Consider the following 561373-nt stretch of genomic DNA (forward strand, 5'->3'; position numbering starts at 1 on the left):
TCCCCATGTCAGCCATGGAAAAAGCCGGTTTAGAAAAAAACACTTCTGTGAATTACACTTGGGGTTCACAGTGCATCCACACAGGTACAGCCATGGCTTGTAAAAACGATACCAGGCAGTGAGAGAGAACTGAAATGTGTTTGTAAAAGTCTGTCTCCAGCGTAGAGAGATGTATGTGCTAGAACGATATGTACTATGCTTGAAAAAATTCCAGTATGTCTCCATTTATTATTTATAGTGTGGTTTTGAAGATTTTACCCAAAGAAAGCAAAATCAGCTTGTTTTAAGGGATGATAGTTTAAAATACAAGACTAAGCAACCTGTTGAAGCAAAATCGAATCATATTTTATCATCCTTGTACTGCTGTGCTTCTGTATCTGTGTTCTTTAGGAAACAAACAAATGATGTTCCTCCAATTCTGGTGGGTTTTGTGGATACTTAAACATCATGAGATTTTAGCAGAAAATCTCAGGGAAGAGAAGATATATGGATTGAGAAGATCAAAACCTAACCACATTCTGTCAAATATTGTAGAAAAATATCCCAGCTCAAGTGATCCAGGTGAATATTATAATTTTAAAACAGGCGTGATTTTAAACATCCTGATTTATTTGGATTCTGGACTATATGGTTAACTTGCCTTCTAGATGCTTATAATCAGCCAGGTTTGCCTCATCCTACATTTGCACATGCCTAATTTTTGCACTTTTATCTTTTTACTCCCATCTTTTCCCTCCCTTTTTGTTTATTTCAGAAAAGGAGATAGCATCTGTATGTTGTTATGATGTGGCTGAGCGCCTCTTACTGTCATAAGAATAATAGCCCATATAACTCTATTTTCATAGGATTAATGTCATCAGTAGTTCAGAAAATTAATACTCTACAGATCCTGCTTTTGGAAATTTTTGTCACTGGATGAGAGTGTTAGTACTAGGGACAGTACTAACACTCACTCAAAATCCAGCTCTGTCAGATCACATTCCAGTGTCTTGTTCAGTAAGCCTCATTTTCTTATACATGACTTCCACCAGTGTTGGTAGGGTACAGTGAAATACCAGGCAAGATGACAGAATGAAATTTTAAAACCACGACAACATACCACATGACATCAACACACCCTCAGGTTTTTATTCCTTGGAGCATCTGTTCTGGAGCAAATCCCTCAGCCTCTATCAGCTCTATCTTCATAAATGGCTCACACTTGTGAACACAGATGTCATCAAAAGTTTCTATAATTCCAATCCCACTCTTCAATCCTAAAATCCATGTAAGGGTAGAATGAGATTTAGTATGAAGTCACTCCACTCACCTACATACCTATTTATTCTAGATGAAGATTGCGTTCTGGAAATTGCTTTTTTACTGGACAGCTCCGAAAGTGCTAAGGACTATAATCATGAACAACAGAAAAGATTTGTACTGCAAACAGTAGACAGAATGAAAAGTCTGCAGCTTAGTTCTGGACGTACCCTGCGCTGGAGGATGGCCTTACTTCAGTACAGCAGCACTGTTTTCATCGAGCAAACTTTCCATGACTGGAAAGGTCCTGAAGCATTCAAATCCCACATTGCTCCCATCACCCACATAGGTCATGGCACCTACACAACTTATGCTATAACTAATCTTACCCAGCTCTACATGTCTGAAGGGACTTTGGGTAGTGTAAAAGTAGCCGTGCTTTTCACTGATGGAGTGGATCATCCCAGAAACCCAGATATTTTTGCAGCTGCAGCTGATGCTAAACACCAAGGAATTGTATTTTTCACAATGGGAATGACCAGAGTGGCTGAGGAGGTCAGCAATGCTGCCAAGCTCCGGCTCCTGGCCAGTGTCCCAGCATCCAGGTTTGTTTTCAACCTCCAGGAAAAAGGAACTGTGGAGAAAGTTCTCAAAGAAATGGTATGTATGAGAAAGAATTTGAAATAGTGTTAGGAACATATGTAAATCTTGTCTTATTTCCAATATTTTGAAAATACTTTTCTTCAATATACCATTGAGAAACTTGTACATTTTACATGTTAAAGTAGCCCAATTATTATTGAGATCACTGTGCCAAAATACAGGTTTCCTATCTCTTCCCACCATTCAGATTTTGTCATCCAAAATATGTGACACTGCAAACTGAATTAGATTTAAACATTATCTTTTTTTTTCCTCCTAAGAAAGGTATTTCAAATCTCTTATCTTAAAAAGCCTTTTTTTTTTACATCCTAGTGCTATATTCTCTAGCAAGTAGGAAAGTGAAGCTGCCTTTTGTATAATAAAAAGATGCAGCTCTTGTAGAAGGGAAAATAAATTTGCAGACCATGGAGATAGCTCAATTTAAATAAAATCTGACCTTGGTGATAGACATCTTTAAATTTCCATGAAAAACTGACCACATAATCAAGAGGAGGTATGTAAATTGAGCTTGAAGCTTTGTTTGGATGCCTTTCTTCTCCATTTAAACTTAATATATAAGAAACATTCCCTATCAAGTATGGGGAATACAGCCATATTCTAGCCTATAACCCTGGTGACAGAAGCTGTGGATGGAGTCCTTGTCTGAGCATGCACAGAGACATAGAATTATAAAGAACAACCAGGAGACTTCTGCAATGAAATGGACACCAAAGTGATCTCACACAGGCCTAGAACGTGCACCTCTGTTGGCTTTCCTGTCTTCCTGTCCTTCACTTTGACAGCCTGCTACTGTGCATTGGTTCCCTGAAGAGCGCACTTCCCATCTTCTCTGGTACTATCCCTGCTTCCTGTGTCACAGTAGCCACCTTTGTCAAGTAACAAAACACACTTTATTTTACCTCTTCTAAACAGGCAGTCATTCTCAATTTCATGGCTGCTGTTTGGTTTAAATAATGGCTTTGTCATAGCTAGATGTGCATGCATGAGAATTTTAGAGATCTGTATTGCATTGCTGCTCATCAACACCTTTATGTCCTTTCAACAGACTGCATTAGTTGTGGAAAATGGGAGGAATGCATTGCATGTGGGTGTTGCAGCTCTACAGATCTCAAAAATAGCAGCTAAATCAATGATGATAACTCTATGTGATCATTGGCAAAGTGCAGTCTTACCTAGGGTGTTGTTCCTATTCTCATTTTGTGTGTGCTTAACAGTATGAATAAAAGAGCTTCTGATTTCCCAAGTGTAGAACATTCATCCTTCACTCCTACTAAAGAGCTGCTGCTATTCAGCAGTTTGTAAACTATGCAGTTTGTGGGTGCATTGTGCCCATATATCTACCTAACCTGTTTACTGTTGTAATTTTAGAAAATTATGGCTGGATAGGGAGAGTCAGTGATTTCAGTCAACAATCTATAATAAGAATTTAAAATATTTAAATTATTTTTTAGAATGGAGAGATTGCTAGAATGTTTCTTAGTAATTAAAATTTAATCCATTTTAGTGAATATATTAACTGTATAATTTAATTAGCTAGTCGCTGAATCTATTTATTTTCACATCTTGCAGTGTCTTTTCTGTAGAGTTGGATTAAGACTTTAAGTTTCTAATGTTGTTTTTAATATCTGTCTTTTACAGAAAGAGCTGTCTGAAGAAGAGGTAAATATTTTAAGGTCCTTTTTTCCTGTGTAGACTTACTGCTTAATGTAGATATTTACAATTGTATGGAAACATAATTCAGGAAAACTGATAGCTCAGGAAGCTGGTTAAATGCTAAGTGTAATGGGATTGTCTTCAAGTTAAACATGTTTTTGAATTTGCAGGACAGAGCTTTAATTTGCTATCCTAAGGTAATTTACTAATGTATTTAGTAATTAATAATTTATTAATTTCCTAACTACTAATTTGCTAATCTATAGTATTTTCAAAAAAAAAAAAAAAGAAAGAATGTGTGAGTTTTCAGGCTAGCAAAAATTTGCTGATACATCTTGAAATGTCCTCCGACAGACTCAGTGAAAAAGAAAACATGATGCAGCAATGAAGGCAGGGCAGTTCTAACCCTTAACCCTCTTCCTGTGTCAGAGGGTTTAAAAAGGGTAAGATCTCAAAGCTCCACCACTGCGTACTTCCACCTTGTCCATGCTGTGTCACCCTGAGTGCAGGCATTGATAGGTCTGGCTGGCATTTTGTGGGGAATAAAGTTAGTTTTCCTTTTAAAGATGTTAGTGCTTTTTAACGCACAATTATTTTAGACAAAAAATGTTCTCCTAAGCAGCTCAAGCAAACTGCTAAATAGTATGAGTGTTCACAAAACTTGGAAACATTTCATTTTTTACTCACTTCCACTGACATATTGATTTTTCTCCATCAATATAGAAGTAGTAAGACAGTCAATGTTAGCTTTGGAAATCACATTGTGACTAATTTGGATATTCAGATAAGAATGATTTTTGAACCCTTTACTTCTAGACATCTTCAAGATGAGCAAAGGTTTAATAAATAACTAAACCAAAAATTAAAATTACATTCCTTATCCCTCCTTCAAAAACAACTCCAGTATCTGTGATAACTGTCATAATCTTAAAGATTCAAAAATATCTTTAAAATCACATAAATACATACCATATCCATACATATTTTGTTTATAGATCTAGCTAGAGCTAAACTATGAACTATCCTGCAGACAATGGAATTAAGTAAAGGGCTGTAAGATGCTTTTTTACTTCATCTTCTTGGCTATCTCTACATGCCTAGTAATGAAAAAAACCCAGACACAGCATACCCATAAACAGACCTTTTGAGGAAGAGTTTGGAGGTAAAGCCATTGTCAAGATGAGTGAAATTTTAGGAGTAGGAATGATACAAAATTTTGGATGGAGTGTAGGAGGCCACATTCTGGATGAGTGGTAAACTGATAGTTAAAAGATTTCTGTAAAAGAGGTAAATATAATTTCTGGTCATTACAGGTGTATTTAGACTAGCCATACAGTAACTTAAAGGAAAAGTGTTTTCTATCTCTTCCATTAAAATGTGCTTTGTACTATTTTCATTCAAAGTGTCCCCAGGTTGACAGATGTAACTGTGAGAAGGGGGAAAGAGGCCTTCCTGGTCCTGCTGTAAGTAGCTGTCACTCAAATAACTGATATACACTATAAGTAAAAATGTAATTCACTGTTAAAAATTTTAAAAGAAATTGTTTGAACCCAAATCCTGAGACCACAGAAGTTCAAGGGTCAATACACACTCCTCTATAGTTACATTGCATGAAGATGCCACAGCAGCAGGAAATGCACAGAGAGACCAGAGAATGCCATGAGACATTCCCTCTGTGTGGGGACAGACAGGAGGAGGAACAGTGACATGTGGTGAGGCTCTCCTTTGAGCCACAGCAGTATGAAAGGCAGAAAGGAACGCCTTTCCTGTTGCAATCAGACAAGACCAGCTGGATCTAACTAACCTCAAATCAAACATTAATATCCAAAGAGCTCTTTGAAAGCAAGAGAGAGAGCAAAATACTGAAGCATTAGGAACAACTGAGACAAGAATAAACTAGACTGGACCTCTTTCAGAATAGTCTTACAAATAGGACCCCTTAGCAAATCTAGGGTGTTGCTTCATACAAGGATTGGTGGTCTAAACTGCAGGGCTTACATTTCAAAGAGAACTGAATGGTCTGATATTATATCACTAACACTGAACTAAAAGCACTATAGTACCTTATAGTCCTTGCTCAAGGTGAAGGGACGATGTCAGAGCTTGAAAGAGAACACTAGATTTGCCCAACCTCATCCTTTTGACCTGAATATCCTCGACATGCACAAACAGAAAGACACCCTGGGTTTATGCAGCACATACAATGCACTTTAATTGAAAACATACCCTCTACTGTGTGCAAACAGTAGTTTTGTTTGGGTTAATATCTGCTGTCTTTACTTGGAAAGCGCAGGTATTGCTTACAGAGAAGCACACACCCAAAGAGTTCAGAAGAAAACAAAACATCCACTTAGCAAGCTGGGCAGTTACAAAACCAGCTGAACACCTCTTTTCTTCAGAGAAGAAATGAACAAACTAGTTTTATTTATAACAGAGACAAAAGAGAAAAATGACTGCCTATTGAGTTGGGCCTGCTGTTCCCAAATATTCAATTTCAATGTTATGGTAAATGCAGAGATTTTGAGAAATAAATCTATAGGAAGTAAGTATCTTAAGTTTGAGAAAAACAGCATATATATTGTAAAACCAAATATATATATATGTTTACTAACATACATCATAAGAATTGTATTTTCTTGTTTCCAGGGTAAAAAGGGTCGCACTGGGGACGATGGAGCTCCAGGCCTGAAAGGAGCAAAGGTGATTGGTCTTTCAGATCTAGGAGAAAGATCTGCCTTGTCCTAATTTCACTGATCTTGATGTTGAATTATTCATAGGGGGACCCAGGTCTTAATGGAATCCCAGGACGAGATGGAATAGAGGTAAAAAAATACTTTTTTTTCCTTCTTCTTCGCCTGTAAGCAGTGTTCCTTTAAGGCAAAATACCACCTTTTTTTTTTTTTTTTTCATTGTTATAAGAGCAAATTTCAATTCTGGTTTACCATCTAATGATTCATTAACATTAGAAGTACTGAGAACATTCTCATTGCTTAATGAAAAGGAATAATTCCTTCTTATATGTGTAATCTAGAAAATACTCTCCAATAATACATAGTGCCTCCAAAACATTGAAATGCCCTGATATGGTAATCTAAGAACATTACAGAAACTGACACTCTGCCTGCATCATTCTGGGCTTATTTAAATTTGACAAATAAAGGACCCTGTGTATAATAGCAGTGAAAAATTTGAATGAAATACATAAAGGAAGTAAGTGCAGGACCAGTCTCTTAAGTGCATAATTCTGAATGCATTCACATATGAATCCCTCTGCTTTATGCTGTCTTATTTATTCAGTACATCCACTTTAATTAGTATCTTTTTTTGTTTTCTTATTTTAGCATGTTTTTCACTAAGATGGAAATATCCACTCTACTTGATCTGCTTTTACAACACCAGAATCCCAGTCTAAAATGATACATTCATACAATTTACCCATACAACAGCATCTGCCATGACTAAAAGGCACAGTACTTCAAATCATATTGCTATATTTATCAGAGTCATCTTTCCTATTTGAAATGCTATTTTTCTGAAGAGAGTAGAGTATTAAGGAAGCCAATACTCATGTTCCTACTTCTGGGTTATGTATCATCACAACCTGCTTTGCGTTTTTGTTTTCCCAGGGGAAATCTGGATATAAAGGAGAGAAGGTATGTTGTTTAGGCAGAATTGATGCCTACACCTTTGTGGTTATTTATTATATATATGTGCTGTATTTCTTTTAAATACTAGCAAGGAACAAAAACATCATCTTAGCAGCTGCTCCACAGGCTGTAATAGAAGATGTAACTGTACCTCAATGAACTTACAGCACAATTGCTATAATATGTCCTGAATAGAATAACAATTAGGTTTTCAACTAAAGCACCTAGAGAATAAGGATGATGTAATGTAACTCGTAAGTGTTTATTCCTATTCCTTTCCAGGGTGAAAGAGGTGAATGTGGAATTCCAGGAATAAAAGGAGAAAGAGTAAGTAGCCAGAAAGTTGTTATGTTTCCAAGAAACACAGTTAAACCATTAAAAAAGCCAATACAATTCCCTGCATAACAACAATGATGATAGATTTAAGGCATATATTAGTTCTATGGCAGAGGGAAATTGACATCTGACAGTTGTGAAATATGTAGTGAGCAAGGACACAATTTTTACTGACTTTCTGAGCTCTTTCTACACTTGATTCCTCTTATGGTGCAAGGCTGACCCTGTTTAAAACAATGGTAAAACTCTACTTTAACAGAGGCAGAAGGCTTGAAGGGAATGAGACATAAAAATAAAAACAAGGTTTCTAACTCCAATCTCGACGATTTAGTGCATAATTGCTTTAAATATTTCAAATAGAGTTTAATCCTGGATTACTGGTCCTTGATAATGTTCATCATTACGCTGTATTTTGATTATCAGTCAATTAAAAATATTTATTTAATACTTTGTGGCTGCTGAGCTTCTCTTAAATTTAGTTTTGATTTTAATATAAAGATATCTAAATAAAACACCTTAGTAAAAAGTTACCTAAAAGTGGTTTTGACAAAATCTAAATGTACAGAAATACATCATTTTTTTCACTTATCTTTCAGGGCCCTGAAGGTCCAGTAGGCCCCAGAGGAGTAAGAGGGATACAGGTAAAAGAAAAAAAAAAAAAAAGAAAAACAAACTATGAAAATAACAATACCTGGTTCCCTGGGATTGAAAGATCTGCAATAATATCATACCCTTACTGACATGGAATTTTTGAGTTGCTGAGTTCAAGGCACCCAAAATCTATCTTGTTATATAGCAAAATTAATAAGAATTTTATATAGCAAAATTAATAAGAATTTGGAGAAGCAATCTAGACAAATAAATCATCCTTATAATTCATTCAGTCTCAAAGACCAGAGCAAATACATTTCCATAAAAACCAAAATCACTAATTTCTCTTTCAGTGTCTTAATTATTTCATTTTCTCAAGAAGTACATGAAGAATACTTAGTCTCTTGTCATCCCAGTGCTCCCAGACTAATGGCCAAGAAGCTTAGCCCATTATAGATGTTTCTGTAGATCTTGATTTTGTATTCAAAAAATTGTATTTAATTGTATTCAAAAAAAGGGAGAGCCAATTTCTCTCCCCAAATACCAGAACCATCTCCAACTGGGTTGAGTAACTAAAAATATACAGGCATGACAAAGCAAAGCTTCAGTTCTGCTATGTTTAAAACATTTTCATGCAGACTTCAGCAAATAATAGATTGTTTTTCAAGCTGCCATTTTTATGAAAGCTTGAAAAGTCTCATTGAAACCACTCCTGTTTTAACAGGGTCTGCAAGGACAATCTGGAGATCAAGGGCCTGAAGGCCTGCAAGGATCAAAGGCAAGAACTGCTCTATTTCTTCTCTTAATTAATGTTGAAAGGTATTAATATAGCCTCACAACAATTATGATTTTATCCTTATATTCTATACCCTTCTTGTAGAGAATGCAGTTTAACTTGACACAGATAGCAAATTGTGTACTTTTGGTATTCTACAAGGTTCTTAAGAAAGGTATTTATTACTTTTTTCTTTGTATTGAATCACACTCCCATCTTTATTAATCAACAGTTAAAATATGGTAGAGTCACAGAATACTACTTCGCATTGAACTTCCTCAGTTTTCAATTTAAAACTTTTTTTTCCCCAACTGCCAAGCGGGAATTCTGTTTGGCATCTCAAATCAAGCCTTTTCTTGAAACTGAACATTCTCAAGAAGAATTCTGTAATTCAAAAGGAATATAGTCCTGAAGAAAATATTGAAAATAAGTGCATAAGGGACATTATTTTTATCCCTCTTGCTATCTTCTTTGCACTAACTGGCCAACAGTGATACACAGTACAGTTGAGTGGCAAAACTTTTATGATAAGAAACATTTTTCCTTTTGTTTAAACTCTTATCTTTGTACAAGATGAATCATTACAAGGGATTTTTTTCGTTTTGAAAGGATGAAGTACTGAGTAAGACAATTCCAATGGGCTGAAATTCAGGATGCACTAAAAATTAATTTACAATGTGAGTTAAACTGATTTTCCTAGACACCAATTTATAAGCAAAGTTATTTTCATTCTTTGAAAGGGTGAAAGAGGTCTCCCTGGGCCACCTGGCTTGCCTGGAGAGACTGGAATAGGACTGCCAGGCCCAAAGGTACAAAAATCTCATATTCTGTATTGCATGTATTGTAGGATAAGGATCAAGACAGCTGAGCTAATAGACTTGCTGATTCGCAAGAAAATTCAAGACCATAAGTGCTGGTTTTGTGGTATTGGAAAGGTATTTGATATGTTATCAAAACTGTTTACAACCAGTTGCAAATAAAAAGTACATTTTAAGTATATACTTTAAAGGATTTTTTTACAGTAGTTGTTATGCTTGACATAAACTCAACCCAAGAAGAGTATGGTTAGGTAAAAACAAATTTGTAGTCTTAAACAGAAATTGATCTGTGCAAAACAGTCTTGTTGGTTTAGATGACTGGCATAAAAAGAAAAAGAACAGAAACTCCATGATAGAAATATTGACTTCTTGGGAAAGGACAGTAAGTGATACATGACTGAGTGCATGAAGGGAATAATTAATCTTTTAGACTCAGCATTGTCTTCTCTCAAATGCAGAACTGATGTCTCTCCTAAAAATGTGAAACCGCCCCAGTTCAATGCCTGCTGGGCCTTGTGTGGTGTATGACTCTGAGGACACAGATTTTCTCTGCTGTTCCTAATATTTCAAGCACAGAATGCCTGATGAGTTGTTATATGCTGCACACATAAAAATTCCTAAATCAGACGTATTCAAAGTACATCTTTCTTTGAAGGGTGACACTGGTTTGACAGGAAGACCGGGCCCTGTTGGCCCACCTGGAGTTGGTGAGCCAGGATTTATGGTATGTCTGTTTTTTTATTTGGTGAGAGGAAAGCAGGACAGAAAGCAAAAATTCTCCATATTCTCCATAAAAATGTGGTCTAAATTATACCATCTCTTTTCTTTCTTCTACCATTTCTCACTCTTATTATGTTGTCTGACTCTCGTTTCCCTCAATAAACTGGAAATGCTTCCAATTTCTTAACTTTTCTAATTATCATATCTCCAAAATGGGTATGAAGATATAACCTCTGACGCAAAACCACACAAATATATAAATAAATCTGTCCCCTGATAGATTTAATAGTGTCAAGTCCCTATGTGATAACTTTGAAGTTGACTGCTTTTCAGTACCACTAGAACATTACCATCAGAATGGCTTTGAGGAGGAGACTCAGAATTTACAGTAGGTTTGCCTCTAAAGTCTCTTCCTGCTTTTCCTTTCCTTCCTTCTCCTGGCAGTAGTAAACTCCTCTTTGAGGCAACTCAGAAAACCAGCATGTCAATTTTATGGTCCTTTTTTTCTAAAGATCAGGCAGGAATTTTTACTGAGCTATTTGCAATACAGCAGACTTAAATTCATTTCTCTTTACCTGCATGAAAGATTTCTAGTGCAACCACAAGGGAAATTTTGTTCAGTTTTTTCACAAGTACCTTTTTCCCATTGAAAAGGCAAAATTTGGAATAAACATTTCATAAGAGGTCTTCCATGAAAAAGAGAATCATCATTTGGTAGGTGAACTGACTGATTTCAAACCTGCTTGAAAATACACTACTGGAGAGCAGTGAGTTCTTGCTGAAGGGCCCAAGGAGAAGAGCATTACAAATAAGGCTGGTGGTGGCAGTCAGTCCAAGCAGAGCAGTAACACTTCCAGAGTCTTTTCAATAACACCACAGAGCAAACTCTGTGCGGGAAGAGGTGCCTGTGATGTGAATATTTCCTAGCCAATAAAGATACTGCTATAACAAGAGATTCTGATTTTTTTAAAAGTATTCTAAATATGCTTATTTTATTTATTTAAAAGTTTATTTGCTTCAAAAGAAGTTCCTTTTAATGGCTTAATTGAGTCCAAGTATCTATACCTCAGGAATGATTCTAAAGCTCTGTGCAGAAGGAGAGGCATATTTAGGCTATGCAGAGAGAAATCTGCCAACATTCCGTGATATATGTGTAACCCCAAGCAATAAATCTGAGAAAAAAAAACTCAAAATAAAACATTGTGAAGCAGTCTCAATATGCACAGGTGTTGGACATGCATTTTGTTGTTATTTGCCCCTTGTGCTTCTATCAGATATTTTTTCAAAAAGAGAAGGGCACGCTATTTTTCTCTTTGCCAATTACAGTCAAAATCTTTCTACAGCTTTGTCTCTTTCACCATTACTCTCTGTGGACTTTAATCTGGTTCTGTCTCTCATGATTATACTGATACATTATTAAGGATTAGCAAGAATTTGTAAAATGGAAATTTAGGGAGTGAAGATTTCCAAAATGTCAGGAATAGAAATTTCATCTATATAATCTTAGTGATTCCTTAGTAACCTGAAGGGTATTGTTACTGCTACAGGCCAGAATGCTCATCACTTATTCACTGGGAATGCTGTGTTACTGCATTATTTATAACATATTATAACTACACCAACATCTGAAGACATGCTTCTAAAAGACAATGACATAGAATACACTGCTGTTCATCTGAGTGATTAATACATATTATAGATCATTTAAAATTTATGTTATCAGGGGCCTCAAGGACCACAAGGTGTTCAAGGAGAAAGAGGTTCACCAGGAGAAGGGCTTCCAGGAGCAAAGGTACAACAGCCAAAGGGTTCTAAGGCCAGAGCATCACCATTAAATGAGTGCATGTCAAAACAAGTCCATAGAAGGCACAGGAATCTGAGAAAGTACCTTGTAAATTAATATTACAATTTTCCATCAAACAATCCAATATATTTTGATGGAATTAACTTGGTTCAAACATGACTTGTAGGCATAGCTAGCCTTTGGGGCCTGTAAAGACAATATTTAATTTACCTGATGCTTGACTGTGGGAATCTAAGCCTGGAATGAATTCCATAATTCTAAAACAGCCTCAAGCATTTGACTCTAAATAAAACACCATTAAAAGGTTCCTAAATGAAAAATTTACCATTTTCTTGTTGGGCTTTTTTCTTCAACTGTATATAGGATCCTTATATATGTCACTATAAAGACAGGCTTCTAAGCTTCTTACATACCTCAGCCACTTGCTTCTGCATTTTAGCACAAGACCGAATTCAGTTTGTTGGAAAAGAAAGGTGCTGTTACTAATTTGCAGATCCAGTGGCAGTAATGAGAGTGGTAGTTGTACCTACATGGATGGACTTATTAGAAGATTCTTTTGCTGCCCACTGAAAACCAGCTCCTAGGCTGAGTCTTGGTTACAATAACAAAGTGACACAGATTGTACATGAACTAAGTGAGCAACTAAACAGTTGTCTCGTTTTTATGCAAGCACCAATTCTGCTTGAGAAAATAATAAAAAAATGGTTTCACAGATGCAGAGCCCAACTAAATTTTCTCTGAGAGTAGCCTTTTACTAAAAATCTTCGGATTTTTGCTTAGCACAATACTGTTGTCAGCCAGGTAGAAATTTAACTACTGCTAGCAACATAGTATCTTCAAACATCCAGTGTGTATTTTTTTTATGATGATTTATATCAACTATTTAACCTCGTTGATGGCTTGTATCTGCTTAGCAGATCTCATGAATGAAAACTAACAAAAATACAGTGTGAAGAAAATGCATCTCAAAATCACTCAATTTTCACTGAAATACCAATTCATGTGGGAAGAAACAGTACAACTAATAACTAAAACACAGCAGCAAGGCACAGTGGGAACAAGTACAGATGAATGCATAATCTAACCAAAACTATTAAGCAGTTGAGATGGATAGGCAGAATAAAATAATTGAAGTGAAATTTTGTCAGCATTATTGGAACTCTTCATTCTATAAAGAATGTGCTACTTTCTATAAAAAATGTACTCCTTTTTATTGCCAAGTCTGACCTGGAGCCAAGCATGTATCAACAGAGTCCATATGTATCTCTAATCCAATCTATGGCTGCCAAGTATGTCACTTCTTTGGTTTCAAACACATTTTAAACAGGTGATTTGTTAATCTAAGCAAATTTTACAGTTGTTTTCTTCATGACATTTTACTACAAGCTCACGGTTTAGTAAAAAGGATAATGAAGGCAGATGTTCTAAAGCATCAGGAGTAGAAAATGTTATTTTAAGTGCAAATCTTCATAAGGAATTTCTGTCAAAGTTATGGAAAATTATGGAATTGCTTACTAGGGATAGAAAAGATCTGTCTGGGGCATAATTTTATTGTTTTGTAAATGAACATTTAGAACGACAATGACACATTTACAAATAGATTTCTAAAACAATACAATCAACCTGGTCTTCATTCTGGCAAATGCTTAGTGGGAGCCACATCCTCATTACCCCACTTCAATGAGATTAACCCACACTTTAATGAGATTAACCCATGGAAAAATTAGCAGAATTCAGTTTTCAGTTAGTCTCAATACTCAGCCCTACAGGCATTTAAATCAGTTGTAGTTTTGCCATTGATTTGAGAGGAAGCAGAACAGGACCTTAAGTAATTGAGGTAGACAGAAAGATAAAAAAGAAGCTTGTTCAGCTCTTTCATCAGCAATTCAGCAATTTCAAATTGCAGGGCAAACTCTTTTGAGAAGATGATCTCTTTGGTAGCCTGGAACACAGATCCAGGAGCAGTTTTCTGGTTCTTTTCCTTTTGGCTTTCATTATGACAGAGAAAACACTGTCTCTAGTTACTTCAGAGAGAACAGCTGTGTGTCTCCACAGTTAACAACTTATTTTTTCATGTAGGGAGATCGTGGCTTTGATGGACCAAAAGGCCCTCGTGGACTTCCAGGCATCAGCATAAAAGGTGAAAAGGTGAGCAATAAATACACCGGGGGATTAATGGAGTGCAAATAAATCTAATACAGGGAATACAGAGTTGATACTCATTACAGAAGGTACAATGAGGCAAGGAACCCATAAAAGATACTGGATAATGTGGTATTTAGTTGAGATTTATGCCAAATAAATTCTCCCGACCCATTTTAACATCTCCTCATTAAAATAGAGGATGTTAGGAAAAGCATCTGATTCTGTGTGAAAGTTAGGGTTTAAAAAGGGAAAAAGAGACTAGAGGTTGTTTGCAACTGCACCAGTGGGGAATAAATGCATGTGTGAAAGATAAAAGGTCAGATCCCCAGCTTTACTGACTTCAGAAGAAGTCAACATGTACTGACTAGCATGGGAGTTGTCCCAGATTGTTAATGTATCTTTGCACAACTAAGCAACGGTACTTTGTTTCCCAGGGTGAGTGTGGTCCCCCTGGTTTACCAGGATCAGTTGGATTACCTGGAATTGGAATTCAAGGAGAAAAGGTACCATTTTCCCGTCCCCCCACACTTCAGTGTACAGTAACAGAGACTATTTTATTTTTTAATAATTATTTAACTACTCTTCTCAGGGAGTGGAGGGCCCAAAAGGACCACCTGGCTCTAGAGGGCTACCAGGACAGGGGATACCTGGACCAAAGGTCAGGGAATTTTCTGAAGTAAAAGCTACTGTGCTGTTTTTATCATTATATTTTCATGATGAAATGGTCTGTCTCTATAATTATTTACATTAAACTGGATTGCTGAAACACCAATATAAGTACTGACATAGATGCAGGAAAATATTTTTCTTATTGATATTATAAACCAAACAGCAGATCCTACTCCACTGAAAAGCTTTGGTAAACTAATGCCATGGCTACTTATTTAGGTTTTTACTTGACTCACACAGAAGCTTTCAGATACCACATACCTGACAGTGAGCTGCACTTTGCCTGATACACTTCCCCTAAGAGGCTTGTCTGCCTTGAGCTTGTGGTTTCTTCATGGCATGTGGAGGTGCAGTAAACCTGTTACAAAAATTAGCTGCCCTTAAAAGAGAGGGCCATCCCAATTTCCGTATCATCTTTTATTCTCACTATACTGTTTCCGTTCCAGAAAAATACATACATAGATACATTAGAGATTGACTGCCTTCCTTGCAACTTCTACTACCTATTGTCTCATCTGAATTTGTGTATCTACTGTATCTAGACATAAAAAATGGTCCACGGTGCAAGGAGGACTACTTTTTCAAAAGAAAATCTCTCAGAATAATTTAGCCTTAACTGATTCACAAAATACAGAACTGTTAATGAAAGACATCACTCCAGAGGTGTTTGGAATGGAGATTTAAAGTAATTTTCTGAAAGATGTGACAAATTTCTGAATGACTGAAGGCTATTAAAGCATGGTATAAAGGAAGTAGAGGTGTAAGTGGGTCAAATGTCCATGACAAGTAAAGAACTTTGCAGAATCAAGTATCATCTCTTATATTTTAAGTGACTGTGCAGGGATATGATTACCACTGCTAAAAAGTAAAAATAGAATTGTCTTTGGATGTCATATATGCTCCTGAAATATCAGCTCTTTGGCAGGAAAGATTCACAGGGACATACAAGTGTAGATTTACAGCATTAATAATTCCCACTAACAGCTCTTTGGTGACAGCTCAAAACATGTGGCAAAGTGCCAATCTTTGTGACCAAGGGTTAAATACTTCTTACTGCAGACAATATCACACAAATCTTTCTTAAAATTTAAGCAATGAAGAATATGCTTTTATATTTTTCATAATAATGCTGTTAAAAACTAATATCTGCTTAAGGGTGAACAAGGCTTGCCAGGAGAGACTGGAGTGCCAGGAGAAAGAGGTATTGGAGAACCTGGTTCTAAGGTACATTGTTAATAGAGGAATTATTTAATCTATTTCTTCCTTTGGATTATAAAGTTATATTTCCTGAGTATGCTTTCTGAAGCTACATAAAAACGGGTTTAGAAATAAATTTTAGGTTCTTAGTATTTTGAACTTTTCACACAGACTTTCAATAACCTCCAGATATGGCAGCATTTTAAATACCCCTGTTCTATAAAAAATAGTCAGACTTATGGAAATTTCCAACTGCCTGGCTCACGCTCAAGTCATCATTGTACACAGCTCACCTATAGCCTGTGCAGAAAACCATCCAGAATATTAAATGGCTGCCAGAACTCACAGCCCCAAGTATAAGCTACATTGTAGCCAGAGAGGTGAAAAAAAGCCCAGAACAGTTGTTATTGTGCTGCTTCTTCCCTTTCCACACAGGATATAGAGGAAACAGAGCAGCTACATCCTCACACCTTCATACAAGGAACAAGCTGTGCTGGTGGACAGATAGAACAGTTGAGTTGCTAAGAGGAGAGGAAACTGTAACCAGATTATCTCAGTGCTGAAGTGCCCAAATAGTAACCAGTCCCTATGTCATTAACAGCCAGATTAACATAGAATAGGGGAATCGATGAAAAAGTACTTTTGTGACAGTGGAAAGGCACAAGGTTGTCCTGATTTTGCTCTTGTTTGTTAGGGATTTGTGACAGGGGCTGGAAAAGAAAATAAATTATTCAATTTCTCTCTTTAATTTCACAAAATACCGTAATGCTGATTGAACCCATTTGACCCCAAATTCATCTAAAACCAGATCAGGCTCCTGAATCTTACATAAAAGGGCCATGATAATTCCACTGACATTGATTTGCATTGATATTCATCAGCAAGATGTCAGTCATTGTGTCAGTCAGTTATATCTGATATTTCCTTCAAATGCTGCCACTTAATGAAACAATTGTATTATCTTTTAAGAATAAGCTGAATCATTGACAGCTAATAATTTTAATTGCATAGATAAAATGCACACTTCAAAACAATCGGATAGTACCACGTATTGAGAACTGTCTTTATAAAAAAGACAAGACTTTATATGCATAAATGTTTTCTACAAATATATTAAAATTTAAAAAAGCATTAAATCGATTTCCTTAATTCAGAGAAGGAATAGTACTGAGTCTGCATTTAATAGAACATACTTTTTACTGATGTCAGGGTGATCCAGGGCCTTCAGGACTGGCAGGTCTGCCTGGTCTTCCAGGAGAAGATGGAGCCCCTGGACAAAAGGTTGGTTCATCTCTCTCTGCAGTCTATCTGCTTCACCCCAAGCATTGCTACTGTTCCCCCTGTGCTGACACCCAAACCTAGAAGAGAGAGTGCTCATGAAAAAGGGAAAAAGTACCACATTTTCTTCAGAAAAAAAAAAAAAAAAACCTCTTTTGAGTACACTTTTTTAGGAAAAACCTCACTTTTTCTAATTTTTTGGGGTGGGGCATTGCCTTATCTTGTTTACTCTTGTGTGCTTTGTGTAATTCATTAAATGCCCTGCAGCTCAGGAGGGAAACCACTAAAATGGCTATGGGCAAGCTGTACTGGCCTTCTGACCATGTTTTTTAATAGATTCAGAAACTCCATATTTAAGGTTATATACTCAGTGTTCAGCTGTCACTAAGGAAATGTGTTACTTCTTGCATTCCACACGGAGCTGTACAGTGCTTGCTTCTGAATATGGGAAAAAGCCCTTGGACACACCTGACATAAGTGGCAGTTTTGTCATTGACTCTGAAAGGTCTATGATTTTCATGAACTTATTGAAGGGAATACCAAGTTTGTCTTGCACCATGTCCATGCAGTGCTCTGAAAAACTCCTTTGATTTTTCTATTCAAGGGTGAACCAGGGTTGCCTGGTCTTAGAGGTCCTGAAGGTGCTCCGGGAATTGGAATACAGGGGGAGAAGGTGAGGATTTCTTACTAAAGGTGTCACTCAAAATTGGAATGTTCCAGGAATAGGTTTGTAAAAGACTTCTCTTTTTTTTTGTCCAATATAAGTAACAAAAAAATATTATTCTGGACTCATGGTTGTTTCATTTTTGTTGTAATTATTACAGCCCAATAATCTGCCTGAACAGCAGTTTTCCCTTGAGAACTTCACAATATTCTTAGCTTTTCTTTGTGATCAATTGATTTGCCCTATTTGCCTTCAAATTAAAAAAAGAACAAGTACTAGCAGCGGGTAGTATTTTCCTTTTTTGATTATTTTTCTTATTATCTTTTTAATGTAATTACTTAACTTGCTTTTCAGCTGCAATTATTCAACCTTTAGGATTCCTTCTGGCTTTTATTTTTCTCACAGTATTCTATAGTAAACTTATTTACTTAATTTCAGATGAAATCTATGTATTTTTAATTGTACAAATCCAACACTGGACAATTCCTGAGCAGAATTAACTGACTTGCCAGTGAAGGCAATAGGAACACCCCATGTGCACCACCTACAAATAGATGTTTGCTATCTTGTCCACTTTTGTAGGGAGATCAAGGACAGAGAGGAATACGTGGATTAACAGGACCAACAGGAATGCCTGGACCTGTTGGAGCTAAAGTGAGTTTATTACTATTATATATGTGTAAAATACTCTCCCAAAGCTGTACATTGTTCCAGATCTCAGAAACAACTGTTCAAGAATGAACTTGCTTTATAAAAAAAAAAATTGCAAAAAAGTTCAGCAAAGGCTTCTCTTAGCAAGAATCACCATGAGCACTACAAACAACTAGTAAAGTTTTTTAAAAACTTTTGCATTTACCATATTGCTTCCCTGTTGGTTTGGAAAAAGTAAAGCTATATACTGGCAGTTTTGTATTGAAATATTTGAGGAGATAGTATGGTGTATGGCATATAAATACATGACAGGACTTTATTTTCCCTTACACTGACTCATGGCTGATATTCTTTTATGGATTTGGAGTTTCTGTTAAAATACTCGGTATTTAATGAAAGTGAGAGAAGAGCTGCTCCAGGTTTATCCTCCATTTTCTTATTCTTTTGCTATTTATACACACAAGAGTATTTCCCCAAAAATGAAAAAGAGTTAAAAAAGAAAACTGAAAGACAAATCTTAAAAAATCTAACAGAAATGTATAGATGTTTTCAGTATACCTACACAGCTGGGCAGGGCATCTTGAACATTGTATGTGGTGGACCAAGCCTTGAATACACTAAGGGACTTCTAAAAACATGTTTATTTAGTGACTGAGAAGAATCTCATTTCCATGCAGAAAACAAAAAATGGTTGTTATCAGTTCTCCAAATAGTTAGATTGATCTCTGCATAGAATAGCTTATTAGAAATTCTAACAGAATTTTAATGGAATTAAATGTAAATCATTGCATAAATGTTTTATCTATGTGATAGTCATGCTCACTTTCAGAAAAATCCTTTTCTCTCCTACCTTCACTGCAGGGGGAACCTGGTGCACCAGGACGTCTTGGAATGCCAGGCCCTCCTGGAAGATCTGTGCCTGGACCAAAGGTACAATCCACATTCCATCTCCTAGTGCTTAGAAACCCAGGGTGAAAACTGAAGTAGGCTACGTTAATATTTTTGTAAACAATTCCAGCCTTATGAAGTCAACTAAAACTTCTTTCCTATCAACAGAGTTGTGGATTTCATCCAGTCTAGTTACCACTCTGTATTAATTGTATGGAAGCTTGAGGTGTGGCCTACCTTTGTTCCTTTCTTTATTCTGAATAACTTCGGATATCAAAGCACATTTGTTTATTCTTTGTATTTTTTCTATATACTCTTTCATTTTAATTTATGCTTTTGGTGTTTAATGTTTGCAATATCAATAAATAAAATGAGCTGTTATGTTCATTATATATGAATTTGTATAAAAGAAACCCACAGCCTGTAGTATTTAATAAGATATGTAACCAGAGGATTTATTTTCTTCATTGCAGGGTGACATTGGGTTACCTGGTCTTGTTGGACCAATTGGAGAACCAGGTTTTGGGCTTCCTGGGGCAAAGGTAGCTCCTAAATTGTTAAACTGATTTCTGATACAACTGTAGAATAAGGCAGGAGGATTTCAGCAGCAACAAACCTTGTAGGATGGCCACAGTGTTCCACTGAAATGTTCCACAGTTAATGTGTGTGTCCTACAACTCTGGCAGAGTGTAAGGATTTGCAGAGCTGGAAAACCAGGGACGGTCAATCCTCCGGAGTCTGTAACTATAACTTTTCAGATGGCAGAGAACCAGGAGAGGAATGACTGTTTCTAACTGATGTGGAGTGAATTCAGAGAGAACACCCCATCAACCCTGCTGACAACAGCCTACATGTTAATTAGCAAGCGGCTGATTTTTCTCAGCCAGGCTTCTTTGCTTCATTCGTAACTTCAGGGTTAACTTCATAACATTCATAACACAGGGTTCTAGTGTATGAAGAACATGAATATATAGCTAATCTCTAATGGCTTCTGTATACCACTGCCTTAGTGGTACCTAGATTCAACTTTCATAAGCCACTCTTCATTCCAGGAAAGATTTTGTCTGGAGACCAACTAATTCAGGACATATAAACCTGTGTTTCTCCAAATATACTGGATCCCGCCTTCCCCTTCCCCACCTGTTTTTCTTAGTGAGTTTGAGAGTACTTTTGAATACATCCCTAATCCCTTGTTCTTTGAGTGAACTGAACAGAGCAGCAGAAGCATGAGAAATGTGTGACAATCTCTATCTTTTTTTGACAGTGAGTGGTTTTCAAGATTTTTCCATTTATTTTCATCAGGAGATTATGCTGATGGAATCACATCATTTTCTGGTATAGTCCAGTCAATTCAGAAAACTTCATGTTGTTCCATTTCTGGGATTCTAACAGGAATTAATCAAGTGGAAGCACATCCTTTGCTCAGAGTTGCAAGTCTCTCTTCCTCCACCTTGAGCCTCCTAAAGTTCTTTCAATTGGGCAATACTGCACATTTCTGTGACTACAATCTTCACTGTTTGCTGTCTTTGTCAGCATTAGTGACAGCATTTGCTTAGTTCTTAGACATACAACCATACAGGGTAAAGCCACAGAGGGTAAAGCTTCTTACAGCCTAATTTTTTTAAGTTATTTTTGCATGGGTCTCTTTTTGCCACTGTTTTAAATGCCCATATTTTTGATAGCTACAGGAAAAAATGCAGTCTTGATCATCCATTCTATAGCAACTGAGTAACTCACTGCACTCCCCAGTGTGGCTGGAAGGGTCAAAATCCTCTGAGTTTTCTTGGTAAATCTGCTCCTGAGATACTCCAGCTGTCTGGATCCATGAAAGGAGTTTAGTTGTACATTTCCCATAGGAAGATCCTGTTATACTTGAAAGGTTTAATGAGGTTCCACAGCATTATAGGAAAATAAAAGTCTAGAACAAATTATGATAAATATATGAGAAATAAAACTAAAGTAATTTCTTCTTACATGTAGGCCACAAATGACAACAGACAGAGGTCTTGAAAAATATTGAAATTAGTGACTCAGGAGTGTAGATCATGAGCACTATTGAATGTCACTGGTTTAGTCCAGGATTAAATAAACCTAAAATCATAATTCACATAGTAAAATATATTAGCCGATAGACAGATAACATCAAATTACAGTATATTTGCCAAGTAAGTTTCCCTTTCATGGATAGTTAGTTTCCTGCTAGCAATTGTCTTGGCATTCACTCAGCTGTTTCTCCTGCCTTCATCAGGGTGACCAAGGCCTTCCAGGACCCCCTGGGCCCTTTGGGCAAAAAGGAGATGGTTATCCTGGCCCACCAGTAAGTTTATAGATTTTCTTTTATGTGAATTGGGAAGAAATAAGTGCTACACCTAAGGGATTATCCTACATGTCTGACATGCTATGAAAGACTTGCTGGTCTAAAAGCCTAAAACTCCTCAACTGTGAAAATGCATTTCAACACAGAATAAAATGAAATCTCTTTCTGAAATAGCACAAGATCATCCTTTCCTCTTCTCTTGATTACGCCCGTAACATATTCCAAGTGGGATCTTTTGATCTTTTTGCCAAAGTATCACTGATGTTTCAATCAGTTCCCTCAAAATCTTCCCACAGGGTCCTGTCTTCTGCCCAACTGTACAAAATTTATTCCCAAACAGGAAAAGACAATCTAGCTAAGTAGCTGGATCCATATCCATCCCAGAACCACTGAAAAAGTAACTGGTGTGCAAAGAGCCAGAACTAATGTTTACAGAGGCCTTTATTGGTAGATCTAACCAATCCCCTCAAAAAGGATGCAAAGAGAAAAGGCTCCTTCTTCTCCCTTCCCTGCACATGTGCGCAATGCTGAGCTCACATACCCAGTCTGCTCACCAGCGTGCTCCACCAGCCCTGGCAGTTACCTGCCTCTGCAGCAAGGAAGTCTCAGAAAGATTGCTGGCTACAGGCAGGGAGTTTGGACCACACGTACTTGCATTTGCCTATGTTAAAGACAACAGCAAAAGTGCTTGTATTTACCACACTGAGGAACCAAAATTAACAAATACCAACATGGAAATTGGAAATTGATGTATAATACTTTCTGATATTTTTGTGCAACCCAATGAAGAACTGCTTCTGCAACTGCCCTCTACCTTCCAACACATTCAAGCCCCTGCATGACTTGCAACACACATGTAAAAGCTACTGACACTACTTCTGGCACATCAGAGTAAAGTTTAGCCAGTTGTAAATCCCAGTGATCCCATTAAGAGACAATATAGTTAAGATGCTACCATAAAAGTATTAACAAATGCATGTAGTCAATGTAGCTGTAAATTAAATTTATATTTTGTCTGTGCATACAATTTCAGGGCTTGCCAGGTCTCCCTGGGATTCCTGGTGAACAAGGCCCAGATGGAGTTGGACTACCAGGACCTAAGGTACAGGCTTCAAGTTCTAGAAATGCAAATGCTTGTGTATATTCTACTTCATAGAGATACAATTCCTACCTATAGGTCATAGTCAGAATATTTATTTCATCCAGCTTTAACTTTCTTCTCAGTATATAAAAGGTAGATATTTTTTGGTTTAGGTTTGTTGGGGTTTTTTTGGTTTGGAGAATCTGGAGTTCATTTTATAATATAGGAATTGTAATTCCTGTGTAACTGTGCATAATTGACTTGAATAAGTTTAGACCACCAACCACTGTTTATCCCCAACAACTTCCTTGCCCTGCCAGCAATATCCTTTGGTTAGCATGGTTTGGACTTGCACAGTGCAGTTCAATAGTTCTCTTCTCTTTGTCCCATTTGGGTGTAACAGATGCTTGGAGTTCTAGAGATACATTAAACTATGGTATTCACTACTTATTTCCTAAAGTATTGGCTTTCAGGGTGATCCTGGTAGTAGAGGACCAGTAGGCCCCGCCGGTCCCCCAGGAAAAGGCTTACCAGGACCAAAAGTAAGAGATTTAAACAATTATGTCTCTCTTTGTCTAATTTCTAAAATGGAGGGGGGGGAAGCATACTATAAAACTGTGTGATTATGTATAGACATCTGCATGTTTTCTGTCTTTACTGGAAACAACTAATCCAACAAATAATCGTTATTTTGTAGAAAATCAAAAATATTTCTTGTGACTAGCCATAAATCATAGCCTCCTTGTGGCTGCATATGATAAATGATAAGGTGATAACCTTGCAGTGAAGATCAGTGACAAAACATTTAGCTCCTGCAGACATTATCTGCAACTGAGTGGCAAAAATTTCTTCAGACCTAGCATTGGTCAGAATTAAGGCCCAGGCAAGCACTTAGCATGTCTTGCCTATACTATTACAGCTATAGGCACTACTGTTGAGTTCTTCTGGGATTAATTCCTCTTTTTTATTGTATAAATCAAATAATCATCTAATAGCCAGTATGAGGATTGATCCCTGCAAAAAGGATTATTTTTGTAATTATTTTGTAACCATGACAAAGGCCTGAAAATAACTGTAACCATAAAAACAAATTTTCACTGTGAAACGTTCCAAATTGGAAACTCTTATGCTTCTACAGCTGCTTTAGAAGTCTATTGAATACAAAAGAAATAGTTTGAATGTAAATATAAAGGAACTCAACAATGTCAAATGCAAAGATTATGCAACATAATAATGAGTTACTGTGACTTACTGGTCCCTGAGATCCAGTCCCCATTGGCAGGAAGGCGGGATCCAGAGAAAAGCAGTGGCAAAGCACCTTCTCAGGCAGCACTAGCACCAAGAAACAGCATGTCCACGGGATCCTCACAAATGAGGAAATTGAGAATTTCATGGAGGGTTACTAGAATAGCATATAGACATAAAATTAATATGTACTATGTGGGTTTTGATTGCTTCCTGTGAGTAACGTGGAAGGGCAACATTTTTCCTAGAGTTCTATTGAAAACTAGCTTATAAATTAGCAACAAGTGCTCATTTGCAATGCCACATTAGTGTGTATATGTATAGGTCTTACTGTGTAATGGTAGTAAAAGATAAAAAAACAATAGTCATCTTCTCTTAAATTTTAATTCAGTCCCCAATGTGGCACCAATAAAATCCATCCTTCAATGCAGCATATATCTTATCAGCAAGGTGATTCATGTTCACTAAGTATTAAGCCAAGTGACTCCTTCAAATAATAAACTGTATTATTAAAATCTGATAAAGGCCAAAGAGAGTTTTTCTCAGCTAGAGCAATCTCATTCCCACTACTTATAAAAAGACATGTTTGAGGGTAGACGAAGGACAAGAGATGGCACAGGGGTATAACAATTTATTGTGTATTTTTATTATGAACTTTCTCTAGGGAAGCATAGGACGCCCAGGGCCACCTGGCTCTCTGGGACCTCCTGGTGAAGGTATTCAAGGAACTAAGGTAAAAAGACTCAGTGTCTTCAATATTTAACCTGTGCTGAGTGGTCAATCTGACCATCACGGTGTTAAGGAGATTTCACATTGTTTCTTATATGAAAAGAGCCTCAGGCTAGAAAATGAGAAGGAAAATGTGAGCACCTGCAAAGGATGTTCTGTCTACTGCTGCAAACTAGCCCAAGCATGTGTGTGTTGAGGAAAGAAGAATGAACTTTTATCAGTTAAAGACACCTTTACAAAATTAAAAGTACCACTCCCTCAACTGTCATGCCCACAGAAACAGTCTGAATTAGTTATGTGTACTACCACTCTGTTCAGTAGAGAAAAAGCCTCCATCCTGAATGTGAATATTAATTTTTCCTCGTAATATGCACTTTTACCCAAAGCATCAGTCAGATGAGACAGACTCAAAAGACAGAAGTAAGAAAGGCAAGATGAGAAGAAATAAAATGGGATGAAAAGAGGGAAAAATTAAAATTGCAATCCAATTAAAATTAAATCCAATAATGATGATATGGGTTTTCAATATTTTGTATCTTTATACTGAAGAAGTATTTGAGAAATATAAGTTAGCCACTAAATTGTCTCAAGTGCCTTAAGATCCTTGTTAAAATGCAGTTTAAAAAACTTTCTCTTTGAACATTTTAAATTACTGTGTGATGAATGATTACAAAGGGTTAATATCACTACCTGGATTATCATTAGGGGGAACGAGGTATTCAAGGAATGCCAGGACCACGAGGCCCCCCTGGAGATGGGCTTCTGGGAGAGAAGGTATGATATCTAAATGAGAGATAATAGTGAGATAATGCCCTAGATGGAAGCCAACACACTCAAAATGCTCTTTTACAGTCAATTCTTATTGAAAGCATGTGAATTCTGTGTAAAAGGAGCCCCAGACACCAGAAGATGATATTATTGTTAGAAGTTATATTGTCATTAGAAGTTCTATTACTCTTTTATTATTAAAACAAATATTAGATTTAATATCACTTTCTTTCACCTATCTGCTATGCAAAATATTTTAACTAAATCAATGTTAAGAAAAAGAGAACGGTGGGCTGGATTTAGTTTTTAGCTGTGATCACAGTGGCTCAGAAAGGCTGTACTAAGTCCTATAGTCTACCAAAAATCAAACAAAGATGCACTAATACATCTGTTTGCTATGCCAAACACCTTTTCTGGGCCAAAAGGTTTCTCAGAGTGATATTCCCTTAATTCATTCTAATGACACCCTTGGGTTTCTTTTCTGTTTCTCTAGTGTTATCTTATTTTTCTAAGGCACAGATAATAATTTCCATCATGCAATAGCCCATGAAACTCCTCAGTCTGCATGTAATTGTTTGAGATGCTTCATTGTTCAGACCACTTCTGGTATCTATTCCCATAAAAATGCTTAGCCAATTAGAAGTTATTAATGTAATTCACAAAGTACCAATTTATTTAAAAGATCTCTAACAAAGATGTCTAACTTATGTCACAACCTTAATGTGCATTCAACAAAGGCTATGAGAGAGAAATTTGAAAAGTGTAACAAAAACTGACTTACACTTTCTGTCTCCTTACCACCATGGTTTTAAAGGGAGATCGAGGAACTACAGGTGTCAAGGGGAAAAAAGGAGAAAAAGGTGATGTGGGTGACCCTGGTTTATCTGGAGAACCTGTGAGTAACTCAGGTTTATCACAGATGTTTTCAGAAACAAAGCTGGGTTGTGTGTTCTTCTTTCTCTTTAATTACATATAATCTGAAACATTTAAGAAACTGAAACTATTAAAAACTTTGAAAGCACAAAGGCATTTACTTGATTAATACCCCACTTCCCACATGGATGTGCTTTCTTCCGTAAGTCGTCCTGAACTCAACCAGCAATTAAATATTACACAGCCACTCAACCATCTACCCCCCACAGTGGTGTGATGGGGAGGAAAATCAGAAAAAGAAAAAGTAAAAAAAACCCCTAACAAGCAGAAGACTCATGGATGGATATAAACCAGTCTAATTGAACTAATAATAATAATAATAATAATAATAATAATAATAATAATAATAATAATAATAATAATAATAATAATAATAATAGTATTTAATCATAATCATAGTTATAATCATAAAAAAAACAGGTGAAGCCCAGCAAGATTGCTCACTGCCCTCTGAGGGATGCCCAGCCCACCCCCGAGCAGCGATCGGCCCCTCTCAGCCAACTCCCCCAGTTTCTGTGCTGTGTGTGCCCTCCCATGCTCTGGAATATCCCTTTGGCCTGTCCAGGTCAGCTGTGCTGGCCATGCTCCCCCCAGCTCCTTGTGCAGCTTCTCACTGACACAGCATGGGAAACTGAAAAGTCCTTGACTATGGGTAAGCACCACTTAGCAACAACCAAAACAAAAGTGTGTTGTCAACATGATTCCCATAGTAAATCCAAAACACAGCACTGAACCAGCTACTAAGAAAATGAACTCTATCCTGGCCAAAACCAGGATGGCAGTGAAAGACAACTGACAGTCAGAGACCCAGTGGGAGACTTGAGACCATCCACTTCCCATAAACCACCTTAGGGGGCTGCAGGTACTACATGTACAAGGCAGTGCACATGCATCAGGAGCACACGTTTCCTAGTTTAACTTTCTATTGGAAAAATATCCTAATAACGGTATTGATGAAGTCATATTCTGAATTACAATGTTACTATCTAATTGCAATAAATTAATTAGCAATCACTGTTACAGGGCAAAACCGGACCAAAGGGAGACCAAGGCCTAACAGTAAGCAAATTCCATTATTTAAATCCCATTACAGCAAAATATAAACAACACTATCAGATGAAACACAGCCTTGTAATTATTTTGGAAAGAGCTTTCTGATTAGAAGCCGACTCAGCAATAATACAGAAAGAAACCAACTCAAAGATTTATGATTTTTTCTTATCTACTTTATGCTGAAATGAAATTAAAAGTTCCTGGTGAATTTAGGTATTTTTCTGCTATAAGTTCTTTTATAGCTAGTGTTAGATCACCCAGGTGTGTACTTGCTGCAGGAAGGTTTTTTTGCAAGTATTTAAGAGTATAAAGAGCAAAGATCTTCAAACTCATCATGGTCTATCATGCTATGAACTTATTTATATTTCTGCTAAGCCTGTACCACATTTGAGTCAAATTCAGTAAGTATGTCAGTGAGTACATAAATATTACTACAGTTTTTGATGAAAGCTGAGAAGCAGTAGCAAAAGGTTGTATTTGAAAGACTGACTCAATGCCAGATGAGTCCTGTCATGCACTTCAAATTATATAACAAACGATTGCTCTGAGAAACACTTTGTTCACATGTCACAGAAACTATCATTGTTCTGAACAGACAGCTCTGAAGGCAGCAGTTTTGGGGTTTTGTGCTGATGAAGGCTGGGTAATAGTGGGCCAGGTACATCAGGGCTGACAACTCCCATTCTGTATTGGTGCTCTGGCATATGTCAGCTCATTACAAGCAATCCTAAGCTTCCTAAAGTTGGGTCTATTTCTCTGCTCCCAGAATGTTTAAAAGGGATATCATATTATTCAGATGCTAAAATATTTATGCCTTTCAGTTTTAATGAGAATCAATTAATCACAAAACATTTTTTTTAAATAACAGGAGTTAATTGTTTTAGATAGAGACGTCAATGTGCTTTCAAGGTATTGATTCTTGAATGCATATGAAATAGTTCATTGTAAAATGTAGAATTCATTCCCAAGGAGAAGTCTGGAAGTTAAACAGTAAGATTTTTCTAAGTCACTGTAGGACACAAATATTGATTACAAACAAAATCTTTGTAAGTGTCATATTATAGCTCATTTGAGAGGCAAATTGTAAAATATTTTAATACTTAATTTTTTTCACATCCAGAGAGAAGATATCATCAAATTAATTAAAGAGATATGTGGTAAGGACTCAGGAAATCTTTTATGTTCGATTTCTATATTTCCTTCATTACATTTGCATTCTTCTCTTTCCCTAAAGCATGCCAAATCACGTCATTGTGATGTGTGTTTATTTTTCCTTTGTAGGTTGCAGTATTAAGTGTAAGGAAATTCCTATGGAGCTTGTATTTGTGATTGACAGCTCTGAGAGTGTGGGACCAGAAAATTTTGAGATTATCAAAGACTTTGTGACTGCTTTAGTAGACAGAGTAACTGTAGGCAGAAATGCTACCAGAATTGGCCTTGTGTTGTACAGTTTAGAAGTTCGGCTAGAATTTGGTCTCAACAAGTATGCAACCCGCCAGGATGTTAAGCGAGCAATTAGGAAAATGCAATACATGGGAGAAGGCACTTACACAGGAACCGCTATTCGCAAAGCAACCCAGGAAGGATTTTCTGGTGCTCGAGCAGGGGTGCGGAAAGTAGCTATTGTGCTAACAGATGGCCAAACAGACAAGAGAGAAGCTGCAAAACTAGATCTTGTTGTTCGAGAGGCCCATGCAGCAAACATCGAAATGTATGCAATAGGAATCGTAAATACTTCAGAGCCAACACAGGCCGAGTTTGTGCGAGAGCTAAATCTGATTGCTTCAGACCCCGACGGAGAACACATGTATCTCATTGATGACTTCAACACCCTCTCAGGTGCGTTCATGGATGTTTTATTCTGCCCTGTATCGGATGCTTCTCACAGGGGGGCAGGGTGGGAGAGAAGCATTATCTTTGTGGATATGTTTTGATGCTGCAAAGTAATAGGAATCTAGACATACAGATCCCCTTTGTTTATGGTGTTACATTATGGGGCAACATGCCAATGGGGGAATGTCACCCAGTCTAAGAAAACAAGTTGCTTAAACAAGTTTTCTAAGATGAGTAAGGGCTCATGCACTGAAAATTTGACTGTAAATCAGAATGAAACATGTTGTCATAAATGCTACTTGTTCACTTCCTAGGGGAAATAACCCGTTTTCACATGGTTATTCACATCAGCAACATAAGCAGTTATTTTTCCATTACCAACTAGCATTTGTTACTAAGCTTAGATGAACACTCTTACCTGACTTCACTGTATTTTCTATCATGTCAGACTTACAGGCTGGCAAATTTGTGACCAAAAAATCCATACTCCAAAGAGTCTGGAATAATCTTCTTAGATGTGTGTAAACAATCTGAAGGAGTCCTGGATTACATGTGTATTAGCAACATATATAAGTAATGCAAATTTTAAGAAGACGTTGAATTTCTCAGTATGCTAAGTTTTTTACTTTTTTTTTTTTAACAGCTCTGGAGTCCAAATTAGTCAATCAATTTTGTGAAGATGAACATGGCACCTTAATATACAACCATAATGAAAATGGTGCAAGTATAAGTGGCCGATCCTTCCATTCAGTATCTCCAAGTTCTTTACATTACATACTTCAGAAGAACAATGTTAATAGGCAATCACTTTCAGCACAAACACTTAGAGCATCTACAGCAGAAAGTCCTCTGAGTCTTGGCCATCTCCTTCAACCATCAGCTCCGGTATGAAAATTCATCAGAATTTTAAAGTATATACCTTTTTGTGCCACCTAACGTAATTTGTACCATTTCCCTAAATTTTCTGCAGGACAGGTACTTTAACATGGTATGCTCAGAGCTGGTTGTTCTGAGTAAGAGCTCTGATGTTGCATGCAAGCAATTAACTAATAGGTATAACTTATTCCTGATACTGTTACAAGGATTCCTTTGTTTAACACAGTAATATTTGTGCCACAGTGTGAATCATAACAATATTAAAAAGCAATTACACTGTTATAATTAAGTCTAAGAACAGTACTTGAACTCAATTGTAGATTGTAATTTTAAGTCTATAAATAAACCTCTGTAAAGCTCAACTAAAAAAAATATTTATCCGACATTTAGACATGACAAATTTCCTGGTAAACCAGGAGAAGTTAAAATGCTGGTTCTTAACACTGAAGTCAGGGTAAATGGAAAGGAAAAACACTAGAAAATCTCTAAGTCATGGAGGGCTTGTTCATTTTGAAATACTTCACAGTATCTGGAAAGAAAAAAAAAAATCAAATGCTTATTTCAGACCAATGTACCTCCTGTAGTCTCTGACGCCTACGAAGAGGAACAAGATGAAGAACAACAGCCAACCCTGCTAACAGGAAACACTAAAGGTATTTCTATTGTCGTTCATTTCTTCATTTTCCTTTTTGGCTGATAAAAAAATCAGTATCTCATTCTGATTCTTTTCACCTGCAGCTGTGTTACCATTATTGTCATCTAAACAACCACCATCCAATGAAGTGATGACACCATCTCTTCCAACTGCAGGCCCCACACCAAGACCCGGTGGGTAACATTTTTCATTTTGTCACCTCTTTGCCTGGTACTAACTTTTACTAAGGCTTTAAATCAGAGTAATTTTGTTCCATTCTCCAAAGATTTTGTGAGTCTGTGATGTAGAAGAGATTTCAGGATTTTATAACAGATCTAGTTGCAGTTCTTGTCTTCCCAAGTTCCAGATCCCACCACTCCACTTAAAGCAAAAGCAAGCCTGTCTATAACCTGAGAGGGAGCTCCTAAGGGGCATCAAAAGGAGAACATCACGCTCACTGAGGGTGGGCCAGTCAGCAGGCCATTCATCAGCCAAGGAGGGGCAGTCTACAGAGGTGGGAGACTTCATTAAAGACAAAGATAGTGATTTCAGAACTGGACAGGAAGAATGTATTTTTCTTTCAGAAGAGTGATAGGAAAAAACAGTGTTTAGTCATTTTAGCTGAGTGCTTAAAGGGTTGATTCTTTTTATATGAAATGTCCAAATGTATTTTGTTCATCATTTGGGGGATTTTCAGTTCCAGTAATAATGTATTATGATGGGAGAAACAGAAGAGAGCAATAGAAACATGCTCCCAATGTTTCCTGGGAACAGTGGCATGATTTATTTGGTCTCTGGCACTAATGTTTTTTTCAAAAAAAGTGACAAGATACCAGTTGCAAAAGACAAAATATTAGTCACAACATTAAACTTCACAGAAAACTGTTTTGTATCTCATGGTATTATTAAAGGGAGTGAGACTAGATTAGTATGTCACAGTCCTCTAATCCATATCTGTTGGAGTTTTAAACTCAAAAATGATGTACATAATTACTACCATTTTATTAGAAAAGTAGCACAAATATCTTACAAAAGCAAGACAAGAGTTTTACACTCTTCTCAGTATTTTAATGTCTCTTCTCCCACACCACAAGGAAAATTAATGCACTGCAGAAGGATGCAGCAGATGCAAAAACAGCAGATGTAACTAGCTCACAGCTCTTTGGCTTACAATTTCAGTTTGCTCACAAGACTGGTTGAATGTAGTAAGATTTCAAAAAAATATATTTTAAAATTATTATATTCATATTGTTTGCTCTTTTTGTATGTGGAGCCATAATAATTTTATTTCTAGAATTACTAGAATCATGCCAGTAAAGGAACAGTTTATTTGACTTGTCTTCAATATTACCATCTTTAGAACTAAAAGTGAATCTTCAAGTATTGCATACGACTAGCAGAAAGAAAAAAAAACAAGAGAGTTTTAAAGGTAAAATCTATGGAATACAACTGACTTTTACCAGCTGAATGGTTTCTATTCTTCTTTTTTTTTAATTTTAGAAAGTACCGTGGACCTCCGCTGCAAGCTAAGGCTGGATCAAGGGCCATGTCGTGTTTACACAATCAGATGGTATTATGACAAACAAGCCAATGCCTGTGCTCAGTTTTGGTATGGTGGCTGCCATGGAAATGCCAACCGCTTTGAGTCTGAACAGGAATGTAGACAGGCTTGTGTATTTTTTTCTGGAGGCAGGAATTAGTCTCTACAATAAAAATAATAAGGTTGAAGCTATTGTTTGGCTTTTTTATCAAGTATCCACCATGGCATCTAAAATCAAACCAAATAATTTATAGAATGCTAACATTATGAAGTCATATACCCACTAACTAAAAAAGTGTCTACCTACACTAGCATACTTAAATACTTTAGCCTCATTTATTTAGCATTTATTATATGACAGAGATTGTAACAAAATTGCAAATTTTCAACAGCATCAAGAGGACAAAATTTCATTTTTCACTCAGTTATAGTTAGACCAGTGTAGCATTTTTCATAGCAGTTGCCCTTCCTTCACCTAGATCTTTAAATATTACCATTGTACAATCACTAACTAGACCTTATTTTAAACTACATATATTGCTTTGGAAACCAATCCTTGGTCATTATATAAGTTCTTTTCCCTTTGTTATGGAAATCTAATGTTTGGCATGGATTCTGCAATGAAAACTTCACTTATTTTAAACAAAACTATTCTCACAAATAGTATTTTACTATTTAAAGCACAAAACATGAACTTCCAAATGACACACAGAGTACTACTTAATACAGATAAATACAACAAATGCATCAAATTGTGGCCTACGTGCTCTCTGGGTCACTAGACAGGGAGGTGGTTCAGTTACCCACCTTTCCTAAGCACATCACAGGTACATTTCATCTTTTTTTTTTCATTAAACTCTCCTCAGTTTTTATTAGCTAGCCAAGATCCAGTTAAAACACATCCACAGATTTCTATGAGTGTATATACCAATAAGTGGCATTACTGTGTTGGCTTAGCTCATGTCTAAAATGGTCATTCCAATGTGTTTCTCTTCTGAAAGCCAAGTCTAATTTTTAAATGCATTTTAATATTTTCATCTTCCTTAGTTAACTATTTAAACTTATGTTTAAAACATTAAACAGCACGGTTTATTGTCTGCCACTTGATATTACTTTTTACATTTATGTCTGCCTGTATATGTTTTATTTCCTGTTATTTAATATACTTTAAAGCTTATTTCTAATAAAACATCTTTGGTTTTACTGCCAGGACAGAAAATGGATAATGGTACATTTACAAGAGTAAAAACTTACCTCACAGCTAAATGACATTCACTGTGTCATGTGCTTCTGACAAGATAACGGGATTTCTGCCACAGCCCTTAACAAGGCCAAACATCTCAGATTATGCACTCGTCGATCATTTTTAGTTGGATTTGTGCGGTTTGTTGTGTTTTTTTTCCCTGAGCAAATGGTAACTTCAAGCGTATCAACAAAAAGCGGAGTTTGGCCTCAACTAAAGCACCCTCCCCGCTTTGTGCGCTCAGAGCGCTCAGCGCCTCTCCTCACGGGGCCGGAGAGGCCGGGGCACCTCCCGCCCGCTGCTTTATTTCATCCAGCCTGTGTCCATCTCCGGATGGGTGCAACGGGCTCCTCGCCTACCCAGGGACAGGCTTTAGGGGAAGAACTACCGAAGGACAAGTTTTTTTCTTATGAGTCTTACTTGGAGTATTTTTCTTTTTAATTTGAAAGTGGTAGGGCACTGCAATTAAAATTTGGATACAGTTTCCAACTCGTTCCAAATTAAAAATGACACATCTCACCTAGTTTAAAATAAACCCAAAACCACCAAACAAACACTCAGCGCCGCAAACCCGCAGAGCTGAAGCCTGCATTACCGGGACCGCCACGGTCCCTCAGGATTGGCTTCGCTCCCTCAGCCGAGCCGGGGGAGGAGCCGAGGCGGGCGCGAATGCGCGCGCGCTCCCGGCGTGCGGCGTCGCAGCCAATCCCGGCCGCCGCGGAGCACGAGACTCCACCCACCCTCCCCCCGACGCCGTTGCCAGGGCGGCGCGCGGACTCGTCGGCGTGGGTGGCGGCCATGAGCGGGGTGCTGGACGTGCTGTGGGAGGACAGGGATGTCCGCTTCGACATCTCCCCGCAGTGAGTGTCCGTGTCCCGACCGCGCCCTGCCCTCACAGCGGCGCTCTCGGGCCCGCCCGGCGCCGATAGGCGGCTGGCTGAGCGCTGAGGCCGAGCACTGGTATGGGCGCGGTGCACGGCGGGAGCGCCCCAGCGTGTGCCGGGAGCGCCCCCGTGTGGCCGCGGCGGAGCAAGCGTGACTGCCCCTTGCGGAACGGGGCGGTCAGCGCTTGCTGGGTCGGGTCCCCGCGCCGTTTCCAGTCTTTAAAAAGAAAATAAAACAAAACAAAAGATGGACACTGGAGGACTGAGGGAAGGGTGTGTGCTTTTCCCAGCTGAACTTTTCTAGCACTGAGAAGTACAACCCAGCTGAAGGCGTGTGTCTGCGGGGACGGTGGCACTCACGGTTAGCAGGACTTGGCAAACGGGGCGGCGGCTGTGCAGTATTTCACTACAGTCGTGTCTTAATAATACGTTTTGTTTCTGTCATGTCATACATGGAGAGGTTTGGCTGCTTTTGACAGTACGACTAAAGTACAGCAGAAATTCACACTGCATTGGTTATTATGTAATTAAATGGTTAGATCAGTTACATAAAAAAAATAATACAAACAAATAAATAGTAGACCTCACAAAAAAACTCAAACAAAAAGCTAAACCACACCCTTTGTGAAAAATTTAGCCGAGCATTTCACATATTCTTATATATCTGATACTTCCTTTGCTGGCATCTCTTCTTTCCTGAGCCTAGCTCCACTCCTTATGACCTGAATTTACATCAAGAGGCAATAAACTCTGTCCCCTAAAAATTACATGAATGCAAGTGGGTTTTTTTTTTGCTTTTTCCTCCAGTTTCCACACACTTTGTCCTTATTTTGGGGTATAGTTTTCATGGTCACGCTGCATAATTATTTCTTTATTTACTGGTATAATTTAATAATAAACCTATTAATATTTTTCATCTATGAGATGTAGTGATAATTTCAGGTATGCAAAGTTGATTTGTATGTATGTGTGCATGTGTGGATTTTTCATTACATGATGTACTAAGCAGAAAACAGAGGAAAGCGAAATAAAAATGGCCTTATTTTTGGAAGATAAATCAAATTCGTTTTCCTTTTTTTTAGACAAATGAAAATGAGACCTGGAGAGGTCCTTATAGACTGCTTAGAGTCTGTTGAAGATACCAAAGGAAACAATGGAGACAGAGGTAACTGCATACTCAGGGAAATTGTAAACTTTCTACTCTTTAACCTGTGTAGGTTTATGAAAGCCCTGTCAGGTTCCCATTGAACTCTGTATCAGTGCTCTGTTGCACAGAAGAGATCCTGCCTATTTCTCAGATCTGCCTTGGAATGTTTTCTTAAAGTTGTAGGAAGGTGATTCTTGTCTCAGCATTTGCTTAGAATTGAAAGTGTTGTAGGGATATTCCATTTATAAACAGTGTGATGCTGTTCTGCTGTAATCCTCTTTATTGCTTAGCTTGTCCCACCCTGTTTTTAACTGAATATGAAGTAAGGAATTAACTTACTGAAGTAAGGAATACGTAGTGGGCAGGGGCTGAAGCTGCCAGCATGCTGAGATGACCCATTAAGGGGATTGGATGTGCTGCTCTCCAGGGTCCAGAATGGAATAAATTTGCATATGGCAAAGGGGTAAAGATTTTCATGAACACTGCTGTGATAGTTAAGTCACTGCCTTCCCCTTCTCCTCCCCAGAGCAGTTCTGTACTAATTGTGTCCACATTTTTACTACAAGCATCTGTATTGGAATCAATAACTGTTCTTGATTTGATTTTGAGGAATGCTGGTATATATTAGAAGTTGTTTAATTTGTTCCTTATTGGATTTTCTCTGCTAGTATTTTAAGCATTTAAGTGTTTAGTGGTTTAGTGATTTTTCTGGTGGGGTGTCCTGTGCTTTTTTTCTTTTTCCTGTCAATGGGAAGGAATATCCTGTTGTTTCAGAATATTTCATTTAATGGAATTTATTTAGATTAAAAATAGCTACACTTTTATCTCCAGGCAGACTGCTTGTGACAAATTTGCGGATCATTTGGCGCTCACTGTCATTGCCCAGAGTCAACCTCTGTAAGTATTACCTTTTGTTTCCTTTGTGGTGGCTTGCTATTCCTTCACAAAGTATTGATTTCAGTACAGAATGCTAAAGTATAGCTGTGTTGCTCTGGAAAGTCTGAAATAAACTGTTACTAATGAATGTCTTTATAATATAGGAACTGAGATGATAATTCATAGCAAAATAGTAAAATTCAATATTCTATGTTAATTTCTCAGAAAAGAAGTTGAAGAGTTCTTCAGACATATTTTCATTTGGCCCATGTGGGATTCATGTGGTTTTTTTAGAAAAAAAGTTTGAGCTTCATCATACATTGCTTTACTTGTAGCCCTTGTTGCCACCTGTTTATTCACACTCTGCATTTCTCTATTTATTCCCCTTAAGTACCTGCCTTTTCAGTTTTAGTATTGTAAACTCTGGATAAGTTTCTCATTTTAACTATATGAGTTAAAACTGAATGAGCAGCAAGAGGTTTGCTTGTATTTAATTTCATGTGCTGAAACGGGGGCAGGATGCAGTTCCTTTGTGCACAAATTATTTCCAGTGCTCAGTGTGCAGTCCCCTTCTGTGGAAGTATTTCTTGGGTTGGATAGTACAGTAAGCAGCCAGAATTGGTCCTGATTTGAGAAGAGCACTTGACCAAAGAACCTTCCAAGATCCTTTCTAGCTTACATTGGTCTTCAGGGTTGTGATGAGGACCCAGAGTATTAACCACAAAATGTAATTCTCACACATAGCATCCAAAGCTGCACTAAAAAATTCAGTAATATAATTTGTAATTTTGACTGTCATTTTTCTTGTTCTCAAAACAATGTTTTTTTCTCCCTTGACTTCTAAGCTGTCGGTTACAACTGCGTTATAAATATAACTACAAGAACTGCCAACTCAGTAAGTTCCAAAAAATACTTTTAAAAATAAAAAAAGAAGCTGTAATTAGTTGCTTATACTTACTGCACTATATCAACAATAATCTGAAACTTTACTTGCAAGAACAGTAAAGAATAGTAATGAAAGTTTTGTTTTTAAAGTGGAGAGCTGTCAAATACATAGCCTGAATGGTATTGCATGCACCTGTGAAGCTGTTTGTTTGACCTGCCACAAAGAACTAGCAGGAAGATTATGTAGTTTTTCTGGGGAACCACATGATAACAGAACCAAAAGTACAGTTTCAGTCGTGATATTGCAAATGTAGAGCAGGCAGGCTGCATTAGTTTTACTGTCAATGGAACTGCTAGTTGGTCAAAAAGAAAAATAAATTCAGTTGAAGACAGCAGTAGATTAGAATCTACTGGTAATCCTGGTAGAATCAGGATTACACCTCCATAAACACTGTTTAAAACAATAACTTAGACAATATCTGAAGATTATTTATTATTTGTACAATCAAGCTACTATATTGACAAAACGTAAAATTTCATTTTTTCCTTACAGAAATTACGAGGGCAGACAGAAGCTCTGTATATATTGACTAAATGTAACAACACTCGGTTTGAGTTCATATTCACCAATGTTGTTCCTGGAAGTCCCAGACTCTTCACTTCAGTTATTGCTGTGCACAGGTAGTGTACATAAAATAGTGTTTGATCAAGGACTCAAATATGGGGGATTACAACTGCTGATAGACATAGTATATGACTGTCCCTATTCAACATTCAGAAAACTTTCCCTAAAGAGAACAATCTCTGGAACAAACGGGGAGAATGATTGTAAATTTTAGTAGATAGCTGCACATAATGAAAATTAATGTGTATTTTACTAGTTATTCATCACAATTTATACACCTCGTGTGTATAAACTATCTGAACAAATAAGAGTATAAAGGAGCTAATTTCAGTGTGCATTTTCTAGTTACAATTTCTGTCTGCAATAAATTTCCTGTTATTTCAGAGCATGTAAAGGAAATGAAGAGTTAAATCCTGGTCAGAACTCTTCATTGAGTACAAAACACTGTATGCTTCCCACCTAAAGACAAGTCATCTGAATGAATGTGTGCATAATACATTACCATGGGTGTCTATTTAAGAGCTGTGGTATACTGACATATCTATTGCATGTTTGTGATTTAACTGACACTGAAAAATAAAGGATTGTTAATGTCCATGCTATATCATGTACCCAGAGAACTTAATGCTTTGCAATAGAGGCTGGGTGATGATTGTCTTAAGGAAAAGGAAAAAGTAGTATAGATATGAACACTACAGGAGATCAAAAAGTTGTTAAAAATCTGTCTTAACTTTAAAGATAATTTCATTAATGAAAGCTGGAATATTCTTAATTATGTTGAAAAAGTTTTAATAATACTCTCACTTTTGTTCAATGTGGTGGTAAGAAAAGCTGAAAATATACATTTCATATCTGTACTGAAACAAAAGGTAAAGATAGTAAAAAACCAGAACTATGTATGAACTAATACGTATTTTGTATTTTTTGCAGAGCTTATGAAACTTCCAAAATGTATCGTGATCTGAAGCTGAGAAGTGCATTGATTCAAAACAAGCAATTGAGATTGTTACCACAGGAACAAATATATGATAAAGTCAATGGAGTTTGGAATTTATCAAGTGATCAGGTATAGTAAAGAATCAGAATACATTGACTACAGAAAAGTTAAAATGTTTCAGCTTTCATCTAGCAATTGTACTCCTATGGTTTAGTAACCTCCAGGGAATTACCCTTAATGCTGTTCATCAGCTGATGCGTGCAGAGAAACTGATTCCACTAGTCATTACAACAAAATTTCCTTTTGGTAATCTGAAGTCTACATGACCTGGCTAATATGCAAGGAACTAGATACACAATTTTTGTTAAAAAGATATATTTAAGAGTCTAAAGCTCTGTATGGTACTGAAAGAAAATGATGTTTCAGAAGTGCTCTGCTGAATACTTGTGTGTTTACATGCAGCTTTGATGAAACAGTAGTAAGATTATATTGTCTTTTGATTAATGAAAATTGAAAATAATGGAAGGGATTCTGTGTCTTAAAAAAAACCCACAAAAAACAAAAAAATTTAAGATAAAAATAGAAAACATTTCTTATTTTACAGGGCACTAGTTGCAAGCATTTCCCAGAGCAGTGAAACAAAACAGGAGCTGATATTTCTGTCTGTGCAATTTTGGTCCAGAATAGAAATATGATCCACTCTGACAAGCTAAAAAGTTCTTTCCTCTACGTTTCCTTGGCACACATCTCCTCAATTACCTAAGTTTAACCCACATGCCTTTATACTTACGCCTTATGCCAATTCCAGATCTGTACAGTTAATAACGCTCAGATGCTTCATGTATTCCCATGAGCTTGGCTGGGCTGTGACTTGATCCAGCTTTGCTGCAGTAGTAGGTACTTACAGCTATTTTCATTACTCAGATTCACGTAGCCTTTAAAGATAGGATCCTGCTTCCTTGCAGTCAATAGAAACATTTCAACTGGGTTTGGTAGGGCAGAATCAGGCTTTTAGTGAATAAAATATGAAGCTGTATCTTGCTTATATGTAAATGGGTAACAGTAATCATCATGTTTGAAGAAAAAAGCTCTGTCCTTAAAGCAATTCTAACATAACTTTTCTTTAATAGGGAAATTTGGGAACATTTTTTATTACTAATGTGAGAATAGTTTGGCATGCAAATATGAATGACAGCTTTAATGTCAGCATACCATATCTACAAATTGTAAGTATCTTACAACAACCATTTTCAAAATGAAACAGCATATGTTCAAGTCTTTGGTTAAAACTCCCAGGTTACCAAAATTTTATTTCATATCTCTCATTCAGAGAGGAACTTAGTTTTTCCAGCACCAACCACAAAGTATATTTTCTTTTCTGTCCTGATTAGTTGGGGGATTTCCTGGGCAGGTACAGGTGTTGAAAATGGCTTGTATTTCAAACTTTTTAATATTTACTCTGATGCTTCATGCCACCTGCATACACTGGAATTAATAATCTGTGAACCTGATGTTCAGAAATTTATTGTTACCACTTCTAATAAAACACTTTGGGGTTCAGATTTGTAGTGGTAAATGGGAGGGAATGCTGGTAGCCAAGCTTCCAGAGCCAGTAATTGTAATTATTACACTGTAAAAAAACAAACCAAAGCGAGATTTTTATCCAGTAATTACAAAATTTTTAACAGCATTATACTTCTTTATCATTAGCGTTCAATAAAAATGAGAGACTCAAAGTTTGGCTTGGCACTTGTGATAGAGAGTTCTCAGCAGGTAAGAAGCTTTAATAGCCTTTTTCTGTTGATTACGTTTATATTATACATATATACAATATTTCTCTAGATGCAATATTTTTATATACAATATTTCTCTGATGTTGAAATGTCATGGGTCTACTTTTAAGTGACATAGAGCATTTCTTCTGTGTGGCCTTTTGAAAACTTTAGGAAAGTTCTCTTTTCACTGTTGTAAGTGTATGTTATGATCAATATGGCTATTGGGAGTTACAGTTTCTCTAAGCAAAGCAACAATAGGCCAGCATGACTAGCTTATAACTGCCAAATACACTGTATTCTGACAGATTATCTTTGAGATCTAATTAATTCTGTACTTAATTAAGACACTGTTTTTAATCTTTTTCATTATTTCTGTGTATCTGAAAGCTTCTTTAATAACAGCATCAAGATCTAACAGACTCAACATTTGCTGAGTGGCTGGGAATAAATCATTAATATCACTTCTGAATTTGTGCCACCCTTGTTTACTTGTGGCTTTCTGTATAAGGAGTTTGTTCCCCTTTTGTATAATGGACTAAGGGTTAAAAAGTTCATCTACCTCATAGAGAAGCATTGTCATTGTTTTATTTCAACCATGATTCAAATTTTCTTAGCAAGCTGAAAATTGCTATCATTTAACTGGAAATCACTATCAAGGAGAAAAAATTGTTTAAAAAATAAGACTAATAAGCAGATGTTGTCTTTTTTCTCTGTTATATAGAGTGGAGGATATGTACTTGGTTTTAAAATAGACCCTGTAGAGAAACTACAGGAAGCAGTGAAAGAGATTAATTCACTTCACAAAGTTTATTCAGCTAATCCTATATTTGGAGTGGATTATGAAATGGAAGAAAAGGTACTCCATTTATTTATTTTAAATTAGATACAGTACTGTGTTAACAATAATAAAAATATATTAAACATATTAGATATGTGAATTTACTTACTACAGTGTTATAATTTGCAGCCTCAACCCCTTGAAGACCTTACAGTGGAGCAGGTTCCAGATGATGTGGAAATAGAAGCTGATGAACATACAGATGCTTTTGTGGTAAGTGGCTCCACAAAAAAAAAACAGAAAAATAAAATCATTCTTGTTTGGTTATTCAGATTTAAGCAATGTACAGCTGTAATCCTCTGTTAAAGATAAGCTGCAACTGTACTTTCTATATTTAAAACACATCTAGATGCCTTTTATTAAACATCCTGATTATTACAGGAATTTATTCTGTATATGAATTTTTAATTTAAGAACAAACTATTATTTAAATATTATTCAAAAGAAATAGTAGTAGATATTTAAAAGAATAGTTGTATGTAGTTTCTCAACACATTAAAATTGGGAACGGCTTGAAAATCAGCAGTACAATATAATCAGATACATTATTGAAACAATAATTTGCCCTCTCTTAAAGCAGACTAATAGATGGTGATATCTATATGCTCAACATTCATCTAAGATTGAAACTTTCGATATTTTTAGAGAGGCAGCATAATATTTTTACATTATTATGTCTCCCAGTATTTTGGGAAAATTTACTTTAAAATGCATTAGGTTGCTTGATTGACCCTCTTTCAACAAATTTCCAAACTTAGTGTGCAGCCCAGTAGCATGATTGGTTCCATGATTGACTGCAAGGGTAGATGGCGCGTGTTTTCAAGTGTTAGCCTTGATGCATTGATCATTCTCTGAAATTTGATAAATTAGCAGGCCTAGCACAAGTGTTATTTCCTCTCCTTTTACTGAAACAGATAAGGTATTGTTTATTTCCTTTTCCTCTTTGCTAGCTTTTTGGCTTATTTCTTTTCATTTTTGCACATTTTTATTCAGTCTTCAGCATATTTGAAGACATACCTTCTCCTTAAATGGAGATCTGTTTGCTTTCTTGGTGCCTTTATCACCTGAACTAAATAACTGTGCTTTGTATATTCTCAAACAAAAACTGGAAGCTGAAAATGGTTAGAAACTTGTTGCTGTAGAGACACAGGTTGCCCAGGACCCAAGGAGCAGCTACACACCAACATTCCACAATACTTGATGCTGCAGAGAAGTGCTTTCTTTGCTGCCCCTCACCAGTCCACAGGGGCAGCTGAAGCAACACTGGGCTCTTTTTGGTAAATAAGATCTAGAACCTGCTGGTCCAGAGATTTCTAGAGTGTGGATATTTTCAGAGATCTGATATCTCAAAAAGTTTGAGCCTGAATTTCCACCCACACAGAATAGGAAAGATGGTATCTCTGTCCCAGATCTGTTTATGGAGTTGTTCTATTACTCTATGTTCTTTTCTTAGATTGAGTATGATGTCAACTGAATTTTGATATTATACATTTTAAGCTAGTTTTTGATGTTGAATAGTAAAAGCTGCTGTACATGAGGCAAAGAAATACCTGGATGCTGTCAGTTTGTCTTCATATTAATGTTCCCTATAAAGTGTTTGTCGGTGTAATACAAAAATGTTGCCATTTAAAAAGTCTTTCTTTATTATGATGGAAATTTCAAAAGCTGGTATTTAATGAAAAATACCATAATCCAGTGGTATCTAATCTATAATCCAAAACAGAAAATCCTGTTAGAACCCTTTTGTAAATTATTTTAACATAGAAGTAAAACCCATGCAGACTGGATTCTTGTGGAAGACCTACTCAATACAGTTTTGACCCCAAGGAATTATTAGCATATGTGGTTTTTAGACTTTTGTTTTCACAGTTCTCTTTTGTTTTCCTTTGCAGGCTTACTTTGCTGATGAAAACAAGGTAAGGAGATACTTTTTCATACTATCAAATTCCTGTTGATAAAACGGGATAATGAAATTAAAAAGTGCCTTCTGCTTTATTTTATTTTCTCTCGTATGCCCTGTATTCAAAAAGCAACATGATCGGGAGCCTGTGTTTTCAGAAGAACTGGGACTTGCAATAGAGAAGCTAAAGGATGGATTCACACTCCAGGGACTCTGGGAAGTAATGACCTGATTTAGATTGGCACATGTTTGTTTCCTACGCAGGAAAAAACTCTCTTTTCTTGCTGGATTTAGATCTGTAGAAGATAATTTAGAAATATCGGAGTAGCAGAGAAAGAACATGTCAAAGCTAAAGAGCAGGCCAATATTATATAATAAGCCCTCAGGCTATGTAATAAAAGAAAGGTTACTCAAAAACCTTGTATGCTTAAGAGCTGAGCATTGCCTGTGTTGCCTGTCTAAGCAGTGGGAGGAGAGCCGGTCTGAGGCAGCCGGGGCTGCTGTGGGAAGCGCTGCCCCCTGCAGGCCCCTCGGTCACGTCAGACTGGGAGCGCCCGGGAGTCCCTCCACACCGCCTCCAAATGGCATGGCAGTGCCATTTGACACACTTGTAACCTCCGCTGTTTTCAGGGTTGGCCTCTTTCTCCCTTCCCTGACAACACAAATTCGGCCATGGTGTTTCAGACGCCTTTTTCTGGCAGGTAGCCACCATTTTTTTTATAACTTCATGGCTTCTTTGTTTATGTATTTGCCCTTTGCCTGCCAGGACCAGGCACTGCTTGCCATTTTACACAGCACTATGTCAGAAAAAGAAGCCTCCTCTTTTTCTGAACATGGAGACCACTGCCTGAGACAGGGCAGTGTGAGGTATGCAGTTTGATGCTCAATTTCAAGCATTCATGTATTTATACAGAGTGATGTACTTTCCCATAATGATTATGTTTGAATTACATTTCCATAACTTGTTTAATGATTTGCAACACAGAAATACCATCATACAGGGAACATTTTGTATCTAGGCATATTGGCGGTGTTATTGATAGCTTTAAGCAAAAGCAATTCTGTTCCAAATAGCAGCTTTCATGTCTCATAATTTTGCTAAATGTTCAGCATGTATTATTCCAAGTTTTAATTGTAATCCAGATATCTTCATACAGTTGTTTGTTTGTTGGTTGGTTTGTTTGTTTGTTTTTGCCAGAGCACTTTTAAAAGCAATGATCTAGAAAACAGGGCACATGCAAATAGCTTCTGTGTGTGAGTCATTAGACCTTTTATGATGTTACGTGTTATAGAGAAATGAGTCATTTATTGTTTAAAGGAAGACACAGCTGTTACGTTTTCTAGTGAGATAAAACCTCTGTGCTGTTTTCTATAAATGGAAAAAGTCAAATGAGCTGTCCTCTCAGCTGTTGTTTCAGCAGCTGACTGTTAAAGTAACTGTGGTGCAAATGTATACTGGTGTTTGTAGAAAATCTTTCCAAGTATATACTTTAATGAAATACAACCTATATTGAAAAGCAGTCATTACTTCAATAAACTTTGATAATATTATATATTGTTGTAAATCTTGCATTCAAGTAGTTGTATTTTGTATTTTGATCCTGTTTCCATTACATTCAAAGAACGTTTTACCATATGGGTGGAGAATTCAATTTGAGTTATTTTGGAAAGCAAAACTTTACCTGAAATAACACATATTTTATGTCCAAACAGTAGTGTTTGGTTTAAAACCAAATGGATATTAAGAAGCAGCCCAAAATTTAATGGCCTTAATATCTGAAGAAATTGTATATGTGATATGGTTCTGTATAATCTTAGAACAAAGGTGATTGATACAAAGTTATGGAGTTTTTTAATATCTTAATGACTGCAGCAATGAGCTGTATTAAGCAACTCTGAAAAAGTGAACAGAAGTTAAAACTGACAACTCGATTAATAATATTTCAGAATATTTAGTAACATGTATCTGTGCAGTCTTGCTCATAGCTGTCTCACTGAGGGTCAGATTCTGCTGTCCTTACTCATGTCAAATAATTTATTACATTGCACATAATCTTACTGATTCAATGTGGAGAATGATGGCAAAACCTGACCATAGTGACTAAGAGCAGCAGTTGCTTCTTTCAGTCTTTGACAGCTGCAAGAGCAACTCTGTTTTTCCAAACCGTCCATCCCAAATTCCGACCTGTAAGAGTATGTACCTATATTTAGCTAGTGAGATTAAGTTGCAGAGGCTTCAAGCAGGGCAAAAAGCACATTGGTCTGCCTTTTTTACAGACAAACCTTTGGGCAGACAACAGCTAAAGCTTTCTACTCCCTCCCCTTTCCCAAGTGTTTGTGAAATGGATTCCCAAAGGGAACTCACTGAAGAGCTCAGACTTTACCAATCCACCCTCCTTCAGGATGGCCTCAAGGAACTCCTTGAAGAGAAAAAGTTTGTAGATTGCTCTCTAAAAGCTGGTGACAGAAGTCTGCCTTGCCACAGATTGATTCTGTCAGCATGTAGCCCTTATTTTCGTGAGTATTTCTTATCTGAGCAAAATGAAGAGAAAAAGAAGGAAGTAGTTCTAGATAATGTTGACCCCAACATCCTGGATATGATTGTCAAATACCTTTATTCAGCAAGTATTGATCTCAATGATTCTAATGTGCAAGATATTTTTGCTTTGGCCAGCCGCTTTCAGATCCCTTCTGTATTCACTGTGTGCGTCTCCTACCTTCAGAAGAGGCTTGCTGTTGGTAACTGTCTGGCCATCCTTCGGTTAGGTGTTCTGCTTGATTGCCCAAGACTTGCATTTTCTGCCCGTGATTTTGTTTCAGATCATTTTGTGCAGATCTGCAAAGAAGAGGACTTCATGCAGCTTGCCCCGCATGAACTTATCTCAGTTATTTCACCTGACAGTTTAAATGTAGAGAAGGAAGAACTGGTATTTGAAGCAGTAATGAGATGGGTCCGAACAGACAAGGAGAACAGAGTAAAGAGCCTGGGGGAAATTTTTGACTGCATACGTTTTCGTCTAATGCCAGAAAAATATTTCAAAGAACAGGTTGAGAAGGATGATATAATTAAAAGCAACTCAGACCTTCAGAAAAAAGTTAAGATTATTAAAGATGCTTTTGCTGGAAAACTGCCTGACTCTAGCAAAAGCACAGAAAAGTCAACCAAAGGGGAGGTGAATGGCGATGTAGGAGATGAAGATTTACTGCCTGGCTACCTAAATGACCTTCCCAGGCATGGCATGTTCGTCAAAGACCTGATTCTTCTGGTTAATGACACTGCTGCAGTAGCTTATGATCCTCTTGAAAATGAATGCTACCTAGCAGCCCTCGCAGAACAGATTCCCAGAAATCATTCCAGTATAGTCACCAAACAAAATCAGGTCTATATTGTTGGAGGACTCTATGTGGAAGAGGAGAACAAGGATCAGCCTTTCCAGTCATACTTCTTCCAGGTACAAGCTTTATATTTGTTGGTATAATAATAGGTGCTTATGAGGGTTACTGAAAAGTTTTCTGAGTGTCTGCAAGTGGGCTGTCTAGTGTCTTTGTATGGTGATGGAGAGAAGTATCTAGAGAGTTATTTTTGTCTCAGAGACAGAAATGAAACTGAGGGCCTTGCATCTTCTTTTTCAAGATTAACTGCTGGTGAGATCTCAGAAAATATTAAAAAGATTAGTACATTCTGTCTAGGCACTGCTTTTCATTAAGGCCCAGATTTTTCATTGTGCAGATATCTAAATTTAGGTCTAATAATATTTTTGTAAAATACTTTTTGTGTATTTTTGTTAATTTTGATGAAAGTTGGAGCACTTTAGCTGGTTTAGATCTGGTGTCTTTCTTTTTTGCATCTGAAATACTTTCATGACAGCAGTAATGTGTGTATTTTAAGTGCAATTTCTGCTACTAAAATTGCAGGAGTCCTTTTTGTTGTATCTACATTTGAAAGCCTAAGGGCCATATAAATATGTAATTTAGAGGCAGAAGGTTTTTTTCTCGGCAAACTGTCAGTGTCAGTACACTAAATACCATGTTTCAAATGAGTGTAATTGTATATCTTTGTAAATCTGTATAATACAAGGCTGATTAGTGCTAACTGCAACTCCACAATATATTTCAGGAAAATTAGAAAAAATGCAGTTTGTCATGCTTATACCATAAACTAAGTCTGTTGTGTTTTTAGCTACATGCTTCGGTGTATATTTAAACTATTTTGTGCTGAATTATCCGATATACTGCTGGCCACATCCTCTCTTTAGGCACACTGGCCTAAAAGAGTAAAAGTCCTGTTAAAATATGAAATAAAGCACAGTAAGAAGCAGTGATAAAATTTTGAAGCCTCCAGATATTAAAAAATGCAAATATTGCTTATAGGAGTATGGCTCACTCATTTTGCACACAATAAAAGACTTGATTTCAGACATTTGTTACATCAATGAGAGGGAAGTCTTAGTTTGTAGGGGGGGACTAACACTGTTTCATTTCCTTGTGTAGGTGTAAAACACTAATCACTGAAGTGAAAAACTTGTTACAAAAATATTCTTCCAATAGAAATAACACATTGATGTAGTAATGTGTATTTAGTCCAGAATTGAGTACGTCTCAGGCTACTAGAAAGGGGCCTCTGAGAAATGAAGCCTCAAGACTGATACTAAAAATAGATTAGATTAAGTTTTCAAAATTCTGCTTTAACTATTGACATCCATTTCCTGAAATCATGATGGTTTTCTTGTTGTCATTAAGCTTGCTTACTGCTGCTATTCCCTGTAGTTACAATACTTGTCTGTGTTACCCATGTGCCTGTTGTGCTCTCCAAAATATTACTGCAGTGCCAAACCAATTTTCACTTGCTGATCTTCCTTTTTCCACCAGTGAAGCACTGTATTTGGTATCTTGCAACCTGGGAGAAAACAAGGCTGCCACTGGCTTGAGAATGCAAGTTGATGCCCTATCAGCAGTAAATATGTCATCTTGAAGACTTAGGAAGTAAGCTGTGATCTCTGAGGGGTACATCTTCTCATTACCCCACCCAGATCCAGCTACTGGGAAAATCCATGTCCACAAACTACATTTCACTGTTGCAATAAAACTTTCCAACAGGGGTGGTCTGTCAGATTTGGGAGATGCACTTAACATGGAAACCTTGACTGTGGAACATACTCCTGGAAGAAGAGTGTCACCAAGCTAAATCCTGAACTTTATTTTGACTGAACTTTCTTGTACTTTCTATCAAATGCCTTTACACCCACACAAACTCTTATCTCACTCTCCCTTCCTATACCAATGTCCAGCAAATCTATAAGCAGCAGGTCTTAAAAAATATTTCTTTTTCAATGTTAGAGGTAATTCAGGTTCAATCACAAGTTCTCAGATCAAAACAAAAAATAAGCACCACAGTTCTGGGAAGATCCTGGTTTATTTTGCCATCTGTCCTCCTGCTGCTATCCTCTGCTTCTCCTTAGGTGTTTTCAGCATACTGGATGTTAATTAATCGAGAGAGCCCTGAGAGTACTACAGTAGAAATGACATCAATATTATTGCTGAGGGAGCTGCAGTGAGTTCCTATTTTGCTTAAGAGTGAAGTGGTTTTTGTGTCTTCAGAGATCTCACGAACTCTTGAGGGTATTTGTGATGAAACACACATCTGTTGCCCTAGGGATTGCAAAAGAAAAAACTGTGCCATTTGCCAGTGATGTCTCCTGAAAAGTAAGAAGGACCGTGTGAGCATGTCTGGCACCTCACTGTAGCGATGAGCACAGCCAGCTAAACATACAGGTGTGGAACTGCAGGAGTGGCTGCTCCCTTGGGCAGGAAGAAGAACCACTTGTTCTTTCCAACATGATAGGGAACTGAGAGTGAGGGACCTTTGTGTAAGGAAGAAGAGCTTAATAAAGAGGCAAGGGAACAGTGAGGGTGAGCAGACACAAAGAAAGTTGTATGGCATTGACTCTGCTAGATCTCAGCATGCGTGGATAGAAGACATCATTCATTAGCTGCACTGAGGGAAGGGCAGGTTGTTCAGGCAAGCAGATTTGGTGTTGAGACACTGAATGCCAATAGATAAATTCTGTGGAACAGTATTTATTGTGTGGATTTTTACTCTTTGCCTTTCCTAACCCTTGCTGTTCTGATGCTCTTTCAGCTGGATAGCATTGCTGGTGAGTGGGTTGCCCTTCCTCCACTGCCGTCAGCCAGGTGTCTCTTCGGGCTGGGAGAGTCAGACAACAAGATCTATGTCATAGCAGGCAAGGACCTTCGCACCGAGGAGTCGCTAGATTCAGTACTGTGCTATGACCCTGCGTATGTTTCAGATTTAATTATACCCACTGAGGACACGTAGATGGCCCATTGCTAGTTGAAAAAACCTAACAGTGATCTTCTTGTTCCAGGGCAATGAAATGGGGTGAGATCAAAAAACTGCCCATCAAAGTATACGGCCATGCAACTATCTCTAACAATGGACTGATATATTGTCTTGGTGGAAAAACTGATGATAAGTGAGTCTCTAAGTCTTTTTATGACAATTAATAACATAATCTTCTTGGTCCTTAATAGATAATATGTCCTCACACTCAGAAATGAGGTTTTCCCTTTTCTGCGTCTCTGGTTTAAGGTTGCTAACAGTCTGGCAGAGGGGAACACATTATGGTATGTAGGATACCATTTGCTATTTTAACAACCATACTTATTTCCGGGGCAAATTTTACTTACACTGCAGACAAATTAGTAATACATAGCTATGAGGATCTTCACTGAAACTATTCTTCCTTTCAGATAGAAATACCTATGTGCCCTGGAATTAGTCTCAGTTTTTCCAATTTTCTGGCCTGTGATACCTGTTATACCTTATTGGGTATGACATTAGGAAAATAAAAATTTTCACTCACACTGAACATGGGGTGGTAATTTTTAAGTGTTTTATAGGGGATATTTAAGATAAAAGTTTGTCTTATCAGCCAAAACACCATCATAATCTTTCCTTTACCTTATATATTCCTCCACAAATCCATCTAAATACAATATGCTGGGAAAGGATGTTGTCTTTCTCCTCAAAAGCACAGTGAAATGGCTGCCCTGTGTAATGTAAACCACATTTGATTAAGTCCTATGGATGTGAGTAATGCTTTGTATACATGGCAAGGATTCTCAGATTAGACAGAATAAAGGATTCTCCAGGAGAGGGAAGAGGTGGTATAGATAAACCCATACAGTCTACTTGAATTAGATCTACTTGGAACAAGTCAAAAGTTCATTAGAAATTATCACCAGTTTTCTTTTTGCTCCCCAGGAAATGCACTAATAGATTTTTTGTGTACAATCCCAAGAAAGGAGACTGGAGAGACCTGGCTCCAATGAAAGTGCCTCGCTCAATGTTTGGAACAGCCATTCATAAGGGCAAGATTGTCATTGCAGGTGGTGTCACTGAGGAAGGCCTTACTGCATCTGTTGAAGCTTTTGATCTGACCACCAATAAGTGAGTGCAATATTCAAGCTATTTTAATCAAGTTTTATCATCTAGGCTTTTAGGAGCCCTGAGGTAAGAGTCACAAAGCTGTTCAGGTACCTATACTCCCACTGAGACATTTGGTCTACAGTCACATCTTCAGCAACAACAGCAGCAGTTTACAGAGCGGGCCTCTGGTCGTTTTTCTTGCACCTGCACACACTCCAATTATTATGCTAATGCCATTTGAAAGAAATATGCATCTTGGAAACTGTAGGGTGAAATGAGAATAGCTGGGAAACAATATGTCTCTACGAAGCATATTACTGAACAATCAGGGAATCTGTAAGAAGTTGTCCCTGAGAAGAGATGTCTCAACAGTGTAATTGTGTCATTTAAGAGCTGCAGAAGTCCCTGAGGGGGTGGAGATACTGGAACATACTGCTGATAAATCTCAGAATTCTTTCATTTTATTAAACCATGGGTCTTGGTACCTGAATTTGTTGCCCAGAGAAGTGTTTTAGCACATTCAGTTTACAATATTTCTTATGTGTTTAACTTGACTTTTTCTTTTGATCCTTAGATGGGAGATAATGCCTGAATTTCCCCAAGAGAGAAGTTCCATTAGTTTAGTCACTTTAAGCGGAGCTTTGTATGCTATTGGAGGCTTTGCAATGATTCAGCTTGAATCCAAAGAATTTGCACCTAGTGAAGTCACTGACATATGGAAGTAAGTTTAATTTTAGTCACTCTTTCCTCGTCAAAGGTCTTATCTAAAATTGAGGTTTGTAGACACTGGAGGCTGACACTATTTTTCTGCTCAACTCTGAAAATGATCCACAGCACAGGCTGTAAAACATTTGGTGACAGATAAAAAAGTTTGTCAGAAAGTAACAAATAAACATGAGACCTGGATCTAATGACTACTTCCACCTACTAATTATTTGACCAGTCCAAGTCACAATCTTCAACTTCTTTAGAAGAGTAAATTGCCATCTCTTGGCATGTTTAGCCTTGCCAATAAAAACATTCTTTTGTGGCACTGTGATGCAGAAAAGCACATATATAGAGGCCTGTACGTACTGATGTGTTGATGGTCAAATGACTAATATTCCAAGAGAAACAGAAGTCCCTATCTCCTAGGTGTTTTTGAGCTAATCACAGCAGCAGTGATGAGACATCATATCTCTGCTGAGACTCTTAGTTGCTAAGGTGAATTCAGAAGCTTTAGTTGGCAGTAGGAAGGAAAACTCCCCAACTGTATATGCAAGAAGAAATTCCCATGGGATGCTTAAGGAGGAAGCTTTTTTAAAGCATGACACAGGTCAGCAACAAGCTTTAGGAACCAGGAAAAGAATAGCTTGTGTGCAAGAACATCTTTCTGTTCTGGAGTAGAGGACAACAGCAGCCTTTCGTGGCACCCTTCAGCACACAGTTGCTACAAGCGTTTGCCACAGGTGGACTAGCCTCCTTTTCATGTATGTGTGCTGAAGCATCAAACTCAAATTTAAAGAAGCTATTTTCTAACTTTTTTTTAAATGCAGGTATGATGATGAGAAGAAGGAATGGGTTGGCATACTGAAAGAGATCCGATATGCTACTGGAGCCTCCTGCCTGGCCACACGCTTAAACCTCTTCAAGTTATCAAAACTCTAAACAAAATGCTGGAAAATATGATATGGTGAGGGAGTTTTGACAGGCTCTTCTGGTTTTGTTGCATGAAAATGTCCCCAGATTGTACAGTTCTATAGCAGCATACTAGTCATACTGGGAACTGTTCAATAATTCATCTGTCCACTTCTTAAGATACTGTCTAGCTAACCAGCAACCACTGAATTTTTGCCAGTGTTTAAATGTCTAAAGGGTTATAATGTTGATTAGATTAAGATTTTGGCAAGAACTCAATTTTTCACTCTGTGAAATTGCAAACAACACTAGTTAGCCTTCCTTGCACTCAATACAATCCAGGTATTGGTGGCCTGTCCTCCAAACAATGTGCATGAATTAATTGTTAAGTTAAATACAACTAATAGGTAGCTAATTTTATTTTAACTGGCTGTTTGTAAGGCCAGATTTCCCCTTTTACTAATGTATGCAAATCCTTCACTCTTCAGCGATATCTCGGAAATATTCTCATCACAGACCTCAAAAAATAATTTAGCTTGGAATTGAAATGAATGTTTTAAACAAAAGTGGCTTAATATTATGTGGCCTAAAAAATGCCAGTCTCAGCCAAAGCTATACTAGTAGACAGAGGAGAGGGTAGAGAGAGAAGTTCATAAGGTTAGTAGCTCTGTTTTACCTACTGTGTTTAAACTTATGATAACAAGGATTTTCCACTTTTTTAATGCTTTTATATTTATTTCCAAAGCAAATATTTTATGGAAGTTTTTCTCAGAAATCTGAGGTCAATAACAAGAATTCATGAAAAAGTCCTAAAAGAACTATCTTTAGCAAATACCTGTGACAGAGAGGACTTTTTCATTTACTATAGAGTTGATGCATTTTGATGTTGAAACTTTTAACAATTAAACTTTGTTTTTAAAACTATAAAAGTATCACTCGATGGAGTCTTTTTTTAGTGATTAGCTCATCATCATTATCATATTGACAGGACACAGATCTCTTAGTACAGCCTTTGCCCAAAATAGAGCACTCAGTTTTCTTCTTCTTCAGAGTTTGCTTACCATTTTTTTGTCAAGTAGCTCTTCAAAGGATTTCTCCATTGCATAAAGAGGGTGTCATCAATCTAAAGTATTTCATAAATTAAAATCTAAATTGGAAAAGAAGGCCACCACACCTGATTGAATAGCAATGCCAACTATCAAATGCCCTCTTGCATTGCTCTCCTATGAGACAGAAGTAAACATATGCAGAGGCACAGCCATCATAGTTCATTTCTGTATGTTACTGACCGCTAGTACTTAATCTCTGAGGCATTTTCCCTTTAGTACCCAAATCTGCAGCTGTGCTTAGCACCTATTTTTATTGGCTCCAGTTAGATCACTGGTTTACACCACTCATCTGCTCTAACACTTGCTGATTTAATATAGAAAGAATGAGTGCAAAGAATCAAGAACAACACATTTTACTGAATTGCTTTTTTTTTTTTTGCTTTTCTTCAATGGCCTTTCTGGACCACTCATAACAAGTTTTAATCCTCTTCCCATTGTGCATACTCATAACTATATCCATACATAATTTGAAGAAAACTGGCTTGGTACAGTGACTCCTAGAACCCTGAAAAGCAGGGTTCAGCTCAAACACGACTACCCTGACTGATAGGTGTCAGTGGCTGAAGTTTTCTTACACTTCAAGGCTGCTACTGGAAGGCTGTCTGTACAGAAGCAGAGTCATGCAAGACCTCTTTGACAGGTAGTCCACCTTCTAAAATACTAACCTAGATTTATGATTGTCTTCTCCATTTTATACAAAATACAATGCACACAGAATCCTTCTATGTGCTGTGCCTTCAATGACATTTCCTCAAAGCAGTCATTACATCCCAGAGCCCTTGTCCATTTGATAATCCTAAGTGTCTAGACTGCCTTCTTCTAGTTTTGTCAGCCATCCCACAAACATGAGGGCTGCCTCAAGAGGGAAGTACCTTACAGCTTAGATCAGTTCTGTTGGTTTTTTCTGACTTTCCATTCCTGTCATGACTTGTATTCAGTTAATAAAACATTTTTCTTCTTCTACTGAATAGTAAAAAAAAAAAAAAAGGTGACAGCCAGATGCATAATGGCCAATTCAGATATGCAGTTGCTTATCTCTGCCAGGTTTCAGATGAAGTGATAAAAGAATGTGTCTTGTTTCTACTAAATAAGCATGAAAACATATCCTCATTGCACATGTGAGAAAACAGGCACAGCTGGCACTCACCCTAAGGTGATGCAGCTGTAGGCACGATGTGGCTGCCTCTGGAAATGGGATGATTTGCCAAGCATGACACCCCTGCAGTTACTGCTCTACAATGAACATTCTCCTGACTATTCCACTTCTTCCTTCTACATCTCAGTGTCTTATACCTCCTGCACAAACCCTGGCTGGATTTTATGTGAAGGTGTTCCAGAAGGCTCAGCCATTCTTCTGCACACACCAGATCACAGGGTAGGAGAAGCAGCTGGAGGTTCCTCACCACACAACACTCTCCCCCAGCACAGTCCCCTACAGCAGCTCTGTTCTGAGAATGGAAACTGAATGGCTCTGAGAACAGCTCTATTCTTAGAAAATCTGTATTTCAGTTTCTTGGTTTCAGAGTACAGATACTGTTTGATTCCTAACTGCTCATTCTGTCACACAGTGGAGGACAGACATAGTTTCCAGTAGATTGGTGACTCCACTCTCCTAGTCAATAGCATTTCCAACTTTTTCTGTGGAGAGTTTTATGTCTGGCTAAGCCTCTGTGCTATTTATTTAGGAAATAATAATGTAATTTGATTGCAAAACTGCCAGATTCGTGTGCTTGTAAGATCTTCCAGATAATGAGAAATTTTAAGTATCCTTATCACATCTTCCCAGCCCACTGTGACCTGCCTTTTGCAATCCCTAACAAAATAAGGATTAAATCTCTTTACATCTGATGACCTTGGCAAGCTTTGGCCCAGCTGATACAGACAAAGAGATTTTTGAAACGTCAGTATTCCAGGATTACAAGACGTTTGATCATACAAACTGTTTTTATAAAAGTACTTTAGACTGCATGTCTGGTATCACTGTATTCCATACAGCTGCTGTCTCAGGTATTCCAGCTGTTCACTTTTTGTTGACAGAACCATAGAATTCCATTCAAAATGAGGAATCTGTAGAACAGAATGGTACAAAATGACTTTTAACATTGGTATAAGCCACATACCACATAAGAGCAAAGAAAAGGCTCTCTGATATCTGATGTTCTTCACTGGAAGATATTTACCACCTGTGTCCTGGCTTACTCTAATACTGAAAAGATCCATTTCTTATTGTAAGATTCTCCTTTATGTAAGTACAGTCAGTCTGCTTCCAAAAAGCAGCTTTGTTCCAGAGATATAAAACAGCTGCCCACACAATATAATAGGTTGTGACAACTCTGTTACACCCTCCCCTCTTTTAAAACCCAAATTGAGAAAAAAATCCCAGGTCACTGTAGTTTGTAATGCTAATGCAGCAGACTGGAATGGTGTATCAGTAGTATAACATGAAAAAGGATGATTATTCTGTTTAAAAAAAAAAACAACAACATTTAAGCTTAAAGAAGGATTCTATCTAAAATTAGGTTAGGTGAGTAAATAAATATATAGCCTCTGCATTAATGAATATCCAATTCCCAAATGTTTTGGTGGTGGTGATGAATTATGTCTGGCCTCTAGTGTTCCCTGTCACAGCACTATCATTGCAGCAGACAAACAGCATCCATACCCCGTCTGCAGCTGCCAAATTGTCTTATCACTCATGGAGGGTATGTTTAATCTTTTTCTACTATAGAAATCTTCAGTGAATTGAACTGAAACTCTCATTTGACTTTTTCTCCTTTACTCAGGCTACAATGAGATTGCTAGTTTGCCTGCAGTAAGGTCAGACTGGGACCTTTTGATTTCAGCTTTGCTTTACCCTCTTTCAGAGAAGGTGTGAGTTCTGTGAAGTCCTTACATCATTTTGAGAACAGCTTAGAGCTTCCCCCCAACTACAAAAATTGCTCTCTCTCAGTAGGTGCTTTTAAAGATAAAACTGTCTCTAAATCTATTGTGAGGAAAATGGATCATTTTGCACTGCTGATACAATCCAGGAAGGACACAAAGTATTGCTGACTGCTCACCTGAACGACTCGGTACCCCAGCATTTCCAGGTGTCGCTTTTTCACTGCAGGTTCTCCTTTCAGATGACGTGAATAATCTTTGCTAAAAGCTTTTGAATCAAGAAATTCCAAAGCAATTCTGCAAACAGTAAAAATGTGCATTTACTTCCTTTTCAGGTCCTACCTGAATAGTAAGAAGTGATAGTTCTCATTCAATATTGATAGTTACAGCAAGACTAGAAAAACCTAGCAATTCTCAGAAAACAAAAATTAAACAACTCCCTGGAATTAGACAAAACATTTTCCTCCTATTTATCTAGAGATACTTGAATTCAGAAAAAGCTTTTTCTGCCTGCATCTGTTTTTGTTCCAATGGTAAAAACAGCTAACCAGCATTTTCAAGGTTTGCATTTGAAAAAGTGGGAGGAAAACAGTATTCCAGTCTCATGAAACACATGTCAAGAACCTGTACTGGGTTTGGCTGGGATGGAGGTACTTTTCTTCATACCAGTTGGTGTGATGCTGTGTTTTGAACTTGTGACCAGAACTGTCAATAACACACCAATATCATGGCTACTGCTGAAAAGCACTTGCACAGCATCAAGGCCTTCCCTGTTTCTCCCTCTGCGCCCACAGTGCATACAGGCTGCATGGACAAGAGCAAGGGACAGAGCTGGGAGGGAACCTCAGCTGCCTGAAGTGGTGTTTCACACCATACAACATGATGCTCAGCAGTAAAGCAGAGGGGACTTTATCCCATACAGCCATTGCTCTGGCACAGGTCCGCTGTAGGTGAATGACTGCATGGCCATTGATTTCTTTGCTTCTCCCTCCCCCTTTTTTTCCTCTCCACTTATTAAACTATCTTAATTGCAACCCAGGAGTTTTCTTCCTTGCTGTTACCCTCCACATTCTCTCCCCCATCACACTGCAGAGGCATGAGCCATGCCATGCAAATGGGAGAGAGCAGCTGTGGCTAACCCACCACACCCCAGAAGGCTAAACCTCACTAGACTTTGGAAAAAGGAGCAGAACATTAGGACATGAACATCAAAAACCCAGTCTAAACTGGATGTAAGCTTGGAAGAGCTAATGTGCAAGAATTCAATGTACTGACCTTTGAGCTCCTGGTGGCAGAGCCTTTCTCCCTTCATCCTTGATGTGATGTCTCAAGTGTATTCCCCCCACACCACCCAAAGCTATATTCTGAGCCATATAGGAAAGAGGCTTTTTATTTACATCCAGGACACACTCAAAATCTGCCAGAAAACAAAACAAATCTGTTTACTGACAAAATAAAAATGAAAGAATTTGATCTGTACAATGTTTACTTCTAGAAAAATTGATAGCCATAATTAGAGATACCCAACATTATTTATACTATAAAGATCATTTTGGAAACTCTATTTTATACAACAATTTCTTCTTTGCAATATCTTGTGTAATTTGGGGCCATATGACCAGGAGCTTCCTAATCTTGGTAATAAGAATGATATGAAAGGACTTCATAACAATTTTTAGAGTATTAACTTCTCACCTATTTCATAGTAGTATGGTGTGAGAACAGATACTCTTGAGTAATGGCTCCCTCCTAAGATCTCTGTCAGCATTCTGTGAATATGCTGTCGCTGTGGATTTATTTGGCTCATGCCTACAAAGACAAAATAAAGAATTCATACATCAAAACTTCCAAAAATTCTGAAAACAGTGCTATGAAACATTGTATTTTTGACAGAGAGGCTACTGAATTAAATCTTTTCCACAGATCCCAAGTGCTACTCCATTATAATTCAGAGACAAAGTGATCAATTTTAGCTAAAAAGTGGCAGATGCATGCTATTAAGTAAATTTCAAATCCAGAGCTTAGATCCCAGGATTTTTTCATTCACATGCTACAAAACCTCAAGTTTTAGGTTTCACCTGGCAGATTTAGTTTTCTTTTAGTTATGCTTAGACATGTATTTACTCACCTTAGCCATACCCCACTATCTGCCAGTTATTTGTCCATTGTAGGTTAACACCTTGCTCCATTAAACATCTTCTTAGAGACAAAGTAGCTGAGTTCTGTGGATAGTACAGCAGATCTCCCCATGAGAATTAGTGGAGGAGATACTGTGTTTGCATTAGATGGATTCCGAATTGATTATTGTTCGGAAAGACCTTAGCTGCTACAATTGATCACTAACCTACATCTCTATCTCTCATCCCTGATGGATCTTGATTCTTGTGAAGAAAAAGGGAGGACCAAGTTCAAAAGAAGGCAGTAAAAATGTTTACCTTGAAAAATTTAAGTCAAATGTTTAGTTTTGTAAGTGAAGCAGGGAGCAAAATGACCCATCTCCTCCGGTACAGAATGATCTTCCTGCCTTTCCATCCTTCATGCCATATGCACTGTTTCTGTGTATTTAGATTTTAATTCTTCTGCAGAAATATCCCATCTCTACTACATTAGTTCTCACAAGGAAAACCAGTTTGCTCCCAGTTGCACTAAGAAGTGGTTGCACTACTAAATGCTCAGCAGAGAGGGGTGTGCCTTCCATTGTGTGCTAGTGTCAGTATGACAGTTTTAGAAGAAACATCTAGTATATTCCTAAAAAAATAGACTATTATGAGTAACAAGGGCAGTTTTTCCTGTCCTAAATTACTTACTGTTATGAAAGACACGTTGGCAGTATGGCTCATGAAACCAAGGGATGTGAAACTCTGGGCATTCCAGACAGACTGCTCTGTTCAATTTCATGAGGCTTGAGTGGACCCTCTGCTTTACCATATCAGGCAGGACTGATTAAAAGAAAACCAAAAAAACAACAACACAGAAATGTGTGAACTGAAATGTGAAAAATCAAACAAATTGAACTAAATGGTAACCTCTGAATCTTTTACTAGAAATGCAAATATCTGTATCCTATGGCATTCATAAAACTCATGCTGCAGAATTTTAGAAAGGTTCTCAAAGTCCCTGAGAAAATAAATGAAAAAAAACACAGTTCTGCTCATCATTAAGAAAAACAGCAAGACAGAAGACAAATTGCTTCTATTGTGTAAATTTAATTAAGTAGTTGAGGGCAAAATGGCAAGAGTCCATTAATAATGAACAACATAGAGGTAGAGAGGAATGAACAGCCAAACACTCGGTCTCTTATTTAGAGAGAAGAGACAGGTAGGATATATTTCCTGCAGACAAGAATCCCACATAATTCCTTCAGCTTTGTGACTACTTCTAGTAATAAACACCACAGTCAGGTAATTTTATTTCCAATAAAACTGAAGAGTGATTAAATCCTGATTGCATTAAGGTGACTATAAAATTTGGTTTGTATTACTGTCTCTCATCTGCAATACGGGTCTGTACTTTTAAAGCAAAGAACCTATTTTTGTTCATTCCTGCCCTTTTAGCACTCCAACTATGACAATATTATAAAGAAGGAGTCTTTCCCAAAAGCAGAATCATTTGCAGAGTAATTCTATATATCTCAAGTCATAAGTAAGTCCAAATTGCATTTTATGCCAAATGCTACACAATCGAATTCATCAAAAGTTAGATAGCTACCTTTAAGTTGAGCATCCAGTTTGCTTAGGAAAGAAATATTAAATATCGTCGTTATCAGAATTGGAGGAAAATAGCCTGCCATTGCCAAAACATGGCCAAGCAGCACCAAGTGATGAGTTTCAAGATGACCTTGAAAAACCAGAGAGAAACCCGTATTAACACATGACAAAGTTGAAAGGATTTGCAATGCCCTTTCCCTGGCCTCTCAAATCATCTGATTTTCCCTCTTAAAGTACAACCCAAATCCATACACGCTCCCTCCACAATTTTAACTATTTCCTCATCAAAATCACAAAATGTATCCTCTTTCCAAATGATGATTCCTTGGGGAACACAACAGTTCTATTCAGTAACAGCACAGTGAAATAATCAGAATTTTCAGTTACGTTTTACTATGCCAAAAAGCTCTTTGCTAGTCCCTTATCAACAGTCATTTTTAATGGGTAAAACAAAACCCAAAATTGAATATTTGTCATGATTTAACCCCATGGTTTAACCCAGTATTAGCAGTAACATACTTACATTTTCTTTGTTTAATGAAAGTACCATTCTATTCCCATTTTCATTTAGTAAAAATCTTTGTCTATTGCACTTACTCAAGTTAGAAGTAAGATGTTGGATACAACTCTTAAAGAATTCTTCATTGTCAGGAGGGTCATAATTCAAAGCAGAGAAAAGGAAGAGAATAAAATAGATTTCAGAGGTGGGAATCTGAAAAAAAAAGACATCCTAAATCAAGTTACTGCAAAATATCCTACTATAGCTTTATAATAACAAAAAGCTTTATAATTAATTCAGAATTTGGAGATTAAGGAGTAGATGAACTATTTTCTACTTTTTTTTCCTTTGGTCAACTTTTCCTGGAGAAAATAACAAAAAAATAAAATTGTTAAAATTGCAGCCACAACTAAAACTTCAAATTTATTTCAGGTAGGCGATCCAAGTGTTTCTACACACTTAAAGAACCTTTTAAGAAGGTTTTGCATTAAATGTTCTTAAAGAAACTAAATTGCAACAGAATAAAATTGAAGATTTATATGAACACAAGATTGAGAATGAGAAAAAAGACAGTAGGGAAAAAAAGAGTAATTTTGACCAAATAGACAGGCTATTGGAGAAATCCCCACAACAATGAATACTGTTAAAATATCCACCATGTGATGTGACTATTTATCAAGAAGTTAAAAAAAAATTAAGATGGTCAAATGTAAAGTTGAATGTAAATGATTATGGCTGACCTAACACTGAGTGAACAATAAAAAAAGAAATGAAAATTAATGATACGTGCAAATTTATACACATAGAAGTCAAAGAGATTTAAGTGAGCACAAAAAAAAGATGATCTCCAAATCAGCTACACTAAAGAAAACTCTTAAAAACATGTGTGGATTGTGCTCTGAAACACATCAACTACTAACGTAGTAGCTACTAACGTAGCTGTGAGTATTTCTTACTGAATAACTCACAGCAGATAGAAAGAAAAACTGGGACACCTTGTCTATATTTTCAACAGTCACAGATGCTATTCTGTCAAATAATGCAGGACAACGGTGCTCTGATTTTATGAGAAAAAAAGACAAGGGTAAAACATTTGCCCATGTTATTTGATCTATCAAGTGTCGACACATGGCCAGAGTTTCCTCATTCAGGACTTCTTCAAACCACTCTCCATTCACATAAGGAAGTTCTTCCAGCAGAAGAGTTAAGTTGTTGGCTTTCTGAAGCCTCTGAAAACCACAGTCATTTAGTTTCTGCAGAAGCTTGGCACATAGGTCAGAGCTGCTTTGCCAGTGAAACTGGCCATGATGATTCCACTTGGTAAGAGCTGTAGCAATGCAATTCAAATGATGGAGTCTGCACTGAGGCAAAACTGCTGCCACTTTGTTTATAATCATTTCCTCTACTTGGAAAGAAGGAAGCATGGCCAGAGCACGAATTACAGCTGCAGTATCAGCAGGTATCACACTAGATTTTAAATAACTGGAAGAGAGATAGAAATAAAAAGTCCATCAGTAGTGACAAAGTGCAAATATTTAAGCAAAACAAAAAAAAATTATGCTTGAAGCTTCTAAGTCAAAAGCTGCATATCAAATATAAAATAAGAAGAATATTAATGACTTGGCAGAAATCCACACATCTTTTTTTCAGTGAAATTAACTTCTTCGTTCTAATTTATTCAAAACTGAAGAAGGGGAAGAAGACAGTGAGCAGCTCAGTCAGCTGGTGAGATTCCACCTGTTACTGATAAACACAGAAGTTCTTAGTAAGGCCAGAAGGTCCACATTTGTCAAGGTTATCTGTGGGTTTATGGGCCTGGTCAATTTCTGTGATTTCTGTCCTAGGGAGCACCACTTTTTGAGGAGTCTGAGGAACATGAAGACATCATGCACCAAAAAAAAAATGTACAGCCAAGGCATTACATTCCCATGGAGGCTGAGCAATCAAAGCAAGATCTCTTGTCTGGCAACTTTCTGTTGTTCTGTAGAAGCCTAAGAACTAACTGGACAGTTCTTCAATCAAAAGAGTACTTCTGTGCCACACTTTCACTTGTCCCAGCCAAGGCATTCTGTCTCCTTACTACTTCTGTCAAACATCAAATACAATATTAATATCTACCCATCCTATCAAATATCAATCAAAATTTATTGTCATTTCAACATCATTATATTACAGCGGTCAGAAGAAAAAGGGAAAGAATATTTTTAAAAGGCATCATATATATTAGCAGATACTGTTGGGTTTACAGTCAAGACAATATCTACTTTCCATCATCTGATTAACATGTTTAATAGAATCAAATACTTGTAACAGTTTGTTACTTCTTTGTATTTTATGGGAACAAAACACTAATGTCTTAGACTGCTATTTAAAATCTTAAGTAGAGAACTGTTAAAACTCAAATAGCTACATTTCCAAGAATACACACTTACCCTAATAGTAACAGTTTTAGTTTGGCAAAGAGCTCCAGATCCTGGCAATGCAACGCCACCAAGTACTGTGTTAACTTTACCAACTGTAATACGTGATAGCTGTCCAAGTGCTTGTGCAGAGCAGAAGCCATTCTGAATACAAAGAGAAAAAGATTACATGGTGTTAAGCTAATACAAAAGATACTGCAAACTCCAACATGCCACATGAAATGGAGGCGTCTAGTGACGCACAGTACCTGTGTGGAGGGTTTTACACACCTGCAGTCGTCTCCACATTGATTTTGACACTATTCCACTTAGAGCAGCCTCTCTCCACTTACTGAATTGCAAAGTTCAAGTCACACAACAAAAATTAAAGTCATCACAACAAATCGGCTACTTCACACTACTAATTTCTGTTGCAGATTATTTCACAATCAGTTAAATTTAGAGTGTATCAAGAACATAAACTAGAACAACATCAGCAGCTCCAGCACCACCACACTCACATAACAGAGGTTTGCTACAGCTGTGTTGGTCTAAAGGTGCAGAGGGGGATAGATTTGTAGGAAATTTAATACCTAAAGACCTTCTTTAGACAGTGAGACTCGGGAAGAAAAGGCATTAATTCACCTGATCTTCCTTTTAGTATCCCTTTGTGCCACAGAACACAAGTATGTACTTTTTCTTTCAAGGATCTATTTGATTCATACAAGTACCTTCAATCCAATAATTGTTCACAACCTGCACTTAACTCTGCTGTATCTCTGACATATCTAATGCCACATCTTCTGTGCCTAAAACATCAACTTCTTTTCCATTCACTGTATGACAGACACTACCCTTCCACATTTTCTGCAGTTTTGAACTCAAAACTGCAGTTTTCAGTTCAAAACTGCAGAAAATGTGGCCTAGGTTCTAAAAATCACAAGCTTTAATAGTCCAAAATAGGACACAATGACTTGTGAACAAACAGTTCACAAAAGTAACAGTATCTCCAAGAGAGGATATGTTCTCTGCAACTTACCACATTTCATTTGCACTCTCACGAGTTTCCAGTAATTGTTAGAGGCTAAGTTTAGTGCAAGAGGATCACATATTTGTAAATTAGACAGATGCTATACAACAGTAACTTGGTAAGGATGAAATGCCTATCTTTGAAATTCCTAAATTACTTCAATTAGGGTTGCCTTCTGGGTCAAGCTGCAATATTCTAGAATCTGTAACAGCCAATAAGTTATAGTGTATAAGCACTTGTGTGCAAGTGATGTACCCACTGCTCCTAACTTACTGGATACAGCAAAGTTTTCCACACTAAATGGAAGTTTACCTAGAGAATATAACTTCTTAGTAATATCAAAACCATTACTTTTTGAGTAGATGAGAATTTCTGCATTTCATTTTCCGCATAGTCTTCAATATCATCAATACTTGCTGACTGCTAAATTCTTCTGCCATGTTTTCTGCAGTTACCAGCAATCTAAAGAGGAAAAGACATATTTCCCAATGAAAACCAGTTAAAAATCTCTGGCAAACAGCCAGAGATTGCAGACTTTTTCTTTACCTATGAGGAAAAGAACCAAAGACTATTTCTGGAAGCTAAATTCTCCTGAACCAGAGACTTTTGTTCTGCGGACTTTTCTTCTAAACAGCTGGTCTGTCTAGCACAGATAAAGGGGCATGAGTGTGTTGGATCAGTGCATATTGTTCTGATGCTAGAAAACAGCAAGTCCAACAATTCTACAAGTAGACAAGTAGGGAAAGTACTCTAAGACACAGAACAATTTATGATCAATCAGCAAGCTACAGATAACAGAATCAAACATGAACTGAACTGGTTCGATGGTAATTAAAGCCAATGTTTATCACAAACAATATAAATCTTAAAAAAATTAAGAAAAGCTTTTGGAACTAAATCAGCTATGGCAAAACCAGGCTTGCAGCAAATCTCTGAATAAAGGAAATGTTCATGAAAAGAAGTATGAAAATATGACTCATTGTAATTAATACAGAAAATTCTGCCTAGAACTGCATGCTTTGAAAGACCCATGAGTAATATCACCCCCAAACAGGATTTTGTGGCACAAGAAAAACAGGCAGAGGAAAAAAAAAGTGTCACACAATACTATGCTGTAAATAAATGAAGTGTTCCCTGAGACGATCTTTCATAAAGAACAGGATGTCAGCAGACTAGTATAGGACAAGACTCAGGCTTTTTCAGCTACTGACAGTCTTAAAAAGGAAAAAGCAACACATATCACTGCATATATTTCTCAGGAGAAAGACAGAAATGTTTTTACTACCACCCAGTGTGAAAGGAAGGCTGTAATCCAAGAGACAGAGCTACAGGACGGCCTTGCATAACAGCATTCACACCCCCCTTAATTGAGGGATCTGATTCAACTTCTTAATAAAACATACTGCTTTGACAGTGTTTCCATGATGAAATCAGCCATTGCTACACTGTTACAACCAGTAAACCTAAGGCTCAGCTCACAGAAGGCCTCAGAAATTCTTCCAAGCACCGGTACATTTTTAATTTCTGTGTAAGAATACACGTATAAGACAAAATGATTAATAAACTTACCTTTCTCTAACGTTGGATCCTGCCATAGGCCCAAGAGAAAAAAATAATTTTGCAAATGTTTCAGGATCATAATAATCATCTATAGCTTCAGATAGCAGCTGTTTAGCAATCAAGCGAAATTCAGCATTGTCAAAGCCCAGCTGCTCATAGAGTCCAAAAATCTGACTAATACTGTGTATATCAAGATGGGAGGCACTTTTAAGGAAAATTCTGTTGCATTTTTCTAGCACTGGATGATATTTCAGTTTAACATTTTGGAGAAACTGTAGTATTTTTCTGGCATAGTTGAAGTGGCCTTCATGCTCTTCTAAGAGCTCTTCAGCCTTGTGAAGTAATCGATCTCGAAAACTCTCTGTGATAACTTCAGATATGCTGATCATCAAAACTGACAAGATCCTAAAAAATTCAAAAGGTTTCCTATTTACACGTTGAACATAGTAAGCAAAACATTTCATATTTATTAAATGAAGTGCAAAAAGAAATTAATGGTAGTTGAGGTATCGTTGGCTTCTGTGCAAAAAGAATTTTAAATCTAATCCAGAACACATGGGTGAGTAAAAACCATTTATCCTACTAAAGTACAAATTCTGCTTTCAGTGAACTTCTGACATGATTCAAATTTTTCAGCTATCTCTTACAAAGTTATGCATGATAAAAACGTTTGTCTAGGGCAAAACCCTGATTTGCCTGATTCATATTTGCTAAAATATCTTTAATGTTCAATAGACACAAAAGAAGCCCAAACAATTCAGAAGTGACAGGATGGGGAGAAGAGTCATTGTCACTCCCAAAGAAAGAATCCCTTCCTAAGGGAATAAAAGCGATTTCAGTAAAGAAATGCAGTCCTGTTCAAGGAGTTTCATAAGCAGGCTCCTCACATCTGAAAAAAATCAGTGTTGGGACTGCTGCTGCTATATAAAGCAGAAGAAAGAAAGAGAAGCCTTGCTGTAACAACCCCAGGGGAACAGAAACAAAAAAAAATGAGCTTGGTCTTCTTTAACTGGAGCTATGTTTAAAGTAGTTAAATATGAAGGTAATGTGCTAGACATGCTAGCAAGAGAATTTATCAGCTTGACCAGAAAAACAATGCTCTGAAGATAAATAAACACAATATTGTTTTAAAACCCCTTACTGCTGTTAACAAAGACATGTCATAGTAAAGAAACTATCAATGTCAAGGGAGAAAAAAGGGAGAAAAGCATCTTCTGGTGAGTCAATAGTCTCTAAATTACAAAAAAAGTCCATGTTTAGAATCAGGGTAACGTTGATTGTAAATATCTCTGTACTATAAGTAGAACAGTGGAAATTAATTAAATTTCTATAAACTAAACAACCAAGCCGTAATTTCAATCATTTAGACCGGTTATAAAGAAATTCTTTGTAAAGTCATGGGGAAAATGCAATCTCTTGTCAATCAATGCACAAATACAAAACACTTCTTCCCCACAAACCCCCAACCGAAGCAAAGTAACCTCCAGCTGAGAAAAAGGGAAAGTCTTCAGAAAAGACAGACCAGTAATTGCAACATTTTGCTTCTTCTGCTTCTGACACTTACCTTATATCCTTAATAGAATCCAGTTTCATGTCCACAATATGAGCTACTTGGCCAATTAAGGGACTGAAGTGCCTGTGTTGCTTGTATAAGCACAGAGCGAATTTAGACAAAGCAGGCAAACTAAGCCTGTCAAGACATTAAAGACAGTCAGACAGGATATCTACCTTTATATCAATAATTAAAGACAAAAATATTTTTTAACAATTCTATAAAAACCAAAATTCTATAGCCAAAATACAAAACAAGGAAACAAAGTATCTAAGTAAAAAAACAAGGTGTTTAATATTAAAGCATGTTGTGTATATGGAATTCTACAAGAATTACTTGTCCTTCACTTAACCAGCCTGAGAAATCTATAAAGATTATATTCTCAAGCAATTATGTCAAATGGATAAAATGAATATGAGCAATTTATTACTTGAATATAATTTTCTTTTCAAGCTAAACTATTTGTTTACTTCAAGACGCTCCATATATTAAGAGGAAGCAATCCTGTGACACTGGTGCCAAGACTGACACTTGGTTCTGCCATTATCCCAAGATTAGAGTGAAAACTACAATATCCCTCCTCCATAAAGGAATCAAAAGACAACAAAACACAACAACAAAATGCACAAAGGGAAAATGTTGCTGTTTAAACACAAAATGTTTTATAAAAATTGAGATAAGCATGGTTCTAATAACCATTTAAGACCTGGACAGCAAGCACTGAGGCAAAATTGTAAATATGAACACCTGCAATTCACTTCAAACACATAAATCTACACAGACAATATATTCCAAAATCTCAAATGCTGGACCCTGTTGTTGCAGTATCTGAATCTCTCAAGCATTTGTGTACCAAATAATTTGTATAATTTTCAAAACTTTCAAAAATACAACTGACATTCAAAATACTCACATTATATTTTAAACATAAATACTCTTTGATAACTCTTGAGTAACCTCACATGAAGCAAATCATGCTTGCAACTTATACCTTTCACAAAGCACAGCAGGACAATACTTGCCTTTCTAATCTTTTCCATGCTTCTGTAACAAGCACTTCTGCTAGAGAAACGCGATCTCTAACATTGAGCCTTCAAAATAAAGACAATGCTTTACTTCAATAGTTATAAAGAAATAAGACATACATCTTTTCATTATTTATCACAATGTTTTACTTTTCTATCATTTCCTCCATTCAAACAGATTGTAAACATTTGTGCATGAATAATCAGAATTCATAATAATCATAAAACATATTTAATGGGACTGCAAAACAGACCTGTTCTGCCTGTTATCTCCAAAACTGAGGCACAGGACATTATGCTGTCTGTCACACAGTCAAGAGTCCAGTAGTTGTGGCAGAGCAGTCTCATCACAGTCTCCTTATGAGATAGAATTTTGACTACAGAGCTTTCTCTTTGTATTACCAAATACAAAATGTATTTAATGCTCTTTACCTCAGGATGCTATATAAGATGTCCACTATCACCTCATCTTCCATGAGTTCCACCTTGTTTTCTGCCAAAACGCAAAGGGTAAGGAACTGGGAGTGATTTCTGACATAGTCACTAGTCCTTAAGAGAAAGGGCCTCTTCTTTTGCAATTGCCACAGCATGTTCAATGCAATTCCCACATGCTTTTCAGAAAGCCTGGCCTTGTTCCTTCCAACAAGGCTGAACACTTCATCTTCATTGGTGCAGCCATTTATCTGGCTCAAAAGCAGATCACTACACAGAGTTCGAGCTTGGTAACGTCTCAGTGTGAACAAGCAAACCTGCTTCAAACAAAGCATTTTGCTATGCCTACCAGCAAGCTTTAAACTGTCCAGAAAGATTCTTCTTTCACTTTTCACAGAAAACCATGCTGTTACAGACAACAAACTCAAATATTTGAAAAACAGAAGACCATTTTTCTTTGATCCTGTATGCTCACTGTATTAAGAAGAAGTCAGTCCTGAGGTACCTGAAATAAGAAAGTATCAAAGCACTTAATTTCAGTTACAACAACAAAGTAAAAATCAGTGTCTCTACATCATGATGTTCTAAGTAAGGTAAACTTAAGGAGCACCTACAGCCTGGACTCTTCTCATAGAAAAGCTCCAGACATCAAACACTGACATGCTCACAAGTACTATGAAGTTAGTCCACTTGATAAGCTTTCAGATTTAGAAAACTGCCTTTAAAAGGTCACATGTGCTATCAATGCTACTACTGAGAAGGAAAAGCTAAAGATTTTAATAAGCCAGCACTGCATGACTAAGTGAGGCTTGCTCTTACTAGGCCATAATCCCAAACTGGGGTCCAGGAATTGCCAGAAAAAACAACTATTGGTGGTAAAATGAAGTGAGATGGCTTCTAGTGGAGAAGATTGATTACCTTTCTATTACAGGATACTGAGCAACCACACACCATCAGCTGAAATTGCCATTGCACTGAAGAAAAGCAACCTGATTCCAAATTATAATAGAAGCTACAGCCTTATCTAATGAAATTTATTAAGTATTCATTGTCATTCTTAAAATATACCCCAATTTGTACAGAGTGCTAACAGCTATGTGTTCTACATAATTGATTTCAAGCTGGAGTACACAAACCACTAGTGACAGAAGCCTCAGTACACCAAAGAAGTCTCATCAAGTTGTCTGAACTTATGGATCATGGAAAAGTCTGGAAGTCTTGCTTAGAAGATATAATCATTAACAACTAAAGTTATCAATACCTTCAGCAAACCTGAATGCTCTTCAACTGTAGGCATGATTCCATCAGTGCAATGTTATCAAGGCAATGGCAGCAGTACCCACTAGGTCTGCTGAGGAAGAAAAAACCTTATTTGTGCAGCCTGTGCAAGGTACTGAAATCATTCCAGAAAGATGGATATAGGTGGATTTCCTTTGACATCTGTACAATCCTCTTCCTAGAACAAAAAGCTATACAGCATATTGCACTACACTGCTGTCACTGACACTGGGGCACACACAAGCAAAGCTAAAATGAAGTAATTTTAATTTATGAACTGCTGTAATAAAATCTTTTCTTCAAAATGAAAGAATACCCAAAAAGGTCCAAATTTTTAATATACTATATATTAAGTATTTTTTATAATAATGATTTGCTTTATAGTCCCTTTTCAAATATTGCTTTTATTTTTTTCATATGGTGTTGCCTTTAGAAAGAATTTACTTCCTACAGTAGTGGCAAGCTAAGCTGCAAGAATAAGCAGGATAAGCTAAGCTGCAGGATAAAGTAGATACCTGAAGAAAACATAAAAACCTTCAGACTCAGTTTCCTGTAAATGCATGTGATACATCTTTTCCCCATCTTGTGCTGCCAAAGACCTTGCCTATCCTATTGATGGGGAACCAGAATCTCTATCTAAAACGGTTTGCAGGAAGCTTCAAAATATTGCTCTATTCCGTTGAGCAGACGCAAGTGATTTACCACAAACTTTTTTCCCATTTTAAATCATAGTAAATTCCAGTATCTTTCAAAAAGTTCATCAATAGAAAACATTGGATGTTCTCAAACATCCAATTACATAGAGTAAAACGAGAAATTTGGATCTACTTAAAGAACTATTTCTAGGATGTCCTACTTACCATACAAAACACACACTACAGTGACAAGAAGGTCTTTAAAATTATTTTCTATCGGTTGAAACACAATAACCGCTTTCAAGTCTGTATTACAAAACGCAGTGAGCCAGGAAGTCTCTCAAAAAGGAGCAAATGTGGACACTCACCACTCCCCAGGTATAAGAACTGCTAGAGATTTAAGTAACTAAGCCTTAAGAGAGCTGCTTGGGCAGTGCAGGCACCGGCTCGCCTCAGCTCCCGTGAGCCCAGCCGCGGGCAATGCGACACCCCTGTGCCCGGGAACGACCGCTAGCGCCGCACCGCCGGCGCTCTGCGGCTTCCCGCGGGGGACCCGCCCGCTCCCACCTGCTCCGGCACCGCGGGGAATTCGGACCCAGAGGGCCCCAGAGAGAGCGAGGGAAGGGGCCGAGCCGCCGCAGGAGGGGCGCGACCCGCGCCGCCAGACTCGATTCCCGCCTCCAGGGGGCAGCGGGCACCGCTGAGGGGCGCTCCCTGCGCGCCGGAGGCACCGGGCGGGCGGGCACGGCCCAGCTGCGGGCCGGCTCGTCACACGGCAAACTCCACCGCCCGGCGGGGTTAAACGAGAAAGCAAAGGAGCCAGTGCCAGTTCCGGAGAAGCGGACCCGAGGAGAAGCTCTCGGTTTACCTTTGCACAGGACCCTTCCTGCTTTCGAGCCGCAGCCGCAGCCCGCTCCCTCCAGAGGCGGCCGCTGCCGCCCCGGCGCTCCACGTGCCCCGGCACTGTCAGTCGCCGTGCGCATGCCCCGAGGCACAGCATGTCCCAGGAGCTGCCCGGAAGCGTCGGGAGAAAGGGAAAAGTCCAGCCAGTTAAGACTTTCCAAAGGAAATAAAAATAATAATTAAAAAGGTCCAAGGTTTATACTGAATATTGCGCATTAAATAAAGCAACGTTTTTATAATTCATTCTGAAGCGGGGGGAAAAGTCTTCCTGCCTAGGAAAAGCACAAAGGACGGACGTTCGGAAGGTTAAAGTTGAAGAGCTAGCTTTGCTGCACTGCAATTAATGTTATTTTATTTTACCATTTCTTAATGCTTTGCAACAACAACAAATTTTAAAGGAATGAGTTTTGGGACACAAATCTAACATATCTGGCAAGAAGCATGTTGCTTATGCGGAATATGCATAGCTCCAGGTGATCTTTCTGGACCTTTTCTCACCACCATTGATAGCAGCAAAGACATTCAGAAAGAATGATAACAATCTCAGATTGCTCTGCATTCTATCCAAAAACTAGAACTAGGACTATGACCATGACCAATTCTGACCAGCTGTATTGCAGCTGTCTATCAAATGTTTTGGGTTTTTAGTTTTTGTCTGTCATCTCTTAATATATTGCATGCCTATGAATATGGAACTCACTCAAACTAATGGAACAGAACCTAAATTATTTATCACAGGTCTGTAGCATTTTAGAAAAAGAGCATGTAATTTCTTTAAACTGGATTAGTTTCAATTTTTGTAATTGTGGAATTTATAACCTGGACAAGTTCTGTATCATCTTGCTAACAAATTCCAGATTGCCCAAACCCTGTTAGGTAAGCTCAAAGGGTGGCACATAAAGTACCTCTTTCAAGAATGTCAGGCCTTGTGCAAACTCACATAACAATTCCAAGGCATCTGAGAGGAAAACTGTAGCAGAAAACAATTCCATGTCCATATAAATTAGTCTTCTGTAAATCACACAGATTTTTCATTTACAAGATGCTGAACTTTTCACTTTTGACTTATGAAGTACATTTGGATAAAATAAAATAAAATAATGCCTAAACCAAATTAAAAATGCTAGATAAAATGATGTTACATTTTAAACTGGAAATAGGGGAGGAAAGCAAGACTTAACAAAGCATGCTGTGCTAAAGCCAGTGTTGATTTACTGAACAGATATTCACTCACAAGCTTCTTCAGGATTTCAGAACTCCCAGGTGCCAGTTTCACATTCTAAATTGGTTTTGTTGGTTTTTCTTTCCAGAAAACCATAAGGAGATCATAGAGTTTTCTACTTCTAACAAACTTCCCATCAGCCAGTCACATAACTTCCATTACTTCCCATTATACATGTGATTACTGACACAAATGCCTACTGGTTTGAATTAAAATCCATCAAAGGAAGTACATCCTTCAGTGCCAGTCTTAGTTAATTTTGAAGGCGCTCACAACTTTAGGCATTGTCATAAATTTTCATTCCTTAATTATAAGATACATTAACTTTGAATTGCAATACATACATATGGGATAGTATTATCACTTACTCATTTTTTTCACTGTTGGCCTAAATTCCCATTTTAATTCTTTACAAACCCTAGCGAGGTGTACTGCTGGAGGAACTCTATGCGCTTCCAGCATCGTGCAGGCCGGTTCGTTTACCGACCCTTGGCCATTCCGCGGGCTCATGGGCGAGGAAGCCCAGCACTGTTCTCGAGCGTTTGGCTACAAAGGGCCCGTGTACCTGCCGCGCTCCAGCCTCCCCGGCCCTTTCCCGCGCCGCGCCCGCTCGGGCCGGGGGCGGCGGGGCCGCGGGAGGGGCGGAGCGCCGCTGACGAGCCCGAGGAGGCGGGAGCCCCTCCCCCAGTCGCTCGGGCTCCTCGCGAGCGGCCCACGCCGCCGGGCCGGGCTGTGTCGCTGCTCGCGACCCTTCGCACCGTGCCCGGGCCGGGGGAACGCCGCTCCCGCCGCCGCACTCCCCCGCCCGCCCCCGGCGCGCCGCCCCCGGGTCGCCGCTCCCGCCCTGTCCGCCACTGACGCAGTCCGTGCCGCACCAGCTCCAACATGGCGGCAGCGCGGCGGGGCTGAGCAGCGCGGGGCTTCAAGGGCCGCCAGCGGGTGAGTGCCGGCCACGCCGCCGGGCAGCGCCGGGCGCCGACGCGGCCGAGTGTGGGCCGTCGCCCGGGCCGCGCCGGAGGCCGGGCGGACGGTGGAGGAGGAGGTCGCAGCGCCGCGGGGCCTGAGCTTCGGTCACGGCGCGGGTAGGAGCTCCGGCCCCTCCCGGCCGCCGCTTCGGAGCGGGCCTGGGGCGGCCGCCCCCGCTACCTCCTCGCACCCGCCCCTCGCAAGGCCCGGCTGCCCGTGTGCGGGGGGCAGGCAGACCGTGGCGCTCGGCGCATCCCGGGTGAGGGCGGCCCGTGGGAGGGAAGAGGTGTGAGCCGCTGCGAGCGCGGCCCGAGGCTGGCGGGAGCGGCAGGGTGGGTGAAGCGGCGCGCGGGGCCTGGCGCACATCGCGCCGGGGTCGGGTCTGCCAGGCCGGCTGTGCCTCTCCGCCCGCTGGCTAGCCGCGGGTCTGTGCCCGCAGCGAGCGCCCTGCTCGGGCTCGGGTGCTGGCTGGGGAGTTTGAATGAGTCTTCCCTCCTTCCCTAGACGAGGAAGGAACGGGGCTGTCTGCGTGCCACATGTTCTCCCCTCTGCAGGCCTCTCCTAGGAAAGTGGAGCCTGTAGGAACTACCGTGTCTGGCAGGAGACTTCTCTGCCTCTCTCTTTTAGGGGTTTCCAAAGGCGTTCCAAAGACTTCTATGAGTATTGAGTTCAAGGCTCATTTTGTTTGTAGCCATGACCAAACTATAAATACTGCGTATGTATGGCTGTACTTTGAGGCCTTGAAGAGGCTTTGAGAGACTTAAAAGACTTAAGAAATAGCTCACTGAAACTGTGGCCAGAGTATCTGTTGTAGTGCTAAACATTGCCTTTAAGGTCAGTCACAATTAGAAACTTTATAAATAATGCTAAAGTCATTTTGGCCAGTAGTTTCCTAATGTTTGACTGGATTAATTAATTATATTTAGTAGTCATCTGAGACCTTATTTAAGAGAAGCATCAGAATATTATCTTGCATATAGTCTTATTTTCTAAGATGTATTTTTTTCTGAGAGAATATTTTGGAGGTTTCATGGGTTTTTTCCTATATTGTCAGCAGAAGAGGCTGTTCTTTGGGCAAGGATAATTGTTACTAGTGTTTTTTTGGTGTGGTTTTATGTTGTTGGGCTTTTTTAAAATCTTTTTCCCGCCATTTTGTTTCACTGTTTCCATTGCATTGGGGTCCAGCTTGGCTCAGATTTTTAGGTGCTACCACGATAAAAATATGGTAACAATTTGTAGGTTAGACATGATTTATGAAGCATTAGTTTGTCTAAACTCACAGAGCTTGATTTATCCATTTGTAAAAATTATTTATAAATATTTCAGAAATAATGTGGTTTCCTGTATGTGCAATAGATCTGAAGGGTAGCATAAAAAGGATAGCAGCATTAGTAGTTCTCTGAGAGGACCCTTTGGGACTATATTTCTCATTAAGACTTCCCATTCTTTCAGTCCTCTTCTGTGAAACAAACATTATTGCTTTAATTAGCTAGCAGTCATAAAGCTGCTATCAAGAGAAGATTTGGGTTTTTTTCCTCACAGGATCTCAGAAAATCTGGGGATTATGAGGGAATTCAGAGTGAAAATATGTAACAGAGTGAAGGATTTTAGTGTGTTGCAGCATGATTTCTCCACTACCAGTTCACTCCTCCATGCAATGGTAATTTAGGAACCAGCTTCCATTTGGAGGAGAGTCAGTGAATGCTAGGGAAAAAATGTGGCCATCTTCTAATGCAGTGAGGTTTAGGTCAGAGGCTGGGATGAAGCATAGAAGGGATCTAGAGGAGTAGAGGAAGGGGTAGAACACGAGAATAAAACATGATACAGGGTTTTTTTGGTTATGGTTGACAAATATGGGTCTGCATTCAGAGCTGTCTCTTACTGTTGAATGGTTGTCTTGCCTTACTCTTATCTTCAGTAACAGGTAGGAAAGGATTCCACTGCTGAAATTAATTTTGGGATTTGCATGACTTGGAGATTACACCCTGTAAGAGGTTTTCCCCCCCTTTATAAAATTGCCTTTTCTTGGCACTTTTTAAGTTTTAAAATAAAAGTTCATGGATCCAGGCCTATTGAAATTCACACCAACAAATGCACTTACTGTGTACAGATCTGACAGAAAACACCTGCATTTTTTCACAAATCAGGAAAAAAAGTACTTTCCGTGTAAATTAGATAATAGAAAATGGTGGCTAAGACTTGACAACATAGATTTTTAGTTGCAAGTGATAAGAGCATGGTTGGATATTTTAACATTTTTCATTGAAAGAATCCCTTTTCTAGAAAAATAAAGGGGATGATCCAGTAGGAGCCTGTATTTCTGTGTAAACAGTTTCAGAATGTTGCTACCTTCTCAGCTGAATTTTATGTTCTCCCAGCTGGGGTGTTAAAACTGGGTATGCATTCATTATACTTTAGTACAAGAAGACAAAATTCATGTTCATAATTGCAAGAAGTCATACTGAAAGAGGTATAAGTGATATACCAGTGCAGTAGGGTTAGGAGTATGTACTGCATATTTAGTCAGGACCTATCTACGGGTGATAGATATTTTCTAAAGTCTCCTTTGCCTCATGTCCGTGGAAGACAACAGTTGATATTGTCAGGTGTCTGATTTCCTTTTTTAGAGGGAAACAAATCCTGTGTCAGTAGTCCAGTAAGTACTTGTAGCATTGTTGTAGAGAAGAGGCCTGGTGAAAAGTGGTATGAATCCCTTTTCGCCTGCAAAAATGTTGAAAGTTTTGTTTTATTTTATGGGTGGTTTTTCTTTTCGAGGGACTGTCAGATTGAAAGCTTATAATGCGTGATTTTTAATGATGGCTTGAAAGTCTTCCTACATAAATTTCATAGATCTGTGTAGAAAGCAAATGTTTTCTTTCTTAGAGGTGTGTTAAATCCATGTGATTGCAAAGACGTCATCCTAAATCTGCAGTGTGTTCCAGTGTAGCACATTATTCCTAAATTTGGCAACAAAAATCCTGTGCTGCCGGTTAGTGAAGTGGAAAACAAAAAATCATTTCTTTAGATGTCATTTCTGCTAATTCAGAGTTTTGAGATCGTGAAGTCCAGAGAAAAAGATGGTGGTGTTTAGGGAAAAATGCTAAGGAAATTTTGGAGATAGAGGGTTCATATGTTTAGGTTTTTGTTCACATCTTTGGTATCATGCTAACACAGCTGCAAGCTCTGTCACAGGAATGGATCTGTGAGCAAATTTTCATGTCTCCCATTTCACAATCACAAATTCACTTTTAGTTTAATCCATACTGGAAAGAACTTGTAACATTTTTAGTCTGTGCCTTTGCCATCACTTTAGGCTACTGCTGCCATCTTGTTCTGTGGATGGAGGAGGAAAGGGTAGTTTCTATGCAGCCAGGTAGCCACTTGTATGCAAGTTAAACATGTGGGTGTAGGAACCCTCTATTGTAGTATCAGCCCACGTTTTTATTGTTTTCAAGTGAGTGACTGCAGCCACAGCCTTAAAGAATATATGTTCTGTGTTCACTTTGTGCCTTTGCGTTTTGTGAATCAAAAGCTTTGCTTTAAAATACATTTCTGGAGATTCTGCATGCCTGTCTTTGAAATATGTATCGATGTAGTTTAGTCTTGCTGCCTTTAGATGGTGTGAAACAAAGTGCTAGTAATGTGAATTTATGCACTTTATTGTTTGCTTCGTTTGGACATTGAAGATCAGTGCAAGTAATTTTAAGTTGATGCAAGGAAGCACATTCAGAGGCAAGGTAAAGGAGAAATTAACAATCTGGAAGAACTGGCGATGACAGGGAAGCAAGGGAAGGAACAGACACAATGTATCTTTTTCCTCCTAAATATGTCTTTGCTTACTATTCTGTCCTCTACTGGGACTGAAACAAATCAGTAGTTCAGCACAATTATAAATAAGGTTGTTTTTTCCCTCCTATAAAACGAGGAAATGCTGCTGTATTGCTGCTTGCTGTCACCTTGTTTGGGATGCATGACATGCTGATACTCAGTTGATGTGCATCTGTGAGTGCTTTCTAGCCTGTTCAGTCAAAAGGCTCTAATATGTGTTAAAAAGTATTATTACCAGATGCCTGCTAGCATAGGTGATTTTTGGAAATAAAATTCCCCAATATGTGTTTTTTAAACACATCAACAAATATCAGTGATAATCCCTGCTGAAAAGATGCTTGTGAACAGTTTGGGATAGTTATCTTTTTCCATTGGCACAGATAATTTTGGAGCTACTGGCAGCCTGGCCTTGAGCTGGCCAGCTTTATCCTGCAAATATTTAAACAAAATAATGAGACTGGTGGAGGTGTGAAGTAATGTAAACCCTGAGGGACACAGTTGGTGAAATGTTGGTTGTGGATGCAGCTGTTCTGACAAGACTGAGTACTTTTGATGTATTCATCAACAAATACCAGTATGCTCTAAGCTGAACTGTAATTCTACTTTCAGACCTAAAAGAAACAAGCCCTTTGTTTAGATATGCTGAAGTGATGTTCTAGGTGCTTGGTTGGCTTTAGGTTTTTTTTGGTTATGGATTCTACTTAGACTTAGTAAGAGCCTCTTCAAACAGAAGGTGGTTGAGAATAATGAATAATTTGAAAATTTCAGAGTAGTACTTGGGCTGATATTTTGTCTCGTCTTAGAGTTTGGGAAGAAAAAAGTGAGCTGACTTACCACGATTGTCCTGAATAGCACATTTTTTGAATGTATGTATAGTAAGCATCTTTTGGGTTGACATCAAATTCATATTCCTTTCACTAGTGAAATTCTGTCAAGTTCACAATTAAAAAATGCAGGGTATTGAGGGTTAAGAATATCCATGTTATAACTGAGAAGAAATTTTGAGAAATAGCACAAATCATTTAAGCCCTGTTGTTATCAGACATGTATGTAGTGCTGCTGAGCTCATGATTTTCTGACTTCATTGTTGATATTTTCTGACTTTATTCTTGGCATAGTTTTGGTGGTTTTCTTTGTTGATTTAACATTCAGACCGCCTGTGCTTGCTTTTAATACCGACAGGTTTTAAATGATGAGAATGTAGAAGATTGTGTTTGGTGTTACTACATGAATAGAAATTACTACTTTTAAGGACCATTTGTAACTTTGCCCTGTAGCACATCAGGAAAAGGTCTGGCTGAAATAACAGTTCAAAGTATATTCTAAGTATATTGGAGAAGAAGCACTCACTTGACTAGTGAGGTAGGTAGGTAGGATAAATGTCACTGGCGTCTTAGCCTGGTTTTCTGGGCACCATGAGCTTGAGAGTGAGATGAATTTGCTTGGCATGGTGTCCATTCAGGGGGTTCATACTGACCCATTGCCATACCCATTATTTACAATGTAGTGCAGCTGGTGTTTAGGGGTTATTATTGGAGGATTTAGGGAGAGTGCAGGATACATTGGAGGTAATGGTTAGAATATGGACTAACTTTGTTCCACTGTTCATGAAACAATGTAAATGTAGAAAAACATCAAATTCAGAAAACTTGGTAGGGGTAGGGAGTTGGGTAGAATTCTTTATTTCTGATTTCTCTCTCCCATCATCTACAAAACAGAGTTAAAAATTGACTGACATAGGTATATTTATATTTATAGCTTTACTCATTATCAGTATTTGAAATTAAAATTATTTCATGTATTATTTCACGTGTCACATATTATTTCACCTATTGTGTATTAAGATAGTTGTCATTTATTTTGGCTAAAATACCGTATATAAATGTTAAGGCATACCTCTGCATTTCTCAAGCAAACTGCTTGTGAAGCAGGAAATTCCTTCTCACTAAAGCATTAGAATTGAATGCTTAAAGTTTAGAGTACAAGCAGCCAATCAGTTGTGGTACTGATGCTCCTTAGAGTCTCAGGTCAGTTAAAACTGTCAGTTCTAGCACCAAACAATATTTATTACAGCATTTATCGTGAAAGGTTTCGTTGAAAAAAGTATCGCCATGCAGCTGTGTGGTCTGTTGTGCCCCTGACAGTGAATGGCTGTGCTTTGGCTGGTCTCAGTTCTGAAAGCAGCCTGTCCACACCCACCCATCTCATCCCCTCCCTTGGCCACACCCTGCAGTCCTTGCTGCTCGCAGTCTGTGCAGCGGTGCGGTCACTTGGGCAGCCTCCTGCTAACCTGATGGCATCGGAGTTTTCAGCTATGGGTATCTTCTCTGTTTCTCTGCTGGCTACAAAATTGGTTGTACTAATAGGAGAGAAATGCTATTTCAATTCAAGCAGACTGAGATAAGCCTGCTGCTTTGGACCAGGGTCTGGCTTGTGTGTATCATTGTATTTGTTACACACCTAGAGAATATCTAGTGAGATATTCTGCATTTTTTTAAAATCTTCTCATGATAAAAAAATCATATGAATAATGAACTACTGAGTGATGTTTAATTTAAACCAGTCCTGCATTGTTCCTGATTTTTGCTGTGTAATCTTAGCAAAATGTTAGGAGTGACAGCACAAGTAGGGATAATATAGGCTAACATGATTACACTGCTGTCTTGATTTTTTTACAGCCTCTTGTTCATATGCTGAGAGTGACAGATGGTAACAATTGAATTTTTCAAGCATGTTCTGTGGTACAGCTATGAGTGAAGCTTTAGGAGAGATGTGTGCAGTATGTCAGTTAGATTTGAGCCATATTTTCTGGCAATAAAAAATAATTAGGACTGAAAATGTATGGATTATATTCCAAATTCTGGAAAAGGTACTCATGTCTTATAGATCCTTTTGCTGTCACAGTTTGGTTTTTTTTTTTTCCCAATCTGAAGCAACTCGGAGAGGGTAGGCATTTAGAAAAAGAAAAGAATATGATTGTACAAAATGTTGGAATGTTGGAGATGCAAATGGAATTAAGACATAGCTTGTTATGCAAGAATAAAAGGATTTATATAGTCCAAGGCAAAAGTTGCATTAAAATTCTCTATAAGGAATCATCGAATCATTTAGGCTGGAAGAGCTCCTTAAGACCGTTGAGTCCAATAGTAAATCTAGCAGTACCAAGTCTACAACCAAACCATGTCCTTCAGCAGCACTATGCATCTATACATCTTTTGAATGATACCAGTGATGGTGTCCCAAGAGATAAACAATGACATAAAAGGCAGAGACAATGAAAAACCAAAATAATTTCACTTAGCAGCAGTTGTGGACAGAAATACACCCTTGTATTTTTTTTGTCAAGAATGGTTTGAATCCTAATTGGAGCAATGCTTGGTAACTGCCGTGACAGGAATCCAGGTAATACTGAATTTTGAAATTTGAAAATGGAATGGTAAAGTCTTGTCCATATCTTGCAGAATCTTTTCCTTTTGTATTTCCCCACCTGAAGTATGGCACTCAAGTTTAAATTTAATGTTATTGCAGCAAACATGAAGAAAATCACTCATTTGGGGCTACAACACATGAAAATGACCTTAAGTACTTGGCATTTTTTGAACTTCAAAAAATGCTAATGTTTGCTGTCTGGGGTTTTTAGTTTGCTTTTCTGCAGTTTTTATTGACTTTTGTATTGGCTTACAGCTGTATTGACTTACACATGATTTCAGTGCACGGAGGGGAAAACTAAATTTTATTTTTATTGCTTACAGTAATTAGACTTCTGAAGCCATGGGAGTAAAGGTCCAGAGACCTCGTTGCTTTTTTGACATAGCCATCAACAATGTACCCGGTAAGAAAATTAAAGTATCAATTCAGTAGCATAATAGTCATATGAGATACGTATAGGAACAATGCAAACACTATTTAACTTTACAATAAATATGGTGGTCTTTTTTTTCTAGCTGGAAGAGTGGTCTTTGAATTGTTTTCAGATGTGTGTCCAAAGACATGTGAGAATTTTCGCTGCCTTTGCACAGGTTTGTAGATTTTATTATTTAATCTGTAATTTTTAATGTAATGCCATGTTAGCTAGTTTGATGTCTGTTATTATTCATGACGTTTTCTTAAATATGAAAGTAAGTTCAAAATTGGTTTGTGACACCTCCAAATATTTAGCTGATGGTGCACATATGAGCCTACAAATATGATGTAAAGCAAAGCAGTTGTAGCTTTGGCTTAGTGTGTTGCAGAGAGTGTATACTAACCAACTTTAAATACGGGCATAGTAAGCTGATTTTCTGTTACTAGCACAGATATTACTGTTCACATTATATAACATCATCCAGTCTTGAAAGGTAGCCAACAAGAGGTCAACCATGCAGACTTAGGTTTCAGTCTTATGATACTTTGTGGAATTTGAAAGGTGATGCTTTTATTCATCAGTTGTTTTTTCTGTTATTTTAATTTCTTGATGGACACTGGTGATTTCTACTCCTATTAAAAGTGTATTTCTTGAGGAAAATACTCGGGAGATTCTCCCTTGGAAACATTTACAAAGAGAATTACTTTCCTGTGGACTGCATACTTTTGTTGCAAATGCCGACAGTTTAGCAAAACTTGAGTTTATTGTTGCAAGAATAACTTTGTGAATACGTAAATAGCGTATCTGCTTTCTGTCTTCAGTTTTTTCTGCTTCCTTTCCTTCCAGCTTGGTTATTTTTCAGGTCAAGAATCTGTGGCTGTTAATAGCGAATCCCTCAGCAGTACTAATATGATCTGAATCAGATGTGGATACATGATTACATTCATGTTAACTAGATCATGCAGCACACCATTCAGGATGTCTGCAGGAGTGTAGGCATTATCTGATCTGATGAGTTTAATGGCACAAAATCAGATTATGAAAATTTGTTAATGAATTTGACCTTTAATGATTTTAATGGCTGTGACTCTGTTAACACGTGACTGTGGCATTCTTGATCTGCTGTCAATCTCCCAAAAGTCAGATTATTGAATAAAGGTGTTACTCCCTACTGCTGCTTTATATTTGTGAATTGAAGTCTTCAACAGCATTTCAGGTCAGCAACACTTATAACTAAGTTCATCCTTTGTTGCTGACATCCATTATGAAATTCAGATCCTGAACTATTTTGCTGCCTTAACGCATATAAGAATAGTGGGGAAAATATGCTGAAAGTTTGATACTGATCATCAGCAAATTATTAAAACTTTTAATTTTTGTTTTCCTTACTCATCTTTTTTTCTGGAAGTTTTGAAAAGTGTGTGCTGCCTTTGTAAAACAGGGATCGACAGCTCCATGTTTTCCTGGCATATGCTAAGTTAGTGGAACATACACAGCTTCACATTTATCAGAGTTCCAATCAAAAGTGGGGTTTTTTTCTAGCTATTCAAATCCATATGGAGACAGCAGTCTGTAAGTTCAGAGGAACTGCCCTTGACAAAAGTTGCCAGTTTAATTGCTCAGAATAAGATCATAGGAAGATGCTGTCTAACAGTTTGCCAGCATGAAGAGGAAGTGGTCTTCCCTGAGAAGTCCCACTGATTACCTTACTGTTACCTTCACAGGACCCACCATGAGCCATTAATCTTGCTAACTCAGCAGCAATCCTCTCTCTTTGAGCAGGGAGAGGCCATTGTGTTGTAGCTGAAGCAGAGTGTGCTAAAACAGCAGAGCTAATGCGAGGGAGGAAGATAGCAGTTGTCATCATGAGCGAGAGGGAATGAGAGTCCTCTTCCTTCCCCCTGCCTCTATGGCTTTCTTAGAAGTTTTTATGGTACCTTAACCTTGCTGTATTTTAAATACAGATCTGATTGTTTCTGAGCAATACCAGTTGTCATAAATGTTAACTGGATGTTTTGCTTCAGTCAATTTGCATGGCAGTGACCAGGGTTGTATACTAATGTCAGTAAGGAGTTCTTCTAGTATAACTGTAAAGACAGAAAATAGTTTCTGCACTGCTTTCTTAAATGCCAGTTTCTGACAGGTAAGTCTGCCTCACAAGGTTTTTCAGAGCACAGATGATGATTTTGGTTGAGTGCTTTACGTAGAACTTTTTTTGTTAATGAAGATTCTACAGATGCAGAGAGTAATTTTTGGTTTTGTTCATTTTCTTTAGGTGAAAAGGGTACAGGAAAGTCCACCCAAAAGCCATTGCATTACAAAAGTTGTCTGTTTCACAGGGTTGTGAAAGATTTTATGATCCAAGGAGGCGACTTCAGTGAAGGTATGACATGAATCCTTAAAGAAAATTTTGCCACTTATGTAATAAAACATTGCAAAAGTTCTATATAGAACCATTTACTTTAATTATTTTCTGACAGATATCACTGCTTTTTCCCCTTTCTTCTGTGTGAGAACCTTTCCATGAGAACTTGTGTGAATGCATATATAGAAGTTTATTATACACTTTTGCTCAAGTTATGTCAATCATTCAGAGAACTAAATACCTGCTATTGAAAGGTTGAAGCATGAGAATTAAATATTGTATTTGCTGCTGGCAAATAAAGAAAAAAGGGAGACTGTTGCTGAATACATGGGAGAATACTTTCTTGTTCTCCAAGTTTTTTGCTTCTGGATTAAAAAGATGCATCTTGATTGTGTTTGCATATCTTGAAGTGTAATGTCAATGACTTGGATGCAGTTACGTCAGTATTATGAAGTACCTTCTACATAATGTAACTCTTTTAATCACTGCTTTAACTGTCACTTTTCCTCTTTTAAGGAAATGGCAGAGGAGGAGAATCCATTTATGGTGGCTTTTTTGAAGGTAAGAGTTCTATCAGTCTGTTCTATTTTGGTGTTAAAATAAACAGTTACCCTTTATGTTCTGTAGTCTCTGTTCTGTAAACCTGAATTCCATTTTTTCAGATTTTGTCTGGTCTTAAAGGCTTTTGACTGTCCTGTTTAAGTTATTTTTCTTTTAAGATATGAACCATTTTAGTGAATGAAAAACTAAAACGGAAGTCCTTTATATTTGTCACTTTTACCAGACTTACATTTTTATTGCTAGTTTTAGACATTTACTTTTGGCTTGCTCAACTAGCTAAAAGCTGGGAATCGTCTTCTCTTTGAGGGAAAAGGAGAAAGGTGTTGATGGGATTGGGTTTCCTCACAAATTGTTATTTAAAAAACACACAGAGCCCTGCTTTCCTGAACCCAAGATGAATTAGAGTTTTAGTTTTCCCACAGTCCTGGTTCTTTCTCAGCCAGCATTGCAGAAGAAGCTGCTGCGTTTCTCAGTCTGTCTTTGTCCACAATGTAGTGGAGCATCTGTGTTTATTGGAGCAGGTGTTGTGTTACACCTAAGCCTGGGTGCTGGGTGATGCCACCCAGGGAAGGTTAAGCCCCTCTCCCCTCCCAGATACTTTTTTTTGCCATTGGTTGTTGTCTGAGCTTGGAGGACGCACAATGATTATTCACTGCTGTAGTTGGGCAAGGCTGCAAATTTATATCAGACCTTGAGTGGAATCAGCAGTTTGCAACTGCCAAAAGAGGGAGGAGGCCTTACCTTGCACTGACTGTCCAATCAAACTTTAGCCTGATTCAGCTTGCTAAAATGCCTAAAGATTATTGCAGCAAAAAAAAATTATATAGTCCCATGTTAGTGAGCGGATCCAATTTGGCAAGCATAAGAAGACAAATGAGTAGCTGGATTTGAGGAGATGTATGGCTGGGAGAAAGGGAAAATTGAGCACAACCTCCACTTACCTTCTGGCAATAGCAGGCTGGCTGTTTAACTTGGCTGGTCACATTATGGAACTGAATTTGTGGAAAGTTTTGCTTTTGTGGATCAATTAACCATAAGATTAGATTGACACTTGATGCTATTGTACAGGTGATTGGAGAGTGAGTGGGACCATCCCTTTCATGGCTAGTGACAGTAGCATTATGAATATTGTACATTTTTCTTTGTTAATACTCCTTGCTGCCATCTGTATCCAAACGGTATTGAGCAAATGTCCTCATGTCTGCAGAATTTTCTTCCCCCAAAAGCCTTTTTGCTGTTTTGGGAAAGAAGGGAGACTATTATTTCTTACAGGTGTCTTAAATGAAGAATAGTGATTACATTTAGACTTTTTTCATTTCATAGTTTCATTGGGATTTAGTTTGAACTGCGAACAATTCCTTGCTCAAAAGAAGTAGGATTCATTGAAGTTAAACTAATTTTCATAACGGCTAACTTGATAAATTCTTCTTTGTCTGTCAGACAAACAAGTTGTTTGGGATTCCTATCAAACTCTCTATGTGTACTAAAAAAAGCAGAACAAGAAAATGCCTGAAAATTAGGGATATATTAGGCGTTAATACACAGCTTCTGTTCCAAGGAGAAATAGAGCAACAACTTAAACATCTCTGCTAGCATTTGTAGGAGACAGATCTTTTGTGCAAGAGTACTAAATTTTAATTTTTTTTCCTCTCAAGCTATAAACCATTGGATTCATATTTCTCCTTGTTACATAGAATGAACAGAATGATGTTTTAAAAATAGCTGTTATTTTTAGTCTATTTTTGATACAACTTTTCCTTCAAGTGACTAACAGATTTTTTTAATCAGGATTAATTTACTTAGATGATAGCATTTACCTAAGCATATATCGTATGCTTAAAAAGTAACTGAAAACACTTTCTTTAGATGAAAGTTTTGCTGTAAAGCACAACAAAGAATTTCTCCTTTCAATGGCCAACCGAGGGAAAGATACAAATGGTTCACAGTTCTTTATGTAAGTATTGAAATGTCTTGAAATGTGTATATAGTTTCCTGTTTGTAAGCTGTTAAGGGAATCCTTTTAAATTTTGAAGACTAGCTCCTGTGCAAAGCCAAAGTTGATGGTTTTTTACCAGGTTGCCTGGAAGCAGCCATTTTCCTAATGTACTTATTTTTACCCCTAATCTGCTTATTTGTATTTAATTTTCTGTGCAAAGGGGTTTTCAGTAGCTGTGTTCTAACTTGGACAAAAAAGCAAACCTGTTAGTTCCTTGTAAAATTCTTAGTGCTCTAATAAATTGTTTTCAGGAAGGTGGCAAAACAGCTCTGGGTGTTCTCCAAAGTAGTAGAGGGCTTTTTCTAATCACAAAATATCTTTCCAGTACACTCTTACTTATAGGTAAAACTTAAATTCTAAAAATACATTGTGGTAGACTCTTTTAAAATTAAATTATCTACAGAAAATATTCTCAAAATACATCACTCTTACCCATGTTTCATGGGCTTAGTTAACATAATGAGTTGTGGATGTCAGCATTAAAACTTTTTTTGGGATTTCCAAATGATCATTACTCTAATCATCCCAGTTTTCTACTCTTCCATAACTGACACGTATGCCTTAGTAATGCTAGTATGGGGAAAAGCTGAGACGGAGTCAGTTCTTCTGTGTCAAGTAATTTCTAGATGCAGATACTTTTTCTTCCAGTTTTCTGGTTATTTTCTAATGTGTAAAAGGTTATTTGCATTTTTCCTGCAGACTTTTGTATCTGTTCATGGTAGTATTCATATAATTCAATAAGTAGAAACATATCATATCCTATATGAGGGTTCTGTCTAAAAATCTATGTGCAATTTTGGGGTTTTTTTTCAGTGAAATGTAATAATCAGAGTGTTTCATTGAATAGCTAGTATCACATATGAAACATAAAAATATTTTTAACTGCACACAAACATAGACTGATATATATTGGTTTTATTCGATTTTCTTAGTACACTCAAAATAATATTCACTTTCCTATGTGTAGATTACACCTTGAACGCTGACTGCTTTTCACTAATACTGATTTTGTTTTTCTCTTTAAATGAAAATCTGAAAACAACAGAACAACTAAACCTACACCTCATTTAGATGGGTAAATATCTCTTATTTTCTTCTTACATTTGTTTGGGAACTGCCTTGAGAAAGTTAAGTGCTAAGAATACTTACTTTTGTTTATGTTCTTCAGGCATCATGTTGTTTTTGGACAAGTCATCTCAGGTCAGGAAGTTGTGAGAGAAATAGAAAACCAGAAAACAGATGCATCTAGTAAACCATATGCTGAAGTACGCATACTGAGTTGTGGAGAGTTAATTCCAAAATCCAAAGGTAAAGTTGAACTGTACATATAAGGTAATTTTGCTTGTTTTCTTCCATGCTGGCTGCTTATAAAAGTATTTAGAAACTTACTTGTGATAGATGATGGCATGGTTGGTGAAAAGGTTTATAACATTGCAGAGGAATCTGCCTTCTAAAGAACCTAAAAGTTGTTGATGCAAAAGACATTAAAGAACAATCATACGTGCTTTTTTTTTCAAACTTCTCCTGTCTTGAGTTTTCTTACACTCACTACATTTTAGTACCAAGCTGGCAAGCACTTGTCATATCAAGTGGAGTGCTGTGTTAAGATTGGTGGCAGTCTGACTTTATTTAATAACTCGAAAGTATTGAACTTGTTTCAGCTTGCTCTAAGGTAACTCTTCAAAACAGCCACTTAGATTAGAGAAATCTGGGTTTGGCCCTTTAGCTCAAACACTTCATGAGTTACTATAAACTATTCTTAAAGAGGAATATGCCAGAACTTGTCTTTCTTTCTGGAAGGGATGTCCTGCTCTGCCATTGCAGAATTGAGCATGAGCTTGTATCAAGCCTTATTTTATAAGAGAAGCAGAACCTAAGATGTTCCTGTCACCATGGAGAATCTCATTAGCAGAAAGCCAAGATGCTTATTTTGTTTGCTATTTCATTCTTAGCACATTCTGTTATGTACTGGGAAGGGTTGCACCAAGGATTTTGAAGCACAGCACAAGAATAATGGTTTGTTTGGGCAAAGGAAAATACAAGCATTTGAACTTCAGCTTCTTTTTTTTTTCACCTCCTTGTTGCTCATTTGTTGTGATATTTGGTAGAATGACTTTGGCGTCTGAGGCGATCTCTTCAATGCCACAGAATTCCAAGCAGACTTATCTTTTGGCTCCTGACTTCTGAAAGGTTCTGGATCATGCCATGTGTTAGGATACAAATATGGTTTTTTTGGACAATATTTTGGAGCATGGCATCTCTTGGGAAATGCACAGGTGCTGGAACTAGAACATAAAGCAGTACAGCTACAGTATGGGCAAAGCTAGGGAATGATACCCACTTGCATAGCTGTCTTCATTGGATCGTCTTGCTCCCTTGGAAGTCCACTCTAGAACTCTTGAATGACTAAATGAAATTTTTGTCACTGAGCAGTAATGACCTGCAGCCTTTAGGCAGGGCTTTAAAGTGCTTGTCATCCAAAGAGTAAGTGAAATAAATGCAAAAATTTTGTTTCCCCTCTAACTTCTCTTAAAAGAGGACAGGCTTCTGAGAGGATTTGACTTGTGTTGCCTTTACCCTTTTGTCTATGTTCTTGTACCTCTGACTCAGTACTGCTGCATTCATGGCAGCTCTGGTTTCTGTAGCTGGCCTGGTGTGCCCGGGAGGGAGATTGATGCCAGGGTGATGGGATAGCCAGTCCAAGAAGCCTTATGCACCAGGATCAGGCACGTGAAGGGCAGAGCAGAGTGTGGGAGAAGATGATGACCATGATGGGTCCTAATGCACAGCCAGCGTGATAAAGATGCTGTGTGACAGACCATGGTGGAAATTCTGGTGTGTAGAGAATCCTGCTTTTGAAAGGAGAAGGCTTTGAAATTGTTCACTAAATGCCCAGCATGGTGCCTCTGATGAGCTGTGCTGGCCTGAAGCACTGGAAAAAGGAGGAGCAGTGTGACAGCACATCAGCTGAAGCAAGTTTACCAAGCTGTTGTCCAACGGTCACAAGTGGAGCAGGAGAGGTCCTTGGCCTTGTCAGCTACAGGGAGGGGCATCCAGATAGGAGGAGCAGTTTCTGGGATGCAGTCAGTGTCATGCAAGATCATCAACAGAGTCATCTAACAGTGGAACAGTTTGTGGTACAGTACTATGGGAGGTAAAAGCAAAGTGATTATGTGAATTATGAGGCAATTATCAGGGAAGCCTGCTTTTAAGAACTTAATTTTAAGACAAAGGAATAAGGAGGTTGCCTGTGAGGGAACTACAGTGATGAATTTCTGTAAGAGGGTATATTAGGATACCAAGGGAGTCTAAAGTATTTATTGTTTGAGTTTATCTGGTAGGTAACACAAAGAAAGGGATTAGGTCTTCATGGAATGAAAATAGAACTGATACCTGGGTTTAACAGGTAAGATGGCTAAGATGTTAAGATGCCTCTAGCAGAAGGAATCACAGTATAAGCAAGATGGTTGGTATGAGTGTTTTTGTCGTAGGTTAAAGTTGAGGAATGGTGATCTGATTGTCACACAGTGAATATACAGATGAAGTGCTTTATCAACTATGCAAATTATCTCCTTAGGTGGAAGAATTGGATTTATTTAGGAATGAGTGGATGATGACTGAGCTATGCTACTGGATGCTGTAAATTGAATGATGCAGTGATCACAATTACAATATTGCAGAGGCCTAGATAAGCTTTTAACATGGGATTGAAAGGATGATCACCTAGAAAAGTGGAATGTTTGTCATATTTTCCTTTGTTTTTCTTTTTTTTTTAGTTCCTTAAAGTTGGAGGAATAAGTGAAAAGGAGAAGAATTTAAGAAATTACAAAAGAAGAATTTCTCTGGCCTAGTGGTAGAATTTTTAGAAGATCTTACAGTTCTAGGGAAAATCTTAAGTTCTGGGGAGAAAAAAGAAGGAAGAAAGCAAAGTATTAGAAAGTATTTAGAAAGGTTATTACAGACTAGCTAAGCTAATACAGCTCACAAGAAAAACTGTGGAACAAAACCATTACGTTAACTTTCTTAAGGACAGGTGGGAATTTGGTACCAGTTTTGTAGAAGAGGTCCTAGTCAAAATTTCTCTTATTAGGTGAAACCTGAAGCTAAAGGATTTTTTTTATAAACACGTGTAAATATATTGTAAAGAATTCTTTGTATGTAGCTTATGTTGTATAAAACATAATCAGAAAACTTACAAGGTTCTGCAAGTGCTGGACAGTATAAATTTTAGACTTAGTTTCATAAATCCAAATTATGAAAATGTCTTGTTTTCCTAGACATATCCTTTATTGTACTATGGAGAAATAATGTTTTCCCAAAACGTCAATTTGTTCTTAAGCATTTTGATGAAGTAATCTCTTGGCACAATTATAAGAATCTGAGAGTTACAAGATAGAATGGTCCGGTCCATACCAGGATACAAGATACAAAGACTGATACGAGATGGGTGATTTTTCTGAGAAGTTTAGAAGTGTTTGATATTAAAATGTGTCTTTGCTGTTCTGATCTAAAGCTAAGAAAGAAGAAAAGAAGAGACACAAGTCATCTTCCTCATCCAGTGACTCGGAAAGTTCAAGCGATTCAGAATCATCTTCTGATTCATCATCGGATTCTGAGAGTGCTTCAGAAGAGAAATCTAAAAAACGAAAAAAGAAACACAAAAGAAATTCCAAGAAACATAAGAAAGAAAAGAAGAAGAGAAAGAAAAGCAAGAAAAGGTCAGTTTTGAGATTTTTGTTAAACGTACACCACATACAGTACCATTCTCTTAATAGCTACAGACTACGTTTGTGTAAACTAGCAATGCGGGTTTTGCCGTCTGGGAGGTCATTGGTTTCCATATACAAGAATAAATTTTCTGATATGGTAGTGAAGGGTCGTGTTCATGTGCTGATGTACTGCAGCATGTAAAGGAGTAAATGAATGAACTAAGGTTCAGTTTGCTTGAAAAGTTTGAGTGGTAGGTTTGAAATGGGTAGGGATAGTTTGTTGCCATAAATTTACTTCTGTACAATTTAGTTTGAACCATATGTGTTGGAATTTAGGAAAATGTAATATGCAGGAATATAGCAAAATTAAACATAAAATTAATTTATTAACTTCTAATATGTTCTTAAGTAATTAATACTTCAGGTTTTTTTGTCTGATATGCCAAAACTCTTGCAGTTTCATTGGAAGATAATAAAACTGAGAAAGCAGTCTTGCTTCTGAAAATGTTATTTTGAATCTATTTTGTTAAAGTTCAGTGTGAGATAAAAGTTGTGTCAATTTGTCCTGGTTTAGGAAACTCCTAAAGGGGTCCCTCTAAAAAAGCAGATTCAAGTGGCCCTTCCCCCAACTGGTTCAGGAAAGGATTTCGTTGGAGAAAAGTGGAAAAAAGTGTTTATTTAAAAGGCAAAGTATTCACAAGCATAAAAAAAGAATAATATTAAACAGTATAACCTCTCACTGTTCTGAAGGTGTAACAAATTCAGAAAAGCCTTGTCATGGGCTGTAACTTGGCTCACTCAGTCTGTTATTAGTCCCTCTGGTGCTGGAATGCAGTGTCCCTGGCCCTGGTGGCCACAGGTGTGAGCTCCTGGTGGTTTTCTGGGTTTTCAGTCCAGAGCAGCTTCAAATAGTTCCAAGAAAAAGAAAAAGCACAGTCCGGGGAAATTCACTGCCCCAGCCAGCTAAAAACAAACTAAAAGCACAGGAGAGCTCTGTCCCACTGTCTGTGCTGCAGAGAGCACAGGCCAGGGGAGAGGGATATAGGGGAGCACATGCAGCTCCTGATAACAAATGTTGGGATTCTTCTCCCCCTCTTTGCTCTCAGAACCAGTCTTGAAGGTGCAGAAGCTAATATCCAGCATAAACAGAACAGATGATTGGGATTACAAGCATCATAAAGTCACCCCAGGACACAGTACAAGTCACATTTTTCTAAGCTAGCAGTGGAATTTAAGAAAAGTTTACTTAGGGCAATGCTGCCTAAACGCTGTTTTTGTGCACCTAAGCCCTTTTCACAGAAGTTTGTAAATTGCTTGGAATTACTATAGTCTGTAGACAGTTACATATTCTAGTGTAAAATATGAATTTTTAGTCTCTGAAAGTGTTTTGAAAAGAAAATAAACTAAAAAGTGGCATCTAAATAGACAGTATGTCTATGTTCAGTGTTGAACCCTTGTAATTGGTAGAGAAAAAGTGTTGGTCAGAAATCTACTGCTGTTGGATACTTCGGAGCAAATATATCGTGGGGGAAAATCGGTGTTTCTGAAATAGCTCTATTTTCTGAGGTTCTTGTGGTATCATTATATATTGAATTAAGAGAGTTTCTGAATTAATTAAATAGATTGACGGGTATTCCCTCATCCAAATAACTCATTATGCATATTTTCTATATAAAAATAAAGCTCATCCAGTGAAAGTGAAGATGAAAATACTGAAGCACAGCCATTATCTACTGTCCGTCCTGAAGAAATTCCTCCTATACCTGAAAACCGGTTCCTGATGAGGAAAAGTCCTCCTAAAGTAGATGAGAAAGAAAAAGAGAGAAAAAGCAGAGAGAAGGAAAGAGAGAGGTAATATATCTGGTTTAAGCCTGACTATGGTATGGTCACATTACTGTTTTAGAACTCTCATGTTGGATCTTTTCTATATTGAACAGTTCCATGTTGTAAGCACTGCTGGATGAAAAATAGATTTCTCCATTTATTGGAAGCTGTTGTCTTTGTCGTAGAACAAAGGCTTAGTCTTTGAAAATGGTTTTAGTGAGTAAAGAATGTATAATGACTGGCGTAATTACTTTTAGCATATATTGGAACTGTCCAGTCTGAGTCTGTAATTTATTCTTTTTTCAAAAGTAGAAAAACCTGGAAATCTTCTAAAATTATTGTGGTCACAAATTGAAGTTTTACTGTGTAGATGTTACTGTCTGCTGTAAAATAAAATTGTGTGTTTTCATTGAGTTTCTGAAGAGGCTGTAATACTGATTTTCCTTCTTTTTTAATTATTTTTAGTAATCTATCAAACTCACAGTCAACATACCAGAGAAGACTTTTAGTCACCAGATCTGGAAGGAAAATAAAAGGAAGAGGACCAAGGGTAAATGTTTGCAATCTGTTCTTCAAAATAAGCAAGGTGGTAGCACAGTCCCACTGCTGGTGTTACTAGTCATATTCATTGGGATAGTTAATTTTAAAAAAATAGGAGCATCATAATTGATTTGAGGACTGAGGCTTGAAGGAGGACAGAAAAGAGAAGAAGGGGGTGCGGAAAAACCATTCAAATATTTTATTTACGTTAATATGGTAATAGTTAAATTGGTGAATGGAACTAGCTCAAGAAGGGTTCTAGTGAACACAGAACCAGTAATATCAGTGCCAAGAATGTGGGGAATACTTCTCTCCTTTTTGGCAGGGGACAGCTGTCAAATTGGCTCTTTCAGTATTGTGAAGCCATATGCCATGTGCTGCATGTAGCAAATGTTTTTAATAACTGAAGTCTCTATTCCTCCAATTTTTAGTAAAATCCTTAACAAGGGTGAAGTATTGTTTTTGCATTGCCTGTCAAAGATACAAATCTTCATTGTTAGTAAACAAACATTAGCGTTTGTGCAAATTAAAAGTAGCAGAACACCTCTCATTAGGCTACAAAAATCCTGATGTAGACCTTACCTTAAAATCAGTTATTTGATCAGATTTAGTGTATTCCCTCTTTAGTTAAATATCAGATACATTATCAGTAAGTTAGTAACTTGTCAGTGGAAACTTGGTATATACATGTCAAGTGTCATGTTAGGTGCTATGTGGAACTGAGTGCCGGGGTGAAAATCTTGCTTAGGTATCACAGCATGTGAAATTCAAACTAAGGCATGATTTTCTCTTTTTTCCTCCAAGCGTTACCGGACACCTTCCAGATCCAGGTCAAGAGATCGATTCCGGCGCAGTGAAACTCCTCCACATTGGAGGCAAGAAATGCAAAGAGCTCAAAGAATGAGAGTGTCTAGTGGAGAAAGATGGATAAAAGGAGACAAGTAAGATTATTTCTTTCTGGAACATGTGCATATGGGTTTTAAAAAAAAAATTTAGTTCTTAATTTCTTTTTTCTTGTTTAATTAAAAGTGATACGTGTTATCTTGGATTTTCAATTACAATTGCTTTCAAGAAGCCAGGGTGCTGATTGATTATTCCGTTGTGTGTGAGTTTAACCATGCTACTGCAAATGCATAGTTATTAATAAAAATTATCTGATGTGAAGTTTTAGTTGTGAAGCTGTTTCACTTCTGGTTTAATTTTTCAGAGTGGAGGGAAATGAAAACTTTTTAAAAATTGTAAATTTTTCTCTCTAAGGAGTGAAATAAATGAAACCAAGAAAGATAATCAGAAGAGCCCAGGAAGAGGAAGAGAGAGAAGAATATCAGACCACCGGCAGGTTTCTGAAAGTCCAAGCCGAAGAGGGGAAAAAGAGAAGAAAAAGGATCACAAATCCAGCAGTAAAGACAGGGAGACAAGAAGAAATTCAGAAAAAGATGACAAGCATAACAAAAGCAAAGCCAAGAAGAGAGCTAAATCTAGAAGCCATAGTAAGAGCAGAGAGAAATCAAAAAGTAAAGAAAGAGACTCCAGACACAGCAGACATGATGAAAAGAGGCTAAGATCAAGAAGCAAAGAGAGAGACCATGAGAAAGGTAGAGAAAAAGAAAAGCACTATGATTCTAGAGGAAGAGAGAAAGAAAGAAGTAGGAGCAAGGAGAGAAGTAAAAGAGCAGGCTCAAGAAGTAATGAACAAGAGCATAGGAAGAGCAAAGACAGGGAGAAACGCAAGTCAAGAAGCAAAGAGCGTGAGCACGCTAGAGGAAAACACAGCTCCAGCAGCAGAACAAGGGATCGAAGCAAAAGCAGAGATAGGGGTAGGAGAGGAAGATCAAGAAGCAGGGACAGGGATCGCAGTCGAAGTAAGGACTATTCCAGGAATAGAGATAGAGAAACAAGAAGGAGAGGAAGATCAAGAAGCAGAGAAAGGAGAGGTACACCAGATAAATACAGAGGAAGAGAAAACAGGAGGAGGAGAGAATCAAGGAGTTCAGAGAGAGATGAAAGTCAAAGCAGAAACAGGGAGAGGTATTCAAATAGGGAAAGTAGAAGCTCATATAAGAGGAATGATAGTGAAAGCCAAAGGAAGAGGCGTTCAAAAAGCCGTGAAAGTAGTAGTCCTGAATCTAGCAGAGATAAGAAGTCTAGTAGAGATCAGGATAGAAGTCCAGACTCAAAAAAGAGACCAAGTAGCAAAGAGAGAGAATCAAAAAAATCATACTCACGCAGCAGTAAAGAAAAGGAAAAGACCACATCCTCAGCAGAAAAAGAAATAAACCAAAAATCAAAGAGTCAGGAGAGAGATCGTGCCCCTAGTAAAGATAAAAAGTCTGATCGTGAAACAAGTCCTGGAACAGATGATGACAGGCATGGATGAGTTTGTGGACTTAATGTTTCCATTGTCTCAAAGTTTCAGAGACATTTTGGGGAACGCCTTTTTTAAAGATGTGGACTTCAGTTTGGTCTTTTGATAATCTAAAACCTGGATCATTTGTACTGCTAAAGTTTTAATAAACTTGAAATGAAAAACAAATTACATGTGTAATACAGTGTGCTGTGTTTTAAATATTTCATTGGATTATGTATCCTTCTTGTGTGTTGTCAGCTAGAAAGGTAACTTCCATGACACTTTTATTTTTTACCTGATGAGCATAGTTCAGTGCAAGCAATGGCTGCCTGTGAAGAGGCTTGTTCCATATATGAAGAAGAAAGCTGCAGATAAACTACATGTCATCTTAAAGCTAGGAGCGTATTGCAAGGTGTCCATTACTCCAGTCTTGCTACATCTGATTTCAGTAGGTATAAATCCTAAGGAAATTTATTTGTAGACGTAAATTATGTTAGTTTTTATTGTAATCACAAAGTGAATTAATTTAAGTAAATCTTTGTTTGTACTTCTGTCACTGCCAGCAGTAGAATTCATTCATGTAGTAAGGCAGTCATCTGTGTTTGGGAGGTATTTCCTTGTCCTAAAAAAATTTTCAAGTGCTCATCAGCTTATTTTTTTTCCCCTGTAACCTCTCCATTCTGTGCTTTCATGTCATCTACTGCAGAAATGAGTGCTTCAGATACCCTGCTTCAGTTGCCTAATTAGAGGATGCACAGAGGTGAAACAGACTACCAGAGTTTGCAGTGGGGTCAGATAAGGAACCAGGAAATCCTTTCAACTTTTGTTTCTTAACAAGTCCATGAGAAAACTTGCAGTTCTCCAGTACTGGTTTTTGGAGTAGTTAAAACAGAATTTCAAGTAATGTTTTAAAACATGCTCCTAATTTTTTTTAACTGAAATTTGGTTTCTTCCTTGTTTCCACTCATTCTAAAGAATGTAACTCCAAATTCCTTCTCATTCCCTACTATGTCCCTCAAACCAATTCCCTCCCTTTTCTGCTTTCCTCTCCTGCCTCTAGGTCCCACCCAGTTTGTATTTCACCACTACCCCTTCAAGTGGAAGTGAAGGAGTTTGGCTTGTGCTGCTGCAGCAGTGCCCCCCTATGTGCAATCCCCAAAGAGCAGCTGCTATGTGCAGTGGCCTGAAAGGAGATTTGGTACAAACCCCAGCGCTCCTTTCAGTCCATGAAACTATTCACATCTAAGACTAGCAAATCTTGAAAGGTATAAAGGCAAATGACAAGCGTTAACCTTAACCTGTGTCAAAGCAAAACAATACTGTAATTGTTGAAATTTTTGCCAAATCTTTCACTAGATGACACAACTTGCCTTTGCTGTCTTGGTTAATGAGTTGGTTAACATTTTCACTTTGTGATCAGTGTTTGTTTACAGCTGATTTGGAGAAATGCTGAAGTTTGCTTGACATAGTGATCCAGACAGTTTTTATTCTAAAGAAAAATTGTTGTGTCTTGAAAGCAAAAGAAAAGGTAGGATCGTGAGCAACGTAAGCAATGTTTTTAAAGGAAGAAAACCGAAGTGTGTAGAGTGACTTTTTAGCAGAATGGTTAGTGGAGCTGATTTGGCTGTCAAGTGCTTTTTACTTTTTTACTGTGTTTTAGAAACTTCTCCTTTGTATTTTGCATTTCAGTGGTCATTTTACGCAGAAGGTTTAAAAATGTTCCTGGTCCACGTGTGGGTGGATGACACAGCAGTTACTTTAGAGAACTCAGAGTGAACCAAAGACCTTTACAGTGGATCTCTTCTGTCTGAACTTTGTAGGACTTTGGAGAAGTTGTAGTCCTATTTTGGGGGACTGTAGTAAGAGTAAAGATAGGAAGTTAGGCTTCAGAAAAATTTTTGTGGCAGCTTAACCATTCATTTACACTGTGCTATGCATGCTATGTACTTCAGAGTCCCATTTAAAAACTGTTTGCAATGTTGTAAAATAGAGCTGGCACATGAGCAAGCTGTTGCTGAAGAAGTTTATTTGAGCTACTGAGAATATTCTTGCCAATATCACTGAAGCTCATATAAGCATGTAAACAAAACAATCCGCAACTATACTGACTCTGCTGTAGAAGAAGGGGGTGAAATACAGGCAGTCAGCAATACAGCAATCCATAGAATATATTTTTTTTAATTGTGTTTAGTTTGAAATGTCAAAATGGATATTAAATCCAATTGTAGGTTGCAGTTGTAGCTACTTATTTTAAAATATGCACTTGCATACCCTTTTGTATGGACTTTGTTACAGTTTGGAAAGTTATTTGTACAAAAATTGACTTTAATTCTTTCATAGCACATTAATGATTCATCTGAGTTGGTGGCACAAAGCCCATTTTCTTTTTTTTTTTTTTAATGTACTTGGGTTTTGTTCAAAAGCTGGCTACACTAAATTGCAGGTGGTAGGATACAGTTGCCTGTTTTGTATTTGGTAGTAAATTGGTTGGTGGTGAGCACTTTGTTTAGACAGAAACACAATTGCAGTCTTATACAATACAAGGGAGCGTTTGCCAGATTTGTGTTTTTCTTTATCAAACTGGAAATTGAGAATGTTGATTAAGAACTTGTTGGACTAAAGCCCAATCCCAGGGACAGGAAGATGTCCCCAAGCACTAGTCAGGTTCTTGCTGCCTTGTCAGGAGGCACTGACTGTTGCTCTTGCAGTCCTGAGTCTGTTTATTCTCTCAATGTCAGAGCTTTCCTGTTCTCAGCCTCACAGTAGCCACCTTGTGCTGTATTCGTAGTACAGCTCAGTGCCATCTTTGACATCTGTGTCATGTCATTCACTGGCTTTTGGCTCAGAGGACTGGTGTGGAAGAATTTAAGTATTCCAGAGGCAGTAAAAACAATGCTTGTGATCTTTCGTTGTGAATGTGGGAAAAAAGTGGTAGAGTGCAGCTTTCTCTGCTGGTGCCCCAGAACTGACTTTATTCCAGGGAATTAATGAACCCCAATACACAGTGTAAAGTGAGGGCAGGGATTACTGGACTTACTTTGTAAGTGTACATTTAAGTGTCCATACAGGCTTGAAACAACTTCCAAAGGTTAGACATGCTTTCTCTGTTGTATCCACAATAGATGCTGAGATTTTACTAATACCATGCAACATATAGATACCTGGAATGCTGAATTTATAATTGACAGTGGCTTTCCAAACTTTGTTAAAAAGAGACTGTTACTTTATGCTGGATTCTCTGGGTACTGCCATCAACTCAGAAGCAGAAATTCTTTCTGAGGGTGGATAGATAGAATGCGCAGTTATGTAGACACTATTACCTGTAAAAAAATGTGTTGCTGTCTGCTAATTCTTTAACACAGCCATAGTGTTTCAGTTGTTGTTTGTTTCAGTTGGTTGTTTTTAAGGAAGAAAAAAGGCAATGGTTTCATTTTAATGCTTTGTTCTATTCGGTTGTTAGAATTTTAGCCTGAAATTTTGCACTTTGTACTTAAAATTCCAGACTACAGGCTTTTCTTGCAGTGTTCTTTGTCAGATGTGTTGAAGAATTTGCAGTGATCCCCAATAATGTCTGATTTGTAATAGTGTCAGCCTGGCAAATGGATTTTAGGTTAATGTAAACAAAAGCAGTCCTTTAGCTGCCTTTTCTGGAACTGTTGATTTATTGAAGCAAATAAAGTATTTTTGGAAACACCCATGGGGGCATGGTAGACTCATTGTTTTTCTGATAAGCAAAAATGTATATTCCTGCTTTTAGGACTTTCCTTGTAATAGAAAACCTAAACATATACATACTATACTTTTATAAAAGCAACAGCCATTAAAGTGTTCTTTTGGGCAAGTTGTTAATTTTGATTTGGTATTTTGAAAGGGCTTTTTTTGTGTGGGGGGACATGGTTAGCCACACTTCTAGTCGATGTAATGAAAATGGAAAGAACTGTTATGTACCTTCCCTGTGCTGAAAATAGTAATTTTCATAATGCAGTATTTAACTAAATTAATTATTAAAGAAAATGCATATCAAAAAGTCTGTTAACTGCATTTTGCAAAATTTGAATTGACTACAGTTCCGCAGTTGCCTAGCAGAAAACTTTAGCTTTCCATTTTGGTGCTTATATACTTCTAGTTTAACTCATACTTCTCACCCTTTAACAATTCATGTCATTAGGAACACTGTTTCAACAAAACTTTGTTGTGTAAAGGCCCAAAAGTCATGTTCACCTGTTTGTTTGTTTTTAAGTTTGTTTTTAAGTATATGAAAATAAGTTTTCTAGTTCTAGTATGAAATTCCACAAAAGGAATAGCAGTAATAAAATATTTTTAAAAGTGATGAGTGTAGATAGTAAAACTACATAAAGGTAAAGGTATATTTTGTGAAAATATTAGTAAATTAGTATTTTTCCTTAATCATACAGTCATTGTTCAAATAAAACTAATAGGTAGTTAACATGCATAAATCTTGAACTGCTGAATATGCATATAATTGGTTTTAAATTTATATTTGTACTCATGGAAGTTCTAAGACATTAAAAGGACTAAATAAGCTGAACTAATGCAGCAGCCTGATTTTGAATTTAAATTTTACAATATGTAAAGCACTTTTGGAAACTTGCTATTTTTGGCAGGAAGTGAGACATGGCTACATAACCCCATTATAAAAGGTAGTCTCTGTGGCTTTAGCCGTAACTGCTATTGGAAAGGAGTGAAAGGATTGGAAAGAATTTAGGCATAATGAATTCTGAACAATGGTAAGAGGAACTAGCTGATAGCTGGGTTCCTGCAGCTAAAATAATTGTTAATTATACCAGCAGTATTGTGCATGTAACATTTAGCAGAGTATTTTGTAATTAATCGTAGTCTTTTGGACATTTTGTAATTTATAGTTTGTAACAGGGAAGATTATTTAGTTGTAAGCTGGGAGAATGAATTCTTGATTTGAAATGTACAAGTTGTATACTAAAGCACTTCTCAGAAATAAATGCTATTTTTTGCTTATTTGTTAGTGTATTCCATGTCTGCCACATGTGCTTCTTGCAATATTAGCATCTTCTGCATTTAGAGAAATAATAGTTTCTAAGTCATATTGTGCAACCTGTGCTTGTTAATTCACAGAATATTCCAAGTTGGAAGGGTCCTACAAGAATCATCAGGTCAGCTCTTAGGTGAGGGGCCATACAGGATCAAACCCATGAGCTCAGCATTATTTGCACCATGCTTTGACCAACTGAGCTCATCTCAGGGTAAATGTGCTTGGCCAACCTCCAGCCTTCTGACATGCTGATAACTTTGAGTACAGATTTACATGGCAGTGATTTGATCTCAGGGTATTACCTCCTTAGTTAAGCCAAGATCAATAAATTTTTACTGAAGATGTGAAGTTAGATTTTTATTCCATGTTACATTAGATGATGTCAAATAGCATGTGCAATTAAGAACTTCTACAACCAAATGGCAAGTGACAGTCTATTATGTCCTATTGTAACATACAAAAATGCAGCTATGTAAGGAAGCTGACCTAGTGTCTAATTGCAAACTGCTTGTTGCCAACTATGGTCTTTTTACTTGAAAAAATACAAGTCTTTGTGTGTGTCTGAATGTGAAGCAGAATAGTTTTCACTAGTTACAGAAGAATATCTCTTCAATATGAACGTAAATGGAATGAACACAGCTTACAGTCAGTTTGGAACTGAGTGAAAAAGCAACTTTCAGTCAAAAAGTCACCTTCAGCAATATGACACCCTGGCTGGTTGGCAGCAGAGTGGTTAGGAGAAGACAGGAAAGTGTCTTTCCCCTTTCCTGTAGTCAGGGTAGCTGGTGTGCTAGATACAGTCTTGCTGCAGACATCTCCCATAAAGGATTAAAAGACTCAGACAATGCCACAACTTCTCAAGATACTGTTTCTACCTTCTATTGCATTCTCCAAAGTAAAAGTAAGTAGAATAACTGTCACAAAAAAAAAAAAAAAAACAGTCAACATGGATTTTATTGTTACAGACAGATGTATCCAATTTTATTTGTTGAGTAAGATTTTTTTTCAAGTCAAAACAGGTTTGAGTTAAGCCTGGAGGCCCAGAAATATTCAAGGAGTACAGTACAGATGAACTGATAGTTTACCTTTGGTTGTTACCTCTTGAATTTTTGAAAATAATCTACTGGTTTGTTCCATAATAAAATTAGACTAGTTCAAGTACAGTTGCAAGCTATGGCACTTGTTTCTTGAGCTTGAGTTATAGGCAGGTTGCAGCAAATAGCGTGTTTTGTAACTTGGTCCACAGTTAGCTTCTGCTCTTGGGCACTGATTGGTTTTGCAGGCACACAGAACTTGGAAGGAGTGGCTAGCTTCTTACTCCTTTGTAGATGCTTCTGTAGTGGTGTTTCTAAAGAAAAAAGAAACAGTTTAGTTGTGTAATTAGTAGCTTCTATTCATTGTAAATGTACTGATAGATTGTAGCTGAAACTAATGCAGAAATACTCATAAGCTTTACCAAAGACAGTTCCAAACTTTGCCCTTGTGCACTGTGCCAGTTGCTGGATTTTTCTTGGTCTGCTCAGTAAAACACACTTCAGTACATGCTGCTTTTTCTTTCTAATCTTTGTTTATTTTCCTTTTACACAGAAAAGGAGTCACACCAGATGCTACTCATTGTGGGGGGCATGTGTGTGCAATTACTATGTAATCAGAGATGCAGTATTGAATTTTCCTGGACCTGCAGTGCTGATGTTTAAGCCCTTCAGTACCTACCAGAATTGTTAATTTATCTAGTAATGTATTGGAGCTGAGGCAATCCACAGAAAAACAAAGTGCTGTGCTGTTTATACAAAATAGTGTCACCACGCTACAAACAGCTCTGCTTTGAGACTGCTTACTAGAGACTGGTTTACCAGATCAGAGGACAGTTCTGAACCATTCATGTATTCACTTAAATATCTAGTAATATCAAAACCATGATATACCAAAACAAAAAGAAATTTAGGTTAAAGTGGTGGGAGTGCAGTAGTATGAAAGCAATGACTTCGCACATTACAAGCTTAACAAAGCTTATACCACAACTTAGTCTGAACAGAAAGAAATTACCTCCCTCTACCATCTTAGCCTTCACTGCTTATGGGGATTTTTGAATGCTATTTAGAGATAGTGAATTTTTTGTCTCTCAAAAATACACTGCCAGAACAGGAAGGAAGATCAGTATCAGAAACCAGGATGGACTGCCAGAACAAGGAGGAAGATTACAGACTAGTTACAGCACTCTTCCATTCAAGAGGTAACAGGAAGGCCTAAGTTAATAACAGACATGACAAGGAACATGTTTCAAGGAAGCTTTGAAAAGATTTTTTTTTTCTTTTTCAGAAGGAGCAAGTCTGTATTGGGATGTGAAATGTTCATCCTTAATAGTCCCATGGTGCCAGCTCTTCTGTTCACTGGCCGTTTGTTTCCAGGTATGTATCCTCTTCAAACTTCCTCAGAGCTAATTGGTAGCAAAGATATGCAAAAAGAACTTGCAAAGACCTAGTAACTCTAACCTGGAACACTACCTAACAGTAAAGAGCTGCAGTTAGTTGATTCAAATTCCCTTAGGATATAGGGCATTTTAGAGAGCTGTTCTCTTCCATTTCCCAGGTAGGAGTTGTATTAGATCCATGAGAACAGGACTCATACATGTGCACCACCACAGAGGTGAGTTGAAATACTCTTGGGAGAGTACCATGTTAGACTCTGGAGCCCCGCATGTTCAAACTAAAGTTGCTGTTCTATTTCCAGAACTGGATCACAAGTGTGGAAAAAATGCAGTTGGATTGAAGGTCTCCGTTTCAGTGCCTCTGAGGGTTGCCTTGCATTTCTAAGGTCTTGGTCTTTAAATAAGGCTAATATCTATCATGACTCTCACCTGCTGCAATGTCCTGAAGCAGAACAGTATCTGAGAAGATTCTTTTTTGAACAAAACCAATAATTAAAGTTTACTAGTCAAATTATTTCTCAAAGCATTTTCTGATTTGCTAGCTGTTAATTAAAACTTTATAGAATAATTTAGATTGGAGGAGACCTTTAAGATCAAGTTCAGCTGTTAACCCAGTACTGAAGTACAACACTAGCTAATCCATAGGCCTAAGCACATCTATACGTCCAAATACCTTCAGGAAGGATGACTCCAGCTAATAACTAACACAAGAGTGGCCCTAGGCATTAAATGAGAGGTACCTCTCAATGAGTAGATTCTTCCAGATCAACAATTTCCCTTCTTATCAGCTGCAGTTCATCTCCCTGTTCTTTAATCTCCCAATCTTTAAATGGCAGCTGAAAAGGACTTTGGTGAGCAGCTAGACCAGCCTCCTGCCTTACACAGGACACCTTTTATCAGCCACATTCTACCACCTCTGGCCATTCTGATCTAGTGTCATCATTCTATGCTTTACAGAGGTTTTACAGAAAATTACTAACTAGAATTAGTTATTTAAAACAAGGATACGAAGTATGTGCATCTCAGAGTCAACAGAATAAACTGAGATCATGATTGCTGCTGGGTTTTTTTCATGCTGCATTTGGGTAACTAAATCTGTATTTAGCCAACATGCTTTAAAAATACACAGAACTCCTGCTTTATTCTAGGTGTACTGAAATGAAGAGTTTTTTTTCTGATTTGATGGGTTTTCTGTAGATGTTCAAAGTAAAAGGAGTAGAAGCCTGATGGAAGCAGGCTGTAGACTTCAAATGTAGACACGTAATCTGCAGAACAGGACATTTCTGGAAGCTGAGTAGGAAATGAGGTTGCAATCCACCTTGTTTCTTGCTGCTGTGGAAGTAGACTAAAAACCCATTTAACTCACCAATTGCATAGTAGTGAGCATGTGCAAATTTGCACTTAGGGATTCATTTGGAGCATTATCGAGCTCTGCAGGTTTCAGCACCACTCCTGCTGTAGTCAGTACTTCTTAAGGCTCCAGCTTCTGCCATCAAAAGGCTTTTATAAAAGTTTCCATTCTTTCTGCTTGCTGAAAAAAAGCTTGATGTAATAAAATGAGCACTGGCTCAGAGAGAAGGGAAATAAATTTTTCATTAGTGAACGAAGGAAAAAAGTACTGAGGGACAATTTCACAAGTTAATTGCCACGTCTCTTTTTGTAAGATGTAATTTTCAAAAGTAACTATTCCAAGATAATTGGAGAGCTATGCATGACTTTTAGTTGATAGTGCAGCAATGTCTTTTACTTTAGGTCAGAAGTGAGGTTTTGAAACAAGTCTTCATTGTTTCTACTTACTGTGCTTTGGCTCACATTACAGAATAATGGGCCATGCTAATTGACATGGGTGCAGAGTCAGTCAGCTCCACCCAGCCATGTTCTTCTATCCAAGAGTGCAGCCACCCAGACCACAGCAGGACTGATCAAGACAATAACAGTCTGTGTTGGCCCTGAGGAGAGTTCTTGGCCATGCCCTCAGGCAGAGCTTTGAGGGCCAAAGTAGGCTTTAAAAGTCATGGCAAAATGCCAAGTGTTTTCTCAGTCCTGAGCAAGCTGGGGGCTCATATACGATGCAGGAAGGCATTGCATCAACCATCTTCACCCACCCCCCATTTTTTCTGTTTTTAATACTGCAGATTATCCACTCCACCATTCTTGCAGTTGTCCTTATTAGGAAGCCCACATCTTGTTCCTTCCTTTAATGTTTGGAGAGAATAGAAGTTACATCCAGTAATGGCACTGATTGAGTTACTCACTGTCTTTATCTCCGAAATGCTCGATCCTGATGAAAAGCAGCCTCTCTCTGAGCATCGCAGTCCAAATCTGCTTGCTTTTCCTGCTCTTTTCTTGCCTGCTTTTCAGCCTGATGAAGAAAAGGGAATAACAAAGCTTAGTACTTTCTTCTCAACATCACCATCCTGTAAAGCTCAGAGAGGGTAAAAGCTTACAGAAAGTCTATGGCATCCTTAGCTGAAACTTGGCACTTGTCATCCCTCCCCACTTCTCTCCCCTGCCTTATCTCCCCAGAAAGGGTACATTGAATAGCTGAGTGAACATCAGCATTAGCTGCTGCTCTTTGGTGACCTGCCCAGAAGATACAAGAGGACAGCAGTGCATGACTGAAAAAATGGCATAATGGCACAGGACAAGATGTGATCTGTCATTGTTGATCTCTTAGTACCAGCCCTCAGTAGTCCTGGCTCATATAGGCCACCTGGAAGACATTTCTGTTCTACTGCTCCAAGAGTAGGCCCATAAACCTCAGAAATGTGTATCATGCATTGTCAAGTTTTCAGCAGGAACCTTCTCGCTCCACAAACAAGCCTCTTGTGGCCCATAGGTACAGTCACCTCTCCAACATCAGCAGCTGCAGTGCACACAGGTAAAAACCAAACCAAATATGTACATCACACCCACAGCAACCTTTCTCTCTATCTCTCACCGCCCCCCCCATTCTCTTCTGTCCAAGAGGTCTAGTGCTATGGATTTGGAAGTGTGCTTCTTTCTGAAGGGGCTGACAGTACACAGTTCTTCTATTTACCATTTGCTGGAGCTGAAATTTTTGTATTTCCATGCTTGCATCGCGCTGTCTTTGTTTCTTGGCTTTTTCCATTTCCAAGTAGACGTCATTTTCTGTCATCCATTGATTACGATCCTTCTCATCCTCTTCTTTCTCCTCTCTCTTCTTTTCCTCTTTTAAATTCATCTGTAGTTGACAAAACACACAAAAGTTAACCAAGGAGCTGGCCTGCTAAGCTGCAAGTTGCTTCTCCCTGCAGAAGCAGCCCTGAATCAGCGCTCCGATAAGCACGGTCACTGTGGCTGGCCAGTGTCCAGCCCAGGGTTTTCAGCAGCCCTGGCAGATGTGTGCCAAACACAGAAGGAGGAAAGGGAGAGGGGACTCTGGGAAAGGTGTCAGCAGACTTGCTGAAGCCTGCTGATCATTGGCACCAGAGTCACCAGCTGTGGTGTGGGCCAGGCTCCTCAGCTGGGGTAAGCACTGCAGAGTTTGCACAAATTACAAATTACAGAGCCTTCCCAGTCTAATTTTTTTAAAGACAGGATCACCATATATGCTGCTTGCACCTTTCTTAAGGATTTAGTTCTAAATTTCTAGATGATAAATGAAAAGCAACTGGTGAGAACGTGCATGTGTGTCTCATTCCAGACTGTGCTAGAAACTGACATTTCTAAACACTATTCCTACGTACAAGCAAATGACAGAAAGAGGAACAAGGACAGCCCCTGTTTCTTACCACAGTGACTCTGTTTTCTTCAATGGATTCAAGAGCAGCCTTTTTTTTCATTTCTTTCTCTTTATCTTTTATTTGGTACTCAACTTCTACCTCTGCAGCTCCTCTAGCAAGACGATCATCTTCAATCTTAAATTTCTCATTCATCTGTGCATTTAATTGTTCAAAAGCTTTGTCCTTTTGCTTCTCTATCATCCTGCAGGAGAACATGAGCTAGTGTAACATCCCAGGACATCTGCTCAGATTACCAGCGGCAATTGGTACCCGTTGCTTCTAATAACACCAGCAATCCTACCTCCACCCCAACAGCACCAATTACTACTGGAACTGGTAGGCATTTTTTCTGCACTTTCTACTCCAAGTTTTAATTACAAAAAACTGGCTTGCATCAAAGTTCTGATCTCACTGATATAACAACTGAGAATACTGTTTGTCACAAAATGAAATTGCAAGTTTGAATTTTAACACTTAAAATTACCCCTGGACCCACCTGTTAGTCTCTGCATATTTTTCTCTTGTCAGATCAGCCATCATTTCTTTTCCTTTAATATAAGCCTTAATCCGATCATCATCTTTGTCTTCTTTTTGTTTCTCTTCAGCTTTAAATATTTTCTGTTCAGCTACATATTCCTGTTTAAATGGAAAACGTTTATTTTCATGTAGAACTAGATTTTGGAAACATGAACTAAAAACAAATTCTAGCAAATACTTCAGATTAGCCAGTAATAAGGAGTTCTTTACATCAGTAAAGAAGCTACAGAAGCTAGAAACCCAGAGATAAAAGAAAATTTTTGTTATCTACTTATCACAAACTTATCACAGCACAGGTAAAATGAATATGTGGTTGTGGCTCTGGGCTTATAGCATCTTTATATTCTCTCCTATACATTCCCAGTGGCTCCAACTGTACTGTTCCCATCCTATGTATCATTCATATGGTGCAGACTCTGAAGGGTTTGAACAATAAGTCTGTAGACAATCAAAATAAGGCATTTTGTAATGACTCAAAAATGGCACTTGTACAGTTAGGCAGGATGCACAGCTTTTGTTGCGCATACAAGGCTGGGGGAAATGGGGGGAAATTTGTGTACTTGGGGTGAGGAGTATGGAAGAAAAAAAGCAAACAGGGTTTTAGTGGGAATTCTCTCCTTTTACTCCCTCACATGGTAATGAATCATCACAGTACCTCTACTTCAGTTTCCCTGCTCAAGCAGGGAAACAGTATGTGTGGTAAGTAGGTCATCAAGTTTATAAGATATTGTCATACTCAGGCTATTCCCTCTCCCTAACAAAGAAAAATGAACTTAAAACAGAGCAAGTACATGGAACCTAAATCCAGTTCTCAAGTCAAGGACAATCTCCTTGCTGACTCTAGCAGACTTTTCCATTGCATACCAGTCAAAGCTCAGGTGCCTCATTAAAACTTCCAAGAGGTCTTTCTCAAAAGAAGAGAGAAAGTGCTTTTGAAAGTGCAGAGGAAAGACATGGCCTGCAACTGGCAGGGAAGGCATTTGATCCCAAGCTGTCAGCAAAAACCCTGTTACCCACAATGCTGTTTATTTGTGGGCTGAGTCCAACCATCACAGTCAAAGTGAAATACGTATTTTGAAGTGTCTGCTTTCCTGCTACTTACATGATGCTGCCTCTGGAATTCAACTTTTTTCTCCTGATCCTTTTCTTTATCTCTCTGAATTTCCTGTTGGTACAATTGGCTTGATCGCTGTATTCGTTCCCCTTCTCGTCTCTTTTCCAGCTTAGCCAGATCTGCTTGATCCTTGTGCTCCTTTATTCTGAGTCAGAAAAGGGAAGTAAATAAATGAGCTAGGGACAGCATGAAATAATAATGAACAGATAGAGATTATGCATATCTATGAGTACTTTAACAGTAAAAAACCCTGTTACTTTGAAGTAAAATATCAGAGATCAAAACCAGAATAAGTTTCTATAAGCTAGCACCAAATTCTTTGGCCAAAGCTCAATTCCAGTGTGAGGGCACTGGGGAAGTCTATACTAGCAAAAGTGAACATGAACAGTGTATGGACTCAAATGTTAGACTGAATTTGATTTGCCTGTTTCATTGTTATCCCACTCCCTCTACAACCTCGGCCTTTTCCAGCAAGCAGTCTTCTAAGCAGTGCCACAGCACTGTGCAAGACATGGCCATGATGCCCATGCCAGCTGGAAGTGTGAAGGCTTCTAGGTAGGGAGAAGCAGCAATAGTGAGACAATCCACTTGCTCTAGGCGCCAAAATTGAGCCAGTCTTGTTGGATGTGTTGGGACAGACATAACCCCTGACAGCAAGAGACGTTTCTGAAGCTAGAGAACAGAATTATAGAGGGTGGGGAAAGGTCATTCTGACCAGGAGGTGAGGATGATCTAAAACCCTCGTTCAAAAGCAGCGAGTCACGGAGCCCCGGGCGGGAAACGCGGGTTAGCGCCCAAGGGCCGCCCCTTTCGGCGGGCCGTGCCGCCGGGACCCGCCCGGACCGGGCTTGCCACGGTATAGCTTTTAACCCAAACCTTCTCGCCCCACTCCCGGGACCCCGCCGCAGGACTCACTGCGCCAGCTGCTCCTGGGCCACGGCCCGGCGGCTCAGGTAGCGGCCACGCTCCACCTCTGCCTCCTGCCGAATGGCGTCCGGCCCGTCGCGGTCCATTGTCGGCCTTCTTCGCCGCCTCTGTGCAGACGGAACGTCTGCCGAAGGAGAAACAGGGATCCTCACGGCTCTGCTTCCCGGGAAATGGGGGCTCCCTCCCCCGCCCGGCTGAAAGGCGGTGGCCGCGGAAGCGCTCCGGCGCCGAGGCGGGAATGGCACCCGAGTGGGCGGCGGGCGCTGTGTCGCGATAGATGGAGCGGCGCCGCGCCCAGCCCCGCCCCGGGGAGCTGCGGGCGGGCAGCGGCCGGCCCGTCACACACGGAGGGAGGGGAGAGGCGGGGCGGAAGCCATGCCCCAGCCAGCCTCCGGCCATCCCCCAGCCCCGGAGGCCGGACCCTTCTCCGAAGCCGGTTCCTGAACATCTCGTTTTCCTGCGGAGCGTCCGTACCCGGTAAGAGGCTGAAATGGCCCCTCCGCCTCTGTCCTTCTGCTCCCGCCGGTTCGCCGGGGCCGGGGCCCTGGAGCTCGGCCTGGCTCCGTGCGCTGCCGCGCCTCACAAGAACCTTCGCCCCGCCAGGCCTGCCTGTTGCCGGGGCTCAGAGCCCTTGGCGGCTCAGGGAGCGGATGAGGAGGTCGGGCCTCCTTCTCCTTCCAGGAATTCACCCTTGCCCTGCCTGGAAGAGACTTCTCGAGGAGGTGACTGCTGCACCCGGGAGGGGCAGCACCCCCCTTACACCCAGCGTTTGCACAGGGCAGGGGAGCTAAAGCCAGCTCTGCTTGGCCCTCAGCTTCCCAGAGGTGCCTTGCCTCCGGGGCAGGCTCGCATCTTCCTCGAAGCCCTGTGCTTTTTCCAAGGCCTGGCTGCTTTCGGCAGCTAGGCCAAGGAGCTTGGGGACACACCAAAGACCCACGTGCAAAACTAAAATATTGGCAAGTGTCCTTTTCGGATTTTTGGAAGGACTTGTATTATTTTCTGGTCTGGCCAGCAGAGACTGGCAGCTGTGGGGTGCAACAAAGCAAAGCTTCAGGTTTCTTGGACTTTGCTTCCAGCTGACACCAGGCTAAAGGGATACCCTGTGTAAAGCCCAGGATGCTGGTGGAATCCATTTATAGGAACCCCTAACTTCCAAAGCAAGGAAATGAAAGAAACCTAAGCTTAAGGAGGGAAATGTATCTGTGGCTTGGGTGTTGGTGAGTAATCTGAGAGACAAATTCAGATCACATCTATTTACAGCCTGAATTGCTGTATTTTTTAAGGAACAGCCCAACTATGTTGTCTCTTGTTGATGTGCTGATTTTGTAGGCCCTATTTACAGCTGTATTGGGACTTATTTGTCTCTTTGGTCACTTTTTAAGGGGATCAATTTTCATTAATATTTTCATGTAATAAAACTGATTTATAGCATGACATTTGTTTTTCAGACATACTTGCAAAATACTACCAAAACTGCACGCCCTAACTGTTCTAACTTTCACATATGTTCTCTTTTTTTTGTCCCCTGTAGTTGTAACCTGGGACAGTGAATTTTTAGAGCAATGAATATTAAAAATATAACAGAAGTAGTGAGCTTTTGGCTGGAATGGCTTACAGTGACAGTCAATTATATAATATGAATTCCTGTCTCAAGTTTAAACAACTAACATTCATGAAATACAGGCTGGGGATATTTGAATATAACCAGTTATATGGCAATCTTTTATTTTTTCAAATGGAAGTCTAGATTCATGGTATATATTTGATATACATCATTTACAGTTTAACTCTCCTGTATGGTTGAAAAACATATTTATTTAACTTGAAAGTGGCTTCTGCTTTTCCTTAGTGGACAGTTTAAAAAACTTTTTTAAACAAAAACATTGCTTCATATTTTTGTTTCTTGAACAGCATTACAGCTACAACAAGGTAACTGGGTCCCAACACAGAATTATATGTTTGGAAACTAGTATCTATTTCTTCTTCTCTCAGAAAAATGGCCGATGTCGAAGTCCACTTCCATTTTCACATGCTTTGAGAAGAGGATAAAGATGATGTGTCGTCTTGGATTCTGTTTCGATTAATTCCTTTGCATATTTCTGAAATTCTTCCTCTTTAGAAAGTGCAATAGCCTCTCTCTGAGCATTGTAGTCCAAGTCTGCTTGCTTTTCCTGCTCTTTTCTTGCCTGCTTTTCAGCCTGATGAAGAAAAGGGAATAACAAAGCTTAGTACTTTCTTCTCAACATCATCATCCTGTAAAGCTAAGAGAGGGTAAAAGCTTACAGAAAGTCTATGGCATCCTTAGCTGAAACTTGGCACTTGTCATCCCTCCCCACTTCTCTCCCCTGCCTTATCTCCCCAGAAAGGGTACATTGAATAGCTGAGTGAACATCAGCATTAGCTGCTGCTCTTTGGTGACCTGCCCAGAAGATACAAGAGGACAGCAGTGCATGACTGAAAAAATGGCATAATGGCACAGGACAAGATGTGATCTGTCATTGCAAATCAGCCTTGATTTGCACCAATGCTCTGAGGAGGCTGGTCTCCAACACCAGCATATGCCAAGTATGCATGATTAAAAACAGCCCAACAAACAATAAAATCCAAACAAAACAGCAAACTTCTTCTCTTTCTCTTATCGGGAACTGGTGTATTGGTTTAGGTGCAAGCTTTTTTCTGAAGCTTTCTATTTACCATTTGCTGGAGCTGAATTTTCTGTACTTCTCTGTTTGCCTCCTCTCGTCCATGTTTTTTTTTGTTTTCCATTTCCAGGTGGATGCGTGCTTTTTCCATTAACCTATCACGTTCTTTTTCAGCCTCTTCTTTCTCCTGTCTCTCCTTTTCCTCTTTCAATTTCATCTGTAGTTGACAAAACACACAAAAGTTAACCAAGGAGCTGGCCTGCTAAGCTGCAAGTTGCATCTCCCTGCAGAAGCAGCCCTGAATCAGTGCTCCGATAAGCACGGTCACTGTGGCTGGCCAGTGTCCAGCCCAGGGTTTTCAGCAGCCCTGGCAGATGTGTGCCCAACACAGAAGGAGGAAAGGGAGAGGGGACTCTGGGAAAGGTGTCAGCAGACTTGCTGAAGCCTGCTGATCATTGGCACCAGGGTCATCAGCTGTGTTGTGGGCCAGGCTCCTCAGCTGGAGTAAGCAGAAGTAAGATCAGCCCAAGTTTCTTACCACAGTGGCTCTGTGCTCAGCAATAGATTCAATGGCAGCCTTTTGTTTTGCTTCTTTCTCTTTGCATTTTTTTTCTTCTTCAGCTTCTATTCTTGCAACATCTCTAGCCAGTCGATCATCTTCCTTCTTTAACACCTCACTCATTTGTTCAGCTAGTCGATTAATGATTTTGTCCCGTTGTTCCTGTACTTGTCTGCAGAAGAACATGAGTTTCCATAACATACCAAGGCAACGCACCTGGGTCTACCTGAAGCTACCAAACTCAGCAATTCTGGTTCTAGAGTTCTCTCCTCTTGACAACACAGGCTGGCCCTCCCACCCAACTCATGATCTCCTTCTGTCCTTCTGTTCCTCCTGTTTGGTTTATTTTTATATTATCTGATTTTGCAAATAAATGTTCCCAGTGTTTTTTGTATCACTAGTTTCTGTTGCAATAATGATCTGGATCACTCAGTAAGGATCCCAGGAAGCATCTTGCCATCAGGAGGGGAATGTTGGCCAGAAGCAGGAAGAGAAGAAAACTCTTAGATTGACTCAGTGGTATCATCATGTGGTACCCTTGATATTAAAATGATAAAATATCTCCCCTTAAGAACATGATGTAGTTAATTAATGTTTGTGCCTTGTTGAGAAGTCAAATATTTTTTCTTGAGCTGACTCAGAGAAATATAGCTTATACTCAAAAATATTTTCATCAAGGATCTTAATTGTCTTTAATTGTTGAGGAGGTGGAGATTTGGCAGGCTATATGGAAAATCACTCTTCACAATACACTGGTGCAAAGCTTTGCACTTTCATAAGCCTCTGTACTTTGAAAGGTGGAGATTGCTCCCTCATATTCTTACTAAGGAACCTGGGAAAAAATTTCCTTTTTCTTCTGAATTCCCTGCTCTCCCTATCAGCAGAATTTAGAATCGCGTGTTAGAATAGCTGTTGGTTGTGTTATATCATTAGATAAGACAACTATAATTTTTAGATCATTTATGATTTATACCCTAGCATTGCACCTACCTACGCATTTCAGCTTCTTTCTTTTTTCTCATCCGGGCAATAATTTCCTTTGCTTTAAAATGAGTTTTGATCCGCTCTTCTTCTTCCATTCGGTTTTGTTCCTCTATTGCTTTGATTATTTTCTGGTCATTTACATACGCCTGTATGGGCAAAATGGTCCTGATGTAACAGATGATGTTTAGAATATCTGCACCTGGGGTAGCAGCTTACAGGAATCACTCCCCGTTCCCCCTCCTCAAGTTTCTTTCAAAAACAGAAGAGAGAAAAGGGATCCTCAGGAAATGAGAGAGAAGACATGGAAGGTATACTTCCACTTAATTCTGCCTCCCTATTCAAACATGCATCAAGAGGAGACAGTAGATGTGAGGGCGGGGAAAGGGAATGGAGCATCAATCAGCTGCTTTTCTGGTGCGTCGCACAAACAAATTGCTGTGCGATGCAGAGAGAATTGTCCCTTGCTCCCACTGACACACATGGACCAGGGGGATGGTCCAACCACCCCCCCACACACAGATCATTCTGCCCCTGCACCCACCTCATCCAAAACTACCCCTGTCTAAGAGCTTAATCCAAAACACAACGGAAGAGGAGTTGAGTTTTCTATACTTTTATGTAAAATCAGCTGTGTTTTGTATGCTGGCCAGAACTGCTCTGAGGCAGTTCTTGTTTGTACCTTCGTAGCATGCCTTTAAAGATGAAATGAGATGGCAGCAAGTCTTGACTAAATCCCTAAACCTCTGCAATCATAAATATCAAGTCATATTAAAAAGATACATCCAGTCTCTGTATATTCCCTCTTTCTAACAAAGAAAAATGGGCTTAAAACAGCAGGAATGTGAAACTTAAATCCAGTTCTCAAGTCAAGGACATATTCCTTGATGTCTATAGCCAAATCTTTTACCATAGACCAGTCAAAGCATCAAGTGCCAACAACCCTTCTGAGGAGTCTCCAAGAGGTCTTTCTCAAAAGCACAGAGAACAGACAGGGCCTGCAACTGGCAGGGTAGGCATTTGATCCCAGGCTCCTAAAGCTGTCAGCAAAGACCCTGTTGCCAGTAGATCTCTTTATTTGTGGGCTGAGTGCAACCATCACAGCCAAGGTGAAACACACATTTTGAACTGTCTGCTTTCCTGCTACTTACATGATACAGGTTCCGGCGTTCAATTTTTTCCTCGTGTTCCTTTTCTTTTTTTCTCTGAGTTTCCAGTTGGTACAGTTCAATAGATCTCTGTATTTCTTCCTCTTCTCTTTTTTTTTCCTCTCTGGCCAGATCTGCCTGATGCTCACGCTCCTTTATTCTGAATCAGACAAAGGTGAATAAATTGTCTAGGAACTGCATGAAGTAATGACCTGCATAACCATAGGTACTTTGCAGTGAAGAATGTGATACTTTGAGTTGAAGGTAGGTAGAATATCAGAGGTGAATAACAGCATGATTGTTTGTAATGGTAACCCTGGTCAGAAATGAACTACATGGTATGTTCACAGTTTGCAGTGTCGTGGTGAGAAGTTTTTAGCTGGATACTTATTAGCACCACTACATGGGTAATGCTCTGGCCTATATCTGCAGTATCCTTGGAGAACAAGATTTCCCCAGTATGACCCACCATACCTGTGTTTCTTCTGGGCATGTGGGCAGCGGCTTAAACTGGTAATGTTCTATACCGAGGTCTGCAAGGATCTATGAGTTGTGTCTGGAATATGTAAGACCAGACTTTGAACCCTTTCTCTGCCTTGGGAAATTTGATTCCTTCTGTCAGACCACCAGGGCCAGTCCTATAAATACCACTGGGGACCACTGCATAAGATTTACAGAAAACCTGAGAGAAGGAATAAAAATGACAGTAATGCCTTCTCTTGTTGTGCAGTCTGGAAGCTCATTATGGGTAAATGGAAAATCTAATTTAACCTTTTTCTTGTCTGGAACAAAAACTGAGTAAAGTACACTTTAATTTCATTTACAACATTTGAACAGTGATTTGACTAAAACCTGCTGATGCTTCCCAGAGGCAATTTTGCATACAGACTGTTGGGAACTAAAAATGCATATAGCTTTTCCCTTTTGGGCAAGATCTTCTGAGATCTTCTTTTAAAAGAATGGCATTTGTGAAACAAATTATTAGCAAGTTTTTGTAAAAACCTCACAGAATGTATTTTGAGAAGAGTTTAAGTAAGTAATGAAGTAGGGTTGCTTTTAATTATTACTTACTGTTGTAACTGATCTTTGCATAGTGCCTGTTTATTCATATAATGCTGATGTGCTTTTTCTTGCTCACTGAGAATGTATTCTTTAAATTTACGTTGCTCTTCTTCATAGTCCTTCTGTTTGTTATCAACTGATCTTGACTTTAGAAATTCAACTTGAGCATCTCTTTCATTTAGGACCCTAGTAAGTAGAAGTGCACTCTGCAAGAGAACATTTAAAGTCATTGTTATGTTCATAAGTCTTTAGAAACATTCAGTACAATTTCAATGTAAAATATATAAGTTGTCAACAAACATGGAACTGTCTCATTCTGTCGTCCTGATAACATAGGTAGGTTTTTGCACGATCAATAACCTCCTTCCGTTTTGCTGCTTGGAACTTTGCTTCTTCCAAATCAAGTAACTTTCTTTCTTCCTCTTCCTTTTCTTCACGTAATTTTTTGGCTTGAAGTTTCTGTTTTATCAGGTTCTACAGTGCAGACAAAATTTAAAATCACACTTAAATTTTGGATTGGTTTTTTACTTTGCGTTTTAGCTTTAAGTAAAAAAATACAAATGTTTAAGTTAGATGTTAAACATATTTAAATGGCATTTAGCTTAAATACATATTCAAAAGCAAATGTTAAACAAAGGGAGTATGGCCAGAAATGTTACTATGTGTGGTTTTGTATATACAAAAGCAACTACCCTTGTTTACAAATGTATCTTGTACTTACCAGAGCGGCATTGCGCTGGTCTTCTTTTGCAGCCGCTTTGGAGTCCAAGTCCACTTCTTCCTGTTTTTTCTTCTCATCAATGTGTGGAGCTTCTCTAATGCTGTCCTGAATCCTTTCCCATTGTGCTTTTGGCAATACAACGACCTGACGAAGATCTCTTTCTTTTTGAAGGAAATACTCATCTAGAACATCCTTTTCTTTCCAATGATGTGCTGTGCAGAGGGAAGATAAAAGATTAAGATTATTTGATACCAGAAGATCCAATAATCAAACATGTATCAGGTTTTGAATGCTGGCATGGTAACAATACTATGTTATCCTTAGTGTTACTTAATCCCCCCTCCCTAAACCCCAGAGCTAAGACAAGGTATCTGTATCTGTAGTCTACCTACAACCAGTGCATGTACTTGGACAGGTAGTGACTGCCTGGACTGTTTGTACGTGCCCTTGCCTGTTTGTGTGTATGTGTGGGTTTGGCTTGTAGTAACACACTTCCCAGGCAGTACTTGGGTATGATTCTTAGAACAGCAGGGAGCAGAGACCATTCCCAATATGAAAAGGAGAATATTGGTAGAGCCATTCCGCTGGCTGGATGAGGCAGCAGTTTGGGCACACAGTGTGCCTTCCTACCATGTCCTGCATACTCATCATATTTACTGAAATTGTTCTGTTGTAGAACAGTTTTTGATTTGTTGGCAAGACTAGGATTTCTTTGTTGCATTAGGCTCATATACACATATGCAGGCATAAATGCAGCTTTTCTAGTTGATGCCTATGTTTTGTGAAATGCTCTTTCTAGTGTCACCACCGTTTTTGAAAGGAGTGGCACTCTGTACAGAGTGGTGTTCTGTAGAAATTGTGTCATTTGCAGCAGACTGACAGGCCATGTCTGAAAGGTAAGGAGGCTTTCTCTTAGAGTGACACTGGTGTCAAAGTCAGTTTTCCAGATGCCGTTGCTGACCAGTCTCCCGACGGGGATCGGACCTGATCCTCTCCCTCTGTCCTAGGTGAAGACAGCCTCACCAGAAGTAAAGGCGGACTGATGCGGCTGCGCCCTGCAAGCAGGACTCTGCCAAGCCAGCTGTTCTTCCCCAGCTGCTGCCCCTGGAGGTTACTGGACCTGCGCTGCGTTCAGGTCAGTTGTCACCACTCCGTTCCTATGGAGAAACAGCCCCTCTTGCCGGCCGCAGCTGGGGGAGCTTTGGGGAGAGTCACGCTGGGCACCGCTACAGCCTCCCGGAGCCGTGCGGCCGCGGGCTCGGCACTGGCACTGCCCTCCCGCCGGGTCCCGCTGCCCGGGGGGCAGCCGCACTCACGGGCACCGCGCCGCCCCCGCCCCGCCGCTGCCGCCGCCATCTTCCCGGGCCGCGGGGCCGTTGCCGAGCGACCCGGCGGCGCGCGGTCACGTGACGGCGCGCGCGGGGCGGCCCCGAGCCCCGCCGGCGCTGCTCCTTCCCCTCACGGGCGGGCGCTGCCCCCGCGGCCCCGGCCCCGGCCCCGCCGGAGAGGCTGCACGACTGGCTGCACTGCTGCCTGCACGGCTCCCTGCTCTGCTGCCTGCGCTGCTGCCTGCACTGCTGGCTGCGGGGCCCGGAGCAGGGCTGACCCGCCCGGGAGGGGTCGGCAGGTTCCGCTTCGCAAACGGCTGCATTTCGTTTCGTTGGCTGCCTTGATTTAGTGCGGCCTCGTTGAGGGCTCGAACAAGTTCCGTCTGTTCGAACAGACGGTGATCGTTTCCTTTTGAAATACCTATTGAGGCGTTTTGCCAGGAGAATCCCTGTTTGGTTGCATTGGCGAGGGCTGATGGAGAAATTAATGTCTGCTCAAGCTGATGGTATGTGAATACAGGAAGATTGGTGCTGTGTTAGTAAGTATTAATAAGCATGAGTTAGGTACTGTCACAGACACTATTTTAAACCGAAGTTGGACACTGAACTTTGGCATTTACAAATTGCATTTTTAGTTACAGCACAACTTCCCATCACGGAAGTGGCCATAAATAGTTCATTTTGTTCCAATATTTTCTTCCAGAATTTTTCTCTTCTGAGCACAAGGTCAGGGTAGGAATATAGTACTTCTGTTTCTATAAATAATTTTCTTATTTGTTTGTTTTGGAAACTATTTTCTCACAGCTATGAAATTTCTGTTGGTTTTTGATTTTGACCATACAATCATAGATGAAAATAGTGACACCTGGATTGTGAAATGTGCTCCTGAAAGAAAACTTCCTAATGGATTAAGAAACTCTTACCAACCAGGACACTGGACAGAATATATGGGCAGAGTCTTTGTCTACTTGGGAGACAATGGTGTCAAAGAAGATGAGATGAAAAGAACTATGACAACAATTCCTTTCACTGCGGGAATGATAGATCTTCTGGGATTTATTGGCGAGAACAAGGAGTTGTTTGATTGTATAATTGTTTCTGATTCTAATACAGTATTTATTGACTGGATTTTGAAAGCTGCTGACTTCCATAAAGTGTTTGATGAAGTGTTTACAAACCCTGCAGCATTCAGCAGTACTGGCTATCTTACTGTACAGCACTTTCATGCTCACCATTGTGCAAAGTGCCCTAAAAATCTTTGCAAAAGGAAAGTTTTAAAAGAATTTCTAGATAAACAGTTGGAGCGAGGAGTGAGTTATACACAAATTATATATATAGGTGATGGTGGGAATGACTTATGTCCAGTAATGTTTTTGAAGAAGAATGATATTGCTATGCCCAGGCAGGGGTATACCTTGGAGAAAAGAATTTCTCAACTGGCCCAAAGTCTCAGTCCTGTACAGTGTTCTGTTCTGGTTTGGTCATCTGCAATCGACATTATGTCTTACCTGAAATTACTTATAAAGGAATGATTCAAATGATAAAAGGAAACTGATGCAGTTACATTTTAACTTATTGGGAGAGAAAAACTGCATGTGTATAAAAGCTCAAAATTGTAAAATTGGACTATTATCTGAAATTATGGAGTTTTTAACCACAACATAAAACTGTTTATATTCAAAGCTGGTGATAATGGGAAAGCGCAGTAAAAAAGGCCTTCTAACACAGTACCGATTCCAACATAAGTGGAGAAGGGGTGTTGGGACAGGACTTGTCATTATTTTTTGGCTACTCCCTCCCCTCCAACCCTTTACAAGTATATAGCTGATATATACTTGCAATCCCAGACACTTAGGGGAAGGAGTAGGATTCCTGTTCAAAAGAATGAAATTCTTTATTAGAAAACATTAGATGCCAGGAGCGTGGTTCTAGAGCTGTTGGCTTTTATACTTCTTTGATCTGGTGGCAAATTATTTGCTTGTAATCTTGTTTAATCCAAAGATGCATTTATATTTTCAATTGATTATTTTACCAAACAAAATTATTTTTTAATACTTTGTATTATCTTGTATTGTAAAGACAATAAAAGTTGCTGTCACTGACAAATGCAACATAATTTGTGTCATTTATTTTGCTGGTCTGTGTTTCATCAGATCTGGAGAGAGTAGACACAAGTGTAGGTGTCAGCCTTTGGCTGGTCAGACCCTTTGTCTTCTAGAAAGCTGTAAGGATGTTGCTTTTCTGTTTAAAGAAAAGTCTCTCTCCCATTCTGACTGTTGCCCTGACAGTGTGCTGCTGCCACTCTGTACAGAGCTGACACTGCTTTGATCTTCCATGCTGGCAGCTCTGAATCAGCTACATGCCTTTTTTTCCTCTTTGGTTGCTGCTGCAGTGCACAGGCTCACAGAATGATACATACATATACATGTATACACTGATTTTACCTATTCATTCTCATTTATATCTATAGCACAATCTCTTGCAGTCTGGAAGGAAGCATCTATGTCCATTTTAACTTTTAAGCAGACTGTTCTAAGTAGTTCTAAAGAATTGTTTGTGACCATGCAGTCTTTCTCTTTACCACTGACAGTGAGATGAGCTCCAAGTGTTGGACTGTGTGTATAAAGGTATTAAAAGTAAGTCTCGTTAAAGTTAAATAATGTGTTTTCATGCCAAATGTTTTTATTCTTATATCTCAGAAAAGGTTCAAAATGCTGATGTAGTCTGCTATTAAACTGAGGTCATAATTAGCTCAAGTGCTTTAATAACTGAGAGATTAGGCCAGCTTTCACAGTACCTCAGTTGCAGATGTCTGAGGAGTAGCTCAGCAGCATGCAGTTGCTGTATCTGTCTTCCTTTGTTTTCTGTGTAATGTTATTCTCATTTTCTTACAATATTTCATGATGTCACTACCTTCTTTTTCCTTAATTGAAGATTTTTGAGTGGTCTTGCCTGTTTTCAGGCTGCTGGTTGACATAAATTTCCCTTGTGCACTTCTTTCCTTACCTCATCTATTTTACTGTATTGTAGAAGGTTGCTTTGAACACTCTGTTGCCTAGGATGTCCAAAGTAATATACTTCAGTTCTCAGGAGGCCTGGCTTTAGTGATGGATATTTGGTAAGTGTCTGAGATGTTCATATTTGGGATCTTGGCCTATTGTTTTATTCAAGGGCACAAAGACATCTAAGGACTGGGGGGTCTTGGGCTGTGGCAGGTTTAAGTTGTCTGGTTTACAGGTCATACAAAAGAATGGTAATGGCTGTTGCAAAGGGCCATTTCATATATTACTTGGGATTTTACTTTGTTGCCATTGTTTGACCCCAGCGGGCAACCAAGTAGAGCAGCTTGTGCACTCCAATCCCACACTGAGTGAGGAGGAGAATTGTGGAAAAAATTAAACCCTGTGAGTTGAGAACAATTTAATAATTGAAACAAAATAAAATATAGTAGTACTAAATTACTATAATTCTAATGAAAAGGAGAGAGAAAGGAATGAAGACCAGAAGAAACAAGTGATGTATAATACACTGCTCACTGCCCTCTGAGGGATGCCCAGCCCACCCCCGAGCAGCGATCGGCCCCTCCTGGCCGACTCCCCCAGTTTCTGTGCTGAGTGTGCCCTCCCATGCTCTGGAATATCCCTTTGGCCTGTCCAGGTCAGCTGTGCTGGCCATGCTCCCCCCAGCTCCTTGTGCAGCTTCTCACTGACACAGCATGGGAAACTGAAAAGTCCTTGACTATGGGTAAGCACCACTTAGCAACAACCAAAACAACAGTGTGTTGTCAACATGATTCCCATAGTAAATCCAAAACAGCACTAACCAGCGACTAAGGAGGAGATTAACTCTATCCCAGCCAAGACCAGGACAGTTGTGTGTTTCCTTAATTCTAGACGTGCTGCTGAATGTTCCAGATTCTGTGCTGGTCTCTTCTGTGTTTTTCAGAACTTAGTTATGGAATAGCTTGCTTTCAGTTTGTCCACAGATCTTGGTTACAGCTTGCTTAAAAACAAACAAAAAGTAGTATATCAATGATTTCTTGGCTTTTTCTTCCACTTACACTAAATATTGTTTTAGCCTTAAGGGACCTACCTTGTAATTTGCTGTGAGAGTGAGATATTGGGTGAGAAATTGTTCTTCATGCTCAAAAATAGATTTTTCTGTGGCTTTGATTAAAGTGCTGAAGGAGGAGTTGAGAGTAGATTAAGCAGAGTACTTGAAATATTAGCAATTATGTTCTAATCACTTCAAGTAGAGGGTAGATCTGATGATATTTTCCAGACAAAGTGCATGTTGGAAACAGAAGAAATTTTTCAATTCCAGGAGGCAGACCATTAAGCTATTAATCAGGTCTTGTTTGGGTTTTTTCCCCCCACTTAATAAAAGTGAGGACTTTTCTGAAGCACCACAATTACCAAAATTTTCCACATTTGGTTACAATGGAGGGGAGATGAGTATCTCCAAAGAGTGAAGCTGGTTGAAGCTGGTAGCCCAGCCAAAAGAAAGGAAAAAGCTTCTTGAAGGGGGATGTTCAGTACTAAGTGTTGCTGACCTCCTGACTTCCTTTCTGGGAGGGAGATGACTTAGGGAAAAATGTTACAGAAAAAAATGCATAACAAAAGTCATATCTGTATGGGAAAGGTTCTGTATGGTAGCAGGTGTGCTGTCATATACCACAACTGTGCGAGTACTTAGCCTTAGTATTGTGTGCTAGTGCAATAGCCAAGACTCCAAAGTTCCTGCTTGTCCATAGGAAGCTGCTGAAATGGAAAATGCAACCAAAACAAAGTTGTTGGCATGGGGATGTATAATGACTTAGGGCTGCACAAGAGAATTTTCTGGATAAAGAAATGGAGTAATGTAGCTGAGGGACAGGCCCATGGCAGACAGCAGAGCTGCTGTAATTACTAGGTTACACTACAAAACTCCAATTCTCTGGGCTAACAATGCATCCAGAGGGGTTGAAAAAAAGGAAGGCATAGATGTGTGTAGGGGTGGGGAAATTTTGGTTTTGTGGGGTTTTTTTGTTTGTTTGGATCATTTTGTCTCATGTTACTGTGTAAAGGCCAAGGGACCCTTTGAATCCTGGTGCAGAGTTAGCATGGGAGGAAGGATGGCAGAGGGGTATGACCACATACACTTTCCTGTTTGGATTTCCTTAGTTTATACTTCTGCTGGGCATTGTGGCAGAAATACCACCAGTAATTAAAAGAAAAATATGATGCTTTTTCATCTGTGTTGAGTGGGAACTATCAAAATTTCTCCTTTTGGGTATTGCTGGCACTTAGCTAATAGTAATATTCTCCTTTTGGTTGAAGAAATTACTGGCAGTTCTTTCAATCTCCCTGCTCTGGTACACAGTAACATGAGACAAAATGATCCAAACAAACAAAAAAAACCCCACAAAACCAAAATTTCCCCACCGCTACACACATCTATGCCTTCCTTTCTTTCAACCCCTCTGGTAGAGCAGGGAGAGCCTGGCTGTTGGATGCAAAAAATCTGAACCCTGCTGCAGATGGAGAGCCCACAGCTGCTTGAACCCTGAAGCTGCTTGAGGATGCTGTGTTTCAAATAAAGAAAATGTGTAGCTAGCAGTAAAAAAAACTTCTTAAATTGTGAGTCACATTTTCAGGAGTTTTAAAAGCCAATATAGCCTTCTTCCTGAAAAATTTACTTATAGTTGGAATCTGTTTGTGGGCATAATTTGTTACTGTTCTTTGCACCCTGCCACATTCAGGAGTTTGGGGAGAGCTGTGGGTGCTCCCTTAGAATCCTGCTCCCCGGTAATGGGGGAGCCCTTGGAGCTTGCTGCTCTTCCCAGGATCGCTCCTCCAAGCGCCCTGGGAGCGCGGGGCGCCCCTGCGAGCGGCGGCTTTAGGTCGCTGACAGCGGGGCCGAGGCCCCTCGCTTTGTTCGGGCTGAGTGACACCGAGCTGGTGACGCTCCCCAGGCATCTGCTCCTGTCCCTAACGCGGCCGGGCCTTCTGTCACCACCGCAGACAGCCTTTAACCCCTGCCCCGGGGTGGGGAGCGCCTGGACGGCGGCGGCAGCGGCTCGGGCCGGACCTTTCCGAGGCGAGCGGGCGCGCGGGGGCCGGGCTGGGCGCCGGGGCCCGCCGGCCCGGCTGAGGGGTGCGCGGGGGGGGCCGGCCGGGGCACCAAAATAGGAGCTGTCGCTGCGGCCCCGCTGCTGCCTCCGGCAGCGGCTCTTCCAAAGACGGTCAGGGGCCGCCGCGGGCTGGGAGCCCCCGTAAGCGCCGTGCCGGGCGGGTCCGCAGCCGGAGGGCGGCCGGGCTGAGCGGAGCGGCGCGGACAAAGCGGCGGGAGCTGCGGGGCGCGGCGATGGCCGCGGCCGGGCAGGAGGAGTACTCGTACCTCTACAAGGACTCCGCGCACCCCGCCGGCTTCTTGGAGGCGTTCCGGGCGTTTTACCTGGACGGGCTGTTCACCGACATCACCCTGCAGTGCGCTTCGGGGGTTATCTTCCACTGCCACAGAGCTGCCCTGGCAGCCTGCAGCAGTTATTTTAAAGCCATGTTCACAGCCGATATGAAAGAAAAATCCAAAAACCAGATCAACCTTCCCGGGCTCAGCCATGCAGTACTGGAAGCTCTCGTGAATTATGCATACACATCACAGATCCAGATAACAAAGAGAAATGTCCAAAGCCTACTCCAGGCTGCAGACCTGCTCCAGTTCGTGTCAGTAAAGAAAGCCTGTGAGCAGTTTCTGGTAAGGCACTTAGATACTGACAACTGCATTGGGATGCACTCCTTTGCTGAATATCATGATTGCTCGGAGCTGGAGAAAGAGTCCAGAAGGATTTTGTTATGGCAGTTTGAAGAAGTGTGGAAGCAGGAAGAGTTTCTGGACATTGGCAAGGAGAAGCTCTCTTATATTCTCTCCAGGGAGAATCTCAATATTCAGAAAGAAGAGGCAGCCATTGAAGCTGTCATTAAGTGGGTGGCACACAACGTAGAAGGAAGAATTGAAGACATCTGTGAAGTGCTGAGCTGCATCAAAGTGGACTTAGATAATGTGTATTTGAGGTCAGCTTTAAGCCTGCAAAACAAATGCCGACTCAATGACAGTAAGATAAGGTCACTCATATATAATGCCCTGAACCTCAATCCCAAAGGTCTTTCCAGAAGATCCACAGCGGCCATGTATGTAATTGGAGGATATTATTGGCATCCCTTATCAGAAGTGCATGTTTGGGATCCTTTAACCAATGCATGGGTCCAGGGAACGGAGATGCCAGATCACACCAGAGAGAGCTATGGGGTCACTAGTTTGGGACCAGACATATATGTGACAGGAGGTTACAGAACAGAGAGCATTGAAGCTCTTGACACCGTGTGGATATATAACAGCGAGAGAGATGAGTGGACAGAAGGCTGCCCCATGCTCGATGCAAGGTATTACCACTGCGCCGTTTCCTTGAGTGGCTGCATTTATGCATTGGGAGGGTACCGAAAGGGAGCTCCAGTCCAAGAAGCTGAGTTTTATGATCCTTTAATACAGAAATGGCTTCCCATTGCAAACATGATCAAAGGTAGGTAACCTTTTGTATGGTGTCTGCCTCCAATGTCAATTCTTTTGTATTTGCCACTTTTAAGTGTCATGGAAACATTTAGGATTTGAGAGAGAGGTCCATGGAAGTTTTCTGTTAATGTTGGTGGGCTTTGGTTCAGGTCTTCACTAGCCAAATAACCACAACCATCCAAATGCTATGCTGGGCTGTGCCCTAGAACAGCATGTAGAAAAGTAAGTGGTAGTCTCAGTTTAATTTTGTCGTCTTTCATGAGTAAAATTTCTGTTCAAATTAGAAAGAAATCAGAAAAGTACCCAGGATAAGAGTCCATTCAGTACACAATCAAAGAGCAAGCTCCAATAAAGGGATTGAATTATTTTTATATACGATTTTCCGTGCAGTCATTTATAAAGGTGTCATAATTTACAACTTCTTGCATGGAGTTCCCTCCTATTTCTGTGTATCATCTGTTCAGGATCCTTTGTTTAATCTTTAGTGTGAGGATAATGAAAAGCACTAACACCTCTTTCTAGCAGCCAAAGTAGTGATCTACTAAAAATGTAGGAATCACAGCCTAACCAAAGGGTATTGACTCTGACATGAGCTCAGTTGGTCAGAGCCCAGTGCTAAATAATGCCAAGGTCACTGGTTTGATCCCTGTATGTGCCATTCACTTGAGAGTTGGAATTGGTGATCTTTCTGGGTCCCTTCCAATTCAGACTACTCTGTGATTATTTTGTAACAGTAACGACAATACTACAATTACACATTTTATCATACATTTTTATAAATGAATGCAAATATTTATAATTAGTTATTAAAATTTACTGTAAGTTAATGCAAAATAATATTTTTCTATGTACAAGGGAATTTTTGGATGCATATGTAACAGAAAAAAAGCAGGCTTTTACAACTTTCTCCATTGTTTGTGTTTTCCTCAGACATTGCTACTGTTTTATTTTTATTTCCTTTAAAAGTAGAAATGCTATGATAATCCTATGAGTTACATATTCTATGCAGTTGTTTTGCCCAGTTTTTATAAGAGTGAAACTAAGATGCTCAGACCCCCCTTTGCTTTCTGTTTGTGTCCTTGTATATACAATAGCTTAATTAGTAATACCATGAGAATGACCAAAAGTATGAGAAAAGATACCCCAAGACACTGAACAATCTCAGCTCCCATTGTCTTTGCTCTTGCCATCTAAATAATTTTTTAACAACTCTAACTTAGTGAAACAGGGAAACTAATTGCCTGTTCCAAAATCAGTGAGACAATGTAACTTTACTTACTGTCTAAAAATCCTGTCAACTATTTGGTGGCTGTATTATGTGCAATATATATTGGTTACTGCAGTTTTATTCAGTAATTCTTGACTTTTGCTGATATCTTGATAGATCTGTTTTATTCACATTCAGTTAAATACTTGCAAGCATATAATGTTAATAAATATTAACAAATAATTTGAAATGGAGTTATGGATGGAAGAGACCATGGTTACTGTGCATGTTTGACTTTCACACTGTGAACAGGAGTTGGAAATGCCACTGCCTGTGTCCTGCATGAAGTCATCTATGTCGCTGGAGGTCACTATGGTTACAGAGGAAGCTGCACCTACGATAAAATCCAGAGATACCATTCAGGCAGCAATGAGTGGAGTATAGTCACCACAAGTCCACATCCAGGTAAATAATTTCTCTAACAAACATAGAGCTTGATTTGATTACTTGTACCTGGGAGTCCTTAAAACCAGTTAGGGGTTTTTGACATATTCCTAAATAAAAAAAGAAATGCCTGTCGGGTAGCAAGGGCTGTTTCCAAACTCTGAAAGTGGAAAGGAGGACCTTCTTCAAGTATCTATTCTATAGAAATCACTATATAAATACTGAATTAAGAAATGTTCACATTCTATAAAATAATATAACCTTCTGTAAAACCTAGCTATTCATTGACATTTGGCAAAAATTATTTATATTCATTTTAAAAGGGTTTTCTCTGTGTTCTACATCTAGTAACAGTAAGATTTTAAAGCCATTTTCACTGAGTACTAGTGCTGTAGTGTAGCAGAAAATCCTGAGGTGTCTCCTAAGCTCAATGAGGACATTCAGCTGTCCTCAGTGGTGCCCAATATTTGTCATGTACTTGCAGTTTCAGTTAATGTTATCGTGCTGAGTTGTACTGTATTCCTTTCTTTCTGAAGAATATGGATTGTGTTCAATTACATTACAAAACAAGATCTATTTTGTGGGTGGACAGACCACGATCACTGACTGCTATGACCCAGAGCAAAATGAGTGGAAGCAGATGGCTCACATGATGGAGAGAAGGATGGAGTGTGGCACGGTGGTTATGAATGGATGCATCTATGTAACAGGAGGATATTCCTATTCAAAAGGAACATACCTGCAGAGCATTGAGAAATACGACCCTGAACTGAACAAATGGGAAGCAGTAGGTAATCTTCCCAGTGCTATGCGGTCACATGGCTGTGTCTGTGTGTATAATGTGTAAGCACTTAATTTTCATCTTGCTGTTACAGAAAACAGCAGACGTAGTATTCATAAGAGTACTGATTACCTCATGAAGGGTTGTCTAATACAATCGCTTAGTGCACATTGTTAATAACTAGGTGTAAATTGTTCTCGTTTTAAACAACTCAGAAACATAAATGTGGTAACAAAATTTCCATCTATTTTTCAGTCCAATCATTCTTTGTCATGGAAGTTCTCAAATTGCTCTCTTTTAATACTTTGTACAACAACATAGGAACTACTGTGAAAAATGGACTTGTTTTTGTTCATCACTGGATGAAACTATGACTTGGTGCTGAGTAAAGCCAAACAAAATACGGTTCTAAGGACTACTGGCCTTAAGATTAAATCTTTGTATTCTGAAGGTAGCTGTAGAAATGGACTATTGACACAAGCTAAGTGTATGGTATATGCAGAGCAATATCACTGGGATAACTAGGTTATCAGATTGAGAAATGGGCATTTACAGGATGCCTCTAACTCTACCTTCAAGTGCCAAAGCAAAGAAGAGCTTAGGCTAGGAATGAGAGAAGAAATGTTGGTAGTAGCCCCCAAGCATGGGCCAAAAGCATGCACTAGTTTTTCTGAAGAAGTAAAAGGGCATTTCGCTTTCCCATTCTCACACTCTCTTTGACATTGCCAATGAGAAATGAAAAAAGACTCTGCAAGGCTTTGCAATATCTTTGGCTGATACACAGGTATTTGTAGTTTGGGTGTTTTTGTGGGGGGATGGCTGTTCAGAGAAAAGCCTTAATGTGTTAACTCTTTTTTAATATCAATTCAAGATGTGTGCCTGTATGGAATGGAAGGAGGAAATGAGAGAGTCTGGAAAATTAACATCTGCCTGAGATTTAAACTTCTCTATTTTGTTTAATGCCATTTGATCTTTTCTAAACTGTGACTTGAGCAAAGGTAACGACTAAACAAACTTGTTAAAGTATGTTATGCATGAAGAAAAACCATGATCTATAGGATTGATTTATTTATTATTTCTCTCAAATCTTAATATGAGATCTTCAGATGCTGTGTAGAAAGTGGATTTTTGTAAAGTGATTTACAGACAAACAGATCACACTCTCTGGTCTGACAGTGGTGATTCAAATGAAGAAATGCTTTGGGGAAAAGAAAAGGCTTTTTTAGCACTGATCTCCCAATCCAGTTTATAAAATGACTGCACAAAGAGCTGTTAGACAGTGGTGTGAGAGGCAGGGACAATGCAGGCCTGCCGCAGCGTGTGGTGGGAGAACGTCCCACACCAGCACTGCCATCTAAAAAGAAATTCAGGATTTATTGGATTTCTCACATACAAATAAAGGACTTTTCCAAGCAGTAAGTTCTGAGTTTATAATATTTCTTTTGCATGATCATAAGCATATTCAGCTTTTTAAAAATTCTTTCACATTTTTATGCTATTTCTGGCTGGCATTTGACTGCTGGTAGCAGGTGGCACTCAGCTCTGGCTTTGATGTGAAGTTCTGTGGTGTATATGTACAGCTCTTTTTTTGATATTTTCATATGTTGCCTCACTTTGTCAGAAGCTTGTGTGTGTGTTCAGTGTTTTGCTTTGTTACCCATCTCACTGAGATCTATTTAGGGATCCCATGTAACTTGTTTAAAGACTAAAGAGCGGTGGAGAATTGAACTCCGAGGCTGTTTGAAATGTGTGGGCCAAGCAGGTGAGCAAGAGATAAAATGAATTTGTTTCTCCTGGAAATCTCCACAGCTGACAATTGCTCAAGGACAGGTGGAGATTGAAAGGACAACATCACAAGAACGTGAAGGTGATCTTTGTATTGAATGAAACCACATTGAACTCAACGTGTTTATGTAATTTTTCACTGCAAGTTATGTACCCTTGAAGCTTCATGTTTGTTGAAAAACACAAGCATAGAACAGCTGCTTATGGCTGGCCTTGAGGTTCATTCTGGTCTGAATCTAACAGTCCTGAGTCAGTGAAAGGATCTAAGAATAAGGTGAGGACTAACAAAACCAAACCCCTCAACATCCACTTGTCAACTGCTTGCAAACTAGGTGCTTGATGTTGGTGAAAGATAGTGCTGTTCCAGGGCTGGGCACAGGAAGCTGGACTCTGCTTTGTGCCCCTGGGCAACCCGCAGGCAAGCAAATGCTGCTTTTTGGCCTCAGTGTTAAGTGCAAAGTGGAAAAAAAGCCTTTAGTTCCCCTGTCAGGAAAGAGTTTGTTAGTCTGGAATAAATAAAAGTTAAAGAAATTACTGCTTAGTACTTCAGTTGAATCCTAATTTCTCAGAGATTTTCAATGCATTAGAATAAATGGAGAGAAGGATAAGTTCAGACTAATGGTTAAATTTCAACTGGTGCTATTTTTCACAATAACCTACGATGCCCTTTTAAGCACATGCCCTTACATGTGCTCACGTAGCACATCCCGAGAAGATGTGTTGCAATCAGGTCTTGGGCACAGGCAGGAAAATGAACTCAGCAGGAGGAAAATAGGATTCTGACCCGGGGTCAGCAGCCTACAAGGAATCTCTTAGCCATCTGTGTAATATGTTTTTAAAAACAGTTGAATGTAAACACTGAATTATTGTGCTATTGGACCTGTACTATGGTAGACACTGTTTTACTGTTTCGCCTATAAACTAGAAAATTAAGTAATGTGGAAGTCGAATCAATTGTAAAGTCAATGCTATTGCTTAAAATTTTCACTTCTGCGATTCCCATGTTTCTAGCACTACAGGTGGCCACAGTACATCTGTAGTGTTTAAGTGAATGTCTGCAATACTTAATAAATGTGACTATACCACTACTGTACAAATTCAAGCTGTTACTTTTTGTTCCCAGGGCGCCAAAGCGGCGAACAGCGCGGCAGCGCACAGTCCCGGCGCGCACGGCCCGCACGAACGCGCGCGCTCCCGGCGCGGGGCGGTGCCGCACTGTGGCCCCTCCCCCTCCCCCTCCCCGCCCCGGAAGTGGCGCGCGTGAGGGGCGGGCGGGCCGCGGGGGCTGCTGGGCTGCGCGGCGCCGACTCGCGGTCTCTGGAGCGGCGGAGCGGGGCCCGCGCGCGCAGGTTCGTGTGGGGCCGCTCGCGGGCGGCGCCGCTGCTCGGCCGTGACCCGCCGGGCCCGGTCCTGCCGAGGAGCGCCGGGGCAGGGCTGGCGGCGGGGCGCGGCGGCCGGGCCGGGAGGGAGGGAGGCAGGGAGGGTTCGCGGAGCGGGGGAGCACGTGCCGTCTCTGCCCGGCGGAGGCGCGGAGCGGGCCCTGCAGTGCCGCTGCCGCCGCGGTCAGTTCCCGCCCGCAGCGCTTCCCGCGGCGCTCGGTGCGCGCTGCGGAGCTCGGGCTCTCCCGGGGAAGCGGAACCGACGGCACCGCTCCCGTTGCGGGGAGCCGGGCCCGGCCCGAGGGCAGCGCTCCCGCTTCTGCCGGGCAGAGGTGTCCGCTGGGCGGGAGGCTGGGCCACGGTGCCCGAGGCTGTAGAAGAGGGAGGGGTATGTTGCCGCTGCAGACATGTAAAAGTGTCAACAGCAAACTGATGGTCTCCTGGTACAGTTCAGGGGCTGACATTTCAATTACTTAATTCTAAGATTTTTTTTTCCTACGTTGCACTGATTCTACTCAAAAAAATCTGTTAAAGTTAACATCTGTGAAAATGTGTGGCTGTAATTAATCCTTACACTTAAATAACAACCACTCTCAGACCTCTTATGCAGGGGTTCCTGAAGGAGGCATAATATGAGTAACAGATCCATGTTACCTTATCGGGAAAGGCTTCTTATTAAAGAAAAAGCCTTTCACTTTATTACATTCACGGTAGAATAATCAGCCCGCAACTAAAGTTTGTCTTGAGCTTGAAACTAAGTGTCTGGTAAGAGGAAAAGCTACTTGAGAGTTCTTGTGGGATGATCTAGCTAATACTGTATGGGATCCAGTTGTTCTAGTTATGGGAGTTGAGTGTAATTGTTTATCATTTAAACCTAATGGCTACTTGCTTTATTTTAACCTGTTTTTTTAATGTTTCATGTGGTACTGATACAGACTTTAGCAATATGGAAGGAACAAATCAGTATAGTTTATTAATAAAGCCCTTAAAATCTTTTGTAGGATTTTGCATGCAGTTCAGACTGTGATTGCTAATCATAGGAGCTTTTTATCAGTCTTCACTGCTGCACAGCAACTGAAAACTATTGATCTGGAAGCTGTCTAGTGCCAAATGACTGAGCTAAAGAGTCTGAAGTGAGCATGTGCATGTGCAAATGCTAGAATTTCTCTTAAATTAGCAGACTGCTTCTGCTTTTGTTCTAAATAGGTTAGAGCTCAATCACTGAACTGAATTCCATGCATGGGAAGTTTGAGTCTTTCTTAGTCTTCTATACTAAGTTTGTTACTTGCAGCTGAAAGGATGCTTTTTAGAAAAACTTTTCCATGTGTAAGACTTATTCTAAAGGACTTGTCCTAAGTCTTGTGTTGGATCATGCTTTTTGGTATTAACCTTGAAAACACTGCTAAGGCTGGGACAGGAGTCAGAGACTGCTCTGCAGGTTGCCATTAAATTAGATCACATTTGATATAATGTAAAATAGAACACAGATTTGTCTCACAAGCAGGGTGCTAAGACAGTACCAGCACCTGAATGGTGGTGAAGCATTAATCTCCTGTAGTCAGGGTGGCTCATGTGGGGCATCTCTGAAATAACTGCAGTGCTCTGGCCTGGGTTTTGTAAAGTGCCTTATAGGTAAGTGGATCACACTCAGCATAGCTGGCAACTAACACTTGCTGAAATCTTGCTTTAAAGAGTGTTACAGTGTTAGGTACAGGTGCAAGCACAGCACCTTTCAAGGCTGTAAGTGCTGAAGAATTGCAAGTAAGTTCCAAGGATTGAATGTGGCTTTGAGATCAGGAAGAGGAGGAAATGGCAATACTGCGGACTGCAGTAACCTGAGCAGTTACTGGGGAATTAAACTACTAAAATAATAATATGAGGCTGCCAATGGGGCATTCTGATGAAGAACATAATTTCCTGTAACAAGGGCACCTCGGGGGAGTTTTCCCTGCTTCTGTGTTGCCAGTCATCTAGATGGTCTGAAAGATGTTACTGCCCTTTGCAAGTAGCAGGAGGTGTATGGTCAAATCTCCCAATAAACCATGCAAGACATGAGTGCAAAACCATCTTTGCCAGCAGCCTTTGTGATCACAGATCTATGAACTGGGGTAATATGACCAAGAAACCTCTTTATCTTCTGCAGCTGGATTTAAAAAGTGTGTTAGTGCTCAAAGGGAGAAAGAAGAAATCTCTGCTTCATAGTTCAAAGCTGAATTCAAACTAACTTCTGACAGCTTCAGAAAGCTACATTTTTTTCTCAAGGATTAATCTTCACACTCTAACCTTATCTTAAAAGCAACTAGATAGAAAATGTTTGAGCCTAGTTCATTTTCTAGCCAGTAGCTGCTTTCTTAGTGACTGCATCCAATGTACTGGGATTATACACTTGCTGCCAGTTAAGTAAAGTTATTTCCAAGTTAAAATGTCATGTGTTATAAAGATATTTGATTCGCTATTCAAGCAGAACTGCAGTGAAGACACATTTGTAAAGGAGAGATCAAGATGTTTATAGGATGTGTCAGTAAATGTAGATATTTTCATTCCATCCTCCAGTAAGTTCTCTGAACTTTCCAAAGATTAAACAGGAGACAGAAACTTCAGAAACACTTTCTCATTATACTTATGTAGGAATTGAACATTTTTGTTATTGATTGTTTTGGCTAGTGATGAGAGGTTGGATTTGAATTAAAAATCAAATGTTGTTGGCTCTCAGTTTTGTAGTTGTTGTTTTAAACAACATGTGCCTAGAAAAAGATAAATAACAAATATGGCTGAGAAGTGCCAGCATTTCCTAAATTTTATCTTGACTGCTGAATGCCAAATGCTGCCCTAACAACCAAAGTGAGGGGATTTTTTTTCCCCAGTTGTTTCCTAGTTTCCCCTTGGAGTTCTCCAGTCATGTTAATAGTTGCTTCACAGACATAAATGTATGGATAATGAACTTGGCTGTTACTGTATTTAGATGAGGATGCAGTGAAATGCGATGCTGCATGAATGTAAGACCGTAGAAAATAGTATTCAAAACTTTGTGGTTTTGCTCTGAATTCTCTCTTCAAAACAGCTGGTGAAAATGGCTGAAAATGGAAATGGTGAAACCATGTCTATCTTGGAAAGCAAAATCTGTCAGCAAATTGAGGTGAGTTCAGTTTATAGTTTGGGATCTGGACTGAGGTGTTTTGGGAGCATTCATTGGCAGGGGCTTGGCTAAATGGAAGCTAACTTTATTGGGAGTTAGACTCAAAACTTCAGCTCTTTAAAAAATGTCAGTCTGTGTGTATGATTTTTCAGTATGCCAATACAATATTCTTGCATACATGCTCCTTATTTAAGGAGTACAACCTGGATCTGCTGGTGACAAATTCGATTTTTGACTCTGCAGAGCTTGATCAGAGTGATAAATGCTTATCATATCAACAGAATAAGCTTTGCTTCTTTCCTAAACAAAATTGCAATCTATCTTTGCCTCATTAATTCCATTGGATGAATGGAATTAATGAGGCTGCTTTGGTGTGGGGTTGGTTTGTTTGGGTTTTTGTGGGCTTGGTTTCTGATGATTTTGTTTTTACAACTTACATATTGCAATTATCTTTTTACAAAAAAGTATCACGTTAGAGCAGGAAGAAATAATTTCAGAATTCCTAATTGTTCATATTAATGAATTAATTCTGGTATGTCTCAATCTACTGCAGTAAGCTGTTAGATAAAATCAAGCTTTTAAGACTGAAAATTTAAAGACAGATCTCTCTTTCCTCCCCTTGCCCCTTCCTTTTTGCAGTACTATTTTGGCAATCACAATCTACCAAGAGACAAGTTTCTAAAGGAACAGATCAAACTAGATGATGGCTGGGTACCTTTAGAAGTAATGATCAAATTCAACAGGTAAAGCAAAGTACAACTAATGTGGATAAAAGAGTAACTTTCAGCTACCTACCTCTATTTGGGGACAAGTGTTCCTGATGTGCATTTACTTTTCCCATCTCTTTTAACATCTGGCTTCAGTTTTGCCTGTGTATTTGTAATAACCTCTGTCTGCTTACTCAATAGGTTAAGTCGCCTTTCAAAAGATTTTGGTGTTATTGTAGAAGCACTGAGAAAATCCAAGACTGGTTTAATGGAAATAAATGAAGACAAAACTAAAATCAGAAGATCTCCAAATAAACCCCTTCCTGAATTAAATGACCAGTATAAGGCCGCAATTAAAAACAGATCTGTATACGTTGTAAGTAAATTTTTCTTTACTTTGTGCTGTCCTGTATGACTTTAACTGATAACCATCTGAGAGTAAAGCTTGAATTAACTCATACTATAGAGGTTATCATTTTTAAGAGTCATATTGTGGCATATAATTGAAGCTCATTGCTATCTTGCAGAAAGGCTTTCCACTAGATGCTACTCTTGATGATATCAAAGAATGGCTTGAGGATAAAGGTCCAGTTGAAAATATTCAAATGAGGAGAACATTGCAGAGAACGTTTAAGGTAATGATGAGCATTTAGCCCTGGGGCAGGGATCCCTCCTGGACAACATTCTGTTCAGTTACTCTAACAATATCTCTTATCATTTGACAGGGCTCAATATTTGCAGTTTTTGATAGTGTTGAATCTGCTAAGAAGTTCACAGAGATACCAAATCAAAAGTACAAAGACACAGAGCTGATAGTACTTTTCAAGTAAGTCCACTTAACTGTTATATGAACTAACAGTGGTCAGGGGTGGATATACACAAGAACCAGGCTTGGCCTGAGAAGTGAGTTTTTGATGGCATCAATAGATGTACCTTTTGGAGACTGAGACTTAGCATCTCAGCTTGGAAAAATAATTTCAACTGTTTCACATCTATTATAACAGAATATTTTAAATTAACCTATATTCTTTTGAAGGGAGGAGTATTGTATAAAGAAGAATGAAGAAAGGAAACAAAATAAAGTAGAAGCGAAAGCAAGAGCTAAACAGTGAGTTGTTGCCAATCAAAGTATGTGTCTTGCTTGCTTGACCGTGCTTGAACTGACTCATAACTAATTTAACTTTTTTGCAGGGAAAAAGAAGAAAAGCAGAAACAAGCAGCAGATGCTGAAATGGTATGGGTTTCTTAAATCGCCTACATTTATAAAGTTAACATAGAATATTCTGTATATATTTATATTTAATATAGAACACTTTCCAGAAAGTCACTTCAGCTTTTCCAACTAACTTACAGTAAGAGTGTTTTGTCATGGTGTTTTAATATTATTTTCAATAGACTAATTTTGTTTAAAGGTTCATGTCCTGAATTTACGTTATTAGGCATGTTTGCCTGTTCAGAGTGCTCCTGTATGCACCATTGAGATGATGGTTCTCCTATGGTATTTAAAAGATCCATTAAGGATTTCATCAGTATTATATAAATTTTCAACCTATCAGCCTTCAGAAAGCTGTTTTGTAGAATTTAGAGTGTAATTAATATGGAAAGGAGGCCTAAGTTCCCTATAAATGTATCGCAGTATGCAAAGAAAACTCAAAGGGGGGATACACACTGTACAAGACTTGGACATCAGCAGAAATAGGTTATGTAGGAAAAATGCTTGAATTACTGCAACTTCAACTGCTTGTTTATCGCTATCATGTTTAGTAGGATTGAGAGGGGGGATATGAATATTCAAACTTGACTCTTCAATGATAATGTGGGGTTTTTTAATTGAATTTAGAAGTCTCTGGAAGAAAAGACAGGATGTCTTTTGAAGTTTTCTGGTGATCTAGATGACCAAACGTGCAGAGAAGACCTCCATGAAGTATTTTCTGGTCACGGAGAAATCAAGTGGATACACTTTGTTAGAGGTGCGAAGGAGGTCAGTAATCTTAGACAAGGACTTAAGATCTCAGTATTGAAGTTTGAAAATGGATGATTAAATGTTTGTTCTTTTATGTTATCAAGTAAGTTATTGTCTTGTGAAATTGCAGAATATGTAGAGAATTAAATTTTTCCCTTAAGTTCTCTCAGAAGAACAGATAAAGGTTCCAGCCTTGTTAGTTGATAAGGTCAAAACTAAGAATGTTCATTAGCACAGTCTGAGGGCTTTGCTTCAGTCTAGTCATGTTTTACAATCATACAAGAGTAATGAATTTGCTGAGGCACTCAACAGGATATATTGTTCATCATTCTAGCTGAATGTTTTTGCAGTAAGATTAAAATGCAAATGCCACTCTTCTTTTAAAGGGAATTATCCTATTTAAGGATATTGCCAAAGAAGCTCTGGAAAAAGCCAAAGCAGCACATAATGGAAACTTGCAGCTCCGGAACAAGGATGTTTCATGGGAAGTGCTAGAAGGAGATGCAGAGAAAGAAGCTCTGAAAAAAATCCTGGAAGATCAGCAGGAATTGCTGAAACAGAAAACAAAAGGTTCTCCCTCCTCTTATTAATTTAAGCCTTTATAATGTCTTTGAATTAGTGGATGAAATTCACTCTTAAGTAGTCGATATATACTACATACTGACCGTAACTGTAAAGCAGTCTCTGCAGCTGGCCAATTAAAAAACAAATGATACAAAGTTCCTGATCTTATATCTCCATAGGGCGCAAAATTAAAGGAAAAGGAAGAGGGGGAAAGATACCTCAGGGTGCACAAAAAGGAAAAGTACAGTTTCAGGGCAAGAAAATAAAGTTTGAGAATGATGAAGAAGATGGTGAAAATGATACTAAAACAGGTATGTCATTCTGTGCACTTAAAACAGCTTATTCAATACTTTTACAGAAAGTAGCTCCATGTACTTGTGCTTCAGATTTGGCTCTGTAGCATTTCTGCCCTCCTTACAGTATCTGCCTTAAGAGTCTTGTGCTCAATTCCTTCCACAACTGTCCAAAAAGCATATTAAGATAATTACTATATAGATATTAATTATCTATATAGTAGTATATAGATAAGGCTATACTGCATGGTTGTGTAAAACATTATGCATTGAAACATGGTGATTGTCAGCAGCTTTACACAACCGTACAGACTCAGTCTCTTGAATGGTGCTTTTTTTTTTCCTTTAAGGATATGAGAAGATTTAATAGTCCGGCCCTCCAGTATTTAGCTTGGAGCAGAGGAAGAGCTAAGCTCCTGTTCATTACATGTAACACCTGCTTAACTAAAACCCAGTGAACCCTAGTCCTGGTAGATTCGATTCCTTCATTTTCTTACTTGGCCTCCTGCTGTGGAGTTAGACAGGGGTGAAGCTCTTCAAATGGGGCATTTTAGAACATCTAAAACCTTTAGTCACAGTAATAAGCAAACTCTCTAATGTAGCTGTGGCTGTACATAACTGGAACTCAGACTTACATGGTGGGAAGAGTTTGGGTTTTTTCAGATTTCAGGCAAAGCTTTCCTTTACTCTAAATGACTACATATTCAATCTTGCAGAACCAGCAAGTCCCAAGAAGAGACCACTAGAGGAAACAGAAAAGGAAGAACCTGCACCAAAACAACTGAAAACAGAAAATGGAGATGGAAATCAGTAATAGTCAAATAAAAGAATTTAAAAAAAAATAGTGGTTTTATTGTTCCATTTTCAATAGATTTTAAATACATGCCTCAGTTCAGGACTTTTTTGGCAGAAAATCTAATGAAATCCACTTCAATGTCAACCTACAATTAGAGAAAAGTTTCATTTTACTGGGTTACAGCTTTTTTTTTTTGTTTAAGAAGCATGCTTACTGCTAACATAAAACCCTGGAAAACTTTTCTATTTATAGTTTTGTTTATACTGTCAGATCTTCTCAATTTTTCTGGCATCTCATTCAAATGTAAAAGGTTTTGGACTTTGTAATCTTGTGGTTATGTTTAATAGCAGCTGGCAATAAATTCAGACCTTAAAACTGCATTCTACTGAAGCCTGGTTAATATAGTATAATGTTTCAACTGTGAAATAGCAAAGATAAGGACAGACTTAAAAAATTTTAAGTACAAGTCACCAAGAGCATAGTCAGCAGCTGATTAAAGCTTCTGTTCTTTGCTGCTCAACATACGTAACAGTGTTCAACTATTGCTCACTCTCCTCTCTGCTTTCCTTATGGTAAGGGATGGGGATACATGGCTTCCAGGCCAGCATTTAGTAGCAAGGAACTTGCTGTGGGCTTAGGCTGCCATACTGTAGTGTCTTGACTGTATCTTTTAACAGTGAGCACAGGAGTTCCTTCTGCTGCCCCCAGGCTGGCTCTGAAATAATGCTACTGCTGTAGCATCCTTGTGACTGTGGCCTTCAGCACTGCATTCACTCAAGTCTGAGCTGCAGCTAGGATTGAGCAAACAGATCTATTAGGAGTTGAGTCAAGGAGGCTACCCTTAGGTTTATCACATCTAATTGCAGTGCTGGCTCTAAATCTTTGTGTGTGACCGTTCTTCATCCAGTACATATGGCCCTAAAACTTAAATTTCACTAAGGAGATTTATTTACCTCAGCATTTTCTCAGTTATGTTAGGTTTTATATATACTTACTGATTTCTTCTTATGGAACTTGTATGATGCTGGTAAGTCAAACCTGAGTTCTGTGAACAGTGTAAAGAATACATGTTAGACTAGGATGGTAATCAGTCACTTAAGCCCTACAGCCACGTACTTCTGTTTCTAATGTCTGCATCTGTTGTGGCTTATCATACCTGCTTTATCTCTGCACTATGTCATGCCTAAACACTGAAGCTGTCCACATCAGACAGTTAAGTGGATGGCAGTTGTGTTTCAAGCACTTGTGCAACTTCACATCTCAAGTTCTATGACTGTAAAAAGCATTTGGTTAGCACAAGAACTGGGAAGATACTCAACTGGCAAAAATATTTAGGTGGCTAAGGACAGGATGCTTTTTTTGTATGTTAGAATTGACCTGTGCTTTTCTTTTTCAGCAACATGCCCTTTGAAGCAGGAAGAGAGGTAACTTCTGTTTGAAAACAAAATCTAGTGCAGGAACAAACGTAATTCTGCGCAGAATCTGTATTTCTCAGAGCTTTATTAAGTGCCTGCTTGTATTCTAGCCAGGTAGCAAAAAATTTTTAAAAAGAGTTTTAAAAAGTCTGCTAAAAAGAGAAAGACCTGTGTCATTTATGTGTTAAATCACACTTAAATTTATCTTGGGCTGTTACGACTGGCTGGTAGTGTTAGAGATAACGTACAAAACCAAAAGGTTTTGGGGTTTTTTCCTGTTAAAAATAAATATTACCTGCTAAGACTTCCATCTTCACTTCCCATTCTGCTGCTTTCTTTTGAATGTGCTACAATAGTAGACAGTGTAAAAATGAGCTTTAAAATTATCTGTTTTATAAACATCTATACCTCTGTACTTAATAAGTCTCCTGTGCTTTTGATTTTCAAATCCAAGCATTAGATCACATAATTATCTTGATGTATGTGAGATTGCAGTTATTTGATCTAATTAGTATTTATCCCAAACATACCCCACAAAGTAGCTGACAAATCAGTGAAGCTATAGACATCTATATAGCCAAATACTTTGTTGTCTGATTAGTTCTTGCCCTACTGAAATGAAGAACTTACCTGTCGTGTTGAAGTTTTGTGAAGGGAATACACAGCTGTTTTTGCCATTTGTAGAGCAGTTTTCAGAAAAATCATATCAATTCCTAAAAGAATAATCAAATTACTAAAATTGTTAAATGGAAGGGCAAAGATCTGCTTAATTTCTTCTGGAATAATAGCTACTTGAGAAACGGCACTGAATACATTAAGGTACAGAAAGTATTTCTAAAGCATACTCAATTGCTTTTAATAAAATAAAAATGATAAGGATATGAAATATCTAGTATTGTTTGTTTCAAACCCCAGTGACTGTTAGTTACAATGCTGAAGTTGCTAATCTTAGGAAGCTGATTCCAGATAAACAAAACATTAAGAAATTAGAATATGTAACTAATAAACAAGGGAGATGTTTCATTGAAAGCCTTTCCCTTGCTGTTTGGTTTGTGATAATTTCTGAGCTTCACAATTACCAACCTTTATTATGCTTGGTACCAAATGGAGGGTTCATAATAACTGTGTCAAAAGTATCTGCCATGCTGTCAGATAAAGAACAGATGTCACACTGAACCATGTTGACATTCGTGAGCTCAAAGTCTTCAATATTGCTATGAAATATTTCCAGTGCATCTGCATCTATGTCAAGCCCCACACAGAATCTATTAAGAAAAGTGGTACATATTAGTCTACTACAAACTAAAATGGTGAAAATGGTGTTTAAATTCTACAGTAAGGGATCTGTGTACACAACTTGTTTTATCTAGGAAATGTAACAAGCATACAGAATACATTCAGTGCTGATAAAAATTCAAGTACTTCTGTTGCCCTTTCTCAAGTATAAATCTAAATTTTGTTAAGGAAGTTTAATGTGTTCATTAATACTTAGGGGGAGAGCAAATGACTTCCAAATTAATGATAGCTGTCCATCACTTTCACGGTATGAATGGCTATTGATAGTCAAAATTTGGTAAATATTAGCCTGATTATGCACCAGATTATAAACCTGAAATGTTGTAGTTCAGCATTGCTATGTTTTAATCTTACTTTCTACTCTTCTATGCCAGAAAGAAATGTAAGAAGAACTTAATATTAAACACTTACCCTGCTCCTAACATTGCACTTCCAATGCTGAGCATGCCACAACCACATCCTAAATCTGCAATTGTTTTGTTTTCAATATCATCAAAAGTATTGTGAATTGTATAAAGCATACATGCTGGGGAAAAAAGTGCAAACAAAACAGGTCAATAGTACCAAATATTATGATTAATCAATAAAAGCTGTTTCTGCCTTCAGAAAACTCTTAATTTTGCTTTAGAAAACCCCTTTAGTTAAACTGATGTTCTCACTGCCTGTAATTCTCTTTCTCATTTATATGCGAAGAGTCAGAAACATTTTGACAAGTTACAAACTGTGGATCTTTGGTAGAGGAATAGAGCTCTTGAGTATTGCTTATGGAAAAACTATGCCTCTAAACTTTTTTGGGGAAAAACAAGGATATAAAATATGGAAAAGAGAATAATTAAGAGTATAGATGAGTGTCTGTATATATACTTTTACTGGTTTTATGGGTCGTGACACAGCTCCATTTCAGCTTCTACAGTTACAGATTAAGACTGCTTCTATCACAAGATTATCTATTAGGTTGATTAATTTGATTTTTGAATTGGACATTGTCTTAGGCTGCATTTTTCAAACGAAGACAAACATTACCAGTATAGTACTATACACATTCCTGCTGGATATACTTTCTTAACTACTTTCAGCGTAAAGCCTTAATACAATGCAGTAGAAAAAACTTTTTCAATTAGAAGTGTTGATGAAACAGTAAAAGAGAAAACAGTGGTGTAGGTCACCTCTACCTGCAATATGAGGTCTTGTTGGATACTGTTCAAGGAGTAGTTTTGGACTTTCAAAAGTATCAACTTGTTGAAGACAGCTTTCCAGTTCTTTAAGCTTTAATTTCTTCATGTTTATGGTTTTACTAAAGAAAATAATGTATAATCAGTTACAACAATATAAATAAACCTAACAATATAAATAAACCAGCATGATCTTAAATCATTTCATACTTAAAATGCCCTGGTACTCTTCAGCATCTCCCGGGTGCTTTCACGCTGCCGTTTCCCGGGACGCAGCTGGTGGCGCACCGATGATGCGGAACGAGCGCGGACCCGGGCGGCGGCAGCCCCACTCCTCACCGGCTCCCGGAGTTCAGGCCCTGGGCTCCGCTTCTACCGTCCGGGCCCGCCCGCCGTCCAGCCCTTAGCGGGGCAGGAGCTGAATCCCAGCGACCGCCCCAGCTGCATCGCCCGCTCTCCCCACAGCGCCGTCCCCGCTCCGCCGGCCCTCGCTCGATACCGCGCCCACTCACCGCAGCTCGGCCGGCCGGGCCGGGCCGCTCCGAGCGCCACCGCGCACTTCCGACGCGCCGCCCCGCCCCTTCCCGGGCTGACGGGCACCTGCGGGAATGACACGCCAGGGAGCTTGCCCGTGTGTCGTTAACAAGTGCGAGCTTTGGTCTCGTTTATTATAAACAGGAGACATTTTATTGCAGTCTTGCGTGTCACCGCTGAGCGGTGCCTGAGAAAGCGCCGGGGACACACCTGGCAGACCGGGCTTTCTCGGTGGTTCCGCTCCTGAGTGTCCTTAGGGACAGAACAAGGAACTGAAATTTTGCCGGTGCGCTGGGAAAAGCGGTCGTGAAGAGAAGAGTAACATTCACCTGGAACCGCAACGCGACACAAGCCGCCAGCAGACGGGCAGCCATAGGAAACGCAGGCAAAGCCAGAAGCGAGGCAGCTGCCTTGAGGCCCGTAGCTGTCGGGTAGAAGGTTATTGTCATTTAGGAATAGATTTTTTCGTATAAGGTTTTCCATTGCACAGTTGAAAATCTATTTATCGAGGTTTAAAACTGCCGATCGGTGTGCGAAACACGATAACTCTCATCCACATGCGTTCCCTCCTGGTAGTAGGGCGCAGGCAGCCGCACGCTGGTACCTCGGGGCGCGGCTCTGCGGACACCCTGGGTTGCGGTGCTGCCGCCGGAGCCCGGCGCTGCTCTGCACCCCCAGCGGGGCCGCCTGATGGCAGCGAGCGCAGAACCGCCGGCCCAAAGCCTCAGAGGTGCCTCCCACATTCCCCGCAGTTGCTCCTGCCCTCAAAGCTGCCACCACCTGAGGCCGGCGGGAGACTTGTGGCCAGGATACACGGGCGGCCGCAGGGCGTCTCACGGCGGCCGCTTCGCTGCAGGCACGGCTCGGTAACAAACGAGCTCCGCTGCCGTCGCTGCCCGACGGCCCAGGCGTACCCTCCACGCTCCCCGCGGCTGCCGGGACCCCGGGAACGTGAAGTTTCGGGCCGGCGGGCGGCGACATTTCGCGTGGCGGCGGCGCGGGGCGCGCACCTGCGCGCTGGGAGGGCGGCGGGAGGGCAGGGGCGGAGGAAGAGGAGGGTGGTGTCAGGGGAGGGGAGAGGCGGTGTCGGGAGGGGGGCGCGGGCGGCGGGCAGGGCGCCGGTGCCGCGGCTATCGCGAGAGGGCGGCGCCGCGGGGCGGGGAGCGAGGGCGGCGGAGGGATCGCGGATCCGGAGCCCGGCGCGGCCGTAACGGCCCCTCGGTGTCCCGTCATGGCGGGGGCCGGCGCCAGCAGTAGGGACAAGCGGGCGACGGCGGCGCGGCTGAAGGCGGCGCTGGGTGGCGAGAGCGGCGCGGCGGCGGCGGCGGAGCTGCGGGCGCTGCTGGAGCTGGTGCTGGCCCCGGCGGCGGGCCCTGGCGGTGGCGAGGCGGCGGGCGAGGCGCTGGAGTGGTGCCGCTGCCTGCTGTCGGGCGGGGAGCCTTGGGACAGCTTCGTGCAAGCCGTGCGGGCCTACGACCCCGCCACGCTATGCGGCCTGGTTTGGACCGCCAACTTCGTGGCCTACCGGTGCCGGACGTGCGGGATCTCGCCTTGCATGAGCCTATGCGCCGAGTGCTTCCACCAGGGCGAGCACGCCGGGCACGACTACAACATGTTCCGGAGCCAGGCGGGGGGCGCCTGCGACTGCGGCGACAGCAACGTCATGCGGGAGGCCGGGTGAGCGCGGGGCGGGGGGCACCTGCCGGCGGGGGCGGCACCGCGGGCGGCAGAGCTGTGCCCGGGCCGTGCCGGGAGCGCGGCCCCGGCCCGCAGCCGCCCTGAGGGAGGGCAGTAAACGAGGCCCCTGCGCCTCCTGGGCCGCCTGCCTTCATCCCTGGCTGCGGCTCGGACCACGGGCTGAGAGAGGAGTCCGCCGGGGTTCGGCAGGGTGGCTTTGTTGATGTGGGTGTGCCTTTTTATTAGGACGCTCATGCGAATCTTGTTGCCCTTGCACCGAGTGCCAGCCTTCAGGGAAGTTGATAAGGCATGGGAGGCAGTACCTGTCAGCTTCCAGCTAGCAGCCTTGGCCTAACACAGCTAGCCGTGAAGTCAAAATACTTTGGGACAGCATGTGAGCAGATAAGCCAAAGTGAACAGATTGAGTAAGAGGGACGCATTTTTGTGTGATTTCCCAGCCGGCAATTCATTTTGCCACCTTAGCTTTAAATCAAGGAATGTAGTAGCGCTTGGATGAAAACAACAGGGCAGGTTTTTGTGGAAGTCAAAGGTCTTTTCTATTCTGACCCACTGGAGGCAAGACTGAAGTGCCTGGTCAGAAGAGGAGGAATCAGGTACCTCATTAAACCCTCCTTTGTTCTGCTATATACTCAATGGTGAAAGGAAAGATCAGTCAAGCAGTTACTGGATGAAGGTGATACCTAGCCAGTAAACTTCAAATTTTACAACCGAGTGTCTTCTGGAGCTCCTTGTGTTCCTGTTGATTCACCAGCTAGCTAAAGACTTCGCTGGATGACAGTTTGGAGTGCTTGAATGAGGATTCTCTTCTGACAAACCTTCTGGAATAGTCTGTCTTGACTGTCTTAGCCTGGATGAGATGGTATGCTGTTGAATTCTAAGTTGTGGCATACCTAGCAGAAAACACTAGGAACATAGAGAAGTTTCAAAACGTTTTCCTTGGTTATTTTATTTTCTTGGTTTTGCAGCTTTACAGGCTATAACTCTGTATCACTCATTCAGCTTTTGAAGATTCCTTCTCTTTTTGCATTCCTACTTAGAGATTTCATTAATTCTGCTTTTTCTGTTTCTTAAATGTTGTTGCCTTGACTCCAGTTCATTGTGTCTGTAATCACTGCTCTCCTGCTGCAGGCCTTGAGGTGGCTTCAGTTTTTGTTTCTTATGCTTTTTTCTCTTTGGCAATCTGCCTTCATTTATTAATTCTTTTTTGGTGGACTCTTTTCTTATTGATAGGCTTACTTCAATGTCATAATTTTTTTCCTCATTTTGTTTTCAGTAATCTTCAGTGGTTTCAGGTTGCTACTGCTGAAGTGACTCTATTGGTTCTTCAACTTGTGGTGATTCTGCTTTCCTCAGCATCACTGAAATAAGAGTTTCCATTGATCTTGAGAAACAGGAAAAAAATTAATACTTCTTCCACTGTTCATTGTGGAATAGACTTAGGGCTCCTCTTAGTGGCAGGATTTTAACAGAGCACACACAAATTGAGCTACTTTAGGGTGAATATTAAAATGACTTGTGATGCTATGCTCATCCCAGACTGTATAGTGTTCACAGTTGTCTTTTCTTCTTTCAAATAGTTTTCTTCTTGAGGAAATCTGGTTTAATAAAGAAGAAATAAAAAATGCTTGGGGTTTGCATGGGGTTTGCAATGTAAGCAGATGCAAACCCCAAGGGAGTAACAATCTCATTTCTCTGTATCCTACTTATTACTTTTAATGGTAGAGTTTGAGAGTAAAATGTCTTGTTTGTGAGGTAGGTCCCTTCAGGAGTTTTGGTCACTAAAGCTGAAGAATTGCTGAACAAATGAATAATATTTGCTCAGAAACAACACTTGGCGTTGTGCCATAGATTTTCCAGTCCTCTTGGACACATAAGGAGGGCAATACGTGGCAGCATATGGGGTGTCTGCATTTAACATAAGGTCATTTCTACTCATGTAGACAAGAACTGATGTTAAGCCCTGCAATTAAGTGAACTAGAAATTTTGTTTGCTGTGCAGGACAAATAAACTTTAACCAATGTCAAAAAACATTATTGCGTTCACACACACAGAGTTTTACCTATTGACTTGAATTGCTACAATGCAGCATGTTTGGATAGTGTTTTAACTTTGTGTATACAAATCAACTGCACAATTACAAAGGTAATGCTTGGCATGTCAAAGTTAGGAGGCCTTCACGGTAGACTTAGGAAACTGGAGTTTGTCTAGCCTGATATAACCTTGGCCACTACAGCCTAGGCTTCTATTAATAGCAAGGGAATCAAATGTGGAGCCTACTTACAAACTTTACCTACCATCTGTCTGCTCAGATACAATTTTGTGTAGATGCTGTATATGAATATTATAGTAGCATTCTTTTGTTTCTGTTCTTGTTATCTGGTCTTCATATTCATAATATTTATTTGATGCAGCTCAAAAATACTGTTCATGAAGTCTTAGTTAACTGATCTGCTGTAAAGGAAATCTCTCCAGTTTAGAATCTGGAATATCTTTTCATTGCCTTTAGGATGGCTAATGTAAATCTAGAAATTGTTTACCCTAGAGTATGAGTGTGTGTTAATCTTGTAGTACTAATTAAATATATAATTTGCTTTATAGGGATACCTGAGTGTTAGTTTTTTATTTCTGGTGCCTTTAAAAAAAGAAGCTGGAATATAGTGTGATAGGTGGATACTGATTTGCCTTAAGTACCTAGGTTTGCTTTGGGTACCTTGCGTAGTTCTCATTTGTTTTAGAAAAATCAGATTGTCACATTTTTTAACCTTTTGATTTCCATGCAGATTTCAATGTTTTTGATGTTTAAGTTAATTGCAGTTGGACTGATCTACTAGAATGTAATGTAGACTTCAGAAAACATTCAAGTTTGTAAATGTAGCTGCTTGTGAAAGCATTAAAAATTCTACCTGTGGCAAGTTTGAATAGATTTAAAAATCCATTGATATGTCAGGAGGCGGAAATAGTTTGTGGTTGTCTCCTATATGTTATCTAGCTATTTGCAAATGAAATCTAGCAAGTCCTTCAGAGGTAATTAATAATGAAAGTGATAATTATGAAATTAACTTGAAGAAAGCAGTATGCCATATAGTTATTATAAGAGTATAACTAGTCAATAATCTGTTACTGCTGAGTACCATCTTGTTTCTATGGCTGTCTTGTTCTGATTCCCCTCTAAGTTTGTAGACAATTACCTGACATACTAGAGAGCCTCAACACTTTGCCTATTGTGTGCTGCCGTGTTCTGTTTCAGAGTCTGTCAGTTTGTTGACTTATTTGTTAAATTAATCATGTGGAAAGCAGATGTTTTAGTACTGCCTTACAGTACAACAGGAATAATACCTTCACCAAGGGTTGCATATCCTGAAAGGTGAAAAGCCACGTTAAGAATTTTGGTTAATAGGCTTTTGCAGTGATGTTTGTTGTTTATTTCTTGGTAGTTGTGGCAGCCAATGGCTCCACTGACACAGTGTTTTCTTCTCTTATCTTACATTAAAGGGATTAAGGTGTTGCCCATTTACACTTGCAACAGTGGGCTGTTCCTTCATCCAGTAACAAATCCTATAGTTGTAAGAAAGGTAACTCTCACAGGTTGGTGGTATATGCTGTGTGTTCAAAAGCACCTTCAGGTACCTAACTCTAAACTTCCTGCAGTTCTGTCTTTACTGATCCCTGCTTATCTTTCCACAATAGATCAGACTTCTGTCTGTTTTCTTTTTTTTTTCATCATAATGTCTGTGTTGGAGACAAATATATCTGTTGGCTCTACTGTGATCCCCTTGTGAAAAGGCTGGACAATTCTCTTTGCCTTCTCTTGCTGGCAAGTATGAGAAGTATATTCTGTTTCTAAATGGCTTGGTTTTTCCTGCTTTAATTTTTTTAGAAAAGGATCTGATTTTTTTAGTGTTTTAAAATGTTTGCACCCGGCAAGGATTATTGAATATTTTTGTTTAATTTTGGATACCTAATAGGTAGATACCTAATTTTGATGACCTTTGCTATTCTAAAATTCTATCCTTCCTTTTATTCCTTTTCAGAAATTGGGAGCTATGGAATATTATATTCTATTTCATTTACTTTCTGTAGCTAAGTAAGAGTAAAGGAACTTTTTCATATTCTAGACTTTTAGAAAATGAAAGTCTTTGAAAGGGGAGGCTTTAACAAATAGAATGACCATAAAAAAGGAAGCTTGCTTGTGAGAAAGCTATTATTACTAGTTGTCTTTGGATGCATTCTGTGCATGTTTATCAGGAATGGCCTCTTTTACTATCTTGGGTTGTGGAACTGGGATCCCCTTAAGATCAGAAAAGTCAGATCTGCTTGTGGCTGCATTTTGGGACATACAGGCAATTATTGTTTTACTGGCACAAAGGGGATTACTTGGCTATTTTATGGAGTGTCTTGCAACAGCAAATAAGTTGTTTAGTATATATATAGCATGTTGCTGCTTCAAGGTCATTCCTTCCAGTGTGACTCTATCAATTGTCTTGTTTAACAATTACCAAGAATTCTCAGTTCTTCAGGATCTAGGCTATGTTTGGTAATGCAGCCTGGAAGAGATAAGGGTGCTCTTTGGAACTGTCTTCAAGAAGTTGGTGAAACAGATGCTTTATCGACAGACTGAGAGCCTACAAGTAGCCAACTTTAGCTTAGTATCTGAGTTTTATGAAACCATGTTAAAATGCTGTGTGTTCAGGATTGTTGAGCTGGTACAAATGTTGTTTTGTAGGATCTCTGTCAACTCCATGCAGCTTTTCTGTGACTGAAGTCCTTTGGGCTACCAGGGAGGGACTGAAGAGAAGTCTGAGCTGTAGTGGCTGTTAGCTTAGTGTGAGAGTTTGGATAAATCCATAGTCACGTATGATGGATGTGACTCTTCAGAACAAAACCTCCACCATGTTCATCCACATACAAAGTACAGAAATTCATACTGGGATTCACAAGGACCACAGAATTTGAAGTTACCATGCATTTATAAATATCTGATTTCCTCTGTCCTCCTTCATGCCTCCCCCAGACATAAAGCTCAAGATGATGTATTGCTTCATAGGATTCCACAGTAACACTGAGTACTTTGCATAGAGCTTCATGTCAGGCCTTATCCTTGGAAAGCAAAAGACATTGCAGTTAAGTCTATCATGTCATACAGTCAGCTCTCAAACCTGCCTGACTTGATTTCTTTTAAGTCTCTAATTAGGACTTCATCAGCTTCTAAATTACTCGCTGAGATGTATTCCAAATGGTTAACAGCCAAGTGCTAGTTTTGTATTACTGCCTTCGGAGCTATGACCCGACTAGATGCATTGTTACTTTATACATGCCTCTGGAATAATGTATAGTTGTTTCAAAGTCATCAGTAAGATGTTGAAACTTATCAATATACGCAACTATAAATATGTAGAAGCCTGAACTATTGCTGTGTTAGTTACTGAACAAACTTATAGGATGGTTTTACCCCAAAGGTTTGCTGATAGGACCAGTCTGATATGAAGAACACAGCAGTGCTGTGAAAGCTGAGTTCACAAGATATGACTGCTATGTATCTTGCCTTGCCTGAAATTTGGCTTATTTATTGTATCACTTGTCTGTTGCTTTCTAATTTGCCTTGATATATATTCAATTTAAGAGGAGCTGTGTTTTAGAGCTGAAACACAGCTCTGAAACAGTCTTGTTTAGATTTGGGCTAACCAGTTTTGATTTTCAGTTCCTTTACTTTGATCTCACCAAATTGTAAAGTTGCTTTTATACCTTTCATGGACATATGATCTGGCCAGAATTCTAAGTTCACTACATCAGGGTGGAGTGTTATTTGTCTGGTATATATCTGATCTATATGGAGCTGTCAGTGGATCTGTTGGCAATGGAACAAATGTGATTTTAGGAGTATGTTTAGGGAACACATTCCTAAAGAGCTATTGTTTCTTTGATCTTTCTTAATGACCATATAGGTTGATTCAGATTTCAGGCCATACTTCTTTATCACTTTTACAGTATCAGGAATTTTCTATTTTTAAAATATCCTGGAATATTATCTGACAGCTGCAGGTGGTTTTAAACAATAGAATCTCTGGTGCCTTTCTCTGTAGAGGGTTCTGGTACTAAGCTTTGAAAACAATGAATTTTCTTTGCGTTGAATTAATAGAATGGCTATTACAGTAACGAGGACTAAATGAACTGCCTTCTTCAGGATGCACCTCTTTGTTTCTGCACAATTCCTGCACTGATAATAGCTCCAGCATGAAACATGTAACTACTTTCCAAGAAAACTGCACATTACTTATATATATGCCTTGTCTGTTGGAGGCCTGGCCAAAACTTAAGTTGATACCTGTTGTTAAAATTCACACATCTTGTTCAAATCCTGAAGAAATGGAGGTTGGTTTTGCATTTGTCTAGCACTGTGTAGCTGCTTAGCACTTTGTCATATGAAGTATTTGGGTCAAAATACTACATGCTATATGTTTGACCTGTTTAAATTCTCTTTGGAGAATTTTCTTAACCAGAAAATGTTTTTGTTAACTGTTTTTTGAAAACTTGATTTTTGTTCTTTCAAGTAGATGTACTTGGCCATGTACTTCAAGGTCTCGGAAGTCCATTCTTTCTCATTCTTACTCAAATTTTCTTTAAAAAAAGGCCTTATGATTGAAACTGCCAAATCTACTGTTTCTGATTGATAATGGGTACTTGTAACTAATGAAAATCATCGTAGTTTTGTCTACTATACAGGGTATTTATGTCTCAGGACTAACAGAGAATACTAGGAATGCTCTGCAGAGCAGCTTTGACTGCTTTTTCTTTGAACTGGTGTGCTTCTTCATTTAATGTAGCACTGAGCACCAAGAGAGCTTCCATGAGTCATTGCCTCTCTTCCTGCTGTTCTGCAAAGATTGGAATAACTTCTTATTGTCCAGTCTCTGATATCTAGCCTCCTAACCCAGCCAGTCAGCTTTGTCATGAAAGCTTAAAGGCTGAAAAGATGTCCTTTAAAGTTGTTGGGTTTTTTTCTTGAGAAGCCATTAGTTATTCTGCTGTGTTTCGTTGTCCTCCGCTATTGACTCTGTTGCCTCTATTTCAGAAATTTTCTGGTTAGAAGAGTTAGACTGACATCTTTTCAGTGGACTTTTCCCCTCATAGCAGAAATGCAAGTATTCAGTTTTGCCTATGAGCTCTGTAGCTTGCAGTTTTTATGAAGAGCAGAAGAGTGCTCATTCCTTGGGTCTTGGAGTCAGTACCACATTGATTCACTTTTGGAAGCCTGTTCTGTAGGTGAAAGAAATTTAACTAATGAAATGCAGTTATTAGGGTGTGTGGGGAAAACTTGCTAAACTTAATTTTAATAGGAACAGTAGGTTTATTTCTCTGCGTTTCTTCAGAGTTACCATTGTATTTGCTATTGTTAGGGATAGTGAATTTACATAAAGCAACCCTCCAATATATCAAAGCCCTTTTTCATCCAGATAATTTTCTAATCCTGATTATGAAAATTTTACTTTGTTCTGAGTTAAGATTTCGTTTGATTTTTGAACTGCAATAGCAGGAAAAACGTTTAAACATGTAAGAAATGTAACAACTCAGAAACAATTGTAGCACTCAAAAAGTACTTTGTATCTTGCATCTATTTTGGAGATTCAGAGTATATAAGAGTAGTATGTGTATGCTAGTTTTACAGTGGAGATAGAACACATACTTCTTAAAAAACTTGTGTTGAATTCATATTTATAAAACTTCATTTGAATACTTTATGAAACATTACATGATGTCAGTTATGAGGTATACGGTATGAATATGTATTATACTCTATATATTCATATGAAAATGTATATTGTGTTTTAAATAAGAACTCATCTAGTTTAAATAAGAATGCATCTAGTTTAGGTATGACTTACTGAATTGAAGAATCAAGTAGAGCTTTACTTACTTTGCTTAAGAACTCATTTCCAGCAGTTTCCTTTTGGATTCTCTTGCTTAGGTCCCAGATCCTCGTCCTTAAAAGCTTCTGTCAGAGTCAGGTAATCATAGTGCTGTAGTACTATTAAGAGTGTGAAATTGGGATGCTTTCTTTTGGCAGTCTTATGATCCAGTTTAAAAAACTACTTTTAAACACGGGGAGGCAGGGGACAAAGTAGTGAGAGAAAGTGAGGGTAAAAATAGTCCATCTGTGTATATATGAACTTAGGTCAAGTTTCTGGAGTGTAGCTGCAACTTGAGACACTGTGGGATGTAGTGGATGAAGGACTGATCAAATGCTGTAAAGGTGTGGTCTGGCTGGTACTGAAGGCATTTATCAGCTGCTGTGATAGCTGTGGAGTTTAAAAACTCTCCTCTGAAGTGATGGAATTGCCTCCACAGTGAGCATTGTATCTACTTCTTGCGCTGTTTGGTCAGGATGGCATTTTCCTTCGTGTCTTTGTTTGAGATTTTGGTTTGTTTTGATCCCTGTGTTTTGTTCCCTGACAGGTTAACAAGGAAAGGGATGATGACAAAAGATTTGGGGATTTCAGTGTGATTTCCAAGGAGACTGGTCTGTGAGTTTTGGTGGATTTAAATTGGTCCAGTGAAATTTGTATATATTCTTATAAGAAAATAACTTCTGCTGGCTTAGCTTCTGAGCTGGTTTAACATAGGATCAGTCAAGTGCCAGTGCTAGAACAAATAAGAGGGCTGAAGACAGAGTTGTGGCAGGACTGATCTAGTTTGACTAGGCTGTGAAGCTGTAGCCTAAAGGAGTTATTTTACATGAAGCCACTTGTAAAACACATTTTTGAAATTCACAGTAGAATTATTAAAAATGGAAATAGTAGGAAAGAATGGAATAAATCTGGAAAGTTTGACATTGAAGTTGTTCAGAAGATATTAATGCTGCTTATGTTTATAACAAATGGTATTGCTTACTCATGTAGATGTCAGCAATGGTCTGCATTTCACAAATAAGATATTAATGCAGTGTAAGAAGTGTCAGATTTTTTAAAAAAATCATATGGAGAAAATTCTTTGTTAAACTTAAGTTTACTGTTTGTTCTCTCCTTTTGTTAAAATTAATCTTATCTTTTTGGGAAAAAGTGATTTCAAAGGTAGGAAAATACATAGAAAATCAAAACCAGAATATAGTTTTGAATCAGAGAAAAGAATATGGAATAAAGTTTATGGGTTTTGTCTTCACATGGACCTGTATTTTAAAATTTCCCTGCTAGACCTTCAGATGCATAGGGCTTGAATATTTCTGTCTATTGAATTGACATTGTCACTGATACACTAATTCTTAAACATCATTCTAGTATAGTAGTAAAAATGTTTGAAGACTATATAGTACAAGAAATATGAAGTCCTAAAAGATTGGATAAGAACTACAGTCTTGTTTGAAGCAGTATTTTGCAATATTGAGATCAAGTTAAAAAGCTTAGATCAAGGTGATCTGTCAGTTACCTAGTCAGTCTTCCTCTTGGTCATTATTTTTGAGCTTCTTCAGAACAAATGCATTTCTTATCTAGATTATATCCACCTTTCATTGCCCCCATTAGACATTTCTGCCTGCTTCAAGTGCTGGATTTCGTGGGCTTGATGGTACCAGGAGAGATCTGGGCAGTGCTCCTTTTTGTTGCCTATTTTGGCCTGTTTTGGTAGTCTCAGAAGCATCTCAGAAGCACACATTTATGTAGATGTACAATTCTTTAGCTGATGCTATGGTTTGGAAGTTCTTTCAGAAGTATATAAGGAACTGATTATGGGATAGCTTTGGCCGCTGTTTGTCCAGTGCCCATGTAACCCATTGAGGACTTTGTCCAGGTATCTCTTTTGGCCTGTATAAGAAATCCCAGCTTGTTTCTTTCTATGCATAGCTTGGGGTTCAGTCTCTTCTTTAGTTAAAACAGCTGTTGTCCTAACTCTGAAGACCTTCCAAGTAATTGTCTGGCATTTTGGTTAATATTCATAGAGGAACTAATATTACATTTTGCTCTAGAACTTTGGGTAATTCTGGTCTGTGCTACTTTAGCACTGTAGCCTTTCAACCATAAATACAGAGTATGGTGCCTTTTCTAAAATTACATTGGTGTTCCTACTTTAAGATTTAGGTATCTAGAAATTGTTTCCTGTTTGAAGCTGCTGTGGTTTATGCATGTAACAGTGAAAGAACTTTTCCTTACAGGGAATCGAATCTGGGTCCTTTCTTGGTCTTCGAGGATCTGTGTTAATATAGCAATAATAGCAGACTTTATAATTCAATAATCCTTTCTTGATACTCTCAAGAAACAACATATTCATAACTTTGATTTTCAGGATATGTAAAATTTGGGATGGTTATTTCATGACCTGAGATTGGTACAGTTGGTTAGAGCATGGTGTTAGTAATGCCAAGGTAAGGTCATGGGTTTGGTTCCCGTAGGCACCATTCACCTCATAGTTGCACTCCATGATCCTTCTGGGTCCCTTCTAACTCTGACTCTGCTGTGATGGATTCAGAGCCTCCATGTCGACATAGACTTCATGGGGAGCAGAGCTTATTTTCTGTGGAAGGAAGCCTTGAGCTTAGCAGAAACTGGGATTCAAAATGACTTCACCTGTGTGTTTTGTTACAGTGGCTTCTTTAGCTTGTGATCATAACCAGTGAAAACATATTTTGACAGAATGTAAAATGTATGGGGGGGTGGTGGGCTGTGAAAGAGTTTAGAGTGCACTGTAGTAGTTTCTTCCTTTTGTGTCTTTTAGATCTTTATTTACTTTTGATCCCTTGTTAGAAGGACCATGGTGAAAGGAAAGCCAATTACTGTAAAAGTGTGAAATATCCTGATTTAGCATAGATGAAGCCACATTTGTCATTTATAGCAATTCAGGTTTCTTTATGTGGAAAAGATAAATTTTGGATGACTAAAGAGAAAAAATGAATGACTTTTACAGGCCCCTTTGAATTCCCTGCAGTTGCAAATTGTGCTGTTTATCCGTACTTGAACAATTAACATGGAATGACTTTTCATAACTTCTGTGAATGTAGTATGGAAAGTGGAAGGCAAAAGTGAACACTATTTATTTGGACATTAATTAACAGAAAGTTGTCAGTCATCACCGAGCTCTTTCTGTTGCAAGGATATATTTGGTGTATATACAAATAGCAAATCATCTGGCTAGTACTGTCCTTCTGCACCTTTTCTTTATAAAAAATCACATTTCTGATGTGCAAAAGCAAAAGAGAAGCTCCTAATCTTTAATCCTGTGAATTTGCTAGCCATTTTTGTGAATTGCCATTTTAGCTGTTGGACTGGTATTGTCTTTTTTTTTTTTTTGCCTTTTTTTCTTGATTCACCTACTTTCTTTGTGCCTTTCTTCTATTTCCTTCTTCTCTTGAAGATGATTCTTCAGTGGTCCTCAAAGAAGAAAGGCTTAAGTTTTAGAAAGTAACAGGCTGCTTCTGGAAACAATGGCATAAATTTGGAAAACAGTTTTCATAGTCAAACAAAGCTGTATTATTTTCTCAATTTTTTGTGCTGAAAAATTATTACTAAAATCTAGTGAATCTTTTCAGTAAAAGTTTATTCTTGTGTGATGTATTTTTAGACTATTCTTTGTTTAGTGTGGTTTTTGACGTGGGTAAATAACTCTTTGATGTTGGTATATGTCCTTTCTAAAAATAGCTTGGGAGTTGAAAAGTATTCAGTGTCCCTTGAGTCAGGCTCATGTTTATTGAGTAGGAAATCATTCTGTCTGCTCTAATGGGGTTTGGCTCAACATCATGTCACTGTGCATTAGCCAAGCCTCAGCTACTACCATGCAGGAATTTTCCAAAGAATAAATGTTTTCTTTTCTTTTTAAATGAAAGAATTTTGTAAGGATTTTGTAAATCGTCATTGGGGTACATTTGAAATACACACTGATCCTGCAAAGTCTTATGCCTTTTAAAGTTGTTTTTATTGTCAAAAGACATTTTAAAAAGTTATTGTCTGAATGAGGACTTGAAAAATCAGTCCAACCTCTGATTGTGTCACAGAAAGTAGAAGAAAGTCAGTGTTCTTCTGATTGTTCAATGGAAGATACTTCTGGTACATATGGGAAGAAGCTGAGATGTTAGATATGTGAACTTTGAGCAGCAGAAAAAAAATTGGCAGCTTTATAATTCTCTGGCCTCAGAATCAGAATGGGCTTGAACAGAGTAATTGGAATTTCAGAATACCATTTCCATACCACCTTTAATGTAAAAGCATCTACTCTCTGAAAAATGGAAAAAGAAATGCTTTTCTTAGTATATGTTAACACTGCTGAGCTGTGCTTGGCTAACATTTTTCTCATCTGTTTTATAGGTTTTGTAAAAGACACCGGATTAAATCAAACTCAAATGTTCCATGTGTTCCAAAAGACTTGTTGATGATGTCAGAATTAGTTCTTCCACAGTTCATCTTTAGTCTGATTCAGCATTTAAGAGAGGGATATAATGAGCCTGGTATGTTTTGAATTTGCATGTATCTAGCATATCTTACCATGCTGTTAACTCTTGCTTTGCAGTCTATGAAGAGACAGTACATTAATGCTATCCATAGTTTGTGTAATTGTATTTTGTACTTCTTTTCCTAACAAAATTACAGCCTGACTAGGTAATTTGATTTTATTACCTGCTGGCATGCTTAAATATGTTTAAGGGTTACCTAGCATTGGGTTGAGCTCTTCCAGAAAATGAAGTGAAGTATAGTTTGAAATTGATACGTGTGAATTTTAGAGCATTATGAGTATATAAATTATTTTCATTTGCAATGGTTGTAACTGTTCTGCTTGTGACAGTTTTGGCTGAATTATATTACATCTACACCAAAAGTTCTTCTTATGTGGTTTCAGCTCTTGATCTGCCATCAGAGAAAGACCTTCATAAAATTCTGCAGGTTTTGGAGCCTCATGTTTCCTTCCTAGAAGACTTGACCAAAATGGGAGGTGCAATGAGATCAGTTCTTACCCAGGTTTTAACTAGCCAACAATTCTACAAAGATCTTAGCTCTGGTATGTTTGTGTTATTTCTAATAATTAGATTTTTAAACTATGAAGCATTAAGGGCATAAGTTTTGTTCATAACTTCAGTTTCTGCCTGTTTTTATTTGACATCTCAAAAGACAGAAAAAAGTGTATTTTTAAGGCTCTTACACTGATCGGAGGGTGAGCCTCAGGAGTGATTAGAAACATTTGTTATTAGAAACATTTGTTATTAAGACCTGTAAGAGCAAACATCTCAAATAAATGTGTCCCAAATAAATGTATAAATAAACATATTTTCAGAAAAGTTTTTATTAGAAATTCATTCTAGCTTAGTACTTCCAAACTAGTCATAACAAGGTTATTTGAAGTGGAATATGTCTAACTCATTTTGGGATCTACTTTCACAGAGGTTACTGGAAGAGACCTGAGTGGCAAAAGGCCGTTGTCTGTCCTGCATTTTGGTGCAAAGCCTTTTTAATTTTTTTTTTCTTAAAATTTGCCCTCACCATCGCCCCCATTATTTGTTCAATCCTGTACCAAATCACAATGAATCTGAAAATGTTGGCCAGTCACAACTAACCCCAAACCCCTAGTGTAAATTAACTCCATGTTGTTTTCTTGTGATTAGGAGTCCTTTTTATAGGTACAGAACAAATAGTGATTATTGTAGTTTTAAATTGCCATAACTGGCTTGGGCAGCAGCTAGTTAAAAAACAGGCAATCCCCAAATCTTTATTTGAAAGGAGGAGCACTTAGTAAAGCTGCCTCAGGGGCAGTTCTCTTTATTCTTTCCTTCCTTTCTCTCTCCTGTCATAGTACTCAAATGGGAGTAATTTAATTATTTCTCTTTCCTATATGTGATGGATTTCCTGATACAGAAATTCTGAAAGGGAATGGGAAGTAAGACATGCTTATCTGGACTCTTGAAATGGATAATATGTGTTATTAAATTAAAACATTGTGGGCCATTTTTTAGATTGCTTGCATAAAGTGTGAAGTATATAAACCAAGGAGCTGCTTTTGTGCTTTAATACTGTTTTATGTATGTATTCAAGGTGTTGGAGAGAATGCATGTGCAAAGAAAAGTCATGAAAAGTACCTCATTGCTTTGAAAGGCTCTGGGTTGGCATTTCCTGAGGATAAAATTGCATGTAATATGCAGGAACAAGGAGCTGGAACTAGCACATTATCTGTTCAAGGTTTGTGTAGAAAAATATTGTAAGAGAAGACTTGATTATTGTTGGGTTTTATATAAACTGCTTTGGGTTTATTTTTAAGAAAGCTAATCTTAATGAAACTTAGGGAATTACCTGTTACTTTTTGCACTACCAAATTACAGGACTTTTACTTCTATCATCAAAGCCAAGCATGTTAACTTCTTGTTGCTAAAATGCTAAGCACCATTTTTCCAGTCATAATATTAGTGGAATTTGAGTAGGCAAGATGTCATTGCTCATAGTGAAAATTTGCCACTGCAACAAAGTGCACAGCACTTCTTCTTATGAAGATTCTGTGGATTTTACTTTGTTATTAACAGAAGTCCATCAGAGTTTTTTATTCAATTTCTGAAAGAGTGTTTGTTAACACAGCACATTGAAGTACTGCAATGGCATGGATTTGCAAATCCTGGTTTTGTATTGCTTGGAATTCTTACTCCAACTTCTGTCCACTGCTATATATCTTTTAAAGAAGATTAATGTAGTGTTCTATTTCATATTGGCTTAAATATCTTAAAATACTGTCTTTTCAATATAAGACTTATGAAATGAATCTCTGAACTTTTTTATTTCAAAAGGTTTGGCAGGTGGTACGGCAACACCAGGACAAGGGGATTCTTCAGATGAGGTGAGACGTTTTAAAGAGTGTAATGAACTGCAACAGAATATTAAAGGGAGAGAATGCTTGTAGCCAAATCCCACAAATCTCATTACATATATCTGCCCTACATTGTCCCAATTTTAGTTATTAGGAGCAATGGCGGTGTAAAGGAATAGATCTCATGCCTTTGATTTACTAAGGACCTCTTGAAAAATCCTGAGTTTTGCTAATACTGTTCCAGTTTAATTTATGTGTGTATTGGAGAAGAAACCTGTGTAGGTATTCCAGAAATCACTATCAAGTACATTGGGCTTGATTAAAGCAAACTTAGAGCAGGTGTTAGCAGTTTTTGGCACTTGAGAATCCAGCTGAACTGGTGATAGCAGCAGTGAGAATTTCTCTGTAGATAAATTCCCATGTGTAGACTTGACCTTACTTACCAAACATATGGAGTGGGAGCAAAAAGGAGAGAATCTCATTTGAGGTTGAACTTTAATAAATAAGTGGAAGAAAGTTAAATTCTGGTAGAGTAACTTCATCAATTTTCTCAACTATTTAAAACCTAATTTCACCTAGTAAGCCTCAGCAGACATTTTGGTAGGGTAACATAACAGACTTCAAATAATGTAAAGAGATATCCCATATAAAAACATCATTCCCTCACTGTGGCAAAAGCATTCATGGACTCTGTTTCATTTGATTCCTTGGAACATAAAATCTTGAACAGCAGGACAGGTTTAGAGAGGGCCTTTTTTCTCCTTTTGCAGAAAGGAAAGCATAAGAAATAACAGCCATCCTTCAGATTAATCTTTTACTTAGAACCATCTACTATTGTAGAAGTAAACGAAAGTACTGAACGGTGCAAAACTTTCCCAAGCTGTTTAGTTCCCTGAAAAAGCACTGCTCTGATTTGTTGTCTATGTAAATTTTGTAATCTAGTGTTCCATCTGTGAAACAATGCTACCTTTAGATCTTGGTATGAAAGAACATTTTTAACCTTTCTACACTAATTTTAAATACTGGTGGAAGAAAATTCTGTTAAAAGTGTACTCTTGCCACATTTCTTAATTAATAGCATATTATTTCTTAATTAATAGCATTAATTAATAACATAGTTTTACTCTGCTCTAAGAGAGTATAGTCAGGTATTAAAAACAAACTCTAAATGCCCTGTGTAACTCATATGGGAGTACAGAGGAGAGGAATATTATTTTTCTGATAAGCATTTCAGCTTTCCATCTGCACAGTCTATTTTGACTTTTGGATGAAAGGTGTGAACTTCCTCTTCAGTAATTTGTATTTGTAAAGCAGCTCACGATTAAGAAAAAGATTATAAAATAAGTAATTAAATTTCTTTACTGATGGTTTTTTCAGGGTAGGGGACTTGAGTTGCAGAGTCCTGCAGTTCATAGTAATATCCCATCAAGTCTGATTTTTTTTCTTGAGAATACATGGCCCCTCTGACTGGGGACTGGGCAGTGGCAACATCCTGAGAACTTAGTGACTCATTCCTGATGGAAGTACCAAAGGTACCCTGTGTTCACAATGACCACAGGATGCCTAAGTATTCAAATGTGTGTCCATCTTAAAATGAATTTTCAGGTGGAGGAAATTAAAGGCTAGACAAAATCAGACCTGTCATTTACACCATACTTGTGGTCAGTCCTTAGATATAAAGTGTGAACAATCTTCTTCCTCAAGGAAAGATAGTTACTTCTTGAGATTCAGGTTCTTTATCGTTCCAGAGAAGTTTGGAAGTAAAGCATGGCATTTGCTTAGGGGAGAAGGTACTGAGTACTTATTTTTAACAGTAGATATCTGTATTAATTATATCTCATTTTATTAGCTCCAGTAAGAATCTTTATTTCTGGTTTCATTAGGACTACCAGTGTTGGCAAAGATCCGTGCAACATTTAGTATAGTCCTGTGATGTCGTGTGCTTCTTTAAGATGCAGTGTTAGGTTTTGTGAAGTGGTGGTGGTGATGTTTTTAGCTTCTATTACATTTTGGAACCATTGCTGTTTAGTTTGTGGAGTACCTTGAAAGCTTCAGATGACAAGTGCCTGTGTAAAATGTTTCTGTTATTCTGTAGGGAACAAGCAGTTAGAATTGGTCTCGTATAGGTGTCAAAAATACTTTATTCCTGCATCAAAACTTTAAATTGATTAGAAGGTATATAGCTAATTATATATGTTGCCAACTTTGATACACATTATGTTCGCTGATATTTTTTCTCTGAAACAAAACCCAACAAACCCTACAAGTGGATAAGGTAAAATCTTAGATGTGCAAAGGTTAGAAATTTTGTAGTGTTAAACTTTTGTAGCAATCAGTTTTAGAAATCAAGGTAACTAACCTTACAAAATAAATGAAATAAATGTGGATGATGTCTTCCTGTAGGGGGAAAAAGACAATTTAAAAAATTGTTTTTCTCTGAAGGGTTGCACACAATGCGTGATTCCTGTAAACAGTAAAAGTGTTTTTCTTTTAAGAATATATTGAAGGCTTCTCTGTTTTAGTTTGGTAGTCAAACCAGAATTTTGAGAGCATGCAATCTCTTGGCAATAAGTTTCTAAATATATGGTTGTCAATTTTTGAAATTCTTCCTCTACACCAGGAGGACCAGGATGGTAGCCAAGGTGTGGGAAAGCGCAAGAGGGTGAAACTAAGCAGCACCACCAAAGGTATTTATAAAGTACTGATCTCAGTTTATCATGTTTGCTTTCTGTTTGTCTTAAAAATATCCAGAGTTACTCAATTCACTTCCCAAGCGCTGTAGTGCTGCATGTGACAGGTATTAAACATAGCAAAATCTAAAAATGAGTAGCAAGTGAAAATGTGGTAATTGGCAGATTAGATTTCCCTTGAGTGAGTACCTCTGTCTGGGACTCTGACCATTTTGTCACCTCTGTGTTGTAAGCTGACCTCCAAAAATTCATTCAGTTTTCACTGTGTGCCTATCAAGGCTGCAATATAGCTTTTCAAAACAGGTGTTTGATGTATCGTTTGATGTATCGTTTGATGTATCTGTTCTTAACAAATTTTTTTTATTGTGCCACTGTGTAGTATGATTGTGTTTGCAGCCAGGCAAGAATGATTCTTTGTGGTTCTGGTTGGTCTTTTTCTAGTTTATCAATGTTTAAGGTAAAATACTTGAATGAAGTCTCTCTTGAAACCACTCCATTGTTTTTTCTAGCTTGAAATTAGTCCCTTTTGCTGTTTCTAGTCCAACATGAGTAGCATTCACATTGAGGTCAGTGCAAGTTTTAATTCAAGAGTAACCATAGGCTAGACAAGGTAGTTCTATTATGTGCTTGACATGTTTCTGTGCTAAAAATTGTTTAATAATATTTAAATGCTATTGTTAAATAAAGAAGACTTTTTCGGTTATAGTTTTTTTTTTATGAGTGTGAGGAGACTGACATAGGAAGTGCAAAGAATTGAAAGCCTTGAGAAAAGAATATTTGGGTAGAGGAATTGTAGTGAAAGTTGGAATAAAGTTTCGGGAAGGTCTCTGGAATGAAAGTTCGGAGCCTGAGTTTTAAATGCAGAGGTTCATGAATCAATGAAATAGTATGATGTGAGGAGTATGGGAAAGTAAGATTGATTGTTTCTAGTGTTTCCAGATTGAAGAAAAAATTATGAGAAAGCTGAAAAAGCAGAGAACTAAATGTTCTAGCAACAGTGTTGTTTAGAGGTGCTCTTAAAAATGGCATGAGAAAGATTGTGGTAGAGATGTGGAAGAGGCAGTAGTTTTGGAGAAATGCAGGAAACATAGAGGCATCCAAGGAAGGTTCTCTTACTTGGATTTAAGAGGCTGTTAGCTTGTCTAAAAGATGAGTTAGAGTCCGGTAACACAAGAAAAAAATGCTGCTGTTCTGATGCATAGTAACTAATTAGGGAAAGAGGCAGGGAGGAAGCCCAGATTTAGAAGCATCCTGATCAGAAAACCAATATCAACAGTGGCATTTCAGGATAAGTGATACTTGAATTCCACATTTCCTTTTTCCCCCAGGATTGTAGTCTTCCTCCTCTGAGGCATCCCAACATGGACTATGACCATGATATTGATAGCTCCTAATATCTGCCCCAGAGGAGGGAGACTGCCAAGGGGGGAAGGGTAAGTATCTGTTTTTATTAAATATCAATAGTTTTCTAAAGTTTTCAGTATTCATATTTTATGTCCAATAGGGTATAAAATAAGGGTATAAAAAGGAAATTTTGGAAAACTGAGTATTGAATAAAAACAGATTTACCTTTTCCATATAAGCAAACTCCCTATCCCATCCTAGCTCTGCAGTGGTACAGTCTTCATTGAGGGTTATATACTGGGGGTATATTGGAATGCTACATCTTATATTCCAGAGAGATATTTACAACGCTCTGTGAGGTGTTTTGTGGCACAAAGAAAGAATAAAATATTTCTTTAAAGAAAGTACAGTTTTTAGGCTGAGGTTCAGTCATAGGGGTATGAGACTGAGTACTGAGAATTTTTTTTTACTTTGTTTTAAAGCCTCATCCTGCATCCATCTGAAATACCAGATGTTTTTTAAACCCAGAGTCACTATTTTTTAAAAAATAAATGTCAAATCTAGTGATGCTTTTCAGAAGAGTGGAAACATTAGTCCCAGTGTTCTTGATAAATTTTCCAGGTTTGGTTAAGAGCATTCTGCCTACTCAAATTATATAGCAGGTGTAAGCAGATGTGTACTGTTGTGTCCCTGCCTGAAACTGCTGTTTGAAGTATTGGATATGCACTGTTCACCTATGCTCTGTGTCAGAGAAAGCTGCACACTCGGTGACAGATACAGTGCTATGTCATCTCCATGCCTGGTGTTCTCACTCAGAAGCACTTGGCATGTAACTAAACTTGTGTTCTCTGTTCTGTGGACAGAGGACTTCAGTCTTGCATGGTTACCAAGCTTTCGTGGGCAGTCAAATCACACATGCAACTTCATAACAAGAGATGAGGAAGAGAACATAAATGAGCTTCATATGTTTGTTGCTGTAGGTGATGTGTAATACCTTACAAATTAGTTTGTTATTTATTAATATTACAAAATATTGTTATATTAAAATATCTTTTCTGGTTCTGTGAAGGTAATGTTTTATATCAGTGCTTGTCAAATATATTGAATAAAACATATTCCTTTTTTTGGTGACTTGCTTGAGTCTTGAGGAGAACCCTAAAATTTAAGTCTGGGAAAATTGGTTACTTGCCTGGGGGAACTCTGGCACTTGGTAATGGTGGAAAATTGAGGTAATTCCTCCTTAGGAAGAGCACAAATGTCTGTCTTGCCTAGAATAGGCACAAAGCTATCCAGTGCAGTCTCTAAAGCTGTCACACTTCAATGAAGATGTGAATCTTCAAGGCCAGATGATGTTCAGTGTAAATACTTTTGCACGTGTGCAGAGGGGAGCACTTCATACACTCCTGTTGGAATATGTGATTTTGTGTGGAGTTAGATATCCTCAGGTGTAGTTGATTTCTAGGTATAGAGAAGTAGTAGTATTATTACTTTCTTCTTTAGTACTCATATGTTACTGGAGTGAACACCACCTGTTGTAAAGCATAAATATTCAACCTCTTGAAAAATGATTATAAAGACTCTTTATATTTTAGTTTTTTAAAATCAGAGTTAATATGATTCATGCTCTATCAAGTGATCATTTAATGCATTTTTTTCTAGCAAAGGTCAGATTGCAGCTTTGCAATCAGGAAACTGATCTGCTTGAAAACACAGCTGACAAAATGGAAAGATCCTGGACTTGATTCCTATGTAGCTCCCCCACAGGAATCTACTATCAGTATGAGTAAGGGGGCAGAGGGAATGGGCAGAAAAGGGGAAAGATGAGACTGTCTCTCCTGCTACCATCAGGAGCTAGTGCCTCCTGATTATCTGATTATGGTAATTTTTGTATTAAAAAACCCCAGCAAACAACTTAGTGGTTGGTCAATCAGTGCATGTATTGCTTTGAAAGTAAGAGTAAAGGATACATTATTGCTTCTATTTATTTTCTTTAAAGCTTGGTAAAGTGTTGTTTAGGTAATAGCATTAATCACTTACTCATAAATTGTATTTTGTTTTGGTATTTTAACTTCAGTTTAGTAGTAGTCTGCAGTGTTTCCCTTGGTTAAGTAGTTGTGTAAATATTGTGCAATTTGCTGTCATGCAGGATACTCAGTGCAGCTGTTACGGTAAGGGGATGTGATTCACTGCAATCAATGAAGTTCGTACTTTGTGGTAGAATTGTACTGAAAACTTTCACTGGCTTCTCTGGGACGTTCCTTTTATAGCTACTGACACTCTGTATTGGTGATCTTCATTTTCCCAGTGTTTAAAAGAAATTATTTACAGAATGAAGCAAGATGTTCTTAAATTTTTCTTCCTGAATTTTTATATGACTGCAACAGCACTATTATTGTTCTTAGTTTTATTACTTACTGCATTACACATGCCCTGCTTCAACTTTTTATGCAGATCAGTCTATCATGGATGTTTTGAAGCATAAATGTTTTCTAGAAGAATTATTATTTTGGACAATAAAATACGAGTTTCCACAGAAGATGGTGACTTTCTTACTCAACATGCTACCAGATCAAGATTATAAGGTACTTGGCCTTATTTAATTCAAACTTAAGTATCTTTTTATATTCACATACTTAGTGTGTATTATCCCTTGCAGGACACTATGTATACTTATGTTTGAATAATAAGCAGTAAAATAATGCAGATCTTTTACCTTGTTTTGAGTATTTTATAAGAAGTTCCTAAGTGTTTAGTATTTGAAAACCAATGTGGAAAAAACAAGATGGATAAATCTGGAGCAGGACTATTAATTTTGATTGATGATTCATTTTCCTTTTTGTCTGTTAGTGCATGTTTGCATGTGTTGGATTTTGTTTCCTTTTATTTTACTTTGTAATTTGTTTTTTGTCACTTAAAACACGTGGATCAGCACTCTATGATTCTGTAGTGTGGTATGACTAGGAAATAATTGCAGTGATTTCGTTCCTGTTTCAATTCTTGTAGTAGGCAATGGTTTTTCCACACAGGCCATTACATTGTGAGTGCTCTTGCTGCAGCTATGCCCTAGGTGATTTTGGCAACCTTCCAGGTGCTTCCTTACAGAGTTTTGCAGTTGTCCCTACGAAGTATCTCCTGGCCCAGAGTTGTGGAGACTGGATGTCATCTTCCTGTTTTAAATCTTGGTGTGCAGCCAGGTTTGGTTGTTTGCTCCACATGTTCCCAAGACCTAGTATACATAGCAATCAGGCTTAACATTTTGCTCTGATCATGTCATACCCTTGAGCCATGCAAATATTTTGGACCTGCTCAATGCCTGCTGGGAGGAAAAGATCAAGAAATTCTGAAGTCTGGGCATGCAGATTTTTTGCAAAATGTCTGTTTATAATTGGACAACACTGTATTTGTGCCCCCTTAAAACATTGCTGCATCAAAACAAAGGACATGAAGATAACTTGCAAGGAAGAAAAAGTCAAGATATAGGCCTTGAGCACTACTGTGTCCATCTCAAGACACCACTTCGATTTGGGATACCAGCATAGATTTCGTCTTGGTCTTAGATTCAGCTAATACATGAGGAGACATTAGAAGTCCTTAACTGGTGATCCATTGCTATGAAGCTTGAATTCTTCTTGATATTTGGACATGCACATGGACATCCAGTTCTCTTGATCCATTGCCAGCTAAATTCCTGCCTGTAAAAACACCCAGCTGCTAGCAGCATGCAGAAGAATCTGGTAAGTGTTGCTGTGTTTCCCTTACAACTGTACCATGCAATAACATCAGCTTCCAATGGTTGTGGGATCTTTCTTCCTTTGACAATGAGCCATAGTCTTCGGTGACTTTCTTTATTCATTATCTTTCTTCACTCAGAATGGAGATCATGGTGTATTTGGTCTCTCTACTGATTGCCACCTTTAACTGGAAATAGTCAATTTTCTACCCACAAATACTGCATGCTCAGATTGAAAGGTTTTTATAAACTTTTTTGGTTGGTTGTTCTTTTTGTTACCAATTTCGTAGTTTTTTCATTAAGCAGTTAATTCCTATGTTAAAGCTTTAGTAGAATCACAAATACCAAGTGTTCAGAATTTTTTTAGACTCGGTGTTTAATTGTTGTGGTTGTCTAAATGGCATTTTTAAGTAGTAGAGAAAACTCAGAGCAGGAAATATATTACATAGCAGTACTAGGGAGGCATTAAACTTTTTTTTGCAAGATACCTTTGCTTCGTTGCAAAACTGTCAGTGCTGCATGTTTATGAGGCCTGTGGTTAATTTACAAGGAGTGGCTCTACCTTTTACATGGAAAAGAGAGAACATAGCATTTTGGGATGAGTTAGAGGAATATTTTATCTTACATGCTTCCATTTAGCTTTTTTGAAAGAAAAGCTTGTTTGCTGATTAATTACTGCATTCTCAAACAACAGGAATACCTCTAGGGATTTAAACTGTTCCAAATGGTCTTGCAGCTTTCTGCTACTTTCTCTCATCCCATCTACACTATGTGTACTGTTCTAATTTTTTCTCTGTCTGCTGTTGTGCAATTTATCTGATTCTTTGTGAGGTGATTTAGCTCATTAAAGCAGAATTCTGCTAGGTTGGATACCTGGTAAACCAAGGGAGCTAGCTGGACGTAAAGCACAGAGCTGCCAATCTGTATATGCTTTGAAATTTTTGAAATCTCTGACCTCCAGCATAAGCATATGAGAATCCATCATTGCCCTGTATAGCAGTCACTGAACTACTAGCAATCTCAGTCAAACAGATTTTTTTTTTTTAAATAGGAAAGCAAATTTCCCTTTCAGGATTGCCAGTACTGAAAAGAGGTATTGAAAGGGGTGGGCTAAAATCCTGGGTTAACTAGCTCTTCCCTCTCTCTCCACTTTGGCAAATGAGAGAGATAGCACAACAAAAAGTGTGGTCTTTGCCTTACAGATTTGTGCTTGAGGCATCCTTTCCATCACTCTCTGACATTTGAAGCTTGGAAGACTTACAAGTGAAGAAAAAGAGAGCAGAAGAAAAATTTATTGAAGCTTCCAAGAAATTAAAGGTGTTATGGTGTGGACAAGAGGAAAAACAAAAGGCCCGAGAAAGAGACTTTCCTGTGACCAAGGAGAAGGCAAAGAATGTGTTGGCAGTAAACAGGAAGATGCTGGAAGAGTGTAAATCATCCAAGAGCAGAGCCTTGCTGAAAAATGCAAAAGCATCTGGTGGACATAATGAATCAACAAACATAACAGAAATGCTGTGCTGTGTCAGGCACCTCCCATAGTGACTCTTGGGGCAGCTATTACAGCAATAGGACTTCACTAACCCCTGGATATGCTATTCTACAAAATTTGTAGAACAGTTTTTCTTTTGGAACCTTAGTGCAGCATTCAGCTGGCAGAAATACTTTCCATCTTAGCATTCAGAATATAAACATGGGAGATGTAAGTTCTGACTGAAGCATGGGGTTGGTGCTAGTCTTCAAAGAGTTCTGGGATTGAAGTTGAATGGTCACCAAGAGTAAAGGCTAGCTGAAAAAAATTAACTTTTAGGTAGAAATTTAAAAGCTGCTCAAGATCATGGAGAGTAAGTCAGTGAAGATAATTAGATGCACAGAAAGCATGTGTGTCTTAGGAACCATTTCTTGCAGAAGGTTGGAAGCTGAGTATCTGGAAACATGTTATGACAGAAATTGCATTCTTGCTGCATTCTATATTTTTCCTTGGTTGTGTATATAGCTTTGGCCACTGAGAGAAAGGATATGTGGGTGGACTGATTTGGCCTGCTATGGCTGGTTTCATGTGCTGACTGCAATTTACCAGAGTATTTCAGCTTCTTAACTTCTGGAATGAGTTTAGTTTCTTCCTCTCAAAATTGGAAAGGGTTGTATTTGTTTGTTTGACTTGCAAGTGAATGTAGGAGTAAAGCTTCTGTCTTTCCTTTAGTTAAGTGTTTTCCAGAGTCTCTGCCATTATACTGTAGTGAGGGCAAATTTACAGTATTTTCAGAAGTTCATTATTGTAAACAAGTGAGGCACAAAAAATTTTGATGCATACCAATATAAACTAAAGAAAAAAAATTCAAAATTTGTTCTTAGAGAAGGACCTTGTTTTTGCAGTCAACTTGAATTGAGCGTGCTGTGTAAAACAAGTAAAACAGTTTCTTCATCACAGAACCCAAAAATCCTATTTGAACATAATACAGTGTAAGAAGTAAGACATAAATAAAGTATACTCTTTTACCAGCAGTGTTAATATACTAACTTAAAATACCTGCTACATATTTTCTGTCTGAGGCTTAATGTGAATTAGGGTGTAATTAATGTTAGTGTGAATGTCTTGATGATAAGTGCTAATGCCAGTGATGAAAATTGTTTCAAGCCTTTAACTGAAAGGAAATTATTTGAAGGGAATATGTGTAATACCAGAATGGTATTGTATTAACTTTGCTTTGTATTGAGAATATGTTGTGTCAAAAATGCTTTAGGTGAAAACAGTTACCATTGTTGGGTGCTATATGTGGAACGTACTTTCAGTTATTATACAGGTTTCCATCACTGTGGGCCAGGTATATAAGAACGCAAGTTAAGTATTCTTGCAGTGTTTCCTGCAGTGATATCCCCATTCTCACCCTGGTTCAGTTTCTTGCATCAGCAACTTTATCTTTGGGGGTATTTGCTGGGAGAACCAGTTTCTGTACCTAACAGCAGAATTGTCATCATGTTTTTGGAAGTACTTTTTAGGTGATAATAACGTGGTAGTGCCATAATAAAAATATGGGAGCACTGAATCTAAGGCAGATCAAATAAAGTAGTGATCTGTATACGGTCTGGTGAAAGCATGGCTGCTGAGGGTGGTTTTAGAATTTCTGATTCTATGCTTATGAAAGGTTAATACTTCCAAAAGGAATAGGCAAGGGATATTTAGACTTTGGATTTTTATCACTACACAGCTTGTCTTCTTACTAAGCCAAGCAAGTCCAGATGGTGTTAATTCAGAACCTAAAGTACTAAGTGAGAAATGATTTCAAAGCTAGCAGATACGTTCATGTATGTGCAGTGAAAAAGTTGATTTATAATGCATTTTGAGGCTAATGGAGTTGAACACAGAACTGTACTGAGATTTATACGTATATATATATATGCATACAATGCATTTAAAGAATGATCTGCTTAAAAAAAACACTAACAGTTGTGTGAAGAATAACAAGGCTGCATATTAATTTAGTTATTGAGGAAAAAGCCCTAGAGGTTTATTTTAAAAGTATAGGATGCTATGACAGTAGAAATGAAAATCAGTGTAGAAATGTTTTGCTTGAAAATAAATTAAAACCTTGCTTCATGGTTAGACGGCTGCAAGTGGTAAGGCAGCTTTATAAGGCACTACTAAACTAAGTGTTCACAGTGTACCATTTTATGACATCCTGTTGTAGGATATACAGATTTAGGATAAAATAATTGTTAGAACTTTACTACTTTCATGGGCATGCTGAGATATTATATTCCATCTTTGAACATTTCTGGGTTGGCTTTCTTGAGTGTGGAAAGTATAGAATGAGAAGATTAGATTCTCAGGAAAGGTAATAAAATTAGCAGCCTAAGATACCCTTCCCTATAAATAGGTCTTTTCATTTGGTCTTTTTCTAGAAAATAGTCATCACTTTTGATTTGTCATAGCAACTGGTGTTTCCCAGGGTATGTTGATTTTACATTCATAAAGGAATATTTTATAATGAAAGAAAGCTATAAGTTTTGTATGATGCTTATTAATGTCAACATTTCTTTATAATTTGCAGATTGCTTTTACAAAAACATTTGTTCAGCATTATGCTTTCATTATGAAAACACTGAAGAAAAGCCATGAATCAGACACCATGTCTAATAGAATTGTGCATATCAGTGTTCAGTTGTTCAGCAATGAAGAACTAGCACGCCAAGTAACAGAGGAATGCCAACTGCTGGATATTATGGTCACTGTTCTGTTGTACATGATGGAAAGTTGCCTTATTAAAAGTGAATTGCAAGGTAGGTTTAGTTGTTTGTTTGTTTCTTCCCATGAATAATAAATTTATTATAGAGGTAATTTAATCTTTCTTTGGTGGTCAATCCACCCCTCTGATGCCTTTCCAAAACTGTACAGAATCTAGCAATATATAGTAGAAGATGAGTCTCAGAATACTCTGGAAATATAAAGGTAGTTATCAGGAGTGATACTAATATTTCATCCTTTGGTTTGTATGGGGTTTTTTTTAGGAATGTTAGATGGTTTAGAATGCAGGTTATTACCTTGCTACTACTTAATTTGTTGTGTGAAGTGCATAAGCAACTATTTGAATGAAAAATTATATACATAAATTGGGACCCATATGAATTTAAAAAATATTTTTAAAGAATTTCACAAGCTATCTGCAGTATTTAAAATTGTTTTAATTTTTAAAACTTGTGATTGCCTTGATATAATTAGAGGAGAATAATTTAATGGTTTGTCAATATAGCAATTTGATCAACCTTTTGTTGGACAAAGTGGCAGTTTGAATTTGTTCTATTGTAGACTGTATAACTTCTTTTGTGAAAACAGCTGTTCTATTTTCACCCTCCTTGTCTTACCTGTCCGTATATGAAAATGGCACAATTGAATCTTTCTGACTTCTGTCATTCACACTCTTATGTGCCTAACAGACTGGAGACCTCTCAGCCCTCTTTATCCTAGTTTGAATCTGAAAGTACCCCCTAGACAGGCTGAGTGCTGCTGCTAAATAAGTATCACAAACTTCTGCATGAAATTGTATTTTTTTTCCCAAAGTGTTCTTGTCACAGAGTCAGTCTATGTATAACCTAAGCCAAAATGACTTGTGCAGAAATGGGAAATCCTCACTCATCTAGCTATCAAGAGTGTCCTCATTCAGCAGCACTTCAATATGAAAACTTTTTCTGTTGCCCTACATAGACTGTGTTACAATATTAAAAGGAAATGCTGAATATTTAACGGTTTGTATATCAGGTGATTTTTGTTAAATAAATACCATATTGGTGGAATGTAATTTAAAACTATTTCTAACCATCTTTTGAATGTTACTTTTTGGTCAGTATGGAATGTTGCTAGCATGGTGGTAAGGTTCTGTAATGGGTCAGAATTGCAGTACAGCATAAAAAGGCTGTGACTATGATTAGTCATTTTCTGAAGACTCTTCTTGGTAATTAATGGATGTAAACTGGAGCTGGTAAGCTAAATATTGTTAGATATATTTGAGATAGATGTGTGAGAAAAGACTTACCCTTGGAGCAGTTATTCTACTGTTCTATTACTCTTTTCCCAGCACCAGTGATTTCTCTAAGCTAAGATACCATTATAGAATTATAGGAACTTTTATGTTGGTCGTTGGGTCCAACAGTAAACCTAGTACTGCCAAGTCCACCTCTGGGATATGTCTGGCTCTTTTCAGTGTTTTCTCAACATTTTCCCCTCACTGCTTTATATATGAGGGGTTGGGCATACTGTAAGTGGACAGAAAAGAAATAATAAAATTTGTTATTGGGGTTTTGCCCTCTCATATTCTCAATGGCCTTCTTTTGAAGTTCTTTGGGCTTGTATCTTGTGTTTAGTTCAAGTTATCTTTTATAATGCTGGAAATAGTGTGAAGTCTATGCTGGTGATATAAATTAAGAAGAATTTTGTTTGTGCAGCTACTGTAAACAATGTGTTTTTAGTATCTGAATGAGAGAAAATTTACAAATCCAGCCAATGGATAGGTGGAGAAAGCATGTTTGAGAGGAGCAAGGAAAACATGGAGCAGGACTTGTCTGTGCTACAGCATGTTTAATTTGCATTGCTCACAGATCCTAATTGTCTTTGGAACAGCTGACAGCTGTTTAAAATGTACAGTTCACTAAGGGTATTTGTGGACAAACTGTTTTAATGAAACAGTTGGCCTGTGTTGATACCAACTTAGTAAGTGTTACTAACTCAGCTTACTTGTCTCACACTTAGTGTGAAAGGATGAGGGGTAGAAACATAGATACATAAACTGGCTCCCTAAGGAGATTTATGTCCATACATTCGTAGAGAGTTTTTCCCTCTCTATCAGCACTTTCCTCATAATGAACTTTAAGTGGGAAAAGGATTTTATTTATAGCCCCAAGGAAAACATTTTGGTAATGATTTATCCCTTGAAAATCTCTTAAGTGGCCTTGCATTAACCCTAGCTTGTAGAGTACTCTGAATTAGAGGCAATGCCAGTGTCCATTTGAAGTAACTTAGGGTTTGTCTCATCTATACTGGGATAGGTGTAATTGTTGGTCCTTTGCAAAATCCTTCAGCAGATTCAGTCAGAGATGTTACCCTGTTCTTGGACAGGCCAAGAAGAACCACTCTACATACAAGTTTACCTCATCATCCAGAGATTGGAGTCTCCTAATAAGTGTTTTTCTGTTCTTCTTTCTGTTGAAATAGAATATTAACTGACATGGGTACTGGAAGTTGTTTCACTTGGATCGTGAATCCAGAACCAATTCTGTTTCCGTTCTGATCTTTCCAGGAGTCTCTCTTCTGAAAAGGAAACAAAGAGATTTATTTGACAGATGTAGAGGATGAACTTCTGTGATTTGGGGTGGGAGGGAAAGAAACACTCCCTCCCCTTCAATTTGTTATCCTCCTCTTCTAGAAACCTCCTGCCCCAATCTTGGACAGGCTGCATAAACCCTCTGTCCCAAATTCAGAGTAGAAATGTTTTGCTCTGCTTTTTTCAGACTCAACATGGCAGTGTAGGTTTTGATCACCAGATTTCTTCTTGAATGCTGTAAGGTACCTTGCTCACTGGGGTTATGTCAGATTCGAAGTAGAATTCAGGTGTTTGTAATAGGAATTTTATTGTTTGGTTTTTTAATAATTAAAAATATTGGAAGAGCCATAGCTGTGATGGTTTTCCTAATGTGCTACTTTCCAGAGGTTGTGATACTGCTCAAAGTTTAAGTGACTCTTGCTAAGTGGGTTCTGTGTAGGTCAATCCATGATGAAAAAACAGCCTCACGAAAGAACCATTTCATTTTTCTGCAGTTTTCTATATGTGTGTCTGACCCCAGCATTACAGTACATCCTAATGGGTATTTTTGCATTCTTTTGTAACTTTATTAATAAATTAAAGAAATTATTTTGTCTTCTCTTTTTGTTTTGTTTTTTTATTTTTTTGACTCTAGATGAAGAGAATAGTTTACATGTTGTGGTGAATTGCGGGGAAGCACTACTGAAGAATAACACTTACTGGCCCCTGGTTAGTGATTTCATAAACATACTTTCACACCAAAGTGTGGCAAAGAAATTTTTGGAAGATCATGGTCTTTTGGTAACATGGATGAATTTTGTATCATTTTTTCAAGGTATGTGACTTTTATAATCAGTACTAATACAAGGATGTTAAGGCAGATAGTGTTGACTGTAGCAAAATCCCTACAGTGCTGTATGTATATATTTAATCTATTAGCATTCCCCCAGGATTGTATTTCTTGAAGAGAACAGTATATTCTAGAAAACAGATTACAAAAATCATCTAATGGATCTTTTTTTTGAGTGAAGTAGTTGAAGAGCAATCACATCACACTTAGTCAACTGAGATCTATGGTGCAAGAATTCAGAGGTTGTACTTAAAGTACAGATCACAACAGTAAACCAAACTGTTTTACTGGTGAAGTTATAAATTTAAATATACAGGAAATTAATCTCATAAATCTGGACCTTTTTCCGAAGTGTTGCTGTAAATAAAACTTTCTTGATTATATTAAAAAATATTTTAAGACTGTGTATCTCAGTGCTGATAAATGTTTTGCTTAGAAAGACAACCAGCATTCAGATGTTCTAATTGACTGAATAACAATCAAAGTAGAAGTTCATGTCCCCTGAACAGCACGGACTGCAGTTATTAGCCAGTCTTTTATCTTTTCTGGTATATTTCTGTTCAAACTTTGTTTTATCAGGTATTCTTCCACTAGATAAAATAGATTATTACACTTTATGGAGTTGCTTTTACATGTGTGTAAATGCATAATACTAAAAAGACTGCATTCCATTTATCCCTGTTTAAATCTTGGGTTGTATAACTCTGCTTAAATCTCTGAAGGTATGAATTTAAATAAACGGGAGTTAAATGAGCACGTGGAGTTTGAATCACAGACATACTATGCTGCCTTTGCTGCTGAGCTGGAAGCCTGTGCCCAGCCAATGTGGGGTCTGCTGTCACACTGCAAAGTTAGGGTAAGGCTAACATTTCCCTGTCATGGTTCTTAGTTTTATTCACAACTTATTCTAGAATTCTCAAACTTGAAAAGACTGTCTTTTGTGTTTGAAAGGACTTTGGTTTGGCTGTCTTTGTCTATTTAAATAACATAAAACTGCAATCAGCTTGGATTCTGTGTATAGTGAGTGTAGAATTCATGCTTGTACATAATTTATTGTCTCCAGTACTGGGACTAGAAGTTCAGGATGTGTGCAGTCATTTCATATGACTGTACATATGGAATAACTTCTAATCTAATGAAGAACTTGATAAATGTCTCTGAGTCATTCTGCCTTTGTTCAGTGGGAATGGATATACATAAGTCATCCTAATGTGATTCTAATGTTGGCTGTGTCTGTGAGTAGACACTTCATTAGGATGGGAGATGGAGTAATTTACGGGTTTGTGTGGTTCTCCTATCAATTTGAGGTGAAAACCTCTTCGGTTCTGACATCAAATGGTCTCCAAACTAGAGCAAAGATTGTTGCTATTTGCTAGACTGTAAATTAATATATTAAGTTGCAGCAAAAATAGAATCCATTAGCTTTTAGGAATACCAACATATGAAAAATACTTTTTACTGTTTTTCTGTGAAATAAATCCTTGTATTCAAAATTAGCTTATTAAGATAATTATTAGTGTCATTGAGGCAGTAATGACTGGATTGAACTGCACACTGAGAAACTGGTGCAAGCAGTCCGTGTGATTTTAGAACAGTTTGAATCAGGCAGTTGTAAAAGTCTTTTTGTGATGTAAATTACACTGATACATTAAGAATTTGTCAATTTACAAGTCTAAGTTGGTTTTTGAAAACCGAATTACAGCTTTTGGCTGTTTGAAGTGTTCCTTTCATTTTTGCTTAGGGATGGGATGGTCTTTTACTTAAGAAGTTCATCCATCAGTTGTCTTGTTATTCATGTCTTCAGCCACATGTTTGAGCCTTTTGGTCATTATCAATAAATCTGAAAGTGCTAGAGAAATCATAGCATAGTTGTTGTACTTAGTGAAACCTGGTGGGTTGGAAGCTCGTCTCACAGGGCAGGGAAAGCCAGCAGAGCCTGTCCTTCATAGAGTGTGGGGCAACAGGATGGGAGTGTGGCTGTTGTATTTCCTGATGAGAAAAGGTCCCTGACTGAAATAGTTGCCACTTGCACAACTTTTGGCTGGCCTGAGCACTGCTGCCTTTTGAGAAGTGTGTCATTGGATATCCTGAGAGTGTGAGGCAAGTCTGGAGGCTGTGTTTAGGGTGAAGTGAAGATTAAGGGAAAAATCTGTTAAGAAAAGAGGCTTTGCAAGTTCTGCTGATCACAGAGCAATTTGATTTAGCTAGCTTCTTTTCTGCTTCTTCTTGCACACCACTGCTTCTCCCCTGAAAGGCAATGTACACCTCTAGTGCTGAAACATGATTTAAGCTGAAATATAGTGTAGTTTTATGGCATTGTTACACAGTTACATCATACAATCATAACAAGGTTTGCTTACCATTGAAATCTATGCAGTATTGTGGTAGCATATCATTTAGGGTGTGTTGTGTTAGCCAACTGTAAGGACCTTTTAAGTAGATAGAACTTGTAGGCCATTAGCCTACAAGCCTTTTTGGTTACATGGAAAGACTTTCTTTTATGCTTACAGCTCTAAGTTATGGGTAAAAGTAAATTAAACAACAGTAGGCCCTGGGGCTACCTAGAGAGTGAGTCCTGTGAGGAGCATCTGAGGGAGCTGGGGTTGTTCAGCCTGGAGAAGAGAAGGCTCAGGGGTGACCTTATCATTCTCTATAACTCCCTGTAAGGAGGGTGTAGCCAGGTGGGAGTTTGCCTCTTCTGACAGGTAACCAGCAACAGGACAAGAGAAAATGGCATCAAGCTGCAGCAGAGGAGATTCAGGTTGGGCAACAGGAAGAATTTCTTCATGAAAAGAGTGGTTAAGCATTGGAGTGGGCTATCCAGGAGTAGTGGAGTGGAGTCCCAATCCCTGAAAGTGTTCAAGAAACAACTGGACCTGGCACTTAGTGCTGTGGTTTAGTTGATACCATATTGTTCAGTCAATGATCTCAGAGGTCTTTTCCAACCTTGATGATTCTGTGTACTGTAAAAATATTCTTGAAATAATTGTATTTATTTGTAGTAGGAAAACAATGGCACTTAAAACTGTTTTGGCTCATATAAGTGTGCTGGTTTCTCTTAACTGCAGGAAACACAAGAATACACACGCAATGTTGTCAGATATTGCCTTGAAGCACTTCAAGACTGGTTTGATGCTATCAACTTTGTAGATGAGGTAAGTATCCTTAGTGAATTTAAGCAAAACACTGTGAAAATCTGGTTAAATTTAAAAGTTGACACACTCCCTACACCCAGCCCCCTCTCCTTAATTTGACTATTCAAGTTAGTGATCAAAACGGATTGCCTTGCTGAAATTAGAGTTTGTAGTTAATACTTAAAATGTTATGTCCTGGGACCCTTTTTTTCTGTAGTCTTGGTGATTTAGATTTGCTGGTGCAAGCTTAAGCTGTGAGTTTTAAAAGCAATGCTTTCCCTGTCTGAGGGAAACTTCTGAATAATCAGAGAGACAAGGGAATGAAGTACTGCTATGTTAGTGGAAAGTAAGTCCATCTAATGAAGACTTATAAAATACTGTCCTTGATGGTTGTGCCAAAGATACTTGTATGTTTGTTTTTTTCAATATATTATATTAAATACCTTTATTTTACTTTCAGCCAGCACCTAACCAAGTTACTTTTCATTTGCCACTGCACCGTTACTTTGCCATGTTTTTAAGTAAGGTAAGCACATGCTGTAATTTCACAGAAGATGGAAATTCCCTGTTGAATGTAATCATTCAATACAGCATATGCTTGTTTTTGTTTCTAGGCTGTTAAATGCCAAGAACTAGATCTGGATACTATCCTCCCAGATCAGGAGATGCTGATGAAACTCATGATTCACCCACTTCAGATTCAGGTATGGGCAGACTTCTAACTTAACAATAGGAAGTATGTCTTAATTGTGGAATGTAAAAATAAGCGATATGTGACAATAATAACTACAATATACTGAGTAGTTAGGGTATATTTTTTTCCCCCTTCCTATTTCCAAAATTAAAAATGGGACATTAGTTGTCATACTCCGAGAAGCACATAATAATGGTATTCACTATAGCTCTTTGAAAATGGTAGGATGAACCAATCCCCTGAAAACATAGAATTGTAATGTGAACAGAATGGAGTGCAGGTTGACAAGAAATCCAAATCTGGAAATTTTGTGTTTTAAATTGAGAGTGAGTTCCAGAATGGATGCACACCATTTTTATTTGCAAATTTGGACTTGTGCATAAGTGGCAGTGAGTAATATTTGTAATCACTGTTTTTATATCTAATCCCTTTTTAATCATGATGCCTTAATTTTTGGTTCATTTTGGTAGTGCAATGCCTTCATTTTGTGTTAGTTTCAAGATTTTAAGGAGTAACTACATGTATAAATCACATCATTTTTCTTTGATTATTTTCGTTGTCTGAAATATGCTCTCATATGAAAGTATGGTATCTGTTTCATAAACTTGCAGTGGTTCTTTTTATCTTTTACTCTCTAGAAATAAATTAGTATAAAAAAGTCTGTAAAGTTGTAGTATGTATGTATGTATATGTGTAATGATAGTGAATCAAATGATGAGAGGGCTGGAGCACCTCTGTTATGAAGGCAGACTGAGAGAATTATTGTTCCCCCTGGAGAAGAGAAGGCTCTGGGGAGACCTTAGAGTACCCTTCTGCAGGGGCCTACAAGAGAGCTGGGGGCAAACTTTTTAGCAGGACCTGTTGCAATAGAAGGTTAGTGGGTTTAAACTGCAGTAGTGTTGGTTTAGATTAGCTGTAGTACCTTTTTTGCTATGAGGGTGGTACAACACTGGAGCAGGTTGTCCATGGAAGTGGTAGATGCTCCATCCCTGGGAGCATCCCAGGTTAGATTGGATGGGGCTCTGAACAACCTGATCTAGTTGAAGATGCCTCTGATCATTGCAGGGGGATTGGGCTAGATGACTTTTAAAGGCCTCTTCCCACCAAAACTATTCTGTGACTCTCCAATAATGCCCTAGGGGGACTTCTTACAATGACATGTAGTGACAGGACAAGGGGCAATGGCTTTAAGCTGAAAGAGAGTAGTTTAGATGAGATATCACAAAGACATTCTTTGCTGTGAAGGTGGTGAGACGCTGGAACAGGTTGCCCAGAAAAGTCAAGGATACCCCATTCCTGGAAGTGTTCAAGACTAGGGTGAACAGGGCTTTAAGCAAACTGGCTTTAAGCACCTGGGAAGTGTCCTTGCCCATGGCATAAGGGTTGGAAATCTTTAGGGTCTCTTCCAGTTCAAACTGTTATATGATTTCTATTTTTCTGTGATAACATACTGATGATCTGCTAACATTGATCTGAGTAGCTGAACATCCCTGAAATGTTTATAACTTTTTATGTTCCCTGAACAGGCAAGTCTTTCTGAAATTCACAGCAATATGTGGGTTAGAAATGGTCTACAAATTAAAGGACAGGCCATGACTTACGTGCAGTCTCATTTCTGCAATTCAATGATTGATCCTGACATTTATCTGCTGCAAGTAAGTTATGTTTTCTGAGAAGCCAAGCTAATATTATTTACCTACAAACTAGTGAATAGAATTAATTTAATAAAATTAATTTGCTATCTCTCCACAGGTCTGTGCCTCTAGACTGGACCCAGATTATTTTATTTCATCTGTTTTTGAAAGGTAGGACCAAAAGATGAATGCTCTTGTTCAATGTTGTGCTGGCTGTTGTGCTAATTTATAGCGTGTAACAGAAAAATTGCATATCTGATACATATCATCAGTGGTACAACTCTGCCTAGCCAAAAATAACACCTAAGGCCTCTACTGAAACAGCAATCTCTTGATTTTAAACAGCATTGGCTTTTGATTTACAGGGCACTAGTGAAGATATTTGTTTTCTGAGCATCTTTAGGATTTTTGAAATTTTGTACATGTTCATATGCTAGGATATTCTATCCTGAAGAAGTAGTAAGAGACACAGAATGTTTACTTTTCTAGAAAAAAATCAGGGTTTGAACACCAATTAGTATGCATTAGTTTTTATATGTTGATAAATATAAGGTGTTTTCATGTGGGGTGAATATCACTGTAGCACATTCCATTGATAGTTAAATAAAAACTGAAATTCCAAAACAAGAGGGTTTTCATGTATGTTTGTTTGTACTTTGGGTTTTCATTTGGGCTTTTGTATTTCATTTTAGGTTGTTGTGAGGGCTATCCTGAGCTTATCACTACGTTTTCACATTGGTGTTTTAATGTTGGAGAATGTTTAATCATTGTTTCTGACTTTCCTGTTTGTTGTGTAGATTTAAGGTGGTAGATCTGTTAACAATGGCATCACAGCATCAAAATACAGTTCTTGACTCAGAGCATGAAAGGTCCATGCTGGAAGGAGCCTTAACATTTTTGGTCCTTTTGTTAAGTCTTCGTTTACACTTAGGTAAGAGTCAGTACTTTAGGAATATCTCTATGTAAATAACATGATTACCCCTTCATTTGTATTCAACACTTAGTAGGTGCTTTAAAGCTGTTTAACCGTATAGTAACTTAAAGCATTCAGTACTCAGTTTCATCTTTGCCAGTTAATGTATTTTAATCCCTTATGAAATAGAAATAGATACCATACATAAAAATGGAGAAATATGGCTTTAATAGAAGTGGGTGATTTGTGTAGGTGATGACATGAAGATTCTGTATCTTTTCCAGAAAGACAGAAATTTGAGTTTATACTGGCATTTTCTGATTGAGATTATGCCTTTCATAATATTTGCACGCCCCCCTTTTTTCCCCCCTGTATTTTTAAGGCACTGTATCATTACTTAATATTAATTTGTATCATGTTTGACATGCTTTTAATGCCAAATGAAAACTGAATGTGTGTCTTAAAATTGTGCTGTTTTAACAGCTTTTTACATTTCATTGTTCTAGGAATGACAGATGATGAGATCCTCAGAGCAGAGATGGTAGCCCAGCTGTGTATGAATGACAGGACACACAGTTCATTATTGGATCTCATATCCTTGGAATATATTCACTAATGTGTCTGAATGAGAATGACAGGTGCCTGGATAGTAGTGAGGCTTGAAGGATATGTTTTTAGGTTACATAATTAAAAAAACTGTGTGAAGGTGTGTTTTTGTATATACTTACTATATATATATATATATATATATATATGTATCTATACACACAGTATACACTGTATATACTTACTAGCAATGGCTCCAATTTTGGTTTTTTGTACAATAAATGCAATACTTTTTAATAGTTTAAATTAGTTTTGATACAAAATGCTGTACTGGTCTTTAGAATTCTCTTAGGTGTAAAATGTGTATTTTCCAATGAAGTTGTAGAAAGTTTAGCAAAGCATCACATTTGTCTGGATTTGAGCCTTTGATTTTTGCTAAGTTGATGACAATATAAAAAGCAGACATTCTACATTATATTGGCTTTTGCTATCAACAGCTGAAAAGGCAAATAATAGCAATTCTGCATGTTGCTTTGACGTTAGAGTGAAGTGCACCGGGTATGGGGAAAGAACAGCAAACTCTAAGAAGTCCTTCTGCACAGGCATAGGGTTCATGTCCCTGGACAGCTGACTATAAATATGCAGGTTTTCCTGCTGTCACTCTTGGGCTGTGTAGGCAAATTAAATAGCTTATTGTGGTTGCATACAAGAGCTTGCAATCCAGGCATGGGCAATGAGCAAAAATATTACGAATACAAAGATAGGAAAGGATGAGATTGAGACTAACAAATGCATAATAAGAATTATTATTATGATATGCTCTAGTAACTCAGTCAAGTACATAAAATAAGTGGCTACTTAGAACAGTTCACTTAAATAAATTACTTAATTATGTAAAATAAGTGAATCATATATATAAGCAATCATTTATCACTGAGCAGAAGTTTACTTACTTCTAAGTGCTGCTTGTGTTTTAGGGTAATGTCAATAGTTCAGTTAAGTATTGCTACAAAAAAATGAGAACTATGGAATCCAAGATGCAGAATTATTTATTGTGTTTATGGATCCTGAACTATTTTCTTGCTTTTTCTGCACTTGGATTTTTTTGAATATTTTGGAAAATGGAATATTTTGGAAAATGCAAAATATTCTCCCTATGAAGAGAGACAAAGAGACAAAGTGTTTGTAACTAAAGACAATCACAGAAGCTTTATATACACTACAGGTAGTGGTTTCTATTTCTCATGAAGTACTGACAGCTTGAGCCAAATACGTAGCAAGTCTTACAAAAAGTTTAACCTCCTAGCTGGGTGGCTTAGATTCTCTTCAGTAACAGTTACTCTTCTTAGCAGCTGGAGCATACAGACCTCTTGTGGTAAGCACAGAGCACTGCTGAGATGTGGTCAGAAATGACTGATGGAAATTACCAAGAGGGGAGGGAAATTCTGTGTCCTGCAACTAAATTAACTTTGCTTTCCTTAACATAAGCATTACATTCCAGAAAACCCTAATCCTAAAAGTGGTATTATTCCAGGAAGCTTAAGCTTTGAATCAGTCCTGTCAGCAGTTGCTGACTTTAAAGCCCCTGTTTTTGAACCTGGAGGTTCCATGCAACAAGGAATGTACACACCTAAAGGTACGGTAACCAGCGTTCTCTTGCAACATAGTCATTGGTAAGATGGCTAACCGGGGTTTGTTTGGTTTTGTTGGAGTGGGCTTTTTTTCCTTAAAAAACCCAAAAAGCAAACCCAACCTACCCAACCCAGTGTTGAAAACTGCCCCCCATCCTCCCCATGAAAAAGCCAAACCTACCTCAGCCACCAAAACCCCACAAAACTTGACTTTTTCATTATTGTCTGTTGCTTATTTAAGACCATTGCAAAGATTATCAGTAGTCTTAAATAAACTGATTTTGATCTAGAGTGAAAATGAGCTTCTCATACTAATCAGGTATCTTCAGAAAGCAAAGGAAAATATAGAAATAAGAAATTATCTCATTTGTATTTTACTGATCTGCATACTTAATTATTCCTATGATTTAAATAAATTTTATGTATATTTAGTAGAATTTAGAACTGTTTGCACTAGTGAAATGTCAAAGATACTTTCTTTGAACTTCTCCACCTTTTGACTGTTAAAGATACCATGATACATAATTCTTCATTTTATGTTGCTTAACTGTATTAGTATCCTGTAACATTTTTTGCTGTCAGTAGTGAGGGCCTAGAAAAAAGTTCAGGCTAGACTTATTATAGAATATTGTTCTGTAATTCTACAATGCATACAGTGCAAAAATGACAAGTTTCTTTCCCTGACCGGCTTGTCATCTAAATTGGACTCAACACAGCACTGGTATATCAAAGGAGAGAAATAATTTAAGAACTCAGTGTTCCATTACTGTGTCATGTCACTAAGCAGATAAGCCTGTAGAAATCTGAAATGCTCCATGTGCTCTGGTTGTGCTTCAGGCTAATGGCAAAGCTGAAGAGATATTAACTCCTTCCTGCCCCACATACCTCCCTTGAGAACTGGGAAGGTTAGAGTCTGGCAATTTTGAAACCATTTGGTTTCATGGATTTTTTGGGGGGAGTAGTGGTTAATGGAGGTACCAGTACTGTAATAATTTGTAATTGTTTGCCAGTTTTTGTACTGGGAGATTGAAATGTCAATAAAGCTCTTTTATACAAACTAACAACTAGTGAAATAATTTTGTGAAGCCAGAGTTTTGAGTCATCTTGGTTCTTTGATGTGTAATTAGGCAGCTTAACACCCCTGTATCTAAAATAATTTTAATGTTACATAAACTACATTTCCTTATGTCCTGTCCTGTTTCTGGAGCTCATTACATGTTTGTCATTTTCATTACACAATGTGAAGGAAAAAGAGATGGATTATGCTGTTTTTAATTATAGCACTTCATATTTAGGGAATCTAATGCTAGATTAGTGTTTGGAGTTTTTCGTATATAGTTTGGGTATTTTTTTCAACTTAGGTAAACTATTTTTCCAGAGGTAAACTGTCTTTAAGTATCTCACCTAGAGCATTGAACAATGAAGTGATTTATGACACTATATAGATCCCCTTTTTCTTAAAGTAATAAAAGCTGAAAAATCTTCTGCAGGAATAAAAGCTGACATGGCTTTCTTTATCCTCTTAAATGTTCATATTCCCTGTAAGTTTATTTAGGTTCTCAAACCCTTTGCTTTAAGAATTGTAGTTTATGGCCTGTCATAGTTAAAGCAAGTCATGATCAGATCAATTCCCTCTAATCCTCTAATCCCTTGTTTCCCTAAATTTGAGGGGGTGGAATCTACTTTATGTTCACAGATCCCTAGATTTTGCTTCCATTAACCATCATTTAAAAAAACAAAACCAACCGAAACCAACTTCCAGAGCCAGGTTCTTTCTACACACTGTAAATTTGTGTGCTGAAGATGAGCTGTATGTGCATTTCCAATATTCACTGTATGACTCACTCAGTCCTTTTTTCTCATTAAGCATTAGCAGCCCAAACAAGCTTGGTGTGTGTTTCAGACTTCAATACTAAATTCTGTTCAGAAGAAATGTGGATTTTTTTCACAAGCTAAATTTGATTTTATTTAATACATAATGGAAATTCTCCCTCAGCAGTCTATGGGGATATGTGTAGAACTGTTAGCCTTAGCAGGGGTTAATATATAGAGGATCGACCACTAGGTGTGAGTATAGACACTTGTCTTCCTGCCTGGGGAAAATCAATCTCAGAAATGTGGTAAAGCTGCTTATTTCTGCCTGTGGAAACTTTGAAGAATGTTGTCAAGCATTTGTGTTATGTTACGCCTGCTGGTGGAGCTAAAATTCTGTATCCACTGGGTTTCTTCCTCGTTTTGGGGTCATTGAATCTTGCCTTCATTTTTGTGTGTTATGAGAGCTAAGCACTTCAAAACAATTCACAGAATTAATGTCTTCATTTGGCTTCAGATTGGAACTTAGTTTTGGTTTTTAATAACTTGTTAATAGAAAAAAAATAGGCCATCAAATGGGATATTTTTATAGACTGTTTAGACTTTTCTGTTTGTGATTGCTCTGAGCAGCCACTCTGGATGTTACTTTACAGCTACTAAATTAAATGGATGTAACTAAGATTTTAATGCTGAAATAATGCATGATACTAGTTATAAAACAAAGGCATGTTTGTAAATGATTGGTCACAAATATCATTTGATACAAAGCTTGACCATTTTTGATACTGAACAAGAAATTGTGTTGTTGCAGCAATTTTTTTCACTACACTTAATAGTAAAATATCACACATCTGCTAGCAGCTCCACGGTCTTTACTTCCTACTTTCAAGAGGCTTGGGCTCATCATGTACGAAGTGAAAAATAATGTAAGCCTTTTCTCACAAGTAGTTGGAAATGAGAAAGAGCAAAACAAGTTGCATACAGAAATGATGTTTTTGGGGTTGCTTAATAGAATGTTATTTTTTTATTTTTGAAACCAACTAAAACTTTGCAGAAAATGTTTTTCTAGTTTGATAAAGGGTGGTAGTTATTAGTATAGAAAGTATTATTAGTAAGAATTATTATAAATTGCTGTAGTTTGCCGGGAAAAATGATATAATAGAAGTGACATAATTAAAGCTTGTTAAGGAGAGAATCTAAAATAAGTGCTCAGGCCTTTAAAGAGAATGTTAACATGTAATTTCTTTTAAACAACAGCTGAAGTTTGGGATAAGGAATTTGACCCTGTCATGGTAATACTTCGAACAGTTTACCGCAGAGATGTGCAGTCTGCAATGGACAGATACACAGCATTGTAAGTTGGATCAGTTTTAGAAATGCAACATCATGCTCTTGCTCATTCCACAACAATTTTTTTGTTTTCACTGCCTGATAATGCTAATCATTTTATCAGTGTTGTCAAGCCCCAGATTTGTTCTTGAGTAAATAGACTATAACAAGCAGTGTCAGAGTTTTGGTTATCTTAGTCTGTTACTCTTCCATGAATGTTGAAAAAAACACCAGAAGGGCCACAGACAAAGTAGTGAATGTCATCGCAGATAAAATACTCAACCAAAGATATTGTTTAAAAATTATTTACAACTTACTTGAAGAAGTCTTATCTATTTATATTTAGTTTACTCTTAGGTACACAAAGCAAAGTTTATCTATAGCAGTGGCAGGTTTCTACGTTATTGCAGTGTTTAACAGTGGTTTCAACATTTAACATTTGTTTCAACAGCTTAAAGCAAAGTGGCAAATTCCCTGGGAACCCATGGCCTCCTTACAAGAAGAGAACACCACTACACCCAAGTTACAGAGGTCTCATAAAGCTTTTGCACTGTAAAACTCTGCACATTGTGCTCTTCACACTTCTTTACAAGGTACAGTCATGATTTGCATTAAGTGCATTGGTTCACTTCCACGTTTTTTACAGAAGTTCTTAGAAGCATGATTTTTTCAAGTTTATTTGGAGTAGTCAGGTCCCATTTTATATAATAGTTTTGGTTTTGGTTTTATTTTTCAAGTCTAGTATGAGTTTTTTTCCTACCACTTTGATTATTTCATGGATGATTGTTACATATATACACACACTAAGTCAGTACCCAAGGGGATGAAAGATCCTGTTCTACTTTGAGGAACACAGTATTAACCATCAGAGGTGCCATTCAGATTGTTCTTCCACGATGGTTTCAGGGAGCACAGTGGCATGAGTGTTGTTCCTCTGGCTCCTATTGCAGAATTTTAAGGCGTCAGCAGTGGCTCAAAAATACACAACTTTAATGGCTTTAAATTCTCAATGTCGAGTAAGTCTCATAACTGCAGTTCTTTCTAACATCATTTCCCAAATATATTCTGACTTTTGATAATGTTATAGCAACTGTTTTTCAAGGTTAATTGATGTCTTTAAGTTATGTTTGGTTTTATCTTTGATAGTTTGCTGCTGTCTTCAAGAGAAGCAAGGAGTTTTGAAGAGTCCATTCATCAGAAAATGGACTTTGAATCTGTACTTAGAAAGTGTTTTCAAAGCAGCATGCTGCAGAGACAGATGAGGGACTACAAAAATTGCTTTGTTTGAGTAACGTCTTTCCTGGGCAGACTTTTCCTTTTGTGCTCTTCTAAGGACTCCCAGCTTACCTAAAACTCATATTTTATTTCACTGTTAAATTTCTGTTGAATAGAAAAGATCTGTTGTACTACAGGAAAGCTGGTGAAAGAAAGGAGAGCTTGGGAGTACACAGAAGGTCATACAATGTTTTGACATGGAACAAAAATGGAGACTATAGGGAAGAAATGCACCATCTTCTACTGTCTTGCTTGGGTGTCTTTGGCCTCTTTTTCTCTTAGTCCATTAAGAACCCTCAAGGACTTAAATCTTGAGAATCTTAGCCATTACTGGGTTGCCGTTTTAGCTGGAATACCAAACACTTTCCTACCAGATTTATGGATGGTGGAAAATACATAATGGTTGATTTTGTAGGTTGGCTTAATTAGTGCCTGCTCTCTTTGTGAAATTTTGCCAGTTCATGACAGCCTTTATTATATCTCTTGGATTTTGAGACTGGCTGTGGAAAAACAGTAAGCTGTATTTGGTGATGTTACTTTTCAGAAGCATTGGTCAATATGACTTTTGATTCCAACTGCTACAATTACATGTGCTCTTCATATTAACAGAACACTGAGTCCTCTTTTTAATTAAATAACCTCTATCAGCTCAGATTTGTTTGGGCTTGATTAAATCCGCTCCTCAGTCACTTTAATATTGTAAAACAATATTATTTTTAAGAACTCTGTGTCTCTGATGTTTCTAATGGCTTAATCTACTTAGAAAATTCATCCATTCAAAACCAAGTCATATTTAAAACTTTACTAGGTTGCACGCTAATAATACTAATTTGTATAATTGCCTGTCTGCAATGAAATTTTAAACATATTTTCTCACCCACCTTTTTGGTAACTTGCATTTTTTCTTTCCTTTAGTTCAGACTATTCTCAAGAGGAAAGTTGTCCTGCTTTTTAATTTTAGCAGTACTGGTTCTTCCTCTCAATGCATTGAAAGCTGTGTTGGAAGAAAGATATGGGCATTTATTAATTTAAAGATAAGGTCTTTTATTATTTTTAATTAAAAAATATTATGTGAAGGTGGTTATGAGCTAAATTGATGTTAACCTTTGTGGTATTCCCATCACTGATAGGACTAGGACCTCGTGAGGCCTTTGGTGATTGATGACATGAAAAGGGGAGGGAAGGCTGGGAGCAGCTTTTTGCATGTAATTGGCAGTAGTGGTGTCTGTGCAGCTGTACCTGTCACTCTGGTGTTAAAGTAAATCACAGCTTGAACTAGTAATAGCTTTAAGGTACAAATTTGTTTGACTGGAAAGACATAAAATCAAATTTTGCATTTGTGGTGATGATCAAAGGTTTGGTTTTTTCTTATTTTCAAAATAATTTTTAATCAAATTTAAAACAAACAAAAAATCCACACAAACTGAAGAGTCCAAAATGTATTATCCAGAACACTCTTTCTTAAGTTTAGCTGTACTGAAGCCTTAATCTTCTATGATATGTCTCTTTTCCTACCTAGATATTAATGGATCATCAGAATTTATCAGAGCATGTGCTTTGCATGGTTTTATATTTGATTGAGCTGGGGTTGGAAAATTCTCCTGAACAAGAATCAGATGAAGAGGTAAGAATAAATGCCATCATTTTCTTCAAAATACAGAGGTATTTTTTAATGATTCAGTATTCTTTAAAATTAGATTTTACCATAGTAGTTAGAATAAAGCATCTTTATTAACTTATATGGGGAACAACTAATAAAAACAACAAAAACATACTGTTGTGAGGAAGAGTATGGTATCTTGTTATGTTTTTCAGCAGTTTCTGTATATGTAGACTGACAACACAGATTGATTAGATCTTTACCACTGTGTAAATTAGTACTAGAAATTGTGCAAAAAAAATTTAAATCATTAAGTCTAAAAATCTCTAAATTTTCACCTGAAACCCTGAGCATTTTATTGCTACAGTTCTATATCTTCATAAATGTGTGAATAAGTCAGAATTTTAACTCTACTTTTAATGATATTTGAATGTAAAGAGCCATTATTTTTGTGTTTTCAGATTCCCTTCTGTTCCAATAGTTTTTTAACTCATCAACGCTGCTTTTTGACTAAGAATTTGCCACATTTTTTTCCAGAGATTGCCTTCTGTATAGTTCTGATTTTTTATATTAATCTTCGATTGTACAACTTAGAATTACTCTCTGGAGTTCCTTTTACTTCTGCTAGCTAGCACCAATGGCTGTATTTGACTATATTCAATTAAATACGTAGACCCATGTATTTATCAGCCCTGTGGTCCTCACGGGACTCACATCAGTTATCAAAATTTTTAAAAGGTGTATTAGCTTTCTTGAGCTACATAATGTTCAGCATGCTGTTCCTATCTCATGGAGATATTATGGACTCTGTAAGAGAGTTTCAAAAGCCGCAGGGATCATTTTAATACGAGAGATTCAATAAGAGAAAGTATACCACAGTTTTCTTAATTGTTTTAGGAGGCTGCAGGTGGACAAGAGCGTTGCCACGATAGTTGGTTTCCAGGTAGTAATTTGGTTTCTAACATGCGTCACTTCATTAACTATGTCCGAGTAAGAGTGCCAGAAACTGCTCCTGAGGTGAAGAGAGAGCCACCTGCAAGTACAAGTTCTGATGGTTTAGCTTCATCTCAAGTAAGTAGATACAAATACCAGATTCTCTAGGTTAGTTTAAGCCATTGCCTATGTTGGCATTTTTGTTAGTTTTCTTACTGTTTTTATGAATTCCTCGGGATATTTTTTTCTTCAGTTATTTTTCCTATATCTACTGATAGCAGAAATAGAAGTTATTTCCAATGATGCCTCCTTACAAATGATGTATTTAATGACTTTTTTTGTCCTCAATCTACCAGAGTTCAAGGCGGAAGAGCCTCCAGAGAGAGGTAGATCTGTGTGCAGTTTGTTCTCCTAAGCGATTAACTAGCAACATGCTTTAATTGTGCTCAGCTTAACTTTCAGTGGAACCTTCTAATTTTCCTGAATTTCCCTTTAATTCATATTGCAAGGGCTCATGCTTTTTTCATGTTCTTGATGGTAATCTTAGACTTTTAAGCAATAAAACATTTTTAATATGTATTTGGAAATAAAAGCTTCCTATCAAATATAAAATGCTGTTGATAGCTTACTGCTTGAGCTTTGTGTTTAGGCCTGTTTGATCTTGCCAAGATACTACTAACGTTTAGTGATGTAGAATAGTCTTAAGCTTTCTTGAGTCTAGGTAAGCTTAACCCTTTATTGAAAGGGTTTTTGAAATTATTAATAGCAGTTTGTTATTGTTGTTCTTAAAACAAAGGAATACATAAATGGTGGGATCCTGAAAGATTTAGGGCCAGTAGATGATAAAATCTCTGGGTCAGTGTTGGTTTTGTATCTGTTGTATACAGTACTTCAGATTACTGTGTGCCAGATCTAGCAAAATACAGTGGATATTTCTTTTGCATGTTCATGTCAGAAAAATAGACAAAATCTAAAGTAGGGACATGGTATGAAATAGATTAAACCATAAAAAAGGTAGGTGAGATGATTGTCAGAATTGAATTTTTATATTTGATATCTCTTAATCTCTTCTGAGGAAGAGAGGGTAAGATGTTAGTGTGCTGAATTTTGTGTTCAAAACCTTGGAAAAATATCTTTCTGCTGTGGATTTGGTATATGTATCCTTAATTTGGTACTGCAAGCGAGAGTAGTATAAGATAGATCTAAATGGGCTCTGTCATTAATGTAACTGCACTCATATGCTCACATGCCCTGGATAGCAAGTTCTGCTGGTAAACTGGGTTATGTGGCTTCTGGATCTTACCTAATAAATCCAGATAAAAAGCACAATGTTCATGGGAATGTGTGGGCTCACCTATATTCACCTGTGGGACGTAACGAATTACACTGTGCAACAGTGCTCACTAGACTTGAATAAAGGCATTTAAATGACAAAAAGATACTGAAATTATTACCATTCTAGAAAAACTAAGGAAATATTACCTGGATAACAGAATTGTAAGTTAGACTAGAGTAAAACCAGTTACTTGTTTCGGTATGGATATTTTCCTTGGGTACTTGGCTTTCTATGAAGTTGCATATAACAGACTTGTACAAAAATACAGTATGAAGGTTTAGTATTTCGTTATCCTAGTTTTCAATACATTTTGGGAGTGGAGAAGAATCTTTAAATTTCATGCTTTTCTTCCTAGCTTCAAATATTTTCTGTAGTTTTAGAAATGTGTGTTGTTTATACTTGTATTTTTGCAAATTAACCACGATAATTTTTTTCCCAAGAACTCAGGGACAGCTCAAGTGTTCAGTTTGGTCGCAGAACGTAGAAAGAAATTTCAGGAGATCATCAATCGGAATACCAGCGAGGCAAATCAGGTGGTTCGGCCCAAAACATCGATGAAATGGTCAGCACCTGGTGCAACTCCTCAGTTAACCACAGCCATTCTAGAAGTCAAGGAGAGCATACTGTCTTTGCTGATTAAATTGCATCACAAACTCTCAGGAAAACAAAACTCTTACTATCCCCCATGGCTGGATGATGTGGATGTTTTAATCCACCCAGAAATTCCGAGGTACTCTCACGGAGATGGAATGACGGCAGTAGAAAGAATTTTACTGAAAGCTGCTGTACAAAGCAGATTGAATAAACGTATCATTGAAGAGATATGCAGGAAGGTGACACCTCCTGTACCACCAAAAAAGATCAGTTCTGCAGAGAAGAAAACTTTGGATAAAGAAGAAAGGTAACTTTATTAACAAGATAAAAGTGCAGTAGAAGGACAGTGTGTGTTGTTTGATTGATCTATTGATTGATCTTTAGGATTTTGTGTGAATTACATACTAAAAGAATAAGTCTTAATTCTACAGTTCTCTTTATCTGATTTGAATATACATGATTTACATGGGTACTGAGGAAGAATCTGTACCTTGCAATTTTGCATCTTTAAATTAGAAAATTTTAATAATAATTTTATGTGATATACATAAATAGATTTATTTACAGGAGAAGCAGGGGCATGGATGAAACAAGTAACTTTTCATCTAGTAAAAGGGTAAGGTCATTCCTTTCCCTCTATAAAATGATGTGATATTTTCAAGGCTCTGTGGGAGGCCCACTAAGTTTTCGGTTAAGTTTGGGGGCTAAAGCAATAGCTAAAATGAATGTTTCCCATTTTTTGTTGTTCTGAGTGATTATTATTTTCTTCTCAAATTTATAACGGTATTGGTGGATCCATGAAGTTTATTGAAGGACAAGGGTGATAACTGAAATGACTAAAGACAATGTAGAGTGACAATGTTCATAAAGCCAGGCTGCAATTTTTACCATTTCAATTGTTTTAATTTTCCCCCCAATTCCAGTTTTGTGTCAGTGAAGACTGAGCAGACTGTGAACGTTAAGCAATCACCTTTTTTTAGCTTCAGCGTATAATGGCATCACTCAGGCAATGGATTGTTGCCATAGAAACTGAAATACAGGACTAGAAGCAAGCTTGAGCTGCTTGCAGTATTTTTTCAATTGCAGTGTCATATTCCCATGGGCCATCATGGAAAATTACTGAGCTGTACTGAATCTGTCAGAGTTTGTTTATATCTTCTTATTAAATGCATCTATTTACAGTCACTCTGCTTTTAGTTGAGGTGTTGAGAAATTTCCAGGGAGAAATAAATAAAATCAAGTCTAATGAATCCTCTGGTCTGATCCTCAGAATAATGAATCTTAGTGATGTCGTAAATAGGAGTTATTTTGAGAAATGGTGACTGTAAAATGTAGCAGACAAATGGGCAGAGATATTTGGGTCTTTCAGGTGCCTTTAAGAAAACAAATTAGAAGCCTTGACTTACAAACAAGTCACCTCAGGATGACAGGTTACTCTATGAGCCGCTTTGGGCCTGTGCATGCCAGTTCCTGTGCCAGGACACTGATAATCACATAGTGCCTGAGGCTTAAGAGGACTCACCCATCAGAGTATCAAAAGTGATGTTTTTAAAGCCCATGTTAGTTATCTGGATCATCTCTGAGCAGTGGAAAAAATGCATTGTAAATGCTGATGCACAGAATTTGTAGCTATGATAGAACTTCAGTAGCTGCACTGGGGAGGTGCTGTGTAAACACCCTCAGCTGAGGACATTTTCTGTGTGGTGAGCAGCTGTGGTATAGGGCTTTTGTTTGGTTCTCTCACTTCCACTCTCCCATTTTGTCCATTTGTAAACTCATGTCAAAGTAAGGAAAATGACTGTCTATTTTCTTTATCGTTTTACATCCATCAATATTCCTCTACCCACTGCAGTATGTTTTTACATAGGGAGTTACATAGCTGGTCATACAGCCTTGCACAGGTCACTGAAACAGTTTAAATAGGAGAATAGGCAAGAGTAAGTCTCTGGTGTTTTCCATTTATAGATCCAGAGCTGTGACAAATAATGAGGAGAAGTTAGTGAAGTCAGCTTGGCTTCAGGGAGATAAGGGCTTTTAATCTGAATGCAATCTCAAGGTTCTTTAAATCCCAGTGTAAAAGCTGTTGGTGGGCCAGTATTTTGGGTGGAAGTGGGCTAGAATGAACCACTGTGAGGAGGCTTAGCTGGAAAATAAATTATTCATAATTGTTTCCCATGCCATCAAAAGCTTGATATCAAAAGGGAGTGAGGTAGGCTTTTATTATTGTAGTTATTATTAACTTGCAAATGTTGATTTCTCACAGAAGTACTCATTTTTGTACAAATGACATTGCTCTCTGGTTTTCATCCCATGTGTAACAGATAAGAAATTTTGAAGATTAAGTTATTGAGTTCCTTTTCTTGTGATGTTATGGCCTAATCTGTTAAAAGATCTTGCTGTGAACACCTGAAGGGTGTTTTAGGACAGGATTTTATTCAGTTTTTTCAGACTCAAAAGAAAGTAACACTAATTTCTTTTAAAACTCTGCTTTAGAAAAGCAGAGGAATCCTTTTTTAGGCTTGGTAATTATTCCTTTATATCAACCTTAATTTGGAATGATACTGTTTAAGGTGGTAATTGTGATCAGCTTGACATTTTCAAGGGTTTTTTGCTTCATTATGTATGCTTATTATTTCTTCTTCTCCCTTCTTTCACATAGACGTCAGAAGGCTAGAGAAAGGCAGCAGAAACTGTTGGCCGAATTTGCCTCGAGGCAGAAAAGCTTCATGGAAACTGCCATGGATGTTGGTAAGTTCTTGTGTGATTGACTTGCTTGCTTTTATACCTTTTTCCACATATTAGTATTAAGGTTTTTACTCAGTTTAAAAAACAAAGACACACAAAAACCCCAACAAACTAACCAAACAGGAAACCCTCCCCTCAGATTCTGCTTTTGTATCAATTTGTTAACTTTACACTTCTTAGGGAGTGTAACTTTGTTTATAGGACAGATATTGCTGAATACATAATTGCTAAAGAACAGATTAAATCTGGAGGTCATAAATTTATTCCTAGTTTTTGTTAATATACAGTACCAGAGATTATTAAATGTGTGATGTGTTTTAAAGTATTTACCTTTAATATGAAATTGTGCCCAAATTAGCTTGTCTTTTTAAGATTGTATTTTTCTTTAATCTGTAGTAATATAATTTAAGATTATTTCTTCATAGACCCTCAAAGTTCAATATGGTGCAAATTTTAGCTTTTAAATGTGCTTATGGATCTAAGGAAAACATAGTTTTTAGATCACCTCAGTTGCTATAAGTGATAATGTTGTATTCTATTTCAAACACTGTCTTTACACACAATCAGGTCTTGTTTTTCTTGAGGGTGAGTTCTCTCAGATTCTCCTGTGTAGAAGTGCATAATCCTGATTAGTTTGTGTTCAGCTGAGGAATGGAAAATATTTTTGCCATTTGGGTCACTTAATAGAAAATTAGCATTTCTGAAAGGTAAAAAGCTGGAATCTTCCCCCACCTTCCATCAAGTATCATCTGCTGTGAAGTTTTGATTTGAATTTAAGCATTGGCTAGAAATATTTTGACAACTGTACTTGCTGAAAAAAAATCGGTCTTTTTGAATTCCCTTCAGTTCATAGGTTGCTGAGAAGATTGATTCATTTACACTTACTAAGGTTTTGGATACCTTAGCTATCTTGAATGGGGCTCTGAGCAACCTGCTCTAGTGGAAGATGTCCCTCCCCACAGCAGGAGGGTTGGAACTTGATGATCTTTATTATCCTGTCCTACCCAAATTACTAAGATTCTATGAAATTAATCACTCTATATATGATGTTATGTTTGGAGGGTGTGCAATACTCCAATTTTCATCTGTGAACTTTGTATTGTAAGTCAACCTCACGAAATGGCAGCTATTTGTAATCTAATTGTTGAAGTAAGGAAGAAGGGGAGAAGGGGAGAACCTTGCAGTACTCCTTGTTAAAAATTAAGTTTTTATATGGTCGTGGCTAATTGAAAGTAACTGGGAAACTTTGAATCTTCAGTCACTTATATTTTGAATTTATAATATCTCAACTTTGAAGTTGATGGGGTTTATATAGGAAATCAGATATATATATTAATGTATCTATCTATATATATATGGATGTAGATGTACCTGTCAATAGCTATGTAGCTGTATTTGCATATATACATAAATGTGCATAAATACTTCCATGCATAGATTTTATAAGGTATGTTTTAAGATAACTGCTTTGATTTGTGGACGAATCATCATAGCTAAATCAGTAAATTACACAGCAGTTATTTTTGTGAAGGACTGTGAATACTTAGCTTTTAGTTAATTATATTAAATTCTCAGGTAGGCAGACGTGGGCCTTTATTTTTCTGATTGTGTGTTAAAAAGTTCTTGGGCATGCAAGATTTAAATCGCTTGCTTCTTAGTATTTAACAAATTAGTAACTCCAGATGCCTCAATGTAAAATGTAGTGTTTATTGTCAGTTATACCAGATCATGCACAGCACTAGAGAGAATCAACTTCATGAACTACATTTTCATAAAGTTAATTCTTCATAAAGGCATTTGGCAACAACTTAATAGAATTCCAGGCATTGTGTTAGTAATAATTACTTTGCCTTTTCACTAACTGTTTTCAGTGTCTTCTATGTTGTCATTCCATTTTCTGATTTTTTAATGAAAATACACTGAAGTAGTACTATAGTCCAGTACCAGCTTTTATGTTCTGACTGGCATTAAAATAGCTCTCAGAAAGTAAGTTCATATACCATTATAGTGCATGGAGTTTGTTTAAAAATCTAGGTTAATTTTTGCCACGAATATTTTGTTTAGTTTGTTGAATCTAAGTGGTTTGTTTAGCTGTGAATTCAATCTTTATATGATACAGAAAATGACTCAAAATGTTGCAGAAACGATTATTATTCTAATTTTAAAGCACAAAACACAGTAAGAATTTTGAAACTAGTCTTTCTTGATTGATTCAACTCAAAACTACTCTTATGTAATTCATAGGTTTACCCTGAATCATGGCATGACAGTGCTGAAATAGCTGTTAGAAAGTAAAAAAAAATCCTTTCATACTAAAATCAGTAGGAATTCACTCCCCTCTCACACAAAGTCTGTTACCTGTTATTTTTCTTATAGATTGAAGCCCAGTAGTAGGTTTATTTCTTAATTTTGTTCACTTGTAACAATAATGCTGTCAAAAATTCAGGGACGGTGAGGCCTCAGCTCCCTTGTTTTGTGACTGCTTCAGTTGGCATCATTTGGGCAAATTTATATTATTACCACAGGTAAAATGTGAGAACTGTTGTAATTGGTTTGGGGTATAGCACTTAAAAACCTCATAATACCTCTCTATTGACAGAGTAGAAGATTGGAAATATTCTGAAAATAAATGTGCCTAGGAAGAGATACGAATAATGGAGAATAGCCAAAGCTTAAAGGTTATTTTATTATAACCCATATACTTCTTAGTTTCTAAAGTCTTTAATAAAGTGCACAGAGGCACTGTGAATCCCCTGAGGTATTCTTCTTTGATTGTTGGGAGGTTGCAATGAAATATGGCTTAAAAGGAAGTTACCTAATTAAATGTTAATTATTCAATATTAAATGTGTCTCATTTTACTAGTAGAATTTATTTATTTGAATTGACATACATAAATTCATCTGAGATTCTGAAAATAAAGGTTGGCATTTTCTTTTACATAGTTACTGTAGAAAAAAAAATCCAATTATGTAGCACTTTCCATTTGTGCCCCCTGTTACTTTCTATTTATATTCTGTGACATCTGCAGAACTGCATTGCCATTCAAGCTTGCCTGGAAGTAATTAGGTGAAATTTAGAAACAGTTATGTTAATGAACTAGGATCATCCACTGTGCTGTCTTTAGCTGTTTGACTGCAGGATAAACAAAAAAGGAGAAAAATAAACCAAGAAAATTGCTCTAAAAACAGGAGATAGAGCTCTTAATGTGTCTGAGGGATTGTCCAGAGAGTCAAAAATGTAGTGTTGGTTTCAGCTCCAGATGTCTTCCTGCTCCTGCTTACAGCTCCTCTGAGCTCTTCACAAGCACTGCCCCAGGGCAAGACCATGGTTTATCTTGTGATGTGGAACTCTGTGTAAGAGATTTTTTAAAACTTCATAACCTTCAGAAGGGACTTGATGAGAAAAAAACTAAACCGCTCAGTTCTAGGTTAACAGTAGCCTTTAACAAATTACAGTTATATTTGTGAAGATCTGTCTGTCTGAATTTTATAAAAACAAAATATGATCTGTTCCAGGCAAGGTGCTGAACTACTTATCATACTGAAAAATTGTAAATTGGTTAAGTTTTTAATTATAAATGCTCAGACTGATTTCTTCAATAGTTTTCATGTCTCTGAAGTGGCTGTTGTGATTTTTAAACTTTTTAATGCATCCTAATAAGTATGCAGATGATCTTTTCTGTCTTTCTTACAATATGTGTCTTAGCAGAATGCCATTTTGTCCTTCATGAAACATTTCTTAGTTAGACTTAAAAAGAAGTGCAGAGTCTTAATGCAAGGTGACATATATTTCCTAACACTCAATCTTCTGAACCCAGATAGAAAAATAAATTAGGTACTGATCTCTTGAGAATGTATATGCTGGGTCAGGGCAAAGAATATTAGCATACTAATGGTTGCTTTGATACCAAGGGGCCTCTTTGACACAATGTGTGCAGCAGGACAAATGTTGACTACAGTCAGTGGAGATTGTGAACTATATGTACTGTGTTTACAAAGCCCTTTTGGTTTGGGGGGTTTGCTGGGTGGAGGAAATAACAGAAGGCATCCTTAGCTCCTGAGAGTAGAAATGAAATTAGATTCATGTAGCAATGCATTCTGCAGTACATCAATGTGCTAGCTTTTAGCAGATTGATCAGTAATTTGTTAGGAGGTGGGAAGTGCTAAGTTTTTGTAACTTTGCGTCTCTACTTCTGTTGGTACAAAACTAAACAAAGAGCTAAATATTTAACTTTCAAAAAACTCTTGGGAGCTACAGGGTTTGGCTCTTCCCTGGATTTCTGTCACAGTTTAAATTTGTCAATCCTCCTTCAGTGTTTTAAGGTTCGTATTTATTCAGATTTGTGAATTAATTCCCAAGGACAGAGAAAAGTTCTAGAACCCACTGAAAGAGGATGAGGTATACAACAACAAAAGACAAATCTCATGACAGAAACTTGGTGAACTGATAGCAGTACCTTGTATTTTTCATTGTCTCCTTCTTTACACACTGCCATCGTTAGGACAAGTCTCTGAAATCAATTAGGTTAAATCTTTGGAGCTTGCCTAAGTGAGTAATTGACGTTTATCAGAGTCTATTCAAAAGAAGTGAGGGGTTTTGTTTGGTTACAGTTTTTCTGGTTTAATTTTAATTTCTTGACAATATCCCTTTGTTTTCTTTTTCTAGCTCAGGTGCAAATTATTTTATTAGGAAGTCTTCCTTAGTGCTAATAGCTTACTTAAGCTTACTTTCCTTGAAAGTTTGTTTGCCAGAATAGCCTAGCTACATCCACATCTAAGTAGTTGTGAAGGAAGTATGGACTTAATCACTGAGTTCTAAAATTAAATTAGTCTGATTTTTATGTGCCTGCTCCCCATAGGCAATAAAAGTATAAATTGCATATATTGAATTGATTTTAAACACCTTTTCAATCCTAAGTTCTGGGGATTTTTTCCTTCAAGTTAAAAAATAGGCAATTTGTGACGAATTAATGGTATTTTGTAAATTAAATATTGACAGATTTTGATTACTTTCTTTGAATTGCTCTAAATCAGATTGATACATTGTATCCTCTTCCTGAGCTTTTGAAAAATATTGAATGGTTGCGTATTTTCTGTTGCATTGACAGTATTTTAGAAAAGGAGGGAAAAGAAAGCTGAACTCTAGTCCTTGCCACTTCTTGCATTTGATACATAGGTGTACATGATCGTGCATTACACAATTATGAGGTGATGTTCAATATAAAGAAATAGCATTTTTAATGCTTTTTTATACTCCCTTCTCTGCTACCGTTTGCTTCTAAGTTTCCTGAATGTTTTGGATATTTGCAGTTGATGCCTTGTGCTTTTTATTTCATTGTACATCTGGCTGCCACTAGATGGTGGTAGACATGTGTACAATATTAACAGCTGCACATCAATGAAGATCAGGGCTCATTTTCATATGACCCTCAATAACTGACTAGGAAATCAGTACTTACTAGAACAGTGTAATTTTGATTCAGCCCTGTGAGCAAGAGCATTGCATAGAGCTTTTTATAGCAAAGAAATATTCTGCCTGGCACCCAACACGCCTCCCCTTATGGCAGCAGCCTCCTGTGCCAAACCTGTAGTAGACTTTCAGAAGACAGTAGTTCTGCTAAAAACAATTCTACATGAGGAGTGTTGCTGTACTCAAGGTTTTTGGATTCTCTATTCAGTACTTCATCCTACTTAATCAGAGGGATAAAGGGTATGGTTGAAGTTAGGAAGTGTTTTCCTTTAGAAAAATTTTGTTCCAGGATAGATGCAAAGAACCCACATATTCTAGGTCAGGAGACTGACTGTGTGTGCAGCAGGAGTGGATAATTTCATCCTAAGGTGCTTTTCTTTCAAATCAATAAAGAATTCTTCACTTTGTAACATAACATAAAATGGCTTGCCCTGAAATCAGCACCACTTTCATGTGATTGAAGCTATGTGAAGTGCAATGGCTTTGATACTTCAGAGCTGGGCCTTAGCCTTGAACATTTCTGTGCACCTAGGAAGGAGCAATGTGGACCATGAAGAAAACAGACATTCATTCTTCCTTCAAATGGTTGTTTCAGTCAGCTAATCTGGTTTTACTAGAGAGTCATATTGTTGGTCTTCATCTCTCTATGTTCAAAGTTTTCAGTATATCTAATGAGATACAAGTTAGATCTCTGTTTTATAGAAGTTTTTAAGAGATGAAGTTTAATACAAAACTTGGATGAAACATTTAATTCCACAGGGAGTAATTTTGCCTGTTGAAAAAACATGTACTTAATTTTGTAGGTGTCTTTCCTGGAAGCAGAAACGTTCATTTCAGGCAACTGACAATGTTTTAGTTGTAGATAAACTAGGGAAATTATTTTGTAGTTTTTTCATCACTACCTCAATGCAGATGAATTGGACATCCTCAGATGCAAATCCTCAATTGAATTTCTTTACTTCTGTTTAATATAAATTTTCTTCTTTGTTTTTAGAATCATCAGATGCTGACATTGCCATGGAGGTAGCTACATCCGAACAGCATGTTTCTGAGGCAATATATGACTGTGTTATTTGTGGACAAAGTGGCCCTTCTACTGAAGACAGACCTACAGGGCTAGTTGTACTATTACAGGCATCCTCAGGTATGAATGTGTGGCTTGTAGAATAAACAGTGTTATTGCAGCTTTTAGCATGTGTGCATAAATCCTGTTGTGTCTCGTGAAGTCTGGAAGCACTGGGTTTCCTATTTTTTTTGTGGATGATCCTCTATGAGTCACATAAGGAAGTTTTAAAAAGTTTGGGGAAAGAGCACATTGTTTAATTCCCTCCTACTTTCTATTAGCTTTTGCAAATGCAGAAGTACATTACAGGCCTGCAGGAAAATCAGTCCTGGAAGGAAAAGCAAATTAAACAGCCATCAGTGTATCTGCCTGTGGATACAAATGTTAGTGCATATAGGTGTTTGTATGCATATATATATATATATATATATAAAATGTACAAGTGCAAAAGAACAACTTTCAGTCTTTAGATTCTTTCTAACATCAACAAAGCACACTATAGTTACAAACCAAAATTGCCTGATTGTTTTCTTAGTTGTTTAGCCTGTTGTTAGCCATGGCACTGTGTGTTGCTGCTTCTCTTCTGGCAGTGTTGGGGCAGTGCCGCAATAGCAGCGAGCCCAGGAGGCTGCCCACGACTGAAGAGGAGCAGATCTATCCCTGGGACACCTGCGCGGCGCTGCACGACGTCCGGCTGACAACGCTGCAGCGCTACTTCAAAGATGTAAGGATTTCATGGGAGCCAGACTAGCACTTAAGAACAATTTGTATGCAAAAAGAGAAATGAAATTGCAACTTAGAGTTCTCCTGCTTTCATTTCTACATTTTTCAAATGCTTTTTCGTGTTGCAGTCATTCTGAAGTGTTTACATTTGATAGGCTCCTTATTTTTAAATAGTTTCTGGATTTCTCACATTATATTTTTGGCAATAGGCATCTAGTATATCTACAGGCTACACAGTCATTAAACATCTACACAGATACTCTCTAGAAGAAGGTATTTCACAGTCCTTGAATAGAAATAGAAATTTGGGTTCACTGTCTAAGCAAACACCAGTTCTCTTGTAGCCATTCAGAAAACCCAGTCAAGGAATTGGTCTTAATCAGGTAAATGTATTTTGGAAGTGCAGAGGAAGTGGAAAGAGTTGTTTTAATCTGTAACAGGTTTCTGAGCCACTACAGAGAAGGGGAGTATGAGTGGATAGGAAGGGAGAAACCAGTAGAGTGCATCATCTTCTACTGAATCCTCAACTCTGCACAGCATCTGAAGTTCAATTTTACATTAATTGATAGTAGATGTCTGCTTTGCAGTTCTGTTTGCTGTTCCAGACAGTTTTGCAGTACTTTGCAAAGCCAAGTTATAGCTTTTCACATTTAATTTTGAGAACCAATTCTTGTTGCTTAGCAGGACATATTCAATTGTAGACCTTTGTGGAAGGGCTGCCTGTGACTTCCCTTGCTAGTGCCTAAAAGAGCTATATAAGATGATACACAACTGTTCTGAGAAATAACTTTCAGGGAGAATAATATGGAACCTGTGATCCCAAATTAGCTTCTATAGACTAGTCCTAGGTGAGATGTTAGCTTTTCCATGTATCTATCTAAATAATAAGCCTTTAGAAGCTTTAAGGTTGTCTTTAAAGTGGAAAAGCTGGCAGTTCTTTTCTAACACAGTTGCTAGCTTTTTCATAATGACATCCACAGATAATTAAAATTTGCCAACTGCAGCCAAGCTCACTTATGTAGATTAATGTAGAGTAAAATTCATAATTGTTTTGATACAGTCCTAAAAATTGGTCAGTTTTTTCAGAAAGCAACTTATTCTAAGGAAAATATCATGCATTTCCTTGCTAGAAAATGAAATTCTGAAAGACCTAAGCAAAAAATTATTCTTTAACAAACTATTTTTTAGCTGAGAAAGAATTTGTGGACGTGCTTTTCTTCTTTTGACATTAATGATACCGGTTTAGTATATCAGATAGTTAATTAGTATTTTTTCCTGCTGAAGTGGAGCTTTATTTTTACATGTTTGCATACTACAAGTGGAAGGAGTTCCAAGCAAATTGTTACCAAAACCTTGATCTTACTAAAGCATGTATTTCCCTTTTTGTGCAGGAACACTACAAACAGGTTCGTCTAACATGCACTGTAATGCAATGAGCAAATGCATCCTACTTTCAAAAATTCCAGTCCTGATTCAAACATCAGTTGAATTAGCTATTTTTGTTTTCAGGTCACTACTATGCTAAAAAAAAGTCTGTGCTTGAAAGAATGAATCCTTAAATTGCTTTAGACATAAAAATGGCAACATCTGCTAGTGTCTTGAGTGTCTGGTTCAGTTGAGCTAAGCAATAAGAGCTCCTTCTGTTTATCACCTGTGTCCCCCCCAACAAGTGTCCTCCCTCTAATAGATTTTGGGAGGCAAGTGAATAATTTCACTTAGATGTAAAAATTTTAAATTATGAAACGTGATCTAGCTTATTCTGCTAGAAGGAAAAAAAATCCACAAAAGTGCCATTGAAAAGCTACATGCTGCATTGAGTTTAGGCAAAAGAGATTACTTCTTTCCACAGAGATTCCATCTTGCACTTTGGAATTTGATGCTTGCTGTCAAGGAAGAGAGTTCTTGCCCATTAAAGAAAAAATTATTGAAAGTGATTATTTTTAATATGGAGAGGTATGACTAAAGATTAGGAGATAAAATTTCATATACTGAAGTATTAGGAGGGTTTCCAGAATCACACAGTACTCTGTAACCAATAGCTTGATATAGGTGTGCTCCATCCTAAGCCTATGACTTGCTTTGGACTCTCCTTTATTTCTGAGCTCAAGAGTGATAGAATAAAGTCTTTCTGGGCAAGACTCTGAGGTTGTTTTGTTCTTTGGTTTTTTTTGTTTGTGTTTTTTTAGTTTTTTTTCCTTTTTCTTTTTGCAACTGCTACTCAGTAGTCTCATTAGATATATGCAGTAAATAATGTTTTTTCTGAATGACATATTGGTCCTGTGGGGCCTAGCCAGGTATATCATACAACTTTATTAATACTGCAGTCTACTAAATCATGCAGCAACCAGCAGGAGAAAGTCTTTCTTATTTTATGGCCGGAGAGGCGTACAGCACATTATGAATGACAGGTTGAGGCATGGCAAACAGGAGTATGTCCCATAACTAAAATTTGTATTTTTGTTTTGATTTCCTGCTCATATGCAGGAAAAAAAAAAAGAAGATACTAGGACACCCTTAGAAAATGCAAGTATCAGAGTTGTTCATGGTACTTATCATATTTAGACTGTTTTAGGGCCAGTTCACAGCAAAAATTATTTTCCAATTCTGGTAGCCATAAATCTTTCTCTGTTCTTTAAATGTATAACCAGAATGTACATATTAGTCTGTGTATGAAATTTTTGAGAAATGGGAATTTAATACTTAGATTGACTGTAGTTTGATATTCCGCAAAAGAATTTTCGAGAATTTCTTATAAATTTGTCAGAGGTGATTGTTTCTTCAGATCATTATTTTCTGAAGAAAAATACCAGTGGGGTGACTTTTTTGGACTTGTGGCCTGTAAGTGCAGTCTTCCAATAAGGCCAATGTTTTTAAAGCAAACCTGCTATCCAACTGAGCTCCCTAAACAAGTATTTGTTCTCTTTTCCGATTATGATGAGTTAGAGATGATGCTGTTCAACAACTCATTAAAACCCCTAAGTGTTTACAATGAATTTTAATAAGAGATTGTGGTTTAATTATATAATTATGGTATTTTTATTTTGGTTATTTACAAAACTGAATGACATGTGTTGGAGCAGTATATTGCCCTTGTAAATGAGATCACTTCTGCTATTGGAACAGCTGTTGGAGTTGGACCCACCTTCATGCAGTAATAGTAGAGATTCCTTAGAGAAGTTAAGTGACAAGAACTGCAGAAGTTTAACTATTGGAAAGAATAGCATAATAGCTGCCATGTCAGTCAGCATAAGTAAACACTTTTTATAAATTCTTCTTTTCTTTATTTCCTCAGGATATCTTTAATTAGGTAGCATGCAAATAGAAATTTATCTTGTAAATCTTGACATTTTAGTAAATACTTTTTTATAGCTTTGTATATTATAGTTGTTGTTTTTTCTCCCTGTTGTTGTTGCTTTGATTTAGAGTTCCTGCCTACAAGCAGTGTCAATAGGCTGGGAAGGAGGTGTTTATGTACAAACCTGTGGTCACACTTTACACATAGATTGTCACAAATCTTACATGGAATCCTTACGGGTAAGTAAAACTGAGGGTCATAGTTGCTTATTTGGATCTGAACTGCTTTTACTGAAATCAACTGGATTGATGCTGTTCAAATCAGATCAATCCAATGTTTTGTACGCCTGAACAGAACAGTTTCATTATGTTTTGAGAACTTAATAACTTAATCTCTTATTGCATCTTGACATTATTAACAAAAGTACTTTGCTTTCTGTTATTCTGATATATCAGAAGAAATCTCATGCAAAATTAGCCAGCACAAAAAGATAAAGACTAACTGATGACTTCTTGTTTCATATGAACCAGCATTTTTGTTCAAGATTACTTTACAGGATATTTCTTCAGGTTTGGGGTTTGGTGGGTCTTTTGGTGGGGTTTTGTTTGTTTGGGGGAGGGGGTTGGTTGGTGGAGGAGGGTGTTTGTGGTTTTTGTTAGTTTGTTTTTCTGGTTTAGGATTTTTTTGGTAATTTTTGTTGGTTTCTTTTCATTTTGAGAAAAACTGTGATCAATTCCTTGTATTTTTAGTATCAGCATTGCTCCTACTGTGTGAAACTTAACCTCTAAAGAAACTAGAAGGTGTGCCAACTTGGATCCCATGATGAATTTGTTTCCATATTAATTTTAATTTCCTTGCAGCAGTAATTGTATCATCAAGATAAACATAAAATAACATAAAAATCACATAAAGAATGCAGCAGCAAAATCTGGACTTTCATGGTAGAGTCTCACTTTACAGAATTTTAGAAAAGTGATTTTTTGCACCATATAAATTCTGAAGTCATTTTTTTGGTGGATTCTCTATTGAACTTGAAACAAACTGTTACTCCATGTAATTGTATTATTGAGTTTTCTAGATTATTTAAGTGAACTTCTGATCCTAGCATTTTTTACTAGTACATAGATAAGTGCATATAATTTTGACTGTTTACTACCATTTTTAGGACTGAAATAATTTATATAAACCTGTGTTCATCTGGATAAACATTTATTTTTACATAATACAGTTAGAAGTCAATATGGGAAACCACGGAGGCAACTCACGAAGTTGAAGTAAGGTTTCTTGCCAGCTTACAGCAGTACTGAGGATAAGTCCTCACTTTCCAAATGTGTACTTCTGTGCCCATTCTTTCACCCTTCATGTGATACAAGAAATAATCAGGGTTCTTTTCATGCTGCCTGCCAATGGCTACTTGATTCGGCTTTCCTCAGCCTGTACTTGAAGTCTCAAACTTCATGGGAATTGTCAGAAAGAGATAACACATATGAAATCTTGGAAATACTCCATTGAAGTCTCTCCCCTTTATTATGGGGATATTGTTGACAATGGAGAGTGCTTAAAAATCAGGAAAATTGAGTTGGAGGATTGTAAGGCAGTCTCTAGTAGCTAAGACCTTTGTCAGTAAAATGGGTAACTATTCTAATTATTCTTTCTTTACAGTTTTAGGTCTTAGTTTTTTTCAGTACACACCTGAAGTATCAAGCTAAAAAAACAGTAATCATTCACAAATTTCAGCTCCATCTTTTTTATTTCCTTTTAGAATGACCAAGTCCTCCAGGGTTTTTCAGTGGACAAAGGAGAATTTACCTGTCCCCTGTGTAGGCAGTTTGCCAACAGCGTTCTTCCTTGTTATCCTGGAAACAACATGGAAAGAAGCGTTTGGCAAAGTCACAGTAACAAGTGTATGCAAGATCTTGTGCAAGAGGTGGAAGACCTTCAAGAACAGCTGGGAACTTTCCCAGTAAGCATCAGTGTAAGGCAGAAAGATCCTTGTTAATTTGCCTCTACCTTTCACTTTTTACATTATATTGCATTTGTGATCTCTTAGAATCCTGGCAACCTCGGAAAGTTCATTTTCTTCTGATATTGAAGGCAACATACTATTGTTTTCTTATCAAGAAACTTAGAGCATTTGCTGTATTACCTACTAAAAATAAACAGTTGAAAGCTGTGAAAAAATGTGATTAATTTTTTTATTGAGTACATTTTCAGTTTTCTCCATAGTAATTCACATAGAAGAAAGTCATGTAATATAAAATATATTTATAATTTTCATGCAATGAAAAAACAGCAATAGTCTCATAACTGGAAGCTATTTAAACAATGTCTCTTAAGAACTTTTATTTTTGTAAGGTATGGATTATTTATTTTACAGAAAGAGCAATTTGCAGATGCTCATGTGTTACAAAGCTTCATGAGGTCCTCTGAATGACAGAATAAATTACATTAAGTTTTGTTACCTTAAAGTCTCAATGGAGATGCTTTGTGATTTTGTGTACCTGTACAGTGCAAATATACTTTAAAATAGCACAAGCAGTGATGTTCTTAAACTTAGGAGATGGAAAAACCACTTATGTTTTCATATTCAGAACAAATCAGAAAAAATTTCCTAAATATCCTGACACTTCTGAGACACAGAATACTGACTTTTAATGCACATTTTTCCATAACCTGCAAATGTGTTTTACAAATATGAAAGTGCTACACTTTGTAATCAGCTCCTGCATTTCTTCAGGTAAAATTAACTAATCTTCTTTTGTGTCTTTGTTCATAGTCTGAAACCAACCTCAGTAAAGAAATGGAATCTGTAATGAAAGATATAAAAAGTACCACACAGAAGAAGTACACAGATTATAGTAAGACTCCTGGATCACCTGACAATGATTTCCTGTTTATGTATTCTGTAGCCAGGTGGGTATGTTTTCTTTTTTTTTTTTTTTTTTTTTTTTTTTATTTCTCACTAATGGTATTAGTCACTAGATAGCTTTCTTCTTTTAAAAAGAAGCATTTAAGAATATTTCATCCTCTCCAAAAAGGACTTTTTGCATACTCAGTACATCAAGGTTACATTTTCTGAGTTTCATATACAGGCATTATGCAAGATGAAAATGTGTGTCTCTTGGTTCATTTTTACTGTGTGTAGCAGTGGCACAAAACCCAGAGAACATTGTCGTATGCTTATTTAGTTTTCTTCTTAATTCAAGGTTTTGATTTCCATAAAACAAAATTTTATGTTGCATTTCTTGTTTGGCTTTCATTTCCCAAATTGTCAAATCTACTTTATCTGTCTTCTGCAGAATGAGATTTTTTTGTGTATCACTGCCATATTGCTAGTTTTTAAATCACAAGGTGTTTTTTTATCTCTCTGCCACACATTAGTTTTATTTACTTAAAAGAAGATCACAGAAGGAGCTTTTTTATTACATCCATAACCAGGAATTTCCCTCATATAGTCTTTAGACTTCTAAAAAACTGTCAAAACTGGCAGTATTTTTTTGATGATGTCTGATTGTAGTTTTAGAGCTGTCAGTGTCACATATGCTCTCCAAGAAAATCAGCCCCCCTTCTGTACCATTCATGTTAAGGTAGTCTGAATGGTTAATCTATTCAGAGTTACTGTAATACCAGGTTTTCCCATAAGAACTTGATATACTCACTGAGCAAATAATTTTCTAAACTCTGACTTACAGAGGCCTGCAGGGAAGGTGCTGACTGCAGAGAAACTGCAAGCATAGAAGTGATGCCACTGAGTAGCATTTTTTTTATTGCACTTTCATAAACTCTCACTGCTGAGTGTCTTTAGTACATAAGCAGTGGAAATATTCAAGGCTTGGCTCAGCAGGACTGAAGTTCCACTCAGCAGAACTCTGTAAGGTTCTGCTTTTCACAGGAGGCTAGGTCACCTAATCTCTAGAATTCTCCTCCAACTCAGATTATTGTATTTTTCTATTAACAGAAATACTATCTGTATTCTTTCAGAGTATTTTAACTGATACAGAAGAGCTGTGAAATTCTATACATTTCAAGTTAAAGGATTATTCTCTATTTTTAAGTGGTATATGCTAGACGAGAATAAGTAATGTTGGGATTTTAGCAATTGTGTTTGATCAGTACAATTAAATACCCTTCCAAAAATACAAAGGACTCAAAACTAATATTTCACGTATCAAAGTATGATTACTTACAACCATAACGTGGCATACCATTTAAGATACAAAAATGGTGTTAAAATACTTTTCTGGGTGCAATGTTATATAACTTTTAAAATGCTAGCTAAACATCTTTTAAATGTATCTATGTATTACTTTTATATTTACACACAAAGCTCAGGATTTGTTTTCATTTAAAGAGTTAAAAATACCACAAACCAGAGCAGCATTTCTTTGCTGCTTGCACTGCTGGAGAGAGAAATTGTGGTTGACCACTAAGATTAGGATATGTCACTTGTACTCCTTGTGAACCTCTTCCTGTTAGAATTAGACTTGTGTCACGAATTTTCTATTTATCCGTGTTTGAGGAATTTCAGGTGTTGGATCCAACCTTCTGTATTGTTACTATAACTCACAAGACCACTTATGAGGGAACCTGGCAGGTCAGCTTCAAAGTGGTTAATTTGTCTTGCTTTTCAGTGCAGCAACCCAGATTTACATGCTTCTACTACTTGATAATTGCATAAGAACTACAGGGTTAAAATAATTAAACTTTTAAACAGACATTTTAATATAACTTTACAGTTGGTATTTATGGAAATAAATCTGTACATCATCTTCCAAACTGGAAGAGTTTGCTTTGTATGATTTTATTATGTGTTTAATTTTAAGTAATCAAACAATGGACTATCTACGATTAAAATTACATACTGAAGTAGTTTTGCTTTCTGTAAATTATTCCTGTCATTCAACCTGTTTCTTCCTTATTTCCATCCAGAGTTTTTCTTGAGGTAATGATACCCTTGTGTTCCTTACCAACCAGTAACATTTGAGCACTTTTAGTTCCGGGTGTTCTGAAGCATTTAATTGTTTTTGGTCAGACCATCTACAGCTGTTTCACATTTTTTCCTGGTATTTAACCCTTGCTTAGATGAGCATTTGAATACAATGATATTTTTATTAACTCCATATATTTCCATGTAAATTAAACACTCTTAATCTTCTTATAAGTCATGTTCCATTTTCAGTCAGAAAATGACATCATCTCCTGTCCTAAAAGATGCTGGTTTACAGCTAAATGCCAGCTTTGCAGTGGATTACTGCATGCTGGAATGGGAATGTGAAACAATATGTAGCCAGTTGCTGAAGGTTATTCTTTCTCTTTCAGGAAAAAAAGAACTTACTTTTCTTCATTTTTGCTTACCCAAGTATATGTCACCAGTAGCAGAGAAAAAAAAATTACAAAAGAAGTCTTTACCACCTTGTGGGAGGGCTAGCTGCTGTCTGTTTTCCTAGCAAAAGAGGCATTCTGAGTCTTGGCATCCTGATTTGCATGCACAGCTAGAACAGCAGCTCATTGGCTACCTCCTGCTTTTCCAAGAGTCATGTCTTGTTAAATTTGTACCCTTTTCATGCATTCCTCCTTGTCTTTGCTGACATTTATCAGTGTAGGTGTTATTCCCAAATCACATGTACCTAGCTTTAATTTTAATAGTTCCACATTCAAAGCATTGAAGACTGTCATTTGTGGTGATATCTTGGAGGACTGTTTATGTATTGCACAGCAGTAGGTTTTCATGCTTTTGTTGGCTGTGCAAACAAACCTTTTGGCTTTTCTGTCAGCTATGTGTAGACTAATGTAAGAGCCATGTGTTCTTCCCTTCTCAGTCTGTGTCTCAGTATCTGGGGTTTTTCCCTGTATGTGTTGTGTTTGTAAATTGAAGTGAGAAAAATGATAGTGCTCAGTATGCTTCTTCTGTCCCAAAAGGGAGAGCAAGTCCATCCAAATATATTCCCTTTCTGGAAAGGACATTGTATTTTTACTTCCCTATACTCTGTCCTGGTATGAATTCCCAGAAATATGAAATCACTCTTCCCACCCCCAATATGTTCCTTTAATAAAAGCCCCCAGGAAGAGATGAAGTAGGTCTGGTTTTAAGCAGGAGTCAGGACAGCTGAGCAAAATCTATTTTCTCTGGGTTTTTTCTGTGAGTGAGGAGGATAAAGACAGTGTCCTACAAAATGTTTTGCTCCAATGAATGACGCTGAGATTTCTAGATAGGAAAAGAAGACACTCATATCGATTTTCTTTCTCATTCTCTTTCCTTTATGTTGAGGATTCTGAGATAGCAAAGGTTTCTTTCACAGACCACTCTGTGTTCCTCGCTTCTATCAGATGCCCCCAGTTTTTCTTCATTACTTTGCTTCAGTAAAGGGCAGAGGGTACACAGATCCTCAAGGCAGAAGGGAGCTCAGATTAGGGAGGAGATACACTGATCTCCTTCAAAAATTATTGAGGTCTGTACCTGATGTAGCATATTTTCTGAAAGATAAGTGTTCATTTTCACAGAAGATGCTTTCTCTACTCTGCATTTTTATGCCAAGTTACAGATATGTTTTCAAAGAGTCATATTGAAGGAAAAGGTTAATACTTGCATTTCCAAGAAAGCTGAGCTATAGGGTGCTGCCTTTGAGGAGCTGGGGACAATGAAGAAGTGTGGGAGGTGAGAGTTGGTATCATATATGTGAACAGAGTATGTGATTACAGAAATAGCTTTCCTTACATTCTTTATCGTAAAAAGTAGTACATGACACCTCATATGTAACAGCAAGAGGTATTTTTCAGAATTGTCCCTGTGGGGTTTTTTTTTGTGAAATGGCACATATGCCTTGGTGAAAGAAAATTTAAAATTATAGATCTAGAAAATTATTCTTAAACATTCAGGTAGTCTTTCTGATTTAAATCTTAATTGTCTTCATTTTAATGGAAGACTGCCATTGATTTTGTTCTACAAATTAGTTATCAGAATGTTCGTAGAAATAAAACATCCTGATTTCCTTCATATTCCCATGATGAACTAGCACATGCTGATCTACAGCTGCTATTTTGTCACTAATATGAAATCCCTGTCCCTGCTTCCTTGCTGGTAGATTTTCAGAAGTTCAGTGAGCACTGCAAATCGCCTGAAGAGTGGAAAATTCCCCTGTCACACAGATGCCCTTATCAGCAGCAACCAGATGGAGCTCTGAGCCGGCACATTATCAATGTTAAATTGCCTTTTCTGAGTAGAGAGGATTAAAGCATTCCTTCAGAAATGGATGGCATAAGCTGCAAACTTAGGGATAGGAATATTCAGAAATGTTGCTATTTTAAAAACATAGGAAAATATCTTAACAAACACTGCATATCAAAATGTATTATTCTTTCAAGTTGATGAAGCTGAAATTCTTGAAAATAATTTGTTTTGAAAAAAATCCTCTAGTTTCTTCTTAAATGGGGAGGGAGGGGTGTTCTTAGCTTGGTAAATGTTATGTGCCTAAAATTCTAGAATAGATTTTAATATGGATTCAGTCACATTATATCAAACCTAAAATTGTTTCATTTTTCATTAAAGGACAAAATATGTTTAGAATGAGATTTGCGGTTTGGATTGAATTAGCAAAACAACACTTCAGAATAATAGAATTATATTTCTTTATTCTAATTTTTAAAATGTACGTTGACTTACTAAAACAGGCTCTCAGAGAATATAACATAAATTGTTTGCTCCAAATCTTGAGAGTAAAAGATAATGCAGCAGTGAAACATCCAATTCCAAAATTAAACAAAATTATCGAATTTGGCCTAAACAATTGGTGCTTAAGTATCAGATTATAGTGAGACTGAGAAAGAAAGCCACCAGTGTGGCATGCAGAGATTCAGTGACACAACTACTGGTTCATACTAATGAGCTGCAGTGAGTAGCATTTCATTCCGAATTAACCTCCAAGGCTTTTATTAACTAACTTATCTATAAAGGGCAGTGCTTTAATTATAATTTAGACTGTATTCATATTTAGTTGATGCCATATCCATTGTACTCTCTGATTGTCTGAAGTTAAACAAAAGCTCTGCCAATGGAGAGAACACTTTTTAGATGTATATGATTGACTGAAAGTTAGCCAATCTGTACATTGTCTTTCCAGATTTGCACATAAATTCCCTTATTATGCTGTGTACGTACAGAAGAAAGACACAGAATTAACATTTTTAAATTCTTCTCTCACAACTCAGTATAGTACTGTGTTAATATAATACTTTAAAATACTGTGTCATATAATACTTAAAATCATATATGACCAATATCTTAATAAAGTTTGTTTTGTTCTGAGCTGTATTTTGGCAGTATTTCACACTGAAGATTAATTCACAATATTATTTTATTTACTGTATGCTGGGAGTTTGTCATGATATATTTGTGTTTGTAGAAACTTCAATAATGTTTCATTCAATACTGTTATGTTTTTCTTACAGAACAAACTTGGAACTTGAGCTGGTCCACCGAGGAGGAAATCTGTGTTCAGGAGGTGCAAGCGCAGCTGGGAAAAGATCATGTTTAAGTAAGTTCCATGTTATTAAATGCAGTGTAAATTATTAAAATATTGAATAAACATGTTGGGTTCTTTATGGTATTTTCTAAATTACATCAACTTTTTCCTTTTAAAACCATTTTTTTTTCTGCCATAAGGAGTCTGGTTTTTTTTGTTTCTGTTAGAGAAATCTGAAAACTAATTTGCACACATTCTTCATTAGAGCTGTTCATGACTTGTGAGTACAATGATTTAGAAATCAATTGTCATACTATACGTGTATTATTTTTTAATAAGTTTGCATTTTTGTGATTGACACTAGAAGTATTTTAAGGGTGAAGCAGGAAAGCTTTTGTTTCACCCTGGTTGTTGCTAGCAATAGGAAAGATGTTTGTTTTCTGAATGCTAATATAGCTCATTACTTGGTGTCATACTTAGAAATAAGCATGCAGCTACAACATCCCATGTCTTTAATTTGCCTAGTTCTTCCACAAAGTTTTTCAACTTTTCTCTCATAGAAAATTTCAAATTTTTTTGTTCTAAAACCTTGAGTAATTGTCAAATAAATCAATTTCTTGCTGCCAGAAGTGGTTTTTTCCTTAAAATATTTTCATCTTTTACTGGAATATAAACAGTTACAAGTGGACATTTTCTTTTGTCATGAAAAACTGGAAAGCCTGCCAGAAAACTGCTACTACTACTAATGCTTATTTAAGTGAAGCTTATGTAGCAATAGCAGCAGATTTCCTAGGAAAAAAGAAAGCTTAGGCCCATCTCTGTCTTTTGGTACGCAATTTCTGGGGGATGCTTGCCTCATCCTTTGAGGTGACAAGCCACCTAAGAAATCTCACCAGGTTGTCACTATGCTGTCCACATTCCCTCTAGGACAAAAGTCTTCTGTTGCTGCTCAATTAATTTCATTTGTATGTTGTTAATTTAATAAGTAGTTTTAACCTGTACTGCACATTGTCTTTCCCCACCATCATTACCTCCCTTTCTCAGCTGACCAGAGTACCTGAAAAGTGCATGTGTTAAAAGAACATCTCTAGATCACTGTGTGCAAATTCAGTCAGCCAGGGTTCTGCAGATAATTTATACTTAGATAGCAGTGTATTTTTAATTGTAGGCTCACCTAGTAAGATGGAAACTTTCTCCCTGAATTTTAGCTTCTTACTAATGTGTTACCCATTTCACTGGAATGTATTTGGAAGAACATGGATGAGCAGGTTAGAGTGAAGCTTTCAGCTTAAAATGGGAAAATATTGGAAAGTAAAAGAATTTACAATGATATTATGCATAATGAGAGTGTATCTTGGTTTGCACATGGCTTTACTGGTAATAAAATTTCTTGACATTTTAGAGTTTAGAGGAATGTATGCAAGGAAGTGGCTAGTAACTTGCAAGGTCATATTTTTATCTCACTGATTTTTTCAAAATCAGGACATCTCAGTTTTTAGGTGTGATTTACATTTTAAGATAAAAGTGAAATAAAAGACATCCATTACATCTTAAAGCACTGTGAAATGTTTGACATCACATCAAATTTTTGTTACACTTAACTATTTAAAAGTTAGCTAGCTAGATAAATACCTCTAAAAGGGAATAGATTTTCTGATGGTGCTTCACCAACTAATGTCACTAAGTGCTGGAAGATTATGATTTTGCAGAGAGTGCTTGAACCACTGGATTGGTGGGCAGCTTCCTTTGTGTACATCTCTGTAGATTCACTGCTGCTATTTGAACTACATCAGTTGGTACAAAGGGAGAAACTACCTCAAAGTTGTTTTTTTTGTTCTTTGGTGTTACTTCAAGAAAAAAGAAAGGAAAAAAATGCCACCAAGCTAAGGCCTGATAGCTGACACTAGGTGGTTTGTATAATACATTATTTCATTTTTTCATTGTCTTAGCACACCATCACTCTAACATCCTCTTGCATAAAGAAGACTCTTATATTCTTAGGACCTGACTTTTCAAGAAGGCATTCCTTTTGCTGACAGTCTGTGAAAAGAGTTGTCAGGAATTTTAATACAGATTTCTCAAGCCTTGAAATACATGGAAAATACTTTAATCACTGGAGAAATTTCTTTTTGGAGAATTACAAAATTGGAAATGGTACATGGAGGATGTATTTTCACTTACGTCTTATGCTGGATGGATACTTCAGCTAGGCATGACAAATTTAAGTCTTGTTTAAATTCATATGTCATATTTACCTATTTTTCCAGCTTTTTTAGTATTTTGCCATTGACTCTGTATGTCTCAGAAAATGAACAGGTTTTCCTTTCATCAAAATAGATTACTGAAACAAACTAAACTTACCAGACTTACCAAAAGTTATAGATCCTTCTCACATGTGAGAAGTAAAGAAATTGTCTTTTTCAAGAGAAGTTTTAAGATCACATCTACTGTTGCTGTTAAAAATATATGTTAATTTACAAAATAGAAAATGTTAATAAATACTTTTTTGGTTGGAAATCCACTATGAAACTGTGCATTAATTGTCTGTAGGAGAAGTAAAACAGCCCAGTAAGAAAAGCTTTGTTTTCAAAGAATCACAGAGGCTTAGGTTGGAAGGGACATTAATTGTTATCCTATTGTATTCAGAATTGTGTATATATTTAGGGAGAAGAAATCTTTTTCCCTGTGATGTGATGTGACTGTTTTAAAATACTTGCACACAGAGGTTTAATCTGAAGTTACTAATATTCTTATTGATTAAAAAGCATATTGATGATTTTTTAAAACCTGATAAGATATATTGGTTTTATTTTCTTTTTCTACTTAGAATACATTGCACTTTGTTTACAATAATATTTTTCTGTTCCTTTCTTAAACTGTTGTGTAATTTTGAGTGTGTTGTACTAGTGCTTTTTCCTTTAGCAGTTGCTAAAAGGATTGTAGTCATTTTTCGGATAAAGGGGTGTGGACAGCATCTTACCACAATGCACTTGATTTTTTCCACAGTTTTGGTAGAATGGTAATTTTCTTACTTACACCTAAGTCAGTCATATTGTTGTTCTTAATATTAATCTTGCACTCCAGAAATATTCATGGCCTTCCAGGTAAAGGCACCACTTACATTAATGTGTTGTTGTGTTAAGCAGCAAAGCGAGGTGCATGTCATCTATTCATTGTTAAAATGTCCACATGTTGTTTATGTTCTGTATTGACTCTTCAAAAAATTGTTATGTAACAATCTAGTCATATGTAATCTTGCATTAAAATAGATTTGTTTTTTAATGTAAGGTTAATGGGATTCTCTCAGAACAGACCGGTACAGTATTTCCATTTAATATTATTATATTTAGGTTTGGACATGACTAGGGGGGGAAGAGTTAGCTTTACATATATAGCAGGGTTTGTTTTCACTAAAACATTATATAATTGTGTTGCCTTCATTGCCCCTTCCATATCCTTGTGTTTAAGTTATAAAAATTGCAGTTCTGTAGATTCATATTCTGAAGTATATTTCATCATCCTTCCCTAGTCATTTACTTTTCTAAGAGCAATCCTGGTTTTGAAGTTTCATTTAAAATGTACCTTCAACTTCTTCATTGTCTTCTGCAGTGAGGAAAGAATAGTGTCTAAAATCCATACCCCATCCAGAACTTGAGTACTGTTTTGTTTAAGTCTTCCTTGCACAGAATTGAAACGGCTTTTGTTTCTAAACATCTTTCAAGTCAGGTTCAGCAGAAGTAATCTAAAACATAACCTGGTTTGGCTTTTTCTGTGTGTGACATACTGAGGGGTTTCTTTTGTGATTAAGCATACCACTCTGTAGTAGTCTTGTAACAACTGTGAAGTTTGGTGATTAGATATTGCAGAAAATGGAATATATTGTCCCAGTTGAGCTGTTACAGCAGCAAACATCAGGGGAGATGGGGGCAACAAATAGGTCAAGAGCTGTTTAAGTAGATTGCATCATGAGGGCAGATACTCTTGGGAAGTAAAATTAAGAATGATTAATGTAGCTCTTAGTATCGCTGACCAAGTGTGTGTGAGAAGAATGGTGAAGAAAATTTGCCTGCAAAGTTGCCATTTTAAGCCTTAAAGTTTTGTATGTGTGTGCAACCAAAAAATGCAAATAGTATTCTATTATTCTTTACTTAAAAATCAAGTCCTATTTGAAGGACTACATTACAATTTTAGAGGCTATGGCCTTGCAAATTCTCCTGAGTTTAGGGAAAATTATTATATAGAACAATTGTACAAGTCTTATTTCTCTGTTTTATAAAGTGTAATAGACCTGTTTGTCTTCATTGTTCCGTATTTATCGAACACGGTCACAACACAGCATTAAGGCTGAATAATCGTGAGTTCTTCTTCTCTGTTATATAAGGCCTTGAGCAACTTGGTCTAAGGGAATATGGCAGGGCCTGGGGGGGTTGGAAGTAGATGATCTTTAAGGTCCATTCCAACTCTAAGCATTCTCTGATTCTGTAACCTCTTTTTAACTTATGGAGATGTTTTTCTTTGTTATTCGTACTCTGGTAATCTTGCACTAGTTGATGAACAGTTCCATAACATTTTAAAGTTACATATTAATGAATTTATAATCTTCCTGTTTTAATTTTGAAATAGTACTTTTCTTTCTGTCGGTCTAGTCTTTTTGTTGTTTTTTTTTTTTTTTTCCTTTTTCCCCTTTGTAAGAAGGATAGGATTAGGGTTTTGGGTAAAGATTAAATATTTTATCCTCTTGTTCTCTGGCTTCAGTTTCTCTGGAAATGAGCTCCTTATCCTTGTGCTTCCCACAAATAGCAGTCTGGCATTCCACCATCAACTGCATTAATTGGAAAGGATGTTATTTACAACTGGACATCAAAAAATTATTTAAGAGTTGTTTAATTTCTTCTTAAGTAGGACATCTAGCACCTTTTTAACTTCCAGAATGGCTCTAAACGTTGAGAAACAGTATTGCTTTGTGGGAGTTGTTTTGGTTTTTTTGGTTTTTGTTTTCTTTTTCTCATTCATTTGAAGTCTTTATCTTGATTGTGGTGTTAGTATCAGCTTTATCGGTGCTTTTAGTCTTTTTGTGAGCATAGGAACTCATTGTTTCTCATCATGATTCTTCTGTATCAAATTTTTCAACCATGTTGAAAGTAATGGCTGTCTCCATTTTATCAGTATGAACACTTGGAACCACTTAGTGTCTCCTGTTGGGAGAAAAACCTAATTCTTTTATGATTTGCAAGACTGAGTTGCAGCTGTTTCTTTCGTATAATTGCTGATGTGGATATGGTTGTAGAGTCCTATGCAGCTCTCTGCAGCCACTGAAAATAAAGAGAATAAAATAAGTGTTTAGGAATGCCTTGCTACAGTGGGTTCTGTGGTTGGTTGGGCTTTTTGGTGTTGCAGGATATGGTTTTTTGGATTTGTTTGCTTGGTTTGGAGGTTTTTTTCAGTTTGGAGCTGTTGGTCTGCAGATCCTTGGTGCCCATTTGTGGAAAAAGCAGTTTTTGTCACTAGCAGATGATCTTAAGTATTTTCTAAAACACTTGGTATGCCACTAATATATAGTGTGGGAGAAGCAAGGATAGGTACTGTTAGAATTCTGTTGCTAAAGTTGATTTCATACACCGGTGAGTTTGGAATAGCGGGTAATTAGCTGCTGCATCAGCAATTAAGACTTAGAGAAGATGTAAGAGATTTTGTAAAGACTATCCAGTCTTAATGCCCTAATAGGCTTTTGCTGACCTTCATGGTTTTTAACTGATTCAAGTCTACTTGATCGGTGATGAATGGGAAGATGTTGTCAGCAGGTCTTTGCTGCTGTTGCTAAGTGGACTATGTAAATCTCTACCAGGAGAAAAATATTTCTCAATCTCCTTATTGACAAGTCCCATCTGGTTGTAGCAGCTGGTTTTATTATCGTCCACATTCTTCTTGATAGTCCCAAGACTATGAAGGAGAGGAAAGGGGAAGAATCCTTGGTCTGGTAAGATCTTCACAGTTGAGACAAGGATGTTTTCAATTCCACCTGGAGTGATCTGCTGTGTCACTTCATGACGTTTTCACATTGTAAATATGAATACTAATTTAGGGAATGTAAAAAGGGAAATCTGGATCAATACAGAAAATTCCAGGACAGCAGTGTATGTCCTAAAATAAAGAGAGGGGGTATAAACACATTATCTAGACTGTTGCAAGCAAGACAAAGGCAGCTAATTCCTTAGTTTGTTTTCATTATGACAGCACACTGCTCTGCATTGTGGAATCAAAATGAATAACAGAAAACATCATCTGATTTGAACGCTGGTAATTTGAGAGTTTACCAGTCAAGAGACCCGGAAAAAACATGTAGGAAAAAAGGCAGCAAAATTTATATAGAAATTTGGGATCAGTTCGGTAAAGATCAAACCAAGATTATGAGACCAAAACTTAAATCTGAATGCAACTTGTGAATCGCTAATTTTTGTCAATTGAGCACAGCATTTTCAGAATTTCTACTATTCATCAATCTAATTACTGTCTTTTTATGACTTGAATTTAGTCTTCTTTTTTGCTGTACATATCACACTAAAACTGAAAAGGACTGTGAAACTGTCTGCTTTTTGCGCTGTAACAGTAGAATATTTTGAGAGCTTTGTCAACATTTTAAAAATGAGTCTGCTTTATTATTAAAAACAGTAAAGAATGCAGCTGCAGGTGCTGGTGCAGTGTGGATATATAGGCAAAATACCCATTATCTGTGGGGGCTGTGAGAGGAGCAGTATTACAATGCTTCCTCTTACACCTTCAGTCTCAGTGCAAAGACAGTGTCTTAGCCATTGAGCTGCTCTTTTGAAAGCACAGATTCCAATTGAGTTTATTGCTCCTCTCTTTTGGAGTTAATAGATTAACTCCAAAAAGTAAATCTACCAAGAACAGTAGTGAGAATAACAAAATAACAATAATTATTTTTATAATTTTTAGAAATGCATTAAGGAATGCTAATAGGACTGAAAGCTAGTTCTAACTGCTAATCCTGATGATTCTAAGAAGCATTGTTTAAGCCTTACATGTATTTTACGAAAACAAAGACATAAGCTGAGAGTTTGCCAGCAGCGTGTCAATGGAGGCAATACTCGAGTCTATGATCATGTTTTAAAACAGCAGTAATCTTGCCCACTCAAATGTCTAAATTTTAGAACTCTCCCAAGCCCCTGATGACTTGCAGCGATGAGTTATATTGTGCATCCAAATTGTGTGATTTTTATATTTATTCAAATTATCTGGATATCAAATATTACAAGGTTATTAGAAGAGGAGGATCATATTCAAATTTTTTCAAATTTTGTTGCTGCTGCACTTTCTCAAATTAATATTCTTCCTACAAAAATTGGTTAAGAATGATCTTTTGGTGACTGAGCTGCAACCAGGTCCTGCCTTTCTCCCTTACAAGGGGGGGCTCTCCTGGAGAGAATCGGCTGGAAGATGGACTGTGAGGGCCAGAGGGCTTCGGGATACCTGTGAGGTTATGGCCTCCCTTCCCACTCTTCACAAGCCTGGCCACAATTGATGTTTGTGGGCCACTGTTACGGTTATGTTTTGTCAGGTACTTGTTTACAAACTGTCCTTACAATTATTTTAAAGGTTCCAAGTAGGGTATAAGTAAATGGGAGGACATTCTGTATTTTTATGCTTATGTTTTGGAATTATGCATTCCACAAATACACAGGAAAAACCCTCAGGTATACCTTTGGCTCAAGGCAGGTTTCTGCCAGCCCCTCAGGCATAAGGACGTGCTGCAGCACCAAGCACCTGGTGCACAATCAAGTTGCCAGTTCTTGCTTCTGGTGTTTTCCTTGGCTTTCTCCAGTAGCTTGTAGTCACAGTAAGTGGCAAGTAAAGCAGTTGGAGTGACTAGTGCAAAGCAGAAGTGAAGTTCGGTGTGTGCCTTGGCCAGAGTTGTTCTGGGGCGGTGGGGCCAGGTGGAGCCCCAAGGGCCGGGCTGCGAGGAGCAGCTCGTGCGGCCTTCGTGGCAGCCCCGGCGTGCGGCCCTCGTGGCAGCCCCAGCGTGCGGCCCTCATGGCATCCCCAGCGTGCGGCCCTCGTGGCATCCCCAGCGTGCGGCCCTCATGGCAGCCCCGGTGTGCGGCCCGCGTGGCAACCCCGGCGTGCGGCCTTCATGGCGGCCCCAGCGTGCGCGACCTGTGTGGCGGCCCCAGCGTGCTGCTGCTGCCTTCCATGGCTGCTGAGCGGCGTTTTCCTGGGCAGATCCCGGCACCCCGGAATGTCTCCATTCTATAAATGTTACACATTTGGAGATTACAAATAAATTCTCCAGGGCTCGATGCTTGCCTGCTTAATTTCATATTAGTAAAAGCTCTGGAGAGTAGCTGTTAAAGGAACAGGGGATGAATTAATTACCCTGAACAATTTTTTTTTCTTTTTTTTTTTTTTTATAGTTGCCCATTTCTGTTTAAAGCAAGGAGCAGTTGAGGGGGAAAAAACCCCTTCATTTTAGTGAACAGGCAGGAGGGAAGGCTGGGATATTTTCATGGATTTCATTCCAAATAATATGATGCTTGAGGGTTTTTTCATTATTTTGATGGAATATAAATATATTTTCAGACTTTATATTTTCAACTTTATCAGCAAAGCAGTGTTTTGCTAAGAATCTCTTGCCAGGAGAAAAGATGACTTATTTTGTCCTCATTGACTGTTTTTTTATTCAGAAAGCAGGTGGCAGCTATCAATTCCGATGCCATCTACAGCTCCAATTATTTTACAAACCCCAGGAGCTAATTACAGCCCTCAGGCTCTGGCAGTCAGCTGATTTCATCATGCGACTCTTTTGGCCATTGCGTACCTCTGAGTAATTGTCTATTTATGGAAAATAAATTAATAGATGCTATTTCTACTTGAAAAAGAGGACCTGTGAGTGTGTAGGTTGAGCAAGTGGGTTTTACAAAGAGGTAGGGAGATGTAGAGAGAAGGATGCAAAGGGATCAATTGAAAGAATAAGGGGTGGAGAGGAAAGATGATATTAAGATACTAAGGGAAAAAGTTAAAATGAAAGGGAGAAAGAAAGCAGGATCCTAGAAAATTGAACAGGAGAAAAGCATGACTACAAATAGCAAGATATAGTGTGACAGGAAGAAAAAAAGTAAGCAAAATTGTGGGAAATTATGTTATTTCAGTGTAAACCTATGAAGATAAAAAAGGATTAATTGAAAAAGTGAAGTCTGAATCCTGAATGGTCCCTGGTGTAGTTGAAGATATCCCTGCTCATTGCAGGGCATTTGGACTAGATGACCTTTAAAGGTCCCTTCCAACACAAACCATTCTGTGCTTTTTGTTGCATGTACTTTTCTGAAAATGCTCTTTACCTAAATGGTACTTGCCTTCTTGGGTGGCTTAATGGAAGGAAGGGTTAGATATTGTCTTTGTGTGATCATGTGATTAATAGCTAAATATAAAATGTGCATTTTAATATAAAATACTGCAGTAAATCACCATGAGTAATTATGCATCCACTGTCTGAAAAATTCTACAAGTGTTTTGCAAATTACATATTTGATACAGTGGAAGTACAGAAGGTTTGGAAATTATGAATACCAGCAAACTCTGCCTGCAGGTTGTACAGACAAATCTCTGACATTATAAAGACTACTACTTAAAGTTACTACTTTAGTGTCATTGATATTTAGTCAGACTTTTGTTGGTTTGGGGATTTTTTTGTCCAGAAGTTGCCTACAAAATAACCTTATGAAGGCACAAGGAATAATAAACCTTTTAAAGATGAAGAACCAAAGTGATCCTGCTGTAGGCCAGGACTTGTAGCAATTTTAGATTAAATTTCAAATATGTGGTGCACAGAACTTAACAGTGAGAGAGAGGAAATGGCAGGTAAAAGTAAATAAATTACAAGTATATCAGTCTCTGTTAAGAATAATTTTTTAAGAAATCACCACTTCTAGCATAAACTGGAGAGGCAACATAACAGCATATGAAACAGGATTTTTTAAAAATGCCTGTAATTAAGTACATGGATCACCAAAACAACTGAGATCTGGTCAAAGCTTTCTAAGCAGCATTTCTCTGAAACATTTCACTGTATATCTGTGTGTGCTCACTGCCTTCTATTGAAATCTTACTTCTTTTCAAATCCTTTTTAAAAAAATAAATCAATCCTTAATAAAAATATGCTTCTTAGGTACCAGCTTATTTGGAATGATGTGACAGGCTTCTCAGAATCTTGTAAAATACATGATGGCAATTTAATGTAAAATAGTTCATATCACTATATGTAATACTCAGCAATCTGTCTTCTTCCCCTTTCAGATCAGCTGTTTCACGTGCTGGCCATGCACATGCGCCTCTACAGTATAGACTCTGCATACAACCCCTGGAGGAAACTAACCCAGCCCTCGCAGGATAAAAATTCAGAGCAAGTATTTTAATTTACCCAGTATCAGTTTTGCCTGGTGAAAGAAACATCCTTACAGAGGAACTTTGGCTAACTTTGTCTTAATTTAAATTCTCTGTGAGGTATGCTGGTGGAATTAACATCTAAAAATTGTATGTATGAATTTGTAAAAATATGTTTTCCAATTTGTTTTACATAAAAATCTGACAAATACCAGTTTTGAGCTGAAGTTTAAATGCACCTCTTGCAGACTTAAGCACATGCAAATTAAATAGTGTTGGGTAAGTGGATAGGGCACTGCTGTTCCTAATATGGATGCTCAACAAAATTTACATTGAGATAAGGTGGTAGCTTATTGGAAGTTGAGTAATGATTAATAGCTGTAAATAGGTCTAATATATGTGAGAAATAATTATATTTTAGGCTAAAAAATTTCATCAAGCTTATTATTTTTAAGCAAGTTATTGACCTGAATTTGCTTTTAAAACATGAGCCTTACATACAAGGATTAACAAGATAATAAATTAAACCATGTACTTTGTTCTGCAAGGACTCATCTCCTTACTTGACTTAAGACTCATCACTTTTTAGATTCTACCTCGATGACAAGGAGAAATGTTTCTTGCCTAAAACCAGATTATGATTTTTCCTCATAAGAGGAAAACAGAACACTTTTTTTCTCTTAGCACCTTAAGCATCATCTTCATACTAAGCTCTACATTTTGTAGCTTGCAATTATGTCAAAAGACTGTCCTTTTAGTGCCTCTCCAGCTGTGTGTTTGTCAGTGCTTGTAGGAGCCTGAGGAGGAAAGCATCATGCAATTTCAAAAACTGATCTAGAATTGTGATGCCACAATCCTAACTGTGAACTGGGGAAGACTACTAAAACAATTGTTCTTGTTTCTAGTTTAAGATTTTATTGTTGTCTTGGACCCAGGCTTTTTTTTTTTTTTTTTTTTTTGCAATGAACATTAGGTTATTGGAGTAATTAAACTGTATTAAGAGAATATTTTATAAACTATTAGCAGAAGGAAGCATCAAGCATTTTATAACCTGAAAACCTGTTCAGCATGCATTCAAGCTGCTTTGAGGGTCTGTTCTCACGTGATTCTGATTGAGCCCTGACCCAGGTTGAGCGGTGGGACCATGGTAATAAATTTGGTGTATGGTTGGCTGAGTTATATGTGGCAGAATTAAAATCGTGTGGCCAGAATGGCTGTGGGACAGATCATGGACTGCTCATTTTGGCATTTGAGGAGCTTGCTGGCTTTGGAAGCAGCTGTTAACAGAGGGGGCCTACAGAGCTGATGGAATTCACCATGCATTGGTCATGTCAAGGCTAAAGTGCAGTGTGTTAGATTTCATTAGGCAATATTTTGAATCACTTAGAAATTAATGGTACTGTAGGTCTGTAATGCCTTGCTTTGCAGAAGGGTTTGCATGCTGGGAATGCATTTGAACAGTTCTTGTGTCTTCTGCACTGGTTTTCAATATTTCATGATAGACTTGATGATACTGGTTTGGCACAAAGTCCTAAATGGTTTGTAGGAAGCTAAAACTGAAATAGCATCTATTTTGCCATGAAATAATTTACTGGTGAGATGCACAGATGCATTTGAGCTGGAATATTTTTGCTCACTCCTTGGAATGTTTTTCCTTCCTTAGTCTGCAGGTATCAGAAGACTACAAAGGAGGCAATGTGAGGACATGTTTTTCATGTATAAATTGGAGCATAAAATGAGTATCTGTAATTTTACTGGAGAAATCTGAAGTGGTATTTTGACTTGAAGATGGCATTCATAAGATTGGTGTGCATGATCTGACTGCACACTTCTTAGAGTCACACAGCCTTTTGAGTTACAGAATAGCAGGTTTTTTCAGGTACAGGAAAGAGTACTCAGAGCAATTAGAAGGTGACACACTGCTGAAAACTGAAAAATCTTAAGAGGATGGTGGAGAAATAATCATTGCAGATTTTAGATGTGAATGGCATTCTGCTGCTTTGAAGTTAACCAAGTCATCTAAAGCATCAGCCTGACCTGCACATGAGACTTCAAGTGAAGACTTATAGAAAAAAATGTCAGTGAGAGAAAAAGTTCTATATTTTCTGACTATATTACTGTGATTCCAAATAACTTAACTTTAGGGAAGTCACAGAAGCAAAGTATCTTCAAACCAATAGGCCATCTTTTTCTATTTAATTTTCACTTTAAATTCTTAGTTGAGTTGAAGACAGTTTTCCAGAGAAGCTAGTTTAATCTTCATTTATTTAAAAGGATAATTTTCAAAATGGAAAGGAAAAAACCCCACGCACATGCAAAAATCTGTGGAAAACGAGTCCCCATTACATTGTATTCTCATTCTCATTTAATTATAGCTATTTTCTTTAAATATACATAAATATTTACAAATAGAACTACGCAGATGTAGAACCCACAATTTTTATCTTCGTTTTCTACAACTCAGCTGCCATTCTTCAAAAATAATGCCTTAGATTTCCTGTGTCTGGGAGAACTGATCAAAGTAACTTGTAAAGAGTCTCACAGAATTGCTTCACTGTTCTTCCCAAATCCACCATTTATGTCCAGTGTCATCTACAATTGTATTTAGATCTCCTTGTAGCTGAAAATGGCAACTGAAAGGGAAGATAGGGAGAAGCTCAAGCAGCCACAGCAAGGTTAAGTAGAAATAAGGAACTCTTGAGCAAGAAGATAGCCTATCAAAAAGGGCCTAAATAATGTGAGCTGTTTGGAAGATAAGGGGGAAAAAGAAGAAGCTAAGTCTGGTGGACTTTGAGTGGTTTAGTAGATTATTTCTCCTGTGCAGTTTGTGTTGCAAAATTCAATATACACTTGGTCCCACAGGCTGTACTTAAGCAAATTGTTCTTCTGGGGCAGATCTGGTTTCAATAGTGATCAAATAAACAATTATTGTGGTGCAAAGGGGGAATAATAGCTTCTGGCAGGGGGCAGGCAAGGAGCAGCTGGAGGCAATAATTACTAAACCCAGATGTGAATTTAATGGACTAGTCCAAACAGGCACAGTTTCAGGAACAACAAACAGGAAATGAAAGGATATACATGTTTTTTAAAATGTAAATCTCTATGAAGGCTGAAATTTTTGTGTCTATTTTGACAGACAGAATATATCAGCAAAGAATGGATTGATAAAACATTAAGGATCTTTGCAGTAGAAGCACTTGGAGGGAGGAACTGCATGATAAACTGAAATGCTGGGTTATTTTTTCTACAGTGTTTTGCTGATGTTTCATTCTAAGCTAGATCACTTCAGAGAGTGTTTATGGTGTCATACTGTGCAACAAACTGCAACTCAGGGATAGGACTGAGCAGCTGTTCGTGGGAGCCTCTTAAGTCACATCTCCATCACAGAAACTGTTGTGAAATGGGGAAAAAGCCCACAGTTTTTGTGAAGATAACTCTGGGACAGAGCGCATAGGAGGGTGAGATAGCAGGGCTTAGTTAAGGTTTATGTGAGAGGTGGTCTATACATGCTGCAGCAAGACTTATGTGCTCTATTCCATGCCACAGAAATCCTGCCTGAAACACCTGTCTCTCAGGACATATGTTGCACTACATAGGTTTTCACAGTAGTGACAGCTTTGGAGTATTTGCTCTTGGCTGTTTCTTCCTTCACCTGCACTGTAGTTCACCATCTTTTTTGGTTGGGCAGGCTGCATGAACAAAGTCAAGCAACACATCCATGTTTTGAAAAGCTTAAATTGAATGAGTTTGGGAGTGACAAGGGACTGCTGGGGGCACCGTGGTAAAAGAGAACGGGAGATGCCCAGTGTTAGTACTGCCAGTGAATGTATAATGAGAACCTGACTGCTGTAAAATCTGCTGTGACACAATGAAGAGCAAATACGAAATTGTGATTATATCCTAAGGTGCAGCCAGAATAAATAGTAGAATTCTGCTTTCTTGCAGTGAATATCAGAAGCTGTGTATTAGTTTGACCTCTCTGCCATCTGGGATTTGTGTGCTTTGCTTCTTAGCCTGCAAATTGTGAAGAAAATATAAGTTTGCCCTAGTTGATGAAGCCTTAGTTTAGGTGTACCTATATCCCTGTGTCTCAAATTTTCTGTGTAAGACAGTTCAAAGAGGTGTGAGGCTCAGAACTTTATTTACTGAATTTCTACCTTTATAATTAGTTGGAGTTAGCGTCAACCAAACACTTTTAAGTGTCTCTGGCTGAGAGAAGAGGGAATAGGGAGCATAAATATAAGGAACCACCATAAGCAAAATGCTGCGTATTTGCGAGTACAACAGAATTTCCCATTTCTCTATATCCATTCCCAAAGAAATGACTTGTGCATAACAGCTCTCCAGGAGGAGGATGCAGAATACAGAGGCAGAGTTTCTCAGCTGTCAGGTGATAGGCAGCCCTGGTTTGGCACAGGGAGAGGTGAAACTCAATTCCCTTGGGCCGGAGGAGAGGTCATTTCCATAGGGAAAGCTGAGATTTGCATTTTTCATTTTAGGACATGTTCATTTTGCACTGTGTAGTTTATTTTCCCCACCCTTTAAAAAATTGATTCAGCATACAACTGTTACACATTTGAATCATTTTGTATTACTTTGGTCCTATTTGCTGTTGTACTTGCTTTCTTTTTATTAAATGCTTCTGTGGCACAAGTTTTTGTAGTCAGATTTATCAAGCTTGCATATATGCGTTAGGGATTATCAGAATGGACAATTTCCATAAAACACACTTCTAAACACATTTTGTAATTTCAGTTCCATTTTCATAATGAAGAAGTTTCTGAGGCTCTTAACAAATGACAGAGCAGTTTTTAAATGCTTCATGTGCTGCAGTACTTGATGTAAGCAAAAGCAGCTTATCTAAACCCCTGACATTTAATGTGGCTTTGCTTCTCAATTCTTATGAACTGAATAAAATTAGGAAAGTAATTCAGTTGGTCCTGCATGTGCAAATGAGTTCATTTATGTGTGATGTTGATGCCAATCAATTATGGTATTCTGTGTATGAATACATATATATATAATTTTGACAGAACTCGTATTTGACCTAATTGTTACATGACTATTAAACAATATTGATACCTCTGTCAGAAAGAAGTGTTCAGCTAAATGTGACCAGAGGGAGTCAGATTTTTTTAATGTTATTCCAAATTAAATTTTTCCCAAGTTTATATATATAAATTAAGAATTAAAGATGAGAAGTAATTTAAGGGATGTCCATGGTTTTATAGTCATTACACAATGAGGGTTATTTTAAAATTCAGTGTTGTAGATCATAAAGTAGAACTAGCTGTAGGTAAAAGTAGAATTAGAGAGACATAGTGAGGTGAGTATCTTCCTGGCCTGTATAATTTTGAAAATGAAGCTTCGCAGTGTGATACAAATTTTTGCTGCCCTTGTCTTCTTTGGAATTCAATATACTAAGTTTTAGAATATTTGGGTTTTGTTTAGGAGACTCGCACACATGAATGTGTATATATATGTGTGTGTAGGTATGTTAATATTTATGTATATTACAGTGCTTTGAAACAATATTTTATTAAATGATTGATTATAGCAAAAGGGTTATAGATGGTGTTTATTCTGTAGCTGTCTGGGTTCATTAATTCAAAAGGACCAGTTAGACCATGTCTTCACTCCCTTCATTTTACAAGATCAGTCAGCCATGTGACCATAAGTGCTCTTTTAATCCTCCTCTTGTATGATTGCTTCTGTGTGTTAAAATTCATATCACAGGTGACTCCTGGAAGTGCCTTCTGTAGAGAGATGTCTGAGTTTTCAGGAAATCAGTAATTACGTAGCCTTTTTTCAAAAGCAGGGTCATGTTCATGGGCCTCAGAGATAATGAACTGGTTGAATCCCCAAAGGAGTTGGAGGACACTAAAGATTCCATGCATGCATCCACGTACCACCACAGGTGGGCAGCCTTCTGCAGTCCATAGACTGCAGGAGCTCAGTTGGCTCCTTTGCAGCACTGGTGGCCATTGGTAGAGGAGTGCTCTGCGTGGGAGATTCAGGGTCAGTGAGACCAGGAGTTCCCAGTGTGGCTCCTGCAGCACAGATCAGCGGCACCACTGCTTGCCAAGGGCAGAGAGAACCCACCCAGCTCTTTGCACCTGTGTGTAAGGTTGCATAATCTCACCTGTCATGGCTGCTTGAGCCTTCATTTGTTTACATGAAGGAAAGCAATAGCTTTTCTAAGGTCTCTGTTTTCCAATAGGAGCATTCCCTGTAACTTTAAATCTGTTTTGAGGATTCCTTATTGTTACGGCCTGGTTACATGTATACGTGTGAAATGCCATGCTTTGGAAACCAATTCAACTGTTTGAATATTTCTTGACTCCCTACATAGACATAATAAGTTCGGGCAGTTTTGAATGTTTTGAAACATTTCAACACAATCAGCTACCCAAATGGTAATTTCTTCATGAGTTATTATATGAGTAACATTAAATTTTTGAATTGAGATCAGTTAGCAAATTGTCAGGTATTAGGCTTCTGTAAGTTTGATATCAAGTGTAATTCTGTTTCAAATAAATACAAAAGAAAATAAGAAAATGGGTTTATAGTATCAGGAGTGATTTTCTTTTGGTTTTATTTCCAGGCTGGTAAGTGAAGAACTGCCAGAGGTTCCTGTGCTTTACAGAGATGTCTCATCCCTTTTGCTTATCCAGATTTTAACCATGCCTCAGCCATTGCACAGAGGTATGTTACAAAAATATGTATTTTTAAATTATTATGTAGATGAGGCTGCTTTCATGATGGTTTGCAGGATGGTAAATCATAGCTGATCTACTGTGTATTCTAAAATAATGTTTCTGCCTTATCTACAAAAGGTGGCATTGAACAGAAGTTTTTGTTCGGAGTTGACAGGTTTATCTGTGTTCCCTGTCTTTTTACCTTATCAGTCAACTATTCATTAAAGATACAAGAGCTGAGTGGAAACTATTAAGTATTTCTACTGCAAGAAAAGTGTCCTTTGTTTGACCTTCATCTTTTGCTTAGAGGGACAGCTCAATACTTCAAGTTGAACTGAGAGCCTAAGGGCTAAAAATTTGAAAGATTGTAATTTAATTTGAATTTCAGAGTTTAAATTGCAGCAGTTTTATGTAAGAGTTCATAGATGAAGATAATTGCTGTAATGCAACTATTTCAATAGAGACAGCATACAGTATAATTATGAATAAATATTTAAATAGATACTAAAAAATTAAATCTTTCATTACTAAAATCAGAACTGTCTTAAAACTGAAATTTCTTTTTCTGTGTAAAAGGACCAGCTGAACCTGGTTCTTTTTGCTATTAGGTAATATATGTTCCAGAATAGGGGTTCAGACCGTCTGGTCTCTGGCTTAATTATTTGTAATTGTACCTTTATATGAAAATGAGGACAAACAAAGCAAATATCACTTTACTGTTTCATTGACAATGAACAGAATATCTCCCGTGGGATCTGTGTGGCAGTTTTGATATCTTCTGAGTTTTGGTAGTTTTTGAAGAGGTAAATTTAGGAATTGTTCTGCTCTTGATGCATACACCTTAGTAGAAACTGTTTCCTCATAAGAGGTGTTCAGTCCTCAGTACTGAATGTTTAAATTCAGTAAAGTGACTCTATATGCATCCGTTAACATTGTGGGGTTTTTTTCAATTCAATACACTTAAAATAATAGAATAATTTAGATAGGAAAATACTTTTAGTATCATGAAATCCAATTGTTAAGGACATGCTTATTGATTAAGTATATCTAAAAGATTATTAGAATTTGAAAATACTAAAAGAATAAAATATTTTGCATAGGAAGACTATTGTCAAAATGTACCTTTTTTTTGAAACTACAGTTTAACTTAGATTAACTCTATTGGAAGGACTCATTCAAACTAGTATAAAAACAGCAAGTAAAAGTTTAATGAGACTAACATCTGAAATTCAGGGAAAAGTGTTGAAAATAAAGTACAAACCAGTGGTGTCTTTGTAGTCACTATCTAAGCATTGAATACTACCTTTTAAGAAAGTATATTTTATCCTAGAAAAGACAACATTCAATTAATAATAAGGCATTCTGTGAAGAATTCTGTGAAATGCCTCATATCAGCAGCTCTTAGGTTTACTGTAGGTTGCAGTTGAGAGGGAAACGGCAAGTGGCAGACAGAAAATAAATGTGTCTTTTTCAAATCTGTGAAGCATTAAATTGGAAATAAATTGCCATTTATCTTCCTAATTTTTGTTTCATCAAAATGGTTAAGTAGAATGAAAAAAAAGCCTTTCATAATTTTTTGTTTGGAGGTACAGAGTGGTGTTCACAAAAATAAGCCATTACAAATTTGTTTAGTACTTTTACAATTGGTGTGTAGGTCACAGAGTCAAATTCAGTATTATTAATTCTTTGTAGAGGGCTGAGGTATAACTGAGGTAAAGTGGCTTGTGAAATGTCTCATGGTAAGCACAAGGTCAGCGATAGGGGTGAACAAAATCTCTGTTTGACCTTACTGCTTCCTGAATTGTCTGTGCTGCCTTGCCCTTGCCATGGGATGCAAGAGCTGTGGACTTGGCTGTGCACTGGGATACACACAGGAGGCTGATGCCTGTTTGTGTTGACAGATATTTCCAGTAAATTCCTTTAACAATAGACTTAAGTAAGTTGCATTGTGTCCTTAATCAAATATGACATCTTTTTTCAAATTTGTACTCACAATCCTTTTTGTTTACACCACGTGTTCTTTAAAAATAGAGAGTGCTCTTTAAGGAGGACTCAAAATCTCATCTCTTGCCCTTCAGATGGCAATTGTATTAACTTCCCTATTAACTGTTAATTTTAAATTCAGACTGGGAATTGCATTAACTTCCCTATTAACTGTTGGATGGGTGTTGGTATCTTTTTCAATCTGACATAGATTAAAGCAATAAAAATGTCATTACTGTTCAGCCTCTTCATTCAGAAGAGAAAATTGATCTGAACCTATCAGAAAGAAAGAAGACTGCTACAGAAAAAACTTTTTGGTGGAGGTCAGAGCATTTACAAGCATTAACCAATTTGCAGAGAAGGGAATGAGACTGATGCGTGTACCTGTGTGTAGTGTAGCAAGCAAAATAAACACTGTGTTTAGGATACTAAAACCATTTGTGAAACTTCTTTTTTTTGTGAGTTTCACACTAGGACATGGGCAGAACTTTTAAAGGTTTCAAATGTTTAGCATTTTGTTTGAAATTTTTGAAATTGTACAGGGCTATATGCATCATAATCCACATAGGAGTTTTCTGGTTCAGTTCTGTGGCAGTTGTACAGAGGATGGAGTGTTCATGATGTTGTGAATTGGGACTCCATACAAAACAAAGATTTTGCTTCCAGCTCCTTTCTTACAGAAATAGCAAATGATGGTGTGTGTACAGAAATGGAGAAGAGGTGGCTTGGTGGTTATCAAAACCTAAATCTGTCAATGTAAATTGAATTCAATACCCCCCTCCCGCCCACCAGTCCTTTCTGCAACACAGGTTTTGGATGCTGGAGTCATTTAATTGAAGTTGGATATTGTTTCTTGTTGTCATCAATTGTAAAAGGTTTTATTTTCTCACCACCTGACCTGGGAACCTGTCTACAGATTTCTAAGAGTACAGAGTGTAGCTTCTAGTGAAGCTTTCAGTTTTCTGCATTGCACTGGATGTAAGAAGTAGCATAGTGCTACAGAGTGTTTAAAAGGCAGGGTGTGTGTGAGCAGGAGGGAGCCTGAGGCTGGTGGGTGCACAGGAGGGGCAGGCAGTGGCCAGCGCGGTGCTGAGCAGTGGCCGAGCAGCGCCTGCCACAGCCCTGCTGCGAAGCCTGGCAGTGCTGAGACGTGGGCTGCAGGGAGACAGCTGTGCTTTGGGAGTGCCGGATGTGTTCCAATCTCTAAGTTCCTTCTGGGAGTTGAGACCAGCCTCTGTGGACTCTTCTCTGCTCTGTAAAACCTAAATTCAATGCCTTTTCCTGTAATACTGGTGAGGCTCAGCTGCTCAAGAGGCTGACCTGGATGTTCTGATAGATTCTTTTTTTATAAAGTTTGAATGACGTGCAGCAATACTGCAGCAAGCAGCTTTCAGGCAAACACTAACGCTTTCTAAAATTATTGGATAAGGATCTTGACTAAATGGATGTAATCAGCTTGAATACTATCCAGTTTCAGTGTGGAAGCTCAAATATTTATCTGTATCTTGGAACTTTAATATACCTTTCATGGATTATCTGAAGTTCAGTACTGTCTTCTTTTGTTCTGAAGTTTTGTTTTCAAAGAAGCATTCAAGCTTTTGATCAAGAAGGATATTTTTTCAAAGGTTATTTATATAAAGATCCCCTTCTTAATTTAGTAAAAAAGGCCCTATGTCCTTAATTTTGCATTTGGTTCTCTTTGTGGATTCCTTCTGTCATAAGGTATATAATCTAATTTGATATTGAAATTGAAAGATTTATGTTGGTAATATGCTTATTTATCTGCACATTTCTTGCACTAATGTTAAAATTAGAGTTCTAGAAGTGTTTCCTACTTAAACGTAGTTTTTTAAGCTGTTGCTTGATGCATATAATGGGATGAGATGCTTTGAAATTATTTGGTTTCAAAAAGTTTTAAAAATAGGAAAGTAAGAGCATTTCTCAGTATTATTCAAAAATAAGTACAAAAGTTCTGGATTAGCCTGTTTTGATTAGATTGGCCTAGCCATAGTAATAATACTTTCAGACTGTCAGACTATCAGATGAGGGGCAGGAGTCCTAAATGCATTTCAGTGCTGAACTTTGCTCAGTGGTTTACTTCACATACTTGCGAGCTTTAGAATTATTAAATTGAAAAGATGATGTAGCAAAAGCACAGCCCGCCTCAGGGGGCAGCAGGACAACAGCACACAGCCCCCACAAGCACACTGCAGGAAGTCAAATGAAGTTGCTCTTTGCAGTTGACAAGAATGCAACAGCTGTAGCATTACAGGTACCTACAGCTGTCAAATATATGGCATTTAAGGAGATAATATAGTAATGAAGTGATAATTGATGCAGTGACTGATGTTTCAGTATGTTTCCCATGGGCTGTTTCTATGACTATAAATAAGTCTTGGTGCTCATTACACAACAGGTGGCCTCTGAGCTGCTCCTGAGATATTTTCCTAAGGGGAAAAAACAAAAAAAGATGAAGTTCGGGCAGAATTCAGGACTTCTTTAGGGTGTCCCAGATGTGAGAGTGTGCAGTTTTTGTCCAATTCTGGATTCTTCAAAAATGTAATTCATAGTAATTTATGACTCACATACATGTAAGTAAATACAAGAGAATTCATTAAATTGAAACATAACATGGGATAGACATATTTCTGGTGAATGGAACAATTAGTAGTAAGGGAGGGAATGGGGACAAAGACTAATTCTATTTAGCAAAAATCAGATTTTTTAAAATGTGCAAAGACATCCGGTGTTGAGCACTGCAATCACCGGAGCAGAGCTACAAGATGGAGCAGGCTGTGGCAGGCTGGTGCCTGTTGACAGCAGTGTGCCTTTGCTGCTCTGCATGCAGGGGGTTTCCTTCATGCTTTCAGTGTGAAATTGATTTGTATTGCTTGTATCTCCTGTTGAGGGGTTAGAACTCAGCACCTGAGTTCAGTTCTAGCTATGATTATAAACTCTTAACTCGGGCCCAAGAGGCAATTTTTACAGTTCTCTGAATGTGTGTGGTTTCATCTCATAGATTTCAGTCCCAGAAAATTTCCTCCAAGCTTGCCTGCTGTTATTCCTCAGGGGTAGAATTGCTAAGAAAATGGAGGTTTCAGCAGAGATAAAAAATATGGCCTCAAGATCTAGTGGGATCTGGTAAATCCTCCTCTTGGGGAAATGTGAAGAGGAAGTATCATTATAATGCTGCCTGCTCTGGAAGGGGGGGATGAAGTAAAGGAGCATTCATTGTCACATTTAACACAAGCTCCATAGGAATATAATACAGAAAAGTTAATTTTAAATTACATAATAAGAAATGATGTTTTAGATGCTTAAATTAAAGTGCTATAGTTGATACTCTGAGCTTATACTCAGAGACATAAAAAAAATTTAAAATTATGTCTGCATTGATTTGTAAACACTTGTTACATAGACAAACAATTGTTATTTCACAAATTTAATTATGTACTCAAGTCTTAGCTCTGTATATTTTATACTCTTGTAGTGGGCTTTGATATTAGATGCAGGAAAGGAGAAGCAAGGTGTTTCATTTTCCTGGCCTCCTCATTTTCACATATGAAACTCATTTAAATCCTTTGGGAAGAAAGAATGAATTTAACCCAGTTTTTGTGAGGTGCTTATGTAAATTGTTTTGCTTGACTTCAAAGCCTGAGAGGACTTCTTAAACCCCTCATTTTTGTCTACATTTTTTTAGATATATATTAGTTATGTTTATGCTTAAGGAGCGGTGTAAGTGATGACAGAAACTTCTTTGATCTGCCTAGATTTAAAAACAAACTAGATAATTTGGGACTGGAAATAGACCCTAAAGTAAAAAGATAAAAAAAGGACTGCTTCAGTATCTTCATTTCAGCAAATGATCTTTTTTTTTTTTCTGTTTCCATTTTAGGGAGTCTTATTTTGCTTCTGTTGCTAACGTCCCCCAAAAAATTTCAAAACCTTTCTCCTGCAGCCTAGCTGTAGGAAATAATTGTCCTCTAAATATTTAAAAAAAAAATCATAAAGATCTTTGAAAATACAGTAAATGCCAGTCTGCTTTCTGCCTTCCTTCTGTATGCATGTGAGGTCCAGTAAATAGGTACTCACTCAAGAGTGTTTTGCAGCAAGTGTTTAGTGGCGGGATCCATATTTGTAAGTGAAGGGTTAGAAACTGATATGTTAGATGTTCTTGTGGTGATTTTTTTTTTAAATTTAATTCTTCCAATATTTGTATGAGTGTCACCCCTGATGGGAGCCAGAAGAGATGGTAGGATATGCATTTGCTTACATCTAGAGTGATCAGTAGCTTAACTTATGTAACCTTTGGACAAAATATAATCTTGTATATCACCAGGCCACTAGGATGAAGTCACTGCTAACCAGGATTAAGATGAAAGTAAGGAGAAGTGGAAAATTTCTTGCACTGTACTTGTTCTGTTCACTATGGCTGCCAAGTCATTTCTGAAAGCCAGTCAATATATGTTGTTTTGTATGTTTTGAGGGGCTGTTCTTTGTGTAGCACTTGCTTTTCATTTCAGAATTATCATTTCCATAACTAGAGACTCTGTAATCATTATATTTGCTAAAAAGATCAAATGTTTAAAAAATACTTTCTTTGTTTTACAGAGCACTTTACCTGCATTATAAAAGTGCTGTTCACTTTATTGTATACTCAAGCCTTGGCAGCACTTTCTGTTAAATGCAGTGCTGAAGATAGGATGGCATGGAAAGAGTCAGGAGCTCTCAAAAAGGTTGGTTCGTTTATTAAAACATTTATGAAATTCTGCTGAAGTATTTCTAGTATGAATGTAATAGATACTTCTGCTTTGCCTATAATAATTAGCTTCTGCTTCAAAATCCAGTAATTTGGTTCTGTGTGAGCAATTTCTGCAGGTTTTTGTACACGGTGAGAGTTAAAAGTTTCACAATCTGTGTCTTTATAATTTCAGTCTCTACTTTGTTGCAGTGATTGTAATCAGTAAATGCAGCTTTCCTTCCTGTGAAATTGAAGTCATCCTATATAAACCATGGGCATTGATCTGATGCATTTCTCTACAGGAAAAGCAGGCAGCCTTTTTGGAGAAAAAACCCTCTTGACTTTTCCAACTTGCTTGTGCTATTTGTGGCTAGCTATATAAATTTCTTTCACTATGTGGTCGAGAGTGCTCATGTGATGAAGAGACAGAGAAGGAAATTTGTCACTATTATTTCCTTGACTTTTGGTAGTATTTACAAGTAAAGTGACAATGCATCTTTCTGTTTCAGTTCAGCTGATGGAATGCCAGTTGCCACCAAAGACAAAGTTCTCTGCACAGCACCAGCATTCATTTAATCCTTCAGTTAACATTTTACTCCACAGATTGGTTTTCCCAGAAGGTCAGAACAATGTCAATGTCAGACCAAAGGAAAGGATACAAATGTTGGGACCAGGAGAAGAAATGGCTATTACCCCTTTATCAACAACTGGGCCTTAGATGTAAAATGAAGTAAAGACTGAGAAGCATGACCTGCCTTTTCACATGTAACCTAAATTTGTCGTAGTGGTCAGTCAGAATTCCAAGGTCTTAAGGACAAATTATCTGCTGCCTTGCTACTATGAGAATTTTTTTTACATTGGGATCACTGGACAGTACTTCATTTTTTTAGGTCCCTAACCAGCCCTTCTTTCAATATAATCTCATTGTCTTAGAAATAAAAAGACATTTGCTTGAGGTTGTTGCTAGTGATGGGGTTTTTTTTTCATTGTTTACTCAAGTGATTCTCAGGTGTTACATAATTGTGCAGTTTAAAGCACTCAGATTGGCCAGTGGTAATCGCACAGCTCCCTGTTCCTCTCTCCCAGCCCTTTGGCTGCCCTTCTCTTCTTCAGCCTGTCCCTCATCCTCATGCATCACAAAGGAAGCTGGGTTTTAATTTAGAAACCCAAGTTCTTTCTTTAAAGTTTCTTTAAGCCCCAATGGTTAAAAACATATGGTTCAGGTTAGTTTTTTCTTTTCCACTGGTAAGATTGACATTTTAATCCTTGGATGACTACGCAGATGACACCTCACTTAACTTCTGTTTATGGATAATGCCAAGTGAATCTATTACAGTTTGGTATTCCAGGCATTAAACATGGCCTGAAAACTTTGCTTTGTATTTATGTCAAATGATCAAACAACATAGAGTTTAATTTCTCAGCAGGGATGAGAGATGGATATTGTACATTTGAAACCCAAATTCACCCTCATTATCTTTGCAAGGTGTGTTACGGTGTCATAGGAAGTACACCATAAATCTCTGTGGAGTAAACTTCCAGGAATAACATAGAAGGAAGGTTTGTCTTAGCTGCTGAATTAAGTGTGTGTTGCCTTCTGGTTCTTTGACTATAAGCATAAACATTAAGTGTGTGGTCTCAGTATGAAAGGTGAAGACCCCATCTAAAATGGAGAATGAAAGTTGATGTCAAAATGTACTAAAGAAACCCACTGATGAATTATATACATTACAATGTACTGAAGTATTTGGTTTCTTTAAAGAATCACAGTAATGTTCCACTCCCTTGTTTGTTGTGTTGATAATATACTAACAGAACTCAAAATTCATATCCAGTCATCTTTTTCCCGGGTAGAATTTATTCTGACTCAGACAAATACTTATGGGAATACTGCCTTCCAGTTCTTAAAGCTTTCTGTGTTGCTTTTAAATGTAATTGCTATGGCACAAACCTAAGTGGCTATTTATTCTTTACAATAAATATATTTTCCATCTGTAGTAGACATTGTTCATTCCAAATGCAACTTTGTACTTTATGATACATTCATTTTAACTTAAAATACATAGCAAGTGTTCATCATTCATTCTGGTTGGTATGTTTTCAAAAACTACTTTTTTAAAAAAAATCTTGTATTATAATTAAAATTCCATTGGAACAATCTGTGAAGTGATTCTTTCTAGTTTTAAAGTAAACATTTATATACTCACAGAGAAAATGTGAAATGCAAACCTTAGACAGCAGCTTTCATATAGCACTCAGTTTAGAGCATATGTAATTCAAGTAGCAGTTCACATTTCACTCTTGAGCTAAATGCAGTCCCTTTCTGTAAAATTATATATTCATTTGTAATTTTTTTTAAGCATTGTGTGTCTTTGTAGGTCAAAATTCGCATATTGATCAAAAGGAAATATTCTTCATTGCTGTTGCTATTACAGAAACATTTCCTCCTTTTTATTACTAGTTCTTTTTACATTTCTTTTCTTCTCATTTGCAGAATACATCCAGTGGAGAAAAATCTTGGGAAGTATTGCTGAGTCATGTGATTAGTGAACTGTCTAAGGGGAAGATATATGAAGAAGAAGAGACTGAAGAATTACCAGTGGTACTGGCAAATTTCTGGAAAATTTATCCAGCATGTCCCCTTGAAGTTTTTTTGCCTCATTCTTATAATGATTTTTCTCTGATCTTCCTAAAGACTTGCAGTACAGCTCTTTATTTTCTAGATCAAAGCTTATCCCTTTGGAACAGTTTACCTCTGCAAATGCCTCTACCTCTTTTAATATCAGATGTGGTCAGTGCCACATTGAGCAAGTTATTGAAAAATACTTCTTATAATTACAGGTTTTAATTATATGTATGGGTTTTAATTATATGTATGAAAGACCTTTCAGAAACTTGAAAAAGTGACTATTTAAGTAGAAAACCCATTTGTCGAGGGGGAAGAAAACCTACCGAGGTATTTCAGATTATTAGTGAAATGCTGGCCTTTGGAATGTATGTTTGATGCAGTCATTTATATAATATGCTTAAAAAAATACTTGGTTCATATTTCCATACTTAGGGGATAATTTACCCGGGACAGAATTTAGTAATAGCTTCCTCCTGTCTAGGTAAATGCGGATTCTGTAGAGTGCTATCTGCAGCAGTTCTGCCTGCCTTTCCTCAGGATCACAAGCCTTCTTCAACACCATCTCTTTGGAGGGGATCTGCCTAGTTGTCAGGTACAGAATGAGAGGGGCACACTCAAACGTTTCCATATAAAAGCTAGAGATGAAAAATTAGAACTTGAAGGTGTCTTTGTCATGGTATACATTTTCTATTCTAATATTTTTTAAAATCATATATTATAGCACTGCAGTTTCAAAAAAAATGGTATTATATTCTTAAACTTCAGCAAAATCATGCTTATTTAATTAGGTCATAGGTGATTCTCTCGTAAAATACCGAGATACTTTTAAAACTTGTCCAGCATTTGCAGAGATGGTGTAATTCCACACACAATGGAATTCAGTACTGATTTTCTTAATGCCTCTTAATACTTCATTCTCAGAGACATTGCATCAGCAGACAATTATGTTTAAATTCCATGACTAATTTAAGTTGAGTTTACTGCAGGTCAGCTCCCTCTTTTCCTTGCCTCAACATCATCTCCTTTGTAAAACAGCTGTTAGCTAGCTTGGGGTGCACACAAAAAAACTTATTATGGAGTTTGGGGCTTTTTTGTTTTGCTTCTGGTTTTTGGATGTGTGGTTTTTGTGGGGGAGTTGTGTTTTGTTTGTGGGGTTTGGTTTGGGTTGAGGTTTTAAATTTGGTTGGTTGGTTTTGGGGTTTTTATGACAATTTTTTTTTTCAAGAGTCCAGTTTGAAGTTTTCTGGTGAAATTGAACCTTCCTATGTCACTAAGCATGACTATTTGCATCTTAGTACTAGAATACTTTTTTATTGAAATAGATATATTTTTAATAAACTGTTTAAAAATTAAGAGTCTAGGTATTAATCTAAACCTCTCTGATTTCATGCCTAAAAAGGAAGATGAAGAATTCACTGTTCTTGCAAGCTGCCTGGGTCTACTACCATCTTTTCAGTCAGCTCATCAGTTCACCAGTGCCTCTTGTCTTGATTGGCCAGTGCCAGCATTTGACATGATATCACAGTGGTGCTCAGAACTGGCTTTATTTGCAGGCAGACATCCAGATCAAGTAAAGGTATGTAGCAAAGTTATTTTTTCCAAAATAGTCATGATATGGAAGCAGCTATTTATTGATTGACTCATTATGCTCATACACTGTTGCTTTGGCTAAGGATTGGAGAATGTAGCTTGTAAGTGAGAGAGAAATTGTAATGGGAAATCTTGGTAAGTGGATGTGGGTTGAATTGGCTAAAAACAGGAATCAGAAGACCTGTGTGGTTTTTAGAATTGCTGGGGACAGAATATAGAAACACTACCTTTAGATGATACTGAATGTACACCTCTCTTCTGCACCTGTAGCCAATAAAGTGCAGGTAATAGAAACTTTAAGAAAACAGGTATCAGAACTTTTCCTTGCCTGTTTTAAATTACTGTAAAACATTGCATCTTCAGTTACAAAACTGAAAAAGATGAAAAGGTTAAAATGATGATGAAAGATGGTACATTTTCTCTGAAGGTTAAGGAAATAATACCAAGACTTGAGTTAGTGCAACTGAAATAATCAGTTGTGAAATGGAAGTGTTTCAACATGAGTGCATTGTTTTGATGACAAAGCTGCATCTCAACAATTCAAGTCCCCCTCTCCTAAATTTGTGGTGTCAGGGGAAAGCCAGATGCATTCCTCACTCTGCAACATGATTGTTCCTGTGAAAATTTGAATACCCAGATTAATCTCAAAATATACTTCCTGCTAATCTGTTAGATATTATAGATTGCAGTGAAATAGATAGCGTTCTTCCCATGATTAGAAAGTAACCAGGTACAAATGCAGTATTTCTTTATCTTATTTTCTTTTTTGCAATTTAGGTTTCAAGGTCATGCACTCTTAAAAAAAATTTTGGACCTTGCAAAAAAGATCCCATCTGACCACTATGCTCATCAGTTATAAACATAGAAAAAAAATCACTACGTTGATGGAAAACATATTTCTGTTTAAACTCCCCTCCCCAACATAAAATTGGACAGTGTTTTTAAGAACAAATGAACAAACGCAAAGAGTTCGGCTTTTTTAAGCAGTATTTAAGACAGGTAGTGCCATCATATCAAAAATTGTGAGTTCTGGTAACTTAATGGCAGGTGTCCAATAAATTTTTGAAAAACGGGTAGATGTCTTCAAATATCATTTACAGAGATTAACTTCAGTTCTGTTTTTGAAAATTTGAGTCTAAATTTTAGCTGGGAGACAGCTTTCATAGTCAGTGCCAGATTTTGGGAGTAACACCTCGATACTGCCAAAGAAACTTAGTGCAGGGAGTGAGAGTCTTTCCTGTAGGTGACTCTTAATCCTCTTGTTTTAGCTGTGAAGGTTTTTGCACTTAAAATATGTCACATGCAGAAAACATCCTTGGGAAAAGGCTGGTGCCCATTTTCTACCTATTACAAAGGATGAAATGTGACTGCAGTTGGGGAGGGTAATCAGCCAGGAGCAGGTGACTATTACAAGGTGACATTTGACTTTTAAATTTGTGAAATGCAAAAGAAATGAGATATTTTTAAACTGCATGTTTCTTTTATATGGTATTCTCTTTTTTATTTTTTTTTTAGAAAATACAAATGCTTTAAAAAATTGACTGATCTCTGAACTCATGTATATTCTTACCTTATTTGTAGGCTTTGCTTATCCAGGAACCTAAGTGGGACTTGCCACGCCTTCTTCAGTTGCCTGAGAATTACAATACCATTTTTCAGTATTATCACAGAAAAACTTGTTCTGTTTGTACCAAGGTTCCTAAAGATCCTGCTGTTTGCTTAGTTTGTGGTACTTTTGTATGTTTGAAAGGACTGTGCTGTAAACAACAGAGCTACTGTGAATGTGTACTGGTAAGAGAGAGTTAATTCAAATTCTGTAATTGATTCTCACACTCATTGTTATTTGTTAGCTCCATTGCTTAGTTTTGATGGCTTCCTTTTGAACATATGTTTATATAATCATAGAATAGTTTAAGTTGGAAGGAACCCTTGAAGGGTCATCTAGTTTAAGCCCCAGTGATAAGAGTTTAGTGCTTATTTCTGAAGGATAGACCTAGACTGGATTCTGGAGGGCAATTTACTTGCATAGGAACCTGTTTGTCCTTTTTGTGTAAGTCTTACAAAGCCACTGTGTGTAATGTTGCCATGTGGTTTTGATTCACAGCCAGCTGAAATTTGTTTGTGTTTGGGTTGTCCATATATTATTTGAATTTTCCTCTGGTTTGTTTCCTTGCTTTCCAAGTACATAGAAAATCAGTCTGTGGTTGATTTGAGTATTTTCTGATACCCAACCACCTACTAGAGATCTACAGACTGTAACTACATAGGTGCTGATTTAAGGTCTTTGACTTTTTCAGTAGCTAAGTTTTTAGTCAGTATATATATAAGCTCTTTCAGGAGCCTGAGTTGGATGAAATCTATTATTGATTTTCATACTATGATAAAGGTTTGCTTTGATAAGTTTTCTCTTTACTTCCATTGAACAGTTAGGGGAAGACTGGAACTATATGTACTTCACAAAACTGTGAGAGCAGTTTGTTAGAGAGATATTTACAAATGGGCCATAAAATGTCAGAGAGATTTTGGACTGTCTTGAAATTGCTTGAACTCACCTTTCTCTCTCATAATGCTAATATGGTGGAAGAATAAATGGTGGGTAAAATTTACTATAGAATTTATAGTTACATTTAAGGTTTCAAGCTTCATGAAAACAGAATGCTATTTAAAAAGGAATTAAAAATCCATATAATGAATTAATTGTTGTTGTAGTTGACGGGATTATAGCTTCTAGTTGTAATCAAACCATGTAGGAAGGGTGCATTTTTTAATTGCTAAAATGAATTGATGAATATAGATTGTGCTAGTCACAGAGATGAATGACATATTCAACAAAGCAAGAATTACTTAAAAAAATTTTTTATTAGATTTGTAGAGCCATAGACTAGATCTGTGAGCATGGATAGAGAAAGCAAATGTTTAACAATATAACCTGTTGTAAAAGAGGTAATACTACATTTTTCCAAATACTTTCTCTTGGTTTTGCCATCTATGGAAAATATTTGGTAATCCTATACAGTTTGCTATACAACAACAAATTCAAAATATTGTACATAATATTTTTGCTTATTTTTTGTAATTCAGTTTCTTACATGGTAACAAATATCCTCTCTTGCTGAGTATGGAAACGTTTTATATGTGGTGTTATGGCAGCACAAGACACTGAACTCTGGTTTGGATGGAGAATTTTGGGGCAGGCTATCCTTTGGCAAACTGTCTCTTACTCAATAATGTCCCCATGTTATTTGAAGGAAAACAAAGTATAATTTTTAAAATTTCTTCTGTTACAAAGTTCACAGATATTAACAGAATCTTTGTACTCTTGCCTTTCTACACCCATAACATTACAGCATTCTCAAAACTGTGGAGCTGGGACAGGAATATTCCTTTTGATTAACGCATCTGTAATCATCATCATACGAGGCCATCGTTTTTGCCTTTGGGGTTCTGTTTATCTCGATGCACATGGTGAAGAAGACAGAGATCTTAGGTAATGTTTTCATTACAGCTGTGTTTCATTGTTGGTGCCTCTGAGTAGATCAACTTTGTCTTGTAACATGCAATAACAGATAATAATAGATCTCTGCCTTCCTTGTGTGGAAAAATAGAAAATCCCCATTTATCGCAACTTGGACTGACTTCTGTTGGCTTGGGTTTTTAAGGATTTTTTGCCCCAGAGGTGGTGTAGTCGTGATCATTGAGTTATACCAGGAACCCAGCAGCCAGGTTACTATGTTGCTATTCCCAACTATGGTTGATTCTGTGTTGTGTTGGGAAACACTTGTTTCCCAATGTTATTGTTTGGCCTTTAATCAAACAATGCAGTTGGATCCCAGTGTAGGAACAGAGCATAACTTCCAAGCTACACATGACTGAGAAAACAAGTGATTGTTTCTGGATTCTGCTATCCAGTATAAAGAGGGGAAGTCCCAGCAGTTACCCTACCAGAAGCAAAAATGAAAACCCCTCACCAATATAAATGCACGTTTACCCTGCAAAAAAGTTGTATGAGTATTGTGTTGATTATGAAATGAAGCATGTTTCCATTTACTTGGCATATTAACTATTTATTTTCTTCTTCCCTTTTTTTCCCTCCACAGGCGTGGTAAACCCCTATACATATGCAAGGAAAGATACAAAGTGCTTGAACAGCAGTGGGTGTCTCATACTTTTGATCATATCAATAAAAGATGGGGGCCACATTATAATGGCTTGTAAATCATCGTCATCATCATCTACTCACCATGTAACTGCTGTTACCATGAATGAATGCATCTTGACTGACAATAGCTTTAACTGAATGGAAGTTTAGCTCCTTGGCTGGGGGTGGAAGCGGGTATGGACATAAAAGGGAAATGGAACTTTGTCAACATGTGGAATCTGTGCAAAATGAGCTGTTGTTGCTACAAAAGAATGATACAATAATTGAAATTAAATCCTCAAAATGGTGTGAGCAATCTTATTGCACTCAGTAGTCTATTTTTCTTGTGTTTTTAAAAGTCCATTATTGTTAAGAAGCACAAATTTACTTGGAGCTGTTTAGAGGCTCCAGGGGTAGCTGTCTGGTTTTATTTTACTTTGCATGGAGTTGAGTTTTTAGCAATTTTTGCTGAAACGGTGTATATGTCTATTACATCTACTAAGTATGTTGGATAACATTTCTTTGCCTTTTTTGTGTTGGCTTGAGGTTTTGACTTGATAGGCATTTGTAATTAGGTCTGTAAAACAACTGTGAGACTGCATGGTAATAATTGGTCTGAAAGGTGAATTTTAAAGAGTATTTCACTTCTAGAGATCTATTGAAATATTTCAGGCATTACTGAAAACTTACACATTCTCAGGAACTTCATTTTTTTTTCCTCCATAAGTAAATGAAATAACTGTAAATTAGGTATCTTACTGCTCTTCATGTAATCCAGAACACACATTCTGCCTTTATTTTTTTTTTCCAGGAGGGAGCTTTTCTTTTTTTCATATCATTTGAATAGATTGTTAATGATAACATACAGAAATTGCGGTATAGAGGGAATTTGTTTGGTGCCCAAATTAGCAGATCCCAGTTACAAGCATAACAACCATAAGCCTGCCTATCATTCCAAACCAGGTGTATGTTTCAGAATGATTGGAGGATTAGGAGTGTGCAGGTTATTCTAAAAATGAAACATAATTTTGTATCTTTACTGTAATTTCAGGAGGTTCCTCAATATTGTATTTGTTTAAAGTAATCACTGTTCTTTCTGCTTGGTTTCCTAAAAAGGAAAAATAAAAAAAAAAATTTAAAAATTCAACAGAGGCAGCCAAGATGAGCTACCAGTGCATGTGCAGCGTCACTGGATGAATGCCAAAACAATTTATGCTTAGAGGACTAAAAAATTCATGAGAAGAGGCATAACTGGGCTAAAATCCATAGCATAAGTAGGTAGGAAAGATTATAGTCAAAATACTGGTATGTAATATATTGCTACTATTGTTTTTCATAAATCTTGGACATTTGCAAACAGGACTACCAAGCAGTTCCCTGGTAGTTTTGACTTCCACAGCTTGTGTGTAAAATAAACTTTGTATGTGTAAAATAAAAACATCTTATGATAAAGCCACATATACAAAGAAAACAATTCCCCAGTGGAAATCATTATCTAGTGAAAAGTGTATAGGGGAAATAAAATGACTGTATAGCAATCAAGAACAGACTGAGGGAAAAGTAAATACAATGAGATTTTCTGGATACCTGCAATTTGAAAAACCCTACAATAAAGGATACTGGTTTTTATACATACATATAAATAAATATATATATTTCAAAAGTATTACACTACTTCCTATAAGATTATAATTACTCTGTTTCACTGACTAAATGGCTGTGTCTTTTCCAGAATATTACTTTTTTGATACTGTATTATAAGTTCTGCCTGTGATATTTTTGCATTGCTCATTAAGAATATCAGGCCATTTTGTAAGTGTGGTTAAAGAGCAAAAAGATTCTTTACATTGCCAGCATAACATTATTACAGGGCTCATGAACTTGAGTGATCTGTAGTTTGAAGCTCCAATGCTTTATTTACAAGAGATAATGTGTCCAGAATTTGATTACTGTGTTTTATTTAAAACAGAATGTTCTCTGATTGTGCATATGGATGTGAAGTAAAACTATTAGCCTTAACTTTAACATTTGGGTATTTCTTAGTGGTTATTATAGTACTGGTGAATTAGTCACTAGTCAATTTAAAAACTACAAAAAATTACTTGGTTGAAAAATTGTACTTGAATATCCTTGCATGCTGCTAAACAAGGATTTTTATTTCCCCCATAACTTTTTAAATCCTACTTTATTAAGCTAACCTTGAAAAAGAACAGGTCCAAACTAGAGTGGTGTGTGTGCGTATTACTCAAATGTTCTGGTGTGATATCCTGTATGAATGATCATTTAAGTACAGTACATTACTGTAGATTCTAAATCAATCTTTATAACACATCAGAAGAGTACAAAACTAGGAATACAATAATTGGCATTGTAAGATATGTTAATAAAAGTCTACTGTCAATCTGTGTGTTCATGAAATTTTTTCTCTCTGCCCCAGTAATCCAAAATGACACTGAATTCCACCCAATAGTCAGGCATTATTTAAATGTTAAAACCTTATGCATGCAAAGTACTTTGCATAGAGAGTAAACTTGGTACTGTTTTAATTTATTGCTTACAGTCATGTATTTTGCAATAGTAATTTGGATTATTTTACTCATAACTGTAGCATTTAAAGTAGTGCTTAAGCGTATTCCAGCTATTCCAGCATTGCTGCTGCAAACTGCTAAAGTTAAATTGATGAGTTGAGAAACTACTTTTGGGAAAACTGCTTGATCTTTTGTGTCAAGTCTTATTCTGGAATAACTATTACTTCAATTTGATGAATGCAATATTTATGTATTAAGTTTTTCCTTTTCTTTTAACCGGTGAGAGATTTGGTGGAACAGTTTTCTTTTGGCATTGACCTTTGGATAACAGCATCTTTCCTTTTTCAGTGGTGGCCTGAATTTTTTAATGAATATTTTCATTGCCCCTACAATAGGATTCTTGTATAACTCATAGTATTTCACAAGGAAATTACATTTTTCTTTTAAAAACAGGATCTTTTCCTACAGTATCCAACAAATGTTATTCTTTACTTCAGAATCCCATGAGATCAGTTCACATTGTATTCATAGCCACCAGGAGAAACTTGAGTTTTGTGGTGATTTTGATATGATTTATATCTAACTTTCATCTAATCCAGATTCTGCTGTCCTGTTTTTCAATTTCTTTTCTCAGAGGTGGGAGCAGTGATGAATGGAGCTTGTCTGATCATTAGCATAGATGAGAATGAAATTATGCTGTTTGCAAAGAACCCACAGCAATGACCTGAGCCAATGAGTGGAGGTTCCTAGTTCTAAATTACCAACCACAGGATATAAAGAATGCACATAATCAGACGAGTCTGCCTCTGTATGACAATTTGTGTTGAGTTTGTTTTTGTTTGAGTGAGATTGCTCACTGCAGTCAGTGAGTTCTGGGCTGATGAATGTCTCCTTTTGGTAGGGTGCAGTGCCCAAAGCCCCTACTTGAATGTTTTCTCAGATGGGCAGTAGTTTCCCTGCAAATTCTCTTACACTGAGAAGCTGCTGCGAGTTCAGCCTTGCAGCTTACCCTGCTTCTTCTCTGACTACAATGTCTAATACATTTCCCATTATAGGATACCTTTGACTCATTACTACTAAGTTTTTTAATAATTTTGATTGAAAACAATTATGCTGAACTTATTCCTCATAGATGGATTTATTTTTTAATGTTATAACAAAACAAAGCAAGATAACCCTCAGAGATTAGAGCTAGAAAAAAACCCCAAGTATTCTTCATGCCCAATACTGAGAAAAGTACAGATCAAATATTTACTGTCCCTACATTTTGGCCTTAAATCTGGTGACCAGATATGCACGGGTCACATTTGAATGTAGAACACAAGTGCATACTAAAGCACTTGCCAAATCAGAACAACATGTTCTCAGGGATTACTTGTAATACTGGCAAATAACTAAAGTAGATAATGAGCCTTTGTTTTTCAGGTGTCAAGGAATATACTTTGCACCTTGCAGCTGAAGCCACTAATACAGTTTGCTGTGAAAAGTTAACTTTTCTTCTGTTTCCTTGAATGACTGGATCTCTTCTTTCTTTCATGCCTTTGTTGTGTCCATGTTGCATATGCAACTGCTTTGTTTGTGTAGTACTGCACAACAAAAGAAGCCTAAACCAGCTGGAGAGCCCTCTGCAACTGTACAACAATACTTTGTGAATAAATTGCATTTTCTCAGGGTATTTAAAGTAGAGACAGCCAGGGGGGTGCAGCTTGAAAGTTAGTTTGTAGAGACTGGCTCTATGGTGCTGGTCATTTTAGATTTGTCACACATCAGCTCTGAAAACTTAAAACTAACTTTGCATTTTTTCCAAGTATCTCCACAGGCCCTAAAAGAAACTGCCTTTGTTCTAGGATAATTTCCCATTGTTCTCAAGAGAGTTTAGTATGGAGCTGGTGTTTTAATCTCAGCTCTGCAACAAGGTACTTGGTGACAATGCTGGTGTAAACACACATCATATAAAATACAGACATGTAGGTTTTGTTAAACTAAGATCTTCAGGACAGCTGAAGGGACTGTTACATATTGTTTCCTTTAGGTTCTCTAGCAGTCTGCTTTATCCTGCTTGTTTTGTCTCAACTTGTAAACGCCTTTATCCAACAGGAACACTTCCTGTTTGGATCAGTAAGTTAGTTCTGCTCTATTATGTTAGATCACTGGTATTCGAGCAAATCCAGGTAGTAGGATGCACACAAGACTTAAGTGAGATATAGCCCTTTCATGTTTCATGTTCATGCTTTTTGCATTTTTTCAAACTTTGCTGCCTTCAACCTCAAATATCACTCCTCACACAGATATGTTGGCAGTAACCAAAATCAACAGGAAACTAAAATGGGGTTGTTTCCCATAGTCAGACGTGATTCTGGACAGAATAATACCTCTTCAATATCTCTATATCAGCTTTTTTGTCCTGCCAAAAACTGTTATCTCAAGAAATAAGTACTTTCTGAAAATTAAAGAAGCTTATTGCCTTTCAATACTTAGTGGAGGATTTGTATGACTAATACTCACAGCAGGTGACTGATGTAATTCAAATAACCTTCAGACACTTGGCTATTCAGAAATGGGTCACACTTCCACTTTCTCCTTACTTGGATTGGGTATTTTTAGTTACATAACTTAATAGGAAGACTTCTTACAGAACATTTCCCTTATACAAGCATATTAAAAAAAAAATTAGAAGGATGCTATTTTAGCAACACTTAATTCACAGACTTTTCAGGTGTTCTTTTATTTTAATCCTTAGGGACTATTAATCAGATTACTGCATGTAAAAACAAACAAGTAAGAAATCCACAGCAATCTGAAGCTAAGGTACTACAGTAGCAGTGCTCTTCTGCAGGAGAGTATTTCCAAGAATGCTGCAGTACATTTTTTCACTGTATATTGCAGAGCTGTGTTGCATCTTGTCATCTGAAACATATGTCAAAAGACACGTTATGTGTGTGAATACCAAGGTGGTTCCCTAGCAACAATAAATAGAAGAAAGCTCAGCCCATTCAAGTGATTTACCTTTGTAAGTGTGTGGCAGCAAAGATGGATTTTGAATACCAAAGGAACTCATTAGCTGGAAGAAGAAAAGCAGCAAATAAAGAACTGTAGATACATCTTACCCAGCACTCCTATTGTGTACAGCATAATTGGGAATTTGCATAAGATATTCTTAATGTGAAATATCATCTCATTTTACTCTTTTCTCAGCAGCTTTTAATTTTCTGTAGTACCGGGTGGGGGCAGTTGTGTAAAATGTTGCCTGTGGGAAAATGTAAGGAGAAGGTATTTTGGTTATTTGGATAAACTCACCTTCCAACTTATTATTAATGTCTTGTGTGCTCAGACTTAGCATTGAGTGATACAAGACATTCAGTTGGGTCAGATGTTCATCCACTAAGGGTAAATGCATAGATTTAAATGTAACAGGCACATGGTGTGACTCCTGGGGATGGTCCATGCAGACATAAGAGTTGGACTCTGTGATCTTTGTGGGTCCCTTCCAAGCAGGATATTCTGTGATTATAATTAAAAACTAATAATTAGCTATGAGATGTAATGGCACTCCCAGTTACACTACTGCTGCCTCTGTGAAGAAAGCTTCACAAAGTAGGAGTAAGGATTACTCTTGGGAACACCACACTCCAGCTCTGTAGAACAAGGAGTAATTTTATAGCATTTGGGTAATGTTACAGAACAGATTACAGAATCACTGAGTTGGAAGAGACCTTCAAGATCACCGAGTCCCACCCATGCGCTAACACCTCAACTAAGCTGTGCCACATCCACTCTTGTTTTTAAACACACCCAGGGATGGTGACTCCACCATCGCCCCAGGCAGACCATTTTAGTACTTTATCACTCCTTCTGTAAAAAACATTTTCCTAACATCCAACCTATATTTTCCTTGGTGCAGCTTACGACTCTGTCCTCTGGTTCTGTCAGCTGCTGCCTGGAGAAAGAGACCAACCCCCATCTGACTGCAGCCACCTTTCAGGAAGTTGTAGAGAGTGACAAGGTCACCCCTGAGTCTCCTCCAGCTTAAACATCCCCAGCTCCCCGAGTTGTTCCTCACAGGGCTTGTGGTACACGTTGTCAGCTAGACTGTGTGACTATTGGTAACTAGACTATACAGTGTGTAGGCTCTTCTATGTGTATTTTTGTTGTTGGCTTTTAAAAAAGTCCTTTGTGTCACCTTCATCTGGAGTTTAGTCTGGAATGAATCCAGTATAATTCCAAGTTGCTTTAGTTCAGCAATGCTATTTACATTTCACTGCCGTCCCTACACCAGGCATTCCATCTCCCCCCTTCTGTTTCCTGGTGTCTGCCTGATGTCTGCAGTTTGTGCTTCTGATTTGTAAGGGCTGAACTATGCTTATGCACCTTGCACTTCAGTCTTGGCTAGAACTGTTACATTAATGACCTGCTTCTCTGCTCTTTCCTGATGCAAGTGTATTTACTCCTCAATGCTGGGCTTCTGCCTATGTAGTTTTGCTGTACTTCTGCAGTCCTTATCTGAATAGTCTGTAGCTGTTGGTTTCTTTAAATTATCTTTGCATACATGCATAAAGCTCCAATATTTTTCTCACTGCTTCCATTGATTTCAGAGGCGTGGTGGAACCCACTCCTACATTAACATTGCTGATATTTCATTTCCTTCACTACTGAAGGATTTTTGAATAAAAGTTTTCTCCTTTTCAGTCCCCTTTGCTGTTTTTTGCTTTGATCCATGCAGTAAAAATCAGTTGCTTTGCCCTTTCTGTCTTCAGTATTCAGGTAATGCAGTAGTTTCCTATCCAGGATTTTTCTTCCATTAGTTCAAGAGAAGAAAACTAGATGTCTGAGCCAGGGCAACAGTCTTTGTATGCAAGTATGCACAACACATTAAAGGCAGATAATGCTATTTCAGATGTCAGTTTAAAAACGTAACTGCCACAAACCTTAGCTACCAAACCTCTTGCACAGTTTGTTTTCTTCAAAGTGGTGGCAACCCTTGAACAAAGTGCATTTGCATTTATTTTAAAGCTAAAAAAGGAAAACTGGAGCAGCACCTGTGTGACCTGGTAGGACAAGACAATAAAACACAATACACAGTCACTTGGATACTTAAGAGTTCACATAAGGATGCAGTTACCTGCATACCCAAAATTCAGAACTGCCTCAAGATTTTCATGAAAGCAGTTTGCATTTCAGCAGTGTCCTTGAAGTCTTCAGCACTCTTTTTTCCCTTCCAGCAAACCTGTTTGGTATGATTACATTAAATTCTGATTCACCAGTGTTTATGAAGTGTGTAGCTTAATGCAATCATGCATTCTCTTTGTAATCGCAAGCCCATCTCCAGGCAAAGAAAAGTGTACAGAGAGATGAGCAGGTATCTTACTTAAAAAGTAAGAAATCCTAACTTAAAAAGGGATATGCTGTAGTGAATAATGTTTGTGTATATCCATTTAGATACAGAGATTTTAAGATTATAAATCAGAGTAAGACAATGAACCTCAACTTTTTACTTACAGAAAGCGTAGATTCCGTTGTAATTATATGTTTTATGATTAAAGTGTTTCTATTTATAATTTGTTGGTTACATGTTTTTCGACAAGTCAGTATTTTATGACAATTAAAAATTAATAGATTGTCAAAAAAACCCTAGTTAACATACACCAACTGAAAGCTTCTGTGGACTACACTTTGGATAAGCTCATCAGTTAAATTCTGTAGATTATTTATTGCCTATGAAATATTTTGTTTCCATTCAGTTCTTGAGGCTATAGCATTTTAAAACATTTCATTTAATAATAGCTTTTCACCTTTTTGCATCTAGCCATGACCATATAAATGACACATTATTTAATTTTCTAATGCAGTCTAAAGTAGGGCTAGGAAGGGCTTGCATTAGTGCAGCAATTGTATAACAGATCTATCAATAGTTTTTTCAGTATCCATGCCACGTCACTCATCTCTTCCCCTCAGAGTTCTGTCTTCCTCCTTGATTTTTCCCCCTGATTTTGCAAGATCGGTGAGGTTAGTTTTGGCATGTTTTGGTCCTTTGCACTGCACCTCATGTAACCCTGGTCCATTTTCTTGGTCATAATGATAGTTTCACTGTTGGAAACTTGTTAAAGCCACACTGGTACCGCAATTAGTAAAGGTGGTACTGAAAGAGTTTTGCAGAGAAATCCACTGGTCCTCAGTCTTTAATGTTTGCACCTTAAACAAATATGAAAAGATCTATGGATATAAAGCCCTCCTACTCTTTTTTCTTTTTTTTTTAATCATGAAGATTACTTACAGCGTACTTGTTAAATGCAGGTGAGAATGACTACCATGTTTGAAGTGGTGCTGGAGGCTGTGGAGTGAGTCAGCCCTTGCTGAAGCTGCTGAATAGAGCAGTCGCTCTCTGTCACATCGAACGAGGCGGGTCCTCCACAGCCGCCGTGGAGGAGGCAGGGGACGGTCCCGATGGGCGGGCAAAAGGCAAAGAGAGAACGGGCGCGGGAAGCTGAGGGAGAGGGAGCCCCCGTGATGCGTTCGCTTGGAAAAAACATCGGCTTATCGAGCAAAGGAATAATCTCCCGGTTTTCTAAGACTTTCTGTAAACAAAGAAAAGTGTCAAAGAGAAATACATACCTGCATTTCTTCCCATCAATCAACCTGAAAATTTGGTATGACCGAACTCAATTAAGTCAAACAGGTACAAAAGGAGAAGCCCAAAGACGGGAGTTCTCCTCGTCCTCCCACCTTAAGGGGAAGAAATGCTTTGCAAAACCGTTTCCTTCACCACGACCCATTTCTCAGAGCACAGACGGAGCTGCTCTCGCAATTCATTGTTTTCCACGATGAACTGAATGCACAAAGGGGACTGAGATGTTTACTCCCAGCGACGCTGCTAACTATGCCTACCTACGCATCGCTTTTATTTCCGTCAAAGTTCACTAAACCTCACCCTTCCCTTTCCCCGGGCCCCTCTCCTGAGCCCCCGGGCCGCGCCCGCCCTGAGGGGCCGGCACGCGCCACCTCACGGGGCCGAGCGCCGCCCCCGCCGAGGCCGCTGCCGCCTCAGCGCTCGGTCCGGCGGGCCGGTGGCCGCCGCCCCGGCTCCTCGGCCGTGCCGAGACAGAGAGAACATTGTCTCTCAGGTGTGCCCAGTTCCCGCCAGGTCTCAGGCCGTGCGGGGCCGCCCCGCCGCCGGTTGGGGTGGGAGTCGCGCCTCAACCGAGAAGGGATTCGAAATGGCGTTCGCCATTCGCCTTGCAGTCCTCTGGCGCTCAGAGCCGGGCAGGGGTTGTCACTTCTTTACCGAGTCGCTGCTAGCAGGGCTTATCACTGTCGCCGGGAGCCGGTCTTGGCCGCGGCGAAGTCTGCTCTCAGCCCCGCGGACTTAGGCGGGGAAGGAGGCGGCCTCAGCCCCGCTGAGCTGGGTCTGGGCTGCCTGGGGACGCGGGTGGCAGCGCCCATAGCGGCGCCGCTGCTGAGGCTGTGCGGGTACCCCGCCTCTGAGGGGGTGACCAGCTGTACGTGTTTTTCCGAAATCATAGGTAAGAATGCTCAGGAAAAAAAAATCTCCATGATTAAAAAATGGCAGAAGATACAACAAGGCAAGAAGTAAGTAGGCGTGACACAGGATTCAGGCCCATCGGGACAAGGCCATGAATAACTGAAGAAAAGTTTCTGTAAGTTCCCTAAATAGATCTAGTTCTAGTGTATAGTATTTCCTTAAGCGACCTATAGTAACTAGTGGACCATAATATACATTGCAAATACTGTGATAACACTTAGTATATTCATTTAAGCAAATCCTCCTCCTGGGTACATACAGGTATGCAATTCTTAGCAAAAGAAAGGAAAGGTACTGCTATCCATAGACAATGCTGCACGCAGATTGAGATAAGGCTAACTTAAAATGTCTTCCTATTTATTTCTCTGAAGTGGTGCATTTAGTTTTGTGAATACAAAATGGTTTCTAGTTTTCATTTTTAAAAGCTAGGTGTCCTTACTTAATCTGCCCCTTCAAAAGCTGCGCTCTGGAATTTTAATTTCATTGCACTGGAAGCCAAGGATCAGTGTTTTGAGGTTTTCTGCAGTTATTAGGTGGAAAATTACGTTCTTGTTCAGAAATTTCAGTTAGCATGATGTATTGTAATAGAGGTCACTGTCAGCAAGTTAGATGCAGTTACTGAGTTTTTTTCTGTCAAAAGCTATAAATTGTATCTTAACCTACTGTGGAGTCTTGCAGACTGTGTTCTGAAAACACATAAAACCCTTTTTCAGGACCCTTTTTATATTCCCAAATTGAAGTCCAGCTCATTCTTAATGTCAAATTCAAATTGTAATGTAGTTAATATTCCAGCTTTATATAATTTAATCCTTCAAATGTTAATCCAAGTTGGCGTTAATTATTGACATTGTAACATAAAAATGAAATAGAGTTCATCCAAGTTTTCTTCAAACAATAAAAACGTAGCTCAAACCAAGCAGAGCTATTTTTCCTTTGGGGTAAGATTTTCATATAGTAATCTGTCTAGGAGTCAAGGTGGATATAGATTTCTAAAAGCCATTTCAGAGCTTTTTAAAAATGGAAAATCAGTTTAAGTGCAAATGGATTGTTTTAGAAACAGGGAAAATATGAACTTCTGTGCTGATATGTGCTGCTCAGTGGTGTTCCATGGTTAGGAAGCTGTGGGAACATTATCTGCAGCACTGTGTGTGTGCACATTGGAGAGAGGGCCACTGGGTGATTCCTTCCTCAGCGTTATGTGCTGCCCTGTTGATGTATGCACGAAGTGAATTCTCCAGTACCATCCAAAATCCTTGATGTGAACAAATACTGTATCTATATCATTGACTTCCTAACTGTAGAGAAGAGGGATTTAGTTAGCAATGCAGTGGCTATTTGGCTGCTTTAAGAACTTGCAGGACTGGTTTTGCAGTGTTTTTGCCAAATGCTTTCTCAATAAAAAGTTCATTGGACACAGACAATGATTCTTGCTGTGCTAATGCCTGGAGAGGCTCACTAACAAGGGACTCCTGAGTGCAGGCTATCTGGGGAAGAGAAACATTTTGTGTTACAAAGACAGAGGTTACTGTCATTACCAGCCCTCTGGCCACTGAGAAACTGAAGAAGAAGAGGGTAATGAATTAAGTTATCGTATCATAATGGTTTACTTTTGTTCTGCTTAAAGATTTGGTTTTTGTTGTTTGGGGTTTTTTTAACCTAGCCCTAGTTTTAAGTTTTTAAACCTGAAATACAGTATGAACCTAGATACTGTATCAGTGCAGTTGTAAGTTGCTTGAAGAGCACATCTACAATGTTTGGTACAAAAAGCTAGAGGCCAAAATAGAGTGTTGGAAGCACATAAGCAGTTAATGACTGAAAAGAGAGGTGACCCGTGGAATGGGAATGTTTACAAGCACCATATAATAAAAATCAGATTTTTCTATTTTAGTCAAATTCTACATTGTGAGAGACTGGTAAGAAGATAGTTTAAGGGACTGTGTTCACCATTCCCCTGCATTACAATAAAACGCCATACTGCTTCTTTCCATGTGCTATTTAATGTTCAAAATAGATCAACTGAGCTAAGTTTCCTTTACAAACTAAATCAGACTGTGAGCTTTGTATTTCTGTTTCATTCATCGTGTGCTTTTGAGGCCTTCTCATCTTCTTGTTAATAATTCAGCCTTTGCCTATTCTAGGTTTATTGCTCAGAGAGACAGTACATTTTGCTGGGTTGAGCATATGGCTGACAGGAGCTATGTCAGGTAAGGAATTCAACCTTTAGTTTTTCACCTATTGTCCTTTGTTGTTAGTCAGCTTTGGAATAGAATTATAATGCAGTCAGGTTTGTAACAACTGCTAGCTTGGATAGCCTGTTAGTTTGAAATATCTGGAAAAATGCCAGAGATCTCAAGTGTCTTGAAGACTGTCAAGCTTTTGCTTTTTCTGTTTCTTGCTGCAACAGATGAGAACCCAGCAAGTCCTGAAGCAAACCAGTTTAGGTAAGAAAGTTTTTAAATGTCATCATCTGTGGCACCCTGGAGAAAAACTAAATGTGCTGTTCTGACTTAGTTCCACAAAATAGACAAATTCTTGTCTCATTCTGCTAACATGTCATAATTGTCTTAGAGATTTCAGCTGGTAGCTGGGGACTGTTTCTCTGCTTGGAGCTGTATTTATTATTTTTTTAGTAGTGTGTGGGTTTTTTTGGTTTTGTTTTTTTGGTTTTGTTTTTTTGGGTTTGTTTGTTTCTGATGTAATGAAATTAAGCTAGTGAGCTGGGCAAAATAGTTGATTCCTAATTTCATCTTAATGCCAAGAACACTGTGGAAGTTACGGAGAACACGTAATTCAATCTAACAGTTACTGACAGTTGTTGCTTTGCAATGAGGCTTTCATACTTTCCTGTATGCCCATACTTTTCTGTAACAGCCCAGCTACACTTGATAGCTTGTACTAGAGGTGTAATTCCATATGTGAATGTTCCCTAAGGGCAGAACTGCCCATGCAATTTTGGGCTTTTTCACCCCTTCTCTTTCTAGTGCTGTTCAGAAACTACTTGCTGAAGAGAGACTTTTGAACTGAGTGGTGTGTGGCATGATGAAATACAAATCTCTGTGACAGGTAAAATTCTTAGGTATGGTTTTTAGGTAACTCTTTAGTCTCACCTCTGAAAGGAAATTCAGTGCTTAGTTTCTACAGGCCTTACCTGTTGTCTTCCTTCAAAAGAATGATTGTTAAACCACACCTTAAAGGCTATTAGTTTTGACTTACGAGTTTGTAGTGTTAATAGTTATGATGTGGAGCAGTGCCTGGAGTACTGGAAGAGAAATAAGCTTTTTACAACCTTGATACAACAAGAAAGGATGGATTGTGGAGAGTGCAGCCTGTACTGCTTTCATTATAACTCCTGTCTGAAGAATTGACTCATGGTATACCTTTTCCTGCTTGTGGAGAGATGGAATGTAAGAAAATAGTGCAGAAGGTAATCTTATCCCACAATGAGTTGCAGCTGAACCAACTAATAAAGATTAGAAACAGGCCCAGATCTTAACAAGCCATACCTGTATCCAATAAGAGTGAGTGCTAAAAAAGAGTGAGCTGGTTGAAGAGAGAGATGGCATTTGTTGGCTGTGCTGTGAAGAGAGATGGCATTTGTTGGCTGTGAAGAAGAGGAGTCAGATGACTGCTGCAAGGACCAGGACCAGAGGAGCTGCGTTGCGAAGAAACTTCAAGGAGGTACAAGGCCCTGGAGATATGCAATCCCTTGCACTATAATGATGCCAGAATTTGTGCTAAGACAACACCTGCTTAGGTTCTTTGCCATAGAAATAAAATGGTAGCTTTCTTTCTCATCAGGATTCATGGCCCTGTCAGTATCAACCTATTGTGAAATGAAACCTGGGGATTTCATTATCAAAAATTTTAAAAAGCAGAATCAGTTCCCTGAAAATATTAATGTTGTAGGTAACAATTTCCAGCTAAGGATTTGCACATTGTAAGTGTTAGCTCTTTTTAAAAAGGCCCAAAGTTCTTGCATGTTTGTGTATAGTAACAAGAATAGCTCTTTTTAAGTTGTTGTGATAGTGGAGCTAATGACAAGACAGTTGGCACTGTTGCGCTGAGGTGATCTTCACCCTTGCAAGACAAAATCTAGTTAGATTAGCACAATTTTTGCAGAGATACACAGTTATCCATGTGTATAAAAGATTTGACTCCTGTTAGCTAGCAGATGCCTGTGTCCTTGACAAAGCTGTTTTTGCAAGTTAGAATACTTATAGAATGCACAGTGATTTGTAGTATATGCCACAGCTTCTTCTCCAAAATGCTTTGTAGCTTGAAAACATATAAATGGTTTTTGGGGACTATGTGAAGGATCTTGTGGAGTGCAGTGATGATACCTTTACTGGTAAGGCTGCTCTAAGCCCAAGGTGTATCAGATTTTCATAGTACCAAGTAAATCTTCTACTCTATCCTTGACACAATTCTGACTCTCCAATGGATGCTGTACTGAACTTGTAAGTATGCACATGTGCCTTAACATGGCTGTCTTCCCAGCCTTTCCTCTTTCTTACATTTGGACCCAGGTGTGCAGGTCTCAAATAGAGCTTTTTAATTGCAGTCCTGCATCTCCTTGTTCCAGGTGTTCCATCTTCTACTTGTGACTTTAAGGAGACAGAAGTTTTTTGCAGAACAGTTTTTTAGGAGGACTCTGTGTCACTAATAAGCAGCATATTGTAAATGTTTTGGTAAAGGCTTTATAATACCCTGCAGTGGGGGAGGTATCTTGCAAAGGGGAGTTCACTTGTTTTACTATGGGCAGCTTAAGTACAGCTATAAGCAGACACTAAATAGAGATTTGAGATTCATATGGAAATGATGTGTTATATGTAAAAATGGGTAGAAGAAGGTAGAGGCATTTCTGGAACTTTTTTGTGGATAATAAAGGAAAACGTAGAAATACTTAAGGAACATTTTCTCATGGCACTGAAGTCTGAAACAGCAGAAAATACTGCTTAAAATAGTTTGGAAGAGTGCTGTCTCCACTCATTATGATTTCCTGGGTAGGTATAGAACTAGAAGAGCGGTCCTGATCCCAAAGGGAATCTTGTCTTGGCTTTTGACTGCTTCTTGGAAAAAGAAAGGTCCCATCCACTGTTTTGTTTCCTAAATACTTCCCTGCACAAGCAGAATTTACTGAACTCTTCCAGGTGAAAAGTTTCATGATTTCTAGTAGTGTTCTCTGCTACTTCTGCCCTCAGCTTAGGCATTGTGCAAATGTGACAGAAAGAGGGAAATGGTTCATGGTAGTTCACTGTAAGAGTAATTTGTTCTATTAGTCTTTGGTGACCAATGCTGTTGAGAGTTCTAAATCTCGTCCATGGTCTTCCTTCTTTTACTATTCTCTGTTATCCAGCCTGTCATGAACAGAGGGGTAGAAATGAACTGTGATAAATTTGGGCCTGAAAGACAGGACAATCATTTTCAGTAACTCTCTCCCCCTCCTCTCCCTCTCTCTTTCACTCTTTCTCCTTTTTTTATTGTTTGTAAGTACAGAATATATACAAAATTTTAACACAAAGTAAGGATTACTATGAACAGGAAAAAACGGAAATGGAGAAGTAGCTTAATGTGGTGCTGTGATTTTTCCGAGTAAAGGTTGCCTGTAGGACTAAGGCATCCTGAAGGTCAGTGCTCTGAACATAGCAAGACTCTGGCTGATGGTAGAAAATTATTTTCGTGCAAATGCTTAGTGGCTCACTGCAGATTTTGTAGAATGTGTCATCCTACTGAGGTATTTGTTTTAAAAAACATTTTTAAAAGCTATTATTTCATATAGGTGAGTTTTTTAATTCAGAAAAAGGAAAAATAGTTGCAAAATTCCCTGTCCCAGTTGCTGCATACTTTTTAATACCTTAAAAAGTATTAAAACCTGGAGGTATATGGAGAGCGGAAGCTGTTCTGCTTCAGGGTTTTTCAAGTTTCTGATCTGTAAATATGTTACTGGACAGTCTGGATGTTGTAAATGAGTAATATTCACTGACCCTTTCTCTGCCATGGGACAATCCAGTTATGTTGTAGTATGTCCATACAACTTGTTGCTGAGCTATTTGATACATCATTCTGTTTGCTCTACAGAATTGGTATAAAATCTGTTCTGAAAGAAATAAAAAACCACCTTATTTCTGATATTGAAAGAATTCAATACTGCCTTTGATTGCAGTTTTCCTGCATAAAGCAGGAGGAGTTGTAAAACATGTAGAGTGGGATGGCCGTTTTCTTGAGTATTGTGTATTTTTTTACACTGTTATTTTAAACCTACTGGAAGGATGAATGATAGATGTGATTAATTCCAATTCAATTGAACGAAGAGGGCATGTTTGGTGCACATCTTGTTGTCTCCACTTGTTCTCTCATAATTTCTGTCAGTTGTTACATGAATGATCTTTATAATAACTTGTGTTTAGCCTGTGAAATGGATATAAAGACCTGTCAGAGTACCTTTTCCAATATATTTTCTTCTGAGGAAACAAACCTAACGTAAATGTCATCTGCAGCCTGAGCAACTGTAGCAGATGGAGCATTGAATTAATGGTTCTGAGACGCCAGCCAGGAGAGATGATGAGATAAATACAGTAAATACAGTACATAATTCGGAAAACTTCCTGTGATTAAAAATGAATTCAAGGAAAAAGAGTGTATTTTCAAAAGTTAAAAGGATTTAGAAATTGCTTTATCTTTCTTAGTTTTGGAAAATTGTTGAAAATCATTTACAACCATGGTAATGAGGAAAATTCCCCATTAGTTAAATTAAAAGGATATTTTTTAGCTGTTGATCTTACATTGTTTTGTAATGAACATTTTATATATGCCAAAAGGTAAGCAATTTGCTTATAAGCTATATTTAGTATGATGCTTCATGGTTTGTGGTGAAACACTGTCTTAGTGAAGAATGATTATAAAACTAAACTTATTGCTGAACACCATATATATTATCATCAAATGAGGAGGAAGGACTGGTGTTAGATTAAGTGACTTGAATTTAACAACTGTTAATATGTAGGAAAGTGATGTTAATCCCACTCCCTTGCTGATGTTTGTTTTATAGCTCCAGAAGCACTTTATATCCTGGCAGAAGGTTTGGAGGCTCTGCAGAAGTCAGCTAATGATAAACTAAATATGTGGATGATTCATGTAAGGCTAAGTTGCTTCTCACTAGGGATAGTTTGACCTCTTTCTAGTTTCAAGAGTGAAGGACTATGGTGACTGACTGTAATAATAGATATTGTAATACAGAGAAACTAATTGATTTAATAACTGGACAAAAGGTGGTAATATGGTGATTTATGATGGCTTAAGGTTGCTCAGCTGGGAACTTCACAGAATTCAGCAGCACTCCCAAGAAAATGTTTGGTTTCATGTTCCCTCATAGCAGCAAATTGGCTGCTGTGAAAGGAAGACCTGTTGACCAATCTGCCAGAAGGCCTTTGGAGTAGAGAATTCATCTGCTGTCTGAGCTGGAAAGTGAGTGAGCTCTTTGTGATAGACTGAAAGACTGGGGATGAGATGTATACAAGGAACACCTGAGAACGGAATTTTGTGTACTTGTTAGATCAGATAAAGTGCTTTCCCTTAAAAAGTTTTGGTGAAGAATGCACATCCTGCTTTCCCCTTCTTAAATTAGGGTCATTTTTCCACATGTAAAATTCTGTGTCCAGGGGCACATCTTTTGATATCTGATTAGATCCACAAGAAGTGAAATGGAAAAAACAAGCATTTTAGGCTTTAAGGTTATACTGTGGGCAAGAAGGTGGCAATGATGGCATTTCCTCAAGGTATGGTAGTTGATAAAGCTGTCTTAAAGTTTTGTTGTATTTGCCTCCCCATGCTGTGGTGTAGCTTTTATTCTTTATTTAATCTGATTTTTCTGATATTAATGATGCATCTGGAAAGATGTGGAAAATATAGGGGTAGCTTGAAGTTTTAATGGTGAAAAACTACTGTAAGTATTGGATGATGCATGTATATAAACTATATTTTTCTACCTGAAATATAGAGTCACCTTTCTAAGTAAATTTTAAGTATATCTAGTGCTGTGTTGTACAGGAAAAGGAAAGTATTAGGAGTCAGAATTAAATGAAGGAAAGATGTTTGCTAGTCCTTTACAGACAGAAGTGAGAGGGCTGTATTCCTCCTTATTAAAGTCTTGATGACAAACGAGTATGAATATTTCATTAGGCAGAAGAATACTTTGTTAGCGTTCAAACTTGATCTTACTCTTGCACGAATTCCAGAGACATACGAATCAGAATAATTTTATCATTTTTGGCAAAGACTAATTTTGTTGAATAATACATACTGGATTGCCAGGATTCTATAGGAGCTGTCTATTTAATAGAAAATTATTGAATTTGAATTTAGGTTTTAAGAGAGAGGATTTTTTAAAAGCTCTGTTGACTTTACAAGCCTTGGTAAACTGCCTTGTCTTATTATGGATGCAGTAAATAAACACTTTTTCTAGCTGTTTATGTTGCCCTGGTTTGGATGTGGGGTGATATCAGAACAGCCAACTAACTTGAAGGCGTTTGTTCCATAGGTGGGACTGAACTGCTTTCAGGCAGCCAGCAACCCAAAATATTTCTTAGATGCTGTAAAGATAGTGGAGTTGCACAGGTCAATGGACAAACCAATTGTCTGAGATATTTCCATTGCTGAAGAGGAATCTTTCTGGAATGCTAGTGAGAAGCCTAGGGATTGCAGAGGAGTATGATTAGAGGATATTACCACACGTTTTACAAATTGTAAGAACAGAGACAGAGACAAGTGAGATTTTTTTTCTGGGATAAACACAAAAATATTCTTTCTTGATACCTTAGCCCATTGCTGTACCGTGCTTTCAGGAGCAGGTTTTCTTCCACCTCCTGTTGCTTCCCACATAGTGGTTGTCTTCACTAATATAAAAGCTGAGCAGACTGTTAGGTCCCCATGCCTCTGAGATAACATCCCATTTTAGAATTACTTCAGTTTTCATTAGTGAATTAACTGAACATATAAATATTTATGGCTATCTCAGGTGTCTATTACTACAGGAAATAAATAATTCATTATAGAGAATTACCTTTGTAAAATTGATAACAAAAGGATATAAATCAGATATGGCAATTTCCAAAAATGCAGCACAATTTTTTTTTTTTTGCTGAAAACACCCTCAAGGGAATATCTTGTTGATGCAAGCATTGTTTTTCTGAACTGGGTAACAAACCTTCCATTATGTGAAGAGTAGTGATTACAGAAATGTGAGTATAGTAAAAATATATTGACAGCTGGGACAATTCAAGGAATCTATATACAATATGTAATTTCTGTTTGACATTGGGAAGGTTTTTTTAAATCTATCAGACTACAAGCATAATTTTGAATGTGGTTTTATTTGCCTTATTTGATATGCTTCTGCTTCTGTAGATAGGTTGAAAGAAACTTTGCACCTGCCAAAAGCTAGAGGAAAAAAAGAACAAAAGGAAAACAAATAGGAAAAGTTAAATTTTGATGACTGAGTGGCATTAAATAAAGGATTGAATACTCAGTGTGACAAATCAATTATCAAACTTTAAACTTAAAGTGGGATGCCAAACTTCAGTGGGAGGTTTTGGTCACATAGTGTGTTTAAAGAGGAATGACTTAGCAAGGCAGGGCAGAAGATTAGAGGAAGGGGATTCTTATCAGCCATTTTAAAGGAAAAACAGCCTCTCTTTTCACAAAAAGCTAGCATGCTTTTTGTGAGATCAGGAGGAGGGATTTAGAAAAGAGCAAATGTGTTTCACAGTAAATGACCCAAGCTTGAAATGAGAGACTGGGAACTCCTGGTTATAGTTAAAAGCTGAAAGAGTTTGAGATGTCAGGGAGCTGAGACTGAAAGATGTCAGGTTTTTTATTGTTTATTTATGTTCCTTTCAATAGCTGAAGGGGTTTTCAGAAACCCTGTTACGTCTATGCATATATTTATTTCACCTCACACATATCTTTAAAAATACCCTTGCTATGGAGCTGAGGGAGGGTTTCAAGGCATGGGAGAAGCAGCTGCCAGCATGCCTCTGTGGCTGAGATAGTCTGCAAAGGCACGTGTCTGATGAGAGTAGCCAAAATGTACCTGCTTTGAGCTTCAAGGGACGCTTACAGCCAACCTTGGGGCTGCCTCTGCACTGGTACCTGCCAACAGCTGATGAGACTACTGAGAGGGCTGTTGCAGTGGGACATTGCCATAATGTGTAGAGAGCTGTAGCTTGGGATGTCTGTGTAGGAGACACCTTTCAATGTTGGAAGGTACTGGTTTGTCCAATTTGTAAATAGAACCTGAAGCATATATAAAATATGATTTCTGCAGTACAGGAGGTGAGTACTGTATCAAGTACCTGTGTCAAGAGTTCTCTGAACTCTTAGGATTGTATTTGAAATGTAGGCTCTATTTGTAATGCTGTCTTGTAAAAGGAGCATCCTCATTATACCACATCACTCACACTATATAAAGATATCCTTCTTAATTGGATCATGTCAGTTTCTGTTTTGCTCATCTCGCTTTTGCAAGATGGTGCTTCAAACTTTGTTCTTTTAGCAGGTACTCCCTACTTAAACAGTAAGTTAGAAGCTAGGGCTATTTGCAAAGGGTATCCTTACTAAAGGGGAAATGACCCACTGTCATGTGAAGTGATAGAAAATGGCTGAAGGTGAAACATTGTTAAATATGTAACACAGTAGATCCTGTTTCATATTGTCTGTGCAATCTAATCTACTTTTAGTCTACTTTAACTGATATCTCAGTTGAGTGCTGCTTGTGCTGACATACAACTATTTTATCTCTTCTCTTTTTCTGTTTTTTTAAATGGTGTCACAAAATGTTTTTCTCTTTTGAGTTCTGAAACTTCACACTACTGAACACAGAGCTGTTACATAAACCAAACAGTATATATAAAAGAAAACTAAATAGCTGCTAATGAACTGCTAAAGGCTGATTATTTTAGGTCATAGTTACTGTACCCAGTGTGTGATACAGCATTCTTACTTGTCATATTTTCTCTTTGTAAATTAAGTTCAGGAATTCTCTTAAGTTTCTTCCAGACCATCTGCAGCAACCCAAGAGTTAATCTGGGGGAGAGGCTAGCTTGGTACTTTATTCTGTGTTTAAATTCCATTCTGAAAGTTCATGAACAATTTTGTTGTTATTAAATTGTTTCTCTTCTAGATCTCAGCTCTTGGAGGCATTAATCTCCTTCAAATCCTCTGAATCAGTAGGAATTGAAATTGATTAGTGCTCCTCAGTGTGAAATAACTGACAGGAGCAAGCTTTGAGAATTTTTGCTCTTGTTCATATTGGCATCTATTGTTTCTCCTGGGGTGCTTGTATCTTTTCACTTAGTGGGTTAGCTGAGTATTTTGGTCATGTATTTTTGTATTAGTGGACATCTGGCCTAAAAGTCAATTGTGTAGACTTGTGTGATAAAGATAAGTCAGATGTTTCTTATTGATGACCATATATCAGAATGTGCAGTAAAGTGGACCAAGGTCTAAATTACTCTTCAAATTTATAAGGCCAGACACTGTACTGGATTACTATCTGAGAGAATTGGAATACTGCAGCAGTATTATTTGGTATTCCCAGTGTAGAAATGCACAAGCCAGGAAGATAAGAAAAAGTCCACCAATAGTTATATTGGTATGTTAAGACATTATTCTTCTTGCTTTATGTTAATATTAACAAATAGTGAGGTCTCTTTCGGGCTCATATTAAAAAAAAAAAGTTATTTTTGTTACTCCCTGTAGAATATAACAATTCTGAGCTGCTTCTGTGTTTATCACTCTCTTTTTTTTTATCTGTACCCCCAAAATCCTAACTGATTTTCAAGTTCACTGTGAGCAGCAGTGCATACTGGCATTGTCCAGCTACCTTTAGACAGTCACAGAATCGCAGAATATGCTGAGTTGGAAGGGACCCACAAGGATCACCGTGTCCAGCTCCTGGCCCTCCAGAGCTGGACACTATCCCCAAGAGTCACACCATGTGCCTGAGAGAATTGTCCAAATGCTTCTCGTACTCTGTCAAGCTTGGTGCTGTGACCAGTTCCACGGGGAGCCTGACCACCCCTTAGGGGAAAGACCTTTTCCTGATGTCCAACCTAAACCTCTCCTGACACAACTTCAGGCTATTTCCTTGGGTCCTGTCCCTGGTCACCAAGAGAAGAGATCAGTGCTGCCCCTCCTCTTCCCCTCACAAGGAAGTTGTGACTGCAGTGAGGTCTCCCTTCAGTCTCTGTTATCCAGGCTGAACAGGCTATGTGACCTCAGCTGCTCCTCATACAGCTCCCCTTCAAGGCCTTCACCATCTTCATTGGGCTTCTTTGGACATTTCTCTATATTTTAATACCTTACATTGTGGTGCCTATAACTGCCCCCAGCACTCGAGGTGAGGCCACCCTAGAGCAGAGCAGAGCGGGATAATCCCTCCCATGCCTGGCTGGTGATGCTGTGCCTGATGTCCCCAGGAGATGCTTGACCCTCCTGGCTGCCAGGGCACTGCTGCCTCACATCCACCTTGCCAGTGACCAGGACCCCCGGGTCCCTCTCTGTGGCAATGAGCTCCAGCACCTCATTCCCCAGTCTGTCCGTACATCCAGGGCTGCCCAATCCCAGGTGCAGAACCTGGCACTTCCCCTTGCTGAACTTTATATAGTTGGTGATTGCCCAGCCCTCTCATTTGTTGATGTCTCTCTGCAGGGCTTCCCTGCCTTTGAGGGAGTCAGCAGCTCTTCCCAGTTTTGTATCATCTGCAAACTTGCTTAGTATCCCAGTCCTGCCTCTTGTCTGGGAAGATGTCAAGCCAATTGCTTTGTGGTTTTGCCTTGGTCTTTGTTACAGAATTCAACGTACATGGCCGTAGGCCCAGAAAGCATAACCCAAATAATACATTTATAATTTATTAAATTTAATTCTATAGAGGTTCTTCTGATAACTGCTCCTTGAAGATAGCTGCTGAAATAAGTTTAAAATAATGGATTCTATCTCATATGCCTATTATTATTTTTGAAGCCTGTTAGAGGAGAGAAATTATGCAAATTGGTGTCACGCTAGGCTACTGCACACAAGCTGGTAATGCATAACAACTAGCTCACTGATGAAAATGCTTCATCTTAAGCAAGAAGTCATTGTCAGCACTAAGAGAGATTCTTCCTATCATGATTAATAGTTTATTTAATAATTTTTCTTATGGATAAAAGAGAGTATCTCTTATTAAAATCTTCATTGGAATAAAACTGCTGTAAAATAAAACTGGAGAATTATGGTGATGAATTATGATTGATTACATTATACAATTAAGGTATATTGTGAAACAATAGGAGGATCCCTTCAAAACATTAAGTAGTTATTGCTCACTCTATGTGAATGACGTAGTGGCTTTAATTCTTCAGCTCCTGCTTGTAAAAGTCTTGATAAATAGATCAAGCTCAGTATCAATTAGTGTCACAATGATCTTTAGCATTAATGAAGTGAAGCTGCTAGGATTTAACCAATTTATTTGTAGCTCCATGACTGCATCTTAAGCTAACAGATACTACACACACTACTGTTGTCTAATACTGGCTGTGAAAATGAGTGCATGAAGCACGCAGTTCCATGCAGCACTGGCTGAAACAAGCTCTCCCTGTGAGGAAGCTCTCTTGGTGCTGAAGAATTCTGATATCCTTAGCAGGACAGAAATCCAATATAAGATAAGTGGGTTTCAGAAAATAGGTCGCTCATGTACGGTTTTGCAGTTATTTTCTTCCAAAATTTATCCTACATCTGTCTTAGATTTCTTCTTCCTTGTCCATACACAAAGCTTATTAAACTTTCTGAGTAAGACTGCAGTGAAGAGCCTGGTTTTGGTCTGTGGTCACCATTCTGTTGTAGCCCTTCATCCTTCCATTTTAGCACTAACACATGCATTTTTTTTGCCCTGATAAATTGCTACCAAAGGAGGAAGAGAAAACCTTCTCAGGCATTGATTTTTCACACATGGGGAGTGTACCTGGTAGCGACCTGATCTGCCACCTGCAGTTTATAACTGAATGGGGTCATGGGATTATAAGCTTTGTTTTAGTGCTGAGTGCACAGCCTGAGGTGAAACTGATGTGTTAGATGTTAGTAATTTGTAATTGCTTTAGTGTATTTAGCTGCTTGGATTTCTATTTCAATAGCTAATGAAATAGCATTTCTGCAATAGGAACACCACTGATCAGAATTGATTGTTTGAGCTATTCTTCTTAGCAGGTTTTCAGATATTTGGATCTGGTCTTGGAAAATAATTTCTGCTTAATAATGTTTAATTAATTTAATAATAATGCTAACTGACTAGATACAGGATTTTATTTAGCATCAGGTCCTTGGAACTGATTAATTAGCAGTCAAATAAATGTAATGTATTCTAGCTCTGTGTGAATGATCAGGAACTTTATTTTCAGTGGTACTCAAAATTTCAATGGAAGTTTTTGTTAATTTCTGTTTTGTGACTCAGCAATGGAGTCAGGAGTGCCTCCTCATCTGACACAGTCCTGCTGAAAAGACTGAAAATGCACACCCAGTCAGAAGATTGCAGGGGAGCTGGTCACAGCCAAAGCTGTACTTGACCTTTACCTTTATGCATCCTGGATCTGTTTGTTTATGAAACTGGCTGATCAGGATAATGTATTCTACCCCTTGCCCTGAGTAGTATGGATAATACAAAAATGATCAAACGTTGTTGGACAAAGGTTAATGTTGCTCTCATAAGGGTCCAACACAAGTTTACTAACAAACATTTGTAATGCAACACATTATTATGCAGTGAATCTAAATGAAAACATGCACTGGATTGTCTGGACTAGGCACATATATCTTTCCTACCATACATTTTCCAGGATTAATAAAGAATTTTCTGGTTTAGATTCAATTATTTGGTCCAAAAATTTGAGTTAAGGTTATGATCTTAGAAGTACCTTCAGAACTGATTTAGGAGTGGTGGTGTGAAATTTTTACCATTTGACTAGAGTGTTCTTTGTTCTCTTTATTTCTAGAGAACTAGGTGACATTTAAATTTCTGTGCCATGATGGTTAGTAGCTGGTTTTGTGGTCAGGTTATTATGGTTGATACTGGGAATGTGGTTGTGATTCATACTGTGATGAACTGGAAGCATAGACAAGACAAGGGAGCAGATAATCATGATGCTTTCATCAGAGCTGGCATCCAGACACAACCATTGCCAGTGGTTATCACTCAGCTCTGGCCCTGTGGCTAATACTGCAAGTCTAAAAGCCCGGAGTATCTAGTCCATCTGTACAAAGGGACCAAAAGAAAAGAAAATAATGAAGATGCTCCTGAATTTAAAGGACTTTATGTAGACAAAAAGAGTGTATGTAAGCACAAATAATAAAAACTTTAAGTTAGAATATGTGGAAAGAGAGAACATGTTTCTCACTTATGTTCTGTTTCCAATTTGAACACCCAGAGCTGATTTCATGGCTTGTATATTCAAGTGAGACTTGTTCTGTGAATTGAATTTAGCTGGAGTGTTCTCAGGGATATACGTCTCATCTATAAATTACAGCAGTTCTATTCTGGTTGTCTTGTTTTGTCCCTTATGTTTGCCTAGTGAAAATATGTGATCAGCTAAAGTATGGTTCTTTTTTTTTTTTTTTTTTTGTAAGTTTTATAGCATCAATAATAGTTTTGAACATGCTTTTATCCTTCTCCTTCATCTTCTTCCATCACTAACTTTCATCTCAAAAAAACTATCCAGAGCACATCTCTTTCTGGGTCCAACTGAGAACAGTTATAGGATGGTGTCTTGATAGATTATTTTTTGTATGGTTCATTTCAAGATATTGACATTCTCTTTGTTTTAACGTAGCAAGTGAGAAATAGCAGTAGGAGAGTAGCAGAGGATGCTGTTCTGACTATTGATTTTCTTGTGCCTTTTGTTGGTTCATTAATTCCTGTAAGAATTACTCCTGAGGTAGCTGTCTGTGTGTGACCACTACTAGCCAGCAGAATAGGGTCTGTCATGGCTAGGTGAGGCCGTAGATAATAATGTCAACTTTACCTTCTGAATTCTTCTAAAAATTCTTCTAAAAAGTTTTAAAAATTATTTCAGGCGGATCTGCAGCTATCAGGTGTGCTTAGAAAGAAATTGCTCAAACCTTAAAATATAAGTGTATGTTTGAGGTGCTAGTTGATCCATCTCCAAAAAACTGGGAACTTTTGCAGTCAGTGGTGGTGTTGCCTTCAGTTGCCTTTGTCACAGTCGGACACGCTTGGACTTTACATCTCCCGGTTAAGCATACAGGTAGCTAATATACCTACTGACAGCCACCAAATGGTCAAAAAAAATTCTTTCTCAGAGAAACCATCCACCAGTGAGCTTCCCTAATAATGATTAATATGGGAAAGTTAATACCATCTTAAATTTAATATTTCCTTTCTATAATTCCAGTTCAGGGACAAGATGAACTATTACTACTTTACATGAAATCCTAAAATGATATTGTCATTTTCCTAATCACCAGAACTTACCATATATGTAATTCCAGGGTGAAAAGGCACCCTTTGCATAGGCTGCAGTGGTCCATTTGCTGCAGGATCGACTCAGGAGTATCTGGGGAAACAAGTCCCCTCACCTGAAGATCTTCTGAGGCGTTTAGCCAGTGTGACAGACCATAACACACTCTGACTGATGTACAGAGAGACAGACAAGTGCAGTTGTTGAGAAACAACCCAACAGTGATAGATCACCCCAATGATGTACCTGTTGATCATTTTCAAGTTGGCTTGTATTTTGATACCAACCAGCCCAGTCTTAACTTTTGTTAGCTGTATGTAGCCCTGTTGTGTATATATATCAGATATAATGAGGCTATACCTACTGAATGCCTGTCTGGCAATCTCTACGGGGCATTATATAAATTTATGGAAAAACCCTGACATAGCTTTTTAAAACCAGAAATAGGACCTCATTTCATGAGCTGTGTTAATTCAGTTGTGTAAAATGTCCATTAAAAGAGTGTGCAGTAGAGGGAGGGGTAGATTTTGTCAGAACTTGTTAAAATGTGTTTGGAATGGTGCTGCATATGGGACAATGTTTGAAGCAAATAGTACACTATAGTAAGGAAAGAGAAGCGGTCTCCAGTGTTTTCTTTCCATTGAGTGATCTTGCATTTCTGTCTGGCTTTCATTTGTGATTCTGTCTGTATTTCTTCTTAAATTAGGACAATATTTGATTTCTTTATCATAAGGTGCTTTCTTTACTACCAAGTTACATAGGGCTTCCCACTGTATGTATGTCTGCTTTATTTTCCAGGAAGCCATTGTATGGATTGTTTCAATATAATTCCAGTATGATTGGACTAGAATCATTAGCTGATCCCTCAGATACCTGGGAAATTATAGAGACTATTGGGAAAGGCACTTATGGTAAAGTCTATAAGGTTGCTAATAAGAAAGATGGAAGCTTGGCAGCAGTAAAGATTTTGGATCCCGTCAGTGTAAGTAAAAAATGTTGAACTGTAACTTCAGTGTTAATTTAAAAGAATTCTTAAACTTGAAATGTAAATCAAATGTGTAAGATATTGAGGACATCCAGAAGGGAACAATTTTACAGAATGCCATTACAGAAGGAGTTTAGTACCAGCAACTGAATGACAACTTAGAATTTCATCATCTTATCTGAGGACAGCATTTGCCTAGTTTTTGTTTAAGATCTGTGTAATTCTTCTGCTACAAATTTAGTTATCTTTGCTTGGAGCATGCAGATGACGAGAAGGCATGGAGGCATTCCTCATAGGGCCCACTGTAGCAGGGAAAATACAAGATGCAGTTAACCTTAATGTTCTTGTTTTATTCTGTGTACTCCCTAAAAGAATTAATTTTCTCATCATAGAAACACTGTGAAATTTAAAATATTTTAGAGTTACTTTCTATGAGCAGATAATAGTGTGAGGCAATAATTAAGATGAAAAGAGAAGCGGACATCCCAGATCCTCAGAGGTAGTTCTGTGCCAGCTCTGGTTTAGTGGGTATTTAAATGCCTAGCTTCCCATGAGAACCAAGGCCCTAGTTTTCAATGAAAAATTTAACTCTTCAGGTTGGATCAAGCTGGAGTTTGATCATGACAGCTGGACTAAAATATTGACTAAAAAAATCTTATATTTCTGTCATCAACCACTACTGAAATTCATCATGGTTTTCTCGTGTATGGATCTGAGGAAGGCACAGGCTTAAATTTTCTCATAGCCAAGTCCATGCAGAAATGAGGAAAGTTTGAGCACTTAAGCACTGTTCTGAGTTGTGGCCTGTGTGCTGGTATAGACATTATTTTGCAATTGCCACAGGATTCTTTCATTAACAAGTACCTAATAACCTTTTCTTATTTCATGGGTGGTTGTTTTGTCTCCCTTTGATTGTTTCTCGTGTATGTCTTTGTCATAAGACATATTTGGTTTTATTGATGGCCCCTTTGAGGCTTAGTGAAATGGTTCTCTGTTTAGTCCTATCTGTTGACTATAGAAAAAAGGAATGAATCAAAGGTTTATGTATTTACATTTAGCTCACATGTTAAAAACATGCATGATTAAAAACAAGTTAGAGTCATACATGTGTAAATTTCTTACTTAGACAACTGAGCAGAATTAATTATAATTTTTAATTTTCTTGTTAAGTAGATTATGTACAGAAAGAATTCTTGAAAAACAACTGTTTGATTTACACATTTTTTATATATAAGAAGAGCACAAGTGGCACAATTCTATATGCATTAAATGTCCAGTATAGTGTACTTTTAGCTGCATTAAAGTAAAACTGTTGTACTAAAAGTACAAACTAAAAAAAAAGAGTTCTTTTTATCCATGAGAGTTTGTTCTTGCTTTATTTGGAGTCACTGTCTTTATATGTTCTGTATGTTTTTGTTTTTTATTTAGGATGTAGATGAAGAAATTGAAGCTGAGTATAATATTTTGCAGTTTCTTCCTAATCATCCTAATGTTGTTAGATTTTATGGAATGTTTTACAAAGCAGATCAATATGTGGGAGGACAGCTCTGGCTAGTACTTGAGGTAAAAACATTTTGACAATATTACATCTTACCTTAGCATATGTGCTTGGATTTTTGTTTGTTATTGCTAAAAGAGTCACAGGCTTTCATGATTTTCTGATAGACAATGTGTCGTAGCCTACTGTTGAAAATCACGTCCAAACTTCAAAATATGTTTAATAGGAAATGGTCTTGCATTTAATTTCTGTTTGAATTGCTGGAATTCTGTCTGAATTTGGAGACATTCTGTCTCCAAAATAAGCAGCTCTTTTTTTTTTTTTTTTCTTGTTAGAGGAAACATTAGATAAGACATTTATTTAAACTTTTTGGAGAACTCAAGCATTTCAGGGGAATGCAAACAATGATGAAGTAGTGATGGGGAGGGTAGTTAAAGAAGCTGCCTGTTGCAAAAGTGAACAGAGAAAGTGTAATGGGAAAGTCTGTTTTATAGTAATTTTAAACTGGGGGCTGGTTGTTGTTGGAAACCTAGGAACAGAAATGCCTTCTATTCACTCTTCTTGTTCAGTGCCAATCAGTACTCTTTACAATGTCAAATGTATTTTGGTGGTCTTGTTTCCACCAAAGTTGACTGCCGAAGGTGGTTGTAAAATGAGGATTTCTTTCTAGGCTTGATTGATGCAGAACTCTGCACAGGCAAACCATTCAAGCATTTCTTTCTTTCATAACTTGACTGGTAAAAGCTAGGATTCAATTTTTAATTATTGATTGTTTTAAAAATTCCACTCCCTGTTCTTGAATGGGGAATCTTTATTTCTACTACAAATTGTGGAATCCCAGCAGAATATCTAACTTTTATGTACTGGAGCAGCATGTGGCTTGAATGACAACTTTTGAATATGTTTCCTCTTAAATTTCAGTAACTATTGAAAAGTGACCTTAGTATTTTTGATTTGCTGTTGGTTTTTTTGTGTGCATGCTGTCTTTTTGTTGAGTTTGGGCTTGGTTTCCTCTGTGTTTTCTTTTTTATTAAAAGAGTCTTGTCTTTAAAGATCCATCAAGTGCCAAATGGTAGAATTTTATGTAACAAAATCGTCATATATTCTGAAATAAAACTGAATGTAGAATTTGAACAGGTTGTAAGTGTGTGTACTTTATCAATTAAGTAAGTGCATTTCAGGTGGCTTTTGGTGCACATAATCCAAAGTTTGGAAGAAATTTGGCATTATAAAAAAATGTGTTTTCCTTATATGGAAGAATTTATCGGACAACCCAAACTATGCCTTGCCTTGGAATTTACAGCATATTTATGAATGCATAACAGTGACTTGTGATATTATAAATTAATGACTCATTTTCAGTAAAAGGGAATATACAAAGTATTCAGACTTTGATCCCCGAGTCTTTGATGAAATACAATTATTTGATGTGTGACTTCCAAAATTTGTAATAAAAAGGTGGATTTTTTTTTTCCTTTTGGCACAGTTTTGCCATGTTTACTCACTACAAGCGGGAACTTGCTTTGATAAATGCTTGTGATGAGGAAGGATGGCAAAAGTGGACACCTTAATTATTTTTATGATGATGCAAGTCTTGGACAGCTGTAAAGCAAACTTCTCAACTTTTTCATATAAATGTGCATCTCTCCACCTATTAAGGTATTACCATTAAGAGTAAAGTGATAACGAAGGTTTCAGATTCATTTTGTTCGAGGTCTTTGCTGAGTTTCGGGCATAGTGTCACAGTCAGCTGCAGTAGTGTTTGTGGGATATATTTTTGAGTCAGGCATTCATTTACCATATCCTACCAATCAGCCGTCAGTCTATATTATTTTTCAGTTGCAACCATCTTGGGTTTTTTTTTAAGTTAGGGCATACTTTTATGTATTTTATTTGTGGGCTAGAGATAAATTTAGTATAGTCTGTCTAAACTGAACATTTATTGCAATGAAAGCACTGCAAAGAAAACGTTAGCTTAATGACTTGTCAGCAAATGGTTAACCATGGGAAGAAAAACATGCAGTTTCATGTAAATACATTTGATAGTTGATACTGACCTGAATGCTCCCGCAAATTTATGAAATATAAGAAAATATTCCCTGCTAATGAATTAAAAAATAAAGCCAAATTCCTACAGAACTTATCTATGTTTTAAGTGATGAAATTTTGTTTCAAGGTCCTTTTCCATTAACTCAAACTTCTAGTCTAGTGAATTTTTTTTTGATGCAAGGGGAAGTTAATAATAAGGTAAGGAAAGTATTAGCATATAACAGAAATTAGTGGTTGAACTGATAACAGTTTTTCATAAAAGCCATTTGAAAGATGCAAATCTTGAGATTTTGTATAACTTCATACTATTCACCTGATTTATGCTGTGGTATTTTAAACTGATAATGTTAAATGAACTTGTGTTGAAATGCATGTGATTCTCTGGCAGGAGCGTTGATAAGGGTGGTGGCCACCCTTAAAACCAGCTTAGAGGAGAAAATTCAGCAAAAGAAAGGCAGTCAGTTCTCCCATCTTTTTTCTTTTCTGGTCAGGCAGTTGTGAATATCAGGGTAATTAAAGGAAAGAGAGAGGAGAAAGGCTGGATATCAATACCTGCTTAGAATGGTATGGACAGTAAACTTAAGGTGTGCATGAGAACATATTTTCAAAGATTCTAATTTTATTTTTTTCTCCTCCTCTTTTGATGTTTAGCAGCCCATTAGTAGAAAATGCTTGCAAGAAGCTGCTTCTCTAGATTAGAATGTTTCTCTGTTGTTGACAGCATATGGCATCAAATCTGAGTATAGAGATATAGCTTCTATCAATTTTATATTGCCTGTCATCAGGAGCATTGATGGAGTGAAAGTTTAAAATGACTAATTTGTTGCTTCCCAGTTATCAAGAGCATCAGTCTTTTCTGTCTGGCCTTTGCACAGAAGGATTTTTTTCAAACAGACAATGCATGTATTGTGAAAATGCTCAAATAATGTAATTTGGATTTATGAATCCTCTTTTGAAATACAGTCCTGTTCATATTATTTTTTTTCTTTTTTGTTGTGTTTTATAAATGACACTGTAATTTTCAGTTTTCTTTTCCCTCCCCTTACTCAAGCTGCTGTGATTTATATTAACATAGCCAATAAAATGAGTTTTATTGTTCCCAGACTTGTGTTGTAGCACAGTTTTACATGCTAGGTGTTTATAGAGTAAACAAGTATATTGAGTAACTGAGGACTTGCTTTTTTTCACTCCTCACAACTCCCCCCTTTTCAGCTGTGCAACGGAGGTTCTGTCACAGAGCTTGTCAAGGGCCTGCTGAAGTGTGGCCGAAGATTGGATGAAGCTATAATCTCATACATCTTATATGGTGCTCTCTTGGTAAGGATGTTCATTGGGCTTGTAATGACAGCAGAGGGTGCAATTCACTTATTGCATGCATACATTTTCCATTTATAGAGTGTGGTAATGTGAACAATATTACATGGCCTGTTATAACAGCAGGGCTTGTATAACGGCATGTAATGTAGTGGACAGCTGTTTCTGTAGAGTGTGCAGATTTTCTTCATTACATTCCCTAACAGCAGGGTAATTGTTTTTAAATAAGGGAATAAACTTATTTTTGTTACTGCCGGTATATAGGGCCTTCAGCATTTACACAATAACCGGATCATTCATCGTGATGTGAAAGGGAACAACATTCTCCTGACAACAGAAGGTGGAGTCAAGCTCGTTGACTTTGGTAATCACCACTTCCCCTTTGTTTTCTTGATACATGCAGTTTAGCCAAAGGCTAAGTTTACTTTCCCTTGGGAAGGCGGAATGTCACAGCGAGACTTTTTCAGAAGCCTACTCAGAATTATTTTAAGAAGGAAAAATGCAAAAGGAACGTGATTACGGCAAGAATAAAATTTCTATCTAAAATCAATAATAGAGTTTTAGTTTTTTAAAGCTTAAACGTCATATAATAATTTTTAAAATTCTGAAGCTAGCATTTTATTTACAAAGCTCTTTTGCATTTTAGAAGAAATGTCAGTTTGGGGCAGTTGTCCTCCTAATTTAAATTTAGATATTCTGTCTTTTGCATATGAAAAGGAAACATTCTTTCTGAAATAGCTTTTGATAGCCTTAAGCATATTTCTTCCCCTCTGAGCAGAAGGTAAAATAGTCCCTTGGGTCCAAAACCCAACATCCGTTTAATTAGTGATTATTGCTCTTAGATTTGAGCATTGCCAGTCTGGATATGTCATAAGAAAAAAGAGAGAGAAAGGGAGGGAGGGTGGTAGAAAGGCACTTGGCAATAGCTTTAAAGTCAGTTCAAATTTTATTCCTTTGAACATGCTCTTAGGAAAAAAAAACACCAAAACTTTTTTTTCTCTCAGACATGTATGTAAGAGAGTGGACAATTTTATTAAAAGTAACAGAAGCAGATCATTTAAAAGATTATTTATAAATGAAACCATATAATGCATAAGATAATTGCCACTGAAAATAGTGAATGAATGATATGTTTGTTTAGCAGTGCATGAAACCAAAGAAAAGTGGTCACAAAATTGAGAGTAGGGTAGAATGCTATGTCAAAAAATCTGCAAATATTTTTTTAAAATCCTAAAATATGAAATTTATGCAGTGGGAAGAAAATTCTGTACTGGTGATGTCATGGTATTATAAATTTAACACATGTATGTATTGAAGATGCTAAAGTAAGTTGTCGCTTAAGAGATTCCTTAGTATCTTCTAGGGACAAAATTTCATTATTTTGAATTGTAAAGGCAGCAATTAAAATAATGCTAGGAGAAACGTATGACCTGAAGCAAAACTTGGAGTGAGTCCCTAACCTAATCTAAGAGAGGAAGATCCCTTCTCATTTGGGGGAATTTTGGCAGTCTGATCTTTGTTTTTACTCCATTATGGGAAAAGTTGACTTTTCACCCCAAAGCAAAATGTTTTTATCACATGTATTAAAGGCCTAAAGACAGACCAGTGTGCTCCAACCCCAAGTAGCACATTCAAGGAAACTGAGACTCCCAATCTTTCTGGTGTCCCATGGGTGTCTCTGATTCTATATTTAGGTTTCAGGGGTTTTCTCTTACTTTGTATGTTAGGACAGTAGCACTAGAAAATACAACAGGCTCAGAAAAAAATGAGACTTAAATCTCAAGTGTCCCCTACTGCTTAACAGTTAGGAAATGCCAAGAAATGCCAGTGTACCCATGGGCTTTCTGACTAAGGAAGTATCAGGTGCCAAGCTTTTATTAAGTTGCTCTTTTTCCTGTCTTAGTCCTCTGCTATAGCCACAGAACGGTCTCTGGGAATGATTTAGGACTGAGTCACAGGTGATATTGTTTGTAGAACTGTTTTGTCTCATTTTTTGCAGAAAATAGAAGATAAATAGTGAAATTGCAAGGGATTCAGGAAGAGAAGGGACTCGCAGTTGAATGACATCAAATTGGAGATTATTCCCGCTTCTACTTGTGTTTCACTGTGATGCTGGAGCGTCACTTACATCAAACTCAGTTCCTCATTTTCCCAATAGTCAGTTGTCCTGCTTTGCAGTAGAACTGTGTGTTCTTGAACTGCAGCTGAGATCTATTATAGTTGTACTTGAGGCTTGTGGAATGCCTGACAACTGAAAGATCTCAGATTAAGTACCCAAACACAGTGGATGCTTTGGATATTTTTAGGTTAATCCCTGGAACTAATAATCCTCTGCCATTTTGTGGGAATGTTAAGTAGATTTGTTGCTTGGTGAGTGGGGAAGGAAATATGTCAAAAGAAAAAGAAAATAATAATTTTAAGTTTAGTATAGGATTGGATATATTAAATAAGAAATGAGATTTCAAATCAATGGGGTTAAAAAAATTAAATTATGACCTATTCAATGAATGTTATCCATTCAGTTGAGAGAATGAGGCAGAATCTTGATTTTTAAAAAGCTGCTTCTTATTCATGCCTGTACATATGGATATTGGGTTACAGAGAGGGTTATACAGATCTCTTTAATTGAGGCTTTTCTTTACTGGATGACTTCACAGCTTGTTTTTTCAACATAACACACATTTCTTCACTCAGCTGCTGTCGACAGCATATTTGAATAACTGATGGTCACAGTAAATTGACCTAAAATGTCTGCAATTTGTCATTCATTTATGCTCATGCTCACCCTCTGTCAGCTCTTTGGTATTCAGCACTGTTTTGGAATATCCCTAGATAGCAGCTGTGAATTAAGGTGGCTGAAGGGAGATCACAGTGAAATGAACAGAGGCTTGCTGTATGTGCTGGCTTGTTAACTGTTTCCCAGCGGTGCTCACAAAATCATTGAAGACTTGCAACTACACTGAAAAATTATAAACAAATATAAAATTGAATGTTGGAATCAGAAACCAAACAATTTAACTTACGAGTCTAATTTTTTTATTTATTGGCAGCAGTCAATGCATATTTATATGTGTTTCTGCTCATTCTTGTCTCTAAATAATGCCAAAAGAGCAAAAGCCTGTGTGGCTTTTGTTTTTAAAAAATATTAAAACAAAATGTATTTCTAAGTTAATATTGGCTTTGTGTCACCTCATTGGAATGCTACTGAACTGAACTCATTAAATTATGTGTTGACCAGAGCATAGAAGATTTGTTGTCAAAGTTTGTTCTGATTTGATAACATTGTTTGATTGCACTCTAGTTCATTCTTTTGTTTTTCTTCAGTTGTGCTTTGGTAGTCCAGCCCCAGTTAGCAAAGCTCTGAAGCTAATGTTTTGTTATAAGTATGTGTCTTATTCCCTAAGTACAAGCTGCAGTGTGAGCTTGAGCTTCTGAGCTTTTCTCATTAGGGAAAGATTTAAGCAGGCACATAAGTGTATTGTTGAACAGGAGCCTCTGCAGATATGCTAGTGAACAAATTCCCAGTTTGTGATGCTCAGGCAGTACATTTCTGAAACGGAAGTTTTAAATTCAAGTTGTAATTTTAATAGTTCCCATTTATACTTATGAAAATGGCAGAAAGAAATCTGGGATATTTATGTGACAATGGAATTTTAAAGTTTGAATAAAAATGCTTCAAACTGAGAGTCATTCACAAAATAAAAATCTCTGATAAACTCTGAAGAAAACAGCAGGCTGAAATCAGTCAAATAATTTGCCCCTACTTTGGACAGGCATTCTGCAGCTGTGCTCACAGGTTTGAGTTTTGTTTTCCAGATACTTGAAATAAACTTACCAAAATGACGGTGAATTTGAAGCCAAGTTTCTTTGATCTGTTTTGTTGCAGGTGTTTCAGCCCAGCTCACTAGCACACGGCTGCGTAGAAACACCTCAGTGGGAACACCCTTTTGGATGGCACCCGAGGTAGGCAAATGTGCCTGTCTGGCTTGTCTCCATTCATGGCAATACACACTTCCTTGCCCCTTCGCCATCATAGGAGAGCATCTTTTCTTCCCTCCCTCATGAGTGTTTGTGCTTTACATCTTGTCCTCTATTCAGTAAAAGTAATATACTGTTATAGTATAAAAAATGGATTTCTAATAATCATTATTTTCTTCTCTGTAGTGTTTCCATAAAATTACAGCAAATCTACAAATAAATGGTGGTCCTAAGAATGTTATGACTTTCCAGTCAAATATTGTATATTTTGAGGTCGTCATCTGTGATGTAAATATGGACTGAGGGGAGAAGGGGAAATTCCTTCTTTCCAGTTTTGCTATAGTCTTACGCACTGCAAAACCCTGACTGACCTATGTGTTCTTTAACCTTAATCATTAACTGGGGCCTTTAAACTTGGACACATGGGCTAGCATAGATTAAAAAATTGATAAACATAATATAGAGGTAACTTAGCCCATTTTAAAGTATCTTACTTACACAATTTTACATGCTACGATCCACGCATAACCCTTTGCCTTCTATTTCAGGAAGCTCTAAAAAGTTTTAACACACTGTTGAACACAAGTTTGTACTTTAACAAAGTAAAGTTTGTTCAAGAATGTGTTTTATCTTTACAAGATATCAATCTTTGCGCTCCCTACTTTAAGGAGCACAAAGTACTTCTGACAGATATGTATTATGAAATTTAAAACCAAAGATTAAAACAGAAGTTGTCTGTTTGTAAGTTGTTCAGCCTTTGTAACAGTATAAGCCTCTTGTCTGTTAAAGGCCCTGTGAGTTTTGGGGAATTTGGGATGGACTTTATCTATTACAAATTCACACAGATCTGTTTCTGTAGGTTGAAGAGTTAAAAGTATTGTGCGTAACCCTAACCCTGGGTTAGGAAAAGCAGGCCTGGCCCAGGGCTGCTTGCAAGGAAAAAGCCGTGGAGACAGGCATGTTGTGGCAGTTTTGTGCTCCCCTTGGGATGCCTTTTGCAGCTGCAGTGTGCCTGGAGCTCTGGGCTGTGTGGTTTCTGAGACGCTAACCCTAGGCGTAACCCTAACCCTAGGCAGGAAAAGCAGGCCTGGCTGTGATTTAAAGAACACTGTCTTCTTCGCATTGCAAGAGAGTGTGCTCTGCTAGCCAACACATTATGCAAACTGCTGATGCACACCTTTCGTTGAGGAAAAAGCTGGAAAATTTGATTCTTGTTTTAAAAATTGAAATTAGTTGCATCTGCATTTCTCCAGGGGGTACATAAGTATGCAAGAATCTAATAATAAATTCCACAGAAATTTTTTCAAACCAAAATGATTATTACATGCATGTACGTTCTGCATACTGGGTAAAGACAGTAGTTAATTTTGTATCTTTTCTGTGAGGCTAATCTCACTGTTATCAAGCTAATGATCTAAAATGTACTGGTTTGTCCGGTCCACTGGCTGAATGTCTTTTATGAAAAGAATATATTTTAAGAATATATATTTTTTCTGACATGATCACCATAGTCTCTATCATGGAATGGAAGAGAATCTAATGATGTCTAATTCCCCTTGGTTAGAATTTTATTTTGGCAAAGTGTCATTACACTGCCATGTACTGGAGGTGTAACTATTTGGTGTGAAGCAGAAGACACAAAGATGTGGTATACATTCCTTTCTCTTTGGTAAGTAATACACTGTGAGGACGAAAAAAGCTCTAAGACTTTTTAGTGTAGTTCATTAAACTTCTTATGATCAAGATATACAGCAGAGTTTGTCATCGTCCTGTAGTTAGAAGCAGTTGTGATGTGCTTGCAGGGAAAAATCATGATTATCTTTGAATGTGGGAGACCAGCTATGTGTGTGGCATAGTTGATGAAGTCCAGTGTGACCTTGAGCAGGTCCTTCTTTTCCTTCTTTTCAAAATGAAAATGTCTTCCTCTGCATCATAAAGTTTGCGAACAAATAGGCAAATATTTTCAAAGGAGTCAGTGCACGTATGAGAATCCAGGCAGCTTCCAAGGTATTCACCTCCAGGAAATGGGCTTTTACAGATTTTATACTAAGTACATACATATTTTTCATGTGTTAAAAAAAGGAGAGCACAGTGCATAAAGTTACCCACATATGGATAGATTTCCAAGTCATGGCCTTGGAGGCTAACTTGGATTTTTTTTTTTTGAGGAAGCCTTATTGAATATACAGATAATTTGGGGAATTGTATAGAAAACCCCCAAAATAAACAAGAAATATAAGCTTCCTCTTCAGTCTCTGGGCAAAATTTCAATGATCGCCTCTTCAGAATATATTATTTATTTCTGACGGATCTATACACTGACTTACCAAATTTTTTCATTTGACTTTCTCTCTCATAAATGCTATAAGAAAATGAAATTATCATAAAGGCCTCTGAAACAGGTGTGTTTTAAAGCACTCTGCTTGAGCTGTGTAGAAGCTGTCTACTGTCCATATTTAATGAGACAGAGTGATCTCCATGATGAGATCAAGGCTACAGTGAACATTCTGAAGAACTAAAAATTATTCCTGAGCTTTTATTTAAGACATTCTGTGGAAGAGAAGGGAGATGGAGAAGTGATCTTTGTGTGACAATTTTGAAAAACACCAGATTAGCTAACAAAGCTGCTCTGCCTCTTCAAGTTGAAGGAAAAAATCTTGGAATCCTCTTCTGTGGTCCTGACTTTTATTTTTCCCCTTTCTCTGGAATACTTACTAAAAAAATGAGGAGAGCGAGTGATCTTAACACTTGTCAAAGCATTGATAAAAAATTTGGAAGCATCCTCATTTTTCTTGACTGATTTGCTCTAGGAAAAGAAAAGGAATTAACTGATGTGCAATTCTAATGCAAACTTCCCCCATCCCCAAACATTTCAGTATTATTTTAACTGTGTTCAACACCTCGATTTCTGATAAAATAAATGATGAGTGCCCTACAGTGGGGTCATGAGTCCCAAATAAGAGATAGACAATTTCTATGGGCATGTTGGATAGAATCACTGCTAGAGTCAGGAATGCCTTTGTTAGGTGCAGTTTATGGAGAAAGTAACTAAGAGGTTAAGATGGAATCAGCAGCTTCTCCAGGAAAGGTTTTCTTATAACAGATGACTCTGCCAGCAGCTACTCGCGTTGCTGACTTGAATGTTGCAAACTGTGCAAAGTGTTGTTCCAAACTGAAGCCCTAACACAGGAATTGAGAAGTAATACAGAAGTTAAAAAAATATAAAATCTCTTCTAGAACATAGGTACAGCTACCCTAGGACATGTTATTTTTATCTTAAGTACAAATTATTAAAGATACTTTAAAAGCTATGAAAAAAAAGAGGAAGTTTGTACAAGCAATATGCCAGGATCCAACAAATTATTTTAAAGTAATTGTTTAATTGATGAGATTTGGGAAGACAAACTTGAGACACAATTCCACATTATAATAAAATTATTATTTTATTGCAGTGAAGCTTCAGCTTTTGCCTCATCCCTTTGTAAAGATAAGGGCTAAGTTTAAACTTTGGTTTGAATCTGGCATTTAGATTCAGCTGACATGAATAGTTAGTGTATTAGAATGCGATCAGTGAGTTGGCCGAAGTGTGCCCTAAGTCTGTGATGTAAAACAGTTCTGATATCCAAGGAGAGATTCCTGCTTGCTTCCATTTTTCTTAGACAAGGTACATGGTATGTCACCTAAGATTTTTTTAAAACTACTCAAATGCAGTAAATACAAAACAAAACAGAAAACAAACAAACAATAACAAAAGGGCAGAAATTTCTGATGGAATATCCTTATCTAAAAACCAGCTGTGCAAATCAGTCTATCCTCATGAATAGTCATAGAAGTTAACAAAAATAACATCAATGGGGTTCTCTGCTATTATAATAGGTCCATGTAAGTAGTTCTTTCAAAAAAAGAATTTGTTATTGATGTTCTTTGTATAGATATTTAAAGCATCCTATGGATCTTAATGTATTTTTAAAAAAGAGATTGTATTTAAAGAAAACAAACAAAAGAGAAATTCTAATTTGCTGTTACCATTTTGTGGTGTTTCTTCTGTCTAGTGTATACAGGCAAAAATGATATGGATTCGATAGCTACATAGAATTTTAGATATGACTCAAAAAAGTACTTTCATGCTGTATTGGATGACCTGAGTTATAAATTAGATTAAAGCATTGGTTTCTCTGCTTCTCTTCTGATAGGTCATTGCTTGTGAACAGCAGTTATAAATTAGATTAAAGCATTGGTTTCTCTGCTTCTCTTCTGATAGGTCATTGCTTGTGAACAGCAGTATGACTACTCATATGATGCTCGATGTGACGTATGGTCCTTGGGAATAACAGCTATTGAACTGGGGGATGGAGACCCTCCTTTATTTGACATGCATCCGGTGAAAACCCTTTTTAAAATTCCAAGGTATGGCACTAGATGGCTCTCTTCACTCACTAGTTTGTTCAAAGGCAGTCTACTCAAAGTACCGTTTGGCAAATGTTTGTGCTTAAAATCTGAAGAATCTCTTCTACAAAAAGACAACAAAAATCTGTAATGTTAAATTTTTTTTTTCAGTCTGGCTTTTACAATAATTCTTATTTAGAACTCCTTGAAATTATAAAGACTTATTTATTTTATTCTTACCTTAGAATATAAAATCAAATAATATCCAGGTACCTTCCTTCCAGCAGAACTTTTCCTATCTCCTACTCATGAAAACGTTTATTTCAAACGGAGAAGCCAACATCTGTTTATTTAACATTATTTTTTAAATCATGTTTTCAAATATTATTCCCCTAGAGCCTTTGGCTTGTTTTACTGTAAAAGAAAAACACACAATTTTGACAGTGCTATGAAACAGTCTGGCAGTTTCAGCAAACTGTAGTCATAATTTATTTTTTCATTTACCTGAGGATGTTAAAATGTGAAGATTTGGATTGTCATCCGTGGACAATCCAATATGAATTATTAGATAAGGGATATAAATTTCTTTCTATATATAGTCATGTAAATGAGCTGTATTATTTCACACTGTCTATATTTGATTTCATTTGTTTTCATTTCATTGAATCTTCCTGAATAAGTGATATTGACAGTGGGAAGCAGAGTTTAGCAATAGAACACTTGTAATAATAGAAGAAATATAGAAAGTGTCCATCATTGATTAGGCTGGCATGTACTAGTGTTTTCTACATTTCGGCTAATGAAGAATCACCACTGACTTAACAGTTTAAAACCTTCAGCAATACAAGTATTTGACCTTTTGTTATCTACACAGTTATCACAGGCTTTTAAAATTTCATCTGATTGCAATTTGCATTTCTGATTAAGTCTATTTATATGCAGATGCAGTTGTGCTGGGCTCTGGCTCGTACAGTTATCTTCTCCCCAGCTCAGACATGAACTACCACTACTCTTTCCAAAATTATTTATACTGAAGCAGCAGTTGATCTTGTTACCTTTTCATGAGTGTAAAATGTGTCTGGGCAGTTAAGGCAAGGGAGGCTTCAGATTACTAAACCAATATCTAAAAAGTTTTATCAATGCTCAGAACAGTTTAAGAGGACAGAAGTGATACTGAAAGTAAGAGCAAGCAATAGGAAGATACAAAAAACTAGGGCATGTAGAGTCTTTGATTTCTGTCTACAGATTACCTATTTCTCTACGTGCTGTTGCATCTCTGTATGACATGGCAAAATAAAGGTGAATTATCTATCTGAATAATCAAATAATGTATACATTTACCAAATAGAATAGTATCAGTTTTTAAGTTGAGATATTTTCGTCTGCTGTGCGTTATACGAGCTATAGCCCTGCTGCTTCTAACTATACATTCTTATTAGATGAAGTGAACTATGATGAGTGCTGGATGGCATATGCACCTGGGGTATAGGAGACAGAGCTTCTCTCCTGGTACTTGTTTGAAATCAGTTCAGAGGGATAGCAAATATGACAAAAAGATGCATTCCCCTGTTAGAGTAGCTTGACAGTTCAGAAGAATTCTTGGAGCAGTTCCTGATAACCAGGCTGAAATTCACACATTTTGAACAGGCTTTTCAACATGAGCATTGAGGCTCTCAGGCTGAAAGTGGTTCTTCTGAGCACTGGGTGTTGAGTGTTTACGGTGACATATGGAAGCATTGGAGCTCCTCTTCTGAGGCTGCTCAATCTAAAATCCTCAGGGCACAGTTCTGGTGTGACTGTGGTTCCCTACAGTCAAGCTCTGTTTTATCTGGAAGTGCAAAAGCTTCTAAAAGTAACAAACAATAAATGTAATGGGTAATGATAAGCGGTAAACTTAATGGGCTATTGATTAATTGATTTTTGTATGTGATTTCTGTATGTGTTCTCCCAGGATGATATTTTGTTGATTGGGCTGATTTGACTGTAGTTTGGAGAAGAGGTGTCATTGCTATTTACAGTAAAAGACACTTAGATATCACTTAGTCATCACTTAGAGAGTTATCAAGAATTAGTTCTTTGTTCTTGTGCTTACATTCTTGACTCCAGTTGATCTGTATCTTTCTATTTATACTGCCTTCTCTGTACTAGACCGGTCTGTTTTCTGTGATGCTGGTTTCTTTACATTTGCAGTGGTTTTCAAGTTTTGTTATCAAACACTGTTTAATAATCTGTTCTCATTAATATTTTAAAATGATAGTATTGGCAAAATTGCCAAAACTAGATACAGAAATGTCTGTGTGTGTTTCTGTAGACTTCTTCCATTCTCAAATGGTCAAGTTTCTATGTCAGTTTAGTCATTTAGTCTCACTTTTTAAGAGTGAGAGCCAATTGTGCTTTTAGCTTTGGCCTTGAGTTTCAACATAGTGAGCGGCAGAGCTAGACCTTAGTCTTAAACGAGTATAATTTAAATCAGTGAGTCTTAACTTTGACTGTATGGGATTTGAATCAACCATCAGATGAATAGTTTTGTACTGGCAGTTAGAGCAGATGAATACCCACAAGATCTTTGGAGATATTTTCTTGTGTAGAACTCAAGTCAAGGACTTCTGTTAAACTTAACTGCTTCCAGGTTCATGTCTGCGTTATGGAACTTGGACCAGGGATGAACTAATCTCCAGATTGAATAGCTCAGAGGTTGGCAAAGGAGCTCATACACCACAGAGTCCCAAGATGTGGTATATGGCATTGTGGGAAGAGGAGGCGTCTTATGCCTGTTTAAATTGAGATTTTCTATCATTGGGTGAAGTAACATAAAATGTGACTGGGGACTGAATTTATCTCAGGAAATATCTTATTTCTAGAGGACAGGTGAACCCTCAGAAATCACCAAGTACTTCAACTTGGGCATAAGAAAAAAGGTGATCCCACTGTGCTGCACTTCCCTCAAAGCCTGACTAGTGTTTCACAACAGGAGGTGCTGCATGCTAAGTGATTTTGAAAACAATGGTTTTTTTTAAGGTGTCTAAGTATTAACTTCATACTTTTGAAAATATGGCCTGAGCTGTGAATCAGATGTTTAAGTAACTTCCCATGGTTAAACTTTTCTTGTCCTACAAAATTTGTCTGCAGCAAATACCTGATAGCAAAAGTGGAGTGAAAAAGAAAATGCTAGTTAATTTTCACGTCAGATGTTTCATTAGACTCTGGACCTTATTTCTATGTATATTATGTAGATTTAGAAGAGTGGGGGATACAAGTTTCTGGACTAATGCAAATATAAAAAACCTCTTTCATTCATGAACATTTTGTTGTATGAAGATGCAATATATTAGAAACAGTTGTGATAGCACATGCATGGGACTTTTCTTTAAACTAATGAGAAGGAGACATTATCTTAGAGCAATTGTTAAGGTTCTGTTTTGCAATAGCATACATATTCTCTCTCATCAAAATGGATTCTTGGATCTAACTAATAAATCTCCTGAAAAGGGACCTCCAGTGCCTAGAGATAAGAGATAAATCATACTGCGAAGACACTGAACCATGAAATTATTCTGTTAACATGTCATCTGCCTAGAATATATTTTCAAATCTCCAACAGAAGGGTCTAAATTATGAAAGGAAGGTGGCATAGCAAAGTTGGTAATTTGGGAGTTGATACTTTTAACCTCTTCCATCTGCTGTCACTACTTAGGTGTGTCGGTTTTGGCAAAAATATTACAAAATGAAAGATTCTCAAATACCATTACACCTGAGCTTTTTAAAGTAAAATAGGTCCATAAATTCTTCAAACTGTGTTATCTTGTGAGAAATGTTACATCATCTCAATACTGTCTCTTAGGTTATCATGACAAATCACTGGCAATTACTTGAAATTTTGAAAAGTAATGGCTATAAAATAGTATGGCAAAGAGGAGATAAAGATGGTATATTGTAGTCTGGAAAGAGTGGATGGGGTGTATGTACTAGTGTAAATTGAGGATTTCAGATCTTGTTGCAAAGATCCTGCTTTTCAGGATTTGTCTCTTTATATATAGTCTTTTTTACAGGGACATGGTAAAGAGCAATTTTTCTAGGTTACACTGACAGCTGACACTAACAGGAATTAACCCGAATTCTCCACTCACGTCTATCACTCAAATGTTCTTCTCAGAGCTGTGGAAGGCACCTGTTTTAAAATTGATTTGTGATAAGAAATGGCTATTTGATTTTCTAACTCACAAAATCTGAGAATTAAGTGAAATTTCATTTAAAATTATCATGCTTCATTAATTCATGTTAAATAGCCAGGAGTGGACTGGAATTGAGCTTGTGAGTAGTCATTGAATGGTGCAGTTCTTAACCTGTGTTGAGACTTACAGCTCAACCTTGTTGAGACTTAGGGCTCATGGGATTACTTAATAGTTTGAATTTACTGATGCTTGACTGCTTCATGGATCCAGCCTGCTGAGGTTCCCTCCCTTTGGATGGCAGCACAACCCTGTGGTGTCTCAGCCATTCCTCACAGGTGGGAACATGAGCAAACTTGCTGAGGGTGCACTCTGTCTCATCATTAATGAAGATTTTGAATGGGACCGGACCATTTTTACCCCTGCAGTACCCCTCTTGTGGTGGATGTAGGTATGTGGATGTTTGTATGATTTGGCAGTACATGTGTTAAGTCCACGGGGAAACAGTTTTGTCCTAAGAGGACAAGGTATTTTAGTATTGTTACTGTCACTGTCTCAGAGTATGCAGCAGTGCCAAAAGACTTCAGGGCCAGGCCTCTGCCCTTATAAGGATGTACAGGACTTGTTCATTACTAATTCATTCCTTACAGGTATATGAATTGATAAAACGTCAAATGCATCCTTGGATTTAAATATCAACTCCAAATAGATTTGTGCCAGGGTTTAACAGAGTAATGAGTACCTTGTAGTACTTTTACTTTCATTATATCATCTTTATTTAAGAAGCAGAGAGCAATTTCTAAGACTGTTCCAAGTGTGCATCTATATCTGGCTTTTAAGTCTGGCAGTAGATCTAGAAACTGAAGTGTATGCAGTTAGCAGCTATTTCATAGCAAAATGGGGTCTGTTTTCCATTTACCTTATGACATTTTAATATATTTGAGAAAGTGGTAGAATATTATGAGTATTTTTATATATTACATAAGACAATAGGGAATTAGCCCTAAAATTAAATCTTCTTGGTGCAATTTCCCTCCTTTCCTTCCTTTAACTGTCCAGTTATCACATAACTTATCTACAACTGCCTGTTTCTTATTGATTTTTATTCTTCCTTTTTATAAGTCACAGATAGAATTTGATTTTGCAAATGCACTCTTTGTTCATATGTATTCATGGCATAATTTCAGCAAGTAATTGTAATTTGTGCTCTATGGCTTGCTGTTGAATAGTCTGTTGTAAGCATTTACTGTTTTAGCTGTTAAGGAGGATTTCGCCTGTGCACTATGTTTCTGATTTTTCATTCATTAAGAGTCTCTCCTCCAACTGGCTTTCTCATGAATAGAAGGGCACTGTTTTATAGATATAGGTTCTTTGGTGCTTATTTAAAAAAGACTGTTTCACCAAACATTTCCTGCCGGTATAGTTGTTGCTAGAACACAGAAGAACTAAAATGTATGCAGCTGAAATGAATTCATCAGGAAACTCGAATAATCATGAAAATAAACATGCTCAGTTCTCAACCATTTTCTAAGCAAATAAAATATAATCACTTCTGATGCTCTGTGTTACTCTCCAATGCTGCACTCAACTGCCTCTAAACCCTAGGTAGAAGCTGAGATGCCTGACAGATGTTTTTAGTGACTCCATATGCAGCTAATTTTGTGCATTAAATGTGCATAAACTGTTTTAGTCATCCAGTTTCTAAAGTAAATTATTACTTTTCAAAATCCATTGCATAAGTAATAACAGACTGCTAAGATACTGTGAATGCCATTTTGTTTTGCTCTAGTGGAAAATTTCTTGCTGACAAGGTCAAGCCTTGCAGTGTGAGAGCAATCATGTGATGAAAGGCACATCCAGCAGGAGGAGAGGTGGGAGATGGACATCTACTGTTGTCTCCTTCAGAAGTGAGGATTTGAAATATGTTTCAGTCAGATTTAGGGGATAGAGCTGACCTAGCAAGTCTTGCTTTTATTATTGTAGAGTGAAATTATTTTGGTTTTAGTGTGCTTTGAAAACTGCTCCCTGTTTCTTGACAGGACTACAGTAGTTAACAGCATTGTCTGTAGTTGTCTTTTGGCAGTAATGCTGTCAGTGTAATCCTTACACAGAGTATATACTGATTTTTAAGGAGATTCATGCTGTGGTGCACAATAAACTGGAGGTTGCAATGGAGAAGATGTAGCATGGCTACTTTTTATTTCTAGTGCAGCAAAATACTTGTGCTCTGCATTTAAAATGAGTTTGAAGATTGTGAGAAAATCCCACAATAGTTACAACCAATTTTTCACTATTTACCCCAGGGAATAGCTTCCTTTGAGGTAGATAGCTCACATGTAATATTGCCCTGAGACATTTAATGTTCAGGTAATTTTTTATGATTGATTGATATACATTGTTAGAGAGATAGATTCTTAGGATAAAAATAACTAAGACAATCTAGGAGGCAAGTTGCTCAGCAAACAACTAGGTAGCTGTATTTTCAAATATAAGCCTACATTGTTACCATAGCTTGCTGAGAGGATGCTGATGCTTAATAGAGAAGGTTTAGATAGATTACCTGCAGTACTAAACAATTTACTGGGAACAGAAAATGGGCTTCAAATACAGTCTAGAAATGAAACATCACAATTATTTGAGGTACTCTGTAACCTTGGAAACAATTGGGAGCAGTGACATCAGCAACAATTATGTGCTATTTTGTCTTCAGTTTATCACCAAGGTAACCAGAGCAGGTTTCCCTGCTTGAAATTTTAAGAATGTCGTGGTCTGGTATTAAGTGAACATTCATGAAGCAGACTGCTTAGGATCTGTTAAAATTGCATTCTGCTTCCCTTTTAAAATGATCCTTCAGGATTTAAATTGTATAAACTCCTGTTTGTTTGGATCTTTTTCCTTTCCCCCCCTTTTTTTCCCTATGAAACAGCTGCAGGAAAATAAAGCCTTAGTTACTGTGCTAAATTCTCTAAATACTGGAAAGAAGGAAAATTTACTTCCTTATTGATTCCTTTTTGTGGCCCCCAAAATACCAAGTATTGCAACTGCTTGCAAAGGCTGCAAATAGCACAATGTTATTTTTGGGCATGGGATTTACCCACAATGGAGGACACATGGTGTTCCCACACTGAACATCCTTGAGGGGAGCTCTGCATTAAAGTCTAGTTTCACAAGAGACCTGTATTCAGTGCTGCCAGAGGAAAATACTGGATGAGTTCCTGGCTGTCAAACATCCCTTAGACTTCCTGGCTATCAAACATCCATAGTCACCTAACTTACCTTGTGGTTGTGCCACATGATAACCATCTTCATGCTTAGTCCAGAGAGGTGTTTGGGTTTTTGCAGTGGATTTAGAAAAGGTGATGTTTGAATTAAAATTTTGCTGCATGGTAGAAAACCTGTACTCCCCTTTTTAATTGCTTTCTGATTGGAAAGTTACGTGGTGTCAGAGCTGTAATGCTGACAGGCAGGTTACTCATACTACACAGTCTCTTGTGTGTGTGACTAAATTTTAGTGAGAGGTATTTATATGAAATGGTGGTAAAGCTTATCTGTCAGTCATGGGGGAAAAAGAGGAGACTGCAAAAAAGTTGCTTTTTTTTGAAGTCTGGAACAGTGTCTTGGTTGAAAGTCATATCAGTGCTATAAATTTTCCTTCATAAATCTTTACTATTTTGCCTGCAGTGTCTTACCTTGTCAAACATCTTTTTTTTTGCATGTATCTTTATCCCTAGATTGCTGCCCATGCAAGACACAGCTTTGTGTTCTGTTGAGTTATGATGCATTTAACAGGTGGTTTTGCAGGGCTGTTGGTGTACAACTTGGCAACTTGTTCTACTTGTGCCTTGGAAATACAAGTTAGAACTCAATGTTTGAAGGAAAGTAATAAAATTCTGTTCTGGTTTGTAGTGCAGTCCTAAAGAAGTGAAACTTCATTACATGCCATTGGCTTTGTGGGGTTCCAAAATAAACTTTATAGCCTGTGTTTGTGAGCTACTGAACTATTGGAGTTCAGTAGCCCACATCATTTATAATGAATTGAGCCAAGTAAATTAGATTAGATTTTTTGCATGAACAAAAGATAATCTCTTCACATAGTTTGTTATTGCAGAGTGAATAAGACACCTTGTACATTTCACAGTTCCAGAGACTTTCATAGGATGTAGTCAAAAAACAGATGCCTTTTCTCTATTCAAAATAGAATATTGATGTTCATATTTATAAAGGAATTAATTCACTGGCTGATAGAAGCAGAAGAATGAGAAAGTGAACTTTTTAGGTACTAGCCACATTCTAGCAAGATTGTAATTATCCTTAGGATACTAATGAATGTGTGTTGGTTATTTTTTTGTAATAAAAAGTGAGCAAATGCCGGTGTCCTTTACACTCTAAAGTAATTTTCAGAAATATGCAATAAAAAGTAATCGCACTATTTGCAAACATATTTGGTGAAAAGGAGCTGGGCTTTGAAAGGTATTGATTTGCTTGTTGTAGTTATCAGTTTGATTAATGTTAAGATTTTATGCAGTATATTTAATAATTACTCAAGATTAGTGCAGTAACAATGCACTACACATATCTGCACATTTACTATTAACAATTAATGGCTTATATTTCTTTCCTATCAGAGATACAGTCATAAGTTAGAACTCATAAAATTTTTAAAGAAATATTTATTGGAGTAGGCATTGGTCATAAATCTTTATAACGCCAGTATTCAGGGAATAATAATGATTTTACTGGGTTTATTTCATGACCATGAAATGCCATTTAGATTTCTGTTGTAATGCAGCTTCTCCCAAGAGTTCCTACAGGAAGTGCAAGTTTCCACAACTGTCATGAGGCCAAGGAAAAACTCCCTGGAAAGACTCTAGATAGTGCATTTTCTGCAGATAGGCCACATTTTACATATGAACAAACTGGAATATACTCAGATTAAATGACTTTGCAATGATAGATTCACAAATATTACAGTGCTGTTGGAAGAAATAGCAAGCAGGAAATGGAGAAAGGAAATAGAAGAGGGGGAAAGTGGTAAATAATTATGAAGACCCAGTGAAATGGCCTGTCAGTTAGTTCTGTGCTAAGGTTTAGTATTTATATATGGCTAAATGTGATCTTGAGAGTGTAGGGATACAAAGCAATGGCCATGTTCAAGGTCTGGGTTTCAAAGTGCTGACTTCCATGATAACTGAAGAGTCCTTACTGAAAATTGACTGAAAATGAATTTGAAGTGTGAAGACCTGAGAAAATAAAGCCTTGAGAAACCTGAGCTGAGCTCATAAATGGTCCTGCTTTGAGCAGGAGGTTGGAAGAGAGACCTTCTGAGGTCCTTTCCAGCCTATGTTAGTCTGTGCTGTGGGGAAAAATGTTCACTTCATCCATATAGGGGTTTTAGGAGGAATTTAAGTAGTAAACAGGATAGTTTACTTACTTAGCCAGTCTGAATAAAAAATTACTGGACTAATTTCTCTAGTGTTGTTAGTAACCCTTAAAAATTTACATACAGATATAAAGGTATAAAAGGTTTGAAGACTGAAAAAAAGCTGGTAAAACTTATCAAAACCAAGTGAATTTTCCGACGCATGTATAATTATTTTTACAGAGGTCTATATTTGCTTTATTGAAAAAGTGTCAAAAATTTTCTAGTGTATACAAAATAAAGTTAGAGGTAACTTGAACATGGCCCTGCTTATCTCTAAGACATAAGATCTCTAAGATCCAAAGTATATATCTCAGATCTTGAAGACTGGCATTTTAATCTACTTGGCAAATGAATGTTGAGCTCTCATGAATAAGAGCTGTATTAACAAAAAAAAAAAAAAAGGTATGTCTGTGAGAACAGAGGAAGCAATTCTTGTGCTCTTGGAAACGGAGCGCTCACTTTTCTTTCTGAGCAAACCTTTCTTCAGTAGCTTGGACAGCGACAGGGGAAAGGAACATTCCTTCTTTTGAGTGAATTGGTACCTCTGCTTTGGCATCCAGCACCACAGGCTCTGAGAGCATTAGGAAAAAATCATAGTAACATCTTTCATCTTTCTACTTGGCTGACTGAAGTGATTGACTTCATGCAGTTTAGTTCGGTTAAATTGGCTAAAATCTGACTGCTAGTTTTCTTCATTATCAGTGTAGTTATATCAGATTCCCTCTTATCAGACTGTTCACATATTAGTACAAGTGCTGGATAAAGATGTTTTAAATTACAATAAGGTAGATTCATTGGGCAAGTTGATGATTCATGATCTGTTGCCAGCTTGCAAACACGTCAGACTTTTAGAGCAGGCAGCATCTGCTTGAACTGTCTGGGGACACAAAAAGAAGAGAAAAAGTCTTAAATTGCAACCAAACCAGAGATCTGAGTTTATGGAAATATAATTTTCTTCTTTGTTTAGCCATTCTATGTGTTATTTAAAATTGAGTGCTCGTGTCATGTTAAAAAGTATGTAATCACCTTAGTTACTCAATTAATTGCTGAGAGGAAATTCAGGAAGGAAGGAAGAATTGTGTTCCATCTTATACCCTCTATTTTTATTGTAGATGTATTTTTACTTCTCTATCCTAGTTTTGCCTTTGGGGATTTTGGTTTCTTTGTCTTTATCATGTTTTTTGTACCTCATTTTTACTTTTTGCGCTTCTCACTTTGTTAATACTTGGGTATTTTTCCCAATCTTGGCATTGTCTTTTTCCTTTTGCCAAGGTGCTGCTTCCCATCTTCAAAATGTTCCCTTGTTCTATGTCTGTCATTTACCATTGCTTCTTTCAGTTCTTCATTTTCTCTGAATTTTTAAACTTATCCAGGAGATAATTCTTTTCAGAGTTTACCATAGAATATTCAGCATGAGGTGAGGATTAAATCTTGCATTAAAAGAAAAAATCCCCCCTCTTGATCTTCATGTCTTCCATGATGTTTTAGTAGATCAGCTCTGTAGCGGTTCTTTTGGTCTCTTCTTGTATCACTAATTGCTTTGCTACACATTATGTCCATCATTAGCAGCTTTTATCGTCATCTTATCTTCAATGTGTTTTAGCTACCTTTATCCTTTCCTAGAGTCCCCAGATTACATGAGTCAATATTTTCCTCCAGCTATTTTCCATGGCCTGTCCAACTGTTTCAAGGAACACATGAGTTTTACATTAGCATCTTTACAGGTTTATTGGGATTATTGTCATTATTGGATTATTACTGGATTATTGTCATTTAGTTCTGCCTAAGAGAGGGTTTATTTGAATTGCAGTTATAGGACCTTTTTGGTAATTAATAAATTTTTCATGTTTCTCATACTATGTTTATTAGTCTTCACCCCAGATGTAATGTACAGGTATTCCTAAGCCATACAGGTTGGGTTTTTTTTAAACAGACAAAAATTTAACTATTTTAGTATAAAGCTTATTGGATGGAATAGGGGAGGGAACAAATAAATTTCATTCTCATACAGTCCTCTTGCTCAGAAGACATATTACCTTCAATGATAATTCCCTTTTTAAAAAAATGGTGCTCTTACACATCTTGCACATTTCTTTAGGTTTCAGCATTTATTCAGTCTATAGCTTCAGAATATTTATAATGATCCTCCTAACGGTCCATTGGAAATGTGCCACCTTTAACTAATGTATTCCTTCTGCAAGTGTTTATTTCTGATCTAGACTGGCAGAGCTATCAGAATAATATCAGTTCATACAATACTAAGCTGAAAAATGTAAGTGAAGTTTGTGTCATGACATACAAAGATCCTTACTTCCTTTGAAAAGTGCAGGGTTTAAGTGCTTGCTTTTGCTGAGTGTAATGCTTGAATTGCATGTTCAGTACCAGTCACATCAGTCATGTGGTAATAAACTTCTTTCATAGGGTTACTGTTAGGTTTATTTGTACTTCTGTAAAGCCTCAACTAAGAAAATGCTTGCCTTTGTGAAATGGAAGGATAAGAAAGTGTCTTCCTCTTTGAAAATAAGATTCACCATGGCATGACAGGGCCTTTGCTCTGCTTTGGCCTCCTGGGCAGAGGGAGATCTCAGCAGGAACACAGGACTGTGGTACAGTGTTCCATGTCAGACTCCAAATGGTCTAGTTCTTCCCTTGGCAATCTTCCTATGCTTAAAAGAAACAGTTTGTAGCATCCCTCTGTGTCTTTTTTGAGCCAACTTTTAGCTTTCCAAGAGTGGATCTGCTCCACTGGGCAGTGCTTTCAGGAAGGTGTCCTACTCAGGCCTCTTAAACTGGCTGATGTACAGTGGGGGTGTGAAGCACACACAATTCAGGAATTGTCCTTAGAAATTTGTCTGTGGGATTTTCATTTTCAGATGTAAGAAGATATTTTACTTCTCCATAAATTTGTACAAATATGCTGTGTAATTGCAGTATTTTAATATTCCAGCTACAGAAGTGTAGTGTCTAGACACCACCATATGTATTTCAGTCAGGCACAGAAGTATTGCTGTTCTATTTTCATTTCTTTGGCAGCTGACATTCTACTGCTTTGCAAATTCACAGAGCAATGGTTTTAATAGAAAAGCAAAATACTACATTGCACTAAAGATGAGAACTGGTTATAAATAAAAATTGTTACTATTACTTTCCCTGTTTCAATTGCTCTTAATTTGCTTGTGCCTCTTTAACTCTCTGAACTTCTGTGAATAAATGAGATAACAAAGCATAATTATAAGTCAATTATGCTGAATTTTTGGTTGGAAGTTTGACCACTGGAATGCAAAGCAGTATGTTTTCCCCTCCATCCAAAAATATTTCTGAAATGAAACACTTGTTTCTGTCTCAGTGAAGCCAGAAACTGAAACTGGAAACTGAAGAATAAATGACAGAAATAAATGATGCCTTGTCAGGTTCTGAAAAAGGCTAATGAAACCTTGCAGATGCCAAATCTGACTGAAACCAGTGGCCTGTGAATTGCAATGTTCAGGGGAAAAAGTCAAAGATAATCCAGATGTTCCCAAGCAGAACACTTTGCAATACTTTTTCATCCATTTTCTTTCTGTTTGTATGGACTAAAAAATTACATAACTGAGATTTGGTTTGATACATTTCTAAAGGTCACTATTTGACCTTCAAGATAATTTAGTGTGCCTAGCACATTTTTTCTGTCTGTACTCATTACTTTAGAGGAGGTGTTTATCAGATACATACCATTTTGAATCACAGATTGTTCATGTGATGGAGGTTTCTTAGAAAGCCTCTTTTGACAGCCTGTTTATAGTCTTCCTGAAGTCTTCCTCTCTTTCAGCAGTGCATAAAGTGAATCTTGACAGTCAAAAGGAGATTGTGCGTAATTCTTGAACTGACTATCTTTTACCATTTGTTTTTGCTCATTATTTTTCTGCCTGATGAACTATTATAAGCAGGAGACTTGTGAATAAATCTTGATTTAAGTGTGATTTAAATAGCTAGTTGATATTTTGTTCATTGGTGGGTTTGAATTTGTTTTGCAGCTGAGCCCATATTTCATTGTTAATCTGCTAAATTACCTACTTAGTGGCAGCAAAATTAATAGTCATGCAAAAACATAAGCAAAAAGAAGCAAATGTATATTTATGTGTTATAGATTGCATAGCTATCATTCTCTTCTGAGAGAGGGAAAACAGGTATCCAGTCTGGTTTTTACTAGATCAGGAGCCTGTATTACAAAGAAAAACCCAAAGCCAAAAAAGTGCATTACTACCCTTGACCTTTCCAGGTAATTAGAATCCTGCAGTCTATTTAACTTTCAATTCAATATAAATTCCTCATATGCACTTGGACTGAGTCCAGACTTCTGTGACTGTGTATAGCCTATGGAAAATTCCAGTGAAGAGGGAATATCAGATAACTCTGTTTCTGTAATTAAAAGATAGTAAAATACTTAAGCAAGAAGAATATTTTTGTTTCAGTAATGAGGCAGCAATGTCTTGTGTTCTACTTGGTTTTAACCAATTCTTTTCCCTCAGTAGATTTTGGTCTTGGTTTAAAGCAGCATAGCCTTGCTAGAATTAAGGTGCTTACACATTATTTGAATAGATATATGGCTTTGATAATTCTAGAAGAGAGGTTGTTGAAGTTGTAAGTTAACACTTTTGAATTAGATGTTTACAGAAGAAAAGGAGTCCTCAGAGAAAAGGGAGGAGGAGAGTGAGAAAGGAGACGACACTGTTTAGAAGTGAATCAGTTGCCAGTGGAAAGGTGTCTGGAGAGCAAACTCAGCAGGAGCATACTCCTTCTTCCCCCTTTCCTCCAGCCTTCTCCGAAGATGTACTGTATCTTTCATTTTCACAGAATACAGATCATTTTACCAGAGTTCCCTAGGGGCTCAGGAAAGGGACATTACTGGAAAACTTTTCAGTCTAGTAAGGACCTTAGATTGCTCTCTGTTATTGGTTGCTCAAGCTGGCAGTGATGAAACAACAAATAGAAGGGCAGTCAAAAGAGACTTCAGGGCCTTGAGACAATTGGTTGAAGGATCGCAGATAGCGATTTTGTCAGTCCTTCCAGTAGCAAGGAATAATATTGATAAGAATAGGCAGATCCATCAGGTCAATACATGGCTCTGAAACTAGACTTCATTGGAAAAATCTGTTCAACACCTGGCCTACTATCACCTGAGAGGGATATGCCTCTCTCAAAGGGGAAAAAAAAGAGCTCTAGCAGAGGAACTAGCAAGGACTCATTGACTGAACTTTAGCTTGAAAGGGGGAAAAGGAAAATACCAGTGATGAGTAATGGGATGGTGTGCCAAAACTTGTGAAAATGAGTAATCATAGGATCCCTCAATCTGTTTCATGAGACACTGGCTACAAAGTACAACACTGAAATGTTTCTAGACCGGTGCACACAGCAGAAGGAACAAACAGGAGCCCAAAGCTTTGGCGCAGTCCTAGGCATTTCATGTCACTGGCGTAATTGAAACCTGGTGGGATGAGTCCTCTGACTGGAGTGCCCTGCTGGATGGTTACAGGCTCTTAAGGAGGAGTAGGCAAGTCAGAAGAGATGGAGATTGGTATGGCATTGTATGTAATGGAAAGGCTAGAATATATGGAACTCACGGTTGGCAATGGCACAGTTGAGAGCTTCTAGATAAGAATCAAGGGACAAACAAATACTGCAGATGCCATCATGGGAGTCTCATTTATACCTCCTAGCCAGGACAGAGGTCTACAGGCTGAGGGGAGACCTCACTGCAGCCTTCAACATCGGTTCAAGGGGTTGGGGAGGGCGAGTAGCGATCTCTTCACTCTCATGACCAGTGACAGGACCAGAGAAAATATGAAGCTGAGTCAGGAGAGGTTTAGGTTGGATATCAGAAAAAGGTTTTTCACCCAGAGGGTGATTGAGCAGTGCAAAAGGCTCTGCAGGGAAGTGGTCACAGCAGCAAGCCTGACAGAATTCAGGAAGCATCTGGACAATACTTTCAGGCATGTGGTGTGATTCTTGGGGATGTCCTGTGTAGGGCAAGGAGTTGGACTCAATGATCCTGATGGGTCCCTTCCAACTCAGTATTCTATGATTATATATAGTTTGAGTACTATGATTTAGCATTAGTCTCTTCTCTTGCCCAAGAAAGTTTTAAGTAATTGTGCTGAGTCCTAAGAAACTAAAGATGCTGTAAGCAGCTACTGCCTTTTCCAGTTGTCTCATATGCTGTGATTTGGTATGTACAGTCTTAAGAAACGGTTTATGCCTTGTTGTCTGTAGAGGCATGGGAATGCAATGCTTGCAGATCTGGTTAAGAAGACTTAAGGGAGATTGGTGCCTGATACTGTCAAGATTTGCAGAATTCTTGGCATTTGGAGGATGTTCAATTGCTTTTGGATTACTCTAGACAACTTAATTGGCAGACAATTGCATTAGGCCTGGAGCTATTTTGCCACAGTCCCATGCTTCTGACATAGCTTCCAGTTTTGTTGTATATCCTGTGTTCTTTCTGATCTCCTGGTTTCTTGAGACAATTGCTGCTGTGGTTCCCAGCCATGGAGGCTCCATGTAACTGCATTCAAATTAGTGATATCTTTCCATTGACCTAAAAACAATTTTAAAGGCCTGCCTCTATATACAGGGATGATTTTGTACTGATTCTCCACTTCTCCAAGTTTCTACAGTTTCTGTCTTAACTTCACAGAGCTGATAACAGTACACTGCTTCCTGCTGAGTAGACTTCGGTGAAGTATATTAATGGAAGTCAGTTGAACTTCAGTGAACTTTAGCAGGAGACAGAGGAATAAGATAATGTTTATGGTCTGAATTTTTCCTTCAGATCAGTGAACACCTCTTATTAATTTGAATGGGCCACAAACCAAGTGTATCAGGAAATCTTCTGAGCCCTTTTGAGAACTACCTGGTTATTTTTGGAGGATTACCCAAGATGGAGAGTCCTGCTCTGGAGTGGCAGGACTTTAAACTTGTAGGAGAATTTATATGGTATTAATTATTGTCAATTATTCATGTATTTTAATAAAATAATAATTTTTCAAGAAAATTTTATCCACTTAGTGTTTTGAAATATGCCTGAAAAGTGTATTTTTGTGTAAAATCTAGCTGTATATAAATCTAGGAAACTGTCAACAGAACAGTAGTCTCTTCAGTTGGCTAGAAGAATCGTTCAGAACATGCTTGTGGGGGGGTTGGTGATTGTCAGAGCCTGTACATGGTGACAGGTGTTGGTAGTTCATCTGCTAATTTCTCATTAGAAACAATGTGGTGGGTTGATCAGTTGCAGTTTGGTGATTGGAGGCACTGTCGTGATTTCTGTTGGTAAAATTTATGATTATGGTTACTGAAGTACTTTAAAAAATAGCGGATGTGTTTTCAGTTTTAAAAATTTGATCATAAATGGAAATATTTCTTTTCTCATTATCGACAAATATCTATTATCCATGATCTGTAATTAGGTTCACAGTTTAACCTGTAAAGGATGAGTGGTGCTCACTGGACTGCATCATTTGCCTCACTGTGGTAAAATGACCAATTTTGCCTCACCAGCTGTGACTTTGGAGGCAGTGACTTTGGAGGCAGTTTGAATGATGGGAACACATAAAGCTGTACAGATTAAAATATTTCCAGCATACAGCTGTGTGTGTATCAGTCAGAATTCAGCAGCAGTTCTTGCTTGATAAGCTTGCTAATGTCTTCTTGTCCTTAGAAGGAACATTGTTCCCCTGTATGGGTGTCTTGTACAGTCTCAACCTGCATTCTTTGCTGAAGCAAAACTCCCAGTGAAAAACAGCATTAGTGTGACCGTGGAAAGCACTGAATACAAGGATGGAAAAACTGCTCACAAGGGCAGTGCATTTGCGTAAGGAAATAGAGCATGTAGCTCTGTGACTAATTAGGAATTATAGAAAGAACTAAAGGAAAAAAGACAAAGTTGGGAAATAAATGGTTGATTACTCATCTTGCATAAAAAGAGGGCATTTTCAAAAGACAAACCCAATTATAGCTGCTTTTCCCAATAATATTCCTATCTACTTCTCACAATTTCCATCAAATATAATAGAAAATAAGACTGTATTGTGCTTCAGCTTGTGGCAAAAATGATTGAAAGATTGCATGCAGAGTGTTCTAATTTTACATTTAAAAAGTAGATTAAGTTATGTCAGCAAGTTAATGAGAGGCAGGGTTTTAGTTTTTCTATAAATGTGTTCTGAGTACTGCAGAAATAGTCAGGTGTTGGCAAAATGTAGTGATGTTGGCTGGTGCAAGTACACAAAAGCCACAGAACTCCATATAATGGAATTAGCACAGTCTGGAATCCAGAATGACCCTAGTTTGATCCTTGAAGTGGTCAGGTAAATGTTGTTTCTCTGTGGTTTAGCATCTAAGGATACATATGAGTTGTTTTACCTTTTCTCTTTAATGAGATACGACTCAGGATATGAATTGCAGGTATTTTAAGGGATTATTAATTTCAAACTGCAAAAGACCAAGGGTACTTATGAAAAATGTTTTGAGTTACCTTAGCATTTCTGCCTTTTCTCATTACCCTAGAACTTAGTGTCTTTACTGCAGAAGTGCCCCTCTGGAGGTGCCATGGAAGCAGTGGTGTTTTCTGGGATCACCACAAAACAGCTTCTAGTGTCTTAGGCAAAGTGAAGGTAGGAAGCTGACGCTCTTATGCCTCTTTCTGGAAATCATTTATTCATATGATGCCAGAAAAGGAGGGACTGATTTTTTACTTGTAGTTAGGGGAGTGTTTTTCACCAAGAGAAACCAATATAATTTACAGTTGCTAATGAATTAAGGTTCTGGTTTTGTTTATCATCTTAGTTTTGCAGATGGGGTACCTGAAACATCAATTTATAGTTGTCTAAGTACAGAGTTAAATGGTTTTGCTACAAATGCACTAAGAATAATAATTGATACTTGATAGCATCTTCTATCAACAAATACAAAAGTATCAAGGTCAGGATAACATCTGTAGTTACTACTCCCTTGGTTTTGTTGATTTGGGTCAGCCAAAGAGAGTAGCTATCAGTGAGAGCTTAGTAGTTTAGTAATTCGTTAGATAAAACATGTTCTGTATGGTTAAAAAGTGCCTTTCTCTATTAATCATTAACCTGCAAATGGCACTCTGTATTTCCTGAATGACGTGTACTCTGCTGGTCTCTTCTTCCATGATGAAATCCCACCTGTCTCCATCATAATATCTGCAACTAATCTAAAGTATCTCTGCATCTTTTTTCAGAAAGTTCCTTGTGAGATTTTTAACAAAGCCTCCAAACTATATGCCTTTTTTCAGCACTATTGTTGCCATCTGGAAAACCTTTTGGAACACTGTGAATAGAAAAGGCAAAACTGCATCTTTCATTAATAGTAATTGAGCTTTTGAAAAAGCATATTTCTTTGCAAGGAAATTCAAAACTTCACTGTAAATGTTCAGTAGACAGTGCTAGTACAATTCTAAAAGGGAATACACTGCACGTCACAGCATAATAGAAGCTGGTTGTTCATCAGAATCCAAAAAGTCTGATAGAGCATCACTCCTTCAATTTAAAGACTGAAACATTCACTAACCCCCAGCGGGCTGTTGCTTAAAGCTGTTTGCAGTGGTCACATATGTGGGATGTCTGGACTGATAACCATTTTTACTTTAGACAAAGATGTTTTTAAAATTTAACTTTCTTTGATATAGGATTTTTTTCTTGGAAGTGTACCTAGAAACAGTCTTTTTTTTTTTTTTTAATGCTTGTAAAAATGTCAGATTCTGTGATGTGCATAAACATATGAGCCTGGTAAAGGGGAGACAACCATGAAATGTTATTGTCATTAAAAAGAACCAATCACATATTTTTTCTTTAATAACAAATTTGCTAAGTAATACAAATCTCAAACATTCTGGATTTCTTCACTTCATTAAGAAAATTCTATTCCCTTAGTCTTCTGAAGCAAAAGAGAAAGGTAATAAGATAGTAATTTCAGCAAACTTGTCATGCTGCAGTGTAATTTGTTGGCTGAATTTGTTTTGAAAAAATGCAGATGAACAAAATGGTCCATCTATTACAAAGCCACATTGCAATTGTTTTCAAACCAATTTGCTTGCATTTTTTAGAGTAATTGTTCAATGGAACTCATTTTTCAATGAATATGCATGAAAAACTTGTGACTATTGAGCAAATCAGCACGATATTTATGTTGCTTATGCTGTTTTCCTTTTTATTTCGTGAAGTGTTTCCAAGCAGTCTTATTCTGTGGAATGTGGCCATAGTATAAATGATGTGATTTGTTATATAATCCACAGTATTATTGTGTGTTTCTGTTGTAGAAGAAGTCTTACTGTGATTGTTTTTCCCTGCCAGTTCAGTAATATGTGACCCTCAAATGCAGCAAAAGATAAATCTTGAAGTTTTCATAAAACACCTCTGTAAGTTTCATTTTAAAAAGTTAAATTAGGCTTCAGTACTTAGCAAATTTTAAGGTGCAGAGGAAACCTCTGGAGGATAATAGAATAGAATATTTTATGAACAATTCCTGCTGTAAGTTGGTCCTCCTAAATTTGAGCCTCTTAAAATTTGGTTCGCTTAATATGACCTATAGGTCTTGCTTTGTATGTTTATGTAATTAAACTGTAAGAGTAAAAATCAGGAAGGCAAGTAATTTTATGTCAACTACCATGGAATGTACCAGAGTTGAAAAATTATTTTTACAACGGCTGTCTTACTATTTAATATAAAAATACTGTCTGCTAGATGTCAGTTTAAAAATAACATCTATTTTTAACAGTTCTAGAGTTTCCAGTGTCATCCAAACTGAGTACAGATTGAAACCCAGACTGAAAATCCTACAAGTCATTCTTATCCATACTTTAAAGGTTTTGATCAGAATAAGTGATCTTGGGCAAAGGGTTAAAGTAGTTTGATGGCTAGGTTAATACTGCATTTTCAGTCAGGCTGAATTGAAAGGGACATGTTGGGAAGTACTCTGTGAGGTGTACTGACTACCAGCTTCAAAGGTATTGACATAAAAGGAGAAGGACAAGAAAAGAGATCTGCCCATGAATAAGCAACAGCAAGAAGAAAACAACAGACATCTCAAGGTATCACATAGACAATTTAACTGTTACTTTCTCAAGTATAATTTTCTCCCTGGTGGAACCGCAGCATTTTTGATCTGTGAGATAACATTAACATTTTAAAACTCAAATCTTTGTTTTTCAGAAATCCTCCACCTACTTTGCTACATCCTGAAAAATGGTGCAGAGGATTCAACCATTTCATTTCACAGTGAGTTTTTTTTTCTTTTATAAACAGTTTATTCAGCAAGACCTATGTGTGTCAATCTGAAAAAAAGAATTTTCTTATGGAGTTACTGCTTTTGCAGGTTTTTGACAACAGTTTTCTTTTCATAGATTCTAGACCATGCTTCACTTTTCAAAAGCTTTACAGCACAGTTTGATCTTATGTAATTTTCTTCATTTGAATGTCTCTTGATTTTGATGGACCTGGAACGGGTTTATAAAATATACCTGATTTCCTTGATAGTTTTCCATTGAAATTTTGTGTTGAGGAAAAAAAAAGGATTAATGAAAATAGCTGCTGGTCAATTTAAAATAAGAATTTGAAAGATAAGAGAGAAAATAAATGCCTTTTTTCCACTTTAATAAGGTTCAGTAGGTATATATATATATTTAATTGAGCACCAATAGTATGGAGAGCATGATGAATGCAGCTATCATCAAACTAAAATATGCTTTTGCTTTCCTTTTCTCTTTTTATAGTGACACTAGGAAATCATAGTTTAGTAGTTGCTAGTATTGTATTCAAAAATATTACTGACACTTTTATGAGTGATTTTTAGTATTGTTCAGTATTTCATCAGAACTGATTACAGCCCAAATTGTGTAATGTGGGGAATACTACTATAACATCACTTGTCAGTACTGACTTTTCAAGATAGTTTTGTAAATATGCACATCTGCATTTTGAATTGGTTCTGTTTGTTGGTGTATCCAATTACTTGTAGAGTACAATATCCCTACCTATACCTTTTTCAACTAGTCGTGTAGTAATGTTTTTCCATTTTAGAAGAATCTGAAAATAAGAACACTAACACAAATTTTATTAGTAATCTGTGAAAAATTCCGTTCTTTACTATGCTGATCTTCAACCAGACAGGAAGGTGAGATACAGTGCAATGTTTTTCTTACAGAGGAAGGATGTTTTTATTATTATTGCTGCAATGTAACTCAGAATCTCTTCAGTATAGGTAGCAGAAGTACATTCCTGTAGAGCAGGTTGATCCAAGTTCTGATTCTCCATAGTGCATGTCCTTGTTTACACAGCAGGGTACAATGGGATCTATGGCAGATTCAGTGTTTAAGTACAAGGGTCACCAAGTGGTGGATGAATTTCATTCTGTTATAAAAAACCATTGGTTGCATGGAATTTAATGACTGTTCTGGGGGACCAGCACTAATGGATTATATTCCACTTGTGCTTTAGAAAGTCACTGCACCTGGAAAATAAGATTACATTCCTGTGTCAGGAACATTGTGCATTAACCTTCAGCATTGTTATGTAAGTTTTTCTTTCTTGGTGTCTTCCCTTTTAGAGTCCTTGCTGAGCTTCAGAACAACACAAAAAACTCAGTGAAACATTTCTTAGCATTTGTTCAGTCATTTAGTTCAACATGCACTGCTCATAAAACAAATCAGATGTTAATACTTTATGGCTAAACTTGTTTTTAATCTTGTCCTTTGAGGTTTTTTAATATATTGAAATTGTACCTTCTTAATCATATGGATTATTATTTACTTTTGCTTAATTACTTCCTCATCATCACCTTCTGCAGGTTCTCAAGCCTTGCTTTTCATTTTTGCAGTGAGGTGCACAGTGAAGTAAGGAAATATGCTCATACACGGTTCTCTTAACAAGGAGAAATGCAACAATTGTAATAAATACCCTGTGCTATAGATGCCTTTAAGAGACTACTGAAATTGAATTCTGTCTGACACTGTTCCATTCTTGGGCATGTGTTAGTAAAGTTGTTACGATACAGAGGTTACAAGATGTTTTTATGGAGGCTTAGATTTACATTAGTGGACTTTCTAGAAAAATTCAGATAATGAAGCATTGGATAATGCAACTTCAAACCTTTTAGCCATTACTGATAATTGGCTCATTTATATGCATTAGTTATGCATTTGTTGATGCTCGCCTTGTGACAGCACAGTTATGATAAATTAAAAGCAGCGATTGTATAAATTCCATACTGCCTTTTATCCATATGTTAGGACCTTGCCTGATGTTTCTGTCACCCTTGTGATGAGTGGTTAGCTTTTGAATAATTTCATTATCTGCCTCCTTCTTGATGCTAACATCATTTGCATAACAAGCTTAATGCCGCTGGCTGGGCTACGGGGTGTACCCAGGAGCTGCATTAAAGCCGGATAGCTCAGCTCTGAGGGGGGCTAACCAGCCCAAGCTCTGGCAGTGCACCCAGCCTATGCCTTAGCTAGCCTTTAGTGATATACAGCTCAGTGATTATCAGCTCAGGAGTGATTTCAGCTCTTTAGGCTAGCTAGGCTTGGCTGGAGCACCCAGCAGGCACTCGCAAGACCGGGAAAGAGAGGAGAGCGCTGTATGAGGTTCCAAGACGATGTCTTTATTGGTCTTCTTCGTAGCTCTTCCACGGAGTGTCTCGAAGGGTCTCAGGGACAGCGGCTCCGACGAGCCAGGCAGAAACAGGGGTTTATATAGGGTTAGGGAGGATTGAGAATTGTCCAATGGTAAGGGTTAAAGGAAAGTGACCTATAGCTTTACAGAGAGATAAGCTAGGGTCCGAGAGCGGGAGAGAGGGGCTCCTTTTGTTCAGTCATCCTGACTCAGCATCCTGTTTCTGAACGCCAAGGCAGGCTCGCAGGGCCTGTGCCTGCTACACAAGCTTATCTGTTCAAGTTGCAGGCCAGACCTGTGTGCTGACCAAAACTGAGCATGTAGCTTTGGCTAAGCTTTTGACTTCAGTTTGGTTTATGCAATAATTTTGTTTATGCCAAGATTGCCAAACGTGGTCACTGTAGCTTTTTTCACCCCATTTTGTCATCCCTTGAAATGCCATTGTCTTGAGAGGCAATTTTTATAAGTGGTCTCTAACATATTGCAGTGATTTACAACATTCCTGAGCTGGAAATTTCATTGTTGGTAAATCTTTAAGCTGCTAAACTAGTGATCATATATTTTTCCGGAATTAAGTCTGTATTTTTAACTATGATACCATTACCTCAAGAGATGAAGATTTTGCAGCAGCGTTTTAGTCAGATGCAATGTTTACAAAATCTGAACTGAGAGTTGTCAAGATGGTTTTTAGCTGGTGAATCTGTTTCCATTCCCAGCTCTCTTGACCTTGACTTGAGAAGAAGACTGCAATGTGTTGTTCCCTTAAGAATATTTACAATGAAGATAGTCAGTCTGAGTTAGGTATTTTGTTTTTAAAGAATACAGAGAAGACTCAATTTCAGCTCTCATTTCTGGCAACAGCCTGATTTTGTATTTGGTATGTACTAAGATACAGGCAGCACATACATGCTTTATTGATATAAGGTTAATAAAGTTTTATGTATGTATACTCATCTATACTGCTGTGATTGTGTATGAAAAATTTGGCTCTCCAGTCATCATGTGAGAAATAATTAATTACCTTTATTTTAACTACGTATCAATATGATTTTTACCATTTCTGTAAGACCATGCAAACTACCTCAGCAGTGACAAATAATTTTCTTGGCACTTTAAGGCTTGACTGATCTTGAGGGTAAATAGAAGAGTTAATATGTTCTTGTAGCAGAAAAATGCAATAACTTTTATTTACATTACATCACAAAATGGAATTTTAATTAAAATCAGTAGTGCTATCTCCAGAGACAGACATTCTCCTTTTAAAGTTATTTAACCAATGATGAGCTATTATAGTTCTTTGAATTAATTAGTCATTCTTGAGCTGGAGGGAATTAAGGAATTAAGAAATTCAGGAAGTAATAAAGTCAAAATTTGAACTCAAGGATTTATGGTCGTGTTTATCATCAGAATGTAACTTTCAGCAATGACATTGCAAATACAGTACAAAGGTAATTTTTTGTCCTGATAAACTCACTTTTTTGTACTTAATTTAAACACGGCTTAGCAAGCTGAATTTCATGTTGATGAGTCTACATTCTGAGTTATTCACATAATAGATCATCTAGATTATATGGATATTAAGTGGTCCATTTATATTTAACTTCTCTGAATGTACATAAAGTTTTTTCACAATTTAAGCAATTGTTTAGTGCCATTCTGTTCATGTTACATAAAGAATATTTTACATTTCTTGCACTGAGAACATGATATGCATTTGATGTAACTTATTAATTTCATAGTGTCTGGGAAGGCAGAGGTTTGCAAATGTCAAAAAGAGACAGACTGGGATGTGTAAGGTTATCAGCAAATCTGTACATTTTTGCATTTCATTCATTGATGTAGACTCTCAGAATCTGTCTGCAGATGAACTTGAAATGCTGAATGATAGTACCTGACAAAAAAATCTCTGCCACTTTTGAACATTGCATGAAACATATGTATTTATGCAGAGAAATGGACATATACAATGAATACAGTTATCTTCAACTTTCTAAAGAGTAGTTATAGTAAAAGTCCTGCCTCAAATCAGCTGCATGCTATAGTGTCAAAGTGAGATAGGTACCTAAGGGAGAATATCTGGTACACATGCAAAACATACTGTTTCTAATAAAAAGCTTCAGTTGTACAAGTTTCTGAAGGGTTTTTGTTTTTCTGGGCCTTCAAAGAGAGACTAAGGAAACAGAGTAGATTCCTGATGAAAGGCTATTCATAAATTTCATAATTCAATAAATAAATGTATTTGGTGGTTTTGAAAAGCTCCCTAGAGTTGTTCTGATTGTATTTCTGTTGTCACTGGTAAAATTTCAAAGATTTCAACATGAACAAATGTCAGATCCATTCTAAGGAGCTACAAGAGGTGCAACTCCATTGAGTTTCTGTTGTTTGTTTTGTAAACCATGTATATGAGCCAAAATAAGTTGTAATGCTTCCTCAGCCCAAACAAGGCTGGGAAACCTACTGTAAGTTTTGAAGATTTAGAAGAGGTAAAGGTATTTACTACACCTAATTTTACAATTTCAGTGTGATAGAATCTTTGTTATGTTTCAGATGTGTGCTCTAAATTATACTATATGGTGCTTGATGTTTAACATTAAACTGAAAGAAGATTTATTAAGAAAATAGGTGATGGTGACATTTCAGTGTTTGAGTATTTATCTCATTCTTAGGGACGATTAGAAATTTACAGCATTTGCTACCAAAAGGCAGATCAATAGTGTTATAAATGTGTTCTGACCATCAGAATTTATACCATGCATGTGATGATTGAGTTCTTTGTCATAAATTCAGTCTTTTATCTGATAGTGATTGTAGCAGAATGAACAGTAAAATCCTTATTATTTATCATGGGATGTTGTGCAAGACAGGAGACCTATTTAACCTACAACATATCCCTAGTGCCCAGCCTTTACTTTTTGTAAAGGGACAGCTATATATAGTCCTGAAGATAAGGTTATTTCTATCCTGTGAGTCCTGCTGAATTAGGACTGAAAACAGAAATGCTGTTGGCAAAGCTGTCACAGATTTTTAGTTCACTTTTGCACATTAGTGACCTGTAGCAGTGGGGGTTGGGCAGGCCTGCAAGTGGAAAGCAGGGAAGTGTCAGAGAAGCAGGCACATTCCTGCATCTTATTACAGATGTAGTTAATGAAATGTCTTTTCCACCTCTTGGCTGTGTGTAACTGACCAGTGCCTGCCCTAGTTACATGTGGTTCAGAGGTAGAAGGAACACTCGGTTACTGAGCATTATAACCAGCTATAAAAATCTCAGAGGTTGTTATTTTTCCTTCCTTGACTAGAAAGTTTCTGACCTAGTGTGTGGTCATAGATGATCCTGCTTGTCAGTGTCTGTCCTTCCATTTCTCTAAGCAGGGGGAGTCAACCCATTTGAGGTCATGGTCTTGATTTCATTAATCTTGCATCATGAAGCAACCTTGTGATGCAAGTAATCAGGTAAGTATGCAGAGTCAAAAAAAAGTCTCAGAATCTAGACACTTCATTCTTCCTGCTTAGGAGAGAATGCTCCCTACTTTCAGGAAGGTGCGACCTTACTCTTTCACTTCTTCCTCTGGGAAATTTCCACTCTAGAACCTCAGCTGAACCACTCTAGAACATCTCTTATCTTTGAGGGCAGTCTGGTAACTGTATTTTCTGGGACTGGGATGAGAGGATCTTAGCATTTTAGGATGACCTGGAGTCTGGTTTAAGACCCTGGGAAGTTCTTTTATTTTAACACCAGAGCCCTGGAAAGATTCCGCACTGCTAGACCAGAGGTACTGGTGCAAGGAGTGAAATATGTAGAGGGCAGGGGAGAATGGTCTGGAGCTGTGAGAGGAGCTGATGATGGGGAAAGCACCCTGATGAGGCAGGGAATGGCAGGGAAATAGGGACCAGAGAAGTGGCAATGAGGACTTTAGCTAACAGATAGCAGTTGAACAGCACAGGGACTTTATATCACTGTTACCCAAAGGCTGTTGTATGAATTCCCCAGCTCTAGTATAGTCTAATACATAAATTCTACCAAATATTAACCCATGTATCTTCTGTGCATGTAGATATTAAATAGGTGCTTGAAGTCTGGTTGGATATTTGGGTTATGAGACAAAATTACTTCCAGCAATATACTTCTAGTAGATAAGAAATCATGAGAAAATGTAGCATTTACAAAATGTAATAATTGAAAAAAACCAAAATGCTGGTGATAAATCATAGTGTAACTAAGATACGAGAGTTGCAGCTGCTTGATTTCTTTCTTTTTAAAGAAAGTACTTAGGGTCAAATAGATCATAATAGATCAAATGAAAGAGAATTTCTGAAAGAAAGAATTGCTGCTGCTCTACTTAGATTTGGCTGCAATAGTCAGTGACGTTAGTAATTATTTTTCTATTTCTGAACACACAGAGGACTTAGACCACCACTGCAGCTCTTATGAAATCTGTTTCTTTCCATTTATTCATTAGTAAATATTAGCTCATGAATGCTGATAAATATCTCTCCTTTTCAGCCATCTGATTCGCTGCTTGTGAAATGGCTGTTTACATTGTCGGAGACCCAGCAATTCCAACAATGTTATCATCTGAGTGCAAGCAGCCAGTGAATTTCAGGAGGCTGTCTCAGATGGGCCTGTGTGGATGGGAGGCTGCTCTTATCCTCTGCTAATGAATGCTTCATCTTTGCTTGTAATTGTGGCAGAATGGAAATGGTGCTTAGGAGCCTGGCGGTGAGATTGCAGCAAATGGCTGCGACCTATGTTTAATGTAGTGACGCTAATGAATTCTGAGAATTAATTTTCTGCTAAGAAAGCGTGATGGAAGATACTAGAATTTCCAATTAGATAATGGATTGGCTTTCGTCAAGGCAAACCTACAATTTTTATTTCTTTTTTCAATCTCTACTTGCTTAGCCTTTCTATTATTTTAGATCCAAAAAATAGGAGACTAAATGTGATAGTTTCATCATACTTTATTTGAAACCCATCTTGTAGTAGATTTTCTAGTCAATTTGCTCCGTTCAAACTAATGCACCACCTTTTTTTTTTTTTTTTCCACAAGCCAAACAATTTGGCTGAATTTGCAGGTGCAGCACATTTACTGGTTTTATGAGTAATTGCAGTATGGTTGATGTTTGACAGTACCTGAGCTAACTGTCCAAACTGGTCTTAAATGAATGCTCAGATGAGAAGCTGAAGATGTTTTAGTTTTCTTTTTTCCTCAGAAACAAATCCTTCATTAATAGGGCTTTTTATATTGTATTTCACTTGTACAGTGCACACACTGATTTCAGACTATTTTGTGATGAGGGAAATTGTAAAAGCTGCTTTGTTACTGTACTCTTCCAAATGTTGACATTACTGAATGATTATTACTTCTTGATTTCTATTTTTCTGGCATATATGTTGGATACATCTTCTCCCTGTATTTACTGGCGAGTTTGAACTCAGACATTCATATAGTTAACTTTTCCACACATTATAATTCTATGTCAGAGTGCAGGTCAGTAGAAAACATTGTGATAATTCTCACCTTTGTGCAGGCTTTAGCATTGGAAGAGCTGATATTCTATATTTGTTTTTTTCTGAAGAGCATTATAGTGTCAATACTGCTTCTAGTAGGGGATGATGACACCTTATTGAACACCTGCAGTGACACTGGCAGTCTGATGCATCATTTTTCATTAGCACTTAGGTGGTGGCCCAAGAATTTTTATTTTACAGATGATGTTTACTAAGAACAGCAGCAGCAGGCATTCATGTTGCACTAAAAGCAGCACAGTTGAACTGACAGTGTGTAGAAGCAGAATATAAAGAGGCCTTTTCTACACAGAGAAAAATAAGGACAAATGAATATGGACTGAGAAACATAAGGGCTATGTTTTCAGTGTCATGTGACAGCTTTCCATCCTACATTCCATCACAGCAAGCCTGGTGAGACATCAAATTGGCACTGAATGTTTGAGTACAGACTGAGCCCTCAGTGCCTACAGTGACTAAGGTGCAAGCTGTTTACTGCATTTGAAACTTAGTAAGGGCTATTTTCTAGAAGTGACAGTGTCAAAACTTCTGCTGTTTAGAGGCAGAGGAGGGTGTGTGCCTCATACGCTTCAGTTCCCTATGGCCTACCTGCTCTTTCTGCTGCTGTGTTTTTGTGACACGAGTGCCAGGAACTTGCCATTTGACTTGATGGATTAAACCAACTCCAGTGGAAATGTTAATTCTCCTGTTAGTCTCTTCCCTGAAGCTGAAGTACTCACACATGAAGTGAGACATGAATTTAAGCAGCTCTCCCTCACCCTTGCACAGCTGTTAGTTACTAGCTCTCTGCTTTGTTGTGTCATCTCATTATCTATCTGAAAGGACTCTGTTCTTCTGAGGCATGCACAGACTTGGCACAATAGGAGGTGTGCTCTGTCTGAGCTTGGAACAGAGAGAGTTTGATCACAGATTCATGTTGAGGTGTCTTGTGTCATTAACTTAGTCATCCTGCAATTTAACAAAGTTTTGGTCGTGTTTCAGGCGAAATCCTACGTGAATGCAGACTGCAGCAATATCCTACTGCCAGAGGATGAAGGCTGCATTTAGATGAAACAATAGATAAACATTGACTGTTGCAAAGGGGAAGCATGCACACAAAGTGAATGGTCAGTGGGGGATTGGTAGGATTATGGACAGAAGCAAAGATAATCTGCAAGTTCTCCAAGACCACATCCTTCACAGAACTTACCTGTGCTCATTAAAACATCTCCCAAACCTAAAAAGCTCACATTTCAGGCATGCTAGAGAGAAGCTAAGAACTTTTTTCTCCAAAATGTCTCTTCTTGTTAGGCTTCCACAATGAGTGCGGTTTCCTGGACATTTTGATGTCTCACCTAGGGGCCATGTATATAGAAAAACTCTCATGCAACTTCTGTATCCTGTTTGTAGAGTGTCTTTGTGGATGTTCAGAGCTCAGAGAATTCATATTAATAACTGCATGCCACCAGGTCTAAGGTTTGCATGTTCTTCACACTTTTGATAAACACAAGATATCCTGTCTGGAACTGTGTAAATTTTTGAAGATAATCCATTTAAACTCTAATATCATTATCTGAAAATCAAGTGCCTTTTGTAATAGGACAAGAGATAATGGTTTTAAGCAAAAAGAGAGTGAATTTAGACTAGATATCAGAAGGATTTTTTTTGCTTTGAGGTGAAGCACTGACAGAGGTTGGTAGATGCCCCATCCCTGGAAAGAGTCAAGGTCAAGTTGAACAGGGTTCTGAGCAACTTGATTTAGTTCATGTCCCTGTGCATTGCAGGGGGTTTGAACTACATGATCTTGAAAGGTTCCTTCCAACACAACTATCCATGATCCTAGATTCACTTCGATTCAGTTGTAGTACTGAAAAACTCTAGATGAAATCAAATTTAACAAGAACATTTATTTATTAACAAAAAACCATAAATACTGTAAAGTTGGAATTATTGATAGAATGGTAAAAATAATGAGTCCATGAGACTGAAATCTCCACTTCAGATACTTGCCATCAATCTGTGACTTTGCATAATGCATAGCACTTATTGTTTTGTTCTCTTTTCCTCTGTCTTCCTGATTAATGTTGTCTTTCTTTTCAAATGCTTTTTTCTTTTTTCTCAGGAAACATGAATTTAAACAGGATTGGCATAGATTGTATTGTCTGTGTGGGCGTATTGACTTTTAAAACTCCCAGATTACAAAAAAGAAAAGGGGTAGGGGAGATTGTCAGAACCTGTTCAAGGCTAATGATGGATCTTTTCCTGGAGGAGAAGAACTGGTATTTATAGCCTTGTGCCCAGAGGGATGGAGATAAAGCACGTTGTGTTGCTTTAGTGTTTCTATCAGGAGGCTACAGTTCTAGCCTATAGCAAAATTCACCCAAACAGTTCCAAAACTGGTAATGTATTTTACAGGCTTTTTTTTCTGGAATAGATGTACAGAAGAGGTTAGTAAAATGATTTTCAGGAACCAAAAGTATTAAAGTTATGTTCAAAGATATTTCAGGATCATTCTAAGACCAGACTTTAGTCTTCAGTAAAGTCTTTGAGGTGAGGCTAAACTTTAATAACTTGCTAATGTGATTGGTAGTATTTGAAATTAATTAATGTATTTGATTTTTTGTGATGTAGTTTAAATTTTGTACATTGTTACTTTTATTACTAGAAAATAAATTCTAAAAGTTATTTAAGTTTCACTGAACTTTTGGCTAAAATGATAGTCTTGATTTGTGGTATTTGGCCCTGCAAGGGAAGTACTTAGGTACTTTTTCAGCAAATACGAAAGGAAATTGTAAAGTATGTAATATGAATGCATCTCATCAAATAGATTCATCTTGAGCTATAATTTGCTAAAATTATAGATACTAGAAGGGAGGTATATACTGAATTGCAGCACTTCTTTTTCACATTCTCAAATAATATCAATATCATTATTATTTGAGCAAGATGAATAGAATGACTTAATATTATTAATTAGAGGATACTTGAAAGCAGTCTTATCCTGTTGGATCATTGTTCTGTTTGAATGGTATTATTTCAGCTTTAGTATGCAGAAGATAATTCAGCTTGAGTGATGGCTTCTCCAAAATTAAATCTCAATTATCTAAATTAGTATGGTACTTTATTTTATGCTGATTCAATTGGATGTATTTCTTTACTAGTTCACCTGTACTGTACTAGTTCACAGAAAGAACTTTGGTACCATAGCTAGCATTTAATTCTGACTGATTCCTTTCTCTTACAGACTGAATTATGCAGGTCTGCAGAATTTTCTGTGATTCTTATGCTAACACTCATCATTATGATATAGAATGTCTACCCATAACATTCATTTTAAAAACACAGGGATAGTATGATGCCTGAAGATCTGTATATCAAATCCTTCTGAGTAGTGTTGTACCACAGGTTTCAGTCGTGATTTTCTGTAGGCTGTATCCTACATTTCATAGTCAAACTCTCATCAGAGAATAGATAGAATATTAAAGTGAATGAAGTATTTTCTGTTCATTTTAATTTTTATGTGTATTAACTGTACAGCTCTTACAGGATACAATGTCATTTTTTCCCTTTTATCTAGTTGCCGTTAAAAAGAGAGATTATATAAGCTCGAATTTTTAGCCTTTATGCTTGTATTCTTATGGAGTGCATTCACTTAGCTGAGTATTTTATGCCAGATTTATTGCAGTATGGAAGAGTCTTGTTACATATTGAGGAGCTCAGATTTGTGGAAAAAGAAAACAGAGTGACAGCCACACAGTAGGCTGACTCAATTCGTGCTGTAATGATAACATTATTGTCTGAGACCCCTATTCCTCTGTCACAGGTGTCTAATCAAAGATTTTGAGAAGCGTCCTTCAGTCACCCATCTTTTGGAACATCCATTTATTAAGCAAGTACACGGTAAAGATATGTCTTTACAAAAGCAGCTGGCTGAGCTCATCCAAGAACAGCAGCAGCTGGGCTCCATAGCCAAAACAAGGTACTGTACAAGGTACTGTGTGTAGCAACATTTATGCTGCAGCCCTCCTTCCTCACACTTATACTGGAAGCACAAATTGAAACTTTGAATGTGACTTTTACTGTTTCAAATGATCATATTAATGTGTTGAATGCCAATATTATTAGCAACAAGTGCTGCTTGCCATGTGAATGTCAGAGTGTGTTGTCCCTTTAATACATTTTAAGCTAGGTTGATCAGCTGTAATGCAACTTTCTTTGCCTTTCTTTCACCCACTGAACTCTGTTCTATACTTGTTCTCATTTGGCTCAATCAGAAGGATGTTGATAATTCCAGAATGTTCTGATTTGTGGAAATAAATGTTGGCACAAAACATTGTGTCATGCTTTGATAACAAGTCTTTAAAAATACAACTGTGAGCATTCAAGTGACTGCTAGAAAAAGTTAAGAATAGAAAATTTTGAAGTTTGCTGTTTCATTAAATCCTATTAGTAAGAAGGCTGTTCAGTACTGAAAATAGTTGTTTTGCCTATAGTTTAATAGTAACTTCTATTTTTCCATTGAGCCCAGTAATTAATTTTAAAATGTACCTAAAAAGCAATGCATGTTTATCAGCAGAAGTGGCATCTTTTGAGGCTGACTGTAAATGTGTCTTAGTTTAGTTGTTGTCCAGAGGGTGGCAGAATTTCACTGTTTCAAAAGAGAATGAAATGCAAATGAACATACTGTCCCAAGTTCAGCAATCATTCCGAATATAAAATAATATGAAATTCTAGAGTTAGATAAGCTGTGGCCCATTATTATAAATAACCACCTACTAATGCTGATGAAGTAAATTAGATGTTATGATTCAGAAGTCATAAACATGTATATACTTACATGCCAGAAATCTCTTGCTGAAATGCTAAAGGCCCAAACAAAAATGTGCAAGTTAAAATAAGGGAATGGTTGTTAAGAATACTTTCAAGGTGAAGCTGACTTGTGGGGGTGGTGAGTTTTTGTTTGGTGGGGGGGGGGGGGGGGGGGGGGGGGTGTTTGTTCTTGTTGGTTTCTTCGTTTGTTTTCTGGGAAAACATACCTGGAAATGCTCACTGTGGGTGGGAGTTATGCCTGAATTACAGTAGAAGTTACTGCTTTATCTCATTTCCTAAGATTCCTTCCCCATATAGCACCTCACAGATCACATTGCCTACAGCTATGGCATGGCTGGCCCAAGAGGTATAAGAATTTTTCCATATGTTGACCTGATTACACATATAGACCGAGTGAGATGATCCTTGTGCTAAAAGAAGCTCTGAAATGGATTTTTCATGGTATTCCAATACATTCTTCTGGGATTGAGCTCCATAATTTGGAGTGACAAAGAACCAAGACCACGACAGCATTTCTTTCCTCGAGCCTTTTCATGTATTAACTGGGTATGCTGTGACAGACAAGCTACTGCACTTTAGACATGACTGGACTGTAAGAAGGATTTTGCTTCCCAGCACCCTAGTATGAACCAGTGCTCATCTAAGGAAGTTTAACTCCTTGTCTGTCCTGTCCCTGCCTAACCCAGTTTAAATACTTTATTTTCAAACAAAAATCATTCTGATTGTTTTAGCATGTATCCTTACTTCTTCTGTGAAGCACCAGCCCACTGTGATGGGGTTGAGAGCATGCTCAGTGAGGACAAAAATCTACTTACTGTTTACCTCTAAAATCTACAACATATTGTTCAGTATGATATTCTAAAGATTTTAAGCTTGATCAAATTGGTACAAATTTAATGAGATAGCACAAGTACATCTCTGCAAAATATTAAGTGTGTGGGCCAGACAGTTAATGTGGACTAGAAATGTAAGGTTATTACAAAAGAACCAACCACTAAGAGCATCTAATTAGAATTTTCCCAAGAGGATTGACATAGCCTCATAACTGTAAAAAGCTTGGCTCTGCAATAGGGCTATTGTACCCTCTAGAAAAATTTTTACCCATTAAAAGCTTTTAAAACCTCTGTCATGCATCTACAAGATAATTTTCAATACAAAATTTGACATGCAGAAGAACATATGACAGATGGTACTGTAAAAAATTTACTGGCATTCATTTGTAATGATCTGTAGAAGTCATATGAATGTATAGTCACCACTTCAAAGTAAATAAGGCCAATTCAAATCCACGTTAGGAAAAACTTTTCTATTACAACATTGAACATAGTGCATATTTTTTCTGTTTATTGACGTGCCCATGACAGTATTAATGAAATGTACATTAATTTCCTGGTGTTCAGAAATAAAGAAAAACAGACACCCGTTTTTAGGAGTAGAGCAACACTACAAATCAATCATTTAAATGATAAGTAAGAGAAAATGTTCTTAAGAGCACAGGCTGAAAATTTCCAGAGACTGGTAAATCATCAGTGTGCTTGTGTTAACAGCATTTCTTCTTTGAGGGAACCCAAGGACTCACTGGTGATGACAGCTGATCAGGAGGTGTTTTGTCTCATATGAAAATCTTCCAGGATGGTGCTTTGGATTTGTCTTTTGATTCTGTACTGACTCAGCACCTCTGGGGTTTTAAATAGGATTCTCTTTCCAGTGGAGCCCTGCCAGTTTTGCCTGTTTTGGTACATCACTTCAGCTCATTGTGCCTGAGAGCGAGCCTGCAGACTGGAAAGTCACTACTAATGACTCAGAGCATGTGAAGGAGAGACATGGAGAGCTGATCTAGCAGTGCACTGCTAGTGAAAAGGAGAGAACTGGCTTCTTTCATTTTCCCTCAACTCCCAGGAGCAAACTCATGATGCTGTTTTTATTGCAGCTTCAGGGATTGTCAGAAGCCTCCTGAGCTTGACCTTCTACAGTGAGAGGAAAAAACTAAGCCAGCAGAAACACAAATAACTTTCTTCTGTGTTTGTGCTGAAGTGAAGGAGGGAATGCTTCACATGGCCAGGAATAAGCAGGAGAGTGCTAGAAAGAAACAGGCTGGCCCCTCTTGGTAAGACCATTTGGGTTGGCCTCTGGAGTCACAGCCTGAAACATCATCTTATTTTAGTTTCTTTCATTCTTCTTTTGTCAGCTTTGTGTGCAGTACAGCTAGGCTTAACTTCAGTACATTTCTTCAGACCTCTGAACTGAAGAGGCTCTTCATTGACCTTGAGCTCAAAGAAGTCTGTTAACACACATTTGTTGCTATCATCAGTTTGTTGCTGGTGAACATACTGTTGTTACTTTTCCATGAAGCAGCTTACTAGAGAATTTTATATCCTGATTTCCTTTAGGTTAAAAAATAATAATAAAAAGAAAATGTTTATGCTAGTAAAAGGCCACTTTTAAAATTAAAACTGACATTAACAATTCATCCTACCTTTTAACTGAAAAATATACTCTTTGAAACTTTTTCACTAGTTCTGTTTTTCCCTAAATTATTTTCATTGGTGAGGTGCAGATATCTTTGATCCTTATACAAATAATTGTTTTCAGAAAACTCAGCTGGAATACCCCTCTTTCCACACTTGTAAGGGAGAAGAAGTTTCTTCTTTTCATCTGTTAGCATCTTTTACACTGAAATTCTTGTGTTTTGGCAGTTCAGCATTAGCTTCTCCTGCATTGCCTGTGTCTTATACTCTCATGAGGAAAAACTTGGTGAGAAAGTCTAATGTCACAGCTGTATAAAGATGAGCTCTGGGTACTATCTTCCTTATCCATATCCCTTTTATAAGCTATCAGCTAACTGTATTTGTTTTCTAACAATACCAAAACAATTGCTAATTAGCATCAATGCCCTTTCCATTAAAAGCTTTGACAAACTAACAATTATATGAAGTTTAATTCTAAGAAATTTATTCAGTGTTAAGTAGTCCACTAGTGCTATTTTCACAGAAGCTCTTCAATCCTTGAAAAATAAAGGTTAGTACATTAGAACATTGCCTCACATGTATTCATTCCAGCCATGCAGAATTTTTCCTCCCCATCTATTCTGAAGTCAAATACAGAATTCTTTTTTAACACATGGATACTGATTTCTAGGTCATCGTGGGAGTCACAGCAGTCTTATTTCTACAATATGTAGCTGCCTCTAGGCAGAAAGCATTTCTTAAAATCAGAGAGGATGCTTCCACAGGATATCACTCAGGTTTTTTCTATTTTTCCTTCTTTATTTTTTACCTTCCTGCTTCTGTATTCACACAAATACTGTAAGATGGTTGTTCAGATAGTGTCCTTATGCATAGAAACATCATGAGAACAAGAAATATTATTAATTCCTAAAGACTCTTGTAATATTAAATTGGAGAATGGAGGTAAAAAGAAGGAATTTAAGTTACAGCAATGTGTGCCAACAGAACAAGCAAACATTGGTCAGGAATGATAAGCAGAACTATAAAAACTTTTTTGTTACAAAATAATAATGGAGCGTTGATAAACTCAGTGTGTCTGAGTGTGATTAATAATGTATTCTCTAGGTAAAAAAGGGTACACAAGTCAATCTTACCATAAACTTGCTGTACTTCAGGGATAGGTTCCTCAAATGAAGATTCATAGGATTGCTTGTCATTAAAATACCAAGAATGTTTAGGCACCTCCTGAATTTAATACAAAAACATAGTAGAGGTTTGTGTTCTGTTCCTCATTCTCACTCTGATTTGCTGTGTAATCTCTGTTCTGTCACTTGCCCTCAATGTTTCTCTGTTCCTTTCACTTATGAAATGGCTATTAATAGTTTTAGTTAATATATCATACCTATGGAAAAGAGATAGCTGTTTGCTGAGGCAAGAACTTTGTCTTGTCCTATAAAGCTGTGCTGTACTGTACTGTTAGGTCGCTGTAAACCTGGTAGTGAGGAGAAACATGTACAATGCCTGGAGCCATTTTTATTTTCATTCTTCCTGCCCTAGAGCCTGGAAAATACTTTGGGAAGGCTCTAAGCAAAGATATGTTACAAATTATGGCTATTATTCATTCTCATTTAACAGTAAACATTTTCTTTGTGGAGATTATATTGTTGTTAAATAATGTTTGACTGTGTTTGATAATCCATTAAGGGAGGTTATGAGAGAGCTGCTCACTTTCCAAATGCACCTTTTGATCTCTTGAACTTATTAGTGTGGTTGGTTGCTTTTTTGATTCATAGTACAAGAGATTCCAACAAACAGCCTGCTTAAGGGGAAAGTCAGAAGAGATTTAGTGTGCTTCCTAACATTGCTAAATTTTAAATGACTCTTTGTGCTGTCTACACTGGCAAAATGCACTGCAAAAAGTGGGTATGTTCTCTGGTGTTTGCTTATAAACATCAAATATTTTCCCCATATTTTTGTCCTTGTCAGGACTTTATCTCAAGCTGGCAAAGCTAGCAGCTGTTTCAGTGTTGAATAAGTTGAAAAACAGATGTAAAAACTTTCAAAGCCTTTTAAGCCAGGAATTATACCAAGTTCCATAAATAATGTTTAAAAATACAACAGAGCTTGTCATGGAGACATTTAAAAGGGAAGCTCATTTGGAACCCTGGTATTCTGTCTGTTGTCCCAGCCCTTCCTTGCATAAATTATGATGATAAAATCTTGTGTCCTTTAGGAAAACTTTCTCCAAAAAAAGTAATCTTTCCATTTAATTCCATAAAAACAAAACAAAAGCTCTTTCATGGCTTGTGAGTAGAACTAATGGAAAGCTGTAGAATTTTAAGTCTTTAACTGAAGGCCTTGAAAAGTACTGACCATCAGCAAAAGGGAATGAAATTAAAATGTTCTGTTTTCTTTTCCCATTTGAATGTACCACAATTAAGACATTATCTACTTGTGCTCAGTCTTAAAATAACAGATTGCTCTATCCAGAATAGCATGTAGGAGAAAATCTAGAAGAGAAATCTCATAACAGCACATAAGTTGGAGAAATTCAAGTGTAGTAACAGATCTATTAGCTGCCTTTTTACTGTGGTGGGGAAGCATGAGGGAGGCAAATACCTGATTAAAAGCTAAGAACTGGAGACAGGGAAGAGTCTTCACAGATTGCACTCTAAAAATTTTGCTCTTGGTAATATTCTTTGAAGCTGTCTTTCAAAATTTTAGATATTGTGGGTTTCTGTGTGGCACTTGACTGTTCCTTCAGAGAAGATAATGCGGAGTACCTGTATGAACTGCAGCAGATAAATCTATATTAACTCTGAAGTAACAAAAAGATGTTAAAATCACCAGTTAACCTCTACATTTATTTAGTTAGCTCTATGAATTATCACTGGAGGTGAAGTTGAGAAAAAACAGGGTCTTCTGTATTTCCTCAATAACCTAATGTTATTAACCTAACTCCCAATGTAAAAGTTATATAATGATTTGATGTTTGAAAGTTCATGTTGATCAAGCATTGAATAGTTTGGATTTTAGGGTTCAAAGTGGCAGCTTCCCAGTTATCAGCAGGTTTGAAGAGGCCAGCTCCAGACATGGCTCATTCTTCTCTTGGATGTTTTCCTACAGAATAGGTATCTTATGCTCCTGTCTGTAAATAGGCTTCTTCATGAGAATCAAAAAAGATCTACTAACCTCTGGTTTCAGTTTTTAAAAGAATGAAAAAGCTTCAACACTTGCATGAATACAGTTTTAAACAAATTTAAGGTAGACTATTAATAAGGAGCTCAGATTACAGGTTGGATGATGCTGGTTCAGTGTGCTACTGCTGGTTCACCATTTAGAAGTTTGTTTCTGTAATGGGGAACAGATGCTTGTGAAACCTTGCATTTTGAAGGACAAGAAGCAAATCTGTAGATCAAGAGAAGAATCAAACTTGAAGAAGCCTGGGGAAAAAAATAGGAAAGTGGAGGAAAAAAAAAAAAAGAAAAGAGCATTTAATGTTTGAGAAGGGCAGGAATGTTCAGGCAACCTTGTCAGATAGTAGAATGACAGTGCCATGTCTTGGCAGCTTCCGCCTTCTCGTGAACCAGCTGGATTACAGCAACAGTCCATCCAAGGAAGTAACTCTTACTACCAGATATCAAGCTTCTCTGCCAGCTCACATTTCAATTTGAAAGCAATTAACACCAAGGAACTTGATTGCATCCAGCCAGTAATTTTCTTTGGACTCAGAGATAATAAAAGAAACCGACCAAAAATAGTTCTCTGATGACACAATGTAATTTAAGGCAATTCTTCCAGCCTTCTGCTATATGAATATTAGGCAAATGAGTTTAAAACTCCTTTTTCTCCCTTTTAATATATATTTTTTTAAATCTCAAAGCTCCTGTCGCCCCCAAAAGTGATCTTGTTCTGAGTATAGTACATGTTTCTTTACTGGAGGTTGTAAAATACAGCTGTAGCATTTATATTGTAATTAAGACTGTGTTGGTGTCTCTATTATGACCTTGCTTCAACAAATTACTTCAGGCTGAAACTTGATGTAAAGGAGCAAAACGAAGTCTTTGCAATGCATGGGAAATAGTCCGTGTATCTCTGTGTGGCAGTATCACACTCTCCCCTCTTTTCTTTCTCATTGTGTTGAGTATTTTTCTTGTAAATCTCAGGAATTAATTTTAAAATTGGCAATAATCTAAAGACCAAATACAGAAACCATTTTACCTTTGTGAATCCTACAAACAAACAAACAAACAGTAAACATAAATGCTTAACTGCACCAAGAGGCCAAAGTAAAGGCCACTTGGAAGGCCCTGAAGATGTTAGGGGTGGAGGAGAGTGATTAGAGAAGAAACTTCCCAATGAAGGCAAAAATTCTTGGTCTGTGTTGCTTTGTTGCTCAGGTTGGACCTGCCAGCAAAATTACTTTTTGATCTAGAAGTCAGTTTGATCCATCTAGCTTTTCTTTCCCCATCCCTTGATAGCAGGATATAGGAGTGTATAGCTATTTACAGTGCACTTCTACTACTATAACTGGTTACTTGGTTTCAAACTATATATTTACCACCAGTAGAACAAATGAATGCTTCCTGCCTTTTCATGAAATGGTTCTCTCAAGGGAGAAATGCTTCTTGCCTTTTGTTCCTGCTACAAAATCCAAGAAAACTGTCCTTTCCAGCTACTTCTGCATGATAAAACGGTAACAGGAAGGTGCTTCAGAGCATAGAGCCTTTTTCAACAGACAGTGCTCATCACAATCAATTTAATGCTGCTCTTCAGGTCCCTCTAATAAAGTTAGGCACCTTGAGTGACTGGCCCTTCGCACCCTTTATGGCAGTTGTTTTGTTTTGTGAAGAGACTGCATCTTGCAGGGATTGCTTCAGAAAATTACTGGAAACTTAGGGAAGATAACATCTTTGATTTCCCTTTTGCTTAGAGTTTGTACTTTTTATATGTTGCCAGAAAGGAAAGGTAACTGAAAAAGTGGCTGATAATTCTACGTTTTATGCAACAAATATACTGATAGTCATTTCCCCAATTAAGAGTGTTTCCATCTGCTTTTTAAGAATTTTTAATGTATGTATTAAAACCAGATTGTATTTCTGATGTAAAATTGTGGAAATAATTAAAGGTTACTGTCTGTTTTTTTCCTTCCAACTTTGTCAATGCACTGGAGGACATAGGGTCAGTAGAAAACTGATGAGGGCAGCAGGAGATTGGAAGCTAATGTGATGTTATGCTCCTAATATCCTCTTCTTAATCATGTACTTAGGAAAATGAGTTAAGTCCTGGAAAATATTTGCACAAAGGTATATATGTTTTATTTACATTTAACGCAGACCAGTTTCCTTATTTATTTACACAGGCTTAAAAGGAACCCTTTCCAATAAAAAAAAATGGATTCGTTTATCACTTAAGGTGAACAAACAGCAGGAGTTTAATACACAATCAGATAACAGATTAGGTTACAAAGCCATTCTTCAATTAGACATGCTTAGGTTTGAATGCGCCCTCTTCCCCCTCGTCCTTACACCTCTGGTAGATGTGTCCCTGCTTGCAGCTTCTTGCAATTCAGTACTGTGGCTATGATGTTTTGCTCCAGGAAGAAAAAGCTTCAGAGATGAGTTATGTTAGCTAAAATGTCTAGCCATTGCTTTGTTAGTTACATCTTCATGAAGTAAAGCAGCTGTTAAAATATTTCCTCTGTTTGTAGACCGAGGGGTGCTCCCATCTCTAAATTATTTACATTACTTACAACATTATTTTTCTATGCAGTGAAATAAGAGCTTGAATTCTGGTTTGAAAGGGAAACAACACTTAAAAACCCTAGTAGTACATAATGGATTCTTACTCCTTTTAGGATCTGGCTTGTCAGCAAAGTGTAATATTTTTGCATATAGTGACTCAAAAAAAAGCCAAAAAGAACCCACAACCCAATACCTAATCAAAGACTAGAAAAGGGAAGATTTAATTGAATGGAATTTTCATCAAATTCAAATGGTCTCCATGCTGCCCATGGGAAATAATACCACTATAACAATTTTTTTTTCATAGCTTCTTGTCTTGTGTCCTTCTTTCACTGCTTCATATGTACAACATAAAGCAAACTACCATCTGTGGGAATGTAGTGGGACTGTCAGCAAAACCTGCTGTCTTCCCACTGTTTTATTTCCTAGCTGACAAAACAGTTTGCATGGTTTTATTTAGTTTCAATTCAAATAAACCATTATAGTTTTCTAAAACTCATTGAGTAGCCAAAAGGAAATGATGAAAATGAATAAAAATAGACAGAAAAGTATGATCATTTGATGTGATTCACAGTTATCAGGGAAGCTGTATTCATGGCTAACATTCTTCTCCTTCCTCCATATTAAAGGCTTTCCTTACAGTAATTCTTCTGATGATGTAACAACGCTTGGATGAGAAAACATTCTCTTTACTGAATGAAAGCTGATTAGCTTGAAATGTAGAAGCATATATAAAGGGGGGAAATGCAAATGCCTCAATGTTTATTTTTTAAAAAGAATTCCAATAGCATATGAAGATATTAAGGAAGCCTGCTAAATGTTCATATTAACCTTGAACATTATGGATAAACAAGGGTTTCCTGCCAAGTTAGGGTGCTGTTCTGTTACTGCTTGGTATAATATTTAGCCTTGATTTGGGATGCTTGATCATGTGGCTCTTACTTTCTACATGGCAACCAATGCAAAAACAATCTGTCAAGGACTGTCATTGAGGATCAATGCTAAATGTTACTCAGCAGGATGCAGACTGTATCTCAGTGGGTGTCCTTCTACTGTGCTTTGATTATGTTTGTTGTAAAGAAAAGCATAGTTGTGCTTACAGCATTCATATTTCACACCCTCTGTGGAAGACATGTTACAGCCTCTTAATTTGTTCCCATTTCAATGTGATGTGTTGTTTAAAAACATATACACCACATTTTCAAAGATTCCTTCAGTATAATCTGATTATAAAGGGGTTATGTGACAGTTTGTCTCTGCTGCTTGTGGTGTGGCTTAAATCTCTGGAGACAAGCCGACTGAACATCCATACAATTTAGAGTCTGATGGCAGCTGTGGTTCAAAAATGTTGTTTTGGGCCGCATCTAGGGTCATCTGAGGAGGCACTTTGGCATACATCAAGGTAACAGTAGGATTTTATCCTACTTACTGCTTCTTCTGTCTTCTTTAGATGACAGTATTATGGCTGGGCACGTGGGGGTAGCATTTAATTAAACTGAGTGGTAGTTTATTAACTTAGAGCAGGGAGGGGAGGGAAGGGAAAAGAGGAAGAATTTTTTAGTTTAGTGAGTGTGAGTGAGGAGTAGTAAGTGTGTAAGTAGTAAATCTTTGCTGAACAATGATAAATAGATTGGGTTATATATTGTGAAAGGGAGAACAGGTAGTACACCGGACAGCAAGCTGATCTATTGCTTTTATAAATGGATACCACAAGCAGAATTCCGCATTTCAGAGAGCATGTCTGTGTTTGTGCACGACAAAACATTCACCCGGGACTTCCCTTTGCATCTCAATGTTTGCTGTCTGTAATACACTTTCATAACACTAGTGCTCTGCTAACAACTTCCAGGCATGAAAGAATACATACTAGAAGACCCTACCATGTGGACAGAGCTGACAAGTTCTCTCTAGATGACGATCTGGTAAATCTAGAAGTTCTCAATGAGGTACTGTACTGTCTGGGTAGCAGCTTCTGACAACTGCACCTCACATTCTTGCCTATTTTTGCTTTTTGGCATCTCTTAGCAGAATGAGAATATTTCCTTCTTGCCATCTTTTGTCCCTTCAAGGCAAAAGAATTCTCACATGACTGATCTACTGCCCTCACTTTTTATATAGTTGCATGAAAGTAGCAGCTCTGAGTACTGTAATGTGGAAAAGCTTGATTATGAATGATGCTAGTTTAAATTATTTTTGTGAGTTTCCTAAAATGCCAAGTTTAGTCATAAAGATGTAGTTTTAAGTGATTTTTTCTAGAATAATTGATTTATATAGGATAGCATATTGCCTACTGCTTCTGGCTAAAAAATGACGAAACTATCCATTTCATATTTCACTGTATCAGCTATTTGCAGAGTATCCTGTAAATTTTTGTTTTGATAATCCTTAAATTACATGCCAGCAAGAAAAAGGCATAATACTAAATTGGGCTATTGTCCTGTTTAAACAGTTTTACCACTACTTAAAATTTAATCCTTGAAAAGTTATTATCCTTGTTTCATGGCCAAATAAAAAAAAAATTAAATGGACATGTACTATGAAGTGCAGCAATAATGTGTTACCACCATTTTCTCTTCAGAAGATTTACTTCTCAGACTGATATAAGAAAATATTCTAATTTCCAATTAGGAATTGTCATTTAACTTAGTTTTATGACATTAGCAAGAATTTTGAAAACATTTTATTTTGTGCGTTTGGCATTTAAAATATAATTAGAAACACTTACAATAAGTATTTCTTATGCAATGTTCTCAGTATATTTGCAAAAATCTTTCTGAGTTGGAAAATACTCTATAACTACCAAACTTTCTGTAATCTTCTCAGGATACCATTATCCATCAGCTGCAAAAGCGTTATGCTGACTTACAGATTTATACTTATGTTGGAGACATTTTAATAGCCTTGAACCCCTTCCAGAATCTCAGCATTTATTCTCCCCAGGTAAGAGAAATTCCAAGCTGAAGGCGGAAGTTGCTTTACATTTTATATTAACACCACTAGCTAAAATACTGAAGTGATGCTGGAAGTTGGGAGTACAGACTAAACTTCTGCCTTTTCTTTTTCCAGAACAATGTGACTAAAAATTTGTTTTGTTTTGTTTGTCAAATTTGGTTTAATTTGATTTTATTCACTGCTTGGAGGCACAAATTCCACATGAGGGACAGAGATTACCCCAGGCACAGCTGTGCCTCTCGCCTAGCATTTAGGGCTTTCTTCTTGAAAACAGAAGATGGCTATATGAACCTCCTCATGCTGAGGTTTTTGCTTGCTGAAGAATTGCTCTGAGGCTTATTATATGTCCTGTGCCATCAGCTCTGCCTTAAAAGAAGCAAATTAATCAAATGCTGTAAGCATAAAGGCCAGTTTAATTCTCTACATATATGAATAGAGGTGGAGCTAGAAATAATTTAGTGTCCATGGTTGCCAAAATCAGGGCTTCAGATAGGGGGGCAGAATTCAGATTCACTGTAAATTCCTTTTGTATGAGCTGGTTATTTCCTTGATTGAAGGCTTGTGTTTGAAATTCTTTTCCTTGTGATACAGCTCTCTTTGTTGTCTTGTGTGGGAAACATCAGAGTGCATTCTAGGTGCTGTAATCTGTGTTCTGGAAATTGGGCAGTGCCAAGAATTACCACTCCTGTTCCAGGTGATTCAGTGGAAATTCCGTGGTATAACAGGAAACTCCTTTCTGTTGAACAGATGATAGTCACTGTCTTCTTCTCAGTTCTTAATTATGTAACTAAGTGGTGTATTTTGACTATTGTGTGTATTTCTTTGAATTTAGTTCTCCAAGCTTTACCATGGTGTGAAGCGTTCATCAAATCCCCCCCACATATTTGCCTCTGCAGATGCTGCCTACCAAAGCATGGTTACATTCAGCAAGGATCAGGTAAGGATCTGCTCCTTTTGGTTTAGGTTTTGTATTAATCATACTGCCACTGTGCTACAGGGCTGTGAATAATGTTCTGTTAAGTTGTATTTTGGGAAATTTTTTCTTTTATTCCTAAATCAGCAAAACCAGAGTAGGAATCTGGTCAGATTTGGGAGTTCTGAAGAGGACACAGTGATATGAAAGGGACTGAGAGGTCAAATAAGATGATGGAGGTACCTGACCAATATAGTTTCCTGGACACCTGTGTAGTCCTGGCTGTTGACTCCAGCAGCAAAGTATTGCTGCACATTCTGATTCTAGGTCTGTCTTGACTTAGGTATTTCAGTAATTTATACTTGTGTTAAATAGAGGGTTCTCAATGCCATAACAGATTAACAGAGTTTGAACCACTTTTCTGCTGCAAAAAGACACTAAGTCACAGAAAATAGGAACAAGTGGCAAATTTTTTAGTAAAATAAATTAAGTAAAGTTCTATTATAAATGTAATAAGGACACAAATCCAATTATATAGCAATGATTTTAATGAGAATAAAATAACCACGATGTAGAAGATTTTACTACATTCCTAAGATTATAACTTCATACTCTTTATAATGTGATATGCTGTGTGTACATGAATATTGAAGGCTGATAATTATTTTTGTTTATAAAATCGTCCTGATTTTACCCTGCACATCACACAATAATTAACAGAAAATGTTCTCCTAAAGTCACAAAATCAGAATAAAGTAATGAAAAGCCTGAAATCAGAAAATGCCAGAAAAAATCAGACAAATAAAAGGGACATTGAAGAGGAATAAAACAGGAGTTTTACTCTTATGTGAAAGTACACTGGCCTGGGAGATGGTTAATACTTCTTAATGATTTACATGTTCTTTGATGGAGGTATTAAAGAAAACAAGTCCTCAGTGTTCAGGTGGGAACTGGTTTTCAACTTCCATTTTGCCCATGAAGCATAACAGCAGAGGGAAGGAAAGTGATTTAGACCATTCTAGGTAGCCTCTTGAGTCAGGAAGTCTTTTGAAGAGCCTATGAAATGTTAGGTGTTAAGGACTGCTGACACAGGAAGAAGGTGGATATGTCCTCCCAGAATCACCCAGTGAAGAGTTGCACATTTTTGTGAAATGTTTAGGTGCTAGTTTGCTGTTCTGCCTTGCATATCAGCGTCACCTACAGAATAGCCTCTCTACACAGGACCTATTATTAAAGATAATTTTTCAGAAGAAACTTTTGGTCGGTGTGTCAAAAACAGCTGTACCCTGTGATTCACGTTAATTCACGTGAAGTCAATGCAGTGAGCTCGGACATGGTCACTTGTTTACATCTTCTAGCCCTTCAAAATTCAGTCACTGCTTCACACATGCACCTTGGGATCAGGCATTGCAAGATTCATTTTAGTAATCTAGGAAACAAAATGCTACACTGAGCCTTTGCTGATCTCTCCTTTCAGAAGGGAGTCGGCCCTTAAAGTATTCTATAGTTTTGGTACTAAACATAAAATAACAGGTAGGAGTAGTAATAGCAAAAAACAACCATATGGTGAACTATGCACTTAAATCTTTTGTTTTGTGTGTTCAGTGCATTATCATCAGTGGGGAAAGTGGTGCTGGAAAGACAGAAAGTGCCCATCTGATCGTCCAACATTTGACCTTCTTGGGAAAGGTATTTCCTAGCCAATTATGTAAAATTATGAAGAAATCCTTCCAACCCTACCCCAATGTTCACTTGATTTAATCTTTAATACTTAAAGCTGTTCATGTGAATTGCCACAGTTGATTTAGAGACATAGTAATCATGCATGTGAGAGTATTGAATTAAGATGCAAGAGTGTGACTCACACCAAGTCAGTCATTAGTTTTTTAAAGAGAAGGTGCCAGATTCTGAGTGTTCAGTACCTGTAGGTATGTACAGTGTTTATCACATATAACATTATTTATACAATAAAGAATAAAAAATATTATTGTGGCTCTAATCTTAGAAGATCTTACACATTTAAATGTTATGAGTAGTGCTATTAACACAAAATAATTGGAAAATTAACCATGTCAACTTAACCCTAAGTAGGCATCTTTAGTCCACTGTGCTTTTGCTACTCTTAACTAATTATAAAACAAGTCAAAGGCGGAACAATTGCAGAGAAAGAACAATCTATATTTTGCTACCTGTGGGAGATTTTATCAGTTTGTTGGACCTCATGTTGTATAAATAGAAAGGTTAGCACAGTACCTAATTCCATACAAGCATAAGAAAAGGATTCTTTGCTTCTGGAGCAAGAATTGGGTTGGGGGTAGGCATTCTATTATTTTAATTATCCTTCTGATTTGTATCCCTTCTGTCAAGGCCAATAACCGTGCTTTGCGTGAGAAAATTCTCCAGGTGAATCCTCTGGTTGAAGCGTTTGGAAATGCCTGCACTGCCATCAATGACAACTCAAGTCGCTTTGGAAAATATCTGGAAATGATGTTTACACCTACAGGAGCTGTAATGGGGGCAAAGATTTCTGAATATCTACTTGAAAAATCAAGGGTCATAAAACAGGCTGTGTAGGTATATTAATTGTCTGTCCTGTAGCGTTTATGTAGTGTTTGAATTGATTTAATTATCAAAAATTTTGTGGTTTAGATACTTTTCTGTCTTCTGCTAAAATAAAAATCCTTCGTAGCAGTGCTATGACAACAAGAATAGTCCTGTTCTTTTGGAGTTGAAGCCAGAGCCACTTAATTCCTTGGGGTAATGCTGTGTTCACTGGGTTTTCTGTGTTTCACAGCTGCTATTAAAACAAGTGGGAGATTTGCTACCTTGCTTCAGTGAGCTCATGATAAGAATTACTTTTACATTTGTTGTACAAGATGCCACAAGAATAAAGACAGGTGCTTTAAAAGGATACTTTTTTTTTCAGGGGAGAAAAAAATTTCCATATATTTTATTATATTTACGCTGGCCTTTATCATCAGAAGAAACTTTCTGAATATAGACTTCCTGATAAAAAGCCCCCTAGGTAACTATTGCTTACTTGTTTTTAGCTCATTGCAATTAGCTGTTGATCAGCACTTGCTTTCAGTATGATGCTTTCAAATCTCTCTTAATCCTTCTACATTCCTTAAGGATCTTTTATAATCCTCCCAAGGTGGGAGGAAGATGGACACTAAGACATTATATTACTTGCATTTGTTTGAGAAGTTGAACTATTAAAACAGAAGGAGGAAGAACCAAGCTTAATATGTAGATATTTTGTCATACTTTCAGATGCAGACAACCCTCCTTATGATTTCTTACTGTAATGCTTCAGCTTCAGGAAGAACCCAGAATATGTTTGAAGGTTTTTAATTGATGTTTGTACTTTGAGTGTATCTGGCCTGTACTGGGTGAGGGGATGTGTGTGAAAAGTTGGTAACATAATTAGACATTAACAAAGAATAATGCAGATGTTAATGCAACAGAAACAAAAACTTATGAATTAGCATCAAACTATATAATTGAAAGTTATTCATATAAATGTTCTTTCCAGTTACTGAGGTACTTGCATTTAAGTCACTGAAGATTGTATTGACATATGTGGTAGTGTGATTCCTTCTTTCTCCCACTCTGTTTAGATACATTGATAATGAAACTGGAAGAGTAATGCATGATATTGTTACTAAAGATTCCTATGGAAGACAATTTGAAGCAATTCAGCATTGTTTTAGAATTATAGGATTTACTGATGAGGTAAGAGATTCAGATGCTAAACCATTATTGAACTTAAGGAAAACCACCTCTAGTGCTGCCCTTTGGTTTTGTGGGTGTACAAAGTTTTGTGAGCCACAAAATCTCTGCTATGACAGAAGTGAACTGTGAAAGCATAACTCCCCACTCAGAAGGCAAGACCAGCCTGAGGTCCCAGTTAGTACTCAGGCAATTCTGTGGTGCTATTTCTTGTGTAAATAGGAGCTTACTTGAACTTGTAGAACTTGGTCTCAGAGAAAGCTGCAAGCTTTCCATTCCAGTTTCCATTATGTTTTTCTTTCATAGCCTAAATATGATGTGTGTGTCTTTCTGAATTCCTTAAAAGTGCTTCTTGTCATCTTTTACAGGAAGTGTATTCAGTGTACAGAATACTGACTGGAATCTTAAATACTGGAAATATTGAGTTTGCTGCTATTTCTTCACAACACCAAACAGATAAAAGTGAGGTTCCTAACCCAGAAGCCTTAGATAATGGTATGTATCTTTCAGCGTTGTCGGTTCTGTATATGCAATTTGACTCTAGCTCATGGCAGCAGCTGGTCAATGCTGGTGGTTTCAACCGCATAATCACAATTGTGTGTCTTTTTCCACTGCCTTTTAGCTGCTGCACTACTAAGCATTGGGTCAGAAGAACTTCAAGAAGCCCTAACCTCCCATTGCGTTGTAACACGGGGCGAGACTATTATCCGGACAAACACGGTGGACAAAGCAGCGGACGTGCGGGATGCCATGTCCAAAGCACTTTATGGCCGGCTCTTCAGCTGGATCGTAAATCGCATTAATACGCTGCTTCAGCCAGATAAAAACATATGGCAAGTTACACATCGCTGAATCATGTGTACTTACTGTGCATTTGTCCGATGGGTTCATCCGTTTGTATATTTTTGATTTTGCAGAAAAAGTGCTGTGTTTATTTTGGCTAAGGCTTCAAAATGGCTTTCATGCTGTGATACTGAATCCTGTTTCCAGGACATTAAGCCCATCATTTTCAAAGAGCTGAATAGTTTAGCTACTGAAGTCAATGGAAGTTGGGTGGTTAAAGTGCTGTCCAGTTTTTTTGAAAGATGCTTCCTATGTAGTGAACATGGAAATCATACAAAAGGCTGATAAATAATTGAAGTACATTGAAAAAAATCAGTACACAGTCCTTACAGTCCCCCTGCTTTTGTAAGCAAGTAATAAATTTAGATTTCAGATTATTATTGTGCTGCTACTTGAGATGTGATTATTTTTAATTTTTTTTACAATTACAGAAACATTATATTGTGCATCCTTATGATTTCATTGTCAGGCACTGATCTGGCTGGTTTGATCTTTTGAAGAAGCTGTAGAGATTTTAGAAACAAGGAACCTCTCAGCAAATGTGAAAATGCCTCAGATCTGAGATCTCTACTTGCTTCTTCACTATGTCATATAGACATATTCTCATCCATTTCATTCAGTTCTAGTAGTGACTGAATGTACTTGAGTTACCACATGGACTTTTAACAGTCCAGCTTGTAGCAGCAGCAGATTTGGTAATTACCATTCTCAGTGAGTGTAGCAAAAATGTACCATTAAACGTTGACACTTTTTCTCTGCCTGGAGGAGCAGACAGTAGAATTTATTTGGGATCTGCATACTGAAACCCCTTATTTCAATATGGCTGCTAAATGTCTGTTACTCTGTACCTATGATTTTCCAGACTTCTTCATGGAAATTTGCAAGAAGCAAGTGGAAAACAGAAGTCTTAGCAATGCTGAACAAATGCACAAGTTGTCTTAGGTTCAGACACACTTTTCCTCCTTTATTTTTGCAGCAGAGTGAATCAGTTATACAATCTGAGTTAGCAAATTTATTTTTATTTTAACTTGGTGTTGCCCATAATGAATTTTGTTTGTATCTTCATGTGCAGCAATGCTGAAAGTGGGATGAATGTTGGGATACTAGACATATTTGGATTTGAGAACTTTGCAAGAAATTCTTTTGAACAGCTGTGCATAAATATTGCTAATGAACAGATCCAGTTTTACTTCAATCAACATATTTTTGCACTGGAGCAGGTAAATTCAACTCTGTTGAGGTCTAGCTGAATTCAGCATCCTACACCATAATCACATTCAGGACTACTTTATAAAATGAGTATGTGATTTAAATGTGGGATAATGACATCATTCTGAAGCTTTGTAAATAATGTTGCTGAGGCCTATAGAGCATTGCTGTGCATCATAAATGCTCTAATGATGATGTTTCTTTTACTGTTTTGGTATTAAAACTGTGCTGGTGACTTTTGTAGATGGAATATCAGAGTGAGGGAATTGATGCCACTACAGTGGAATATGAGGACAACCGTCCACTTCTGGATATGTTCCTTCAGAAACCCATGGGTCTCCTGTCTCTGCTAGATGAAGAAAGTCGATTTCCTCAGGCAACAGACCTAACTTTAGTTGGTATGTGCAAGTAAAACTCTGGGAAAGATCTGGGAAATGACAAATGCATTATAAGTGTAATGTCATCTTTATTCAAGTTTTCCTACCCTAGTTGTCCTGAGGCTGTGTCATTTCATTTGATGCCCTAAGTATATTTTTCATTGTGCTTCATCATTTTTCTCTGCTTACATGTTTTCTGTCCTTTTCAAATTGGAAAAGTTGTCTTAAGTATCAGGTGGCAAGGACTTACTGGTTTTTTCAATCTTACAAGGAAATATCCTTTGTCTTGTCCATGTATGTAGCATTAGTGTTGAAAAGATAATTTAGACTTCCCAGGCTCCTAGGCCTGTGTTTATCCAATTAGAAAATACTGCTTCTCTCCAGATTATCTCATAATAAATAGGAAGTGTGTGTTATTTCTGGTGTGCCGTGTGGCTGAGTATTTCCTTGTCTTCATACATATTTTACATATATTTTGACAAATTTTGGTGCCAACTTTAAATACACAGCACATGCCATGTTTAAAGCTGTTGTGTTGCATATATTTATTAGAGCTGCATTTTCCCCTGAGATATGAAACAGAGTTCCATTTCCTTCAGTGGAATGTGCTGCAGAGACCCAAACTGTTAGAGAAAAATAAGTTTCCAGTTAAATTGCACAACGCATATACAAGATTTTTCACTACTACTAGGCTGAGCTGAAACTGGAATTCAGATTACAGACAGAATGAATACTATGGTTTCATTCTACTCCTTGTCTTGGTTTGAAAAACCGGTGTCTGCCAAGGAAGGCAAGAACCTCCTTTGGAATGGAAAATATGACTTCTTTCTCTCTGAATTATTATTATAACTTTGAAATTAAGAGGCTTTCAGGCAAAGCTATGGGAAGAGGAATAACAGTTCTTTATTAATATATATACACACGTAGATACGTATAACAAGGCAAACAGGCCAGCAACTCTGGCGGCAGCAGCAGCAACAACAACAAGCCCATCAGAGCCCAGGGGCCGCCTCCTCTCGGCTGCGGGCGCTTCCCTCCGCTGCAGTTCGGCTCACGGCCGGCAGGGGCGCTGCTGGCTCCGGCCCGGCGGGTGCGGTGATTCCCCTGCGCCGGCAGGGGGCGCTGTGGCGCGAGCTCGGCCGCGTCTCCCTCAGGGGGTAATGGCGGCGGGCTGGATGGGGAAATGGGCTGCGGCGGCGGCGGGCTGGAACCCCAGAGGCGGGCACGCTCCAGGGCGGACCTCCAACACTCCTCCTTTGTGTGCTAAAGTTGTCTGCCTCCCTATTGGCTTGTAGAAATCAGTTAATACTGAATACTGAACTTCTACTTCCAGAGGTACTTTCCCTTGTCTGGTGCTGCTCGGCCTTACTGCTGATCTGTACACAGCACAGCAGGATCCCTCAAGCAGACAGTAAAGTGGGATATTTTGCCCTCTCCAAGTGTCCCAGACAATCATTAATTCCACAAGTCCATTCCTAACTTAATTATTTTTGCTTTAAATACAAGCTCAATTAAGTGGTAATAGAAAGAAAAACCTAACAGAATTGTTAATGGATTCTAACATGAGAAAAAAAAAATTTGTAATATTTTCTGATGTACACAGCATGACAGAATTTTATCAATTGATTCTGGTCTCAGGTCTCAAGTTGCTTGTTCAGGTGAATTAGTATAAAAGCAAGCTTCACAGTATAAACACTAATTGTTACTAAAATGGGTTCCTTTGGATCCCATTTCTTTCTAGGGATGTTTCCTTGGCTCAGCAGGCAGGAATTGCTACCTGGGCCCTCAGTGTTGGACAGACAGCACTGATTTAATTACAAAACATTAAAGAACCTACAAAATATCACAGGGCATGAAAGACATTTTTCTAAGAAACCTGTGTTCCTTCTTCTGTCAGCTCTTCAGGGGTAATCACAGGAAACAGAAAGTCTCCTTAGAAGGGGTTTTATAGAGAAGCTTCTTTTTTTCTGTAGAAGTCTAAAAATACATGAGGGACAATTCCAGATTGAGCACATAAACTTATCCTTGAAACCTGATGCACAAAGCTAAATGAATGCAGAAAGGAAGATAGCGAAAATACAAATAGTTTAAGTGACTGTGATCTTTGCAGTTTTGAGTGTACGTGTATATATAAGAAATAAACTCACCCCAAACCCTGCATATACATAAGTAAATTCATTGCAAAATATGAGAAATCATCACATCTTCTCATTGGGTCTTCCTGCTTGATATTTTTCCATGTAGAAAGGCATCCACAGTGATTTTTAAAGACGGTCTTACTGGGCTAGTTGAAAATTAACTGTTCTATTCAGATGTGACAGCTTGGTATTTCTGAGCAATCTGATAATATGTGTTTATAGCAGTTCTGACTTCTTGAGCAGCAATTTAGCAAGCTAATTAGGATGAAGATTGTAGTTAATCACTCTGTCACTTAAATCAACATCTTTTCTCAATGTCTAGATAAGTTTGAAGATAACTTACGATGCAAATACTTCTGGAGACCAAAAGGAGTGGAACTGTCATTTGGAATTCAGCACTATGCTGGAAAGGTAAAGTGATGTGATTTTTATTTAGTTCAGATAATAGTGGTATGGTCATCACTTGTTCTTATCCAGAGTTTTTGCTTTATGTTTTTTTCCCTCATTTTAATGGAAAAAATGATAAAGTTTGTGTAAACATATACTCTACAATGGAACTTTTATGTGTAGCTGTCCATTTTGGAGCCTATCCTTAGGGCTCTTACAGAGATTCTGCAGACAGTATGCAGCATCTTTTTTCTGCAAGAGACCTGGCCTCAGAAATGCCGGTACTACAGTCATTTCAAAGGAGGGACTCTGTGGAGCCAGGGCAGGCTATGTGTAACAGCGTGTGAATGCTACTGTAGTTCTGTGTGAGTGTGTCTTGCAGAGTGTCATGCAAAGTACATGCATGAAAGGCAATGTAAACCAGTATCTGTAACAGAACTTAAAATCCTATAGAGTGCATTGGAAGGGCTGGGACTTGCTAGTAGGGGTGTTTTCTTAACCTTGTATCTTTTGTTCTCGGAGGTTCATATTTACGTATTATTTTGTATGGGGAGTAACAGTCCAGTTTTCTCCATAACATGAGCTTTGCTTGCAGTTTCAGGCCCAAATATTTGTTCACAGACAAAATCAAAATATCCATGTTTTATATAGTTTTCGACTAGGTCTCATCTCTGGATCATTATAAGATTCCAAAATTTTAAGATGTATTCTAGTAATTTGGTCAGGCTTTTTGTCTTATTAAGAATAACTATAAAATTCACACAGTTTTAGTTAATTCTTTGTACCCATAGGGCCAAATAATAAAATTCAATAAAATTATAGAAACAATACTGGCCAGTTTTCTATTGCCAGAGAGCATTAATTTTCTGTGTAAATTAATGGACTTCAGGGAAATTGGGCTAGAGAGGAGTATTGCAAGTGATAAGGCAGCTCTAAAAAATCATTGCAATTAAACAAAATGAAAAACTAACTTATATTAATATTCTTATATTAATGCAAATATCCAGGCATTAATTTCTAATCAAAGAGGTTAAAATAATTGAAATAGAGAAATGTTTTGTTGTCCTAATACGGTTTTCAATGCCATGAGAACCTGATTTCATGTACCTACACTGTGTCCAATTTATTACTGTTCCTCCAGCAGGTCTACTTATAGATCACAGGTTTGATGCAGACAACCAATAGAAAGTGACCACCTGAGAACCATTTCTTACATCACAAGCAAATGATCAACTGAAGCTTTAAGGAAGTATCTCTGTATTGCATCATGCATAGGATCGTTTGACATGGCCAAGCGTAGCACAACAGGATTTAAGCCATTTAACCCAATTTGATATGCAATGGCATTCTATAAATATAGATACTCTGTATAGCCAATTTGCATTCTGAACACACTGCTATAGTTCACTGTCAAGACCTTTGCAGGTAATTCATTTGTTTGTCAGACCAAGCTAGCTGGTCTACTTGGTCATCCTGACCACTCACATTTTAAAAAAACAATAGGTTTTGGGTAACCCTTTTCATCAAAATTTCTCTTTCTGTTTTCCCACACTAGGTATTATATGATGCCTCTGCATTCCTTGAGAAGAACAGAGACACTCTTCCAGCTGACATAGTGGTGGTTTTGCGAACTTCAGAGAACAAACTTCTTCAGCAACTTTTTTCTAGCCCATTAACAAAAACAGGTATGTTCTGCACAGCTTTGCTGACATTGTAACTTCTTCAGCTACGTGTTCCTCTCAAACTCTTACTGGATTCTGGACAATTTTTTTTCAATTATTTTATGATATCTCCTTTCCAGAGAGTTTGTTCTCTGATTTCAAGATTAATTTCCTTTCATGAATCTCGTGCAGCAAGATCCTTCCCTAACTCCAGAGAAAGGGAGATTATCAGATGTATAGGGCAAGAGCTCATTCTCAGAGCAGGATAAAAATATGGGAGTTTCTAGTTCTTCGTCCTTTACTAAGATCACTACTCAGATGGTAGATTCTTGTGTACCATGTTTTACAGTTCATAAATCATGTGATGTAGATCAAGGTGTTTTGGAGGTAATATCCATCTCTTTAGAAGCACTTATGTAATACATAGTTTATTACAAATTATAAAAGCCATGTACTAATAGGCTAGAAGTAATTCCGTTGATTTAAAGCTTGTTGACTTTGACTTACGTGAAAGTGCCAGATCTGTAGCTAAATAAAACAGCAAGATGAAGTTTGATTACTCCATGGATAGGCGCCAGAATGCCAGTACCATATGCAAATGGTAGTTCTGCAGTATCCATGCAAACAAACCAGCAAATGAATACTTCTCTCAATACTTTTAAAGCATCTTTTTCATAATGGGTGAGAAAAGTATGTAATACTAAATTTAATACAATTGATTGCAGAACTATTGTGAGCTAACATATGGAGATGAGATTGAATGTTTAGGTAGAAATACTTGGTAGATATATTAGTGCTGGGTAGGCTTATTGTACATTGGCTGTAGATGCAATCCTATGCTTCTGCAGCAGGTCTCTGCCTTGAATTTCTTGACTGTCAGTAACCCAGTTGTAATATCTGGTGATGTATATAACCTCTCTGGACATTTCTGTGTAGAAAAAGAACATCTGGAGAAAAAATTATATTGAGCTTTTTTTGCACATGTAAAATTGATATCATAATATCTGTTTATATACTGCAGAGGATAGGTTCCTGTTACAGGGTAATTTTTCCTGTCATTGAAAGGCCTTCGACTACCCCGTCTTAAATTACACTTTCAGAGGTCCCTGAGAAGTGAGGATCCAGTGAGGAATCTGCTTCTCCTTTCAGCTATAATGAGTTTAGATGGAAAGGAATATAGTTTATGATGGAGGATTGGTGTGTGCCCAAGTGGGGAACAAAGGATCTTTATGTCTATTGCTACTCTACATTTGAGTCTGTGTTAAATTTATAAAAGAGATTCTGATCAAGCAAAGCAAGAAAGAAAGCTCATACGTGGTCAAACGTGCCTCCACACCCCTCTTTACAAGCTGTTTTATACCTTGAAGCTATTTTCAGAATGACCAATTAGGTTTCCCAGTTATCATTCGAAATTATTGCAAATATACTTGTTATTTTATTGCTTTTTAAAATCAGAATGCTGATGTCTTCATGCAAATTCATCTTCTTCTGGCCTTACAGAGTTATTATCAGTAGCAGCAGCACTCAACTTGAGTATTTGTGCTGAGATGCATAGAAGGTTCAGTAAGAGATACTTCTCATTGCAGTTAATGCCAGGTTACCATGCTGGTGTATTTTACCTACTTTTTTAGGTCTCTTCCATTCCTTCCTTGTTTCCTATTTACATTAATTGAATGCCTTCTCCCTCCATTTACCTTTCTGTGAAGAGCACACAGCAAGTTGTGTTTTCTGTATTTGTCAAGTTGGTACAAGACATCCTGATAAAAAAAAATATTGTGCATGTACTTCTATGCATGGTGTAATAAGAATAGCTTAAAGCTCTTATGTAATTTTTATTTTTTAAAAGCCTTTGTGATTTTGCTCTTTTTTTCCAGCTGTCTGTTGTAATTGACATTCACATCTTGTGTTGGGGCCTCTGTGTTCTAAAATCAGATTGTTGCCAGGTTTAGTTTTGGCAGCTTGCAAGATAAATGAAAGGTTTGGCTGAGAACAGAAGGCATTGCTGGCAATGCTACTTCATCTGCTCAGTGAAGAAGGATAATGCTATTCTTTTAACTTTCTACAAAGATGCTTTTGTAAACAAAAGAATAGTGAGTGTGTATGTATCCCATTGTACTCTGTCCCTGTCTCTTAGCCCTCTTCCCTCCACTCAACATGTGCTTCATTCCTAAAGAAAACCAGAAAAAATACCGATTAAGATTCATAATCTTGGGACAGCTTTTGGTCAATTACTGACTATCAGCAAAAGTTAGTAATTTACATGGAAGCCATATTCCATCTTTCCAGGTAACCCTGACTTGAAATGGGCTTTCTGGCATTATGTGTGGCGTTTTGTTTGAAGATGAGTGACAGCACATTCTCACATCTGCTGGCAGCTGTCTCTGGAACGTGCAGTGTAGGTGGGGTTTGCCAAGCAGCGATCTCCCATACGTGTTGCAGCCACTGGGTGGTGCTATCCCAGAGGCGTGAGGGAATGCGAGACTGAAATCGCGGGGCTGACAAGGACTGAAATGTAGTTCTTTAAATACCAAAAAGAACAAAAAGATGCCTTTCCCACCCTGAGATGATCCTCTGTTTGAAGTATATTTATATAACTGTCATATCTTCCCCTGTCAAAAACTGAGCAGCATCAAGAAAATAAATACTAAAAAGCTAAATTCTTTTACTAATTTAAGATCATGTTAATCCTTGTAATTTATCAAGTACACTTATCCCTTCTCAACAAATGCTTCTATTTCACAGTAGCAGTCTGTGCAGTTTAAAGGGCCAGAAATTAACAGCAGGACATTAAATATACATTTGTAATAGTAATTTATTGTTAATAGAGTATGCAACTACTCATATGAGACATTGGAACTTAAACATTCTGGATCTAATTTTGTAGCATATACAGCTTGTTTTTTCATCTTTCAGTGAAAATTTAGTCATGTTCAGAATGTTTTGAAATCTGCACTTTCTAGGGACCTTTAACTTCAAAATTGAATGAATGTATTCTGATTAAACCTAATAGTTCTCCCATTTGCTTCCATATCTGTCACTTTTTTTCTATAGACACAGCTTCTCGTGCTGCCACTACTGTAGATGAATATGCAAGTTCCCATTTAGATAGAATATATTCCTGATTGTCTCTGGGTTTAGTTTATCACTGTTGCTGGTAAAGCATCTGAGAGAAGAGGAATCACATGAAGTAGAAGATAGAGTCTCCTTGTAAGAATAGAGGATTTTTGTTGGAAAAATTAAGGACAGCCTTGATACATTCAGCATTGAGGAGTCCGACCATTTTGCTCACTGTCCTGATATTCAATAATTTTTGCAGCATCACCTGTAAGGTGTGGTACTGTTTGGTTACTTGGGCAAAGCACCCCTGGGGGCTTTTGAGACTGCAAGGTTTTTATCTTCTTAGAAAAGTGGCATCACAACAAGATCTTCTACTCTTGATACACAATCTCTGCAGACTTTTGTCCTTTCCATGACTCACAGACTTTTAGAACTTTGAGAAAGATATCTTCTGCAGGGAGGGGAAAGGGAAATCCTGCAGCCTTCCCATCAGAAGAGTAGAGATACTGCAAAACATCCTTGTCCTTGCTCTGAGGATCAGTAGTTTTGCTTGGCTACAGAGAAAAAATACAAGCAAGAGAAGAAATACTACAGCAACATCATATCTAATAATTTTAGTAACATTGGGTATTGCTCAAGCATTAGGGTGATGGAGTATATATTATATTATATTATATTATATTATATTATATTATATTATATTATATTATATTATATTATATTATATTATATTATATTATATTATATTATATTATATTATATTATATTATATTATATTATATTATATTATATTATATTATATTATATTATATTATATTATATTATATTATATTATATTATATTATATTATATTATATTATATTATATCATATCATATCATATCATATCATATTATATCATATTATATCATATCATATCATATTATATCATATTATATCATATTATATCATATCATATCATATCATATCAATCATATCATATTATATCATATTCATATCATATTATATCATATTATATCATTATATCATTGCTTTAAAACACTCCTTGTATGTGGTGCCTGTATATTTAATCATAAATATATATTTAAACATATATGTAATTCTCTGTCAAAGAGAATTGGGATGAGAGTTTTCACAAGTCGGATGAAAGGTTTCGTTAGTCATGTTTTAACAAGGTTATTTTTTTTCCAAAGTAGAATTTTTTCCAGACACAAGTTATTTATAATTCACCTGTCTAAAGGTCATCTCCCCTCCTCAATATTGATATTTGGTCTGTGTTCTTTCTGCCTTTGAATCTCTAATCTTGCTTACAAACCTTAGATGAAAAGTAATTATTAAATAGTGTATGTTTGTTTACCAAACCAAACCAAAACAAAAAATTAACGGACTGTGTGCTAAGAGAAAATTTGATGGTTGGCTTTATGGTCACTAAAGAACAAAAGAACTCTGGCCTTTTGCAAAATCACTTTAGAGAACTGCTTTTCACCACTTCTTGGTGACAAGAGTGCTATCTTTAACTTGTGTGTAACTTGTGTGTAACTGTGATAGCGCATGATTCCTTGTGAGTACTCAGAAACCAAAGGAAAGAGATTTTCTTGTGTTTCAGTCCCATGAACGGGTACTACTGGGCATACATGAAGTGTAATCTTGGCAAGTCAAAATCTTAGGTGCTTTGCCAGTGTTTTCAGTAGAACCTAGTAGGTTTGAGCTGTCATGTTTGTCACTGTGCACTCCTGTTGAGCACAGGCCCTTGCTCTAGCAATATGTAGTGGTAGGTCTCTTGGTTTTGTGTGTGTCATTCACTGAAATACAGCATGTTTCCATTTGGGTTTAGTGTATTTTTTCCTCTTATTTCTATACATCACAAAAGAACCAAAGGCTCAAATACATTTTAATTTTACTAATTTATTCCACAACAAAATCTTCTTATAACAGTACTTTAGTGTTAGTATTTTCACCTTTAAGAGATCAGGCACTCTTAAGTCAAATGAACTGGAAACAAAGTTATTGTAATTACAGTATGTCTACTTAAAAATTAATCAGAATTTATATTTTGTAAGAATTTTGGTAAAGTTAATGGAAGCTGTGTATTTGACTCAGGACATGGAGGCTTTCATACTTCTAACTGGTCTGTATGTTAAAAACACAAAAATAGTTTTTGCTCTGCTGCCAGTGAGTTATATGCAAAGAGAAGCTTTAAACCACAGCTGTGCAGCGTAACAGTCATGAACTTTACTGGGTTGCAGATGTTGGACATCAGTAAACTCAATTAATTGTAGCTTAACTGATTTTGGGAGGTAGAGTGATGAATTACTTTTTAGAGTTCTGCACTTGAGCATTTTACAGCTCAGTGTTTATTTTTCTTCATGTCCTAAGGTTTTGCATCATAGGACAAATGCAGTACAGATACTCATAAAACTTGCTATCAATAGGGTCCAAAAAATGCTCTGAAATAGCCCTAAAAATGGAACTCATCTAGAAACAGAGCCATCTATCAGATCAAAGTTAAGGTCTCAGTCCTGAAGCTTTATATAAAGCATAACAATTATTTACTGTTGAGAATAACTCTCTATAAATAGTGTCAGTGAATCTCTGGAATTGCACGTGGCAGTAAGCACCAACAGCTGAGAATTGTCAAGTTAGATTTACCACAGCGATGTTTGGTAAAGGGTGTTACCCAAACAGAATTATGCTGGTTTTTAATCTGAGACTTCACAGATTATATTGTACTGAAAATGAGCAAGGGGGCATAGATTTTATTTTTTTGTCTCCAAGTGCTTGCAAATTGAATTCTAATAAAAGTAGAAGTGGACAAGTTTAAGAATAGATCTAAATTAATTTACTGATTTGATTTATAATAGATCAATCTCTCTAGAACAAATCTTGAGAATAGTTTTTCTTTACCTTTTTCTCAGAAGAGATACCTTTCCCAATTTTCATGTTTCTGGCCTAACTTCTCAATCCTATAAAAAACATGATTTCCCAGTAGTGCATAGTAATTAATCTTAACATTACATTGTATACTAATTAAATTCAAAATCTTTTGAAATTGAGGAAACAAAAGATACATTGCATAAAAGATGTTACTGTTTTTAATATTAACTAGTAGACTGTGGGATTTCACTGTGCACCATATACAGAATTTAAATAGAGAAATATTCAGAGAGCATTATACCATTGTTTTAATGAGTAGTTTACTTGATAGTTTTAATAGGCACTGTGTGCTGTAAAGTCAAACAAACTATGTCAAAGATGCTCAGTATATCATTGGAAGCATTCAGTAGCTCTGAAGATCAAATCCTAGAAGAGCATTATTTTTAAATTGCCTAGTGAGTTTTCAGAGCAGATAACTTTCTTGAATATTCAGATAATCTTACTCGTATGACTATGCATGACGTTTTTTGGTGTGTCCTTAACAAAGAATGTGCTTATATTTCCCACTCCTTCAAAATAATTGCATTAAGGGATTAATATATCTAAAGGATGAATGTAGTGGGTGGAAAATAAATCTCTGAGTCTGTGCTAAAACTTGTATATTTATTTCAGAGTATTTCATGCAGTCTTACTATGATTTTGTACTTTTATAATTTTTCTTTATTACTTCACCTTACAGCAAGCTGTAAAGGCCAGTACTTTACTGAACCAGCATTATCTATTATTATTGACTTTGTCTTCCTTACTCCAACCTGACTTGGCTTGATGCAGGAGTGGTTAATTGAACTGCCTGGATAGCAGGCACAGTGTGTGAGAAAGGAAATATGTTTGTGGATATTTGTATGAATGAGTATTTATTTCATTAAGACCGGAGATACAAAAAAAAATGATGTTTTGCTTTACTGCAGAAGTAACTGATTTTGTATCAACTGTGATAATACACAGAAACTGACATCTAGGGGAGCAATGGATCAGTTGAGAAGCCTTTGAGAATTGATTAAATTAGTTGTCAACATCAATAATGCCTAGATTTCAGAAATGGGAAGGTCTGGGACTCTTATAAAGTTATGTAACCTTGTTTCATCTTAAATTAAGACTTTAAAAAGACAGTTCTTGCCTTGAAGTTTCAAAACCTGATTTTGACACCATTTTTTAGCCTGCCTAGCCTTAGGATCTTGATGACTGGGGATAGTGATAGTCATAGTGAGGTCAGAGAAAAGGTTCCATAATTTTTTCCATGTGCTTTCAGTTGCATCTTTGCACCTGAATTTTTGTCACTGAATTCACTGGGAATCTTCACTGGCTTTAGCAGGATTTTGACCAGAGTGTGTATGTATGCAGCAGCTTCAGCAGCAGGTCCTGAGTGATGAAATATATACTGTAAAATTTTTAAACATTGTATGGAGAATTAACATACTCTGGATATACAAGCAAATGGCTAGAAATCACAGTTCTTGACTTCTTCTGGATTTTCTGTTTATTTACTGTTGCTGTAGAAACTTACTTTGGCCTCAAGTTAAACTGAGCGCTAAAAAGCTTTATAGATAGAACAATAACTACCATGTTCTTTATAATCATACTTTTACTTTTCTGGATAAAGCATATACGATTGGGGGGGGAAACATTTCTTACATAACATGCAAGTGGAAATATATCAACTACATAAAACAATGAGGGAGACTAGAGCTGAATCTGATGTAGGATAACTGTATTTCCAACCTGTGTATGGTTTTAGAACTCTTCTTCCACATACTACCAGAAGAAGAAATAAACTTGTCCAGCCTAAGTAAATGTAAGTAGAACAAGGTTATTTTGACCAATGCTTAAAATCAGTCAAGAATTCCTCAACAATGAAGTTTCACAGAAAATTCACCTCTGTAGTTTTTTTCTAATCTCAATTACAGATGTGGTAGCAGGCCAATCTGCTGGGGCAGCAGAAAACTTCGTATTGATGGAGGAGTACTGTCTTGACAGCAGCAGTGTTCTTTCCTGTCTGCTGTTCCCAGAGAATTCAAGGTTTGTTGTACTGAGCTGATTGCATACAATAGCATCAAACTGTGCACTACAAGAGATATGTAAGGAAATTGCTAAGGACCATGTCTGAAAGAAATGGCCCATGTTGTCTGATAACATATAAATCATAAAAAGCAGAGCCAATTTGTTCTGTAATGCAGCAGCTGACTGGAAGCCTGACTGGATCAGGCTGTGACCAGCCTCTCTTCAGCCAGCCAGTTGGTCAAGTCTCCAGCTAGTCAGGCTACAGACCTGACTAAAGAAAATGGTGAACATGAAGCAGTAGAAAATGGCAGTATTGTTTATACAATAATTTTTCCTTTTCCCAACTTTTAAAGTGTATTTTATTTTTGTCTAGGTGCAGCTTCAGATAGTTAGCACTCACTGTACCGAGTGTGCCACTCCTATCCTTAGTCCTGTGTTTGGATAGAGGTGCCCAACCTATGCCCTCCTGGCTGTGGCCAGATAGCAGTCTAGTCCCTGCTCTGCCGCTCTGTTTTCCAGAACCACATGATCATCCCTTGGCCTGTGGCTAGGAGCCTCTTTATCATGTTGTCAGGCTATACCATCTGTGTTTGCCTACTGTCTGTAAATTTGGTCATGTCCCAGGATTATGAGAATCACATAAGGTTTCTTGTGTGTCCTCTGACCACATACTGTGCCCATGACAATTCAGGAAAGGTCCATGTTTCAGTGAACATACTCCCAGTCGAGTAGATGGATACACATTTAGTTCAGTTTTGCTTGAAAATTGGGCGTGTTGCTTAAGTCAGCAGTTAGTACTCAAGGTTGTCTTAGAAAAATCCCTTGGGCAGTACCATTAACTAGTTTAATTAGTACCATAATTTGTTCTTTTTTAGTAGGTAAGGATAAAAGTTAAGACCTTTCTTACTGCTATCATACATTCACAGATGTATAGTATATATAGACACTATGTGTGTAGATATGTACAGAATACAGTAGGCAGTTTGACCTTCATTTCATCTCAGCTGCTGTTGGTGTCTCTGTTCCCTTATGTTCTACAAGAAGCCTACTAACCTACTGTGTGGAAACAATACTTTAACGTAGCAGTCAGCGCTGATGCTTACAAGCTAAGTTTTATTTGTTGCTGTAGACATGGTGCTGTGCCTTCCTAATGTGGGAAGTGACCACTGAAGTGACTGCAATGTGTGCAATAGAAAGCACTGAGTTTATACTCAGGTTCTCCAATCTAGCAATGTAAAGTTTTTAATTATCTGTAAATATGATTGGTGTCTACTTCATGCTAAAAACACTAAAGAAACCCTTAATCTAATTGAGAATCAGTATCAGAATTCCTCAGTTCAGTATGGCATGGATTTTTCATTTCAAATAATCTGGGCCAAAAATATGCATATTTTTTTCTCCTGAAACAAATATTCATAATTAGGTTATTCCCAGGTGGGCTTCACTATTACTAAGCTTTTAAGCTGATTAGATTCTGTTTGGTAATATGTATCTGTTTTTGGAAATAATATTTCTTGATTTTATTTTGAATAGAAAGTAAAGTAATTGTCTTCTCAGAAGAAGTAGTAGTTGAAGTCTATCTGTATTAATAGTTGTGCTCTGCAGACAGTATTTTTATAAATATGTTCTTGTGTAAAATGTGTAGTATATGAGAAAATTGGATTCTTAGCTTTTTTATTGCACAAGATTAGCTTAAATTACTTCAATGACTCTCAATGACTCAAAAGAACAGAGTTTTGATAGACAGATTCAAATTAGTACCCAATAAAAAAAGTACATGTATTCATTTGTAGTTGAACTAAAAGCTTAGTCGTACAGTAGCAGATGAAAATGCATTATGGAGATAAGCAGTCGACTTCCTTTGGCCAGATAAAATGTACCGAAAGGAGAGACAGAGAAGAATCTGTGTATGTCAAAGACATTGTCTGGCCCCGTACCTCTTCTGGAGTGTGTGCTTGGCTGTGGTTAGAAGTAACATCAATGAAATATGAATGCATTGTAGCATTTCTGACCATATTATACTGTAAATGGGGTCTGAAGTAGCACCTCTTTTTCTGAGCTAGAAGCATGAAAGAAATTAATAACATATATGAGGATAAGGAAAGAGCTTGTATTTGCCCTCTATACAATAGTAATATCCCTGGTGCAGCACGTACAGTCGGGTGACATTGTCATTCGGCTTTTTCTTGGTAAGTCATTTGCATTTCACAAACTGAATGTTGTATCAAAGCTTAAAATATTTCTTACCTGGCATGCTCTCACTTTGGGAGGAGTAATCTATTGCAGGCATAACCAAAATGAGATTATAAATACAGTGCTGATATTGCTAATATTTTCTTGGTACTGCTTACAGAACACATCACCTAAGAATAAATGAAGTACAAACCGTAGGTGACATCAGAACATCCAGCCAGAGTGGGTACTTTTCCTAATTAGTGCATAAACTCAACAGCCAGAGCAATCATTAATTCAGTCAGATTACACAGTGAGTAACTACCAGGAATGCAAATGAGAAGCCAGGAATGCTGACTAGTCCTTTTTGAGATCTGGAGACCACTTCCAAAGTCCAACTTGAAAAAGGAAAAAAACACCTTTCTTCTTTGTGTGTGATGTAAAGACTTTAAAAACGTCTTCTGCTTGGCTTTGCATAATAGAAGAGATGCAGTTCTTTGATAATATGGTCTTTCTCACCTAGCTGAAATGAGGCATCAGCGAAGAACATTTTTGCAGAGATGTGTGATCTAAACAGCTTCAAGACAAAGGGAGGTTGGCTGAGCATTGACGCTAAGCTTAGCCAGGGAGTGCATAGATTTTGTGCTGCTACTTCTTTTTCCCTTGAAAACTCCAAGACCATTTCACAAACTTTTGAAACTTCTCAAAGTATTAAAGAAAATGCTTTAATTTAATTCTTAACTTTATTGAACAGAGGCAAATAGAGAAAAATTAGGTCTGACTGACTCCTCCATTGTCACAATGAGTCCCAGAGACCTTAGTCTCTGATCCATGTGCATAGGTAGGACCCTTAATTGTTCAGAGGAGTAGTCCCATTGAACTGAAGTGCATGTGAGTAAAATGAAACATGTACATGTTTAAAAGATGAATCCTAACTTTAACCATTAATTTCTTTCCCCTCCCTCAAAAAAAAAAAATAAATAGGCAAACAGACAAAAAAGCAAACAAAAAACCCCCAAAACCAAAATCCCCAAAACATAGGACAATTTTGAGAGGGTTTTTTATGACTTAGTTGGTCCATTTTATGGGGTTGGATTTAATATAGGTAGCATTTGTATTTCGTCTAAAGTTTTGACTATATAATTGGTATGAAGTTGGATTTCTGAAAAGCACAGGGCAATCTTTCACCCTTTAACCAGTTTAACCTTTCGAGGAACCCATGACAGTTCAAGCTACCCATGTTATTACCTATAAACATTTGTTCTTCAATATTGATGCTTTTCACAAAGTGGATGAACATTTAATTATTTTTGGTGTGTTAAGGCATAAATTACCTTGTAAATTAAAATCAAATGCAGGGATAGGTGCCAAATTTTACTGACCGTGAACACCATGCTGACCCTGGGTGAAACATTTCTTATTATGTAGACTAATTTTCAAACCACATTAATTCTGTTCATTAGTTTTAATGGCTTAGACATGTTAAAGATTGGTAGTTACTTCTCCTCTGCATGAGCTACATGGGATAAGAAATTCAGAAATTTTTATTGAAGTATCATTTTGTGTTCCAGCTGAAAAAGAAAATCCTAGTAATATTTTTTCCATGGATTCAATGTAATGCTACAAGTAATTACATAGGAATTCACTTGACACATGAAATAAGCACTGGTAAGAATCCATTCCTAGAAGGAAGTAACTACTGAACAAAGGCACGATAGGTAAAGCTTTTTTTTTTTTAAGTGGGCACTGAACACTTCGGGGTTTTTGTTTGTTTGGTGTTTTATTGGTTTGGGGGGTTTTGTTTTATTTTGTTTTGATTTTTGTTTGTGAAGTCATTAAAGATTTGTGATTAATTAAAAGGTTTATTTATTTGCTTAGCTTACCAGATCAGAAATATTTAGTTTTAGTTTTGCTAGAGAAACTAAGGGAGACCTCAGGGGTATTAATTATGAAGCCTAGAAAGCTAATGCCAACAGTGAGCATGGTGAACCTAGAGCAGCTATAGAATTTTATTCCCAAATTTTATTTCATTATTAGAGTTTTTAATGTTTTTACAAAATGCAATGAAATTTTAGTAATTTTAAACAGTCTGATTCAAAGTCCTTTCTTCTTCTAACTCTCCTCTTTTATCATGTGTTACCAGTTTTTCAGTGCAAGGTTTTTAAGCTTTAGACTTGCTAATCTGAAACTTAGCCAAAAACAACCTTTCCAAGCTATTTTAGCCAAAAAAAAAAGGCCCAAAAGAGTAATTTCTAACATACAAAAATAACAAAATTGCAACAAAATTGCAACTGAGAGAAAAATTATTTCACCATCTACTTGTTCATTAAAGTCCTCATTTTAACTTTGGAGAGATACATGCATTTACAGTATGTACCATGCATGTGCATCGATATTCAAGATTTCCCAAACAGTTGTGGTTCTCATTAACATGCATAGTATAACAGCCTACAGCAGTTTCCAAAATAGTGGACATACCTTGTGTTCTGGACCATGATTTAAACTGTCAGGTAACATATGATTTTAGATCTGGAAATGACGTGCCAGTTGTGCAGTATTGTGCCAGCAGCTTAAAAGATAAATACTTCTTTAAATGAATTCGGAATGTTGGAATGAAGAGTGCTGCGTTTGAGTGCTGGCCTCCAGATTATTTTCGAGGGTTTGGTATTTTTCTTGTTCAGAGGAAAGAAACTAAGAGCAAAAGTTCTGTTCAGTGTTACAGTGGACACTGGATTTGCTCTGCTCTCTTAGGGAATTATTACCAGAATTTGGGTTTCTTTACCGGTGATTTGGTGTTCTTGGTTTTCGTTTTTCCCATCCTGCCTCCTTACTAGTTATGTAATGCACAGTTTAGCAAAACTCTGAAGACTGTTTAGAGTTACTGCCTTTCTGTAAAGCTAACAGCTAAACACCGGAGTTGATGCAAACAAGTCATTTAGCATCTGAAAGAAGTGTTAACACTTTATTTACATTTAAATTAAAATAGACACTTATTTATGTGTTCTGGTTCTGAAAGGTGTGTGGTACATCTGCAGAGGCCTATTGTTTATTCATGCTGTAAATCCTTTGAAATGTGTTAAAATGCTTCCCACTCATTATAAAAATCCTGCCACCCATGGATTAGGGCTTTGATGTCACCAATCCTGCTTCAAAGGGTTCTTTCAATGCTATTAATCACAGTTTAGCCTCTGAAGATATAGCCAGAGAAAACATTTGGACATCTTGTGCTAGACTTGCTAAAACTTTGAAATATACAGAGTGTCTTGCATATGCAAGTCCGATATCACTTCCTCTCTCTTCTCCTAGGCTTTATTTTTAAAAGCTATTTTGTGATGACTTTGGCTTTCTACAAGTACAGAAGAAAAAGTTTAGGACACGTCATACCTTACATTTTAAAAAAGGCACTAGTCTTTCGCTTGACACCACAATATATTTTTACCAGGGAAGTTGAGTCAGTCTTTAAAAACCCGGAGTGACAATAAGATTGATAATTATATGTCAGAAGGTCAAAAAATGGTGCTGTCTTATCGTTTTCTCATCTCTCTCGTTAGTTTGTGAGTTTAAGATACTGTCTTAACACTTGAAGATCCATGTGATTTCATAGAAACAAGATTGATTCTGTAGTCTTTTTGCTCTTTGAAATCTCTCAGTGAGTCACAGAGAAATTGATTACTAGTGATTGAGCTGTATGCCTTTGTGCTGTCATTGTTTTCATCAGCTCAGTAGCTAAGGTCAGTGACATACCACCTTATCACTGACTTTTTCTTCCCCTCTAAATCAACACTGCACTCTGTCATGCCTGTGCTGAATGCTCTGCAGGCACAATTGGTAATGAGAGGGGTGTGGAAGAAGTGTGGTGGTGTCTGCTATTTTTAGTACTATTGTACAAACTGATTTTACACAGTAAAAGTTTTTCTCCTCTAAGCTTCTTCAATAGTTTTTGCAGTATGAATTTCTTTCTTTTTGAACAGGTAATTTGGCACAAGCAAGAGCCAGAGTGACAGCAGCATCTCGGTCTCTGCCTCCGCAGCTCAGTGCTGGGCGTATCAAGGTCAGTAGTGTTCCCTTTGAGGACAGACAGTTGTTTATAAAATACTACAGCAAGACTGTGTACACAATACTTAGCTGATGTGGGTACAGAGTGAGGTTCTTACCAAATAAGAGTCTGCCTCTACTACCAGTAACATGCACTTTGTCTTGGAGCATGGTTTCCAGTTTTAGTGATGATCCTATTGTAGAATTCAGTGAAGAATCAGTTTCCTACTGATTAATCTTTAAACCTTTGGAGTGGAATCTGTTATATCGATATCAATAGTCCTCTTTATTCCAGAGGTCAAGGTTTTCCTCTGACAATTTTATCTAGAAAGAGGTCTTACTCAGTAAAATTTGAATAGTGTATTTAACAGTATGAAAGGCAAAATAATTTTTAAAATATATATTTCTTGTTTATTCAACTTGGAAGTGAAAAACCGGGAGATGTTTGTGACTGGTAGATAACTGGAAAAACATTACTCAGCAAAACCACTATTCTGTAAAAAGAACTGTAGAATTTAAATGCTGCTGAATTTTGCCATGAAAGTATGCGGCATAACTGCAAAAAGATGGGATAATTTTATGGCAATTAGTAGGATTACAACTGAGAGCACTTACTTTGTGAGGAAACCTGTTGTCCCTTGAAGCTGATGGTATGTACACTTCCTGCCTGCTTCCTAAGTGGTACTTGTTAGAGTTAGCTTAGTTAAGGTTTGGGGGTTTGGGTTTTTTTCAAAGCAAACAGTAATAAATTTTTAAAACAAGATTGGTAACAGCAAGTGTTCAAAAGTCTACAAAATTTTGTGTTCTGGGTTTTCTATTTCTTCTTGCTATCTTCTGGTATTTGGAGCTCAGGCTCAAACATCAGTGTGGCAATTTATGTCATCCAGATGTCTATATCCTTCACTGTACCTGCAAATACAGATGTGGGTTTCAGACTATTATTTCCTGTCTGGTGTAAATACTTTCAGTGCTGAAGGGTGACCTTTCCAGTTTTCTTGTGTTATGTATACATTGTCTTCTGCATCCAGCTATATTCAGCACAAGCTTTCTTCTAAGCAGGGATTTTATTGATACAGCAGGATTGTAATAGAGCGGTTCACTTCTAGAGCTTTACTAAACATAGTCAGTTAATAAGTACTGTTTAAGTGGACTTTACTCATCCTTCAAACTTTTTAAAAGGAACTAAAGGAAAAGACATGCAGAAGTGCAACACTATTCAGAAAATGTTAATTTCAATACTTGTAGATAAAATAAACTATTTCTTAGAATTTTGTAAAGCACCTAATTTAAAAAATGTCAGGGAACATATTTTAAATTATTGTTTTAAATTTTTTTTAAAAATCCAAATGTAATAATTTTGTTTGGAAGTTTCTTATCATTATTTAATTTAAGAGGGGTTTTTGCTTAACATATTTTTTGGTTTTATAGTATTTCATACCTTGCCAGCAGCAGGTGTGGTCAATATGTGGAGAGTCATAATTTCAAGTGACTTCATAAGGTGATATGATGTCATAAATTGTTCTTTTAACATTGTTTCAAAACTATTAGAAGGAATCTTGTTAGTGATGAAACAGTTTGGCTTTTGTAGGTCAGGCTGTTTTCCATTACAGTTGTAATTATATGAATTCCTATTGTAGGTCACTATGACTGTCATGTAAAAATGTGACTTAATAGTTGAAATATCTTCATTTTTGTTTAAAAAGAGAAGCTAGTGATTTAAAATATGAGGTACCATGACATTCTTATTCTTAGATCATGACATTCTTTTTATGCTCTGTCACTTTCTAACAAGCCAGTTGTAAGAATGCCTATTGTCTGTTGTACGTGAGGTTGTTGCCCTACCATAAAATTGTGTGGCTTCATAGACAAGCAGTGTTGTGCAGTAATTGGAGACAAAACTTCTTAAAAAGTCTTACAAGAAAATCCTCTCAGCTTCAGGGTCTGTCAGAATTTTTCTGATGAAAACTTCAAACGTTCCTTGTCAAAAAGATTTGGAAATTTATTCTAGTTCTTACATATTGCACAGATCTGAATTTACAACTTCATTCATAGCAAGAGAAATCTAACAATACTGCTTTCAGCCTAATTTTCTGAGAAAAATTGTTTTACATCTCTGAGTATTTCTGACCATCTGTCTTTCTGTGCATTCATTCCCTTTGCTGCCCCAAAAACACCCCAAACCATAACAAAACTCTTTTGAGCCCAGCAGCCTGTTGTAAGCCATATTTGATACAGTGGCAGTCCCAAGATAGCAAGATGGTACAGTTTTGGTGAAAATAAGCAGCTGTGAAAAGGAGATGATACTGCCCTTTATTGAGCAGCAGATATGTGAGATATGAATATAAGAGGTTGTGAGTGGTCAATCTCCAACAGCATCACTTAGTCTCTGCTTTTCTAGACAGAGAAAAATCCTATTTAGAACCTCATATTCATTGGCATTTGGGCTCAGATCATTCCTCAAGCTATTTGCTCTTGTTCTATATTTGATCTTATTTATAATTAAATTGTGTGTCTTTTAACATTAAATATTACCAGTTATTCTGAACTTACTGTCAGTGTTCACTGTTATGGCTTGGGTCTTCTACCTGACATTTACTAGAGATTTAGAGTCCCCAGAAACTAGGTGTCTTTCCAAGATAATCTTGAAACATTCCCGATCCTTCCCCATGGGCATGCCTGCTGTTTTGGTTAGTTCATTGATATTTACTTTGTCACATAACCTCTTAAGATATTTGATGTCACCTGTGCAGATAAGGCATTTTTCCTGGAATATATTACAGGGTGTTCTGTTAACAAACTGCATCTCTCTTTTTTATTCTTTTTTTAATGTATACCAGTGCATGTATGCCACTCTGGGCCAGAACATTATGGATTACAAAAGCATATTGAAATTTTTATGGTCATCCTTATTGAACTCTGTCTTCCTTTGTGCCATCTGTGCTCTGAATCTTGACCTCACCAGATTTCTTTTGATTTCTTCCCCAACACAAAATCAGTTTTTTTTATCTATTATTACTTAGCGCTTCATTTCCTTTATATTTTGCATGCAGTCTCCTAAATACCTCCTGAAGGTAAGAGTCTCAGTTACTTTATTGAGAACTATAATCTTTCAGCAATTATTTTAGTGTCCAGAAGAGTGTTCTTAAGTCAGTGAGTGTTCAAAATGATTGTATGGAGCAAAGTCCGGGAAGTGTAGCACAGGTGCTGACAACAGCATTATCTGGTTTATACAAATGCCACCTGGTCAGAGCAGATGGTAAACTGCCACAAAGTAAGTGAATGCTAAAATGCTGTTAATGCTCCATGCAAACAGGATGCTGGTTAATTTTCTTTAATTTTGTTGAGCTGTAATATAGCAACACAATCTGCTTGTTATGGGTAACCACAGTTATACTCATTCATAAATTCTGGTTTCATTTTGATACAAACAGCTGTACTAACAATACAACTAAAATCTATAAGGAGCAGTATGTTCACTGTCCATGTATATCCTCTAAAAATAACTCTTCTGCAATGCTGAAAAAGTGGTATGCTGTGGCAGTTCATCAGGATAAGATTGCTGAGATTCTTGGCATCAAAATGGCAATATAAAGTAATTAATAGTCACCATAGTAGGAAAAGGGAACAGACTTAGATGTTCTGAGACTACCTACTTTGTTTACCACTCATTATCCTACAGTATTTTTTCCATACATGAGCAAAATAAGGCAGTTCAATTTACTTCCTGGCTATTACAAATATGATAATTCTTCTTATAGATACAAGTCCTGTTGGAGTTCATTGTAGTGGCAATAAAAGGAATACCTCTTAGAAATCAGTTCCTAAAGTATTGCAACTTGACAGCTGTTTCACAGGCTGAGTATTGTACTATCATAAGTCTAGAGTGCTCTTACACTATGAAAAAAAATTCAAAATGCTTAGAGAATTCTCCAAACTCAGTGTGTGTCCTGCATCTGTTAGAAGCTGGCCTTGCTATCTCTGATAAAATATTCTGAAGTACTCACACCTGAAGGAATGACTATAACAAAAACTGAACCCAGCTTTCATAGGCGAGGTGGGGTGGGTCTGCAGTGTTTCTGGAACAGTCCTAACATCAGAGTTTTGTCTTCCAGGTTGACACAATGGAGGTTATGAGGCATCCTGAGGAAACAACTAACATGAAGCGGCAAACTATGGCTTCCTATTTTAGGGTACAAAAATGAAAATGAAAACAATAAGACCAATAGATATATGTAAAATATTTGTGGGATACTAAGATCAAAGAGCAATATCAGAGAATTTTTTTATTCTGTTAAAAGGCCTCTGTAGAGTAATAAAGGGTTTTTTTTCTTTTTTCTCTTTATTTCCTCATACTTGTATTTTTGTTATTTCATTGAGTACATTGATAACAGAATCTAGAGCCTAGACTATTTTCTGTCTAAAATGCTAGAAGTCTAGAACAGGTCTTGTTATAAGCAGAACACCAGTTTTGTGCAAATAAAACAAATGCTATCACTAAAGTCTTCATATTTTCTCACAAGCTGAGGCATACATACCTTTAAAGATTAGGATTTTTCATTAATGCTAATAAGTAAAAAACAATCCATCTTTTGGAGGTGGTATTGTAAATCATACAGGTTGCCATTTTATCAGTAGTAATCCTGTCTGAGGTAATGCGCATTCTGCTCATGTGTTTAAATCAAACAGGCAGGGAAAGGGCATTGAGAATGTTGGAACTGGAAGCTTAGGAGTCAAGAAACTGCTAGTTTGAGACTCCTGGTTACTGTTTTTTTCTTGCAGTCATTGCAAAGTGGAAAAGTTTTAGTAGTTGGCTCTTGGGCTGCACTTGTGCCATGCAGAATAGGGAAGTTCACAGAATTGTGCTAACCAATGTGAGTCAAAGCTTCAAGCTGTGTAGGAATACCTGATCAATTTGTTTTGTAGAATAGTGTAAGGAAGGGTGTAGAGGAAGCTGGTGAATACTGAGGTGTTGCCCCAGTGTGGAGAGTGCAAGGACGCTGACATTCAGACTTGTCACACAGGTGTGCACTTAGAGTGCTCTTGCACAGAGCCACACAAAAGCCAGCTCTGTAGGAGCTGTAAAAAGAAAAAAAAGTGTAATGGGGGAGTGAGTGTGGAAGTAGACCGCAACACATGTGCAGCCTGCAGCAAGGTGACAACAATCAGCTTGAAATTGTATGTGATTCTGAGACACATAAGGTTATATGAGATTGAACATAGTTGGCAAGACATACTTATTGTGCAACAGCTTAATGAGGTGAATATGGAGCAGGAGTATCAGTATTCAGAGAAGTCAGTGGAAAAAATATGTATGCTCTGATCAAGCATTTTTCATTTTAGTTTAAAATGAAACAGAGTAAATGGTTTTGCGTGTCTAGGGTGGATAGGAAAAGAAGTAATGGACCTACATTTCTGTAGAAAGATTTATGTAAGATGCTAAGAACTTTATGAACAGTCGTGATAATACAGCAGTTGAACAGATTTCTACGGAAACTGTGCACTTTATATTCTCAGTGATTCTGAAAAATTAATGTAACAGAGATGGACCTGAAATGTTAAAGATACATCTCGTGTTCTCTGTGGACAGAGCACTGAACTGATGACTCCTTGCAACCCTTTCCTGGGTGCAAAAATTCATTTGCTGTGAATTTCAGTGATTGTTTCATGGTAAAGCTTATATTATATAGGTATATATATAATACATTGTATATTATATGTATATATAAAACTTGGGGATATTTGGTCAATCAAATGTGTCTACAGTAGAATTAGAGTTAGGACAATTTTCAACTTTATTTTTTTTTAATGGACATTCTTCAACTATAGAAATGTGATATAAGGAGAAGAGAAAGGTATAAGAAGTAAGAGATCAGATCAAGAATATTTAAATTTTTTTAAAAGTGAAAATTTTTAATAGGTTCCATGTTTCAGCTGAAATCTTAAAAATGAATAAAAGGCAATGTAGATTAACATTACAGATTAAAATACAATCAAGCATTACAAACTGTTTACAAATATGAATCTCCTGTTTAAGTCATTTCATTGCAGTTTTTTGTCAAGTATGTGCATCTTTATTTTCCTCACTAGTATTCCCTCATGGATCTTTTATCCAAAATGGTTGTTGGACAGCCTCACTTTATCCGCTGCATTAAACCTAACGATGACCGAGAAGCACTGACGTTTTCTCATGAGAGAGTTCTGCTGCAGCTACGATACACGGGAATTCTGGAAACTGTCAAGATACGTCAGAAAGGGTATTCTCATCGCATCCTCTTTGAAGAGTTTGTAAAAAGGTAAGACTTGTATAATAGGGCTGTTTTCCTAATATTCTGTTCAGTAAGGTATATTCTATGTTTAAGTACAGAAAGTTCTACAAATGTTCATAGGTATGTGGTGTAGGTGTGTGGTCTCAACGTCTAATGAAGACAGGGACTTTCAGAGTTAAAGACTACAAGAGATATCTGATCTCTAATTGGAAACGGTGGGAAACCTGCGGTGAGCACAAGTAGCAAGCCTGTCCCCATGGTTCTCTCTGTAGAGGCAACAAGTAGAAATTATGCATCCTGCTCAGATAATTCAAGGATTTTGGAAGGTCAGTGACCTTCAGCCATCATATGAAGCTGAAGGTACACATGTTAAAGACTGAACTAATATGAAAGCTTCAGATTTAGGTTTGCAGAGTCATTTATCTTAGAGATATCATGAATGATAATCAAATCTCTGTTCACCCTAATCCTCCTCAGGGCTGCTATTACTGGCTTTAATACATATTCTCTATCTCAAAAAGTTATAAATTTTATTCAGGAAATGCTATTGTCTTTATGATGGCAATATAACTTCATGATAATTATGGTTTCCTCTATATTTTAAATGTGTCTTTGTGTAGTATTTACTGGTTTTCAGTGTGTAGGACTGGCAATTCAACAATGAGCAGAAGCACTACCATTAACCATTTAGGCAATAGTGCAAGAGTGCAATAGAGCAAGTAGTGAATGGCTAGATTATGGTGTCATATTTTTTGAACTGGAGGTTGGTTATTCAGACAATATAGAATTAATGAATCTACTTAAAGCGAGTCATTAGTCTCACTTCAGTGCCTGAAAAAGTTAGGGAGAAGATTATTCTGGGAGGTGTTGAAAAACACCTGAAAGACTGTGCAGTCACTGCCAGCACAGCTTCATGAGAGGAAAGTCTTGCTTATCAAACCTGATTTCCTTTTATGACAAAGTAACCCACCTGGCTGACCTAGGGAAGAAGCCAGCTGATGTCATCTTCTTGGATTTCAGTAAAGCTGTTGATACTGTCTCTTACAGGATCCTTCAGGACAAAATGTCTAGCACACAGCTGGATAAACCTGCCATTGCAATGGGTGAGCATCTGGCTCACAGTTTGGGCACAAAAGGGCTATAGTGAATGGGGTGACATCAGACTGGTGTCCAGCCACTCATGAGGTTTCACAGGATTCCATCCTCAGCCGTGTGCTTCTCAGCGTCCTCGTAAATTTCTTGGATGCAGGCTGGAAGTGATACTAAGCAAGTTCACAGATGATGCAAAACTGGAAGTAGCTGTTGACTCCTTGAAATCAGGAAGGGACTGTAGAGAGACCTCGACAAATTAGAGTGCTGGGCAATCACCAACTATATAAAGTTCAGCAAGAGAAAGTGCCAGGTTCTGCACCTGGGATTGGGCAGTCCTGGATGTACGGACAGACTGGGGAATGAGGTGCTGGAGCTCATTGCCACAGAGAGGGACCCGGGGGTCCTGGTCACTGGCAAGTTGGATGTGAGGCAGCAGTGCCCTGGCAGCCAGGAGGGCCAAGCATCTCCTGGGGACATGAGGCACAGCATCACCAGCCAGGCATGGGAGGGATTATCCCACTCTGCTCTGCTCTGGGCCAGCCTCACCTTGAATAGTACGTGCAGTTTTGGCCACCACAATATAAGGCATTAAAATTACACAGAAGTGTCCAAAAAGCACAACAAAGATAGTGAAGGGCCTTGAAGGGGGCCATATGAGGAGCTGCTCATGTCACTTGGTCTTTTGTGACCTTACTAATTTTAGTAAGGTCACACCATTCTAGAGCACATTTAACAGATTAATTTTTGCAATAATTAATAAGTTTAATCCATTTGCAATATCCTGAAGCAACTGAAAGCAGAATTATTAACCACAACTTTTATTCAATTTACACGTTAGTGAACGAAGATTAACTCCACAGGAATTAGTGTAAAATGAGAGGAAATTAGGCCTTCTCTTATCAGGAGTTCCTTTTCATTCAAAAATGTGCTGAATTTGAGTACAACCTTGCAAACTAATGGTAAGAAAACCAGCATTGACCGTAGTTTTTCATTCCTGCAGATAAGAGCAAGTTGTGGTTAACATCTTGTCAATTACTCCCCAAGTTTTTAGTCCAACTTGATGTAATCTGTTAAGGAAAGAAAGTCAACACAAAAAGGGAAGGAGAGGGGAGTAGATTTAATTTCCACAATAGCAAAGACTTCTGAGTTCAGAATATACGTGAGGGTGGGAAGGGAGATGTTCTTGCTCATTTGTTCAGCTCATGCTTTATTTTAAAACAAATTCTATTCTCTTTTGCTCTTGCAAATAAAATCAAGCAATACTTTATAAATCTATCAGTGAAACAAGAAGCATTTTTCTTCAACTTACAGCTATGACTAGTCAAGTGTTTTTAGGAACTAAGTAGTTGAATACATAAAAATGTTTGAGAAAACAGGTCAAATGCTAAACAGATTGGCACTTCTTTGTTCATAATCAAAAAGACATTAGGCAAGTATGAAAAAGAGTTTCAAAATGTCAGTAAATGTAAGGATATCAAAGATTTTTTTAAGCTAGCAAGTTAATTGGTATTTTGATCCTTTTGAGCAACTGAACAACAAAATGGATGAGCCAGCATTTTTTCTCCCTTGATGTTATTAAACAAATAGGTGTGCTTCTTATCTGCCTGTTCAATAATGCTGTTTTGTAAACTCTTAGCAGGAAATATGAGGACAAAACAATCAAAGGCAGGGAGCAGACCCATTCAGAGTTTATCAGGTGGGAGGTAAACAAAAGATAAAGCTCTGTCTAATGTTACTCTTTACTGTCTTCTGTTTTCATGCAGAGCAGATTATTTGCAAACCTGGATGTAGTTTATTGGGTTAAAAAACAGATGGTGAGGAGAGGGCTTAATTGTAACTCATTCACACAGTGTTTCTTCAGCCAAGTATATTACCATCTGTTTTATGTATATAAATATACATATTCTTTTACTTAGAGTAGGAAAAATGTAATCTGCAGTCCCTGTAAACACTGTATCCCTGTCAAGTCTTAGACACTTTGTCTCCCTTGGCCTTGTCTTGCACCCCATGACATCATGCATCTGTCTTATGTTTGCTGTGAAGAAACATGGCCCATCTTTCAGGCTGGAATCTCAGATTTTAGGTACGGGTTATTAAGTTGGTCAGTCAACCAGGTGTGCCTGAAATGTGGGGTCATGTGGTGACCATGCACTGCATAGCAGTTTAAAGGAGTTGTGCTTCCTCATGAAGGTCCCACTGGAAGGAACACTCCTTGCTGAGTGCCCCTGGAGCTTCACGTGACATGATGTGGGGTGCAGGTGTGTCCTCACCACATAGCCCCCAGCTGGATCCTCCTTTTATGTTGCATGTACTATGCAGTGGGTTGAATGTTAAGGGACTCAGTAGGCCAATGGTACTAAATCTATGTCATACTTGTATTGCTTCATCAGCTCATAGGAATGTGTTGAGAACTTCTGCACAAGTTTTATTTAAGGATTGTCTATTTTCTTTCCTGCCTGTTTATATTACACATTAAATTTTTGTACTGCATTAAGATGCAGGATAAACTTTTACTATAAGCCATTTACCTATTCTACAGTGGTCAGATGATGTTACTCTGATCATACAGTCACAGCAATACCAGTGCTATTACTGTAACTGTGATCCCAGTGAGGCTGGTTCTGCTTTTTCAATCTCACAGGACAAATTTACATAAGGTCACTGTTAGTACACATGGCATACACAGTTTCTAAACCACCAGTGTTACGTTCCTCATGACCACATAAAGTCTCATTGGCCTTAATAAGTCACATTTTGCATGGAGTGGAGCTAGGAATTAAAACTGGTCAAACATTACAAAATCCTGTAAAACATATAACCTCAGTAAGTGCTTTCTTTTAATGCCAAAAATTCGGTTGTGATACGCTTGCTTATGCAAAAATCAGGGAAGCACTGAATTAGATTAGAAGTCAACAGACTTGCTACAGGTAAAAAAATCTTTCTTTTTAAATGATGCATTTTTATTGCAAGCCTACTTTTAGCAGTAAACCTGCACTATATCAAAGTTCATAAGTGATTTCTGTAAACAAAATGTTAACGTTGTCCGATACCTTGATTTTACTATTATCTATGGAAATGTTCGTTTGTTTCAGTGGCTTTAAGATTTCACCAGGTCTGTAGAATGTGCGCATACACTTTAAATATGGTGAACTACTGTAGCTTCCATATACACTTTCTAGATGTTTGCCATTCACAAAACAGTGGTAAGTGATTGCAGGATGGAGATGATAGGAAAACCATAGGAGTGGAAAGTCTGCTAGCTGCTTATGAATAGTATATGCACATTGCACCAAATTAGGCTTTTCTGAGAGTATTTCTGATTCTGTATTTGTCAGATGATTAACAGTGTAAGTGCTAGGTATCTATTACTGAATTTCAAGAGTATCTTGGATTTTGCATCATTTCTATTTATGTTTTTAATTTATACTCTTAATATGGAGTCAAACATAATTATTTTTGTGAACTCAGATTTGAAAGTTTCTGAAAGAGGTGAGATACAACCAATACAAGATAGGAATTTTTGGAAGTAATTTTACAGCTCTTGTAAGTCTAAAAAAATGTATTTTTTTTAAAGTTTCTGGTTCCAGGGCTGAGAAGGGACAAATAATTTTGTGATTCTGAGAATCTTCCTACTGTTGTTTGTGGTCTGGCTAGAAAGGGATTTTGGACCTCGTGCTTTTCACATATCATTATCCATTATCCACCTCAGGCCATTACATTTTAGTACAAAGATTTGTTTTATAGAGAAAAAGGGTTAATCATTACTTTTTTGAGTTAATTATGTAGAATTGATGCAGCCTTTAAGTCTGAAATGTGAAGGGAGCTTCAGTAAAAGACACTGCTACAGTAGTTAATGGTGCTGTTTAAATGCATTTTATGGAACAGTTCCACAGTTTAGCCTTCAGGGAGGGGTGGGAAATTGAACCATTTGTTTCCAGTCAGTTTATTTAGTCTGAAACCACCCACACTAAAATGCCTGGTACCTAAACAGATAGTTAATGCATAGCATCTTCCTGAAGTTTTCCATATCTTTGCATACTTGGATGTCTTTAGCAGTTAACCTTACTTCTGCACATCTTAGCTTTGCATTCTAAGGTTAAATTCAACTTTTAAAAAATGTTGGTTTATTTCTAGTGACTAGCAAGTACAGTTAATCCCATTTTAATATAAGTTTTTTTCTGAAATAATATTCACATCCATGAAGAATAGTATGTATTGCAGAGTAAAAACCACTAGTTAAGAAATGCAGAATTCCAGAGTTATATCAGGTTTGAGAAATCAGTTCTTCTGAGGGGAAATTACTTTCCTCTTACTTAGTCTTACTGCTAGTGAGAATGTGATTAGTCAAGTACTTTTAGGAAACATGTTGATGAGTGTGTGCCGGGTGTAGGAAATTTTCAAGCAGGATGTATAACCCAGGAAAAGGATATGTTTTTGCACAAGTATGTGCATGTTTATGAAATAGCACATGAAGCATCATAAACATATATTTTTAAAATAACAATAAAAGTATTGGTTTAATGTAGGACACTGAAATATTCCTGGCTACCATATTTCATGCTGAAATAACAAGTGAATATTTGGAAATAAAAAGGTAGAGTTGTGAAATGTTCATCTCATCTGAAAGCAAATGTGATTTCTAGCCCTACTTTTCTGAAAATGAGTTTCTGATTTCTTGGTGATAGTTGCAAGTAGAGGTCACTCTGTGATCTCTGCACAGTAGATTTACATAAGTATGACAGAGATTAAATTAGACCAGTAAATCAAAATGAACAGTTGTATATATCCCAAAGCTTTTTTTCAGGCATATTCTCTGCCATTTCACCATGTACAGTATTTGCATGCTTTTGCCAGATACATAAGAGTGAAACATTTTACCCTCCCCCAAAATTTTCCATAGGATCCATTGCTGTACAAAGATTTTTAATTAGATAAAATAATTGGATGACCCTGTGTTGCACACACTGTGCTGCCATACAATTTTCCTGAGCACATAATGTCAAATTACTTGGATGTCTGTAATTACGTGATTCAGTCGTGAAAACAGGCACTAAACCAAAGTGTTTACTTAAAAATATCCGCCAACACATGGATTTGAGCTTTGGAACACAAATCTAGAGACCTAATATGGTGCAGAATGCTCACTACAAAAGGAGTTCTGGAGGAGAAATAATTAAAAATAAATAGCCAGTCTCATATTGGTAGTCCTTATTTCTGATGAGTACAGTCATTTCTGCCTTACTTTTCATGGGGGAATGGCCTGAAGTTGTGCCAGGGGAGGCTTGGGTTGGATATCAGGACAAAGGTTCTTCACTCAGAGGGTGGCTGGGCGCTGGAATAGGCTCCCCATGGAAATGGTCACAGCACCAAGCCAGACAGAATTCAAGAAGCATTTGCCAATGTTTTTGGGCACATGGTATGACTCTTGGGGGTGTCCTATGCAAGGCCAAGAGTTGGACTCCATGTTCCTTGTGGGTGCCTTCCAACACAGAATATTCTGTGATTCTATGACATAACTGGAAAGCAACAGTAAGTATATTTAAACAGGTACAGATGTCTTCTGTGCAGTAGTTAGATAAATCAAAATGTTTGGAAAATCACCATTTAGAGGAAGTTTTTAATAAATATTGAGAGACAATATGTTTACTGAACATACAGAAACAGTAGTTATTCCCATGTAGTTACTCCCATGGTTTGTAAAGCTCTTGTCATTCTGAATAGCTTGCTTTCTTAGTCTATAGATACGTTTAAATTTATAAAAACATTTGTTAAAATAGGATTTGATAAGAAAAATAACCATTGTTTTATTTATGGGGTTTTTTGGAGCACCAAAGCAACTATAGTCTAGATCCTGAAAGAGAGCTATTGGAGAGAGTACTATCTATGACAGATAATGAAGTTTGTCATGAACAAAATGGTGTAGTCAGGCAGCTAAATCACACAGTTCAAAAATACTTTTTACTCAGATATTTGTCACAAATAAGTCGACTTTTCAGTAAGTGGAATGCCAATGATAAGATTAAAGAATTACGAGATTTCCCTTGAATATTTTATTGCATCAGTGCTATCTAAAAACTCTTCAGTGGTTTTGAAATTCCCATCAGTAACATACCTTAAAAGATACATGAACAACCAGTGTCACTTCCTGCCTCCCTCCCTGCCTTCCCTCCCTCCCTCCATGTGTAACTCACATGGCCATCTGAATTGGCTTTTGAAGCAAACAGCAATTTACTATGAGTGTAACTTCCCCCATGCATTTCTCAGCTATCTGTTGAAATTATATGATGTCAAAAAATATTTGTGATACATATATTTTAAATCTGAGTAATCTGAATTTTATTAGTGCAACTCAGTACCATTTGTTTTGTGAAAACTGGCATTATTAACTTCAGTAATAAGGTGGAGGAAATGTACTTTTTTCTTTTGAATACACCATGTTTCTCCAAACCTACTAAAAGGCGTGAGTTGATATTTTGAAAGATTTGGCTAAAGAATTTGCAACACCACATTGTTGAGAAAGTCGCTGCATTAAAAATAACTCAATAATACATAATCTCTCATCATTATTCAGAGTTAGCAATGCCTCCAGTTGGTGAATATCTATGTCTCTGGTCCAGAACTTATTCCAGTACTTCTCACTTCAGATGTCATTTTGTTCCTGTTTCATCTTAACTGACTGTTTTAGTGGGTTTTTTCTTTCTTGTGACAACTGGAGCTAATATATAGAGATTAACTGGAACTAATCATTGAAAATCATACTCTTCTGACTTTTAAAAAATAAAGTATTGCAGAATTCTAAATTTTCGAATTGCTTCTCCATATTTTCTTCAGTATAAGGTGGGATATTTTCTTGATTCTGTGGGGCTACAGAGGAATCTGTCTTTGAGATTCCCTGATGACATTCTTCTCTTCATGTTTTAAGGAACATCTGATTGCTCTTCCCCATGCTAATAATTAGTAGAATGGTTTGCTATAGGTTATTTAACGTAATTGTTAGGAGCTGTTCTTTTCAAGGGAACATTGACAAAAAAAAAAGACAATATTCTTTAGTATGGGTCTGCTCCAGAATCCTAAAATTGATCATAATCATTCCAACTAATTTATTATTGTAATCATTTATATGTTCAAATATCTATTCATGAGAGCTATGTCATGATTTATAAAGACACAGCTGTCATGAAGTATGTATGAGTATAAAGAAGAATTTGGCCTGTTAATTCTAGAGATAAAGCTCGGAGCTAGAGAAAAGCAGTGGAAGCGCATATTGATTGTAATTCAGTTCTTTCTTTGCTATTTTGCAGGTATTACTACCTTGCGTTCAAGGCACATGAGACTCCCCTTGGTAGCAGAGAAAACTGTCTTGCCATTTTGGAGAAATCTAAACTAGACAACTGGATTCTTGGGAAAACCAAGGTATAGGGTGCTAAAATTTTCTCAAGGATAGTATACCTTTATAAATAATTTTTAATAGTGGTTCAAAAAGTACTGCATGAATGAACAAAAGAGCAAATAATTTGCTCCAATTAGCTTCCCAGGTTATGGAAGTGCCCTCCCAAGCCAGCTGAGTTAGTGCTTCAAGAGGAGGGGTGCATTGGGTACCTCCCCAAAGTGCATTCAGCACATGGCTGCCTTGATAAGGACAGTACCTCTGCCAGTGCCTGCCGTTGTAGTGACTTCCTGAAGTTTCCCATTTTCTTAATAGTGACATGGCTGAAATGTCACAATTTGACCCATCATATGAGCCTGGCTGGTACCATTATCCATTCATGGAGTTTCAGGTAATCTCCTTCTCTCTCTCTCAAAAGCCTTCATTGATGGTTTAAAATGGAGTGAATGACGTCTTTTAAAAGGATGTTACACAGTACTTCGAGTTGTTTTACATTACACAAGGGAAAAACTGAGAATTTTCTTGCCCAAGATCCAGATATAATGTATGTAAGCACCCATATGATTTGCCTCCTTAGGGAGAGTGCTTTTAGACAATATTATGTCTAAAACTAAATTTAACCCAGGATTTGTGTTTCCACTGACAAGAAAGGTCATCTTTCAAAATTGTTCATACCTGAAAAGATCTCGCTGTCCAATTTACTTTGTAAAGGGGGTAAATGTGGGATTTATTTTCACAGGATCACAGAATATTCTGAGTTGGAAGGGACTCACAGGGATCATCAAGTCCAGCTCCTAAGTGAATGGTCCATATAGGCATTGAACCCCAACCTTGGTGTTATTAACACAATGCTCTAAGCAACTAAGTTAATCTCACGGTTAGCAATGGTGTGATTATATTCAGTGCAATATAGAAGTTCCACGAGTATACAAGAGCAAATAATTGATTTGCAAGATTGCTATGATTATGTACAATCAGTATTTTTCTAGTTTTCTCATCAATTACATCCTTGAATAGGCTGCTGGAGGACTAATGAGAAGGCAAAATACAAGAGGTTGTAATACTGATTGTAATACTGATTTTTTTGTTTTGCTGTTGTTCCATTACAGGTTTTCCTTAAGTATTACCATATAGAGCAGTTAAATTTGTTCCTGCGAGAAGTTATAGGGAGGGTGGTGGTCATGCAAGCCTATATCAAGGGATGGCTCGGAGCAAGGAGATACAAGAAAGTAAAAGATAAAAGAGAAAATAGTGCTATTGCAATACAGTCAGGTAAATGTTCATAATCTCTGTTTTACTAAGTGTCTTTGTATTTCAGTCAGTTAAGTTGCATGGACATTGTTAATTTATTAATTACAGTTTATTATGAAATCTAAATGACTGGATGTGTTTTCTCTCATGCACATATTACTGATTTACTTCTAAAGTGTCATCTTAGCAGTGTCTTTATTTAAATAACATTTAGCAGTATCTTTATTTAAATATTTAAATATTTAGAATGTGATGCCTGTGCATAAAATAAAAATATTGTTAGGTATGTCTATAATAATATGCAATGTATGATTGAAATGCAGTAGCACATGTCCCGCCCATGTACCAGAATTGCAGACATACATCAAAAGATGGGTCTGATGGGCTGATTATCAGTAATTCAGCAGGTTTCCTTGTAGTGATTTGGGGAACTGTGTGAGCAAGAATGATGACACACCCTTTTTTTTTTTTGAGTTAGGATATCAGTGAGCACATGGTGGCAATTAAAATTTGAATGAGTGAAGCAGTGTTTGAAGTTGTGAGGATGTGAATACTGCAGTCATGAACCCAGAGTTCAACATGTGGGTGGGTGGAGAAAAGCTATTGGGGGTGGGGGCTGAAGTAGTTATGGCAGGAGAAATGAAAGTTTCAGCACATCTCTGACCCTGTAGACTCTGTAGCAATTCCTTAAATAAATGTAATTTCCAGCACATGGTTTTGTATTTTTAGCCTGGAGAGGATATGAAGCTCGCAGGAAGTACAAGGAAATAAGGAACAGAAGAACTGATGCTGCTATACATATTCAGGCAGGTAATTAAAACAGTATTTCAATTGCCAACACCTATTTTTTTTTTGTGGGTGATTTTTCGTGTGTCAGTGTTTATAGCAAAAAAAAAAAGTTAAGTCCAAACAAAAGCTATAAAAAAACATTACTTCTGATTATTTTTGCTTCAGTGTCAAATGATGTCAGTGACAGGTATCACACACTTTAGACCTTTCATAAATACTTCTCTGAAAGCAAAATATAGTAATTAAAAGCTGTAAAGTAAATTCTTGGCTAAAAGTGTGGATGGAAGACACTAGACGTGCATTTCTCTGTCTTTGTTTGGAGCACTGATCTTGGCAGGTTGCCAGGTTTTTGTTATGACTGCTTGCTGGGTTTGCCAGCTTTGACCAATCTTTTGACAATCTGCCAGACTCCTATGCAGCCATATCAATATGAATTTGAATAAACTTTAAAGAGATTATTGGAGGAACAGGCCCATAGGGCTGTGTAGGTCTCTAGTAGAGAGCAGGGTACCATATGGCACAGAAATCTAAGAACCAGCATTGTGAATGCTGTGAACTCAATGGTGTCTTCAGATGCTGCCAACATGAAGCAGCCTCCATATGATGCAGTGCAGTACACCTTCTCTGTCCAGCTCCAGGTTCGAAGATTGTGACTGACAAAAAACCATTGTAGCTAACGCGTTTACGCATAAACCAAGATATCGCTTCTACCAGTTTTCTGTGCTACAATTCCTTAAGCTTTGTCACTTCTTGTTCTGTATCTTACAGTCTGAAATTTATATGAAAAATATTTCTTGTAGTATTTTTTTTTACTTGTTTTCAAACCATTCCCAGTAAATTCATTCATTTTTGTGTTGTCTAGTTTGCTACTCTGAAATTAAGCATTGCTGTGACTTTCAGGAGAAAACGGAATGCCATTCTAGTTACCAAAAAGAGCAGAATATCATTAGGATCAAATAATAATTTGTAGCTTTGCATATGTACTGTTATGTAAAGTCATGAAGTTCTAGGGTTAAATGCAGTATATTCTACTGAATGGAAGAAATTTTTTCTTGTGTTGGCAACAAGCACGGAATGGATTGCACAAGTACTCTTCCTCAGTCTTCCTCTCCTTTGTGTTGTCATTTTCAGTTGTTTTCATGATAGTGCAGAGAGAAGATCTTAAAGTACCCCCCTGCCCTATTTCCTGGAGTATTTGCTACCTTTACAAGTGTATACATACCTGGACTTTGATTACAACAGCCTGTTGTTGACGAAAGGAAAGTGAAACTATTAACCCATGACTGTCTCACTTTTACCGGCTCCTTAAGAGGAGAGTTACCTCAGGTGCAATAGGAAGCTTGTGTGTAGCATTATCACTTGGAGACTGCAGGGGACATTCTGCCTTAGAGTTTTATCCAGACAGATTTTTAGCTCTTTAGAGAAAGATAGTGATATATTCTGCTGTTAGCACACATGGGAGACATTCAGAGCTCTGTTGCTTCCTGCCATCTTTCAAATACTGTGTTAAACGTGGCAGAGCAGAGGCAGTGGGAGTGAACTGGGACGCTGTTGAGCCTTCTGGACCTAATGCTGGAGGAATGTTGTTAGTACTCTTCCCTCCAGCACACACAGTGTTTTCCTTTGTAACCTGGCACTTGACTGTTTCAGTGATCAGCCTGGGTGAATAAACATTAGGGACTACAGGGTTAAGAGTGACACAGTGAACCTTTGTATTAATTAGGCTGGCTGCTCCTCCTGTCTTTGATACTCTAGTAGAATGGGAATAATAATAGCAATAACAATAATAACAATAATGATAGTAATCCTCAACACTTTTCTGTCTGCCTTTGGAAACCTATATTTAGGACTTCTTATTTTTGAAAATATTTCTCGTGCAGGTTTTCTTGATATGCTAATTATTCTGTGTTTCAAATCAAAGCTTCTGCTTGCTAATCATGGCCATTTTCCAGGTTTTACAATACACTGACAGTTTTTGTGTTGTTTACATAACATTACACAGTCCAAGTGCCTAGTAACATGGAGACAAAAGGTACTCTAAATCTCCCCCTTCTCTGCACATCTTACAGTGTGGGGGTAGTTCAAGGCAGCTTTCTAGTAAAACAGAGTACAGTCATCTTTGTATTTTTTTTTAAAAGAGCCATTTCAGGCAGTGGGATAAATTGTTTGCATTCGTCATCCACATTAGCAAAACCATATAATTAAACTATATGTACTTCCCTCTCCTTTCCCTCCCCCCTGCCCCACTCAAGCAGGCCTTGGAATTTAGGAAGCATTTGGCTTACATGTTTCTACAGAACAGCGCATATTGAAATTTGTTTTCCTTTCATCTCTTTCCCAATAAAAGCAGCCGCTCAGCTTATCCCTTTAGCTTCCTCAGAACTTCCTTTCAGAATTCCCGATCTATTACAGCACATTCACATACCAGAAACAAGATGCCTTTTCATGCTGTCAACCTTTTTCATCTGAAATGTAAATTAATTCTTGCTGGTACGCTTTGACAGAGATCAAAGTAGGGGTATTAACCTTATTGGGCCTTCTCCTCATCAGAATCAGTTCCAAAGACTGCAAGGGTAGTGTTAGGAGGCCAGTCTTCACTGTTATCTATGGCCCTCCTCCAGGCAGTCCTCTGTCTACAAGTCAGCATTTCAAAGGCGCTGATTTCTTTTGTAAATGACCTTATCATTACTTTAAACTGTGTGAAAAATGATTTGCCTGAATAATTCTTGCAGGATTATCCTGCTCATTTTAATTGTGGGGGGACTTCATTCAGGTTCCAGGATATTGTTTAAGTGGTTTTGACAGCAAGTGATCATAGCCTGATAAAAAGGAGGAACACAGCTCCTGATTGGAAACCTCTTGACTTGTTCAGATTGTTCATTTCTTGCGAGTCAGTCTTTGAGGTAGGCTGCATTTGCATTTTAAAAATAAACAGATGCCTTTCAAATACATGAGCTGGTGGTCTGGAGATCTCTGTGGGCCCAGCAGTTCACTATCCATTGAAGAAATGTTGGAAGAAAAAACAAACTTAGAAAAAAAACAACCCTCACAATATACATGAGGATAAAATTCCTGAGTGTATTATATTACAAGAAAAAAAGTCATTATTTCAGATGGGGGGGAAACCCTCACTAGGAAACAAAATATTAGTGAATTTAAATTAAATGGGGAAGAAAAGCTACCCTACTTCAGCATATCTGCATCTCAGGTTCTCAGAATATACAGATGTTATTAGACTCATGGCTAAAATGGTATACAGGATAAACAAGGTCTTTCCTCATACTTCCAGTCAAACTTTCTCAAACTGTGAAGGTTAGAAAATGCTACTTTTTAACTCAGAAACAAATTGTAAAGAATGATTTTGTATTAAGGGTTTGAGTTGACAATACTTTGCACTTCTGAGTATTTCTTTGTAATTGAAATTTACAGTGTTTCAATTCACATGAGAGGGAAATTCAATTCAATTCAATTCTACATGAGAGGGAAAAATATATTGTCAAAGATTTTCTAAAATTATTTTCCAGATTCATGACTGGTTTTAAATCAGTGTATATTGACTGAATCACCTAACTGAAATGTTGCTTCATTGATTTACCTCACATGCAAATCTCATTAAATGTTTATTTTAGAATAATTAGAATTTAGAATTCATTAGAATTTAAAGCAACCGATAATACAATTATAAAAGTATGTTTTCTAGTTATGACAGCATGTATTTCCATACAGTGTGACTTGTCCCAAAAGAGTTAAGGGAGGATTTTAATCTGGTTATTTTATTTGTGAACTGACATTGCCAAAATGCCAAATGAGTGGTGCATGCAATTCATTTAGATCTGAGGTGACATCACTGAATTCATTTTAATTAGGTCCACTTTAGCCATCTGGAATATACTGTGCAGCTCTGGTCAAGACTGCGTTTAAGTATGCTTCCAGAGGTGAAAGGCAAATGACTAATCCACTGAGCCACCATCTCCTCCTCCAACACGTGCTCGCACACTCACCATATGTCATACTGTATTAGAAAATTCTTTATCAAGAACTCTAGATTTGGGCTCTTTTCAGAAGGAAGCATATCCTTGTAAATTGCTTTCTTTCTGTAACTTCTGCTGATGCAGTGTTGCTTCCATATCTCTAACATGTACTTCTGCCAAGATTTATTCCCTTTTAATAAAAAAGTGGGACAGAGAAAAGCTGCAATTTACTGGTTTACATTTATAATAAATGTAAGATTTTAATAAAAGCATTGCCTTTGGGACTTTCAGCAGCAAAAATACAATGTTAGTTTCAGTAGAACACAAGGAAGTATTTTTTGCATATTTATTCCTATATTTATTCATCTGTTTGTATTACTATGCATGTGGGTGTGTCTACATGCACTCAGCTAATACCACTGTATAGGTCTAAGAATGACACGAGTAAAATGTTCCAAAAACTTCTAAGCTTTTGATAAATATATTTAAAACTGGTTTTTAAAAAAATTTCCTTGAAAATTACTCCTAAATAGCAGATCCCTTATCCTATTTTTTTATCAGTAGTTTTCCTTCTTTTAACTACATTGTCCGTGTAAAAATCATTGAAGACGTCTCTCCTACTGGCAGCTGAACTGATCATATTATCTTAATTTCCCAGTCAGGGTAAACCAGACTAGTTTCTACAGGCTGCACAGCTGTGGTTAACTTTACTCTCCCATCTTGTTGTATCCTGTACTAGCTTACAGCATCCAGTAATTCTTCATAGAATTTCATAGTAATCTTTACTTTTTTATTTGACCAAGTCTCAAGATCAGAGACTGTGTTACACGGTGGTTACAGCACCAAGCCTGACACAATTCAAGAAGCATTTGGACAATGCTCTCAAGCACATGGTATGACTCTTGAGGATGGTCCTGTGCTGAGCCAGGAGTTGAACTTGGTGGTCCTTGTTGGTCCCTTCCAGCTCAGCTCATTCTGTGATTCTGTGAATTCCATGTCCAAGTGTTGATGTGTGTCAGTGACAGCAGACCTGATGACAGCCTTTGTGAGTCTTGCTGATAGTCACTGGTTGTTACTGATAGGTACTGCTTGTACATGAGAATTCATAACTTCCTTCTCATAATAGTTCTGCTGGAGAACTTGTGAGGTTTTTTTTCTGCTATTAAACGTGCATCACCCCATATCCATCTAGAGAGGTGAAGGAAGGGAAGTATTCATGGCACCCAGCAAAGGATGTGACTCTATGCCTTCTGCTGCACATTAGAATTAATTTGGCATGGAATGAATAATCAGATTCGTGGGCTCTAATTTCTCTCAGCTGCTGTTAGTTAAGTTGCTGAATGCTCTTTTAACTTGACAAATTAAGAAAGTGATGTGCTGTTCCTAGGAAATCAGCTACCTTCTCTTTAGCAAGCGTGAGCTTTCACTTCTGAGTTGCTGTTATATGCTATTTTAGGTGGTGTTACAGAATAGAAATGTGTATGTGTAGAAAAAGTCTGTTTCACATCAATTTTTAATGACTGAGAATTAATCCTTCTACTGTTTTAAAACTACTTCATCTCCATTCTTTATAGTTCTCTCACAGACCTGTGATTGTTTAGCTTTGATCTTTTTACACTGTGCTTCACAATTTGCTCTGTAATTCTGTATGTCCTGTGGGACTCAGAAGGCAAATGCCTGGACTTTTCCTATCTGGAGTTGTGCAATATTGTGTGTAGTGTATATTGCCTTGGTATTTAGACCTGAAAAGTTTGTAACTGCAAGATGCCGCATTTCAGACTCCCTGAGGTAAATAAATTCTTGGCTTGGTAGGTGCTGAAACTGACAGAAAACTCTTTTTGTGTGAGAAATGATCAGTACAAGAAGTAAAAAAATTCATGTCCTAATTTGTGGCACATAAAGCATTTAACACCAAGTTACTAATAGAAGTGTTAAAATTAAGTTCAGTTCCTATGTTGCTTGTCAGATCCTGTCATCTTTGGCTACATAAAGATCAGGGTTAAAGCTACTGTTGCTGGAAAGTTTGGAATATAGACTGAATAAGGTGAAAATGAGGTGACAGCTGGTAATCATTCTTCTTCAATGATGCAGTGATTGTTCATGGAGCAGTAGCAACATGAGTCTGCTAATTTCACACTCTTTGAGCCAAGTGCTTAGTGTCAAAACCAGCACCAGTCAGTAATGCAAATTGCTGTGATGGAGCAGCTTCCCAGCCTCTTAGACTCCCCCAGTAGAATTCTCTGCATATGTATTTCTTTTGAAGCATTATACAGCCTGTTAATAAATGTTGAAAAGATGCAGTCCTACTACTGCTTGATGAAGCTTTTGAGAGTTTTAAAGAAGTTTGTTTACCCTGTACTTCAGTTGTTCCACAAGTGAAAAGTAGGAAAAATACAGCTATTTACCTTTCAGATTCAAGGTAATTTGGAAGAAAGTTAGAAACCATCTTGTGGGAAGAGGAGTTGATTTTAAAAATACCTATGAAAACAGAAGATAGGGCAAAAACTAGGCTTATTAAGTCAGATATAGCAGATTTTTACACAGTGGATGGGGCAAAGACCAAAATGGTTATACTGACATTAGTAAGAGTCTCTGATAAAAAGAAAAACAATATTTAAATATAAAATCGCAGCAAGTAGCAGGGTTGATTTTATAGACACACGTGCAAAGAAGTACTAAAAGCTGAGAAACTACAAAGGACAGAACTGAAGTTTGTCTTATCAGTTCATTTGTTTCAGTGCTTTCTTTATAGTAGTTCATCGACTGATTGACACAGCATGTTTCAGCTGCAGAGAGGTGAGTGCTGGCCAGCTGTCTCTGCTGCTGATAGCAGAGTAGGATCCTAGTCTGGTCAGTAGGGGATAGTTAAGGATTGGAAGCCTGATCATATGGGACAAGTGAGAGTTTGCCTCATTTCTGTCAGATAGGAGACTTTCCTAGTTGGAGTATCGAGGGGAGAAAGTTCCTCAAGCCCCAGGATACCAGAGCTCTGTATTTGGTTCAGCACCTCAGCAGGTCAAACTTCTGTCGTGACTTCTGTGAAGTGAATGGATGTTTATTTTCATAACCTCTCATTACAAAAATTGCCTTTTAATGTATCTGTGTGAGATACAGAGAAATCTTGTTAATCTTCTGATCAATTTCTCCGTTCCTCTTTATTCAGTATTTGTCCTACCTCCTGATTTCCTTCAGTAATCGACAGTGTTAATCCTGATCCTATATGAGGTTGCCATAGACCTTATTTCTGTGCCTGTAATATGTAACCCTGAACCCCAATGGGTGGAGTGCTCTTCTCCTTTGGGTATTTAATCTTCAGAATTACTCTGGTTTGTATGCATTTAGTGTGCATAAAAGCTTTTCCTGGACAGGAAACATTTTTTAAAAAATCATATCTCCTCAGCTTAGTTCCACCATTCTTTTACATACTGTTAAAACTGCAGTCCTGCTGGACTAAGCTGGACACAGCTCCTTTCTCTCACAGCCCTCAGCCTTATTCAGCAACTGCTTGTTGTACACTGAAACGATGGCACTGATACTGTAGTTACTTTTTCATTATTCCGTCCTTTCTCCCCTTAGGTATTTCTACTTAAAATAATGCTTGAAAGAAACCCAACAAAATCAATTCTTAAATTTTGTGAGTTTAAGTGTATATTGCAGCCTTTTTAATCCTTTGTCCTAAGTGCAGTATGCATCACTATCTCTGGTTTGTGCTGGAGCTTTATTACTGCTCACAGGTGTAAAGAATGCAAGATAAATCTATAGAAATAATTAGGGTATTCAGGTACCCAAACCCAGAGACAGTCTATGGAAATAAAGGATGTAGATAGCCTCAAAATGTTTTTAATTGTCATTTTATTTACCATATCATTCCACTGGGATTTTTTTCTTCTTTCATTTTTTTAATTTATTTTAAGAATGGCATGAATTCTAATGTCTATAAATTTTACCCTGTTTTTATGAGAGGTATTTTAAATGTTTTATCATTATTACAGTTAACTTAAAAATAGGAGAAGACTGACTGAATATATCTGTCCCTGGCTCCACACCCTATTGTCCCACAATAAAAAAAGCTTCTGATTCTGTAAAATTATGGCTAACTCAAAGGGAAGCTTTGATTAAAGAAGTTGTTTGGGGAATGATTTTATTTTAATACATTGTGAGTTGGATTCGTGTTTAAATTAGGCACATACTCTTTTTAAGGCCTATTTTCCTTGCCTGGACTGTGCCAAATGGTCAACAGTGAGAGTACAAGGCCCCGTAGAATTTCCAGGTGTTGGTAACATTGCAAACATTGGAGTCACTCCTGTGGCTGTACAGGAACACTCCTGTGTTCTGTATGCAAATTCAGTAAAAGCTGGGGACATTCAGGTCTGTGCTGCAAAGCCAGTTTCAGTTTCTGCAGAATCTTCCTGATTCAAAACTATGTTTTTTAGCTTTTAGGGGATATATTGTTCGTAAAAACTACGCAAGATTGAAAACCAGCACTGAGTGTGTAGCAGATCCTCAGCTCACAAGCAGCTGTTCTACTTCTGATTTTGGTTGTGAAGAAGACTGGTAAGTTGAATCCTTTACTATCTATTCTTTGACAAAAGGGATTTTCCACACAGATCTGAAAGGAGCAGATTTGTCATCATGATTCAGCCAGCTCTTATACATCTGCCACATTCTGAGGATGACCACCTGTAGGTTAGCAAGTTCTCCCGCCAGCTTAGTCATCTCAGTGATCTCCCAATTAGTGGAAATGTGCTGTTTGTTCTGGATTGCTCTCCTGGTTTTGTGCACTTGTAAGTATCTAGAATACTGCAGATTGCAGACAGAATTGCAAGTGCTCAGCATTTCAGCATTCACTGCAGTGCATGATATTAAATGTCCGTCCAAGAGAAGAAAGTTACCCTTCTGTGCCTAAAAAGCTCCATGCAGACCAGCAATGAGACAGGGAAAAGAGCTGTCAAGAGCAGATGGACACTTTCTGTCACTGACAGAAAGCCTAGGAATGCTGTAAACCATGGTGGTGCTCTCTTTCTTGAAGAGAAGAGGTGTTTTACCATTTTAAGCAATGGATTCACTCCAGACAAATCTTCCTGTGACACTTCCTTAGGTATGAGAGGCATAAAGGGATCTGTTACGTTTGACTTACCAGCATTGTTCTAGGACTGGTGGCTGGATTTGCAGGACTAATCCCTTTCATTAGTTTCAGTGACTGAGAGCTACTGAGATCTCTCCTGCAGAAGCCATTCTGGAGAAGTTAACAGTTATTTCTTTTTCCATGTATGCTCACAGCATTGAGATTTGTTAACTCCCATGCTAACTCTGCTACATGCCCTAGAGCATTATTATAGAACTTTGTTCAGGTGTAACCACCTGCATTCTTGCAGGTTATTAATGCTCCAGCATCTTTTCCTTGAATCAAGTAGTTATTTCAGCAAAAAAAAAGATTCAGACCATTGGACAAGGACTAAATAAATAAATAAACAGTTTTGGTAATGATTTTCAGGGTGAAGAACTGCATTTTACCATCAGAGCTCTGTTTTGGGGTTGCTTGACTGCTCACTGGGGAATGAGATTCCTAATTTATGATTCCCTTCATGTGCATGCAGTGCCTTCTGTTTCTTTAAGTCTTTAAGGAGTGTGTATCTTGTGATCTCCTTAGGATTATTGATGATCACGTGTTCATTTGTTCTCCAGTCTGCACTGATGGTTGAAAGCAAGAGCCAGTAAGATGTCTACTGTCAATTTTCTTTGGCATCCAGAATTATAATTATTTACAATGTAAATTGACTTTTTTTATCTGGAGTTGTTTGGAGGCACAGAGCCTCTTTAAACTTTTTTATTTATAGGAATGGTTCTGCTCCATTTTTTGCATTAAAATGTCTCTGGAATTCTTTGTTACTCACGAAACAAATGTATTTTCATTTGGTACAACTTGGCTTAACTGTATATCTTTTGAGGCTTAAGAGATTCTATTATTTGTTTACTGTTGAGGTGAATTTGGGCTCTGTGTAGGACATATATACAGCCTTTAAAGATGTTTAGCCACCAAACTGACCTTGAAATCAGTGTCTAAATGCATTTAGATATCTGACCTGAAGATGTCCATGTAAAATACATTGGCAATTCAGGTCTTGCACCCAGTCCTGGTTGCAGTTTGCAGTCAGACAGATAAATAAGTTCATCTTTTGCATGGAGTTGGGAAAGTGCCATTACTGCTGGCAGTTCTTAATTTAACCCAAACAAAAGCTGCACATTATTTGTCTAATCCCATGCATTTCTCAGCAATGGCCTCAGTTTCCAGTGGTTTCAGCAGGACTCGAAAATGTCAGCATTTCACAGGTAATCTTTAGGACTAAATCCAGTAACTTAGTTGCCATAAATCAGGCATCACATTTTCACGTAGCTGTTACTGGGCTGTTGTTTTAAGCATGTGGTTGTTCAGTTATACAGGAAACTTGTAGAAAACAGAAAGGTGCAGATGCTTAACACAGTAGGTGGTAATCTGATCCTAGAGAAGGCAGCCTCAGTGTGGCTTCACATACTGTGGAATAAAGTAAAGAAAATAAAATACTATTTTGTCTTCTTTTTCTTTCATTTCTTCTAATTTCTTTTATTTATTTTATTCCCACTAACTGGTTCTGGAAAATGAGCAATGAGCTTAAAGGTACTTGGGATCAGAAAGCAAAATTGCACAGAGTTTTGTTGTATGCAGAGGAGTATAGCTTTAGTTAAATGTATGGCAACCTGCTGCTCTTTTAAAGATCTGTGTAAAAGCTGAGTTATAGTGTTATATGTAAAGCACTCAGTTTTAGTAAGTCATGAATTTCAAAGTGTTTAGAAGAAATGAGTACTTAAAAAAAAATTCAGGAGAAGAAATTGAATCTCTACACCTAGTTCATGCTCTTCAGTCAGTGAATACAGGACATAAGCAAACTGAAGCTAATAAATGACATGGCTTTCTAATTAAATGCACACATTTGTTCATTTAGCATTACATGTTAAATTGTTTATGCCTTTATATGCTTGACTTGGTTATCAAGTTAAATGCAAAGCTGATGTCACAGGTAACTAAGGATGCATCGAGAGTTGGCAAATATCTCTGGTTGGAGTAGAAATAGATAATGGAAATGTTAGCAGGGAAGTGGCTTTGTCTCATTGAAAAAATGTTTTTCCCATTCAGTTCCACAAATCTGTGGAAGTGTCTGTGTCTCCTGCTGAAACAGGATCCTGGGAATAATTGTGCACTTGGGAAGCTGACATTAAGTTTTAGTTATTCCCCAAAAACCATGCATGTATGAAACACTTTCCAAGCCTTTGCTTGACATCATCAGCCACTGAGAGGAAGCTGCAGGCTTGCATCAAGGAACTGAATCACAATCAAGCCTTGAAAGGGGCAGTTATTTTAAAGTCAAACATGATCAAGGCATGAGTAAAACATGGTTCAAATGAGGAAAGTGGGAGCCTTTTTGAGCCATTTTTACAACAGCTGAATAGCAGATTTACCATTCTGCATAGAGCTTAATAGGCAGCAGAAAAGGGAGGAGTGTGATGTGGTCTCCTGTTTCACAAGGAGGGCACAGACACCAACCTTACTTAATGTCTGCCTCCATTTTGCAATTGATCATTGCAGAAATAAAAAATGCTGTATTTTGCAATGGCATAGCTAAAATTTCAAGTTAATATTAGGGATCTTTTGAGCTATTTAGGAATAATTTATGGAGAAGTGAGAAGTAATTTTCTGAAACATCATGTGATTTCAACTTGTTAGATTGACATATCTCTAGTGAATATATTTTTCATAAATGTTCTTGCTTAGCAGGATAATCTACAGTTCAGTGACTAAGGACCTTAATCTATGCTACCTTGTTCATCTTCTTGTTCAGACAGAGCTGTCATTCTTAAATATGTTTAAATCCCTTTAGAACCCCATCAAGGTATCTGTAACCTGCATGTTCCACCATCATCATCCTTTCCATTTTCTTCCCAAGTGAAAATTGTGTTAAGTAGCACTCATTTGATACTTCCCCTGGAAAACACTTACTGTATTGTTAATTTTTTCCCTCTAGCTCACTGTACTATAGCTCAATGACTGCTAAACGTCACAATATAAGTTAGTTACATGTACACAATCAGTGCCATCATACTGTGTTGTATAGAAGAGGGCATTGTTTCCACGTAGTGACTTTTTTACACATCAGTTGGGTCTATGACTATAACTGTGTGTCAGTGAGTATCCCTTGCTCCTTGGTTTCCTTTGGAGCTCTGCGTGTTAAGAGTAGAAGATACCAGACATCAACACTAGTTCACACTTTTGAACTGAGTTTATCGTAATTTTTTTCCCTTATATCTTTCTCTTTTTACCTATTTTGTGTCATGTCCAGGCTTTCGTCACCTTAGGTTCTCAAAACCATTATTTTTAGTAATGACATTCACATGAACCTTACAGAATCAAGACTGTATAATAGTCTGTACAAAGCTACACAGGCGCACCAACTTAGATGTTTAAAAAATTATAGACAAATAATAATTATCAGCATTTTTTTTTACAGCAAGTATGCATGTGAAAGTCAAGTTCTAGAAAGGGGCCTATTTCTGCTCTCTAATGGCTTGACTGATGAGGCAGAATCTGATTACTAAATTTGTGTCAGTACTGAGTGGTGGTACAAGGGCTTGAGAGGGTAGGATTTAAATTAGAAGCGGTTACATGAAATGTAATGAACTGCAATATGAAAGTCAATAGTGCTCCAAAGTTTACATTGGGAGGTTTACTAGATGTGAGAATAAATCAACTCACATGTGCATCTTAACATTTTGTCATCACTGTCAAGACTTGGTTAAGGTAATATATTAGAGACTGCCCTTGAAGAAAATTAGCCAGTCCTTTGGCCCATGGTAAAGGAAGATGTCTAAGAAAAATGAAAAACTAAGGGTCATATGGTATCATTTCTCCTGTCATGAAAGGCTGATGTGAAAACAAACTGTTCTCTGTTGAGAATCAAGAGAGAAATTATGGGTTTGCATTGCAGCACAAGAATGTTAGGTTAGACGTCAAGAAAAGCTTACTAATGGTAAGTTGAGTTAAACCCTCTGTAGGTTACCTTGGAGAGTTTTGACAGCTCCATCACTGCAGGTTTTTAAAATCAGGTTAAGCAAGTGTATGGGGAAAAAAATAGGTATATCTGATTTTTCTCTGAAAATGGGTGTGACTCTAGATTATTTGTGAATTTTTTTTTTATGATTTGTAAACACATAGTGACTTCTTGAACTGTAACATTTCTGAGCCAATGGGTTTGGCATTGCAAGCCAGTTTTTATAGCATCGTAGTGCCACCACCTGTTGCTGTATCAGTATGGGAAGGAAGTGTAGAAATGGATCTAGAGGAATTCTCCACGTCTTCTTTACTTGCAATGGCATTGTTGCTCTGCCTGAAAAAGGAGTGAGGTTCATTTCTCAATGGTTTGCTACAGCTGGAGGCCCATTGAAACAGCACACAATATGGATTTACCTGCATGGGCACTGGTGGATTAGCACATAATCACAGTATCCTGTGTATCACTGAGAGATTAAATATTATTTCAGTCACCTGAGCACAAATTCATTTAGAAATGGGTTTCATGTGAATTCTTCTGTTTCATATAAAAGCTCTTCTGTCTTTGCTGTGGTTTCTTTGACTTGATCTGGCAGCCTTCATCTCACTAAAGTGAGGTTCACTCTGTCAGTCAACAACAAAACCTTCCAGGAATTCTTTTGATTAAAACAAAAAGGAAAATAATCACTATGTTGATGTGTTTCTATTCTTCATGGAGAGCTGATTTAAAGGGTCACATCTCTACATTTTAAACCTATTTTTTTTCAGGATCTTCAGAAGAATGCCATTGGGTCTTGATAATTTATTCCCTGACACCTTTCCCCCTGGGTGATTTCAGTTTCCGTCAAGATCACATTGCAATTTCTTGTATAAGGCATCTTTTGAATATGAATTTTCATTTCTTTCCACAAGAAAAGCTGGTATAAAGACATGCCAGTTTCCTTTAATAGCTTCACTTTACTATTTTTAATCATAGCAAACATTGAGATTATTGCTTGTGATGGAAGTAGGAAGTCTGCAATCCTTATGGCATCCAGTAGAATCCATGGGCCTGATTCTGATGTCATGTGAGCTTCTAATTACTTTGCTGTTCCTCAATTTAGTTCCTCGGGATTTTTAAAGGTGTAGATGGGAATTTGGGCACAATTTTCCAGTGTCATCTAGTTTTTTGCTCCTTCCTACCCCTTTGGAATTTTTTATCTACCCACACTGGAAGGATTGAATTTTTTCTATTCCATAAAATATTGCTTTTGCAAAATGAACTGTATTATTTCTAGTAGAATCCCTAGTAGTGTTTCTAACATTTTCAAAAGCATTTAAATAATGAAATTAAAAGGGCCATTACTTATAGTGGTAGTGGCCAGAGTAACTCCAAAACTAGGTAGTTTTTCTCCAGCACAAGTTAATATCCATTACTAGATTTATGTTGCTATGGTTCAACTCCTTTCAATGCTAAGGATAGTGAGTCTATACACTATACAGATGTGTAGACAGACCCTAAGAATCAATGTTTCTTTCTTTTTCCAATGTTTCTTGCTTAGGGAGTGATTTATAGATAGCCTGTATGTGAAGACTGAGGCGTATTATAGCTCAGTAGCTGAACAGTCAGCAGCAAATTGTTGAGTTGCCTGACTGAAACCAGGCCCATGAACCCAGATCTGCAGCTGATACCACGTTTTCAGAAGTATTCCCTGCCAGTTTGACGTTGTGGTGGGTTGACCTTGGCTGGCTGCCAGGTGTCCATCAAGCTGTTCTGCCATTCCCCATCTCGTCAGGACAAGGGAAGAAAAATGCAATGAGAAGCTCATGAGTAACAACTAGTACTCAAATGCATACTTGTGGTAGCAACAGTAATTCTGTGGAAGGTTGGGCTCCCTTGCAGCAAATACAACCCAATTTAGGATTGTTTAATCAGAAACAATGCATCGCTGGGATCCTGACAGAGACTTGGAGTTTACGGGCTTCCAAATTCCAGAGGCTGATTTTTGCTAGCTTAGGATGTACAGAAGGAAAGTTGCTGATTTTTACTTTTGTGCTTTAAACAATTATATAAGGTCCTAGCTGTGGCAAGGTTGTGTATTTTTTTTAGTAGAAGACAGAGCTATTTTCATGCTGGTTATTTAGATCCAGATCCAAACAATCAGAAAATCTGAATATTTAAATTTTTATGATAGTTCAGTCTGGTTTGGCATTGTAGGCCATTTGCAACATACTGATCTGGCAGCAAATTTTTATTTTGACATCCACCACGGTGATATTTGAGGATTATTAATCATTTTTACCTTGTATTTGATTTATTTTCAGAAATATTGGGGAAAAGGGGAGTGCATCATCTCAAAAAATGCATGAGGAAATCTGGGGGAAAGTGGCAGGTTATCTAACCAGGGCCACTAAATAAATTATTATCTAAATAATATATATAAAAGATAAATAGTAATAAAGAACTTTTCAGATAATATAGTATATGCACAAATGCAGTGTAAAATACAGTCCTAGACGTATGTTTTACTTTCTACTTTAAGAAGTGTGCCAGTAGTAAATGATAATGCATTTCTAAAATGGATCCCTTCCTTTCCTCCAAGGAAAACACAAGTTTAAATTCAATTTATATTTTAGGGAGAATGTTTTTCTTCTCTTTCTTTGTGTCAAAGAATAAAGGGGGACTTAAATTCCCCTTATCTGACATGCAAGTCTGACGTTCCCTCATGAAATTGAAACATCACAGAAAAGATGAATGTTTACCATGTTTATGAACTTCATTCTCTTTTGACAATGAAAAAGTCTTTGTATTAATCCCAGTTTGAGGACCATGAGCATGCCAAATAATTTTTATGAGCCTCAATTTTTTTAATCCACTAAATGAAATTGGTAGCATCATTTTTGGTGTTGCATAGCTGAAGATTCTGAAACAAGTTCTATCCATGTGAACCTTACTATTGAAGAAATCCATTGACTTCAAAGGCCTGACAACGAGGATCACAGCCTGCAGAAGGTTTTTATGTTACTTTAATCAGCATTAATGAAGTAGGAGTTGGCCTTTAATATTTTTATGGCGACATAACGTGATGGTAAAATAGTAACAGATATAGACAAAGAATCTAAGACATCTTACTTCTTGCTCTGTCTTTAACCCACGTGGCTTTAGGAGAGCACATGTGTTTCACTTCTTGCTCATCCATCAAATTTTGAGTGTCTTAAGTTTGAATTCTGTGAAAATAGCTTTTCATGGCCCTAAGAAAAAATATTTAATGTAAAATCTTAGCAAATTAATACATTACTTCAATTTCATTGAATTCTTGTAAACTCATTTTACACATCTGCACAGACGCAATTTGTAATGACAAATTCATTGCTCATAACCTGTTGCTGTGTTTAACAGTATGCACTTTCTTACAAGAGGAAATGGGACTGGTCTGGGTTTTTTTCTGAATTGGGTGTATGTGCATATTTAGAAATTGGGGGAGGGAGAAAAGGGAAAATCAACAAAAAAAAGTGTACGCCAGTAAACCTTTTATAAGAGTGAAGAAATTACAATATTTAACGTAAATTTTTTCTTTTTCTTTGCTTTTAGGCAGAAAACCAGTAACCAGTCTTCTCCTGTGGTGCCTGATTTTCTTGACAAACAAACTAAAAAGGTACTACTAAGTTTATATTCTAAAACAACATCCCATTATAACTTCAAATTCCTGAGTCCACAGTTCTGCAATGTGTTCATGTCTGCTTGGCATAGCCATCTGAACATGAAACCGTTAGTGATGTTTTGAAGTCTTTGAGACAAAAGCCTGCTTGCTAAGAACTTTAGTTCTGTAGAGAGACAGGGAGGTACAGTGAATAAGAGAATCAAAAGGCTGGAAATTTGCTGCTGAGAATAAATGCTAGCTGCTCCCTGAGGTGATTTGTCTGTGCACTTCACTTTCTACAGATGTTAGAGACTCTTTTTTAGTAAGGACCTGAGGTTCTTTGGTAGCACTTTGATATCCTGCTCGAATTCAATATGTGAAATGGAGGAGTCGCTCTGTGACTTGGAGCACAGCATAGTCTTTGAAGTCTGATCCAATTTTTGCTGCTTACCATTTGATGTTGAAAGGATGAAATGGAGAAAATGTACAGTTTTTGCCAGTAACTCTGCTGAGCATATGTAAGATTAAAAAAACAAAATCCCTTGGATGATGTACTTAGAAATGTTAAGCAGATTAATACCTTCCTATAGCTTTTTCTAAAGATACAAATTAACTATGAGAGGAAATCAGCATACAGTGCATGCTATGATTTAACTGCATGAGGAAAGGGGATAAATAAGTTAAATGGAAAAAAGTAAACAAATGTTTGTGACACGGGTGCTAAGTCAGTGTTGCTGAAAGCCACAAGAAACTTGTGTAACTTAAATCTAGCATTAGATGTTTCAGAGAGTCTTGGAAAAAAACAAGTTGCTCTCTATGAGATCACAGCTGTAAGTTATCATAAGCAAGTGGAATCAATACATTTCTTATGTGCCTAAACCAGCATTCTTTATTCCAGAATAATTTGGATGAGATTTCTGCTTCTCCATTTATTCTAAAGCATTCATTTGAAACGAATGATTCACAATCAATTAGCCAATCCCAGACGGTTACAGACCATCAGTTGTCAAGTCTCTTAACATCCTGTGAAAAAGGAGGTAAGAAATATAATAAAGTAGCAGAGATATTTTGTTTACTGTTTATAAGCTACATGTTGCCAGCATGTAACTTGCTTTGTATATTGATAAAGTCGTTTAACAATGCCTTGAAAGGCAGGAAACATAACAGAAAACTTTCTCCTATACACTTTCACTCTGGAAATATGAAAAAGCCCTTAAGTCTCTGTATTATAGAGGCAAAAGTAAAATGATTTTTAAAATACACTTTCTGTTAAAAATGTCATTACTAATCCTAAAATACCCTTTTAATGAAATCAAATCTACCTTCAAGAGCTTCAGCTTTCCTTTGCCTTCCAACCTCAGAAGTCAAAGACTGTAATGAAATCTCTCATGTTGGGCAGAATGAAAGACGACTAGTTTGTTCACACACACAAAGATTCAGCCAGCAGCACGGGCACATCTGCAATACTTCGACATTCTGTGCAGTACAATTTTTTTATTTTATTAGCTGTTCTGTAACTTTTGCTATGTTCAGCAAGAGTTTCAAAACTTAAAGTAAAACATTTTGACATTTTTTGAATTTTACCTGGTTTATCTTTGGATATTCCAGGAAATCATTACCTATCAGAATACTTTTCTCTTAACATGGGTTTTATAATCATCCTGTCTTTGTAAATCCATGAATGCAGACTTTATTACTAGACTGTAGAACAACTTTCACAGTTGAAGATGAAGTAGGTTGATAATGTGATATCTGTAACCAGAGCCAAAATGTATATGATAGTAAATTAATTTTCAGATTTATATTGAAAATTAGTTGCTTATAATGTCGTGCTATTAACATTGCTGTTTATTTATTTAATGTGGGATGCCTTTCATCTCGTAAATCTACAAATATTTATCTGAATAATTAAGCCCTAATCCTGCAATTTATGTATTTAAATTTTACAGAGTTCAGTAAAACAATTTACAATGTAACGGTAAGAAGATAGGTATTTATAGGGAATTTGTTCTGTTAATTCAATGTTTTTCCTCAGGCATAATGTGCTTTCCATGCTAAAAAGAGAATTGTATTTAAACAGTGCAGATTGAGAAATCCATTCTTCCCTCTTCATGCATTTCAGTCCATATTGGTTTTGAATCCATAGTGTGGAACTGCAGGGGAAGTTTGCATTGCTATCTTAAATTATTGCATGTTAAATAATAAACCTGTCAAACAGAAATATCTTCATTGCAGCAAATCCTCTTGAGGGAAGCAGTCAGGGCCCAAATCCATCATCTTTACTCTCACTGCATATTGTATGTTACCTTGCAACCGGTCTCCTTGAAATCAAAGACCTTGTGTCTGAGGTAAAACAATTAGAGTAAAACTGGCAGAATTACACCCTTAGCAAACATAATTCAGAACCATTACCCAGTAATTTAAAGTGTCTTCAAAAATGTGAAATGATAGAAGAATAAAATTTGAAGAGGAGATAAACGCAACATTGATCTGAGCTATTGGAGAGACATCTATAGTTAAATGAATAACCATGCAAATACAGAGAAGTAAGGAATTTCCTAGTTAAGCATGAAAATATTCAGATAGATGATCGTATAAATCACACTTCAATGAGTAACTATTAAGGAAGTAAAGCTGGTGAGCAATAATAACTTCTTTGGGTGCTTTTAAAAGCGCGGCATGCATTCAGAGATGCAGATGCTTTCACCTGGTGCATAGTCTGTATTCAGCTGTAGTGTATGAAGTACACTTTTAAGCAGGTAGTATTCTTACCCTACTGTGAAAACCAAGTGAAATAGGAAATATCTCTTTGGAATAAGAAAGCATGTATAAAAATATGTGAGCTTTACAGTGTCAGGTGATACTACATAAGCTGCTATTCACACTAAAAAACTGCCCACTAGGTAGTCCAAACAATGCAAAGACTGTTATTTTTCATAGTGAAATTTTTTTCTGCAATGTTAGAAAGTGATTTTTAATTCTCTGTAAGTTACATTACAGACAGCACTAGTCTGCCAGCTTGGTGGTGCTTGGACCTGAAATACAAAGGTCAGTGGGAAAGGGAATGTGACAGGTTTCTGCACTGGTCCATGACCCAGTTATGAAGCAGTGTTGGTGTTTGCTTAAGGAGGAAGCCTGTATGCAGGCTTAAGCACAAAAGGAAGGACAGGCTGCTTATTTGTCTTGAGGCCTTAGTAGGTGAGGGTCTAGTTCAGTCAAGAGGGGATAGAACACAAAAGGACAAAATGGTTGATATGACTTTGCGTGTTTTTGTATTAATCAAAGGGTCTGTTCTCTCATATCTTGTTATCTGGCTGTCTTAATAGCATGGGCTGCCTGTTCTTAATAACAGATTGGCAAAGGAAGAATAGAGAAGGAAATTTCCACAAAAATCATGCAAAGACTATACTCTGTAATTAATACAGAGACAAAAGCCTCTTTTTCACATCAAAAGCCTTCTCACTGGGTCATAGAAAGACTGAGCAGTATGGCCAAACCACAAGCGCAGCAAGTGCATGCATGTGCTATGGTTCTATGGAGTCACAGGGTCTGGTTTTACACTGCACAGACATTCCCCTGCACTCTGCCAGAGCACTGGGGCAAGACCAGTAACAATGCTGAGGACTCCCTCCAATGTTTCTGCTGTACACAGTGCCTGGGCAGAGAGTCCAGTCGTTAGTAACAATTAAGCCAGAAGGTAATTATTCTAGTCACAATATAGTACCGAAGGAATCGAAATAATATAATCTCCAGAGGCCAAGTAGTGGTATTCCCATAGATGAGATAGATAGTGAGAATGTTTGAAATTATTAATGAAGAGTGCTTCATAGGGAATTGACCAATGTAACTTTGCTTCAAAGGTAAATGTGACAGATTTTCTGAGATGCAAAGGAATTACGTTTGCAAAAGGAAAGCTAGCAGTATCTCTGCATTGACCAAACAATTTTATGCTTAGCACAGACATTTTAAACAAGTGAGAAAATACACAAAGAGTCTCTGGCTGTGGACATTGTCTCATGGGATAGCAATGTGACTTATGGGTATGTTTGTGCCTTGCACCCCACATTGCAATGCTGAAACTTTGTGAAAAGTAGAGAAATTTGCCAGGATTCTGCGAGGTCTGGAAGTATAGTCTTCAGTGTTGTCTGTAGCCACAGTCCGAGGCAGAGAACAGTCCGTTTCATACAGCCTTTGATTTTAGATTCTTTACTCTTTTATATTTTCAAAACTAGTGGAAATGAGGGCTTGGCATGTTTCAAGCTAGAATCCCATTAGTCAGTGACCCATTTTTAATGTTTTTCTTGCAAGTTGGGTTGGTTATTTCTTTTTTAATGTTGATAATTTTTTCTCTTCCTTTCTGATAAACCAATCATAAAATGGGATTTGGTGAATGTGGCTGTGCTGGGTTTGGAGAAATGAATGAAGTCACTGGGTTTTGCACTGATGAAGGACAAGCAGAAAATTAAATATATCAAGTTATTGCTTGATGGGGAGGAAAGCTGCTGCCCACCTTGCCCACCGTGGACAAGTTTTGGTAGGGGCATTGTGGGCATTGGAGACAATATTCCCAAAATGTTACTCTGTGGTTGTCATCACAGAGATTTACAGGTTCATCACCCTAAACAAGAAATTTATAATAATGATGACTTCATTAGAAGTTCAGACTTAAATGCAGTTTTAAAGAAATGATCCAACTTTAATGCTAAGAAGCATTGATAACATGATCGTGTTAAAATACCCAAGCCAAAAAGAACAGTAGCTTGGATGTTTGATCTTTGCTTCAGAGTACAGTTTTCTTTGTATCAGACTTTATTATTGAAAATACTTTAAACTGCTTCAATATAAAGCGCAGTGTTGATTCAATGTCTTGTGCTTGCAATTGAAAGGTGCTTAAATATGGAGAAGTATGTTACACTACATGGTAGTTTAATGTTGTAGTAGAGTTTTAACTCCAGTCTTATTTCATTCCTATTTTTACATTTTTTGAAAAAAAAAGTTAATGGCTATGGCAAAGTAATAATCAAGTAGTGACTTGGAAATTGGGGCACTTTTGATCCTTGTATTCACAGAAATTCAATATCCCAGCATGACTGTAATATCATAGTCTTATAGGAAAGAACAGGAAGTATCTCACACCAAATGTGGTATCAGGGTCTGGGTGTGCCTTGTAACAAAAGATGCCACTTCACTTTGTGCAGATACAGAGATCAATCCAAGCCATTCAGCTGTTTGTGTAACTCAGCTTCCTGTTTGATTTCATTATAACAAACCTTCCTTTCTAAGTAAAAACGAAACCACTACTACATGATGTAGTGTGAAATACTGCATGAACTTTCAACTAGTTTTCACTGGCAGATGGGGTTATATTGACACATAATGCCATTCAGAATCCTATCACTCAGGAATTTAAAGGAAAGAATTTGTAATCTATTTAGAATTACTTTTGGTTGTTTAAACAGGAGTTTTGTTTCATCTTTTTTAAGCTCTCCACTGAGACTAATCTTACACTGAGGAAATATAAATCATGAAAAACTTGACCATAGTCAGTAAAATCATAACAGTGAGCAGAATCCAGTCTCTTGGTTATAAAAAATTGACATGACAAGTTTTCTACATATCTGGGGTTTAGGGGAGTTTGGGGCAAAATATTTGGGTTTTTTCCAGGTGATTTTTCTGAGTGGGTCAGGTTTGAGTTGGTCATTCTTTTGCAAATAAAATAGCATGAATACAGGACAGTTTGACTGTATAAAGGTGCTCTAAAGAGGCCAAGATAGTGTTTGTTACATATTATGATCTGATTGTGTTGAGCATGCTGTAGCTCTGTGTGAGGCCTGTGAAATCTCCATAGTATTCTCCTACAACATACCACACTGTAACAGACAAATTATTATTAGCCATGTTACAGCTGAAGGCTCCAGCAGAGGAGTTGATGTGGTATGCTGTATAATGAATTTCCAATGAAAAGATCCTGCTAGTGTTCTGTGGCTTTTGAACCAAAATCTGACTGGGCATGTGCAGGAAAAAAAGTAGCTTCTTTTTATTTTTTCCTAAAAGTGTGTCCCTGGATTATTGATCTCATCACACCTGGGATAAATGCTTTGGGCTTAGTAAATGGAAATCATGTTTCCAGATCATTCATTTTACCTTGCAAATGTATAAGTAAAATTCTTCATAAGAAAATATTTTTAGGATGTCTCTTGAGAAAATAAGCTGGTAAGCATGTTTCAAAGCAATCATTATTGTTAAGAACTGCCTGGATGGCCGGGCTCAGAGAGTGGTGGAGAATGGTAATGCATCCACTTCGTGTCTGGTCACTAGTGGTGATCCCCCCCAGGGATACCATTGTTGGGTCCAGTCCTGTTTAATATCTTCATTGGTGATCTAGAAGAGGAGATGTAGTCTACCATGAGCGGATTTGCAGACAACACCAAGTTGGTGAGAATGTCGATCTGCTGGAGGGTAGGAAAGCCCTGCGGAGGGACCTGGACAGGCTGGATGGATGGGCCAGACCAAGAGCATGAGTTCAGCATGACCAGCTGCTGGGTCCTACAAATGGGCCACAACAGCCTCATGCAGTGCTACAGGCTGGGGACAGAGTGGCTGGAAAGTGGCCCAGGGGAAAGGGCTTGGGGGTGCTGGTAGACAGCAGCTGAACATGAGCCAGGTGTGTGCCCAGGTGGCCAAGAAAGCCCGAGGCAATCCTGGCCTGTGTCAGGAATAGTGTGACCAGCAGGACCAGGACAGTGATTGTCATGTACTCCACACTGGTGAGGTCACACCTCGAGTGCTGTGTCCAGTTCTGGGGCTCTCAGTTCAGAAAGGACATTGAGGTGCTGGAACAGGTCCAGAGAGGGCCAGTGAAGGGTGTGGAGAGTGGGTCCTGTGAGGAGCGCCTGAGGGAGCTGGGGGTGTTTAGCCTGGAGAAGAGGAGGCTCAGGGGGACTTCGTCACTCTCTACAACTCACTGGAAGGAGGGTGTAGCCAGGTGGGGCAGGCTCTTCTCCCAGGTAACCAGAGACAGGACAAGAGATCATAGTTTTAAGCTGTGCTAGCAAAGGTTTATGTTGGACATTAAGAAGAATTTCTTCACAGCAAGGGTGATTAAACATTGGAATGGACTGCCCAGGGAGGTGGTGGAGTCACTGTCCCTGAAGGTATTTAAGGAAAAGACTGAATGTGGCACTCAGTGCTATGGTCTGAGTGACAACGTGGTGCTCAGTCATAGGTTGGACTCAATCTCAGAGGTCTTTTCCAACCTAGTTGATTCTGTGATTGTGTTTCTATCATTATAGGAAAGGTTAATCACCTTTGTAGGCTTGTGAGGTGGCATGGTTATGCAGATGGATGCTTTTGGGGAGCCTGGTACTGTGCATTGCATTGCACATGGTGGGACCCTGCAGGAGCCCCTAGGAAGAACCATCATCTCCCGCCCACCCAATGGAAACCCTGAATTTTTACTTTTTGGAATTGTACAGGAGCCTTTCAGCTTCCCTAGCCATGAGGGTGAAAAGCAGTACCTCATTTTCAGGATTTCAGTTCTTTACCATATAATTCAGTGGTAATTTAGAAAATCTAACTGCAAACATAAGTGGCAGCAGTTGCACTTCTCCTGGCCTTATGTATATTTTTCAGCTGAGACTTGCAGTGATGATGTTTGCATTTGGAACTGATTCCACCCATCAGTGGTTTCTGTTAAATCTTTTGCTACTCTGTAATGGTATGATATGCAGCCTGAATTTTGCCAAAGTATCAGACCAACAAATCTGAAAAGAAATTGGCTGTTCATAAATCTTTCTTTACTGCACAGCTTCTTAATTGTTTTTTTCCCCTCCAACAGGCAAAGACACAAACAGTGGCAAGTGATAAATACAAGCTTTGATTTGTTAAACACATGTTAGCTCTATGTTTAGCCCTAGGCAGTGAATTTCATTATAGGCTGGTTTACTTCTGGATTGGTTATTGTGATTGCTTCCAATGCGAAAAGATTTGACCTGCAGCCATGACTGATTAGTATCAGAGGTGAGAGATAAAATAAGATACAAGTAAACTGCAGAGATAAATTGCAATAGAGTTCTCCAGAGACAACTCAGTACTTGTTCTATGTAAAACAAGTTGAAATTCAGCTTGTAATGACTGCATTGTGATAAAAATGGCTTGCAAAAGTCTCTCATTGAAATATCAAAAAATATAGTAAGAAATCCAAGAAATGTAATGAAGTTGAATAATAAGTATGTGATAATGCTGTGCCAAAACTCTGTAGGTTTTCATAGGGGTTCAATTTTTCCTCTTAACATGTAATGTCCACCGATGCATGCTGCTGTTCTCCTGCTCTTTGTCTTCATTTCCTATCCACAGCATACATGTTTGTTTGAACACTTCTCTTTGTCGTATCTTTGTAAGAAGTTAAGTTTTTTGTCATGCAGCACTTCACTGCCCTTTTGTTATTGTTTGAAAATTCATTTAAGTATTCTCTGTCAGCCTTATTTTTGTTATTTTGCCACAGTTACTGGTGCTCTGGATCAGCAGCATATCTCAGATGACTGATGTACTCTGGCATATGGTGTTGCTCCTAAGTCATTACTCTTCTGTTTCTAAAAAAACCACACCATTTTTTCTAAGTGAACTTGTTTAGCGTTAGTACAGTAAAAATAACGCTAATAATATTTTCACAATGGCTTTGTTTTTTCGCAAATTGCAGAATTTTTAAACTTTTTTTCACATCAGAAAATTTTAGATAATTTCTTTATTTCTGGGTATTTTGTAAGAAAGATGCTAAGACCGTTACTTGTTTGCTTTTATAGAGCTGTGATTTAATCTGCTAGCTGTATGTTACCAAACAATTTCTCAATGTTTGCTGGTATTTAAAAATTTGAATTCACTCTGTTGAATTCCCCACAACTGAGTAGTAATAGCTGGATTTCTCATCTTTCTAGAAGACACTGCATACTTTCACAAATTTTTTTTAAAGTTCTTCGTAGATACTGTGAAGAGATAACATGCTAGTAAAAGCAGTAACATAATTAACATGACATTGGAGTGTTACGTGAGGTGTGTGGGATAGTTCTGAAAGTACCATAACAAATTAACTTCTAACGTCTTTTGCATGGGTTTGGATTTTTTTCCTCTGTTCTAAATTTGAGTTATTATTCTGGTGGATTGTGATTAGCTGCTGAAAATCATATACAGCTCAGTAGAAGCCCAAACTGCGGCATATAAAATGCATGGTTGACCAATGCAAATAAAAAAAAAACACACAAAAAAAAAAAAACCACAAAAAAAACCCAAACATCTCTGACAAGTAAAGGATAGATACTGATGACAAAATGTTTGTAATCACATATGGGAAGATGTAGATACTACAAGTTTAGAAGTTACTCATAGATACAGTTTGATAAGTAGGTATTCCATGCACTAAATCTTGAACTGGTTCTGAGGCATTTGAGTGGAAGGAAAATTGCCTTGCATGACTTATTCATTAGCTCTGTTCATGACAATGATTTTATTACTTGGCTGTCCATCATTACTTCTCTCTACTCACTGGAAGTATTTTGTATTTCAGTTCTCTCATGGATAAGCCCAGATGATTCTAATGATTAGGCTGAGTAAAGCGATAGCCAATACTCGCTTGTCGCAATAATTGTGAGCTTCTGACCCCAGGCAAGGAAAATCTTTCTTGAGGCTCTTCCTTGCCTATGGAGAGAATTCCAGGAAAAAGTTTGTGCTCAAGCAGAAAAATGATGCCACAACCCCACCTTCCTGGCTTATAGCACCTTTCCCCTGAGGAAATGTCAGAGTACCAAAATCACAGGAAGTATTGTTACTGATGCCAGTGGGAAAAAGAGGAGCTGCTTTCCTTTGTGTGGTCAGGCAGGCAACAAGCATATCTTAATCATAACGCAACATGTGTAAAAGAAGAGTTTATGAATTCTAGTATTTCTTTTCCTAAAATACCTCAGTATCTGTTTTTTGCCCTTAAGGTTTGTCCTGCCTTATACATGTGAATACAAGAAGCACAACTATGTAATTACTAGGTATTGCCTCTTGCTTGTCAGGTTGGTCTGCCCTACCAGGCTAAGTCTGACAGGGAGAATGCAGACATGACTAACAAGCTGAATAGCAGTAAAAATACCCATGAAGATTTGATCATCTTTAATACGTCCTTCTTCATCTGTCTTACATTTTGTTGGTAATCAAATATAGATAATGCATGTGATTGCCTAGTACTAAAAAGTTGGAAAGCTGTGCTAGTTCTTTACCTTCAGTTACAGCTAGTTTTTGTCCTAGAAGGAGCTTCTTCAATTCTTTGTCTGTGGCTTTGTGAGTGTAGTGCTATTCTTAGGACTCTGTCTCACCAATGTGCTTATGTTGCATCCTGCACACACACAAAAGTTACATTCAAAATAGGGAAAAAATATTACATTGTTCCAGCCTCTTTTTGCAGTTCTGGGATTTGCAAACACCAAAAATGCCCTGCAGCAAAGTGATACAATTGTTTTTTCTGCATTCTTTTAATGTTATTCTTTACTGCATATTCTTAGTCACGATAAAGAGCATGACTATCAAATGAATAACAGCAAGCTTGTCAGTTTTAAAGGGCTTACTTGGAAAGAAGAAAAACAAATCAACAAGTAAGTTTGCTGCAGCTCTAAAAAAAAAAGCTAATTTTAGTAGCAGCATAGATAGGTGGAGTTTCAAAAATTAAGAACTAGTTGCTATAGTTAAAAATCGGTAAAAGGGATGCTTGTGTGACAAAAATCTTTGACCTGTTCATTTGTTTTCAGAGACAGGCGAATTCAGGTCTGCATACTGTCTCGCCTAATGTCCCAAAAGGGCACAGTAACAAGATTCCAGTTTGGGCTAGCCCCTCATATTTTGCTCATCAGACTTTGAGACTAAGTGATATCAATTTCTTTCATCTCTTTGTTGTCAATGTGCTTCCAATTAATATTTCATTCATAAGAAACTGATAAATTGGAAGTTCTTAATCTCCTCACAAGGATTTGCTCCTTGCGATGGTATTCAGAACAGCTGTAAGTTCAAGTCTAGAGTATATATCAGTTTTCTGACTGCATATCCAGGCTCACACTTTGTACTGTTTGATCACTGATTTATGGCCCAAGAAGGGTAAATTCCTCAGCTTCATATCCAAAGGAGCTTAACTGCTTTAGAAAAATGAAATTTTGCATGACTATATTTAGATACTCTTATTTGTAAACCGTAGCCTACTTAAAAACATTCCCTGGGAAGAACATAGTCACCAGACAGCCATAGGCAGATGTGTCTCAGGGCATTGCAAATGAAGTAGGATTTCATTATTGTCTTTCATCATCATATGCAACTTACAACCTAAAACTTTCAAAATCAGATTGCCTACATGGTAGTAGCATGCCACACAAGCTAATCATTGACATATATTGAAGAAAATCACTGTTAATTCACAGAACTCTCTCTTCTGGTCCCACACACAAAATAAATATGCCCAGTCAGAAAGCGTCTGCCGATTTTCTGCTTAAATTCCGTAACTTGTTTGTGGAATTGTAGTCACTTTTGGTGTGATTTGCAAGGGAAAAAAAAAGAGAGAGAGAAAAAGAGGAACCAATCTAATTTTTTTTTGAAAGAGATTATAACAGTAGGGCAGAAAATGGTGACCATGGTAGATGAAATTATGCAGAACTTCATATGTAGGGAAAACGTGTGACAGACATGGACAGACCTCATGGAATTAAAACCAAGCCAGAAGTGGAGTGAAGAGAGAATATGCCATCAAAGAAGAAAACCTGTACAGACAAGCATGATAGAGGAAGAAGCAAATGAGATGTAAAACAAAAAAGATACTGTTCAATTTCAGTAAGAACAGAAGGCTTGGTTGCGTTGGCAAATGTCCTGCTGCTTTCTGTAGCATTTCTTTGCTCATATCTAGTTTTTCAGGGCAGAGTGTAATTCTAGTTTAGAGCATTTGAAAGGAGAATTACAATTCATTCTCTGTTTGAAAAGGTAAAATCTTTTTGAATGGCAATACTTACCAAACAATTTTCTTTGCTGTGCTGCCCATAGTATTGCATCCCAGTTTGCAACACTTTATATCATTATTTGCAACATCAGTTTTTTGTTATGCTTTGGAAGCCTGTGTCTCTGAAAGGGTACAGCATTAATTGGTCCAAAATCTTTGAAAATAAAGAAGAGACCAGATGAAATAAGGGAAATCTTCCCTTGTGTAATAACAACCTTTCTTCAGTGATCCTTTTTTATGTTCCATTTATGAACTTTGGAAGCTAACCAAACAAACAAAAAAAAGATAACAAAGAATGTAAATATCTATCGTCTCATCAGGAGAAGAGACAAGGTAAAACACAATACTCCAGATAGTACAGTGAGTTACACAATTAATTCAGCCTTAAAACAGGATTTCAGGAGTCGGAGGAATTGAGATTGCCCCCACTGGATTTCTAGGACTTACATCTTACATTCTGTATTTCAGTATCACATCCATTGCAGCTGTACAACCATGATGGTTTTGTCTTTGCAGACAAGACTGAAAGGTTTTGTCTTTGCAGACAAGACTGAAGACATTTTCATTGTTATTTCATAATGTTATTTTTAATTCCTCTGTTTGTGCCCATCTCCATGTCCAGTGTTGGACCTAAGCAAAAGCTTTACATTTTTTAATTTAGTGATGTTTACTGTCAGGCCTAAATTAATTAATCTGTGACTTTATGACCTATGATTAAACCTATGACTTTATGACTTTTAACCTGTGGGAAGGACTTGGGTTCTCATGGAAGAAAAGCTGGACATCAGCTAGCAGTGTGAGCTTGCAGCCCAGAGGGCATGGCTCCACCAAAAGAGGAATGGCCAGCAGATTGAGGAAGGGGATTTTTCTTTTCTACTCTGCTCTGATGAGGCCCCACCTAGAGTCCTGTGTTCAGTGCTGGGGCCCTCAGCACAAGAAAGACATGGACATGCTGGAGCGAGTCCAGAGGTGGCCATAAAGATGGTGAGAGGGCAGGAGTGCCTCATCTACTAAGACAGTCTGGGAGAACAGGGGTTATTCATCCTGAAAAGAGAATGCTTCAGGGAAACCTCATTGCAGCCTTCCAGTATTTTAAGGGGGCTTGTGAAAAAGAGGGAGAGCAACTTTTTGCACAGGCAGATAGCAATAGGAGAAGGGGGAACCATTTTAAACCAAAAAAGGAGAGATTTAGATTAGAAGTTAGGAAGTTCTTTACTCAGAACAGTCTGCCCAGAGAGGTTTTGGGTGTCCCATCCCTGGAAGTGTTCAAGATCAGGTTGCACAGGGCCCTGAGCAATCTGGTCTGATGGGTGACATCCCTGCCCATGGCCAAAGATTGTAACTCGGTGATTTTTAAGATTCCTTCCAGCCCAAGCTTTCTATGATTCTCTGGCTTTCTGCATCTTACCTATCTTTCCAAATGCAATGGAATGTTGGCAAGAGCTTTAAATCAAGTTCACACTCTTCTAGAGCTTCTTGTGGTAGCTTCTTCACATCTTATGATTACGCAGGGTCATCCACAGCAGAGGATGTGGATGTGCCTTTCTTTCTGGGCATAATTCTTTAAAAGTAACAGCTTTCAGCTCCATTGATAGTTGTTTTTGAGAACCAGAACCAGATTTATTATTTGAGTTAACAATTTAGGATCAATATTTAAGGTCAGCCTTTACCGGTGGGTTATCAAGATCTTTTATCCCTTGTCGCTGAGTGAGTGCGCCCCAGACTGGTCTCTGGGTAAAGCCTTTAGCTAGTGAAGTAATAATACAGAAAAAAAACCTTACTGGGAAAAAAACTTTCTATGTGTTCGTACATTGTTTATGCTCTGTTAAAAAATAAAGTAAAATTAGTGACAGTTGACATACATATTCCCTCAATATTGTCAAATGCTGCAAATAAGAAATCCCAGGAATAAGAGTACCATTGTCTGCCTTTAGATTTGTAGTTGCTTTACTGTAGTCAGAAAAAACCAAACTCAGGAAGTACATATGCTCTGTAAGACAGCTGAGTGTAACTGTAAAGGAGTTAGAGTTGTGTCTACCATGTGCTTTGCAAGCCAACTGGAAATTTCAAGTGCTGGATTGATGCAGGACGTATGTCTCTCATAACCTCTGAGAAGGTACAGCAGAGGAAGATGTCCCCATATCTGCAGAAGTTGCTCCAGTTCAACATCAGCTGAAAATGGGAAAGACCAGAGGATATGGGAGAAATAATCTATTTCTCAGGGACTGCAGCCCTTTATCCAGTGGCTTTTTTTTGCTCAGGTTTGTGCTGCCCTGCCTTAGAATGATTCCTATCCTGAGACAAGTAGGAACGAAGAAATGGAGCTGGCTCTGCATGCAGTGAGCAGGCCTCTGTGCTAGGGGTGTTCTTCTCTGAAGAGGCCTCAGGGCAACTCTCATCGTGCATCTTCATGCTGCGCCACGAACAAGCATGGCTGGTCTGTAAATCTAGCCCATTGTATCTGGATGACATTTGTTAAACTAATGCTTGGGGTTTTGTCTGGCTTTGCTCATACCAATACCAGAACATTGAGTAAGAACAGCAAATCAGAAACAAAAAACACGAGCATTTTAAAATACTGCTCCCACAGATTTGAGCCCCAAGTGTGTTTTGTATAAACATTTTGAATTGTGGCTGGATTTTTGACCAGATTGTTTCCCCTGAAGGATCTTGTGAAACAAAAACAAACTGAACAAAACAAGTTTTGGTGGGATGGGCCTGTGCTTGTTTTCATGTAAGCTGATGACAAAGTTCAGAGCAGGCAGGCAGCAGTGTGCTGGAGTCTGGTGTACATTGTGTTCTGCATATTCCCAGCTGACTTGCCAGGAGTGATCTAGAACTGAAACAAGAATCCATTTTCACTGGGGCACAGGAAAAGAAGTCATTATTAATCTAAAACAATTCTGCTGTTTTAAAACAACAGACTTGGTTAACCTGATATCCTCCTTGTGGCCTCTTCTCATGTGAGTGGGTGGCCTGTGATAGATAAGGAAGGTGAGCACTTTTGAGAACTAGCCTATCTCTTCTATGGCACATGAAAGTAGTTTATATTCTGTCACTGTGCCCTCTGTGCTTCAGTGTGGGTATATAATTTCACAAAGATGAGGAAGTGGTTGGCTTTAGGATGAAGCTGTTTCCAGTGGAATTCCAAGGGTATAGTTATGTGAATGTGCCATGCATCATGGGGTTGTAGTGAAGGAGGCAGAAGGTTTCCACATCCAAGTGATGAAAAAAAAAAGGAAAGTAAGGAATGTTTTGCTTGTAATAGCTGTTTGAATTTATTTTGATGGGGTCACTTCCATGAAATACTGCAATGCCATTTCTGTAGGTGCTCTACCGTTGAGCAGAGTAAGTCTGCTACCTGAAACAGAGGTGAAAGTGGAGTCCCCCTGTGTAGTGTTGTGCTTAAGTTTCAAGAGAGGAGACTGGGTAAAAATTATACAGATTGTTAATGGTATTGCTTGTCAGACTTTTTATTTAGCTTCAACTTTGAAAGAGCTACTCCTTTATTTCTAAACCTTCACATTTGCATCCCTTTGATATGAAATACTTGTGAACTAACTAGAGAACAGAGCTGTGAGTTCAGTAGCCAAGAGATCCTTGATTTATTAACACAGAATTTCACAGGCTTGTGTGCAACATCTCCTTGTTCTGCATATAACAAATGCAACAGTCGGAAGCAGAGGTTTATCACAAAGGTCCCAGGACTTCAGGGTGTGGCAGTGGTTACCTACACATCTTGTTTAGCGTTATAGCAATCATTGCCTAAGACTATTCAAATTCAAAAAAGAAAATTGAAATCTGAATTTGAAGTAACTGCTTACATGTTTATAGTACAACTTGAAAAGTAAATGGATTGAACAGTATAGACAATATAGCATGGCTGTGAACAGACTTTCTTATTTATAATTTTCTTGTTTAAGTCTAAGATAATATATGTCTGTGTTGTGAAACAGTAATGAGCAGTAATTACTATTTAAATACATAAAGCATTTAAACTGTAGTAACTAACTGCTGCATTGTCCCCTACAGTGCCATTAAGACACTTAAAGGGGAAATTTAAATTACTTCTAAGACATTCTGTTACCTAGTTACTCTAAACACAGTTGGGGATATACAGTTGCTGTTTCAATTACTAACACCTTGCTAATTATACCTTTGCAAGTAACTGTGGGAAAACATTTTAATTTAGTTGCATAGAAATTTCAAAATAATATTTCCGGTGCTTATCAGACTCCTGAAAATTTAAGAACTCTATGTGCCTTCTTTTTGGTACGTGTGTATGACTATGGCCTACAGATTTATGTGGGAAAATGTTGAATTTTTAGTGTAGTCTTTTGCAAGATGGCATTTGAAAAAAGCCTGCACTGAATTGGCAAGTTAGGCTGTATCTGCAGTTGGAAGACTTTGAAACTGTAACTGTAGTGCAGATGTATGACAACAAATTTCCTTTCTGCAAGGTCATGCATCATAGGAAGGAAGTTCGTAAAGCAGTTTGCCAAATGGATTGAGTTGTTCAGGTCGAAAAAACAACAGTGTTTCTGGCTGAGGACTTCGGCCAATCCAGATGATGTCAAGAAATAAATGCATTGGTACCATTTGCTGGTGTAGACTATGCCTTAAACTAGACTGTTCAGAGCAAGGGCCTTTTTTTTTTTTCTTTCACTGCCTTTATTGCTATGGACCTTCTGCTTGGTGTGCACCTAGGGAAGTCATGGTTTATACACAACCATTGTACCATAGGATTAAAGAGCTCAGGCTCAGGTTTTCATTTGGAGTGGACCTTGCCAAGCATGGCCTCGTGATTCAATTTAAAGGAGGAGTGATGTGTGCTCTTAGATGCATTTGAATAAGCACCAGTATTTTGTCCTGTAGATTCCTAAAATAACCAAAATAAAAGTAAAGTTCTAAATACATCAGGCTGTCAGGTTTCTGGCCTGTACTCAGAGCTCAGTCAAGACAGTGGAGAAGGTCCCAGTGGATTTTGGATAAGATCAGAAAAAAAATTAAAATAAGAGGAACTAAATGGACCCTGCTGTGCCAAATTTCCCCCAAAATGCCTTTTCTGATACTGAGGAGCAATTTTTTTTTTTCCCCAACCAATTTTCATGTGGTATTTCTCAACAGACAGAGACTTTTCAGGGCTAAAAGATAGGGAATGGATACCTTACACAGGCACTGCACACATGGTCTGGGCAGGCAATGTGCTTGCAGCTGTGCAACATCCTCCCTTCACCTCTCAGAGCATGGTAGTACTGAGTAAGGTTTGGTTTCCACAACTTCATTTGCTTAATTTATCCTGAATACTCTCAGCATATACTTCAGCAGTATAACATAGGTGGAGAAATTTGACAGGGCTAGCTAAAAATATTATATATTATAGGAACAGCAAATGTAAAATGATTGGCTAGACTTTTCTTTTCAGACTAATATATTCATGAACCATATTCATTCAACACTAAGTCCAAATGCTTCCCATATCATCGGGGATTATATACAGTGTGAACAGAGGCCAGTCTCATGTATCCTCTTTGCCCTTTTTCTGTATTGATAAGTCCCATAAGTTTCTCCTTTCTGCTTAACAATAACATTCAGACAAATGGAAACGCACACAAATGCAAGTCTATTTGTCAGCAGTGGGCTATGGTGCTGGAAAAACAATAGATTAATTAAGATAACAGTATATTTTGTAAACTTGAAAATAAATCACTGTGGTTTTAATGTCTTGCATTGAAGGTGAGTCTTTAAAAAAAGCTACAGTGTTGTTCTAAGGCAGTACATCTGGAATTAGCTCAACCTGTGAAAACATTCTTTTCTGTACAGAAATTAAATTCATTCATAAATTCATGTGCATTTAAGTACCTGTTCTTTAATGGCCTTTTGCTACTTTTAATGTCAGTTTTAGGTACAGCTAAAGCTAAACAACTGCAGTTTACATGATCATTATATAATTCATCCAGATTGATCAGTTTAATATCTGATTTTTCAAGATTTCCTCACAATTCTGGAATTTCAGCAATGCAGATATTTTCCTTTTGCCCAAGGCAATAATAGATGTGGTGTGCAAACACTGCTTTAAAGAGGGTGTCTGTCTGCTGATTTACATATTTTAAAAGTATTAAGATCAAAAGTAATGAGAATTTAATCCATATGGCATGTAAAAGATAAATAGGAATATTAATACTGTATCAAATACTAATTAAAGGAAACACCAGTCCTATTTTTAAAATCTTGCATGCAGATGAAAAAGAAGTCATTGCAAAGTTAAGATCTGATTCTTAAAGAAATTAAGAATTTTTTTCAAGCCCAGATTCTAACTGAGAGTGGGTTCATATGCTGGGCCAAATTCTGTTTGCATAGTACTTTCAGTGTCACTGTAGTACCCCTTTCTTTCAAAGTCTCTCATGTGGTTCTAAAACTGAAAACTGCCATCAGCTTTGCTTCCAGCTTTTAATATGGAGATTCCCTTTCATTATCCATGAAGCTGAAATACCTGTATTTTCTAACACCTAAGTGTACATGTCTGGGCTCTAAAATAGTTGATTCATCCAATCCCTGTTGGATTTTGATCAAGTCCTGTGTGCAGATTGTAGCAGTGGGTGAAGAATGTCATCTGTTTCGGTGGAAACCTTAGACAAGAGTGGTCAAGATGAGCCATAAGTTTTCTATGTCTTTGGGCTGGACTAAACTTCTGTCTTTTACCATTATGGAATTTGTAGGTGACAGTACCTTGGTATGTGTGCTCCTGGCAGAGTGACAAGTACTCAGAAAAACTGGCATTGGTTGCACTAGAGTTAGAAGCTTTAGTGCAATGCCAACCTAACACTCCACACAGACAAATCAGCCATAGCTAGACATGTATGTATCATGGAGATACATTTAGAACTTCATTAGTTCTAAGACTGTAGACCTTCAGATCTCTATTAAGTCTTCGTTATAAATACTAAAAGTTAGGGTGTACTTTTAACAGAGGAGTTAGCTTGCAGTGAAAGGTTTCCTTTGAAATATGAGAAAAATAAACAGGGAGAGCTTGTAATGCATTTTGCTGGTACTGCAGAGTCTTGTAAATGAAAGAATAAATTTATCATTTGCTGTAGCAGCCTGGAAAAGACCTGTGAATGACTAGAGTGCTTTTTCTTCATTTGTGCCGTGAAGAATATGCGTACACCAAAGCTGTCTGAGACACAGTTGAGCCTGCCAGAGTGAAGGGAAAAGTCTGAAATGTTAAATCTTGTTTAGTCTTGTGTATTACTCAAACTCTAATTCTTTCCTGTAGGTCTATGGTTTCTATGTGTTTCTATATAACTACAGCAGTTATATATCACTATAGAGCAAATCTTGCCCTTCACATTTCATTTGAGAAAATGGGCTATAATCAGTGGACTATTTTCTGCTTAGAGTTGGCAGTGATTCTACTGTAGAAGGCAGTAAGACACTCTGCAGGTTGCATAAACCTCCAGTGTTGCTGCTGTGTTCCTTCAGCCAGATCAGAGTGGTCAGGACAAAGCTGTTTTGTCAGCGGATCAACAAATCAGAATTCTTCTGCAACCTTCCATCCACTTTGAAAGTGCTACACCATTCTGAAGAAAATGGTACAGCCTCACATCAAGCATGTACCAGTTGTTCCATGCATGCATGGACCCATCTGCTTCTTGTTGTCTTCCAGGAAATATTAGGTAGATGCAGTAATTGCACACTGTGCCCCTTCTTTGCAGTCAGTCTAAGGATGATTTCACAAAGGTACCAGCCTGGGTACATCTAGAAGCTGAGCTTTGTCCTGGGTGAGTTAATGCTTTTTTTCCTAAGTTTTAATTTCAAATATCTGGCAAGAGTGCATTGTCTTTGTGCCTTCTGAGTCATGATCTCCCTGGGAAGGAAGGATGTGGTTAAGCTCACTGAAGTTGTTATGTGGACTGCTGAGTTGCTACAGGGCCTTGTATCCCAGGTGTGGGTTTTTATCTGTTCACTTTCCTGCAGAATAGCCCAGGTACTGTTTTTAATAGTTTATGTGTATTTTGTAAAAGACCTTTTAAATATTGAATACATTTTCATTTTCCAACTGGAAAATTAAAACATAGCAGTATATCATCACATGGTTCATTCAGTCTTGAAGCAATTTTGAAATGTTAACCGAAAAAAATCTATCTGCCTTGGAGCATTTTTTACATCAAACATTCCATGAAAGTATTTTCCTGAAACTCTTTAAGTATTTCCAAATATTAAAGAAGAGAGATTACTTTCTGAGTATTGGTGATGGGTTAATGCAGATAGTGTCAAGTTCACATTAAAAAAACAGAAAAAAAGTAATGTAAGCATTACAGTGAGGGGAGACTCACCAGCATCACTTGTCACTGGCACAGGATGACACATTGCTGATGCTGATGCCAGTTCACATTCTGACAGAGGTGTTGTAGACACCAAATAAACAGGTAAGCACTTTTACAAGCAGAGACAAGAATCAAAGAGAAGTAAGCAAGTGGCACAATGAGTAGTTTTGGAAATAAATATACAGATGGGTATTTTCTTCCCTCCCCATACCATTCCTTCCTCAGCCCCATCTTGGTTTAGATTTTTAAATAGTTTCTAGTAGCCATGCCTTCATTGCCCTTTTGAGAGCTGGGGAAGAGCAAATGATGGTGATTGGAAGAGGGATAATCATCTTTTCCCTTCAAGACGGGATGATTTCCCAAAGAGAGAAGATTTTTCATTCCTATAGTGTAGTACCTGTGGATATATTTAGAATGTAGTGTTGGCTCTGCATCTGTCAGATAATAAAACTCATTTTGGATCAGCATTAAGGGTAGCTTAGTGACCTCTAGAAATTTACTGGGCAGAAGTTTATTCTTGGAGTTTATTGTGGTTACAAACCTAAATGTTTTCTTTACATCCTTCCTTGACTTTTGTAGGTTTTGTCTGGATAAGTCTTAGCCCTGTCCTCCAGCTGGAGGAGCAAAGTACTTCCTAATCCCTGCCTATGGATTTAAAAGATCTCTGCTTCTTTCAGGGGGTGACTCAGATATCTGAAACCCTTATCCTCATCATATCCTCCTCTGTATTTATGATAGCTTTATATCTGTATTCCAGGAAAAAAAAAAAGTTCTGGTGGACTTCTGCTTGGGGATGAGCCCAAATGAGTAAAGCTGGATGGAAAAGATGCTCATCCTAGAGCACACACTACTTCCCTAGGATGGTGCCTGCGTTGCCTTTGGGCTGTGGTTCGGGCTGTGGTTTGCAATCTAATTGCAAGACAAGGACAGTCTCCCAACAGCTCCAACACTTCTGTGTAGTAGAAATTCCTTCTGTGAGCCTGGGTTGTGTCACACCTTATGTTTACAGGTCTGAATGCTAGGCTCTGATATTTGCTGTGGATCAGTGTCATTGGGACAGCACTATTGAGCTGGGCATCTGGGGCACTCTGGTAGCAGAGCAGCATCTCAGTCAACTCAGATAATAGTCAAGAACAAAAACTCATTCAAACTGTACTTGACACAGCCATTTCTTCCATACTCAGCCAGATCTTTTGCAGGACACACTATCATTTCATTGGCCATCTTTGCACCTTTCCTGAAACCTGGGTTCTCAGTACAGATGTGTGGATTTTTCTGCCTTTGAGATAAAAGGCTTCCAGAAGACTGTGACCACTAACTGTAACTATGTGTGTGATACAAGTATTATTGATCATTTGTAGAAGTCAATGTGTGCAAAGCATAGTCTGAGACACTTTTCATGAATCTCTGAGCATAAAAGAGGTTTTGAATATTGAAGTACTGAAGTGTTCCTGAGGTTCAGGTGCTATCCTGCTTGATGGACAGGATGTTGTAGCTGGTGTGTGATGCTGGAAGATGTCTTTCCTGGGTGTTAGATACTGCCAGTTTACAGAGCAGCTCAGAGAAGCAGCCTGCAATTTCTTCAGCCTCCTTATCTTGTGTTTAGGCACTGCAAGATGCCTCTGTGTATGTTAAGGTTTATTGGTTTGTGGAGGATGTAATGTTTAAGAATGACAGCATGCCCAGAGAAGCTGTGGGTGCCCCATCCCTGGAACTGATCAAGGCCAGGCTGGATGGGGCTTTGAGCAGCCTCATGTAGCAGAAGATGTCCCTGCCCATGGCAGAGGGGTTGGAACTCAGTCTTCAAGGTCACTTCCAACCCTAAGCATGCTATGATTCCCTGGAAACTTCCCTTAATGCAAGCTTTGACTTACGAAGTGAAGAACAAAGGTATCTTTGAGGAATGCAGGTTACAATAAGCCTGTGCTTTATTTAATCATAGTTAAAGGAAAATTAAATAAAAAATTTTGATTGGATTCCAGCATACTGCCTAGTTCCCTTGACCAACCAAATCAGGGACAAAGGCATTTCTGCCTTTATTCTCATTTCACAGCAGGATATCAGCTAAATGAAGTTTAGTGACTTGATTGATCATTTAATATTTTACAATTTTTTATCTTTCTCTGATACCAGTCATGATATACCTTTTGAATACCCCTCTCTGTTGATGGACTTCATCTGAACTGAAAAATCTAGGCATTGTATCATATGTCATTTTTCAGTGGAAATGCCAGTTGCTGCAGTGTTACTCCCTCCAATGTTCACAGATAATTCCTGTTACTACTACCACAATTGGGTTAAACACAAAAACAAAAGGCAAAGATGTCTTTTCCTAGCAGGCTGGGGATGGCATGGTATTTAACACAAATTTTAAAGGAGTATGAACAAGAATACTAATGCATAACATTTAATAATATATGATTTCAAAACTATTTGTATACAAACAAAATAGGTCAATGAATACAGCTAAATACTAGCACCTGAAGCAGACTAGAGATGGCAAAAATGAATCAATTTAATAAACAGCTTAAATGACCTTTAAAATGGGCATTGAGTTTCACTTTAATGACCAGGCAAATAGCAATATATTCCATCTTTGGAGCATCTGAAGTTTGGAACAACCCAAATATTCTTATTGTAAAAAAATGGGTTGTGAGAAAAGTTTTCCTTTCATGTGCAGAGATATTGCAGTGTGAAGTGCACTTCAGTGGGTGCACTTCAATGGGTCAGTGATGAAAACTGCAAGTGGGTACCTTAGCTCTAGGCAGCTTGGCTTTCCAGAGCTGTGAGGAGTCAACAGAACTCCTCTGCTTAGCTACCTGCAGTAATTTGTTCACCTAGGCAGTTACCTGCTCAATCCTGAGTAGTGCAGCCACCCAACAAAATTCCAGTAATGCTTATGATATTGCAATTTAATTCAGAAAATTTAGATATGAGATGCTTTCATTGCTGGATAGATGTTGAACCAGTTGTGTTCAGCACACTTACAAAATCTATTTGCTAAGAGTATAAAACCTGTTGCCTGATTTTGTAGGCTTTTTCCTCTTTCACTGCCTCATCCGGGGAATGGTGAACAGTGTAGGACCAGGAATTATGAGGAGAAATCCTGTATCTCAAAAACCTAAGGGCTATAAAGGCATCACCAAAAAATGTGCAGAGCATAATTGCCCTGAGGATGCCTCATCAGCACCAGCATGCAGCTTGCTATATATGAAACTTGTAAAGCAACTCCAGCTATACTGCTGTTCTAGTATGACTCAGTATGAAAGCTGAGCACATACCTTCTTTACCATGGAGCACAGTACAGAGAAAGCATGCCCTGAGCAGACTCAACCAAGGAGAAGAGATGAGGATGAGCCTATGCATCAGCAATTATAATTACCTAGAAAAGGGTCAAAAAACATTACTGGTGCTGCTTCAAGCCATAGGTAAAATGGCAACTGCAGTGAAGTTGCTTCATAGTCTTCTCTTGTCTGTGTATGGAGGGAAGATTCTAGTCCTTCCTACATTCCTCTCAAGCAAATCTCAGTTACTTGGAATTTGTTCAGGAGAAGGGTGAATTTTACCCTGAAGGAATTAGGAAGCATTATAGATTCAACATATGGGACCATATGTCATTTGTATTGTTTCCAAATGTTTCTTTCTGAGCTTTTTCCCTCCGTTGCAAACAGATTATTTCACCACACATTGACTAGTGAAGGGGGTTTTGTATTCCCATTTCTTTCATTTAGCCACTATTAAATCTATATCAGTTTCATAATACTGTTTTTCAACATTATTTCATCCTTTGTTTCAGACATGCACTCCATAAGTGTGGTTTGAGGCAAGTACTTTTAATATGTTGTTCAGGCACTGCCAAAGTCAATGGCAGAAATAGAGAATACAAGCAGAGATGGTCCTAAACCAAAATATTCCACTTGTTTATAAGGCTGTTCAAAATCAAACCAAGCCTTTTGCTTGACCCTTAATAGAGGGAAACCAGCAGTGATGTTTGATTGTGAGTCTAATTAAACTAAAATTGGAGATGTGTGAATTCGTCCCTCTCTTTGCAATGCAGATCAATATTCTCATGTAATGTAAATTGAGCTGGTCTTTATCTCCCTCTTTTCCTGTTATATTCTACTCCAGCCTTGGAGAAGAGCTGTGGTGTCCAGTGACATCTGTTCTAAATCGTGTTTTGGAAAGAAATGTAAATACAGAAAACTTGAGGTCAGACCCAGACAAAGCCCTGGGCTAGTTCCCAAGGCCTCTCTACATCTGGGTTTCTTTGATGTCAGGAAGGCTGTCCACAGAGTCTTCAGTGATGGTAGCAAAAGACCTTTCATTTAAAGCTTTCCATGGATTTTTGCGCAGGTACTGTAAATATTAAAACCTTTTGCTGAGCTCCCTATCTATAAAAATCTGTGACTGGCTGAGTGCTGGCCTCTTTTGAAAAGGAGAATGTTCTGAAGTGCACAAATTCTTCATCCCGTGAAGGAAGGAAGGAAGGAATGAAGGAAGATGGTCTTCTGTGACCTTCTCCACCCTCAAGCACTCTCATACTTGTCGTGTTCTTTATAATTTGTTTTTGTTTGTGTCTTATTCTAGTAGTGTTCGGTTGCCTGTCTGAAGAGGCCTGCATAGTTCCCAGACCTTTAATTTATCAGAATTGATAGATTTAAAGGATGCAAAGTTTTGCTGGGCAGTCATTGCTTCATGTTGGACTACATGAGGGCAACATTGCAGAAGCAAGTGCTGAAGGTCATATTCATATAAGAATGGAAGTGCCTTAAATAGTCTGTTGAATTGTACAGACCAGGCATCAGCAGACCTTAAATTCATGGGTGTGTTAGAAAATTGCCCTAGGCAGGGGACAGTAATTCTTGGTCTCTGTAAACTCGATAGAGTTGCTTTTTGTTTTCCTATTCTAAGGCCTTTTGGCACTGTTCTGGGCATTATTGTTTCTCTAAGATCAATAACTGAAAATGAAGCTCTGTTGGAAAAGCCACAGAGAAGCAGAGACCTCTTAACTAGAAAACAGCTTTACAATGTGTACAGTGTGGAGTTGGCATACATTTTACATTTTTATCGAGTGTGTATTTACCAATTAGTCAGCAGCCTGAGCCAGTGGATTTAATGAACTTTGTGTGATTTATGCATAGCTTTTATTAATTGTGCCAATAGGGATAAACAGTGGATACAAATAGATGCAGATGTCTCACTTCTTTCTCCTTTAAGTAATATTATTTCTTGTAATTACACTACTTTTTTTTTTTTTTTAATCTACTCTATGTATTAGAAAGTGATAATTTCTTGCCTTCCATACTACTGTCCTTCCAAAGGTAAAGCTCAAAACTTTCACCAACCCCCTCACTGGTCTGGGCTATGCCCAAGGCCAATACAGAAGTTCAGAGAAGAAAGCATTTGCTCCTTCTCCCCTTTTTCCCACCAGTGGAATGTATATTGAATAGTAAGTAGGCCACAGAAACAGAGAGCATGTGAATGACTTGAGATCCTGGTAATTTGAGCAGTCAGAGAAAAAGGGGGCCAGCACCTGGCTTTCAATCTCTGTTTGAATGAATGTTTAACTACTTTATGTAAAGTGGGACACTTTCAACAAATGAGGCTGAGACAAACCTACCTAGGAATATTTTCTAAGCCAGCAGTTAGGCTGCTCTCCTGAGAAGCATGATGTTTGGGTTCAGGTCCCTGTACCAAATCACTTTAAGGAGGTGCTTGAAGCTACATCTTTTACAATCTAAGAACATGGCCTAATCACTGAGTTTTTGGATATCAAGGGTGGCAGCACTACCTCCTCTGTTTTGGGAAAGGAGTCCCCTTGTGACAAAATCAAAATGTTTTGTTTTTTGAAATGCCAGAATGAATTCTTTCAACATCTCTGAAGTTTTTTCATGTTATTTCAGCTGAAACTGTTAGTTAATATGACCTGAATTCGCAAAAAAAAGTTTCTGTTGCCCTAAAATTTCGGTGTTAGTGAGGGAACAAACTGATAAAAAAGAAGCCTCATTAACTTCTAACTCAGGTTAGACACTCTACAGTTGTCTGGTCATGGCACTTCCTGAATTGGCCCCATCAATGGCTGTGCTTGATGGTTTTTATTGGGATGCTTCCCTTCCACATAGGTGGAAATTCCTCCTCTTTAGAAGTAATGAGGACTGTGATCTTGAGTACCCAGAATTGAAAGAAGATTTAACTTATCCTGCTGCAGGATGCTATTGGCCAAAATGTAGGAACACCTTTCAGAAATCTTTAGGCATTTTCATCCATTAAATGCCATTTAGAACTTACACAACTAAATACTAGGCTATTTTTAAAGATAAAACTCATTATGCATATTGGCAAGTGTAGTGAGATCATTTTATTGACTTTGTGTGCTACTTCAATAGTTTCTTATCTTCAAATGTAAAACCATAAAAAAAAAAAAAAAAAAACAGAATCCAAAACATAGTTAGTTTTTGTGACGTCATTGACTTTTTCCCTTCAGTGGGTGGGGAGAGTAAGCACATTTTTCTGATGTTCTAAGTTAAATTGCCAAATTTCTATTTTTATTAGATGTTAAAAATATGTTTGGATGCTATCGTAGTTACACTTCAGCAGCAGCAGAGTACCTCTTATTCACAGGTTTGCAATAAATTCTTTAAAATTATAAGAAAAACACAATTATAGGCAAGATTTTTGGTTTTGTCCTTTTGTTTCTACATGAAGGACAAACTCTGTCACCTCTTTAGTGGTGTTATACATGCTAGGACATGAAACATTTGCTTCTGAATATTTTCATTCCAGAAACAAAACTAGAAAGGGTAATCAGCTGTGCTCTCTCAGCTCCATGGTCACCTTGGACCCTCTCTTACCTTGGTGTTTCACTGAAGTCTGATGAGCTCAGCCTTTTTTTGGTGAGCCCAGTTTCCCAGCTAGTGTTTGGACACTCGAGTCTTTCTTGAACAGTGGCACGAGCTACTGCTGTTTCTTGTGAAAGGAGGATCAATATATCATGGGGCTCTTCATAGTAGGAATTACTCTCTCTTCTTCTCAGTGCCTTGAGCTGGAGTGAAATAAGTAATGATAATGTTTAGAATGTTATCATCAGATATCTGAATTTAATACTTCAGCAGAGATAACTGGGAAATTCATCCCTCACATTCTGTGTTCAAACAGTTATCCTAGTCCTGGCTGTCTGCAGCCTTGGAGGAAAGAGAGAGAAGGACAATGTAATGAAGACATTGGCCCTTTGCTGGCACTGTCAGATGGTACAGACACCTCCTCCTCACGGGCCACACAGCAGCTGTGTAGCCAGCCTGCACACATCCTACTCTGCAAGGGTTTTTGTAGCAACTCTCTGAAAAATAAACACACAAAACATGTAAATCTAAGACTTCATATGCCAAAACACCTACCTGATATATTTTGTATCTCTGCACAAACTTTCCAGATCAAGCCCTAATAGCAGAGATTGAATTGCAGAATTCAAAAAAGTATGATAAATATAGTTAACCTCTCCTATGTATTTTACAAATAAAAATAAGGATTTATGGTTCTGTATAAATAGCATTGTGAACAATGCTAAAAAATTGGTGAAAGAACAGTAATTTGTTTTGGAAAAACATGTGTTATTGGTTGAGAGTAAGAAAAAGGGATAAATCACTAAAATGAACATATTTTAGGAATATTGGTGCCATCTCATAAGACCTCACATGATCCATCGTTATGCAGTGGGATAACGCATTGACTTCATGTAGACTTCTGGAGTGAATGTTTGCAGCAAAAACTGAAAATCTTGTTTTCCTGTATGTCGTGTTATAGATAGTCTTCTTCTATATTTTCCATCTTCAGAGCAGAAAAAATATCTTTGGGACCTCTTATTTTTGTGTCTGCATTTTGAAGTTACTAATAATGCAAAATGACCTTATCAAAAATGAAATGTGTGAGAAGAGGGGTATAATTTTCTGCAGCTCTACCTTGTGAAAGCAAACAATGAATTGTAACTTAGTGTCCACAAGTTATGTTTCTTTCCTTTTTTCTGTTATAATTTAATTTTTTTTCCAGACCTCATAGTTTTATATGTCTCTTTGAAGTAATTTATGTGGTTTGTACATTATTTGAAAACATAAATTTTGCTGATTATCTTCAATTTGCTTTTGACCACCCAGCAGTCTCATATTCATTTAATTTAGACAATGATGAGCAGCTACACATTGATTCATACTCTCCATGAAAGCACAAGTTATTCTTACATTTGTTTTATTGAAGAACCTAGCATAAGAATTTTTCATGAAAGGTTAGCCTTAAGTACTCTTACATATTATTGTGGGTTGTTAGAAAGTATATGGCTCTCAGTTATCTCTGACTTTTAACTGCTTCATGAGTTAATTTGAGTATTTTGTAGATAGACTGAGTGATGAACTTTAAAAATGTACTGTATCTTCTACAAGTGAGGAGAAATGCTATTTCTCTCTGCCCTTTTACTTCACAGTGCTCTTTAATAATGGGAATAATTAAGCCAGTCCTTTCTAAAGACTGGACTTAAAATTCTATTGCACATTTTTGTTTTAATCTTATTTCTCTAAGCCATGTTAATATCAAAGTGTTTTTCTGATACTTTCCAATTTTTCCCTTGTATTCATATGCCTAATGTTGGGACTGGCTTCAGAGGAACTTGTTCCAGTAGGGAAGGTGTACACCCATGTTAGTGTTTTCAGGATATGAGCCTTCCTGCTGAGGCCAGGATATTGTCATTATTATTATGGCATTACTTCAGTAGGAGAATTTGATGACTGTGTTCACAGTGGTAAAGCTGATTTTTAGGTTTTGTCTCCATGGGAAAGTTGGTAAAGTGTAAGGCTAATATAAATTTATGATACAGCAACTCAACGCGTGGCAGTGCTTCGCAAAGCTGTTCGGGCTAGATGGGAATCAGACCCCGAGGCAGTAGAACTGGAGGAGTGCAGTGCCGTGCCTAAGCTAATTAGTCCTACTGAGAAGTAGGATATGTTATGGAAGAGAGTTATGTTAATATGGCCATACTTCCCGGCTATCCAAAAGAGAGAAATTACAAGTGGCATTCGGTGGCAATAGGTACACTTGCAATGCACCAGTTTGTTCATGTTGTAATTCTGTGGGGTCCTTTGTAGGTCATTCACAGAAGGAATTAGTGCACAGTACTTAATGAAGTGTTAATTCACAAACTTTGCATACTCTGCAATACCCACAGACCAAGTACAGAATCAGGACACAAACAGATTTTGATGTTATATCACAAGCTATTCTATAGGGATATTCTATTCAATAGCAGCCAAGAATCTAATATAGACTTGTAAGAAAGGGGCTGAGAAAAAATCAGATATCTGTAGTAATTAGGAGGTAAAAAAAAATATCCAAATCAGCTCCACAAAAAAATTCCAGAAATCACTTAACCTGTATTTTCTGGAGTGACAAGAAATTCCATGTACCTGCAGTAACACACCATGGAAGAGTCTGATTTTCTAGAAGGGGTAAGCTATAATGGTTTAGAAACCAGCCTTTCCAGTGCCTCAGTTTGAACCTTGAAATCAGTGCTCATTTTTCTAAAAAACGGTTCTTCATGTTCTGAGGAATAAAATGTCATCAAAGTCACTTGAATTAGTCACATATTTATGAGAGAAATGAAGACTCTAACTAATTCTGTAGCATTTACCATTTTTTAAAAGTACACTCAAGAACAAAGATTGTGTTCAGAGGGGAATATAATACAGTGAGCTGATATATTAATGCAAGCTGTGCCCTGTCAAGAACAGTGTTTTTAGAGCAAAACAACATACTATCACATAAGCAGGTCACTATAATACCAGCAAGTCAACTTACGTTGTTTGTATATGTGCATCTTCTTCTGCCCCCATGAGCTGAAATCTTCACCAGAATTTTCTTTAGAAGCATTTAGGAAAGACTGGATGAAAATTACACATATTCTGTGTGCTTTGCACTTTCCAAACTCTTACTACAGGTAGTGTTGCTAAGTACCATGAAATACATACCTTAAATTTGCCATATTATTACTGAGATCCCAGGGTTGGAATTCTTTGCAGACCTCCCTCACTCTTTAAATATCTCTTTTACATTTTCTGAATTTACTTTGGTATTACTGGACACTCCCTTCTACTAATTCAGGATGAAAGATAAGGAACTGCACCACTGAAAATGATGAGCCCTTATTTTTATATGTATCTAGCATGCTTCCACTAGATTCATAGTGTGAGTTGTCAATAAAAGGTTGTGATTTGGATTTGGAAGTAGTTAAAAAAAACCCAGACCTAATGCTCTTTCACAGGTTAACAGATATCTTTGAAGCCTGAAGGTTTTTTCTGCACCTGCTTATTTTTCAAAATCTGTCATTGACTGAATAGAGTGCTTATGCTTCTTCAGTTTTTCTTCCAAAATATTCCTTCAGAATTTAGTGGCCTGAGTTTTATCTGTGGATCACTTCTGAACTATCACTAATTGAGGGTCCAAGTAGCACGTAACAACCCCTTAAAGAAATGGATTGCTGTAGAACTTAGGTCAGCAGCATTAGTTTCCTTTTTCTAACCAAGATCCCTCCTTTAGTTCCAACATATACGAATGTCGGACCAAAGTACTGGAGCAACACCGGGAAGCAAATATCTAACTAGTGGTATTTTTACAAGCTTCAGTCAAGCTTCCTTTCATACCCCCTTTAAAAGTTACTGCTGCCAACTACCTTGAATTCAGAAAAAGACTTTCTTTCTTAATGAAGAAATCTACTGAGAGTTTTATGTTGGGCTTCTACCATTTATTCTTTGAAATATATGCTGAATCTGCTACACTCAAATTTGAGATACTAGTTGTATCAATATGGACCCATGGTTTCAAGCCTTTAGATATGCAAATTGTGTTTCTGTAACGAACAAAACCTTAGAGACCATGCTGTTGTGGTTCCTCAGAGCCTTTATTGCGCCTCATCATTATGCTAAATTAATACAAATTTCCTGTGTGTCCGGAATTCAAAGTCAATCAAGTGGCTTAATCTCTGAGGGCATGGGATAAAAATGCTATTATTTCAGTTTGGAAGAAGGTGGGGGATTACCTTTAAATGTATCCAGGCTATATGCTACAACAGCAACTCTGAAACACAGACCATTATGAACCACATCCTAATAGAGTGTGAACTTACAGATTGCCTCCTGCCCTACTTTTGATCGCACCACTAACTCCCCACAATTGTACAATGCGTTTTTGGCAGTGCAGTAGTTGGCTCTGTAGCAAAGTAGTACTAGGAAGGTATTTGTGATTTGTTACTCTTCTTTAATGCACTGAATGTTTTGACTATTTTTGAAAGTTAATCTCACTGTTTACTTTTCATGTTTGTTTCATCTTTTTCCCCATATGCTTTCCTTTTCTTAGCATCTACAAGATGAACCAGTGCCAAGTGTCCAGTGAGTTTTCTGAAGCATTTTAGCACATGAGATGCAGCTCTTAAGATCCACAATCTGGAGTTTGAAAAATTGTGTATTAGTAGTTCAAAATGTGTTTTGGATACTACCTCTAAAATTGATGATTCTGTCATGTTATTTAGGACTTGTATTTTAAAGTTGCCAAAGCTATTTATTTAATCATATTGACTAAATCATCATCCTAATTCTTCTTTGAAGAAATAGCTGCCATCTAATTGTGTAGAAGTATCATGAGTTGTTCCACTGTTTATGTTGTGTTTGTAAGACTTTTTTTTGAAAGCATTTGTTTCTGAGCAATTTGAAAATTTCTCATACCTCCAACATGGTGCATGGTTTTACTTTGGAAGACAGGGAAGGACAAAACATTCACATGAGATTTTTTCTAATCCTATTTTTTTTAACTTCACTAAATAAATAAACTGCGTCAACAGTCTGAGTCCCAACCATGGCATAATGCTGAAGAGACAAGCTTCGTGGCAAACCTCTGAGTGCATGATGCCTGCGTAGGTGTCCCTAGGGTAGGTGTTTCTACTTTAGGACTAGTACCTCAGATAAAAACTCATGGAGAAGGGCAAATGGGGTATGTGCAGAAAACTGAAGGAGTACTGGCTTTCCTTTTTCTTCACCTTTGCATGGAATTTCAGCTTCAGCTTCCAGAAACTCAGGCTGATCTGGTGCATTGCTAGCAAAGAGGCAAGTGTAATACAACCTTCCTGCCATAAACAGTTGATCTTGAAATATCTTTGCAGTGAAGATTCTGATATTTTCCTTGTGAGAAGTTACCTCAGCGTCCATTTCAGGTGCCTCTTTGTTTTGTTCTGCTTGAATGTATTTAAGTTGATCTCTTTCCTGGTCATTCGAATATTAGCCACCTTACGCACACACACACAAATCAACAAACAGAAAAATCCACCCACACATAAAAAAGAATATTTCCAGTCCCATCCAAGTCTTTTTATCCTAACTTGCTCTTTCTTGCAGTAACCAAGAGGAAAAGCCTAGGGTATAGTATAAAAGTAGGGCAAGCAGAGATATTTGCCCAGAACACTCTCCAGCCAAACATGGTTTGTGGCTCAGGGATGTCTTGATCTGGAATTGATCTTTTCATATTTAAGTGCTCTCCATGGGCTTTTCTGCTGTGAAGTTCTTCATTAAATTGTAGTGATCATACAGCATTGCTCACACAGTGAGAGAGATATCACTTAGCTCACATGATAATGTGAGATAGGTATTTTTTATCACCTGGGGGCTATTGTATTTACCAGATCTTCTAGAACTAGGAAATAGGTAGATATGTAGTAATTCCAGCATACCCAGAATGCTCTGGTTTTCATCAGTAACCATCTCTTCTGAAAAGATCACCAGCCAACTGTATTGTGGGATGCACTCTCAGCAGCACGGCCAGCAGATCATGGGAGGTGATTCTGCACCTCTGCTCTGCTCTTGTGAGACCCCACCTGGAATGCTGCATCCAGCTCTGGGTTTCTGAGCACAGGAAAGGCATCAATATTTGGTCCAAGCTCAGAGGAGGGCTACCAAGTTGACTATAGTGATGGAGCTCCACTCCAATTAAGAAAGGATGAGACAATTGGGGTTGTTCAGCCTGGAGAAAAGGTGGCTTTGGAATTATCTAATTGCAGTCTTCAGTACCTAAAAAGGAGGCTCACAAGAAAGATGAAGAGGAAGTTTTCACAATGAAATGTAGTGTCAGGACAAAGGGAATAGCTTCAAACTGAAAGAGAATAGGTTTAGATTAGATATTAGGAAGGAATTCTTTATTCTGAGGCTGGTGAGGGACTGGAATAGGTTTTCCAGAGAATTTGTAGATGCCTCATCTGTGGAAGTGTTCCAGGTCAGGCTGGATGGAGCTCTGAGTGACCTGGTGTAATGGAAGATGTCCCTGCCCATATTAGGAGGCTTGAAACTAGATTATCTTTAATGTTCCTTCTGACCCAGGCCATTCTATGATTTTATAAATTAACCAAAAACTTCCACAACCATCTTGGGTCAAGTTGAGGAGGGAAAGAAAAATAATGATTAGTTAAGTTTAGTGCATTGTCCGGAAGTAGTTTCTGCCATTTAGATGGTATTGCATTAATTATTTTTCCTTGAAGTTGCAGTTGTATTTGTGTAAACCTCTTGGACTTTGACTAATTGCCACACCTCTGGAAGCTGCTATCAGATGTTATTATGTGCAGGGCTTATAAGGGCTTCTGTATATTCAACATATAGGAAGACATCTTCAGGACCATACTTGTAGAAGCGTGTTTTTGCTGACAGGTTTGAATCTTACCCGTGTTAGTCACTGATCGTTTAGTTCTTTGGTATGCTTTATTTAATCTTTGCCTTTTTTCCTCTACAGTCAAATCACTCACAATAGAAACTGAAAAAACTGACAAATACTGAAGGATCAGAAGTGTGCTGGAAAGAAAAAAACAGCAAAAGCCAAGATTCTAACTATTTATGGATCTTGTTTCTCTACAAAGTGTATCTAAAAGCTGTTGTCTCAGGGTTCAGAGACAGCTAAATGATTGATTTCACATAAAATATTTGTTGTTCTAATTACAGTATCATCTGGGTTGTTGGCAACAAACAGATGCAAAACCAGCCTTTACATACCATCTTGAAAAACTTATGATTTGCTTAGTGTGCTTTATAATCTAAAGCATATGGCTTTGCGCATAACTGCAGTATCCAAAATGGAGCTGTACGTAATGAATCACTGGGTGGGAGAAAATGCATTGCTTCTGTTACAAGTCCTTTCAGTGTGTGTATTCAAATGGTTCTGTTTAGGGTTATAAACAAAAGGATATGCTCAGAGATTCAGCAGTGTGTTACAGATTCTGGGATGCACATGACATCAAAGGGGCTACACTAATTTCCCTAGCAGTCTATGGCTCTTGGCACTACGAGCACACTCCATCTGAATAAACAGAATTCTAATTCACCACAATTGTGTGGGGGATCCAAGGTGATAGTGAAGCTTGGTTTTGTCTTAATTTATATCTTTCTATAGGAATTTTTTACTTCTTCAGATTCTGCGTGTTCAGTGACTTGGGTAACTACATTTGAGCTATGGACTACAAAGCACTTGACACTGAAAATTATTAAATCTGATATATTATTTTTATGTAATGAATCCAGGTAAGAGCTTTAAGTACACTGGAGTTGCTAAGGGTAAATCATTCTTTCAAAGCATTAATATATATATTTTTAAGCAGTTAGCATATTTTCCATTAGCAACATTTAGGTGAAGATTCAGTAAGATACTTTGTGAGTTAGCAAGGGCCTCAAAGCACATCTGATTTATTGTTCTTTCCATGCTTGCTTGTCACTAGCAGCATGAAGAGTGCCAGCTCCTATAAATATTCCTGGACAGTCTTATGTACAGGAAGGGACCAAGGGAATTTGGTGGCAGGAATGGTTCCCATCATACTTGATCTCATTATATCAACAGAATAGATGGCCTTGTTGAACTTTTGTGGACATCGGAAGCTACTGGTAGGTAGCATGAAATATTCTGGAGAGAATTACAGTTGTCAATGGTATTATGTCAATATGCCTTCGGGCTCCTGATGTTACTAGATTAATTTAATCCTCTGATGCCAGAACATAGGTTCTACTGCTGCACATTAATGGTTTTTATTCCCTTTTCTCTTTTCCTCAGTTTCTCAGTACCTTACTTAATTGTTTATTCTTTTGTCTTTTTCCTCTTTCCTATAGTTTTCTCTTTTCCCTCTTACTAACTTCAGAAGGGAAAAAAATATAATGAAGACATGCCTTATTATTGAAGTCACCAAAGAGATTTGCCCTTTATTCTCACGTACCCTGTGCTGTTGTCTCTTGGCGTGGTTTTGCCTGGACTGAGATGAAAATCTTAGAGAGACAGTGTGTTTATTTTCTATCAGCCTCCGGCATTTTTGCAGAACTACCATAATATAATTGGATTTATAGTATGTCGCACAGACATGGTAACTTCATTATTTCTGCATGAAGCTACAGACTACTCTACAGCAAATGTTTAGTGAAACCTATTAGACCTGTTATCCTGTCCTTGTTTCTGATACTTTTATGGCTGGTAGCATTAACAGGCAATGTACAAATACCCTGTGATGTGGGTTAGGTATCTCTTAGTGCGTGCTCATACTAAAGTCACACTGTCTGCAGCTTAGTACAGGGATCTGCAGGATAGTTCTGCACTAACGGGATTGAGTATGGCAGGCAGACGCAGGATGGTATGGCAGGAGCTCAGTGGGGACTAACTGCTTGAGTATTCACTCTGCTTCCCAGGCACATTTTTCATTTTACTCCCATTTTACTCCTGTTTTACACTTAAGGTATGATAAAAATTTGTGCAAATGATGGAGAATCATGGCAATGGAGAAGGAAGGAAAATATATTTGTATGAACACTCATAGCCAAATAGCATTGTGCACCCTTTGTAAATCACTCTTTTTAAAAACAAAGCTGAAATTATGAAAGTCATGAAATCTAGTTAATTTGCAGCAGTTTTTACTGTGTGAGTGTTATTCAGTCAGTACCATTTAACACTGCTATAAATGGGACCAGAATCATTAGCCCCTTGAGTTCTCTCCTTGAACAGACTTGCATGGCACACAGGAAAATGTAGCTGTTCCTTGAAGTCCGCATGCCTCACATAATTATCCACTAGCATCCAGTCCAGGAGGAGGGTGTATATTATCATTGTCTGTGAGGTCATTTCTGCATTTGCCTAAGACTTCAAGAGGAAAAGTGAAGTTAACTTGCTGCCTTTAAAAATGAGTCAAAACTGGAAACTTGAAAACATCAAAATACATATAAATTATCAAAGGAGAACAAAGACAAGTTTTTTCAGAAGTCTTCTCCCCAGGCTATAACAATGCTTTACATAGGCATGATCAATATATCCAGGCTTGAGAACCAAAGTCTTTTGGAATAAATTAGACTGGCAGGAAAAGAAACAAACAAAGAACAAATTAACATGATTTTAAACATTGCTTAAATTTTCATGAATGTAGACCTTGAGATGTTATGATGAGATCCCATGAGTCTGTGCTAATATTTGCTTATAATTAAGGGTTGCACTTTCATGTTTCATCTGATATTATAGATTGGAAATCAGCTACATGCTTACTATTTTTCTTGTCATAGTGATTTCTCTACTTTATTTGCTTACTCTGTTAATCATATATATGATTCCTTAAATGGCCCCATTACCTTTCCTTTGACAAACTGCCCCTTCTTGTACTCTAAATCTCCTTGTTTGAGTAATTAGGAAAAAACTACCCTTCCCGTGATACCAGGTTTGTGTTAACTTGTAGCAGAAAATGGGGTAAGACTAACCCCTCCCAAACTTGCCTGGGTAAATGGCTTCAGAAGGAAAATGAGCGTACTCAGCTCTACTCTTCAATGTGTTGTGGAGGATGAAGTCCCTTCAGCAAGAGAATTGGCAGCACAGCCTCTTCAGGGCACTGACACATTGGCAAAGAACCCTTGCGCACATTCCTTGCAAAAAAAGTAAGATGTCAACCAGCGTTTAGAGCCCCAGGTGTGCTGCACCACCCTTAAAACAATCTGATTCACATAAAGTTATTTTACAAGTTCCAAATGCAGTTAAGTTGCTTCCTCACCATTTCTGTGAAGAATTCTCCATATAGGAAAAATTAGCAATGTTTGGCAAGATTATCAGCAGCAAGAGGTTTTTGAAGCAAGAGTTTAGTCATTAAGACTTTATGGACACCTAAATTCATTTGAGCAAGCAAAATCTGATGATTCTGTTCTTCTGACATGGCTGCCTGGTACCCATGCTTTCAATATACTAAGATAATTAGGACAATAAGGACACCTAAGATGAGATCTTTACTGAATATCGCCTGAAAATCACCTGCTCCATGGGAAGTCATTAGAAAAAGACATTTTTGCCACTACTGTTCTGAAAGTATTGGTAAGGGCCCAAATCCTAGATGCAAAAGTCCCTGTGTCAGTGCTAAAGAGCAGTCTCAAGTCTTTTGTTAAATCTTACTGCTTGGCAGTTAGTGCATTCTTGAAAGAGTCCTTTGCAGTTTATGGAAAGGATGGATTTTTAGACAGAAAAATCTTCTAAATAAGATAAAACTAATTTGCTAATCATCTCCAAGCTAAGAGATATCATTAAAAATGTCAGTATAATGGATATGATGGCTAACTGAAGAAAAGTATTTCCATTTCAGCCATAAGAAAACAAAGAAGAATCATGTGGAAATTCAGAAAGTAATCCCAGAGTTTAAAAGATCAATATAGATTTTCCGCAGACTGTCAATTCTGATAAAAACCACATTAGAGAAATTAATTATTGTTAAAATAGATGTGATCTCTATCACATCTTCAATAGTTTTTGCTCAAGTCAAAACATGCCTTTGTAAAAGTTTGTAGTCTCAACCTGAGTTTCCATCATACTGATAAACATTTTTTCTCCTAATTGATTGCTTTCAGTATGTGCTGTAATTCTGGTCTAAAATTTTCTTCTGCTTCTGACCATTAGTTAGTCTAGACTTTTGTTTTCAAATTTGAAAAACCCTCCACCTTCTATATAGGGGTTTTTTACACTTGCTTCAAATCCCCTTTTCACCTTCTTTTGGAAAGAATTAAGTAGAACAATCTTCTTATATTTCTTGCCATGTGGCCGATTTTTCAGAGTTCATATTGTTCCTGTTCTCAAAACATTCTGCCTTTTATTGCATCCACTTTAAAATAGTTCTGTACACAACAATAAGACTGTTTTCTGTTGCTGTTGAGTAGTCTTCCCTTCTTTGCACCCAGCCTATTTCATATTCAGCTGAATATCTGTAGTTCCCAAGTCTCTCATGGAGACACTGCTTTCCAACGATGTAATTCCCAGTTCATAAAAATGTATCTCGAATGTGTGACTTCACATTTACTTGAAAAAATATATCTTTTTAATCTGTCTGAGCTCTGCAAGTCCTGGTTTTTTGGCTTGGGTTTTTATGTATCGAAGAAATAAAAAGGATAACCAACAGTGGTAATAGAGGACTAAGCAGAAACACCATCAGTTTCTTTACTTTCTTTACCTTCTACTCCAACAGATTGATCCAGTAGCCAGTGTCTATTTCCCTTCACTGTAAGCCACATCAGTTTTGTGGTGTCTTTAGGGAAGCATCCACATGAGCCTGCTCACCCATTTGTCACCTCTCTGAGCCCAAGTGAGACGAGGATGCCCAGAACCTCAGCTACCCTACACTTAGATCAGCTGACATAGTGCACTTGGCAGGAAGCATTTTTCCTACTCTCTGTTATTTCTGCACTGCAGTAAGTGATTTATCAAATAACAAATTGTAACCTAAGGAATTTCTGTGCTCAGAGTTTCAAGAAAAGGTTTTCTTCCAGACAAAAGGGGGTCAGATCTCTTTCTTAAAAAGTGGTGTTAAAGGACAACCTGAAGAAAGTGCATGTGTTCACCCTCTCATCTGGTTTCTAAATTTGTAGCAATCTAAGGAGCCTGGACATGCCAGAGGGACTTGGCACAATTTCTGTGCAGTGTAGACAATACCTTGTTAATGATAGTGGTGCTGCTACTATTTCTATTAAATTACAAGTGACTTTTTTCTTATTGGTGGCTTTAACTTTGTCATCAAAGCAAAATATTTTAGAACAGCATTTAAAATGCCTATTCAACTGCTGAGTGTTGAGCACATGTTAATACCATTTTCTCCAGATATGGTAGTTTATGATAAATGTTACCAGATTTTGTACTATTAATGTAGTGCGCAACTAAGACAAATGGGCCCACTGAAAGGGTATTTCCTTTGGAGAACACAAGCTGCAGACCACCCATAGGATACACAGAAATAATTAAGTGTCTGGATAAAAAGGTAGGGCAAAATATTAGTGACTCAGAATCCTAAAATGAATGAAAGACATTGAAAAACCAGCCTATGTATATGTGTGCTTTGAAAAAGAAAACATATGAAGGCCTCAAGAGCACTTAGGAGAAAGGGAAAAAAACCCCTACCCCATCACGTTATTTTACTGTTTTAAAATTTCTTAATATTTTTGTGCTATGTTTTTACTTCTGACAAGCTGCAGAGAGGTGTGGGAAATTTTGCAAAACAGTGAATACCTGAGTTCATACCAGCCTCTTTCTAGAATTAAAAAGAAACCATAGAGAAGTATTCAAAAACTATATTGTTGTAAGAAAAAACTCAACTGACCTTGTGACTGAAAATATTGCTTGCAATAATTGCAGACCCTGCTGTCCTGAGGGAGGAAGCTCTAAGATCAATTTGAGTAACTTTCAGAGCAGAGAGAGGCTAGAATGTAGTTATGACAGGTCTTCTGCAACATTTTCAGACTTCAGAGAGAACAAAATTGCATTTATATCCTATCTGAATCATAGTGAAAAAAAACTTCCAAAAAAACCAGATATTATTTGGGCACCCAGTTTCCTCAGAAGTATTTTCTGGCACCGCTTCTGCCTTGTCTCTTTGTATACAATATAGGCAAGTAGCAAAGGTTCTGGCTCAGCCATCACAATCTCTTTAGCAGAAATATAAAGGTTTGCTTAACTTGAAAGTATAAACTACTGAAGCATTAGGTATTAAATTAGCAAGCAGCATGAGTGTATTATTTTAAAGTTTTTTTGTATTATTGGATTAATAAAATCTTTCTCTATGAAATTGAGTTTGAATTTTAGACCCAGCTCTGCATTCATTTGGTGACTGAACTTTAGACCCAGCTCTGGTGGTCATTTAAGCCACCATCCCTCCCAGGTGCTGTGATGGAATGGAACAAACGTTCCTCTCCCACGCAGACATTGCAGTTGCACACTGAGCAGAAATTAATATTTTTTTAAATTTTTTTTTGTTGAGCAGAAGAAAGTGAAAGAGAAAAAATCTCTCAGAACAGTCAGTCTTTTGGCTGAAAAGGCCAAAATTCAAACATCTCCTCTACCTCGTTTAGATTGCAGGTACCAACTGTAAGCCTGAGTGCATAATAAACCTCCTCTGTAATGTTACCTGCTCCTTAAGGCCAGATCTTGTCAATAGATTTGTGAGATTAGAGGCCTGCATCTGCAAAAGCCATATTAACTTCAGTTTTGAAGTGTTTAAAGGAATTCACGCTACTTGATCTTTGTGCTGGTCTTTTGTATAGGAGCAAGTTCCTTTTGCTGTATGGAATGCTAATGTATAAGATGTATATTTTTCCTTCAGTGCTGCCAAACCTTGTTTTTATTCATACTGTCACTAAAATAATTTTTAACAGGGAGATATGAGAAAAGTCAAAGGCATTGGGAGAATCATCTGAAAAGTAAATCACCTTTCCTAACTTACTAACTTAATGAAACAGTTTGGATTACAGTTACCCTGTAATCTAAAGTATGTAGCATGGAAAATAACTGGTAAAATAGAATATAGCTCACCATAATGTCTTTTCTCCATAATACTAAAAGAATAAAAAAAATTTAAAAAAACAAACCACACCCCCACAAAAAAAAACAACAACAAAAAAAAAAAACCACCAAAGAACCCCAAAACTTAGCAAGCTGTTAGTTTCTTTTCAGAAAGCCTTCTGAAATACATCCTTCATCTTTAAATTCTGCTTTCCAGATGACTTTAAGCGACTGTTTCTTTACAGCACATCACAAATTATATGAAGAAAGTGTAATTCCAAACTGATTCATTTAATCTGATTAAACAGAGAGCCATGCCAAGAAGGTAGCCTTTTTATATAAAGAAAATGATGATAATAGACCAAGTCTCATCAGTCAAGAGACTTTATTACTGTCTACTGTAGAAAAACTATTTTGTGGCTGCTGAATGATACGTTCCTAGCTGGTCACAATATTCCTCATTTCCTGCTTAGATAACAGAAGATATTAAGAAAAAGTGTGAAAGGAATAAGGAACTGTATGATATAGATATACAGAAGAATAAAAAGTGTTAAAAAGTGAAAATTAAGTTCTGCATAAAACTTGCATTTGAGCTGAGTTTCAAAAGAGAAAACAAAGATTCCCAAGTTTCTGTTTGCTTACTTTGAATAGAACAGACTTGCTAATAAATCCAGGACCAAATAGGACAGAAGAAAAGACTGTTTACAGACTAAAATGTGCTAAGACGTTCACAGCACCTGGCACAGCTTAAAACTAAATTGTGTTATCTTACTGTAGGTTCAGAAAACTGTCTTGAACAGAAGCTGAGAACACCTCGTCGACGATGTCAGCAGCCCAAAATGCTGAATAGCCCTGAGGATAACATGTACTATAACCAGTTAAATGTGAGTTCAAAGTGGCAATAAAGCTGTTTTACTGGCTTTGTTTCCAGTTAATAATTCTGTTATTAATACCTGTTTCAGCCCCTCCAGCCCCACCCCCACGTTCTTCTGCTCTCGTCTTGAACATGTGCTTATGCTCTTTATCTGTTGCTTTCATGTCAGGATGTCTGCCTTCACGGTGAATAATTGATGTGGTTTATCAAAGACGAGCAAGATGCATGCTTCATCAGGCTCACTTGAGCCCTTTGATCAAAAAAATTATGCTGTGACTTCTGATATTATCAGCATCTGCTTGCATTCAACACAAAATCACTTTGAATTAAAAATTAACGACTTGCTGCTTTGCTTTGACTGTATGTTCTTGGCCCTCTCCACAGGGAACTCTAGAATATCAAGGGAGCAAGAGGAAGCCAAGAAAACTTGGGTAAATATCTATCTTCTTAGTTCTAAGCAACTGTAAACAGAAGAAGTCCTTTGTGATATTACAGAATATGCAAAACTTTCTAGAGAGGTTTCTAAAAATAAACAATTAACATATTTCTGTGCATTGACATTGGACATTTTCAGCAGAAGCAAATGTAAAACTTGCATGTACTGCTGTCTGCAGACATTAGGACTGATTCTCACAAAATATGCACCCCAGCTCTCTCTGTGTGCTATTACTACCAAAAAAATAGCATTGTTCATATTTTGAAGTGTGTTTCACACTAGTGGAAGGTGCCAGATGAAGGGTGTTAGAGCTGAAGGCCTGTGACCTAGAACAGGGCCAGGAGCCCTGCCAGCCCCACAGCAGCACACTCGCAGTGGGCCTCTTGTCTTCCTGGGGAGCACTTGAGAAGCTGACAGAGAGGCCACTGCACAAAAGGGAGTTGCTCCTTCTCTGTTAACTGAGTCAGTTCTCATTGCTCCATGAGCAGTTACCTCCTGGTAGAGGTAGAATAAACTAGGCTGGCTCCTATGCAATTGCCAGAATATTCACTTGCGTGATCATGTGGATCGGAGAGAACTGATGGGTGCTTACAGACACATTTAGTCCAAAAATTTACCAGAACATTCTGTATTTTTTCCTTTGGTTTTTATTAATCTTCTGAATGTAACTCTATGAACAAGAGGTCTTTGAGTCAAGCTTAAAGTCCAAATTTTTGCAAGACTGTGCAAGATTTGGTTTATTTTCTCTCCCTCCCTTAGTTTAAAAAAGTTTGCATTCTGGGAATAAAAACACTAACATCAGACTGCAGTGCTCATCATACATCACAGAAAAATGAAAGCCCCTTGCTGTCAATAGGGCTTTTCCCAAAAATTGATGCTGTAGTCCTTGGCTCATATTCATGGCATCTGAAATACAATACCAAAATCATATCCTACTTGTGGAACATACACGGACAAAAAAGCCATATTGCTCAAATTAAATGCCCATTTGGTGCAAGTAGTTGTTCTATCATTCCATACTCCCAAACTGAAAGATGATATTGTATTTCCCTGATCCTCAGAACCATTCAGAATATAAAATGTAATAGCAGTTGGAATATGTATAAAAGCTGTATCGTTCTCATCAAATCATCTCATCTTTTTTTTTTCTTCATTCTTATAGTAGGGCTTTTCCTTTTTACATCTACAGAGTAGTTTCTATTTTTGAAGATATTGACAGTGTTTAACTTAAGGAGTGTTGTTTATTTTCAAGCCAAATCAAAGTACTGGATGGAGAGGATGAGTATTATGAATCATTGTCAGCTGTTGAATCTACCCCTGAAGATGACAGTTTTCTCAGCTCTCCATCTCCTCCTACAAGAGATGTGTCTTTTGCTCAAAGCTGAACCTCACTCATTCTATTGACTAATACTGGTAAGAGTATTTTCCTGCTGATAAGCTCTTCCAGTTAACTTTGTTTATGTGTGTTCATATAATATATTAAAAATATCATGTTAGCTAGTTACTCTAGTTCACTGTTTAGACCTGGATTTGCAGGTGTACACTGTCACATTTAGCTGTATTTCTATAAGCAATTGCAGTAAAGGGGAGCAACAGTAGCTGTATGTGTTGATGTTGATAATGGACACACTTCTTTAGCAGCAAGGTTAATTTATCCAATTCTAACCCTTCTTTCCTGCCTCCCCTCTCCTGGCTGCTGTTCCCACCCTGTGCCATCCCTTCTGTTGTGCTGGCACAACTGCTGGTAGAGCTGTGTGAAAAGTAAGATCAAGGAACTGAACTAGATTAAAAAAACACTGTACTAAAAATTTTAATTTGGGGTCATAGTGAAATGTTTTGTATTTCATTTGACTGATATTAAACATTGTCCTTTATAACTTTCTCTGCTGTGTATGGCTTTTAACACTAGAAAAATATACAGAGTAAAATAATTTAAAATATAATTGTGTTTCGGTTTACCTTGCAAATAGTTTTCTTCTAAAGTATTTGTTTACTGTAAGTCTAACTCTGGGAATTATTTCAAACATAAGAAGTAAAACAGTTTTAAAGCTAATGTTTCACACGCTGCTTCATCTAGTCCTTGTGACTGAAACCATCATTATGATCTGCTCTTCTTGTTATCCCTGCAAATATTTAATTTATTCCTTGAGTTTTATGTCTGGGCTCCGATGACTCCTACATTTCCACAGCCCTCTTGTACGTAGCAAAGGGGAAAAAGTCATCTGCAATTTTTCTACTTGCTTTTCACTTTCTTTGAAAATCCTTAATGATAACAGTATGTGACTTTCTACAGAATACTGAGATTCTTTGACAGTTACTGTTTCCATGGCAGAAGCCAACTATTTCACCTTACTCTTTTATTTCTGGTGCAGAAACACCATTTTGACCTGTGACCATTCTTTGCTTCTTTTCCAGACATGCTCTTGTCAAAAACTTTTGGAAATAAAATGTTCACATCTACTGCCTTACACATTTGCTCAAAATTATTCATTTTTTTCTTTTTTAACAAACGATACTGGTTAAATCTGACCGTGTATTTTACAGACCTACAGTTATGATCTTTGTTTTTATCTCTGTGCAATGAGTTTACCCTGGTCTGTGCTAATAGATCTTCCTATTGGAGATGCACCACACACCTGTTCCTTAAGCTACATAATTTCTTACTGACAATGTTCATTGGCATCATCTTATTGACTATAGGACAAGGAAAGGTGGCATGAGAAATGAGACCCAAGTGCAATCACAATATCCCTAAGCTAGAATAGGGCTCAAAAGAAGAAAAGGTAATGAAATAGACAGTTCCACAAAAGCTTTGTTTCTCCTAACACAGAAATTATGTTAGGCAGGGCAGATGAGGATGAGCAAAGGATTCGAGGAAGAATAATTCTTCAGTCATTCTTCACCCAAAATATGAGAGAAGGCTGAAGCTGGAAGTTAGTGCTGACAGACACTGAAGTCTTTCAAATCACTCCTCCTTCTCTTCTGATGTACATCTAGGGAGGTGTACTTTAAAGGCACTTAAGAGCTTTTGAAATTTAGGAAATCTCTCCTTAAAAGACAGAGAATTGGTGAATAGCTGCAGATGAATTAATGGCATTAAAAAGTGCAGCGTAAATAGAAAGGGCAACTAATATGAATGCATGTGTACAGATCACTTTCTTTGCATTTTGTCAAAAGGTAACGAGGATGAGTATGTTATGATAACTCATCAAAAACTATGTCATTTTTCCTATGCAATAAGTAATTTCTCAGTTAATTTGTAACATCTGGATGGAAAATATGATTATTTTTAAACAGTCAAATTACTTGCTCTACTCTTCCATTGGCATCACAGAGACTTCTAGCAATATTGATGCCTTCTTGTTCCATCCTTCTTTTTTGAAAACTATTAGGGAAAATAAAGCTTTATTATGACTGTAGTTCACATCATTATGCATAATTAAGAGTTTATCAGTTATTTTAATTGAATGGCTGTGATGTTTCCAGATATTATGTCACCTGCCTAAAACCAACAGTTTGTCTTACACTGAGTAATGCATTACTCTAAGTAGTTAAGTTCATAAAGTAGGGAAAGTGAAAAATAGTATATAATTCAGTGGAGCACTTAATCCAAAGCCGAAGTCCCATTGCAATCAATGAAATTTTGGCATGTGATTAAGTGCTTTGCTGAATGGGGGCTCGAGTTAACAAGAGCAGCATCAGAACATTAAAGAATAAAGTGCAGGCAAAATGCAAAAACTCTCCAAGTACATCCCTTAGGTTTCTTCCTTTCTTCTCTTCCAATTGTTAAGCTCGTATCAATCTCAGCCATCAGAATTAGACTTCAGAGAGATTTTAAGCAGTATTTAATTGCATGGAAAGGGTAGAATAAAGTATTTTCCTTGTTACATACCGAGCCAGTTTCTACATCTGCTGTACTTTGTCATATTAGCTAATGTCACTAATACTTTAATGCTGAATTTAGTACCTAAAAGCTGCTGTTGGGTGGTATGTTTTCATTCTTGTTGCTTCTTAGCTAAATACTGTGCATGAAGTCAGTCTATTTTATTCTTTCCTAACTTACCCCCTTTCCTTATTTTCATCCTCAGCAGATGACCCTGTGAGGTGGTCTTCTCTCGTCCTGATTTTAGAACATGTGTATACCTTTTGATTATTAAAAGCCTTGCTGTAGAGCCAGGCACTCACACTAAGACTGACCAAAGAGTTCAACTGTTATCATATTGATAGAAGTGTGTTTGGATTGATTGATTTGTGTGTGAAACAGGAGATATGTCAGTGTGATGATCCTGGTCAGTGGAAACACATCAACAAGAATCGCTTGGATTTTCTTATTTGGCTTTCACAACACTGAAGCATTGTTCTATTTCCTTTCATGTATATTATCCTGAAATATTAATGTATTTTGCTTAATAGTTCATAACATATCCTGTTCTTAATATTTTATAAAAGTAAAGAGTTTAAATCCTGTTACGAAGAAGAAAATTTCTTAGACAGTGTGTAATATATTAAACAGTTTTCAGCAGATGGGAGAGAAAAGGATGAAGCTCTACAAGGGATTTTAGTAGATTTCTTCTGTAGACCTTAATGGTACTAGAAACTGGTTCTTGCTAAGGAAAAATTCTGCCTTTCAGTTATGGCAGCTGAAAAACTTGTCTGTGCCAAAGAAAAAAATCAGGCAGGGAGCTTTTGGAGATTAGCCCCTTTCATTTGGTAATTTTGAATGTGCTTCTGACTTAAACATTTACATCACTTTAGTAACATAAAGGGACCTTAGAATAGGAGTAAATTGCAACCATCTTAAATTTGCCCTCAACGTGACCTCCCTCACCCATACACTGTAAGAGTTGTGGAAAGGTCTTTTGTGTGCTGAAGGTCTTTTAAGTGGCCCCTATCAGACTATCCAAGGACTTGTTGCTTAGAAGTTTATAAAATGTGGCTATAAATTATGTGAAACTGGGTGCTACTATCTGTTTTACACCATGTAAAAATTGATGTGAAAATGGGATATAAATCCCAATTTTAAAATTTCATTTAAAAAAAATTATAATGAATGTTTATACCCTTATGTTCTAAGATTTGCAATTATAAAAGAATATTGCTTTTTTGTTGTAAAATAGTTAGCAATTAGATAAATAACTCAAGTCTACCACACTCTTATTTCTCATTCCTTTTTTCATTGCCTCAAAACAGAAAGAATTTGGAGAGACAGCCAAATTCTGGCATTTTTAAATGTCTTCAGGTTAACCAGATAAATATAGTGCATACAATTGAAAATCAAGCCATATGGCACAAAAGTATCCTCCTATGAGAAATGGGTACATGGTTTTAGTACCAATATATGCATGAGACGTGGCACATACTAAACTTACCCATCCTGCTTTTAACTCTGACAACAAAATGTGAGAAGTAATGTCAGTTTTGTTGTTAACGCTAGAAATACATTTCGATAACACACCTTGTCTTTAACAGTACTCACCCTAGGAGGAGTTGTAGCAGAATGCATTCTTAACAGAAACTGTTTCTGCTTGACAACAAAGCAGTTCTCCCAAACTGACAAAAGTAGCACAGGATGCTGTGAAAACCAAAGGCTAGGGTCAGAGCTAAAGATTACAGAACTCAGTGAGAGGTTTTGTGTCTCATTTGTGATGGGCACTGGAAGAGATAAAGGAGAACGTTGACAATTCATAATAATAGAGTCTGTGTCTTTAAATACACAGTCTGATGCCTACCTCATCTTAATAGATTTGTCAAGAGTTATTGGATATTACTTTATTATGTCTATAAATCCAAGGTCAGCCAGAACAGTAAATATATATATTTTGTAATCATGGAACTGTTTATTGTACTACTTATGCTGTGATGCTAAAGGACATAGAAGCAGATAAATGAAAAGCGTATCTTGGAGTAATGTTTCCAGAAACCAGATTACATATTATTGATCAGGCTAGTAATGGGTAATTTCCTTGCTTTTGTTTGGCAGGCTTATTTTTTACTTGAATTGCAGAGAGATATTATTTTTCAATAATTTAACTAGGATTTTGTAATATAGTTGGCAAATGGAGATGACAAGTGGGTAGATCAACATGTGTGCTTTTTTCTGCAAAAGATCCAGGCCTCAATTTCTAACCCATTTCCTGTGACAATCTCATCTCCCTCTCTAAGTGAAGTCATATCACCACAATAAAGACTGAATGTCATCCACTGGCCTGGAATTCAGTGCTGGGAGTCAGCAGTTCACTGGCCGGCCTGTCACAAGTGTTTACAAAAATTGTTGTGCTACTGGTCATGGCAAGTCTGACAAAGACCTGTCTAAAACTGGAATAGTAGAACTGGGGTTCCCATACTCTCTAATGCACTGGTGGAGATGGTTGAGGCCAGGACAGGGGTAGCAGAATCTTGAGGTTCTGCTGGAAGTGACCCTCAGAAAGCTGGGTTCTGGAGTACAGCATCGCAGTACAGCTGAGAAATGGGGATAGGGAGAGGCTGCATTGGGGTCCCTAGCAAAGGGAAAGGATTGGGCAGGAGGTACTTCCACAAAATTGTGTGACATGGTTTATTTAGTGATTTTTGGTTTTGCTGCTGCCCCCTGTTATAAGCAATAAATCAACACAGTTACACAACCGGAGAGATTATGTGAAGACTTGTGACAAAATGGCTCTCACTGAGATCACAAAGTCTTTGAAACAGAAAATTTTAGTTTTGTAATTTCTACTACCCCAGGAATGAGCGTTCAGTCCTTGTTCTGTAGGATTAGTTTGATGGAAGTTTACATCCAAATTCAAAGGTAAGTGCTGCACTTAATGTAGACACAGACTTGATTTATTTGATTAAATTGACCTGTTAGAAATTAAGTTTTGAAAGAAAAACAAAAAGTGAGGCTCCATAAAACTGTAAGTTTTGGTAACTTGTGTTGCAATCTCTGGCATCATCAACTTAGTACAGATTTACAGCTGAGTTCCAATTGGAAATGTGTATTGATTGATTAGGTTGCTCATTTAACATTCCATCATGCTACAACAATAATGCAACAGACCGTGATAAAATAGGATGTGATCTAACAGGACATGACCGATGGGATGAGAGTAAAACGCTGGGTTTGCTAGTAGTGCTGTGCAGTAGCTCAGATTGGCATCTTGTGTGCTTTGGTTGTTCATTTCATTTTACTGTCATCCTACTGAGTTAAACATTTTAAAAGACAACGGTGTTTTTCCATCTGTAAGTCATGGAAAGACAGATGGATGTGGAGAATCTCCACCTACAGCTCGTTGACTGAATGCCACTGCCCACTTAGTGGTAGAGAAATCCTTTCTGAAAAACCAGAATGTCTTTAAATATATTGTATTGTGACATGCTTTTTTAATATGGGAACTTACAGATATTGTTAATTCTTTTTAATGAGTACAAGTAAAACAAACTGGTTCTTATCAACCTAGCTGCTATATTATAAACACTGCTTCTGTTACACTGAAGTTAATCCCCAGTCCTTTTGCAAGAAACTCATCCTTATTAAAGTAACATTAAGAGCTTCTTTTTATTGATCTGTTCCTTTCACTTAATGATAGGAACTTACTGATGTTTTAGTAATAACCTTGCAAGCTTTATCTCATTTTACTTCAATGTGTGTTACAGATAGATGCCGTGGAAACTAACTTAGCATAAACATTTTGCAGATGTCTTTAAAGGTTAAGGAAAAAAGGTTTAGTTGCACTGCATGTTAACAAAGATGGCTGAAAAACTGCAAGATAAAAGAGAGCCTCGAGTATGAACATCAAAGAATTGTTAATGACAAGAAATACCATTAGGGTTAGCATCCCTTTTGTTTCAGCCCCCTCACACCTGCAGTGTGTTGCAGATTCTGTCTTTGTTGGCACATCTGAATTACTTCCATTAGCATTTATAGAAAAGTGGCTGCAAAACAACAGAAATGTACTCCTGATTTTCTCTGTTGCTCCAAAAAAGTAACATATTAGGTTCTCTGTGGGTTTCCTTCAAGGTACAGTATCTTATTGTAAAGGAGACTGTAGACCCAGGATTCCGTTGATTGCAAATGAGCTAGGTTGAAAGGAGAGGGGAGCTTTTGATACTGCTAGAGAACTAATATAAGCAACTACAAGAAGCACACATAAGAAGCTCAGACATTAGCAATAGCAAAATCAGAGCGTGAAATTCAGATTAGCCCTCCACAGGCTGTGAGAGGGAGGGGGTATTGGAAGACTTGGCATGGCTAAAGGTGTAACCTGTTTCATTTGGCCCCTGAAAATTTTTAACAGATGGTGGGACCAGCTGTCTTTTTCAGCCATTTAATAAACTCTTCGGTGGTAACAGTTTGGAAAGTGGGGGGTTTTGAGTTTTAGGCCAGAGGAAAAAATAAAGAAATCTGTCCCAATTGTCTTTGCCAAATAGAGAAGTCTGGAAACATTATGGAAAGTTAAAGTGAAAAATCTAATTGATGATACTGTCCTGATTATACATTTCAACAGAAGAGAAAAAAAGAGCTGCTTGTGCCCAAGTGGACCAGTGCATTACAAAAAATGTCTATTATGTTCTAATCTTTATCTGTCATTTTCATTTCAGCTCTTGCAAAGAGGCACATAATGAGAAATTCTAAATGAACTGTAGAATGAGAAACTGCCTTACTTTTTGAGACATGATACTATGTTACAGAAACAGGCAGGGTGATTTCCCATATTAAAAATGAAAAATACCTTTTGGATAAGATTAGGTTTACATTGTCAGCCTAGGTGAGTACAGTAGTCACTGAACTTGCATAACGCAGTGTTATAAAATGACAATAAACTGCTGTTTGAGAAACATACTATGTTGAGCCTCTAATAAAAGCCTTAGTGATATGTGGGATTTTATTTGAGAGTTTACAAAAAAAAAAATTCAGTGCAACTGTATTTCTTCAATTAAACTAATTTTTTTTAATTAACATTTCCAACACAACACTTAAATGGCAACTCTCAATTTTATGAGATGTTTTATTTAAAAAGCATGTCTAGTGTCTTTGAACAGAACAGTTCTCTTTGCACATTTACATGCTACCCAGCTGAGCAGCCAACCCTTCCATTTGACAAGGGCTTTGTTCTGCCTACAGGCCTATTATAAGCCCTAGATTGTTTGCCCTTAATAAATTGCAACAATAAGACAGAAACCTCTTTCAGGTTAAGAGAAATAAAACATGTTGCCTACATAGCAAAGCATATGAGGTTTAATAATGACAACAGAAACATATCTACTAAATCTCATTTGCTTTGCTCCCGGATCACTACAGTTAAGATAGTACAAAAAACGTTAGCATCTTTCCATGCATCAAACAAAAGATTAAAGAAAACAAGAGTGGTACAAAACAACTCCAGCTACAGAGTGTGGGGTTTTTTCACAATATAAAATCATACTGAATGCTATGTAAAGAGACTAGTGGGAGCTAAACAGAAAGAAATATGAACATGATTAAATGTAGAGCAAAAAAACGTATTTAACTGAAACAAGGCATGATTTTGTATTATCAAGAGGAAGAAAAGAGTGCAAATTATTTAAATTGAAGAATTTATACTACTCTCCAATGTGTTGGTGTGCATCTGCTTGTATGTACCTTTCAGGCCCTCCCCTGAAACACAAAGACCTACCAATTTTACTTTTATAACAGCTAATGAGCATTCTTCTGTGGCTCAAGTGTTGGTGGAGAACTTGTGATCTTAAACAAAATTGTTAAGCCCTGTTTCTGAGGCCCCATTGGTAACATTCAGCTGTCAGCTGTGTTGTGTTTGCTGAGATTGTTAGAGATGGCTACCTTTTTTGAACCTAGATCTGCACGGGTTTTACACTTAAGCTGGAAATTCCCAGTGGTTTTTAGAGTATATGTGCAAATCATGGAGAAAATAGGAGGCAAAAATGACAACATTCTGGACTCCCTGTGCAACAGTACAATTGAAGAAGGTGAGCATAAGTGTTAATTAAACCACTAGATATAAGCAGTATGAGAGTTTTCTCTATCAGAAGCTCATTAGTAACTCAATATAGTGCTTTCAGAAAGAAATTCCAGTCACTGTTCCATTTATAGCTTACTTTTTATAAATTCTTTTTTTAATTTGTACATGGAAGTTCTGAGAATATAAGTATTTCCTTCCTTTGATTATAAGAGAAGTACATGCAGGTAGTACTTGAAAATGTTGCTGACAGGCTAGAAGTGATGCAAACTTTCAGAGGAAATACAGTGTTTATGACAGGTATTGATTCAACTGCATTAAAGGCTACTTTCCTTTCTTTTAAGGTATTTTGGAGCTATGGACAATGCTCTGAGGACTATAAGATATTTTCTTGGGAAATTTCAGTATTTCCTACTAAAATTTCTCTTGCCATTTCTGCTCAATGACAACATGCAGGAAACATGGTCATGGTTTTTCTCTCTGTCTTCAATTGTGTTAAAAGAATTAGAGGGGGATTCTCCCTTGTCTCTGGCACAGTGCAGTGATAAGGTGCCAGCTTCACTGCTTCTTCCAACTGCTGCATGGAGCCAAATAGAGAGCGCATGATTTGTTATTTCTGAGGGGGCAAATCTTGCTTGTTTCACCCTGTGGCTTCCCACAGTGTTAATCTCTGTTGTATCCAATTTCTGGGTGACACTTGGAGGAGGACTTTCAAAGGATGGGCATGAAGAGAGAGGTATTAATGGTCTTTCATAAGGGAATTAATGGCCTTGGGGACAATGGAGTAGAAAACTTCTATGAGAAAGACTTAGAAGAAAAGAGAGGAAGCTACATGAGACAAGAAGAAAAAATACATGAACCATTAGTTTTCATGGTAGAGGCAACCTTTAGAAAATTCTGAGATTTTTCTCATCATACTATAATAAGGCAGTAAATCATCTTGCAGAGTGTCTTAAAATGTGTGTAATACCTGTAGTAGAAAACCACTCTAAGATGCTTTAGAAGCTTCTTGAGAAGCCAAGTAGTATAGTTTAGAACAAAATTACAAATGAAATAGTAATTCAAATTACAAAAGTAAAGGCAAATAAAATGTTCCACGTATAAAATTCCTCCCTTTTCTACAGTGGGAAATTGTTGTAATACTGCAATCTGTATCTTGAGATCTGGTTCCTCTTCCAAAGATCAGGAAAAAAAAATTCAATTTTTGATGGTTCAAAGTAAAACGTTTTTTCTCCTCTAGGCCTGCAGTACTTCATCAGTATCAAGTTTTTAAAGGATTATTTTATAATCATTATCTTATATCTTACTGAAAGCTTTGGAAAATGTATTTTCTGTCATAAGTTTACAGAAAATGTCAGCACAATAAAAAAATCTGGAATTGTTAATTTTCAAAAATAGTAATTGTTCAGTATGCTAGAAATTTAGTGGTTTTAACTTCAGAAAGATGGACTACCAAGCAGGTGATAAAAATCATAAGTGATGTATAGTATGTATTTTCAGCAAATGTTTCTCCAGGTGTCTCTCTATAAATATGCTACTGGATGGTGTGTTGGAAATACCTTTTCTTTGATTTATCCATCATTTTTTTAAGCATGTTGAAGCAAAAATAGTGGCAATCTTTCATCTGAGGAGATTGTTTTCTTTTTCTTCATCATGAGAATGATGTAGTCTAAAAATGACTTTCTTTTCTCCTTTTTCTGAGGTTCATTACATTGCAAGAAATTATTGGCTTCTTTAGACAAACTGCACAGAGATGGATATTGCTAACATATATTTTTCATCTTCAAATTAAACAGAGCAAGAGATACCAGAAAAATACCCAACAATCAAAATTTATCACTTCAGTTTTTGCAGATCAATCTTGTAAAAACCCTTGCTTCTCTCAAATATCTAAATATAGATACTATTAGTTTCTCCATATATAAAGAACTCAGATGTTTACAGCCCATTTACAATTAAATATATAATATGCCTGCTCAGCCAGACTAAACCTGGGTACGTTCATTAAAATCACACTGGTTTTGGTTTTGACAAAATAATTAGTCAGTAGCTGGAAGTTTGTGTTTACCAATAGCTCACATACACTCTTGAGAGGCAGAAATACAAACGTCTTCTCAATATCCTATGATCTCCATTTAGCTCTTTGTATATCAGCATATATTGGTAAAGGACAACAACAAAACCTGGATTGAATTTAGGACATCAAGGAAGGGTGCTGAACAAGAGATAGACATAAATAATTGTCCACATCCTCTAAATTCTTCTGAATGGTCAAGAGCGAAAAATAGCCCAAACTTCTATTTCCCTTTTGTACTTTCCAGACTTCTATTATGTGAACGTGCTGGTTACCTCGTAACTAATGCCTGTAAGACTGTTAGAGGGAGCCAGCCAAACATAGATCAAGGAGTTGATGGTAAGGGAAAAAAGCAGTGTCCCAAAACTTAGCTGATCCAGCAATATAGTTGTGAGTTTGTGCCTCATGTATTTGCAGAGCATCAGATTCACTGTGTTTGCTCATATACAGTAGTACAAGGATTCACTGGAAAAAGCTGGTGGAACACTTACTGAGGGGAAGAGAAAACTGGCATAGAAAGAGGATCTACTTGAGGTGGAGGAAAATTAGCTCTTCTAACTGCTCCCACATGTGAGATCTAGGAAATACAGATGATAGCGTTACTTGATTCCCAAAGCTGTTTCAGGAGCAAAGCTTGCAGATCTGTCTGCAGGGGAGGTCATCACCACTGAGAGTGGCTGTTTTGATGATTGGCAAGTGGAACTAGTGCCTTGGGTAGAATCCTGTAGTGAGGAGTTTGCTAAAGCAGAGAAAGGACGGGCTGTAAAAGTAAGCAAGTATCTAGTTATTTCTGCTCAGTGTGTTCAGTGTTATAGAAGCATGTCTGGTTGTTAAGCACAGCCCACCTAATGTGTATTTTTTCTTTGTAAAGCAAAGGTGTTGGGCTCTGGTTTTTTACTTATCATATGCTCTCATCACTGTCCACCAGGAAGAGTAGAAATTTAGGTGTTGTGGTTGTGTTGGCTCCTGCAGCTTTATTTGCATAGGCTGCATGTTTGTCTTTTCATTGCATCCACAGTCTCACTGTTGCCCCTCTGCATGTCCAAGGTTATGTGGGTTTTACTCTGTCTGAAAGATTAACAACTGCTCATAATTCAAAAGTTGCTAAGAGAGTGTACAAGTGTCAAAAGAGACTGGTGTGAAATCAGGGGGATGGGAGTGCTATAGAAAAGAGTTTGCAAGGGAAAGAAGTTGCAACATCATATTATTTGGTCCCAAGTTGTGTGCCTCTGCTCATCAGTCCAACTCCCTGCTCTTCAGTAGGGTTAATATAGGACATAGAATAAGGTATGTGATCCCCTGTGTTGCCTTTGATTAAAAAGCTATAATAACATAGTATGTCTTTATGGAGGAGTTGTGAAGATAGATGCTTTAAAGATGATGTGCTCAAAGTGACTAAAGCTCCTTAAAACACTCACTGCAGTTTGACCACCTTCTTACTCAGGACTGTCACAAGATTTTGCTGGTTGATCGTATTTCTGTGTTTCCACCCAGCTCAGCAGCTGCACTCCTGTTACTCAGAAAAATATCGTGAATATTCCTCTCACACCTGGCTGGTATATCCTTACATACCCTGTCACTGGTAAACTTGGCAAGTTGACAGCTTACAAAAAGAAGAAAGGGAAACAGTGTAGTTGCTTTTCTGGCGGGTGGCAGGAGAGAGCAGGGAAGGGGAGACAAAGTTTCCACACCTTATCTGGGTTGCATGTATGTATGAGTTGAGTGTCAGAGGTGGCTGTATATGGCTGCATAGAGCGAAATGTTGAAGAACACCCCACAGAGATGAAAACAGCTTCAATCAATTGCTCAGGCTGAGCTGCTCCATTCATCTTGGTATTCTCATAATCGGTGTCGCCAGCATTAACATGTGTAATTCCATGCTGATTCTTAGCTTCTATAGTCAGTCTCAGCACTGATGTGCTGTCTGCTTGGAGGTTACCTTTTCTCTCCACCTATATGGTTAGGCTTTTGCTTCTGACCCCTGCTAAAATGCTGGGCTACATTCAGACATCTTACCAGTGTTAGTTCAGAGTCTGTGTAGCTCTGTTTTTCCTACATTCCTCCTGTGCTGTCTTCCAGTTGTTGATGCTTTACTTTGGAGCACTGCAAATAGTGTCTAAATTATAGTGGAGAGGCATATACCCAAAGAAAGAACAAAGCTGACTAGATTGTGCTATTTCTAAGTATTTATAAGAAAATACTGATCAGCTGGAGCTTGTCTGACTGGTAGAGCAACAGTAGGTTGAGGAAATGATTAGTTTTATAGGCAGTGTGATCAAGATCCTGTGAAGGCTGTAACATACAGAGCAGCAGTTGAATTGATGACCAGTGAGGCATATGGTATCTAAATTAACAGCATAGGATCTCCCAGGAGAAGGAGGTCACCAGGGTATCACAAGGCTCAAGCAGAAAGTTCATTTTGTCTCTTCCCATATTAAATTCCTGAGATGAATGCTATACTAATTTGGAAAACTAGATAAACCTGGAGATGTAAGACCTTCTCTTGAGTCTTTGCAATAGAGTTTAATGGATAAAGTTATGCACATTCCTAGAACTACCTCTAGCCTCACTGTGTACATTTCTAAAACTTTATTTAGAGGGATTTTGATTACTGTGTTCTCTTGTAAACAGTCTTACTTCTAGAATGTAAATTACCTTATCCTTAATGAGAACAGGCAGCAGAAATTCATAAATCAACTGATAACTGTATCTCATTAAAGCAAATCACTGGCACTACAGAGCAGCTTCTTTTTGAATCACTCCATGTGCCAAGTACACTTAGCATGTGTGGCAATGGAAGTAGAAAAAACTAGTAAATCATGAGCCAAATCCAGTTCTTCTGGGCATCTACTCCACTGCCTTCTATAAGAATCTTGACAGAATATTATTTTTCAGCCCCATTGTGCATTGATAAGAATGGCAGCATTTTATAAAGTTAGTCTGGTTACAGATGAAATTGCATAACTTGGCATTTGGATTTTTCTCCAACTTTCTTTTTAAGGCAAAAAAATTGGAAAATAGTTCTTTGTGGTTTAGTGGAACCTCCTAAGAAGCAGTCAGTGGTTTTCAGTTGCAGATTTCTATATCATTTGGGCATTGGAGTGCCAGCACTGCAGCATTGTAGTCTCGTTCTTATTTCCAGGCATAAGAATTAGGCAATTTAGACAAGTACATTTCCACTTTGTTGCAGTATCTGTGTTTTGCCACGTTACTCTTCTTTCTTTCATATGTAATATGTGATTCTCTCGGCTCAATGCCAGGAGAATATGCAAATTTTCTTCATGTAGTAGGAAAATAGGAGTGTGAGATTAACTGAGGAAGAAAAGCCAAAAAATGTAACAATTTTAAGATCTTCTCTTTTTTCTCCCTCCGTCTCAGAGGTTCCAGAAGTGTGAGAAAAATTATACTGTTCATTAGACTGGTTCATGAGTCATGGCCATGGTGATACATTCCTCTTTGAGGAGAATATCCTTTCTCCTCATCTTGTCCTGGGTTCTCAAACAGCTGGTCAAGCTGCTTGGCCCTGAGCAATAGGAGCTGATTGAAGACTGAAGTGAAAGGTGATTTATTCCCAGATTAGAGTTGTTTGCTTTGATTGGCATGGCCAGCCAGCCAGCAGAAGATGCATGCCTCAGCCAATACTCCTGAGGTTTCAGCTGAGCTGGGGTGAGTTTTTCAAGTGTTTGGTGAGGAGTAGCGTCATAATCCATGCATAGAACTGAGGCAAGTCTGGAGCAGTCATGTATATGACAAGGATTATTCTCCTTGTAAAGAAGGGGAAGGAAGCTAACTCCAGCATATAAGAGGATGGTTAGAATGCCTTCATCTTTTTATAGTTCTGTGAATATGGAAAGCATAATAAAAAATATTGTGTATTTGAAATATATTTAAAATAACTTTATTGATGGTATTTTAATTTTCAGAATTGGAGGGAGGGAACTTTTTTATTTGGGTAGTTAATGTAATTTATGCATTTAATTATTTATATATTATTCTGCACCACTTAAGGCATCAATTTATGAAATGACACAGAAACATACTGTACACTGCTTTCCTGAAAAGACTTTTATGCCAGTCTATGAGAGCACTGTTCAGCTAGGGAGAGATAAGTCATTTCAGAATTGTAATTTAAGTTTTCTCCAATCTTTCATGGGTTCCTGAACCTCTGGTGGCAGTCAAGAAGACTGGCATTTAAAAAAACCCAAACACTTCAATTTAGAAATCTAGTTTTTCTAGGTCCTGTTTGAAAACTCTCTCCCTGTTGGGGGCACTCACCTATGCCATAGTGTATAGGCTGCCTTTCACTAATACGTGTGCATAACTGGAAAAACCTACCTTGAAAGCATTATACAGAGAGGGTCTTCGGATTCTCTCCCATAGTATGAAGACAGTATCTCTTTCCTGAGACACCTTTAATGCCAGTCATGTACCATATCTGTGTCCCTGTTTTGATCCTCACAATGCAACTATTAGGCTTTTTCTTCAGATTTCTATTTTTTTCCCCCAGCTACAGTGGAGTTGTTGAAGAGTTTATATAGAGCACTTGCCTTTAATAATAAAGATTATGGACATTTTAATATGTTCTTGTTCAGTAGTCCTTGAAGAGTGGGTTATTTCAAAAGTGCTTCTTTCTTCTTGAAATATTGAAAAATACTGCCATTGGAAAATACTTACTGTTTTCTCTACCAAATGGTTCTAAAATTACAGCATGAGTTTGTTAAAGAACAGGTGTAATTTTACAGTGTTGGATTAATCCACTCAGCCAAATCAATAGCAATGTGGCAGCCATGTGCCCATCCAGGATTTATGTGTAGATTAAACAATGATCTTTCTGGATAAACTTTGTGCTGTTTCCAGTTCTAACACAGTATAGACACAGACAGCTGTTTAATTTGTCAGTAAGTAAACTAAGTAACTAAAACTAATTACCATGCGACAAATTTTTAGATAATACATTCTCTGTAGTTAAGAGGAAGTAAATAACAAGTTAATTACCTTTTCATTCTATAGTAATTGCAGTGTAAAAAAAAATAGCTGTATGTATCTGTAGTCATAAAATTAAAAGTTCCTATCCAGTCTTCCCCAAACAAATGTGTTCCATCAAAAATACAGACGCTTTTTTTACCTAGTGTTTCCCCAGAGGAGAGAACAAGCAGGATGCACACAGCAGATCTTTATCAGCTGCTCGCCAGAGTCTTGGCTTGCTTTCTATTTTGTAGAAGTCCATTTCTAGCTGTTAGAGCTGTGACGAAAATGCAGCCATGTATGTCAGAGGCAGAAAGCATTTCCAGAGAATTTGAAATTATCATCTTGAACTAAAAGTGTCCCAGGCATTCCAAGTAGAGCCAAGAGTAACGCTTTCAATATTGTTATGATTTTTTTTTTTTTTAATATGGAAGCAAGGGAAGTAAGTATATCCAAAAATGTTCCCCAGGACAGGAGGAAGAGTCACAAAGGGCCAGCCAAGGATGGAGCAGAAGATGAATACATTAAGATATTTAAAACTTTGACAACAGGTTTGTGAGGCATAAAACTTGTTCTACTTCTCATAAAGGGCAACTCAGCATTCAGAAGTTCGGGAAATCTTCTATTAATCTTTGTCAAATCCACACCTACACTGCAAAATGTTGAGGCAAGCCTTTAAATCCTAAATATGCCTTAACATGTGCCAATCTTGTCTCGAATTTTGTGGTTTTCCCTAAAGCACAGGAAAAAAAGCAGAAGATACCATAGCAGTTTTTAATGTTTTTTATTTTCATCTACTGATGTTTACATTACACTGTGTGAACTGGTTATTCCTCATCTTATGCCAGTCATGTTGTCTACTGTAAAAATGTGAATATGCTGAAGTGAATAAAAAATAGTATTAATGGCATATAACTCAGAACATGTTGGCAGTGTATCCACACATGCCTGAAGCTATATACCTAGGGTAATTTGCCTTCTGGTGAAACTTCTTGCTGTTGTGGATGGGTGGTTTCTGTTAGTACATCTTTAAACCAGAAAAAAAATTAGGGATGGTGTGAAGACACTGCCTTCTGGAGCAAGCTTATTAAAGCTTTTTCAGGTTTAAATTTTGCCACCTCTTACAGACAACTTGACTAGAAGGTTCGGCTGAATGTTAATGTAGCTGTTCACTTTAAAATGATCTTGTCTCTGATTCTTTGTCACAATTGCTAAAGAACAGTATTTAGTGGAAAGCAACCCAGGAACCCCAGGCTGTGGACAGGCAGGTGGCCAGAGCCCATCAAGGCTTCCAGGGTTGTTCATGGGGGCCATCAAGGCAGATTACTGCAATGACTTTGGAAAAGTGAATGTCATGAGAGGCTGTGGCAGTATGAGCCATCACTGGGACAGGTTTTGGGGTAGACTCCAGGACGAAGTACTTGGAGCCCTGAAGTCAGAGGCACAGCAGAAACTATGGAGGGTACCACTGGCATGCAAGCAGCTGTTATTCCAGTTATGCTACCTGCATTCAAACCAAGGTCCACAGAGGCTGGCATGGTGGTACAGCCACTCTGGGATACCTGAATCTGAAAAATCATGATTTTTAAGATGCCTGTCTAAGAAACTGTGATGGTGACTTGTGATTTACACCTACTGTGTTTAAATCGACAGTAGCCATCCAGCCCAGTGCAGCCTGAGCCCCTCTCACCCCGAGGGTGGTAGGGGTCTCGCCGCCCGCCGCAGCAGGCAGGGTCCCATGGCGACAGGAGCCCCTTGCGCCTCAGCCCCGTGGCTGGAGCAATTAAGGCTCCGGCTCTGCCTCCGGGCCGCCGTGCTGCCTCCCCGGTGGGCCCAAGAGCTGTACCGGGCCCTACAGCCCCGCCGGTCGGGACTGGCCCCTTGGTCTGCGGGCCAAAGCTCCACACAGGGCTGTGCTTTTCAGCGCCGCTCTCCGAGCGGCCCCTGGCCCGGCTGCGGCGCCGGGAGCAGCCCCCAACCCCCCGGCGCCGCGCCTCCTCCCGCGCTGCAACTCATCTCTGGTGTCCCTTTGCTTTACACTAGGACGTAGCGGCAGCCCATTTCTCATGGAAATCGTGCTTTGTGTAACTGAATTGACACTTGGCCTTGATACCTGTATCTCCTGATAACTGAAACAAATTTCTAAAATAAATATTGTACTTTGATCTTCCAGCCCTGCATTTTTAATGACAGCTCTGAACATCACTTCATTAAGAATACATTTCAGGAGACTGAAATGCTCCGAGTTTGAACACTAATTATTTGTACAGAAAATTATGACTGCAGCGTTTCATTTTTCAGTCCATTGGTTTCTTCCAGAAATAAGAATTTATTCTCGATTTTTAGGTAATGTACTTTCTTGGATGCAGATTTATGGCATTTATAGTGTGACAGCTGTATAGAAACTTATGCAGTTTTCCACTAACTCTTTTGCAACTTGACAAATCATTTTGGTTCGTCGAGATATCTGGAGAAATGCCGTACTTTAGAGAATGGAGGGAATGTTCACTCGGGGTGTTCACTGTCTCCTCATCTACCTATCCTCTCTCATTTCGTTTAGAAACATTGTTCTGAGTATTCATCCGGCAATTACTAGGTAAAACGAATTACCAAAAATCGAGGTAGGGGTAAATCGGGCATCTCGCGTATCTCTGGGTTTGACATAGGTTTGGGGATACAGAGGTTTAGGGACAACGCAAGCGCGAGCGCCGCCGTTTCGCTCGTCTAGGGAGTTATTGCTCCTCCAGGAAGCCGAGGTGCGGGTCGGGCTCCCCACGTGGGGTTCCCCCTCGGCCCCGGCTGCCCCAGCTACAGCTTAGACTCGAGGGGACAACAAGTGCGCTCCTGCCCCGATGCGGCTCTAGCGGCGCGGCTGGAGCGTGGCAGTGAGCGAGGGGCGCCCGACGGCTGCGGGCGGGGGTGCGCGGGGCAATGCCTATGTGCGTGTTTCCCCGGCCGCGCTGTCGGCCGGGGCTCGCTGTGGTTCCCCGTTAGCCGCCATGTCCCGTGTTGACGCGGCGCGGCCCCCGGCGGATCGCTCATCGGCGGTACTGGGAGGTGTTCGTGTGTGGTGGATGGAGGTGCCGAACCCCGTGAGTCGCGCACCGTGATCGCCCGCAACCTCGCGTCCTGGCGGGAGCTGCTGCTGCCGGGCCGCGGGGTCCTGCAGCAGCGGCGAACATTGCCTCGATGCATCAGTGCGTGGTAAAAGCGCTGTCTTCCTGTTGCCAACCTGGTGAAGCGGTTACCTGGCACATGGGAAGAGCATGATCTGGCTGCCGCGTAGTGTTACATGGGGTCGAGCTTTTATTTCTCCCCGGGACTCAATATGGAGCCGTGGGAGAGGACTTGGCACTTTAATCCCTTCAAAGAAACCGATCTAATTCAAGCCCTACAACTCTTGAAAGTCTTTGAGCGGACAGTGATTGTTTCCACAGGAAAGGCAGATAAAGATCTCTGTGTGCTGGCGTTTAAAGAGACTTCAGTGGCGGTGCGAATACAATTGAACCCAGCGACTGCGGGGAGGATCGAGTTACCTGTGCAAACAGCTCCGGAGGACCAGAGCCAGCCGGCATCTGCCCGAAAGAGTACCCCCACCTCCTCAAGACGGAGATGAAGGTCCTGCTTTGGTACCTGGCCAAACAGGCCGGCGTTTGCGATGGCCTCGGAGCAGATGGTGAAGCGGGGAGGAGAGGAGCGCGTTTCCAGGGCCCCCGGCGGAGCGCGGAGCTGAGCGGGCCCGCGGAGAGGCGCGGGGCCCCGCCTGCCCCTTGCTGGGCGGCACATGCGAGGGGGCCCGCCAGCTCTGCAGCCCACTGAGCTCAGCAGCCGACGGTGGCGGCAAGCTGTGACCCAGATGTGCCTGGTGCTGGTTAGAGGGTCAATAGCCTCACACATGGTCGAACGCAAGGCAGGTTAGAAACTTCATACACACATGCGTATAGAGATGTATAGACAGAGGCCGAAAGGTGCAGGATGAAGTAACAAAGCACTTGGGATCGACTTTGTCTTTGGGGCAGGAGGTGAGAGAGCAGGGGAGGCAGAGACCCGGTAGCAGCGTTCGTGCTCCCGAGGAGCCACCCCGATCTCCACTCCCCGCCGGCGCAAGACAGGCCGTCTCGGCAGGCCCGCCAAGAGAGACTCCGGTCTTCATTTAAAGAAATTATGTCTCTTACAGCCGGCTCCCGGTAGGGAAGAGGAAACTTTTCCCTTCTGTTTCCCGGCTGCCCGGTTTGTCGGTGTGTCTGCCTGAGAGAACGCTTGCTGCTGGTGGCAGCCCGCTGCTCCTCCCCGGGCCCGGCTGGGCGCCTGGCCTGGCCCCGCGCCAGGCGGGGGCTCCCGGTAACAAGGGGGCAATGCCGGCTGAGCGAAGTGAAACAAATCCAGCTACCAGTGGAGAAAATGCGCGGTTATTTGCAGAGTCATATCGAGGGCATACCCCTCAGCCTCGGGGGAAGGGCGGGCGGAGGGAGGGAGTGGGGAGGAACCACCGACAATTACTCCAGGGAAGTTTTACGGCTGGGATCGACCAGCCCCGACCAGGTGAACTCGCTGTGCTATGTTACCTTCGGTCTTTAAACACTGTCAGAGGAATCCGGAGGCAGATTCCTCGAGCGATAACAAAGACGCGTTGTCACTTTAGGGCTCTGCCACAAATTTAATTGCAAAAAAAAAAAAAAAAAAAAAGGAGGGGGGATCCAGTGTCTTGCACATCCAACGCAAGGGTCTCTAGGCGGTAAGGGGTCCTTTGATCAAGAAAATCCAATTATTTGTGTATATACATTTCCCACATAGTGATTACTTCATTAATTGTCCCGCCTTTATCTCCTCCCTTCCCATCCCCCCTAATAATCAGTTCTTTTATCCAGACCAACAAACACACCATAGGAGCTTTGTGGATTCAAAGGATTTGCTTTCGCTTCTGAAAGAGCCGCTATTCTTTGATGATTGGGTAGCGGCAAACTTCAAAGCCATAAATCTTCCCTCTGACTGGTTGGCGGCCCGGCAAAGTCCTTATCAAATTCTTGGAGGTGATCCTGGCGCAGTCAGACAGTCCGCGGAGATCGCGCAGCGCGGGGGGGTGGGACGCGCACGGAGGCGAAGAGATCAGAAGGAAAGGGAGAGAGAGGGGGAGAGAGAAGGAAACTGGGCAGCTTCTCGTCTTCCCCTTGGCGTCCTCATGCCTCGGCAGTGCCCCGGCGCCTTCCCTTCTCCCCGGGCGCAGTAGCCATGGCCGCGGTGGCTGTCCTCCGGAACGATTCCCTCCAGGCTTTCCTCCAGGTTAGTACCCGCACCCGGTGCTCCTCGAACTTCGCCGAGTCCCACGGTTGTAACCTCCATTGCGCGGGGGCAGCTGGCGTCAGCCGCCTCCCTCCCGGGGCTTTTCCCGGCGGGCGGCCCGGAGAGGTAGGTGGGGACCCCCGCGGTGATAGGAGGCCGGGCTCGGGCTTCTCGGGCTTGTAACTTCCCTCTCCCTCCAGCAGCCTGTTACTAACTCCAGGCGGTGCTCCGTGGCAAGGGGTGTGGGGGGCGCGGGGGCTGCCTCCCTGCCCACAGTGGCTGCTTCCCCGGCCCAGGAGCGGCGGCGGGGCCGGCAGCGCCGGCCGCAGGCGGGACCGGTCTCTGGGCGGAGCGGGGGGGCCGGGCACGTCTCTGCCCTCTGGGTGCGCATTGTTTTCGGAAAGTTTACCGGCCGTGCGGGGAGCGGCGGGCCGGCCCCAGCCGTGCACGGGCAGTGGTGCGGGAAGTTTCTCGCAGGCCGGTGTCTGCGGGCGGCGAGTAACGCGTTCTCTTCCCTCCTTCCCTTCTCCCCTCCCTCCCGTTCCTGCGCAGGACCGCACCCCCAGCGCCTCCCCAGACTTGGCCAAGCACTCGCCCCTGGCTCTTCTGGCCGCTACTTGTAGCCGAATCGGGCAGCCAGGCGCAGCGCCCTCGGATTTCCTGCCGGTCTCCTACGACCCGACGCTGGGATCCCCCTCTAGGATCTTCCACCCGTGGAGCGGCGAGATGCCAGCGCACTCCCCGGGAGGGCTGCCGCCGCCGCATCCCAGCTTGGGGTTGACCCCTCAGAAGAACCACCTGCAACCCTCCTTCGGGGGTTCTCACGAACTGCCCCTCACTCCCCCGGCGGACCCCTCCTATCCCTACGAGTTCTCCCCCGTCAAGATGCTGCCCTCCTCCATGGCCGCCCTGCCGTCCAGCTGCCCGCCCGCCTACGTTCCCTACGCCGCCCAGGCCGCCCTGCCGCCCGGGTACTCCAACCTGCTTCCGCCCGCCCAGCCCTGCCGGCAACTGTCGCCCAACCCGCCGCCCGAGGACATCCCCTGGTGGAGCATCCAGCAGGCCAGCGCCCCGGGCGGCTGCGGCCACCGCTTCCCCGCAGCGGCGGCGCTGCCGCGGAGCCTGGTGCTGGGGCACTCGGACTTCGCTCAGTACCAGACGCAGATCGCCGCCCTGCTGCAGACCAAGTCTCCCCTGGCGGCAACGGCCAGGAGGTGCCGCCGCTGCCGCTGCCCCAACTGTCAGTCGGCCGCGGGCAGCGCCCCTGAGGCGGAGCCGGGCAAGAAGAAGCAGCACATCTGCCATATCCCCGGCTGCGGCAAGGTGTACGGCAAGACCTCGCACCTGAAGGCGCACCTGCGCTGGCACACGGGCGAGCGGCCCTTCGTCTGCAACTGGCTCTTCTGCGGGAAGAGCTTCACCCGCTCCGACGAGCTGCAGCGGCACCTGCGGACTCACACGGGCGAGAAGCGATTCGTCTGCCCCGAGTGCGGGAAGCGCTTCATGCGCAGCGACCACCTGGCCAAGCACGTCAAGACCCACCAGAACAAGAAGCTGAAGGCGGCGGCGGACGGCGTCAAGCGGGAGGACAGCCGCGACCTGTGACCGCCGGGACAGCCGGCGGCTGCTGCCTCTGCGGGCCGAGCCGAGCCGCGGCGGGACCCGGGCGGGGGGCGTTTCTCCGCCGGGGGCATGGCGGCGGGGAAAGGCGGCTGGCTCTCAAACTCTCGCCGGGCACGGCGAGCAGTACCCCGGCTGGGGGCGACCTCCGCGGACCATCAGGCCCGGGACTGGACGCTCATAGGGGCCCAGGGGCCATCCAGGGGCAGGCGCCCGGCCCGGCCTGGAGCGCGGCTGAGGGCCGGGCACTGGAGCACGAGCGGGGCCGGCCCGGGCCGGCCGCGGGGGTCGAGGCTTATAGACACCTGGGGGTGAGGTGGCAGCGCCGGCTGGCAGCTGGGGCTCGGCCCTCGTGCTTTCAGGGTAACAGACTGAAGTTTTGTGTACAGGTTATTTAATAGTTACGTTTGAATACACTTGTTCTCCGTCTTCGACCCCGCGCGGGGTCTAGCATGAGATGTTTCTGTAAAGCGACCCGCGACCGCAGCGTGAAATAAACACGTTCACACCGGGGTCAGCAGGGACGGTCCCGCCGCGTCGGTCTCGTTTGATCCTTCCCCGGGTGCTCCGCGCGCGGCCGCCGCCTTCCCGCCATTTCCCGCTGAGGCGGCGGGCCCGCTCCGGCTCCATCGCGGCGGCCGAGCGGAGCTCAGCGCACGGTGACCTGAGAGCTGCTCATGGTAAACACCTTTAAAATCCTGGGAGCTGCTTCGGACGGGTGTGCCTGTTGGCTTTGGTTGGTGGGTTGGGTTTGGGTTTAGGTTTTTTAAATTATTTTCAATATTTTGTTTCCCGCACATAAAGCTGAGAGAAAAAAGAGAAATGCATGGTGCCAGTACTGGGAAAGAACATACAGGTCAAGTTCTACAGGCCGGGATATATATTTGTGCGGAGGTGGGCAGCAGTCAGTGTTAGTGATGCCCCTTCTCGGAGGGGTGCAGGACACAGGGCCAGCCCCAAACAGCCACTCCCAGCCTAAGCTCTCTGTGGCACAGCAGAGCTAAAACATGCTTCCTGAATGTTAACTTCCTGTAAAACTGCAGAATTGAGGGGCTGAGATACGTGTTACCCTGCCAGCACAACAAAATGGCAGTCACTGTCCTGCAAAGGGGAAGACACTTGGCACAAAACTGTGTTTAGAAGTACCTGGTAGATAGTGACAGCCTTTAGGGCTTCTTCTCTCTCACTGGGCATCACGTAAGTATAGGGATTTATTTTAAAATAATAACTTTCCTTACTGCAGCGAGGTCCCCATTTATTTTTTAAATTGAAATCTATGTAGCCAAACAAACTAAGCAAGCTGATCAGTGATTTGCTGAATTTCGCATTCTAATAGTGAGAATACTCCTTATTTGCTCCATATATTTTTACCACATCAGCTTTATTTTCTGATTATCTAATGAGACCATGAAATAAAAAGTGCCTTCAAAACTTCACCAAGACTAATCTGGAACTGTTCAGCTTCAGGTGAGATCCTCTAGTGGCAGTTGTCAAGCAAGCTTTGGCACAACTATGTTGGTAGAGATACACTTTGCCATGGACTTCTGAAGAAAAAACACAGTTTGATAGTGTTTGGAATGACAGGACATGTAAAACGAATATGTTTCTATCTATGTCAAATACCACCAAGAATCTCTTTTCCTGGGGAATAATGAGATGAGACAATACCACGAGAACCCTCGTGTCTGATGTAATGAGAAGTTAAAGGACAGTTACCATGGTGCAGGTTGTTAACAATATTTTAATATTTATTATTCTGAATTAATTTCCTACACCATATTCTTAGGGTCAACTTACTGATTTAATAACCAAGCAGCTGTCTTCTTTTCTACTGAAGAATCTTCTATAAACTGTTGTGTTATAGAAAACATTGAGAGGAATATGTTTAGCTTCATCAGTTAGCATTCCTTTGCCAAAGATTCAGGTGTCAGAAGCGTGTGGTTGAAGGATATTAAGCAGAAGATATCTTTAGTATTCCAGATGGAGTGACAGCAAGGCAAAAAATAAACAATGGACCTGATCCAGAAGTTCTTAGTAAAAAAAGTATTTGAGACAAAAGTGCATCCCATTTACTATTGATGTAGGATTGAAATATTTCATCAAGAATTACAGTGTTTTTGTAATTTTAAAATGTGTTTGTGCAAGTGTTTCTTGCTTTTTAAAATGTTTCATGGCACACAGTGGCAATCTGGCTCCTTTTTTTGATATTAAGTTACATTAAGAATGTAGACTTAGAGGATCTCAGATTGCTTTAAAAGAGAGTTTGTTTCACTAAATAGTCTTTCAATTCTGTGTATGGATCAAAACTACTTAAAATGGAGAGTAGTGGAAAGTGCTTTTGTTGGTAGGAGAAACAACAGCATCCCAGAGTATGAGAGGTCTCTTACAGGATAGAATAATTCCCACATGGCAGTGACCTTTCCTGCTGAGTGAGTGCCAAGATGAAGTATTAGTGTGAGCTGAAGCAATGCCTTAGATGGTTTCTGGGGCCAGTCTAGCCTGTTCCTCTTAGAGCAGATGTAACTAGCAGAAATTAGCCTAATAATGGTAGATGTGGTGACTTCTAGGCTGGACCCTTATGGAAAAATTTTTCTCCAGTTTGAAGACCTGCTGAATTTGCCAGGCATCTATGTTGTCTGGTCTAGCAGACTGTTTTGGGTTCTTATTCATTCCACAAGACACAGCTTGTACTGAAATACTGAAAGTTTTGCCACTCACTTAAGTATGAGGTTTGAAGCAAAAGACTGTAGGCCAGGCAGTGTCAGCACCATTTCAAAGGGGTGGTGGTATCTAATTTACCAAAAAAAAACCCCCAAAACACCACAGTGGTGTTGTGTTGTAGCCTATGCACCTTGTATACATGTGTAATGACTACATTAAAGCTTGAAAGTGTACAGGTTAAAATACATACAGTGAAAATTAGTTAAAAGCCTGTCATGAGACAGAGATGTATTTAAGTGAAAACCCATAATATCAAATGCGAATGAAAATCTTAATCTCTAAGAATCACACACACACACACAAACACAAAATAAGGCAGAAAATTAAGGACTTAGGAGACTTACTTAGGTAAGTGAAACTATCAGTTTATAATATAAAAAATATTTAATAAAACTACTTATTTGTAAAGCTTTTAAATAGTTCATTGGGAAAAGGAAGTATAAATGCATCATAGCTGTTTCATACTTATCTGTAAATAGCTAAATCATATGATAGGTTTTCAATTGAAATCATTAAACTTTTTTAGTAATATGGTATTTAAATATACATGTGACCTTTCTGATGTATAGGTAGAGCATTACAAAAATATATTGCTTACATCTCAAGAATTTATTTCTAGTTGCCAAATTGCACTCCATAATAAAATTAACTTAATTTTGCATTCACAAAATACATTTTATACTTTTAGCTGTTTCCAATCAACTAGAACAGCTGTTCATTTTATAAGATTAAATTATTAATATTCTTCTTAATTATAAATTTTGAGTACATATGCTGCTCAAGGTCAATTCATTTCCTAATTTTAAAACTTAAATGTCATTGGTATAATAGATACACCCTATAAACCAATTCATCTGGTATTTAATTCAAATAAATTAACCTCAACAAAAAAATGGGATATAGTAAAAAAAGTTGAGATTTGGTCTTTAAGCAGAGAACATTTAAAAAAATCTGCAACTAATCAACATTGTTTTTCAGATAGTTTGGGTTTTTTAAATATGCTGTTAATCAAATTATTTTTAGTCAAAGGTCAAATAGAATAAAACTTTCACCTGGGAGAAGGTTTCAGGGTTGCCCTTTTGGTCCCAACTGACCAGATTTTCATTGCAATAATCCCACAAATTTTTTCCTACTTCCTCAATACTATTATAGAAAAAGATAAACTTTTAGGAGATGTACTTCCTAAAACTATCATAGTGTAATTCTTCCTTCCACATTAAAATAAGGGTGTAATTTTTGAAAGAACTATTTAGTCTTCAATTATTTGCAGATTTTGATAGATTGCATTTTAAAGTAACTACAACTTAACTATCTCATTTAGTAAATTCACATATCTAGTAATAGTGCTGAATACTGAAGAAATAGGGAATATAATATGCTGCTGTCTTGAAACCCCTAGATGAAAGATACCTTTTACTGTTCAGTGATATTCAGTGACTCAGGAGACCACTCAGAAGTTCATAAATAGGTCAAGTTTGTGTCTCTGTGCAAGTACTTGCACGATTGCTGAGGCCCTTTTAAATGAGTCTTGTAATATTTCATGGATCTTGTCAGCTTATTCTCATACTGAGCAGTAAGAAACAGAAGTATAATGTCCAGCTTGCTGTCAGATTTTATAGTTTCCATAGAACCTTGTTTCTCCTCTTTTACAGTTTTTGGAATTATTTCACACTTTTTATGAGATTCTTGTGAATGTGGGGTCTGCCACTCTGCACATGATAGAATCAGCTCAAAGACCTGTTAGATTTTCCTGCCAAACTTCAAAAAAAAAACTTTTTACCAAAAGAGGATCTCTTAATCTTCAAGACTACTGAGCTTTCCTTCAAAGGGATTGCCTAGCAGGTATCTTTAATAACTTTGTATTTAAATATTGTCGAAGCCACTGAGGACCTGGAACTGTGTACCCAGCAAGGCTCACCTTTGTCAGGTAAGTGTTAATATGCAGCATAGAGAAGAAGGATCCAAGGCCCTAGGCTGATTGAAGGAATAAAAGTGCATGTATTCCAAAGGGTCTTTTAAATAACTTTATGGGTTTTATTCCCTGTTAATATTTACTCCAAAGTGATTTGAAGTCATGTAGGTGTTCAGTATGGATAATGAAAATCAGAGAAAACAAACATGTATTTTGACCTTCTGACTGTGACAAGTCAGTAGGAGATTATGGATAGTGAGATTTGGCTTTTAGCCTGGAGGACATCAGTGCTGTTTTTCTTCTCATCATCTCTTAATATCTTTTGTGTTACACATTTACTTAAGGACACACAAAATCTCATTTGGTCCCTGACCCAGGCCTGGTGATTACCTCATTGCTTAGCCATGTCAGCAGGAGCTAACCTGGGGTGGTGTACAAAGCCTGTGTGCTCCTGAGAAGGGTTATGGATGTCCACTCAAGGGACATGCAGATATGCAGTAGGTCTCCATCTCTCTCCTCTTCAGGTGGCTGTGGGGTGCATCCTGTGCTGCAGTGTACTGAAGATAGTGGCCAAGACCTTCTGAAGAGCTGGCAGGTTTGTACTGAGGTACAAACTGAGCTGCTATTCACTGAACGATTTAAGTGCACTCTAAAGGTGCAGAGGCCTTGTACAGAGTGTATAAATTCAGATTCTACAGTGCTCCTGTCTCGAAGCTCTTAGGCTAAATATACCTTTCACTGTTCAGTGATATTAAATGAATTTAGCAGACCATTCAGAAGTTCATAAATAGGGCAAATTTATATCTCTGTACACATAGTTATCAAGGCACTTTTAAAGGAGCCTTGTACTAAGGCAGCTCATCTCAATCTGCCTTCTCTGGAGTATCAGTTGTGGCCATTAATGCCAGTAATGAGAAGTAGCTCACTTTAGACAACACCCTAATCTGCCCTTCCTGGCAACCTGTGCAGCTGTTACATTGCATTCATGTCCATAAAGGGCAATCTTTTTTACATTTTTAATTTTCCATTGCCACTGAATTATAGGCCTTTACCATGACAGTGACTGACATGTCCTGAACTGAGTATATTACATCACCATAGCATTTAGTATGGAAGAACGATGAATCACAAGGGGGAAAATGAAAAATAAACCCACTGTTTTTTAGGATACTCATATTCAAAATGAAAAATAAAATCCAAAAGCCATAAATGGATATTTTTCACAACTTAAATGTGTCAGTTTGCAAATACCAAAGTCAATAGCTTTATCAGAAACAACAATGTGTACCTATGTTTTTGCATTTTTAAAAGGTAGTGTTGTCTGCAAAAGCAATATATTCCTATTATCTGTAAGTTCCTGTTCTTATAACAGTACTGGCTGTTTAAACAATGTTTCGGTATTACCCTGAATACTACTTGAAATCATTTTTCATTTTCCTTTTTAATAGGAACCAGACATCACAGAGCACTCTTTCAAAACAGGCTCTAATTATAAAGCAGGTTAAAAAAAAATTTATTAGCCAAAGCCCATATCTTCACTTAGGGTCATATCCCACATGCTTTTTTCAGGATCAGATGGTGTGCCTGTGATCTCCACATGCAGATCTCTCATGTGTATGGAAAGGAGATGTCAGTCACACTGCCACATTCACCCGGATTTCAGACAGCTCTCCACAGGTCTAGAATCCACATGTGAAGAAGAGAAAGGAAAATGCACACTATTCACACATTAAAGATTAGACAGGAAAGATAACACAGCCTGAGAATGTCAGGTGGTCTCAGCTATCATATGTTAACCCCAAAGGAGTGTGAAAATAGTTTCATTTCTTCTCCTCACATCTAAATAATTAGCTTTTCTTCTGAGCAGGAATAGTGGTAGTGCTTTGCTCTTGTTTAATTCTGCAAAGAACAGCTAAACACTTGACATCTGCTTGCTTTGCATGTTCTAAAACATTGCTTGTGCACCTTAGTAGTCTAATACAGGAAGCCCATTCTTCCCAGCATTACCTTACCCTTCAGCAGTGTGGCTCCACTGACTTCTTGCTATTAATTTGCTCTGAAAGAACTGAAAGAGTTTTAAGCTGGCAAAGATTACACTTTTATATTTTCCAAAATATTAACCAAATCTTCTTATGTGCCTACATGAGGCCTAAGGCTATGTCTGAGCTTCTTAATAAAATGCTTAAATAAATTGTAGAATGACACTGAGAAGCTACTTGCAAAATACAGTAATCAAAGCTGTGTTTGGTGGTTGAATACTTAAGTTGGAGAGAGCAAACCATGAGCAATCTCTTTAGGGGAAGTATGTTCTCTGTAACATTTGAAAACTGCATGTGAACACTGGAACTGTAACTCTGCTACCCCAGTGGGATCATGAATATACACAGCAACACTAAACATATTCAGCATATTCTGACAGTCTACAGGGAAATGTTTTTTTCTCATAAGAGGAAGGGCTTGATTAAAGTTTTTTCCCACAAGAGGGGGAAGAAGACCTTCATGGATCTGAAGATCATTATGCTTCTGTGAAGGAGGAGGGTGAGGGAGAAGACAAAGTAGACAGGCAACCTTTCCTTTTCGTGGGCCATCTTTGCTTGCCCTCACAATTCTCAACACTAGTAAGGAGTCTGGGTTCCCCTCACATCCTAGATGAAAAGAGGAAGCATAAGACCCAAGTATTTTTTAGAAGCCTCTAGTTTCTTCACTTTCCTCAGTTTCCTTACACAACTCAGGAGAGTTTGTGGTACAACCCCAGAGTTTTCTGCAGGGTGTTCTACTATGCAGCTGTTACATTGCATTCATGCCCACAAAACTTCAAATCTTTGTGCCTCACTACACATGAAGATGAAAGTTTCCTAAGCAAAATAAAGTGATTGTAAAGTGCTGAAATCACTGAGACTTATATGTGGGAATTACCTTCTAGATTTATCATTCAATTATTTTTCTCATTAGAACCACAGTTTTAATCTGCTAAGAAATATTAAATATTAAACAGCCAGTAAAGCAGAATAGTATGTTACATTAAACTAATTCCTTATAAAGTGCCTAAGTACATTAGAATCTCCTTTGTCTTTTTATTATATGCATTCATTCATCCTAGACTTAATTTAAAATGGGTGTCAAGTGTCAGATATAATACTGAGATCTAGATTCTGATCTAGTTGCTAGAACCTCTGACATTTAGTGAGTGTGTTCAAGAAAGGACAAGGAGGAGGGTAAGTTCATGCCTGTTTTTAATTAGCTACAGCAATTAGATGTTTCAAATACCCAGAATGATGTATTAGAATTACACAATTATTTGGTTTGTTTGGTTGCTTTTCAATACACTTGAGAACCAGCTCCTAATTAAGATACACACACTATCAAAGATTAAAAACTTAGATGATGGTAAAAACAATTAGAATGATGATGTGGGTTTAGATTCCCCATGGTTCTTGTACAGAGCTGCAAGACAGCATAGATTGTGAACCCATGGAATTTACTCTCTCTGCACAAGGTCCAGAAACCATTTCACTCTTCATGTGCCCAACAGGGACGTGGGCCACCCCAGAGCAGGTGTGATGCACTGGGACATGATGGTTTTCCCTGAGCTGGCCGGGTCCTTTGACAGCTGGAGCTTTACCCTTCCTGGGAACTGCTGCAATTACCCATTGCCTCTGGATAAGGACTTGTTCCTCTCTGCACAAGTCCTTCTTAGGCTGCTACTGTCCTTACCCTGATCCCAAGGCTAGACTACTAGATCACAGCACAGCCTCTACCAGTTCATAAAACATTCTTTCCTATTTAAAAGGTGTAAAGGTAAAACACAGCATACAACAAAGCACATTTTTTAAAACAGAACCTAAGATCCAATGATTCAACTAAGATTACCTTCAACTACAGGTGTGCCTCACCCCTTTAAAATTAAATATGTAATATACCATCCTTAATATGTCCGGAATGTTTTGCTCTTGAGCTCAAAAGCAGTAAGCACATTCTCTCATGAAATCTTGCTGCAGAAATGACCGAGTTCCTACCATCTCAATGCCATGTGATAACCTCAATCAAAGCAGCCAAATCTCTTGACTTGCTGCTGATTCCACAGCATTTTTTGTAGTGATAACCACTTTTCTCTATCATCATTTATTCAAAAAGGTAAATCAAAAGCATAAAATAGTCTCATCTGAGTTCTTGCCTGCAGGAGATGTTCTTCTAATCAGTTAAGCCATGAAGTCTAACATCAGTCAGAGACAAACTATGGCTCACCTGACTTTCTCTTCTCCTTTTCCATGTATAGAGGCTTTTTACACACCAGTTACAATCTGGTCTTAGAATAAGAATTTTTCAAAGGAAAATATTTTTTTTCAGCAGTTTTGTTGACACAAAGAGATACTTGCTTTTAGAAAGCTGCAACATCTTTTTATTTGCTGACCAGAAAGTCAGTCCTCTATTAATCCTAACAAAATCATCTGAATATATCACTAATGCCTGTTAGTGTGAGATGCATTTAGAGCTATATTAATGATGATTAATACCGAGGATTTTTACAATGTGAATTCTACAAATAAATTCTAACATTTGTGCATGTAAAGTCACACTTTTTCACATTCTGACTTTTACCAAGCTTATTTTCATTTAAAATAAGTAATTAGAAATTCACTTTGAACTAGACTGCAATAAGCAGCCAAAAAGGTTCACTAAATGATTGAACCAGCCCTGAGGACCTTCCCAGTGATAGGTGGCACGTCAGATTACACAGCTAATGCCCCCAAGTTTTTGTCACAGCAGATGAGTGTGGTTAAGATCACATCTTCCTGCCTTCAGCTCTCAGGCACCAGTAATTAGGCTCTTATTAGTACCTCTCCATCAAGTCTCAGCTTTTTCCCTAACTTCTCGGGGTGGGAGGGGGGACACGACAACTCTGCAACTCTGATTCATATTTCTGGGATCAGAGTATTTTTCCCACTCCACTGTAATGCTCTTAGGGAAGACCTAACAGTATCCCAGTGATATCTGTTTAAAATAATTTTGGTGCCTTTGGGGGAGCATGTGCTTAAGGCCATAAGGAAACTGCAGAGCTGCACATGCCCCTGGAGTGAACCACATAATCATTAGAGAGTCCCAGAATGCAGGGTGAGCCCCTGCTACATACAGTGTCCCTTAGCAAACAGGAATGGAGTTGCTTGAAATTGTTTTCTCAGGGGAAATGGTAAACATGAGGGAGATGCACAGCTATCGCGAGCCAGACCAAAGGTCTGTTTAACCTAGGAGCCTGTTTTCCAGTAACAGATGCTATGGAAAGTGAATTAAAAACAAGGCATATATAAAACAGATATTTCCCTTGGCACAGCCTCTGCGCTTCTGGGGAACAGTGCTTCAAAAACTTCCTGAGCTGGAACAGCATTTTGTTTGTTGTGTTCAATAGTCACAGACTGGCCAATCCATCACAGATTTGTCTCACCCCGTTATGACTGGATTTACACTTTGTGAGTCTCAGCATCCTTTGAGAGTTGTTTGAGCAGCCATGATGACTATAACCGTTTCGGTGTTGCCTGAAGGCCCCTTAAAACTGAGGAACGGCACAGAATCCCATTTTCCAGCCCCTTCCCACCCACACGGTCTCGCATCGCACTCCTCCGGCGCATAACCCCAGTGGCAGCCGCGGGCAGCAGCGGCTCGCAGGCCGCCCCTCTGACGCCAGCCGGCCCTTCCCGCTCGGAGCAGCCCCGGGACACCGGGACACCGGGCCCCTCCCTGCGCCGGGCGGCGGCGCCGCGCCCCCGCCGCGAGAGATCCCGGCGGGGCGGGACAGCGGCAGGTGCCGGAGGCTGGCTGCCCCGGAGGCCGGCTGCCCCGGGCTGTCGGTGCCCCATTGCGGCCTGGGCCAGGCCGGCTGCCCCGGGCTGTCGGTGCCCCATTGCGGCCTGGGCCAGGCCGGCTGCCCCGGCTGTCGGTGCCCCATTGCGGCCTGGGCCAGGCCGGCTGCCCCGGGCTGTCGGTGCCCCATTGCGGCCTGGGCCAGGCCGGCCGTGCCGCTGGCGCTGAGCAGTTGGGCTGGCCCCACTGGGCGGGGCCGCTCTGCTGTGGGAGCTGTGGTAGCCGTGGGGGCTTGAGGAAATAAACCTGACAGGAACCGGTTGGACATATTTCAGACTTTTTGCGGCAACTTGGAAAAAATTTCAGAGAGTCGTAGGTCTACAGAGTTGTAGATACCTAACGTTTTTTATATAGTGGAGTTTGGTGTGTTGTTTTTTGTTTTCTTTTGGGGTGCTTTTTGGGTTTGGTTTGGGGTTTTTTTTGGGGGGGGGTTGGGTTTTGTTTGGTTGATAGTTTGGTTTTTGTTTGATTTTTCTTTTGTTTGAAGTGCATGTGGCCCTCGAGACTTCTGGCTTTTTTTCTTTAACGTGGCTTGTTCATCTTCCACTGCAGTGGGATAAGCTTTGGCATTGTTGTGGTTCATTTTTTCTGAGGGTCAGATGTGCAACAGCGTTACCACACAGAGCTCTGTCCTCACAGCTTGTCCTGGGCTACAAAATGTCCGTCTCTGAAGTGGGTTATGTGAAGTCCAGAGGAGCTTTCCTCTCATTAGTGGACAACTTTGGAGTTAAAAGAGTGAGTTGAAATATAAGGGGTTTTGGCCTTGAGATTTTTTTTTTTTTGTTATATGCTTGTATAGCATGAAAGCTGATTTAATTTAAAATATAAGACATGATTAGACAAGCAGTCTTGACTTCTATTTTTTTCCTTTATTGCATCATACAAAACCATGAAAGTATTTAAGATGGTAACATTTGAAGGGTGATAGCCCTTCTGATACTTCATTTTTCCAAGGATAAATTTTGTAACACATTATAATTGTCTGACATATATATTCTCAATCCAATGTGTCAAGTTTCCTGAATGCTTCAGATGATGGATATTTGTTAAAAGAGGCATGGTCAAATGTCTGGACTCTGTGCTACTTAGGTGAGGTTAATTAATTACTGGTCTTCTTTTTTTCTTCCCTTCGTCTGACTGTTTTGTTCCTACTCTTGAATTAGCCCATGCAAAGTGTCTTTTAGCCAGATCTAGCTAGTATGAGCTGACTGTAAAATAACCTACCTGGAGGAGCAGGAGGGAACAGTGCCCAAGTTACAAAAAGAAAAAGCAGGTGAGAATAAGGCAAGAGTAGAAGCAGCAGCTGTGTGGTAGTGCTGCCAGCTCTTGGGGCAGCCCTTAAGTATAGGCAGAGTTGCACTAAGAAGTCTACTATCATCTGTGCAGTGCTGCCACGGTTATTTCAGTGGCCTCTCCTCTCTGTTGTCAGAGTGAGTAGGATCGTACCTGGGGTGTTGATGAGCTATCTGAAGTTCAGCCATTTCCTCAGGCAGTAGCATTGTTTTCTGCCTGTTATTTCACCCTGCTGAAATCCCCTCTACTTCCCATCTGGAGCACTTTTACCAGCTGTGGGCCTCCAATATAAGAATGAAGTGAATCTTTGGAGCAGATTCAGAGGAGGCCTCAAAGATGATCAGAGGGCTGAAGCAGCTCTCCTATGAGGAAGGGCTGAGAGCGTTGGAGATCTTCTGACTGGAGAAGGCTCCAAGGGAGACCTTAGAGCCCCTTCCAGTACCCAAAGGGCCTACAGAGAGTTGGAGAGGAACTTCTTGCAAGGCCAGTGGGGGACAGGACAAGAGGTAATAGGTTCAGACTAAAAGAGGGTAGGTTTAGATTAAATATTAGGAATAAATTATTTACTGTGAGGGTGGTGAGGCACTGGAACTGTTTGTCCGGAGCAGTTGTGGCTGCCCCATCCCTGGAAGTGTTCAAGGCCAGGCTGGAGGGAGCTTTGAACTACCTGGTCTAGGGGAAAATGTCCCTGCTAATGGCAGAGGCTTTGGAACTAGATAATCTTTAATGTCCCTTTCAATCCAAACCTTTATATGTTTCTATAAATACACACAATACTGAAGAAACTTGCTCCTCAAGACCTCTTTCTGCTCCTCATTAACTTAAAGGAATAACTTTCTCTGACTTTTAAGGGAGCAGGGTCTGGCCCTGCAGTGGAATTCAAACATAAAACATTGTGCCTTCCTGACAGCTGTGTGCCTTCTGTGGGGGGGAGCCCAAAACCCAGCAACAAAATACAGCTTGCTTTAGCTGCTTCAAAGTGAGAAAGCAGCAAGGGGAAAACATTTATAAATGCTAGTGCTGGCAAGGAGAGCAGGGAGATGTTGGTCTGATGCTTTCAAGGATCAGCAGCTACTGTGTGTTCAGGAATTCTGCTTTTTGTTATTGAGCTTCTGAACTTCTAATTTTTATGCTATAGAAAAAACAAATGTATCCCTAAGACTGACCGGAAAAGTTGCAGATCTTTTTGTTTCATGTTCCTAGGGGTTATTTGGCATAAGACTACTGTGTCACAGACCCTTTCAGCCTAAGATTAAAGGAAAAACAGCTGAATCTGTTTATAGGAGCCTTCAGATCTCTACTAGATTTTATATGGATATGGTTGTGAAACTTGTTTTAAAATTATTTCTTTATGTTTAATTTTATTTTTCAGGGGTTTGGAATGCCAGAAGAGATCATTCCAGTTGTATTTTCTTATGAAGTATCTGTGACTACAAATAATGTGGCAGTATTTTTAGTAAGAGTTTCTAATGTCCAAGTCTATTATTAAAATGTTGGAAAGTGTGTTTGTTATGATAGCATCAGTAACACATATTAGTACCTGATGATTTTATTTTTACTTTTTAATCATTTTTTTAAGAAATATTACTGATATTTGTATCTTGTCTTTTGTGTGGCCAGGCAGACCCTGCTTAAAATGAATATGGCATTGTAGTGTAGTATGTGGGCTTTATAATGATCTGACATATCCCCCTGCTGGAAAATTGTTCTGACAAGGGTATTCTACTTGAGATATCTATCATGATAACACACGTGTTCCCACTCATGTCCCAAATGAAAAACAAAATTTTTTCAAGACCTTATTCCAACACCTCCTTCTCATGTTAAATGTATAACTGCAAATACTGTATTTCAGACTTTTGAATGACTTTGCACTGTTTATTTATGTTAAACCATGCCTTTTAAAGTTTTATTGTCTCACATAAGATAATCATGTATTTTTTTCCAATTCACTAATCCCTAACATTTAAAATAGTTTCTCTGTGTTTGTTTGTAAAGTTGAACACTTTTTCCTGAGGATGTTTTAGGAAAGAAAATAAAACCCACCCACCTTAAAAGTTCAATAAACATTAGATTCTCAGTAGTACATGTAATTTGTTCTCTATACAGTTGTCGCATATAACAAACCATTCAAGATTGGAGTCTCCAGTTTAAATACCATTTTAATTTTGTTTACATCACATTTTACTGTTGCTACATAAAACCATTATGAGCATGTACTTTGAGAATTGCACAACACCAGCCTTGTAAGCTGCTGTAAGTTTATTTACCAACCACGGTCTCTATAAATGTGTTGTATGTTAACACAAACATATATGTAGTTTATTCTAAAAGGTTTTTCTTAAAAGCTTTTTTGTTAATAGGACTGCACAGCAGAGGCCCATATAGAATATCTTAAGCTGTTAAAAGTAATATCATGCATTAATGTTTCCTGTATGTTTTATAGGATGATATCTTAGCAGCTAATAAGAGAACATATATATGTAAAAATTATGTTAAATATACTGTGCCCGTTGTTTCGATAAACTTATTCCAGAGACATCTATCACTGACAAGGCAAAAAAAGAAAGACACATGATGGCAAAAGCTTTTAGAAAGCTTTCATTGTATGAAGGCCATTGGTTATACTGATTTGGGAAAGTCCAGTGGTAGATGGTATTCTGACTAAAACCACCATTTATTTGTAAAAGCTTTTCCCCCATATTGTGTGTTAAGGTGTTATTTAAATGAGGTTTTTGTATAGCAATATGGAACAATATATTCTATTTGCAGTAAAAATGTTCCTCCTTTAGATTTTGATAATTTATGCCTTGCCTAATACCTACAGCAAATAAAAATGAATTGTTTTATTTGTTTACTGTGATTTGCAGGGATATTACTCCATGACAAGGTTACATTGACCTATCATTTCATGCATCAGCAGTTCTTCTATTGCACTGATTTGATCGCGCCTAGTGGATAAAAAAGGAGCAATCCACCCAGTGGACTAAGCTAGAATTATAATAAATAGTGCACATTCTGAAGGGCAAAGTAGGTTAAGTATGGTACTTACTGCACTGGGCATGATTTTTGTGATGTGTTAAAATTTAAGCTTTTTTATTCCACTTTCTGCATTCAAATTTTGTACTTTGATTTTGTGTAGTAATGGAAGTCCTGTTGTAGCTACAGTTGAGGAAAAATGTAGCTACTGTAGAATGTTTTTAGGCTAGGTACTTGTGAAAGTGCAATACATCTCTTGGAATTCACACTCCTTTCTGGATGTACAATTCTAGATACTGTTGTTGAGCCTCGTGCTGGAGAATTTCACCATTGTACAGCCATATTATGTCAAATATCCCTTCCTAATCATGGTTTGACATCTGCCAGACAGAGGAAAAGGGGCTGCATAGCTTACAGCTTCACTCTGCTTCTAGAGCTATCTTGTTCCAACTTGCTCTCCTTGAATGCCAGCACTAGCTCGGTGAATCAGGAGGGGCTGTATCCTGGCTGTTTGCTCCCAGGTAAGTTTTTTAACTACTGTTATCCAAGGGTGGGCCAAGGTGCCTGTTGTATGCCAGGGGTGAAATAACTGGTAAATCTTAAATGTTATTTTAATAAGATGTACCAATTAAGAGTTTAAAATTACTCTAGAGTAAGATTTCTGGCTATTAAAAATAGAAGCTTAATTTTTTGCTTCTCTAATGACAAAGAGTAGACATTAGACACATTTTAAAAATCTCTGCTTGTTTGTTCCATGTTGCTTTGTTGTGATGATCTGCTAGGACTACAAAATCAACCTGTAGTGGTGAGGGTTTAAAAACAGTGGAAAAGCAAGGCCATCAAAAATTATAATCACAAATTCTAGAAAATCTGAAATACTAGAGAGCATAATTGTTGCATTCATGTGGTTTGCTTACTGAAGAATCCCCAGAGAAATTCATTTAAGGACACATGTAAGTTTTAGTGATCTCAGTAGGATGTAAGGACAAACTGTGGGTGTTGTCATAATCAGGTAGGTCATGAACTGTATATAAGTGTTTTGCTGGATAGATGACATATAATAGTGATGGAGACCCCAGCAAAGGAGCCCACCTCAAGAATCTGTAGGAAAGGAAAACCTGTTCAAGTTCTCACTGGTTTCCTTACTTTTTGTTTATTGGATTTTTTCTTTGTTTAAGTCAATATGAATTAATTGTTTCAGTAACTGAAGTAAAAATGTGCTGTACTGAGACTTCTTTAAAAGAAAAGGGTCTTCTGTTTGTTCTGCTGTTCAGTGTCTGTTCAGACCAATTCTGATGGTCTGCTGTAAAGGAAAAGACATGGTTGGTCTTTTGTTTTGTTTTGTCATTTCATTTTCTACTAGGGACAGTTGTTTAAAAAGGACAGACACCAAAAAGGTAAGCACCAGCTTAGTTCAGAATCTAATATACACCTCCTTTGTAGCAATAGATTATTGAATGATATTTAACATTCCATTGGTTTGTATATTTATTCAATAAATAAAGTAATTCCAAAATTTCAGGTTATCCTTATGTGGATTTGTGTTGAAACTGGTGCAAATGTTGACTACCTCAGATTTTAAGTAATACCATAAATATAAAATTAGTGCTTTTTCAAGTTACCATCTCTATTTTGGAAGCAAAAAAAAAAAATTATGTGTTTAGGGCCAAAAGATACATGATTTAACAATTTTTAACTTTTATAATACTGTTTGCTTTAAAATACTCATTACTTAATTGGGGAAATTGAACAAAACATGGGGTTGAACAATTTGATAGGGTATATTTGAAGTGGAGCTTTAAAAAATTTCGCCATAAGCTTCAAGTCAAAGAAATATTCAAGTTCAGGAACAAAATTCCATCAGGTGAGCCAAAATGTGAAACAACTGTTTTGAATTTGCTTCTCAGAAGTGGCAGTTCAAGCAGTACCATGGTAATATGTCTTCAGTTTTGCAGCTGATCCATTACATGCTTTTTTAAGCAATTAGAGCTCAATAATACAACAATTTGTCACCCAATTAATTTTGAAAGACTGGAAATGCATGGATGAACTATTTAACCTGTGGTTCACTTGGCACCATTGTAATTTAGATCAAATAAAATATAGTATTGGGTAAGCTATATTATGGGAACTCAACATCTTCATGTTCTGTGACTTGTCCTTAAATCTGTTTTTATATTTCTATTTTAACTATAGATGAACATATAGATAAATAAATATTACATGCCTTAGTTTTGTGTAGAATGTTTAAATTCATTACAACTAGAACCAGTAGTTGAAAAAACATTTCTGAAAGGGAACCATTTCTTCGGGGACCATTCTGTGCCCCAGCAACAACAGAAAGCATATCAGGAGCATTAATGTGTGTGGACTTTTGAATTGTATTTCCTTTACAACTTGGGAAACTTAAGCACCGGAGCTAAAATTCTTATAAGGCTAAGAGAAACCTATGGGCATGTCAAGTATAAACCAGGTACCATGTGGTTTTTTTATTCTTGTGATCCTGTTATTTCAGTGCATCAGAATGCTTCTTCGTTACAAGGTTCTGCTCCTCCTGGGGAGTCACAGTGAAAGGGAAATTTCAATATAGGCAATGTACTGATACCTAATTTCTAGAATTTCTGCACTTGTATGCACAGTAAATGCTGATTCAGATTTTGGTAATTTTGAAAAGAGGTGTATGAATTGTGGAATCATGCAATAGAATAGATAGTCTTTGTTTGGAGGGACCTTGAGGATCATCTAGTTCCAGCCCCTACCCATGGCAGGTAGGGACACTGTTCCCTAGACCAGGTTGTTTAGACAGCTTTTCATTCACAGACCTAGATTTTCTCATGATTTTGGTTTATAGTGGGAAATGTCCATGATACATTGTGTCAGTTATTCCTATGATTTCCCAGTGACAACTCCTGATGAGAAATATATATTCTGCTGTGTTTGCGAAGCAGCACAACTTTGGAGGCCCTAAATACATGATTATCAGGGTTATAATAGTTTCTCTTTCACCTGCCTGACTGCTGTCACTTAATTTAATGATTGGCTTTGGTATTTTATTCTTTGATGTCTGTTGCTGTTGTTGCCTCCAAGTGACTTCCGCTGATTTCTCCTGGCTCCCTGTTCATTATCTGGTCATAAGCTCCTGCATGCATTGTTTTTTAGGATGGGGAAGGGAACCTTCATTTCAACTACTGCAGCTGGTTTCTGTAGAAAATGCAGTAGAGAAGGAAGATGGATAAGAGGAGGTAGGATGGCAAACCCCAAAATACTGGCACTTTGCTATAACAAAGCTAACAAAATTTGTGTTAGCTTTTGCAAAATTACAATTGCACAGCCGTTGTCGGACAGAATCTTGAAGGATGTAATTAGAGCAGTTTTCATCTTCAAAATTATTATTGTCTGTGAGATTTTTAAATTTGGTTTTCCTCACTTTATAGTGCATATGCGCAAGTGGTATGCAAAATAATATGAGATTTTAATGTTTTGCTATAGTGGAGATTCTCTCAGGTTTAACCTGCTGTCTGAATTTTCTGTGTCTATTTTGCTTGCTTGATATGATCATTATATCATAAGTACGATCTTTATTTAAGAACTTTATAATCTTTCTGCTCTTTAAAGTAATTTGTCAGCTTTCTATCCTAATCCTAAAATTATTGATTCTTTTTTTTTAATTGCATTGCAGCCACTTACCCAAAATTATGATATTACCTAAGAGCATGATATTCTTCAGGCTATGAACATCCATTTCTATCTGTGTACTTGTAAAGTTTTTCGTTGGTTTACATGATTTACACTTTCATGAACCATAGGAGGCAGACTTATCTCTGGGGTGGTTTTTTTTGCTTATTTTGTTGTCATACGTGTTTGTAGTGTATTATGTTGTCAGCCTGCAGTTCTGATTTATGAACCAGAAAATACTAAGGCCAAGCAGTTTTTTTCCACTTCTTGAAGAAAAGGTGGTGGGTAAGTTTGAGAATCCCAACTACAATATTCATTGTACAGACTGTCTTGCCTTTCAGAATGAGAATTATTGTACTAACAGGAACTTGACTTCGTATTTTAAAAGCCAGCAATTGAGAAAATACTTCTATTGTGTCTGGGGTTTCTATATCTTAAATATTCTGCCGTGGTCTATAAAACGTCAAAGTAAACATTCTCCATTTGTTAATGTTCAATTGCAAGTATTCATTTTGCAGCACATTAAGAGAGAAGGAAAAAGGTCAGAAACCCTACAAATTTAGAAACAGTCTTCTAAATTCAGAACAAGTAGCCCATGTGAGGTCACATCAACTGTCTCAATATAATATCAACTAAAGCATCAATAAAAACCTCACTTCCATAAAGCTCATCCTGCACTGAAGCAAAAGACAAATGCTGAAGAAAATTCTTCTAGCAGGAAATTTTCAGCAGAGAATATGTAAAAGTTAGTAAAGGAAATCAATTTTAAACTGCCCCTTATTCACAAAATTACTTCTGAGGGTGCTCTGAGGCGTTACCTGTGAGCACAACAATTGAATTGTGCCAAAATATAAGCCACATTTACTATTAAATGAATGTTTGTCTGAAGGGTATTAATCTCAAGAAGTCCCTTTGAATTCTGTTATATGAGAAAGAAGTAATGAGAAGGAAAGGATTGCAAATATCAGCTTAATCCATCTTTGAATACTGCCAGTCCTGGTTTAGATGAGTATTTTCTTCTCAAACATATTCACTTTAGCTAACACTGCTCCTTTGTGATCAAGTCTTCCTGGTCCTGTATCAGTTTAGGATACAAAGATACCTGGGCCAGGGTTCCATTCTCTTGCCACTGTGTAGCTACAGGAAACAGGAACAGCAAAGTGGCTTGGTGGCACAAATCAAACCTTCCCCCATAAATGAATGATTTTCTGGTGACCAGCTGTGCTAAATTTCGAGCTTTGTTGAGCTGTGTGCGTTTTTATGGCAGAAGCAGCACAGAAATTCATCTGTGGGGAGAGTGAAGATGATGCAGAAGCAAGTGATGAAAGCAGCAATAGCAAAACAAAAAATAAACCCCTAGCTGTTCAAATAGTAATGATGAAGAAAAGTCTTGTGTGTGGAAGTGTGGAGATAGTAGGGTATTTAATTGATTATTTTGATTCTCCAACAATCTTACCTATTATTAGAAATTTCAGTATTCTTTACTAAAATTAATATCAGATTTTAGAATTTTTGTAGTCCTTGCAATATTTTCAAACTTTTAACTGTAAAAATTGCCTAGTTTTCTAAACATATTTGACACATGCAAACCTATGTATGCAGAAGTAATTGATGAAGTGTTTTCCTGCTGGAGCAACAAGTTACATGGAAACTGTGACACAGATCATCAGTTGAGTAAAACAGTATTTTAGGAGTATTGGGCTTGCTATATTCCTTTGCACCACTTGAACAAGGAAAACCAGCATGATTATATAAAACTCTGTAATCTGCAAAACAGTGTTTTAGTTTTGAGTGGCAGAAATGCTGTCTTAAACTAAAAGCACTGCTTCTGAAAATTCTTGTGATTTTTGTAGCCTTGACATTAATGAAATAGCTCTTAAGAGTATTTTAGCTGAAAAGCCTTGCCTGACATCTTTGTAAAAATGCATAGCTTCAATGGCAGTCTCTCATCTAGATTTGGAGATTAACCAAACTGTTGAATAAGTGCCAATTGTAAAATTGATCAGAAAATCTACATAACTGATAAGATTGTGACTTGTACCAATTTAATATTAATTTATTGTTAACATTTATAAAAGTTATAGACTGAGATGGCATGAACTACAGTAGTAGCTGCCACTGTGGTATCAAATACTCATAATCAACTGGGAAGGTTTGAGTTTACACTCCTGAGGAGTTTGGTCTCCAGAAGAGATTATCAGACAGACTCCTTGAGCAAATTTACCACAGATATTTAATTGTTTCTCTGGACACAGCTAGACTTTAGAAAGGACAAAAGGATTCTTTTCTAAACATGGATAAGCAATAAGTAACCAGCTGCTTTCCAGAGAGAAGTGGAATTAAATTGAAAGGAGTGAAAATTATCAACCTCTTTGCAGTTGTGATTCCTGAATTACTAATATTCATTTTGCTGTCCGCATCATTCATCTCCTATCGCTTGTTTTTGAATTTGAATTTTTTTCTTAGAGAAAAAAATTTGCTGAAAAACTTAAGTGAATTCATATGAATGCTTTTACTAGTGACAGGGAAAAAAACGTGGGCAGGGAGTCATTCTTCTTGCTTTATAAATATGCTTATTTTTCTGGGCTGGCATTAAAACTTGAAAATGATTCAGATATGATCTTAAGAGTCAAATTCCCCTTTAGTAGAGTATCTCAAGAATAGATCATAAATATATAAACTCAAGATGGTTTACATTTTATACTAATATCTTTGCCATTTTTAATGCAGACATCTATGTGGGATGTCTACCATATGTATTACCTCAAATCAGTTGGTGTCCACATGGTGAGGACCAAGTGAACCATGTTACAATGCAGAAATAAATAGATAAGTTAAAATATTTTTAGAAGTCTGGATATACATTGGCTGACATTCCTGTATAAAGTTATGCATCTAACTTGACAGATAGTGCTACTCTCTGGTTTTAAGGTGGTGAAAAAGTACTTTGATTGAGCTGTGCTACTGCAGGTAAGGCTTGTCCCCAACTCCTACTTTCTTTACAGGGGTTTTTTAGATATTAATAATTTTACTGTACAAAATCTGCAGTTATATGGCTGTGGAGAATTGGACTGAGTGTAATCATATTCAATAAAGTTAACTAATGAAAACCAAACACAGCTAACATGCTGTTCTGGGGTAGACAGAAGAAAAGATACAGTAAACATATTTTATTTAACACATGAGTACATTAAAATTTAGTATTGCTTTTCACTGCAGAAATTCTAGGGCCTGGTAGTAGTATTTAGGACTATATAGTAACCATTTCATGCTATAATATTGTGTATCTTTCTTTTACCTTAGCATAAGAAAAATCTCTGTTTATCAATGATGTGTCTAAATGATATTTAATGGAGTTTATAAGTCTTGGAGAAATAATAGGTTAATATTCTCATGCTTAGATAGGTGTGCCCATAAAAAAAACTTCCATGGGTTTCTTCCTGCCTTTAGCCAAAGTGATATCTCTGTGTTGTGTTATTTTCCTTTCAGTAATTCCTGATGCCGGAATAATCGGATAAACATGACAGAGAATGCTGATCAAAAACTTGTGCCTCTTAACAGGGCTTAGCTTTGTCGGGTCTGTTTCTTTGTTTAAAGAAACAGCATCATAAAGAACATGAAACCACAGGTTTGAAGATCAATTACTTGGAGAGATCTTCTTGTGTTTCAGAAGTGCCTTTGCAGGTCTCCAGTAGTTTATCTTGGTCCAAGGTACAACATCTCGGTATCTCAGTGGCATCTCAGGTCATTCCCGGAGTCACTGGCATTACCAGTGTATTCTTGTTTTTCTGTAGAGAATTAATGCAAAGTGAAAATTAAGGAGGTTGTTGGGTGTTGTATGGTTTTTGAAAGGATTTTGCGTCTTTTGTGCTCAGTTAGTTGGCTGGCTGGTGTTTAAAATACACGTTTTTAAACTGACTGTTGACCAAAAAAACATTTTAAAACAGCAAATCAATCTGTAATGCCTTTACTTGAAGAAGAATTTCTTCAATTTCTCAGGAGGAATCCTTCACCCACCTGGATCCCAGGCTGTATCTTAGGAAGAGTCTATTCACTCACTAAGCCAGTGATTTTTTGCAACACATTAAAACCCAGTAAGCAGAATGCAGTCCTGCTTACTGCAGCTGAAGTCTGTTGCAGCATTTTATACAGCCTGTCTCTAGCAAGCAGTGGTTATGTTCATATCTGATGACATTTAGGGGTAATTTACACCAATACACAAGCCAGATTCCATGTCTAACATTTCAGATTCTGGAGAAGGAAAGTCTCGACTCTTTAACGTTCTAGAAAAGCTACATGTTGTTCATTCTTGCAGTTCTTCAGATCCCTAAAGCCTCTATAACAGAATTTTCTCTGAAGAAGGAAGCCAGTGGAACATCTGTAAACTTTTCTATATGGCATGGCTAGCTTGAGTCTGGATATCTGAAAAACCTTTCAGCATTTTTGCTAGCTCACGTTACTTTCAGTGGATTTGAGACATTTGTTTAAACAGATTAATAATCTGAAGAAGAAAAAAAGACCATTAGAAGAATGCTGAGGAGTGAGTCCTAGGGTGGTGTTGTGTTGGTGGTGTTCTCTCTGTAGCTGGAGAGGAATGCAAGCAGCCTTGTTATCTGTCCTGGGGAGAACAGAGCAGTTGGAAGCTAGAGCATGATCCATTGTACTCTCTTGACTCCCTTCCCAGAGAGTTCCTTTAAAGCCTAACAAACATTAAGTATCCCTTAAGATTACAAAGAGAGAAGTTATGCTTGATTCACTGCTCAGAGCAGTGCTGCTCTTTATCTCCTGAGTATTTGCTTTTTAAAACTTTGTTGTGGCTAAACTGTTAAAGATAGCATGGCTAAGTTCTGTCTCTTGTTCTAGTGCTGAGTTGCTAATGCTGTCCCAGATGACAGCAGCTCTGTTTTTTCCTGTGGTTGTCTTCTCCAAGTGCAGCTATCAGAATACCATGAACAGGAGTCAAGAGCATTAGGTAAGTGTGTGCTTACAGAGAAGTTTTGAAAGGCCAAAGTAGACAAGATTTTATTACATAAATAGATTGAAATATGTGTCTGTAACAAGTCAACTCTAATCTGATTTTTCTGTCTGGGAGATGTCTTCAATTTGAATCACCTCTCTCTTAATCTGGGAGGAGTGATTTTGTCCTTAAAAATGCCCCTCAATATTTTCATAATCTTTCATACTTGTACTGAGTGAAGAAGCCCATGTAACAACTGATTGCTTTGCTTAAAGTTCATGCACATTTCTACTACCTCCAAATAGGAATGTGTTAGTTGTAAAAATGCTAATGAAATCCACTCAGAATAGGGAAGATTAACAACCCAGTCTAACAGAGGGAAGGGATTTTTTTCTTACCTGTCCATCTGTTTTTTTCTGATAGACAAACACATCTTGGTAGACAAGTGCATATCACTGTACTTTTCAGAGTACAGTGTGCCAGTTGTCCATCTTTGTAGCTGTTCCTACCATCCTGTTTGTGATTCTGTGCTTTGATTGCACCGTGTTAAAAAATGTGTTGTCACTTTATTTAAATTCTGTATTTCGATCAGGTGCACTTAACCTTCCATTTTGGAAACAATTTTTGTTTCCATTTCTGTAATATTGTAGCTATAGAGAAACCAGAGAAAGGACGGGTTTCAAATGCAGTGCTGCAGGAAGCCTGCTATAGCCATAGTACTGATGGCTATCCAGGGCAAACTGACCAACTTGTTAGGGCAAAACCTGACTTATCCACCAGAGAGGAAAGAGGGGGGAAAGGAGAAAAAAACCAAAACTAAACATACAAAAAACAAAACCAAAACAAACAAAAAACCCAAAGCAACCAACCAAAACAAAATAAAAAATTATAGCAAAGATCACAACTCTAATGATCCAAAAACTTTTGAGACTTGCAAGGCCCATACCTGAAATTCAGTTATGATTTGAGAAGTGGAGTTTTTTTTAAGTAACAGAAAAGCCCATGCTTCTAATTTCCTGAGGATTATTTATGAAATATGCTTAATTTAAATAATCATGTGTTGAAAAATCCCAGAATCCAGCTCTCCAAATTTGTTCTGAGGTTGAAGAGTCAAACTGCATGATCTCCTGCAGCAGCATTCCTGAAACTGCTGAATGTTCTCATTGTAAACTGATGCCCTCCTATGGGATAAAAATATATAATTCAGTGATATGTATCAATTATAATATCATAAGGGGAAATATATGCAGGCATTAGGTGTCTTGGCTCTATAGGGTTACTGGGGGAGGTGGGGAATAAATTTCCTCTCAGACACAGGGTAAAATTGCAATCTCCTAAAACTGGTAGAGAATGGACTTACTGGTGGTATACTATCAAGTTATTCTTTCAAGTTGCCATCACAGTTACCTAACTTAAGTAATTTTGTTTGATCCATCTAGATAAAAAAAAATATTTATTTTATTACAGCTTGGAAGTAAGGGGATTCTTTGTTTCATGTTTGCTTGGGGGTATTGGGAGTTGGGATTGTCTCCTGCTATTGTTTCAGGATATGGGTTGTTCTTTGGGATGCTTTTCAGATGAAGCAGATCAAAATGGACAACAAGACATGCCAGCATGGATCAGGAAGGGGACATCCTGAATCAAGAAGCCACAAAGTATGTAAAACAATGTGCTTCAGATTAGACTCTTCAAAATGCCCTTCATCACAGCAGTACTGAATGTTCTATCTGGCAGTTCATATTGAGCTGTCTTTGAAATTCGAGTGATATACACGATCCTTAAATATGGGGCCAGTTGGGTACATCAGTACTGAGTGTTCTTAAAACCCAAAGCAAACATATCATTCATCTTCGATTAGTTTTTGTCAAGTTACAGAAAACAGCAAGTTACCTGTAGAGTAGGAGAATAAATCCACAGACTTCACCAAATTTCCATTTGTAGAATTTTCTGGACAAAGCCAAGTAATCCAAATAATCAAAGCACTAATTTGTTATTTCTTTTTTTCTTGGCTTGTTCATTTTTTTCATTACAGATATACAGGAATTTATTATGTGTATTTTTAGTACTGAAGATGAGAGCCAGAAAAGGTCTGAAACACTTAGTTTTGAACAATTCTCCAATTTTTCTATGTCAAGAGTTAATGAAATTTATTATTTAAATTATTCAATTTTATCTAAGATACAGGTAAAGTAGACATTTTTGTATATCAGAAACTGTAGGAAAAGAAAGAGATACTGGATGCAATAAATATATTTTGTAATGATGTACTGGATTACTAATTATAGCTGTTTTACTAAAAAAAAAGAAAAAATCACAGGCTGCAATGACAAAAATACAAACCCTCAAGTCCAGAAACATCATAGATGTTCTCTATACTTATTGTTGTATACAGTTTCAAGGGAAGAGTTTGCCTAATCCCAGCCTGCTAAAATATTCATAATCCATACAAAATGGCAATTAAAAGGCAACACAAAGCATTCATGGAGAGAACCCCCAATAATACAATAATAATAATCACCAGAAGTCAAATTTGTTGCCCTGCCTGTTGATAATGCATATATAGCATGACTATAGTTCAGAATATGAGGAAGAAGTGTTATGGCACGGGGACTTTTCTCTATTTGCCTCTCCATTTCATGTAGCTATATTGTGACCTCCTTACAGTGTAGGCAGGAGGTGCTCGTCTCTCTTAAAATATTGTATGCAGCTCCAGACACAGTGACTATTCAAATCTACAGGTTGCAATACAAATAGTGGGTTTTTTCTGCATTGTTTATATGTCCACTTCTATAAAAATGATATAATTAATGAGTGGCCTTTGTTGTTAAAGATATTTATTGCGTTACATTCATTCCTTTGCCCACTCAGGGTATTCAAGATTCATATTTTAGCATGTGCAGTTTGTGGATGGAGGTGAATTCAAGAAATACCCCATGGTCTGGCTTTTTAAAGCAAGTTCTAACTGATGTGCTGCTTACAATCTTCAGCTAAGGGAATTCTATATCTTCATCCTACTGCCTTGATGATACTGTGTATCAATGGTTTTTCCAGTGTGTTTCACATCCTCAGTAAACATCTGGATTCAAAGCAAAGCCCAAGTCTTCTGGATCCCCAGCTGCGAAGATATTCTCTGTAACCTGTGCCTAGAATGCACTCGAGCAGTAGCCTCAGAGAAAGGACAGTCACATGCAAGGAGAAAATAGCAGATTGCTTGAGCAGCACAGCTGGAGAGGAAGACTTTGAACTCTCTCGGTGAAAGCGGCACATCTCTGAGTGCCCTAGACTGGGCGTGTACACCTGACAAGGGTGTTTCAAAGATTTCAGTTGGCGTGGCGAGTTCTGAACTAAGCCGCCGAGCTGGAGTGGTTCGGGTTTAGGTCCGATTTTCAAGCGGGTCCGTTGCAAATAAAAGTTAGCAAGCTTTTCCAGGCGTGCTGCACAGCCACGCTGTAGATGAGCGAGGGGAGCCCCAGGGTTTGCTGCTTTCCCCTTGCCGCCGCCGGGGCCAGGACGAATAGCTCGTGGTGAGCACGGGCTCGGAGCAGCCGCCGCCGCGGGCGGGCGGGCTCTGCGCAGGGCTTTACGGAGCGCCTGGGCTTGAGATGCAGCGCCACCCAGAGGGGCCGTGAGGCGGACAGCGGGGTCGGGATCGCTGGGGTTCGCTCTCGGCATCCTCCTGCACGGCCGGGAGGGAGCGAGCGCTCCGCACTCCCGCCCGGGCCGTGCGAGGCTGCTGCCGCGCCCCCCGACCGTGCTGCTCACCGTGCCGCGGCTGCGGGGCCGGGCCGGAGCAGGTGCTGTCCGCGGTGCTGAGCGGAGAGCCGGGAGCGCCGCCGGGCTCCTCGAGGAGCTGGAAAGAGTCCTATCTCTGGCTCCTTCCCCTCGCGGGCCTCGGATTCTAAGAGGTTGTGAATATTTATGTTAAACCATGTCTATTTACTCCAGACACACGCACTTGTGGAAAGCCAGAAGGGAAGGAAAAGTGCGTCGGGCATCCACCCGGCTGGGTCGCGCTTCACAGTGACTAATGACTTAGGGGTTTTTTGTGTGGTCTTTCGTTGATTCTTTGTACTGCAGTCCTGACATGACTTCCTTTGAACGTTTTTTTATGTTTATAAAGACGATTAGTTACAGATATATTATTATTTCTCACACTCTGCACTGTGCAAATGTCTTGCTCGATTGGTTGAAACCAGCTTTAAAATGATAGTCTAGCTATGAGAAAAGGTCGTGTTAGCTAGGGCCATTAATATCTGTAAAGCTGTGTTTAAAAACTGTGCTGTCGGTGTTTTCATTACACGTCTAGTTCCTAGAGAGTAAGTGTGCTCGACAAAGCAGTCGTCTTGGCTACTTAATGCTGTCAGTCGGACGGTTTCCTTTACCAAATGGGCTTCTAAGTTTTTGCTTTTCCCTTGAGTCCTTCAGAAAGGACACAGCCCTGCTGCTCGTTGTGCTGCCCAGCATCTCCTGTACAGGATGAAATTCTCTGGCTCCATCGGGCTGTTTCCCCTCCTCTCTTCTCATTGCAGATTCCTCCCAGCCCCTTACGTGACATCTTTTTGAGAAGGGTTTGGTTTAGGCATCTGCATAGCTACCGTGACATGCTGAAATACAGCACCGCGGTCGCAACCACAAAATGTTGGCTAAGCATATTCGGGGTGTGGGATGGAGTAACGCAGACATGGGGTTGTTGGGGGTACAAAAAGCTTGTTGTTTTAATGCTTCTGGTTTTAGCAAAGGGATGTCTGGTATAAAATCGCAATCTAATGACAACACTGAGGGTAAGTCACAGGCATCCAGGTGTTCCGCTGCAGCGGTACCCGTGCCTCTGCCACCCTCTGGCGGGGAGGAGCGGGGCGAGCCGCGGGAACCACGGGCTGAGCCAGCGGGTCACATCAGACCCTCGGCACGGCGGAGGGGGGGACAGGGGGTGTTGCTAAGCTACAATTCACACGAACCCCGCCTGGCTCATTCGAGTCCCGCACCATGCTCAGGGGAGGGCCGGGGCCGCAGGGACGGCCGAGGCGGGAGTCCGGTCCCGTCCCCTCACCGGTGCGCCGATGTGTGCGGTGCCTATTAGCACAGCTGGCGACCTCGGGTCAAGCCGGTGCTGTCTAGGGAAAGCCTCTGGCTCCGTCTGTACGAGGGGCTCAACGAGGGGCTCGCACGGCTGAACCGCCTGCCTGGGGTGCCGCCCCTGCCGCGGCTGGACAGCCCCACCCGCCGCGGGAGTCAGCCCCGCCGCTCCGGGGCGAAGCAGACCAGCGGTAGGAGCCGGGGCCGGTGGGCCGCCCTTCCCCGCCCCAGCGGTCCCCAGCCCCCGTGCGGAGCGGAGCGGCGCGGAGGCGGTGGCGGCAGTCCTGTGACTCATGCCTGCGTCGAAGCAGATCAACCGGCGATTCACGCTTTTAAAAAAGCAAATCCGAGCACTTCTGGAAAAAAAGGTCATCTCGCATTAAATTCCGCGGCGCGATTGGTATTCCGACGTCGTTCCTGGCAGAGTTTATAAGCGGCGGGTCGCTCTCAGGCTAGAATCGCCCTGCCAACCTGGACTACGGTAATAAGAGTGTCCACTCGCCCCCTCGGTAAGTTGCTCTCTAAACGGCATCCTATTTTTTTTTTCCAAGCCTTTGGGAACCTCTGGAGCATTTTTTCTCCCCAAAATCGATTTTGGTCGCTGTCGTATGAATAGAAGGATAACGGTTTTTTTGATACAGCTACCGCCCTAGACATAATGTTAACCTGTTACTTCACTTCTAGGCATTGTCTGGAAAATATCTTCTGCTTATGGCTGTTTTCTTTCTCGTCTTAAAAAATTTAAATGCCTGTTTTCCATTGAAATCATTGATCCGTTGCGTTTACATGCGGGTGTAAATCCACCCAGCAGTGGAAATGAATCGGTAGCTACCGGTTTGAAAAAAGCCGCTAACAAAGAAAGCATTCTTTCGTTACCGCGACCTTCATTTTCTTTGCAAGGGGAAGAAAATAAATCGCAGGTAGACGTGGGGACAAAGAGACGAGCTGGGCAGTGACCCGGCAATTCTCGATCAGCGACCCTGTATTGGTTATCGGAACGCCGTGTCCGCCAGGAAAGAGTTGAACATCTGGCGAGGAGCGAGGGCTGGTCCTGCACCTTCCTTTCCCCAGACGTGCCTCTCCTGCCATTTGCGCCGCTAAAGCGAGCACGGGCACGGGAGATCGCTGGTTAGTGCTGGAGCACAGAGTGGCCCCGGTTTGCTGAAACATGTGTGTGCAAATACACATGTATGTGGCGCCTGTCATTGGACTGGGCAAAACGCACCTTTGTGGTGGCGGGGTTTTATCTGTCAGTCTTTCCTGAATGCTTAGCCTGACGTGTATTCGGTAAAGCCCAGAAGCGGGCTGTGTTTGGGATTGTAGGTCGTTTGGGCTGGTGATTTCGAAGCACGCTTTGCACGTTGGTCTCCATTTGATGCGAGCCATATAACTGCCCTGCTCAGTGGCCACCGATATAATTGCTATAGGCTTCATGCTCTGCTAAATCCGTCATTCCAGCGCGGGGGGTAGTGCCCTGGAATCTAACGAAGGAAGATTTTGCTCTTCAGTCTGTCAAAGCATTTTCCCGGTTCGGCCGGTCCTGCCGCCGCCTCGGGACCTGCGCGGCTGCCGCCCGCTGGCGTCTGGACGGGACTCTGGTGCGGTGCTCCCGGAGACTAGACTACTAAACCCGCTGTTCTTCCTTCCAGCAAATTCCTTGCTGCCCACTCCTCAGAGGAATATCGAGGAAATACGAGCTCCAAGGACTGGGGCTTTTCTGAAGGGATGGCTTCCTCCGCTCCCTCGTCCTCCAACGATGCTCCGGACCCCACCCCACCTAATCTGCGACCTACAAGTAGGTTTTGATATTTTCCTCGTTTTAAGTGTTTTGGTGGCTTTCTCCATTTAGGCTCAGAAAGACCAGTTTCGAAACGAAATGATACATCAGTGAAGCCCTGTTCCGCGCCATTAAGCAAGGTGCGGAAAGTGCTCTACACAAAGAAACCATCTTCCTACCGGGAACAGGAGAGGTCGATCTGTGGCGAATAAAACGCTGTGAGGAAAAGCCCACCTTGCCGGCCAACGTTGTCTTTATCTTACAGCCACGTTTGAGAGATACAGACAATAAACTGACCTCCCAGGTGGACAAAAAAATCGGGATGTTGGAAGGGGTGTGGAGAAAACGAATCAGTTAAAGGGCGAAGTTACACCAGGGTATTAAAGCAGGTGTCTCCCAGCTACATTTTATAAATGCTAATTCTGCAGCTTCTTTTCAGCCTACGCTGAAGCCTGTAATCAAGGGAAATTTGGATGCTAATTGCGGCTTTTTAAAGCATTATATTCCTAATTGCTCTGAATTCGCCTTGAGTTATTGAGGTGTGAGTGGGAAGCAAAGCTGCTGCAGGTGGATAGAGAATCAGTTTACAGCCCTGCCAGGCAGTTCAGCCTACAGGAAAAAAAAAATTAAAAAACAAAACAATAAGAGGCTCGATGCTATGAAGCATTAGAGACAAAGAGCGGGCAACAGTAAGAAATGAAAGGTTGTCAGGGACAGCAGAGCCGGTAATAGCTTTTACCCTGAAAGAGCTACGAGACACGAGCATCGGAGTCATTATTGTCATTATGCTGAAACTGGAAAAAACGGCGAAGGGGCTGAACGGCAGCACTGGGTCTTGTTTCGGGCGCGCGTGGCAGGCACTGCTGCCTTAGACTGAGGTGTCACACGCAGAAATCGAATTAATTGGCAACACGGCTAAAACAAAGAAAACCGCTGGCAGCAGCATCCCGCCCTGCCCACACGGGCTCCCCCGCCCCCGGGCACTGGCAGCGCCCCTGCCGAGCGGGCTCCTCCGCCCGGTCGGGAGTGCCGTGGCTCTTCCGCCGCTTCCCCCTCCCCGAGTGTCAGGCCGCTGCCCTCCGTGCTTGGGTGAGCTGTCCTCGTCCCCGTTCCTCTGAAACCTTCTCCCCTCGCCCCCCAATGCCAGGTCAGCCGCCCCCAGCCCCCGGTCGCCCTTTGGGGTCCATCGCTACCGGACTTGCGGCTGCCCCATGCCGCGAGCGATGGACAGGAGAGGCTCGGTAGTGCCCGTGGCCGCGGCTGCTGCACCCTCCACCTCGGTCCTGGGCTTCGTTCCCCGCTTCCCGTGGGCTCAGTTGGGGCTGACCGGTGCGTGTCTGAGCCACGATTGGAGGGGCTGGGAAGCAGCCTGTTCCCTCTGGGGGTGCGGTCCCAGTAGGGGCGTCGGCGGCCCGTCAGTCCGTCCGAGGCTCAATGATGCGAGTCCGATCATCTAGTCAAATACTATTTTTCACCCAATTAATTCCTGAACTCTTTTGTGACCCCATTTCACGCCACTTTATTTTAAGCTGCTACTTCCCTGGAGCCCCGCCAGTAAATGATGAGATGTCGGGCGCCGGCTGCCTTCTTCTCTCCTCTGAGCAGGCCAGCATGTCACCTCGGTGTCATCCGAGCCTCAGCTGCCCCGCGCCCAGCGCCGCCGGGCTCGGAGTCAGCCGTTTCTCACGGCGATGCAGCCGTGCGGGACACCGGGCTGGGGCGCAGCGGGCGTACAACCCCGCCGCCCCAGGGGAACAACTCTGCTCTCTCTTCCAGCTTACGACTCGTGGTGCGGCGTGGCTCACGGGTGCACCAGAAAGATCGGGCTGAAGATATGCGGTAAGTGCGGCCGTGCCTCCCCGTAGGACACCCCACACACCCACGCGTGACGGCTCGGCCGCCCCGGCGGGGGCAGCGCGGGCCGAGCGCCCCCCGCCGGCCCTGCCTCGGCCGCCCCCTGCCGGCCGCACGGCGGCTCCGCGGCCCCGGCCCCGCCGCGGTGCCCTCCCGCGGGCTGGCGGTGGCCGAGGTTTTGTCCGCCGCGGGAGGGACGGCGGCGGCCCCGCTGCCCCTCCTGCCACACTCGGGGGGTGCAGGCGCCGGGCGCTCCGGGCGAAGAAAACGTAGGACCCGCGGGGGAGGCCGGTGGGGAGGAAAAACGGGGCGCGGGGGACCGGTTCGTCGCCTCTCTCTGTCTGAAATTTTTCAGCCTTATCTGACTAGAAAATACGGATCTCCTGGGGAAAAAAAGATTAACGAGAGCCTTATTAAAGAGCAATTCGTCAGCTTGCTGTGCTGGTAAGATAGCGCTGGCAGCCAGTCAGCGCGCAGGCACATGAAATGTAGAAGGGAAACAAATGCACAATCAGATCGCAACGTTATAGCAAGAGATTCATTTGCAGATAACAAGCTGTCTTCCTTCCCTAGATATCTCAGTAGCGCCTTCGCTTTCAGAGGCTAACAGTCAAATCCTCATATTTCTGATGGGGGAATCATTCAGTTTTGCCCATACCCCTTATGCGTAGAAATTATTTCCCCTTTTCCCCTCTGTCTCTTTTGGGGGGGATGGGAAATATGTCATGGGAGAAACTAACATTTTTTTCGATGCAAAGGAGCATTTAAACCTCTTTCCCAGGTTGCTCAAGTTGAAGTTCATTTATTAAGCGTTTTGTCACCTGGAAGTTTGAGCGGGGAAAGAATCAGGGTGCAAATGTTTAGCCCTGTGTCTGTGAGAGAATTCACTGGTAGCCGCTGGCGACATTAACGAGTAGTCGCTTAGTTCTATAAATAGCTCCTGATCTGGGTTTAATGGACCATTTCCCTACCAGTCCCCTCAGTGGCTGGAGCGATGGGCATTTTTACCATCATTTTAATTTAGCCAGGCGAGCAGAACTGATAAAGGAACGCTCGTTTAGGCTTGCTCGGTGTTGCTAGACTACAGGGGTTAGAGAAGGACAGCGCAGCTTCTCTCAATGAGATCAAATACACTTGAAAATGAAATATCCCACCATTTTGGATTTGAGAAGGGCATAAGAGAGCGTAGTGAAGGCTTTGTGAAGGGAGTTCAAGACAAGCTGTATTTCTGGTTGTGGTTTGGTGCTCAGTTTTCCTTTGCTGGATCTTTTCTGTTTTACATGAAAAATATACTCGAAATAGTGAGTGATGCCATTTTGGAATACTCAGATTTGATCACGAGTACTGTTTTTGCTTGTATGAGCCCTCCCATTTGAATCGAACACCTTCACAAAGACATACAGGGAAGGTTGCCTATGGTAAACAGAGTGAGGTATTAAGGTTGCCAAGAATCCTAATTAAACATGCTAAAAGAGTTGACATTTGACTGTTGCAGGTGATACCTCCTTGTCCTTATCTTTCACAAGATATCATTCCAGACCCTAAATATTGTACAGTCACAAAGGCGCCTTGAAATTATTCCTATTGTGTGTATCACACTGAAATCGATTAATTTTGAATGCAAACTTTAAATAAGGGTTGACCTCAGAGAAAAGGCAGGTCTGGAACAATGAGCTGGTTCTTCCATCTGAGTTGTATATTATGGGTTTGACATTTTCAAATAATTAGGTATCCTAGATGTATGTAATTTCTTCTTAAATAACTGAGCGATTTAAGGATTAGCTTTTTTTCCTTTTCTGGTTGAAAGCCACCACCTGAAAAGAGCACTGCCGCTACCACCCCCCCCCCCCCCCCCCGCGTCTCCCGACCCCTTCCCCCCACTCTTCGTCTCTGCACATATCCACCTTAAAAAACCAAAAAACAAACAAACAAAAAAATCAAAAAAAACCGCAACCACCCAAAAAACCCCAAACCAAACCAAAACAAACAAAAAAACCACCAAAACCCCCTAACTCCTATTTTAAGCGGTTTAATGAACTGTCACGGCGGCCAAAATATGGACATATTTCCCCCTGTATCTGGATTTGTATGTTACACTCCCACCATGGCAAATGTTATTGCTGGGATTGATCCTGTTAACATTTGGCACCAGTGGAATGTTCAACGTCGTAAAATTGCTCCGGTGCGTCTCCTGTTTGGCCTCGGCCAGCTGATGATTCCAAAGTCAGTGAGCAACGTGGGAGAGTGGGGCTTCCAAAGCAGCCATGCATGTTAGAAACTGGGCTCGTCTCCGGAGTCCGTGGGATTTATGCTGCCAAGCATACTTTGGGTAGGTGGTGCTAAACTCCCCGACCGCGGCGGGGTCCAGGATCTCCTGCGGCCGCCACCGAGGTGTACCCCCCGATGGCTGCGGTGCGCGCCGGGACCCGGCAGGTCTGTCCCCGCCTCGGAAGATGGGCTGCGGTGCAGAGGGGGGCTCACACACCTGCCTTGTGCGAGGCTTGATGTGAAATCACGCTGAATTTTTGGCGCGTTGCGCACCGAGCTACTCCCTCGCCCATCTGGTGTCACTCGGCTCCTGAAAACTCGATCTCTTAACGCACGTCGATGAAAATGCACCTGCGGAACGGACCGACTGCTGAAAAAGGCTGCGCTCTCCGCTGCTCCAGGAGAAGCAACACGGACACTATTTCATACTCTGCTACTTGCTGGAAGTCTCCTACACCGGCCTCGCTTTTCAAGCAGAATACAGAGGAAAGGTCGGCTACAGTCATCCGCTTCTCCCCGGGAGTGGAAGGAGCCTTCGAGGGCCGGCTGTTACGCTTCTCTTCAGACCGCGAAGGCGCTGGGGAACGTCGCACACCATCCCAGGGAGGGCTCGCCAAACGAGATGGTCCGGCGGCTCCAGAGTGGGGGCTGTCCGTGTCCCACGGGCTCCCCCTTATACCGAGTCTCCAGGTCCACGGCACACTGCCGTGGCCGAGGGACTTGATCGAACTCACATTACCTACAGCCGGGTGAGCTGATGTCGGCCGACAGCGCGATCCTGCCTTCAGGCTTTTTTCGTCCTCTAATCCCCGCCCTCGAGCCTCCCGAGCGCGGCCGCGCAGCCCCGGGTCCCCACGCGGCGCAGGGTGACAGGCCCCGTGCGCGGCCGCTGCGAGCCCCAGCTGATCCCCGCCGCCGGCTTCGGGGCTCCGCGGAGCCTCCACGGGGAAGAATAGCCGCGGAGTCGTTCGGGCAAGGACTGAGCTGCCTGCCCGCAGCGTCTAGTTAGGTCAGACCCTTCAGCGACGCCACGGCCTCGCTGGGCCCGATGAGAGTTGAACCGGAGGCAACTGCAGCCTTTCTCTGTTACTGAAGCGGTGCTCCCTCCTTCCCCAACCCTCGTCTGCACGCCGAGGGGAGCGCCAGTTGTGCGAGGAGCTCGGCTCTCGGGGCAAGCGGAACGCGGCTGCCCCTGCAGGCGTCTCTTCTCACGGAACCCGTCCCACCTGAGCATCGCTGCCGAGAGCCTGAAAAAAAGACGGGTGGGAAGAAAACAAAGCAAAATCAAGCCCCAGAACCTGGTAAAAGAGAATCCATAATTCAGATTAGACTGCACCTGCTTTGATATCAGCTGTTCCTCCTAATGAGCAGGAAAATAGCACTAGCTGTTGCAGGAGCTAATGATCGCTGCAAGAGCCATTAGAAGCAGTAACAACATAACTAAATATTACATATATATATATGTGGACGGCTACTCTTAACTTATGCACAAAGAGAGTTTCCCTTAAATAGTCTTTGTCTCATTCGTAAAAGCATCACAGAAAAAGACTAATCAGTAGAAGATCAGAATTAAAAGGCAAAACTTGAGACGTTCACTGGAAGTATGGCTCCGACAAACTTACCTGTGAGCGACCCTCCTGGAGACTCGTCTGGGTACCCGACTGATGCAGAAGGGCCTGCCAGCCGAGTGGTCCTTTTTCGATAGCTCTTTCGTGACTGCCTGGCTGGCAGCAGGGTCCGAGGCACAGGTACCGCTCCGGGAGCAACTGGCCCGGCCCAACAGCTCACTGTCGGTCACTTTTCTCCCCCGACGTTCAGCCTCTATGCCTGCCCAAGATGCAGGGGGGCCCAGTAAGGGCCGGCGGTGGGCGCCTGATGGGAGGTGCCCACAGTCCCGGTCCGCCGTCACGGCTCTGGAGAGCAGGGACACATGGCCCGAAAGCGGAGGGCGCTGAAGAGAAGCGGCGTCGGGGAACGTGAGTGAGCGAGCTCAGGACGTTGTTTTTCCTCCCTGCTGAGCCCTCCTCTCTGGCGGATATCCCCAGCCGCGACGAGCCTTGTTTTCGATTGTTGCTTGTTTTAAAAGAAAAAGAATAAAGGAGACCGGCGTCACCCTAGTGCCTCTTCCAAACAATACAGGCACACTTGGTGCAACCCGGAAGGTCAAAATCCGGTGCTTTCCTTAATGACAAAAAGCCCGACACTATGCGTGTTTTAGTGGGCATGATAGATTTAAAATATCAAATCCAGAAAATTAATTGTTCTCCCTGCCTTGTTAAAATAGAGAGATCTCATAATTCGCTGCCGACTCTGCGTGGCTCCCGCCCCAACAATTCTTGGGGTGAGTGGGTTTATTATTGCCGTGACATATAAAAGCAGCAGTTGTGTTCGGGTTCTGGGTGCCAAAGATGCGTTCCCGGTGAGAGCAGAGCTCTTAAAACCTCCGGGGATGATTACTGTTAGCATCAAGGCATCTTTTCAGGTGGAAAATCAGCATCAGTACTTACTGATAATAGGAAGGTGGGGTTATATGAGTGCTACTGGTATCCTCAGAGCTCTAGCACTCCCAGGACGGATGCTCCAGAATGGCTGCTTGTTCTCATGCCTTTTGTGCATGAGAGCACCACGAGGAGAACTGAAAATGGCCCTGATTTTAATCATACATCATTGCCCCTGTCTGCTAGGTCCATAAACTTCGCCTGCAGGCTGAAATAGCATTGACTCATCCTGAACTCTCTTCCAGTGGCTGATTACTGAAGTGGAATCTGTCTGATCGACTTAATAAGAATTTACCAGTGCACTAAATGACGAAATTTTGTTTTTTGCATGGCTGCATTTTTGCAGTTGATGGCATTTTGAACTCTCCCTCCTGGAGGCAAATAATCCCCATAAATACCCTTATTCCTGACCTCATTAGTCAGATCTAGAGCCAACACCGCTTTTAACTGTTGTCTAGAGAGCTGCTTTAGATATTTCTGAACATGTTGGGAAGTGAGAAAACTCTGACCTGTGCACCTTGCAATAATAATGTAGGGTTCCTGCAAAGGACCAACAGCCTGGAAGACAAGGGCCGGATCGTCAGCTCTCTGAAGGAAAGGCAGTCATCCAAGAGTCTGCTGGCATGCGAGAACAGTGAGAAGGAATCCAGGTTCCGGCGCACTGAGACAGACTTTTCCAATCTGTATGCCAGAGGTAAACACTTTACTGTTTCTCCTTGCTCCAGCTCAGGCATGTCCCTTAGTAGTCTTGCCCTCATCTCCCCTGGAAGTGTAGCCATGTTCAGACCGTGCTTTTCCTTGGCCAGTTTTGAAGGGAGATCTGTGTCTGTGTTTTTTGGGAGCTGCACTGGTGATGTATGCAAACTGCCTGAAAAGCAGTTTTACGTACTTTGGGCTGATCACCTGCAGCTCAGCTTCAGCGGTTCCAGGGTTTCTCCAGATCCAGCATCCAGGAGAAGAGTAATTCTATGTTTTTATCCTCCTTAGTAAAATAGTAATGAAGCAGTCTGTGATTGCTGGTAGGGGGCCATTGCAAGAAGAGTGGGAAAGAGAAAGCAATCCCTTTGCGGGGCGGAGGGGGGGATGTGTCAAGGTAAGGGCAGGTGTGGATTTCGGGTACTTTTGGGCCCCAGGAGGCAAGTGCCTCGCACTGCACAACCTTTGTGTGGCAGGGCATTCTCTTAGGCTGGGGCACCTTGGAGGTCCCTCTGCTGTTGCTGTGGGTGACCTAGGCTTGCCCTTCTCCACGGGGTGAGAGGGACCAGCAGTCTGCCTGGCTGCAACCAGGCAGTGCTGGGACCGCGGCTTCCAGGTCTTTGGAACACTGCGAGCAGCTGAGGCTGGTTCATCTCTGCTTCTCTCTCCCAAAGCAAGTGCTGACAGCTGGTTTGCCCCACAGATTTGTTGCCCTCCAAGAATGGGGAGGAGCAGACCATGCAGTTTCTGCTGGAGGTTGTGGACATCCTCCTCAACTACGTGAGGAAGACTTTTGACAGATCCACCAAAGTGCTGGACTTCCACCACCCACACCAGCTCCTGGAAGGCATGGAGGGCTTCAACCTGGAGCTTTCGGACAACCCTGAGTCCCTGGAGCAGATTCTGGTGGATTGTCGGGACACACTGAAATACGGAGTGAGGACAGGTAGGTTTTTGCACACTACTCTGTGGCGAGTCCCTCCTGGGATTTTTCTCAGACTCACGGTGAAGAGAGCTTGACAGCTCACGGAGGTAAGCCCACACCCTCTCACTGCCCGGGACTGTGCCTCTGTACAGGCTTGGCTCCAGGGCTGGCTGCAGGCACTGGAAATGTTTCTGCTCAGAAACTTCATTTACTGATGGCCACCCTTCCCTGCCGGGTAGGGCTCAGTGCTGGTTTTAGACCAAAGAAACAAGTTTTAAAGACGTAATCTCTTTCACTTGATGAGACGCGAGCTGTCTGTATCTCCGAGGAGCAATATCATTAGGTAAATGAGGGCATAAATGACACAGAATTTGCAATTTTTCTTCTTTATGTTCATCAAACGTTTAATGAAAAAGAGACTGAAATCCTAGGAATCATCAATAAAGGAACCCTGTGGATTTCAGCCCATTACCCAGGAGCCCTGCCCATCCAGGTCCTTCTGAATCAGACAGAAATCCCGGGTTGTAATCACTTTTTTGACTGGGTAAGCTGTAGCCAGGCTCTAGAGCAAAGTCAATGGTCTCTCAGGCTGTTTGGCCTGAAATGTTTTACATTGGATCCACAGGAATCTTGGCTGGCAATTAGCCCTGACAGCCGTACGTACCCAAGCGAATCAGGAAGTGGAGCAGTAATGGAGCGCGCCGAGTTTCCTGTCCCCAGCCTCGCTCCAGCGTTTCAGGGCCGCTGAGCTCTGCCTGGCCGGCTGCCCTCTTTGGCACAGCACGGCACGGCACGGCTCGGCTCGGCTCGGCCGCAGCGGGCGGCGATCTCCCCGCGGAGCCGGAGGGGCAGGAGCTCAGGCCGGGAGGCTGTTTGCCGGCGGTCTCCGGCTGGGCAGCGGCGAGCCATGGCTCCTGAGGGACGGGCCGCAGCTTTCTGCTGTGGTTAGTTTTGGAGCCGTGAAGACACAATGTAGTGCATTCAAGGAGCAAAATCTTGACAACAGATGTGGCGGGTGGCGTTCTGTCCTTTTTCCTATTTACATGAGGGTTTGATCGATTCAGTGGAGTCAGGAGCATACTTTGATTTTTGTACTCTTAATCGAAGGGGAGAGTGTTTCCCTCCCAAACGCGTGGGTTGTGGGACAGGTGGCCTGAGGTTAAGTCAGAATGGCTGCTCTCTGTGTGCTTGCACCATTATTCTGCTATTCATCGTGCCGCAAGTCGTGCAGCCTCCTCCCCTCACCCCGACCTCCCCTGGAGCTTCTGTGGGGCCAGCAGGACGAGTCCCCAGGATCTGAGAGGCAGGTATCCGACCGGACACAAGCTCTGTTCAAAGCGGTGCTGGTGCAGCTTTAAAGTGCTGCTCGGATCGCCGGACTGTTCAGGACACGCATTGTGCTGTGGGCTCCTGGGGCTCGCATTCTCTCTCGAGCTCCCTTCAAAGTCACCGGGTCTAAATCTGCAGCCCAGCCTTAGGAGATCGCGGGTTCATTAACAGCTATGGGAGGTCAGCGAAATGTCGCAGAAGATAACTTGCCAGTCAGTGTGTCCTGGAAAGGGAGAGAAGTACTGATTTGTAAAGCGAACAGCTAAGCCGCGGTGGTATTTCTGGGCTCCAGCCCCGAGCCGTGGGTTTCCCGGGGTGGGGAGCAGCCCGGCTGCGGCGTATCCTCTTCAGGAAGTGTGGCGATGTGGCAGCGCCGGCAGGCTCACGCCTCCAAAAGATTTCTGCTGACATCGCTCGGGGCAGAATTGCATTTGTTTCTTCATGTCAAAGGATGCTGATGTTCCTAGCGTTGAACCGAATCCGACGTGACAGGGTCCCCTCCAGGCGTCGAGAGCTGACCTCTCTTCTAGGGCCGGGCTGTGCCAGTGTGCTATCTGCAGCACAGAGAGCAGAGGGGTCTAAATCATGACACTTCCCACCTCTCCTCAGCGCCCGATACCAGTTGTTAGGAATTTCCTCTCTTCATGCTAGAAAAGTAGGTCCCCAAGACTCGGGATTATTGCTCCTTAAAGTCCTTAAAGCAGCTTCGGCTGAAACACAGGGATGTGATTTACTTCCGTTCAATAGCAAACTCTGTTTAAGGAGGTGAATTCTAGCTTATAAACCATGTGGGGAAAGGGCCCGAGTCGAGATCCTCTTGCGGGGCCCTGTCCCCCCTCTGCAGCGCTGGGACATCCCTGCCGAGACCCCGCAAAACGTCTCTCCCATGTCCTTGTAGCTCGGGAAGAGACGGGCTCCTCCGCAGCCCTCTCTCACTCCTGCAGCCCCAGTTCGAGCGCCCGGGCCTTCCTCTCTTCATTCCAATGCAAATAGCGCCGGTAACTGGAGGTTGTTACTGCCGAGGGGGTGTCCCCCACCGTGTACTCCTCTCCCGAGCTCACAGCGCGACAGAAGTGGTAAGAGGGGTCTGGAAATGGGCTAGCACAAGCCCTTGGGCAGGTCCCGGAGGTGTTTACAGGCTCAGTCGATTCTGAGGTTCTCTTTTAAAGGCAAATGATTCCGTACAGAAGCTCCCGTCCAAAGCATTTTTTCAAGTTTGTAATAAGACATCCGTGAATGTTGGCTATCAGTCTCCCCATAAGCAGGACTTGCTTTGAAACTTTGCTGCAAGTATTCTGAGTACAAACCTGTGATTTGCGTCAGAAAAGGTGGCTGGTTTAAATCTGAAACCTGAGAGATACCGGTCGAGTTTGTTCTAAGTTGCGCTCAATTCTCTTTTCAGGTCACCCTCGCTTTTTCAATCAGCTGTCCACAGGACTGGACATTATTGGCTTGGCTGGGGAATGGCTGACATCTACTGCTAACACAAACATGTAAGCAGTGTCCTGTCACCAGTGTCTGGGACTGGGGCTTACGAGGGCTGCCATGTGTCATGGTAGATAGGTATTGTCACAGATAGGAATAATTTTCGTTTTTAAATGATGAATGTTATATCTTCCAGAAAAATGTCTCATGTTTTTCTAAATGTGTCAGTAAGACAATTAAAATAATTACAGACAATGAAATAATTTTCTTATAAATAGAAATTCAAATATCTGAGAGCACATGGTAAGTAAAACATGATTATTCTAATATAATAACATGAAATTACTTTTCTTTTTTTGGACCAATCTTCTCTATATTTTTCTTTTTTTTAAAAAGTTTTGTCTTTAGACTGAACAGGCCTGCAGCTGTCCATATGTGAACACTAGAAAACACAAGATATGGAAAAATTTATTTTCTTCTCTACTGTTGACTTCAGGGATAGCAGGCTTGAGGCAATACCTTTTGTTCATGTGCTAGTAAAGAACTGGCTTCTGGGTAGCTTCAAAATGATTAAAAATGTAGCGCTGAAAAATAATTTTATGCTAATGAAGGAATTAGTCTAAGATTAATAAAGTTATGTGTAAATTAATAAAGGGAAGTATAAAACCAGTTAAATTTGACATCTGAATGCATCAAATAAGAACCTTTTCTTAATTTTTCTTGACCTCAAAGTTAATGAAAGGTAAATGTCAGTGTAAGGTATTATGATGAATTTTTTCAGCAGAGTGCAGTTAATTTAAAAAACCCCAAAAAACCCCAACACTAAACAAAAACATCCACAAAAACAAAGCAAAAAAACCCCAACCCCAAACCAACCAAAAAAATCTTTCAAACCACTAAAAACCAACCAAACCTTCTAGTCAGTTTTTATTTATATTTTGATTTCTATATGTTCAAAAATGTGAAGGGAGTCCATATATTCAGCAGGTAAGACTGCTCTCTTTTAGTCCTGAATGTGTTATAGTACTGAATGGGTTTTAACTGTAAAGGGACCTCTGTTTTGGGGAGTTTGTTGCTATTTGTCATAACATAAAAAATCTATCTTCAGATTGGAAAATGAACAATATTTTCACTGGCCTGTCTGTGAGTATATGGTTCATTAAATATACCTGATGACTATCAGCTCTGTGTAGGTTAGAGCTGTGCCTGTTTTGTGACATTAACAATAAAATAAAAACCTAAGGTGCTCAAGCCAAAACCAGCCTTCTCTTTGTAATAATCATCTCAGTTAGTTCTGTTTGCTGAAAATTGCTATGAGACATTCAGATTTAAAAGCTGATTGGGAAGAAATCCCAGAAATGTATGTTTTCATTATTAAACAAGTATTGTAAAAGCTTTAAAGTGCTTTGAGGTGCCTTTTTAGCAGCACAATTAAAAGTGAAAACAGTTCTGATCACATTTTTACACAAAACTTTGCTTAAAGGTTGTTTTTCTGTGCCCAATATTCCAGGGTCACTTTTTCCAAGCCCGTTTGACTAACTTAGTTATCCCAGTTTAGTTTTCCTTTTGTAATCAGTGAAATTACACAAATCTGATAAGACATAAAAGAATTCAGCTCTGTGGCAGGCTGTGAATGGATAAAGGAGTATTGACATCATTATTAGTAACATTACACTCATTTAGTCACTTCTTAAAGAATAACTCTTTTTTAATTGACGTTTTCCTTTTTTTTTTTGAAAGTAAGCTGTTAAATAGCTAGTTTCTCAACCATTTGTGCTTTAAAAACGAACATATCTTGAAAATACTTCTCTGTGAACATGAAAATTTAGTATCTATTTGTTAGCATGAAGCTTAGTGGGCCCTTTTTTTCAGAAAACCAAAGTCAACCTGGTGTGCTTTCAAGTAACACAGTAATTGCAAATAAGGTTAAAGCAAGATGTTTGTAAAATATGATTCAAAGACTGACAAAGAAGGTTATTAAAAATAACCAAATCACCTCTGTGACCTCTGGAGAACGTAGTATTTGTTTTGAGCAGTGTTCCAGCGCACCAGAACAGGTTTTGACCTTTACCTAGAAACTGTTCCAACCTATTACAGCTACATGAGCACATAACACAAAAGCAACAGTAGTATTGAATTATAGTAGGGAATGTTTCTCATATGCCATTTTTTCTTTTCTACAGATAAACAATACTTAAAATATTTATGAACAATTAAAAGTATGTGTTTTCTTTTGCAGATGAGTTTTGAGTAATCAAAACATCTGTACTCCCTTAAAATTTTAAATTATCATTAGGAAATATTACTTAAGTGTCACTGTGAAGCTAACATATAAAAATAAACATAATAAGCTTTCCCCATTGACTTGGAAATAATGTATCAATATGCTATTCATAGCTCAATCTCTAATCATGAGACCTTCAGTATGGAAATTTCAGAATTTCATTATTCATCCAGTTCTGTAGCACAGGGCATTCTGTCACCATGCAGCAGCCAACTGAGGTTAAAAATAATTATTATCCAGAAGTTCTGTTTAGGCCTGCTGTTAGCTGAGACAAGGGAATACATTGGTGTTTTCAGTATTGTGCAGATAAGCTTATGAATAGAAAATTGATGTAAAATATTCTCTGTTTATTCTCAGGCTTTTTACATACTGGCCAACAAGAGAACGGTGCTAGAATGATTTGGTCTGATAAAATGACTTGTCCTTTATGTGAGAGCAGAATTAAGCCAGCACTGGCTTCTACCAAAAAAACAGTTAGTACATTCTGTTAGTAAAGAGCTGATACTCATGACTGCAACAGTTAATTCACAGAAATACCTGTAAATGTTGTAACTATAGGAAAATCTAATCAGCTCTTTTTTTTTTTTTGAGATTGATTCTGAAGTTCAATGGTTCCTCATAAGCCAAACGCATTTTTTGGGTTTTATGGAATTCTTCAAAATAATTTAAGTTTAAAACAAGTAAGGTGGAATGAACTTAAACAAGACATGATTTGTAAATTCATAGCCATCATCTAATACAGCTTAATTAGCCTTGTAATTTATAAACATCTACTACAGTTTATTTCTTGTCAGTTCTTGGGGACTCAGAAAATAACTACAGAATAGAATAAGTAAGTAGCATTTTCTTTGTGTTTAAATATATTCAAAATTCAGTGTGCAAGGTCTCAGGACAAAACCCAAAATGTGTTGAAACTGGTGGGGAAAAAATAATCACATTGACTTAAGAGTACCTTGTATTGAGCTACAGTGATCTATAGACTGCTGAGTTTCTGTGGGCATCAGTTGATCATTCTGCCTAAATAAAAATTGGGATATATTCTAGACTTGCAGTGCTTAAAAACAAAACAATCCAAAACCACTGCTAGCAGACACTGCTTTATTAATTTTGTCCATTTGTAAATAGTGGCAACACCCAAACTTCAGATCAGTATTGAACTGTCTCTGCCAGTTCGAATGATAATAAAAGCAAAATAAGTAGTATTTTGGCTTCTGAAAATAACAATCACAATAATGAAACAAGTTAGAAATCTTTAATATTAAGGGAATATTTTAAAAATAATGGTGGTGTTTCTCTGATGGACTAAGGACATATAAAAATTGAAGAAAATATTAACAGTGGAAGCAAACAGTGTAGATGCAAATAAAAGACAAGCTTTTTTAGACAATTGTTCCCTTCTTAATATCATGTCATATTCAAGTTTGCTGTGCCTAGTCTCAAAATATCATTTTAGTATTAGAGAGACAACACAGATGTTTTGATGAAATTATTCAAGCGGAGAATATCAGTCAAATCCGAAGTGTCAGGTTGTCATGCTCTTATAGATTCCTTTGGAAATCAGAGGTTGATTTCTTCATTTCTCTCTGCTTCCTTTTCCCCTTTACTTATTTTTTCCCCACACACAGCAAGCAGAATTTGTTTACAGCAGTAGTAATTTGTCCATCTACCTTGATCATCAGAAACAGTTGTATGGTTGTCAATTTCTATCCACATATCTGACTCTGACATCAGGGCATGCCAGGATATGTAATGTTTTTTGCCCTCATTAAGTGGATACAATAGTTGACTGCTGACTTGGTTTTGGTAATTGGTAATTAGAAAATCATCATTTGTAATTACTCTTGACAGTTATTGATCTCGTTGTATTGTAGAAGTAAGTTGTCCTTGGAGATCATCAACAGAATAAATCCACATAATTAATTATATTTAAACTTTGAAACCCTAGCTCAATACTTCTAATTATGGTTTTATTTAGCTCAATGAAGTTCACTGTTTTCATAAGGATTTAGCAGTATTTTATTCCACAAGTGTGGAATTGGCACTTTGGGAAACAGTTGTTTCAAAGGACAAACTTGTACGGAAGTCAGCAGCACTATGATGTTGAACATTAGGTCTTACATTCACTATATAGAAAGCTGCAAAATATCTAATACTGAATGTTTATTCATCAGTACTTCCAATATTGTTTTCCTGAGGATTTTTGCTTGGGTAGAGTTTAAGGATCAGGACCTAAAGTTACACGAAATCTTTTAGAAACCTCGAGCATTTTAACAAAGAATCACAGTCTGGGAATTTATCATGTGTTTTTAGAATCTGTATCTATATTGCACTTATTTGGTATTTTTGTTTTATGCATGCAGGTTTACCTATGAAATTGCTCCTGTCTTTGTCCTCATGGAACAAATAACACTTCGAAAGATGAGGGAGATTATTGGATGGTCAAGCAAAGATGGTGATGGAATATTCTCACCTGGTGAGTTTTTCTTGTTTTGGTGGTTTGACTAAAACTTCAAAAGTTAAAATAAACATAGGCTGTGTCTGAATAGTCACACTATCTGCAACAGAAGGCAATGAGTCAGATATTTAGAAGTCGGAATGCTTTGTTTAAAGATCCCACAGAATAGTTGGGACAAAAAATTATCTCTTTGTATGGCTATGTACTATGGCATTTAAAACTTGACTACAGTACACAGTTAGGCATTTAAACACCCCTTTTATGAGCTTCATTTCTGGAGGCACTGAGCAACCACAGCTTCTTTTGACTATAAGTTCTCAAAAATCATGTACTTGTTTCTTTGGTGGTCTGTGAGGATTTGGGCTCACAGTCAGGAAAAGGTTGTGATTGATTATCTGTCACTTTCTGGGACTCTTTGAGATATAATCTGATTGCACTCACAAGTATGACTCTAGTATAAAGACCAGGTCAATGTGTCTTCCCATGCAAGGAAGATAAAGGCAGTGAGCAGTGACAGAACTGGCTGGTGATGAAACATGTGAAGGTCCTGGGCTAGCATGTGGACAATGTGGGTGCCCAGCAGGACTTTTCTGAGGTTGGCATGAGGGAGCACCAACCTGTCACAGAGCATAAAGGACAAAACCACCTCCTTTTGGAACAGAGGTGGTTCCTTTTGGAACAGCCCACATAAAGTGCGCACCCCAGTCCTGTCTGCTAGAAAAATACAGATCTTTCTGTGTTCTCATCAATGACAACATTTCAGAGGAAGAAGTCATTCTAGGCTTAGGGGTGAGATTGATCTTATTAAAGCTTGAGGTCTGCACCAAAGAACGGAGCTAATTGTTCAAGGCTCTTTTTAGCAGCAAACCAAGATAAATAGCTGCTTTCCCTGTATTAAAATTGTTCAAAATTAAGTGTGAAAATAAATTAGGTGAATCATAGTCTGTGATGTGCCTCTTTCCCATAAATGACTGTGAGGAAGTTAGAAGTAGCAGCTCAGCTGTAGAAATCTACCTTTAAGTATCTACTTCTACATCTACAGTAAGATGGGATAAATCCATCCAATATGTGACATTTCTTCAATATCAGAAAAGTTAATAAATTCCTGTTGTTCTTGCTAACAAGAAGTTTAGGCATAAGCAGCACAATGAAAGCTGAACTTTTTAGGAATGTGTTACAAAATGATAGCAATTGAAAGAGATGGCATTTAAGAAATTCTGATTATTACTCTGGCTTTCTCGAGAGTCTGTCCTGTGCTATTTAGACAGATACCAGTGCATTTCAGAGAAATGTTTTTTCATAGTTCACTGCCACTTTCCCTGCATTATGCAAATGAGACACAAATGTCTGTGGTAGAATATACTTTTTGTTTTCATTATCACTATTGTATTACTCATTTATTTGTTCATTCACAGGAGGAGCGATCTCCAACATGTACAGCATAATGGCTGCACGCTACAAGTATTTCCCTGAAGTTAAAACCAAAGGCATGGCTGCAGTCCCTAAACTGGTTCTCTTTACCTCAGAGCATGTGAGCTTAATACACTGCTGACTCTTAATTTACTTAAGTTTGCATTTTCACAACATATGTCATAACATGACATGACATATGTTGTGAAAATGCTTCACCATTAAACAACCACTCCATTTCATGTTCATTTGTTTGCTGCAGAGTCACTACTCAATAAAGAAAGCTGGAGCTGCACTTGGATTTGGAACAGACAATGTTATTTTGATAAAATGCAATGAAAGGTAGGGTGAATACTAAAGTTTTGATAGATTAAATGTGTTCATCTGTTAAATTTGTTTTATTGGGTCTAAGGACTGATTTAGTACAGTGTGTCAAGTTGCTAATGGCCTGTTGAGAAAATCCTATTAAATTATTTCAACTGCAGCTATTATTTACATATAAATTCTTTAACTTTCTTTGTCTTTCTGTTTCTGTGATAATTGCAGAGGCAAAATAATACCAGCTGATTTGGAGGCAAAAATTCTGGAAGCAAAAGAAAAGGTTTGTGTTTGTAAAAATTAATGCTTGGCTTGGTAAAATTGCTTCTTCCTTTGAAGCCAGAGTGTTGACATTAAAGAGAACATTATAATGATATAAATACAAACACAGTATTTTTATATGTTTAATTATACATTCATATATTGTTTACAGAATTTTCTGTTCATCTTGGTAAGGTTTCCATGTTCTGTTTAAAACCAAAAGACTTTTAACTCTTGAACCACAGCTGTAGCTTGTGATTTTTAAAAATAACTTCCTGTTTGGAAATATATGGAAACAAGCGTGGAAACATAAAATCTTTTATCTAAACTTTTAAGTTTACCCAAACCCATAAAAGATTCTACAGAGCCATTAAAAAATCCTATAGATTTCATGTATGTAGCACGTATATTTGTTAAATATAGACAATAAGATTAAATTTTAGGCATTAATTGCTATTTCTTGCATCAATGCAGTGGAAAAACTCATGAATTTTTAATAAAATAACCAAAGAGAAATCAAGATTTTTTTTAAAAAATTCTTTACATTTGGGAACTCTATGAAATAGCAGTTCACATTTATTTCATCTAATTCAAAATTGTCTCTCTTTGATCTGATAGTTTCTCATTTATTGCTTTTGTTTTAGATTGCTTTGTTCTGCTTTGTTCTGTTTATTAGTAGATAAGGACTAAAGGAACAATTTCAAGCCTTCAAATAATGACTTACAAATCATAATTAATTAATTTTTGTTTATACTGCTGTAAAAGTCCTATATTTACTTGAATATTGCTCATCTTCAACTATAGTGTTTGAATCTCCTCACTGGAAGAAAATCGACAAAATAATATTCCTTATAAAACAATTTTTGGTTACAAAATGAGATAATATTTTTTGGAATTATTTTCCTTTGTATTTTTTCCTTTTCTTTTCCTCTCAAAATGTTTTCAATTTATATTTAATTTTTTTTTTTTTTTTTGGTAGGGATACGTTCCTCTTTTTGTAAATGCAACTGCAGGCACAACAGTATATGGAGCCTTTGATCCAATACAGGAGATTGCAGATATATGTGAAAAATACAACCTCTGGCTCCACGTTGATGTAAGTAACAAAAAGTGCTGCTAGTCATGCAAAAGACAACTTCAGTTTACACTTTTTTTTCTTGAATTAAAATATTTATTACTGGACCCTGAGTAAACTAAAATCTGTTGAGCTTTTCGAAAAAAATGAGTCTTCTCTTTCTTTTCTGTCTCTTCCAGGCTGCCTGGGGGGGTGGACTCTTAATGTCCCGAAAGCACCGTCATAAGTTGAATGGAATAGAAAGGTACTACCCAGGGCTTCTTTGTAATACTGTTCTTAAAGTACTTTCACAAGGTACATGACACTTCAACAATTCATGAAAATGTTACTTTGCTACGGTGAGGAGTTTAAACACTAAATTAAACAATAGTGAGGCAAAAGGGAAAGGTTCAGACTAGGGAGATGGAAACAATACTACAGAAGAAATCTGTGATGTACCATTGAGTGAGAGGTAAGTTTTCAGCAGATTTGAAGGAAGACAAGGATATTACTTGGCAAAAAGGAAGGGAGATTGTTCTATGCATAGCTTTGAAGGGATCATAAGTCTGGGAATGGATGGAGAAGTATTTGAAGAAAAAAATGAAGTGTGAGAGCTAGACAATCTCTGAAATGTAGGGCTTTGAGAATACCAGTGATAAATGAGGGATCCAGGGCAGGTATTTGAGCATGAATACCCACAGTGGGAATTCATAGAGGTTCTCTCCTGAAAGATGTTTGCAGGTTTTCCAGAAAATAAAGAGTGTATGTTCATGAGTGTTCTGTAAATGGAACACATACATATGCTAGTCTTATATCACTTTTATTTATACATACACACGCACACACACAAAAATAGATAGGTGTGTACAACAATGAGAGGAGGTAGAGGCTGAATTAGCAGCAATTTTCAGGGGCAAGTTTCAGTACCTTTAAGGCTTGAAAGGACTATGATAGACAGAGCTGCTACACTTCTGCTGTACCAGGGAGAAGATTGAGGTAATTTACAGAGAGGCCAGAAAGGGTAACAGATATCACCTGTCTCAGGACACAGGGGCCTGTGTGTTGGTGCCATGTGGGGATTACATGAAACAAGGAGGAAGCTCTTGTTGAGGTCAGAGTGAAGTCTGCAGTAGAGAGTACGTGTGTCCCCCCCAGGTATGTAACCCAGCTTACCTAGATGCCCACTGAGACCAGAAGCCAGCCTTTGATTGAATCAAACTTAAAGAGGCAAAGCATTTGTGTTGGTAGTGACAGCAGAGCGAGAATGGCACCCTCCCACTGGTTCTTCCAATTTTGACTCAGGAGTCATTCCAGGCATGGTCTTTGGCACAGTTGTACCCGTATCCAATGATGACAAGTCTGTAGAAGATGCTATATTTATAGTCCCATGGGTGCTTTGATCTCTCGATTTCCTCTGAAAGCACTCTACCATAAAATGGTGCCCATCTGAAAAAAATCAGAAAAACAATGAAGAATCACAAACTTTAGGTCTTTTCCATCATTGCAGGTATCAGCCTTCAGGGAAGCAAAAAATATTTGAAGCAAGCTCTATCCATGTACTTTTAAATTAGCATCAAATTGCTCCCTTGAGTTGGCCGTTCTGAATATGGGCACTGTGTAAAATTGTAAAATGAGTACAGTGAGCAATGCTCTTCCTTAGGGAAAAAAACTATCGTAGGTTTGGGCATCTCATACAGTAAGTGAAGAATAAGTACAACATCAAGGATGGTGTATGGAAGGACTGGCAGGGGACTTTTCTGTCGCAAGGGCAGCGGCATGTGGTGTGGAGTACCCTGAAGCAGCAGAATCCTGTCAACCTTTGCCAAGTCCAATTTACTTGTGACTCATGGCAACATGTCTAATATTAAGTCAGCATTGCAAAATAATTTTCTTAAGATAGAGAGGTTTGGTCACAGGAGTTTGGCACACCCCTTTTGACCTGAGGTCAACCCTGAGGTGCTAATTAAGGCCATACTTTCAAGTAAATACAGAAAGCAGCAGGCTATGAAGCATGAAATTATTTCTTTCTCAATCAGCTATACAGATTTCAAACATGGGATGGGGCCCACGTGCACTGGTAATTGCCTGTCACGGGCCCCAGCTGGGGTCTGTTGATAACACAGGTTGTACTTGGCCTGCTTGGACACACTGGCATGGAGGACTGGCATGCTGCCATGGCACAGAGCTGGGGTTGCCTGTGGTAGGACAGCCTCTGGCTGGGGGCTGCACTGAGGAGAGACTGACAGCTTCATGTTAACGTAAACCTAATGCTCCTTCTGAGGAATGACTTGAAATTGTCTTTGTTTGAAACCCTGAAGGTTAAATGAATGTGCTAAACATGGTGTTTTCAAATGAAATAAGCTGTTATATAAATTCCTTTTTCCTGACTGCTTCATCTGAACTATTAGTGAAGTTTTTCTAAAAGATAAGTCTGAGCTACTTATCTGCTGGTTTGCACTGCATAAGCAGCCGATGTTACATGGATGGTGAGCTCCCCAGGTACAGCCTAGGCTGCGCTGTTCCTTCAGCTGAGGGGCGCTACAGTCTAACCTGGCACACACAGGGATTGGAATTGTATCCAGAAATCAGTGGTCCTCGGGCTGGGGTGAAGACATAGCTCTGTTGCTCAAAACAGAGAAACTGTGGTTGTGTCTGTGTCCTCTGAGAGCAGGGCGTAAAAGAGGAGAAAATACCTTTAAATTTTCTCTAAACCACATTGTAAAAACACACACATAGTCTGTGAAATACAATTATGCACTTTGCTTCTCTGGCACACGCAGTGAATCAAGGGGATGCTTGGTAATTAATTACTTGGGGTGAAAAGGTCAATGGATGTGCAACGTTGGCACATTTATTTCAGTGTCACCATTAAACTGTCTAGGATAGTATGTTAAAAAACAGAACATCTGTTTGACTTGTAAATTAGGTGATCTTGTGCATTGACTTGTGTTTACATGTAAGAAATTTTAAGCTTTACATGGAGAATGGTAGGATAAGATGTAAAGTTTTAGAGCCTTTTAACAGTCCATGGGCTTGAAAAGCAAGGGCTGTGGCTCTAACTGGAAAGCAGGGTAGCATGCAAAAGGTCTTTTTATTTCCTTTCTATTTTACCAGCAGCTGTTCGGTAAAGAACTGTATTCTCCCACAATTCATATTAGTCCCTTAATTGTCTGACACCCCCACTTTCCCTGTCAGTACCTTGAATTGATAGAACACATCAAAGAGGTTTTGCTATTTTTATGAGTGCTATTTCTAGAAGAGAACTCTTCTGGGGATGATGTTACTGTATCAGCTAATCAGTCTGATACTAATTAGCTGGTATTAGTAATAATAAAAAATAATCAGAAGTCTGACATTGCAATGTTAATATGAAAAAAATTCCTTTCCTGGACAGCATAGCTGGGAAAGAAGACACTTAAGACAACAATAATACCCATAGTGATATCATCATGGTCAGAACTCCATATATTTCCAGCTGAAAGCAGAGAACAAAGGTGACTGCTTCAGATTAAGTTCCTGTTTTCCAGACCTATCTGAATGTGTAATTTTTTTGCAGAGCCAACTCAGTCACTTGGAATCCACACAAGATGATGGGAGTGTTGTTACAATGTTCTGCCATTCTTGTCCGGGAGAAGGTCTGCCTTATATTTAATAATTAAACATTAAAAAGAAAAAAAGTAAATATCAAGGCCTACTTTTTAAGAGGGTACTGCAAAATCTGTTTATTTTCAAAACTTCTTTTGGAAGGAATAATTGTGTGGATTTACATTGTGTTTTGGAAGTTGTTTTATCTGTCCTGGGGGTTTTGGCTTTTTTAAATTAAAGTTGTAGAGAACATGGGTCAGATCCTCACCTGTTGGATCTTTGCATATTCTAAAAGCAAGAACAGAGCCATGCTAATGTGCTTCATCTGAGCACCTGCCCCGTTGTTTCTATGATATATCGAACATAGAGCCTCGGTCTTGGCATTTGGTCACAGTCTAAACTGCTTATGTAAGATGCAAGTTTTTACCTTACATAGTGGTTTAGAAGTTTCACAGTTCTATTGAAAAGAAAACATGCTGGTCTTATTATGATTCTTCTAGGGCTAGCATCTAGATTCTTAGTTGTCATCAATTAAAGGAAAACCTTGTGTCTTGTTTCTCTTAAGCAATGCTTATTTTTATTAAATGATTTTTTTAAAATTGCATTATATGTGGTATCATATTTGGGTAGGACTAATGATGTTGTCCATTAACCTCTTGTATGCCAATTGCTATTAGAAGCACTTAAGCTGAAGAAGTAATACCGGTGTATAGAACTGGGATGGGGGAATTGGAAGTTGCAGCCTGAGGTCTGCCATTGCTCTTCCAACCAATCCATCTCTAAGCTGAGGACTGCAGCATTTATTTCCCTTTGTAAACACATCTATCGAAGGGAAGCACGTGCCTTTGTTTAGTGGCATGCATGCTTATTGTGCCAGCTATTGCAGGATTTTGGCAAGAGTTTTTGTTCTCTATATGAAAACTTTGATAGATGTTTTTGTATTTATGAGACACACTGGTGTCTTCAAGTTTCTTGCAAAAAACAGTTTTAAACTCTAGAGGAAATGCAAACCATTTTAGAAATGTCACATATAAGACTTCCGTGACTTCTGTGTCTTCCTGTGTAACATACAGGAATTTGCTGCTCAGTGTTTCCACCAGGCATTTTTACCAGTAGTCCCTAGATTTCTATTGGTCTGGGAACCCTATTTATTTATATGCAAAAAATGTCCAGTTTATGTCATTTGTGCTTATCAGTAATGTTAAATGTCATAAAGCTGAACAACATACAAAGTTTAAACCTTCAATTACATTTTTTCACTCCATTTTGTGTAGCAATCTGTTGCATTGAGACACCACAGCTTTATTCTAGTGTGCAATTTAACAAATCATAAATTTAAGTTTAAAGAACATAGCCTTATACATTGAAGTGGGTAAAGCTAATATCACAAACTAAGTATCCAAATTAATCTGTGAATGTTTTCTCAGGGGGGTATTTGTGTAAAACCATATGGCTACTCAGAGATTCTATGAGAACCACCTTAGGTTAATGAAATTACTTTTGTGGCTCAGGTGTGCAAAACAAGGTCAGTATGTTATAATATGTCCCATCAAAGAACAATCCTCCTGTACATGTTTGAAATACATTTCTATACATTATTAATGTGTACATTCTCTCATGCACAAATGTCAGGTAAGTCATATAAGTGTACATGTTTTTTGTTGTAGGGTATCCTTCAAGGCTGCAATCAAATGTGTGCAGGCTATCTCTTCCAGCCAGACAAACAGTATGATGTCTCCTATGACACTGGGGATAAGGCAATACAGTGTGGTCGACACGTAGACATTTTCAAATTTTGGTTGATGTGGAAAGCAAAGGTAAACAACAAAAGTTTAGCTCAAAAACCAGAAATGTATTCATTTAATTTGTGTCATGTAATGGAATACTTCATTTTAACATGAATGTTTGTTTCATTACAATCTCTAAACACAGAAATATCCAAGTATTAACTCAGAAAGGAACTATGTGAATTGTAAAACAATGCTAGCTGTCAGTAAATTCAGATGGCAATTAGAAGAAAGATTTAAGTCACTAGATGAGTCCTGCAGAAAAACAATTGAGTGCAGGACACCAAAATGATCTCTTGTGATGCTCTACACTTGGATAATATTTTATGACAGATTACTTGTTACAGCAGAACAGCTTTGATGACTTATAAGGGTCCTTTGAACATGACATTTCATTGCATAGATTTTATAAGTAACTTTTTAACTTAAAACAAAGCCTTTTTCTGAGCAACCATTGCCCAAGTGAGGATTCCACAGTTATTCCTGGTACTACTGTGGTATGCCTGGATGGCTGAATTTAAGCATGGGTTTTTGTCCAGGCTTACATGTTCACAAAATGAGGGTTCATGTAGTCAAGAAAACACATTCCATTTTTATTGCTTTATCTGCAGTCATCTCATCACTGTTATTCTTGATCTGCTGCTGGCAAAATGGGAATTCAGTTGGGTAACTTGTCCAGAGTCTAATTTTAAAAATAAAATTGATATTAAATCTAATTATAAACTCTAAAATCATAAACCAATTTTCACTTTGGGAGAAAATGCTTGCTTCTTCATTCATGTACAAAGTGTACTTAAAAAAACCCCCAACTATTATTATCAGTATTATCAATTTTTCTGGGATTATGACCTTGACAAGATATCAGTGGGTAGGCAAGTGACTTCTAGTAAACATATTGCAGACTTTTGCTTGCTGGTTAAATGCACATTGCTAGCAAACTGTTCAGAGGAAATATTTTACTTCCCAATTCTTATACTTTCAACTGAATTCCCATTCCAAGTTTCTGGTCTTTCAGCAGCAGCTGTGATGCCAGGACATAATATCCATAATATTTTTGGAAACCCAAAAAATATTAAAGACCTAAAATAATCTACTAAAAATACTGAAAGTCCTTGTTATTTTCATAATAAATTCTCTTATAATGAGACAAACCAAATAGTGACTTACAACTGGGCCACCTTTAGCCCCTTTTTTACCGCTGATTAATGCTACTTTTAAGTTGCAAGAAATAACACTGCTAAATGCTTTCTGCCTGAAAATTTTTAGAGTGAAACCTACCTGAAAAGGTGATTGCATCAGAGCAGCAAAAAAATGAGCATATAATTAATACCTACTTTCTTATTAAAATAGGGTACAGTAGGATTTGAAAATCAGATCAATAAATGCCTGGAGCTGGCTGAATATCTCTACACTAAAATCAAAAACAGAGAAGAATTTGAGATGGTTTTTGAAGGGCAGGTAAGTTTGCTTTCACATATGTATGAGCCACATCTGTCTTCATGCTTCTCACAGTTCTTCAATACAGCTATGCAAAACTGCTCTGATTTTCTAAAGAACTACGTGACTATTGGCATCTGAGCAGATTTTTTTGTTAAATATATGTGGTTTTTTACCATAAATGTCAGGTTTATCTCCTCTTCTGCAGAGGCCTTCTCAGTTAAGGGAATGAAGATTGCCTTAATACAACCTACTCATACTGAGATTATTAATACATAACTGAGAATCTGCTATTTTTACTGTATATTCTTTTCTAGTGCCAGTACATAAACCTTTGGATCATAGTATAAACTTCATTTCCCCCTTTGCAAAGGAAAGGAAAATTGGATTGCCCTTGCTGTGATCCTGAAAAACAGTTACTCATAGAACTGCACAAGGGTGAAAAGCATTTGCACTTCATTAGCAACCTAAATATTGCAAATGGGACAATGTATAGGGAATCTAAGGCAGGAGAGGCAAGCAGCAGTACTGTAATCCATTTCTGTCTGTTTAACATGCAGGACTAGGAAAGTTAATACTATATTTTGTCTTTCATGTTTGTGATAAAATATGCTACTGACTAGCCTTTAGTGTGGGAATGATCTGTATAATTTTTTTAATTGATGCACGTGTTTGGTTCTTTTTGCAGCCAGAGCATACAAATGTATGTTTTTGGTATATTCCTCCAAGTCTCAGGGGCATGCCAGACTCTGATGAGAGAAGAGAAAAGTTACACAGGGTAAGTATTTTTAGTTAAATGTAAAAAGATAATTCCAAATTCTGAGACATCAGTTCTCCATTGATTGTAATGACCTTGATATTTGTTCACTTTTGTCTTTTATTTATATTGGTGCTCAAGTAATGTTTTCCCTATAGAACCAGATTCAGAACATATTCAGTTATCCTGTGCTCAAAGTGTTACAAGCCTTCAAAAAGGAGCTAGGCCTACAGACATTCACAGTCTTCTTTGGATAGGACAGACTCTTATCTACAAGAGAAACAGAAGGGTAATTGTTTGAAAATGCTTGGACAGGTAAAGGGCATGAAAACCTGTGGGTTCCTTTTCAGGTATTTATTCTGATTTTAAATGCCAATGCATTAATGCATTTCAGTGAAAATTAATACACTTTGGAGGACTTTGGGATACATTTATTTGAAGTAGTAGAGGAAAGTGAAGGCATAATAGAAGCACCGCCAGAAAAGATATAATGTTATTCAGGACTTGAGGAAGAAAAATACAGTAATTTTGTAGTAGTGTTTTAGACAGAAGTGGAATGAAATACATTCAGAAGACAAAAGAATGATATCACGGTGTCAAAAATAATTGCTATTTTGTGTCTGTCTGTGTGAGTGTGTGTTAAGGAAGTGAGAAGAATGAGCAAACTTGGGAGATTTTGTAGGGGATTTAATGGCTGCATCACAATGGGGGAAGAGAATATAACAGAATAGAAATTCCTGGGTAAAATTCCTGGGTCAAGCCAGTCCCATGTTAGATAAAGAAATTGCCAAAAAAAGAGAGAATAGAGGAAGATAGAGGTAAGAAGTAAGAAACAGCAAGAGGGATGAAATATTTGATTTAACCCTGTTAAATGTTAGAGGACATCATAAAGCATTCTACAAAACAGTGAAAGAGCCAGACATCTGACCTTGCCTGGCAGACAATAGAGCAGGAGAATGAAGGTCTGGATGGAAAAATTTGGCTTAGTCAATACCAAATATTAAGACTGTCAGAACATAATTCCTTGTAAATTAAACCAAGGAAGTGAGATTGTGGTAAATGCACAGTACTGCAAAACTACTGGAAGGTTTCCATGGCTTATCCTAACAAAAAATATTCTTTATGACATAGATCTTGTTGAAAAATTTCCATTGTTGTCCCCCATACAGAATGCTTTGAGAATATATAATATTCTCATGGAAAACATCCACTACCCTCAAGAAGGTCTGGGATGGACATTCATACAGAAGCAGAAAATGTTTCATCATGACAAAATCTTCAGCACAAAGAAATGAGATATACGTTTAATATATAAAATTATTACATGGCAAATACTCTGGGATACTATTAATTTGTAAATCAAAAAGATGGATATTATTGTTGTCAATTTTTCTTTAAATAGCCAATCTTACATATATAGTTTTTCAAGCTTTTTCTTGTTACAGACATTTTTTATTGAAGCAAATGCCTGTCAATTTATTTTTTCTGAATTAAGAAATGCTGTGATATACAAGGAAAGAATAATTTTTTTCTTCTCTCTTTGTGTGTGTCTCTCTCTTTTTTTTTTTTATTTTTAATTATAAAGGTGGCACCGAAAATCAAGGCATTGATGATGGAGTCAGGTACTACTATGGTTGGATATCAGCCTCAGGGCGATAAAGTCAACTTCTTCCGAATGGTCATCTCAAACCCAGCCGCAACTAAGTCTGACATTGACTTCCTCATCGAGGAAATAGAGAGATTGGGGCAGGAGCTGTAGTGGTTGAATGATTTTTGAGTGTTTTCCAGCACTGGCTATTTTTTAAACCCAGTTCTGCAGAACATGTTTTAAGGAAATTCTCTTTCTGTAAGTTGCAATCTCCTAAGATATCCTTAAACAAAACAACCATAGGCTACTGAAATATATATGTATTGGTAGATCATATTATTGAGGGAAAATGTATTATCTTGAAGTTGAAGTACTATTGAATCTTACATTGGTCTTGTTTATTGTAGACAGCAGAAAATTAATAGGTATTAAAATAGCAAATTAAGGACTCTGCACAGTATATATGTACAGTATAAATAAATATATATAATTATATATATACATACATATATATATATAAAGTGGTTATAAACTTAGATCAAAGCCACAGCATGTTTTCCACTTTAAGAAAATTAAGTTTTCCTTCAACAACTTTGATGTGGATAATGTGCTACAAGTTTTTCTGCCAGACAGAAATAGACGTATAGAAACATTTCTAAAATGTAGATTCTTAGGAGCTAAAGAAAATGTATAACAGTATTAGATCTTATTGTTGGTGCTTTTCTCACATACAAAACAGCAATCTCTAAGAGCACCTTTGAGTAAAATAGTTGTACTTGCCCTTTAGTGTCAAATCAGGGGACCACAGTAGCAGAGTCATTGTAACAGGTATATATTATTGCTGTATTTTTAGAGGTTAATTTGTGTAGATTGTGTATATTATTGTTAAATTACTTTGTGTAAGAGGATTTAAATGTAATAGTTTTACAGCAAGATAACTGTTTGATTGTAGGTATCTGAAACATTTGCTTATTTATATGCAGAGATTTACCATGCTGAAGAGTTGTCTTGTATTTTCTTCCGTTTGTAATGTAACCTATTTATATATTATTGAAGTTCTAAATAATGTTTATGGTATTTTAGTGTCTTTGTGAGCCAAAGAAAAAATATGAAAATATTAGTTGACACTTTCATTTAAATCCTAGTGCCCTTAAAGTAATAACTTACAGATAATTTTACTGAAGATAAGGAATTCTGACATTGTGTATAGACTATCAAATTATGGGATCCCTTTAATCTATTAGAATTATTAGAAATTTAGAAGTTTTATTTATTGTAATGTCAGACTGTTCAGTGTTCTGAATGCTTTTCTAGTGAATATTGATTGCTAACCAAGGCCCCTGTTTTTGAGTTTTATTTCAGAACTGACCTCTGTGACCATTTTAACTAAATTCTGTGGGAGTTTTAACCACATCATTCTTTCAGTGAAATGGAACTTACTATCTGTTTGGACCTTATAAAATAAATAAAACCAAAAGTAATCTCTGTATCTTTTAATACAGCCAGCTTGTCCCAATAATTTCAACTGGTTAGTCTTTTCAGATTCATCTGCAGCTTGATCAATTTTAATCATTAGCTAATCAATATTACTGAGTGGAAAAGTCCATACTAGAAACAGAGTAGTGGAACAAAATGGAGATTCAATAATCCCCTGTTCACTGAGTTAGTGTCATGGTGATAAATGGGATATGCTAATTTCAAGTGTTTTCATACGTGATTCTTTGCAAATCAGTAATTAATTGCTTTTTCTCCCTCCCCTCCACCTCAGAAATAAAATTGAATTATTTTAGAAACTTCCAGTGAAATACAGTCATGCCATGCAGTTTTTGCAGTCTCTCTGGCCCCTGTCAGTCCTGTGGAAGGACACCTACAGGCAAGAGAGATTTCCATCCTGCAGGTCCCACTGCCTGTCCTTTGAGGATGGTGTCCCACATTTGTGGCTGTGTTAGCACAGGGAGAAGCTGTTACAGTAAATGCTGTATCCTACAGCATAGCCTTTCCAGCTTTTCATAGGACTCTTGCTTATTCCTCTTTCATAATCTTCTGTAAAATCTTTTCTTCAAATCGAGTTGAATCTAAAAATTATGGTAAAATTGTCACTGACCTTTAGATTTATGAGTATGACTTTCTAAATTGATCTGCATTGTTACTTCATATCATTAAACCCCCTAGTAATCTTACCAATACAGTATTTCTTTCATTAGATTTTTTCAAGACAGTGTAGTTGGTTTCTTGCCTTCTTGATCTTAAACCTCAATCTTGCTCAATTATAAGCCTATTGTATTACTGTGTAGTCAATACTTGACATTTCCTGATGTAAACATCCATGCTGTGTGACCTGAGGCCTGCAGTATAGATGCAGTTGGCATAAACATTGACTTCAGTACTAACTTCCATAATATTGAATGCTATTCTTTATAGATACCAGCTATTCACCAAAACTAGAGGACCCCTCATTAAGGAATGTTCCTAAAGTACAGAAAGAAGTTTGTTTTGAAGAAGCACATGTCACATTTTTATTTCAGAGTTCTGTCTGAAATCTGGTCTCAGTTTTACTTTATTCAAAGGGCAGCTACAGTAGATTGAAAAGATTCTTTCTGTCCTTTTTGTTTATGAGAAACAATATGAGCTAATATAAATTAATCCAAAACGTATAACTGGTGACTTAGCTTCACTAGAGGATTTTAGCTCTTCCACACAAATGCCATGGTTCTTATGATTTCCCCAGTTCTTAGGTGGGAATTTCTGATTTCCTCCATCTCCCTTGTCATTAACAGCACTACTAAAGCTCTATCTTCCGCTCAGTCCTCTAACCATAATATTTTAACCTCAAGAACCCTGTAACCAGATCATCATCTCAATATTCTAATAGGAGTTTAGTGTATCTGAGATGTTAATTCTTCTTGAAGCAAATAAATGAGGTGAAGAGAACCATCTTCAACCTGATCATGAAGCTGTAGGAAGGACCATGATACAGCTGATGGCATTCATACAGCACACCACTGACAGTTCTGTGATGTAGTCAGAAACAGATCTTGACCTCCTCAGTGCATATATAATGTTTTGCTCACTAAAATTTCTGCTTCTTCCTTTAATGAAGTATCTTGTGTTTTCAAGGTTAAAAGCATCAGAGGTTCTTCCAATTGCCATTGATGGTTTGCACTAAGTGGGAATAATGGAGCTCCTCCTGCTTGTTTTGGAAGTGAGACAGTGAATGCATAGGTGTTGTCTCTAAAGACAGAGGGCTTAGATTTATCTTCCTACCCTCTGCATTTATCTTGCTTTTCTGCAGTGTTGTGTCTTGACACAGATGACCATAATTGGATTTTTGCAAATCTTTTGATTCTAATATCAGATTCTGGGGTGTTTTCCTATTAGATATACTGTGTTCAACAGGCACTGTGCTCGTATTCATTTCTGACTTGGTTAACTGATTTTAACAGAGCAGGTATAGTCATTAGTGAGAAAACCCATCTTTTTTCTTATTAGGTCATTTCCATCTGAGTAATATGGCACAGCTTCTCAGACTAACGCTGACCTGGAACTTTCCTTCTTTTAAATCCATATGCTATTGACTGTGAGAGATTAGGATGTATGGATATACAGAAATATTGACTAATGTAAAGCATTTTAATTCCAAGTGAGCAACTTTGTTTTTCTGAGGTTTAAAGCACATGCAATGCTTATGAACTGATATAATTTATTTGGAAAAGATTGACCACTGAATAAAAATAACGAGCAGCTGGTGATTTTGAATGAGAAAAATTCTGATTGTGTTATTAAAGGTAATTTTTAGAGAAGATAGATTATGCCATTCATGGCAGACAGCCAGAAGCAGGGGCCTTGAGAATAATCCAGAATTTTAAAATCATTATGAAGTTAGCTCATAATCTGTTTTTTGAATGGTGACAAATATGAAGGGATTTTTTAAACAGAATCTCTGTTTTGTGGTTTAAGAAATGTTGAAGTTATAAAGAAGTTATGCAATGCAGTTTTAATTTTTCAATAAAAGTTTATCTTAAAAATGACTAATTTGTCTCATATAATTTTTGTGAGATCTTTTGTTTCCTTAAGAATATGAGACAAAAGCCATGCAACATTATCTGTCACCTTAAAAATGGTAAGGCAAATATTAAGGCAACAATTTAAATTTAATTGTGGATTGAATGTGAGCTTGCACCAACAACGACTGAGGAAGAACCGCAAGCACAGAACCTTGGTCAGTTTGGACAGGATTGTTGAGATGTTAGTACTGTGTGTAATATGAAAAATGTGCTTTAAAATCTTGGATTCTAGACCATGCTTTGGGTTAACACACTATTCTCTTGTAGGAGATAAAGTAATTTTAGTTTTTTTTACACCAAATAGATTGAAAAATAAGAGTACATTTTGAATTCATTAAAGTATAAAATTCTTTTTTTCATGGTAGATAAATTCTGATTAATTGCTGCTCTATGCATCACCTGATTGCTTTAGGGTAGGATGAACCTCCTTCAATTAGGATGAGTTTTCTTAAGAACAGTTTTATTTCCAAGTTAAATATTTTATGAAGCAAATCAGTAGAGAGAAAAATACATACAAAGAAACTTACTAAGTCAATTAGTATAGCATACAAATGCCATCATGTAAAGCACTAAAAATTATGTAAGATAATTGTATGGTGTGAGTATTAAGGAATGTTCAGCTTATGCACAGACTGTTCAGCAAAATGTTAGGACCACAACAACGCTGTGTGTAGTTAGCACAGCTCTCTGTGGTCAACAGAATTACACCTGCCTGGATTTCTTCTGTGGTGTTTTATAGTTGCAAGTTATGACAGTCATGCTGAGGGTGATGATACATGGAAGTACTTTTCACTCAAGAACAGCAACTAAGTGAGGAGGAGATGAGAAGATGCAAGCACTGTCTGAAAGCAAAAGATGAAAGGAAGGATGGCTGCGAAACACAGAAGGATTTCTCTTTCCTTTGAGTATTTGAAAGAATCAGACTTTTGGACAAAGCAAAATTAAAATTTTGGTTAGATGAAAAGGTAAGATGCAAGAAGAGGATTTTAAGTAGACCTGGTAAAGAAAGAGAAAAGTTCTGGTTCTCTGTTTTAATAGATCTATCCACTGGGGGAAAGCGGAACGTTGCTTAGTAATGATGCTAACAGAAAAGGCTGAAGACCTTGAGTTATTTCTGCTATGTATAAGTACTCTGTTCAGCATCTGAATGTAATTATTTCAGATTGGATAAGTATACTTGAGATGTGTATTTGTGAATGTATTTATATGTATTGGTATAAATGAGAAGAATGGGTACATGCCTTACATACTCAGTGTGTATCAGAAAAAAATAAGTTTTGCACGATGACTGTTTTGTGTAGGATTTTTCAGGACAGTTGAAGTATATTATTGAACAAGTGTGTAGTGAAGGAAACAGTAAATTTTTTTTCCCCTACCCTTAAAAGTATGTGTGTGTTGGATATTTATATAAATTATTAAATCTCTATCATATGAAATTCTCAAATTAAATACCTTTTAACAGGATACCAGTCTGGTTCATCTACAAATGGTTGGTTTGATCCAGGAATTACTGTATAAAAATTTATGGCCTTGCTTTTTGTGGAAAGGTGTTGTGTCACGATTGTGTGAGCACATATAAGATCAATGCAGATGATAGGAAATGGAGAAAAACTGAGTTTAACATTCAAGAAAACCTAGAAAAAATGTCACTGCAAGCAAAATCAACACAAGTCAACACATGTAAGTACAATTACTTTAGCTTAGATTATAGAAGTCTATCATCTGTGACCACAGTGTAAGCTGGTTCGAAGCAGTGTCTACTCAGTGTGACACCATTAAGAGTTTCAATTATGCTGGTGCACAATGCAGGCCTATTGGCCTTCCAAAAAATAGAAACTTGAATACTACTTTAAATCCAACAGGTGAAAGTGTCTCTAAAAAGCAATGTGAGAAAGGCATAAGACATTTCTCATTCAGTGTCACATGCTATTTATATCTTCTAAAGTTTGCATGTATTATAAATTACATTCACTGTTTAACACATTGCCTTATTAGGACTTCCCATGGGCCTCAGCAAAGAAGGCCATCAATCTCAATTAAGCTTCTTCCTTTACTTTTGGGAAGGTTGCCCGCAGGCTAAGACTGACATTCGTTCTTGTGGGTATACATCCAGTCTTACCACTAGCAAAATTCTTTATTAGTTTGAGGCTTTTTGTGGTTTCTTGTTGTATTTTCTGGCTGTGAGCACCCTCTGAAGACAAGGCCCTTATTGACTGTCTCTTTCAGGTGATCACTTTCCTGCCACACTCACAGCACTGGCCATCACTAAACACACTAGCACAGCTCTTGGTATTCTCAAGGAATACAGCTTCACTGGGCAGCAGGAGGAGATCTCCACATGCTGGGTTTAACAGTGCTGAAATAAAGAACCACAGTTGTTTTGATTACAGCAGGACTTCCTATTTGTGAAAAAGAAAGACTTTTACTAATTCATTATAACCACTACTCTTAATTTGCCAGTAATTGTGCTGCTACAATAATTCACTGTGTTCACTTATCTTGGTTGCACTTTAAAAGTCTATTACTTGTACCTGACTCAGTTATGTTTCAGGGGTGCTATATTTCTTCATACTGTTTTGAACATCATGGCTCTTCTATTAGTCTATAATTTTTCAAGAAGTGTGGGGGATTTTCCCACTACAAAAGAATCAAGTTTAGTTTCTGAACTGTAAATATCCCATATCAGTGAGTAGTTCTTAGTTTTTACTCAGTCGTAGCAAATATAAATGTAATTATTCTGTAGGTATAAATCAAACACCAGCTTCATCTTATGGTATAATGTGATGTGTCTTCTTTTGTCTTCCCAAGCATATGAGGCCTGTCTTTTTGCAAGCCATGATGTGAAGTCCCAGATTGCTAATTGCGACCTGGCTCCCTGGCAGTAAGAGCTGTAATTGCCATCAGACAGCTCCCTCTGCTTCCTGAAGTGAGTGTGTGCAGACTGATTCCAGCATTAGAGCTTCTGTTGCAAGTTAAAGTTAAAAAAAATTCCTCCTTTCAAATACATCAACATTACTTTAAAAAGAACTACTAGGCCAGTAATTGCTATAATTTTACTTCCCTAAAAGCCTAGCGTTTTTTTCCTCTCAGAAATTCTGTGACTACAGTGTAAATAATTAGGCTTAGCTATTGTTGAATGACTTAAGAACTCATGTTAATTTTCTATATATAATGCTGCTATAATTGTACAATTACTGCTGTACTGGAAGCAGGCCAGAGGTGGAATAGAGGTTCTCAGGGGAGTTTGAAGGCTCTCTCATTTATTCAGCAGCTCAGACCGGAGCTGTCTCTATTAAGCTGGCCAAGTGGCCAAAAAAGTCACTGATATCACTGGATTATACTATAGAGAATTGGTTGGATTCTCAGAAAAATGTCCATGGCTTGAATTTCCAACAGGAATGCCTGTTCCCCTCTAATGTTTTAGCAAATACATTGAGTTAAAAGAGCTTCAACAAACATAGGGCCCTTACTTGGGACCATGCCCTCAGTTTAGGGTTTATGTAGTGAGCTACTAATTCATCTATCTACCTAGGTAATTTCTAAAAAGGCAAAATACAAGTGTACATCTTGTCCTGGGGTGACTTTTATGATGCTTGTATTCCCAGCCATCTGTTTAGCCCAGAAATAAGTTCTGCACCTTCAAGACTGGTTCTGAGAGCAAAGAGGGGGAGAAGAATCCCAAAATTTGTTATCAGGAGCTGCATGTGCTCCCCTATATCCCTCTCTCCTGGCCTGTGCTCTCTGCAGCACAGACAGTGGGACAGAGCTCTCCTGTGCTTTTAGTTTGTTTTTAGCTGGCTGAGGCAGTGAATTTCCCCGGACTGTGCTTTTTCTTTTTCTTGGAACTACTTGAAGCTGCTCTGGACTGAAAACCCAGAAAACCACCAGGAGCCCACACCTGTGGCCACCAGGGCCTGGGACTCTGCATTCCAGCACCAGAGGGACTGATAACAGAGTGAGCTGAGTTACAGCCCACCAAGGGGACTTGCTCAGTTTGTCATCTCTTCAGAGCAGCGAGAGGTTTTATTGTTCAATATTGTTCTTTTTTTTTTTTTTTTGCTGGTGAATGCTTTGCCTATTAAATAAATAGGGTTTTTTCCACTTTGCTCCAATGAAATCTTTTCCCAAACCAGTTGGGGGAGGGGTCACTTGAATCTGCTTTCTAGAGGAACCCCTTTGGAGGTTTTCGCCCAAATTTGCCGTAAACCAGGACAGTCTCTAGGCTTGTGACAACAAATTATTCTGCAAATACAGGACATCCACAAAATCTTAGAAGTAAATAATGTTTTATATAGTATCTGTCTTCCCAGCATTCCATATTTCTTATCCTTCCTGTGAACAGATCAATAGATGCTTTCAAATGTGTGTATAGAGGAGAGAGAGTACAAGGAAAGCTTCTGTGCCAGGCTGCCAAACCAGTCCCTTATGCCCATCATTGAATGGAAGACCAGAATGTAAGGCTGTTCTAACACAAGGAAAAAACCACCAGGGTTTCTTGGGTACAAATTAAAAAGGAAAGAGAACTGTTACATCAAAGAACAGTCACACAGGGCTAATTTCAAAATAGTATAGTTGTCCAGCAGGCAGAAAGGAAACATACAGTACACTTTTGGCTGTGCTGTTTTACCACTTTTACAAAGTGGTAAAACATTAGAAGAAGCCAAGAAATAATTTGATACCACTTAAGTGATGTTCATTGCATATAGTTTGAAATAGACATCAGCATAGAGTATGTTATTTAGTAGGAATAAATAGAAGTGTAGATGAATATCTACTAGTCCTAACTGCTTACTTGTAGTTTTAGATGCATAAGATTTTTCTGGCAGTAATATTTTTTCATTACATCCACAGGCACTAGGAACCTTTTTCACCATCTACAGCACTAAGCAAAGGGTACTAAGAGGAATTGTGTAGAGAGGTAAAGCTTTCTTCTACCCACTTTTACTTATGTTTATCTACATTAAGTCAGTTTAATTTTCTAATAGTGTTGATGTCTGTAAAATTGCATGTTGGTTTCCTAGGCTAAATAATACAAGTTTCATTACTAAAATAATTTGAAATGGCAAAAGGCAAAGTTAAACAGTGAAAAAATAAACTGCATAGAAACAGTCGTGTAGAAAAAAGTAATCTGAGCTAACAGATTATTCTGTCTCTATGTGATTTGAGTCTGATGTGCTCTCTGAAATGCAGATTCAGCAATCTGAGCAGCTGTTCAGCAGTTACAACAAAGAATACCAAGGATTTAGAAAAATTGAGGCCCATTTCCCTATTACACTGTAAAATGAGGCTTTTGTCTCTAGTTGTGAATGAGAGATGTGATTTGGTAAGTTCTTGTCCACTAAAACCAAGCCATATTCAGACTGAGACAATTTTTAAAAATAAATCAATTACTGTTTGAAAAATTTTTACATAGTAAGTTATGAAGAATCTTCTCATGGAGAACTGGATGTATATTTCTAAAGAAGACCAAATATCTTAATCAGTTCTTATATAAGAAATGAAGAAAACAATATAAAATAATAGATTTAAAGCATGCATATAAAAATACATCAAATGTTAGAAATATTTTACCCAGAGTATTTTGATTTTACATTCTTTTGTTATGTAGTACATATATACAAATAGCTTTTAAGGTACCTTATAAATTGAGGAGCTTTATAATTTCTTTTGTATTTATCCATCTCTATAAACCACGTTGTAATTGTAGCTAGTTTTATGAGTCTGTATTATTTGTAGGTCTCTGGACTTGGTAACATTTTATAAGATGCAGCTGTTGAACTGCTTTTAGCTGGTTCAGTAATGGTTGCAATTGTTTTGCAGTTGACTGTAATTCCTGGGATTTAGTTGGTTTGTTATTTAAAAACAACAACAACAACAAAACAGGAAACCATTGATAAATTACATTCCTCATTTATGCAGTTATGTTGTAATCTGTTGATGGCTCTCTAACAGATCAAGACTTAACAGCATAAATAAAGAGGTAATTTAGAACCTAACATTTAAAAAAAAAAAAAGTGACTTCACCCTGCTGTAATGCTATTGAATTTTAGTGCAGTTACACTAAGGAAAATTAAGGTGAAACTGAATGAACTAGAACCAGGTGCACTGCCCTGGTTCTAAAAGGGATATGACTATAGTAGAAGAAAAAAGTAGTTTAGGGAAAAATAAGGTCAGGGTGATCACAAGAGATGCTCTGCATCCCTTTTGTCAGCCTGCACCTTGGTTTCCAGGTACAATTTCAGGGTCATATTTCATGGCTGAACATCAAACAACCTTACCCTGCCAAACTTTGCTGCTGTGGTACAGCTGCACGTAATGGTATAAGAATGGTGGGCACTGTAATTCCTCTGTGACTACTCAGGTTATATTGTCCAAGACCCTTATTCAGGATCATGTCCAGATTTCTTTTGAACATGTCTAAGGATGAAGAATGAGGATGAATCTGATATCTGGTGTCTCCTATTTTCCCTCTGTATGTGATGGTGAAGCCTGAGCACATACCTGGAAGTGAGAGTAGATTATTTCACTTGCAGTTAGGAGGGAGACCTGACTAGTAAATGAATAAAATCTAAACTACCTTAAAATCTAGAGACCTGCAAAAAATAAAACAAAACAATCCTCCCCCAAACAAACAAACAAACAAACAATCAAACATCTCCCAATCCTAACCAACAATAAGAGATCCAGTGTAAAAGGAGACTAAATATTTTCATCTCCTTTCCAGGCATCAGAAGAATCAAATTTCAAGGTTTAGTTCTATTAATCTTTTCTATTTGTTTAACCTGAACAAATATAATACCAAACATGCTGGAAATATCTCACAGGTGACAAAGAATTGTATTGTGTATTTACAATGGAGAAATAAAATCATTCCCCTCAATCATCTTAATATTTTTGGTAAGGGTTAACCACTGGAACCCTCTTTTACAGAGTCAGGAGTTTCACTAAGAACAGAGAAAATATTGAAGAGGAAGGAGATGGGGTCCTCTGTGCCTGATGTGCTTGGACTTCTTCATGAATGACTGGTATTGACTGAGACAGTCTTCCAAAATTGTGTTGGTGTACTTAAAGTAGTTGTGTTTTGATCTGTTTCAACAGCTTTGCTAACTTTGCACTAAACAATTTGCAATCATAGCTTTTTAAGGCAACTAGAAACTAACCTGTGTTTTTATTTTGTTTTGGTTTTTTTAACTGGATAGGATTATCTAAGCAGTTACCCATATTGCAGTAATTAATTCAAAAGCTCTCTAATATCTGTTTCTCATTATGACAGAGTTAGGTCATGAATTGTGTATTAAAAAAAAAAAAAGAAACAACTATAACAAATAGGAGTCACTGTTCCAAGATGTCTGTAATTTTGCATTTTGACTGCATTTTGCACTGATCAGACTTTAAAATTTCTACCTTCCAGTTCACATTTTCCCAGCTTAGTCCCTGCATAAAGGACAGTTTAAAGATTGAGCAAAAGGGAGTAGCCAGTTTTACCAGGGAGGGTACAAGGAGATAAAACAAGCATAAACTGAGATGAGCTAGAAACCCCCTACAAATCTTACATAGTATACTTTAATAGACAAAATGGGCTTGTACAAAATTGAGACATATTGGAAATAGACCCACTGCCTTTGATATTCTAATATGAAACAGTACAACTCTAAAGCTTGTGTCAGTAGTCCCCAGTCAGCAGATTTTCTGTTTCCCACTGGGCTTTCAGTAGTTATTGAAGAGAAGCAGTAAGAAGAAGCAGTGGGAGAGAAGGCCAGGGGAACAAAACTGAGCACACAGGTGTATATGTGAGAACAGGTCTCCCCTCAACACCTGGATCTGAGAATTGCCTGTAAGTAGGCCTGTGGCTGTAAGCCTGTGCTTCTTCCAGCTCCTGCTGGATCAGGGCCTTAGCCTGCAATTTCTGGTTCTTGCAGCACTCTTATGTTCCTTTTCTAAGCAGTTCTGTGGCTTCCATCAAAGCCAGTGGGTAAACTGCCTTTCCTCTGCTCGTTTTTGGCTGCAGCAATTTCCTGTGCTCCTGTTTGTTAGTCTCTTTATGGCGACCGCAATTTTTCCCCTTCATGCTGACTTAAGTAGGAAAAAATTTCAAATCATCATCTGTTCTCAATTTTCTTCTGCCGTTTAACTCTTTCTATCCTTGATGCTCTTTTGCTTAGCAGATTATTGGCCCAAATCCCTGTTTCAGGAGTGTCTGGGCCTAGGACAACACCCAAGTTTGTGTTGGAGGTTAAAAGCCCCGTGTAACATCTCACAGTTCGCTGAATCTGACACCATATCGAGAAAAGACGCCCAAGAAATACACTTGGTAGGTGATGCGTGTCCCTGGAAACAAACAAAGCATCTTCCAGAAACATCTTTGAAAGTCCTAGCTAATGCCTTGTGCATCACTTGTCTCTAAAGTCACATTCTAACACTATCCCATAAGTCAGCAGGAAGGAAGCCCTCACGGTTAAGGTTCAGTCATTTTATGTGAATAACACCACACTCTTCACAGTGTGTTATAGAATAAAAGCCATACATTCAAGGAGGTATTGCAGGATTCAAACCCCTTGGCTCTAGTAGTGATCTACCCAGAGCAGCTAGAGGAGGAGTCAGTGCCAGCAGGAATGAAGGGGCAGCATCAGAAACTGGCTGGGTCTTTCCAAGTGGTTCTATATCACCAGTCCTGTCAATTGCACTGACACCTGCAAATCCCATCTCAAAATAAATAAAAGCTATTCCAGCGCATCCAGCTGGGCCCACCAGCTCTTGTTTCCCAAACTTTGTGCTTGCTGAGCAATGAATCCGATCTGGTGGCATTAGCAAGGGCCATTGAATCATTCTTGTCAGCAGTATGGGAGAGCATTGTTGTTCTGTGTCATTTGGCTTTCAGTGCAGTGATTTCAGATGACAAACTGCTCATTTGATTTTTAAGCTCAACACATGGGTGACATCCTCAGTTGCTGCCTTCGGGACACTGCAGAAAGCAGGGAGAGCTCCATCTGCCTGCAGTGAAATGGAAACCATGTAGTGAAATGGAAACCATGTCAAACAGATGCTCTTCCAGGGACAGTGATTCTTGTCATAAACGGTTCTTTAACTTAGTTTAACCTATCTAGGTAGCTGTGAAAATGACTTCTGGCCCTTTTTCTCATGCTATAACTCATTGGTTTTTCCTAATTCACCCAGGAAGTCCTTTAGCATTTCCTCTATGGAAGTGGTGCCAAGAGCACTCATATAGCCAGCAAAGGAAGGATTAACCTAAGCTCCAGCTTCTAGCTGCTCTCATTAGTACATGTGAGAGAACAGAAACTCCAATATTTTTTTGGAGAAAGTTTGGGTGCTGTGTTGGGTTGACACTGTTTTCTGGCTAGGGTTATAGGATCTGATTAAATCCTAGGATTTTTCTCTCTTCTTAATTAATTTTATTTGCTCCCTCCACCAAGAGCTCATTAAGAGAAAAGTCACCTGGCTTTAACTCCACCTACAGAATAATTCTACCCAGTAGTATTCTTCTTAGGATTTTAAGGCCATTATTTGAGGATTGCCACTCCCATGACATGTATTACATTACCAGTTTTTAAAATTGTATTCAAACTCCCAAACCTAATCTAAAATTAAATAATGTTCACAAGGAGAGGCCTCCTGCTTTCTCAGGGATGTGATAAATACCAGCAGAACCTCAAGAAATACATTTCCTTGTTGTGGAAGATACAATCCTTCCCCTTAAGACTTGCAGGAAAAGAAGTTATCAGCTATTGAGGCAGAAGAAAATTAATCACAAAAGGCTTCTCAGGGCAAGAAAAGATAAACGACAGGGAGTTGAATGTTGGTTTTGTTGGGTTTTTTTTCTGAAGGGGGGATTAAAAATAACTTAAGAAATGCATAGTTATGGAACCTTTCATATTACATGTCAGGATGAAAACAATTCAAAAACATAACAAAGACTAAAAAGGTCTTTTCCCAAGGCTAAAGCAGATTGAGCTTTCTCTGAGCGAGCAATGTATTGTCTCGAGTCTGGCTGGAAAGAGGCTAATGGTGCTTAGTTTGTAGCTGTCCAGAAGATGGAGGAATGTGCCCTTCTGTGACTAATGAATGCACTTAGGAGGGCTGTCAGAGAGCTGGAGCTCTGTGGGCAGGAAAGAGGAGTATTGTGAACGTGCATAGCCCATGGGGCCAGACCATCCTTGTGTCAGCCTCTGAGTGCAGTATTTGTCCTGTTTATCCCAAATTCCCTGTGATAGTATTTGTTTTATTCCTTCTTTCTGTGAAGAAGGACCTTCTAGGACCTTTGTATTTCTCTCTCTTTCACCCTATTCACATGTCACAGGTTAGCCAAAAGCATAGTAGCCCAGTCAGAGCACATGTGCAGCACAAGACAGTGTTTATAGACCTTTGTGTCAGGCTCAATAAATGGGACCCTGTCAGGACAGGACACTAAAGGATTTAATATTTGACTCATTTTTAAATACAGGGGGTTTGTAGTGTAAGACTTTCTCCAGTACTGATTTCTTCTAGAGAGTCTTCATCAACACCTGTTCTAAACATCCCTCAGTGGACTCTGGCAGTTTGGTAGTACTGTCAAGCTGTAAATTTGCTTTCCTGTCTTACTGCTCTTTTATCTTAAACTGTAAAATTTGAGTTGGGAAACTCCAAAGTATATTTTTTGCTTTGGGGTTTTTTTACGTAGACCAACATCTGTCATTAATGTTTCAGTCTGTACTTTAGATAAAGGGCTCTAGAGAAACTGTAGTTAAAGCAACATGTAGAGCTGACTTCTTAATTCATGATAAAAGAATTTAAAATGCTTTCTAGAACCGAAGCTGAAGTAGTACATATCACTATATAAAGTACTGAGCACCCAAGACACTGCAGAATGGATTCTGTGAATTTCTCATTAGATTTGTTGTATTTAAGAAAACAGGATTTTAAACATTCTTGGTAAATAAAAAGGAGTCCAGCAGCAAATCTTTGACTATCAACAAAGTGCCTTAGTATAAGCAGTTGCCAAAACTCCAGATTTCAGGCTAACCACTTGGGTCAAAAATGACTGACAACTCATGTAAGTATCATGTAATGAATTGGTTGGAAATTACTTAATTGATCCTTCATTATGAACCCTTCTTCACAACAACCCTAGCTGCAGTACTCCCAAAGCCAGCTGCTATCTACAGCTGAATAGCAGCAGGCACATTAAGCCTCTTAAATACTTGCATTGTGATTCCTAAATTGGGTGGCCAGAACCTTCGTCTATGCAATTGCTTCTATAATTAAGATTCTATCTGTGTTTCTATAATGAACCCTGTTTTCAGCTCAATACATTTTAAAGAAACTGCTTTTTTTTTTTAGCAGTGATTTCACATACATTGGGTTATTTCCTGGTTAATAATGAAGTGAATCTTTGAAACATTCTGACATTTGTCATAAACTCTGTGCCCTCTCTTAACCATTCACCAGTGCATCTTTTACTGTGAATACATCTATTTAAAGGTTATTCTCCTCTATTATGTCTCCTCTTCATAATACACTCTGTAAAAATTCTTAACACTATGCTTCAGGCCAGAATTTGGGGGCTGATGTCTGTATAAGATTGGACAACAAGCTAGAGTAAGGATTGCAAGTTTAAAGTAATTATGGAAGCAACAAAGAGAGGACATTGATTTTACAAAGCCCATTCCAATATTCAGGCACACATTTTCAAAGCTTTTTAGGAGCAGAAGACGTCTATTTTTGAGCTTAATCAGTCTTAAAGTCTCAGATGAAACCCCTGTAGCCAGTAAAAATTGTATAACAAGCCATTCTGTCAGAAACCTATGGCTATAATATCTTTAATAGTCAAAGCTGTGCCTCTCAGATCTGTGTGAAAACTACTTACCAGTGTCTAACTCAGAGCTACTGGGTTTCCAGCAGCTTTGGGAAGACAGAGTTTAACTCTATTACAGTCAAGTCAACCGCTTTTATGAGTTAAAGTAATGATGGCTTTAGGTAATTTCCTGTGTCCTATTAATAGGACCTCCACAAATTAGTTTTGCCGAGTTTCTGGTTTCTGAAACAAAAGCCTTGATTCTGGTCTCAACTGACTTGGGGAAGAGAGCTGTAGATTACCTTTACAATTCTCTGATCCGTTGATGGCATCTGCAGTCCTTGGTGCAAATTACAGCAGCCAGAGGAACTGTTCCTGATAATAACCAGAGCATGACAACACTGACTACAGCTCTAACATGTGCCCATGCTGGGAGCTCTGGGGAAAAAGCAGAGAGCAATTCTGGCAGCTATCTGCCACAGAGCACTCCCCTCACAGAGATGCAATGTGCTCGAGCTGATCCTGAATCATTGTGGCCCTTCCCTCCCAATGCAGAAGATTGCTGAGTGTTGCAATAGCACCAATTTAGTTTTCAACTGAGGGCTTATGAGCTCCAGCTCCTTCCTTGCTGGATAGTAGTCCCTCTTAATTGTCTCAGTGAAACTGCTTCCCCTCCCTTCTGCATTACTGTAAATCAGCCATAATGCAATGGAAATTGATAGATATTTAGAGGGGTAAAAAAATGTCAAGTGGTCAAGATTAAGCTCTTTGAGTTTACCATGGTCTTTTGTGCCTCGTGGAGCACCAGGGGAGAACCAGCCCTGCAGCATTCTCACTGGGAAAACTGCCTAAGAACAATTTGTCCAGCTAGTGCCTTCTTCCTTTGCATTTCATTCCCTGTTTAGCTGCATAGCAACTAATGACCATGAAACCAGCTTTTCAAAAGCTCCACATTACTTCTGTACTTAATTAACTTTTAGAGCATCAGACCGTAGTATTTAACCATAACCTGCTGAGTTTCAGGTTTTCTTGTTTGGTCAGACACTCACTAATGCTTGGCTTCCATTCCAAGTGCTTCACTGTTAATGTCTCTCAGCATTCACACATGGTCTGATCTTTTCACAGCTGTTCCCAGGAGCAGGTCAAGAACAGGTTCAGCCTCACACCCCCTGACATTTGCAGGTACGCTGACCATTGCTATCTTATTTCTTCTCACATTGCATCAGTTCCAAAGCATCTGCTGCTCCTGGTCCCCATTGTCTAAAACTGTGGGGAGTGTTTGTGAGTACTCCTGCAGCCAGTGCATGGGTGTGTGGCTTCTCTGTTGTCAGCAGGCTTTTACCAGCAGTTTCTGTGATCTGGAGCTACATTTTTGTTTTTGTAGAGCTGAAGGGCCTGTGCTTTAGGTCTTCTGTTACTGTGAAGTTCTAAGTATTGTGGGTGCACAGCCAAGTGGATGCCTTCCAAGTAAGAGTAGGTTGTTCCCTACGTGCTTGCAAAGGAGATAAAATCTCCTTGGGCACTGCTAACATACAGCTTGATCTTAGCCATACATCAGACACTTTATGGCTCCTACCAAGCCCAGTCCTGCTCTGCTGGGACTGAAGTCAACAAGCAGATATTCTGACCTGCAATTCCTCATATTGGGCATTACATTAAGAGCTGAAATTAATGAGGTCATATATTGATTAGGGGATAAAACTAAGAGTTATATTATGACCCATCTGCTTCTTAGTCACTGCACACTGCTGCTCTATTTCCACCTGAAACTGTAGCCTTCCATTAGTGTTTGCTTACTGGGACAATCTCTTTTATTACTGCAGGCCTTCCCATGACTCTGGCAGTATTCACTTAATTTAATTTTAAAGGCACCCATTAATTAAAATTATTCTATTTACTGATTCTTAATAATGCCTCAGAAGCTTTTGTTGTGGTGTGCATGTCTATGTTTGAGCTTAAAACCGTTTCTGCTATAAATCATAATTTTCTGCCTGTCTTAGCCTCTAAGTGATTTGGGTCAAATAGACTGATTTGTTCACTGTAGCTCCCTTCCTGCCACACATGCCTGGGTTTCTGTCCATTTTCATTCCTGTTTGCCCAGCACCAATAATACAGAAGGGTTAAAGGAGAAGAAAAGAAAGCCCAGTTGCTTTTCTTCATGCACTGCATATCCTGCTCTGCAGAAGGAGGCTGGCCCCGCTGGAAGCATTTGCAGCACATCCTCTGCAAAGGTCAGCGTGGCTGCTTCATCTATTGCAAACTGGATTTTAGCCAGCAGCTGTAGCTGACAGTTTCAAGAAGGCCACTTCCCCATCCATCTTCCTCAGACAATTGTGAGCAGTCTCCAAACTAATAATTCATCATTTGCACATGTGTGCCTTCTACTTTGTTATTTTATTAACATATTAGAAGGGCTCTGCTTTATTTATTAAATTCATTATTATTCTTATCAAATGATGACATGTTGTTAGCCAGGAAGATGCACTTGCTATCTCACAACTAATTATTCCAATTAAGTTTTCATGATTCTACCATAAAGCACAGCTCATTAACTTTAATTACTTTTGAAATGCAGCTGCTGAGATACAAATGTAAAAGAACAGGTAGGTTATATTTGTTAGTTAATTTCTGCAAATGGGGTTTGTTGTCATTAGGTCTTAAGTGATACTTTCAGGCAATCTTGTTCCCTCATTCTAAGGTAAGATTTGTCTTTTTTGTCTAAGAGGGTTCTAAAATTCTTTTGGTTTTTTTACAGACTAGCCTTTGCCATAGAACATTGGATCAAAGTCAAAGATATTTCTTCAAATAAACCTGTGTTTTTCAGTTAAGCCCTTAATGGGAATTGACAGACAACTACATGGCATCTTCCTTTGCTGAAGTGGAGCAATCCCAGAAAGGGTGACAGCACTTTGATGGAAAGCCAAGATGCTGTGGTAAGGCAAAAGTTCTGAAGAAAAAGAATTCCAGGTCTTGCAGTGATGTATGTAGTTTATGTCTCTAGGGAGGGGCCAGGTTCAGATTTCTCTGAAGGGTTGAGCAATTGTCCTGGTTTGGCTGGGATAGAGTTAATTTTTTTCTTAGTGGATGGTTAGAACAAAACATAGCTGCCTATTTTTGAGCTCATCACATGCAGCCATGAAGCGTCTACAGACCTCCTGAGGAAGAGGGAGATGGGATCTCTTTGTCGCTGTGAAAATAAAACAAACTGACTGCTGGTGCAATGGTACTGACTGGGTCTCAGAGGGTGTAATGTGTGAGCAGACTCAAGGGCCTGCAAAATCCCTTGCCTTGTTTCACCACCAGAACCTTTAGGAAATGTGAAGGGCATTCCTCCTTTGATAACACTTCACTCTTGCAATTGCAGTGAGTAGATATGGTTTGTATTTCCTTTCACTAACAGCTGGATGCAATAGCTGCTGCAAATTGCCAGAGTGCTCTTCCTCAGCCCCTCAGCCACCTCTCAATGGTCACAGGAGCAGAATTCAGCCAGAGAAGTGTTACTGCCAAAGACAGGGGTGTTTTTCACCTTTAAGTTTGTACGTGGTAGGTTTGGCTTTGCTACTTACTGGGAACTGTGTAATTAGAAGTTAGGTTCATAAAATCAGCACTGTGTGATTTGGCCAGTCCCAGTTTTAAGGCTGTTTACTTGTTTAGAGGCTAAATGGAAGCGTGTGAAAGGCTAGTACTCACATCCCAGATTTTCAAATGCATATTCATCAAAGTGGCAAGTTTTTAATGGCAAAACACTGATACTCTTTTTGGTCCTGGTAGAACCAAAAAGGACCCAAAGACCTTATAGTTTTGCTGGGCAGAAGTATAAAGATTTTTCTACTTTTCCAAAGAAGTAAAATTTTTGATCTTTTCTTTACAGTTTTCATTGACATGGGAAGGGGCTTCTAATAGGTATTTTGCAGTGTCTATTTTGTGGAGTGCAGAACTGGCCATGCCTGACAAGAGTGCTGGAGAAACACTGTCTGTCTGCTCCAGTGGAAACAGCTGAGCACAGTGAGGTGGTTCAGGGTGGAAAGGGGCTGGTCATCTCTGCAGGAAACACCGGGGTCAATCCCAAGCACAGTGAACAAAGGCTTTTAATACTAAGCAGTGAAGCACTACGATAATACAGAGGGAAATTAGTCCAGAAGTGAACTACGCTAATCTGAATATGCTTTCCATACTCCATTAAGAATCTTAACACTGTGCTGCGGTTCACTACAAAATAGTGTTTCAGCGTCACTAAAAGCCCACTAAAAGCAGCATTCCTTAAAGGGGTGACCTCTCTGGGGGTCTGCGGGATCGGAACCCGGACGCGCTGGTCTGCATGGGCAAGGTATGAAAAAGCCTTCCAGGAACAAAGAACTCTCGGAGAGGGAAGATCTGAATCTGAGACTCGTAGTGCCCTCTGATACCCCACCGTCCGCCCGCTCCGGCTGCCCCGCAGGCTCAGGGCAGGCTGTCCCTGCCGTCACTGCCGTCACTGCTGCCGTGGGACGCGCCCGGCGGCTCTCCCGCTCCGGCGGGTCTCTGCCGCTGCGTGTCGCGACAGCGCCGGCAGCGAGGACCGGCCCCGTTATCGCGCTGAAGTTTGCGGTGCATGCCTGAAACGGGTTAATCCAAAATTCGGCCCTTGGGCAGCATTTCTCGCTCTCTGTACCGGGGCGCTGCTCCTCCCGCTTCAGCTCCAGCTCCAGACGGGTTCTTGCGCTGCCGGCGCCGGCTCGGCCTCGCAGGGGCAGCGGCGCTCGGAGCTCCAGAGAGCTGTGGGAGTAGAGAAGGCAGCAGGTTATGACCTTTACGTTCTGCGCACTTATCATACCTTATTCAAGCAGCTAACGCTAATCAATTAATCAACTCTTCCCGTCTGGCACCGTCGGCGGCCCCCGCCCCGCACATGGCGCCGCCGCACTCGGCCGCCAGGGGGCGGCCCGGCTCCAGCCAGGAGCGCGCGGCCGTGGCCCCTCGCGGCCGCCGTAGGGCCCGCCCGGCACCGGGCGGGGGCAGCGCGCGGTGCCACGTCCCCGTCGCGGCGCGTTTGCGGCCATGGGCGCCTCGCAGAGCATCGACATCCCCGGCGGCGGCACCGAGGGCTACCACGTCCTGCGGGTAAGGGCGGCGCGGCCCGGCCGGGCGCCCCGGACACTCAGCCCGGCGGCGGCCCGTGGGCGCGGGGCCTGTCCCGCCGTGGGGCCGCGCTGGAGCGCCCCGGGGGCTCCCGGGGCGGCCCCGCCGCGCTCCCCGCCCGGCCCCGCGGACGCGCTCGGGCAGCGGGGCCACCGGGGCTCCGCCGCGGCTCATGGGAGCGGTGAGGTGCGCCGGGCCCGCGCTGCCGCTCCCGAATTGGGGAAGTGTGGAGGAAGAATTGGTCCAGAAGAAACAAATCCCCGGGCCGGGCCGGGTCGTGCCGCCAGGCTGTGCCTCCCTATGACCAGGCCAGGGCTGGCGTCTGGGAGGCGATGCTGGGTTTGGGCAGCCTCTGAGGGCGAGGCGGCCTCTCCTCCAGCAGACGCTGTTCACAGCCCAGCCCGCGAGTCTGGGCTGCGCTCAGGTGCTCCCGGGATAGCGCCTCAGGCTTGTCCTGGTCGCTGCATCATGGACTGGACTGGACTGTGGCTGCTGGCACTCCGCAGTAGTTCAGGGGTGTCGGATCAAGGTGTTCACATGACAAAATACCTGAGGGCTGCGCATCCAGTGAAAGTATTATTTTTCATAGGTACATTGGTTTTGTATACAAAATACCTTATTAGGCTGTATTCTTGAGGTTCTGTGAGCAGCGTTCTGAAAGCCCTTCCTTTTGTTTTCAGTGAGCAGCAGAATGGCTCCCGGGTGGTGCTGTGCAGTCTGAGGCACTGGGGTGCAGGGATTTGTACTTGCTGGAGTCAGTCCCTGCCTGCAGCACGGTGCCTTTGCCCCCGGAGCTGGAGTGGGAGTGCGCTCACTCTGGGTGCCGTGCTGGGCTGGTGTGTTTGTTGGAATTGGAGCCTTTGGGATAAGTTCTCTGCTTTTGAGAAGCACATACTGATGTTCTGATCAAATCCAAACATTCTGTTAAAATTTGTGTATGGACTAAAGTCACAGTTTAAAAGGGTTTTTTCCTTCCTTTTAATATTAATGGTATATAAAGGTCTAGCATTACTAATTTATGTTAGTCCACTTTGTCTTCTCCTTTACCCCCACAAAAACTTTCCTGCTGGTTGGTAAAACTGGCAAAAGTTTTTTGCTTTTTTTAGCATAGTACAGTGTAAATTTCATTAACTTTTTGCTTTGGAGACTTGTAAAACCAGTATCTACTTCGCAGTTAGAGTATCAGTTATATCAGATTTATGAGCTCATACTGTCTGATTAAAGCATGTTAATAAATTGAGATTAATCTCTTTTATGAAGTAGAATCTACTAATTTTTTCTTGTAATCTTGGTTGGATCTGGCGCCTTTTGTTTTCATTTAGGCACTTTTTTGTTGTGATGTTTTTGCTATGACCCAAAATTGAAGTCTTTGATTGCCAGCCTTTGTAAATGTAATTGAGAGGTGCACATTGAAGGAGATGATTTCCAAGAGGACATCCTTATTTATATAAAACGCAGGAAAGGACCTGCCCGCTGTCGTAAAAAGACTGATATCTCTATTTTTCACTGCCTTGTCTTCTTACTGATATCCCGAGATATCACAATAATGTGATTACTATTGGTCTGTGGACAAATCTTAAACTGCATCATGATCCCAGCCTAACAGTTATAATTTGGGATGTTTTTATTGAAATGCATGTGGCATGCATGAATGTGACTAGAATTTCTCTCTGTAGTTTTTCCAAGTTTAATTTTCCAGTTGCCATTCTGTAGTAAGCTTGTTACAGACAGCACTGGGCTTGCACTGGTAGAGGAGCTCTGCAAGTGCTTTGTCTGCATGGATTGACCTTCAGGAGAACTTGAGGTCAAGCAAAACTGCTCTTTTGTTCTAATTTACTCTCAACTACATTTTCCTTCTGAGCTCAGTACTTTAATGAAGTAAATGAGAATGGTAGAAGGAAAACAGCAGTAGTCTTCCAGTGTTACAGATCTAATTCGAGTAAGATCAGATTTCTTTGATAACACCAAACTTCTGTAAATAATGTAAAGTGATTGTTTAAAAGATTCCATTACATGTGGGAAAATTAGAGAAATGTCAGAAAAAAAAAATCAATTACTGGAAGACATTGTTTGGGTAAGGCAGATAAATGAAAATATGTGTTAAATGGCCATGAAACAAAGAGATTACATTGTTCAGTGTGACTGTAGGAGCCAAGCACAAGTTGCCAGAGGGATGAGCAGACTGAGACTGTTGCAAGTTACAATTTTTTACAGTGAGACTTTTAGACTGTACATGCTGTCTCCCCACAAAACTAATAAAAGGTCTCTCTCTCTGCTCACTTCAAACAGGAACAGAAATACATGCAGCAAGTGAGCACTACCATCATTAATTTTCAATGTAAGATTTGCAGATTACTTAATTCTTTTGGCTACTTCTGCTGATATTCAGTGCAATATTGCTTTCACTGTGAGCTTTATCAGCATTGCAGTTGGAATGGGAATTAGGAACCCTCCAGGGTGAGGCACTGTCAAAGGAAAAGAATTTCATCCTATGCATACTTGACAGCAGAAGTTGCTCTGGGTTGCATTTTTGGTGTTCTAGACATTAAAATGTCGGGGGTGTTTTTTTGTTTTTTGGGGGGGGTTGGGGTTTTTTTTGGTAAGAGAGAGAAAAAGTTGCCAAGTGTTCTGTTGCCCAAGTCTCTTCATAAGTAGACCTAGTAATTAGTCATTTGTTTGAAGCAATTCTCCTCAAGTTTCCTTTAACATAAGGTGTGTGGCTGATTAGACCAAGTGGCTGACTCTGTGTATTGCTCAGTATGTGTTTGTTTTTGCTCTTCAAAACAGAATTTTGAGTAATTTTCTTGTTCAGCAGTGTGAAACTGCTGTAGTTTGCCCAGGCTGATGGAGTGACCTGACAGTTTGATGATGTCACAACATCCCAATGGCTGGGGCAGAGTGGCTGGAAAGTGGCCCAGTGGAAAAGGTCCAGGGGTGCTGGTAGACAGCAGCTGAACAAGAAAGCCCGGGGCAATCCTGGCCTGTATCAGGAATAGTGTGACCAGCAGGGCCAGGACAGTGATTGTCCTCCTGTACTTGGCACTGGTGAGGTCACACCTCGAGTGCTGTGTCCAGTTCTGGGCTCCTCAGTATGACAGATGTTGAAGACTGGAATGGGTCCAGAGAAGGAGGAGGAAGCTGTGAGGAGCAGCTGAGGGAGCTGGGGGTGTTTAGCCTGGAGAAGGAGCTCTGGGGAGACCTCATGGCTCTCCACAACTCCCTGAGAGGAGGGTGCAGCAAAGTGGGGGTCAGCTTCTTCTCTTAGGTAACAAGTGAAGAAACAAGAGGAAAGAGCCTCAGGTTACATCAGGAGAGATTTAGAGACTGGATTTTCGGAAAGGATGGCCAGGTATTGGAATAGGCTGCCCAGGGAAGTGGTTTCATTGCCATCCCCAAAGACATTCAGAACACGTGTAGGTGTGGCCTTTGCGTTAGATTTAATGGTGGACTTGACAGTGCTGGGTTACTGGTTGGACTCGATGTCTCTATTGTTAGAAAATCATGGTATTTACCCATACAGGTCTGTGACTTATATTTCTGAAATAACAGCTGGCTTTCAGAGAATCAGGCTTCCCAAGCTGCTTGGGGGTGGTATCTTGCCTGCAGTAGCATCTGTTGTAAATTATATTACTTATTTCTCAGCAATTATTCACTTACAAAGGCAAGTTACTAAATTCCTACCTGGGGCACCCAGCAAAGCTGCATAAAGCCAAATTGCTCGGGAGGCACAGAGTTTATGCACGTATCCACAGAATCTTTATTATCTCCATCCTTAACAGAGGTGGAATAATTTGTGTCCTTGTATTTTCTAAGGTCCCTGGTTATCCTTTGTTGCTGTAGCTCCTGGAAGAGACTCCTGACCACAGAGCTTGGAGCAGAGAGCTGTATTGTGCATTTGGCACTGTGTGGTGGTGATGAATTGGGCAGGTGGTGACTGAAAGTAAGATGGTGTGACAAAACCTGTATGAGGTCAGTGCTATTGTCGTACAGGCCTGAGCCTATCACTTCTTTAAGGAGGAGACTTTTCATGTGGAATGAACTCAGAATTTCTGGGTGTCATTTCTGGGACTGCCAGGTGTAAACATGCTTTTCCATCAGTGAAGGTAGGCCAGGGAAGTAGGAAACTTTGTGACAACCTGTGCATGGCAGGATGACAGAAGGGATGTGCATACCTGCTTCTGAGGTGTGATTGACACAACTATAAGGGTTTAATTTCTTTCAGCTACAGCTTCCTGGTAGTTTTTACATGCTCACTTAGAAACAAACCATGCAGAGGTGTTCAGGATTGTGATGCGTTTGGGGCAAGGAGTTCAATGTCTGAAGATACTTTCTGCAAACGAATAATTTAGAACTTGGAAACTCTCTCAGATTTGGTATTCTAAGTAAATTATTTATCCATCCCAGGTGTCAGTGAGCTTGGCATTCATTGATGGATGCTGAACATATGTAGTTCTCATTTATTGTATGAACTCCACCTTCTTTCAGAAAGTAGTTGTATTGAATGCTGGCCACTCTTGGCTCACAGTGTTCAGGATATAATCTCTTGGAGGTCATTAGGGAGGGATATTGTCAGGATGCAGGGGGTTTGTTGTGATTTTGGTATGGTTTGGTTTTTTATTTCAAAGAAGTTCTTAAAAGTGGAGGAAAATCTCTGAGTGAGATGAAGTCTGGCCTTTCATAATTTCAAGGCCATGACATATATCCAGTCCCGAAAATCTGATGTGTTGTGCTGGAAGTACTGATTGTTAATGCTGAGGTTTAACTAACACATGTTACATCTTTTTTCCCAGAAACTGTTTTCCCAGAAAGTTCTGAAACCATCTGCTGATTTAATTTTGGTATAAAGCCTGCATGTCAGGTTCATTAAAAACACAAACTATAAGTTCCTGTATGACCTATGCAATAGCTGGTGGAATAACAGAGAGAGAGATTTTTAGAGTATTTTCATGTCACTTCTCTAAACTGAGGGAAGAACAACAAACAGCATAAACTCATCCTAGAATCACTACTCAAACCCAGGAAAGGAGAGGAGGTTTTGAATGACTTGATTACAAGAGAAACTGCATGTCTGAGAATACCATTATGGATCATGTCTATAGGAAAGCAGAGTTTTTAATTCTTTCACAAAACTGTTTAATCTCTCTTTGACCAGGAGGTCTCAAGTATTCAATGTAGTAAGTAAATGCTTTCTATTTGGGAATTTGGGAAGAACAATTCATATAGTGAATTTTAGCCTCTCTGTGGCTTTTCTCCTAAGCTAAAATTTCTTTTTGTGGAGGCTGTCCTCAGGTAGCCATATATTATTGCAAGTTTGAAGAAACAGTCCATAAATGCCAAAGCCAAATCCACAGTGTGCTGGGGGTTTCTGTGCAGCTGGAGCCAGGGTGTCTGCCCCATGCAGCTTCACTTACACTTCTACCTTATTACGTGGTGCACAGTTTGGTGTCTGATCTCTGGCTGTTCTTGGTGAGAGGCGTCTGGAACAGGCAGGTTGAGTAAGTAACATGGAAGCAATAGCTTGGATCTCTGTAGAGAGACTGTGGGGTATTTGGGGATGGGAGATGTGGTTCCATATACTTAGTACCTAGAGAGGGACAATACCTGTACCCCAGCTGTGGGACATCATTTCCAAGGAGCATACAGACATCTCAAAGAGACACTTTTACAGACACACTTCAAGTCCTAGTTAGAAATTATAAATGTGGACTTCGGGGATGTTATTGTTGCCTCAGTGATTCTTACTACTTTGGGATGTTGTTGATTTCTTACTTTTTTGCTGCTTTACAACTCTTGGACAGCAATCAATGTGTGTGTGATGTGACTCTGGAATTGCTAGTTCCAGACTTAGGTTATGTGACTAATGTTCTACGCTTTGGGCATCTGTTACCCACAAGTAATCTGAGTTTTTTACAAGCTCTGATTTTACAAACATGTTGGGCAGAGATAAATAAAATTCTAGAAGAACAGTTTTATTAGTAATCAAGCACTTTTAAAATTCCATATTAGAATATTTTGTTCTAGATAAGAAAGAAAATATTAAGAAAATTCAGTTCCTGCAGAATCAGGCCAGTATGGAACAATCAAATACATTTTTACCACTTCTGTCAGGTAAAATAATATGTAATGTAAGGAACTGCACTGTAAAGGCGAATGTTTTTGTAGATCTTTTTGGAAGGTGATTGTAGTACATAAAAGAAGAAGCTAGTGGATAAAATGAATCAGCTTCCACACAGAAAAAGAGTGTCCTTGCCAAAAAAGCTGTAGGAAAAATCTGACAGCCATGTTAGAGTTACTTTTCATTGTCAGCAATGCAAGCAATAGTGAAAAAATAACATTGGCAAAATGTCTCTCAGTTACTCCATTTGGAATTACAAGCATACTTTTAGCTACTGGGAGTAGTGTGTATCCAAAACTTAGGCCTTGTCTTAGTGGAGGGGTTAAATTATTTGAGCTGCCATGGCTGCAAAATTGCATGTCCCTTTTCCTGCACCTTGAAGGTCTGTTAATGAAATCACTGGTTGCACAGATGCCCTCTGTGTCTCAAGAATGTCACCAGGTGGTGTTTAATCAGGAGATAACAGCCTGTGCTTACAGATGTGACTCTCCTATTCCTTTAGTAAGCATAAGATAAAAAGCAAGGTCTAATGTTGGTACTACTGTGGAAAGACAGTACTTTTTAACCAACCTTTTCAGAATTCATTAACCTTGTTTTTTCACTATAATCTCCTTTCTTGAAACAAATACAGCTTATCTGATGCAGCTGTTAAACACTGCTTTTCCCAGGGAGTGGCTACTGCTGTGTGTCATTCGTCAATTTATAAATTACTAATTCTTTTGAAATATCTGTATTTTATTTTTTTTTAAGGGAGGGATTTTTTGGTTCTATAGATTATATTATTATATTTGAATATTTTTAAATTATATATGCAAACATTAGTAGCTTCTAGAACTATAGTTGGCAAAAGCAGAAATACAATTCTAATCTATGAATCAGCATTGGAACACTTTTACTAAATTCTTGTTTAACTTTGTTAGGTACAAGAAAACTCCCCAGGGCATAGAGCTGGACTGGAGCCATTCTTTGATTTTATCGTGTCCATTAATGGTTCAAGATTGGTAAGTGTGTTGCTGTTTTATAACTTTGAATATAAACAATGTGTTGAGAATCTGATACTTGTAGGTAAACCAATGGATTTGTTTTATTTAAATGTATATAAAATATTTCTTCTTACTTCAAAATGAGGAAGGCAAACTGCATCAGGAATTGATTTCCTTCACCCTGTAGGAACAGTTCTGTTGAGTTTAGCTGGAGGATAAGACAGACATGCTCTCTGCAGACATCTGCACCAAGACAGAATTGCCTGCTGATCCACCCCTCATGGCTCATGCTAGTGCCCTCCTAGTTCTGTTTGCTTCCATGAGAACTGACAAACTTCCCATAGTCCAAAGAGGCTGAGTGAAAAGCTGCTGTCAGAGCTGTTGGCCGGGCAGGAGGCATGGGGGGAGCTTCTGCTATCGTCAAACAACAGACCATCATAGCAGCGGAAAACACCAGCTGTGGGAAGCTCTGTGCCAGTATGCCTGGATTCAAGAAAGCCTCTGAACCAGCTGGAGTGTTTTCTTTTTTGGAAAGTATGACCTGTTTCTGTGAAGTTCCAGGGGTTTTCCAGAGTTGTATTCTAGAATTGTGAAGGGACTGGAAACTTGTTACAAAGCAGCTAATACATGTTCTGCTAATGTGCTGTGTAGCACCTTTGGAATACAAGTGTTGCTGTAGAACTGAATGCTTGTTCTGTCAAACATTGACCCAAGCTCTTTTTTAAACATTTGTAGAATAAAGACAATGACACACTCAAGGACCTGCTGAAAGCAAACGTTGAAAAGCCTGTAAAAATGCTTGTGTACAGTAGCAAAACACTGGAACTGAGAGAAACATCCGTAACCCCCAGCAACATGTGGGGTGGGCAGGGCCTGCTGGGAGTGAGCATTCGCTTCTGCAGCTTTGATGGGGCCAATGAAAATGTCTGGCATGTCTTGGTACGTATGGACTTGGAAGTATTCTTATTACTGGTTTTCTGTCTTTCTGTTGAAAAGTAACTTGCATGGGATGTGCAAGGCAACAAGTCATGAGATCAAACTGGTCTCATTGATCATACTGGCTTTGATTTTCGATTTGGGAAGACTTTTGAACATTCTTTGAACCTTCTGTCAGGCTTTGAGAATTCTCTACAAATTCATTTCCCACACAAATGTATATTTGTGACTGTATTGTCAAGTCTTGTATTTAAATGAATGGGTTTGTACAATATTCAGAGATACTGTGTTTGGTACAACAGAACCATATGGAAAGGGACTGCCATAAGCCAGTGTTTCCTTAGTTCGTTACTGTGTTGAAAACTTGACCAGTTTGTCTGACACTGAGCTCGTGCATTATCTGTCTGTTCTGCTGTACCCTGACACTTATATAGTGTTCTGTAACTTTCCATCTTAAAACTAGGAAGTGGAGCCAAATTCTCCTGCTGCATTAGCTGGACTTAGACCTCATAGTGACTATATCATTGGAGCAGATACTGTCATGAATGAGGTAAGTATAAAAAAATAAGGTCTTTATTTTTTAAAAACCAAAAACCCAATTGTACCAGGGCAGTTTGAAACATCCCTGGCTCTGTCACTGTTCAGTGTGAATGTAAATCAGATGCAAAGAGGAAGGAGCTCTGGCACGGTGGCTCTTCTTAAAGGCAATCCTGGAAATAAGAACTGCTCTTAAATGTCTTCATGAAGTCAGATCTAAACTTTTGTACTCTAAAATTAATATTTTGAATAGCAGATTTGAATTCTGCGTTGTACCACGTCTTCTGAGTTGTGCTAGCAAAACACATTTTAAAGTTGGCCTTTTGATAAAACAACAGCGCTGCAAAAACTGCAACGTGGCTGTTACCAGAGTCTATTACAGAAAGTCAGGACTAGGATGATCGATCTAATGCCAAATGATAAAATAAGGACAAGAAAGCCCTTACTCCTTTTTATCTTTTTGCAGTCTGAAGATCTCTTTTCCCTTATTGAAACACATGAAGCAAAACCATTAAAACTTTATGTGTACAACACAGACACAGATAATTGTCGGGAAGTGGTGATTACTCCAAATTCTGCCTGGGGTGGAGAAGGCAGGTAAGGAGACAATGTGTTACAGGGGGATGGGGCAACTTTCTTATAGCACCAGCCTGAAAACTGCTGGATTTAACTTTTCCATAAGGACAGGGAAAGAGGGTTGTTATATCAAAAGTGTTTCTCCTCAAATTATCTATTTACTTGAAATTCAGACACACTTACTAATGAGAGGGGTGTAAATCGGTAAATTAGCTAGTGCAGAAGTGCATAAAGTGCAATGGTTCCTTCTGCATTAAATTCCAAATAGTCATTAGCTTGTGGTATATCCTTGAAGCCAGAACACAGCACTGCAGGTAACAACTGAGAGTTGAATTCCAAGCTGTATACCTGGTATAGCTACTTGGTTTAAATAATAATGAATTTTATTTTGTGCTGAGTATTTCTTGCTAAAGCTACAGAATTTCTTTTCAATTGTTTTGTATTGATTATTTTTCCATAGAAAGTGAGGCAGTGTGGGGGCAGGAGGGTAAAGTTGTACAGCATTTACCTTGAAACTTGTTAGTGTCTTGAGTTGTTCATGCATTGCTTGCTATAGTTTGTAGCTGTAAATTCACTTACCCAACTTAAAAATCTTCATATTTTAAAAGCCTAGGATGTGGCATTGGTTATGGATATTTGCATAGGATACCTACTCGCCCATTTGAAGAGGGAAAGAAAATTTCTCTCCCAGGGCAGTTGCCTAGTGCATCTCTCAGTCCCCTCAAAGATGGTTTCACAGAGGTAAGTTGTGATCCCTCTCCTTTGCCTTGGTAAAAATGGATAGTGATGTTTATTGCTTTTCTGCCTCTCTTGGTTCGTGTAGAAACAAGCCCTAATGATACAACTTTCTTTTCTCTTTCAATAAGGTTCAGCTATCATCAGTTAATCCCTCAACCACCCTCCCTCCTGGGTCAGCAGGCCTTGAGCAGAGTCTCTCAGGACTTTCTATTAGCTCACCTTCAACTACTGTCAGTAATGTTCTCAACACAGGTTGGTATTGTAAGGAACTGAGCTGAAGTGCATGGCTTTTTTGACTTTTTTGTTCTCACAGATGTTTCTAATTAATTTAATAGATGGCAGAAGAGAGAATAAAATTTTCTCCTAAATTTTTCTCAACAAAAAAGGCTAATGTACTGGATTTGTGCCTTACTTGCTTACAAAATAGTTGCAAACAACTTCTATTAAAAATACCATGTGTATTTCTTAGAATACTATTTAGCTTATCAGCATTTTAATGTTAAGGCAAATAGTAATTCTCCTGTAAGCAATTATTTATTTGTACTCCTTAGGGAAAGAAGATGAAATGTTGTATGCTTAAAATCAATGTTGTTTCCCTCTGTACCCCACCAGGTGTTCCAACAGTTCCATTATTACCACCACCAGTCAGTCAGTCCCTTACCTCTGTGCCACCAGTTAACCCAGCAACTACATTACCAGGTGCGTAGGTAACATTTCTCAAAACATTTCTGAAACAAAAATCTTACAGGAGCAAGGGAAGAGAGCTGCCTTTTCCACTGCTCTTTGGGGAAGGTATGACTTCATACAACGTCTGCATTTCATGTAAGATCTCTCTTTATGAAACCTCTACAGTGTGAAGAACTATTTTTCTTGGAGTATGTTCACAGCATGTCTGTGGCACAGAGGAGTGACATGGTAACAAGAGTTGCAAGTTTACCTTCCAGGGTTCCCTGCACAGTGGATGCAGTATTCAGGATTTCTCAGGAATGTTTTGCTTTGCTCTTTGCAACATTTTAGGAAACCCATTTTTAAATACTCAGCTTGATCACTACTCTAATATAAATACAGGGCTAACAATATAGAATTTATGTTGTAGTTACTGTTTCTGAACTATATAGGACTTTAAACTGGTATAATATAAGTAAGAGTCTTTCTACACATGGTTGTTTCCTGATAATAATGAACATTTCAAACACTAGTATTCCAAAAGTATTCACGAGGGGTAAAATAAGGATTGTGTAGGATTTTGCTGTGGCTCTGCTGTGCTGGTACAGGACTCGAGTGTGCCTTCCAGGACACTGAAGGAGTTGTATTTTATGTTTTGCTTGTTATGAGACAAGTAGATAAAGATATATCCATATATATACAAAATGCTTGGAGGTACAGCCTCTAATGCTCAGTGCATGCAAACAAGGGCAGAGAGCTCTCACAGAAGCTGAACTTGTTAGTAGTTTTCTATTTTAACTAGGAAGAAAAAGATTATTATCCTTTTCTTCCCCAGATGCCTAATCCACCCCTTCCCTAAACTCTGCAAATACAAGGTTTCTGTTTACCTTTTTCTCTGAATAGTATCATTGCCTTTTTAAAAGCAAATTAGAATATTTCTTGCAATTTGCATGGACATACTAGTGAAATTGTTCTTACTAAATATACTGGAGGCTTACTGAATATAATGGAGGCTTAAAATTTGAGTGAATTTGTAATAAAGTTTAGCTTTTTTCAGACTTTAAAAAAAAAAAACCAACAAATTTGCATATAGCTGACCTGAAAGTTCTTTTAATTAGATTATGTCAGCCTTCATGGCAAATGAATTCATGGGTAGGTAAAGATGGCTGGGTTTTAATCAAAATCTCTATACAGTGGCCTTACTTTAAGACTTTTCCCCTCTCTGTCTTCATACTGTAGTATCAACAGTTTATTTCTGAATTAGCCTTTTCTGAAATAAACACAAAGTACAAATAGAGCCCTTGTCCTAGAAATGAAGCTGTTCTAAAGTGGAAAATTCAGGAACAGGAGGAAAATTGCATAGCAAACACAGTGATGGAAGGGCACATGTTGCATTCATTGTATGTTTCTCTTCTACTTTCAGTCCTTTCTGGCTTTGAAAGTTCCTTTGTCTTGCCTTTTGATGTACATTTTTGTGATTAACTCTAGTCATGAACTAAGTAGAAAAGACTGCTAAAAGAGTGATCAATATTAGGGATCAGGTAATACTGTGTATTTAATCATAGTATTATTGTTTGCCACTCACATTGGGAATGGAGAACTTCTGGTATAGTGCTGTGGTGAAACAATTACCTTTGTTGAAAGCTGAACTTGGAATGCAAACCTTCTAATTTTGAAATAAGATTCTGCTTTCCTCAGAAAAATCTGAAAGGTTTGGGATTATGGATTTGCTAGTCCAGATTTCCTGCAGTATGTATCTATTCTCACTGTGCAACTTAAAAGCTGAAATTCAGGTGAATTTGCATTCTCCCATGTAAAAATTATAATTAAGATTTAAAGCACATTTTAACTTATCAACAAGATCTAAGAAACAGTTAGAAAAAGACAATTTTAAGTTTGCAGCTGTAACTGTTCCACTCTTCTCTTAGGTCTGATGCCATTACCAGCAGGGCTTCCTAACCTGACTGATCTGTCCAAACTTAATTTACCTGCACCACAGATTGTTCCAGAAATGATACAGCCTGGTATGTGCTTCTGCAAACTGAAAATCTAATTACAGAGTTATCCTTGACAGTCTAATTTAGACCATTTGGGGGAGTCCTGAAGGAGATAAATAAAATGTTTGCCTGAGATGGGAGTGGATGTTAGTGCCCAGATCAGGTAGATGAGGAATATGTCTTTAGGTAAACCAATTCTAAACTTGTGTCTGTGTTTAGATGTTTCATTTTTTATTACCTGATTTATATCTCAGAAGATCTTGTGCCAAAAGTGAAAGTATATTATTTTTGGGTAAAAGAAAATATGAAATGTTTCCTTGTAAGATAGCTGAGGAGATTGGAGCTCCCTGAACTGAATGCCAGAATTATGAACTAATATTAGATTTATAGTTTTGAATTCAGCAGAACTGCTGAAGGTGCTCATGGAGCAAGCAAAAAGATATTTGAAGCTTGTGTGTAATATGGGTTTTGCTAGCTTCTTGTTTCTGACCGTTTCAGTGAAGGCCAGAAAAACCTAGTCCTCAGTGTTAATGCATTAAATACCTAGTCTCCTGGGGAGGTACAAGAAACCTTGAATTTACTCTGATTCTTCAATTCTGAAATCTGAAAAGTGTCAGGCTTGACTCAGAGCCTGCTGTGTCAGTGCTGCACAAACACCATTTTAGCTGTCTGTCCTGTGCAGCAGCTCACTGCCTTTTTTTTTTCCCCTTTTTTCTCTTTAGGTTTGCAACCCCTTCCCCCCTTGCCACCTCTGCATCTGATGGGAATAACGCCTCTGTCAATGCCACCCAAGTGTGTTCCTATGCTTCCTTTGGTCACAGAGGCATCTACAGTGCCTACAGATTTGCTTCCCTCTATTACTCAAGCTGGAAGCTTTTCCATCAACCCTGGCACTCCTGAAAATGTAGAGGAGACCTCCTCTGCACTCACCTTGGATAGTGCTACTCCAACTTCCAAGGCAACTATTGTTGACAGATCAAATGAATCCTCTGCAGCTAATGAAAAAACAGCTGGAATCACAGATACACAAGCTTCTGAATCATAACTCCAGATCACTTTCTTGGATTGGCTTGGTATTTATTTAGCCATGGGATACATATTTGAAAAGCAAGCTATCATTAATTTCATACTAGTTTGTACTTAATCTTTAGAAGTCCTGTAAATAATATGGAGGTATAATTAAAATAAAAGGGGATTTATAATGTGGGGGGGGGAGGAAGAACTTGTATGTTACCAAAAAAAGTCAAGGTGGTAAATAGAGTTCCACTGCCAAACTCTGAGGTATATGTTTTTAATATAGGCTGACAGCCTTACCCTGCTAGGCTTGTCCTTGCTTATAATTAGCGATTTTTGCTTCTGACAGAAATGAAGCGGGTCCTGCGTGTTGACATTTACGTACCATAGTTCTTGTTCTTTGCAAGTATCTTGTTTCTACAGTGGGGATGAGAATGTTTAGTCTGAGTTGTAAATTTTAACGCTGCAAAACTTCCACCTAAAGATATTTCTGTTCAAATTGCTGAGTGGCCTGTTAACTGACATGTTGTTATTCAGCTTGTACACAAATCTTTGTCTTTAAGCTCTTGAGAGATGCTCAAGCCATGTTTCGTGACTACTGCTGCGTTGTTTCATACGCCCACTGTAAAACGGCATTTGGAAGGGAATACATGGAATGTTAAATGTAGCACACAATTTGGCACTTCATGACTACTGTAAGATGAATTAATGGATTAAGCATACATAGAGCAATAAATTCCTGGAATTTTATTCTTTGTGTGACAAAATAGCTTTTTTTTTTTTAAATGGTTTAAATCTCATTTGACTCTTTAGCTTAGTTCTCTCGAGCACAGATCTCTGAAAGGGCCCCCTTCCAGAGGAATGGATCCAAGAGGGAATGCCAGACATCTTAATGGCAGGCAGGATCAGCACTTGTGGTTAAATCCATTGCAGCAAGGAGTCATTAAATCTGCCTGTATGATTCATACTTGGCTTTTTAAATTCATATTTAGGACAAAAATTGCAGATTAACTGTAGATGATACACTTGTAGAAACTGTTATGTGCGCTGTACTCCAGGTGATAGCATTTGCTTTTGTTATCAGGTACAGTTGATGTGGAAAACTCTTCTGTGCCACTCATCCTTCTGTATTACTGGGATTTCATTTATATGTGGTTGCTACAAGTATGTGCAAACTTACCCATAGCATCAGCAGGCTTGAGCTGAAGTCTGTCTCAACAGTTGTGTAATTAATTTTGGCAATGTCGCTTGGCCTGAGCAGTGTTCGGAACAGTAGTTACATCTGACTTCTGATCATAATGATAATCTCTCAAATAATTAGTTCAAGTGGAAGCCTTATCGAAAACCTGTTGTCCTGTCTTTATCGCTGTTTGTCTTTCCTCTGCCCCACTGCTGCACATTTCTCATCATCTGTTATGGCAAAAGCCCGTGTCAAAGACAGACCCCAAATACTTTTTCATACTGTAAGCAGTTTCTTTTCTCAGCGGCTTGGAGTGTGAAATCCCTCTGCCTTGTTAAGTAGGGCACTTGCTGTTTCTCAGAATGTATTTTTTATTTACCTTTGTAAATCCAGTGTCGTATACCTCAGAATTAAACCTTGTCATGAGAAGAAGGATGTTCCCTCTTTTCTTTCCTCTAACAGAGAAAGTATGTTGGTCTCAAGCTTCATTGAGCCTCACAGGTCTAACAGCCTTTCCTGCAACTTTGTTCCAACACACTTCCAACGCAAGAAGAGTAAAAATATGTTTATCACAAACCAAATTTAGAGCAGTTGCTGATTGTAATCAGATGTTTTTAACTAGAGTCCTTGGGTAGATGTTTTTGTTCTTGCAGTATGGCACAGCGTTCTTTGGCCTGATTTTATGCTTTGCAGCAGCAAGCTGCAAACTTTCATAGGTTTTGTGCACTTGTCTCTCATAGCAGACAAAAGAAGATGCTTAGTCTGAAGTTTAACATTTCTGTTTGCTATTTTAAGTGCCTTGTTGCTGACTATATATCCAGCCTTTTGACAGCTACGAGAGCAGTGGAAGTAAGGCAGTGTTACCATCAGCAGTTCTGCTGAAGAGAATGTGACTTCAGATTTGGAGATGATTCAGTGGTGCAGGTTTAAGCTGTAATCTCTTAGCTAAAAAGTCATAAACATTGTGAACACTTACTACTTAAAATGAAAACACAGGCCTTGAAGTCATACTGTTGTACTCTGTCCCTCTTTTTCTAATTCCCTCAACTCGATGTGATGAAATGGTACCTTAATCACTTCTGGCAAGGGTCTCTTAATGCCTTGATTTTCCCACCAAAAAGAGAGGGTAAGGAGGAATAGGAGCTTAAGATACACCAAAGAACTGACAGCTGATGTAACCTTATTTTCATGAGTTCATACATTCAGCTGCTAATGAACAGTTAGGAACAGGCACATTAGCTTTATTTAAAGCATTGACACATGGAGTTCTTTAACAACTCCTGACAGCAGATGAAAATAGATGTACCATGAACATCCCCAACCTTGCATGTAACTAAAAATTATTTACATGTGTCGGACCTGCTCTAAAATGAATATGGTAATATCCTGCTCCACTAAAAGCTGCTCTGGGGCCTGTGTTCTCTGGCACCCTGGATTTGTTGTGAGGACAGGGTTAGCTCGACAGCCATGTGAGCATGTGCTGAAGAAGTGCCTTTTGTGCCTTTTGCAGTGTGACGCTCTGCTGCTGCTCCAGGAAACAGCTGCTCAGGCTGCAAGGTCAAGGCAGGGGTGTGGACAAAACACTAATGGTGAACGTTTCTTACCTGAGGTGGGGTTAGAAGGTGGGGCTGTGTCCGAGCCTCTGAAAGCCACCTTTTAAATCCTCTTCACATCAAACCTCGTCGCAATTGGAGCTTCCTTCTTTCCCGGGAAATAGCTGTGCAGGGCCACGAGATGGCGTGCACTAGTTTCTTTCGGCTGAATTTACAGGATAAGACTCAGCAACGAGGGTGGTTGGTTCCTGCCCCCCCCACCAGCAGCAACTGTAGTCAAATGGATCCCAGCTGGATGCAGAATGATGGTGCTTGGGAACTGTAAAACCAACTGATCTGAAGGCAGAAATGGGCTGAGCTTAAGCTATTTCTAAATTTCAGAATTTTGTTGGCAGTTTGCTGACTTAAGTCAAGTTAACCATGGGACTGGGTGAAAGTTTTGATCAAAGCAAATCCTTACAGGCAGGGACTTGTCTGAGATACTGTAATGCTAAAGGAGAGGCCTGGATAATAATAGTTCCAACCTCTCTGTGATCTAAGTGCTGGTTATGGAATTAAGTTGAAGGGGGCAAGATAAGGATCAGGGATGTTTGATTGTGGCACTGTGTCTTCCCTGATTAAACACAGGCTTTGTCTGTACCAGTCAAACAAGTGTTCACAATCACTCTGTAGCACAGGGGTCTAGCTGGCACCAAGCTCAGATTTTTTGGTTCTTCACTTGGACTTAAGACACCTAGAATCTGTTTCATTTCAGATTTGAATCCTGGAATGTTAGACAAGAATTAGACTGCAGAAGTGTTTCTTCATTTTTAAGTGTCTGTGGTTCATGACTAATTCTTGTAATCCTACTCTGTACATTCTTCATGGTAGTACCAAGGCTTAATATATATTTGTGTAGTCCAGCACAGTGTCTTGCACTGTGCTGCACCTCCTAGTAAAAACCTGTGTAGGTCAGAAAACTAAAATCTTCAAACTGATTTCCCTGTATAATATCCGTGGAGAAACTGGGTTTTTTTAGCTGCAGTCAGAGCCAACACCTGCCACAGCACAGTTTTAAAGTTAAACACCTAAAGTGCAAGAACTAATCTCAAAATAAACCAAAACCAAATCCACAGCCTCAGTCAAAAAGAAAACTCCATTTAGCTTATGTGAATCTCCAGCACTTCTGCCCTGCAGCCCTGGTGAAAGAGTTAAAGGATAGTAATCTGCCATTTTATGGAATATCTAAGAGATTTGCAGATGGTGGCTAGAAGCTACTGAGCTGAGCCAGGAACAAAAACACCTTTTCCTGGAACCTCAATTCATGTTTATCCTTAGGCCAACGTGCAGTTAGCAATTCAGAATTTTACTTGGGTAGATGACTGGTATTTCTTAGGAACAGCCTGTGCACAATCTCAGTTTAGTAACAAAGTTCTGGGTTTGTGCATGTGAAACTGCATCGACACTAATGAGTTCAAAGGCTAGAATATGGCATGTGGGGACCTGCTCTGGGTGGAAGCGGTGAGGTGGTGTACGTGATTTTGTTACTTTACTCACAGCAGGAGAGTGCAGTCTCTGTCCTCTGGTCACATGCCTGCCTCTCTGCTGCCCTTCTTGCACCTGGAAAGGAAGAATTCTCTCTCCTAGGAGGAGGCTGCAAGCTTTACTCTGCACTGACAAGAAGACTGTGACCCTATCAAATAATCATATTCTCAGCCTTGGAACTTTTGTCCTACAGGATCAAAAGTTATGTTTCATCCTTAGTTGTGCAATGTAAAGTTTTTACTCTCTTTGAACTGTTTTCTTTGTTAGGTTCACAGTTAATCCATCTTAAAAGCTGCACTCCAGCATTGCTCAGCTTGCCCACAAATGAGCTTCAACAGCCACAGAGGTCAGGCTCACCTTGGGCAACCAGGAAAGCCTATTCTGCCAACAAAAACACGTTTTAATAACAATCCTCTTGTCTGAGAGCTGTTTGCTCTGCCAGCAAGTGGTTGCATATTCACATACTTTGTTCATGGCCCTTGCAGGTTAGGTGAGCTATGAAACCCCAACAGAAGCTGAAAACATAGGAAACATGAGTGAACTCAAGCTGCAAAACCCACAGTCAACACAGGCTTGCTAGTTATGTAAGAAAAGCCTGTAATGGATGATTATAGTATTAGCAAAAGCAACACAGAGCTATGAGCTTTGTGTTTGATGAGGGGCACTGGGGGTAATGGGGCTCACTGAGGGTTGACTCATCTGGACCTTCTGATGTGCAGAAAGGACTCATAGCACTGCCCAGGTCCTGCTTCCTGAACACATCTTTTCCCACCGCTCCAGAGTTCACCTGCAAACATCCTCTGCTGGCAGCTTTTAAGAACAGGTCATTTCAGTGATCTTGCTCCTAAATGAAGGATGGAGACAACCAATCTTCAGGAAAGCCCACTACATTCTCAGTTGCTATAATAGAATTAGCTTTCAGTTCTTGTTACTGTACACAGAGAGAAGACAGACACTTCAATAGCCAAGAGTTCTCAGTGACCATTTTGCTGCCATCTCACTGTTGTCTTTCAAGCTGATTTCCCCTGAAATTCTGTTTAGTGAGTTTTCAAAACGGTCTTTAAAATTGAAACTGAAATTCAAACTGAAAATTTTAAACCTCCCATCCAGTCATTTCAAAGTACCTATCCATTGCATGGGCTTCGAGCTGTGCACATACCATAAGCAGTGTTTACACACATAAAAGAATGAATCAGGGAACTGAAGTGCAACTTCTTTAAGAAACATCAGAACTTGTAAACAAAAGTTGAAATTTTTGCAAACAGCAGCTCAGTATTGACTGAGTCATCACTCAATTATTATCAACTATGACACTAAAAACTAGAACTGTAAGAAAATATATGAATAGCTATTTCACAATACTGCTTCTGCCCTCAGGTAAATAAATATGTGTTCACATGAAACAGGGAACAGAAAAAGTGTGGTCTCAGGCAGTAACACTACTTTACTAAGGCTCAGAAGTCTGACAATAGTAGTCTGTTTTTGTAAATATAAACAGTACTTGGGTAAATCCTTTAAGAGAGCAACCACAACTTCAAAAAAAAAGAAAGCAACTGGAAGTATTTGTATTGCCAAATAACATGCCATGTACTAGAAATTACTGAATTTGTGAAAGTTACCTCTGTTTCAAAGCTGCATTTTTATTTGAAACAGGTTTTTTACCTATCTCACTAGTAATACCTCTTTAGAGAGAGGACAAAAAGGCCCAAAAACCCAAAACCACACTTGTCTGGGCACTAACTGTTTGATAATGAAAAGGAAATTACTGTTCCTAAGCCAGTTCCTGACTGTTTTCATTCCTGACTACTAAGAGTAACAAAAATAATGTACTTATGGATTGCATTGTGCTTCAGAATAATTTTAGCCTAAAAGTATGCATCAAAAATGAATAGAAAGACTTGGAGGAATTCAGGGTAAAATATTAAGGACTGTGGGGAACTGAACCAAATATTTTTCAAACACTCCTTGGAAGCTGCCATATGTCACATGCAAGCCTACTCATGGATCCTTACCTGCAGATAAGCGCTGCTGGAGTTCAGTGTAGGCTGCTCCCCAGCCCCTCATCAATTTGCAGAAGGACTTGTGTCAGCCTTTACTCCTGTCTTCGCAATGCCTGCTTGTCAGTCTACAAACGTCTGCCTCTGACAACTCACCACCCTCCCTCAGTAAGTACATTACTGGCTCCTGCTCTAAAGACTTGGTGGTTGCTACCGTAACCAGCACTACTGAGGTAATAATTCAAGATGAGGTCTGAAGGCCTCTCAGATTCTTGTCCACTTTATCATCTTCCTCCCCTTTTTCTCTCTTCACTTTACTCTACCTGTCATTTTTAGATTGGACCTTGTAGTCAGGCTTCAATGGGTTGGCAAAAACACAGAGGAATTTCTTGTGGTGTATAGGAAGAGAGATGGTGAAAGAGAGCTGTTAAAGGACAGAAGCTAGATGGCTGTCTTCTCACTAATCACTGCATTTGGCACTCTGCTTGGCTACTCCATAGAGCAGAGGGGTCCTACTGTTACCTCTTGAGGGGGATTCCTCATTTGCCATCCTCGTACAAGGAGTGCCCAAGCATTTTCACTGCTTCTCCTTGGAACTCCCAAGAAAGAAGCTGCCACCCACATCCAGTGTCTGGCATGCCCTGCACACTCTGGTCACCCGCCACCGGTCCAGCCCCAGCCTGTGCTCACCTCAGAGCCCTCTGTAGCCCTGCAGCTTCTGTGCAAGATGTGGGCTGGCCTGCGAGAGGATCCGAAGTCAGTCGGTGGGAGAGAGGCACTGCCCCACGCCTGCCACCAGAGACACCACATGCTGTCGCTGTGAAGGGGCAGCAGCGCTTTTCCAGGTCAGGTCAGCCTCTGGAAGCAGCTTGCTCTGCCCACACCGTTATGCCTGCTGGAGGAGAGGCACCACACTCCCTTCAAGGAGAATCCTTCAAAAGTATGAAATGAAAATTGTTGTTATTGGGGTTGAACTTCAACAACCTTTACAACTGATTGTGATGCTGAGTGAAGCTCATGAGCACAGCGCAGCTCCAAGTGCAAGGTCTTTGCTTCTAGCCCCATATGTGCAAGCAGAATATTGGCCGTTTAAACAGAAGATGCAGTTCACTAGAGAAGGCTGCTTGATGAGTCCTGTACATATCTCCTTATAAAGACTAGAAATGTGCTTTCTGAAAGAAATACAGTATTTAAATTGATTAGGCAAATAATAAGTAATGCCCCCAGCCTCCTGTCTGCAGCAGTCTGAGAGCTGGGCATACGACACCTTTCCAGACCACATGGCGGCCAATGAAGCAGAGCTGGTGATCATTAATTCACTCACCTTTAGCAGGAAATAAAACATCTGTTTAATCCTGACAGTGGGACTCCCCAGCAGTTAAGCTAAGATGGTTCAGAAGGAAGATAATTGAAAATTATGTTTAAGGCAGCAGAAAGCAGTGATAAGACCTCAATTTTTTAAAGTCTCCAGTCTCTGACACTTTGAGTCATGGGATTTTTCATGGCTGTAGACAGTCAGGACCTCTGTTTCACAGCTCAGTCAGAAAGAAATCCTGCTTTTGAAAATGGGCATCTTTTCAGCAGGAGTCAGTGGACAAGTGGCTGTGGCACTGGACTGCTCACAAGTGGAGCAGCTGTACTTGCTGCTGCTCCCAGTTCTGGTTATCAGTGCGTTTTCTCAATGCCGTTCAACCACAAGGCAGCTTGAACACGGACTGTTACTGTGAAAAAGCAGCAAGAGCAGACATGCCATTCTGTGCAATATATAAGCAGATTAAGGTTTTTTTGGGGTGCAGAACAACTTCTAAAATGATGTGTTCCCCTGGAAAGCTAAACCCAGTATTACTGACTATCAGTCAGTAGCCAGAGGGCATACTGAATAGCCTAGCTAGGCAATGATGAACAGGAAGTACAGCTGCAAATCTCACCTTATGGACCAGCAAACAGGGCACTAAGTCATAAGAGACAGTCTCCAAGAGAGACAGGGGTATTTAAGAGGGTGACGTGGTCAGAGTGGTCCAGTGAAACTGAGCAAAGGGAAATTGAGACCAAATGTTCATAACAATTCCTATGTCCCAGATTAATTTGCATAGCAGTCTTAGCAGGGAAGTGTTCAAATCCCCTTCCAGAAAAGGACAAAACAAAGTCTTGGGTTCAGCAACCCAAAGGATAAGTCTGTGCTGAATTACTGGCCTATGATGAAAAACATTTGTTGTTTTTGTGGGATTCTTCTCACTCTATCCTCTTCCTATCCAGCAGAGCTTACTCACAGACAGTGTAGTGCTCCTCTTTGAACTCGTTTGGCTCAGTGGGTGGACAGGCATTTGGTTAGTAGCGGTCACTTTGGAGGGAGGAGGGTTTGAAGAACCTTTACAGGCAGTCACTGAGAACAGATTCCAGCTGGCTGCAAGTACTCCCACTAGGATGTGGTGCACAGCAGTCTCATGCTCCTGAGCACCCCTGTCAGCCAGTAAACACAAGCAGCCATGGCAGCACTGAAATGTGCAGGCACAGTCATTGTTGTGCTACCCCTCAGGAAACAGCTGATTTTGCTGCAGTTTGAAACAACAGATGTGGCTTAAACCCTCAAAAAAAAAAAAAAAAAAAAGTATCAATTTGAGGCATAATATAAAGGAGCCTGAATCCAACCAAAGACAAAACTGAAAAGCAAAAATGGAACTTTGGTAACCTGACTTTGCCTATTGCACCCACTTCTTTACTGGCTTTGACTAGCTAAAAAAGCAAAAAAGGTGAGCCCCTGAAGCTGCAGGTAGCTGTTGTCCTTTGCTCAGAAATATTGGCAGCTATTGTCACAGAGCTGAAACAGAGGCTGCTGTTCTGGTTATGGGCTCAGAGCTACTTGAATTGGGCAAGACCATTACCATCTTCCACCCAGACCTGCTGCAGGGTGCCCACAAAATGTCACCAAACGTTCCTATGCAAGTTTCACGTTCCTGGATGCGCTGGAGTATATTCTTGAGAAGGAATTCAAACTTCAGTTACTACTGGTGCATTATATACCTACAACTATTAAAACTCTTACTGTATTTTGTTTTCATCACTGAAAAAGGTGAACTTTTCTTCCCCATTATGGTCTTTGTAAAATTGTGTGCATTTTTTTCAAGGGTACACTGCACAAAGATTGCCTTGCTTGACTGTTGGCTACATGTTCACAGGTGTCTTTGCTGTCAGTTATCGATGCTATCAAGAAAGCAGCATCCCTTAAAAGGCTTCCAACTGAATTTTAGCTCCAGGCCACATACTTTCTCTCTGCAGGGTAGCTTTTACCATCTCATCTCACTGGAACAAGAAGGCTTTAAAACTAGGAAAAAATGAATGAGGAAATCAGTGATACCAATTATACACCAAATGAAGATAAGTCCCTCTGTCTCATTAGCACTGTTTAATTATGCTTGGATTTAAATTCTAAATATAGTTCATACAAATTCACAAGGGCAAGTGTTTGCTTCCCCTGTTGTAATCCTCTTCACATCTAATACTCCTCTCTCCTAAGAGATCAACAGTTTTAAGGACCTGTCCGTTTGAGTCATAAATAGAAAAGATGCTGACACTTCATCCCTTACAAGTGAAAAATGTTGGTTAAGCAATGGCTTATGTTTTCTATTTGCACTGCTGTGAGAGCCCAGAGGTCTCAAGTGACTTCTCAGCTTCCTGTGCTGGGTCTGTGTGTACACGTGGAGTGCCTGCTATGGGTTTCTATATTCTTAACAAAGCAGAGGCAGTATATTTTCCACATGCTTGTTGTAGTGACCTATCACGATCATTATAAACTCTCATCAGGCTGACCAAAGGCACTGGTCAGGAACATTTATACTTTTATTGTACAGTTGCCATAATTGTAGCAACCACTGCTCAGACTGAAAAGGTATTGGCTAACAAACCCTTAAATTCTTGCAATAGGCTTCCACAAAGGTGTTGGCTTCAAGCCCTTCATTTTGTACACTTCAGTAAGTTCTCGACTCCCACAGCAAACTCAAAGGTGCTGTCACACAAGCCACAACACAGCTCCAGAAGCTTTCCACTCCCACAATTAAACTACAGTAATCTGTGACTCCTACCCAGGGGTTCAGCTGAGAAAGACAGGAGACCCACTCCCCTACATCCTGGAGTAAATGCCCCAAGATAGATCTCTGCTCACTGAGAAGAAGCCTATTCTTAGTCCACCTGCAGAGTAACTGTCCAAAATGCCAATGAGGATGTCCTCTGTTTGAGAAAGGTGGGGTTTAAACAAGCACTTCTGCACCAGCTATTCTGAAAGGAAGGAACAGGGCAGGGAGGAAAGATGCTGTTTTCCTTCTAGGTCTGGTTAAAAATTCAGTTAAGAAGCTGCATCTAAAAAGACAAAGATTTGAAAACATCATCCGCATTTCTAAAAGAACAGAGTGCAAACATGCTCTCTACCATGGCCTTAGTATTTGCTAATACTTTATCAGTGGTTTTGTTTGACTCAGAAATACTATTAATTAATCAAACCACACATAAAAACTATTGAGTGAGAATTTTACTGCCCTCAAAACTTAAGTTTATTGCACTTATGAAAGCATTTTACACTTGCATCCTCGATTAGTACATATCTGCCAAGAACAGATATTATTGCTTAGTCACAGAGTGCAAAGGCATTTGATGCTCAGTGTCACCTCAGATTTGTGTGTCCAAAGGATAATGAACATAGATGCAGTATTAGATTTGAACTTCAGATGCTTGAATTCATGCAGCATGTAGAGGAACTACATTTTAGTAACCCTGGGATATGGAATGATTAGAACACCAGGTTCTTCCTGTATTAGTTTAGTCAAGAAATGCTTAAAAATGATGGTGGGTTTTCAAAACTCCTACCCCCTGGAGACAATCAGGCAGAAATGGCACTGGTAAGCACCTGACTTAAATCTCTTGTGGTGGCTGCTGTGATTGTTGTTGTGTCTTGGAAATTTTGGTTGGACTCTCATGCCTGGAGAAGGAAATCATTAGTGCATCTCCGGCAAGATGTCCACACACTCAAAACGTGAGAATACTGGTTGGACAGCCAGCCAGG

General features: G+C 38.4%; 16 protein-coding genes across 24 annotated transcripts; 12 read left to right on the forward strand and 4 right to left on the reverse strand.

Annotated features, from left to right (window-relative positions):
* Positions 1-404: 404 nt before the first annotated feature.
* On the forward strand, positions 405-34403 carry LOC311155685 (uncharacterized protein; the record flags this gene model as incomplete). The annotated part of the gene is made up of 36 exons (XM_084209053.1): positions 405-561; positions 1331-1899; positions 3541-3561; positions 4959-5018; positions 6202-6255; positions 6333-6377; positions 7182-7208; positions 7485-7529; positions 8135-8179; positions 8854-8907; positions 9645-9713; positions 10378-10446; positions 12166-12234; positions 14326-14394; positions 14826-14894; positions 14981-15049; positions 16216-16284; positions 17467-17538; positions 18140-18208; positions 18782-18853; positions 19712-19780; positions 20212-20280; positions 21987-22055; positions 23089-23157; positions 23610-23678; positions 25046-25114; positions 25816-25884; positions 26693-26773; positions 27835-27870; positions 28985-29021; positions 29146-29703; positions 30341-30582; positions 31139-31226; positions 31312-31401; positions 32708-32896; positions 34156-34403. 36 exons carry the CDS (start codon positions 405-407, stop codon positions 34401-34403), a joined length of 3825 nt encoding a protein of 1274 aa, XP_084065179.1.
* Positions 34404-34756: 353 nt separating this feature from the next.
* On the forward strand, positions 34757-45372 carry BBS5 (Bardet-Biedl syndrome 5). Of its 3 annotated transcripts, none has more exons than XM_084209773.1 (12): positions 34757-34850; positions 35957-36039; positions 36853-36918; positions 37743-37792; positions 38336-38463; positions 39338-39473; positions 40475-40570; positions 41055-41117; positions 41841-41975; positions 42072-42170; positions 43850-43873; positions 43988-45372. In XM_084209773.1, exons 1-12 carry the CDS (start codon positions 34789-34791, stop codon positions 44087-44089), a joined length of 1044 nt encoding a protein of 347 aa, XP_084065899.1. In that variant the 5' UTR covers positions 34757-34788; the 3' UTR covers positions 44090-45372. The 3 variants fall into 3 exon arrangements, with proteins under 3 accessions (XP_084065899.1, XP_084065900.1, XP_084065901.1); XM_084209774.1 differs by having other exon boundaries at positions 42087-42170; XM_084209775.1 differs by lacking the exon at positions 34757-34850 and adding an exon at positions 35071-35235.
* A 766-nt stretch (positions 45373-46138) lies between these two features.
* On the forward strand, positions 46139-54881 carry KLHL41 (kelch like family member 41). Its single transcript, XM_084209213.1, has 6 exons — positions 46139-47309; positions 49997-50154; positions 50244-50351; positions 51143-51328; positions 51882-52028; positions 52843-54881. The coding sequence occupies exons 1-6, from the start codon at positions 46200-46202 to the stop codon at positions 52952-52954; spliced, it is 1821 nt and encodes a 606-aa protein (XP_084065339.1). The 5' UTR covers positions 46139-46199; the 3' UTR covers positions 52955-54881.
* Positions 54882-55993: 1112 nt separating this feature from the next.
* FASTKD1 (FAST kinase domains 1) lies at positions 55994-69452 on the reverse strand (the record flags this gene model as incomplete). Its single annotated transcript, XM_084209557.1, has 14 exons — positions 55994-56100; positions 57093-57210; positions 58189-58330; positions 58609-58722; positions 59721-59852; positions 60622-60750; positions 61218-61332; positions 62115-62601; positions 63552-63683; positions 64900-65010; positions 66118-66513; positions 67673-67798; positions 68683-68751; positions 69118-69452. The coding sequence occupies 14 exons, from the start codon at positions 69450-69452 to the stop codon at positions 56011-56013; spliced, it is 2496 nt and encodes an 831-aa protein (XP_084065683.1). The 3' UTR covers positions 55994-56010.
* A 4406-nt stretch (positions 69453-73858) lies between these two features.
* On the forward strand, positions 73859-96330 carry PPIG (peptidylprolyl isomerase G). Its single transcript, XM_084209333.1, has 13 exons — positions 73859-74094; positions 81702-81781; positions 81894-81968; positions 84069-84176; positions 84675-84719; positions 86586-86673; positions 87761-87790; positions 87884-88023; positions 91229-91433; positions 93108-93275; positions 93714-93798; positions 94593-94729; positions 95046-96330. The coding sequence occupies exons 2-13, from the start codon at positions 81721-81723 to the stop codon at positions 96163-96165; spliced, it is 2262 nt and encodes a 753-aa protein (XP_084065459.1). The 5' UTR covers positions 73859-74094; positions 81702-81720; the 3' UTR covers positions 96166-96330.
* A 5800-nt stretch (positions 96331-102130) lies between these two features.
* LOC311155643 (cilia- and flagella- associated protein 210-like) lies at positions 102131-110201 on the reverse strand. Its single transcript, XM_084208988.1, has 7 exons — positions 109905-110201; positions 108978-109134; positions 107835-107974; positions 107348-107540; positions 106633-106797; positions 105848-105954; positions 102131-102512 (listed from the first exon to the last, which is right to left on the reverse strand). The coding sequence occupies exons 1-6, from the start codon at positions 110000-110002 to the stop codon at positions 105853-105855; spliced, it is 855 nt and encodes a 284-aa protein (XP_084065114.1). The 5' UTR covers positions 110003-110201; the 3' UTR covers positions 102131-102512; positions 105848-105852.
* Positions 110202-110267: 66 nt separating this feature from the next.
* PHOSPHO2 (phosphatase, orphan 2) lies at positions 110268-120444 on the forward strand. 3 transcript variants are annotated; one of them, XM_084208883.1, is made up of 4 exons: positions 110324-110393; positions 115379-115510; positions 118037-118164; positions 119162-120444. In XM_084208883.1, the coding sequence occupies exon 4, from the start codon at positions 119164-119166 to the stop codon at positions 119887-119889; it is 726 nt and encodes a 241-aa protein (XP_084065009.1). In that variant the 5' UTR covers positions 110324-110393; positions 115379-115510; positions 118037-118164; positions 119162-119163; the 3' UTR covers positions 119890-120444. The 3 variants fall into 3 exon arrangements, with proteins under 3 accessions (XP_084065008.1, XP_084065009.1, XP_084065010.1); XM_084208882.1 differs by lacking the exon at positions 115379-115510 and having other exon boundaries at positions 110268-110393; XM_084208884.1 differs by lacking the exons at positions 110324-110393; positions 115379-115510 and adding an exon at positions 117182-117925.
* Positions 111856-119157, reverse strand: CFAP210 (cilia and flagella associated protein 210). Its single transcript, XM_084208881.1, has 9 exons — positions 118346-119157; positions 117030-117241; positions 116609-116782; positions 116318-116514; positions 115250-115406; positions 114108-114247; positions 113097-113289; positions 112611-112775; positions 111856-112114 (listed from the first exon to the last, which is right to left on the reverse strand). Exons 1-9 carry the CDS (start codon positions 118383-118385, stop codon positions 111905-111907), a joined length of 1488 nt encoding a protein of 495 aa, XP_084065007.1. The 5' UTR covers positions 118386-119157; the 3' UTR covers positions 111856-111904.
* A 4188-nt stretch (positions 120445-124632) lies between the features above and the next one.
* On the forward strand, positions 124633-129766 carry KLHL23 (kelch like family member 23). Its single transcript, XM_084209092.1, has 3 exons — positions 124633-125915; positions 127425-127577; positions 128093-129766. Exons 1-3 carry the CDS (start codon positions 124703-124705, stop codon positions 128401-128403), a joined length of 1677 nt encoding a protein of 558 aa, XP_084065218.1. The 5' UTR covers positions 124633-124702; the 3' UTR covers positions 128404-129766.
* Positions 129767-131376: 1610 nt separating this feature from the next.
* SSB (small RNA binding exonuclease protection factor La) lies at positions 131377-139340 on the forward strand. Its single transcript, XM_084209589.1, has 12 exons — positions 131377-131471; positions 134563-134637; positions 135277-135380; positions 135546-135720; positions 135872-135979; positions 136070-136170; positions 136381-136452; positions 136536-136578; positions 137185-137325; positions 137694-137877; positions 138051-138182; positions 138881-139340. Exons 2-12 carry the CDS (start codon positions 134572-134574, stop codon positions 138976-138978), a joined length of 1224 nt encoding a protein of 407 aa, XP_084065715.1. The 5' UTR covers positions 131377-131471; positions 134563-134571; the 3' UTR covers positions 138979-139340.
* On the reverse strand, positions 139008-143404 carry METTL5 (methyltransferase 5, N6-adenosine). 2 transcript variants are annotated; one of them, XM_084209591.1, is made up of 8 exons: positions 143356-143404; positions 142844-142965; positions 142083-142197; positions 141459-141640; positions 141006-141088; positions 140671-140722; positions 139956-140005; positions 139008-139105 (listed from the first exon to the last, which is right to left on the reverse strand). In XM_084209591.1, exons 2-8 carry the CDS (start codon positions 142950-142952, stop codon positions 139052-139054), a joined length of 645 nt encoding a protein of 214 aa, XP_084065717.1. In that variant the 5' UTR covers positions 142953-142965; positions 143356-143404; the 3' UTR covers positions 139008-139051. The 2 variants fall into 2 exon arrangements, with proteins under 2 accessions (XP_084065717.1, XP_084065716.1); XM_084209590.1 differs by having other exon boundaries at positions 143054-143399.
* Positions 143405-144540: 1136 nt separating this feature from the next.
* Positions 144541-248938, forward strand: UBR3 (ubiquitin protein ligase E3 component n-recognin 3). Of its 4 annotated transcripts, none has more exons than XM_084209585.1 (40): positions 144541-145054; positions 157358-157497; positions 157887-158045; positions 159074-159217; positions 159814-159863; positions 162454-162520; positions 166319-166449; positions 171647-171875; positions 175044-175223; positions 175961-176094; positions 178307-178393; positions 178833-178898; positions 178987-179076; positions 180593-180721; positions 180819-180871; positions 181498-181631; positions 182120-182204; positions 183653-183795; positions 186860-186956; positions 187383-187524; positions 189726-189830; positions 190704-190877; positions 191096-191125; positions 192516-192976; positions 195329-195417; positions 201879-202028; positions 202538-202671; positions 206094-206204; positions 207728-207940; positions 208742-208878; positions 214411-214496; positions 224733-224838; positions 231424-231524; positions 238112-238236; positions 240736-240843; positions 241352-241462; positions 242270-242446; positions 244042-244251; positions 245808-245947; positions 246558-248938. In XM_084209585.1, exons 1-40 carry the CDS (start codon positions 144609-144611, stop codon positions 246673-246675), a joined length of 5592 nt encoding a protein of 1863 aa, XP_084065711.1. In that variant the 5' UTR covers positions 144541-144608; the 3' UTR covers positions 246676-248938. The 4 variants fall into 4 exon arrangements, with proteins under 4 accessions (XP_084065711.1, XP_084065712.1, XP_084065713.1 ...); XM_084209586.1 differs by having other exon boundaries at positions 207728-207928; XM_084209587.1 differs by lacking the exon at positions 191096-191125.
* A 7747-nt stretch (positions 248939-256685) lies between these two features.
* On the forward strand, positions 256686-434874 carry MYO3B (myosin IIIB; the record flags this gene model as incomplete). Its single annotated transcript, XM_084209203.1, has 37 exons — positions 256686-256778; positions 258802-258867; positions 259068-259104; positions 273964-274147; positions 275579-275713; positions 278910-279014; positions 279276-279375; positions 282898-282974; positions 287251-287396; positions 308171-308236; positions 319957-320112; positions 331004-331100; positions 331978-332094; positions 332939-333043; positions 334625-334708; positions 335387-335589; positions 335946-336044; positions 336640-336754; positions 337120-337246; positions 337374-337584; positions 338667-338814; positions 339048-339201; positions 341641-341729; positions 343261-343390; positions 357498-357577; positions 360612-360632; positions 361674-361751; positions 363649-363854; positions 372221-372332; positions 373416-373578; positions 374287-374367; positions 382751-382871; positions 390968-391031; positions 391915-392053; positions 432957-433063; positions 433438-433484; positions 434742-434874. The coding sequence occupies exons 2-37, from the start codon at positions 258861-258863 to the stop codon at positions 434872-434874; spliced, it is 4044 nt and encodes a 1347-aa protein (XP_084065329.1). The 5' UTR covers positions 256686-256778; positions 258802-258860.
* Positions 434875-455686: 20812 nt separating this feature from the next.
* Positions 455687-457342, forward strand: SP5 (Sp5 transcription factor; the record flags this gene model as incomplete). Its single annotated transcript, XM_084208985.1, has 2 exons — positions 455687-455737; positions 456290-457342. 2 exons carry the CDS (start codon positions 455687-455689, stop codon positions 457340-457342), a joined length of 1104 nt encoding a protein of 367 aa, XP_084065111.1.
* Positions 457343-487551: 30209 nt separating this feature from the next.
* On the forward strand, positions 487552-515705 carry GAD1 (glutamate decarboxylase 1; the record flags this gene model as incomplete). Its single annotated transcript, XM_084209404.1, has 16 exons — positions 487552-487621; positions 489380-489442; positions 494759-494917; positions 495623-495865; positions 498576-498666; positions 503243-503355; positions 504753-504868; positions 505010-505089; positions 505294-505348; positions 506306-506422; positions 506581-506645; positions 509937-510015; positions 511633-511782; positions 513103-513210; positions 513878-513967; positions 515532-515705. The coding sequence occupies 16 exons, from the start codon at positions 487552-487554 to the stop codon at positions 515703-515705; spliced, it is 1773 nt and encodes a 590-aa protein (XP_084065530.1).
* Positions 515706-536359: 20654 nt separating this feature from the next.
* On the forward strand, positions 536360-551679 carry GORASP2 (golgi reassembly stacking protein 2). The gene is made up of 10 exons (XM_084209284.1): positions 536360-536486; positions 543540-543620; positions 544338-544541; positions 545002-545088; positions 545542-545672; positions 546260-546392; positions 546518-546641; positions 547002-547088; positions 548984-549079; positions 549775-551679. Exons 1-10 carry the CDS (start codon positions 536424-536426, stop codon positions 550095-550097), a joined length of 1329 nt encoding a protein of 442 aa, XP_084065410.1. The 5' UTR covers positions 536360-536423; the 3' UTR covers positions 550098-551679.
* Positions 551680-561373: the final 9694 nt, after the last annotated feature.

Source organism: Fringilla coelebs, assembly GCF_963513975.1.
Source record: "Fringilla coelebs genome assembly, chromosome: 7".
NCBI classification, from domain to species: domain Eukaryota; kingdom Metazoa; phylum Chordata; class Aves; order Passeriformes; family Fringillidae; genus Fringilla; species Fringilla coelebs.

Coding starts and splice junctions, on each gene's coding strand:
- BBS5 (XM_084209773.1), top strand. CDS start 34,789: ATGAGCGGGGTGCTGGACGTGCTGTGGGAGGACAGGGATGTCCGCTTC. Junction 40,571..41,054: donor GCATACCATATCTACAAATT/GTAAGTATCTTA, acceptor CTTTATCATTAG/CGTTCAATAAAAATGAGAGA. Junction 41,118..41,840: donor TGATAGAGAGTTCTCAGCAG/GTAAGAAGCTTT, acceptor TCTGTTATATAG/AGTGGAGGATATGTACTTGG.
- KLHL41 (XM_084209213.1), top strand. CDS start 46,200: ATGGATTCCCAAAGGGAACTCACTGAAGAGCTCAGACTTTACCAATCC. Junction 47,310..49,996: donor TCCAGTCATACTTCTTCCAG/GTACAAGCTTTA, acceptor ATGCTCTTTCAG/CTGGATAGCATTGCTGGTGA. Junction 52,029..52,842: donor GAAGTCACTGACATATGGAA/GTAAGTTTAATT, acceptor TTTTAAATGCAG/GTATGATGATGAGAAGAAGG.
- PPIG (XM_084209333.1), top strand. CDS start 81,721: ATGGGAGTAAAGGTCCAGAGACCTCGTTGCTTTTTTGACATAGCCATC. Junction 81,782..81,893: donor AGCCATCAACAATGTACCCG/GTAAGAAAATTA, acceptor TTTTTTTTCTAG/CTGGAAGAGTGGTCTTTGAA. Junction 84,720..86,585: donor TTATGGTGGCTTTTTTGAAG/GTAAGAGTTCTA, acceptor CACTTTCTTTAG/ATGAAAGTTTTGCTGTAAAG.
- LOC311155643 (XM_084208988.1), bottom strand. CDS start 110,002: ATGGACCGCGACGGGCCGGACGCCATTCGGCAGGAGGCAGAGGTGGAG. Junction 107,975..108,977: donor AATTCCAGAGGCAGCATCAT/GTAAGTAGCAGG, acceptor CCATTTAAACAG/GAATATGTAGCTGAACAGAA. Junction 107,541..107,834: donor AAATATGCAGAGACTAACAG/GTGGGTCCAGGG, acceptor GTTCTCCTGCAG/GATGATAGAGAAGCAAAAGG.
- CFAP210 (XM_084208881.1), bottom strand. CDS start 118,385: ATGGCGGCGGCAGCGGCGGGGCGGGGGCGGCGCGGTGCCC. Junction 115,407..116,317: donor TGCAAAGATCAGTTACAACA/GTAAGTAATAAT, acceptor TGTCTGATTCAG/AATAAAGGAGCGTGAGCATC. Junction 112,776..113,096: donor CTGAGCACAGAGCCACTGTG/GTAAGAAACTTG, acceptor TGTCAACTACAG/ATGAAATTGAAAGAGGAAAA.
- PHOSPHO2 (XM_084208882.1), top strand. CDS start 119,164: ATGAAATTTCTGTTGGTTTTTGATTTTGACCATACAATCATAGATGAA.
- KLHL23 (XM_084209092.1), top strand. CDS start 124,703: ATGGCCGCGGCCGGGCAGGAGGAGTACTCGTACCTCTACAAGGACTCC. Junction 125,916..127,424: donor CATTGCAAACATGATCAAAG/GTAGGTAACCTT, acceptor CACTGTGAACAG/GAGTTGGAAATGCCACTGCC. Junction 127,578..128,092: donor CACCACAAGTCCACATCCAG/GTAAATAATTTC, acceptor TTCTTTCTGAAG/AATATGGATTGTGTTCAATT.
- SSB (XM_084209589.1), top strand. CDS start 134,572: ATGGCTGAAAATGGAAATGGTGAAACCATGTCTATCTTGGAAAGCAAA. Junction 134,638..135,276: donor AAATCTGTCAGCAAATTGAG/GTGAGTTCAGTT, acceptor TCCTTTTTGCAG/TACTATTTTGGCAATCACAA. Junction 136,579..137,184: donor AAGCAGCAGATGCTGAAATG/GTATGGGTTTCT, acceptor AATTGAATTTAG/AAGTCTCTGGAAGAAAAGAC.
- METTL5 (XM_084209591.1), bottom strand. CDS start 142,952: ATGAAGAAATTAAAGCTTAAAGAACTGGAAAGCTGTCTTCAACAAGTT. Junction 142,198..142,843: donor AACAAGACCTCATATTGCAG/GTAGAGGTGACC, acceptor TTTTTTCCCCAG/CATGTATGCTTTATACAATT. Junction 141,089..141,458: donor TGGTACCAAGCATAATAAAG/GTTGGTAATTGT, acceptor TTATTCTTTTAG/GAATTGATATGATTTTTCTG.
- UBR3 (XM_084209585.1), top strand. CDS start 144,609: ATGGCGGGGGCCGGCGCCAGCAGTAGGGACAAGCGGGCGACGGCGGCG. Junction 158,046..159,073: donor CTACAAAGATCTTAGCTCTG/GTATGTTTGTGT, acceptor TATGTATTCAAG/GTGTTGGAGAGAATGCATGT. Junction 240,844..241,351: donor AGACTGAAGAATTACCAGTG/GTACTGGCAAAT, acceptor CCTCCTGTCTAG/GTAAATGCGGATTCTGTAGA.
- GORASP2 (XM_084209284.1), top strand. CDS start 536,424: ATGGGCGCCTCGCAGAGCATCGACATCCCCGGCGGCGGCACCGAGGGC. Junction 545,673..546,259: donor GCCTGGGGTGGAGAAGGCAG/GTAAGGAGACAA, acceptor ATATTTTAAAAG/CCTAGGATGTGGCATTGGTT. Junction 547,089..548,983: donor CCCAGCAACTACATTACCAG/GTGCGTAGGTAA, acceptor CTCTTCTCTTAG/GTCTGATGCCATTACCAGCA.